The 576,716-nt window shown below is 41.9% G+C and overlaps 2 protein-coding genes and 1 long non-coding RNA gene across 8 annotated transcripts; 1 reads left to right on the forward strand and 2 right to left on the reverse strand.

Annotated features, from left to right (window-relative positions):
* Nucleotides 1–9,227: 9,227 nt before the first annotated feature.
* Nucleotides 9,228–436,373, reverse strand: STARD13 (StAR related lipid transfer domain containing 13). Of its 6 annotated transcripts, XM_077484116.1 has the most exons (17): nucleotides 436,222–436,373; nucleotides 413,636–414,429; nucleotides 351,272–351,406; nucleotides 285,270–285,303; nucleotides 64,556–64,627; nucleotides 59,949–60,030; nucleotides 32,852–32,915; nucleotides 28,158–29,503; nucleotides 27,530–27,703; nucleotides 27,276–27,435; nucleotides 22,892–23,090; nucleotides 17,521–17,728; nucleotides 16,862–16,976; nucleotides 15,776–15,997; nucleotides 15,405–15,622; nucleotides 12,029–12,205; nucleotides 9,228–9,951 (listed from the first exon to the last, which is right to left on the reverse strand). In XM_077484116.1, exons 2-17 carry the CDS (start codon nucleotides 414,287–414,289, stop codon nucleotides 9,834–9,836), a joined length of 3,978 nt encoding a protein of 1,325 aa, XP_077340242.1. In that variant the 5' UTR covers nucleotides 414,290–414,429; nucleotides 436,222–436,373; the 3' UTR covers nucleotides 9,228–9,833. The 6 variants fall into 6 exon arrangements, with proteins under 6 accessions (XP_077340242.1, XP_077340243.1, XP_077340247.1 ...); XM_077484117.1 differs by lacking the exon at nucleotides 351,272–351,406 and having other exon boundaries at nucleotides 436,222–436,370; XM_077484121.1 differs by lacking the exons at nucleotides 285,270–285,303; nucleotides 351,272–351,406; nucleotides 413,636–414,429; nucleotides 436,222–436,373 and adding an exon at nucleotides 254,943–255,151.
* A 49,626-nt stretch (nucleotides 436,374–485,999) lies between these two features.
* LOC143983950 (uncharacterized) lies at nucleotides 486,000–500,558 on the reverse strand. The gene is made up of 3 exons (XR_013274693.1): nucleotides 500,274–500,558; nucleotides 487,763–487,931; nucleotides 486,000–486,221 (listed from the first exon to the last, which is right to left on the reverse strand). It is a non-coding gene; the product is annotated as an uncharacterized LOC143983950 (long non-coding RNA).
* A 6,791-nt stretch (nucleotides 500,559–507,349) lies between these two features.
* RFC3 (replication factor C subunit 3) lies at nucleotides 507,350–527,683 on the forward strand. Its single transcript, XM_077484124.1, has 9 exons — nucleotides 507,350–507,562; nucleotides 513,448–513,585; nucleotides 515,915–515,982; nucleotides 516,408–516,505; nucleotides 518,740–518,921; nucleotides 522,416–522,552; nucleotides 523,892–523,990; nucleotides 524,914–524,983; nucleotides 527,121–527,683. The coding sequence occupies exons 1-9, from the start codon at nucleotides 507,476–507,478 to the stop codon at nucleotides 527,310–527,312; spliced, it is 1,071 nt and encodes a 356-aa protein (XP_077340250.1). The 5' UTR covers nucleotides 507,350–507,475; the 3' UTR covers nucleotides 527,313–527,683.
* The last annotated feature ends 49,033 nt before the right edge of the window (nucleotides 527,684–576,716 follow it).

The raw sequence follows: 576,716 nt of genomic DNA on the forward strand, positions 1-576,716 counted from the left end.
GGTAATGCCATGGTTGGGATTTGAACCAGTGACCTTACTTACTGCTAGGTGAGAGTGCTAACCACTGTGCCACCCAACCACTACACCACTGTGCCGCCCAACCACTACACCACTGTGCCGCCCATGGTGTTGTGGTAACTTGCCCAAATAAAAAATAAAAAAGCGTAATAATATTATTCTTGATATCACTAGAAAAAAATCCTTTGAAAATTTGTTTGCAACAACTCCATCACTATCACCAGCAAAGTAGCTTCATTATTATCCCATTAACTAAGAAGAGAATTGTGAGCTGCATTTCGAGATTTCATAACTTGCCACGTCGCGAATGTTAATTCTCCATTATGCGAGTGTATACGAGGCTTTAGTCCGTAGGATTCAATGTTGACTTGGCCCATCCTTTGCAGCTATAACAGCTTCAACTCTTCTGGGAAGGTTGTCCACAAGGTTTAGGAGTGTCTATGGGAAGGTTTGACCATTCTTCCAGAAGCGCATTTGTGAGGTCAGGCACTGATTTTGGATGAGAAGGCCTGACTCGTAGTCTCCACTCTAATTCATCCCAAAGGTGTTCTGTCGGGTTGAGGTCTGGACACTGTGCAGGCCAGTCAAGTTCGTCCACCCCAAACTCACTCATCCATGTCTTTATTGACCTTGCTTTGTGCACTGGTCAGAATCATTTGGTGGAGGGGGGATTATGGTGTGGGTTTTTTTTTCAGGGGTTTGGGCTTGGCCCCTGAGTTCCAGTGAAGGGAACTCTTAAGGCGTAAGCATACCAAGACATTTTGGAGAATTTCATGCTTCCAACTTTGTGGGGACAATTTGGGAATGGCCCCTTCCTGATCCAACATGACTGCACAGCAGTGCACAAAGCAAGGTCCATAAAGACATGGTCGAGTGAGTTTGGGGTGGCTGTAAAGAGCAGAAAAACCATGTGATTTGATGAAAGTTGGCTGAAAAAGTCCTGCCGTGTGTATGCAATACAAGTTCATGGCCGACGCCCTTTGAATAAAAATCCACGGGAAAGTTTGTACAAAGTCCGATCGTGTGTATGAGGCTTAAGATTTTAAGGCACCGCAAAAAAAATCCCATTTTATTTTTTGTGGTGCCATAAAGGTCCATGAATGTTTCTTTCTTCGCTGGTCCTGCAGCCACAAGTACTAATCCTAACAGCAGCTATAAGTACTACTACCAACTGCAAGAACAAGTATTACTACCAGCTGTAGCTACAAGTAATACTACCAACCGAACCACTCTCCTGTCCTCCTGAATATTGTCTTATGCCCTGTACACACGATCGGATTTTCTGACAACAAATGTTGGATGTGAGCTTGTTGGCTGAAAGTCCGACCATGTGTATGCTCCATCAAACATTTGTTGTTGGACTTTCTGCCAACAAATGTTGGCTAGCAGGTTCTCAAATTTTCCACCAACAAAACGTTGTTGTTGGAATTTCCGATTGTGTGTACACAAGTCCGTCGCACAAAAGCTCACGCATGCTCGGAATCAAGCAGAAGGAGCCGCACTGGCTATTGAACTTCCTTTTTCTTGGCTTGTCGTACATCTTGTACGTCACCATGTTTGTAACTGTTGGCCATTTGTGTGACCGTGTGTATACAAGACAAGTTGGACCCAACAACCTTCAAACAAAAATCCACGGTTTTGTTGTCGGAAAGTCTGATTCTGTGTATGGGGCATTCTGCTCAAAGGATAAGCAATGCTAGCAGAGTTTGTCACTTTGTCACCCTTATTATCTTATCTGCTATCTAGTTATTAAGGATACATTTGGAATCAGTACTTGAGCATATAATCGAAATTTAAGAAATAGTCATAACACTTAAATATGTCTGTTTATCTGCCACTCACACATTGTAGTGTATATAGTATAATGCCCCGTACACACGATTGGACATTCCGATAACGAAATCCATGGATTTTTTCCGAAGGATGTTGCCTCAAACTTGTCTTGCATACACATGGTCACACAAAGTTGGTTGGAAACTGCGAATGTCAAGAATGCGGCGACGTACGATGAGCCGAGAAAAATGAAGTTCAATAGCCAGTGCGGCTCTTCTGCTTGATTCTGAGCATGCGTGGAACTTTGTGCATCGGAATTATGTACACACGAAATTTGAGAACCAGATCTCAAATTTTGTGCGATGGAAATTCCAATGGAAAATGTCTGATGGAGCCTACACACGGTCAGAATTTCCAACAAAAATCACCCATTGAACATTTTCCATCGGAAAATCCAACCGTGTGTACGGGGCATAACTCTATTGTATCCTGTGCATGGTGCTGGCACAGGGTGCAGGTTTTCAGATCTCAAATGATCTCAGATGATCTCAAAACACGCAGCAGGCAATCCACATCTAACTGTGTGTACGTTCCATCGGACAAACTTTTCGATTTTCATCAGACTTTTGTTGGCTGTGCGAACGGACAACATTTTTGACAACATAAGTCCGATTGTGTGTACACAAAAGCATCGGACTTTTGTACAAAGTACAAACACGCATGCTCAGAACCAATGCAAAAGATCAGACAATACAGAAGTTGACCAAAGGTGGCTCTGGAGTAATTGAACGTCCTCTTTTGAAGTGGCGCCAGTACTTTGAAGGTCACTACGTTCGTGTTTGTTGCCTAAAAAGTCTGATCGTGTGTACGCAGTACAAACTTACGGCCAACGCCCTTTGTACAAAAGTCCACGGGAAAGTTTGTACAAAGTCCGATCGTGTGTATGAGGCTCATGACAGAGTCCGTTTTTATTCTAGTGATTTCCACTCTGAGATTGTTTGTGATCAGCTCAGATAAGAATTTGTCATATCATTTTAAATTTAAAAACAAAATTTGAAATGTCTCAATTTTAACACTCTGCTTTCAAAGCATTGAGTTATAAAAATTTCCAATCCATTTAATCAGTTGGTTTTTTCCATCCTTATGTTTCTAGTTATTTCCCTGCATGCTTTGTCAAACATGTCTAAATCACCAATCTTGAAACTGGCGAACCTTTATAAACAATTTCATCAATAACATTGTGAGCTTACTTTAAATGGGTCCAAACATATTTCTATGATTAAACATATTTTTTTTATGTTTTATGTGAAGGTAAATAAGAACATCAGACCTTCAGCTTGTTTAAAGTGGAGTTCCAGCCTGGGGAAAAAATATATAAAGTCAGCAACTCCAAATACTGTAGCTGCTGACTTTTAATATAAGGAGACTTACCTGTCTAGGGAGCATGCAATGTCGGCACCCCAAGCCATTCTGTCCATTGGCACCGGTATCTTCACTAAGGGAAACAGGAAGTGAAGCCTTGCGGCTTCATAGTCTGTTTCCTACTGCGCATGAGCAAGTCACGCTATGCTTTCTGATTGGTCCTGCTGTCTTCTGGGACCTGTGTGTGTCCCAGAAGACGGGGGGGGGGGGTGTAGAAGGAGGGGTAGGAAGTTTCATAGATCGCCGCACAACGATGCGCCGATCTTACACAGAAGTGGGAGTGGGTACCTGGTCTTGACAGATATCCACTCCCCCCACCCCGAAAGGTGCCAAATGTGGCAGTGGAAGGGGGAGGAATGTTTAATGTGACTTATAAACTGTACAACTCAATTGAAAAACAAACATATATCTTTTAGGGGTAGGGAGTAAAAAAAAATAATGTGCTGGCATAAGTGTGCACACCCTCTTATAACTGGGAACGTAGCTGTGTTCAGAATTAAGCAATCACATTCAAACTCATGTTAAATCTGACTCAGTACACACCTGCCATTATTTAAAGTGCCTCTGATTAACCCTAAATAAAGTTCAGCTGTTCTAGTAGGTCTTTCCTGACATTTTCTGAGTCGCATCCTACAGCAAAAGCCATGGTCCGCAGAGAGCTTCCAAAGCATCAGAGGGACCTCATTGTTAAAAGGTATCAGTCAGGAGAAGGGTACAAAATAATTTCCAAGGCATTAGATATACCGTGAAACGCAGTGAAGACAGTCATCATCATGTGAAGAAAATATGGCACAATAGTGACATTACCAAGAACTGGATGTCCCTCCAAAATTGATGAAAAGACAAGAAGAAAACTGGTCAGCGACGCTGTCAAGAGACCTACAACAACATTTAAGGAGCTGCAGGAATATCTGGCAAGTACTGGCTGTGCGGTACACGTGACAACAATCTCCCATATTCTTCATATGTCTGGGCTATGGGGTAGAGTGGCAAGATGGAAGCCCTTTTCGTACAAAGAAAAATATCAAAGCCCAGCTAAATTTTGCAAAAACACATCTGAAGTCTCCCAAAAGCATGTGGAAAAATGTGTTATGGTCTGATGAAATCAAGGTTGAACTTTTTGGCCATAATTCCAAAAGATATGTTTGGCGCAAAAACAACACTGCACATCATCAAAAGAACACCGTACCCACAGCATCATGTTTTGGGTCTGTTATTCTACAGCTGGAACAGGGGCCTTAGTCAGGGTAGAGGGAATTATGAACAGTTCCAAATACCAGTCAATATTGGCACAAAACTTTCAGGCTTCTGCTAGAAAACTGAACATGAAGAGGAACTTCATCTTTTAGCATGACAATGACCCAAAGCATACATCCAAATCAACAAAAGAATGGCTTCACCAGAAGAAGATTAAAGTTTTGGAATGGCCCAGCCAGAGCCCAGAGCTGAATCCAATTGAAAATCTGTGGGGTAATCTGAAGAGGGCTGTGCACATAAGATACCCTCACAATCTGACAGATTCTGAGTGTTTTTGCAAAGAAAAGTGGGCAAATATTGCCAAGTCAAGATGTGCCATGCTGATAGACTCATACCCAAAAAGATTAAGTGCTGTAAGACCCCTTTCACACCAGGGCGTTTTGCGGGCGCTATAGCCTTAGAAATAGCGCCTGCAATCCACCCTAAAAAAGCTGCACCATTGTTTGTAGTGTGAAAGCCTGAGGTGCACTGGCAGGACATCAAGGAAAAGTCCTGCCAGCAGCTTCTTTGGAGCGATGAAGGAGCGGTGTGTTTACCGCTCCTCCACCGCTGGTCCCCATTGAAATCAATGGGGCAGCGCTGTAATACCGCCGGCAAAACGCCGCTATTGAGGCGTATTGCTGGCCGTTTTAACCCTTTCTTGGCCGCTAGCGGGGGTAAAAGCGCCCCGCTAGGGGCCGAAATGCACCGCAAATCCGGCGGTAAAACGTCACTAAAAATAGTGGCGTTTTTACTGCCGACGCCATGGGCGGTGTGGTGTGAAAGGGGTCTAATAAAATAAAAAGGTGCTTCAACAAAGTATTAGTTTAAAGTGGAGTTCCACCCAAAAATGGAACTTCCACTTTTTGTAATTCCCCCCCCTCCGGTTTCACATGTGGAACCTTTCAGGGGGAGGAGGGAGTCTAATACAGGTATTTGCTCCCACTTCCTGGCATAGATCACCGCTGCATTCGTAGTGACCTACGCCACTTCCGACTCCTACTCTGTCCTCCCCCACTGTGTTCTGGGAAACAGAAGACAGCAGGGACCAGTGAGGACATGCAGCACGGCTTCACTTCCTGATTCCCTTACCGAGGATGGCGGCAGCAGCAGCCGAGAGCCGACAGACAGATCGGCTTCGGCTGCAGACATCGTGTTGGCCCCCTAGACAGGTAGGTGTCCATATATTAAAAGTCAGCAGCTGCATTATTTGTAGCTGCTGGCTTTTAATATTTTTTTTTTCGGCGGACCTCCGCTTTAAGGGTGTGTACACTGAAGCAACCAGATTTATTTATTTTTTTACGACCCTCCACCAAATAGATTTCAGTTTGTTGTTCAACTGAGTTGTACAGTTTATAGGTCACATTAAAGGTGGAAAAAGTTCTGAAATTATCTTTGTCTCGCTTTTTTACATCACAGAAACCTGACATTTTGTACGAGGCTATAGACGTATATGGACCAGAGCATATGAGCAATTATAGTTCTGGGAGTTTTTCCAGATTACTTGAGAGTTTTTGGAGCCCTATCTCTCTCCTCATAAGTAATAAAATACATATACAGTTTTTTGGTATACATTTTTATTGAAAAAGTTTATAGGTTTTAAACCTGTGGCTTTTTGATGCGTGAGTATGCGCATCCCTGTTTTTGTTTATGCTTAATAAATGCCACATATGGGTATAACTGGTATAAATTAGGTCTTTTCAGTTTGAAATATTTGAGCATAGCAACAAGACACACAGTAGTTATACTGCATCAGTAAGGTCTCTCCCAGGCAAAGATTTCAAAGCAGAGTGGGGTTTCAAGATGTGCTGTTGAAGCTATTTTGAAGAAGCACAAAGATATACAGGCAATGTTGAGGACTGTAGACACAGTAGCCCATCTGTGGGCGGGGTCATCTGCACGTGAGAGACTGACGGTAGCAAAAAGGACAAAGAAACACCACAGTTCTTGGAAAGACCCAAAGACCCAAGAATCAGAATGTAATCAGTACAAGATGCCATTGTTTCAGTGGACAATACCACTGGGAATTGCAAGCTTTGGACTAGCAGCTGTAAAGGTGTGCTTGGGCAGCCACCTCCATTAGTTAGTTTAGGCTCTGGACTTTGTCATGTTTGTGGCTCTACCATGAGTAAATACGGTAAAAGTTGTCAAACTGTTCTAAGCCTGGTCTGAAGTCATTTAAAGTGGTGCATGATGGCTTCTGGCGTATGAAAGAACAGGGTCAGTAAAGCACATGTGGGGACCACACCTAGTCCCAGGTATTGATGAGCATGCACACAGTGAAAGGTATGCCCATGTGTAGGGCAAAATGGCCCCAACCATACATATATTGACACACATCCCAGTAGTACATGCTTCCCTGTATGCACTCACTCCGCTTCTGCTGGATTCTCCTAGGTGATCTGAGTTGAAGTCCTCCTTCCCCCCTCCTTCCCACAATCTTCTGGGACATGCTACAGGCTCCTGAAGACTGTGGGACCATTTAAAATGGCCATCACAGCTCGTGTATGTGCAGTGGGAGCCCGGCTGTGAAGCTGCAACCTGTCAAAGTTAACATGCTGGCGTTGAGGACCCAAGACAGTTCCCGGCACCCTCTCGGGAGAGCACAGCGCTTGATCCTGGTACCAGTAAGTGTATGTTCATTAAAAGTCAGCAGCTACAGTTTTTTTAGCTGCTGACTTTTAATTTTCAGAACACCAACTGGAGCTCCTCCTTAAGTACCAGCCTGCAATACCCATTTATTGCCAGACCATTTTTTAGTTTACAGCTCTATGATAATTTGACCAACAATTACTCCGTCATGCAAGTCTGTGCCCAAATGAGTTTTATATAATTTTTTTGCACTTATAAAGCTCTCTTTTAGTGGAATTTATTAACCACTGGGTTTTAAATGTTTTACTGAAAAAAAAAACCTTTCCCGTACTTTCGTTTAAAATAAAACACCAGAATAGCAAAACAAGGTGATCTTATATTTTGCCATAATTCATTGGAAATGAAGACACATGCCGGTACTGAGGAGGTTACACATGGAGCTTGAGAATGTTGCAGCAGATATAATAACCTGTTAGCACAGACAGCAAGCAAATATACAGCCTCTCGGCAGGTGGTCCTTGGCGCAGAGCGGCGTCATATTTGAGTACCACATTACAAACACAGCTGTGTCAAGAGCACACGCCCTGAGACCTCCTGACACAGTTACTAGCAGCTAATGGATCCGGAGCTTTCTAATCATGTGACCGCCATGACAGCCAATCACAGCCACCACATGATCATAGACCCCCAACTCGCCTCCTGGCATCTGAAAGCCCTTAAAGGGCCAGGAGGCGCTTGCGCCAAGGGGTTAATGTACAGGTTTAAACACAAGAGGAAGGAGGAAGTGAATGGGTTATTGCACTGGTCACCTACGATGACAGGAGGGAGATGGGGCGGTTAATGTTCAGATGGGCAGGATAAGGGAGGTGAAGTATTTATTTACTGGTCACTAGACACAGTAGTAGATGTGTGTGGGGAAAAGGTTATAACCAAAAAAAATCCTGTGTAACTACAACATTCTGTGGCCATTCATAAACACTCAATCTCTCCTCTTCCTTTGCTGTAAGGGGAGGGATCCGCATTGTAAATAGTACCATGTGATCGCTGTCATGACCAATCACAAAGCGCTTACATTGTGCAGAGGCCCTTGAATTGGCTGGGTACAGTGTCTGTGTATTTAGCTGTCTAATGACGGCTGGGTACACAGTGATCACCCACTGGACAGCCATTGGACAGCCCGACAGCTATTTATCTAGTGCCATTCATAAACAGCACTGGGTAAATAAAAGGCTACTGATCTGCCATCTCTGGCTTCAGTAGTTTCAGACACTCACCAGAAAAAGGCATGGGTAAATCACTGGAAGGTGTGAAAATTTGTTCTGAATCAGTGACTTTAGTTTCCTTTCAATCAGCCCACGGGCTAAAGGAGACAAAACAGCCCAATCCCATCATCCACACTAAACAGCATGGATGGATGAATCAGCAATGCAGGCCATTGAATTCTGACAGCTGGCACCCCCAGCTTTAAGAGTACCCAAACAGTGACTTTAACTGTTCGGCCAACTTTTTTCCACCTGGCCTCTTCCATTTCGCAGTTGAAGTTTGTTTAGCCAGTTGATGTTGGCAGAGCCACCCATGGTTTGAATTTCTGCTAATTCGGAAGAATTGTCCAAAGTTTTCACTATGTATGGCCAGCTTAGGAATGCTCCTATTGGTTGAGGCTCCTTGTTCAGAACTGCACAGCTGGAACATGAGGAACAGAAGTGGCCACGCGAAGATCTTACTGTTAGGCTTGGTCCACATTGAAGCGACATAGGATCCAACGTGTGAGACCCCAAGTCGGATGATGTGAAATTCAATGTTACCCTATGAGAGCTGTCTCAACTGATACTTCACAAGTCTGTCCGACTTTAGAAAAGGTTCCTGCACTACTTTGGTCTGACTTTGATGCAACTTCAATGCCACAGAGAGTAAAAAGTCACATCAAAGTCGTATCAAAGTCGGATTCCAAAGTGGCACTTAAAGTCATGCGACTTTGGAGGTGGGCTAGGTGAAACAAGCCTTAGAACAATAGGGAAACCCTGAAATAAAGAGCTTTCATTTTAACAGAAAGAATTGTTTTGAAATTTTATTTGGATGGTATCATATGGTTAATTTGGATGTAAACAGTGCTTAGTGGAGTTATTCTTTAACTGCACCATTAATTGGCCGTACATTACAGGAAATCAACCACATTTACAATTGGGTGCACAAATACAGATATTTAATGTAGGCTGAAACCTTTCTGTACAACACAAGCAGGCATATACATGTCATACATTATCAGGACACATTTTTAAAGTATTTATTCTCTTATATACAAAGTACCTAAGCAAGGTCCAGACAGTGCAGTGCATCACAGATGAGAACAACTGAAGTACTGTGTCCATATTATTGCTGTATACAGGAAACCACAAATCTCCTTGTCCTTATACAATACTTGTGGCTGATTCTAAAAGCATATATACATAGTATCTATAAAGTGGGGAAAGTGAAATAAAATATGAAATATGAAACAATAAAGCTTCCACAGAAAGCATTGACTCATATATATGTTTGTATACATCTATTATCATGTTAAATAATATATACTTATATATTTATATATATATATATATATATATATAGATTACATATTTACATCGTCTTTTTACAATTAATTTAAAAAATAAACAAACAATAAAAAAACAAAAGCTATTGTTAATAAAGTATCTCAGAGGAATGCCCTGGGGGCTTTAGCATGCACAGCACTGCCTTCCTGCAGAGTCACTGCAGTTTCTGTTATATTATATAAAGTCACTGGGAGACAAACTTCAGATTTTTGTTTCTGGTCCTTCTGTAGTAAGGGGTTGGAAAGAGTTGCGAATCCGCAATGCTTCTGCTGCACAGATGTGTCCAGAGCATTTGTTATACCAATCCAGACAATGGCCTCTAAAATGAAAAAAAGAGAATATTTCATCAGACTCTGAAAATAAAGCAAGATAAATAATTCAATACTGATTTAGTAATTAAGTGGAAGCTGTCAGGAGCACAGTATGGAAGCTGACTTGGTTTTGATGGTGCAAGCACACTAATACTCTTTTTCTTGCATTTTTCTGTACATAGTGAACCATGACCCTTAATGAACAGGAAGCATGCCAATCACTGGGGTTAATTTACTAAAGGAGTAGTACATGTTCACTTTTCAAAATTAATTTCATTATGCAAGGGAATCAGCTCTTAGTTTAGTGAATGTGGTGAAAATTCACCTTGCAAAGAATTTCCAATCGTACTAGAAAAAAAAAAAAAAGGATTTCTGCTTGCACATGATTGAATGATAGACATCAGCAGAGCTTACCCCATTCATTAAAGTGGAGTTCCACCCAAAAGTGGAACTTCCGCTTTAAGTACTCCTCGCCCCCCTGACATGCCACTTTTGGCATGTCATTTTTGTTTGGGGGGGCGGGAGTGGGTACTTAGTTACTTAGTTTAGAGTGGGACTTCCTATCCCGTTTCCTCCTTTCTGCTCTTGGCCGTCTAGGCAAATCCTCTTCTCCCCCTGGGCAGCCCCTCCCTCTCTGCAATCTTCTGGGACACGCGACAGGTCCCAGAAGATTGCCTGGCCACTAGCAGAGTGCAGTGCGACTCGCGCATGCGAAGTGCACGCCCAGCCATGAAGCCGAAAGCTGTCACGTCCGGGTGCCCACAGTGGCTATGATGCCGTGGGTGGAGAGGAGGGGGAGAGGGGGGAGGCTCAGGGTGGCCACATCGCTGAACCGTGGGACAGGTAAGTGTCTGTTTATTAAAATTTAGCAGCTACACTTTTTGTCGCTGCTGACTTTTAATAAACTAAAACACGTGTGGAACTCCGCTTTAAGCTAATAGAAAAATCCCTTGCAAAAAATAGCTACAACCTAAAAAAGGTTAAAAACAGGTAGTAACTACAATCCCTAACCACATAATTACACAACACTGTCTGGCAGTATGTTGGAACTGTGTGCTTGATTTACTAGAACAGGAGAGTACAAAATCTGGTGCAGCTCCGCATGGTAGCCAATCAGCTTCTAACTTCAGCTTGTTCAATTAAGCTTTGCCAAAAAACCTGGGAGCTGATTGGTTTCTATGCAGAGCTGCACCAGATTTTCCAGTTTTAGTAAATCCCCCCCCCATCTAGTTCTAGTTTAAATGAGATTTGGGGTCCTACATATTGCAGTTATAAATTATATAAAAACCCTTTTGAATTCTGATTGTTTGCTATGGATTTGATTTATTGAACATGCCTGTTTGTGTATGCAGAATATCCCATTGGAACATATTGTTTTGGGGCTATATAAGAAGATACATTTGGGCTAAGAGGGGGGCTTTAACCCACTATTAGCTGACTCTGGGTCATAGGAGAGCAAAAGTAAGTGCACTCCTGTGACCCAAAAGAGAGGTATGGCCATAAAAAAGTTTTAAATAAAAGTTATAATCTCCTTTCAAACTAAAGGGCAGTGTCCTTTACAGACACTGGATACTCATTAATCAGTTTTTCTTTTTCAAAAACTGCCATAGCAGCCTAGGCATTCAAACCATTGGATTGATTTACTAAAAGCAAATAGACGGTGCACTTTGCAAAGTGTAGTTGCTCCAGAGCTTAGTAAATGAGCAAAAGTTCTGCTGACTTCCATCATTCAATCGTGTACAATCAAAAAATGCTGTTTTTTTTTTCCTTGCATATATTTGAATATTCTTTGCAAAGTGAAGTTTTACTGCATTTAGTAAGATTTGGGGCGACTGCACAGTCTATTTGCATTTAGTAAGTAAACCCCAATATTGTCAGGGTGTAAATTGGGCCTTGTAATTCAAATGTGGCCTTTCATTTACAAAATGAAGCATAGAAGATGTATTTTGCTTACAACAACCAGTCTCTTTCAGCTGGAATCAATCGGTTGTTGTCATGCAAAACATTCACTTTTCCTTCAATAATTATTTACACATGAGGCTCACTAGTTCTTGTAACAAAAAGTGTCAGACAAAAAAAACTTACTTCAGGTCAACTCTGCAAATATGGGTGAGCCTGGACTTTCCAGATCCACAGGGCTCAATCAGATAACGCGTATCCAAAATAGCTGCTCTCACTCCTCCGATGAGAGGGGCGTCCTCGTGCTCTACAGACATCGCCACTAAACTGCACATGCCCTTTGCCAAATCCGTCCTCCATGTCCTAAAGATAGAAGGCATATTATGTCAGGCTAAATCATAAGAACTTCAATAAAATACCATTAAAGTGTCATTAACCCATTAAAAGCAATCATCTCAGCTTTCATCAGTTTAGTAAAATTACATAAATGTGAATTCTGAACCTCTGTTTTCTTTATAAAATGAGTACAGGTTAAAAATGTTTTATCTACAGTCAACCATACAACTGTATTTAACACAGGGAGAAGTAGAAAAGTGTTAGATTTATAGAATATTTCCTGCCTGAGGCATGTCTATATTCTTTCTGCCAGGCTTGGATAATAATCAGGTTAAAGGCCACCATACAGGAAATAATAAAAACTGGGCTGAGAACTTCTGCTGAACAGCCCCAGACAGGTTATGTTCAATGCTCGTAGACATACACACTAGTGCACATCCAAGCATGCGTGTCAGAGAAAACAAAATGTTTTGACCACTAGATCTACTGCTATCATCCATTTTCCATCTAATATCTATGTCTGACTTTGATCTCAAGCTTATCTGCTAAGCAGTAACTTGTTTTTACATGAATAAAGAGGTTCTCCAGTTAGTATTTTTATGTACAGTATGTACTGCAAAGACATACCCATTTGATTAACAGAAATACCACTATCCAATGATTGAAACTCTCCTTACCTAAGTAAGGTAAGGGACACTCCATAGTGTATGGAAAGTCAAGGATTGCCGTATGTTACTAGCATCTAGACTAATAGAGCTGCACGTGTATAAAGCCTCGTACACATGATCGGATTTTCCGCATACAAAGCCTCATACTTTTGTCCGAAGGGCGTTGGCCAAAAACTTGCCTTGCATACAAATGGCACACAATGGTCGGCCAACAAACATAAACATAGTGATGTACTAGATGTACTACAAGCCAATAAAGAGGAAGTTGAATTGCCAGGTGCCACCCTTTGGGCTCTTTCTGCTAATTTCAAGTAGAAGTTTGGTGAATGTTGATTTGCGCTTTTCCTTTTGCGCTTTTCATTTCGTGCTGCTCATTTAGTTTCTGAACGGCCGTTCGTCAACCGGACATGTTGTGGAATCGGAGGAGATAATGTGTTATTTATTATTACCCTTGGAGTTATTGCTTTAACCCAAGTCCAGTCCAGGAACAGGAGGAGGATGATTTCTTGGACCAAAAAATGGTTGCTTTATTAAGCGTGACCAATTATGTCATATGCTTTTGCTGCGGGAGCTCCAGGAGAATAATCCGGATGATTTTCGGAATTATCTCCGGATGACGGACCCCTGCTTTCACCAACTCTTGCCATTGTTGACCCCCTATATTAAGAAGCAGGTTACATTCATGAGGCTTTTATTTTATTTCTTGATTGAATAATGATTTGATTTGGTATATTTTCTATATTTTTAAATACATAGAATGCACTTTTTGGTTAAGTTCTATTGGCAGATAGCATGTCTATTTTTATTTGTTTTCTTTTTTTTTTTAATGCACAATAAAAATAATTGTGGCGAATAATATTTGACTATGTGTTTTTCTTCAAATGACAGTTTGGGAATAGGCAGTTACATTTAAAATAATACAATGTAAAATTGACAAGGGACACCAACATAGTTGTATCTTTGATCTTAAAAACTATGGGATAATGGTGTTGTGGTAACTTGCCCAAAAAAAACTAAAAAATACAAGCATAATAATATTATTCTTGATATCATTAAAAAATAAAAGCCTTTTAAAATACGTCTGGCAGAACTCCATCAGTATCACCAGCAAAGCAGCTTCATTATTATCACATTAAAGGAGAGAATGTGCGCTGCTTTTCGACATTTCACAATTTGCCGCATCACGAATGTTAATTCTCCATTACGAACGCTAGTTTACAAGACCGACCACTTCTGGGTCGACTTTGCTTCCGAGCATGCGTGTTTGGACTTTGGACTTTTGTCTGATGGACTTGTGTACACATGCTCGGAAAATCCGACAAAAGACATTTGCGGAAAATTTTAAAGCCTGACATCCAAAATTCGTCAGCGGAAAATCTGACAATTGTCCGATGGAGCGTACAAGCGGTCAGATTTTCTGCCAACAGCCTGTCATCACACAATTCCCATCGGAAAATCCAATCGTGTGTACGAGGCTTAAGTGTGCAGTTCAGTTGGTTTTTGTGGTACACCTATTTGCTCCTGAAATTCCAGTGAAATATGTGGACTGCGCTGAAAGGTGTGTCCAGGTACTTATAAATGTCAATGGCTGTAAGCAGCTATACATGTATATACACAAGTACCTGCATAAACACAATTCTGTGTATGTGTGTACAACTATGGTTACATATGAATGCGCACATAAGTTTATGCAGGTCCTTGCGTATACATGCATATAGTTGTGTACAGCCATTGACTTGTATAGATGCCTGCAGACTCCCTCATGGGAAAATACACCAGAATTTACATTATATGGCCAGATATGGCTTTGGGCATGATCCCTAAAAATACGTAAAGTGTAATAGTTATGATAATAAAAATAGTTATATTGACAATAACCAGAGAGCTTTTTTTAAAAGATATATTTAAAAATGTACTTGGGCCTTACATAATTTGTCAGCTCTGTATAAGGCCGCGTACACAGCTCTGTATAAGTTCGCCCAACTTTGTCCGTCCAACAGTTTTGGCAAACAGTCCGCTCAAACTTAGCATGGACGGACATGGCCACACACGACGGACGAACAGTTTGCTGAAACCGTGCGCGATGACGTGAACGGCACGTACGACGGGACGAAAAATACGACGTCCTATACACTGCATTATAGCTTTCGGCGTGAAAATCCTTTCTGAGCATGCGCGCAACTTTGTTTGACGAACAAGCCTACACACGAGCGGACTGTTCGCTGAAACAAGGTTTCAGCGGACAGTTTTACGGAATTTCCGAAAAACCTTGTCCGTCCAACTGTCTGCTGAAACTGTCCGCTGAAAGCCCACACACGAGCGGACTGTCCGCCCAAACACTGTTCAGCGGACAAAGTTGGGCGAACAGTCCGCGCGTGTGTACGCGGCCTGACTGGGTAAAATAAATACATACGTGAGATGTACAAATGCTAACATTGTTTTCCTAGGCTTCATAGTAAAGCTCTCTGGCAGTATCATTTATGACCAGTACATATAATTAAATTACACAATTAACTTTCTGTATCTGCGCTCATTAAACACAGTTTAGCTCAGCATACCTGAAAACCACAAAGTCCTTAGAAGGATGGGGAGCCATGCTATTAATAACAAATTGATAAACTTCTGTTTGGTTATCGACAGTTTTGATTATTTTTCCCTGCAAAAAATCATCATCCCATAGGTGGCGCTCTCTTAATAATCGGTTTAGCACAACCGGTGGAGGGGCCTCCAACTCGACTGACACTTTCCAGAGCCGCAGAGGATTTCCATCACCAACCTAAAGAATCAGAAAACGAATCAGTACACAAATAAAAAGGGCAGCAAAAAGTAAAAATGTTGGTTTCTGAAAATTCAATTTTTCAATAATGTATTTACAGTAATTACTGTGAGTCTCAAAGACATTAGTAGAGAATGTGTTTTCAGTCTGTACCTTTTTATAAGCCACGTCAGTGTTCTCTGTGCTGGAAAGTGAGACCCATCCTTTAAACTTATCTCTGGCCTCTTTCTGAAGGCTCTGAATAATATTATCAAAGTAGGCTGAGATGCTCCCTGCCTCCTCTTCCAGCTGCTTCCCCAATTCCTCCATAGTGGAAAGGTGGATATCAGCATCCACATAGGAATTCCGTGACTGTGCTATAATCTCGTGCGGAACCTGCAACATCCCAGAAAGGACCAGTTAGAATTCAAATTTAATAGAGTAAGAATGAAATAAGCAGAAGCTCAATAATTATAACTACTGTGTTTAGGTTGACTTTGTCAATGCTCAAATGAAAGACCTAACATAATACTCAGAATATAAAAAAATATAATTTAACAACCACAGTATAATAATTAAATGTTAAAGTAATGCTAAATTAAGAGTGAGTGCTGTTATTCTGAGTGCCAAGATACACAGCAGCTTAGAGCATGAAACTTTATGAAGGTTCATCCTCTACAGTCAGACAGGCACAAGGCAAAATGGTTTTCTATTGCCAGTTATTTGGCAATAGCATTCAGGATGAGGAACTGTTGCCAGAGCCACCCACATAACCCACAATTGGGACCAACCAAGAAAATGTGGGCTCAGTAACAGATTCCACCAATCCACTGCCACCAAATGTACCTGAGATCAACAGATTGATCTATCCCGAGTAATGGAGTAGAAGAATCTCAGCTCGTGCTCTTTGGTAATTCACTATTTCCAGTGACCCTAAGGCCAGCCGTACCACGAGTTGCAGGAAAAGAAAATCGGTAGATTCTCCCATCAACACAGTCAGTGTTGATGGGGGAATCCCTCCCGCACAGCCATAGTGTTGACTCGGCACAGTGATTATTGCAAGTGGCTATATATCAGCCACTAGCAATAATTGCATGTAAAATCTAGCAGGCTGGTTGTACCCAAGCTAATTGATTAATCAGCTTGGATACATTCAGCCTGCCCAGACATGGTTTGAATCTCGGCTGGTTCCTGCTGAACTGGATGGGATTTGAACCATATATGGCTCACTTAACACTAGCTACAAATAGAAACACTCACCTCAAAGAGTCTATTACATTCCATGATCATGTGTGCCAGGCCCTGTGTAGCTGCCAAGTTCTCATTCAGATCCTTTTGGTCTGGTTTTCCTGTTGCATATTTTTTCTGTATGGCTCTGAAAGCAGAAAAGTGAAATAATGTAAAGGTTAGACAGTAAGCTTCTGCATCACTGTATTCTAAAGTTAGAACTATATATTTCAATGCTGCGTGCAATTTATACAGTTGGGGATCTAGGGCCTTGTAGGTGCGCTGCAACATCTTCATTGGCCATGCTGGGCTATGCTCTAGACCAACATGCTTTGCTTAACTGCAGTTTGTCTGCAGGGGATTTAGGGACCTGGCTGCGATATGTTGGAAGAGTATTTGGATCACAAATTTGGCTGAATAAAATTGCAATTCTTTGACAGGTAAATCAGTGTGCCTATATGCATTTCAACTGTCTAGTTAGTGCTTTTTGGTCAGCATTTAAAACAAATATTATATACTACTTCTACGACATAAATGAAAGTATTTACATAGGAAAAATTATTTAACTGTAATTCCTTAGATTTTTGAAAAATATATTCTACAAGAAAATGTCAAGTGTATAACATGTATAACAATTATACAATTAGCTAAGTAGAAAATATGTCAATAAGTAAGGCAACAAGAGTAACAACCTTGGCGAATTGTCTTTCCTTAGTAAATTGAGGTGGAATAGAGATGGTGCCAAACAGACGGCAAGATTCATGGGGGTCATCTGATTCTCTTCTACTGAGGTAACATCGTTAAGGAAACACAGCAGGGTCTGGAGGACTTCTCGATTCTCATCTGACATCAGCATAATGGCCGACTGCACTGCTTGAAGCCTCTGGTCCTTAGGAACATCTATAGGGGTTCAAAGGAAATTTTATCCATGAGTAATTGTGTTCAGAACCAATACTATGTACAGACTCAGTGGTAGTACAGGAAAAGACACCGGCCCCAAGTGACATCATCAAAAGCTTGCTTAAAGTGAGATTAAATCCTCAGTCTTTTAAAGCCCTTTCAGCAACTGATGAAATCACCTATTGAGTATGCAGCTTCTTCATATTTTAATCCCTGCCTATGTTCTAGTTTAACCTCCCTGGCAGTATGATTATTTCGGATTTTAGGTGCTGAAAGCGGTACAATTATTTTGCATGAAAATTTGGTGTTTTATATTGTAGTCCTATAATTCTTAGCAATAACTCACTTAAATCTGTCCAAACCAGAGTCTAGCAGACATCCCGGGTATGATAAAGTTTGAAAAATGAAATCATAAATTATAATATAATAAATAATTATAAATAATTGTACCAAATAATAATATAACAATAATAAAAATTATTCAATAATGTAATCAAATCAAAAACACTGAAATTTGCTCAGTTGCAGAATTGTCACTGTCATTACTTTTCAGTAGTTGATGACGGATCTCCCCACAAATCGCTATCGCTCAATTCTGCAAGTGATTACAATATATTATCGCTGTTTTCTAGCTGGTCTAAAATCATTTTTGATGTAAAGGGACAGTTTTGGTTGCTATGGACAATCTCCAGTTTCCAGGCATAAAGAACAGTTTTTATTATATAAAACTGCATGCAGGACACTGGACAGACCACTAGGGACAAAGGGGATGTGAAATTATTACATACAGCAATGTAATCTGTAAGATTACATTATACTGTATGTATAGTGAGTGTTTCACTTTTTGAATTTGGCGCTGATCTCCGTTCCCGTGCGTCGCAACACTCGCAGGGCATGGAGTTCGGCTCCGTGATAGATCGAGCGAGACACGGCTCGCTCGTACAGCACGGGGACATCGCTGGATCCAAGGGAGAAGGTAATAAACATCCTCCTGGATCCAGCGATGCGGCCCCGAGTCTGGCTCGGGAATACCGTCAGGGGGCTTAAGCTGGTGCCATGATCATTGCTCCAGGGGTCCTGTTGCAAGGTGGCTCATTTCGCTTGCAGGAGTCTATTGTGCCATGCTTGCATGCAGGGACTAGATTTGTGTCTCCCTACACTATATGCATCAACAGAAAGACACAGCAACATAGTCTAGGATGGCAAGATACACCCTTTTCCAAATTAACAGACCAATGTGTTAGGCTAAAAAACACTGAGAATTTAACACTATTTAAAGGAAATCTCCATTCTTATTTTAAACTGCACTGCAGGTTAAAAAATCAAACCACAAATGCAGAAAACGTTTTTAAGGGCAAGCTTCATGTCACTGACAATTGCATTTTCATTACATAAAGTCCTGTTATCAAGAACCTGTAATGCCGCATACACACGACCGGACTTTTCAACGGACTTGGTCCAGCAGACAATCCGACGGACTTTGCAGGTCCGCCGGACTTTCAAACAAATGGACTTGGCCACACATGATCACTCCAAAAGTCCGATGGATTCAAACATGATGACGTAGAATAAGGAAGTTCATAACCAGTAGCCAATAGCTGCGCTAGCGTCGGTTTTAGTCCGTCAGACTAGCACACAGATGACTGGATTATTAGACCGGACTCGAGTCCGTCGGAAAGATTTGAAGAAAGTTTTATTTCTAGGTCCGCTGGACGTTTGGGAAGAAAACGTCCGCTGGAGCCCACACATGATCGAATTGTCTGACGGATTCCAGTCCAGACCAAGTCCGTCGAAAAGTCTGGTCGTGTGTACGCGGCATAACTCTTTAGATTAGTTTGCCGCTGGCAGCCATTACATGGAAGGTGCATAAATTACCTTTTAATGTCCATATGATGATAGAAAATTGTTGTCTAAAATTCTGCACCAGGAACCATATAAGCCTAGGGTGGCCATGTACAAAACAGTATGGACTTGTACCAGCAGGTGGTGTGGCAGATGGTAACAGTCACATTTACAGCCACTTTTGTAGGTATTGAAATGACTTAAGTGAATTTTTAAGTTTGGTTGTCGTTTATGTATGTACGTGAAAAGGCAGTCAGACGTCTCTGCCTAAAAAAAACTGTATTCATGTAATTCTTGTAAATGTGACTTGCTGTGTGTAGTCAGAAATCCACCTGGAGCCAATTGTAGTTTACATATAAAAAAGGTACCAGAAGTATGACATCCAGCCACTGTGCTGTCTCACACTTCTTTTGTTATGTGAAAGTTTAATTAATGGTGATCTGTACAGGTTGTGATGTAGATGTAGGCATCAAACTCAATATATCAACAGCTCTGTTAGAAGAAATGCAGATATTTACTTAATGCTAGGCATGTAGCGTGGAACTAGTAAATGATGTCATAAACAGTCAATCTGTTTTTCTTTTTTTTAGCCTTGTGTCTGTAATACATATGTTGAGAAATTCTTCAATTAAAAGGGACACATGAGGGCTATAAGGGTATTAAGGCAAAGCAATGGAAATGTGTTAAATTAAAACTATAGGCAACACTTTTTTTTTTCATTTTGAATGAGAGGGAGGGTTATAACCCTTGTACGGTTTATTTTTGCCATCTGTGTCCCATTAGGTAGATTTACCTTTACTTCCTGTCCAATTGCCAAACAAGAAGTAAGAGGAAATCTCTGCAAATTAAGGGGCCCCCAGGTCACAAGAACTAGTGTCCCCACTGGAAAATGTCCTCTCTATTACCTTTCTGGGGACAACCAAATTTGGGATTTTCTTTTACTTTCACTTTAAATGATAATGGTAAACAGGACAAACAGAGAGGATGAATCTCCCTAACGGGGCACAGACAGCTATAAAAACTGACAGGTGTTCTAATCCATCCACAAAACAAAAAAAATAAAAAAAGTTTTGCCTTTAATTATACTTTAAGGCAGGGGTGCACAGCTTGTAGTTCAGGAGCCACATGTGGGCTTCATCTGACTTTTTTTTTCGAAAATTCTGACAGACCTAGAAATAGAACATGTTTTAAATCTTTCCGACGGAATCAATTCCTATCGGGAAAACCGTTCGTCTGTATGCTATTCCGATGGACCAAAAACGACACAAGGGCAGATATTGGCTACTGGCTATTGAACTTCTTTTTTCTAGTCCCTTTGTACATCATCGCATTCTAAGCGATCAGACTTTGGTGTGATCGTGTGTAGGCAAGTCCGTTTCAGTGGAACTTCGTCGGAAATACTGTCAGAGTTTATTCTGATGGAAAAACCTGTCATGTGTACGTGACATTAGCCTTAAACACGGTACATACATAACGTTTTTTTTCTCTTTTCGTTCAAACCAGCTGGCTGAACGAATAAAAAGCCTGACAGATTGCTATAGTAACACATGCAATGTTAGTGCAGTGATCTCCCCAACTGTTCTTTTGTGCTCTGACAGAGGGACTGCCCCCCTCCACCAGAATACACTGATCAGTGCCCACAGCCATTGGTTGCGAGCACCGATTGGTTTCTGGTTTTCCAGCACGTGCCTTTCGACAAAAGCAAGTCCAGAGTTTTAGCTCAGTAACTACTTCTGCATGTCTCTCTTTTAACGTAAGCTTCTCTTTCACTTGCTGGCGGGATTTCAGGATAGGACCCAGGATGCAGCGTAAGGAAGGGTTTCCTGGTACATTGAGAACACGGTGGCCATGAGGCAGAGTAGCTGATTATGGAGTCTAACATGAACGCTATTTGCCCCTAAGTGCAGGTGATTGCTAATGGTCATTTAACATGGACTGTGGCTTTATTCAGTCACTGAGATGTCTCTGGTTACAGCAACATTCAGGTTTTTAGCAAATGGATCCAATGAACCATGTGAATGCACTAAAGTTCGATTTCTGTAAAATTAGACCTCATGCACACTGGATGTTTTTCTATCTTTCCTAAACGTTATTATTTTGGCCACTGAAATTAATTAACACTCAAGCACTAAATGCAGCTAGCGTTAACACTCATTTGGAAGCATGAAACATTTTTTTGGGCCAAAACTCTGTTGCTCCTGGATGCACTGGCTGTGTGTTTTTTCCTGCCCCTAAACTCTTCTAAAAAGCCTATGTGTGCATGGACACATAGGCTAATATGCAGGGGCGTTTAGAGGCAGTAAAAAAAAAAAACACCAGGCGTCTCTGGAAGCGGCTCAATGAAAAATGAGAGAATTCCTAATCACTAGTCTATATAGTAAATCACTTTGACTGTCAATGGCTCAGAAACTCCTGAGTAAACACAACTCCTATGCATGTCTGAAAAAGACAAGATAAGAATAAAGGTTAGCTTTATAGACAGCTTTTGTTTCCAAAAACAGATAAGTGAATAATAAATGCAATGAATAATTATACTTGAGCCATGGAATGGTCATTTAACTTGAAGGGAATCTGCATACAATGGTGAGTACTACCATTAAATAGAAAAAAAGAATGGGTTTTGCCCAATAGTAATTTGTTGCTAATACATAAATATATCATTATTTAGCCTTGCAAAGCCTTGGCATTTGCCTGCACAGCTTATCAGACATCTAATAGACTGTCGGGACAATAGAAGATTGAAAACAATAAGCCATTGACTTTGATAATTGATGTTTTTGATGTTTTAATTTGCCAGTGAAAATGTAAGTAGTAAGGCATATCTTTAGTGCTGTACAATATCAGTGAGCTACAGACTGCCCTTCTCTTGGTTGCTTTAGTGAAGTAGGGACAGTTATTCTGCCTATAAGACCCAAACCAGCCATTCTCAGCCAAAGTTCTGTGGAACTCTAGGGTTCCTCCAAAGGTTTCTAGGGGTTCCTTGTGCACTGAGCAACTTTTCCCCCTTGAGATAAGTAACCACTGACACCAATGATCTTAGCTAAGGGTGGATTCTAACCAATGACCCCAAATGTAAGGAGTATTCTCCCATGACCAGCACACTAATGTGCCAGGAGCTATAGACACAGCACTTATTAGCAGGGGTCCCTTAAATCAGAAAGTTGTTTAGAAAGTTCCTTCATTTTAAAAAGGTTGAGAAAGGCTAAATTAGGCCTTTCAAATGGCTGTTTTCAGGTCACCTGCTGACTCTACTCACCTGTTTTCATGTACATTTTAACTAAATACAAATCTAATATTTGAGTCTAGAGACTGGGCACTTACATTGGTAGATGTGAAGAAAGGTCTCTCCCAGTTTACTTGTGAGAAGGGGCTCTGGAAGGTCACGGAAGAACTGTTTCATCATATCTGCCACATCGTACGCACACTGGTCCTCATAGTTTACATTCTCTGGACAGTTCTCATTCATCTGGCGAAGGGCCTGAATTCGAGACTTAACACCGGATTTTCTAAACAAGCCAACCTGTGGATAAAGTAAACATTATCCATTACCATGTTGTCCAAGCACAATTTACTAGCTGGCAGCATTTATCTTCAGCAGTAAAGAAAAAAAGACAGCTATGAGTTAAAATGCAGATGGAGATCAAACATCAACATTCCAAGAGCTTGTAAACTCTTTGTTAGAATTTTTATTCCCAGCCTATGTATGTGAATGTAAGGGGTGTAAAGTAGCACAAACATTTCATGATCAGAAAGGAATAGGAAGGTGGATATAACAAATGCTGGCCATAGATGGATGCAAATTTGTCCAGTTCAGCAGGGACTGACCGAATTTCAATCCATCTATGGCTATTCCCACTCAACAGAAGTTGATCTAATGATTGACTTCTGTTGATCGGGAATGTGGGAAAATTTGATCAGTGCCTTCAGTTAATTGACTGCAGTGCTGATCAGTGTATTCTGACAGTGGAAGTGTCCCTGCAGTCAGAATACAAAAGCACAGCGGGGAAAATTCCTCCATTCACATTCAGCCCACTGTCTCGAAAAGAACAAACAAATGACCCAAGCCTAAAACTCCCATAATTTTACTGATATATAAAAGTCTAAAATTATAGAAAATCTAGAACCAGTATGACTATCTGGTATTTTGGCTTTGCTAGTTGCATGCTTGTTCCAGGTCAATGTATGGAATGCTACAATTTTAAAAGTATTATATATAGCTCTAAAATTACTGTTTTTTAGTAAACCCCTCATGTTAGAATGGCAACATTTTTTAGAAAATCAGCATCATTATCTTACTAAAACAATTTATTTATTGTTCCATATAGTGCAAAATTTCACTAGCTACAACTTTCTAAACCTTTCCTTAAGCTGGATCTCATAAATTTCTGGAGGGCTGCAGAATTATGCACCCTATTTTAGGTTTGAGTTATGAGACCTAAGGGCAAAAAAGAAAGCTTTTGCCCAAAGAAAAGAATGATGGGTTGCCATAGGCCTATAGGTTCTGCTTTCATTTTTCTTAAATCAGTCTCATGACTAGGGGTGCCACCTGGACAGTTCAGGTTTTGACAAATGCATCCGGGTTTCAGGTGGACACACATACTTCCAGTCCAACTGATCTATTGGAGGTCTTTATGGGGAGCCCCTGAATCATGGAGGAGTGACACATAGAGATGTAGAACAGTGTTTTATGGTCACCTTACTGCCAGCCTCTGCAATATTAAACCACTTCCTCTGGTGGGCCCAAGGAACTTCACTTCTACTCGCCTAAAGCTATACATATACTTTGCAATGGGGTGCATGAGTGGTAATGTTTCATTATTAAAAAAAGTATTATAGTTCAATATGTATGAGCTAAAATATGATGATAAGCAATTAAAAATTAAATCGTTATCCACAAAAGTTATACTTTATGTGAAATAATAGCACTATTTATTTGTTATGACACTGTGACATTTTATGTCAGAGCAGCTACTAGCTAGATATATTTTCACAGATAAAAGAGCAGCCCGTTCCATATGTATATGAATATACGTCAATATCTGCAAGGCAGAAGCTGAGCATACAGCCCTGGCTGCTCACAATCAGCCGTCTCTGAGGAATTACATGCTCTCTCCCAAGACCTCAGATCTAAAATTACATTGTGTGGGAGGACAGTGAACCAAGCAATCCTTGTTCTAGCTGTCCTGAGATTGCCACAAACTGCATTATGTTTTGAGAACATCAAAGCTAGCAGTCTGCATATCAGTTCTTGTTAGGAAGCAAAAGAACATCTTTTTTTCAATCTATTAGGAAAAAATTATATTTTTCAATAAGATTACACTACAAACGTTCTCATATGACATGTTTTTTTGAAAATATAAGTACCACTTAGAGATTTACACAATGGTTGCAGCATTATCACCTAGGAGGCTGAAGCAGTTTTAGTACTTCAGAGATATTCTGAGTTAAGGAGAAACTATAATGGTTTGGATCAATATGATGTGCAGTTTTATAAAGTTAACACTATATTTTTATATTTGTTTTACTATATCATTCTGTGTTTTACAAATAAACAGTACATGACAAAAGATTCCCAGAGCACAATGGATTTTCCATAGAGAGATCGTAACAGTAGTTATATCCTTTCAGGTTGGCCCATCTGTGCAAAACTTTGGTCTGAGCTGACTTATTCAGACTGGGCTACTAATCTCTGTTCATAGGCTATTTACAGCACCCTGGTTACAAGAAGCTGTAAAGCATGTAAAAAGAAACTAAGGGCTCCGCCTGCTGGCCTGGTAAAGGACTACATTAACCACTTTCCGTCATTTTACTGCGGCAGGTTGGCACGATCCCGCAAACTGTCGTAGCTATAAGTCGGCCCTTGGGATCGTGATAGCAGGTGTGCCAGCTGCACAGCGGGGGTGCCAATGCTCGTGGCCAACAGTTGCAATTGTCATGAGCATGAGAGGCAGAACAGGGAAGTGTGTGTGTAAACACACACACTTCCCTGTTATGAGAGGAGAGACAGATTGCGTGTTCCTATTTGCTAGGAACCACGATCCATTACTTCCTCTAGTCAGACCCCTCCCCCTTCATTTAGAAACACAAACAGGGAACATAGTTAACACCTTGATTGCCCCCTAGTGTTAACTCCTTCCCTGCCAGTGAAATTTTTACAGTAATCAGTGCATTTTTATAGCACTAATTGCTGTATAACTGCCAATTGTCCTAAAAAAGTGTCAAAAGTGTACAATATGTCCGCCATAATGTCGCAGTCCCGATAAAAATTGCAGATTGCGCCATTACTAGTAAAAAATAATAATAATAATAAATCTATCCCCTATCCTGTAGACACTATAACTTTTGTGCAAACCAATCAATATACGCTTATTGCGATTTTTTGGAACAAAAATATGTAGAAGAATACATATCGGCCTAAACAGAAAAAAAAGTAGCTTTTTTTAAAAAAAACAATGGGGATAGTTTTTATAGCAAAAAGTACAATATATTGAATTTTTTAATTGTCTCTCTTTTTTTGTTTATAGCACAAAAAATAAAAACCGCAGAGATCAAATACCACCAAAAGAAAGCTCTATTTGTGGGAAAAAAAGGATGTCAATTTTGTCTGGGTGCAGCACCGCAGAACTGCGCAATTGTCAGTTAAAGCCACGCAGTGCCGAATTGCAAAAAATGGCCTGGTCATTCAGCAGCCAAATCTTCCTGGGGTGAAGTGGTTAATATTAATATGCAATATTTCACATCTACCTGAATTCAAAAGGAAATTATTATAAAATATTTATGTTTCAGTCTAACTATAACAACTAATGAATATTTGTAGAAAACCACCTTACTGTTCCTTTAAAGAAACTGAGAACACTCTCCAGTTGTCTTGCCAACCCATAAATGTACCTTTTCTGAACATGTTGCCATAACATGATTATACAGTCTACAAAATAATATAACAGCGAATAATGATATATACTACATATTAACCAAAAGTGTTCTATGTTTTATAATTCAACAATATTTTTTGGAAACGGGTATGAACATTTACTGCTAACGTAAAGTGTAATTCCAGCCTAAAAAAAATCCATCTCCCCTCCTCCAAATGGTGGCAACAAAGGGGAGGAGTGAGGACCGACAATGGTGTTGTTGAATGCTCCCTGGCCCATGGGAGTTGGGGCTGCGGAATCCCGTGACCGGACTGGAGCAGATTAAAAAAGGGTAAGTATATAGATCTTTTTTTTGGACAGGTTTAGGAAGGATAGGTAGTGGGAGGAACATTTTTTAAGACTAGTCAGTGTTAGCTTGTAATTCTACTTTAACACTAACGCTGAATAACATATATATAGTGTAGAAAAACTATTGTAAGATCTGAAAAAGTAAACAGAGGATGTAACTAGTTTATCCTTTGCAGCCATGCTAAATGATGTGAACTGCTGACTTCTTGCAGTATGAATAAACAGACTTTCAAGCTACCATACAGTATTTCATAGTTTGTTTAGGCAAAGATGCTGTAGATTCTTCTGTGTCACTGTTTTGCTATAGCCTGGTGAAAATCACCATTGGATCACCCCAGTAACGCTATAATATTAAAAATACTTTTATGTTCTTATGATCAGCAGACATTTTATAAATATTTGGTGGATATTTCAAATTTTTCCACCAAATTGACACATCATTGACCAAATATTGAATAGGAAAGTGCACACTTTAAACTTTATACCTGATCTAGGCAGTTGCTGCGAAGGTAGCGCATTGCTTGTTGAATACTCTGTGGTAAGGGTTGGCCACTTCTCTGCACATGGACCATCAGTGGTACCCCAAAAACATTCTTATCCTTATAATCTGGACCCTTCATCCTCTTCATAAACTTTGGTACAGACCTAAAAATTGGATAATCAATACACTCATTTAGACAATGCACAGTTAATATAAAACTATAAACTTCTTGTGCTTATGATACACAATTATACATACCAGGTCCAGCCATGTTTGTTTGACATGGAATATTTCTCCATAATGGCTGTCAGGCGAAGCAGTGAGAACTTCTGTAGTAAATTGAGCTGCCCAGCAGACTGGTTACTGATTTGAAGTGAAGCTAGTGAATGGCTCAGCTGGTGAGAGATCTGGAAACTGTGCCATCGCAGACGCCTTGAACACAAAAATATTGCAAAGAAAAATTATATTGATATAGTAAGTTGTCACTAAACAACATAACCAGCTACTCATATGTAAACTGGATGTAGCACTGTCAAACAATACAGCATATGACTATTTGAAGCCACTTGAGATGACCAACCAGACAGAGATCCATTACTGTAATAAAAAAATAAGGGCAAAACCACCTATTTGAGAGCCACACGCACCCATGCAATCACTTGCTATCATGGAAAATAATCAAAAATAGCCTCTAACAATGAATTCTGCTTCACATAGCTACATGTAATTAAATTTTTTAGCACAGCAACATATTTTCAGTTAGCAGTACTAATTTATAATTGATGCTAAATTACATACTAGGGCTAGTACAGGATAATATATATAGATAATTCTCATGAAGTTCCACATATCAGTGAATGACCAATGCATATGTTAAAGAGTTTACCTTGTCCTTGTAAGGGATGCACCCACTCCAGAATCTCTTCTTTCTCGTGTCCCTGCTGTATCAGATTCAATAAGGGATGCAGCATCCCGGTCCAGATCACTTGGCGTTGTTCTTCCATCAGAAATTGAATTCCCTTCAAAGTCTAGTGCCATCGGATTTGGCAAATGGAAAGTTGATGTTCCAGATTCCACAACTGATGAATCATCATCCTGCAGCTCTGGCATTACATCCTTCGACCAGTGGTCCACAGATTGCTGGAGTCCATTAATATGTTGCAATACATCATCTAAATGTGGAAAAAGATCATCTTTTTCCAAGTCCATGAGATCACCAGTGCTGGCATACAAATGGGAGCCTGGAACATTATCATACACACTAAGCCTGCTGCCTCTTGGACACCGAGAGGGTGCAATTATTGGGTCTTTTACACCAAGTCCCTTTTTCCTGCTTAGAGATATGTTTTCTCCCCGCCAGTTCACCCCACAGAGGTTATTAGAAGGAGAAAGGCTTTCAATTGACAGAGCTTTTGGAAATGTACCAGGTTTATGGTCCTTTGGAATATGAACTACCAAATCCTCTTGTGAATGAAATTCACTCTTATGACTCTGACCAGGTTTAGCTCGGATCCCAGCCATTGAGAACAGATCAATATCCTCTAGGTACATACCGGATCGCTTGTTTAATTCACGAACCTCCTTTATATGTGAAGCACTCTCGTTAGCAGGCCTTGTTTCTGATTTCAAATCCACATTTCCAGTTACCTTAAGGTCTGTAGAAGAGTCCAATCCATTACCTATCTGAATGAAGTTCATAGATTTTAGGGATTCTGGCTCCATTCGCATGATAGGCTCACTAATTATTAAGCCTCCAGTTTTTATTGATGCTTTTAATTTACCTTGTGAGCCTTTGCCTCTGAGGGTTCCCATGCATTTCAGAAGATTCTTTGCTTTTGTGTGAGTAGATTTCTCTGTCTTTGCATTCAGTTTACTGTCTGAGATTTCCTTTGGCCAGTATGGAGGTAAAAGGTTAACTGAGTTGGAGTCAGGCACACACATGGTGTCACTGCACTCAAATGTCTCTCGAGAAGCACTATTTCCAACATATGAACATCTGCAGTCACTTCCACTGCTACTTCCGCTGTGAATAGAACATATCTCGGGCTCACTGAGATCGGTCAATACACTTTCACTACTTGTTGTGTTTTTCATGTCCCCGGATGACCCAAGAGTTTCCGATCTCCTGAACAGTGTATCGATGTCATCCACCCGAGACCATCGGCGACTGAGTCTTTGAAACGTCCATTTGTCACTGATGGCGCAAAGATCTTCTTCATCTGAATCTTCACTCTGAAATATTTAACAGAATTTGTTTGTTTTATGCACATAAAATTACATTTAGGACTTCAGCCAGCTAGCAGTTTTATTAGCAGAGAGACATACAGAGTATACAAAAAAGATAAACAAGGCATTACAGTTTAAAAAGAAATATGGGATCAATGGTAGAAATTGTTAGGCATAAAATTACAGAGTAACCATACAGGTTAAAATAAGGGCTCCCAACTCTTGAGTCAGGCTTAGGATCCGACTGCTCGGTTCCTAGGGTAACTCTCAAATTTTTTGTAAGGCATTACAAGATTCTCAGCAGAGCCTAATGCAGATCCTTAAATACTTGTTTCCTGAAAACTTTCAATATCAGGACTTACTGGGACAGTATACCTACAATCAACATTCTAAATGTTGTTACAAATGATATCCCTTCAGAAATTTAGCACCTCATATAGGTGTTTTGAAGCTCTAAATTTACATGTCTGTATCACTGCATCCTTTATCCTGGCTGTTGGATAGCAGAATCAATTTCAGTAGGATAGGACGTGTATAGGAAAGTTTACATTTTTGGTTCTGCCTTATAACCTATCATATTGTCTTAGCAAGTATTATAACCTCACACCCATATTCTAAAATTCTGATTTTAAAAAGTAAAACATCTTCACTCCCATTAGCATCCTTACCAGCCACCTTTATATGACACCTTTGTACAAATCAAGCCTTTAATAAACAGAAATTGATCATTTTCATAAATATACCCTAATTACGTTAAAATAGTATATTTCATTGTAAATTTTGAATTGAATGTGCACTCCATCTGTCATATCACAGCTCTGGCTGAAAGACAGAAAAGCACACATACAAAATGTAATTCATGCTTGATGTGTGTGCCTCTAGTCTGCTAATGAATGGTGCTCTCTTCTATATGAAATAAGACTGCTATTTATCAGGAAACCAATGTTATCCATTTGCTTATCAATTAACAAGAATTAATTAGCAGTCACTACAACAAATTGGGCTCACAAGATTCTTGCAAGTTCTGAAAGAGTAAAGTCCTCAGAGATTCCAAAAAAAAAATTCATTTTTTTCAAAATTGTCACTTTTTTTTGTTTATAGCGCAAAAAATAAAAAACGCAAAGGTAATCAAATACCACCAAAAGAAAGCTCTATTTGTGGGAAAAAAAGGATGTCAATTTTTTTGGGTACAAAATTGCATGACCGCGCAATTGTCAGTTAAAGCAACGCAGTGCTGTATCGCAAAAAAGGTCTTGGTCAGGAAGGGGGGTAAATCCTTCTGGGGCTGAAGTGATTGACGGGGTTTCCATTGACTTTTATGGATGGGATTGATCTGACAATACAGAGTTGGTCATCGGCACATCAAGAGGTTTTTTTAAAAGAAATTTTAGTTATCACATCTTGTATAAGTGACTTGTCATTTGTTCCCTGAGGAAAGAGTCCTTAAGTGGCTTCAAAAGGTCGCTTAAAAGCGAACCTTAAAATTGCTTTGGACAAGCCACTTGGGGTGCTGATGAGGTGACACATTCTTAGACTAAAAACAAGTGGTCACCTGGTGCTATCCATTTAGCTCATTAAGCAGGTAAGGGGAGCCATGCAGCTGTCTCTGTTATGGGCTTATCAGTGGACAAACAATAGCAGTGAGGTTTACTAACTTGTATAGTTGCTAGTGCAACCCCCTCCCTAAAACCTTCCGCTCAATCTGCCTGTGGGTAGCTTACAGATATTAGATTGTCACCCAGTTTGTCCAACAACCTGGTTCCGACTCATTAAACTGCAGGGAAAAGCACAAAAAAAGTTCTTGCAGGGTTTTCACTTTCCATAATGTTTCCCTAGCAAAGCCCCCTTCCTGTAGGTCATAGCCCTCCCATGAGCAGATCAGGAGAAATGCTTGAAAAATAGATTTTGAATTAAATATTCTTCTCTAGTTCATGCAATGTGCACATATCAGTTGCAATATGCAAGTACTTATTAAATATGTCTACTAGTATCTGCAAAGTTATCAGATTTTTTCTAATCTAACTGATGGATCGCAAATATATACACTTTATATAAGTGCAGGATTCATAGTGATGTTTTACAGAAACGCACCATGACACAGGAAAGAATTTAGGCCATCATGGTGACTATCACTATAGGTTTCATGATACAACATATAGTTTAGTCAATTTGCTACATTTGTAGAACTGTTTACATGAAGGCTTATTTAAAGATAGAAATTAATGTGTTCCATCCTGCTACAAACGTAGTATAAACATGACAGTGATACTTGTGCTTGATACAAACCATACACAAATTTGCAAAATCAATACAAACTGATAATAAAACATAAAAATAGGAAAAATATAAAAAAAATTATAAAGTCCATGGTACTTGCTGGATTCATTTATTAAAATTATTTTTTTCTTATTTTTACTTATTATTTTGTATTCATTTAGTAAAGATTTGTATGCGCTACTGTGAATTATCTTTTGGTTTGGCACTGATGATATTTGCACTTTATATGGTATTATTTACTGATGTATTTAATAAACTATGTAACATTTTTGGAGGCAATCAATGTTTTTTTACATGGATAGATTTGGATAGTACAGTAAGGGCCAATTCACACTATTTGCGTTCACTGGTATTGTACTTCACTGTAAAAAAAAACATTGTCACTGAACAAAATCTAAAAAGAAAGGGAAAATCTAAACTTTGGATCCATCGCCAGTATAGGAATAAAGGCAAAATCTTTCAATGGGGACACTTATGTGACAACTGCCTAGAAGAAGATTTCACCTACTTTGAAGACATTTCCTCTCATTTCCTGTCTCAAACTAGGAAAAGAGGGAAAATCTCCCCAATGGGACACAGGGACAGTATAGTAGGGACACATTCCCTACTATAGACAATATAATAATATAATACAATATAATATAAGACATGTTGGCAGGTTAACTGGATCCTGTCTAAATTGGCCCTAGTATGTATGCATGTGAGTTAGGGACCTTAGATTGTAAGCTCCTTGAGGGTAGGGACTGATATAAATGTATAATATATATGTAAAGCGCTGCGTAAATTGACAGCGTTATATAAGTACCTGAAATAATAATAAAATAATATTATTATTATTATTATTATACAGGATTTATATAGCACGACAGTTTACGCAGTGCTTTACAACATTAGGGTAGACATTACAATACAATACAATTCAAGACAGGGGGAATCAGAGGGCCCTGTATATCTAAAGCCAAATGTTGGCTTTAGATATACTGCCATCAAAGTAAAGCTCAGCAAACCTGCAGAATATAAAGGTAGTTGCCTTTTTGCTGTAAGGATAGTAAAAAGAGAATGAAATAAGTATATTACCTTCTTCCTTTGGAGGCTGACATCGAGTTTCATGGATGCACACTTGTTCAACGTGTTCAGTCGTCTGTAAGCAAAGACATAACCTTGGATTACTACCTGACTGATGGACCTCTTGCGTTTGCCAACCTTCCAGTCCTTCCAAGCCTGGCCTCCCATATTTTTTTTTGGCCTTAAAGGAATATAGCCACGTTTCTTTAGTGTAACTTGGCTTAAAAGGTTGCTGACATTTAACCTAGAATCCTTTGCAAATGTTTATCTAGTAACATTATCATTGCTTGGCGCTGCTTCAACCTTTCTGAGAACTATCCTGTGTATTCTGAGCTAGCCTTGTATTAATGGAGCTAGTAGGTGGAGTTTTATCTGAAGAGGATCCAATAGGGGCCAGTGATCATCTGTCCAAAAGACTACTCCCTCCAGCCAAACACATGAGCGCCTGTAAGGTAATGTGTTTACACATCAAGATGCTAAATTGTGGCCCACCTCCTCTTAGTAGCCATCTAATTAGATCACAAAGATTTTTATTTTGGGAAAAATAATTTGTTTTCAACTAAGCTTGTCAACCTTTTTTGTTTCTTCTTAGCATATCTATAGTAGTTATCTGTAGCTACTGAGCCAATTCATTAACAAGTTTATACCAGAATGTGCAAGTGCATGCAAATCATTGCAGCAGATTAAGATTTCATTTACTTGAATGATTGTGGATTAAGTTTAAAAATCTCTTCTGCTATATAAGATTCTGTTTCTCTTTTACTCCATGGTCATTTAAACTTGCTATATAATTACGTTTGAGTTACCCAGATAAACTAAAACGGTAGGCGCATTAAAGTTGAACACATCAACCTCATTTAAAGAATAAATGAATCTTCATAAACAGTAAAGGGACCATTTAAGGAGCTCTACTGATCATTCCAGTAATAATCTAATCCTTTTTAGGAGCCATTCATTGCATATGACAAATAACAATGGGTATGGTAGATGAGCCCTCTCTGAGTGCAAGAAATTGTCAAAAATTTGCTAATTTACTGGATCAGCGTTCCAGAACTTGAAAGTGACCTGTTTTATATGTGTCCATGCTGTTGTCCTACTACTAAGCCAGAATCCTCCATTCAACAAAACATATTTAACTCCACAAATGCATTTAAATACATCTTTTATAAACCTCAATTGCAACGATAAATGTCTTGTTTACACCAGCGAGCCATGCTAATCGAAGGGCCACTGGTAGACAAAATGCTCATGTACTGAGCCCAATGTTTACTTTTTTCACAGAAATTTTTACATTTATGACATATCAATGCAGTTATATTCACTGCAGCAATGTTACAATGCGATGGTTCGGGTTGCAATGCATCTCAGCATCTATGTAGCTGGAAATAGCTGCTAGCGTAGCCCATGTACTCACTCAAGTGTGAAATGAGTGAAATACATGCGCAGGGCAAGGATTTTTTTTTTTTACGGATACATGTTTAAAAATTGCAGCTATCTCCCCACTTCCCTACCTACCCTTCCTCCCTTTTTTTTCTATTTTTCTCCTTAAACCCCCACACATGATAAGAATACATGATAAGAACATCAGACGAATGATTGTGCTTTTGTGTGTTTTTTTTTTGCATGCTAGTCTCATATCAAAAATGAACAGCTTACTAATTTTACGAAAATTCTCATATGACAAAACACAACTTCGAAAGTGATGTAATGTGTTGTATTGTATTGTGATGTATTCTTTCATTTCCAAGCATGTGTGTTCTTGCTCTTCTGATTTTTTTCTGATGAATACTGTACTGATTAAACAAAAATTGTACGATCCAGTATCATGCAAAAAATATTTTCATGTTTGTCCCTTCAGATATTTTTGGATGAACTGTTGTGATCGGCTCTTGAAAGCTGTGAACTAACGATCACATTATCGTACAATCTCTTTAAGGCTCAGTTCATACTGCTGCCATCTGGGAACCCCTGCCCTATGCGAACCGGACAGGTAATGGATTGGGTGTGAACACTCATGCAATCTGATTCTGAATCGGACCAGAAAAAGGGTCCTGCATGACTTTGGTCTGAATGTGATGCAAATTCAGCCATACAATTTGTATGGCCGAATTTGGATTGCACAGACTTTGCATGTGATTTGCACAGTAGTGCGGTGGAAATCACATGCAATGTCTGACATCGCAGCATTGTTAACCTCCCTGGTGGTATGATTATTTCAGATTTTTGATGCTTAAAGGGGTACAATTATTTTGCATGGAAATTTGGCATTTTATATTGTAGTCCTGTAATTCTTAGCCCTTGTACACACGGTCGGAGATTCCGACAACCAAATCCGTCAGAGTAATTCCGACGGATTAATTCCGGAAGAGGTTCGGAAGTGATGTTGCATACACACGGTCGGACAAAGTTGTCGGAAAATCTGATTGTACATAACGTGATGACGTTATTTCGTTACGACGGGACTACGTTCAGGCTAGTAGCCAATAGCTTTGGTCTAGGAATTTGATCTGAGCATGCGTGGCACTTTGTCCGTCGGAGTAGGCTACACATGATTGGAGTATGTCCGATTGGAGCATTTTGTCGGAAAATGTTACCGGCAAGTTAGAAAAGTTGGTCCATCGGATATTCCGATGGAAACAGTCCGATGGAGACCACACACAGTCGGAAAATCCGACAAAACGGTCTGATAGGACAGATTCCGTCAGAATCTCTGACCCTGTGTACAAGGGCTTAGGAATAACTCCCTTAAATCTGTCCAAACCTGTCTAGTAGACATTCCGGGTAAGATAAAATTTGAAAAACAAAATCATAAATTAAAATATAATAAAAAATTATAAATAATTATACCAAATAATAATATAATAATAATAAAAAATATTCAGTAATGTAATCAAATCAAAAACACTGAAATGTGCTCAGTTGCAGAATTGTCACTGTCATTACTTTCAGTATTTGATGATGAATTTCCCCATAAATCACTATCGCTCAATTCTGCAAGTGATTCTAATTTATTATCGCTGTTTTCTAGCTGGTCTAGAACCACTTTTGCTGTAAAGGGACCTATGCTATGGACAATCGCTAGTTTCCAGGCATAAAGAACAGTTTTTATAATATAAAACTACATGCAGGGCACTGGGCAGACCACTAGGGACAAAAAGGATGTGAAATAATTACATACAGCAATGTAATCTGTAAGATTACATTATACTGTATGTAATGTGTGTGTTTCACTTTTTGAATTTCGCGGCAGTCTCCGTCCCTGTGCGTCACAACGCTCGCAGGGAATGGAGCTTGGCTCCGTGATACATTGAGCAGAGGACGAGCCGCTCACACAGTGGGGGGACATCGCTGGATCCAGGGGATAAGGTAAGCACACTCTTCCTGGATCCTGCGATGCAACCCCGAGTCTGGCTCGGGGTTACCACTTTTGGTTCTGACATTCCACCCCGAGCCAGACTCAGGAGTACCGCCAGGGAGGTTAATCCAGCCTTAAAGTGGTCATTTTATCAGATTTTCTGATCGTGTGTACTAGACTTTACTCTCTTTACTCTACTCTTTTATATCTTCATTGCACACTAGTGTCATTGTGCTAGGCCCTGGAGGCCATCTGCCTATCTATATTACATTTATTACACCTGTCAATGTTAGACTCTTAGGCCCCTTTCACGCGATCGGCCCTCAAAGATATACCTGCCCGTTTTTCCAGGCGGATCAGAGTGGGTCACCAATTGACTTGTATTGGCAGGCGGATGTCAGTGGAGATTTGTCTGCTGACACCCGCCTGCCATATGATCCGAAAACAGACGGATGGCGATACATTTGCCATCTGTCCAGTGGATCGGATGAAAAAAAACATGTCCGTTTTCATCCGATCTTCCCATAGAGAACAGCAAGGCTCTGACAGGTTGGACCAGTCATTCGCCTGCTCAGAGGGGATCAACGGAGCGATCCCCACTGAGCAAAGCAGTGTCCCCTGAGCGGATCCGCCCATGTAAAAGGGGCTCTAAGCTGGCCACACACTATATAATTTTCCTATTCAAATTTTTTTTTTGATTTACCATCAACTATGTAGTGCAAGGGCCTGCTTGACTGCATACAAATTGAAAGTGTTTAGGTTTGACCTCATATGGCTTTGGTAAATCTAAAGGAAAGCTGCGTGATAAAATTGTATAATGTATGGCCAGACTTAAGCTTTTCATACATGGTGCAAATTTCTTTCCTGCAGCCATGGGTTACAGGAAAGAAAGTTGCATAATTCCCTCATCAGCAGGGACAGCACTGAAAGGGGAATTCCTCCTGCCAGGCCATTGTCTTCTCCTGGCAGGGGTGGGGAAAGCTGTCCCTTCTGGAAAAAGACAGTGATTATCGCAATTGACTATAGCAGCCGCTTGCGATAATTGAAAGAAAATCCATCAGGCTGGTTGTAACCAAGTTGATCGATCAATCCACTTGGTACATTCTGCCCATTAATGGTTCGAATCCACTTGGACAACCTACCCATTAACGGTTTGAATCGTGCCTGGTTCTGGCCAAGATTCGAACTGTGCATGGCCTTACTGTTTCAATGGTCTGCATGCTTTGGTAATGCTGTATGTACTTTGTACTAAACCGCTATGTACCATCTTGTGAAAACAATAAAATGACTGAACATTGTAATTAAAAACAAGAGATTCCTATTCCTTCTTACACACATTTTTTCTGTGATTTATGGTAGCAATCTGGATAACCATACTGAAGGATAATAGGGTATTGCTGGAAAATTATTTCTACAATGACATTGCACCTGTGTACATGCACAATGACACTGACCTGGACATGAACGCTCAGTTTACCAGATTTGCATGTCTTTACTCTGCACTGACATCCTATGCAATACTCCTGCTCTCCTATTGTTCCTCTCGTCTCAGAGGATGAATAATAAAATCCATGAATCCAAACTTTCGATAATGAACATCACTCCACCCGAAAGTCTCCAGATAAGGTAATAATATAACCTATGGGTACCTATAGGGAATTTTTTAACGCGAAGCTAAACTCCCTCAATTAACATTAACCACGTTTAATCCTTATGCTGTTAGCATTAGTAAATAGTTAGGAAGTTTATTATATTTACTTGTTTCAAACTTTTTCTTTACATTTCTCCAGTTGTTTCTGGCCTAGGCCAAAATAGTGTCATACATCCCACGAGTCTTCATGGACATATTCTTCTTTCATCAGGAGGAGTGGAGGAGGGGATTTCTCAACAAAGCAACCCCTCCTGCCTGCATGCCTGAGCTAAGGGCAGATGCATCCAGGTAAAGTAAATGCTACATGTATCATCTGCCCTTACTCAAGATGGCTTCAGCTAGAAATGTTAGGGGTGTGTTTCACAGTGATTTCTCAACAAAATAAAGCATAGAGACATGAATAAATGGTGTGAGGGTGAGTTTGCTGCAAATATTAAAAATTAATTAAAAAGTATGTTCAACTTATGGTGCTCAGATACAGTTTAGCATGCCTCCCAACATTTTGAGATGGGAATGAGGGACACCTACTTGCAAACGTATGTAGGCATAGGACACGCCCCCCTGACACACACCCTTAAAGGAGAATTAACCCCCAAAAAAAGGTTAAATCCACTCCTATTGCTTTATATTGGCTTTTAACATTTACAAATGCAGCAATTTTGAATTTAGATGAAAGGTTTAGCACCGGGAAACACTAGCTGAAAAATAAAAAGTGCATTTTATATACAACTATATGGATCAGACCAAAATGAGGGACAAATGAGGGGGAAGGAGGGACTGGGGGACATTGCTCCAAATCAGGGACAGTCCCTCGAAATCAGGGACAGTTGGGAGCTATGAGTTTAGTTCCACTTTAAGCCATGCTCTTGACGTGCTGTTGATGGTCTTATGCCCTGTGCACACGGTCAGACTTTCAGACGGAAAATGTGCGATCGGACTGTGTTGTCAGAAATTTCGATCGTGTGTGGGCTCTATCTGACTTTTTCCTTCAGAATTTTTGACACACAAAGTTTGAGATCTGGATCTTAAATTTTCCGACAACAAAATCCGATCGTTTAAATTGCAATCGTGTGTAGACAATTCCGACGGACAAAGTGCCACGCATCCTCAGAATAAATGACGAGACGAAAGCCATTGGCTACTGGCCTCTTTATAGTCCTGTCGTATGTGTTGTACATCACCTTGTTCCGAACAATCAGATTTTCAACAACTTTGTGCGACCATGTGTATTCAAGACAAGTTTGGGCCAAAATCCGTCTGAAAAAATCAGACGGACTTTGTCGTCGGAATGTTCGACCGTGTGTATAGGGCATTAGAATACTAGAGTATTCTTGGTGAATTTGTGTACCTACTGTATTACTAGTAAGTAAACAATATGAGTTGTAGTAACAGAGCTAATCTTCAGATTGATTACATATATTCTCATTTTGCAAAGGGCCGTTCTATACTTTTTATTCAAAAATTATTTTTCTCATAGAATGTTCACCCTAGATGGCCATTGAGCAGATTAAGGAACATTCATAGGTCTCTAGGGCTTCCCCAACCACAGCAGACCTCCCCTGCCCAAACCTTTGTGTGTGTGTGTGTGTGTGTGTTTGTGTGTGGGGGGGGGGGGGGGTATCTATTGTCAGGGTTTTTTCCCCATGAGAGGCTGGTGTTGGGGATGTCTGCTAAGCACCCCCTCCCCCCCTTGTCAAAAGCACAAGCATCCACATTCTCCCAATGTAAACGTGCAGGTCTAGACCGCATTCTTTCATCCTTGGTAAAAGGATGTTGGATACATTTAAATCCAAATGCACTCTGCAATCTGTACAGTCATAACAGACCGTGAACAGCAGCACCTGGTTAATCTCTGCACTGACAATAAAGAACAATGGAGAACCATCCAAAAACATAATTCCTTGTTATGGGATCTCATCCAGTTGAACTTTAAAATGTAAAACATACAACACATGCTCCCAAGCTGATGTGTAACTCTTTTGTACAAGAAACATATAAATCTACCAAATAGAGGTCTTCATAAAACAGACTGAAGGGAAATTAAACAGAGAGGGAATGGGAGCTAGCAAACAAAGACTTATCTGTCAGAGAGGGAAGAATTCTTTCAGTCTGTGTTGTTCAAAACAACCAATGAGAATCTTATTTCCATTCTCTCATAGCTATGTAAGAAAACAAATAGAAGAGCATAAAAAGCAGGTTGTAATGGGTACCACTGTAAACAATCCGGCAGACACCCCAGGAGACTTACATACTGTACTGCTGTCTCAATGGGTGTGGGTATTTAAATGTGCATGGGGTTAGATGTACACATATGCATAAATGTTCATCCACGTGCAAAGTAGATCGAGTGCCATTTTTAACTTTTAAAACCTAAACTAATGACAAATTCCTTGTATGCAGTACATACTTGGCCAGTAAAGCCGATTCTGAGTTGGTCAATGACATCAGACAGCTTTAAGTCCCTTTGTTGACATTCAGCTGTGAGCTGTCAGTTGCAACATGGAGTCTGTCCGGAGCTGAGCGGACCCGCCCCGTGTGAAGAGGGCCTTAAGTTGGCCATACACTATACAATTTTCTTATTCAATTTTTTTTAGATTTACCTTAAACTATGTAGTACAAGGGCCTGCCTGATTGCATACAAATTGAAAGTATAAAGTTTGACCTTATATTATATGGTTTTGGTTGTTGTACGAGAAAATTGTATAATGTATGGCCAGCCTTAGGCTTTTTTAATACACGGTGCAAATTTCTTTCCTGCAGCCATGGGTTGCAGGAAAGAAAGTTGCACGATTCCCCCATCATGGTTTGACCTCATATAATATGAGGTCAAACCATTTTTTTCATCCAATGGGTCATGGGGACCAAAGTTCATTGTGACTGAAGAGGATCTTCATTTACCTTGGGACATGTTTTGGGTCTAATCAGACCCTTATCTGAGCATGCAACCAAGCTGACCAGGAAAAGGGAAAGCAGTGTACATACTCGTTTTGGGTGAGGACATTGGCCTTTTACCCATAACCTTGGCCTGGGGGTTGAGGAGGTCTGCGGACTGGGGGCTTATTGGAATCTGGAAGCCCCCCATAAAAATAAGGGGGATTTAGATATAACCAATCTTACCCTAAGTGAATGAGTAAGGGGTATATAGTGACAAACAAATGGCTCTTGCCCCATCTATACCTGGCCTTCACAGCAAGGAGAATGTGGAAGGGCAACTCATGCAAGACAAAACCAGAGAAAATTCCCAGCTCAATTCACCAACCAGGGTACATAGTGCCCTGGTTATTCTTTCAAAAAACAAGTCATTTGTTAACTTTTCGCTGCCTGCATAACATATATGTGCAGCGGCAAAAGGGTGGGCACCGTACATATGATTCATTGAGCGGTTGAAGTCTCTGTCTTGAGTGTGCGCTCGTTGCACGCTGCCAGCAGACCAGTGATGTAAAGAGAGACCAGGATGTAAAAGACAGCTCTCAGTCTCCACTAATGATCGTAGCCAGCAGGATCAGTTCCCAATCCTGTGACCACTGTGACAGTCAAACACAGTGATCACATGATTGCCAATGCTTTCCACCCTCCAGGCATACAGATTCAATAAAAAGGGATGCTGGGGCTGAGAGGGATTAAAGGAGAAGTCCAGCCTGAGTTTGTTTGACTGGGCTTCTCCTATGGATCACAGAAGTGCTATTTGTTTTGCACTCCTGTGACCCGTGAAGTCCGCTATCTGCTTACATCACAGGAATCAGTCCAGGCACGTGTTATTGCCACAATAAAGTCGGGATTCGCCATGTGCATGGACTGATGCCTGTCTCAGCCTCTCAGCAAGCCGATTAGAGCCTGAGATGGCCGCATCCCGCCCCTCCAAAGCTCAGCGCTCCAGTGAGCGGGGGGGGGGCAGAGTGGAGAGCTGCTGATTGACAGGCAGCAGCTCTTTGCTCTGGTATCTGTGAGAACCAAGCCATTGGCGATGTTCGATCGCTCGGTTCTCAGTGTAGAGACGCCGGGGGACAGATGCAGCATCCACCTAAGTGAGTATAAAAAATTTAAAATAAACATACTTCTCTCTTAAAAAAAACATGTTCCAGGATATAATCATCAATTAGATCAATCACACTGAAAGCACTCACCAACCCATCGAAAAACAAAAATATTTGACGACAAGCCATCATATCAGATCCCAGTGGAGATTTTCAGCTATGGACATTTCCCAAGCTGACAACTGAATGTTAACAAAGGGGCTGGAATCCTGGATGATGTCACTGACTAAATGTGAAAATATAAGCATATTTACTCAGTGTCGTCATGGGGCATCCCCATCATGTGAAATTTCCCTGGCAAGCTACCCTTCCCATGTTGAGGGCATGTGATCTTGTATGGTTTCGTAGGGTAGGGGATCGCATATTCAGAAAGGGGTCTGGTATGAATTTTGGAGAGTCACCATACATTTATTTTTTGTGTGGGGCCCCCCTTAAAATCTATACCAGACCCCCATCAAGGATCAGAGTCTGGAATGTATTTTTTAGGGGTATGCCAGTTTGTTTCTGCATACAAGCTCCCCACCCCTTAACATTTATACCAGAGCCTCATCTAGGATAGGAGTCTGTTATGGATATACACAGTACACTATACACTATACATTTTTCTGCAGTTTTTTTTTCCTTTAGATTTACCAAAACCATATAATATGCGCTCAAACCTAAACACTTTACATTTTTATGTAATATAAACACTTTCAATTTGTATATAATATAAACACTTTCAATTTGTATGCAATCAGGCAGGCCCTTGCAATACATAGTGGAAGGTAAATCTAAAGGAAATAGAACAACAAAAGCTTTATAGATGCGTTTTGTTTACAAACAGAGCAAAGCAAACAAATGTCTTTTTTTTGTAGTACATTGTATATACTGTATTGATCGGAGCTGCGCAGGCAGGTTAAATGTACCCCCCCCAGGCATGTTCTTTAAGAAATAGGGAGTTTTTAATTATTTACTTTAAGCATGACCAAAATCGCCGCCCCCCACAGAACAGTATTTTTAAAACATCTTTTTGCATTGGTACATGTTCCCCAGGACAGTTCCTACCTCCCTATGCCAATTCCGTGTCTTTAAGCCTTGAAAACAGACAGAATTGTTTCTAACGATTTCACAGGTCACACGACTGAGCTCTGCTCTGTTTGTATTTTTTTTCTTATCCATTTTCATATACTAAACACGATGGTAAGCACACTGCTGTTTTTTTTTTAGAAATGTGCTGGGCTTTACCTCAAGCTGAATTCCAGGTATGAATATTTTATACATAGTTACATTATTTCAGCTCTGGAAGCTGGAAATCACTCAAGTAGACCCCCCCCCCCCCCCAGACCAGTGATCTCCACTTGCTTACAGGTTCGGTGCTGTAAGGCCAGCCTAATGTTAGAAATCATGGAGCCCCATACATACTACCTGACAGGCCCCCCCCACTCGGCCGATGTGACTGAAGACATACAGTTGATTTATCAGTCCCTTTCTCTGCAGCCTCAGCCATACAGATGAATGAATAGGAGGCGCTCTGAGGCTGCCTGCTTATACACACACTGAAGCATAGTAAACATAATCTACTATGTTTTAGTGATGAATGGACACAGGAATGATTGGTACAGATCACTCACGGTGTTCATTCAGGAAAGGAAGCGGCCAGTAAGTGCCATTTACCGGCCCTTTCCCCAGCTCTCCGTCCTGAAGCATCTCTCTGTGTGCCCATAGCAGCTACCGGCACAAGTTGTAAGCACTATGGGGAATAGGGGTACATATGGGGTTCTGGACAGCAAATGGAAGGGGCACATGTGCCAGGACCAGTGCAGCCAGAGGTAGAAAGAGGAGGAGAAGCTGGCAGTGCTGCAGGGGGAGGCAGAAGAGGATTACCATCTGCAATAAGATAGTACAGCTGACCCTTCTGCCCAGCAGGTGCCTGGGCCCCCCTTTTGAACTGATGGGTTCCGGGCCCAGTACAGGAGGGCTGGCTGTACTGCCTTATCAGCGGCCCTGTGGATTCATTGTGAATGCAGGAGGTTGGTTGCTTAGCACAGGCCCCAGTCAGAGAAACATTTTGCAACTTCTGAACTCATGTGTAGCATTCTCTGAATAGTGCCAACCTCTGTGTTCAGAATGCAGCAGGCAAACCTCCTGATGTGCAAAATTGCACATGTTCCCAAAGTCAATTTGTCAAGTCAAGTCTGATTTTTAGCAAATGCGGGGGGGGGGGGGGGGGGGGGGGTTGGGGGGTGTTGAAAGAAAACAACCGTTTTGATTCCCCCATCCACACACTTGATGTAAATTCTTTCAGCTTAGTTATATGTATTCTGACAGTGGGCAGACTTCCCCTCCATCAGAATATACTGATCAGTGTTGCAAGCTATACCCTGCAGGGATAATTGAGCAGGGAAAATCCGACAGGACAATTGTACAGAAGTCTATTGGTAGATCAACTTCTGTACAACCTCCCTGACTATGCATACATGAATCGAAATTTTTCAGCTTCCTACTGATAAAACATCCCTTCCCATACATCGATTGAAATTTATCCAGTCCTTGCCATGTATGGCTGGCTTTAGCAAACTAATTACCTTCCAGTAGGTCTAGGTTGGCTTTGCAAAAAGAACAATATGCTAATATGCTAATTATTACACGTCTGACAAGATGACTTGGTAGGATGCTGTTTTGTACAATTCTTTCTGCTTATCAGGCCTTTTTTCCAGAAGCCATAGCTTGGTAATGTGCTTTTATCCAGTTTCTAATAAAGATAAGGTAATGGTTCACACATACAATTCAGGTTTTATCACAGTTTCGCAGTAACTATTTTGCATCACTCCATTTATAGTAGAATAGGAGCAAAACTCAAATTCAAATTCATTTTCTCCACAACTATACCTTTCAGCAAATCTCTGAAATCAGGTTATAAAATAAGAGGCAACACTGGTTGAAAGGTTACCCATCCAGAAATACATGCTCTACACTTCAAACAAGCCAGAGTGTGTTTTGGAAATATTATTATTATTATTATTATATAGGATTTATATAGTGCCAACAAATTGTGCAGCACTTTACAACATCGGGGAAGACAGTACAATTACAATACAATTCAATACAGGAGAGATCAGAGGGCCCTGCTCATTAGAGCTTACAATCTAGAAATATGTGGTTGAGTAAACTTCAAGATAGCTATTGGATACAATATACTGTACATTTTTTTTATCATGTCTGCAGTAGAGGTGACCATAACTGACCATACATTAGTCCAGCCTTTCTCAACCATTTTACCCCAGAGGAACCCTAATGCCGCGTACACACAATCGAATTGTCAGCCGGACCACAGTATGCCAGACAATTCGCTCGCGTGTGGGCTCCAGCGGACTTTTTCATTGTAAAGTCCGGCGGACTTAGAAAGTAGTTTTGACTCAAAATTTGTCCACCGGACTTGGCTTTCAACGGACAATCCCTTCGTCAGTGTGCTAGTCCGGCAGACTAAGAATGATGCATGCTCTGAAGCAAGTACGAGAAGGAAGCTATTGGCTACTGGCTATTGAACTTCCTTTTTCTAGTCCCATCATACATGCTGTACGTCATCGCGTTAGAAATCGCCGGACTTTCGGAGCGTCCGTGTGTGGCCAAGTCTGCTCATTATAAAGTCCGGCGGATTGTTTGCTGGATTGTTTGCATCAATTCCGCCGGACAATTTGATCCTGTGTACGGGGCATTAAAGTAATTTTCAGGTCTCGGGGAACCCCTGATAAAACCCATTAATTGGGGGTCAATGGGAATAATGCCCCTTACTTTGGTGGTCAGTGAGAAGAATGGCCTTTTTTACAGTGGTGGTAAGAATGGACCCCTTACAGAGAGCTATAAATATCATTGATGTCATACCACTGGCTCCTCCAAGTGGCATTGGCTCAAAACTATGTAGGCACCATCAAATAGGTGGTAATCAGCCTCAGCTCAAGGAACCCCTAGCCAGCTCTGGAGGAACACTAGGGTTCCACGGAATCCTGGTTGAGAATGGCTGCATTAGTCAATTATTTGCCAAGCTCAAGTGGTTTAAGTCTAAATTGGCATCTTTTATCCATATGCAAGAAAGAAGGCACCCCCCCCCCCCCAACTGTCATTTGCACACATTCAGATTATAAGGCACATTTGATAAAATGTGTGATATGAAGAGACTAGCAGAAGTCAATCAGATCATTTTTACTGAACTGAACCTATGAAAGGTTGTCTATGATGCTACAACTATGTTTGCTGTCGGTTGCTATAAAGGAAATACTTTGCTGATTAAGTCAGGACCCAGGCAGCCTGAACTATGACACCATTTTTTATGATCTCAATCATATGTGATTACTTTATTAAAAACAAAGCTAGAATATGCTACTGGAGGAAGTATACAGTCTGTTTTCTGTGCATAACTACTGATCAAATATATAAGCTCCAAACAAAGGAAGGTAAAGATTTTTTCTTGACATTCTTTGTAGCCCCATCCAACTACAGCAGGGGTCCCCAAACTTTTCAGTATGAGGGCTATGCCATATATTTTCCAAATATCCAGGTTAAAAAAGAAATAGTTTAATAAATTAACAAATGAATATATTTTGACTTGGAATTTTTCTTTTTAATCAGCATAATATGATTTAGAACAACAGAAAAAAAACTTCAGTAAAATAAAGCAAAGAAATTCCAATTTAGTGTGCGCCCATCATAGGCCTCCTTTACCCTAGGTTCACACCTATGTGTTTTTTAGTGCATTTTGCAGTTTTCAGAAATGCACTACAGTCCATCAAACATGGTTTCCTATCTTACAAGTTCACACCTATGCGTTTTGCGACCGGTGCATTTTTGGAAAGGGTTGGGGTCTTTTTTCCTGTGCTTTGCAGGTAATAGACTTCAATGGAATTGCCCCAGAAACGTAAGTTTTGTGTTTGTGATGCGATTTTTGGGAGAAGATGGCGGTGGGAGAGCAATTTTTTTTAATAAAGGGCTTGTCAAAAACCAGCTCTTGTTTTTTCTGCAATTCACTGATTTTTGATGTGAATGGGTAGGGGTATGATGTACTTGATACCCATTTAAATGGGGGGGGGGGGTGGGATCTGGGGACCCCCTTCTTAAAGGGGGGTTTCTAGATTCCAAAAAGCCCCCCGCTCACAGACCCACTGGCCAGGGTTGTCGGGAAGAGGCCCTTGCCCCCATCAGAGCTCCCCCCAAAAGCACCTATCCCCCCATGTTGAGAGCAAGTAGCCTGGTATGGTTCACTTGCTGGGGGCGCTTGCTCGTCCCCTCCCTTTCCTGATCTGCTGGGCTGCATGCTTGGATAAGGGTTTGGTTTGGATTTCCAAATCTATAGCAGACCTGAAGGGCCTGGTATGGACCTGGGGGGGGGGGGGCACCTGCCATTTTTTTTGCTTTTTTTTTTGCCACCATAATTTTTTTACATTCAGCTGTCAGCAGGGTTGATGACTGATGACTCATCAGTTGTTAAGGACGCTTGCCCCTGCTTCGCAACCAGCTATATACAATGTGCTTAAATAAAAATAAATAAAAAAACATAAAAGGCAAAATGCATGAAAACTGCATGCAAAAACGCATAAAAAACTAGGGTTTAAAAAGGCAAAATTCACTGCAAAACGTGCCTGAAAAACGCATTAAGAGCAACTGCATAGATGTGAACCTAGACTTAAATCTTGGTCTCTATCAGGGTCTCTCCTTACCTCAGGATTCTCAACCGAGTTCCTGTTTAGATCAGAGTCCTCATCGAGGTCCCCTTACTTTAGAGTCCCCATCAATTCCCATTAGATTTCCCTTACATAGAGTCCCATTTACATCAGAGTCCCTATCAGAGTCTCTACTTACATGAAAGTACCTCCTTACATCAAAAAAGTAAATACAATCTTTCAGTGGGCTGGATTTGGCCAGTGGGCCATAGTTTGGAGACCCCTGCTCTACAGTCATCTTTCTAAATGTCCAGAGGAGGAAAAAAAAGGGAAGTAATAAAGGCCCAAGGGTATTATTATGGTAAAACTAGCCCTAGTTATTGGGGTACTTTAAAATAATTGGGACAGGATGGTGAGCTGTTTCACCTAGCAACCAGTTTCCTGCTTTTTTTTTTCAGAATATAGAACTAAAGCACAATTATTACAGGTATTTATATAACATTGACAATGTATGCCCTGTACTTTTCCCATCAGACCCTGCCATCAAGAAGCTTACAATCTAAGATCCCTATCTTACATGCATACACATAATAGGCCCATATTGTAAAGGTGACAATAATCCTACCAGCTTGTCTTTGGAGTGTGTGAGGCAACCCACAAAAGCACAAAGAGAACATGCAAACTCCATGCAGTGTTTTAAAACATGGTTTGAAGTTAGTATTCCAGTGCTACAAGGCAGAAGTGAAAACAACTAAGGCCACTGTGTGTTATTCACATTACATATAATTATTTATTGAAAAGGGGTTTATATATTCAGTTCATGCAGCACTTAACACAGCCATTGTGTAGTGCGTAAGTACGTGTATCTAGTAGACAGACATAATGGTGGAAGACACGCAAAACTGCTATTATTGCAAGCATGGCAGACCAGAGAGCCTACACGTTTTACAAGACAATAAAGCCTAATCAGCATAAAGTGTAGCATACCCTATAATGCAGGGCATTATTGAGCCAGTATTGAGAATGTATATTCTTATTGCTGGATGTCACGATGATCTGAATTGGGTCATTTACCAGGAAGAGGAGGGCGTGTGAAGAAATGTGAATTCAGACTGCCCCTTACTTCTACATCTCAATTCACAATTATGACGTATGCTGCAAAATGGAGTGCACCCATGGCAAGGGGACAAATACAAACAGTTCACAGGTTCATTTGTGAGTCAGTCTGAAATTGTTCCTGGGAAAACTGAGAAAAGAGTTACCTCTAGGAGGAAAGCATAACAAGAACATGATCTGGAAGGTTGGAAACGTTCGCCCCAATTCTCTTTATATTCTATGTGGACTTTTAAACTGCTTCATGGTCTATAGCTTTTTATTATAATTTTTTTCTCATCCAGATAATCTGCCAGTTGCCCTTTGTTTCCAGAAAAGGCTACAACTACAAGATTGGCCAAGTGTTTGGCCCAAAGCTGTCTAATGAATTGTCTGAAATAGCCCCTAATTTTAGTTTTAGCAAAACCTCTGTACAGTGTCATTTCCTTAGTTGACCTATGTGACTCATCTAATCTTAAAGTGACATTAAATGACATCCCAAGGTCCCTTTCACATGAGGCGAACTCAGATTTGATCAGCAGGGAATCTGTCCATTGGATTGCTGTTCCGACCAGAGCGGATGGACAACAGGTCCGTGTCCACTCAGTTTATCCTGAGTGGACATGGGAAGAGCCTGCTGTGCTCTATGGACTGGTAGTCGTAAACAGATTCCGTTGTCCAATATACACTCGTCTTACCTCTGAACCAATCCGCCTAGACAGGAAGGGAATGGATCCCCTTCTGTTTTTCTTAGATCAGACCAGATAGGAGGTAGTTGGGTACAAACGGATAGAAGTCCGTTTACACCCGCCGGTTTATAGGGATGATTGGCGGGTTCAATCAGTTTTTCAGACCCTTTGTATGAAAGTGGTCTTAGTCTCCAAAAATAACCCATACACATCCATTATCTAATGGCTCTGTATTCTATTTTTCATTAAAGTGTTTCTTATGCCGCGTACACACGATCAGACTATCCGGCGGACTTGGTCCGGTGGACCCGTGTGTGGGCTCTGGCTGACTTTTTTTCCCAAAAGTTCGGCGGACTTAGAAAGTAGTTTTGACTCAAAAATTGTCCACCAGACTGCAAGTCTGGCGGACAATCCAGCCGTCTGTGCGCTAGTCCACCGGATTTTTTAAATGAACGGACTTTCCCACACACGGAGAAAAGTCCTTTCATTTTGAACGTGGCTCCATGTAGACGGGACTAGCAAAGGAGGTCAATGTCGCCGCTTCCATGGGCGAGATTGACACGTCCGGCGGGAAGACCCCCCAAGATGGAAGAAGACCCCCGGAGCTGTGCAATAAATTATTTTGAAACCTTGTGTTGTGTCTTATTTACTTTTTTTTTTCACCAGGTGAATGGGTAGGGGTACATTGTACCCCAATACTCATTCACATAGGGTGGGGGCTGGTATCTGGGGGCCCCCTTATTAAAGGGGGCTCCCGGATTCCGATGAGCCCCCGCCCGCAGACCTCGAAAACCAATGGCCAGGGTTGTCGGGAAGAGGCCCTTGTCCTCATCAACATGGGGACAAGGTGCTTTGGGGTGGAGGGGCCGCGCGGCCCCCCTTCCCCAAAGCAACCCCCCATGTTGAGGGCACGTGGCCTGGTATGGCTCAGGAGGGGGGGGCGCTCACTCGTCCCCCCCGTCCTGACCAGCCGGGTTGCGTGTTCGGATAAGTGTCTGATATGGACTTTGGGGGGGACCCCCACGCCGTTGTTTTGGCGTAGGGCTTCCCCTTTAAGTCCATACCAGGTGACGGGGCTAGCGAGGTGTCAAGTCCCGTCTACCTGGTGCCTCGTTCAAAATTAACAGACTTTCCTCCGTGTGTGGGCAAGTCCGTTCATTTCAAAAGTACGGCGGACTCCCGACATTTTCAGTTTGTCTGCCAGACTAAGTCCGCCGGATAGTCTGATCGCGTGTACACGGCATTACTGTGTTTTTTTTACTTCTTGTAACATTCTCTGTAAGCTCCTGAACCTTTACTTTCCAACTAACTTTCATTTGTTTTAAACGAGCAGTACACGTTAGATGTGTTCATGTCCACTATTCTATGCATACTACAAAACCATCCATCGCAGGGGCGAGCAAGAGAAGATGTCTACATTTCTATGTATGGTGGGACCATGAAGAACAAAAACAGCCACCCTCCAACAGGAAGTCACATAACAGCAGGAAAAAAAGGAATTTGAAGATTTGGTGAAAGCTTAGAGCAATAGAAGGTACTTTTTTAAGATAAGACTACATACTTGAATATAATTTTTTAAAACCAGAGTTTAATGTCACTTTAAGCTTTGAGACCCTTGAGATTTTGGATATGTAATGCTTGTGACTCCTAATTATATTTAAATTCCAGAATTGTTCAAATGTATCTCTTTTTTTTTGCAAAGGGAAATGAGTGGAGGGAAGTTCATTCTCACACATTTTTTGGGAATGTGAGCAAATAACTCAAATATGGAAAATTGGAAAATTTTGCCTCCACAATTTCAGACAATAAGACTCACTATACCCAATTGTCTGTTATTCTCCCCTATTATAGGATTGTCCATCCACCACATGAGACTGATACACCCAATATGTGTTGCCATACACTGGCTAATTGTCTTTCATTGGAAATCTCCATCTGTACCACTAGCCCAGTTGAAAGTAAGAATAAATAATATTAACCTTATGGAAAAAAAAAATCATACTTTACATACCGTAATACAAATCATTAGTATGATAAGAAATGGGACCCCTGGTTTGCACATTCTAAAAACTTTCTAAACCCTGAATAATTAATACTCTTCATTAAAGGTCACTAATGTAAAGCAGTTGTTTATCTATTTCAAGGTCACCATGGATTGTGTATTACCGTAGTCAATAATTGCAGTGTAATTGTCCTTACTATGCAAGCTCATATATTGAATTTTTCCTAATAAATAATATCTTGTTTTGTACCACTTTTTTTACCTAATAAAAAAGTTTGTAAACAAAAAAAAAGTTGTCACTGGAACAAGTGCCCCCATTGTAAGATATCCCTTCCCCATATGCTGCAATATAACTAAAATAATAGGAATTCCTATCACTTTATGTCCTTGTAATAATGGTCTTCAGGGAAAATAGGGTAAGGGTAAATCTTCCCAGCGGAGATACAGACAGCAATAAAAAAACACATGAGATTCTAATCCTTCCCTAATCTATCCAATACTAAAATAAGTTTTGGCTAGAGAGGCACTTTAATGCCCATACCACTCTAAGGACAGTTTTAAATATGCAAATCTCCTAAAGGACCTACAAACATGACCAATGGGACTTACAATTGTGGGAAAATCTTTTTCTGTTTTTCCATCGAAAAAATAGAGAAAATGTCTTGGCAGTTTAATGTCACAGTGGCCTGTGTATTGTCACAATTGTCCTACGTGTGTATTTCTTCTCCATGTCTGTACCATCAGGTAAGGAATCAACATTATTTCTGTGCAGGGGCCCTGCTGACTATGCCTGCTACTGCAGCTAGGTTAAAGTAGAATTGAAAGCATTTGCATTAAACCCGTGAGCAGGCAGACTGTTTATCGCAAAAGAGATATGCAATGTCTCTTCTGCAATAAAAAACACTTACCTACCCATTCGCATTATTCTGCAGAATGTAAAGTGTGATGCATATGCGTAGCTCAGCTCACATTGCCAGAACAATCCCTGTATGCCGAGATGACTGACCCATGAACTTATGCAGGAGTTAAATCATCTTTCACTGGCCAATGAAGATGTCCAAAGAACAGGCACTCAGGGAAAAGATGTTGGCACTGGTGAGGGAAACCTTGTGGACTTTGGACATGGGACAGGGAGCAGGTAAGTATTCCTACTTTAGTTCCACTTTAAGTCAGGACAGTGCTCATACTAATTCTAACCCCTACAATTAACAGACACTAGTGTAGCTAGACAGATTGGAATCTATACATATACACACTTCAATAAAGAGTGTCATAGATACGCTTTAGAAATCTGTCTTGTGGAATGGCGACAAATGGCGGATTTTGCAACAGATTTGTGTACATGTCAGTAACATGTATACTATATAGATTGAGTTTGTAAGTAATGTGATAGTGAGCTAAATCTCCTTAATAGTAGTATCCATCCATCACCAAAACTGCAGCATACAACCAAACAAACCCATTCCTCGGGACATGAGGGAGATGGTGCCATCAACACTTCGCTCCGCCCTACATGTTTCATCACAAATTACATTGTCTGGGGGCCCAAATATGTATTATCAGAGGCGTGGGGGAACCCTGAGATGCCAATAATGGTCCCAGCTGGGTTTTTTAAGCCACAGGAGTACACAACCCCCTGTAATAAGGGATCTACAAGAGCTGGTAATTGGTTTCTACAGCTGGTGATGGATTCACTGCAGTTTTGCTGATGGATGGATACTACTATTAAGGAGATTTGACCCACTATCACATTACTTCAATTTGTTCAGATTAATTTATTGTATATAAAGTGAGAAAAAACCGCGCTATCCACAAACAACAAATAAATAATAGCTGCCAGCACCGCAGACTTACTACAACAAACAAAATGGTGAAATAATAAAAAAGGTGCAGCACTTAGATTATGACAATATCTATATAATCTTTTACCAGTGTAAATAATATAATCAAATTTAATAGTGAAAAAAACTCTGCATAAATTAACACTATTAATGATTCTATGTTTTAGACAACACTATATCCAAATATACAAAAAAAATTGATATACATATATCCACCAAGGTGAACGTGTTAAGAGTCCATAAGTGAAACAATATAATGACAAAGTGCAATATCTTGAGAAGTTATAGTGACTTCAGTGAATACTTTGCAGAAATCCACCACCACTTGAGAGGAGGCTTACCAGATGTAATGGACCCAGTTAGGTATATACCTAGTGAGTCACACGAGTTTATTGATGTAAATCCACACGAAAAAACAGCTGGCAAAACTTGTAACTTCTCATGGGTACCAGAGTAGACAGAGAGATGACCCAAATATAGATGAAATGGCTATCCATCTTTTGGGGTGACTGAGGACAGAGATTCTTCCACGTATATTATAGGCATATTACAGGCAAATACAAGCATGGACATAAAATCTGGCAACGCAGTGGCATCAACGAGCCCTTCCCAACGCATTTCTCCTAAACAGGCATCATCTGGGGATGATTAATTTATTCACATGGACTTTATAATTTTATATTTAGTGCAATTGTTATATATTTTTCATTTACCGTTTGTGATTGTGTTTTACAAGGAAATTGCTGCTCCTTTTCTAGGGACATATGATTACAGTGCAGTTTCTATATATATTTTATTGTATACTGTAAAGGTCTGTTGCACCTCTGACAGAACTGTCCAAGCATCTCTTCTGTAAAGTGACGAAATTTTACAGGCAGAGAGGCTATTTGGAAAAGTGGGAAGAGTAAAGGTAATGTGACAACTAGCAGTTCCACAGGAACCTAAAAATAAATTAATAATAAATAGAGGAATAATTAAATTGCCCATAAATGGATCGAACATCAGCCAGTTCAGCAAGGATTTTTCATCCATCTTTGACTGTTCCTGCTTGACAGAAGCCAAACTAATGACTGGCTTCACTTAAACAGGAATTTGGAAAAATTTCACTCAGTCAGCGCATGCAGGCAATTTGCTGCAGCATTGTTCAGTGTATTCTGACAGTGGAGGAGCCCATGCTGACAAAATACAAGAGCGCAGGTATGCAGAATTTTTTTTTCTATTGGCTGATCAAACAAAACAAAAAAACAATGCATCTATGATGATATGATTTACTCCAACATTGTAGAGGTCATATTTAACTCCACTTTCCTTATCACCAATATAAAAAAGTATTTCCTGACAATTTTTTTGTAACTACTGCAAATAATATGTGTTGCATGCATCAATACTAACAATGAAAATGTCACAGTGTGTTCATTAATTTGGCACAAGGCTTCTTATCACATATAAACTACAAGAAACGTGTTGAAAATATCACTTTGAATCAACCCCTATATACGGTAGTTAAAACGCTCTTTACATTCTCTTGCACAGATGTATGCCTTTTTGCAGCAGGTAATTGATGTGTGAAATTTCTGTTAGGGCAGGGAATGATATTTCCATTGATAATATATTTAATGAAGATGCAATTAAGATTTATATATCTACAAATCATACATATAATATAAAAATATATATTTAATATCATCTACATGTATTTTTTTTACACTAATCAAAGTGTAGTGTTTAAATCCAAGTCAGGAATGCCAATGAAATGTAGTTAGCAATTGAGTCCTTATCTGTGTCTGGACTGTCTGTCTGATAGACTAAGTGGTGATTTGGATTGCTAATATCCTTGTGAATTGGAACAAGTGTCGGAACTGAATCGTCATACCCTAGTGATTATCCTATCACCAGCAAAGCAATACAAGGGCCATCTAAATTGTATACAGTGGCCTAATATGTTTATTGCATATTTTGAATGTGGTGGCTTACAAGGCAATCTGAGCTCTTCTGCATAATGAATGGTACAAAAAAAAGTAGTTGATGGATTTTGTGTGACGTTATCTTAGAAGATGACAAACTTAACACAAAGCCTTTATATTACACCTGAGTGGATTCTGGATGTCTAGAACTATAAGCTTTGCTAATTTCCAGTTCAATCACAATCTTAATGCTATCTTTATATGCTAATAATGACAGCTAGAGGCTATTAAAAAACAAGGAAAGCACTTGATTATCTAAAGTGGCAAGTTAGGATTGCAGAATCATGGAAAAGGGGTGCTGATAATAAACACCACTTAATAATTAAATTTAGAGGGATTTTTATCAATGACAGAAAGGTAAATCCATCATTAAATAACTTTTCTTTTCACCACAAAATATACAATGCAAAGCATAGCTATAACAAGGAATTTTTATGATGTGGCACAGAATTTAGAATAAATACGCTTTATCAAATAAAAGTGAACACATCATAAAACACCCTATTTTTCTCAGAATTTTGATTGATCTCAGACGTAAAAAAAAACTGACATCTAATGCGCACTCTTGGGAATTCAATAAAGTACCAACAGCTTTCTGGCACTATGGCCCGTTAACCACTTCAGCCCCACTCAATGACCAGGCCATTTTTTGCGATATGGCACTGCATTATTTTAACTGACAATTGCACGCTGTACCCAAATAAAATTGATGTCCTTTTTTCCCCACAAATAGAGATTTCTTTTGGTGGTATTTGATCACCTCTGCTGTTTTTATTATTTGCGTTATAAACAAAAAAAGCAGTCGATTTTGTAAAAAATTACACTGGCAGGGAAGGAGTTAACCTCAGGGGCGATCAAAGGGTTAAGTGTGTTCCGTGCAAGTGTTTTCTAATGCTGCTTACACACGATCAGACTATCCGACTGACTTAGTCTGGCGGACAAACCGCCGGACTTTCCGAACGAGCGAACCTGCCCGCACACGACAGTACTTTTCCGGCGGACTATGGCGGGAGTCCGCCGTACTTTTGAAATGAACAGACTTGCCCATACACGGAGGAAAGTCCGTTCATTTTGAACACAGCTCTAGGTAGCCGGGACTAGCGAAGGAAGTCAATGTCCCCGACTACGGTGGCAAGATTGACACGTCGCTGGCCCCGTCACCTGGTATGGACTTAAAGGGGAAGCCCTACGCCAAAAAAAGGCCTGGGGGTCCCCCCCAGGTCCATATAAGACCCTTATCCGAGCACGCAGCCCGGCCAGTCAGGAAAGGGGGTGGGGACGAGCGAGTGCCCCCCCCCTCCTGAGCCATACCAGGCAGCGTGCTCTCAACATGGGGGTGTGCTTTGGGAAGGGGGGCCCAATGCAACTTGTCCCCATGTTGATGAGGACAAGGGCCTCTTCCCAACAACCCTGGCCGTTGGTTGTCGGGGTCTGCGGGTGGGGGGGCTTATCGGAATCCGGGAGCCCCCTTTAATAAGGTGGCCCCCAGATACCGGCCCCCCACCCTATGTGAATGAATATGGGGTACAATGTACCCCTACCCATTCACCTTTGAAAAAAATTAAAATAAAACACAACACACAAGGGTTAAAAATAATTTATTGCACAATTCTGGGGGTCTTCTTCCATCTTGGGGGGTCTTCTCGCTGGGCTTTCTTCTTCGTCGCTGCCCGGGGGTCTTCTTCCGACTTTGGGGTCTTATCCCCCTCTTCGGTGGTCTTGTCCCCCTCTTCGGTTCTTCTTGCCGGGCCTCCGCTTTCTTCCTTTAGCTCTTTTACTAGCGGTGGCCCGGTCTTCTGTCGCCGCCGTCGCCTCTTCTTCCAACTTCGGGGGTCTTGTTCCCCTCTTTGATTCTTCTTGCCGGGCCTCCGCTCCTTTTTCCAGCTCTTTTACTGGCAACGGCTCGGTCTTCTGTCGCCACTGTCTTTGGAGCCTTCTGTTCTTCTTCCTAGAGATGTTGACTCGTCACTGTCTCTGGCCATAATGTGACAGAGACGTGTTGCGCAGCGACTTATATAGGGACAATGGGTGGGGTCACCGGGTAATGTCCCCGCCCAATATGATGTCACAGTCCCAGCATTCTCTGGGCCAATTTTTGAGTCAAAACTACTTTCTAAGTCCGCGGGACTTTTGGGGAAAAAAAGTCAGCCGGAGCCCACACACGGGCGGATTGTGTGGGTCCACCGAACCAAGTCCGCCGGGTAGTCTGATCGTGTGTACGCGACATAACTGTGTGGGGGATGGACTGACTGGAAGAATACCAAGATCCCTTTTCTGATTACTAGGAACAGAAGATCTCTGTGTACTTTCCTGTCAGAATGGGAATCTGCCTTGTTTACATAGGCATATCCCTGTTCTCTCAGTGGAGAGATCATGGGTCTGCCAGACCCACAGGTTTGTTTTCCCCTAAAGTGCAGGTTTGTTTTCCCCTCACAGCATCTAGTGCATGAAACATACAGGTACGTTGTTTTGCGCAATAGAGCCACCCTGCCACAGTATATATGCGGTGGGTGGTCTTCAAGTGGTTAAAATGCCCTGCACCAGATTCAAAAATCCCTACCACCCATTTCAGTAACTTTACTGGCTTGTGCAGCAAATTCAGGTATTTTTTAATAGAACCTCTCTTACAAAGTGGCGTTATTAATGCACTGAATTTACAAATATTTTTCTCCACTTCATAGATAGCGAAACTGGAGGTAATTAAGATCTATGTTAATTTGGCGTACAGAGACAGGCAGCGTGCCTGTCCCAGTACACAGTATAGCAGAGCAGCATGCAGTATTTGCAAAGCTAACCTCTCCCTGACACTAGTTTATGCAGTCAGTTTCACAGCCAACAGCCTTCTAGCAACCAGTGACACTGCAGTGGGTAGAGCCTAAAGGGGAATACACTATTTCCTTGTCAGGTGCGCTCTTGCTTGTTAACTGCGGCACAGTGGTGTAGTGGTTAGCACTCTCACCTAGCAGTAAGAAGGGTCGCTGGTTCAAATCCCAACCACTGACACTACCTGCCTGGAGTTTGCATGTTCTCCCTGTGCCTGCGTGGGTTTCCTCCGGGTACTCCGGTTTCCTCCCACAATCAAAAGACATGCAGGTAGGTTAATTGGCTTCTGTCCAAAATTGGCCCTAGTATATGAATGGGGACCTTGGATTGTGGGCACCTTGAGGGTAGGGACCAATGTGAGTGTGCAATGTACAGGGATAGGGTCTATTGTAGACACTCACTCAGGTTGAACTGGATGGACTGGTGTCTTTATTCAACCTTACTAACTATGAAACTATGAAACTATGAAACTGGTAGCAGGCAATTGGTAGGTTGTCAAATAGTAGGTTGTCTATTGGCTAGAACTTTTCCCTCTGCCTGCTGTCAATCACAATGGGAGCGGACCTCATGGGGTGCAGTGGTAGAGAGGAAGCATTGTTGTACTGAGGGTGAAGTATCCGTATGGACCATCCGGTCTCAATGTGCCTCCACACATGGTATGTGGCCTAGATTCATCTACCTGTCTACAACAGGCTTTTTAATCTGTGGCCCACACCAACATTTGCCATGTGGAGGCACGTTGGAATTTTAGAGTGTTAGACATTATTTATGAATTCCTGTGCCTGCTTTTGGCAATTGAAGCCCATCAACATAGCCCCTTAGGCTGGGACCAAGTATTTACATTAAAGCCACAGCAAGGAAAAATACTAAAACGTGCATTGAGATCCCATTTACACTATTGCTTTGGTAAAAGGCATGTTAATACAATGTATAGCATAAATGACTGAAATGACAAAATAGCTGTATTAAACAGGTATTTGCTCCCCCCTAAAAGGTGCCAAATCTGACACCGGGGGGGGATTCCGAAAACCAGAAGTTCAATTTTTGTGTGGAACTCCGATTTAAGTCTCTAACTTCAAACAAGTATGCAGATAAGGACTGGTCAGTACTCTATCCATAGTCTGACATATAGCCATGTCCATTTTTGGGAAATCACTTGAGTCACTTAATGGATGGAGCCTGATAAGGAGCTCAGAAACTAGTTCCTCATAAGGTCCACCTTTCTTATGACAGACAGCAGATGGTAGTGGATGGTACTTAACTGAATAGCAGCTGCCACTGCCATGTATTGTCATTGAACAGCAAGGTGAACCTGATGGGAAACTAGTCAGTCATTTATCCATTAGGCTTCTCCCACCACACTACAGAATATCTCAGCCATGCGCATGTTGGTGTGTTGGGTACAGTGACTGGCAAGGGAGTGCACAGAGGAGTGTGTATGGGCATGGGGACCTCAGTGCCAGACTTTGACAGATTCATGAATCATGATACATGAATCGGCCACAAGCACAGAAAATTTAGGTATGGAGCCCCAACAGAATTCTAAAGGGTGTCATAGACCATGTCACCCTTTATGAATTCCACCCATTGTGCGCCTGGGATTTGAAATGATCATATTTATTATATTTTTAACATCTATATATTTCACCTTAAAAAAATTAGATTGTTATTCTTCAAGACAGAAATTTTAAAACTTGTGCTCTACCAGTGCATGTGTTGTACACATGTAGATCTAATTATCTAATTATTTTCCTTAGTTAGTGAATAAAATAAACCTATATTGAGAGAAATATGAAGGCTGCAGCTGGTGACCTCCTTCTACGGAAGCTGGTTGACTGTCTGGTTCTGACTTCGGTGCTTTCTATGTCACTGAACAAGCATGAAGATTAGAAAGTCAGTCTGTATATTCTCCCAGGTCAGTGACACAGAAAGTACGGTAGCCATTTGATAACATTATAGTGTTATATAAACAGCTCGCTTTTGATATAAAATAAACATTGGTATCTCAAAGAAACAAATTACCTGCAAAGTGGTTCTACATGGTCTCTATCAAGAAAATCATGGTCCTGTTTCACAGATGCAATGTCAATTGGAAACTGAGAATCTGGAAATAAAATGGAAGACTTGGTTGAGTAGATGGAAACATGGCAGCCTCCAAAGCAGCTAGCAGAAGTAATGTGTACATAAGTAAAGAAATACACTAAACATTGCAAAAATGTCCCCACACTCTATCCAGCTAGCCATGGCAGGAAACTGAATTATATCTGTTCAAACAGTTGGGCCCCTTTCACACCTATTAAAACAGGTCCAATGCAGTGCAACGTGTGTTGCTTTAGGGTAGGCAATTAATTTGAATGGGCTGCCAATGTATCACAAATTTGAACACTCTTGGGACACAATGCAATTAGTAGTGCAGTGAAAGCAGGTGCATTGGTTTGCTGCATTGTGGTGCCATGCATAATCAACATGCATTAACACAACACATACAGTGCCTTGAAAAAGTACACATACCCCCTGAAATGTTCCACATTTTGTCATGTCACAACCAAAAATGTATTTTATTGGGATTTTATGTGATAGACCAACACAAAGTGGCACATATTTATGAAGTGGAAGGAAAATGATACATGGTTTTCAATATTTAAAAAAAAAAAATAACTGAAAATTGTGGCGTGCATTTGCATTCAACCCCTTTACTCCGATACCCCTAACTAAGGTCTAGTGGAAGTAATTGCCCTCAGAATTCACCTAATTAGTAAACAGAGTCCACCTGTGTGTAATTTAATCTCAGTATAAATGCAGCTGTTCTGTGAAGCCCTAAGATTTGTTAGAGAACCTTAGTGAATAAATAGCATCGTGAAGGCCAAGGAACACACCAGACAGGTCAGAGATAAAGTTGTAGAGAACTTTAAAGCAGGGTTAGGTTATAAAAAAATACCCCAAGCTTTGAACATCTCACAGAGTACTGTTCAATCCATCAACCGAAAATGGAAAGAGTATGGCACAACTGCAAATCTAAGACATGGCCGTCCACCTAACAGGCCGGGGAAGGAGAGCATTAATTACAGAAGCAGCCAAGAGGCCCATGGTATCTCTGGAGGAGCTGCAGAGATCCAAAATATGTCCACAGGACAACTATTAGTCTTGCACTCCCCAAATCTGGAATGTTTTAGATCAAAGCATATTCAGGTGTTAGAATGGCCCAGTCAAAGTCCAGACCTAAATCCATTTGAGAATCTGTTGCAAGACTTGAAAATTGATGTTCACAGACACTCTCCATCCAATCTGACAGAGCTTGAGCTATTTTACAAAGAAGAATGGGCAACAATTTCACTCTCTAGATGTGCAAAGCTGGTAGAGACATCCCCAAAAAAGACTTGCAGCTTTATTGGCAGCGAAAAGTGGTTCTACAAAGTATTGACTCAGGGGGCTGAATACAAATGCATCCAACATTTTTCAAAATGTGAAAACATGATAAAAAAAGCCATATAAATGATTGTTTTATACCTATAAAAAACTACATTGACCATAAAATAGACCAGTAAATGTAGCCAAAAATTGAATTGCATGGATAAATGGCACTAGATTCACTCCTTCTTTATTCTCCTTTCTGGTTGTTTATCTATTGTAATAAATGTGTGGGTTCAGCAGAACCCTATGTACAGGTTAGTGCAATGCTCTACAGCAGTGGTCTTTAAACTGTGGCCTGGGAGCCAGATGTGGCCCTTTGTTTGCTTTTATCTGTCCCTTGGGACACTTTTCCCCAACTAACACCAATGATGGAGCAACATTCCTCCCACTGACACCCTCAATGAGGCATTATTCCTCCCACTCATACAAACAATGAGGCACTTTTTCCCCACTAAAACCAAAGATTGGGGCATTGTTTATTCTCACTGATGCCAGGGCATTTTCTACTCCCACTGGCCATAGTCCGGGCCTCCTAAAGCTTGAAGAACAGTACACTGGCCCTTTGTTTAATACGTTTGGAGACCCCTGCTCTACACATGGGTTGAATGTACGCTGGCATTGGCTGGTTCAATAGAACCTGGCTGACATTCGGCCCATGTGTACTGGAGGCTGTTCAGCTGGCCTCTGTCAAAGGGGCATGACTGAAAAAGGTCTGAAAAAAGTCTGCCAATCGGGTGCTGATCAGCACTGACCGGAGTGTTCTAGCGGGGGGGGGGGGGGTGTCCTGATTTCAGAACACAATAGAACAACAGGGCAGATTGCAGTACTAATGTTGAATAGTTAGTCTAGCAGCTCCTCCTGAGCTGTCAGGTTTTTTTTTGTTCAGTCCTGCTAGGTCGGATGAAAAAAAAAATACTAGTGTGTACTAGGATTTAGAGCAGTCAGATCATTGTCCAACCATCTAGTGCTGGCCACTACACTATACGAAAAATCATTTGAAATGCGGTCACTTGGCCAGTTTGTTCGTTTTTCGACCAGTTAATGGACACAAAATCAATACTTGTTGGGACATTTTTGAGCCGAAAAAACGAAGGACAAATTAGATATTTTTTTTTACAAAATATTGATTCATTTATGTCCACTGAACGATTTAGCGGTAATTACATGATACCGTAGCACTATCGTTTGCTCTCACGGCTGAATGTTCATTTTTTCAAAAAATAGGTTTGGCCAATTTTTCGTATAGTGTATGGTCAGCATAAGGCTACACTTGTCTTTTGCCAAAACTGTAAACGTTTATGGTAACAAATAATACCTACACCCAGCTACCTTCTTGTCCAGTAATGTCATAAATAAAATTGCCAAATGCCGCTGGTAAGCCTTATTTAGTCTAACAAGTCCACTTACAGAACAAAAAACTGCATGGCAGAGATAAGCAGCATGTCAAATATTTTAGATTTCTTTACAGTTTCGGGTACCATGGCTTATTAATACAAAAAAAACCTCATGTTTCAGTTATATAAGTCCTTTAATGCGAAGCTTTAGTCAAAGTTCTTACTCAGATTTGAATATAGTAGAAAAAATTAGAACCCCTTTTGGGTTTTTATTGATGTGTCCCAACTTGGCAAGATTTCTCTACATTTTGTATCATGTCACCAGCACTGAAAGTGAGAAGAATAAAAGCACTGTCTTTTTTTAGAGGGTGGGAGAAACCTTAAAAAGTTCTCCAGCTTTTGTTGATTTCTGGGCCCCACTGAGATCTCTTTATTTCCTGGTGTGTCATTAGGACAGGAAATTAGAGGAACTCTCTCCAATCGCTAATTCTTTTTAAGATACCTTCCCTTATTAGATATTCAGCCTCTGATGCTCAGATGATTGACACTATTGAACAGCAGTTGGCCTTCTACAATTTACAAGTTTCCTTCAAAGTTCACCTTAAGGCTGGGTTCACACTGTTGCGAATTGCATGTGGATTTCCCTGTATCCAATTTGCATAGGAGATTATGACCGCCGGCTCTCTATGGGGCCGGTTCACACATCTCCGGAGCGACTCCGGAGCAAATTGCACAGGAGTCCTGTGCGTCTTTTGGTCCATTTTAGGTGCAAATTCAGCCAAAAATTTGGGCTGAAATCGGACCTGAAACATTGAATGGGGACGCACCGGACTTCTGCTGTGAGCCGGTGCATGCTGCGGTGTGAACAATTATTTAAAAGGAAAATCTCTAGGAAAAGATGGACATGTTCAGTAGTTTGTTCAAGGATCAGTGAATTTGCCAGGCAGGAATTAGCTCAAAGAAAGAAAGAAAACCACAAGTGCTTGCGTGTTGCTAAAGCGTCAGAGCAAATAACCAGCCAATCAAAAGATGTGGTGACTATATGGCCCAGAAGCATAGATTTGCAAAAAACACCATAAAGATCGTAGCTACTTTTTTGCCAGATACATTGAACTACTTTTCCCTAACTCGGCCTTAAGGGGAAGAACAGGAAAAGCCTGGGGTGGGACCGGCATACATAACGTAAACCAAGCCAAGGGAAAATCAAAACACGTGAGTGGTCTACAGGTAAGCTAAATATACATTAATAGAGCAGTTTTAATATTATGAATTATCACATTGTGTTCTAGACTTAATAAAAAAAAAGACCAGGCAAACTTTTATAGACTTTTTGAATTATGGCATTTCCTGCGTAACCTGCAGTAATGTTTTTCCAGGTTCTCTAACAGATTTATAAAAGCAAACATATAGGTCTCAGGGCTCATATAGAAAAAGTTCAGGATAGGAAAATGTCATAGAAGTGTTAAACTATAAAGTAGTTGATAAAACATATTTATGGCTTTTTGCGTTGTGGGCATTTTTGTTACACTTGTCATGCTGTAATGTGAACTCCACCTCCCATAATCCATTAACCAGTTCTCTGCTGGGGTGGTCTGCCACTCACAAAAAAGCCAGCTTTAGCCAGCAGACATAGTTTGGGGCACCTTTATTATTTTGGTTATTACATAAATATTATTACAAAGTACACACTGTTACTACTGTATGAAGGGCTGGGTGGTCTTAATGAATGGGATCTGCTGTTCACAGACTTCCTATGTTTTTAGTGGCTGGCATAATTATGGTTTTTATGCTCATAAAATCAGTCTTCCCCAGGTGTAAAGTGGAATAAAACAGAATGATGTCATGGCTGAAATGCACGGTACATTCCATCACAGGAGCTGTTACCTTCATAAAGCTGTGCGTACTGAGGAAATCCAGCAGCCCGTAACCACTCACATGCTTCCTTTGCCTCGAGCTCTGAAAACAAAAACATAAAATGAATGTATTGCCCAGCCAATCATGTAAGAACACCATAAACATCATCTGAGATTGTCCTGTAAAGTCGTTACATCTAAAAAGGAGAAGGCATCTAAAGACTTGTAGAGGAATTGGCCACAGACCAGACTGACACGTCTTATAATGGGTTTAGAAATCAGTTTAGTTACAGTATATAAAGCCCAAATAGGTGTAGATTGCACAAAGGACAACAAAAAAAGAATGATCTTTTAGAGCTGATATTTTATTAAGTGGTCAACACTGGTTGGTTGGATCATCCACTGGCTTCAGAAATCCCTTATGCTAGCCATATAGCCTGCAACTTTGCAACTCAGTTAAAAGGATGACCATATGAAATTGCTGGATTTCAAGCAATATACCATACTTGGTGTATATTCTCTTCTGCTTTGCAATCTAAACAATCAAAATTTTGGAAGTAAACCAAACCACCATAATGCTAGCTGAAAGACATTTTTGTTTTATTTCCAACCTCATTTTGACAACCAAAACTAACAAAAAAAAAGGGTATCAGGTTGGTGTCAACCATTTAAATGGCTACTTTTTTAACCCCAAAAAACTGTATGCGGTTAGTACATATAATAAAACTCTTTAATATATGAATTCCTATTATTTTGCATGCTTTTTTTTATAAGTTTTCAAAATTTACAAGCAGACCAAGCCTGGCAGCTTGGACTAAACTACGACGCTTTTAATGAAGACGTCTGAGAGTATGTTGACCATATTAGTTCAGGCATATTGTATTGCTTCCTTTGTATGAAATCCCTGGTGTTCTTGCCAGTCCCTCTGCTTTTCTATTAAAAACTGACCACGCTAAGCAGCAGAACACACCCGTGGTCAGTTCGCTAGCTCTGCTGGGAACTCAGTCTGCTTTCCTCCAATGATCACACTTGTCCTGACAAGCCCCCTCTGCACATTCACTGGGAAGCTCAGTGTACTGTTGGTTATCTCCCCCCCCCCCCCCCCCCCCCTCCCAGCTCCTATGCAGCTGAAAACAGAGGGAACAGAGGGTATGTGATCACTTATAAAAAAATATATTTATAATGTTGTTGTTTTTTTTTATATCTACACACAAATGTTTTGTCTTTCATTTCAGTTTTAAACTGAATGGGTTGTTTTACAAGGTGATCGTTTACAATCACGTTAAGCTGCCTTAAGACCTGTAGACATTTATTTAAAAAAAATTGTTTTCAGAAAATTTGTTAGATTATTTAAGAGTTAAAGGGGATGATTTGGCAATCAGTTTTGACCAGAAGCATTAACAATATCAAAAGACAAGAACTACACTTTTTGTTGAATCTAATGGGAACTAATTGATTTTTAATTGTTGAATTAGCTGCTGGCTGAGAAAAATCATTACTAGTCTTGCATTTGTCACAGTTAATCTGGTAGTAGAATGTTTTGTTAGTAAGAAGGGTCACTCATTGCTGAAAAATGGAGACATCGACTCAAATGGAAATTTGTTTGAAACTAGTCAAGTGCATGAAAGCACCGTGGTCAGACAATTTTTATACTTTCTCATAGGAAATTCTACAGGCCAGTATTAGACAGTATGAGAGTTATGCTAGTCACGGGCTGGTTGGGAGAAATTAGTAAAGCTGTCCATACATGGATCAAAATTGTTCCTGTTCAGCAGGGACCCTCTGAATTTTGATCCATGTGTGGGCAATGTGGTTGAGGAGAAGTGGATCTACTGATCTACTTCTCTTTAACCACTCTGTGTATTCTGGTGGCGGGGAAGTCTCCCAGCTTTCAGAATACAAAGAATACAAAGACACAACGGGGAGGATTCCTGAATCCACATCGAGTTTGTGGATGGGAGAATCAGGTCAGTTTTTTTGTTCAACCTGCTGGTTGAATGAAAAACAACTGATTAGTATGGATGAAGAAACTAAGGTAGCCCATACATTAAACAGCATGGATGGGGAAATCTGCACTGCAGGGTATTGTATTCTGACAGTCATAACATGAGTTGCTCTCTGAATAACCAAACAGTGACTACATCTGAGAGGTTGCAGTTGCTTTTTGGCCAACAATTTGTGACTCAGCTCTTTCGATTTTTCAATAACAGTTTGTTGAGTTTGGTAGTGCTGACAAGGCCACCCACAACTCCAATTTTGGCCAATTCAGCTGGAATTGCCGTTATGCATGGCTAATGTTAGGTGTGACAATGAACTTTACTTTACTAAATGTTGAGGAACTGGTTAGAGGAGAAAGAGATCTACAGACAAAAAAATACTTCTAGCTTTCATCTTCATTTCTACTTTTCCCTTTACTAAATTAATTTAATTTCCATCATAATGAATTCTCCCCACAATCTAACTTCCTATCACCTGCTTACATAAAGGGTAGGGACATTAGAGAGGAGTGGGGATTTAATATGACCCTTGCTATTCTTCTTGCTATTCCATCTAACAGTACCTGTGCATAGAGGCTCTTTATAGCTCCCTCTCTCATATCACAGCTCTTTAGCAATATATCAGATCTTCAGAATTTGTTTATATGGGGTACAATGAAGTCATTGAATTTAATTTATTTTTTATTTGCTGAGGTGACCTGGAGGAACTTGCCTCCCACGCCTTAGTGTTATGGCCAAATGCCAAGCCATTCTGAGAAGCATAGCTACAGCACTTCCTCCTACTGCCTAAGCTTGCCCACCCCTTCTTGCCTGCTGAACATTTCTATAGGACTCTGAGGTTGATGATGGGCCAAAAGGATTACATTAGATGGGAAGTATCAGCAAGATCCGACATTACTTTTACTTACTTTACGTCGTATCTGGAGGGAGGTTGCGGCAACTTGCTATATTTTTCCCCCCATGATAGTGTCTTTTTATTGTGGGGTTTGCGTAGAAAACAAACTGTTTTCGCTGTTTGATTCAAAAGTTCAGCTTATGACATCCCTAGGGCTCTGTTTTTCAGAAATCAAGACAAAATTGTAAGTAGGTTATATTTAGAGATCCAAACAAGTCTGTCATTAGAAAACATAGGGATGTTTTGTTTAGACCAGAGTTCTTTAACAATGATCCCAATGGGAGAAAAAAATGCTGGATTTTTGTTTGTACAAAGCCTAAACCCTACTCCCTATGAGCTAAACTTTTTATAGTTCTAAGTCGTCTCACATAAATCTTCCTCAGCATAATCAATACAAAGCCCAGCGTGTGAACACACAATTTTACAAGCCTTATTTCTATCTGCAGGGATACTTTTAGTATACAGTAGGAGACATAAATGTAAGACTAAGCGCTGGCTCTCCAGTATAAACACACGTTTAACACAGACCTTTGAGTTTTGACTAAAGATATTAACAATAGTTAGCTGGGCCAATGCGAGCAATCCTTTTTTGGCCCAGTGTGGTGTTTTTGCTGGAAAGCCTCTGCGCCAGCTCATTAGTCACTATTTACATAGACGGCAGTTTAATGCCTTGGCCTCTGTAGCCTTTGTAACATTGAAGAGGACATACAGTTCTTATGGAAGGAGAAATACTCTGCAGATAAATGTAGAAAAACACATCTGCATCCCAAGGTAACATGAGCGCTGTGAGATGTCACAAAGGAAACCAATGCCTAACTCCATCAAACTTTTTTTAACGTTTTGAATGGTGTCAGGGAAGAGTTAAACGTTCTCTGTGACCGTAGCAGGGAGATTTTCCACCACTTTCTGTCCACATGACACATGTACCAAAAATGGGGGCTGTCTCCAGTACAGGGAAGCACAGACAGCAATGTCTGACATAGAATGCAACAAAAAGATGTATGTTTTTTATTTTATTTTGCTGAATCATATTCATCTAGGTGTATGCAGCATCAGTCCGATGCTGCATCTGTCCCCCTCCGGTTCTACGCTGAGAACAGAGCGATCAAACACCAATCACTGGGATCTCAGAACTCCCTGAGCAGAGAGATGGGGACTGCCAGTCACCGCTCTGCCCCCCTCGCTCACTGGATCGATGGGATGTGGAGCCGGGTCAGGCTCCCAGGGGCTTGCTGAGAGGCTGAGATGGGTGCAGGTCCAGGCATGTGGGCGAATGTGGGTTGAATATCCTTCCCGAGCCTGGACCATCTCTGTGATGTCAGCTGACAGCGGGCTTCTGCTGAAAACAGAACAATCTGTACTCCTGTGATCTACAGGAGAAGTACAGCCAAACGAGCTTTAGCACTGATCACTGTACTAGTGTCACTGGTCCCCAAGAAGCATGAAATGTGTCAGTTAGTGCCCAGTGTCTGCTGCAATATCACAGCCCCACTATAAATTGCTGATTGCTGCCATTACTAGTAAAAAAATAAAAATAAATAAAAAACATCCCATAGTTTGTAGATGCTAGAGCTGCATGATTCTGGCTAAAATGAGAATCACAATTTTTTTGCTTAGAATAAAGATCACGATTCTCTCATGATTCTTGTGGTGTAACATCATCTTTCACATTATACAAAAAAATTGGGCTAATTTTACTGTTTCCTTTTTTTAAAATTAATTAAAGTGTATTTTTCCCAAAAATATTACATTTGAAAGACCGCTGCCTAAATACAGCGAGACATAAAATATTGTAACAACCGTAATTTTATTTTGTAGGTTCTCTGCTAAAAAAAAAAAATATATATATATATATATATATATATAATGTTTGAGGGTTCTAAGTAATTTTCTAGTAAAAAATACTTATTTTTACTTACTTATATAAGCAACAAGTGTCAGAAAAAGGTTTAGTCTTTAAAGTGGTTAACCACTTGCCAACCACCGAACGGCGCTATACATCCTTACTTTAGCTAGCTGCCATAATCCCGGTATCCTCGTGTTCGGCCGGCTACAAGATAAAAGTGGTCTCTGCGGCAGATCACTTTTATCAACGGCAGGAGAGGGCCCCCCCCGCCGTGCTCTGATGCCCTCCACCGCTTACCGGAGCCATCGGCAGTGGCTGAGGCAATCCGGTCCTCTCAGTGGCTGTGCATGGAGACGAGTGAGGGGAAGATGGCCCCCACCCGTCTTCATGACATTGCAGGGCGGAAGCAACATCAAAACGTAATTTCTGCCCATAGCTCTTAAAGGGCCATTTTTTTTAAATAATTTTTTTTAATTGCATTTTGCATTTTAGTGTAAATATGAGATCGGAGGTCTTTTTGACCACAGATCTCATATTTAAGAGGTCCTGTCATGCTTTTTTTCTATTACAAGGGATGTTTACATTCCTTGTAATAGGAATAAAAGTGACACAATTTTTTTTTTAAAACAGTGTAAACATTTTAAATAAAAGGTAAAATAAATAAGAAAAAAAAACACTTTTTAAACGCATATGTGAGTAGCGCCCACATATTAAAACGGTGTTCAAACCACACATGTGAGGTATCGTCGTGATCGGTAGAGCGAGAGCAATAATTCTAGCCCTAGACCTCCTCGGTAACTCAAAAACATGTAACATATAGAATTTTTTAAACGTCGCCTATGGAGATTTTTAAGGGTAAATGTTTGCTGCCATTCCACGAGCGGGTGCAATTTTGAACTGTGACATGTTGGGTATCAATTTACTCGGCATAAGATTATCTTTCACAATTTAAAAGAAAACTTTACTGTTGTCTTTTTTCCAAAAAAAGTGCGCTTGTAAGACTGCTGTGCAAATACGGTGTGACAAAAAGTATTGCAACGACCGCCATTTTATTCTCTAGGGTGTTAGAAAAAGAATGTATAATGTTTGTGGTGTTTTAAGTAGTTTTCTAGCAAAAAGAACAGTTTTTAACTTGTAAACAACACATCTAAAAAAGAGGCCTGGTCCATAAGTGGTTAAACTGACCTAATCTACAGACAGAAGTTCATTCCTTTGATCTAAAAAAAAGAAATGTTACAGTGTTTCTCTTTATCTCGCCTGAGCGATGTTGTGATAAACTTGGCTGCCTGTTTTTTTTTTGTTTGTTTGTTTTTTGTTTTTTGACAGCTGTCGGCTTCAGTAGAGAACTCTCTGCACTGAATTGAGGAAATGCTGTGTTGAGATCATGAGGGGGGGTTGAATCCCGATTTCAATTCTTTAGCTATTAATTGTGCAGCTCTAGTAGACGCTATAACTTTAGCGCAAACCAATAGACACTTATTGTTTGTTTTTTTTTACAAAAAATCAAGCAGAATACAAATTTTTGAAGACATTTGATTTTTAAAAAAACTTTATTGGATAGGTTTTATAGCAGAAAGTAAAAAAAAATTTTTTCAAACTTGTTAAGTCTTTTTTTGTTTATAGTGCAAAAAATAAAAAATGTAGAGGTGATCAAATACCACTAAAATAAAGCTCTATTTGTGGGAAAAAAGGAAGTCAATTTTATTTGGGTACAGCATTGAATAATTGTCAGTTAAAGCAACTCAGTGTCGTATCACAAAAAATGGCTTGGTGATGATGTTGGGTAAATCTTCTGGAGGTATATTTTTTTTATATCCACCTACAGCTGGAAGTAAATTCACATTTGGTATCTTTGCTGAGGTTCTTGGTTTGAACTCTTCGTTCAATGCTTCTGGCTGGGACTGCAGTGTCAAACATAGTCAGATACTACATTGTATGAGCGTGTTTACATGTAGTAGGATGAAGAAAGGCTTAGAATTTGCTCGAGGCTTATGTGTGTTCAGCCATTCAGGCATCATAGAGAGTACAGCAGCATTAGAAACACATGGCAAGCTTCCCATTTTGCTTGTATGTGCGGAACCTCAATTTTAACTCTTTTATGTGTATGGACTGATGGTAACATTCTTTTACTACTGTGTAAAGCTATAAATTATAAATCTCAAGCCCTTCCAACATTTCGTTCAGTAACAATTACAGAGACGGTTATAAAATTAAACTGAAATGTAGAACCCTCCCTGACTTTATGATAGTTACAAATATAGTAATTTGCGTTAGGGGGATCTGCTTCAATCACAAGACATAATTATAACACAACTTGGCAACTGTGCCTTCAAAGTTTTGGACTTAATGAGGAAACTCTATTATTGGAATCACCGATACTGTTTTCAGAGCACTTTAACATAATTGGACTTTTCAGGCATACATAATGATTTTATTTAACCGACAGGAAACAAATCCACTTACTGTAAATCATTTGCTTTTGTATTATGCAACTGTTACAAAAACCCGGTTGGCCATATCTCAACAAGGGTTGTGTCCTGCCGAATACCAATTTTATCATGTGATTTTGTTTAACAATGTATATGCTGCCAAAAGTAAATATTATAGTATTTGGTGTATAACCCTGGTGCCGAAACTGTGGCCCTTTGACACTAAGGCCCCTTTCACACATGCGGACATTATGTCCGTATTTCATCCATCCGTTTGCGGATGAAATACGGACATACATGCATTCCTATGGGATAGCGGATGTCTACGGATAAACATCCGCAGACACCCACTATCGTCAACCTCCACTATTGTCCAATTCTGCAGACGGAGGAAAATCCTATTTTTCTATCTGTCTGCAGAGCGGAACGGATGAACGCGGACAGACGGTCCGTGCTCATCCGATTCCCCATAGAGTAGACCTTGCACAGTGTGCAGACCGCCCTGTCCGCCACCGGCTCAGCAGGGACAACGGAGCGATCCCCGCTGAGCAAGTGGATCGTCATGGGGCGGATCATTACTGATCCGTCCCGTGTGAAAGGGGCCTTATCCTTATAGTGTGGCCATCTTGACCCCTGAAAACAGTGATCTGTTTTAGTGCTTGCTTAAAGGAGAAGAACAGCCAAAGGTCATTTGGCCATACTTCTCCTGTGGATCACATGAGAGCAGTTCGTTCTGCATGCCTGTGACCCGTTTTCAGCAGACAGTGGACTGAAACCCGCTGTAGGCTGAAGTCACAGAGCCAGTCCAGGCTCAAGCAAGATCGAAACAATAAAGTGGGGATCCACTCACAACCCTAGACCGGCACCTGGCTCAGCCTCTCAGTGAACCACTGAGAGACTGAGTCAGCCCCTTCCGCCCCCTCTACAGCCCAGTGCTCCAGTGTGTGCGGGGGAGGGCAGAGTAGAGAGCCAGTGACTAACAGTCACCAGCTCTCTCCTCATGGAGCTCTGAAAACTAGAGCAATCAGCAGGTCTTAGAGCCGACCAATGCTGCATCCACCTAGATCAGTATGATTTAAAAAAACCAAACCCGAACTTCTCTTTTAAGCCAGTTCATATTCTTTAGTATAGTTTATAGGAAGTAATGGTTTAGTTTATTTCTTTCACACTATTCTTAAAATTTTTTGATTGCATACAAACTGAAACTCTTATGCCACGTACACACGACCGGACTTTTCGAGGGACTTGGTCCGGCGGAGTGAATCCGTTGGACAATTCGATCATGTGTGGGCTCCAGCGGACATTTTCTTCCCAAAAGTCTGGCGGACCTAGAAATAAAACTTGCTTCAAATCTTTCCGATGGACTCGAGTCCGGTCAAAAAATCCAGTTGTCTGTGTGCTAGTCCGACGGACTAAAACAGACGCTAGGGCGGCTCCTGGCTACTGGCTATGAACTTCCTTATTCTACATAATTACATTCGAATCCGTCAGACTTTTGGAGTGATCGTGTGTGGCCAAGTCCGTTCGTTTGAAAGTGCGGCGGACCTCAGCTGCAAAGTCCTTCGGATTGTCCGCCGGACCAAGTCCGTGGAAAAGTCTGGTCGTGTGTATGCGGCATTAAGGTTTGACCTCATATTACATGGCTTTCGTAAATCTGAAGACAAAAATCTGCAGAAAATCTAATAGTGTGTATGGGGCTTTGGACTGAGAACTGAGTGATCACAGGACCGCTGATCGCTCATTTCTTGGTCTGCTCAGAGCGGAGAGCAGTGATTGATAGTCACCGCTCTCTGCTCTGCCCCTCCACACGCACTGGAGTGCATGGCTGGGGATGGGGTGGGAGAAGCTGTCAATCAGGCAGCAGGGTGGATCCTGACAATTTTGTTGGGATATCCTCAGCCTAAAGCAGCTCTGCGGGCAATAGCCCGCTATGAGTTGACTATGGGTCACAGGAGAACAAAAGGTGGGGGAAGCCGTCCCCGCCAGGAGAAGACTATAGCAACTACAGCAAATAGTTGGAAGCAAATACAGCAGGCTAGTTGTGCTCAAGCTGATCAATCAATCAATCAACTTGGTACATTCAGCCTGGTTCAAATCGTGTATGGCCGGCCTTAGCAACCTACAGATTATGGATTTGATTCATATTATACCCTAACAAAAGATGTTTATTGCAACTGCATCTCATTACACGAAATCTGCAGAATGATTTGACCAAATGTCTTTGCAGTGTTGTACAGACGAGGAGAAAAGACATTCCAGTAAGGGTAGTGAATCACTTCTGCTGTTTTAAGAAGACCATGGGGCAAACTTCCTGTAATCTCCTTCTAGTATATGAAGTTAGAATTAGAAAAGACATGCTGTATTAGGGCTTTTTTACACTATATGCAGCTGAATGTATTTTTTTTTTAACGTAATATGAATGCATATAGAAGGAAAAATAGAAAAATGCATATATTTCAATGATCCTAGTTTAAACCTTTGCAGTGATTTCACATGTGTAAGTACAGCATGCTGCATTTTTCACACTGGGAGGCACATGAATGCACTGCAAACTAATATAAGTGTAAAAAAAAAAATGCACTACAAAAAACACGTAGACGCCCGTGTATAAATGCACACTGTGCAAGGGGTTGCAATGTAAATAAGCCACACGATGCAATTCAATGTACAACAATAAACTTACCTCTATTCAACATAGCAAAGGACAGTTAAATATTACTTTAAAATTTGTACTTCACTACAGAGCTTACTGATTTATGCATAAACAGGCTAACTTAAATGAAATGTAACTTTTATATGTTTAATGCTATAATGTTTTTTTTTAGATATATTCTTCTAAGAATAAAACAGTAACCTGCCCCTACAGTAGGTCAGGACCCCACTTCCATACCTGCCAACCTTTTGAGATGGGAATGAGGGACACCTATTAGCAAAATTATGTAGGCATAGAGGCACACACCCCTGCCATGCCCTCTTAAAGGAGAACGAGACAAAAAAAGATACATGAATCCCACAAGTGCGGTTTTTTACCACTATTATTCCTTTATATTGTTTTTTGACATTTAGAAATGCGGCCATTCTGAAATTGGATGACAGGTTTAGCACTGGGAAAAACTTTTTGAAAGATAAATGATAAGTGCATTTTATATAAAACTATATAGATCAGACCAAAATGAGGGACAAATAAGGAAGAAAGAGGGACGGAGGGACATTGATCCAAATCAGGGAAAGTCCATCAAAATCATTGACATTTGGGAGCTATGCACTTCCCTACATAATGTATAAATATATAAGTTGGAGACAAAGGGGTTGATTTATTAAAGGCAAATAGACTGTGCACTTTGCAAAGTGGAGTTGCCCTCTGCAAGAGAAGTCGCTCCAGAGCTTAAAAAAAAAGGTAAAGCTATGTTGACTTTCATCATCCAATCACGTGCAAGCAAAAATGCATTTTTTTTTTATCTTCCTTGCGCGCTATTGGGTATTTTTTTCAAAGTGAAACTTTACCTCATTTACTAAGTTCTGGAGCAACCGCAATTGCAGAGGGCAACTGCACTTTACAAAGTGTAGAGTCTATTTGCCTTTAGTAAACAAACTCCAAAGAGTTTAAATGCAATTGGAGTTCTGAGATGTCAAAAACCATACAAGATTACTGTGATTTAAAATCAATTTTATTTACCGATGTTCCAATAAAATCATATAAAATATATACTCCCACTGAGGGTGTTAGAACGCATTACAAGATAAAACCTATTTTTTGAGGTTTTGCCACATCATCGCGACACACTTCCACCCAAACATACACCTGGGAATCGAGCTGGACGCTGAGAGCGGTGTCAAGGCCGATTTCCCCTTAGTAAATCACCTGCTACACATGCCGGGTGCCAGGACGGCACCTTAAAATGTGAGTGGTTATTTTATATTGTTTTAAAATAAAAATCGTTTAAACTGTCATTGCGCAATGAGGACTTTTTCTGTCGTGTCCATCAATCTGCATGAGGGTTTTTTCTACATGAGACGTCAGCCAACAGACTTCCACAGGGGTATCCCCACACGCTTTCCAGACCACACTAGAGATAGATGGTCAACTCCTAGGGGTAAGTGCACATCCATGTGGCACCCAGTCTGGGCATATCTGCACACGGATTCATTCTTGAGCACGAGCCCTTTATATCACCATTATTTGGGACTGTATTAGATATATGTGTGTAATCAATTTGTATAATATTTTGATAACACTAAGCACAGTCTGTTTCATATTGTATCACATTGCTTTTTAGCATTTATTTTTACTACAGCTGGTGTATTTTATCTATCTATTATCTATTTCACCATTTTTGATATTCCTTAAACCAGTGGTGCTTAGGTTTAATATTTTTTGTCAGGATTAACAGGATGAATGAAGGAAACATGAGGGGATGATTTTGTAACAAGTGCAATGTATGGAACATTTAAGCCCTTGTACACATGGTCGGAAATTCTGACGAAAAATGTCCGATCGGACCGTGTTGTCGGATAATCCAACCATGTGTGGGCTCCATCAATCATTTTCCGTCGGAATGTCCGACCAACAATGTTTGAGAGCTGGATATAAAATTTTCCAACAACATGATCCGATTGTTTGTAGAGAATTCCGATCGGACAAAGTGCCACGCATGCTCAGATCAAATTACGAGACCAAAGCTATTGGCTACTAGCCTGAACGTAGTCCCGTCGTAACGAATGAACGTCATCCCCTTCCGAACGATCGGATTTTCCGACAACTTTGTCCAACCGTGTGTATGCAACACCAGTTTTGGACAAAATCCGTCTGAAAAAATCTGACGGATTTTGTTGTACTGAATGTCCGACCATGTGTACAAGGGCTATGACTGAAGGCTTCTCAAGGACTCAAGTGAACAACCCTGTGCCCCTGACTACTGTATAAACTAGCTTGTGAGTTTAAAGTCCCACCCTGGGATAATTTTTACCTTCCGTCTAACCCCCTCATCAAACCGCTGGATCAAAAAAAAGCCCCAATCTAAAGGCCCATTTTTTACTTACCTTAACCTGCCTGCGTGATTGGACCCTTCCTATTGGATATCTAGTGACAGGTCCCTTCAGAAGAGGACTGAGGTCACTACAGGGGGGTGGAAAAGGACTGGTGGTCTCAGACTTCATCGCACCACTGGGTTTGAGGTGCCCCGCACCTGGATCTGGCTGACGTAAGGGACCTAAAGTGCGGACTTAGGTTAGTCTATCTGTCTTATATAAAAAGTAAGGGGAAAAAAATGACTAGTAGGATGGGTTAGAGGTATGGGGAAAAAAAATTGTTAGCCTTGAGTGGAGCTTTAAGTATCTCCAGTTCTTATGAAGTATGTTTTTTATATTCTGAGAAGTCTATTTCTGATTGCTGACGCAGTCAGGAAACTATAAAAGAAACACATGTAATAATAAACACAGGGGCTGACAATAAATGAGGACAGCTCTCCCTGGACTTTGCTGACCTTGACTCTACAATCCGGACAAAATATTTCCACATTACTAACAGATCCATGAAGTTTCCAAGCTCTGTAACATTTTCAGTGAACTTGCACAGGGCACAACCTTCTCTGAAATAAATATGTGTTGGAAAGTTTCTATCATATCCATTTATCTACTTTCTTTTTACTTAGTGTACATTAGAGCATGAATGGAAATAATTTAAGGTCTACAACAGACTATAAAAACATTAGCAAACACTACACTGTCAACAGTAACCATCTGTATTATATTTACACTAGTTGGAAACATTGGCCCGATCATATTGGGTATTTTTGTTTTTTGGCACCAGTATTCCATATTTATACAGCTCAGTATTTAGAAAAACTTGCAATTGCATATGTATTGACACCAGAGGCATAGCTTAAAGCTTGTGGGCCCCAAAGTAAAAGTTGACCTAGGGCAGTGATGGTGAACCTTGGCACCCCAGACGTTTTGGAACTACATTTCCCATGATGTTCAACTACACTGCAGAGTGCAGGAGCATTATGGGAAATGTAGTTCCAAAACATCTGGGGCGCCAACGTTCGCCATCACTGACCTAGGGCTTCTGCCACTAAAGCCAGTCGCTTCCACGGTGCACCAAGATAATCCCACCATGCACCAAAATATTCCAAGTGGCTAAAGAGCTATTAAGATTTTTATCTCTATATTAAGAGGGTAATTCAAAAGATTTTGGAGAAAACGTCTACATTTTGATATACCTCTCCAACATGAAAGAAAGAAATCAAAGATCACCCCCCCCCCACCCCACGTTCTTTTAAAGAAATTTCAAGGCCTAACTAAATAGTAAGGAAAACTTACAATCATAATAACAATAGAACATATAGTACAATGCTACAGCACCAGCAGCCAGTACGGCAAAGGGACCTTGAGGTGCAAATACTACATACTGTATATGCAAATAAACTCAGGGACATATGATAGATAATCCAAGAAGTTAAGTAACAGAGTACTAACATAAATCTACCACCCCACAGAGATTACAAGATGGCCCACCCCCCTTAAAGACCCCCCCCCCAAGGGGGGCCCAAAAAGTGGGCACAGGGCTCAGTAATCGTATCCAAAGCTTACATCAGAGAAGCTCAAAATAACCCAAAAGACCATTTAATCAGAAATCATAGACATAGTGTTAACCCGTTAAATTGCTTTATTAATAATATCTTTGATTATTTGTATATATATATATATAAAGATATACAATTATAAATATTTTTATTAAGTTATAATTTTAATACCAGTAATTTGTATATTCTAGTATTTTCAGTATTTTACTTTGATAGGAGTGAATTTAGGTATGTAGGTGTATATTTTTTTAAATTCATTCATGATGTTGAATCTATATATACATACTTATTTTTTAGTTCTGAGTGCTATTGTACTTTTTGACCACTAGATGTTAACATTAGGTGAACACCCATTTATTAATATGTATTAATTTTATGATGTAGTTTTTCTTTTCTCAGTATATGGTTTTTATATATACCTTTTTTGATGTATCAACATATGCTGAGGTACGTTATTAATTATATATCCGCTCATCTGGATCCGGTTTCTTAATTCTTTTGCTATTTCTGCCCTTCTTCCATTTAGTTATACGTAGGGAGAGTGGATACTTTCGCCCCTTTTGTTCCTATGCTTTTAGTACAAATAGAGCGTGGTGCACATCTGCTAGCCACGCCCCTGAAAATGTCAATTCTATGACGAAATGCGTAGGGTGGGACCAGATGTGACGCTACCATGCTCAACTGGCTGCATGATACACTGTCTATGGCAATTGCTGCAGCTTTTATATGACTACACAGTCTTTTTACTAGAGGACTTTGTGGGTGTATTCTGTTTTTTTATTCAAATAAATGGTTTAGACAGTATCGCGCTATGTTTTTTTTTTATTCATATGCATCTGTGTGAGGTTGTGATGCTGGATTTTCCAGGGGCCAACAGTACCTTTGTGGACACACATGGGAAATGGTTTTCCCCACTGTGCTGTCTGGCTTTTCCATTAGATTGGAAGCCTTTTGGTAAGCTGCCATCTTCTTACTTTGGAGGTGTTTCACATTGGAGGATCTGGGGAAGCTGGTTTACTCCTATGTGCATCTGTACTTCCGTTTCAACCCTCCGTTGCTGGATCTGATTGGGACACTGGACTTTATTTCTAATCCCCTCTTTTTCGTAATTTTTCCTTTAACCATATGGACTTTTTTTACATTTGATGAATTTATTTATCATTAATTAATTTTGCAAATGTTTATTTCTTTTGGAAACATGTTCATGCATGTTTTAGAGCGCTGCACTTTTTGTATATATTATAGTGTTAACCCACCCACACCTTTTCAAATTTAGCTGGCCTCCCTCTGCTGGCAAATGTGGCTTTTTAAATATTTTTTTACAATTTTTTAGCAGCACTGTTGGGGGACTTTGGTAAAATATCATGGGTCTAAACAAATGCCAGATGCCTCACTTTTGGGACAGAAAAAGGAGATTGATGACACTCAGCCTCATCTGTACAGAATTAATTAATAGGAACATCTCTATACAGAGTTTCTCGTTCAGTCACAGTTTAATATGCTTCGGTTATGAATGAACACAGTGAGAGATAGGTACTGATCATTCACTGTGTTCCTTCAGAAAATGAAGGGGGCCGGCAAATGTCATATTTAGTGGCCCCTTCCCTGCTCTCTATCCTGAATCAACCCCCACAGCAGCTAGCGGGAGGGAGGAGAAGCTGGCAGCTCTGCTTGGGGGACCAGGGGTGCACACAGAGGGCCCGGGAAGCAGAAAGAAGAGTAACCTGGAAAGGAGGGGCCGCATATACAAGAACTAATCCATCCATATTCCTCCTGCAGCTGCTGAATGCCAGTGGGAGGGAGAAGAGAAGAAGCAGCTGCAGGAGGAAAATGGAGGAGATTGGTTCCTGTATATGCCGCCTTTGCTACCCCTCCTGTCCCCATGTAGAATTAAAGAGGAAGTAAACCCTGATGAGTTTACTTCCTCTTTGATTCCCTGCAAAGGTAAAGCATAATAGACTACTATGCATCGCATAGTAGTCCATTATGTGTCACTTACCTGACACAGGAGCCAGCAAAGTCGCCGCTATCCCCTGTAGTCCGGAGCGTCCATCTTCTCGGTGGGTCTCGCTGCTCCGCCGCTGTCATTCGGCGAAGCCGCGATTACGTCACTCCTGCGCATGCGCATGGGAGCCGCCATTCACGGCATATCGCCGTTGACAGTGGCGCGCTCAGTGCGCCTGCGCGCCGCTGTCTACGGCGCATGCGCCGTAGACAGTGGTGCCTGTCTTTCGGCAAATATCTCCTAAACCGTGTAGGTTTAGGAGATATTTCTTGGACCTACATGTAAGCCTTAATCTAGGCTTACCTGTAGGTCAAAGTGGTTTGTAACGGTTTACAACCACTTTAAATGTGACAGGGAGGCATGGGCCCCTTGGAGCATGGGTGGGGTCAGCATTACGATCCCTGACGCTACACTAGTGATTTACACTGATTCACTAACACGTAATGATAGACAAGGATTAGTAGAGTTAAAGTGATTGTAAAGTCCTATTTTTTTTTTTTAAATAACAAACATGATAGACCTACCAGCCCCTAATCTCCTCTTCTCGAATCCTCCCTGGCATTAGACCAGAATTTTAACTAAAACCTAACTACTGTTAAAACTGTCTCCTCCCCACTCCTAACAGTTATTCTCACTAAAATGTGTAAGAAAGATCTGTATACTTACCTATTTCCAGGCTGCTGAGGTATGGTCATGTCATCTCCCCTGTGACAGCTAGCGCCAGCTGCATGGGAGAAGAGAGAATGATCCGACAATTGCTGGTATTGCTTAGGAGCATGAAGTGACCCATAGGCTTCACTGGCCCATCCTCCTCTCCCCTGCTGCCATGTTGGCTGACACGGGGAATCAGGATCATGTGACCGGATGTGAGCAGCCTAGAAATAGGTAAGTATATGCATCTTTTTTTCGCAGGTTATTCAGGATAAGTGTTAGAAGTGGGCAGTTTTAAGGCTAGTTAGGGTTTGGCCTCAATTCCACTTTAAATACTTTACCTTTACCTCATCTGTAGAGATCTTCATTGTGTGGACTTGTCCAGCAGCAATCAGCCAGGCTGTGCATCCACTGCGTATGTGCGCCACTCAACACATTCATTCCTTTGGATGGGGCCATATTCTTATGGATGACACCATAGAAAAGAAGGGGGTGAGCGACATGCATGTGCAGAGGATGCAAGCCCCATCTGGCATTATTACAATAAAAGGCATTCAGAAGCCATGCAAGGCTGCACAGTGAAGATCTTTGGAGCGGGACTGAAGGTAAGTATTTAAAACGTAAAGTGTATGTTCACCCAAACATTTTAATTTAGTTTTTGATAGAGTGGAAACCAAGAGAGGACAGGAAGTGATGGAAAATCTCCAATAAGAACACATACAGTAATAGAAGGCTGCCAAGAGTTCTAGCTTTCCCCACTTTTATTTCTGTCTGTGTTGATGTTGGGGGTTTCCCTTCACCTTCTTGCTGGTGAAATAGCAAGGCAGTTAGTAAAGGGAAATCTGTGTAAATGAGGATCAGATATAATAATAAAACCTGACGGGATTCTGATTCTTCCCCAGCCTACTCAGAACAAAAAAAATGTTTTGGCTGGATATATACTTTAAATAGGGATAGGTGAGGTCTACAACTAATAACAAAAAGAACAATTGAGCATTGTGAGATTTTTCAGCTAGATGCTCCCCCACCACATTACAGAGGAGACTTATAATAGGGAGGATATGGGGTATGCTCTTTACAAGACAAATGAAAACCTGCAGCAATAATTATCCTTATCATTTACCAATCCATTGTCATATCTTGAATTGTTTGAATAGCCAAAACTTTTTTTCAGTTTTGAATGAAGTCAAGGATTATAACCCATCAAGTTAATATTGGGTCCTTGTCCCCACTCGGGAGGGGGATCCTCTCTAATTGGCTGAAAGTGATGGGAAATTAAACATTTTAAAGTTGTCACCAGAGCAAGACGTGAGGCTAAACCTTCCAATCTGTTCTGTTGACGACTTCACCTAATTCTGCAGAGATTTCCACGCCTGTTATGTCTCCAGTAAAGAAGTGAAAGCAATCTCTCCCATTGGACACAGATAAATTGTGTCCAACTGGGGAGAAACACTGACATGGGTTTTAACCCTTACCTACTCCAACCAAAACTGATAGTAAAAAAGTTTAGGCTTTACAAAGACAATTTTTTTTTATATTATTATAAATAAACATGTCATACTTGGGTATAGTGTATTATAGTGTAAAATGCATATGGACACTTTTGGCAATTGACTTTAGCAGCAAAGTAAGGAAATGATATTAAAATTACAATAGGGCTGTTATAACATGACTGTCTGGTGTGCTGTATTGGCTGTATAGGAATGTTAAAATAACTGAATATTGATTCAGTGATTTGTGCACTGATCCAAATCATTTGGTGGAGTGGGATTATAGTGCAGGGTTGTTTTTCAGGGGTTGGACTTGGCCCCTTAGTTCCAGTGAAGGGAACTCTTAAGGCATCAGCATACAAAGACATTTTGGACAATTTCATTCTCCCAACTTTGTGGGAACAGTTTGAGGATGACCCCTTCCTGTTCCAACATGACTGTGCACCAGTGCACAAAGCAAGGTCCATAAAGACAAGGATGAGCGACTTTGGGGTGGAGGAACTTGACTGGCCTGCACAAAGTCCTGACCTCAACCCGGTAGAACACCTTTGGGATGAATTAGAGCGGAGACTGTGAGCCAGGCCTTTTCGCCCACATCAGTGCCTGACCTCACAAATGTGCTTCTGCAAGAATGGTCAAACATTCCCATAGACACATTCCTAAACTTTGTGGACAGCCTTCCCAGAAGAGGTGATGATGGTATAGCTGCAAAAGGTGGGCCAACTCAATATTGAACCCTATGGACTAAGACTGGGATGCCATTAAAGTTCATGTGCATTGTAAAGACAAATACTTTTCGTAATATTGGATATATATATATATATATATATATATATATATATATATATATTTTTTTTTTTTTTTTTTTTTTTTTTTCCTGAAATGTTAGCAAAATTGGAAAATTCTCCTATTTTGGTCGAAATGGAGTCAATAGGAAAAGTTGTTTTTCAAAGGTACAATGGCCATTAAACAACTCCTGAGGTTTACTAAAACTCCTTTCAAATATCTAAGATCTGTACTTGGACCAAAAAAATCTCCTTATTAGCCATATTACTTTATGATGTTTTCACAAAAAAAAAAAAAACCCACAAATAAACTAAATATACAATTTTTTTTAAAAAAAATTTACAGAAATACAAAGCAAATTAAATGTAAAAAAATAAACTTCCCTAAACGGAACCCCACAAAAAATACCATTCAAAGTGAAATAAGAGTAGGCATTCATTTGTTTCCCAAACAAAAAGTAGCTCAATAGGTAAAATTGAATGTCCCGCTTTGGCAAAATTTAATTGATGGCAAAATTGGTAATTATGCTGCAAAATTAATTTCCCAAAAATCACTACGCTCATCCTATTTATGAGCTGTACCTGTTACCGCTAAACAAGGAAGCGGCAGTTTGGTAGCATTACTGCTATTTTAATCAATAGCTTATCACTAGAAAGATCTAATAAAAAAACAACAGTAGTGGCACAAGTAACTAAGTTCATCATGTCACTGGGATTTTTATTGGTATGGATCTCTATATGGCTACCTGCAGTGAGTGTAGGTTGAAGTTACACAAAGCTGTGAAATAATTCAGTCCATTACCTCTGCTAGTACTTTATATTTAACTTATAATACAAAATGTATAACACTAATGTCTTTTTCCTGTTGTGGTCATTACAGATTGCAATATTTATTCTCTCACTTCCAATTGTATGTGTACAAGCTGCTTTCCCAGATCACAAGCAATCAGTAGGAATTTCAGTGAAATACATAAAGCAGTCATCCTTATGAGTTAAGCAGAAGATAAACGATTCCAGACTTTGGATGTGATCCACTTTCCCACACAAGCTCCAATGTTTTGTCATCCATATTGGGTAATAACACTGGGATTTTTTCCCCTTAGCTTTACAGCCAATTTTTTTTAAGCTCCTGGCCTCTTCAAAGGCACATGCACTAAAACTCCCGCAATTAGTCTTTATCTCCTATCATTTTGTAAAATAAATATTTAACTGCGAGCAGTGATGACTTCGAAGATTTTCCATTTCAGAGTGATCTTGAGAAGGCGTCTAGATTTGATTTGTGTGTGAGGGAATACACTTGTACTGACTCTGTGTGTGTGCATAAGTGCCTGTGAAGCCTGTGAACACTCCTTTTTGTATAGCTATGTTTTCTATTAAGTTGCATTTTCATTTTTTGCTTAGCTTAATATTTTATTATGCACCACAGATTAGATTATTCTTGTACAAAAGAAGCTAACAAGCGAATGTCCTAAAAAAAAAAGGGTGGCTACTGTAGTCAAAAGCCAGTATTTTTTGCGTTGTGTAAACCCAAGAAAATTGATCCCAGCACCCTAACTCTGCTCTAATACCCCACCGTCACATCTATGCTTTGTGTGGAGAATCAGGTTCCACCAGCTTTACTACAACTGTAATGGCTCCTGCCCAATTTAAAGGCAATCTGCATATAAATATGAAAGCTGCCATTGCTAACTTTGTTTTAGAGATGCAGGTTCCAGAGTAGTCTGTCTTTATTACTCATTATGTCCCTGACCCTGATCAAGCATGTGCATATTAGGCATACTGACACTTGTTATGCACATCTTTGTTCCAGGTTAGTGATTTACCATGTAACAAAGGAAGGATTAGTATTACCACCCTGAAGAATGCACTTTCAAAAATAACTCTGCTCCTATCTTCTTATCCTGACAGGTTCCTTATGAGCTGAGCTCAAAGGGTTTGCAGCTCCTGCTCTCAAATTAATATTAAAAAGAATTTAACAAAAATGCATAGCTACATATGTGAAGCTGAGAACTGGGGGCTACTTACATATTAACAGTTTAAGGCACAGGTACATAGCAAGATGCATGTTTTATACACAATACCTCAGCAATCTAGTGTTTAACTGTGTGAGGCTATAGGAAAGCCATACATTATGAACCATGTAGGTAACAAAGTATTTTCCACCAATCTAAGGAGACGTTAAACATTAGGTTCAGTTGGTCTTGCTGTCTCCGCCTCAACTCTTCATTTTGCATAGGTCCCATTGAACCTAAAAACTGCTGCATAAGATACAGGTAGGAAGGATAATCCTGAATGTTCAAGATGTGCCCAATCTCCGGGTTCTTTTATTCACTTGTTCTAGAGATGTCCAAAATAACACCGGTATTGGCAGGATGTAATAGATGTGATAAATTCTGTTTATTACACTGCGTTAATTCCAGTTCCTGCTCTATGCCTATTAGGGTATATAAATCCCAACAATCTGGAACATAATGAGGTAGTGGCCATTATAAGGTAAATTTTTATGGCCCGTAAGTTGATAGCCTCTTGTTGGATCTTGCTCAACCCTCCTACCCTGGGGGGACTGGATCTGAGAAAATTAATAAACATGTTATGTTTGAAAAACACACCTATGTTCAACAAAACGCATCCTTGAAGTTAAAAAAAAATATGGAAAAAATGAATAGATGCTCCAGCCTAAACACATAATAAAAAGAGGTAGTGTTCGAAGAGCAGGTTCACCTGATTTATTTAACTTTTTATAGTGTATTGGTTGCCCTGAAATATTTCTGGAATTTAAGGTATACTAGATAATATTGAAATAAATGTGTTGAGCTACTGAGCATTAAGAAAAAAAGAGATAGGAAGGGTGGGGGGGGGGGGGGGGGGTTGTTATGTAAAAAGAAAAACAGAATTCAAAAATAAAATCTGATTTAAAAAAGAAAATTTGGTGACAGTCACCCAATCCAGGTGTTCTCAAACTTATATCTATGGCAATCCAGGTGGGCCCATGTTGAAGGAAACAACATTCAAGCAGGTTAGAATACCTGTCCAGATCAATACTGCAATACCCTGAGATAAATGGCATCTCCCCAACTCCTCTGTATGAACAGGGGATGTTCTTCGAAGCAGAATGTGGCTGTTCATGGAGCTACCGGCTGAATCCCGTGCCTGATGATAATTACACATTCAACTAACCTCTCAGGTCTAGAGATACTTATGAAAAGGGAAGAAGTCTGCTTTGGCTTATCACTGAGCAACAGCAATCAGTACGGATTTGTAATGTGCCTAGTTGACTATTTCTTCACCATCCATAGATGTGAGATCATCACTGGGCAGATTGTCATCTCATGTATATTAAATATCCCTGCCCAACTAGTGGTGAGCACAGGTCCACCCACAATCACCTGGGCTGACTGTCATCTCACATATATGGATACATTTAGTGTAGTCCAAGCTGTCAAAGAAAACCACCAGATTCAAAGTTAAATGAAAAGTTCCTTTCTGACATACTTTAAAATTTTGCACAGCAGGCAGAGGCAACAGGGAACTCTCAATTTCCTGCTGTACAATGACAAGCTGTGTCAGCTGGCTAAACATAACCAGCATAACCTTGATTCATATTAGGAAAACAATTACAAAGTAAGCACATCTGTGTGATGAATACTGTCTCTGTCTTTGAAGGTACTTAACATTTACGGAGCTGGATCAGATATATTAGCAGTTTACCTTCTTAGGCAAGTATAAAAGCCATCTGATTCTGCTGACAAGGGATGAGCTTCTTATATGTGTATATGCCACCAAACACTGACATCTGGTGCTGTTGGAAATCTCGTCCTAATCAGTATTGCTTCCCTGTTAAGATAGTGACTGCAGGGTCCTCTCCTCCGCTCCTTCCTCTGCCCCTCTTACCAAATACGAACATGGAAGCTAAGGGCAGTTTTAATGTGTCTAAATCTAAATTCTATGAACAATCTAGGAGGAACTCACAGCCATGAGATAACAATTGCCTAATCTGGCTTGGTTGGATGATAATCCCATGGTTCAGAAGCCCACCAACAAGCCACTCATCTGCTCCATGTTCTTAGCCGCACCCCTGATTCTGTTGGCTATAAGATCTACGGATGGCTAAAGAGTCTGAAGTATGAAGTTTTCCTTGGCTCACATAGGAATTTTGACACAACCGCATTTATAAAAATAGTCACGATTGGAAAATATTTTCTTCAGTTCTTGAAACATGGCAACTAATGTTACAAAAAACATCCAGCTCATCTGAGAATTCATTAAAAGTTTAATACTTTAAGTCCTTACAAGCCTTGTCCCGTATGAATCAGTGCTCACATTTGTATCACATCTACGAACAACTCAGTAGTACTGCTAAATTAAAGTAAATCCATCAGCAGTGAATGTCAGAGCACTTCATAGAAAAAAATAAGAGCAATGTACACAATGAAGATTGAAGGGTACCTTGAGGGTTTGGTTTTTCTGCCTTTTTTTCTACTTGCTGGTGTGCTCCATATTCTTGCTACCTTCCTGCTCCCGTAAAATCCAGTTAGGACTAATTTAATCCAAGCGATGCTGCATACAGCTGTGCTCTACATGCTTTCCAGCCCGGTCACTGCTCTGTTTTCACAATCCTTCAAGAACCGCCCATTGTTATTGAGGAACTGCAGTTAACAGCTGGAATTCCATAAGTTCCTCAAGGCAGCTGCTTGTAGTAAGACAAAAGTCTGATGAAAGAATTTATCATTCGGAAAGTACATGTTCTCTGCTCCTTTTATTGATCTGTCATTCCTGCCTCTTAGGTGCTTGCAAAGAAAATAGAAAATAGCAACTGGGTGTGATTTCAAAATGTGACAGAGAAATATGTTTTACATGTTTCCTGTACTGTTGTGTGTAACTGGATCAAGAGCATTCTACGTATAGGTATTAAAAATACTATGCCTTATTTTAGATCATGATTTTATTGATATAGAATATATAGGTAGGAAAAGACCAAGTGGTCCATCAAGTCTGACCCTTTTTTGTTCTTGTTTGATTTTGGGAATGTTTTTAACCTTTTCTTCTAAGTATAGATCTAGGTTTGTCCCAAACATATTTAAATTCACTTACTGTTTACTGATGCACTACCTCTGCTGGAAGTTTGTTGAAGCATCAACTACTCTTTCAGTAAAATCATTCTTTCTAAGATTACTTTTGAAATTTCCACTGGCTAGTTGAAGTAGTAGTTGCTAGTAGAAGGTTGTGGCCCCTTGTTCTTGATCTTAGCTTAATCTTGAAAATACTGCCCTCCTGAACGCTGTTCACATGCTCTTATGTCATTGTTACAGTTATCAAGTTCCTAAAGGCTAATTTCACCTTTTACCAAAAAAAAAAAAAAAAAAAGAAAAATAATAACTGGAAATTGTTTTGCAGGTTAAAAAAAGTGTATTTTTTTTAACAGGAGCCTGCAAAATATTGCACCCATGATCAGCAGATCGCAGGTGCAACTACAGGCTCCTACACCGTCTCCATCCAGCTTTCAGACCTTACCTCTGTATGGGTTGTCAGCTTGTAAACTGGAGGGAGTGTGAATGGAGTACAAGTGTGCTGATCAGCACGCTCGCGGCCCATTCAAACTACAAGTCTGTCTGTTGTGGTGGAAGACCGGACTTGTCGTTTTTTCCTTCACAGATTCCCGTATGAATGACACGGCTGTGTAGACAGAGCCCTGCACAGTCACAACATTTTCAAAATGCTACAGTGGGGTGGGTGCAGGGAGAGGATCCCCCACTCGCTGTCAAGGGGAAGTGGGAGTGTGGGGGGGGGGGGCAGGAGGAGGTTACTGAGCATGATACATGTAACACCCTAAATACAGATGTAATGTGGAGAAAGGTGAACTTTTTTAAAAGCAAACTCTGGACAGATAGTTAAATATACAGTTGCTTTACCTGCCAAAGACTTTTTGTATTTCTGTGCATTCAGGTTGGAAATTTACACCAATCTACCATACAACACAGCCTGCCTGATGACCAGATATCTATTTGCTGCATTTAAAGAAAAACTGCATGAATGAAATACAGTCTACCCTTGCAGTACGCCCCATGCTCTGCAAGGGTCAAATGTTCATTTAGTTAGTGGTGTATTCTCTACCCTATCCCTTGGTTCCATTTGAATAGCTCTAACATATTATGCAGAGCATGCAAAAAAAGCAATTCCCATAGGTCACTGCTCATAAAAGGCATTAAAGTTGGAATTCACCTAATACTAAAATCTGTAAATCTACCGGCATCCACAATCTAAAGCCCCATACACACAATCAGAAATTCTGCCAGCAAAAGTCAGATGTGAGCTTTTAGTCAGAAATTCCGACCGCGTGTATGCTCTATCGGACTTTCACTGGCAGAATTCCAGCCAGCAAAAGATTGAGAGCAGGTTCTCAATTTTTCGGTCGGAAAAAGTTCCGATCGGAAATTCCGACATGCAAAATCCCTACACATGCTTGGAAACAATTCAACGCATGCTAGGAAGCATTAAACTTAATTTTCGCGGCTCGTCGTAGTGTTGTAAGTCACTGCGTTTTTGACGGTCGAAAGTTCAGAGAGCGTTTGTGTGACCGTGTGTATGCAAGCCAAGCTTTAGCGGAATTCAGTTGGAAAAAAAAAATCCAAGTTTTTTCAGACAGAAAATCCGCTCGCTATACATACCTTTTGTGAAGCCGATCCTGTCTGGTCTCCAACGGCAGAAGATCTATGCAGGACACAGCTGACGACGGCTGTGAAATGCCTGGGAAGTGATGTCACCCACAGAGTTACTATGGGGCTTCCGTTGTCGCTGCCTCTTCTGCACCCACCTCCACAGAGAAGCCGCCACTGACAGCTCAGCGTGAGACCAGGCCAGATGCAGGAATGCTTTTATACTTTTACTTCTTTCCAGACTTTGGTGTAAGGCAGTCTTCAAGCACAATAGACACTGACAAGAACTGTTTGCACAGAAAATACTAATAAAGAAAGCAGTTGTTGGCTATTATTACTGCCTGAAGTGTTGTTGTTTTTTCTTTTTCTAATGGGAGTGTCTTTTTATTAAATTAATAATAAGCTTTATAATTAGCCTCTGGCTTGAATAAAAGTAGCACAACTGGAAACAGATACTCTTTCATCACTTTATGCAACATTCCCGTAAGATACATAAATGGTGTTAATCCTTGTAGTCTGTGTAACTTGGGAATTCCCATCCTGGATCCTTTTAAGTCTTGTAGTCTGGGTAATGCCCAACTTCCAGGAAGAAATTTAAAAAAATTGTGAGCCCTTATAAACATATTGGGTTATCATCACTCTATAAATTGTGGTAACTGTGATGCCAACGGATAAAAAGTGTTGTAAAGCAGTAATATGAATCAGCATGTTGTGGTCAGTAGTTTCTGCAAGCCGTAGCAACTTGTGTACATTAAATTATTACTCAAAGTCACTGTTTCCATGAAAAGAGATGAGAATCTCAGACAGCATTATCCAAAGGACAGTAATGTGGTTCTCACAGCACTTCATATCCACTGAGTAAGCAAATCCAGCCAACAAGTCCAGAAGTCATATAACAGCTCCCTATGGTAAAAAGACATGTTCTCCTTGAATGAGAGACAATCACTGCCGGCTACGGTGCATGCCATAGTGCTGCTGAACAGTGACTATAGTTTATAGGATGCGGTCACTGTTTGCCCGATAATTTTCCACCCAGCGCAGTCTATTTTTAAATCATCTTTTGTCCAGCAGGGTGGTGCTTGCAGTGGTCAAATTTAAAATCAAAGACTTCTATGGCCATCCTTAACCACTTCCCACCCGGCCAATGCATATATACGGCCGGGTGGGAGCCGTCTACTCCTGATAGGACGTTCAGGAACGTCCTTCAGGAGTAGCGGGATCGCGCGCGCGCGTGCCCACGCAGCGGCGCGATCCCGATGTGCTCGTGTCACCCGGACACGGCACATCTCAGATCGGCAGGAGGGCTCTGTGATTGGCCCTCCTGATCACATGACGGCCGTGTCCAATCACGGCCGTCATGTGATGTAAACAAACAGCCGGTTGCTAGGCAATCGGCTCTCCTCACACGGAAGTCACCGCTGAGGAGAGGAGAGCAGAACGCTGCAGCCGGCTGATGATCAGTGAGTATGGGCTGCTTTTTACAGCTTTTTACTCACTGATCATCAGTGTAGTGTAAACACACAACACACCACACAGTACAAACACAGTCCCCACATATGTCCCCAAAACACACATGTCCCCAAAACATACATGTCCCCAAATAATAAAAACACATGTCCCTAATAATAAAAACATGTCCCCCACATATGTCCCACTAAAATCACATGTCCCAATGATTATCTGCACACATATGTACGTGATCACCTGCACACATATGTACATGATCATTTGCGTACATATGTCCGTGATCACACAAACCAATTATTATACACTTAACGGAATTTTTTTTACCAAAAACATGTAGCAGAATACATTTTGGCTTAAATTTATGACAAAATTTGATTTTATTGGATTTCTTTTCAAATAGAAAAAAGAAAATATTGTTTTTTTTCCAAATTTCCGCTTTTTTTGCGCTTATATCGCAAAAAAAAAAAAACGGAGTCGTGAATAAATAACACCAAAATAAAGCTCTATTTGTGCGAACAAAATGATAACAATTTCATTTGGGTACAGTGTAGCATGACCGCGCAATTGTCACTGAAAGCGCTAGAGCGCTGAAAGCTGAAAATTGGGCTGGGAAGGAAGGGGGTGAAAGTGCCCTGTATTGAAGTGGTTAAGGTGGTCATAGATGGACCAGATTGAACCAAAAAAAAAAACATATTTTCACAGCAGGACTCATGACAAAAGTTTTACAACATTCCTATTCAGCAGAAGTTGATCTTACAATCCACTTCTGCTAAACAGGGAGACCCAACCAATCCTCGAAATTCAGACAATCCCCGCTGAACCAGTTGAAACAATTACACACACAATATGAGTGTGCATACGCCTTGTACCTGGAAGCATCGTTTCCATATTATATGCCTCCATTCCATATTTGTTTTGCAAAAAGAAAATATGTCACTGCATTAGATCCAGTAAAAAAATCAAATATAGAATACCAGATATTTAGGAAATGCTTCAGAAATGCATGTCAGAAGTGAACACACAGATGTCTATGTAAACTGGACCTTATACATGATCCCATTATACTACCAGGGGGCCCATGCATTGAATACAGCCAAGGGCCCAAGGTGCAATGAATCCACGATTGTCTATAATGCATCTTCTTCATCACTGAAGCATGAGCTAAGCAGCCATTGGATATACACTATATTGTCAAAAACTCTTAATTATATATATATATATATATATATATATATATATATATATATATATATATACCTGATATTAGTATAATATAATATAATAAGTATTGGGACACTTGGCTTTACACGCACATGAACTTTAGAGTCTTAGTCTATAGAGTTCAGTTTTGAGTTGGCCCAATCTTTGCAGTTATAACAGCTTTAACTCTTCTGAGAAGGCTGTCCACAAGGTTTAGGAGTGTGTCTATGGGAATGCTTGACTATTCTTCCATCAGTGCATTTTTAAAGGTCAGGCACTGATGTGGACGAGAAGGTCTGGCAATTTCCACTCTAATTCATACCAAAAATGTTCTATCAGGTTGAGGTCAGGACTCTGTGCAGGCCAGTAAAGTTCCTCCACCCCAAACTTGCTCATCCATGTCTTTATGGATGGCTGGGAAGGTTTAGGAGATAAAAAATGGGGTTCCCCTAACTGTGATTACATTACCTAATAGAAGAGGGTAGATTTGTTTACATTACAGAGCGGTTATTGACACATCAGGGGAGTTCAGACAGAAAAGGAATTATGTAGGAAAGGAGCTACAGTGCAAGTGTCTAGATTGCAGTCTCTTAACCAGCGCTCCGTGGAACCCTTGAGTTAGTTGCTAGAGGTTCTTGAGCAATATATAATTTACAGTATGACTCTCAAGTAAGTAACCACTTGGCAGAACATGTGGAAAGCTGCCACATGATCCTATCTCTGCTGGCCCAATCAGCAGTGCCAGGGGTATTCCCTGTCCCACTGCTTCATGTATACAAGGGGATGGGGATGTTTGTGATGTCATTGACCTAACATGGCCTCATTAGGTCAAGGATGTCAAGAGCTTTCCCACCCTTGTCAATGGCTAGGTTGTGCTGAACTGGATTGAGACTGAGTTCAGACCAAACCAAGCTCATCCCTACTGACAACAATGATCTTTTTAGAACAATGACCACAAATATAATTCTTCCAAGTCGCCATCACACTAATGTACTGCAAGCTATAGCTATATATATATATATATATATATATATATATATATATATATATATTACCTTTTGTATCAATTGACCCTTCCTTTTTAGATTGTAAGCTCTAACGAGCAGGGCCCTCTGATTCCTCTTGTACCAAAATGTAACATAACTGTAATGTCTGCCGTCATGTTGTAAAGCGCTGAGCAAGCTATATAAAACCTGTATAATTATATATATATATATATATATATATATATATATATATATATATATATATATGCATGTAAATATTTATTAGCAAGGGTTCTCTCAGACTGGAATGGTGGGGTTGATTTACTAAAACTGGAGAGTGCAAAATTGGGCGCAGCTCTGCATATAAACCAGCTTCCAGGTTTTTTGTCAAAGCTTAGTTGAACAAGTTGAAGTTAGAAGCTGCACCAGATTTTGCACTCTCCAATTTTGGTAAATCATCCTCAATATTTCAAGGGTTTCGAAGGCTGGTGTGGAGAAAAAAAAAAGAACTGGTCCAACCATTCTGCTATTTCTCTATATCTATAAAATAGAGCAAGTGGCCTAATCAGGTCCATCCATGCAATCCAGACTGGAACAATGCCAATCCAATCTATGTCATACCAAAAACAAACCTCAAACTCTACCACGCATGCAAAAATGTACACTAACTATTGTGAAATTCCACCAGCCTATTGATTAGACAGTTCCATGGGAACAGCACTACCTGTAAATTCATTGTAGTGATCCTCAGTTCTCATAGAACACTGGTGTAATGTATATGTCTATGTATGAGACAGGAAGTGGATAGCAGAGAAATATTATATATTGCCTTGAGAGTTTCTTCGGTATTTCCTGTTCTGCACAGAGAGTATTTCTGTTTGTTCACGTCTCGGGTTGTGGCAAAAGAAAGCTTTGGGAAAAAGACAAAAACCAGCAATGTATGTTTTCTCTTCCTCAACAGGGAAACTTCCCTGTGACTCACTGGAGTGTACCTTTCAGATACAATGATGCCAACGCACCACAGTTGTTTCTAGGCAGTTATCTAATTTACAAGTCTACAGTGTCACAGGTCTATGTGGAAATGGCATCATTAGGACAATGGGCTGGTTGCAGGTACTGGGGATCCCCAAAGTCTCCCAATTGCACACAAAACAATTGGAAACATGATTGCAGGAAAAATCCCTTAGCATTAAAGTGCCTGAGTAGCGTTGTATACTTGGAACTGTTCCATACTGCACATATATGAAGATACAGAATTCAGGAAAACTAAGGAAACCCATGTGTGTAGTTTGATGGGAGCCAGTCTTCTGACCTTTATTGCGCCATCTTTAATTATCTACAGCTCTGTGTGTGGCCAAAAGCAGCCAGATTCAGTGCACAGACTAGATAATGTCTGCTTCCAAACCCTAATTAATGCAGATAAGCATTAGCTACAGCAATTTGCAGATCAACCTCTACTAAGTGGTGCATTTAATAGTCCATTATCAAGTAGCTGCTTCTTTCTTCTGCCAAATAACTGAAAATGTAATAATTATACTCAAGGTTCATATAATGACTAAACATTCCTGTATGGAAATGCCCACTGCCAGGCTCAGTTCCTAGGTACTGGATCAGTATCCCATTTTCCCGTTTTCCCACAGTTTGGATACAAAGAAAGTATGAGCATTGTGGTGGTTCTTCTATATCCTAGGTACACAGTCATCTAGGTTATCAAGAAAAAACACATGGCTGGAATAAAGCTGATCATACACTAGTAAATGATCGAATTAACATTTGTACAAAGAATTCTCATCAGTACACTTGATTATTGATGGTGATGATTGCCATTCGAAAGTACTTTGTTTTCACCATTTGATTTTGAAGTGACTGGACTTCCCAAATTAAATTCACAATCACTGTTAAAAATTTGTTTGACAAAAATGTTCCATCCTGCACCTTATAAGTTTCTTGCCATTATGGTTTAAAATGAGCATTGATTTGATGCCATAAATGTTAGAAGATAGAACAAATGTTCTTTAGATAAGAAATTTCAAAAGAAATTCTTAAAAAACATGGATCCTGTTCCCTTAAAGCAGGGGTAGGCAACCTCGGCCCTACAGCTGTGGTGAAACTACAAATCCCATAATGCCTCTGCCTCTAGGAGTCATGCCTGTGATTGTCAGGGTCTTTCAATGTCTCATGGGACTTGTAGTTTCCTGAGGTTGCCTAATCCTGCCTTAAAGCATGTTGTTCAGCACAGTGCTTGTGCTGTGTAACTTGTCTATGTATCACCTGAAATACCTGGATGATCCTGCCTGGTTCTGCCCTCTGTATACCGACCACGGTTTATCATGGCCTTTGAGCCCTGACCAGGTCAGTTTACGTGCCTCCATCATCCGCAGCCCTACTCTCTGATCTCCTGTGTCCCCCTCTGTCCTCCTCTCCCCTCCCTCAATGCCTGTCAGCTCCATCCACTCCACTTCCCCTCCTGCTGCTCTCATATCTATTGTATAAACATGCCATCCCCTCTGTTATATAACACTATGTGTCCCTGTGCCTGTGCTGTATTAAAAATATGCAGATTATACCTTATATTAGAGCTTTTACTGGCGGTCACGTGACTCCTCGGCTCTAGCTCCTCTCTCCTCCCCTGCTGACCTCAGTGGGAGTGCTCAGCCCCGCCCACTATATCTGTCAGCCGGGCAGAGGAGAGAGCTGAGGAGTCACATGAGTTAAGGTATCATCTGCATTTTGTTTATACAGCACAGGCACAGGGGCAAAAAGCTTTATATAACACAGGGGATGGCATGCTGAAACTATAGTGGGTTAACTTTAACTCTCTGTTCCAGAACTTGTTTGGATTGAGAATATTATAAAAACACTCACATAACTCAACAGCACCCTGGTGTATGTATAGTGTGTTTTTAAACAAAACAGGAAGCAGACCACCACCTGCTTACATTCAGTCACATAGGACCCTAAACTATTGGGTTGATTTGATAAAAATGGAGAGTGCAAAATCTTGTGCAGTTGTGCATGGTAGCCAATCAGCTTCTAACTTCAACTTTATTTAAAAAATTAGAGCTGCATCAGATATTGCACTCTACAAGTTTTGTAAATCTCCCCCTATGCGTCTTTTTCCTAATCTGAAGCTGCTTTTTTTTTTCTTTTCTTTTCTTTTTTTATACTAGAGAATGCTATATTAATGTCAGTGCAAAATACTTACAAAATACTTACAATACATATTTTCTGTTCTTTTTCACTTGTCAGGTCAGCAGTGGACTAGTGAGCTAAATACAGCAGTGGAACTAAAGAGCAGAGGAGTCTCAAGATTCTCCACAGGCCAGTTATTGTGCACTCATTCCCTTACCTGTCAGCTTGTGAATGGTGAATTATAACATTGAACTGAAACTCCTCAGTGCATACATATTGCTACTTGTGAAAACAAATTAAACGTACACACTAATATTTATGTATTTGCAAGAAAAAGGGTAGACACTTCACAAAAGCATATCACTGATTATGTCTACTTAGAGCAGCATCGAATCTAAAGTCCAGTTACTAGATAAGAGTTTATGTCTCCTTTACTTCTTTACTTGAAGAAGTCCTCAGGAGAAGTGAGGCTGGTGGCTCAGCAGCACACCTGTGCAGCTTGAAGAGGAGCGCTGTCATTGCAAACACAGAAACCACTCTAGAAACTTTCTCTACCAGCTTCTATGTTTACAGTGACAGGTTGGTTGGAGAGGAAAGGGATGCTGGAGGTGGTGGAATAGAGATCTACCATGTTCCAACTGAAAAAAAGCCCTGTATTTATATATATATCTGTTTGGTTGTATCTGACTCTCATGCCCTGTACACACGGCCAGACTTTCCGACGGAAAATGTGCGATCGGATCTTGTCGGAAAATCCGATCGTGTGTGGGCTCCATCAGACTTTTTCCGTCTGATTTTCTGACACACAAAGTTTGAGAGCAGGATCTAAATTTTTCCGACAACAAAATCCAAGTGTTTAAATTTCGATCGTGTGTAGACAGTTCCAACGGACAAAGTGCCACGCATGCTCAGAATAAATTACGAGACAAAATCTATTGGCTACTGGGACATTTATAGTCCCGTTATACGCGTTGTATGTCACCGCGCTCTGAACGGTCGGATTTTCCGACAACTTTGTGCATGCAAGACAAGTTTGGGCCAAAATTTGTCAGAAAACATCCGACGGATTTTGTCGTCGGAATGTCTGACCGTGTGTATGGGGCATTAGTGATTCCATGAACCAACTCTCTCGGCATCATGTCTAATACCATCCCTTTTACATAAAAAATTCTTGCCACATTTTTTATGAGATAGGGTGCCAGGTTTACTACCTTTTTTTTTTTTTTGCTCTCTGTTGGTTGAACTGAATGAACTTGTATGATTTTTCAACCATATTAACTATGTAACAGCTCAGAATGTGATAACACAAGTACATAGCCAAGTTGTACACGGACAATTTAGACACAAATCAATTAACCTTGTCTTTGGAGTGTAGAAGGAAAAACTGGAATACCTGGAGACAACCCATGCAAACACAGCGACAACATGCAAACATCTTTAAAGCGTTAAAGTGGTTGTAAAGCCACTGTGTGGGGCCACTGTCTTACATTTAACGATGTGCCCAGTGTATGTGTTTTAAAAAAAATATGCCCCTGTATATCTTATTTCAGAGCGTGACTGCTCGCCGTTCTCCTCTCCCAGTCTGATAACTACAGTGGGAGGGACTGAGAATCCCCTGCTGACGTCAGCCGGGAGGAGGGGAGGAAAAAGGCACTCTGAAATAAGGTATACAGGGGAATATTTTTTATAAAACACATACACAGGGCACATCATTTAATGTAACAAAGTGGATTGTAGCAATATCACACAGTTATTTTAGCAGCAGGAGGAAGGAGGATCGGGGAGCAGATCAGAGCTGACAGGCAGGGAGGGAGGGGGCAGAGAGGGAGCAAGGAGAGACAGCGGATAACAAAGGCACGTAAACTGGCCATGGTATCATGGATCAGCAGCCATGATAAACGTGCTCAGTTTATCGAGGGGGGGGCAGCACCAGGCCACCAGCCAGGTATTTTAGATGATAAAAAGTGCCACACTACACAGTACAAGCACTGTGATGTGTAACATGCTTTAACCACTTGCTTACTGGGCACTTAAACCCCCCTCCTGTCCAGACCAATTTTCAGATTTCAGCACTGTCGCATTTTGAATGACAATTGCGTGGTCATACAACACAAATTAAATTTTTATAATTTTTTTCCCACAAATAGAGCTTTCTTTTGGTGGTATTTGATCACCTCTGCGCTTTTTATTTTTTGGTAAAAAAATTGAAAAAGACAGAATTTAAAAACAATTTTTTTTTTTTGATATTTTGTTATAAAATTTTAAAACAGGTAATTTTTCTCCTTCATTAAAGTATGCTGATGAGGCGGCACTGATGGGCACTGATAGGTGGCACTGATGGGTGGCAGTTATGGGCAGTGTGGGCACTAACAGGTGGCAATGGCAGGTCCCACTGGCAGGGGGTACTATTGTGCACAGATGAGGCATAATTGCCTCTTCCTCTTTGGTTCCGATGTCCCTTGCAGATGACCCGGTGATCAGCTTTTTTTTCTCCTCACGCTGTCAGTGTGAGGGAAAAAAAAAAAAGATTACTGAGCTTTTATTTCCCTCATGTGATCAGCTGTCATTGGCCGACAGCTGATCACATGGTAAGGGGCCGGTACCTTGGTGACTCAGTGATCACAGTGCGCTCTGCATCACAGGACGCGCGCAAAGAGTGTGCACAGCGGAGGCTGTCCTATGACGGCCTCCCGGAAATTCAGGTCCGCACTGTGGCCGATACATTTTTTTTTTTTAGGATTACAATCACTTTAATTCACCCAAAAAGCAAAATTCCACTTTTTGGTTCATGTAGTAAAGATAAAAACTGGACAGCGTCTTCTATCTCTCAGGGAAACTTTGGGGTTGATTTACTAAAACTGGAGAGTGCAACATCTGGTGCAGCTCTGCATAGAAACCAATCAGCTTTTTTTCCGTTTTTTTTGTCAAAGCTTAATTGAGCAAGCTGAAGTTATAAGCTGATTGGCTATCATGCACAGCTGCACCAGATTTTCCATGCTCCAGTTTTAGTAAATCAACTCCTATTGGTCTGATTTCTGTACTTGGCTCTGCCGTGACCATTATGAATGGTTACCATTCTCAAAGCTGGATTTGTTTTAATTGACATTATGGAGAATGCAACAAGGGGAACAGATGCTTTGCATCAGCACCTGCAATGCATTGTGTGATGTGGTAGTGCTCCTAAAAGTTAGTATTTGTATAGCATATTCATTTGCAGCTCTCCTAAGGCATAAGAATATTGTTTCCAAAATCTTCAGGTATACGCGGGTACCTAGTGGTGTTTGAATTTTTGATTCTACACTTAGTTTTACGAGGTTATAAGTATAATAAGTTGATTTTAAATAAGCCAGAATATGTTTTATGCTCGAATGTATGAATAGTACTTATTTGCTGCCCTCTAGCGGACAAAGCCGTCTTTTACTTTACATAAACATACCAAATTAACACGCAAGGAAAAAGCAGTGAAAAACGTTATCTGATTACATTAAAGGCTGTTTTCAGCAATCCTTATCTTACAGAACCGGAGTCGCTGTTCTTCAATGCTGGGCTTTACCGATCCTGAAACAAACCCCTAACCCTATTTTAATCCTTAAAAGAAAAACTGGGGACGGTCATGGATGAAGCAATCACAGGTTACCTTGAGACCTCATTAACACTTGCAGTTGAGGGGCCTTTTCCTGCTCCCTCTTAAGCTACAAAGGCAATAGATGGAGGTGCCAACCTGCATTGTGGCACGGCAAGAATTATCCCCCCGACACGTGTTTGGGAAAGCTATCCATTCCCCTAAACATAACCATACCACAACCCCGTAACTGCGCTGCCAAGAGTGCCTATTCAAGTAAAGAGGCTTCTTTAATGCAACGCACATTAAGGAGTGGCATATTATGAGTTAATGCATGTGGGCTGATAAATTAATTTACTAAAACTGGAGAGTGCAAAATCTAGTGCAGCTGTGCATAGAAACCCACCAGATTCTAACTTCAGCTTGTTCAATTAAGCTTTGATGATAAAATCTGGAGGCTGATTGGCTACCATGCACAGCTGCACCAGATTTGCACTCTCCAGTATTAGTAAATTAACCCCAGTGCAATAGTGTGCCTAGTAGTGTTAATCTTAACACTAAATGTAACCAATGGTTTTGCACAGAGGTGCCCCAAACCTCTTCTTCTGGGTTCCCCGCTTGTGCTCCCCGCTCCCGCTCCCTGTTGAGTGCCCCTATAGCAAGCTGCTGATTGACAGCAGCTGGAGCCAATGTTTTTCAGGCAAAGCGCTGGATCAAGATTGGACTCAGGAAAGTATTTAGGGGAGCTGGTGGGGATTCTGTTCAGTGAAGGTTTTTTTTTAACTTAATGCAGAGAATGCATTAAAGAGGAGGGCCGGTTTTAAAAAAAAAAATGTAAAAGTCAGCAGCTGCAAACACTGTAGCTGCTGACTTTTAATAAGCACACTTACCTGTCCAGGGCGCCCACGATGTCGGCCGCCCGAATGCTGACCCGTCCCTCGGTCTCGGGTCCCGGCGCGCCATTTTGGCTAAGGGAAACAGGCAGTGGAGCGTGGTGGCTTCACTGCCCGTTTCATACTGTGCATGCGCGAGTCGTGCAGCGCTTTGTGAATGGGGCGTGCTGTGTTCTGGGACACACAGTTCCCGGAACACAGCGCGACCCATTACCCAGAAGACGCCGCACGGAGGAGAGAAGAAAGAAGATATCCGCGGAGGAGGAAGAGGCAGATTAGGATGATGTGCCTAGCAACAGGCATTTCTGGTAAGTTAAAAAAAAAACATTTTGTTTCATTTTTTTTTTCTGATTTTTTTCAAATTTTTTATGTATTTTTTTTTTCAGGGTGGCCCTCCACTTTAAGGTAAACAAAACCTCTATCTTTACAACCACTTTAATGATACAGTACTGGATCTGTGTTAACGGGGCCCTCCTCTGAGTCCAACTGGGCTGCTATGTGTATAATTACACCACTACATGGGAAAAAAAATCATAACTAAGTACAGCAGTGCATCTTATGAAATCTGCACAAAAAATATAAACATATCAAAACGCCATCCAGCTGAATGGTTAAAAAAAGAAAAAAAGAAAATGAGAATAAAAGTGTTGCCAACTGCAACTAGTCAGGTACCATTTTCTATTCTCTGGAAAAATGAAAAATGAAACAGCAAATTTTATTGGTCGCTAAGAATCAACCATAGGTGTGAAGTCCCTACGCAAACAGAAATATATCAGGCTGCAGCAGAGTAAAACAAGGATTACATTATAAAACCTGAAGGAATAAATGACTCCAGAACCTAAATATGTCAAATATCTGGTCTCCCATGCTAAGAATAGCAAGTGAAATGAAGGTGCCATTCTGTGAACCTCATTAACGACAACAAATTCTGGCACCCAGTGACTGGAAGATTGAGTCAAGCTGGACAAAGACAGTTCTCAGAAACAAAACAGATGCTAATGTATATGTTTCAACATTGGAGAAACAAAGCAGAACCACTGTACGAGCCAATAAAGACACAATCGGGCTAATGACTCCCACTGTACTGGAAAATAATATCTGACATCTGCATATGTCTGAGGCAATTTCCATAAATATACAGATAGCTAAGCATCTTTACAACTTGTGCACGAGTACAGATCAAAGCATCTGTTTACATGTACTAATATCCTGCTTGTATATACCTGGGCATCTTACACCAAGGCCTGCATTATCTGAATTCTAATTACCACAAAATACACAAATAGCTACATTTTAAACTGAAATACAATTATAAATTAGATTTACAGTTGTAAACATTGCACATGTTACATAAAAAATCATAATGTAGTATTTCTTTTAGATTTTAGTAATTTTTTTTTTTGGTCAAGAACATCTTTCATCTCAGCCATACGTAGACAGATCCTACTGATTTTTCTAACTTCTAACTTCTTCCTAACTTTCGTCTTAGCTTTGCTCACCAAACACCGGTTAGTACTTAGTATAAGTTACACCTGCCAAATACTAAGTCACTAGTGTATCCCTTCAGAGTTGCAGGGAAACACTAGTCACAAAGTGGCTGGCAAGTGGAACCACAAAAGAAGTGGCATGTATTCAACACAAATGGAAATGTGTGAGATGCAGAAGATTGCAGTGGCTGGTGTAGCTCTGCAAGAAAGTGAAGACTGTAGTCTCCAGATGCAGTACTGGAAAGTCTTCAATACAGATTAGTTATGCAAAAATATGTCTGATTTTAAATAATATGTGCTTAACACTTAACCAAAAGTGTTTCTACACTTTCAGTTTTCTCTTAGCCCTTGTACACACGGTCGGAGAATCTGTCGGAATGAGTCTTATCGGACCGCGTCGTCAGATAATCCGACTGTGTGTGGTATGCATCGGACTGATTCCCAATTTTCCAACATGTTGGAAATATTTCCCGACCAACTGGGCCGGACGGACCTAATCCGATCATGTGTAGAGCATTTTGATCGGACCAAGTGCCACGCATGCTCAGATCAAATTCCTACATCAAAGCTATTGGCTACTAGCCTGAATGTAGTCCCATCGTAACGAAATTACGTCATCACGTTCTGAAAGATCGGATTTTTCGCCAACTTGGCCCAACCATGTGTATGCAACAGTTTCGGACACAATCCGTTGGACTAAATCCGACGGGCAAAATCCGACGGATTTGGTTGCCAAAATCTCCGACCGTGTGTACGTGGGCTTAGACCCCTTCAAATTTCAACAAATACCAGATGATCCTGCCAGTGATGTCCACCTAATGCAACTTCCTGTGAAGGTGTGCCAATGATGCTGCACTGCTCCTGAATTTAGAGCAGATTTTCCACTCTCACATCAACTTTGCCTGCCTGCTATAAAGTGGGATGAACAAAATGTTGTAGAGGTGTATCTATTGGCATTGTCACTACTGATTCACAAGCCTGTAACTTGGCAATCAGCACATGACCTCGCCTAGGCTCGCCCACTGCTTTCTGAATTGCCTCGGTTACTGAAACCCTCCTACTGTAAGCTGCAGTGTTTAGAAGGGGAGCATGTGAGACACGTGTAGCACAGAACCCACGGACTGTCTGTATTATCCCAGGTTCCATTCCCTCTAGGGAACATATCAGCCAGGCGTACAGAGTTCACAGTCACTCAACTCAGAAAACAGGCTGTGCAAATCTTTTTTTGCAATGTATTTGCAATATATTTGCTAGGTAGAAAGCTACCAGAAATACAAGAGGACACCTTTAACTGCTCTGTCTCTTCAGGGTGCAAGCAATTGTGTTGAGTATTTGGTGAACTATAACTCACAGGACCCCTTTGCAAAGGTATAGCCCAAGTCAGAAAACTGGAGCGAGCTTTCCTAAAGATGACAAGGGCAGTCTCTAGGATCTTTATGGCTTGTACGCACTGTGCCCTGGGTACTTTAATGCTCCCTTGTAGAACCAGCCAGTCTCTATACAGAATGTCTCCAGGTTGGATCCTCTATGGACTTCCTGCACTGCTTTTAGAGACTCTGGACATGAATTTCTTGGCTATAGCTGGATCTGGGACCCAGGTGGCTTCTTCTAAACTGTAGCAAGCAGCCCTATCATGTGCTAGGTGCTGGAGGCCAATGCAGAGAGGAGTTTAATTGCAGATAAGTTCCAGACTCCCCTGAAGGGGGAGAAAGGAGGAGTCGGGCACAATATGTTATTTGTAATTGGTTTATGTTTGTGTCAATGTGATTTTATTAATTTTTATTTTTTTACCTGTCTATGTGAGAGCTGTGGACTGGGGGGCTCCCCAGTCACAGCTGTTCCGTATTTTTTGACTGACTAATCATGCATGTGGGAGTGGCCCTTGGGATACTTTTTTTTCCCCATTGGCCACAACCACATATATATTCACATTCATTTTGTCACTACGCTAGCTATGATTAAGCACCAGATCCAGGTGTGAAACATGTAAGCTGCTTGCATCCCCCTCTTTTTTACTGTATGGATTGACTGATGTACGTTGGATTTTAATCTAATAAAGATGTTGTATCTGATTGCTGCCGTCCAGGCTTATTCGTTTGATCTCTGATCCCAGCAGAGCCTGCACCTGAGTGCTTATCAAGGGTGTGTATCATTTGGAACCTGTGCTTTGAGAGCAGCTTTTCTTTTTCTTCACAAAGTACCACAGGTCGCCTGTGAAGTTGCTTGCAGAAAGCCCAGGAATGCTGCTGATGAGATGAACAGAGTCTGCAGGCAGGTGGCGCCTGTGAGGTGAGACAGGTCTGTAAAGTCACTGAGATAATATAGTCAACACAAGCCGAGATCAGAACCAGGTTTAAAGCAGAGCAGACGTAGTCAGGTGGAAGCCAGGTGAAACACGAGAACCAGGCAGAGGGTATGCGTGAGACGAGCCGGGGTCAGGAATTGGATACAGGCAGACAGGTCAGGAACAAGCCCGGTCAGAAACTAGGAACACAGGATCAAGGAATCACAGGAACACGGGGTAACAAGCTGAGATCAGTCAGCAACTTCAAGCACTGATACACGTCCTTATAAAGGCCCATGTGATGTGCTGCTGGGGATGCTGGGTCCTACAGCCCTTCTCCTGAGGTTGGTGCCTTGACAGATGCTGGGTCCTAAAGATCTTCTCCACCTGTCAGAGCCCTGATAAGCCAGGGGGACCTCAGTCCTCAGGCTGTGTCTTCTCTCATAGTAATAAGGACCCCGTTATTTTAGGCCCCAGCCTATTTATGCGCACCTTACCCCCCTGCTAGTCACTATCTCGAACAGAGATTGGCTGAGGCTGCATGAATATTCAGCCCAGGGTCTGCCTCTCTATTCCACTATATTCCAGAATTTACCAGAATGCAGGAGAAAGTAGTTGAACCTGTACCAGCAAAGCCTAGAACAGCCAAAAGCATTTGAACATTACTCCTCTTTTACAGAGGAACCAAAAACGAAACTTGCCCCAATATAGCAAAATAGCTAGGAGGGTGCTGCACACAAATGAAGAAAGATTTGGCTGAATGGGGGAAGGTAAAGGAAATCTTTGTTTAATTTATGTGCATCACTTTTTGTGCATCAACCTGGATTTAGTACTTTTTTAGTCATACAGTATAAACAATGATAAAAATATGTTACAGCAAACAAAAATGCCAGTTGCAGCATAGACAATTTTCTGATAAACAGTACAATAATATCCTAAAATGTACACTTCCCGAACATTATAATTCTCTGTAAATAACAGTTCCTCCTATGTTTTGTACTATTTTTATGGTGGTAAATATCTGCATATTATTTTGCAATCAGTTGTTAGCAATAAGCAGTACTCTACCAGGGAACATTATGAAAGTGTTTTTATGCCAGAATACCCATTGAAAATATGCCTTGGTCACATCTGTACGTAAACTGTGGGTAAGACAGATGACTCACCATAATTTCCATGATAAAAGGTGCTCACTGTGAATATAAAATACGCATGAAGTAACTCTTGTATTTACCTTTAGAGTTCCCAGTGATGAATGTTTGACGAATGTCTGTTCTTTATTTTTATTTTTTTATTCTTTCAGAATTAGTGAAAGTGGAGCTCCCAGTATAATCTCCCAGCAGCACCATGTTAACCATTATATTCTCCAAACAGCTCCATTATCACGTTTTACCAGCACTATTATCATTTTAAAGAAGCGCTATTATTTAACTCTTGTTGCCTAATTATACGCATCCAGACAAAATATAAGGTTGGCTGAGGACTCTCCTGATTTGGCTTGGAGACTCAAACAATAAGGCGGTCGCAGATGCAAGATCTAAGGTACCCCCGGTAGAACATGCTGGAGGTGCCGCTTCTATTAAACGACTTGTGACTTAATTAGTTCTAGTATGTGCATCTATTTGAATGACTATGAAAAAAGCATTAGACTGTAGCATCTGTAGAGAAAGGACTGACCCTATCAAGGAAAGTATGCCACAACCTTATTACAATTGCTCCTAAGGCATTTGGCATGCATTTGTGAGGCCCCACAGCAAGGCTCTTTCCTTATCCCCCACCCCAATAAAAAATAGGTATTTGGGGAGTTGGAGAGCTTGTGAAATCACATTCAAAACTTATCTGAAACATTAACTTAATCCAGCTGAATTTCGATCCATGTGTAGCCATCCTGAACACCAGGAGCCTAACATTAGATTGAGTTCTGTCGAACGGGAAGGTTGCAAAATTTTTCTTTGATCAGCAACCACCGATCCGGGTATCAGATTACAATGTCCCTGCAGGGGAGATTCCTTCATCCACCTTGTGCAGATGAAGGAATCTTTTTTTTGTGGGTTTTTTTTTCGTTCTGCCCTCTGACCAATCAAAAAAATGAAGTAATCAATGGCAAACAAAGTATAACTAAATGCAAAACCTTTTCTTTAGTTTTGGATAGAGTGGAGAGGGGTTAGAACACCTGTCAGATTTTATTGCTGTCTGTGCCCCCTCTCTATTGGTCCCGTTTACTGTTATCATTGAAAGTGAAAGTAAAACAAAATCCCAAACTTTGGGATTGTCCCAAAAAAGTAATATCATGGAAATCTTACAATGAGGACACTACTTCTGGTGACCTGGGGGTCCCAAAGGAATTCCCTTCATTTGCAGGGATTTCCTCTCACTTCTTGTTTGGTTATGGAACAGGAAGTGATGTGAAATCTCCGCAATGGGACACAGATGGAAAAAAAAATCTTACAGGGGTTATAACTTTCAAACCTTATCCAAAAAAAAAAAAATGTTTGCCTTCATAAGGGCCATTACAAGAGGTGCAATCTTATTGGTTGATATGGTAAACACCCAATTTGAAAATTGACACAACTTTTTATAAGCATCCACTGTTGCATATTTGGATCTGAATCTTTATAGACATTGCACATTTCAGAGCCTGTCTAGACAGCCAAGAATGTGAATCTGCACTTAGTTACAACAAAATGAGTAATTCTGCATTGGTTTGATTTTTTTTTCCTCTATTGTAAACCAGGATGTAAACCAGGACTTTTCTCTCCAGACACTACAATAAACAGACACAGCTGAGCGTTACATGCACAGGTATTATTAATGTACAATCTAAACCAGGTTTTAAGGGCAGCTGACACCATAATTCAAGTCACACCACATACAATTGCTTAGAACGGGAACATTGTGCATCATATTAAAATAACAAATGAGTTGGGTGATGGGATAAAAAAATTCAGAGAGCACCTGACAAATGGCAAGATGTCAGTTTACTCCCTGGTTTTGGACATAATCATAGGATACAACTAAGAAAAGGAAGCTTCATAGTATACAGCTGGATGATAAAAACACAATGTAGTTCAGGCTACATTGCATTCATATGCGCTGAGAAGAAGCAGGTGTGGGAGCAGAAGAGGAAGTACCAGGCAGGCTCTGTTTGTGATTAGGCTCCTCCACGGGGACTTACTGCTGTCCATCGCTGTTATGTAGGAATTTTCAAGGGAGACTGACTTCTAGTATCCTAATTTTGGGGGATGTTCATATATAACGTTTTTTTTTTACTTAAATAAAGTTGATCTGCTATTAAGTTTTTTAAGTTTTATGGAGAACCCGTAATTACAGAAACATGGAAGCTGTTGTTGGTGACCAGAATGGAGCATGCTGGTTAGAACCTCAGAGTGAAGTCAGAGCATCCGATATGCCTATATGTTGCAGTGATTCAGAAAATACTGAAGCCAAATAATATGACAGCTAGGCATCCAGCATTTTTAAAATGGCAAGCAATTGCAGCTTCTATATTTCTTCTTTAGCATCCTATGATGCTAAAATGGCCTTATATGCAAAAGCAGCTACCCTACTGTAATGGAATTTTCCACTGTACAGTGTCCTGAGTGTTCTGTGAGCTCCAAATCCCAAGGCACACTGATGAGCAAATTTAGAATTTTGTCAGAAAAGTCACAGGCATGCCTGCCTCCCCCTAAACCCTCTAAGGGCTCATTTACACGTGCTTCGACTTTAACACACAATAAAGCGCCTGCTGCTTCGGCATGCTTTTTTAATGTGTTTCTGATGTTTGGATGATGCTTCTGTGATGCTTTAATGAAGCTTGACAAATACCCTGTGTGTGTTGATTTTCTATTTGTTTTAAAGGGGCCCAGTAGAACCCTGACTCAGTAGTACCCCCACTTAACAAATCCACAGCTCATTAGTACCCCTGTTCAGCAGATCCCCAGCTTATTAGTACCCTCATCCAGCAGATTACTAGCTTATTAGTACCCTCCTTTAGCAGATACCCTGCTCAGTACGGCAGCACAGTCCCCCTCTTGTAGGATGAACCCATGCCGTTTTAAAAAAAAAAATTGGTGTGGCGTTCCCTCTAAAGATTCATACATTCTAAAATCGCGGTGTAGTTCTTTGTCAAGCGATAAATCACGCTGCAATCGTGTGAAGCCTGTCACCCAAAAAGAAGTTCAGGAGCTACTTTTGAGTGACATGGCATGTCATTTTTTTTGGGGGGGGGAGTGGGTACCTATTTTTCACGGGTACCCAGCTCCCACTTCCTCTCGCACCGCCTAGGTGACTCCTCCTCTCCCCCTCCCTCCTTGCACAGCCAGGTGTGCAAGCTGTCACAGCTGGGTGCCCACACTAGTGACACACTAGTGATGCCAGCACCGGGGGGGAGGCAGGGGAGAGAACTGGGTTTTCAGACCATAGGACAGATGAGTGCGTGTTTATTAAAAGTCAGCAGCTACACTTTTTGTACAGAAAAACGACTGGAACTCCACTTTAAGATATACTGAAGTACAATTAGGTGTCATAAGGTGTCATAAGGTGTATTGTGGTTTATGAGACCAGTGTAGCTGTATAAAGCTACAAACAGGTGCATTTTAACTTTTTAAAAATGGACAAGGGAAATTCATAAAGGACACTTGTAACCAGGGACAGGAATTTGGGCCAAGCACCAGCATTTATTATGTGGAAGAACACTGAGGATGGAGTGTCCAAATTGACACTCCAACCTCAGTGCAGTTGAGCTCCCTCCCCACCGCTACAGCTGCCACGCAGACAGTACAGTGGCCTAGCAGTTTTGTAGATGGGCGGGTGAACACTGATGAGGAATCAAAGACACTTTTTGCCCATCTGGTTCGCTCTCCTTGTGACTGACAGCAGGCAGTTTCAGAGTCCATAGTCCATAGACAAGCTGCTAATGGCTATTGAAGCCATCTACTGCCTGCTTTCAATCAAAAGGAGAGAGCAGATCTGATGGATAACTGGTCCCTTAACTTCCCCATCAGGCTCCCCCCCACTGTCAGCATTACTGGTTGTGAGAAGTTTCTCTGCTGTGAAGCCAATAGTGTTCTTGACAACCAGCGACAGGTGGGGAGGAAGTAGCGTCAGCAAACATGCCATCCTGCTACACAGCGTATAGAGACAGACACTCTGCCTCTGTCTATGTACACATCTTAATTACCTCCAGTTTTGTTATCTATGAACTGAAGATAGTTCTTTTTTAATTTGTTGCAGACATTTTTTTATTTGGTTAAAAAGTGGTGCTAATGAAAAAAATTTACAGCATCAAAGTGTTGCTATAATAAGGCTTACCTATAGGTACCGTGAATATCTCCTAAACATGTTTACTATATATTTACTATATATGCAGCCAATTACGTCATTGCCGTGCCGTGAATAGCGGTTCCCCCGGTCATGCACGGGAGTGACGTCATTGTGGTTCTGGCCAGTCAAACAGCTGAAATCAGTGGACCTGGAAAGCAGACAGGTGAAGATGTTCATCACATCGCTGGAGGGCTTCGCTTTTTAGGTAAGTTTCACATCATGCGCTAGAATGCACATTATGCCTTTACCTTACAGGTCCAGAAAAAAAAAAACACAACCAGTGGTTTACAACTGCTTTAAGAACTGCCTCAATCTATCAAACATTTCGATTACGCTACCAAAACTGGCGGCAGGGCTTTTTTAAATCTGATATTTTTTTTTAAGTGCCATTTCTTTAATTTATTACGATGTGACCCATCATTCATCTCTTCAAGAACAACAGTATTTAGCGCACATGGGTAAAATACGCATAAGATCCATGATTCACTGCTATAGTCAAATTCATAAACTGTCAGTGATATTTATAAATATGGACTTGCACTATCTATTCTCCAGCCACCTTGGTTTACCATTGCTTCTCCATTGCTATTGCTCCTGTCATCCATGTTATGAAACATCAGCCATGGTGATAAATGAGACTGCCTGTAACTTATCATTTTGGAAGGGGGAAAAGGAAGTTTCTTCTCCACCTATCCAGGGTCATACATCAGAGCTGCCAGTCTACAGAACCGGACAACCTAACAAATCCAAGTTTCAGAGGTGTACGATTCATCAAATCTTATTTATCTCAAATTCTATAAATAAGTGGGTCTTCCAGCGATATTATACAGGATGTTTTTATTAGACTGTCTTCAATAGGAAGCTCTGCTTTGGAGGACTTCAATGAATCTACCTCCCAGTAAGAAACATATATGAATCAAGCCTCCGTGTTGTTTCATGGATGTATTATCTAACAAAGAAAAACATAGTATAACATATGGTTGTCAAGCAATATTCATTTAGCGACAGCAAAATATTCCAGATGTTAAAAAAATGCATACTGGTATAAAGGTTACAGTTCTATGAACTTAATCATTGCGCAAACTTGTTGGACGCTGCAAATTAGGAGACCAGGCAACATCAGACAGATGTTACACCAAGAAATATTATTGAAAGCAGCGAAGGCTCCTTAGACACCATTGGCCAATCTCTCTATCCCTGTCACCGGTCTAACTCTTGACCTCGGTGCTCTACATTTTTGCAGTTCGCATATTGTTCAAATGTTACTGAAAATGTAAAGCCCAACCCTGGGAATTATAAAAAAAAAACTACCCTCGCAGTGGAACATTCCCTACACTGCAAGCGTTAACTGCTTTTGAACTCCAGGAGATGATTTAAAGTGTTACTAAACCCACAACAGTAAAATCAATCTCTAAATGCAGTGAAGCATGCTTGTTATATTCACTGTGGAACCTAAGGGGTTAATCCCCTTCTGTATAAAAGCTGTCTGATCCTCCCCATCTTCCACTGTCCCCAATCCATCCCCTTTGGGGTCACTCTGCACATGCTCAGTTTGGTGAATATTGCCAGAGAGTTGTTTTTTTTGGGAGAGTGCATGTGATCAACACAAGGCCAATCAGCACTGTCCAGACAGAGGGTCAGGGGAGATGCCGACTCATAGGACAGTTAGAGTAGAGTGAAAACTCCTCTTACAAGCTTTAACCAGACATTGATAGAAGTCACAAGACTGCTATACGTATACTACTGATGGAAAGAGGTATTTAGCAGTTTATATTTTACTAAAATAATTGCATTTCCATGTCCTGTGTACTGTTGGAGATCAGATATAGTGAATGCAGGGTCCTGGGTTTAGTAACATTTTAAGGTGTAATACTTACCTTATACCTGGCTTGACAGGCTTCCTCCATCTGTGTGGCTGGTCACCTAAAGGCTCTTCAATAAGACACTCTGGGCCATGTTTGCACAATGACATAATTAATTACAATGCAGGGCCCATAGAACCACACTGTATTTGAGATTCCTTCCACAACTCAGAGAGGAGGAGACTGCTGAAACAAGGAATAAGTTAATTATTACATCTTAATCCTTACCCCTTAGAGTTAAAGTAATCTCTTACCTTGTAAAACAACCCATTCAGTTTAAAATAGAAATTAAAGGCAAAACCTTTGTGCATAAAAATAAAAAAAAAACATTATAAATATACTTTTATCCACCTTTTTTATAACTGATCACATTCCCACTATTCTCAGCTGAGGGACAACCCACTACAGGCTGTCTGCAGAAAACTACAAACTACAAGAGAGGACGGATACAAGAACAGCCACCCTGCACAAGACAAGAGGTTTGCAGCGACCAGTGGTTATTATGGGAAGCTCCATATGCAGCATGTCCTACTTTGTATTCGGCGCACAACCCAGTACTGTTCAGGTGTGAACTGAACTAACAGGATGTAAGACAAATTGCCTTTTCTATGCATTGAGACTGAGTTGGGCAAGGCTATCCAACTAAACATGTGAGATTCTCTTCATTACAAATTGGAATTTGGACTACATTTTCGTTATGTGGAGATTCAGATGTATCCAAATCACAATAGTGACAAATGTTAATGAATCAGAAATAAAATATAACAAAACAATGAAATTAATTTGTTTCATTTGGAAATAACAAATGATCCAAACTCATTTTTGAATACCTGGTTGTTAATGAGGGGGCGGCCGCTGTGTCCTTAACAACTATGACTCATCTCTAGGGTTCCCTGCTAACCACAGAATGTTAACTAAAGAAAAACTGGCATTAGAAAATAAATTCATGTTAGGCCCTTTGGGTCTGCTATAGATTTTAAGGAGAACCCAAAGCCAAAATGGCGTAGGGTACACCCCAAAATCTATATCAGGCCCTTATCTGAGCAGGTGCTTGCTTGACCCCCCCCCCCAAACCATACCTGTCCACATGCCGGGGAAGAGGCCATTGGGGAACACGCCCACATGTCGGGGAAGAGGCCGTTGGGGAACCCTACTAACAGCAGATGAGTCATAGATGTTAAGGACACGGTGGACGTGTCAGCTCCTTAACAACCGGCCATTCTGCTGTGTTTACTTCAAATCACATAATGCATGAATTAACTTCCAAAATTAACAAATTAACTCCAAACTTAACAAATTAACTTCCAAAAATTACGAATAAATTCGGAACAATAAATCCAAATATACTAAAACAAATTTAGAAAACAAATGATTTCAACATAACTGATATGACGTAATTAAATGATTTACTTAAAGAGGGAGTCCGCCGGGACTCCGCGTTTTTTTTTTTTTTTTAAAAGCCAGCAGCTACAAATACTGCAGCTGCTGACTTTTAAAATAGTGACACTTACCTGTCCAGCGCACCCGCGATGTCGGCACCCGAAGCCGATCTCTAGATCGTCACTCGGGTGCTGCAGCCGCCATCTTGGGTATGGGAACGGTCCCCGCTGCCTCTGGGATCTGTGTGTTTCCCAGCAGGCAGCGGGGCACTTGTGGAAGGGGGCGGGCACTTGCGGAAAGGGGCGTAATCTACGCCCCTTTCCGCAGAGAGCTATCCCGGAAGTGGGTGCAGTTACCTGGATTATCCAGGTAACTGCACCCCCCTCCCCCCTGAAAGGTGCCAATTGTGGCGCCGGAGGGGGGGAGGATTCCGATGAGCGGAAGGTCCATTTTAGGGTGGACCTCCGCTTTAAAGTGGAGCTCCACCCAAAAGGAGAAGCTCCACTTGACTGCCTCCTTCCCCCCTCCACTGCCACATTTGGCACCTTTTGGGGGGAAGGGGAAACCCCCCTCTTTCTTGCCCCCACAGCCGGCCCATTGACAAAGCGCAGCAGGATTCATGCATGCGCAGCAAGAAACTGGCTGTGAAGCCACAGGGCTTTACTGTCCGTTTCCCTTAACCAAGGCGACAATGCCAGCACCTGAGAGCTGATCCCGCTGGATACCAGGACAGGTAAGTGCCCTAATAGCAAAAGTCAGCAGCTACAGTATTTGTAGCTGCTGAATTTTAATTGGGGGGGGGGGGGGGGGCAGAACTCCTCTTTAATGAATGCATCCAAAATGAAATACATTTTATTTATTGCGCAAATCTCTATATCCAACACATAAAGTGTGAATGAGCCCTAAGGTTAATTGTTTATCAAATATTGTAGTTCACAATCATATATATATTCTAGATCATCAAAAAAGCGAAAAAAGCTGACGACTCCATACTGCATTAGATGTTTTTAATTATGACCCATGATTTTTAATATATTCCAGTTAAGGATCCTTTACAGTAGGCTGACTGTAGGGCACAGTGTGAAAGCAGTGATCACATCCTGAACTTGATCTGTTTTGTACACTTCACAGACTTTGTTTAAAGGACTTACGAAATACAAAACTAGGATCTACGTCATTAAGACCACAAATAGGTCCACTGTCTACAGATGTGTTATACAAACCCACATTGCTGACTTATTGTAGCAAATGATTTATTTTCTAGATTTGCAGAACAGACAACAAAGATCGGTCCTGTAATCATAAATCTATCCAAATTTCATTTCTTTTGTGCGTAATTTCCTAGTAATGTCTATATGCTGTGTCCCTGAACTCTCTTGAGTTTTTTTAAATACAAATCTGGCCTTTTACATCAAAGTTGCCCTGCTTTATTTGGGCGCGTTGATATCAGGGCAGAGTTGGGGATACAGCAAAATAGGTGGAAACAAACTGCGAATAAGAAAAAAATTTGGGTCCATGTTATAGCAGTTTAAGATAAACAATTTTTTTAGCTTTGGATAAAATAGGGAAGGGTCTTTAGTATAGAGCTGATCATGGAACAACAAAGAATAACCAAGCATTCTAAAACAAAAACCTAGTCTAAGAGCTAAATAGCTCAGTACACAATTTTGGGTTTGAGTGTAATGTTGAGATTGCCCTGCAGTGGCATAGTGACTTAGCTGCCAGGAGGTGGAACTATAGGGCAAGCAGGGGACAAGGCATCCGACATACACCGAAGTATCAAATGCTAAAGATCATAGCAACATCATAGCTCCCCAAGTGAGTAAGGATTGGATACATAGATGTCAGTACTTGTAAGTATTTTTGATGCATTTTTACAGGAATTTTATTTTTTTCTAATGACAGAGTGACTTTAAGGACAGTGTAGAAACCCTACCACAGCAAGAAAAAGTGACTACCTTTGTGCCATAATATCCTCTAGAGATATTGGTCTCAAAAGCCTTGCACCTGTACATCTCACAATCATGGCAAATGATGCAAAAGCTGGGGTTCACATATAATCCTCATTATTATTTTATTCTTAAAATGACAAGTGATTCTGAGCATCCATAAAAGCAGCAAAATGCTAATGCATTTCAGTTGAAGCCTTAATCCTAGATGACTTCCTTAGTGTAGAAAATGAGCTTGGTTTTGGAAAGTGTGAAGAAGTCATCATGGAATCGTGCACCAGAGGGGGGCGGAGTCACCGGGTGGCCCCGCCCTCCGTTATAAAAGATCTGTCAGAAGAGAAGCGTCACACAGCGGGAGCCTCCCATTGCGCGGAGTGGCCCGTGAACCAAGAAGAGACGCCGTGGAGGAAGATGCCCGAAGAGAACCCCAGAGCAAGAAGAAGCAGATCGGAGGAAGAAGAGGATCGGAGGAAGAAGAAGATGGAGGAAGAAACCAAAGGATGAAAAAAGGAAGAAGGAAGAAGACCAGAAGAAAGAAGATGAAAGAAGACTTTAAAGCGGGATTCCACCCTAAAGTGGAACCTCCGCTGATCGGATCCCTCCCCCCCTCCGGTGTCACAATTGACACCTTTCAGGGGGGAGGGGGTGGAGATACCTGTCAAAGACAGGTATTTTCACCCACTTCCGGGCATAGACTCCCGTGGGAGTCTACGCCATTTCCTGCCCTGCCGCGCTGTCTGCTGGGACACACACGGGTCCCAGTGACAGCGCAGAGATTTCCTATTGCGCGGCGCGGCTCGCGCATGCGCAGTAGGGAACCGGGAAGTGAAGCCGATTCGCTTCACTTCCTGATTCCCTCACCTAGAATGGTGGTGACAGCAGCCGAGAGCCGAGTGATCGATCGGCCTCGGCTGCGGGCATCGCTGGAACCCGGGACAGGTGAGTGTCCATTTATTAAAAGTCAGCAGCTGTAGTATTTATAGCTGCTGGCTTTTAATATTTTTTTTTTTGGTGGAATCCCTCTTTAAGGAATAAAGGAAATAAAGGAAAAGGAATAAAGGAATTGTCAAAGACCGTCTCCTGTCATTTTTAACACTTTTTTGGTGAAATGGTAGGGATACTTTTGTACCCCCTCACCATTTCACACAGGGGGAGGTCGGGATCTGGGGGTCCCCTTGTTAAAGGGGGCTTCCAGATTCCAATAAGCCCCCACCCGCAGACCCCCACAACCACCGGCCAGGGTTGTGGGGATGAGGCTCTTGTCCTCATCAACATGGGGACAAGGTGCTTTGAGGGGCTACCTCAAAGCACCGTCCCAATGTTGAGGGCATGTGGCCTGGTTTGGGGGGGGGTGCTCTCTCCTCCCTCCCTCTTTTCCTGCGGCCTGCCAGGTTGCGTGCTCGGATAAGGGTCTGATATGGATTTTGAGGGGGGCCCCCACGCCATTTTTTTTGGCGCGGGGTTCCCCTTAAAAACCATGCCAGACCTGAAGGGCTTGGTATGGGTTTTGAGGGGGACCCCCACGCCATTTTTTTTTGGCACGGAGTTCCCCTTAAAATCCATGCCAGACCTGAAGGGCCCGGTATGGATTTTGAGGGGGACCCCCATGCCATTTTTTTTTTGGGCACGGGTTCCCCTTAATATCCATACCAGACCCGAAGGGCCTAGTATGCTCTTGAAGGGGAACCCATGCCGTTTTTCCTTTTTACATTAAAGTCGTGTTGTAAGTCGCGCTGTGATTCACACTCAAGTCGTGTTCAAGTTGCCTCCCAAAGTCGTGCTGGAAGTCCTGTTACCCCTATGTGAATGAATGGACTCTTATGATACAAGTTCAATAGACACAGATTGTTATTGTTAGAGTCACGTCGAATCTCCTATCCATATCGAACTGTGTCAAAACGAAAATAAAGCATTTATTTATGTCGGATCTTTCGTTTTTCGGATTCTGTGCTTTCTTTAGCGTTTGTCAAAACGATAACGAAAATACCTGAAATTTGGACGAAAATGGATTCAGACCAAAACGAATGCACATGTCTAATTGTCAACTAATTTCATTCTAAACCCCTAAAATTTTGTCCAGACCCACTATTTAGATGAATTCTCATATGATTTTTCTCAAATGAAAATTACATTTATGGTTACAATTTCTTTTTGTTTACAGTTTCATCCCACTCCAATGCATTTTCTTGTCGAAAACAAACATATATTTGACCTCACTAACCATTTGAAAATAAAATTAATGTTCCAAAAAAGAAAATTGAAAAACAAATGAGTGGTAGTACATGGCCAACTTTTTTTCTTAAATGATTGACAATCTACTGGGCAGTGAGTGAGACAGTAGATGGAGTCAGTGGCGTAGAGAGTTGACAAGGTCTAGATGAGAGGGTGTTAATGAGAGTGTAGAAATTTGCAGTGTAGAGGCAGGAATTGTATTTTTGGAGGGCAGATTTATACAGGTTGAAGTTGGGCTTTAGTTTTATGCTGCCCTCAATTTACTACAATTCTTCAAGACAAAAGTGATGCTTGCTCAGATTTACACTAATGTGTATGAGTCTTTCGGACTATTGTGCTCTCTTTGTCCCCCTCATGATATTTGTGGATGGCACATGACTTACAGTTTCTAGCAGATTGGGCATTAACTTTGATCACCTTCTGCCAAAATGGGCAAAATCCTGTGCAGCCTCAGCCCTGAATTCCTCCAAACGTCTGTTTCCAGCCTGACTATTCTTATGCAATACTTCAGCTACAAAGAGTCACTGTTATGTAACCGCTCATGAGCAATCTTTAATCTAAACCGTCTTTCTAGTTATCATGTTCAAAACGTTATCATGCTCTGGGTGTGACTTGATTTCGGAACTGTTTATATGAAAAAATACAAAGGATCTGTGGAAAAAGGAAGGTTAATTCAGTGTTCTAATTGATAAGACTGACATTTATGTTGCTGCATGAGGATGACATAATGTGTACGGCAGCTTCTGTTCCCAAATAGAAGGCAGTTGACGTGTTTGGCAGCAGAAGAGGCTGAGATGTTTACAATGATAGATTAAAATGCCACAGGAAATGTTTTCATACAGAAATGGAACGGCTTATGAATGCTTTATTCTCTCTTGAATAGATTCAGTACTGTAAGTGGGCACTTCTGTGCGTGAGTAAAGCAACATGCCCTTTCCGTCCTCATTTGTTCCACGGGGGCCGAGAACCCTTGTATATTGGGTGGTCGGCTCCACATAAAAGAGTCCGGATCCTCTTTTGGAGACAATTCGGAGAAATTCAGTTTTTAAAATAGAGAGAGCACTGTAAATAATATCTCTGAGACTATAATTAAAAGTAATGTTTTTGCCCTTTGGCACATGGTATTCTCTGCCACTGCCTCTGATTATGTCTGTATGAATGGCCAGCAACTATTTGACATAACAAAGGAAGAATGCAGAATATTAGCCAAAAATATGACTAAATGAGTTCAACACAACAAAAAAGTAGAAGCAACAATGGGCTAAAATATTACAGACTGAAATATATCTGGTTCATTCCAAAATAAAACAAAACAAGTTGCAAACCACTCAAAAAAAGTAAGTTACAGCTAATTATCTGTACTATACAATTCAGTAGCAAAATATTAATTACGGGTCTGATTTTTAAAATCAGCTACAAAATTCTCAGATGTCTAAGGGTACCTATGTAACCTTAAGTCCACGTTCACAATGTGATTTGACATGTCAAATCACAGCCTATTTCCGGCAACAGCTCCATCCGAATCTGCATCGCACCAATTCCCAAAAGTAGTTCCTGCACTACTTTTGGCGACATCGGGGGCGATTTAAATACCTGCTTACCTGGCCAAAAGATGCACACTGATAACACGGACCTTTTTTTGTACAGTAAACATTTATGGGGGACTGCGTCAAATGCTTTTGCAAAATCTAGATACACCACATTTACGGGCCTTCCTTTATCTAGATGGCAACTTACCTCCTCATAGAACCTTAATAGACTGGTTTGGCAAGAACGATTCTTCATGAATCCATGATTCATGATTACTGCTAGTGATACCGTTCTCATTACTAAAATCTTGTATATAGTCTCTTATCATCCCAAGAGTTTACATACTATTGATGTTAGGCTAACTGGTCTGTAATTCCCAGGGATGTATTTTGGGCTCTTTTTAAATATCGATGCTGCATTGGCTTTTTCTCCAATCAGCTGGTACCATTCCAGTCAGTAAACTGCCAGTAAAAATTAGGAACAATGGTCTGACAATTACTTGACTGAGTTCCCCAAGTACCCTCAGGTGCAAGCCATCTGGGCCCCGGTGATTTATTAATGTTAAGTTTCCCAAGTCTAATTTTAATTCTGTCCTCTGTTAACCATGGAGGTGCTTCCTGTGATGTGTCATGAGGATAAACACTGCATTTTTGGTTACTGAAGCCCCCCTGATTCCCTCATGAAGACTGAGGAGAAGAATAAATTCAGTACCTTCGACATCTCCCCACCCTTTGTACCCAGATGTCATTCCTCATTCTTTATGGGGCCAATATGGTCTGTCCTCCCTTTTTTACTGTTTACATACTTAAAGAATTTCTTGGGATTTTTTTTTCTCTCCTCTGTTATGTGTCTTTCATGTTCTATCTTAGCTGTCCTTTTTGCACCCTTACATTTTTTTGATGCATTCTTAAAGTCTTAATGTTGAGAATGATCCCTCAACCTTGTATTTTTTAACCAGTTGCTGACCGCCCGCCGTCAAATGACGGCCAGGCGGCGCAGCTCTCGTGGCGGGAGGCCGTCATATGACGGCCTCCCGTTTAAGCAGGGTATGCGCGCGATCGTGCGCGCGCATCCCCGTTCCCTCGGTGGCGGCGTGTCACGGAGACACCGCTCACCACCGAGGGTGGTAAACAGCCATTGGTCATGGCTGTTTACCACGTGATCGGCCGTGATGAAGTCACGGCCGATCACAGCAAGTGCTTTACGGCTGTAAACGGCGCATGCGCGGGATCGGGAGCGCGCTGCTCGTTCACATCGGTGGCGGCGTGTTCCCCGGGAACACTGCTCGTCACCGATGCCGGTAAACAGCCATTGGCTGGCTGTTTACCCATGTGATCGGCTGTGAACCTTTCACAGCCGATCACTAAATGTAAACACAGAGCGGTAACTGCCTGTTACCAGCTCTTCTCTCCTCACACACAGTTTCCAGTGTGAGGAGAGAAGAGCCTGGAGCAGTGAGTTATCGATCTGTGTTCTGTAGTGTCTACACCAACACCACACTTGTCAGATCGCCCCCCCCCCACTGTCATCTGTCACCCAACAGTCACCACAGTCACCCAATAAAGTGAACCTGTCACATAGGAGACTGCCATCAGTGACCGTCAGCGGTGCACCTGTCACCCATCACCCGTCACCCATCAGTGACCGCCAGCTGTCGCCCGTCACCCACCAGTGACCGCCAGCTGTCACCTGTCACCCACCAGTGACCGCCAGCTGTCACCCGTCACCCACCAGTGACCGCCAGCTGTCACCCGTCACCCACCAGTGACCGCCAGCTGTCACCCGTCACCCATCAGCCACCGCCAGGCGTCACCCATCAGTGACCGCCAGACATCAACCGTCACCCATCAGTGACCGCCAGACTTCACCGTCACCCATCAGCCACCGCCAGGCGTCACCCATCAGTGACCGCCAGCTGTCACCCGTCACCCACCAGCCACTGCCTGCAGTCAGCCATCAGTGACCGCCAGACATCACCCGTCACCCATCAGTGACCACCAGACATCATCCGTCACCCGTCATCCATCAGTGACCACCAGACATCATCCGTCACCCGTCATCCATCACTGACCACCAGACGTCACCCGTCACCCATCAGCCACCGCCAGGCGTCACCCATAAGTGACCGCCAGACATCAACCGTCACCCATCAGTGACCGCCAGACTTCACCCGCCATCCATCAGCCACCACCAGCCGTCACACATCAGCCATCGCCTGTCACCCATCAGTGACCGCCATCTATCGCCTGTCACCCATCAGTGACCGCCAGCCATCGCCTTTCACCCATCAGTGACCACCAGCCATTGCACGTCACCCATCAGTGACCGCCAACCATCACCCTCCACCCATCAGTCACCGCCAGCCATCAGTGACCGCTAGCCGTCACCCATCACCTGTCACCCATCAGTGACCGCCAGCCATCAACCGCCACCCATCGTGACTGCCAGCCATCAACCGCCACCCATCGTGACTGCCAGCCATCAGTGACCATCACCCATCAGTGACTGCCAGCCATCAGTGACCATCACCCGTCACAATCCGTGGCCTGTCACACCGTCATCACCTGCCACCCATCACACAGCCCATCAGTGAACGTCACCTGTCACACAGCCATCAGCGCCATGGCCAGAAGAGTATATACCAGCGAGGAGGCGTTCCAGATCCTCTCCATGACCGATGAGAGCAATGGGGAATTCTCATCAGATTCCAATTCCGATTCTGATTCTGATTCCGAATCAAATTCGGCATTTAACCCGAATAGTGAATCGGAAATTGATTCGGAGGAAGAATGGGTCCCTCCTAAAAGGGCAAGGCCATCTGAAAACCAGGATTATATTCCCAGGCCCGGTATCAGAGCTCCTGCCAGCAATAGGCCCCAAGAACAAATTCCCAGGCCCAGTACCAGCGCTGCTGTCAGCGTTAGACCCCGGGATCAAATGCCTAGTACCAGCTTTGCCGCCGGCGATGGGCCTCACCAACAATTGCCCAGACCCAGTACCAGTGCTGGCACATCACGCCTGAGCAACACAGGAAATTCCAATCCGACTACTAGAGTGTCACATCCCCCAAGAGCCAGGGCCTCTACATTTATGCCAGATGATCTTGCCAACCCAACATGGCTGCCTTCCAACTCGGCATCACCAATTATTCCCCCTTTCACAGCACAGCCAGGTGTGCAGACCAACACCCAAAATTTTTCAGAGATCGATTTTGTTCATCTGTTTTTGCCCGACACATTTCTGCAATTAGTTGTGGACCAGACAAATTTATATGCCCAGCAGTATATTGCCAATAACCCCCACTCATCATATGCCCGTCCCTTTGAGTGGCGAGATCTCAATTTGGAGGAGTTCAAAATTTTTATGGGCCTCACCCTGAACATGGGGATAACAAAAAAAAATGAAGGACATGCCTATTGGTCCACCCTACCCATCCACCACATGGCTATGTATTCTGCCGAAATGTCCAGGTCCCGATACAAGAAGATAATGCGCTTTCTTCACTTTAGCGACAACACAGAGTGCCTTCCCCAAAATCATCCAAATTATGACAAGTTATGTAAACTTCGCCCACTGATACATTTCTTTTCCCAAAAATTTGCAGAACTCTATGTCCCCGATCAAAATATATGTGTCGATGAGTCCCTGGTACCCTTTGCAGGCCGGCTAGGAATAAAGCAATATATACCTAGCAAAAGGGCCAGATACGGAATAAAATTATACAAACTATGTGAGAGAGCCACGGGATATCTGTATGCGTTCCGCATATATGAAGGAAGAGATTCCCAGCTCCAGCCCCCTGAGTGCCCGGCCTACATGGGCACAACTGGAAAGATTGTATGGGACCTGGCATACCCACTTCTGAACAAAGGATATCACATATACCTTGACAACTTTTACACCAGCCTGCCCCTTTTCAGACACTTATACATTGCAAAAACCCTGGCCTGCGGAACCTGCAGAAAAAATAGAAAGGGCTTCCCACAATCACTGGCAAATAAAAAGCTGCGAAGGGGGGAAAGAGCATCACTGAGATGCAACGAAGTGCTGGCCTTGAGGTGGAAAGATAAAAGGGACGTGTACATGATGTCCACCATCCATGAGGACACTACAATTGATGTTCAAAGAAGACAAGGTCCCACTGAAAAGCCTACATGTGTCCAAGATTATAATCTCTACATGGGGGGAGTGGATTTCAACGATCAAATGATTCAGCCCTATTTGTCAATAAGGAGGTCCCGATTCTGGTACAAGAAAGTAGCAATCTATCTAATCCATTTGGCCATTTATAATTCCTACATAGTCTACACCAAATCCATGGAAAGCCCCGCCCCCTTCCTAAAATTCATCGAAGAAGTTGTCATGACCCTCATCTATCACCAAAGACCCCCCCTAGTTGACCTTCGCTCTGAGGCTGTTTGCCGACTTCGTGAGCGCCACTTCCCCTTCAAAATTCCAGCATCTGAAACAGGCCGAAGACGGCAAAAAAAATGTCGCGTGTGCACCAAAAAAGGGTTTCGAAAAGATACCAGCTACCATTGTCCCGATTGTCCCTCCCAACCTGGCCTTTGCATTGGTGAATGCTTCAAACTTTATCATACATCCCTAAAATATTAGCCCATATTTTTAACCATTTCCCCATTTTCATTATCTGTGCTGACCATTTTTCATGCTTCCCCAAATAACCATGCCACTGCCTTCCACGTGAACTGACCCTGGCCTGTTTTTTGACTATGCCTCTGCCTACTGTTTGGACTGCTTCTACGTGAACTGACCCTGGCCTGTTTTGTGACTATGCCTTTGCCTACCATTTAGATTGCTTCCACGTGAACTGACCCTGGCCTGTTTTACCAACTACGCTTATGCCTACCGCTTGGACTGCTTTCACGTCATCTGACCCTGGCCTGTTTTATGGACTATGCTTTTGCCTACCGCTTGGACTGATCTGTTGCCCTGCTACTCTAGGACACAGGGGTCTCCCATGTGAGGGGCTCCAGAAATGTTTTTCCGGATGGAGGAAACAATTTTTATTGTTTCTTCCGGTTTTCGGAATAGGGTCTGGAGTCCGGAGGCTTCATAGAGATTTGGGAGGGTCGAAGCCTCTACCCCTGTGCCCATGTGCACAGGTCTTACGTGATTGCGGCCCTCAGCCTGCCGCTGACTTACTGCCACCATGCCTCTGCCTGCCGCATGAACGGACCACACCGCTACCTGGACTATGCAAATAATTAGCTGTAGCAAGAGGCAGTATGTTTATGAAGGGCTGGAGAGCGGTGCGATAATGAGTGTCTGCAGGTAACGGTGTACCAGGACCAATATTATGGCTGTGCTGGCTGTCTCTGTCTGGACAATTTCTATGGACTGCCATGCTGACAATATCCTTGTGCTGACTATAGACAATATTCCTGCCGGCTGCCTTGATAACTACCATTGCTGTCGCTAAGCACATCCCTGCCTGCTGCCTGGACCAGCGCTCTGGTGGATACTACACAGGTAATGCTTTTTTTTTTACCCTTTCCACAATAGAATTTATTTTGGATTATAATTCTTGGTATGTACATGCTATGTGTTAGAAATACGAAGGTCCTTCAAAAATGATAGGTTGCCAGGTAACTATATGTCATTTATGCTCCTAGAACGTCTGATGGTGCTACTTGAATGTTGGGCCTTTGTATGTGGCCAGGCAGTGTAAAAGTTTCACACATGTGGTATCGCCATACTCAGGAGGAGTAGCAGAATGTATTTGGGGTGTCATCTTTGCTATGTACATGCCATCTGTTGGAAATATCTGATAAATGGACAACTTCGTGTAAAAAAAAATGCGTTTTCATTTTTTTCCACATTTTCCAAAAACTTCTGGAAAAAAATGAACCATTCAAAAGACTCATTATGCCTCATAGATTATACGTTGGGGTGTCTGCTTTCCAAAATGGGGTCATTTTGGGGGCAATTCCATTGTCCTGGTGCTCCAGGGCCTTCAAAAGTGTAATAGGTGGTTGAGAAATGAAATGTGTAATTTATGCTCGTAGAATGCCTGAAGATGCTATTTCAGTGTTGGGCCTTTGTATGTGGTCAGACTGTGTAAAAGTCTCACACATGTGGTATCGCCATACTCAGGAGGAGTAGCAGAATGTATTTTGGGGTGTCATCTTTGCTATGTACATGCTATGTGTTGGAAATATCTGATAAATGGACAACTTTGTGTAAAAAAAAATGCGTTTTCATTTTTTTCCACATTTTCCAAAAACTTCTGGAAAAAAATGAACCATTCAAAAGACTCATTATGCCTCTTAGATTATACGTTGGGGTGTCTGCTTTCCAAAATGGGGTCATTTGGGGGGCAATTCCATTGTCCTGGTGCTCCAGGGCCTTCAAAAGTGTAATAGGTGGTTGAGAAATGAAATGTGTAATTTATGCTCGTAGAATGCCTGAAGATGCTATTTCAGTGTTGGGCCTCTGTATGTGGTCAGGCTGTGTAAAAGTCTCACACATGTGGTATCGCCATACTCAGGAGGAGTAGCAGAATGTATTTTGGGGTGTCATCTTTGCTATGTACATGCTATGTGTTGGAAATATCTGATAAATGGACAACTTTGTGTAAAAAAAAATGCGTTTTCATTTTTTTCCACATTTTCCAAAAACTTCTGGAAAAAAATGAACCATTCAAAAGACTCATTATGCCTCTTAGATTATACGTTGGGGTGTCTGCTTTCCAAAATGGGGTCATTTGGGGGGCAATTCCATTGTCCTGGTGCTCCAGGGCCTTCAAAAGTGTAATAGGTGGTTGAGAAATGAAATGTGTAATTTATGCTCGTAGAATGCCTGAAGATGCTATTTCAGTGTTGGGCCTCTGTATGTGGTCAGGCTGTGTAAAAGTCTCACACATGTGGTATCGCCATACTCAGGAGGAGTAGCAGAATGTATTTTGGGGTGTCATCTTTGCTATGTACATGCTATGTGTTGGAAATATCTGATAAATGGACAACTTTGTGTAAAAAAAAATGCGTTTTCATTTTTTTCCACATTTTCCAAAAACTTCTGGAAAAAAATGAACCATTCAAAAGACTCATTATGCCTCTTAGATTATACGTTGGGGTGTCTGCTTTCCAAAATGGGGTCATTTGGGGGGCAATTCCATTGTCCTGGTGCTCCAGGGCCTTCAAAAGTGTAATAGGTGGTTGAGAAATGAAATGTGTAATTTATGCTCGTAGAATGCCTGAAGATGCTATTTCAGTGTTGGGCCTCTGTATGTGGTCAGGCTGTGTAAAAGTCTCACACATGTGGTATCGCCATACTCAGGAGGAGTAGCAGAATGTATTTTGGGGTGTCATCTTTGCTATGTACATGCTATGTGTTGGAAATATCTGATAAATGGGCAACTTTGTGTAAAAAAAAAATGCGTTTTCATTTTTTCCCACATTTTCCAAAAACTTCTGGAAAAAAATGAACCATTCAAAAGACTCATTATGCCTCATAGATTATACGTTGGGGTGTCTGCTTTCCAAAATGGGGTCATTTTGGGGGCAATTCCATTGTCCTGGTGCTCCAGGGCCTTCAAAAGTGTAATATGTGGTTGAGAAATGAGATGTGTCATTTATGCTTGTAAAACACCTGAAGATGCTTCTTCAATGTTGGACCTTCGTATGTTGCCAGGCTGTGTAAAAGTCCTACACATGTGGTATCGCTGTACTCGGGAAGAGTAGCAGAATGTATTTTGGGATGTAATTTGTTGTATGCATATGCTGTGTGTGAGAAATAACCTGATAATATGACAATTTTGTAAAAAAAAAAAAAAAAAAAAAAAAAAAATCGTCAATTTGCAAAGAATTGTGGGAAAAAATTACAACAAAAAAAAAAAATCATGCTACTTACTTAATACCTTGGAATGTCTACTTTGTAAAAAGGGGTCATTTGGGGGGTATTTGTACTTTCCTGACTTGTTAGTGTCTCAAGAAATGAGATACACCTGATGTACTGAAGGCCTGATCAGAAGTGATCAATTTTCAGTGATTGGTACCATAGTTTGTAGACTCTATAACTTTAAAAAAGACCAAATAATTTACACTAATTTAGGTTATTTTTACCAAAGATATGTAGCAGTATAAATTTTGGCCAAAATTTATGAAGAAAAATTACTAATTTGCAAAAAAATTTGATGGAAAAAAAGAAAAAGGCATTTTTTTCACAAAATTTACGGCATTTTTTATTTATAGCACAAAAAAAAAAAAACCCACTAGTGATTAAATACCACCAAAAGAAAGCTCTATTTGTGTGAAAAAAAGGACGCAAGTTTCATATGGCTACAGTGTTGCATGACTGAGTAATTGTCATTCAAAGTGTGAGAGCGCTGAAAGCTGAAAATTGGTCTGGTCAGGAAGGGGGTGTAACTGCACTGTACTGAGGTGGTTAAAGGCCTTCTCCTTTGCTTTTATATGCATTTTTACATTGGAGTAACATTGGGCCTCCCTGTTGATGCCTAGTATGGAGAAATGCAGTATCGGGCGGAGCTAGAGGACCGGATGTCACCGCGCACCAGCTAGCTGGCGTGAGCCGCGGCTGTGTCTTTCACTTTGAAGTGCCTGTTTTTTGTTTAATTGTTTTGGAATAAAGGTACTTTGAAATTTAAACCCACTGCACTATGAAGCCCTCTTTCTTCCTTCCATGATTCACCTTTGAAAGTATCTATTCTTAATGCAGGTCCCACAGAGCACATTGGAGTTTGGACTTTCTGGCAGAGCAGAGGATCCAGATGGATGTTTGAAATTGCCACCCCTGAATGAGTGATCCCTCCTGTCTGTGGCCATTAGATCTCCGTACTAGAGAACCTACGGTTCTGGTAAGCGGCCATCTGGAATTTTATTATTCCTTGGCTGTCATGTGAGACTATACTATGAAAAGATAATGGAATTTATTGAATACTTTATGGACTTTTTCCTGTTTATTTTTCAGCACAGGGTTTTTTCCCCTTTAGCACAAGTTAATTCATGTATGCTGATGAACATTTAGCTGTTTTTGCACACGTTTGTTGAGTTTGCATGTATAGGTGCACATATTGCATTTAACTACAGGTGTTGCACATTTGTTTGTTTTTGCACATATTAGTACCACTTTTTTTGGTTGTGCATCTATTTTTATTTTATACATATTTTCCAGTTGAACATTCCAGTTTTTTCTTAGATTGCAGCACTATCATATATATATCACCTAGTACCCACTATATATATTTTTATATATTTTTTTGACCTTCGTTAGTACCTATTGGGGGTAGCGCGGATTATCCACATTACACATACATTGGAGTAAAGCCATCTAGGACTTTTGTTTTCTCTTTTAACTTTATTACCCGATGGGATGCATTGGCTAATGCCCTTATTTAATATGCTCCTAAAGCAAAACCATCTCTCCTCCGTGTTTTTTGTTCCTAAGGTTTTATCCCAAATGCCTTCTAGCAAGGTTTGTAGTTTAGGGAAGTCTTTTGAAATTCAGTGTCTTTGTATTCCCCTTAGATTTCCTATTTGTGTGATTTATACTGAAGCCAAATGACCATTGATCGCTGTTACCTAAGTTGACTCGTATTTCCACATTCGTGATCAGGTCTGTATTGTTGGTAATCAGTAGTTCCAGTAACGCTTTATTTCTAGTTGGTGTGTCTACCATCTGACCCATAAAATTATCCTGCAAGACATTTAGGATCTGGAACTGTCGATCCAGGGAATATCTGCTTGGTTTAGGGCAGGGATGTCCAAACTACGATGCTCCAGCTGTTGCAGAACTGCACATCCAATGAGGCATTGTGAGGCATGACTAGGCATAATGGGAATTGTAGTTCCTGAACAACTGGAGGGCCATAGTTTGGAGGCCCCTGGTTTAGGGGATCAGGAAAAAAAAAATTTTCTCCAGTTGGAACAAAATGAATCATACCTTATAAGGCTTCATGCACATGATCACAAGAAGGCCGTACAATATACATATGGTGGTAATCCCCTGCCAGGGGTCACAGGAGCATGTGCGACTTAGAAATATCTTTGTTGAAAACAGCTATTCAGGTCTGCACATGAGGACCAGAAAAGGAACATCATTTGTAAATCCTATTTTAGCAGAAAGTATCACTGAGCAATTACTGTTAGAGGATGAATTATTAGTTAATGAGCTGTGACATAGTATCATTAAACTGTCAGCTTCCATGGCTCTTATTAGATGCCACATCAGTCAGACTGACAGTGAGGGTACAGAAAGGGTTTGCCTTTCTATCTGGTTACTGTAATATGAACAACAGAGCAATATTGTGTCTGGGTGAAGTTGCTTTATGTGAGGGAGGCTCTCTATGCATGCTATCTGGAGATGGTTCTTTGCAGTGTATCATCATGTCAAGGCTAACTTTCTGCATAGTGTACAATGTGGAGGCCCCTATTCCAGCTTGCTGATTGCAGAGATGATAATGCGGGTAATGAGTCAGTGCTTTAGGAAATATCACGTTGGAGGGGAAATGTAAAAAGTAAACAGATGGTTTCATACAGTATGGTGGTGGCTAATGCTAACACAAGTTCATCTATCAGTAAGTAATCTCACATTTTATGAAAACATAAAGTTAATGTTCTATCCAGGACACTATAAATGAATTCTGGCTATGCAAGCAACATTACAAAAAAATAACTCTGCTATCATTGTATTTAAAATTGCTACATAACATAACCCCATAGCTCCCAACTGTCCCTGATTTTGAGGGACTGTCCCTGATTTGGGACAAAGTCCCTCTGTCCCTCTTTCCTCCTTATTTGTCTCTCATTTTGGTCTGATTTATATAGTTGTATATAAAATGTACTATTTATCTTTTAAAACGTGTTTTTCAGTGCTAAACCTTTCATCCAGTTTCTAAATGGTTGCATTTGTAAATTTCAAAAGCCAGTATAAAGAAATAGTAGTGGTTAAAAAAAAAAGCATGTGTGGATTTAACAAATCTTTTTTATGTATAATTCTCCTTTAAAAGAGCATGTCAGGGGGGTGTGTCCTATACTGACATAAGTTGGAAGGTATGTAACCCTTTTCTAATTACAGGCAACATTTTCTTTTTTTTTTATGCATTAACAAACTGTAAAAGTTTAACAGAATAATTAGAACCATTTATAGCAATACTCTCCCCAAAGAGCTAACACTCTAAAGTCTTTACAAATAATCAAATACTGGAAAAACCTATAACAGAAGTTGATTATATTTCCAGTATAGTTTGAGAATTTCAAGTACAGGGAGTCTAACAACCAGAATGATAGATACTAAGCTACCATATTGTCCCCTTCCCTCTATTAAAAAAAATGGTTTGAATTTATGTTCCTGTGTGTGGTCACTTCCTTTCAGTCTACTATAAGTCTGAACCAGCTTTAAACAGCTCAGCTCCCATGATGCAGTCTTTCAACATTCTGTTCCTGTATAATGTAATGCCCATTTATTATAATGTAGTGGGAGATGTGCATAGAGACATGGCATTTTCAAGAGTGCTGGGCATTGGACTTTAAAGTAAATGTTCTTAACCACTTAAGGACCAGGCCTCTTTTTCAGATTTGGTGTTTTCATGTTTAAAACTGTTTTTTTTGCTAGAAAATTACTTAGAACTCCCAAACATTTTATATTGTTTTTTTTCTAACACCCTAGAGAATAAAATGGCGGTCATTGAAATACTTTTTTTTACACCGTATTTGCGCAGCGGTCTTACAAGCGCACTTTTTTTAGAAAAAATGCACTTTTTTGAATAAAAAAATAAGACAACAGTAAAATTAGCCCAATTTTTTTTTATATTGTGAAAGATAATGGTATGCCAAGTAAATTGATACCCAACATGTCACGCTTCAAAATTGCGCCCGCTCGTGGAATGGCGTCAAACTTTTAGCCTCAAAAATCTCCATAAGCGACATTTAAAAAATTCTACAGGTTGCATTTTTTGCGTTACAGAGGAGGTCTAGGGCTAGAATTATTGCTCTCACTCTACCGATTGCGGCGATACCTCACATGTGTGGTTTGACCACCGTTTTCATATGCGGGCGCTACTCACGTATGCGCCCGCTTCTGTGCGCAAGCTCGTCGTGACGGGGTGTTTTTAAAATTTTTTTTTTTTTTCTTCTTATTTATTTTAATTGATTTTATTTATTTTTACACTGTTTTAAAAAAAAAAAATGGATCACTTTTATTCCTATTACAAGGAATGTAAACATCCCTTGTAATAGAAAAAAGCATGACAGGTCCTCTTAAATATGAGATCTGGGGTCAAAAAGTCCTCAGATCTCATATTTGGGCTAAAATGCAAAAAAAAAAAAAAAAAAAAGAAAAGAAAATCTGACATTTAAAAAAAAATATACCTTTAAGAGGTATGGGCGGAAGTGACGTTTTGATGTCGCTTCCGCCCTGCTATGGTATAGAGACGAGTGGGGGCCATCTTAGCCTCACTTGTCTCTATGCCCAGCAGATGGAAGGACCCGATCGCCTCCGCCACTACCGACGGCTCCGGTAAGCGGCGGAAAGTGCGGGAGGGCAGCGGGAGGGGGGGGAGCACCTCTCCCGCCGCCGATAGCGGTGATCTCGCGGCGAATCCGCCGCGGAGACCACCGTTATCGTACAGAGGACCGCCGCCTGAAGAGATGGACACCTCGGTTGTGGCAGCAGCTGCTGCCGTTACCGAGATATCCCTCTTCAAAAAAATCACGTACATCCCCGGTGGGCGGTCCCCAAGTGATTAAAGTGGACTTAAACCGCATTTATGAAATCTGACCTGGACACATATATCTGTAGTGTTTACTTATCTCTCTCCAAAGCGCTAGGTCTCATGTCTTTCTGCTGCTCTGTTCCTCTGTTATCAGCATGATAACTTATGACAAGTTCTCCGACACAGGAGATAAAAGTAGCTGGAAATTTGTGTCAGGGAGGGAGCTTAGAGACAGATAAGCAGAGAGCTTGCCTATTCCCAGCATAGCTTTGTAAGTTTCTTTGTTCCTCTGCCTATGTGGTGGGGGGGGGTGCCTTTCCTTCAATCAGCTCACACACAGTGTATGCCAAGACTCCACACCCACTGCTGAAACAGGAAGATTTATAACACAATGTGCACTTTCTAAAGAGTCTAGAAAGCTGAAGACAGGAGATATACACGTACAGCGTATGTAGGGAGATTTGTCTTATCTCTATGTATCATCTGAGGTTGTCCACTTCAATGGGTATATGTGAAGGTTTACATATCCACTTTAAATGTCAGCAAAACACACATTGGGGGACTTAATCAAAACTGGAGCAGACAGAATCTGTAGCAACTGCACATGGCAATCAGATTCTATTTTCGTCTTGTTCAGTTAGGATCTAAAAATTAATGTTAGAAGCTGATTGGTTGCTATGCAGTTTCTCCATATTCTGTCTGCTTCAGTTTTGACAAATTTCCCCCTGCTGTTTTTTTATACCAGCCATACATGGATCAGCAGGAAACTGACAATATTTTATTCCATATATTGCTAGGCTTGTTTTTACACAAGTCTATATATTGATGAAGTTGTGTACAACCATGCTGTAAGGTTTTTCCCAAACGATCAGCACTGCCCAATATAGCCAGCAACACTAACCATTGTATTCTGACAGCGGGGAAGTCTCCCCATTGCCAGAATACAAAGCCACAGCAGTAGAAATTCCCCCATCCACATCAAATATGAGGATGGGGAAATCAAGTAATTTCCTTTTGTTCAACCCGCTGGCTGAATGAAAAAAAAAATGCATAACGTATGGGCTACCTTAGTTATGCTCTCTAAAATATGTGTACATGGGTTTCTCTGTATAACTATATTGCATTTGTGCTCAATTCCAGTCAAACAGTGTGAACCATACAGGGCTGAGGCTACTTCTCAGGTTAAACAAACCCATATGAAATACACCAGTCAGTGTACAAGCATTTGGAATTGTGCTCTAAAGAGGGCAACAAGGCACCCATATGTGCCCAGTAATAGGTGTGGTTAGTGTTGAGTACAGCGTCAGCGAGCACTGACACTTGTGGATAGTTGTGGCTTGTGGTTAGTTGTCACTGTGGAGGACTCCTTTACACTGAACCCAGTGGAGCTCTCACCAGGCACCAACTCAAACATGAATAAAGAAAGCCTTCAAACTGTCCACTCTCTTCAGTAGGATAGGATGCTGATTATTTCAATAAAGCCTCAATTTCAGAAAAGGAGACATGACTCAATCTCCACAATCTCTCCTGGATTAGATTATGTGGAGATTGGGGTATATTAGAACAGAAATAATACATATATAAGAAGAAGTCTAATTTCTCAGGAACAAAAGACTGGCTCCTCCTTTAACTTTCCTTTAATTTGACAGGCACATCCAATATATAGCACATTATGGCAATGCCCCATTACTGCCCAATACTCGGGGTTGACTTTGTTCATCTCTGCTTTATCAGAAGAGATAAACACAGAAGTCAGAGAATGTATCTGCGCCTGTTGGACACTTTGTATCACATATGTCAGTCTTTTGAGCTCTTCCAACAGGACCCTTCATGTACAATGCACAGGAAGACTGTCATACACTTGTGCTTGTAGTGTGACAGTGTTGTCCAGTGTATGGTCCTTGGTAGCCAACCCAGCAAGCCTGTTTCTTCAACCCAGAAGATGGAGCTGACTTTGACTTTGACGATGGTCTGGCATAAAATGAAAGTCTTTTATTAAAGCAATATCGGTGTTTCTTAGAGCATACCTACTGATCATTATGTCAGACATTCTACAACTCCAAGCTAAGCTCTGTAGTCAGAAGCCATTCAACTCCCATTTGCTACATGATGACAAAGTCAGTTGCTATGTCTTAGAGAGTATACATAGCCTATTTTTTGGTTAGAATAGGTACGTGTTGAAACCCCTATTAGGTTATTTTTTGCTGTCTGCATCTTGTCTTGCTGGGGATATTTCCCTGCACTTTCTGTCATGGCCAGTCTCCTCTTGGTGTTCCTGCACACTAGCTGCTTGTCCACTGGTGTTGCATGTCATGCAGCATTTGGGTAAGTGTCTCTGGGTTTAGGTTCACTTTGGTTGTCACGTTTCTGTTTTGGTCTATAGCACTTTCCATCTCCGCTTTTTTTCTCATTTAGTTTTATTCATTTATCACTTTTTCCCAGTTTAGTGTTTGCACATATTTAGGCCACTGATAATCACCTTTACATATAGGTTAGCCCATTACAATTTTCATTATCAATACCTTATTTTATCATCACTCTACATATAGGTATACTGGGTTCATTATTTACATACTACCTCAAATACTCATTACTGTTTCAAACTACATATATATTTAATATTTGTCCCTCAGATACCCCTGTCTGATGAGTTATACACTTTCACCGCTGCTACATGGAGACCCTCTTAATACCCAGGCACCTTCTAACACCACCCGATGCTGCAAACATATATCAGGCCGCCTCAGCTCCCGTGGGGAGATTTGTGCCTCCGATTCATTCTATGCCATTTTTCACGTGTTACACCCACCGCCGGGGTTGGTAAGTGTGTTTGGCCAACCATTCTAAGTACTACTCTTTCTTTTACCTTCTATATAGAGTGTGGTTTACTATATATGTATATTCCACAGGAACCTGTCGCATCTACTCCTATCTTTGATGCTACAGCTATATCAATTACGCCCCAACAATGTCATCGACACTACTTTAGTAAAATTATACTTATACATGCCATGTGATTATGGATACAGCTACTGGGTATGCCACCTTTGGCACTTGCAGGCTATATTGTTCTTTTATACATTACTACTCTGATTACTATGTGCCTATTACGATTATGTTCCCATTTGCATATACTTTTTCATCTATCATGCCTTTTTCATCCATCAACGCTTGTGCTAATTATATGTATATATATGAAATCTTTCTATTATAACCTCTGTGAATAAAATATTTTTACTCCTACCTCCGCATTTCAACTGCTTCATCTAAAGTCCCAATTTCCTTGCGAATATACCTGATACCGGGATGGAGGAGTGTAACCGTGCCTCATTTAAAGTCACAAACCCCCCTTTTTTTCAAATCTGTCTTGCAGATGGAACAAGAATTGTGAGAAAATCTCCCGAGTGAGGTCAATTTCCATCTGAGACATCTGTCACCGAAACATTTGTCCCCATTGGAAGATTTGCTCTCATCTCTTGCTATCATAACAACTCTAAAATGTAAAAACTTCCACTTCCTGCCTTGGAGAAGAAGATCCTCCTAGAACAAATACAGCACTGAATACCCCTAGAGGGGGGACACAGACAGCAATAAAACTTAGCATATAGTCTATCTTTTCTCTACACCAGTGGTCTCCAAACTGCAGCCCGGGGGCTGGATGTGGCCCTTTGCTTGCCTCTATATGGCCCTTGAGACACTATTCCTCTCTCTGATATGAGACACTATTCTGCCAATTTACATCCACAATGGGGCACTATTTCTCCCACTGACACCAACAATGGAGCACTATTCCTCCCAATGATACCAATGATGGGGTACTATTCTTCCCCCTAATACCAAATGTGGCGATGTTTACTCCCACTGATGCTAGGAAAATTTCCACTCCTGCTGTCCACAGTCCGGCCCCCCTAAAGTCTGAAGGACAATAAACTGGACCTTTGTTTAAAAAGTTTTGAGACCCCTGCTCTATGCTGTCCAAAACTAAAAGGTTTTACATATAATTTAACAAATGTATTTTAGAAAAGCATCTATCTAGCAATTAAATGAGTTTGTTTTAGTATAAACACCACTGAATTAGTACATTCTAGTAGTCAATATGGGTGATTTACTATAACTGGAGAGTGCAAAATCTGGTGCAGCTCTGAAACCATTCAGCTTCTATTTTTTTTTCTGTTGTCAAAATTGAACGAGCTGAAGTTAGAAGCTGATTGGCTACCATGCACAGCTAAACCAGATTTTGCACTCCAGTTTTAGTAAATGAACACCAGTGTCTGTGGAGAAAAAATAAAATCAATGGTTGAGATTTGGTGACATGTAGTATCATCTTGGAACCTGCAGATGTCAGTGTTGTCAATGACAGATGTAAATGTTATGGGCAGGGCATGCTAAGACTTTTAGTTCCACAATATGTTTCATCTTGATAGTTATCTGATTCCTACAGGCACAACAAAAAATCTGACAAATTAAACTAACAGACAATTTGATCTCAAGAATATAAATATTAATTTATATAAAATGTATAGAATGTAATCTTAACTCAAATTTACATAAAAAGGCAAAAAGTGAGTTTGAAGATCAACTTTACAGAAATGCTTGTAAAACGACTCCCTTAGAACAAATGCAATATTAAAAATGAAAATTCTGTATTATAAATAGAATATATTAGTTACATAAACAAACTATTCGGCAGAATTCCATTCAACCCATAAATCTAGGTTATAGTAACCACACATCACATTAAAAAGGACATCTGACAAAACTCTGACAGTACCATGTCCTTTTCCTCTTCAGAAAAGCTTTTTGAGTCATGTTTAAGCCAACTCTTCTAATGACTTGTATTATAGCCTGCAGCTACAAATTACAATGAACACATGTAAAGGATATCCCACACAAATCCCATCAGTTGAATGAATCCGAATTACTACACTCCTTTTCTTCAGCAAGAGTTCTTACTTGCTTACTGACGACTAGATTAACCAGCAGAAAAAGAGTTAAAAGATTGCAAAAAAGACTGTCCTAGATGTACGGTAGATAAGCCCTGCATAAACATAGACTCACCATTCAGGAAACCTGCAGCTGCACAGAAAATCATAGTGAAGGGTTCCTTCAACTGTCCACAAACTTCATATAGAAGCAGAAAGCCAAGTTGTAGGAGATAAAAATGTTGTGTTACGTGATTGTGCTGGCATGCTGCTTCATTGCAGACATCCAACAATGCTGAATGTATTGAGCTGTACACTGCTCCTATTGACCTCCTGCAGTGAGCAAATGACACACTTAGCCAATCCCCATCTTCCATTTAGCTGGTGTGTTTTTTACGTGCTAATAGAATTACTGTGCACATGAGAAAAACTTACACAGGATCAGCATGAAACTATATATACTATTCTTCTTTTTGGGTAGACTAGAAAATAGAGAAATAAAAAATGTGTTTTTTTAATGTCCTATCTATCCCATTGGGGAGAATTCCCTTTAGCTAATGGCCTGTAGATCCCACAGAAAGTGGGAAGAAATGTTTCCAAAGGGAAGGAAGTAACGTCTTTGAAAGTTGACACTGCCCCAGTTTGAGAATGTACCAATTACAGTGACAGCTCAAAAGATTGGGTTTGCTTTCACTTCAAAGTGGACCTTCCATGCTAACTTAATGGTATACTTTTTCACCGAGCCCTGCAGGGCCCCCAACACAAATGGCTTTAAATAGCCATTTGTAAAAAAAAAAACAACAGATCACCCATCCAGAAAAAAAATACTTCAGGGAAGCACAGGTAATGTAATGTTGCCTTCCTACAGAGCATGGATCTCCAAATATTATTAGAATGCACTTCAATCCATTATAAGAGAAAAATCTTGCAGGATTTCAAGCGTCCAAGTATCCCATCACTCGCACTTTTTGGAGGCTGTGGTTGAGGAACAGTTTTTTCAGGGAGGTCCCGCAGTATAAAAATGGCTTTTGAAAGCTATTTATGTTGGGGGACACGGGGCATGCAAAAAAAATCGGACTTACCGTTTGACATGGAAGCTCTGCTTTAAGTTCCAGTGACAACAGGGCATAAAATATACCTGTGTTTGTTGTGCCCGGGAACCCCAGCTGGTGTTAATTCTGTCCATAGGACTGTACTGATAGAATACGGTGTACATGGCTATAAACCTGAAATCGCTGCTACTTGCATTTATATGTATATGCATATGGGCGTAATTTAGTGAATGAAAAGTATATACTTTTTGGTAATCAGTCAGCAACAGATCACTATAGCAGTGATCTACTGCTGTAAGGAGAGGCTGGACAGAGTTGCAGCAGCTCAGCCTAAGTCTCAGTATCCAATTCTCTTTATGTGGCATAGTTCAGAAGTCATCTCTTGTATGAAAGGAGTGCCTAGGAATAAGTCTAGAAATAAGTACTATTACTAGATTACTTTGACCTATTTTGATGTATGATGACAATCGGAGGATAAACTGTCCCAAACAGCTTTTTAAATAGGCAAAGTTGTTACAAATGATTATTTTGCATGTAGAAATGGGAAGACGGGAATTGCTTTCTTAACAAATAATAACAATAAAAGGGTGCCCTGTGCCTAAATCAGCCTTTTCAACCTTATTACACCTAAGGAGCCTTTAAAAAGAAAATTGAGGAACCCCTGCTAAAATTTATATTTACAGCTCCCAGTATATTAGAAAGATCAGTCATCCATAGTAATTTATAAATAGTAATGTACAGTAGTATTAATAGTTTAGTAATTTATAGATATAACATAGGCTAAAACATAAAATAATAAGTGGCATACCTACCCACAGTATATGACAATCAAGGTGTATCATTTTAACACCTCTGATCTATATAAAATAATTTTCAGTAATAATCACAAAATTAAAATTAAAAATAATATCTAGAAAAGGCAACTCTTTTACATTGGTGGTCATTGGAAAAATACCTTTTTGCGTTAGTGTTCAGTGACAGTTCCCCTTATATTGGACAGTGGAAGAATTGTCCCTTAAAATGAATGGTCATATCTACTGTATGTTCAATGAGAGAAAGAATCCCCTTAAATGCCAGTTGGCGGTCAGTGGAAAGAATGCATTATTTAATTGGGGGTCATTGAGGCAAATGCCCCTAACATTGGTGGTCATTTGGAAGAATGCCATCCTTTCAAATAGCTAAATAGAGCATTATTGTCATGCCAGTGGCTGTTCCAAGTGTTGCTGGCCCTGGAACTTTGCAGGCACCATCAGCTTGGGCAACAATCTTTCACTACTTGAGGAACCCCTAGCAGCCCCTCCACGGAGAATGGCTGGTATAAATGCACCCTCGAAAAAATTGTTGCTGTTATTAGTAGAGACTTGGCAGAAAAAAGAACAAGCTGTAATGAAATTAAATGTATTTTTAAATGCAACCAGTGTAAGAAGCAGCATCTGTCTAGATTAGGCATGTAAAACTGATACTGTGTGCCATATGTGGCTCTTCTACTTCTTTGCAGCCCTCAGTGGTAGTGATGGGCCGAACAACCCCCCCCCCCCCGGGGTTCGGTTCACACCAGAACATGCGAACCAACAGGCAAAAGATGTATGCAAACCCTATTAATGTCTATGGGACACAAAATCAAAAGTCTCATTTTAAATGCTTATATGCAATTTATTTCCATAAATTGTGAATGGGGACCCGGGGACATGTATTAAAAAAGTTTTTAAAACAACTGTTTTTTTCAGGAGCAGTGATTTTAGTAATGCTTAAAGTGAAACAATAAAAATGAAATATTCCTTTAAATATTGTGCCTGGGAGTCCCCTTAGTCTGCATGTAAAGTGGTGCATCTGTCTGATGTGTTTTACAGTGACATTTCTAAAGGAAAAAATTTAATTTAAAATTGCTTGCAGCTGTAATGTATTGCCGGCTTCCGGCAATATAGATAAAAATCCAGGAAAAAATTGGCATGGGTCCCTCCCCTCCCGAGTCCATACCAGGCCCTTAGGGTCTGGTTTGGATTTTAAGGGGAACTCCACACCATTTAAAAAAAAAAAAAACAGTGTGAGGTCCCCCCAAAATCCATACCAGACACTTCGAGTCTGGTATGGAATTTAAGGGGTATTTCATGCTAATATTGGAAAAATAAATTCCCCTATAAATCCATAGCAGACCCTTATCCGAGCAAGCAGCCTGGCAGGCCAGGAAAAGGGGGGGGGGGCGAGCGAGCACCCCCTCCTCCTAAACCATACCAGGTCACATGCCATGTCCCCCCAAAGCACCTTGTTCCCATGTTGATGGGGACAAGGGCCTCATCCCCACAACTCTTGCACATTGGTTGTGGGGATCTATGGGCGAGGGCCCCCATATCCTGCCCCCCTATGTGAATGGGTAGAGGTACATTGTACCCCTACCCATTCACCAAAAAAAGTGTCAAAAAGTAAAAACCACAAAAGACCGTTTTTGACAAGTGCTTTATTAAAAAAAAAAAAAGTGTCCCGTGATGTCCATTCATCTTCAATCACACCGCCTGATGGACCTAAAAAATAGAAAGAAAGAACAAAAATACTCCACCTCCATGGGAGGCCTCCCGGTGACTGAGGTCTTTTCGCTGTAACCGGGTGACATAACTGGGTGACCCTGGCCCCCTCTGGCGGCACATGACATCAGAAGGGGGGGGTCACTCGGTTACGTCACCGGGTGGCCCCGTCCTTGCCTATATAACAACTGTCACAGCCAAGAGACAGCAGTCAGAGAGACGCCTCCCATCAAGGCAGAACTTTTTTTTTTTTCGGGACCGTAGGGTGGCATGATTGAAGATGGATGGACATCGCGGAACGGATTCGTCAAAAACTGTCTTGTGGTTTTCACTTTTTGATACTTTTTTGGTGAATTGGTACTCCACGTACCCCACACCCATTCACATGGGGGGAGCAGGATCTGGGGCCCCCTTGTTAAGCCCCCCACCCGCAGACCACCATAACCACCAGACCAGGGATGTGGGGGGGACACCCTTGTCCCCATCAACATGGGGACAAGGTCCTTTGGGGGGGGCCCAAAGCACCCTCCCATGTTGAGGGCAAGCAGCCTGGTATGGTTCAGGGGGGGGTACTCACTTGTTCCCCCCCCCTTCCTGGTTTGCCAGGCTGCTTGCTCGGATAAGGATCTATCATGGATTTTGGGGGGGACCCCACGTCATTAAAATGTATGTCAGACCCAAAGGGCCTGGTATGGATTTTGGGGAGGGGGGCATGCTCGTTTTTTTATTTTGGTTTGGCGTTCCCCTTAAAATCTATACCAGACCCAAAAGGGAAACCCATGCCGTTTTTTTTCTTAATTATGTCATAGGGTTCCCTTTAGCCACTTCAATACACTGCACACTGAATGTATATATATATATATATATATATATATATATATATATATACATAGATCTTTTTTTCTCAGAAAATAGGTACAGGAACTCAAACACGACCACCCCACTCCCCCTCCAACCGCATCAAATAGTGGGTGTGGTCAAATTTCACAAAGAACATCGGGAGGGCCTTAAAGGGCCATTAAATACCAGGAGTGGTATCTCTATTTGTCCTGTTTGCCACTATCGCCAAGAGTAAAAGTTAAATAAAATCCCAAATTTTGGGTTGTCACTGGAAAAAGAATAGATGGGAAAACATCCAATCATAATGCTGGTTCTACTGTCCTCTGTTGATAACCAGGGATTCCCTCATTTTAGAGAGATTTCCTCTCACTTGCTGTTTTGGCTATGGGACAGGAAGTGAAGGGAAATCTACTCCAATGGAACACAGATGGCAAAAAATTTACAGGGGTTTTAAACCTCCCCTATTCTTTCCAAAATGAAAACAATCTTTTGCCTTTAGTTCCACTTGAAAAGGAAGCTTTTGGTTTTACTAAACAAATTATATAACAGTTATTGAAAATGAACTTTCCATCTGCAGCCAGCTATGATTATCTAACACTAACTAGCAACTAAAAATAATCTGCACACTGTGCACAGAATGCCCCAAAAACGTCACTTGATCACGTGATTGGCTTAGGCCGCGTACACACGCGCGGACTGTTGGCCCAACTTTGTCCGTCCAACAGTTTGAGCGAACAGTCCGCTCAAACTTAGCATGGACGGACATGGCCACACACGACGGACGAACAGTTTGCTGAAACCGTGCGCGATGACGTGAACGGCACGTACGACGGGACGAAAAATACGACGTCCTATACACTGCAATGCAACCTTCCGACGTGGAAATCCTTTCTGAGCATGCGCGAGACTTAGTTGGCCGAACAAGCCTACACACGAGCGAACAGTCCGCTGAAACCTTGTTTCAGCGGACAGTTTTTCGGAATTTCCGTAAGACCTTGTTCGGCCAACTGTCCGCTGAAACTGTCCGCTGAAGCCCCACACACGAGCGGACTGTCCGCCCAAACACTGTTCAGCGGACAAGGTTGGGCGAACAGTCCGCGCGTGTGTACGCGGCCTTACTGTTTTTTTTCCCCAAAAAGTCCCAATCAGAAATGCAAGCCAGAAGGGTTTTTTTCCTGCCTCTAAACGTTGAGCTCAAAATATGCCTATAATCATTATAATATGCATGGACACAAAGGACAACATTGAGCTGCTTCTACAGGCAAAACACAAAACTCCTGTAGAAACAGCGGTTTTTAAGCCGTGTGTATGCTCTATTGGACATTTACTGTCGGAATTTCCGACAACAAAGTAGGAAAATAGTGCTGTCAAGGTTCAGTTTCTGAAGAAAAAAAACATTGTCAGAGTCTACATTAAGGGCTAATTCACACACAACGGACAGCTGCTGGAGTGATAAACTGCAGCAGTTTCCTCTCCTGCAGCAGTAGGGGGCAGTGTGGTGCACAATTTAGCACATCACACGCGTCCTTTTTTTTCACTAAACTTTATTTGAAGTGTACAAATGTATGCTTTGTTTATGTAGCAAGTAGCAAGATGCTCTGCTGTACAGTGACGTGATCCTGTACAGTGCTCTGCTATAAAATGAAGCATGTCTGCATTATATCCCAGCACAGCTCCGGGTTGCGTTGCAATGTGAATAAGGCACATAGCAAACAACTGTTCTCTGTGTGCCCCTGTGGTGACTGGCGTTTTACAATGCAGCAATGCAACAAAGCTGGAGTCTCACTTTTAATGATGATTGTTTGAATTACTTGCATTACAAATATAGGGTAGCTGACATGACAAGGAACATTTATTAAGTGACCAACCGAACACGTTCACAGTTTTTTATAATCTTTGTATTTATGCCCACAGCATCATGCTGTTGCAGAGGATATCGTCCTGTAGAGAGAATCTACTGTTGGACTTTACAATTCTCCAACTGCTAATTAAAATATACAATAGGCAAAACTTTTGGTATTTGCTTCTGATTTTCAACGGAGGCTTGTGCTCCCTCCCTCTTCTCATTCTTTCCACTGTGTAAAGGCCGCATCTGAGCTCTGAAAGCCTGAACTATATATGTCTGGAATCATATAAAAATGTCATAATGACATAGTAGGTCATCGAGGCGCTCCAAGCCCAAGGTTGCTTTTGTTGATCGCAACTTTGTTAGCAATGATTACATGGAGAGTTAGTAATAACTATTTAATAAAGTATTTGCGCCACTTTTCTGGCGGTAAAGCCCTTTGAAAGGTCCTGCACCAGTTTCGGTATCTTTACTGAAACGTGGCAGATTCCGGTAGCTCTTAATAGCATCACTTTTAGAAAATGTCACTAAGGCAGCACCAAATGTAAAAAATAATTATCTCCAGTTTGTAGTTAACAAAACTTTAGGCAATTTAGTTCAACTCTAAGATGGTGTATAGAGATAGGTAGAGTGTCTATCTCTGTACACTGTGTAGCTAGTTGTCATGTTTGCTGCTGCTACCCACTGCCGGGTACACAACAGCCGGTTCAATAAAAAAGAGCCAACTATCAGCAGTATGTCGGTCTGTCCAACAGAAGCCACCCATTTGGCCAGCTTCTGTCGGAGTCCAATTTAAAAAAAGAAAAAAGGAAAAAACAAAAATATAAGAAAAGATGCTGAAGATGCAGGTTGTAGATGATTTCCACCAACACCGAAGGGACGATAGATGAAAAGATGAGCCTCTCCTTAGAGTACCAAATAAAAAAGGGACCCTTACCGGATTAGATGGACCTAGATGAGAGGAGGCACGTTTAGCTGTGCACAAAAGCCTTGAAACACATGCGCTTAAAGTGATTGTAAACCCTTGCATATATACACTGAGGTCACTAAAAGGGCCTCCTCTAATTTCCATTCAAAAGAAGTTTACCTTCCCTACTCCCCCTTGAGCATATACACAGGCTCTTCCAGTCCGAGGGAGTGCACTGGCTTCTCAGCAGAGGAGAGTTTCCTACACACAGAGGACGGTGATATGGCAGATTTAAGGAGAGTGACGGTAAAGTTCTGGACACCCACACACCTCTGATCAGAGATACTCCGCAGAGGGTTATATTTGTAAGCGATTATGACCTTGCTACTATAGGAGGTCTGCCTGATCCGATAAGGGTCCCTTTTTTATTTGGTACTCTAAGGAGAGGCACATCTTTTCATCTATCGTCCCTTCGGCGGTGGTGGAATTCATCTACAGCCTGCATCTCAGCATCTTTTCTTAATTTTTAGTTTTTTCCTTTTTTCTTTTTTTAAATTGGACTCAATATTCACTACACTTGAATTATTCACGTATGGTTTGATATATATGTATAATTTATTTAATATTTTTGTGGACTTTCTCCTCGTAACCTTTATTCACAGGGATGGATATGTTCAGTTCTTTATAATTCATCCACTTATCTATGTAATATATATGTAGTTCACATTTTATTTATGCACTCATGCAGCATAATTCTAGGTGCTGTGTTTTTTGAATACCCACTCCTCGAATGTCAATAGCAGGCTGTCTATTAGCTATAGAATCTGCTTACTGCATGCTGTCAATTACAAGATATTGGGCCATCGGGCTTTGCCCACCCTGCTACAAAACTTCTCACTCCCTACATTGTGTGTGTGACAAGTATAGCAGTGGGAAGAAAGCTCATCTGCCCTGAGGGCAGATTGTACATATGGACATCCCGGCCTCAGTGCTCCTCAGCATGTCTTCCCAACAGGTACATAAATTTAGGGCAAACACTAACAATCTTCATGCAGAGGCCTGGCAGAATTGGAAATATTGTCAAAAACAGTTCCTATGAATTCCCCTGACTATTGGGTGGTTTACCTCTGCGGTATCAAAACGGAAACACCACTTTTGGGTGGGCTGGCCCCTTTAAAACTTGTTTAAAGTGGCATAGTGTTGAGTCCCAATATGTTACGCCCTGTGTATTGGGCTTCCTCAGGGGATGCTATCCGCATGGGGTATCAGCCTTCCTGTATTTCTGAAATAGCATTTAGAATGAAGTCATAAATTTATTCAAAAAACTTGATGAAGTGCTAAATCCACTGAATAGTCTATAGGTGGCCACAGGCAGCAGATATGGACCGGATTAGGTTAAGCTGTATATATAAATGACAGGGGAGGCAGGGATCACAAGGCAGGTTGGTTCAGATATTATACTGTGACAGATCCCATAAACTGCATGTATCCGGCGGTAAACTGATGTCTGTCCAAGTGAAAACTGTGTGGTTTTTCCCATCAGTACCCATCAGTTTTCATGCATGTATGGTGTGAACGAGTACTAACTGTTTTGGGAAACAGCACAATTGATAATTGCACTTTAAAAAACATTTAACCACTTCACGTGAATAGATGAACACTGGATTAAATTGTTACAACGTCAATTCTATTTTAACAAGATTAACAAAATAAAAAAAAATCCAGCCGATGACCTGAAATACACAGGAGCTTAAAGCCCAACTTCAGGATATAAGCAAACCCCTCCCACCTACCTCCAACGAAGGCCTTGTGTACATTATGCAGGAAACCCTATGTTCTGTGTGTGATTCCCAAACTGCATTCAAAACGCACTGCAGTTGCGATTTGCAGCAGGTGTCAATATTAGGTTAATGACACCCCAAACGCAGGTTGCAAACACAGTGAGTTTGCCAGCACCAGATTGAATGGCACAGAAGTTACCATGTGATTCTGTTGAAGTAAGTTTCCAAAAGTAGTACATGCACTTTTGGTACGATGTGACATCAGCCCACTCAAAAGGAATGGGCTTAAATCGCACCATACAGAACTGCACTTGAATGACAGAGGAATGCAGTTTCTTTGCAATTCCCGGTGTAAGACAACCCTTAGAAGGAGGGGGATAGAGGGGTTTTTTCCTGCTTCTAAATGTCCCTCTATTTCAGCCTATATGTCAATGTACACACAGACGTTTACAGGCCTTTAGACGCAGAAAAAAAATCATGACTTGTGCGTTCAGGAGAGGAGAATTTTGGCAGAAAACTGCCCGATATGTCTAAACCAGGGGTCTCAAACTGGTGGCCCTCCAGCTGTTGTAGAACTATATGTCTCATCATGCCTCTGCCTGAGAGAGTCATGCTTGTAACTGTCAGCCTTGCAATGCCTCATGGGACTTGTAGTTTCCCAAAAGCTGGAGGGCCTCCAGTTTGAGACCCCTGGTCTAAACGCTAGGCATGTTTAGCACTTGAGTGTTCATTCATTTCAGTGTCCAGAATAAATTCATATTATGGCCAATGGAATAAATAAACACCCCATCTCTGGATGTGCCTAAATGTGTTTTAAGCTTGGTTTATATGCTGCTTTTCTCTTGCTAGGAGAAAAGTCATTTAGAGGAGCTGGGCATACTCACGGTATGCATGAGGCCTAGTTAGCATAAAAAACAAAACAATCCAAATGCCCATATTACTCAACTGAAGTCTCGACCATATCTCGACCACGTGACAATCCTCTTTTCTTCTCTCCAGTTCCTGGGGTAGTTCTTCAGGTGTCCCTGTCACTGCCTGCAAGATGTAGACATCACCTATTGGTGGAGGCCAGGTCCTCTCTTATAGGCTCCACAGGCAGGAGAACTCATCGGGGGTTTAGAAGAGACCAGTGCCAAATAACACAACAAGCAGGGAAATTGTCTGGTCCCCAGGGCAGGAAATCAGCTTGGCTCATTGAGGAAACTGTGACTTTAATTCATTACACTGAGGTGGCTTAGGAAGAGGTGTTTGGAATCAAGACTGAGGAGTAAGGTAACTGATGCACAATTCACTATTTACATTTTATTTTTGCTTGGTGTTGGGCTTTAATAGAGGGGCTTGGTAACCACTTAGGCCGCGTACACACGGGCGGACTGTCTGTCCAACTTAGTCCGCTGAAACACATTTCAGCGGACAGTCCGCTCGTGTGTGGGCTTCAGCTGACTTTTTCAGCGCACAGTCTGGCGGACTAAGTCTTTCGGAATTTCCGTAATACAGTCCGTCCAACTTTGGTTTCAGCGGACAGTCCGCTCGTGAGTAGGCAAGTTGGACGGACTAAGTATGGCGCATGCTCAGAAAGGATTTACACGGCCGAAGGTTGCATTGCAGTGTATTGGACGTCGTATTTCTAGTCCCATCGTACGTGCTGTACACGTCATCGCGCAAGCTTTCAGCGGACTGTCTGTTCATCATGTGTGGTCAAGTCCGTTCATTCAAAAGTAGGACGGATTGTCTGAAGGACTTAGTTGGCCAGACAGTCCGCCCCTGTGTACGCGGCTTTACATTGATGCATCACATCTAACTTCCTGAACATTAACTATGCATATCGGAGTGTTCTGGTGTCAGAACACACCAGCTCGGCAGTGGAGATTACTGAACTAACGTCGAACTGACAGTTTTTTTACCCCATACAACCATTCTTGTGGGTGCTGCGTTGTCACTCTCAGAGAGAATGCTACACAAGTTTACTGAGAGGGGTGGCTCCAGCAAAATGCCCCACATGATCTCTGTGTCTGCGTCTTCTTCCCTGCTAGCCAATCAGCTAAGATGGCTTCATCAGGGGGTTCCTGCTTGCTCCTCCCCCAGATCGCACTATGCGATAGAGAGCAAGTTACACATGTCATGTGACCATAGTGTATAAAAGAGACAAAATGGTATTTGGGCCACTTATTTTATTGTGTGCTATTCAGTAGACAGGTAGTATGGGTTTAATTACACTGTAATTATTCCTACAGGAAGACACAACTGTAATAAAATATTTTAATACTTTCCTGGAGTTCCACTTTTAGGTCCCTTTCACACTGGGGCGCTCAGAGCGCTTGCGGTAAAGTGCCACTATATTTAACGGCGCTTTACCATCATTTTAGCGGCACCGATTGGCTGCTAGCAGGGCAGGTTTAAACCCCGCTAGCGGCCGAAAAAGGGTTAAAACCACCCACTTTGAAGGCGGGTTTGGAGCGCTGCCCCATTGTTTTCAATGGGAAGGGGCACTTTAGGAGTGGTAAATACACCGCTCCAAAGATGAGGCTTGCAGGACTTTTTTGACTGTCCTGTAAGAGCACTGCTCCAGTGTGAAAGCCCTCAGCTCACATTGGAGTTCACTGAACGGCTCTTTCAGGGCGCTTTGCAGGCACTATTTTTAGCACTTTAGCGCCTGCAAAGCGCCTCAGTGTGAAAGGGGTCTAAGTTTAATACTGACCTGGAACTCCAGGAAAGTATTCAAATATTTTATTACAGTTGTGTCCAACAATCTACTGAATAGCACACAATAAAATAAGTGCCCCAAATACCATTATGTCTCTTCTATACACTCTGGTCACATGACATGTGTAACTTGAACCATGAGATGAAATAGGACTATTTCATCTCATGGCTATCACCATATATCTGGAAAGTTGCATTCTGTTTAAAGCGGAACTTTAATTTTTTCATCTTTCCACCTATTAAATCTTCTGCCCTTGTTATTTTAACTTCCTGTTTTTTGTCTGGTCATTAGCCTAGGCTTATGACATCATGCACAGCTCCCTCACTCGCATAAGAGTTTGCCAGGAAGGGAGGGGGAATGAATCATAAGAGGGCCAATGAAAGCTGCAGAGCTGGAGATGTGCTTCTGTGAGTCTGTGTAAATCCAGGAAGTGAACAGGCAGCAGCTTCAGCTGCCCACAGTTAAAATGGTTGTAGCCAGACTCAGTGGATGGAGATTTCTGCAGCATATTTGGCAAGTACAGAATCACAGTATATATAAAATAGTATAAAAATTGGTTGGAGGGAAGCTTCAGAATAGCAAAGATGTTTTTATTACAAATTATGTGAGCAGACTGCAGTTCCTCTTTAACTGCAGAAGATGTGATTAATTATTAACTGGTGTTCAGCAGAATCTGTTACATGGCCGTGCTTCAAATATAGAACAAACAGGACTCCACCCTATCCATGGAGACATAGGTATGAGTGATCTGGAAAATTAGTTCACACACAAAACACACTGACAGATGGACATGTTTTCCTCTTCTGGATATGATAAGAAACAGATCTATAACAGGTAAAATAGTAGTCTCTGGGAAAAAGGCCCTAAACACATGACAGAGAAAAATAAATTACCTGTTAAAGTGTAACTAAAAGCAAATGTAATTTTTTTTCTCTTAGGTTTGGATAGAGTGGAGAGGGATTAAGACACCAGTTTTTATTGCTGTCTGTGCCTCCATTACAGAGAGTTACCACCTCTATCTGTCTTGTTTACCATTATCATCACAAGTAAAAGTAAAAGAAAATCCCAAATTTTGGGTTTAAGTCAAATAGTAATAAAGGGGAAATCTTCCACTGGGGACAATATATCTAGTGACATGCTGGACTTCCCTCACTTTGGAGGAATTTCCTCTCACTTCCTGTTTGGCTATGGGACAGGAATTGAAGGGAAATCTCCCCAGCGGAACAAAGATGGCAAAAAAAAAACTTGACAGATGTTATAACCCTCCTTATGCTATATAAAAAAAAAGAAAAAAAAAGTTAAGGTTTGAGTTACTTTAACTAAAGCAGTCAATACACGGACCACCCACACTAAGATGCTGTTTGATCAAATTGATTAAAGTCAAGAAAAAGCGTACAAATTATTTGCATTTGCCTTTTGAGGTTTCGCTGTATTTCCGCAGCACCAACAGTAGAATTGCAGCTCACCTACACAGTAGTTGTCCTGCCATTTGCTTCCAATATGACGGCAGACTTGCGGTTCTCCTACATACAAACCACACTCTCCGCCCCCTCCACTCCTCCTGTCCAATCACAGAACGCTTTGTATTCTGTAAACCAGTGGTCATCAACCTCTGTCCTCAGGACCCACTTAGGTTGGATTCACACCTATACATTTTTATTGCTTTTTGCATTTTGCAGATTTGCACTACAGAACATGTTCCATAGAAAACCATGTTAAATGGACTCTAATGCAAATCTGCAAAATGCAAAAAGCACTAAAACTGCATAGGTGTGAATCCAGCCTAACAGGCCAAGTTTGCAAGATAATTGAAATACATCACAGGTGACATAATTTGCTGCTCAGAGATTGCAGTATTCTTGTCTGCATCTCCCCAAGTTAATACATAAAACCTGACCTGTTAGTGGGCCCTGAGGACAGGGTTGATGACCACTGCTGTAAACCCATTGAAAAGTTACAAAGCGCTCTGTGAATGAGAAGGGAGAGGAGGGACAGTGCAGCTTGTGTGTAGGAGAACTGCAATTCGTCTGTCAGAAAGCTATACCACTGACGCTCAATGAAAGCATAAATTGTATATAACAGGCAGGTATCATATACCTACTGAGATTTAAAAGAGATGTATGTTTTTTTTTTTTTCATTTTTATTTATCGTACACACCTAGGTGGATGCATCATTGGTTAGATGCTGTATCTGTCCCCCAGCGCCTCTAACACTGAACACCGCCGATCGCTGGGCTCGCACAGCTCCATGAGCAGAGAGCTGGTGACTGTCAGTCACCAGCTCTCTGCTCAGTCCTCCCACGCTCACTGGAGCGCTGGGCTGTGGAGAGGGCAGGAGCGGCCGGCTCAGGATCTCAGCAGCTCGCTGAAAGGCTGAGTCAGGGATCTGGACCGGTTCCCTACTGTGCATGCGCGAAGCGTGTTGCACTCTCTAACTGGCCCAGTGGTGGAGGAAGAAGGAGGAGGGCCGAAGTCAGAGGGGCGACGCTGTGGCACCATCTCCCAGAAGTGGGGAAGCAGATCAGCAGAGGTTCCACTTTTGGGTGGTACTCCGCTTTAACTTGCAGATTTGACCCTAAACAGAGGCTGTGATTCCATGGTAGTGCATGTTCTTATTTTATCATTTCCTTTCTTGGAAATCTATCTTGAATTTTATATGGGACTATTAATAAATGTAGATTCCAGCGTATACTGTATTAATAGATATAACAATGTTATTATTAAATTGCTACCTTGGCAAATTTGTACACAAAGCACTGTAATTACTTAATATCCTTCCTTCATACACAGCTGGCATCCTTCATACATCGCTGGTTCCTTTACAAACTTATCTCAATAATTTCCCTGGAGACAAAACAAACATGGCTCAGATATGGCTCTTCTATACCTGCAGTTATATGTAGGATAAAAACATGAAATCAGCTCTGAATTAACCACTTGTGGACCAAGTACTTAGGTAAACTCTTTAATATCTCCCGGTCCACTGAGCACGCTCCAACTGGCAGACATTGTGACCCTATCTACTGAATGTTCAGTGTGTCTCTGATAGATACAATGTAACAACATTGTTACACTGTAACTAGCTGAAGCCATTAGCAGGATCCAACTATAATGTAACCATTTTGATTACAGTTATCCACAGTAACTTTTTGAAATGATGTTTCGCGCTAAGTTAACCCTAAAAAGCCATATTTAACTATTTCCTTTTCTTTCTATCTTTTTCAATTTTTCACCTACTTTTTTACTACTTGAAAGGAGAACAGTTACTAGTTTTTATTGACATTTTTCCGTTTACATATGTTTAAAAAAAAAAATATACAGTCATATGACAATATTCATCATAAAATTGACATCAACGCATATCATTAATAATAGAAATCTGGAATAATTTCAAAGCATACATAAAAAGAAGTATGAAAAAGGTATATCTACTATACTCATACTCACTTATCATTATAAAAATATGCATACAAGTTGTACTATCTTATTATAGTTCCGAGGATCGCATCTAATTTTGCAAGGTTCTTGATTTACAAATTATTATATATATATATATATATATATATATATATATATATATATATATATATATATATACGTATATATATGTATATATATATATATATATATATATATATATATATATATAGTAGCCATACATATTTCTCATGTTGCTTTTTCTTTATAGATATATATGTACTTATGCTGATCCATTACCCTGAAGAAGAGTTGAAATACTTGAAACACGTCGGAATTACATTACCTGTATTTGCTCTCTGTTTTTTGCATCCTTTCTCTTTTACCTATACACCTGTTAAATTGCCTTATACCCACATGGGCTGTCCATACCCACATATGTCTAATTTTGTTGTAAATAAAAAATTTCATTAATTTACTATACTACTAAGTATTTTTCCTCTCCCTTAAAAGTCCCCTAGAGGTAACCTTTCTTGAATATACAAATTATTAATGATATTATTGTTTATTAGTTAAGAATTTATTAATAATTTACCATTTATGTCTTTAAATGAATTCAGATAATGATAATACTTTTGGATCTGTGTGAGTAAACTTCATTACTTTGATTGTATAATCATTATTGTATCTAATATGTATGTCATTTGTACATGCAATAAAACATTTTAACAAGGAAAAAGGTATATCTAAAGGTACTGTTTAGTTAAAATATAACGACATTGAATGGGATTTAGTCTTGCATTAGCAACATATGTCTATGGGCTTTCCAAGCTCCCCATCTACGTTCAAATAGGTGCCTTTTATCTTGTAGGGTATACAAAATCCTCTTAACTATCATAATCATATCCACCTTGTCTCGGATGGAGGGTAGGGGCACTACGGGGGTCTTCCACTGGAGAGCAATAGCCCACAAGGTTGATACACAAACTACATACATGTTTGTGTGAATTGTATAAAATATTTATTTATTTTATTTTAATTATTTCAGGTACTTATATAGCGCCGTCAATTTAAGCATATATATTTACATATACATTGTACATTCACATCAATTTCTGCCCTCAAGGAGCTTACAATCTAAGGTCCCTAACTCACATTCATACATACATATACCAGGGACAATTTAGACAGGATCCAATTATCATATATCATATATCATACATGTTATACTTACCTCCTCTTTGCAAAGGTTTTGCACAGAGTGGCCCTGATCCTATCTTTCTAGGGTCCACCATATGGTACTTCTTGTTCCTCCTCTTCTTGAGTGCCCCTGCAGAGAGCTGTATTCCATGGGGGAACCTGTGTGGGTGCTCACCTGAGTCCTGCTGCGTCCATTGACACAGACAGCAGGACTTGGCTCCGCCCCCCGGCTCCTTTGTCATTGGATTTGCCAATGGCTCCTGCTGCTAACAATCTATCCAATGAGAAACCGAGACAGCGGCTGGAGCTGCTGTGCTCGTCCCAGTCACTGGAACGATCGGGTTCAGGTAAGTAAAAGGAGGGGTCTGGGGGGGCAGCTGCACTACAGAAGGTTATTCACCTTAATGCATAGAATGCATTAAGGTGAACATCCTTAAGGGTTTACAACTCCTTTAAGCTGACCTTAAAGTGATTGTATGGGTTTTTTTATTTTTTTTATTTAATATAACAAACATATCGTACTTACCTCCACTGTGCAGCTCATTTTGCACAGAGTGGCCCCGAACCTGCTCTTCTGGGGTCCCCCGGTGGCTTTCGTGGCTCCTCCCCATATCAGATAACCCCCTCGGCAAAGGGCTTCCCCAAGGGGTTTATTTTGCGGGCGCGCTCCCAGAATTCGGCGCCTGCATCATTGGATTTGATTGACAGCAGTGGGAGCCAATGGCTGCGCTGCTATCAATCTATCCAATCAAGAGCCAAGAACCTCCTGCAGAGAGAGAGTGTGTCACAGTGGGTCAAGTTCCAGGGCTCAGGTAAGTAAAATGGGAGGGGGCTGGGGAGCCGGTCACTGGCAGGTGTTTTTTCACCTTAATACATAGGATGCATTAAGGTGAAGAAACACAAATCTTTACAACCCCTTTAAAGAGGAAGTAAAGGCTATTTTTTTTTTAATGCAACCTGCGAGGCAAAGGAATAATGAGCTAGTATGCATAGCATACTAGCTCATTATGACTAACTTACCTGAGAACGAAGCCCCCGAAGCGGTCCTCCTTCTTCATCTTCGCCACTGCCATGTATCCCGGAGTGACCTCCGGGTCTCGCTGCTCCGTATAGGTTTAGGAGATATTTCTTGGACCTACAGGTAAGCCTTAATCTAGGCTTACCTGTAGGTCAAAGTGCTTTGTAAGGGTTTACAACCACTTTAAACCTGTAAAATTTTGTTAGAAAATTGTTGCTTTCAAAGCATTTGTTTGATTATCCAACAATCAAAGGGGACGATTCAGCAATTCGAGAGAGAGTGAAAAAAATTGAAGGATAATGATGGGAAATTTTTGTTGAATATAGTAGAAATGAACAATTCCTAACAAGTCTAATGCGCATGCACTTATCAAAATGGTGCGGAAGTAACACATTCGTTCGAGACATTGACATGATACTTGAATGAAAAGTTGCTTGAAATGAGCTGAGTGAAGGCACCATCAAAGCAATGTTTTTACTTTCTCGTTTGAACATTTGGATGTAATTCTATGGGTGCAAGGCCAGCATTTTTCAGTGTGGAGGAGGGAGACCAGAAGGGGGAACTGGTAGAGTTATCTCCCCTGCAGGTCCCTTCTCTCCACCAAGAGAAAGGGCTCTTTCACACGGGACAGATCCGTGCTGATCCGCCCCATGGACATCCGCTTGCTCAGCGGGGATCGCTCCGTCGATGACAGGTCTGTCTCTGCACACTGCGCAGGGATGGACCTGTCAGAGCGCCGCTCTCTCCTATGGGAGATCGGGTGACGACGGACTGCAGAGTCCATCATCACCCGATCCGATGATGGATGGAAAAGTAGGTTCTTCCTCCGTCACACTTTTTTGGATCGGAGCAGGTCGGATGTCAGTGGATATGTCACCATGGACATCCGACGCTCCATAGAAGTCTATGGAGCATCTGTTCAGGACCTGAACGGATCGGTCGTGTGAAAAAGCCCAAAAGATGCATTGTCTATCGGCAAGGTGGGGAAGGTAGGCTAGTCATAGGTATCGGTTGTTAAAGTCGTCTTGTATTCCTGGGAGTTATGGAAGTCAATCCAAGAGGCCCAGCTATGAATTCATGTATGGAGTCTATCTTAGGAAATGTAAATAAGTTCTTCCATAACATCTGTCGATTCAATTTCTATGTTTTCCTTGGATCGTTTTTTAGAGCGCTGCCTACAGAAATTTTCAAATACCATCTTTATCTCTTTTGTAAATAAATTCACAATGCTTTGTACCCGAGACAAAGAGGCTTAATATGACCTTCTAGCAATCTTTTGTTTCTCTGTAATTTGTTCTTTCATTTTGTGGACACTAGGAGATGATGTGGGAGAGATTCTTTTTTTTTTATTTACTAACCAGACTTAAAAATAAATTTAAAAAAGCAGGTTAACCATTCACATTCCAAACAGCTTTTCTCAGGGTATTGCAGTTTCACAGGTAAATCAGTCGGGAGATAGAATGTAAACAAATGACTAAACCTGGGGCTACCAAGTGATTAAAACTATTCACCCAACTGCTTATTGACACTATCCACTTTTGCAACCCACTGAAATTAAAGGGGCTGTTAATTATGCGATGGACAACAAGTAGTTAAATCTTTTGGCTGAAAGCATGTAGTTGCTTGTGTAGGGCTAAGCTTTATGTCCAGAGATATAAAAAAATACAAAGGTGAAACGTTAAAAATATTTTTAATAATAGGACCCATCATTTTATGTTTTGATAAACAGGACCTCTCTCTCTCTCTCTCTCTCTCTCTCTCTCTCTATATATATATATATATATATATATATATATATATATATATATATAAATATATATATATCTATATAGTCATTTAAGATACACCAAAAAAATTTAATATTTCTCTGGATGGCGATATCATAAACAAAAAAAAAAACCTTGTTGGGCCTAAAATCAAATATATGTAATCATTAACAGAACTATTGCTAAATCACACCTGTGGCTGATGTATGACACATGAAGTGGTTATTAATCCCAAGAAAGATACTATGTAAAGTGCAAAAATAAAATGTCATAAAACAGTCTGTCCTAAAAATAGATTCACAATAAGTTCAACTGGCGGTTAAAATATGTGATACTGAAGCCGATTCATTGAAGTGGTTGTTAAGCTACTACTATAAAAAACCTCCCATCCCCTCTGTCACGTAACAATATGTGTCTCTCTGCTTGTGTTATTTAAAAAATATGCCAATCTGTACCTATATCAGAGCGTCTCCCGGTGCTAACGTGAGTCTTTGGCTCTCTCCTCTGCCGGGCTGACAGCTCCAGTGGGCGGGGCCCAGCACTCCCGTTACAGTCACCCAGGGATGGAAGGGAAGATAAGAAAGAGAGCCAAGGAGTCACATGAGCGCTGGAAGATATAGGTACAGACCGGCATCATTTTTATATAACACAGGGACACATATTGTTATGTTACAGAGGGGATGGGAGGATTTTATAGTAGTTATAAGAGCAGCAGGAGGGGAGGGGGTGGGCACTGACACGAGCAGACGAGAGGGGGGAGAGAGGAGGACAGAGAAGGACAGAGCAGGGCTGCGGATGACGGAGGAATGTAAACTGACCGCGGTGTCAGGGCTCAGCAGTCATGAAAAACTGTGGTCAGTTTACAGAGGCAGGGTATAGCCAAGCAGGATCAGCCAGGTATTTTAGGTAGATAGAAGGGGCCAAATTACACAGCACAAGCACATAACATACTTTAAGGGGGCAGGTTGTTTTTTTTGTTTTGTTTTTAGGTTAACAAAAAAATGTTTACCCCTTTTATTGCTTGAATTAGTTGGACTTGAAGGTGTGAATGGGCAATCCAAAAATCATTCCCAAGGAATCTTACAGGTTCCTATTGCTGACTTTATTAGGTACACCTGTTCAATTGCTTGATAACATAAATTGCTAATCAGCCAATCCCATGGCAACAGCTCAATACATTTAGGCATCTATATGTGATGAAGACGACTTGCTGAAGTTCAAACCAAGCATCAGAATGGGGAAGAAAGGGAATTTAAATGACTTTGAACGTGGCATGATTGTTGATGTCAGATGGACTGGTCTGAGTATTTCAAAAACTGCTTATCTACTGGGACTTTCACAAACAACCATCTCTAGGAGTCAGGAAAGGTTCCATCCACTGGTAATAGCTATTATTTGACATGCAGTACTGAGGTCCACCAGCAGGAGTCACCTGGCAGTTTGGAACTGTCAGGAGAGCTTCCCCGTGCGGGTGTTATGTCATCTTTGGGTCGCAGTACTGGTGTCCACCAGCGGATGGATCCTGGCAGTGTGGAGCAGACAGCACCTCCTGCAATCAGGTGTCACCTGAGGCTAATTGCAAGTGTGGATTTAAATACCCGGCAAGCATTCACATGTTTGCCCTGGTATCGTCCTTGTGCCCTGACCTGAGAGCCTGTTATCTTGATCCTGGACCTGAGCCCGTACCCGATCCCAAGCCTATCCTGATCCTGTCCCTCCCTCTCTTGTCCTGTTCTTGGCCCCATTTGCTGACTCCTTGTGAATGACCCTGGCCTGGCTAAACGTTTATGATTCTGGTACTTCCCTTTGTTGTATAGAGTTATTTGTTGTTTGTGGGTCATGTTTGGTTGGTTGTTCAATGTTTGTATTGGAGATGTTTATATATTGTTATCATTCTTCTTTAAATAAACATAACTATTCACTTATATACTTTTTGGTGTCCTCTGTCGCAGATCACACAGTTCTGGACACACCTGTTCATGCTACTAGGGTTTACAGAGAAAGGTCAGAAAAAGAGAAAATATCCAGTGAGTGGTAGGTGTATGGACGAAAAAGCCTTGTTGATGTCAGTGGTCAGAGGAGAGGTTCTAGATGATAGAAAGGCAACAGAAACTCAAATAACCACTCGTTGCAACCAAGGTATGCAAAATACCATCTCTGAATGCACAAACAACACATCGAACCTTGAAGCAGATGATCTACAGCAGCAGAAGACCACAATGAGTGCCACTCCTGTAACCCAAGAACAGGAAATTGAGGCTACAATACGCACAGGCTCACCATAATTGGACAATAGAAGATTGGAAAACGCTGCCCAGTCTGATGAGTCTTGATTTTATCTGTGAGATTCAGATGATATGGTCCGAATTTTGCATAAACAACATGAAAGCATGGATCCATCCTGCCTTGTATCAACAGTTGGGGCGGCACAGTGGTGTAGTGGTTAGCACTCTCACCTAGCAGTAACAAGGGTCACTGGTTCGTATCCCAACCATGACACCACCTTTCTGGAGTTTGCATGTTCTCCCTGTGCCTGCGTGGGTTTCCTCCAGGTACTCCAGTTTCCCCCCACACTCCAAAGACATTCAGGTAGGTTAATTGGCCCTAGTATATGAATGGGAACTTTGGATTGTGGGCTCCTTGGGGGTAGGGACCGATGTGAGCTGACAAGGATAGGGTAGGGACAGGGGATAGGGTAGCATAGGGACTAATTGTAGACACTCACTCAGGTTGGTCTGGTGTCATTATTCAACCTTACTAACTATGTAACAGTTCAGGCTGGTGATGGTGTCGGGAATATTTTCTTGCCACACTTTTGGCCCCTTAGTACCAATTCAGCATTGTTTAAATGCCATGGCCTACCTGGGTATTGTTGCTGACCATGTCCATCCCTTTATGACTACAGTGTACCCATCTTCTGATGGCTCCTTCCAGCAGGATAATGCACCATGTCACAAAACATCTCAAGCTGGTTTCTTGAACATGACAATGAGGTCGCTGTACTCCAAAGGCCTCCACAGTCACCAGATTTCAATCCAATACTGCACCTCTGGAGTGGGGTGGAATGGGAGATTTGCATCATAGACGTGCAGCCGACAAATCTGCAGAAACTGCGAGATGCTATCATGTCAATATGAACCAAAGTCTCTGAGGAATTTTTCCAAAATCTTGTTGAATCTCTGCCAAGAATTAAGGCCGTTCTGAAGGCAAAAAGGGGGTCCAACCCGGTACTAGCAAGGTGTACCTAGTAAAGTGGGCGGTGAGTGTATGGGCCATGGTGTGGTGAATATCTTTATGTTTCTAGTACATCAGCACAACATGGTGAAACAGCAGAAATATAACAGCCAAGCAGACAAATAGAGTGATGACATGATTTCTGTTTGGAACTGAATTTCAGATAACACAAGCTTTATCAAAACATTACAGAAGGTCAAAGCAGTCACATGCACAGAAATTCTGTTATTGCGCAATGAGATACAAAAATATTAACACTTGGAGCGTTCAGCTGAAACATAAAGCCCCGTATACACGGGCCGAATGTCAGGAGACAGCGGTCGGTTAAATACCTTAGATTGAAGCCCCCCCGCAGCAGTCGTGGCACGCCGCGGCATGTCTCCGGGAGTTATTTCCAGGTATCGCAGGCTCCGACTCTGTGATTGGCTGTAGCCACTATGACATCACTCACGCGCATATACGCACGAAAGCAGCCGGTAACGGGACAACAGCTGAAGAAATGGCACAAGCGAGCCGTTTCTTCAGTGTGCATGTTCTGATAATGTTGGCACATGCTGATACAGTGAATATCTCCTAAACGGTACAAGTTTAGGAGGTATTCACGATACCTACAGGTAAGCCTTATTATTGGCTTACCTGTAGGTAAAAGTGGTGTGTAAGGGTTTACAATCACTTTAATACATTCTACGTGTGCTACTAGCACATGTGCACTAATCACAGTTATTATTATACTGCTTTGTTTGTCCTCTGTAGTTACAGCACCACCCAGTTTGACAGGTAACATAATATCAGCTTCTAGTAAGGCCGGTGATAGACAGACAGATATCTCCCTGGAAACAAGAGTCAGGAGACTATATGCTAGACTTTGAATCATCAAATCACCAGGAACAGGTGTGATCCTCACCCAACAACGGCCCAACAATGACAACAATACACATGTAACTGATCCCTTTTGTTGACACAGAGGAGAAGATCGGGCCTGCTCACTATGCATTTGTGCAGGTCCAATGAAGATGCTCATTAATACAACCTAGGTGCATAAAACTAACCACTGATTCCAAGATTTGCTTGAAAACGACACGCTGTTTATGGCAACACAAGATTAATGTAGGGTACACACTATAATAAAATCGGTGAACGATCGTCTGAATTTGCTCGTTGTTTCACAGCAAATTGGAACTAATGAACGAAAATTTGTACGAAAATTCTCATACGACAAAGGCTTTTTTTTGTTGTTTATTGTTTCTGATCATGTAGAGTCTTTCTTTTCTGATTTTTCTTGTACCAAAATCATACAAAAATGGTACACATTAAACAAAAATTCTTTGTTTTGTTCCCGTACGAGTTTTTCCCTTCGGGAATTTTCATACGAAAACTCAGAACCGGCTGTCGAAAGTTGTGTACACACTATATGAAAATCATACGAATTTTATTATTGTGTGTACGAGCCTTAAAGATGAGGGCCAGTTTTAAAAAAAAAATTTAAAAGTCAGCAGCTGCAAACACTGTAGCTGCTGACTTTTAATAAGCACACTTACCTATCCAGGGCGCCCGAGGCTGACCCGTCCCTCGGCTCTCGGGTCCCTGCGCTGCCATTTTGGCTAAGGGAAACAGGCAGTGGAGCCTTGCGGCTTCACTGCCCGTTTCCTACTGCGCATGCGCGAGTCGCGCAGCGCTTTGTGAATGGGGCGCGCTGTGTTCTGGGACACACAGTTCCCAGAACACAGCGCGACCCATTACCCAGAAGACGCCGCATGGAGGAGAGAAGACAGAAGATCTCCGTGGAGGAGGAAGAGGCAGATTAGGACGATGTACCTAGCAACAGGCATTTCTGGTAAGTTAAAAAAAAACATTTTTTTTTTCTGATTTTTTTCTGATTTTTTATGTATTTTTTTTTTTCAGGGTGACCCTCCACTTTAAGTCTTAGCGTATCGTTTTACTGGTGTTTTTTGGGCCTTTTTTTGCAGCTTTTTAAAAATCGTTTTAGAAGTGTATTACAAGAGTTTTTACAGCTTCAGGCCTTTTTGTTTAGCCAATAGAAAACACTAGAGGGAGGAGAGGGAGAGGAAATTAGGGGTGGACAGCTGCCATCTGAGCGCTTTACAAGCATTTTTCTCCTCCGGTCAGGAGTTTCTATTGAAGCCTATAAGGCCAAAAACGCTTGTAATCTGCCAAATAGAAGCTCATGTACTTTTTTGAAGGACGGGTGTTTTGCTTAAGGCAACAGAACACTCAGATCTGGACAGGGGACATTGAAATGAATGGGATTTGTCTTGTTTTGCGTATTTAGAGCTGAGGCTTCCAGCAGAGAATCGCCAAAAAACGCAGAAGTGTGAACAGAGCCTAAAAGATCGATGAAGAGGGACATCACGGTCCCCTGCCCCTACAGTTCTTCTGTTTATTTTACTCAGATATGTCCAGATGGAAGCAAACATGACAATAAATAAAATGTAAAAAGGTGAACAGTAGATATCAGCATTTGTATGGAAAATGCTAATACTGTCCTTTGTTAAAATGTCCACTTTGAATGATCTATGAAGAAAACAGGATATTACCCTTGACTCCTTTTCAAAGTGATCTGATTTGGTCCTTGCAAGCTAGTGGGGGGGGGGGGGGGGTTCAGCCATACTGCGAATACTGACAGTAATTCTTGACCACATGAGTGACCATCCCCTGAAGGAAGAGGAGCTCCGCATTCCACAAATGCTTCATGTATTGCAGTTCCAGCTTCTATAGACACATCTTGCTGCAACAACAAAGTCACTTGGCCAGTACACAGGTCACTGACCACCAGTTCAACGAAATTAATAGCTGAACTTATTCACAAAGTGCTACAGCATGAAAGAAAATTTTGCAATACACCCTTTGAGGAGGAAGATGGCTCGACAATGTATTTGTTGTTTAATGGAAAGATTGTTGTAGCTATGGTGGTCTCATCCTTATCATTTGTGTTTCATCTAAAAAAGTGGAAACACCAGCCTGGGATCCAAGGGCTAGAAATAGATTATCATAAGCGAAAGAGAGGCCAAAAGCAAAAAAATAAAAAATAGGCGAAGGGCAGGCATGACTAGGCTAGCAGGGTAGTACAGCAGTCAATGGGTTAATAGTAAAATGGGCAGGAGTTGGTAAAGGGCTATAGGCATTGATTGGTGTGGGCTATGCTAGGGAGGGGCAAAGACTGTAGGGAGGTGGGGTTGCGAAGTCTGAGGGGCACTTTGAGGCAGACGGACGCCGAAGATGCTTCCCACCCTCCTGCCCTGTGGATGCCGGACTTGTGGGGTGGTTGTAGAGTTTTGCTGTGTAAGATCAGAGTAAGGAACCGTCTATGGTATGGCGTACTATGGTTAATTCCAATTAACAGTGATTTAACGGGATTTGTGGAGATGGAGGTGTCTGTAGGAAATTTCGTACTGTCCTCGAGCCGGTGTTCTGCGGCTGAGGACCTTCAAGTGGTTCCACAGATTGGTTTCGGTAGTGCCTCCAAGGATCGGCAACCTGGGTGTCATCATTGTTATTGTTTAATATTTCTGTTCTAAGGAATGCTGATATGTTGTTCACTGTTAATAAATGGCCGCTACAGCCCATTTTACTAAAAAAAGCGCGTCAGTCGTATCATTTTAGTGATAAATGGAAAGTGGGGGTTCACTGGGCTGTAGAGGTCTATGGAAGCACATCCAGCACTACCTCTGATACGCCTTAGTCAAGGCATTTGTATAATAAAATATCACGGCGTGCATGGGGAAATAATGTGTGAAGTGTTGCAATATACGACAACCAGATTTGAATTTATTGTAGTCAGATTAGTGAAGAGATGATTTCTGAATAGCTGCCGTTATCACTGCTCTTTTCACTGTCTGGTAGTAAAATCTCCATTAATAGGACAGGTGACTTATTTATTAATTATACTTATTATGTCAGAAAATACATATCCCCCTTTCCTATAAATGCACAACTGAGTTATACGCAGTCGTATATATGTGGCAATCTGTATTTGATGACTACAGCTGTTGTATTTCAATATTTTAAAATCTGCAGTGCTAAACTTTGACTATGGATTAGTGCGCAAACCTCATAATGCTGACATATGCAGACATCAGTCCTAGCCTAGTCCTCACTTAATTCATGGTACCTTCCCTAAAGAATTTCATACCACAGCCAGTGATGTATGTGAAAGCTGACTTGACTTGCTCACTGAAGCTTAATTTAAACATGCCTTGACAATCGTCCTTCGTCATTTTACACACTGCTGGGCACACGCTGTACACAGCTGGGAAGAGGCAGTCGTTTTTATAGTCTGTCAAATGCTGGTTTATCCAGTATCTTAGGCTCGAATCACATCTATGCATGTTGCTTTTGAGCATCTCTGCAGTGCTTTCCGCATTTTTTTTACGCTGTATATAGCTGGTTGCTTAGGAGGGTGTAGGGAAGCCGGCAGCCGCATCCTTAACAACTGATAAGTCATCAGTTGTCAGCGGGCTTCCCGTTGAAAGTAAGAAAAAACAATTGCCGGCTAAAAAAAAAAAATCAAGAGAAAAAACAGCGCGGGGTCCCCCTTGATCCATACCAGGCCCTTGGGTCTAGTATGGATTCAGAGGGCACCCCCACACACCAAAATTTTTTAAAAAATGGCGTGGGGTCCAACCAAAATCCATACCAGACCCTTATCCGAGTATGCAGCCTGGCAGGTCAGGAAAGTGAGGGGACGGGCAGGTGCCCCCCTCCCCCTCCTGAACCATATTAGGCAGCATGCCCTCAACATGGGGGGATGGGTGCTTTAGGGCAGGGGAGGCGCTGCGCCCCTCACTCCAAAGTACCTTGCTCCCATGTTGATGGGGGCAAGGGCCTTTTCCCAACAACCCTTGCCCGGTGGTTGTCGTGGTTTGCAGGCGGGGGGCTTACCCCTACCCATTCACTAAAAAAAAAGTAGTGTAGTGTTAAAAAATACAGTTTTTGACAAGTCTTTTATTAAAAATCTTCTTCCTCTTATCTACTTCTTTCTCCGTCTTCTCCCACATCTTCATCCTCCAGTCTTCTCCTTCTCCACCTGCTTCTTCTTCCACTCCTCTTTGTTGTTCTTCTTCCTCTCCCGCCACTCCAGCCGATGACCCTCTTCCGATGCTGCGTCCCGCTGATCTGTCGGCGCCGATGTCCTGCATTTCTTAAATAAGGATGGGGGCGTGGCAATCAAATTACGTCATCTGGAGGCCATGTCCCCTTGTAACGTCACGGACCCCACACTGTTTTTTTTCACAATTTTTTTTTAGCCAGCATTTTTTTTTTTTTAGGTTGAGCGGGAAGCCAGCTGACTCATCAGTTATTAAGGACACGGCAGCTGGCTTCCCGGCCCCCTCCTTAGCAACCAACTATATACAGTGTAAAAAAAAGAAATAAAAATAAGAAACGCAAATAATGGCAAATTTGCGTCAAAATCGCAGTTAAAACTCTGTACTTGTATTTTGTATGCAGGTCCATTGAATTCTATTACATGTAAAACGCTGCATTTTGCGGGAAAAAAGTCCCCGACCCTTTCCAAAAACGCAGAGGCACAAAATGCATTGATGTGAACATGTTCCATAGGAACCCATGTTAAAAAAATGTCCCTGCATTTCTGAAAAATGCATCAAAAACGCATTAGTGTGAACCGAGCCTTAGTGACCAAACCATTTTTCATTTTTTGGGTCAGTGGTGGCGCTGGCTGTGGTAATTGACAATGGATCTACATCAAGGGACATTGTTTTATATTTTTTAATAAAGGACTTGTCAAAAACACGTGTTGTGTCTTTACTCACATTTTACACTTTTTTGGTGAATGTACTCCATACTCATTCGCATAAGGGGTACTGGGATCTGGGGGCCCCCCTGTGAAAGGGGGCTTCTAGATTCCGATAATCACCGGCAATGGTTGTGGAGAAGAGGCTCTTTTCCCCATCAACATGGCAAGGTGCTTTGGGGTGGGGGGCGGGGGGCAAAGACCTCTGCCCCAAAGCTCCCCCCATGTTTAGGGCATGTGGCCTGGTATGGTTCGGGAGGGGAGGGGAGCAAGAATTGCCAACATTAAATAAAAGTCTCCATGCACACTAGTGTTTTTTTAAGCTCCTAGAAGCTGTTAGTGTCATCCTATGTGTCCGTGCACATTACTTTCGGCTATTAGCGTTTTTTGAGTTTCAACTTCTAGGAGCAGAAGAAAATAGTTTTTGCAGAGTTTCTTGGAGAGTTTTCCCAGCAGGAAAAAAAAACACTGAACTCTTCTAAACACAGCTAATAGTGTTTTTTCATGTTTTTTTTTCTTTAAGACCTTCCCAACTAGCTGGCGCAGTTATACTGCACGAGCCATCATAGCTGTATGTCGGGTCTTTAAGAAGCTTTTTCAGGCGCCCGCAGCGTGTCCCCGGAGCCAATGACCTCGATCACACGCAACAGAGACCGGGATCTGTGTGTGAACACCGATCGGTCTCCTCCCCTAGTCAGTCCCAACCCCCCCCCCCCCAGTTAGAACACACCTAAGGAACACAGTTAACCCCTTGATCACCCCCTAGTGTTAACCCCTTCCCTGCCAATTACATTTATACAGTAATCAGTGGCTATTTTTAGCTCTGATTGCTGCATAAATGTCAATGATCCCAAAAAAGTGTCAAAAGTGTCTGATGTGTCCGTCGCAATGTCGCAGTCATGATTAAAACCACTGATCACCGCCATCACTATTAAAAAAAAATAATAATAATAAAAATGCCATAAATCTATCCCTTATTTTGTAGATGATATAACTTTTGGCAAACCAATCAATATACTCTTATTGCGAAAACATATTGGCCTAAACTGAAGAAGAAAATTGTTATTTTTATTTTTTATTTTGGGGATATTTATTATAGCAAAAAGTACAAAATATTGTGTTTTTTTTTCAAAATTACAATCTGTCCGCTGCAATCCCAATAAAAATTGCAGATCACCGCAATTACTAGTAAAAAAAAATATATATATATATAAATAAAAGTGACATAAATCCATAACCTATTTTGTAGACGCTATAACCTTTGCGCAAACAAATTAATATATGCTTATTGCCATTGATTTTTACCAAAAATATGTAGAAGAATACATATGGGCCTAAACTGATGAAGAAATTAGTTTTTTTTTAATTTTTATATAAAAATATATTTATTATAGCAAAAAGTACAAAATATTGTGGTTTTTTTTTTTCAATTGTCGCTGTTTTTTTGTTTATAGCGCAAAAAATAAAAACTGCAGAGGTGATCAAATACCACCAAATGAAAGCTCTTTTTGTGCGAAAAAAAAAGACATCAATTTTATTTGGGTACAACACCGCACGACCGCGCAATTGTCAGTTAAAGCAACGAAGTGCCGTTTAGCAAAAAATGGCCTGGTCAGGAAGGGGGTAAATTCTTCCGGGGCTGAAGTGGTTATAGAAACTGCAAAAAATGCAAATTCTCCTAAACGCTATTAAAAAAGATGCTATTACGAGCATTTTTCATGCAGCATTTTTTTATCTTAAAAAAAAACACTAGTGTGCATGGAGCCTTAGACTTTCTTTATTTTATGTTTATCTGGTGATCCAGCCAGTAAGTCTGTTGTTTTTCCAACAGAAAAATTCTCTTGCAGCTACAGTGAAGAGACAAACCATTTAACACTCGCAGGGGTGTTTAAAATGTTACAAACCCAAGGACTCTGCATTCACTATATCTGGTCTCCACAGTACGCAGAACATGGAAATGCAATTATTTTAGTACATATAAACTGCTAAATACCTTTTCTCATCAGTAGTATGTAGCAGTCTTATGACTTCTATCAGTGTCCAGCCGAGCACTGGTTAAAGCTTGTAGGAGGAGTTTTAATTCTCCTCTGACTGTTCTATGATGCTGCACGACCCTCTGTCTGGACAGTACTGATTGGCCCTGTGCTAATTACATGAACCCTCCCAAAAACAAAAAAAACTCTCTAGTAATACACAAGAAACTGAGCATGTGCAGAGTGCCTCCAAGGGTCTGTAGATCAGCAGATGGATTGGATACAGTGGAAGAAGGGGGGATCAGGGAAGACAGGATCAAACAGCCTTTTTACACAATGCAGAGGATTAACCCCTTAGGTTCCACAGTGAGTATAACAAGCATGCTTTACTGCATATACAGACTGATTTTACTGTTGTGGGTTTAGTAACATTTTAAAATGATTAGCAATTATTTTTGTAAAACCTTTAAAGGTAAAGTTGCAGGTGCTGGGGGGCTCTCTAGTTGATAAGAAAAGCAGGGATTTCCAGATTTACCGGAAGAACCTTTTAATACTGCAGTAATAAGGAAAACGTTTGGTACAAAAAGTACCTCTGTAAGGTCAGAATGTTACCTGCTTTTTATTTAAAATTATTTTTTTATATTACAAATGAAAGGTTTTACTTTGACAATCCATTTTGCATTCTCTTCCTGTGAGAAGGCAATTTTGCCTAGTATTTTTTTGCCCTCTACAATAAAAGAACATTGACCTTACAGGGCCATAAGCCAAATTTCCACTTTAATACATTTATGATCACACATGGTACATTCCACAGGTAAATCTGTTATAGCGGGAAGACATTTTTCTAAGCCCAGCTGACTTCCTGTGCAGAGATTACAGGAACAGCTCATTCCATTCTAAAGCCACTAACTCACAAACTATGCTTGGCTATTTCACAAATGCAAAGGCAATGACAAATGCCTCAAGTCTGAAACATGGGGAACTTTTACATAGGTTTTTGTGAATGATATTAACATGCCATTTATATAAGAAATGTATATACAGATAACCAGCGGTTAAGGTTTATGAAGATTAAATACAACATTATGCTTAAAGTGACTTTGTTATCATAGGGTCACATTTACCAAAGGTCTCGCCGGAAAAAGACGCGTTTAGAAACTTACCTTTCCAATGGTCCGTGTTTCGAAAAGCCTCCACTTCTCAGCAACCCAGCCACTGAAACTATACTATACTCATGCTCCATACACACGATCAGAAATAACTTGGATGGTTTTTCCGACAGAATTCCACTCAAGCTTGCCTTGCATACACACGGTCACACAAAAGTTCTCTGAGCTTTCTTCAAGAACGCGGTGATGTACAACACTACGACGAGCTGAGAAAATGAAGTTCAATGCTTCCGAGCATGCGTCGAAATTTGTTTCCGATCATGCGTGATTCTTTGCGTGTCCGAATTGCATACAGACGAACGTATTTTCGGATAGGAAATTTTTCCGACTGAAAAATAGAGAACCCGCTCTCAATCTTTTGCTGTCGGGAACTCTGCCAGCAAAGGTCAGATGGAGCATACACACGGTGGCATTTTCCGACCAAAACCTCACATCGGATGTTTGCTGGCGGGATTTCTGATCGTGTGTACGCCGCATTAGGGGTGCGTAAGATGCCTGTTTTTCCCTTTGGCCAAATGTTCCCTTTGGCTAATGTTCTTCCTCCTGCTGGCTTGTACTTTATTACAGAACATATGAGAGGAACCAGCAGCACCGCCAGGTGGAGGGGCTAATGACTAAGCGTCTACCCAGCATTCTACCCAGCATTCTGATTCCTGTAATTTTTGGGATGTCCAAATAAAAAGGATTTTGATCTACAGTGGTGTGCGGCCATTTCTTCTAAATTCATTGTGTGCGGAGGCGAGTACCTACTGGATTATTAGGCTTCCTGGTCTCACCTGGAGTGGTGGGGGTGTCTTTTTCCAAGCCGGTGGAGGGGAGCAAGTTTTTGAGTCATCAGATGGTCAAAAACACACAGTGGCTGAAGACTAGAGGACCATCAGGAAAGCCCATAAACTAAATAAAGGCGATAAATGGTGGACGTATGTACATTCATAATTTCCAATCACCTAAAGATCTTACATATTAAAGGTCCTTTGGTAAACATTCACATTTTTTTATGCCTTGATCAGAGGGAGAGCATTCATTGGACACTAGCACTGGCTTACTGCAGCAGAAAACAATGGCTTTCAGACTGGAAAACCCAATCTGGTTGATCAATACTTTCCCCAAGAAAGGTTTATCAGTCTGTCAAGGACGCTTTTTTCAATTCATCTTACATACACAAGGGGACATTTCGCACTACAGCCATTCACAGAACATCTTGTATTTTTTTTTTTACAACAAATCCAACATATTATTCTCTGATGGCAGGACGTGGAGAAGAGGGATGGTGATGTAATGATCTCCATCTGGTAGGACCTGGAAGATTACGACTATCACTATTGTAGCACTGATTGCCTACTACAGTGATTTCCAGCTTCCCCTCAGGTGTGAGATATGCACACGTGTCAATTCAAAATGAATTGTGAGTAGGTACTGATGTGTCACACATTTCACAGAGCCTGCCTTCCAGGGCTCAAGTCCTGCGGGAACGCATGGGAACAGAGTTCCTGTACTTTTTCCACAACAGGAACTCAGTTACCGTTAGCAGCCGTGTTCTGCAAGACTTTGAAGTATGTGAGCTGTGTGGCAGGTGCTACACCAGCAGCCGCTGACACAGCTCGTAATAGTAAGTGCCGCACACCAGGGGTCGACTGACCATTCAAACATTGCCAGTAGGGGGCCCCATGACTGCTTCCTCTTCGATCTACCTGTCAATCACAGCTAGCTGACGGGTAGATCGGGTCCCTGCTGCTAAGAGATTGTATTTAGTCAGACCTCCCATGATGCGCTCCTCCCCGCCATGATTTTCTGTCTCCTCACCCCCCCCCCCCCCCCAGTCTCCTGCATACTTGCTCTGTGTGTCCCGCTGAATCCCCCCTCCTCTATCTTCAGTGCCATATGATGAGAGGAGGAGCACAGCTATTCTGCTCACAGGACATGCAGGGAGAGAGGTGAGCTGAGGGAGGAACATCAGTTTGGGGTGGTACGCTGAGCACAATACCTGGCAAAGTTTAATGCCAGGAGGGAGGTTTATGTGGAAATATGTGAAGGGTTGGAATAGCAGCGAGTGTGAATGAATGAATGAATGAAATACTTATATAGCGCACAATGCGAACTGAATCGCCTCTAGGCGCTGTGTGTGTTGGAGCCCCTGCAGAGTTTGCAGCCCCCCAAGCTAACATACATCTCCTAAGCAGGAACACATCACTATCTCCCCAAGCATTCTGTCAAGATAATGTGCAGTTCATTTATGACCTTTCTGTTTAACCCTGTGTTATCCAAACAATGTTCAATGAAAAGTGTAAACTCACCACATAAACACTCTGTATACAAAATAACATTCCCCAATAAAGATCAGAACATGATGCTCACATTTGCATGGAAGCACAATGGAATGAATGCTGATTATTCAGAGAATTACTGCATTGATGTTTATTGAGGATTGTTGTTTTTTTATATACTAACAGTTAAGCTTCATACACTCAATACTAAAATTTAATGAAAAATACCACTTTTGAAGTGTTCGTGCATATGAGCGTATCATTTTTTATTTTTTGGTGGGGGAGTGGATCTTGGGTGGGAGTTCCCATACTTTTTTCCCCAGGACTTGACCCCTGCTGCCTTCTAAACTACAGAGGTGATGAGAGGAGGAGTTTCAGGAGGAGAAGTCAGTACAGGGATCACTGCTTGCAGTCAGCATGGTACCATGGGATATGTAGTCCTTAGAAATCAAAAAGTAAGTAGCAGAGGAGAAGATGTAAAGCATGCAGGGAATCCAAGAGGTTGTGCAAAGAGATGGCAAACTGGCAGCACTCATAAGATTTTCAAGTAAACTTACATTGGATTGCCATTTACAACTATAGTTTGTATTGTTATAATGCCAAAGTTATACAATTAAAGTGTATGATGTGACCCTAGATTTCCTTTTAAGGATCAGTCCAAAGTGATATTTAGTAGTACATAGAGTTCCTCAGAGACACGAGAAACTTTCAGATGGTTTAACTCTTCATCTTCCACAAAACAGTGAAATATCAGCTTTGGGTGGTCTGACTGTTTACAATTTTGTGACGTACACAATAAGATTTTATTAGGCTATACATGTTTTTAGTTTATAGGAAAAAAACATGACTTTCCCTTCCTCCTAGGACACAGTGACCTAAAATAAATAATTCTGTTCATTTTCATTCAGACAGATATTAAATGCCAGGAGCACATGCTTACCTATTATTATCTGTATAATACGCACACCTACTTTAGGCATGCTGTTTAAAAAAAGGTTCAACCCGTTGAACTAGAATTGGCAACAATAGGAGTAAGAGAAATGCATGAAAAATAGATGACACTCTTTCACTTTCATCCAACATCAACTGCTAAAACTGTTAAAGGGCAAATCTGTAAAAAATGTATACTTCGGTTCTAGACAGCTGCTGATTCATCCATCATTTTCTTGCATCTCCTGCGGCAGAGGGACCTCTGCTCATCCATATCTAGATACTTAGGCGGCCAATAGATGAGTCCGTTTTTTTCATTCAACCAGTGGGAAAAAACTGACCCAATACCCCCATGCAATCATTTGAGGTGGATGAGGGAATCCCCCCCTCTGCTATGTCACTGTATTCTGACATTGGTTAGACTTCCCTTCCGTCAAAATACACTGATCAATGTCGCAGGCTGAAGCCTGCAGCGCTGATCAAGCAGGGAAAATCCTACAGGACGGTTGTAGATCAACTTCTGTACATCCATACATAGATAGTTATTCAACCAGTTCAGTAGGGTCCCTGCTGCTGCAAAGGAAGTTTCCATCAAGGACTTTATATCTTAAAGCCAAACTCCAAGATTTAAAAACAAACAAAAAAAAAATACCCTGCAGTGCCACCGCACTACAAGATAGTTATATTCATTAAGTATAGAGACAGAGGAATATGCTGTAATACCTTTTTCTTCACTCTGACAGCCATCCACCATGCTGTGCAACCAGTCCCCCAAAACCTCTTCCTTAAGACGCTCCGGCCAAGGGTTGCACTCTGATGTGATCTCACATAATGTAGGACCAGTATTTGTAGTCCTGCCCACAACCCAGAGCATCGGAGATAACAGAAGAACACTGTAGCCTGCTGGGTGAGGAATAAGGTACATTTTACAGCTTATTCCCCATCCCCTACACTTAACGAGCAGTTAACTCTCGCAGTTATTTTTTTTTACAAAAATCCCAGAGTTCAGCTTTAACATACATAGAAAAACACCATCAAGGATCGCGAGACCCTAAGGCCGCGTACACACGGGCGGATTGTCTGCCCAACTAAGTTCGTCAGACAATCCGACAGACAGTCCGTTCAAAATTTGAATGAACGGACTTGACCACACACGATGAGCAGACAGTCCGCTGAAAGCTTGCGCAATGACGTGTACAGCACGTACGACGGGACTAGAAAAACGACGTCCTATACACTGCAATGCAACCTTCGGCCGTGTAAATCCTTTCTGAGCATGCGCCATACTTAGTCCGTCCAACTTGCCTACACACGAGCGGACTGTCCGCTGAAACCAAGTTTGGACGGACAAAACCAAGTTTGAACGGACAAAATTACGGAAATTCCGTAAGACTTTGTTCGTCAGACTGTCCGCTGAAAAAGTCCGCTGAAGCCCACACACGAGCGGATTGTCCGCTGAAACACGGTTCAGCGGACTAAGTTGGACAGACAATCCGCCCGTGTGTACGCGGCCTTAGAATTACCAACAACAAGTTGCTTTGAAACTCGGAACCAAGAGGGCATGTTGCTGATAACCCTATGAAAAGAAATATTTAAGGAAATAATAGAAATCTCCAACTTTAAAGTGGTTCTAAAGGCTGAAGGGGTTTTCCCTACATGCATAAAATGCATAAAGGTAAAAAATCTTAAGTATGGAGCTCCCCCTGCAGCCATTTATCAATACCTGAGCCAGATCTCGATACAGTGATGTGCATAAGAGCAGAGTTCTGTCTGCTCTCTCCCTCCTCATTGGCTCAGGCACAGCAGCGGGAGCCATTGGCTCCCACTGCTGTTAATTACAGCCAGGGATGATGGAACCAAGCTGCGCTCTGTGTCTTATGGCAAGCATGCAGGAGTTCCCCCAGAGCAAACCACTTGCTCTGGGGGCACTTGGTGGGGTGAAGAGCCAGGAAAGCCAGCGGGGGACCCGAGAAGAGGAGTATCGCGGCTGTTCTGTGCTAAACCACTCCAGAGAGCAGGTAAGTATGACGTTTGTTAATTTAAAAAAACGAACATTTACAATCACATAATCAAAAATTAAATCCTAAAAATTAAATCCTAATCCTTAGTCTGAACCTCTAAAGCAGCCTTGTCAACTCAGGGAACCCCTGCTAAAAATTACTATATATACAATTCATAATACTTTAGTGTGATGGTCAGTGGGAAAAATGCTCTTTACACCTGTGGTCATTGGAATGAATTACTCCCTTACAGATATTATTATTATTATTATTATAATACAGGTTTTATATAGCGCCAACAGTTTGCTCAGCGCTTTACAACATGAGGGCAGACATTACAGTTACATTACAATTTGGTACAAGAGGAATCAGAGGGCCCTGCTCATTGGAGCTTACAATCTAAAAATGAAGGGTCAATTGATACAAAAGGTAATAGCTGTGGGGGGATGAGCTTATCAAAGTAAAACAGTGTTAGTTAGAAGCAGGATAGGCTTCTTTGAAGAGAAGGGTTTTCAGGGATCGTCTAAAGATGGATAGATTAGGGGACAGTCGGACAGATTGGGGTAGGGAGTTCCAAAGGATGGGAGAAGCTCTGAAGAAATCCTGGAGGCGAGGATGGGAGGCGGTGACAAGGGAGCTAGAGCACAGGAGGTCTTGGGATGACCGAAGAGAGCGGCTTGGTTGGTATTTTGGGACTAGGTTAGCGATGTAACTAGGGGCAGAGTTATGGATGGCCATGTAAATTATTGTTAGTACTTTGAATTGTATTCGTTGGGTGAGTGGAAGCCAGTGGAGGGATTGGCAGAGAGGGGTGGAGGACACTGAATGGCTGGTAAGGTGGATGAGTCTGGCAGCGGCATTGATTATGGACTGAAGAGGGAATAGTCTATGTAGAGGTAATCCAACAAGGAGGGAGTTGCAGAAGTCGAGGCGAGACCAGGGAGTGAATTAGAAGCTTGGTGGTGTCATTGGTTAAAAAGGGGCGTATATCTAAAAAGATGGAACTTATCCGAGAGGCAGAACTTGCTCAAGGAACCCCTAGTAACCTCTGGAGGAACCCTGGTTGAGAAACCCTGCTCTAAAGTGTACCTTAAAAAGTAGCATGGTGTCAGTAGACAACTGAACACACCAAGTACAGTCATGTAACAATTATATGGCTTGTCTATCATTATAATGGAAAATTATTCTGGATGGGAAAAGTTTAGCAGATTACCTTTTGTTTGCTTATATTAATTGTGGGCATTCATTCCTTTTCCTACACATTAAGTTTTGCATATTTAATGGTTAGAAGTTTGCAAAAGCTTATGGAATACTTTTTTTAATTATAGGTAGCTATAGATTTTTAAATTTTATATATATATATATATATATATATATATATATATATATATATATATATATATATATATATATATATATATATATATATATATATATATATATATATATTTCTCTTGAACACAGCGATGGTGTGTAGACATATATGTTTTAGCACTGTCATTTATTTCTTAAAATTGCAATTTTTTGGTGATTTTTAGAAAAGAATTTAATAAATGTACCAATAAAGCCCCATACACACTATTAGATTTTCTGCTCATTTTTGTCTACAGATTTACCAAAACCATGTAGTGCAAGGACCTGCCTGATTGCATACACATTGAAACTCCTAAGGTTTATGAGGTCAAACCTTAGGAGTTTCAATGTGTATGCAATCAGGCAGGTCCTTGCACTACATGGTTTTGGTAAATCTGAAGACAAAAATCTGCAGAAAATCTGATAGTGTGTATGGGGCTTTAGACTACATGTATCAGCAGCATGTCATTTATTTATCATATCCTTGTATCCTTTTTGGGTATTTTCACTATTCTATAGATTTAGATTGTTTTTTTTTTAATGTTCATAAGAACGTCTTAAAAACGAAGCATGTTTACTAAAATCCTGTAAGACATACAACTAAAATATATTATTCGTATAAATAAAAAAAAATTAAAAAATGACAAATGAAATGATACAACATGATATATTAGCATTTCTGAGATTTGGAAATGAAAACAATGAAACGTCAAATTTATTCTTGGACGAAATGTCAAAGTAAAACATGAAAGTGCTGAGAAGTATATCAGTAAATGTTTGTTACTAAAGAAAAGAGGAGATCCCCTTGAAGTAACTCACCTTGCTGAATTTTGGCCAGCAGTTGCTGCCTGGCTAGGATCCTACTCATCCTATAGGGAGATCTCCTCTTCTTGTCAAAGCATGCATAGTACTCCTGGCTTCCAGGTGACACCGAATTTAATCGCTTACAGCCTTGCGCCGGGCTGAGGGGCTCCTGAACCCACATCCTGGCTCTTCCAATAAAAAGCTATGTCCTTTTCTTTTTTTTTTTTTTTTGCTCCCTCGCTGTACTCTTCCTCCCAGGTTCCAGTTGTTATAATGAAAAGGAGGTAATAATACTACAGAGCTGGAAAGGGAAAGTCGTCAAGTACAAGAGGAGTGCCAGTACAATTCAGGATTCCAAGAGGGTCACATGACTCCCAGGGGCCAATCGCAAGCAGCGAGTGATGTAAAAAAGTACACAGTGCTGAAGCAAAGTCCTGTCAGGCATGTTTAGTCTTCACAAATGCACATATTCTAATGACATACCTCCAGGCTGACTAAGCGGCCAGCGTTTTAAAAGACAAGTGGAAAGCACATAGTCACAGCCACCCAGGAATCCTCTGTGAATAGCAACCCCCTCCCGGGCAGGTGGCTGTGACAACTTTGTGTCTCTTCCTTTACTGATCTGTAAACATTATCTGTCCTAACATAACTCGCAGACTGGGAAAACGTCACTTTTGGATCAACTGCGCTAAATATTTTGGACTGGAATATAAACGAGTGACCTCCGATCGGCTTGGATGTCATATACACAGGAAATGTTTCACGTTACTACGTTTTTTTTTTCCAAGTGTAAGGTACAAAGTCAGAAAGATCCGTTCTGGCGAGCAACAGAAAGGACAAGAAAGGAGAGTTAGTTCATGCCGTGACCGTGCGCTGCCAATACGTGATTAAGGGCAAAGTCGCACAATGACATTCTCCTGGAAAGTTTAACCCCTTCTAGTCAAGGCAGCACACCTGATGTTTGAAAAAGAATCATCTTTTGCCAGGACGTGGATTTAGTAAAGCTAGAGAGGAGAGCAGCGTGATAAAAGCATTTTACTATAGGACAGACGATTTTAAACTCACAAGATTGTAGAGATTACAGTGCATGGGAAATGGTATTGCAAGTTCATCCACTCCTGGGGGAAGGTGGTTGGCTCGCAGATGGAGAGGCAGCTGACGTTCCCGGCTGCGCTGGTGGCTCCCAATGCTTTCTGGTTCTCAGATTCGGCTTAGGGGCGGCTGGGCACGTCACTTCCAGATGGTGAGAGAGTGGGGAGGTGTGCGCGTTCGGAGCATGTGTGCTCTTTCATCAGGTGCTCCTCAACACTCTCTCAACAACCAGAGGTGACATGTCCAGCCGCCCCTGAGCCGAATCTGAGAACCAGGAAGCATTGGGAGTCGCCACCACAGCCGAGAACGTCAGCTGCCTCTCCACCTGCGAGCCGACTGCCTTCCCCCAGGAGTGGATGAAATTCCTATACTATTTCTTATGCTCTGGTCAGATAAGACCAAAATTTTCCATTTTGGCCTAAAAGCAAAACGCTGTGTGTGGTGGAAAACTAACACTGCACATCACCCTGATCACACCATCCCCACTGTGAAACATGGTGGTGGCAACATCTTTTTGTGAGGATGCTTTTCCTCAGCAGGGACAGGGAAGCTGGTCAGAGTTGATGGAAAGGTGGATGGAGCCAAATATAGGGCAATCTGAGAAGAAAACCTGTAATGCCACGTACACACCAGTGGAATGTCTGACAGAAAAAGTCTGACGGAATCTTTTCATCGTATATTCCGATCGTGTGTATGCCTCATCTGACTTTTTTTTTTTTTTTAAATTCTGACGGAACTAGAAAGAGAACATGTTCTAAATATTTCTGATGGAATCAATTCCTATTGGGAACACCGGTCGTCTGTATGCTGTTCCGACAGACCAAAAACGACGCATGCTCTGAAGCAAGTACAAGACGGAAGCTATTGGCTACTGGCTATTGAACTTCCTTTTTCTAGTCCCGTTGTACGTGTTGTACGTCACCGCATTCTTGGCGGTCAGACTTTGGTGTGATGGTGTGTACGCAAGACAGCGGAATTCCATCAGAACTTTGTCGGAAAAGCCTTTGGAGCTTAATCAAATGAGAAACCCGGTCATGTGTACAGGGCATTAGAGTCTGCAAAAGACTTGAGACTGGGGTGGAGGTTCACCTTTCAGCAGGACAACAACCCTAAACATACAGCCAGAGCTACAATGGAATGGTTTCGATCAAAGCATATTAATGTGTTGGAATGGCCCAGTCAAAGTCCAGACCTAAATCCAATTGGGAATCTGTGGCAACACTTGAAAATTGTTGTTCACGGACGCTGAGCTTAAGCTATTTTGCAAAGAAGAATGGGCAAAAATGTCACTCTCTAGATGTGCAAAGCTGGTAGAGACATCCCCAAAAAGACTTGCAGCTGTAATTGCAGCAAAAGGTGGTTCTACAAAATATTGACTTAGGGGGGCTGAATACAAATGCACCCCACACTTTTCATATATTTATTTGTAAAATTGAAAATCATTTATCATTTTTCTTCCACTTCACAATTATGTGCCACTTTGTGTTTTTTCTTTCACATAAAATCCCAATAAAATACATTTACGTTTTTGGTTGGAACATTGTAGCACTGTAGATCTACAGTATCTCACAAAAGTGAGTACACACCTCACATTTTTTAAATATTTTATTATATCTTTTCATGTGATAACACTGAAGAAATTACACTTTGCTACAATGTAAGTAGTGAGTGTACAGCTTGTATAACAGTGTAAATTTGCTGTCCCCTCAACTTTTTTTTTTAAACGCCACTGTCATTTGTTCAACTTTATCTGGCACATTTAGCTAGTGCCTATAGCGCATTCCGGTTAGTTTCCGTTTAAAATAAAGAAAGACTACCTTGATCTCAGGAGCTGGCAGGGGCCATGTCCACTGTGGGCATCTGAAGCCCTCTGGTATCTATTTCTGGGACTAGGTGCAGCTGGATTCCCAGCACACACCTCCCAATCTGGCGCCTGCGCAGTAATGTCACCGCGCGGCGCTCCATTTTCCTGACACATTGCTGTAGCAACGGTCTGGAAATAACGTGAGATTTCATTACTAGGTGATTGGCAAGGACTCCTGGGATACATGACGCCGCCATCCCAGAAGCCCTCACAAATAGCCTGGTGATGTAATCACCTAGACGGACTCACCAGGAAGTGCAGGAGAAAGAAGAATATAAAAGGTATTTTTATTTAAAATTAAAAAAAAAAGAATTTGCATTGGGAAAAGGATGCTCAGAGGGGATACGATACAGAGCAAGTACATAAAATGGGTGGAACTCCGCTTTAATGTCTAAACCACTGGCAACAAAAGTGAGCACGCCCCTAAGTGAATATGTACAAATTGAGCCCAATTAACCTTTTCCCTCCCTAGTGTCATGTGACTCGTTAGTGTTACAAGGTCTCAGGTGTGAATTGGGAGCAGGTATGTTAAATTTGGTGTTATCACTCTCACTCACTCATACTGGTCACTGGAAGGTCAGCATGGAACCTCACAGCAAAGAACTCTTTGAGGATCTGAAAAAAAGAATTGTTGCTCTACATAAAGATGGCCTAGGCTATAAGAAGATTGCCAAGACCCTGAAACTGAGCTGCAGCATGGTGGCCAAGACTGTACAGTGGTTTAACAGGACAGGTTCCACTCAGAACAGTCCTCACCATGGTCAACCAAAGAAGTTGAGGGAACGTGCTCAGCATCATATCTTGAGGTTGTCTTTGGGAAATAGAAGTATGACTGCTGCCAGCATTGTTGCAGAGGTTAAAGGATTGGGGGGGGGGTCAGCCTATCAGTGCTCAGACCATACACAACACACTGCATCAAACTGGTCTGCATGGCTGTTGCCCCAGAAGGAAGCCTCTTCTAAAGATGATGCACAAGAAAGCCTGCAAGCAGTTTGCTGAAAACAAGCAGACTAAGGACATGGATTACTGGAACCATGTCCTGTGGTCTGATGAGACCAAGATAAACTTATTTGGTTCAGATGGTGTCAAGCATGTGTGGCGGCAACCAGGTGAGGAGTACAAAGACAAGTGTGTCTTGCCTACAGTCAAGCATGGTGGTGGGAATGTCATGGTCTGGGGCTGCATGAGTGCTGCCGGCACTGGGAAGCTACAGTTCATTGAGGGAACTATGAACGCCAACATGTACTGTGACATACTGAGGCAGAGCATGATTCCCCTCCCTTTGGAGACTGGGCCGCAGGGAAGTATTCAACATGATAAAGACCCCAAACACACCTCCAAGACAACCAATTGCCTTGCTAACGAAGCTGAGGGTAAAGGTGATGGCCTGGCCAAGCATGTCTCCAGAATTAAACCCTCTTGAGCATCTGTGGGACATCCTCAAACAGAAGGTGGAGGGGCGCAAGGGCTCTAACATCCACCAGCTCCGTGATGTCGTCACGGAGGAGTGGAAGAGGACTCCAGTGGCAACCTGTGAAGCTCTGGTGAACTCCATACCCAAGAGGGTTAAGGCAGTGCTGGAAAATAATGGTGGCCACACAAAATATTGACACTTTGGGCCCAATTTGGACATTTTCACTTAGTATACTCACTTTTGCTGCCAGCGGTTTAGACATTAATGGCTTAATGTGTTGAGTTATTTTTAGGGGACAGCAAATTTACACTGTTATACAAGCTGTACACTCACTAATTTACATTTTAGCAAAGTGTCATTTCTTCAGTGTTGTCACATGAAAAGATATAATAAAATATTTACAAAAATGTGAGGGGTGTACTCACTTTTGTGAGATACTGTATGTACTTTCTGTATGGATAAGATTTATGAACGGTCTGTGGAAATAAAAGCATCCATAGCAGAGAACATACAGTATGTAAAGCATGCAAGCAAAACAAGTTGTACATGCACATGTACATGTAAAGACCACACTGATGCTACAGTTCCTTTTGCAGTTTGGTAGCCCCCTCTTGGTGCACACAGCCAGGCTCCAGCACACTACTTATATTGCAGGGCTTTTTCAGTCTACAAGAAAGGTTACAGCCACATCTACATTATTTTCCTTAGATGCTTACACATGGACATACAATAAAGCTCACATTCAAACTGAGTGTGAAATAACCTTTAATAACTAACATTGTTTATTATATGTTGGAAGCTATGAGCTTGATGTAAAGGGAACTGGTAAGCCCTCGATCCTTAGAAACCAAAAGGAAAAAAGTTTAGTATTTTTCTACTTGGACTGCGATAAAGCTGTGAAATCAGTATTTGATTGGTGTATATGAGTTATGCCGCATACACACGACCGGATTTTCCGGCAGACTAGGTCAGACGGAATCAGTCCGTCCGACAATCTGATCGTGTGTGGGCTAATCCGATCGTTTTTTGACATAAAACATCAGACGGACCTAGAAATAGAACAATGTTTCAAATCTGTCCGACGGACTCAATTCCTATGAGGATGCTGGTCCGACGGACCAAATACAACACAGGGAAGCTATTGGCTACTGGCTATTGAACTTCCTTGTTTAGTCCCGTCTTTCGTCATCACATTCAAAACGAACGGACTTTCAAATGAACTTAGTCCATTCGTGTGTGGCCAAGTCAGTTCATTTCGGAAAGTCCGTTGGAACTCCACGGAAAGTCTGTCGGGAAGACTGTCGGACCTAGTCTGCCAGAAAGTCCGGTGGTGTGTACGCGGCATTATGTTACCTCAATATTCTTCAGCAAATGTTGGATACAGTTTTAGAGTGTAAAGCTGGGTAAACACTATTAGAATTTCAAATGAAAATTCTCTGAAAAATTTGTATAAAAATTGTCAAAATTGAATGTTGTTTAAAAGTAGTTCAAGATTGTGTTTGCTTTTAACATTCGATTTTGGAATGAATGGACTTTATCGAATGAAAATCACACACACTGTTAGAAATGTATACATTTGAGAAAAAATATCCATCCTGCTCCTTCGAATGTTCTCATCACTGCGGTCAAAAACGAACATTGCTTTATCCCTACCAATGATTAGAAAAATGAACAAACGTTCTTACAACAAAAAATGTTGAAGGAAATTCTACTAGTGCATACCCAGCCTTACCTGTACTATATTGTCAAAATTATTGGAACACCTGCCTTTTCATGCACATGAACTTTAATGGCATCCCAGTCTTGGTCTGTGGGGTACAATATTGAGTTGCCCACCCTTTTGCAGCTATAACAGTTTTAACTCTTCCGGGAAGGCTGTCCACAAGATTTAGGAGTGTCTCTATGGCAATGCTTGACCATTCTTCCAGAAGTGCATTTGTGAGGTCATGCGATGATGTTGGAGGAGAAGGACTGGCTCACAGTCTTTGTTTCAATTCATCCCAAATGTGTTCTATGGGTTTAGGTCACCCCAAACTCCCTCCTCCATGTCTTTATGGACCTTGCTTTGTGTACTAGTCCAAATCATTTGGTGGAGGGATGAATATGGTGTGGGGTTGTTTTTTAGGAGTTTGGCTTGGCCCTTTAGTTCCAGTAAAGGGAACTTTTAAGGCATTAGCATACCAAGACATTTTGGACAATTTCTTGCTCCCAACTTTGTGGGAACAGTTTGGGGATGGACCTCTCTTTTCCAGCATAACTGCAAGCATTGCAAGGTCCATAAGACAAGACGAGCAAGTTTGGGGTGGAGGAACTTGACTGGCCTGCAACTCAACCCGATAGAGCACCTTTGGGATGAATTAGAGCGGAGACTGCGAGCCAGGGCTTCCCATTCACATCAGTGCCTTCACAAATGTGCTTCTGGAAGAATGGTCAAACACTCCCATAGACACACTTCTAAAGCCTGTAGACAGCCTTCCCATAAGAGTTGAAGCTATTATAGCTGCAAAGGCTGGGCCAACTCAATGTTGAACCCTATGGATGAAGACTGGGATGCGATAGTGTAGATGCTGTAGCCAAGGGGTTATTCTGTACAAAGTGTCTATTATCGTTGCTAAAAAAAAAGTCACATGTTAATGAATTTATGTGTCGTGATGGGATAAACATATCGTGTCTCATACAGATAAGGCAAAATCAATCAATTGATAACAAAAATTGATACAGATGATCGGACAGAGATGAGCACACACTATAAACTGTGCAATGATGGCTGTTCTAGACTTCCTATGTCTCAGAGGCAAAGGGCAGGTCCACTTTAACAAGAGGGAAACAGCATGTACACTATAGAAGCTAAGGTTTCAAAGAAACTATAGATGGGTGTAAAGGGTTTTTTTTCCTGGAAGGGATGCCCAGAGGGTGGTCTAATGCAAAGAGCACAATAACTGGATAGTAAGAGAGGTTATTACTGGATTTACATGCTGGGAAGGACTCTTAGGTGAACTTTACCACACCCTGTACAAATCCTCAATCCAAAAACAATAAACTGTATCCAGTAAAAACCAGATCCAATAACCCATACTCATCACACTCAATCTTTCTTTTTGCACCTTTTAGACCAATCAATGCTCTCAGTTTTGATCATTCTTTTCTAAAGCGTTTCTGACTCGGCAGACAAAAATAATGAGTGCCTTATAATCAAAAGTGCTCACTATTGACGAGGGAGATTGTCTTACTTGTCAGACAAGTGGTCTCCACACAACAGCCCTTGGCCTAGATGCCTTTATCTGTGCCTTGGGGCACTAATCCTCCCACTGATACTAAGCACTCTTCCTCCCACTGAAACCAATGATGGAGTACTATACCTTCCACAGACACCAATGATGGGACACTATTCTTTACACTGACACCAATTATGGGGCACTAGTCCTTCCACTGACACCAACGATGGGGCACTATTCCTTCTACTGACACCAATGGCGGGGCACTAGTCCTTCCACTGACACCAACGATGGGGCACTAGTCCTTCCACTGACACCAATGACGGGGCACTATTCCTTCCACTAACACCAATGATGGGGCACTACTCCTCCCATTGACACCAACGATGGGACACTATTCCCGCTTCTACTTACCACATCCACTCCCACTGGCCAAGCCTGAGGCTTACTTCCGCTGGCCAGCCGGGTCCCCCTAATGTCTTAAGGGCAGTAAACTGTGATAGGAATTTACACTGTATACTTGACTTGTTCATCCAGTTTACTATGCAGAAGTTCAGCGCATACAGTACAGTCTATGATCACCCTTTATACCACATTAAATGTTTCATAACATCTCTGTATCTGAATACTGTCTAAGTCATCTGATCTGATGGGCACATATTGGCATGCACACTTGTTTGGCTAAGCAGACGCCCTAACTGACAATGTTCTCACAGATTAACAACCATCTATCAGCAAATTCAGCTCAGAAGACCATTGGAATGCAATAGATGGAACTGTTGTGCTTTGGACTGAGGTTACCTTGGGTTAGCATAGATGCAGCACAGAAATTATTTGTCATGTGTCACTAGATCAAGCCAAAACCAGCATGACAGACTGATATTAGTCTGATATCTTTGAGTAGCCTAAGAATAGGCATTGGATTGAATAAAACTTGTTACACCCTGATACTGTCCTTGGAGGTGCCATTTTCTCACCTCTGCAGAGTAACTGTGCAATGCTGCATAGCAACCTCAGGGAGACGCTCACTTGGCACTAACACCATTCAGGGAAATCCTTGTTTTGGACAAGGTGAAGAGGCAGGCAGGTTATATCACAATATCCATCTCATCCAATCAGAGAACACCTTGTATACAATGCAAAAATACGAGGCTTGCTGAATTGTGGCAGTACAGAACAAGCAACCCCCAGTGATTACTATGCAGAACAGGAGTCACTTGACATTGGACCTGGAAGGCTGCTGCTATCACTGTAGTATTGGAGACTACTACAGTGATTTGCATCTTACACGAGAATCAATCAGGTATGAGATATACTTGTAACTATGCAAAAAATCATACTTAAGCTTAGGGCTTAAGCTAGCCATAGAGTATTCAAATCTCAGCCAACTCAGCCAGAGATTCAAACCATGTATTGGCAGGCTAAATGCACCCCAATTGATCAATAGATCAACTTGGATACAACCAACCTGCTGGATTTTGTGTGCAATTATTGCTATCAGTTGTTATAGCCTCTAGCAATAATCACTATGTTCTCCCAATGGGGGCAGCTTCCCTTCCCCCTGCCCGGAGAACACAATGTATCTGTGGAAGAGAGTCCCCCATCAACACAATTTTGATGGGGTAATCTAGCGATTTTCTTTTCTGCAACCCATAGTTACAGGAAAGAAAATTGCTCTGTCCATGGTCGACTTTAACCCCCCTGTCAGGTTATTTTTGCTGTCTGTGAACCACCTGGAAAATTTACCTTTACTTCCTGTCCCAGAGAGCCAACAACAAGTTAAATGAAATCCCCAAAACAGGGAAATTCCCCTCTTAAATAGTTGTCCCCACAACAGATGTCACCATTGGAACATTTCTCCCTACCTCTTGTACTGCGGACAATGCTAACATTTTACATTACCCAACCCATATATTTCTTGGTGACAATAGTCACCAGTACAAATAGAGGATTCAATTTCCATGATGGGGGCACAGACTGCAATAAAAACCTGACAGAGAGTCTAATCATTCCCACTCTATTTGAAACTAAAAAAATTTTTTGCTTAGGTATACCGTTTAGGTGCTGGATAGAGCACAGTCAAGACTAAGGCTAGCTATACATGGTTTGAATCTTAGCCGGTTCAGCATGAAATGTCCAAGACTCGAACCGTTAATGGGCATGCTGAATGTACAAAGTTGATCAATCGATCAACTTGGGTACAACCAGCCTGCTGAATTTTCTTGCAATTATCACAGCGATAATCACTGTCCTCTCCCGGCAGGGACGGCTTCCCTCACCCCACCCTGCCGGGAGAACATAATTGCTAATTCCCTGTCAGCACTGCCTGTGTTGTTGTGGGAATCGTGCAAATTTGATTCCTGCAAGCCCAAGAAATTTGCACTGTGTATGGCCTATCTAAGCCGAAGTTGACGGGGTTGATCATCTAACAATTCTGCCTTTTGTTAAAATGGCTAAAATTGGATCACTGAACTGGACAACCTCCGTTTTTTTATTATGAGTCATTTACATGAGCTTTTGTTAGTATCTGAACTGCTGTCCTTTCCCAGACAAGTCCATTGAATTGAAAAAGCAATACAAAGCAACTGAAAGTAAAGAGGTAAATCAAGGTAATTCTTTGAGCAACTCAACTGCAAACCATAGTGACTTATAAGTGTGCAAAAAAGGAAAAAAAAGAAACTACAATGCATGCCATTTTTTTCCAGAAAGCATATTGTATTTGATGCCTGTGTACACACATCTTTCGAGCTGTTACATTTTTCTCTACAATGGCATAGCTCTGACCTGGTACCAGTTTAACAGGATAGTAATTTTATATCTCAAGCCACAAAATCAAGCCAAAATCAACCAAAGCCGGCGCTAAACAGAAATCAAAGGGTCATTATTGCATCTTAAATGAGTGGACGCTATTACAACCATTACTTTAGTCAGGCTGCAATACTTGAGTTCACATTTAGGTGGCACTGCAATTAAAATCTGTGACACAGCTCCCTGTGGAACATTAAGGGCCAACGTAACCATTAGGCGGGACAGGCAGCCGCCTAAGGCGGCAAGTTAGGAGGGGCAGTAAAATTCCTTCTGACAAAGTGACCCACACCACTCGCTGCTATTACACACCCCGCCGCACCGAGCAGATTGGAGCTCTGTTCCGGGATGCAGGGTGACAAGCCAGAGGATGAACCAACCCAGGTAGAAGGATAAACAAGCGCTGGCGGAGCAGGGGGCGGAGTCTGTGTGGGCAGCTGCGGGAGGAGCGTCTTTTCCCCCAGACACCAGGATTTGTACAGTGTGGAGATCGAGAGCAGCTATATCACTCTATTTCTGGAGCTCCACAGGCTCTGGCATCCTGTCATAGTAACAGAGAGAGAGAGCATGGAATGACAGCTTGCACAGGAATCACGCTGTATCCTGTCTCCACTGTCCTCCTAACCCTGCCCTCAATCTGCTGATTGTTCAATCAGATTCCCCCCCTCCCATTTGTGCCTGTCCAAGCCTGCCCACCCTCCAGCCACCTGCATGCAATGCACTTGCTCTGTGCTGCAAGAGGAGTGGACAGCTATGCTGCACTTTTCAAACAATAGCTGCCACAGCCCTGGTGGACACCAGCCTGGATGGGAAAATCATAATTGGTGAGAGTGAGACTACCATGCCCAGAATAACTCACCTCTCTGTTCTCACCCCTTTGTGATATGCACCTTTGTCTCCCCTCCCCCTTTCTTCTCTCTCTACCCTCGCCCCTCTTTTCCTTCCACCTCTCCTCTCTCCCCTCTACCTCATTCTCTCTCCCTTTCCCCCCTAGGCTAGGGCCTAGCCTGTCCGTATACCACTCTGGCCTGTCCGTATACCACCCTGGCCTGTCCATATACCACCCTGGCCTGTGGGTATACCACCATGGCCTGTCTGTATACCACCCTGGCCTGTCTGTATACTACTATGGCCTGTCTATATACTGCCCTGGCCTGTCCGTGTACCACCATTGCCTGTCCATATACTACCCTAGCCTGTCTGTATACTACCCTAGCCTGTCTATACACCAGTGGACCAAGGCTGTTGTGAGGAAGCGAGTTGGTGCCAGCACTTCAGGCTGGGTCCACAGGTGCAGGTAAGGGCTCACGAAACAAGGTTTAAGAAATAGTACAGACCCCCGCCACCTCCCCCATATACATGGCAAGACAAATTGGGTGGAGTCAGGGGCGAAGCCAAGGAGAGGGGGTGGCAAAATGAGATTTCACCTAGGGTGTCAAAAATCCTTGCACCATCCTTTGCAAGGCCCCCAGTGAAGTAGAACTCCAAAATGTTTTGAATGCTTACAAGGTATGTATCAGAATCATCATTGTGCATCTTTATTCTCCTTCTTCCTTCTAGTCAGTGGTGGCTAGTAGGAAAAAGAAAAGGCATCAGAACTACTATTTCCCACAGTCAATGCAGCTTTCTATCATGACACCCCATGTAGTTTAGAGCAGTGGTCATCAACCCTGTCCTCAGGTCCCACTAAGAGGCCAGGTTTTATTTATTACCATGGGGAGATGCAGAATAGTGCAATCACTGAGCAGCAAATTATATCATCTGTGATGTATTTCAGTTATCTTGCAAACCTGGCCTGTTAGTGGGTCCTGAGGACAGGGTTGATGACCACTGGTCTAGAGGACTAGAAAGGTTAGCCTATGGCAGCCTACACACCAGGAAAAGGCTTAGGCTCGGTTCACACAGGGGCGACTTGTCCAGGCGACTTCGCCGCCTGACAAGTCGCCCCCGTTCTATACTACGGAACCGTTCTAATAGGAGCGACTCGAGTCGCTCCGACTTAGAAAAAAGGTTCCTGTACTACTTTTGCGGCGACTTCGGGCGACTTGCATTGACTTCTATACAGAAGTCGTTTTGCAAGTCGCCGCTGAGGTTGCGGCAGGTCGCGGCGCTGCAAGTCGTGCCGTGTCCTGTGTGAACCGAGCCTTAGGTGACACTGGGCATCATGCACAATGAATTGGAGTAGCCAACACTAAATACAACTGAATTTTAAAGCAGTGGTGAAGAGATAAGTAGAGGTATCGCCTGCACCGCACTTTAGCAACATCAATCCTGCAGAGTCACTGGTCAAATATCAAGGCGAGGTTGGAATTCCGTTTTAAAGGAAGACTGGTTTTGAGCAAATTTTATCTTATTTTTACATTTATAAATCATTTACAATAATGATTTTTGAAATCTAATTTAGTAGTATTTCTATAAAATATCTTCATTATAAATAAGCATACAGTATGCAGTATTCACACAAGCTGTTTGCCTTCAGGTTCTCTCTCTCCAACTAAAACTTCAAACAGAGCTATCTGTGCAAAGCTGGAGGGGCATTTTAAGCTATTAAACTTTGTAAACAACAGGCTTTTCCATCGACGCAGGTAAGGATAGGCTGAAAAACATGTGAAAAAGAGACTAAGTTCTCCTTGTCTGCTATATATGAAAATACAAATTATTCACAAGCAATATTTAAATGTAACTTGAAAAAAAGTACTTTTTTTTTTTACTTACTTTGCAAAAAGTAGAAAATTTTTTTTTTAATTTACATTTTTAGCCCTGACCATAAATAACACACTGACTATATGACTAGCCATTATACATACACTTTAACCACTTTCAGACCGGACCAATTTGCTGGTCAAAGACCAGACCACTTTTTGCGATTCGGCACTGCGTCGCTTTAACTGACAATTGCGCGGTCGTGCGACGTGGCTCCCAAACAAAATTGACGTCCTTTTTTCCCCACAAATAGAGCTTTCTTTTGGTGGTATTTGATCACCCCTGCGGTTTTTATTTTTTGCGCTATAAACAAAAATAGAGCGACAATTTTGAAAAAAACGCATTATTTTTTACTTTTTGTTATAATAAATATCCCCCAAAAATATATAAAAAAACATTTTTTTCCCTCAATTTAGGCCGATACATATTCTTCTACATATTTTTGGTAAAAAAAATCGCAATAAGCGATTATTGATTGGTTTGCGTAAAAGTTATAGCGTTTACAAAATAGGGATAGTTTTATAGCATTTTTATTAATAATTTTTTATTATTTTTTTTTTACTAGTAATGGCGGCGATCTGCGATTTTTATTGTGACTGCGACATTGTCGGGGACCCATCGGACATTTTTGACACATTTTTGGGACCATTGTCATTTATACAGTAATCACTGCTATATAAATGCAGTGATTCCTGTGTAAATGACACTGGCAGTGAAAGGGTTAACCAGTGGGTGGCAGTGTAGGGGTTAAGTGTTCCTAGGGGTGTGTTACTAACTGTGGGGGGGTTGGGCTTTCATTTAGTGTACACTGATCTCTGCTCCAATCACATGGAGCAGAGATCAGCGTCACTAGTTGCTAGGCAGAATGGAAAAATGTTGTTTATACAGCATTTCCTCCATTCGGCCGCTCCATGAGACGATCGCGGGGATGCCCGCGGCGATCGCGTCCGCGGGTCCCGCGACCGGACTCACGGGGGTCCCGACCAGCGCGGGAGCGCGCCGCCGGCGGTGCGCTCTCGATGGCAGGGCGGCATTGAATATTGGACGTACATGTACGCCAATATGCCTGCCCGTGCCATTCTGTCGACGTACATCGTCGTGCGCTGGTCGGGAAGTGGTTAAAGAGAAATTTAAAATAAACTGCCACATTTCATAGGTTAACATTTAAGTTACAGTGGTGGGCTACCCTTTCCTATGCCCCTTTTTTTTCTATTTATTACCTAAAAGGGTTAAGGCATAGAAAAAGTGAAAATAACTTCACTCAAATAAACTAAGGTTGTGCTTATGCTGCTAAAAAAACACTGGCCAGGAACTTAAAGAGGAGTTCCACCCTGATTTATTTATTTTTTTTAAAGACACCATTGGTGTTATGATTAATAACTTTCCAAAAAGCTAATTATATGCAAAGTCGCCGTCTTATTTTAGTGTTTTTCATTTAAACTACCCTTTAGTTTGGCTTGTCGGCATGCTCACATCTTAATTGCGGGCATATGAAACCCACTAGCATCGTCTTCCGGGTTAAGGTGCTGCTAGTGACCCAGAATGCACCTTCCAATCTCGTGTATGCACGTAAAACAGTGCCTCGGGTTGCCATCGCAATGGTAATGGCGGAGGAAGTTCCCGCCCCATTGTAATGGCAACCTAATCTATCTTCTTCCCTCTGGTCCTTGGGTCAGCAGTTCTGCCACTACCGAGAAAACATCCGGGGAGCAACACTACACAGACACCGGGCCTTCCCCGGGACATACATAAATTTGTATCCCCCCCACCAGGAAAATGTCCCCGCCTCCAATCTTTCATTCGGTGACTTGCACATCGCTAGGCATCAGGCTGGGGGGAGACATGGGTTGGCTGCACTGTTACCAAGTCAGCCAGAGAATCTCTGCCCCTAAACTCCGCTCAACACTTGGAGACGGAGCTGGAGATTGAATACAAGGAGGTCACATGGCAGAGCTGAGGAGCTCTGTGATATCCTCCCTATATAGAGACCATGGTAGTCTCTGTACAGAGTGCTCCCTCCAATCCTCCCTCATTCTCTACGAGAAAATGCCAAACACCTCATTGTCTGCACATTCCTTATGAGGAAATGTTTATTGAAACAGTAACCTGCCTAAGGGAAAGGTATCATTTTCAGAGCAGGGGTGGTTTTTATTTTTTCAGGGGGAATGTTTTAATTTCAGGGGATATGTTTGCATGCTCGATTAGCTGTGCCCCACTTTGACACTGAGTCTCACTTCTCCTGCTGCTTTACAGATGATCATGTTTCAGCATGTTTACATTTCAGGCTACGGCCAGCACAGCACCCCTTTCAGGTTAGAGGTTCATATAAGCATGCGTTTTTTTCACTGCATACATAGGGTAGAGGAATCCTGGTCCTAGATTAATCTGTTTCATGTTGTAGGTATTCATACTAAATGGTAGTGTTGTCCATTTTTTCCATAGTTGGTTTTCTACACATCAACAGGATGCAAAGTGTTATTTTTGCAGTTTCAAACACTTTTGAGGTAGGTATCATTTGTTTTCCTCATGATGAATTTTCAGGGGATTTTCATTTCGGTACGTACGTGTTGTTTCTAAGTGGTAGCTTTGTGTTTGTTTTCTTTCCATAGTGGTGTTACTTAATTTCAACAGATTCAACAGAGTTATTTTGTCTTGTTTTCTTCCCGGTTCAGTTCATTTCAGGTTGGTTTTCTGTTTCCCATTTCACGATACATTTCATTCTTAAAGCTTGAGTTTCATGCCCATACACCACTGTAGCATTCACCCATCAAGTCTATCTGTGCCAACGGATTGAGGTGATTTTTTAAAATTGGTTTGTACAGTGGCAAGTTTCCTCATCCGTTCTACGCTGCTTATGGTTAGATTTTGTCACGCTAACACATTTCACTACTCTTTTCATTTGGCTGGGCACGTTTCAGGCTCCTCGGGCTTGCATTCACGTTGGGTGGCCTGCTAGGCCTCAGGTGGTCACAAAGCAGACACGTTAGTCCTGCTACACATACTTCCAGGCATTTGGTTCTCATGTAATTTCTGTTATCACATTCATGTTAGCATCACATTTTCACAATTAGGTCATGGTGTCACCACTGCAGCACTACTTATCATGTTAATAGGTACGTACAAATTGAGATGGTCGTTTCTAGTTGACTTGTACGGTGGCAAGTCTCCTCATTTGTTTTCACCAGACTCACTCTATGATCTTTTCTCTACACCTATCTGTAGCCTGACACGTTTTCAGGTTTTAAAGGCCCGAGTTTTCATTGTTGATTTGCATGGTTATGGCTCAGGTTACTGCCTGGTAAATTCATGAAGCTGTCACATTTCAGTCCTGTTCTAACGTACCTTTGTCATTTCATGAAAGAAAAAAGAGAGGGGGGAGGGGCATCCGGTTGGTCTAAGGTAGGTAATGGTAAGGTTGAATTATTTTTCTTGGCTTACGACGTTGTTTTCGGTTTTATGTAGGTCATGTCACAGGCTGCGGATATCAAGGATTTTGTATTCATCCCTCCTTCTCCGGATAGGGGTTCGGAACATGGTAGCACACCCTCTTTGAGAAACTGGACCATCCCTAGATTCATGGCTGAACTGCAGCGCAGGGGTATTTCATACCCGGCTTCAACACACAAGGCTGAACTGTTCAGGTTACTGTTCCCCTGTGCGGAGCAAGTTACATTTTGGACTGTCGCCTCATCTCTTTCTAAAACCCACGCTACCCTGAGTTCCCTGCCCTCTTCCTGCCAAGTGAGATTGCCTTTCCCTAGTGCTCCCCTCTCTACAGTTCAGTTTATGCATCATTGCCACACACTTCTGGCCAATTTGGGTTTGGGCTCCAAGGCGTATTCAGGCCATTCTTTCAGAATTGGCGCAGCTTCCACAGCTTCTCGCCAAGGGGTCCCGGTCCATGTGTTCAAAATATTAGGTAGACGGAAGTCATCTTGCTTCTCTAGATATATCCCAGATCCTCTGGTCGAGATGTCACAGGCGTTTGTTGTTTTGACTGATTGATTGTTACTTACCGTATATACTCGAGTATAAGCCGAGATTTTCAGCCTCTTTTTTGAGGCTGAAAGTGCCCCCCTCGGCTTATACTCGAGTCATCGCTGTCTGCCCGCTCGATCAGCGTGTCGAGCAGACAGACAGCGGCCATTCTATTCAAAAGCCGCGCCTCCGGCTCCCCCTTCGCCTGTGATAGGCGGAACACTGAATTTCCCAGCAGCCTGTGTTCCGCCTATCACGGACATCGTATCATCCTCGTACTACGGACGAGGATGATACGAAGGCAGTGATAGGCGGAACACAGGCTGCTGGGAAATTCAGTGTTCCGCCTATCACAGGCGAAGGAGGAGGCGCGGCTTTTGAATTTTACAATGGCCGCCGAAGAGGGCACGGGACGGAGGCAAGGCAAGGCAAGGCAAGGCACGGCACGGCACGGGACGGGACGGGACGGAGGCAAGGCAAGGCACGACACGACGGCAAGGCACGGCACGGCACGGGACGGAACGGAGGCAAGGAGGCAAGGCACGGGACGGAGGCTCGGGACAAAGGTAGGCTGGACACACACACACACACACACACACACACACACACACACACACACACACACACACACATACACATACACATATACACACACACACACACACACAGGGATGGGTGGATGGATGGAGACACACACAGGGATGGGTGGATGGATGGAGACACACACACACAGGGATGGATGGATGGATGGATGGAGACACACACACACAGGGATGGATGGATGGATGGACACACACACACACAGGGATGGATGGACGGACACACAGGGATGGACGGACACACAGGGATGGACGGACACACAGGGATGGACGGACACACACACAGGGATGGACAGGCATGTCTCACCCTCGGCTTATACACGAGTCAATAAGTTTGCCAGTTTTTTTGGGGGTAAATTGGGGGCCTCGGCTTATATTCGGGTCGGCCTATACTCGAGTATATACGGTAGTTTTGCAATACATTTTTGATAGCTTCATCCTACTGTCTTTATTTTTGTCCTCTTTTAGGCATACTGACTACGTGACCACGGCACACCCCAGGTCTATTTTCTGTATCTTCTTCCTTTCCTAGAACAATCTGTAAGGAGACTCAGAGTACAAGTGTAAGACTGACCGCAGGTCAGCCTGTGTTTGTGGGAGGATTTGGGCTGCAAAAAGCCTCCCCTCCGTCCCTCCTTCCCTGTCGACGGTGACTCACGTATCCCACCCACCATTTCCCCTTCTTTCTTTTACATTACTTTTTTAATTATACTTGGGTATGCCCTCTTTTAGGAATACTGACCACGTGACCACGGCACACCCCAGGTTTATTTTCCATATCCCCTTTCCTTTTCCTAGAACAATCTGTAAGGAGACTCCAAGTACAAATGATACTGGGTATCATTCAACCTGAAAACTGATGCTGGACAAATATAATGGCGAGTCTGCAGGGGACAACCCCAGAAAGCAAGGAAGCAAGAGAGCAGAGCGAATGCTTCTTTTTTTTTGCCTTGGATACTTATTTTTCATTTTTATTTAAACTGGGTTTGGGCTTGAAAGTGTTGGTGGTTGAGTCTTTGAACTGTTGGCATCTGTGTTCTGCAGATGGTTATGGTGAATTTGGTAAGCTAGGAAAGGAGTGGCAATTAACAAGCTCACAGGTAGAAGGCTGCTTAAGGACATTGATAGACAATACCTACATTTCCCAGTATTTAATGTTGCACTTTAGCAATTGCTTGCTTCATACGCAATTTGCTGCATCAACACTTCCAAAAATAAGTAAACCTGGAAGGGATATATACAATTTACCTTATAAGAAAAACATGCGTCCACAAGTTGATGAGCAGCTGAATCATATAATGAGTCAGGACTGTTCACTTCCTGAGTTCAGATACTACAACTGCCGTCCAAATGTTATTAAAGTATAACTTAGCTACCAGTAACATAATAGGGCTTGTGTTACTCGGAATATAACATCATCCTTTTGTTCCAGGTTTATTTATTATTTAAAGGAACACTCTTATCAAGCGGAAGAGTTTTCAATTTAAACTGACTGAGCCTTTTGTCTCACAGACTCTACTTTTCCTCCCAGGCGTACCATATGTCTGAAAAACTTGGTATATTGATATATGAATTTTACACTGTCACAAAATGTATTTTGCCAAACCACCATTCTCCTGAAGCCTGCTGCACTGGTGCAATAGATCGGCTTCTAGTGGTTGGTTAGCTGGGTTACAGTTAAAGTCAAGCTTGACCACCTTTGTGCCACAGTCTTTTAGACATTTATGCTGAATATACATACAGAGTTATTTTTTTTTTTTGCTCATCCAGCGGGTTGAACGAAAAATAAAACCCCCACAGATCCTTGTATCCACACACGTGACTCCCCGGCAGCGTATTTGTATTCTGACAGCGAGACTCCCCATCCCCTTTCGAAATAAACAGGTCAGTGCTGCAGCCATGCTGGCTTTCCAGCAGCACCATTGGACAGAGATACAAACATACTGAAAGATAATTTATTTCAAACCTGCTACTTCAATGAGTTCACAGACATATGAAACAGGTTTCTTAAAGGCCACTTGGATATGGTTGTATAGAGGCCCTTTGTATAGAGGCTCCCTGTTTCATTTAGAAACTGAAGCATAGAAAACAGAGTTCACTCCCAATCCCTGAAACTGCTCCCCCTGCAGCAGCTGCCAGCGGGCAAAAAGAGAGAGCAGCAGAAGTGGGTGGCACAGCACAAGGGGGGGGGGGGCGATATTGGTTGCTAAGGCTCCCCTGCTGACTGATAAGACCTGGGCCCTGTACAGGAGGACAGGTGCTGCCCCCTTATTGGCAGTGTTACTCCTGAACCCGGTAAAGGTAGGGCTTAGATTCTACTCTGCGCAGTGGCGTAACTAGAACCTTCAGGGCCCTGATGCAAGAAACCATGAAGGGCCCCCCTGAACCCCAGCCAGGGCCCTTCCCTCCGAGTCCGGCGGTGGAACTCCAGGGCGTGGTCACAGGTATGACCTTTGTGAACCCTGTAGTTCCACCACTGGTATCAGCAGTTTTTTTATTATTTAATTTTTTTATTTTTAGGTGCCCCGTTGGGGGACTGTCCCTAGGCAGGATGGGGTCCCCGTCCCCAGAAGAGATGAGGTCCTCCAGGGCAGATGAAGTTACTGCCCCCAGGTGAGAAGGGGTCCCTGCCCCAGGGGAGGTGGGGGTCCCTGTCCCCACATGAGAAGGGGTCCCTGTCCCCAGGGGGAGATGGAGGGGGTATGTAATGGTGTGTGGGGGATGGGGTCCTCTCACTCACCATGACCAATCTGTAGGCCGCGCACTCATCCATTTTGGCCTGGGCTCCATCCAATGTGCTGGACGGGCGATCAGCATATCTCCCAGAAAGACCTTTCATCATCTGTGTATGACTGGGGAGGAGGGGGGCTGGCAGACAAGCCTGCAGTGTCCTCCGGCGAGGCCGGCTCTCATAGGGCTGCACTGCATCTGTGTGCTTAAAGTTTGTTTACCCGGGAGAAGTATGCAGTGCAGAGTGGGCCGAACTCAGGGGGGGGGGGGCAGGACTCTGGCTGGGGAGAACAGACATCGGACTGAGCGGCAATGCATGGAGCAGGAGAGGGGTACTATGAGGAGCCGGCCGAGGACACAGGTCATTCGAGGAATGCACAACTAAAGAGCAGCCAGTGCGATAATCGAGCATGGAGCTCTGCTAGTCACCCTCCACCTCCAGCCACCCGTGTGCATGGTGCACTGGTACCCCTAGCTGCCTATGCTGCTGCCAGCCATATGTAGAGGGGGCTGCATGGGCCCCCTGCCTCACAGGGCCCGGTTGCGGTCGCGACTGCTGCACCCCCTATAGTTACGCCCCTGACTCTGCGGGTACACAGCTATGAGGCTGTAGGAAAATGAAACGTGGAAACATAGAAAAGCGACAGAAGAAAAAAGACCAAGTGGCCCATCGAGTCTGCTCTATTTTTTTATTTTTTATTATTATTAATAGATTAATTTGTCTTTTTTGTTTTGTTAATTGTTACATTTTTTGTCTGAGTATAGATCTAGAGCTGGCCGCAAGCATGTGTGAATCCACTTACTGTTGACTTACTCACTACCTCTGCTGGAAATGATTGCCTAGGCACACTCACATAGCATGAAATGCACTGCCAAATTTAGGAGGAATTATAAACAAAAAGATACAGTATGTGTTTCATTGGACTCATTAGGCACTACTGGAACTAAAGTCTAAATTTAAAACAATGTCAGCCTGCAATGTCTCTTCTACACTCAAATAAACGTACCTGCCAGTTTGCGGTCTTTTCAAAATGAACCCTTAGTTGCACACGTTTACATTCATTATAATAAGCGACAAGGTACGATAATGTTGAGAAACAATGATAAAGTGCACTGATTCAAGAACCTATGCAGCAAAAATAAACAAATATGCATGAGTGACTATCCCTATTCCCTAATTTAACCCCCCCCCCCCCAAAAAAAAAAAATGCCGTGATATGCGATAATATGGGATAATATGTGAAACAGTGATAAAGTGCACTAATTGAAGAAGCTAAGCAGCAAAAATAGACAAATATATAAGAATGACTACCCCTAATAAAAAAAAAATCTAAATACAATATATGCGATAATATAAGAAACAGTGATAAAGTACTCATATCAAAAGCAGATATTCATCTGATTTTACATAAAAAATATTAAGATAAGTCCCAAATAATAAAGTGCATCTGCATCAAAAAATGATGAGATGTGAAGATCAAGTGCTCAAAAAAACAGTTCTTGAAAGTTGTGAACACAATTGTTCCCACCATCCATTTATCCGCCAGGAGTGTGCCCTAGCAGCTCACCTTAAACAAAGACCACAACAGATCTAGTGACGGTTTGGTATAAATATCCTTAACGGCAGTTCACATTCCAATCTCCTCTCCTCTCCTGCATTAAATTCCACAGCTGGTCTGACAAGGCTTTAATATATGGATCCTTTATAGACAATCACATTCCACTCTCCTCTCCTTATAGCATAAATCCAGGAATGTGGTATTTGGCCGAGTAATCAGGGATAAATATCCGCTATGCTGTATTAGGGTGGATTCGCACCTATGCATTTTTAGTGCTTTTTTTGCATTTGGCAGATTTGCACTACAGAACATTTAACATGGTTTCCTATGGAACATGTTCTGTAGTGCAAATCTGCAAAATGCAAAAAGCACAAAAAATGCATAGGTGTGAATCCAGCCTTAGCCCTTGTACACACAGTCGGACATTTCGACAACCAAATCCGTCGGATTTTGTCCGTCGGATTCTGTCCGTCGGATCTTGTCCGAAACTGTTGCATACACACGGTCAAAGTTGTCCAAAAATCCGATCTTTCAGAACGTGATGACGTAATTTCGTTACGATGGGACTACGTTCAGGCTAGTAGCCAATAGCTTTGATGTAGGAATTTGATCTGAGCATGCGTGGCACTTTGTCCGATCGAAATTCTCTACACATGATCGGAGTATGTCCTATCAGACCAGTTGGTCGGAAAATATTTCCAACATGTTGGAAAATTGGGTCGGACGGATATTCCGACGGAAACAGTCCGATGCATACCACACACAGTCGGATTATCCGACAACACGGTCCGATAGGACACATTCCGACGGATTCTCCGACTGTGTGTACAAGGGCTTAGATCTTCTCCATTCACAGGCCATACAAGACAAATAGGAACTCCATAGTGTAGTAATTTCACAGAATAAATGGTTTTATTAAAATACAATATCTTACATCTAGGTTAAAAGCAAGCAGTATCGAAAAATATTCCTTATGACTGCATTTTTGTCTTTTTTTTTGCTGCATAGCTCCTTGAATTAGCGCACCATTTTTGTTATCAATAAATAAGTATTGCAGACTCTAATGCTCCCTACAACTGCCTATCTGGCAGAGATTAATGCCTGACCCCTCCGTCATCACACATCTCTCTGCTGTGAGATTCTACAGATCTAGTGCATGCCCTGCAGAAAATTTGGATAGTAATCATGCACAAAGTTGGGTTATCATGTATTAAGAGATTTTAAAATGACAATTGCAATAAAAAAAATCTTGGATATTGTTTATTTCTACTTTAAACCATGTCGCTTCTGTACCAGAGTGTACTGTCCACTACACCCCCCTTCATTGTCATGCTAAGAAGAAACCAAAATGTGTCAGCCAACATGATGCCATGTGGCCCTGCTGTCTGTGTTTCGTCACATATGGCGACCCATCACATTTGGCTATGGAAGTGACGATCCGCTAAGAAATTTCACACTGCACATGCGTAACTTGCAGATATGCGTTTCACAGCATTTTTACGACAATACGGAGCAGTGAAACCGGCAGATAATGTAATGGAAGTAACGTTACAGACAAGCTCTTCTTCTGTAAAATTATTGATTATAAGACACCACTTTGCAACAGGGCCTCTCGAGGGCTCGCTTTGCTCGCCACGCTTCGGGCACGGCCTCACTTTGCTCGGCATAATTATAATCTACCTCTACCATGTCCACTTGGATGGTGGTGCTTGGACCTGGACTTAGGGATGGAGCCACATAATAACTGTGCAAGCACAGTTCAATGTCACTTCTGTCACACTATCTGACGGTTTTAGTGTGCTGTTTTGTCGTAAAAGTGTTGGAACGCATATGGAGGTGTTGCGCATGCGCACTCCAGCGGTAGCCAAATGTGATGGGTCACTACGATACACATGCATCCAGCAACCAATGATGGTGGGAGCCCAATAACTGACACAGTCAAACCCCCAGGCATGTTTGCCAAACAGCAGTCGGTGGCAAATGGGCTCAACATCAGTAATGCCCACAAATCTGGCTTCTATCAGGGGAGGAGCAGAGAAGCTGGAAAACAAGGAATAAAGAAGGGATTTTCCTCACATTTCAATACAGTTTCATTGGAGAAACTACTACAGGGTTTTAGACATAAATGTATGGATCTGTATTTCATTTTTAATGGTCATGAGAGTTATTCTTAAAGGTAATACTATTTCTAAAGTCAAGGAACTGTGTGGTGCCAGCAAGTAATGGTGTTTGTTGATCCTTGTGTTGTTAATGGAGCTCCTTGGATCCTTGTCCCAGGCTGTACTCAGGACCTTGACTAAGTACTGCCATTTCCCACATTATGCCCTGCCATGTATCATTCATCAGTCACATGCCAAAGACCTCACTCCCCACACATACTCTTGAAATCTGAGATCTGCCATATTTATATAGGCAGCAAATATTTAGTACAGAAGGGTTGTTGGCTTCAGCATGGACATGTCAGTAGGACTTTTGACTTGGCACTAAAGCTAATCATGTTATAACACAAAGCAGATGGAGCTGAACACAAAACAACACAGACATTTAAGACATTAAGAAAACCCATGGATGTGTAAAGATACGACTAGTTTGAATTAGCTATTAGCCATTTTCAGCCAGTCTAGGTGACTACAAGTAACATGTGACACCACCTGCCAATCAGTTACTTTACAGCAATTTATTTTTCAGACAAAATGCATTGTCCCCTTGATGTAAGGCAACACCAAAAGTATTCTCAGTGTATGAGTATGCCCCTTATAATAACACATGTGTGCGTGTTCATGTACCGAACATGGGAATAAAACAGTTCTCGAGCAGTTTCATTATACCTGCATGCCCAACCATTTGTGACTGGGCATGCACACATAATTTAACTGCTGAACAACAAGAACAAAGCTGGTGCTGGGTATGCTAATTAGACAACCCAGCATGCACTACTTACACTGAACCAAAGAAGCATTCTATGAAATATTCATTTTGTAAAAATTAAGATTTTATACAAAATAATAAACATAATTATATACAGTATCAGTTTATAAAGAAGTAAATAAAGTAAATAATTAAACAGGTGACCAAACCCACTCTAGGCTTCCTTCAATAGGATCATAATGATATAACATTCCCTAGGTACTAGTAAATGAGTGACCCAAGATGGAGAATGTTTACTGATGAAGCTGCAGGAAACCAATGTCCTGTCATGGATGATTACATACACTAAAGACCTGCAATCACAGAACTAATGCAAATGACTTCTTGAAGCAAAATAGCTCTTCTTAAAGGCGTTTGTGAATGTGACAACATTACTCTTCAGATTGGATATGGTCATTTCGTTTTAGTGGGCCTCTAAATTACGAGTGAGCTGTAATTGTGTCAGCGATGACATTGTTCTGCATTCTTTCCCTCTTGGATACAGCATTACAAAGTGTAACCATTTACTGTGTGTGATATTCACATAAAAATATTTGTTTTTGCATTTTTTGCATGTATGAACAAATATGTTGATCTAAAGCACAAGATGGGAAATCCTGATTGAATCTACTCAACCGATTCTTGGCAAGTTTAGCATATGTAAGATGTATTTACAGTTGGATTTTGAAAAGCTCTGCTCTTGTGTGACAACATGTCAACTTCAAGCGCAACTGATATTCAGATTTTGCGTGGTTGGTGGCATGTTTAAAGTGGTTGTAGAGGATAATGCCGCGTACACACGATCGTACTTTCCGGCAGACTTGGTCCGGTGGACCGGAATACGGAGGACAATTCGATCGTGTGTGGGCTCCAGCGGACTTTTTTTTCCCAAAAGTCCAAGGGACCTAGAAATAAAACATGTTTCAAATCTATCTGAAGGACTCAAGTCCGATGGACTAAAAATCGGGAAAACCATTAGCCGACGGACCAAATACGACGCAAGGGCAGCTATTGGCTACTGGCGTTTGAACTTCCTTGTTTAGTCCCGTTTACGTCATCACGTTCAAAATGAACGGACTTTCGAACAGACTTAGTCCGGTCTTGTGTGGCCAAGTCCGCTTGTTCAGGAAGTCCATTGGACCTCTATCGAAAGTCCGTCGGGAAGAGCATCGGACCTAGTCCGTCGAAAAGTCAAAAGTCCAGTCGTGTGTACGCGGCATAAAGGTTTTTTACTTTAATGCATTCTTTGTATTAAAGTTATTCTAAAGCTTTTCTCTTTTTTAAAACAACAAACATGTTATACTTACCTGCTCTGTGCAATGGTTTTGTACAGTGCAGCCCCGATCCTCTTCTCTTTGGGTCCCCCGCCAGCAGTCCTGACTCCTATCCCCTGTCGAGTGCCCCCAATAGCAAGCCTTTTGCTTTGGGGGCACTCGGGCAGGCTTGTTCCCAAGCCATGTTCCTGTGAATGGACATTGTCCATTCACACACACAGCATGGCCAGGCTCTGCCCATGCTCTCTCCTCATTGGCTCACTGGCTGTGACTGACAGCAGCAGGAGCCAATGACTGCTCCTGCTGTGTGAGTCAATGAGGAGAGAGAGACCCGGAAGAGCCTCTGCTTTCATACACACCGCTGGATCAAGATGGGGCTCAGGTAAGTATAAGGGGACTGGGGAGGAGCTGCACCCAAAAGGTTTTAGAATGTATTAAGGTAAAAAAACCTTCTACATTTAGAACCACTTTTACATGCAGCTCCCCCCTGCCTCCCTAAGACCCCTTTCACACTTGAGCCATGGCCGCGATAAAGCTCTGCTCGTTTTAGTGGCGCTTTACCGCTGTTTTAGCAACGCTTTTTGGCTGCTAGCGGGGCACTTTTAACCCCAAAGAAGGGGTTATAAACTACTGTGTTGTGGCGCTTCTGAAGTGTTTTTCATGATCTTCTGAAGCACTTTTCAGTTGCTTCGGAAGTGCTGCCCATTCATTCCAATGGGCAGGGTGTTTTGGGAGCGCTAAGGACAGCGCTCCCAATCTGCCCCAAAGATGCTGCTTGCAGAACTTTTCGGAACGTCCTGCAAGCGCACCGCAAAAGTGTGAAAAGTCACACTTGAATGAATGGGAGGCAGTTTTCAGGAGCTTAGCAGAGGCTCTTTCCAGTGCTAAAGCACCTGAAAACCGTCCCAGTGTGAAAGGGGTCTAAATATTTACCTTAGCCTGATCTGTTGTGCCTAAGAGCAGCGGCCCTGCTCTCTATCTCCTCACTGGACCCTGGAAGTGAGAGCAGCAGGAGCCACTAGTTCATTCTGCGGTCAATCAAAATCAGTGATGGGGGAGCATGAGGTGGGGCTGAGCCACACTCTCTGTGTCAATAGACACACACAGTTTGGGATTGAGCCCGTACAAGTGCACCAATAACAAGCTTGCTATGGGGGCACTTGGAAGGCAGGAGGAGCCAGGAGCGCCGATAGGGGAACCCATGAGGAAGTCTATTGGAGGAAACATGTCGGGGGCGTGGCTATACGGCGACCAGCACACACAGTAAAAGGCTAGAGAGAAGGCGGAGGAAGGAGAACACACAAGTTGAAGGACTGGATATCACTATTTGGCGCTGCTTTCAAATTGGGTTGTCTGCTGTCAGGTACCACACAGCTACCTTGTTTAGAGACGGTGCTTTTTGACATGAACTTAGCTTGCTTCCAGTGTGCTCACCAATGCCTATGAGTGAAGGATCTCCTAATTGATAAGTGGAATGTCTATCTGAAGTGCCTGCTTTTAATTGGATCCATGTGAGTGTGATTTTAATCGAGTTTTTTATTGAGATTAAAAATAGTTTTGCAATTTTGCACTATGGGAAGTTTCTTTTGTCTCCCTGAGGTAACTCTGAGATATTAATTGATTACCCTCTGCTGCGAAGTTTTTCACAAGAATTGGCTGGAGAAACAGTTATCATCTGTATACATTATAAGCGATTTTTGCCCGACACGAGAGTGCTGGGCAATACTGCGGGTGAGTGTTCTAAACAAGGGGGGCACGAACACCAAGGGTGCGGTGGAGGCTTTGCGGTTTATGGACACTTTGTTATAGAACTTTCACTGGAAAAGGAGTTTTTTCAATTAATGCTACCATCACAGTTTTTACTCTTCAACAATTGTGTCTGATTGAAGATCGAACTTTAAGATTAATTATACTTTGGAACTGCACATTTCCATTAGAGCACTATTTGTAGCAGAAAAATATTGTGTTTATTTGTTTAATTTATGTTTTGTCACATATTCACTTTATCACCTTTATGCGATTTTTTGATTGCGATTTTTTGATTGCCATTTAATCACATTTTACTTCATTGTTTATTGTAATGCATTTATGCACATGCGTTTATAATTTTCACGCAGCTCAGTTTTGGGCATTGTAGTACACTGCTATTTAACAGTGTTTATTTTTTGTAGCGCCACAAGGTGATTTTTGCACTGTGATTGTTAGTTTTTTTCTTTTCACCTTCTGAGAGATATATTCAATTATTTAAGTGGCAGCTGGGGAGAGGGGGGTGTTTGAGCGCTGTGATGATATACTAGACGGGTGGCCATTAATAGTGTATCTTGAGTTTTTTCTTATACTGAAGTCATATTTCTATGCGTAAATACTGTATACAGTTTATATGCAACATGTATTACCCAACCAATTCAATTTAATTCTGTTATGGTAAAAAACAACCAGAGATTCCCACGTCAGGTACACTCCCAGAATGCACAAGGGGTAAGAAGAAAGATCAAAGGAAGGATCAACTGAAAATGGATAGGGATATCCTAATTATTTGTAATTCTGTTCTGATACTTTTGTGATCTAGGTACCAGTGGCAAATGCCACGAGTAGGTCCTGGACTTAAAGTAGTTGTAAAGGCTCAAGGTTTTTGTACCTTCATGCATACTGTATGAATGACAGTAAAAACCTTCTGTGTGCCCCCCAATACTTACCAGAACCCCATCTTGATCCACCAACGTGCACGAGAGCCTTGGCTCTCCTGGAACTCTCCCTCATTGGCTGAGACAGTCAGTGAGCCAATGAGGAGAGAGAGGGGGTTGGGCCGAGCCACAGCTCTGTGTGTGAATGGACATGCAGAGTAGTGGCTCGGCAGGAGGGAGGGGCCAGGATCGCCAGCGGGAGACCTGAGAAGAACAGGATTGGGACTGCTCTGTGCAAAACCACTGCACAGAGCAGGTAAATATGGTATTTATTCAATTGAAATCAGCCTTTAATATTAATTTATCAACTCCCTTGTGCTAGCAATTAAGTAATATTTTTTTTTTTTATTGAAGTTTAATACAATAAAATACACCCAAACAATGTTAAAAGCCCCTTTCCCCCATCCATACACACCCATATGAATGCCAATGCACACATCAGGCGTGCTTGAGTATGAAAAAACAATTGCACCACTTCTAGGGTCATCATTAAGTGTTGACTGATGAGCTGTAAAATCTTTTAAAGTGTCTCCTATGGACAATTTTTGGAATTTCATGGGAGCAGGCAAGTTTGGAATCTATTTGCAGGTGGGATGATCACCTCATCCAATCTGAGAATGGTGCCCGAGCCAAGTGACTGACCTCCTGTGTGTATCAGACCAGCTGCTCAGCAGAGGACCTGGAAGCAAGTGGAAATCCCTGGAGTAGCCATGTCTACTTCAGTGACTTTCAGCTTCCCGGGTCATCAGCCAGGTATGATATATTAATACATACACTGCTCCAAGCTGGACCAATGCAACTAATATAGCCAAACCTCTCATTCTTTATAGTAATGTTATTCTCTGATGCAGGAATCATTTTTTTACAAAACACGTGTAAAAAATATTGTACTGATGTTTCTGGGTACAGATAATGCCTTTGATTTCTACTTATTATCATTTGATTAGTCTAATTTATAAAAACATGCAAAAAGTTTGTTGTTTGCATGAAGAGTAATACAGCTTTACAGATCGGTGACTTTAGTCGGTAAAATATCTTTTTTTCTATTTGAAAGAAAATCAAATAGAAATCTAAGGAGCTTCAAGCTTTCTGTGTACTCTACCAGTACTGTTCTATTACCAGTTAGCATTGTTCCCAGCTCCCTCTTTGAACTACAGAGCATACAGTATGCCATCCATGCATAGGCATGCACAGCGGGTGTGCCGGGTGTGCCTGGGTACACCCTGTTCAGTAGGTATGTTGCCAATACCCCCTACTTTTTTCCTTTTATTTTTAATCTAATGATTTGGTAAGTAACATACACCCTATTGTGTCTCCACTCTGGATGGAGGAGAAATGGAGACAACTTTAGACAGCAGCATTCTCAGTCTGGGGAGAAAGTCGTGTACTAGCACATTAAATGGATTTGACTGACACACACGTATAATTTTTGTCTAGGTTTTCATTAAAAAAGAAAGAGGGAAGTTTACCTTTGAATTTAGAAAAGATCTTATTTCTCTATACTAATGCTACAATGCAAAGTATGCAAGAAAAAAAAGACCTGTTTACATTATCTTTACCAAATCCTATTGGAAGAGGTAGTATTTAAAAAATTCTCTGTGATTTATTTTGGTTATTGTTTTTACTTAGACTTTTGTTCTTAATGGGGTAATGATGTGGAAAAGGTCGGGGGGCATTTCAATCAGCCCCTCCCCCAAAAGACTTACACTAGTGATCTAATCTTTACTGTTATCAGTAATCAATAGATCCTTTCTCCAAAGATCTGTTCCTGCAGGGGAAAGAACTGGATCATGTGAATGTACAATATATACACTATATTACCAAAGGTATTGGGACGCCTGCCTTTACACACACATGAACATTAATGGCATTGCAGTCTTAGTCCGTAGGGTTCAATATTGAGTTGACCCACCCTTTGCAGCTATAACAGCTTCAACTCTTCTGGGAAGACTGCCCACAAAGATTAGGAGTGGGTCGCTCATCCATATCTTTTTGGACCTTGCTTTGGGCATTGGTGCACAGTCATGTTAGAACAGGAAGGGGCCATCCCCAAATGGTTCCCACAAAGTTGGGAGCATGAAATTGTCCAAAATGTCTTGGTATGCTGACACCTCAAGAGTTCCCTTCACTGAAACTAAGGGGCCAAGTCCAACCCCTGCAAAACAACCCCACAGCATAACCCCCCTCCACCAAATGATTTGGACCAGTGCACAAAGCAAGGTCCATAAAGACATGGATGAGATAGTTTAAGGTGGAGGAACTTGACTGGCCTGCACAAAGTCCTGACCTCAACCCAATAGAACACCTTTGGGATGTATTCAAGCGGAGACAGGCCTTCTCGTCCATATCAGTGCCTGACTTCACGAATGTGCTTCTGGAAGAATGGTCAAACATTCCCATAGACACACTCCTAAACCTTGTGGACAACCTTCCCAGAAGAGTTGAAGCTGTAATAGCTGCAAAGGGTGGACCAACCCAATATTGAACCCCACGGACTAAGACTGGGATGCCATGTGCGTGTAAAGGCAGGCGGCCCAATACTTTAGTAATATAATGTGTGTAAAGTGCTGAGTAAACGGACGCAGCTAATAATGGCTCACAGATACTCAGGTGACTTCAATGTGGTATCCCTACTGTGTTATAATGTGCTATAGTACGCAGGGTCACCAATAGCCAGTAGTTAAAGCACAAATACCTGCTAAGGCCTACAGCATCCACTTAGATTTGGCACCTGGGCATTGTAATTGCAGTGACAATTAAACTGTCCCCAGAATGGAAGTGGCCAAGCAACAATATTTGTATAGAAGTTTGTTTTAACAAAAATCTTGTGAGCACGGTCTCTTGCCTAGCAGTAGCTTATAGGAAGAGTGCTAACCAAGAAATTGTGATTTTGGGACTTTATTATTTACAATATGTTCAATATCACTGTCACTTGCCACTAAGGGAGGGGACAACTCTGACAGGTTCTCTTGATGCTGAAGAACCACCATGAAAAAGTGCCAAGTTATTTATTTTTCCATCCGTCCCACATCTGGCTTTACAATGAAAATTCCCACTTGCGTGTTTGTATGTTTGCATTCTATAGAGGCTGATTTATGCAGGGAAATACTGCTGGAGTGACCGTTCTATGCCAAACATCTGTTTTTTTAAAGTAGCATCTAAGTGTTAAAATACAATACTAGATGCAAATGGTAAAACAATGAAAAGTTGCTCTTGATTTAATATGGAAAAAAGGAAGGTCTGGAAGTTCTCTTCGCTTCGCCTTCCTTTCCAGCTGTATTTGTGCCAGAAACAACTGCAAAGGGCAGCTCACTCAGAGTTTTACAGAAAAGAATATGTGACTGCTGCCTCTGAATAGAGTGGGGACACTTCCAGACCTCTACAGCAACTGATGGAGGAATGGACCCGACTACAGTAAATCCTTGGATTGCGAGCATAATTTGTTCCAGAAACATGTTTGTAATCCAAAGCATTTGCATATCAAAGCATATTTCCCCATAAGAAACAATGGAAACTCAAATGATTCGTCCCACTTATTCGAAGGTCCTTCAGTTTATTCCATACAAAAAGATTATAGCAATGTGACCAGGTTGTGTAACCATAAAATGTCCATCCACAAATGGAAGCCTCCACAAGGGGATAAGAAGCAAAATCCAGCAGGAGCCACAGAGTATAAAAGAGAAGAGAGGCGCCTCTAAGTGTAGTAATATGTTGCTAAATGTTGTACCTTCATTAAATGTAATCATATTGCCACACTTATGCCACGTACACACGATCGGAATTCTTGTCGGAAAAAGCTCTGATGGTTTTCCCATCGGAATTCCTGAAGGAATCAAACTGTCTTGCATACACACGGTCACACCAAATTCTGACACGTACGACGGGACTAGAAAAAGGAAGTTCAATACCCAGTAGCCAATATCTTCCATCTCGTAGTTGAATCTGAGCATGCGTGAGTTTTTGCGCATCGGAATTGCATACACACGATCGGAATTTCCGATAGAAAGTTTTTGCATCAGGAAAATTGAGAACATGCTATCAAATTTTTGTTGTCAGGAATTCGGCCAGCTAAATTCCGATGGAGCATACACACGGTCGCATTTTCTGATGAAAAGCTCTCATCGGTCTTTTGCTGGCCGAAATTCAGATGATCGTGTGTACGCGTCATTAAAGGTGTCTCTCTTCTCTTTTATACTCAGTTGCGACATGACGATACTTGTATGCCAAGACATCACTTGTATATCAAGTCAAACTTTATTCAAAAATTTTGCTTGTATTGCAAAATGCTCTCAAACCAAGGTTTTCCTGTACTGGCTTTGCTGGTTCTATTCCTCCCAGATGGTAAGGTGTGGGGGCATGTCAACATTTAGAGGGGTGGTTGTGAGGGGAAGAGTTGGGCACTTTACTGCCTGGACATTTTCAGTGGTCACTTTTGGTAGATTCTGGTGAATATCTGTGATTCCTGCCTGGTATCTTCAACCTCAGCAAACATGGGGTTCAATTTACAATAGGGAGGGTTAATATGAGGGGTAGAGTTACAAAGAGGGTAAGTAAATCGGATAGTGTGGGGATTATAAAAAGGGTTAATAGTAGGGCTATTGTTAGAATATTAGTAATGTAAGGATTAAGGGGTGTCTAAACAAAATGGTTGACCTTATGTCTTACTAAATACTTGTATTTTTCTATCCTTCTCTGTAAAATAAGGATTCGTCATCTATTGTCACGTACTCATCAAGAAGAGGCCGCATCAGCCCTAAAAAGCAGTCTATGCCCAGAAGATTGTCTTTTCAGCTGATAACACCCGGAGAATTGCCTTTTCTTTGAAAATGTTGTTTTTTTTACATTTGCTGATGTTTGCCCTTTTCTGTCTATAAAAGATGTAATAAAGAAGCCTCAGAGCCACAGTCAGTCAGAGACAGTCAGAGTTAACGACGGACTTCTGAGCAGAAATACTGAATAATATCTCTGTGTCTCTTTGCTTGGATAAGAACTCTAACTAACAATTGGGAAACGGTAACATAACCTGACAAATAGGTGACTTGTTGAGGTCACACCTAACATTTTTGGTGCCGCGAATAGGGACTCGCTGAAGAAACTACAAGAGGCGAACGAACATAAGGACGGAACGAAATGGTCGGGCACATCAAGAACCACAGACAAATCCTGCGCAGGTAAGAAAAGCTTTATTTTCTTATAAACTCTGTGCTTCTTAGATTTGTGCCCACCTGATCTGTCTGAATTGTTCTTCAGGTAAACACCAACCTCTGTAGTAAGTGGGTCTTGAACTTAATATTTTGGCTTATGTTACCGTTGTTTCTTGTCTGTCTACTTGTCATCTGTCTGTTGTGACTGAGATAAGCTCTGTTTGTATGGTGTGAATTGAAACATATATCATCCCAATGGGTAACGGAATGCGCCCTTAACTCGTAAGAGTACTTTGGGGGTCCGACACTTAAGTTTGATATACGCTTTTTGATTCATGAGCCTAAAAACGGGTTGAAAGTATAAGTCCTGACTGCCTCAATAAAGCAGGAATAAGAAACGAATGCTGAGAGATTCCATGGTAATGGGAAGGGAAATAAGGTCTCCACAAAGCCCGGAGATCTAGTCATATGTGTTTGGCCACCAAAAGGGAATGCTTGTATATGTTGTAGCTGTCAGTCTGGTCATAATATTTGTCAGTTGGCTAGCATATAAGGTAATTCGATTTCAGAAATCTCATCCAGGAGAGGTTTTTAGTATTTTGGCACCCTAGGAGGAGAAGGCAACGAGACACTTAGTAAGTGATCCAAACGCCACCTAGGCAGGACTGTCAAAATGGGCCAGACACATGGTAAACCCCAGGAGGAATCTCAGAAATGTTATGCTGTTAAAGACATAATTACAATGTTGTATGGGAAGGATAAGGCACAGGGCACAAATAGGATTCTCAAGAAATTGGGGATGGATGGAGAAAATGGATTAAGTGTAGAAGGTTGGGAAGAAATAAAGAAAGACAGACAGGGAGAGATATTGCAGAACAGATGGGTATCACAAATACAATGTTTAATTAAGGTTTCCAACAGGGCTGAAGAGGAGGGATGGGAGTATTGTCAGGAAAAGGGTGGATGGGATATGAAGGTCCGACACAAAAGTCTTCCTTCTGCTCCCAGCGATAGGGTTAATACGGGAGATACTCCACCTCCTTATAACACTACCACACCAGGTAATGAAAGACCAAAACTTTATCCTTCCTTAAGAGGAAGAGGATGGGTATGCCGAGTATGCGGTATCCAGAACCCAGACTGGGCACAGGAATGTGTGCATTGCGGCGCTCAAAGACCAGAGCCCGTAGCTCCAGTCCATAGTCGGACTAGGGTAATACAAGTAAATAATCCAAATGCAGGTCAAGCAGGACAGCCACCTACAGTGACCGGACAAGTCGTTCTGAGGACATGGACACCTTGGTCGGCTGACACTCTTATGGCATTAATACAGAATGCTCCTGATCCCGTAGCAAAACCTGCCGCATTCTGTAGATTCGTGACACAATTACTAGACACACATGAAGCGACTTGGCAAGATGGGGAAGATTTGTGTAGACATAAAATGACACTAACGATGTTTAATCAATTTATGAATGAAATTGCTCCACATAGACCACAAGGGGATCCAGCGGCAGATCCACCAGGAGTACACCCCCGTCATATAGACTCTAGACCCCTGTTTATTGCTCAGTTACGAGAATTTTGCCAAGGGAAACAGCAGGAAAGGGGTTCGACAGCGCCCATAAAACAGGCCCCAGGTCAGACTGTTACAGAATTTTACCTCAACATGGAAAGCATGATGGCTGACGAAGGTCTAGATTTAGCCTTACCCGTCACCATTAGGGCTTTCAATCGACAGTTTATGGAAGGACTAGTACCCCAAATAGGTGACAAACTGAAGGCATGTACTCCCGAATGGAGAGCCATACGGGACAGAGGAACATTGTTGCAGAAAGCACAAGGCATAGAGGCTGATTTAGCAGAAACTAAACCCAGAAGGACACCGGGAGTTAACACTGTTGCCCGGGTCAATGAAGGAGGGAATTCCTCCCGTAAACCTCTTACCTGTTATTACTACAACAAGGTGGGACATATAAAAAGAGACTGTAGGAAAAGGATAAAAGACGAACAGGAAGGAAACACGGACAGAGACACGAGGGACTACAGACAGAGGCGTACCAATGATAGGGACGATCCGACCGCATGACTTGCCCCAGTCCTAGCTGAATCAGAGAACAAAATGCTCCACATGTTGATGAAGGTGGAAGGTAAACATATTCCTTGTTTGGTTGACACAGGAGCGTCACGCAGTCTGTTGTCTGATTCAGTAGTCCCTCCACACATGACGTCCCGTGACACCATACCCATAAGTGGTTATGACAGTCTTTTGACCGATGCCCCACTGACTAAACCTTAAAAGGTAAAAATAGGGGGAATGGGTACCGCCTGACACTTGTGTATTGTTGCAATATGTAGATGACCTATTGTTATGTTGTCCGGATAACGATACTTGTTTAAAAGCCACTCTCTCATTGTTACAATTCCTGGCTGAAAAAGGGTGCAAGGTGAATAGAACTAAGTTACAGGTATGCCAGAAAAAGGTTGTCTTTTTGGGCCACTGTATATCCCAGGGTACTCGACATCTCACTGAAGACCGAGTCCAGGCCATAAGACAAATGAATATCCCACGCAATTTTAAGCAACTTCGTATGTTTCTGGGAATGGTATCATATTGTAGACAATGGATACCACATGCCAGTTCTCTGATGCAGCCATTATATGATTGCTTGAAAATAGTACCCTATGTACTCACAGAAGCATGTCATGAATCTTTTAGCACCTTAAAAAGGTTACTAATTTCGGCACCTGCGATCGGGATCCCTGATTATACCAAAACATTTCATTTGTACATTGCTGAAATCACGGGACACGCAACAGGGGTGTTGACACAACAACACATCAAACAAAGGCCGGTAGCATACTTCTCGGCGGCTCTCGATCCTGTCTCTAGAGGATCACCGTCCTGTGTACGAGCAGTTGCAGCAGTGTCAATTATCATTGACAAATCCTCAGAAATTGTCTTAGACAATCCTGTAGTGGTACATACCACACATGACATACACGCCATCTTGTCACAGGTCCAACCAAAACACATATCAACGGCAAGGCAGCTGCGTCTACAATGCACTTTGCTCCTACCCCCCAATGTTACCTTTCAGCGATGCACTTCTTTTGACTTAGCACAGCTTTTACCATTACAGACAGATTTGACAGGGGGGAGTAATGATGATAATGGTGTAGACACAGCACAAGATACTCAGGATTCTGACACACTTTCGTTTCAGGACATAACATCTGATGAACACGATTGTTTTCAACTTATGGAACAAGAAACCACGGGGTTCCCACATGTCACAGACATACCCATTGCAAATGCAGAACACACACTGTACATAGATGGTAGTAGATTTGCCGATGACAAAGGTAAATATCACACAGGTTATGCTGTGGTAACGGACACACAGGTAATTGAGGCAAAGTCACTACCAGCACACATGTCGGCACAAGAAGCGGAACTAACCGCTCTAGAGAAAGCCCTAGAACACTTGGAGGGACAAGAAGGGAACATTTACACTGATTCCGCATACGCCTACGGTGTGGCACATGATTATGGCCACATATGGAAAGCTAGAGGTTACCTTACAGCAGCAGGCACACCTGTTAAACATGGTGAAGGAATCAAAAGAGTCCTGAACAATCTTCAAAAGGTTATAAGAGTAGCCATCATGAAGATAGCGGCAAACACGAGCGCAAAAACAACTGAGGCAAAAGGAAACGCATTTGCAGATTTAACTGCAAAGAAGGCAGCTCTAGGGGAAGTAAGCCCTGAGACCTTAGCCACGGTACAGGTGAGTATGCCCGAAACCACATGGCAGCAGCTAATGGAACTACAGGAACAAGCAGGGACTATTGAGAAGGACCGTTGGGTTAAGGAGGGAGCTGCACCAGGCCTTGACAATGTATGGAGAGAAGGAGACAAAATATGTCTACCCGCTTCTCTATACCCAGCAATGGCAGCGGCTGTTCACTTACCCACTCATGTCAGCTCCAATTCTATGTATAGGATTGTAAGCCAAGGATGGCTAGCCCCTGGATTCAGTAGTACTGCAAGGAACTACTGTGCTGCATGCCAAATCTGTCTGATTAATAACCCAGGACAGAGAGTGAAAACCCCACGTAAACATCAGGTCCGGGCCCAATATCCCTTTCAGAGACTGCAGATTGACTACATACAAATGCCTAAGAGCGGCCCCTTTGAATTTGTTCTCGTGTGCATCTGCCTATTTTCAGGCTGGTCCGAAAGTTATCCTGTGAAATCAGCTACGGCAAAAGCCACCGCCAAGAAACTGATTACTGAGCTGATACCTAGGTTTGGTCTCCCAGAAACAATAGAATCAGATAGGGGGACACATTTCACGGGAGAAATAATGCAAAATGTGATGGCAATGTTAGGGGTTCAACAAAGTTTTCATACTCCTTACCACCCACAGAGTTCAGGATCAGTAGAAAGAGTAAATGGTACAATCAAGCTGAAAATACAAAAAGCTATGCAGGAGTTGAACAAACCATGGCCTGAGTGCCTACCCTTAGCTTTGTTCTCTATTAGGTACACCCCAACAGGAAAAACAGGGTTATCCCCATATGAAATACTGTTTGGAAGTGCACCTAGATTAGGTTTATATTTTCCTCAAAGTATGCAATTACAATGTGATAGTTTAACTACGTATGTAATACAGTTGCAACAGCGTCTGACTAAAATCCACAAGAGTGTGTATTCTTCTCTTCCAGACCCTAATTCTGTCACAGGTACACATGATCTACAACCAGGAGACTATGTGTATGTAAAGAAACATACCAGAAAGACACTGGAACCAAGGTTTGAAGGTCCTTTCCAGGTGCTATTGATTACAGCAACCTCAGTGAAATTGGAAGGGAAACCTACCTGGATCCACGCTTCTCATTGTAAAAAGGAGCCAGTTGGCAAATGACAACATGTATCTTTTTATTGTTTCAGTAATTCTGGCTAATAGTTTGGTTACCTCACAGAATAAAATACACAAGGATGAAGGATTTTCTAAAAAAAATGTTATTACTGAAGTTTAAATATGCTTATGCCCAGAAGTCAGGATATGAGAAATGTTGGATTTGTAGCAAATTACACCCCAGCACAGCAAGTATACCACTGATGGCAGTTCCTATAAACTATACTGATCTTGCTAACAGTAGCATTAACATAATTAGAACAAATACCAATGAGACAGTAATGTTTAAGTCAAATGGTCTCGCCTTTTCCCCTGATTGGTGTTTCAGCTTAGGGAACACAACGGGAGGAAATGGAGAATGCCAAGACAGCAAGTTTAATTTGTCCATTGTCGTATTAAATGGAAGATTCTACCCTAGTAATTCCAGCACACACCAGACATTATCTGACTTCCTCACTAACATTGTGGATAATAATGTTAGGTGGTTAGTATCCAACTTATCCCTCTATGGATACAGCTCTCGTTATAGAAATGATATCAGTTCAAGATCAGTAGCTCTAGGAAACAATATATACATCTGTTGTGAGGATAAATGTTATACTTGGATACCTAGAAGAGCTCAGGGATGGTGCTACCTCGCAAGTTTAGTACCAGTAATGGGAGTAGTAGGTGATGAACGAGGTGATCACCTATTAGAAGCTAGCATGCACCCTAGATATCCCCTCAGGTATCGTAGTAAAAGAGAAATATTCCTGAAGAAGGACATGGCATGGGTTTGGTTCCCGTCCTGGACAGGATGGGGTATAGACTTAATGAAAAGACTAAATAACTATACAGGAATTATTAATGATGTTTTGGAGAAAAACTCTGATGATATTACTAAGTTAAATCTGGAGACCAGAGCCATCAGACAACAATTAGAATTACATGAATTAGCAATTGAAAGTATGAGTGCAGCACTGACAGGACTCTGTGAAACTACTGAGGACTATGAGTGCTGTACTTGGATACATAACACCAGCATTGAGGTACCTGACTATTATGACATCATTGCACAACACCGTACGGAAGTAAAGAATTTACAAGAGAAGGCCCGAAATATTGGTCGCGACTGGGATCCGTTTGGTGGAACTTTTAGTTTCTCAGGGTTATTCTCTTGGGTTAAGAAGGCAGCAATGACGATTATAGTGGTGCTCTTATTCGTATTTTTCTTTTATGCATGCTTTAAGTTGTTCATGTGCTTTTGCAAGAAAGCCAAGGTAAATGATGCGGAAAAGATGGAACTTTTGTGAAGATAGGTAGATTTAGTTTCTTGACATCACCCATCTGTCAGAAAAGCCACTCTTCCTGAATTTTAGATGTTGGTACTGTCCAGGGGGATGGGTGTATACCCCTCTGACAACTCGCGGTCAGGGAGAGTACTCTGGATATAGGCTGACTAGAACTTGTTCAGGTGGACCCAGGGCAAGAGGGAGGGGTGATGTCAAAGGGGGAAATGTAAGGATTAAGGGGTGTCTAAACAAAATGGTTGACCTTATGTCTTACTAAATACTTGTATTTTTCTATCCTTCTCTGTAAAATAAGGATTCGTCATCTATTGTCACGTACTCATCAAGAAGAGGCCGCATCAGCCCTAAAAAGCAGTCTACGCCCAGAAGATTGTCTTTTCAGCTGATAACACCCGGAGAATTGCCTTTTCTTTGAAAATGTTGTTTTTTTTACATTTGCTGATGTTTGCCCTTTTCTGTCTATAAAAGATGTAATAAAGAAGCCTCAGAGCCACAGTCAGTCAGAGACAGTCAGAGTTAACGACGGACTTCTGAGCAGAAATACTGAATAATATCTCTGTGTCTCTTTGCTTGGATAAGAACTCTAACTAACAATTGGGAAACGGTAACATAACCTGACAAATAGGTGACTTGTTGAGGTCACACCTAACAGTAAGAATAATTCGGATTAGAGGGAGGATTAAGAAGAAGCTAAAGTATAACTAAAAGTTTTTTAGTTTTAGATATACTGGAGATGTATAGAACACCTGTCAGGTTTTTATTTGTGTCTGTACCACTATTAGGGAGATTCATCCTCTCTATTTTTTCATGTTTATTATTATCACTGGGAGTCAAAGTGAAAGAAAATGCCAAATGTTGGGTTGTCGCCAGAATAGGGATAAGGAGGAAATCTTTGAATGGGGACACTAGTTCTGGTGACCATGGTGATAACAAGAGATTAGCGGGGCCCAGGCAACACAGAAGCAGAACAAAACTTGATAACAATTCACATGTGCATAGGTAAGTATACTTGTTTATTTCCCCACTTTACATATTATATGCTTTTTTTTATAGAGGGGGGGGTCTCCTTTAAGCACATGCCAACCGAGCCATAGCGGAAAGACGGCTACAGCGCGGTCAGCTTATTCTGGGTGGACGTCCGTGGGACGTCCTCTCAGAATCTTGCTCCCGCATGCCCCCTGGGGCGTGCACCCGTCACGTCCGTCACGGATCATGGTAAATGGCCGCTGATACTGGCCGTTTACCACGTGATTGCTCCGTCAAATGACGGAGCGATCACTTGTAAACAAACCCTGTACCGATCAGGAAAGGGGGAGAGATAGCAGCAGCGCTGTGGGCTGGATGTGTAGTGCCCACAGCGCTGCTCAGTTCCAATAATCTTCAGTACTCTGCCCATATTTTGCAATACTCTGCCAATACTCTGCAACACTGTGCAATACTCTGCAACACTGTGCAATACTCTGCCAATAGTCTGCAACACTGTGCAATACTCTGCCAATACTCTGCAATACATTTTAAAAGAAACAAAGATTTATTTATTTTTACCAAATTTTCAGTCTTTTTTGATTAATAGCACAACAAATAAAAACCCCAGAGGTGATTAAATACCACCAAAAGAAATCTCTATTTGTGTGAAAAAAAAGGATAGAAATGTCATATAGGTACAGTGTTGCATGACTGAGTAATTGTCATTCAAAATGTGAGAGCACTAAAAATTGGTCTGGTTAGGAAGGGGGTTTAAGTGCCCAGGGGTCAAGTGGTTAAAGACAAGTATAGACTACCATGCACCTGCTTGTCATTGTGAGCATACGATGACAAACATCAGTGCTTTCTGAGGAGTGGATCTCTCATCAGTGCTCTCTAAGGAGGCGGATCACACATTAATGCTTTCCATGGGGGTGAATCTCACAGCCGCGCTCTCCAAGGAGGTGAATCTCACATCCGTGCTATCCAAGGAGGTGAATCTCACATCCGTGCTCTCCAAGGAGGTGAATCTCTTATTAATGCTCTCCAAGGAGGTGAATCTCACATCTGTGCTCTCCAAGGAGGTGCATCTCACATCAGTTCTCCTTGAAGGAGAAGATCTCACATTAATGCTCTCTGAGGGGGTGGAACTCACCCTTCCTAAAAAATCCTTTCCATAGTATTGTTTCTTTTGTGGGGCGGAATTCACATCAGTGCTCTCCAAGGGGGTGGATCTCACATCAGTGCTCTCCGACAGAGCAGATCTTATATTAGTGCTCCCTGAGGAGGTGGATACCACATCTGTGCTCTCCAAAGTGACCGGATCTCACATCAATGCTCTCCCAGTGGGTGGAACACATCTGTACTGTCCAAGGACTGGATCTCACCTCAGTGCTCTCCAAGGGGGCCAGTCTTACACCAATGTTCTATAATGGGTGCATGTCCCATCAGTATTCTCCAGGTTGGGGGGGGTGACTCATATCAGTGCTCTTTAAGGGGGCAGATCCCACACCAGTGCTCTCTGAGGGGGTACATCTTCCAACAATGCTTCACGATGGGCTCATTTCACATCAGTGCTCTCCAGGGTGGGGATGGGGGCAAGAGGGCAGATCTCCCACCAGGGCTCTCCTAGGGGGCAGATTTAATACCAGTGTTCTCCAAGAGGTGGATCTCACATCAGTGCTCTCCAAGGGGGCAGATCTTACACCAGTGTTCTCCAAAGGGTGGATCTCACATCAGTGCTTTCCAAGCCGGCGGATCTCACATTAGTGCTTTCTGTGGGGGCATCTCTCACTCCAATGCATTCCAGTGGGTGCATCTCATATCAGTGCCCTCCAAGGGGATGTATATTGTATCAATGCTTTCCGAGGGGGTTGTTTTCAGATCAGTACTTTCAAAGGGAGCTGCTCTTAAAATAGAACTTTTAACAGTGTAACGTGCAGCAAATGAGATTCACCCGCCTTCATTTTCTGGATGGAAATTCTCCACAGCCGAAATGTGTATGGCCTGGCTCTATCATTTATTTATTTAGTTTTTCAGTTCTTCGCATCATGGAGGATCAGCATCACATGTGGACGTTACCTAGGGTGATCTGCAAGTTAATTCAGTGTGCCTAGGAATGTCCACTTCTCCAGAATGACATCAACCCATCATGGCATTTTGATATTTGCACAACTGCCCCACTGCCAGCGCACTGCTTGCATCAGGACTTATGTCTTTTGAGAGAAGTACTAAAGCAGGATGCTGTAATGTTTTCATGAAGCTATGTACAGCCAGTCCCTCCCACCATCCATGATCTGCATGCATTGAGAAGTATGGAAGACCCACACCTCCCAACTTTTTGAGATGGGAATGGGGGACACCTATCAGCAAAACTATGAAGACATAAGACACACCCCTTGTCACGCCCCCTTAAAGGAGAGTTATACAAAAAATAAAAGATCGGTTCAACCAACAAGTGCTGTTTTTTACCACTACTATTTCTTTATATTGGCTTTTGGGATTTACAAATGCAGCAATTTAGAAATCAGATGAAAGGTTTAGCGATGGAAAACACTTTTTGATGGATAAAAAAGTGAATTTTATATACATCTATATAGGACAAATGAGGAGGAATGAGGGACAGAGGGACATTGCTCCAAATCAGGGACAGTCCCTCCAAATCAGGGACAGTTGGGAGCTATGGAGACCCAATGGATGACATGACTAGGTCAAAAATAAGGTATGTCATGAAAACAGAAGGGTATAATCCAAACATTTCATTAGCTCATTAATGAAGAAGAGGGGAGGAACCAGGGGTGAAAAATTTAAGTGGATTAAACATCAGCTTTAATAAAACTTTTTCTCCTTGCCTCAACAGAAAACCTCATAATAGAGCCTTGTTCTCATCTAATCACATTACATGTAAACAAATGACCACAAACAGGCTTATTCAATAAAGCAGAAGCACATTTATGGCCTTTCAGCATCCCACTTCTTTTTGGCCCCTTGGCCAACCTTCTCCACCGCATCCTGTTGTTCTTTTTTCTTTCCATGCACTTTGCTCTGCTATAAACCAATACTATCCCTGAGTCACAGTATTCCTCCTACTGCCTCATTCACACACTAGCAGGATTAAAGGTTTATCTAAAGCCAACACTTTTTCTTTGTTTTGGCTAGAGATGCACCCGCTCTGTCACCAGGACTGAAAGCAGGGGAAAATCCAATAAGTTGAGATGTCACCAGAACAGGAATGGAGGGGAAATCTTTCAGTAGGACCTTTCTTCTAATTACAAGTTCCTAACAGGAGAATTCCCTTGATTACAGAGAGATTTCCTTTAGCTTCCCATTGTGTTTGTCAATAGGAAGTGAAGGGAAGTCTTCCCAATGGGGCGCAGACGACAATAAATACCTGGCCACGTTTCTGATCCTGTTCACTCATGTTAAAGTGATATTAAATCTTCAGTTTTTTAAGCACTGCCAGCAGCAGATTTAAAGCGGCGCTCGACCCAAAAATATCTGCCTTTTCCCACCTCCGCTACCCACCTTTTGTCGGGTTACCTGTTTTTTTTTTTACAAGTACCTGCTCCCACTTCTGGCTGACAGCCCCAAGTTTGGCCCCCCACCTCCTCGCCTGCAGCGGGGCCATTCAGAAAGTGCAGCGTGCTTTGCACATGTGCAGTAGGGAACCAGCTCTGAAGCCACATGGCTGCGCAAAACAGAGTAGCTGTACGCCGCTTCTTTATGACATCACTCGGCGCATGTCCCCAGAGCCGATGCGTGTGCCCGGCGGGCACGATGACCACTGGACACCCGCAGTCGCTCGTGACAGAGCGAGAACGGGGATCTGCGTGTGTGTAAACACACAAATCCCTGCTCTCCCTGGGGAGCGGAGAGAGATCGGTGTTCATACTCAGTATGAACACAGATTTCTCTCCTCCCGTAGTCAGTCTCAGCCCCCCTATAGTTATAACACACCTAGGGAACACAGTTAACCCTTTGATCACCACCTAGTGTTAACCCCTTCCCTGCCAGTGACATTTATACAGTGATCAATGGCTGTTTTTAGCTCTGATTTCTGTATAAATGTTAATGGTCCCAAAATAGTGTCAAAAGTGTCTGATCTGTCCGCCGCAATGTTGCAGTCCTGATAAAAATCGCAAGTTTATCACCATTATTAGTAAAAAAAATAATAATAATAATAAAAATTACATAAATCTATCCTCTATATTGTAGACGCTATAACTTTTGCACAAACCAATCAATATATGCTTATTGCATATTTTTTTACCAAAAATATGTAGAAGAATACATATCGGCCTAAACTGAGGAAAAAATTTGTTTTTTAAAACGAAATTTGGGGATAATTATTATAGCAAAAGCTACAAAATATTGTGTTTTTTTCAAAATCACGCTTTTTTTGTTTATAGCACGCAAAATAAAAACTGCAGAGGTGATTAAATACCATCAAAAGAAAGCTCTATTTGTGGGGAAAAAATTACATAAATTTTGTTTTGGTGCAATGTCGCACAACCACACAATTGTCAGTTAAAACAACGCATTGCCGTATCGCAAAAAATGGCCTGGTCACGAAGGGGCCAAATCCTTTCGAGGCTGAAATGGTTAACGAATCATGCAAATAACGTAAGCTCCTAGCAAAAAAAGCTGATTATTCTCTTCCCTGTGAAAAAGCACAATTGTCACAAAACCTGCAAGGTCTTATTTTTCCTTGTAATAGTCCTGGTAGTTATTTCTGTTACAGAATAGCTAAGGCAATGTACCATAAATATTAGTTCCTGTATTTTCTACAGATTGTTATGCCTTCATTTCCTTATTTACAGCATTGTTATGGTTGTTTTACTGTCTTTCCGTTATATTGTAATTGTCAGATTGGCTCCAGCCTGCAGTGGTTTTAAAGGAAAAGTGTATTTCATTTTCAGGTGGATGCATATTTTGAGTTGTTATTGCAACTTTTAATTTACCATTATTTTTCAATGATGTTTAAATTTTGTAGATTAGTCTCTAGGAAAGTAATGGCTTAAACGGCATTCACTTTGCCTTCTACATTAGGGTGACCAGACATCCCCGGTTTCCGGGGACAGTTCCCGGATTGAGGACACGTTTGCCGACATCACATCTAGTATGGTGGCGCCCTGCAGCAGTCTCAGGGCTTTGGGATGTCAATACAAGGGAGGCTAAACAGTGAGTATAGAATACAATAGTTGACCCCTCCTTTTGCAAATGCTAGTGTTCCTGGGCTGAGATGCGGCAGCAATGTCAGCTCCCGTACCTTTATCATGGCAGATTCACTTTTTGTTGGCTTTTACTATTGTAGTCAGCTGTAGAAGTCTCAGGTCCAAAGGGCCAGTATGATTCCCATCAATGATTTGGTGTTTCTATAGCACTATATCTTGCTGATGAACTGAGTTTCTGATATGGTTGAGTGCTATGAGCGCCTCTAGCCTAGATCAGGTGATCACAATGTCTATGGCCATGTTCCAAGGTCCCCCGACATGATCTTTGTCAGATGAACTGTCCATCAGCCAGGATGAATTTTCTTAGCTTGTTTCTACTGTTTCCTTCAAATAAGGATATTGCCGGGAGTGTCTGCTAATGGCACAGATTCATGATCCCAGGAGAAAGGAAAATATGCACAATGCTAGAATTGTTGGCAAGTGCATCCAATCGGTTTTAATCTTTCATTTTATGGAAAAACGATCCAAGAATTTTATTTGGTCACAAATCCATGTTTTTGTTAATTTTCTTACCTCTATTTTTAATAATTCTGGACCCATAGACATGCATGCTGTTATGATACAAACAACATAAACAAAATGCACATTGTCATGTAGAAAATTATTAACCGACTTGTTATTGCTCTGTTGCTGTTTCAAAGGTTACCACGTGGGTGGAGGTTGCCTAACATACTCTGAATAATGGATGCACACAGTATGGCAATGAAGAAATCTCCTGTGAAAGCCCCATGTTTATAGGCTTCCTAAAGTAAAACGTCATGCTTGTCTAAATAATAAAAATATCATGGATGCTTTTATTTTACTTAGATATTTAGATCGTGATTTACTTCTGGGCAGATATCTACCCTTTCATACACCTCCCTCTCGCCCCTATCTAACTGAGAACCTATATAAATTCCCTTTTTACTCAACAAAAGCATTGGATTAGCAGTTGCCTGCACCCAAAATGGTGACAGTGAAGGACTTAGATGAACATACCATGTTTCGCAATGTAAGTAAAGTCCAGGATGGGTTGGGAATAGGGAGGGGGGTGGGGTTGGGCAGTAGTAGGAATGTAATTTTTTGACCATAGACAGACCCCTGGGGAAATTTGCCCTTTCTGTTTGCCATAGTGACCACTGACATGGGATAGATGTGAGGGAAAATCCAAAATAACATGAGAATGCTCATTGGGATGTTGGGGTTGCTGTGTGCTGCACTCTACATAACTGGCAATCATAATCGGGCTAGGGTGTTTCCTGCAGCCATACATTTCTGTACATGTAGAATGATCCAAACATGTACCAATCAACAATGGCAAGCGATATAATTTGCGGGGAAAAAAAACATAGTTAAAGTGGTACTAAAGTCTTGGTTATTTTTTGTTTCAAAATAACAAACCTGTCATATGTACCTGCTTTGTGTAGTGGTTTTGCACAGAGCACCCTGGATCCTCCTCTTCTTGGGTCCCTCTTCTACACTCCTGACTCCTCCCTCCTCTTGAGTGCCCCACAGCAACAGCAGCTTGCTATGGGGGCACCGGAGCTGAGCCACAGATTCTTCATGTATCCATTCATACACGGAGCTGTGGACCGCCCTGCCCCTCTCTCTCTCGATTGGCTTACTGACATTGATTGACTGCAGCGGGAGCCAATGGAGAAAGAGAGTCCTGGACAGCCGAGTTTCTTGTGCAACATTGCTGGATCAAGATGGGCTCAGGTAAGTATTAGGTGGGCTGAGGGTGGCTGCTGCACGAAGAAAGCTTTTTATCTTAAGATAAAAAACCTTCTGGCTTTACAACCAATTTAAAATTGGGACTGGGCGTCCCACAGGAATATGCCTGAGACCTCATGTGCCTGTAAGATACCAAGATACATAAACTACCACTTACCTTGGGGGGCAGGGGGAAGGGACCCAGGTCATAACGGTTATGCTTATATTGCAATGGGCCTAAATATATACCACATAGTCTGTTCCCGAAGGATAAGCCATGGGTGCTCCTCATTCAGTTTAAGTTAGCCCCACATCAGATGGTTGTTCTTTTGGTATGCAGAGGAGCATGTGAATGCCATGCAGGGGTGCCAAGTATTACAAAACTTTGCTTGTTTATGTATAGGGTACATAGAAAAGAAGATCTACTCTCCCCTGATCCTCTGCTTCCCCATCCTGCTAGACCAGTCTCCGCACCTTCTTCCCCCATGCTCCAGAGGTCTAAGGTCTTGACACTATCAAGTTTAATGCAGTGTTCATAATCATGCACTGGACATGATGACGCTGAAGGACAATCCACCGCCAGAGCATGGGGGAGCGCCATCTGCTGGGGGAGTGGAGGATCAGTTAAGACTCCTAGACTAAATGAGCAGTTAAAGCTTGTATCCGGAGTTGGGCTGTATAGTCTTTCCACATCTAGCACACCACCAGCAACTGATTTCAAAGTAAGTGCTTTTATAATACAATATTACATACTTTTCTTTAGCTGTCATTTAGTGGTCACATTATTTTCTTTTTTTTTTTTAACTGCTAAACGGCTAGGTTGGGGGTGGAGCTAATCCACATCAGATCATGTGTCCTGGTGACATCATTTCAGTTTTTCAGTGGCAGAGGCTCTGTGAGCCCATAGTTTGTTACCATTGATAACAAGTAGGGATTATTGACTGGCAGGATCAACACGTATTTTATCTATAAGGGCAATTTGCATTTGCAAACAAAGGCCACAGAGACATAGCAACAATTATTAGGATGGTGTTACTTTTTGTTACTTTTTTGGGGGTGTTATAACAATGAAGGTGTTATAACTGCTAAATGTGAAAAAAAGGTAATTTTGAGCTGTAAGTCAACAAAAAGACAGGTACAAAACACAACTGCTGGAGGTATTAAATGGCATAAATAGGAACAAAGGAAATGTGAAAAAAAAGAACACACTGACAGCTAACACAATCCATTAACAACACTGCCACCTTCTGATAGTTTCAGGGAAATGCAATATAAATTAGAACAAGTTCAATAATGAAAAATAAGAGCTGGACCTACTAAGCTGGCCAACCACAGTATTAAATATATTTGTCTGACCTCAGTTCATTTTTTAACTGCATGAATCTGTGATCGATTTTATACCATCTTGCCACTAGTCACATCATACACTCAGCCACCGATCTATGTGATTAATAGACTTTTAAGGTGAAAATCACACACAAAAAAAAATAACACATTTCATTTCATTTTTTATTTTCTGCAGTATGGAAAAACTATCTATGGATGGAATGCAAAGCATGCAGCACCAACTTTATGGTGCTTTAAAAATTGTATTAAATTTCTCCATAGTGCTATGAATTTAGTGTGACTTAACCTGCAACAATCCCAAAGTGAGCTTTCACAGCTGTATGAATGCCAGTACTCTATAGGATTAAATCTGCAGAGCACGGAGAATGAAAATCTGTAGTATTTTTCTTTTTTATCCCTTAAACATATGTTGCATTAAAGTGAACCTTTCCATTCCCTAACCATGTACACACAGTGATAATCTTCTGCACTGGAAATTTCAAATGAACTATTTTTTTTTTCTACATTCCACTTGCGGCCTTTGTAGAATAAATTCACTTTAACTGATAAGCAAATATTGACTTTTCATACCAAGTCCGGCCCGAGACACAGCTCCTCCTAATGTTCCCCTCCAATGGGTGGAGACCCTTAAATACCTGGGGGTTGTGGTCTCCAGGCAGGCTTCAGACTACATACCCCTGAACCTCTCCCCGGTGGTGCAGGAGACTCGGCAACGTCTGAGGGCATGGGAATCATTGCCACTTTTCTTGATGGGACGGCACCTTACCACCTGTCAAACACACTCAGATCGCTTTTCAGGGGAGCAGCAGTGCCTGCTGCACTTGTGAATGAGCCCTTAGTTGCATTCGGCACCTTTAGTGCTCATCCACACGGAAAGTTGGGGCGGTAAATCCTTGTGGTCAAATCACGGTTTTACCGACCTCAATCCCTACCCCCTTTAGCTGCTCAGGCAGCAGCCTAAGGTGTACCCATGCCACAACAGGAATTAAGCCCCCTGTTGCCTTTATTGGGTGCTACTGCCTGCCAATCGCCACCCATTCAAGTAAATGGGGCCACTCTGCAAGTGTCCTGCAACTGCAAGCTTCTGTGGGGTCTAAGGGGTTAAAGCAGGTGGTGAAGAAAAGCAACACAATGCTACCTACTTTAACCCCTTGTTTGCTATACTGCACAAGGTTGCACTGTGGCCTCATTCTCTTGAATCTGTTATGCTTGGCAGGTGCTACACCCCATCAACCATGACAGGGCATATACCGCCTGCTGTAGCTGCAACACGTGTACACCCCTGGCCACTGCAGCTAAAGGGGGTGTGGCTGGCATGGTGGTGATAAAAAAAAACATGTCTTAACTATGGGGTTTAAGTTAGGTATGATGTACTTTCTGAAAGCGCACCAAAACTCCTGCATTCAGAAAGTGCACCAAAACCCACAGGATATAATAGAAGTCCATGGCTAAGCACAGCTAACCCGCAAAAAATCTGCAGATACACTGCACTTCACCCGTGGTGAGAGTAAACCGCAGCATCAATGTGAAAGCAGCCCTATATTATTATGCCCAGTGTATTGCTTCACATTGACCTGAAGATCTCCTCTTTACTGCTGCTGACACCATTCTGGAGACCGCTAGCCAGTATAAGAGGTGGAGTGCAGTTGGTATCACTCCACAGGGGACAGGAGCCGGCACTACAGAGGAGGCTTTGGATTATGCAACTCCTGCTCCCTACTACAACTCCAACTTTACAAGTGGTCCCTCTGAATTGCAAGCCCAGACCGCGATCTACCAGGTAGATTGCGATCTACTGGTTTCTAGCCCCTGCTCTAAACCCTCCCACTGGCCACACTGATGTACTGTAGGTGGAGGGCAGCGACACATGACTGTCACAGGATTGGCAAAGATGTCTTTGATGCAGGACTGACAGTCTGGCTTCACCTTTTTTGTGCTTGGCAAGGGGCAAGATGGTGACTAGCAATGGCGGAATAATTTGCTCTCTGAGGCCAGACTGGAGCAGTTTTTTCCTGTGGTTTGCATGGGATCATATTTGCCTGCGCTTTCTGTAGACATTTCCAAAAAAAAAGGTAGCTTTATTGTCTCAAAGCTTAGAGCAAATGTTCTGTTTGCGTGTGTGTTATTGATATGCATCTCTAAAAGGGACTAGCTTAAAGCAGAACTCCAGGTTTCATTGCACTTTGAATAGTATGCCATTGGCTTCTGCTGCTGTCAATAAAATCCTGTGAGCTGAGAGCAGGGGACAGGGCCGAACTGCGCTGTGTGTGTCTATGGACGAAGACAATGTCTATTGTGTAAAACAATCTACACAAAATTCTTCCCTGATGCATTTCATCACCACCCATGTGCCTTTTTCAAACGGTAAACGGATATAAATATAAATCTACTCAGGTCAAGGGGGGACTAATGTATCCATACATACCTACTCAGGCCAAGAAAGGACAAATGTGTCCATATGCTTGGCCTATATGACTAAGCAGCTGAACTGCAAGACACAGCTGATCTAATATAAATAATATTACACACCCTAAAAAATTATAATGAAGATTTAAATGCAATGTTATAAAAATGCATTGTTGTTAGGAGAAAAACACCTGCAGTGAGTGGGCACCTGGAAAAGTATTATGTATGAGGAAATAAATATGCATTAACATTAAATCACCGTATTCACTTCCAACTCCTCATTAAGACCCCTTTCACACCAGGGCGTTTTGCAGGCGCTATAGCATTAGAAATAGCACCTGCAATCCAAACTAAAAAAGCTGCACCATTGTCTGTAGTGTGAAAGCCCGAGGGCTTTCACACTACAGCGGTGCGCTGGCAGGACGTCAGGGAAAAGTCCTGCCAGCAGCTTCTTTGGAGCGGTGTGTTTACCGCTCCTCCACCGCTGCTCCCCATTGAAATCAATGGGGCAGCGCCGTTGTTGCGACGTATTGCTGGCGGTTTTAACCCTTTCTCAGCCGCTAGCGGGGGGGGGGGAAGCAACCCGCTAGCGGCCTGAAATTCCCCGCAAATCCGGCAGTAAAACCCCGCTAAAAATAGCTGCGTTTTACCGCTGATGCTATGGGCGGTGTGGTGTGAAAGGGGTCTAAGGCCACCAAGGATTAATGTATTAAGCATGAAAATTCAATACGTTTCTTGTCGACAGAGCCACTGTTTGAGATTTTTTCAATAATCCAGACCCTGAGGCCTTCCAATGATTAAAAAAAAACCCCAACAGTAGCCCAAAGGTCGAACATTTCTAAAAGCTCTATTAACCACTTTCAGACAGGACCATTTTGCTGGCTTAAGACCAGACCACTTTTTGCGATTCGGCACTGCGTCGTTTTAATTGACAATTGCGCGGTCGTGCAACGTGGCTCCCAAACAAAATTGACATCCTTTTTTTCCCAAAAATAGAGCTTTCCTTTGGTGGTATTTGATCACCCCTGCGGTTTTTATTTTTTTGCGCTATAAACAAAAAAGAGCCACAATTTTGAAAAAAAAAACGCATCATTTTTTACTTTTTGCTATAATAAATATCCCCCATAAATATATTAAAAAAACATTGTTTTTCCTCAGTTTAGGCCGATACGTATTCTTCTACATATTTTTGATAAAAAAATCGCGATTATTAAATGGTTTGCGCAAAATTTATAGCGCTTACAAAATAGGGGATAGTTTTATGGCTTTTTTTTTATTAATAATTGTTTTTTTTTACTAGTAATAGCGGCGATCAGTGATTTTTATTGTGACTACGACATTATGGTGGACACATCGGACATTTTTGACACATTTTTGGGACCACTGTCATTTATACAGCAATCAGTGCTATACAAATGCACTGATTCCTGTGTAAATTACACTAGCAGTGAAGGGGTTAACCAGGGGGTGGCAGTGTAGGGATTAAGTGTCCCTAGGGGCGTTTTACTAACTATGGGGGGCGTGGCTGTGTAATAGTGAACATTGATCTCTGCTCCAATCACAGGGAGCAGAGATCAGTGTCATTTGTTGCTAGGCAGAACAGGGAGATGCTGTTTACTTCCGCATCTCCCAGTTCAGTCTCCCTGTGAGACGATCGCGGGTATCCCCATGGCAATCGAGTCCGCGGGACCCGCGACTGGACTCACGGGGTCCCGACCAGCACGTGCGCGCACCGCCAGCGGCGCGCACTCGATGGCACAGTGGCAATTTGAAATGGACATAACTGTACGCTAATTTGCCTGCCCGTGCCATTCTGCCGACGTACATCGTCGTGCGCCGGTCGGGAAGTGGTTAACAAAAAACATACTGGATTGTGGTGTTATCAGCCTAAAAAATTTAGTTTAAAGCAGGGGTCGGCAACCTATGGCCCGCGGGCCACACGCGGTCTGCTGCCGCTAGTTGTCCGTCCCATCTGTGCATGTGATGAATTCACGTGCACCCCGTGAAAATTTTTACCCCTTCAGAGCCAGAGGTTGGCTTTCTTGGGATAACCAATGCAGTTAAAAAGCTGTTATACCAAGCAATGGGAGGGGATGTTTTATAGACCCCAGATGCCTCCGTGCTTACACAGCTGGGGGAGGGGATTTGTAATATGCAAGGGGGCTGTGTAATATGCAGGGGGAGTGTGTGATGTGCAGGGGGGCTGTGTGATGTGCAGGGGGGGCTGTGTAATATGTAGGGGGGATGTGCAATGTAAAGGGGTCCAGAGGTATGGGGGCTGTGTAATGTATAGGGGTTCTGAGGTGCAGGGGGCTGTGCAATGTTAAAGGGGTTCAGAGGTGCGGGGGCTGTGTAATGTTATCTTCACTTATTAGCAGGTGAATGCGACCCTTCATGCATTCACATACATTGAATCCGGCCCTTAAGTTGAAAAAGGTTGCTGACCACCAGTTTAAAGTGAACCTGTGACCAGACTATGGACAATCAAATGTTTACATATGTTTTAAACATGGAATAAAGGAACTTAAAGTGGTTATAAAGGTTTTTTTTTTTTCTAAAATAAAAAAGAGCTTTATTATTCCCTGCTTCATGCAATGGTATTGCGCAGAATGGTCCATTGTCCACTGTTCTTTTCTTGCGTGTGCCTCCAGGCATGCTCCCGAGGCAGGCTGTTTTTGATCCATAGACCCATACAGTTTGGCTCGGACCGGCCCTTGCTCCTTCCTCACAGGATTTGACTGCCAGCAGCAGAAACCAATGGCTCCCGCTGCTCTCAATCTGTCCTGTGAGAAGAGGAACAGAGACCAGCACGGCTGCAGATGGACACAGCGCTGGATCGAGAGAGGACTCATGAAATTTTTTAGGGAGTGAAGGAAGGAACAAGCAGTAGTACATTTTTTACCTTAATGCAGAAACTGATCTGGCTTTATAACCACATTAAAATAAGCTCTCATTGAACTATTTAGCTGCAGGAATTGCAGAGCAATTCATCTTCACATTCACAGCAGAAGCACTGAAGTCATTCCAGTCATTCACTTGGCAGCTCAGCTTACCGTCCTCCCCTCCCAGAGCTCCTGCCTTGTGTCTATAGATTAGAAGGTTGGAAGGCTGCTCAGTCCCTGCTGGGAAGGGGGAGAAGAGTTGCTGAGAGAAGGACTTGAAGAACTTCAGTGCTTTTGTTGTGAAATTTGGGAATGAAGTGCTCCACAATGCATGTAGCTACAGAGGTCAGCAAATGCTTGTTTTGAAACTCATTGAATATGTAAATACTTAAATTTCCATAGCCTGACCACAGGTTCACTTTAACACAATTTGTTCGTTTCGATTCCAGGGGGGCATTTGACCCCCTTTGCCCCTACCTGCAGACACCCAAGCTGCTTACTTTTACTTTTGGATAGCCAGGTGACGTTCTGCTTTAAATTTAAATTTCTTCATCATTCTTCATTTTATTAATGCCAGAATTAAAACTTTTAAATATATAACAGTGCTGTATACCATATGGATCAGAGGTAAAAAAAAATATGAAAACATACCACTGGAGCAGTCCATGTGAAAGCAGGAAAGTTTTGTAGATCTTGGGACTGGATGGACAAATTATACATACACCACCCATATATGTAATCTGTGTATTTAGCTATATGCCTTTAGTTCAGCTTTAACCAAAACTAACATACGGTTGATATAACAGACTTCAATATATTTTGTACATATGAGCTGTGAGTTATGATTGCTTCAGGACATAATCAGACATAATCAATATATGGCATGTGTGAACATGCAGCCTCTTTACCACCAAATGCCCCTTTTCTTATAAGTTATCTTCCCACAGTAAACTGACATAAAATATTTTGAACTGCATATAAAAAATCTACATTTCACATGCTACGTCATTTCTTTTAATGCCCCATACACACGGTTGGACAGTCCGACCACAAAATCCGTCAGATTTTTTCTGCCGGATTTTGGCCCGAAACTTGTCTTGCATACACACGGTCACACAAAATTGTCAGAAAATCAGATCGTTCGGAACGAGGTGGCATACAAAACATACAACGGGACTATGTAGAGGCCAGTAGCCAATAGCTTTCATCTCTAAATTTTTTCTGAGCATGCGTGGCACATTTTGCGTCAGAATTCTCCACACACGATCGGAAAAATTCCGATTGGATTGTGTTGTCTGAAAATTTTAGATCCAGCTCTCAAACATTTTCCATTGGAAATTCCGACGGAAAAAGTCCGATAGAGCCCACACACGATCGGATTTTCCGAAAACATAATCTGATCGGACTTTTTCCGTTGAAATTTCCAACCGCGTGTACAGGGCATAAGGGTATTTATTTTTTATTTTAAAATTATTATTTTTTAATTTTTTAATTTTCAATGTTATTTTATGTGTTGAATGGTCACTGAATGTTACAAATTAGGACTAATATTCGAATTTCCACAAAACACTGACAGTTGTGCCAAACAAGTTCACAAAATGTTATTGTTTTTAAGAACAAGGTTATGTATCTAAAAATGTTCTAAAAATGTTCCCCCTTTCCCCTCCTCCTACCTCTTTTGCCTACCCTGTATGTGTGTGTAATACATTCCACTCATATGATCCTGCAGCTCTGGCTTCCCTGTGTAAGGGAGCACTCAACAATGGCTGTGGATTCCTGGAGCGTCACCTCTAAGCTCCTATGGCCGAGCTGTTGTTGGCACTCCCTCCTCTCCCCTGCAGCAGCCAACCACTGACACAAGGTAGCCAAAGTTTCACAATCACATGACCAGTGCAGATTAAAAATGGGTAGGTAAATACAGTACATAGATATTTTTATCCAGGTTAGGCAGGATAGGTAAGAGGAAGGGGAACAGAACATTTTTAGGAAGAGTTAGACCCCTTTCACACTGGAAGCATTTTTCAGGTGCTTTAGTGCTAAAAATAGCGCCTGTAAAGCGCATGAAAAAAGCCTCAGCTGCAATCTCAGTGTGAAAGTCCAAGTGCTTTAACATTGGGGCGCTGCGCTGGCAGGACGTAAAAAAAAAAAGTCCTGCAAGCAGCTTCTTTGCAGAGCTCCTACGGGGCAGCCATTTCCTGGCGATTTGCCGGCGGTTGTAACCCTTTTGCGGCCATTAATGGGGGTTAAAAGCGCCCTGATAGTGGCCGAAAAGCTCTTCAAAAATGACGGTAAAGCGACGGCAAAAATTGGGCGCTGGCAGTGTGAAAGTACCCTTAAGAGTTGGGCTTTTATTCCACTGGAATTAAACTCATTGATTTAAAGCTTGTTAACCCTTTAATCAAACACTGCCAGGCCCTCTATTAGAGCATGGCATAGCTCACTGCATTCGTGTTTTTTGAGAAACGAGCGCTGTAAATACCTATTTAGAGTTGTCTTCAGGCCAGTCACATGACTCGCGGCCGCTGTACAGCTCCAATACATGGCTTCTGCAGGAGGGGCCATGAACTCCCTCTGACGTCAGTCAGGGAGATCACATGGCCGCTCAGCCCCTCCTGCATTAGCCCTGGAGACCATCCGAGAGTCACATGAATGGCTGAAGACAGCGCTAAATCAGTGTTTACATCGCTTGTTTTTATAAAAGCCTAATGCAGTGTGCTATGCCAGGATAGCATAGAGGGGCTGGCAGTGAGCATGTAACATTTTTCATTTGCTAATATCGGCGGGGGGGGGGGGGGAGCAGAGACGGAGACACACAGACACGAGCTGACAGGCAGGAATGAGGGGGTGAGGGAGAGAGAGGAGAGCAGAGAGGACACCTGCGTATGACGGAGAGACGCACTCTGACCACGGTGGGGGTGATTTTCATGGTCAGTATAGAGGGGGGATAGAGGAAATGGCAGGTTCAGGGAGTTTTTTTTTTTAATAGTTTAGAGGGGGCAGATTACATAGTACAAGCGCTGTGCTGTTTAATCTGCTTTAAGGGACCAGGAAATCTATTTTTTTTGTTGGGTTTCCCAAACACGTTACAATCAAGGCATGCCATGAATGATAACTGTTGCAGTTGCTGGTGCTCTCAACACAGTTGTCTGGCCAATAAATTACTGATGTCACAACTGATCACTTGTGCAACATTGTGGCAACCGCAGATCAGAGGCTAACACCCCATACACACTATTAGATTGTATGCATATTTTTGTCTTCAGATTTACCAAAACCATGTAGTGCAAAGGCCTTCCTGATTGCATACAAATTGAAACTCTTAAGGTTTGTCCTCATATTATATGGTTTTGGTAAATGTGAAGACAAAAATCTGAAGAAAATCAAATAGTGTGTATGGGCCTTACGATGGATAAAATGATCCACTCACAAGATCCTACAGCTCTTGCTTCCCTGTGTAAGGGAGCGCTCAACAGTGGCTATGATTTCCTGGAGCCGTGACATCACCCCTAAGCTCCCATGGCCCAGCCGTTCTCGACTGTCCCTCCTCTTCCCTGCAGCAGCCACTCACTGATACAAGGAAGCCAAAGTTTCACGATCACATGACCAGTGCAGATTAAAAATAGGTAGGTAAATACAGTACATAGATATTTGTATACAGGTTAGGCAGGATAGGGAGGAGGAAGTGGGACAGAACATTTTTAGGAAGAGTAATGCCACATACACATGACCGGACTTTTCGACAGCAAAGGTCCGACGGAACGAATCCACCGGACAAATCGATCGTGTGTGGGCTTCATTGGACCTTTGCTGTCTAAAAATCAGACAGACTTTAGATTTAAAACATGTTTCAAATATTTATGACGGACTCGAGTCCGGTTGAAAAATCAATTTGTCTGTATGCTAGTCCGACGCTAGGGCAGCTATTGGCTACTGGCTATGAACTTCCTTATTCTAGTCCGGTCGTACGTCATCACGTTCAAATCCGTCGGATTTTGGTGTGCTTGTGTGTGGCCAAGTCCATTTGTTTGGAAAGTCCGTCGGAACTCCGCCGAAAGTCCGTCGGACCTAGTCTGTCGGAAAGTCCCGTCGTGTGTACGCGGCATTAGAGTTAGGCTTTTTTTTCCACCTTAAGTCAAATTAAACCCATTGGTTTAACTGTTTCCCAAAGCAGTTACAATCAAGGCATGCCATGAATAATAACTATTGCAGTTGCTGGTGCTCTCAACTAACAGTCAAGCCAATAAATGGATGGTATCACAACTGATCACATGTGCATAATTGTGGCAACTTCAGATCAGAGGCTAAGATGGCAGCCTCCTTGGCTGTAAAGGATAGGAGGGTTTAGTTCTGCTTTCAGATGAACTGTTATTTGTAAAATAAATAGAAGTCTATTAACGGAGCACCATTTACTGAGTACAAGTCTTGTCTCCTATAGACAGATAATAGAGGTCATGTCACGAATCAATATGCACCCATCAGACTGTCAGCTACTAAGTGCTTTCAATTTTATATTTTTGTATCATATTTCTTAATGAGCGATGCTTACTGTTTACAATGTTTAGTTCTACAGTTCTGGTAACAAAAAAAAAAAAAAGAGTCAAGCGATAGGAAAATGTTTGAGACAAGTGGCCACATATTCCTGGAAACCAAACTTAATTGATTGTAATCTAAACAGAGTTCCATTTAGCGTAGCGGCTGCTACTTATGGGCACCCAGCCCAGGTCCTCTGCTAAGTCAAGCTGTAACTGAGCTGTTTGACAGAGAGTTTAGAAGAGCCACGATCCCTCCGGGAATGTCCAACAGGCTGTAAAAAACGCAAACCATCCTCATAGGGATAAACATTACCAGCGACCGTGTTATGCAGAAGAGAAGCTGTTGCGTTCTTCAACTGGGAACATCTCTGTCACTACCAGCTATACACAAGTGCCAAAGTTCCCCACATATTTTATTTCCAGTACCAGCATTTGCAAGAAAAATTTGGGGCTGTTTTTAAACCGTCAGGTTATAGGAAAATATTTAAAAATAACGACTTTTCAGAGTAAACCATCTCCTGTAATCTACCCTTGAGAAAAGAAGGACTCCAGTCAAAGAAGAAATTAGGGCATCATGTATAAAGGCTTTTGCTTGCCTCTGAGCTGCTTTTCTTCACCATACAATTCAATGGGAATGCAAAGCAATCTGAAGCAGCTCAATATTTGCACGAATCAGAATCAGAATCAGCTTGAAGCAACTCTGTAAACAACTCCAAACCAAATCAAAGCAGTACAGAAGTAAGTTAAAGCAAAGCAGAATAATCTAAAAGAATACTGCATTTGACTTGCTTCTAAAGCCTCGTACACACAATGAGATTATCGGATGAATGATCGTAAAAAAAAAATTCTGCATACTGGTCTTATATAAATGAGAAGGTTACTCAACTTTTGAAAATTCTGCTACCACAAAATACAACTTCAGAAGCGATGTAATATGTTGCATTAAGAGAAAATAAGATTGCGCTATGGACAAATTTTACCTGTTCACTAGACAGGTTAAGAAAAAACTAAAATGAAATGAACTAAAAGAGGTTAAAGCTGCCTGTGCTTGAAACCTATCCCTATAAATAGGAATAGGCTAGAAATCTAAAAAGTGAATTGAGCTTTGGCGCTAAAACCTTTTTGTGTACTATGAATATCAAAATCATATATAAATGCTGATACTCTGAAGAGTTAAACGTGACTTAATGTGGAAATCTCCCAAACTCCACTATATACGTGATATTTATCGAATTACGTGAAAAAAATATATGAATAAAATAATGAAATGTGTGTCTATTATCTTGCAACTCAAACATGCACATGTGTAGTGAAAAATATGGTCAATCAATCACAATTACAAATATTTATGTGCTTAGTAGAAAATCATATGCGAACCGATAATTATGCTCTATATTCAAAATCCTCAAAAGTGACAATCAAAAAAGCATTTGTGAAAGTACCAAGAAAAACCAACAAAAAATCATATAATGTCCAACTAAAAATGTTTTTCAAAGTCGCATCATCTAGTTGCTGGAAAAACGCATGGAACTTTTGTCAGATGAGGAAGGTGAAGCAAGGTGACTAGTGCAGAAGGGTTGAATGCATTCCTCTCCGGTGCGCCACTCTGTGTTAGAAAAGAGATATATATATGCGCTCACCAGACACCAAACCCTCAATGGGTTAACCGAACAGTCACAGTATGAGCCACTGTGCGGCTTTCTTTGGGCTCTGCCTCTGCTGTGCTGTGGGGATGTTTTACACTCTTCCTTCCGTAAATAGTCCGTTTAGCGTTTATACATAAAAGGAAACAGAAGTACAGCCATAGTGCAATACTGTTGTATGAACGTTTTAGTTTATTTAAAATCAGGTTACTCACAATGTCCGAAAAGACAAATCGCTTTAAAATTGATTGCGCCGGCGTTGCTGCTTGTATAACAGTGTAAGGTGCACGTCCTAGGCCACGCTCTACGCGTTTCGTCCAGATGACGTCGCTCTGACGAAACGCGTAGGGCGTGGCCTAGGACGTGCACCTTACACTGTTATACAAGCAGCAACGCCGGCGCAATCAATTTTAAAGCGATTTGTCTTTTCGGACATTGTGAGTAACCTGATTTTAAATAAACTAAAACGTTCATACAACAGTATTGCACTATGGCTGTACTTCTGTTTCCTTTTATGTATAAACGCTAAACGGACTATTTACGGAAGGAAGAGTGTAAAACATCCCCACAGCACAGCAGAGGCAGAGCCCAAAGAAAGCCGCACAGTGGCTCATACTGTGACTGTTCGGTTAACCCATTGAGGGTTTGGTGTCTGGTGAGCGCATATATATATCTCTTTTCTAACACAGAGTGGCGCACCGGAGAGGAATGCATTCAACCCTTCTGCACTAGTCACCTTGCTTCACCTTCCTCATCTGACAAAAGTTCCATGCGTTTTTCCAGCAACTAGATGATGCGACTTTGAAAAACATTTTTAGTTGGACATTATATGATTTTTTGTTGGTTTTTCTTGGTACTTTCACAAATGCTTTTTTGATTGTCACTTTTGAGGATTTTGAATATAGAGCATAATTATCGGTTCGCATATGATTTTCTACTAAGCACATAAATATTTGTAATTGTGATTGATTGACCATATTTTTCACTACACATGTGCATGTTTGAGTTGCAAGATAATAGACACACATTTCATTATTTTATTCATATATTTTTTTCACGTAATTCGATAAATATCACGTATATAGTGGAGTTTGGGAGATTTCCACATTAAGTCACGTTTAACTCTTCAGAGTATCAGCATTTATATATGATTTTGATATTCATAGTACACAAAAAGGTTTTAGCGCCAAAGCTCAATTCACTTTTTAAATATGTTGCATTGTATTTGTATTGTGTTTTTGGACAAAAACTGTACTGATTAAATGAAAATCCCAAGATCTTGTATCGTACGAGAACATTTTTTCGTAGTTGTCCCTTTGTATAAATTTGGATGAACTGTCGTGAAAGTTGTGTACTAATGATCAGATTATCATACAATCGTTTCCAAAGTGGTAATTTTCATCTGATTTTGTGATCATGTGTCTTAAGTCTGATGACTGCTTAGCTGTAGTCGTAGGTATGTCAAAAAGCCAAGGGGTTACAAAGAGTCAGTAAAAGACACACACTCATATTTCTCTCATTCCGCCCCCTCATTTATCCACGCCAGTAAACAAGATAAATCAATAGATACAGTGCCTTGAAATAGTATTCACCCTCCTTGAAATTTTCCACATTTTGTCATGTTACAGCCAAAAACCTAAATGTATTGTATTGGGATTTTATGTGATAGACCAACACAAAAGTGGCAAATAATTGTGAAGTGGAAGGAAAATGATAAATGGTTTTCTATTTTTTTTACAAATAAATATCTGAAAAGTGTGGTGTGCATTTGTAATTGCAGCGAAAGGTGGTTCTACAAAGTATCGACTGAATACAATGCACTCAGATATTGGCTAATGTTATGTTATGAAACAGGAGACAAATGCGGCCCTTCACTGGCTAGAGCTTTACAGAAACAGAGGACTCAATCCTATGTCCCCTAGTTAGTTGACCCCAAAGGTAGAAAGGTACACCTTCCCTCCCGGTTTGTCTCGACCTTCTGTAGATTTTACCAATCCTTATATAATTTGCCTATCAGATCACAACCTCAAAATATCATGGAGGAATATATTTCCTCTTCAGATATTTCTCAATTGACAGGCCATCAGGACATCCAAACCCGGGAAAGCTCTGGGTCCGGATGGCTTTACACATAAATACTACCAGACTTTTTTCCCTCAGTTGGGTAAGCAGATGGTACAAACATTTAATGCAATGGGACACGGGACAGGGTTTACTCCAGAAACACTGAAAGCACATATCACCGTTATTCCGAAGGAGGATAAGGACCCATCAATATGTGGCAGCTATCGCCCCATTTCATTATTGAATATGGATTTTAAGTTATTTACAAAAATATTAGCCACACGTATAAAACCACATTTGACTGCATTAGTACACCCAGACCAGGTAGGCTTTATTCCAACGCGCGAGGCCTGTGATAATACCATTAAAATGTTGAATCTAGTCCACTTAGCCGGTCATTCTAAAACATCCCCTGTGTTCCTGGGAGCGGATGCCAAAAAGGCATTTGACCGGGTCAATTGGTCTTTTATGTTTTCAGTCCTTCGGTATGTGGGTGTAGGGGAGAGGATGGTAGGGTGGATCCTGAGTATATACACAAGGCTGGAGCACGAAAAAAGCAAATTGAGTTCTATCTGAACCTGTCTCTATCTCTAACAGAACCCGCCAAGGGTGCCCTTTATCACCACTCCTTTTTGCTATCACCTTAGAGCCATTTCTTTGTCAGGCAAAACCCGGATATTAGGGGGTTAAAAACCAGTGATTTACATCATAAAGTATCCGCATATGCGGATGATCTTTTATTCGGCCTTACTAATCTGTTATATCTATACCGAACCTACAAAGAGAATCGGTCCAATATGGTTCACTGTCCAATTTAAAAATCAATATGTCCAAGTCAGAGGCAATGGGTATATCTATGACTATGACTCAAATTAACCACTTGGCGCCCATACTACGTCTATTGACGTCATGGGCTTTCGGTGGTTATATCTGAATGATGCCTGAGGCCACAGACATCATTCAGATATCAGCGTTTTCAGCTGGCGATTCCCGGCACCATAAGAACGATCATAGCGGCTGTTCCGCCGCTTGATCGTTCTTACGGGTGGCGGGAGGGGACGCCCCCCCCTCCCGCCGCCCTCCGGTGCTTGTACCGACTCACCACTTCCATCGGTGAGTCGGTCACAGGATCCGCCGGCCCCCGCAAGTTACCATAGAGATTTCCGGTGGACCAGATCGTCCCCGGAGTCTCTATGATTGTTCGGAGGCCGGGCGCGATGTTATGACGTCACGCCCGGCCTCTGTATTCAAATTAACGGCGCCGATTTGGCTAGAAAGTAAGGATCGTTTTTGTTTTGTTTTCACGTTCCACGTTCTTTGGTCCTGCCCAAAACTGGAGTACTTCTGGAGGGAGATACGCCGGATAGCACAGACCTCCCAGAAGATCCAGCCCTATTTTTGTTACATGTCTCAAACATACCAGGGAAAACATATAGTAAATTAATTTTGCGCCATCTTATCAACGTTGCTAGATTATGTATTATACGGCAGTGGAGAGATACGAGCCCTCCCACAATTCTTACATGGGTCACACGAATTTAAGAGGTGAATAGGATGGAGGATTTGTTATTATCGGCTCAAAATCGAAAGGAGACATATTTAGAAACTTGGGGCCAATGGAATACATTTAATTTTTTTTTTGGAAGAAGTGAGTTCCCTCTTTGCTCCTGAGAGTATTTGAAAAAGAGAGGAGTGGGGGACCTTGGGGGGACTTCCTTGGATGATGGTATAGTGAACTCGTCTTTTCCTCAGTACATTTCCCCTCCAACTCTGACTCTCCCTCCCCTATCAGTGTCTTGGGTTTGCTTTTGTTTTTTTTCTTCTTCTCTCTTTCTATGTTTTCTTTTTTTTCAGGAATTCTTTCCCTCATGCGGCTTCTTACCTTCTCCCTTTGCCTATTCAGATATGTAGAGGTTTTTCTTCTTAGTAAAGTATGCTGTCAGGGCATACAAAAGAAGCAGGTCTAACGGAAGATAGAATGGGGACTATCTCAAATAACTAGTTATTGTTTTTCTATGGATGTATTTAAGATAGGAGTAATGCTGTTAATTGGATTTTGAATGGATTCGTTGTTTATTTCTCTGTATGTAAGACAACTAAAATAAAGAAGTTTAAAAAGAGAAGGGGCGGGCTGGGCAGCGGCTCTGTGTGTGAATGGACATGGAGAGCAAACCTGCTGGGGGACCCCATAGGGACCCCATAGCAAGTTAGAGCAAGTTAGAGGAGCTAGGAGCATTGGTAGGGGACTGGAGGACTAGAGAACTAGAGAAGAGGAGGATTGGGACTGCAGGTAAGTATGACATATTTGTTATTTAGAAAAATAAAACAAATTGCCTCAATATCACTTTAAGTCACTTCCCTCTGTTTCTACATATGGTCCACTTTAATTATTATTTCTATCAAACAGGATGGTACCAGTGGTAGATATCACAAATAAGGATAAATAGTTGGAAACCTGATGTGAATGATACCCTTATTTTGGTCATTATTGAGATCACAGCTTAAAATAAAAAAGCTCAAAATAATTCACATTAAAAGATTTATCAGGATTTCTATTTATGAGCTACACTGAATATAGAGTAATAACCAGTTGTCTTCCACAATAATGGGCTTGCTAACCTGTCCTTTCAGCCCCAAATCCAATTACTGTCCAAATTTGCAGACTTCCACCCCCTAAATACATCCCTTAACCAATTAAACCACCAAGCAACTCATTTACTCCCTTGTTATCTTTTGCCTTGACTCGCCTGACTATTGCAACTCCTTAATCATAGGCTTACCTCTACATAGACTATCCCCCTTCGGTCTATCATGAATGCTACAGCCAGACTCATCCACCTTCTTCAGATTTCACACTTTCTCCGATCATTAGGCCCAGAGATACGTCAGGACCCTAAAGTGACTCCCTATGAAAGCTGGTGTGCACAGGATAATGGCAGAGAGGAAGGATTTCTATTATCTGTCAACTCCTGCAATGTGAAATTATCTTACATGCAGGCATGGGACTCAGACTTAGCCTCTGAGAGAGAGCTGGACCATTGGCAGTCATCCTTTCACTTGGCCTTTAATGGGATAATAAATGTTTCCTTGGTGGAGGCGACTGTTAAAGTCCTCACAAGATGGTATATGGTTTCAGCTCGCATCGCAAGGCTATTCCCGACCTCCTCACCATTATTTTTTTAAGCATAAGCACAGCAGAAGAACAATAGTGAAGCAAGCTACAGTTCAACTTAACTTTTTCATAATAGTGATACTAGTGTTGCTAGTGTTATAGATTCTATATTATAGATTGAGATTCTATATAGATTCTATATAACCTATCTTGTTGCCTGTCTGATCAGTGATCACTATCACCAGTCCATTTTCTGTTTGAACTATATACATTCAACATGAACAACAAAGATTCAACAAAGCAGCGAAAAACATACAAACGTCGAATCTTTGGCTTATGGTGTCTGTTGAAAGTTCTAAGAAGATTTGACGGAGCAACTAAACTATACAGAGTCATACAGTTTAGCTTCTCCGTCGAATCTTCTTTGAACATTTGACAGACACCATAAGCCTTCAATGACAGATTCAACCTTAATTAATTTGGATTTTCGGGCGAATGCAATTTTTAACAAAAAACAAAATAAATAAAAACTAATTTCGGGAGTAACTAAATAAATGTATTTTTCGGCCGAAAACAAAATCCTGAAACGAAATATTTCAGTGTGCACATGTCTAATGCTTAATGAACAGCTGGCAAGTAGGCTCACTAATGCTGTGCTCTGGTTTCGGAAAATATGGGATCCTTGGGCTTAATATGTTAATATAGATTTGAAACTGTTGTTGGATTTTTTTTTTCCTCTGTCAGCCACCCTTGGGAAATTATAATTTAGAGGTCATATCTAGGTTTTCCTCTGCTCCTCCTCTTTCTTTTCTTTCTCTATACTTTCTACCTTTTTTATCTCTTCAGTACCTAAGGTAGGGTCTTGTGCCTAGGCTCCTTTTCCTACCTTTCCTTTTCTATTTTCCCCTCTCTTTCCATTTCTAGGCTAAAAGTGTCTCTAGACTGTGGCTTATCCCCAAATTTAAAGCAGAGTTCCAATAAAAAAAAAAAATCAAAGTCAGCTGCTACAAATACTACAGCTGCTGACTTTTAATAATCGGACATTTACCTGTCCCAGGGTCCGGCGATGTGGGGGAACGAAGCCCCGCTCATCTCCCCCTCCTCTCTGCGGCGCCGACATTGTCACTGTGGGTGCCCGGCTTTGGCTTCACAGCCGCGCACACGCACTGCGTGAGGCGCGTGCTGTGACTGGCTGGGCAATCATCTGGGACCTGTGATGTGTCCCAGATGATTGCTGAGAGGGAGGGGGGAAAGGTGATCTCCGTTCCAGGACTGCAGAGCCCCATGGAGGAAGTGGGAGCTGGAACCCTCTAAAAAGAGGGCTTCCGCTGCCCCCCCCCCCAAAAAAAAATTACATGCCAAATGTGGCATGTCAGTGGGTCATCTTCCTATAAAGCGGAAGTTCAATTTTTGGGTGGAACTCCGCTTTAAACACTATTAAGGTGAGGGGTCATATGAGTGGGATATCATCCTACCCTTGTTTGTTTTTGGGTAACTCTAGACTGATTTAATAACCTTCTAGTCTAGTGTTCTATCATTATTTTAGGGATGATGCTATCATTATAGCGTTTTGTACTTTGTTTGAGATTCTGACCTATGTGGCCTTTATGCATAATGATTTTTTTGTACTTTGTCTTTCCTTATTCATAATAATAAAAGAGTTTGAAAGAAAAAAAGTACACTAAAAAAATAAAATACTAACATACAAATCTATTTACAACTGTGTCCCAAGCTAGATCACCAATCTTGTCTCCAAATATCACCCAAACTGTTCTCTCCACTCCTCCCAACACCTCCCACTTTTTAGCTCCCTTGTCTACTCTTCCCATGCCCATCTCCAGGACTTCTCCAGAGCCTCTCCCATCCTGGGGAACTCTCTACCCCAATCTGTCTGGCTATCTCCTACTCTGTCCACTTTTAGGCAAGCTCTGAAAACTCAACTCTTCAGGGAAGCCTTACCCTGCCTTTCCCTAGCAGCTGAACTTTTAATCTTCACATCAGCAAAGATTATCTTTTGTACCATTTGCACCTACCTATTAGATTGTAAGCTCTCAGGAGCAGGGCCCTCCTAACCCTGTACTGAACTGGGTATAACACCAACTGTTGGCATTATAAAAATCCTGTATAACAATATACTTATACCTTTAAGGAGGGGTGGGCTCCTTCCAGGATTACCTGCCCTCTGCCTATCCATCAAAATGTGTGTGCTTTCATTGTGGAGACTCACAGAAGTTAGAGATAGGGACTACAGAAAATAGGGTGCCTTGACGGGGCCTGTAGCTTATGCTGTATTTGCAAATGTGTTCAGACTAAACCCCCGTTTTTAACATGTATTGTTAGACAGATTAATTTGGTTAATAAAACCACAAGATCTCATAAAAAGTGCCCCAAAATAAGATCTAAACTGCGCCATGGATAAGCAATAATTAAAAGGTGTATAATTAGAAAAAGCAGCCACTTTCTGATGATAAAGTATACAAATATGCTACTACACATACATGAGAACAGGTAGACAGTAGTGCTAAAGGTAAACAATTAATAGCAAAAACATTTGAGTAAAGCCCCATACACACAATGAGATTATTATTTTTGCATGCTAATCTCAGATCGAATCTGATGAGTTTACTAAAGTCACGAAAATTCCTGTACGACAGAAAAACAATTCAGAAGTGATGTCATGTGTTGTAATGCAATTGTATCGCATTTTCGAATGATAGCTGTACTGATTAAACCGTACGTTCTGGCATTGTACGAAAAACATTTTTGTGCACTTCTAATAGAATAATATCGGATGAACTGTCACGATTGGCTATCGAAATCTCTGTACTAACGATCCGATTATCGTACAATCGTACAAAGAGGTATTTTTCGTACGGTTTTCTGATCGTGTGTACAGGGCATAACACACCAAAAAGTGATAATGTGCATAATATATTAGAGTCCATAAATCACACTTGATAGGGTCAAATCTATGGGTCGTGGTCGTCGAGTCCATAAATCACACTTGATAGGGTCAAATCTATAACATGATCCAAAACCACACAATGTAACCAAAACGTGTCTCCACTTCCCAGTTTGGATGTGGACTCACCAAAAAGAATTGCCTCACATGCTCGTGTTTTGGCAATCAGGCAGTTAACCACCACAGGGTTCAGATGGATTCCATCAGTACACGTTCCCCAGCGGGTAATATAGGAGAAATAAGACTTCAAATAGCGTGATATCGTCAAATTAAACAAAGCATTTATTAAAAAACATAGCCCGATGGAAATATACTCACAAACAGGGAAAGTAAAATCTTGTTCATGTGGTGGAGATGTCAGAGATACCCCGTTACAGCGGACATAAGGTATATGTCATTACTCCCCCGATCTGATAGTTCAAAACCCTTAGATAGCCACTTCCAGTGGTTGCGTGAACATCACTTCCGGTTGCCATACAGCCATGTCCAGGCATGTTTCGTCATACCGACCTAGTCCTGGGATTGGCTGTACGGGACGGTAACCATCTTTAAATACACCCACTTATGCAAATGACAGGAAATTGCTTATCCGCCCTCACAATGTCCCCATGGCAATGATATCTCTAGCATCCACCGTATACATAGCACATCCATATAACTGTGCCTGATTGCCAAAACACGAGAGTGTGAGGCAATTCTTTTTGGTGAGTTCACATCCAAACTGGGGAGTAGAGACACATTTTGGTCACATGGTGTGGTGCTGGATCAAGATATAGCTTTGATCCTATCAAGTGTCATTTATGGACTCTAAGAGATTAATTTGGTTGGTCGCAGGCTGGTCAGTAAGTTGAGGCAGGAATTTATTTGGTTTTGTTTAACATTCATCGCCCTTCCAGGGCTCCTTGCTGAAAAGACCAGTTATAAGTGGGGGCGGTTGCCACTTGTTTGTATCTCAGGAGCAGGGCCTTTCTAACCCTGTACTAAACCGTATTTTAACTGTACTGTCTCCCTTTATAATGTAAAGTGCTGCGCCAACTGTTGGCATTACACAAATCCTGTATAATAATAATAATGATGATAATAAAAATACAACTAAAGCTGCAAAAGTATTTTCAGGCCATTTGACATTTTATTGATATCTGCTTACATTGCTTCTAAAATATGCTCTAAAGTTCAGCTTCATCCCAATAATTAAGAGACATAACTTACTTAACATGGTGGGAAAGCGAAAAAAAAAGAAGTAAAGTCAGCAGCTACAAACACTGTAGCTGCTGACTTTTAATAAGCACTTACCTTTCTAGCGTGCCCGCGATGTAGGCCGCCCGAGGCCGATCCGTCCCTCGGCTCTCGGGTCCTGGCATCGCCATTCAAAGTAAGGGAAACAGGCAGTGGAGCCTTGCCTGTTTCCTACTGCGCATACGTGAGTCGCGTGGCACTTTGTGAATGGGGTGCGCTGTGTTGTGGGACACACACAGTTCCCACAAAACACTGAGCCCCATTCACCAGAAGACAACGCGAAGAGGAGAAGACCTAAGATCACTGCAGAATAGGAAGAGGCAGATTAGGACGATCTTCCTAGCAACAGCCATTTCTGTTTTTTGTTTTTGTTTTTTGGAGCCTTTTTATGCATTTTTTTTTAAGGTGGACCTGCCCTTTAAAGCGATAACACAAAATTGCACTCAATTATGTCTCCTCATTGCACAAATTAATGAAAAACTGTATAAAAACCTGTACATAGCAACTGGTAACACCTCCTATAGCAGCCTCCACCAAACATTTTCTGTAGCCACAAATGTATTTTAGAACACACCACTTCACAAAAGTGTTTCAGTTCATTGGTATTTCTAGGAGGTCTTTGTTTGAACTGCCCTCTTCATGCCATGGTACAACGTTTCAGTTGGGTTGAGACTGGGACTCGTTTGTCCATTCCAGAATATACATTTTCTGTTTATTCTGTGGAACATTGGAGATCTAGAAATGCATATCTTTTTTTATTTATCTGTAGGAAATAATCAATAAACCACTGTGATGTCACATATAAACCTACTGCAGGATCCTGAGGCGTCACTTATTTTGCTGGATGCAAATGGTAGAGCGCCATCGCCACTTTCAGGAGCTTTCAAATACCCCAGTAATGTAGCAAATGACCTCCATGGAACACAGGATAACACCACGAGATGTTTACGCTACATGGTACCTGATACGCTGGATTACTACCGCTGCATTAGAAGGAGAAAGGAACAAAAATGGCACTGCCAAAATGCAAAGAAAATTAGAAATTGACTGACCTGCTTCAGCCTTGGCATTATGGAAGGTTCTGTTACAATGTAAAAAATAAAAATGCCTTTGGAGGATTTTTTTTTAGAAATGGTTCAATTCCATTTTCAGCCGCAGTGGGGCTGATTTACTAAAGAAAAATAGATGTTCACTCTGAAAAGGGAATTTTTGCCCAGAATGTGAATGAGATGAAGCTCTGCTGATTTTTATCATGCAATCAGATGCAAGCAAAAATGATTTTTTTTTTCCTAGCATGTATATTTTTCAGGTGAAATTTCACCATTCACTAAGTTCTGGGACAAATCCCCTTAGTGCAACTTCCCTTGAAGAGTGAACAGTTTTTCCTTTACTAAATCAACCCCAGTGTGTTTGTCATGGGATAGAAAACCTATAAACTATACCTCTAATTTTATATCATTCAATGGAATTCCCAAGTACAATAACTAAAAAAGATGTTCCTATACAAGAGGATGATTTTCCATCAAGGACTCTTTTTTCTGTTTAAACGTTTGATTCTATAGGACAATAAAAATAATGTGTTCTGTTTTGTTAAGTAGGCATAAGTAAGAATATTTTTATTATTAGGGTTAGCTGAAGATCAGGCCATATATAATAAGCCATACATACAGGAATCCACATAATTCCAAAAGGACACAAAAATGTTCTTTAACTGCATGTACTGTAACCCATACCAGCCAATCAAAAAACAGATTATTGAAAGTGGACCACTGATTGTTACATAAGGTAAACCCATTATAAACCTAAGCAGGTCCTTAAGACACATATAAGAAGTATTGAATCTACATCCATATTCAAAGTAATCTACTTGAAGGATAAGCAGAATCCTTCTGCCCAATATTTATAACTGAGGAATAAAAAAAAAACAATGTAGACTTGCCTAAAGCCTGGTACACACTATGAGTTTTTATGTGTTAACTCAGGTCAGGGCCGCTGTACTAACTATGCAAAGTTAGTATAGCCATATCATTTGCTGAGCTGTTGTGTTTTGAGAGGGGGACGGCCCCCTTGCCAGAACACTCCGATCAGCGCTCAGGAGTCAGTCGGCTGCTGGTTTTCCAGAATGCTCGTCCTACAGAAGCCGGCCAAAAGACCAAATGTCGGCCGTTTGGTTTTTTTCTGGTACAATGTTTTCATTGAAAAATATGAAATGCAAAAAAAGTAGCTGTAATAATGTAATAATCCTAACATTACATTACATTACGGATGAGCCGAATACCCCTACCCCCCCCCCCCCCCCCCGGTTTGGTACGCACCAGAACATGCGAAGGCACATAAAGACGAACACCGTTAAAGTCTATGGGATACGAACATGAAAAATCAACAGTGCTAATTTTAAAGGCTTATATGCAAGTTATTGTCATAAAAAATGTTTGGGGACCCGGGTCCTGCCCCAGGAGTCATGTATCAATGCAAAAAAAGTTTTAAAAATGACTGTTTTTTTTTCAGGAGCAGTGATTTTAATAATGCTTAAAGTGAAACAATAAAAATGAAATATTCCTTTAAATATCATGGAGGGTGTCTATAGTATGCCTGTAAAGTGGCACAGTTTTCCCGTGTTTAGAACAGTACCACAGCAAAATGACATTTCTAAAGGAAAAAAATAATTTAAAACTGATCACGGCTGTAATGAATTGCTGGGTCTCGGCAATATAGATAAAAATCAATGGAAAAACAACATGGCCCCCCCCCCCCCCCAGTCCATTACCAGACCCTCTGGGTCTGGTATGAATATTAAGAGGAACCCTAGACCAAAAATGTTAAAAAATTGCCATTGTTTCACTTTAATCATTATTATAATCACTGCCGAAAAAACTTCAGTTTTTAAAACTTTTTTTTTTGCATTAATATATGTCCGCTGGGGCAGGACCCAGGTCCCCAAACACTTTTTATGACAATAACTTGCATATAAGCCTTTAAAACGATGACTTTTGATTTTCCATGTTAGTGTCCCATTGACTTTAACGGTGTTCCACGGCTTTCGAATTTGCCACGAACACCGCATATTGTTCAGTGTTCGTCCGAACGTCCGAACAACAAGTTCTGCCCAAATTTATGCTTGGACCAAACTGTTCGCTCATCCCTATATTTAACATAAGAACACACATTTAGAACATATTTTGTAGAATGATCTGTCGAACAACAAACTTATCTGTGTGTCATTTTGTATCTTAATGTGAGAGATCCACCGAAAACAGCCCCTCCGAAAATGGAGAAACCCAGGTGCAGGCACGGCATATACTTGTTACAAATAATTGAAGAGCTCAAGACGGCCGCACTCCAAGATAAATTCAAATGCCTTTTATTCGTGAAGCAGAATCACACAAAAGTGGGTCACAGCAAAGCAACAATAGCTAACACGTTTCACACTACCAAGAGTGCTTAGCTTTGAGTAAGTACTCTTGGTAGTGTGAAACGCGTAAGCTATTGTTACTTTGCTGTGACCCACTTTTGTGTGATTCTGCTTCACGAATAAAAGGCATTTGAATTTATCTTGGAGTGCGGCCGTCCAGAGCTCTTCAATTATTCGTTTTATATCTTACTGCAAAAAAACAAGAGGATTGCTCAGAGCTGGATTAACTCTTCGTAGCAAGACTGGGCACAGACGACTTGACATCCTCTACTGTACAAGGTAGAAAGAAGTCTTCATTAAACATATTTTTTCAAGTTTACATTCACTTTAAGCAGCTCCGGTGATGTCACTGGTGCATGTGCACTGTGCTCTCAACAGACAGTTTGCCATCCATCAATAGAGCTGTGCTGTGTCCGCAATTCCCATGTGCTGGACTGACGACATCGAGGCTTGGCCAATCAGATGGCCGCAGCTTGCAAACCTGGAAGGAAGACAGGGTGAAGATGGAGGCCCTGTCAGTGGTGACAGCATGCTGCTTCGTATACAGGTAAGTCTTTCAAAATGTGTTAGGGTCCTTTCACAGGAGACGGATCCGTGTTGATCCACCCTTGAACATCCGCTTGCTCAGCGGGGATCACTCCATTGATCCCCGCTGAGCCGGCAGATGACAGGGCAGTCCTGCCCTGTCAGATCTCCACTCTCCCCTATGGGGGGATCGGATGAACACAGACCGTCTGTCCGTGTTCATCCAATCCACTCTGCAGACGGATAGAAAGATAGGATTTTCCTCCGTCTGCAGAATCGGACCATAGCGGGGACGGATGATATCGGGTGTCAGCAGATGTTCATCCGCAGACACCCGGTATCCCATAGGGATGCATGTATGTCCGTATTTCACCCGAAAACTGATGGATGAAATACGGACATACTGTCCGCACGTGTGAAAGGGGCCTTAGTATGCGATGCGACTAACACATTATGACATTAAGACCCCTTTCACACTGGTTTTCAGGCATTTTAGCGCTAGAAATAGCCTCTAAATAGCACCTGAATACCGCCTCCCATTTATTTTAGTGTGTCTTTTTACACTGGGGTGGTACGCTTGCGGGACCTTAGGAAAAGTCCTGCAAGCAGTATCTTTGGGGCGGTTTGTACACAGCGCTCCCAAAACGCCCTGCCCATTAAAATGAATGTGCAGTGCTTCGAAAGCACCTGAAAAGCGCCAAAACATGGGCGCTTTTTACTCCTTCTTCAGCTACTAGCAGGGGTTAACGCATACTGCTAGCGACCAAAAAGCGCTGCTTAAACAACGCTAAAGCAGCACTAAAACGACCAGTGCTAACGCTAAAGCAGCCCAGTGTGAAAGGAGTTTTACTTGCAGGAAGAAGATTTTTTTTTTGGCGGTTTACTAGCGCTTTAAGTAGCACGATTTTACATTTTTACGTTTATTATTATAACAAACATATAAAAATGTACGCATCCAAAATTGTCAAAGTCACAAACACAGCTTGCTTTGAGGTAAAACGTGATATAAATCTCATAATATGTGCCCACTAAAAACAAAGTATCCTTTTGCTTTGAAGCCCAACGCCAGGAAAACGAAAAGTCCTGCCTTGCAGTGGCAGTGAGGCCGCGTCCATATTGCAAGGGTTAAAGTGGAATTCTACCTTACACCTAACTATCCTTCAAACTGTCACCTCTCTTATCCTAATACCTATTCTGACTATCCAGTGTAAGAAAGAAGTTTATACCTACCTATTTTCAGGCCACTACGGTCCAGTCATGTGATCCTGCTCCCCTGTGTCAGCCAGCATGGCGTCAGGGAGGGAGGGACCGCGGACAAGGGATGGGCCTATGGGTGATGTCACCGCTCCTTGCTTTACTAGCTGTTGTCGGTGTGCTCTCTCTTTTGCCCTGCAGCTGCTGCTGGCTGACACGGGGGAGATCACATGACCGGACCGGAGTGTCCTATAAAATAAGTCTATACTGTACATATTTCTTACACTGGTTAGTTAGCATCAGTGTTAGGAGGGGGGCAAACATTTCCCCCCAAAAAATTTTAAGTGAACTTTTTTTTTTTTGCATTAATATTATGTTTTTTATTATTTTTATTAAAATTTTATACACATATAAAACCTTCCATATAATTTCAAAGACAAGTATAGAAAACATCCAAAAAAGAAAAAAAACACAGACCTGGATCTATCCTATAGAACACTCCTCTCTAAAGACCGATTTATTCATATTTATCAGGAAAAAAGTAAAAATTTAAAATATTCTACCCCCCCCATGCATAAGTGAACTTCTAACAATGCATTGCTACCTTTTGTATTCTATCCAGAGTTCAGTTTTAAGGGTTAAACACCAGGAACAATCCACTTTGTGCTGCCCAATGTTATCAATATGTAGTATTATTAAACAAAACACATAATAAACAGTACAATGACAAACTAGCACAGAGGTCTGCACTGAGTAGTCTGCTGATAGAAGTACATACACTGCATGACCAAAGTTTACTTTGTAACTTCTCCTCTGTATTCTGCAGACCTTAAAGAGGAACTGCAGTCTGCTCACATCATTTGTAATAAAAACATCTTTGCCATTCTGAAGCTTCTCTCCAATCGCTTTGCATGTTATTTTATATATACTGTGATTCTGTATTTGCCAAATATGCTGCAGAAATATCCATCCACTGAGTCTGGCTGCAGCCATTTTAACTGTGGGCAGCTGAAGCAGCTGCCTGTTCACTTTCTGGATTTACACAGAGGCACACCTACAGCTCTGCAGCCCTGCAGCTTTCATTGGCCCTCTTATGACTTCCCCCCCCCTCCGTCATGCCGAACTCTCACGAGAGTGAGAGAGCTGTGCATGATGTCATAAGCCTAGGCTTTTTACCAGACAAGAAAACAGAAGTGCAGAAAAAAAATGTTTTACTATCCAAAGTTAAAACAACAAGGGCAGAAGATTTATTAGGTGGAAAGATGAAAAAAAAATGACTGAAAGTCCACTTTACCATTACCAGAAGGCGCACATTACATGTATATATCCAGTGCCAAATACTACTGTATACAAAAGGGTAAAAAAAACAGAGAGGACCACAATGAAAATAAAAAATAGAGGACAGCAATGCAGATTGTGAAAATGTAATATTCTTATGCCGCATACACACGACTGGACTTTTTGGTGGACTAGGTCCGATGGTCTTCCCAACGGACTTTCAGCGGAGGTCCGATGGACTTTCCAAACGAAAAGACTTGGCCAAACATGAACGTACTAACGTACTAAGTCTGTTCGAAAGTCCGTTCATTTTGAACATGATGACGTAAGACGGGACTAAACAAGGAAGTTCAATAGCCAGTAGCCAATAACTGTCCTTGCGTCATATTTGGTCCATTGGACTAGCATACAGACGAACTGATTTTTCGACCGGACTTGAGTCCGTCTGAGAGATTTGAAACATGTTTTATTTCTAGGTCCGTCTGACTTTTGGGGGAAAAAAAGTCTGCTAGAGCCCACACACGATCGAATTGTCTGACGGATTCTGGTCCGCCGGACCTAGTCTGCAGGAAAGTCCGATCATGTGTATGCGGCATAAGAGACATAAGGATGCTGATCCTTTCACTACAGATGTCATGGCTTGTCCTCCACCTGTCTGCATGTGTCTACAGAAACAAATGACAGATCACAGAACACGTCACATACATTGTCAGGGTAAGGGCATGTATGTGACTGTTCTCAGTAAAATCTCAGTAAATTAATACCCGTTAAAAAAAAAAAACAGCAGCAAGATCTCAGTAAATCCATGCCTGCGACCGAAGATCGCTGTATGATCTCCGTTAACATACATCTGTGATCGATAATCATGGTGTGAGCTCAGTAAATTCATACCTGTGACTTATCAATGCAATATGATCTCAAAAAAATTCATACTTGAGACTCGTGATAATGGTACAATCTGAGAGACTTTATACCTGTGACTGATGATTTATGAATTCCTGAATGTGACCGATGATCGCTGTATGATTTCATGAAATTCATATCTGTGACTGATGATTGTATGAATTCATGAATGTGACCGATGATCGCTGTATGATTTCATGAAATTCATATCTGTGACTGATGATTGTATGAATTCATGAATGTGACCGATGATCGCTGTATGATTTCATGAAATTCATATCTGTGACTGATGATTGTATGAATTCATGAATGTGACCGATGATCGCTGTATGATTTCATGAAATTCATATCTGTGACTGATGATTGTATGAATTCATGAATGTGACCGATGATCGCTGTATGATTTCATTAAATTCATATCTGTGACTGATGATTGTATGAATTCATGAATGTGACCGATGATCGCTGTATGATTTCATTAAATTCATATCTGTGACTGATGATTGTATGAATTCATGAATGTGACCGATGATCGCTGTATGATTTCATTAAATTCATATCTGTGACTGATGATTGTATGAATTCATGAATGTGACCGATGATCGCTGTATGATTTCATTAAATTCATATCTGTGACTGATGATTGTATGAATTCATGAATGTGACCGATGATCGCTGTATGATTTCATGAAATTCATATCTGTGACTGATGATTGTATGAATTCATGAATGTGAACGATGATCGCTGTATGATTTCATTAAATTCATATCTGTGACTGATGATCCCAGTAGGATTTCAAAGAATTCATACCTGTGACAGATGATCTTGTATGATCTCAGAAAATTCATACCTGTGACTGATGATTGAGGTATGATCTTATACTTGTGACCAATGAAAGCAATATAATCTCATACCTGTGACTGATGATCGCAGTATAATCTTGTATGATCTCAAAAAATTCATACCTGTAATTGATGATTTCAGTATGATCTCATACTGATTTAAAAAAATTCATACCTTTGACAGATGATCTTGTATGATCTTGTATGACACACAGTCAGACATTCCGACAACAAAATCCATCAGATTTTTTCCGACGGATTTTGTGCCAAACTTGTGTTGCATACACACGGTCGGACAAAGTTGTCGTAAAATCTGATCGTTCAGAAAGCTGTGACGTTCATTGCGTACGACGGGACTACGTAGAGGCTAGTAGCCAATAGCTTTGATCTTGTAATTTAATCTGAGCATGCGTGGCACTTTGTCCATCGGAATTCTCTACAAACGATCGGAAAAAGTCTGATCGGATTTTGTTGTCGGAAAATTTTAGACCCAGCTCTCAAACTTTTTCTGTCGGGATTTCCGACGGAAAAAGTCCAATATAGCCCACACATGATCGGATTTTCCGACAACATAATCCGATCAGACCTTTTCCGTCAGAAAATCCGGCCGTGTGTACAGGGCATTAGAGAATTCATAACTGTGACTGATGATTGTGGTATGATCTTATACATGTGACCGATGATCGCAGTATAATCTCATATTTGTGACCAATGATTGCAGTATGTTCTCATACCTGTGACCAATGATCACAGTATGATCTTATACCTGTCATATCTGTGGCCCATGATCATAGTATGATCTTATACCTGTGACCCATGATAGTAGTATGACGTCATACCTGTGACCCATGATAGTTGTATAATCTCATACCTGTGACTGATAATTGCAGTATAATCTTAGCACGTACATACAATGCAGTGATTGTGTCTGGAAGTTTAGTTACAGCATTTTACATAGATACATAGACACAAGTCCATCTAGCTAGCTGAAGCAATAAAATAAAACGTTCCCTTCCTAGCCTGCAGTTAGTGTCAGACAGCAAGGACAGCAAGGACACCCAGACCGCAGTGACATCACACTGTCCCATCTGCAGTCACCTTGTCACCATCCTCCCCGCACACCCCAGTCCTCCCCGCACCCCCCGGTCCTCCCGGTCCCCGCACCCCCCGTCCTCCCCGCACCCCCCGGTCCTCCCGGTCCCCGCACCCCCCGGTCCCCGCACTCACCTGCCAGCCGCTTCTCTCGGACGTTCTTCCATAGCAGGTCCCAGGCTTTGGTGGTGGAGTCCTTTAACTGCTCACTCAGAGACCTCCTCAGGAGGAATTTGGCAGACCGTTTACTTGTCATTGTAAATCCCTCAGTATCATCATCACCACCATCATCATCATCATCATCATGCTGGCTCCTTCCCTACACGGCTCTGCATGTGTGAGTGTCCCGGCAGGAGGAGGAGGAGGAGCGGGAGGAGGAGGAGGAGGAGTGCGGCTACAGCCGGGGTCTGCACTGATCCACCACTGCACACATCACCCGGCTCCGCTCTGTGTACCCCCAGTCTGCCAGCCAGACTCTCCTCCTATATCTATATATCATCAGATACATCATACATCTATATACACCTATATACCATGAATCTATATGTCATCAGATACATCTATACACACCTATATACCATGCATCTATATACTCCTGTATATTATATACCATACATCTATATATGATCAGATATATCTATATACACCTATATACCATACATCTATATATCATCAGATACATCTATACACACCTATATGCCATGCATCTATATATCATCAGACACATCTATACACACCTATATACCATACATCTATATACTCCTGTATATTATATACCATACATCTATATATGATCAGATATATCTATACACACCTATATACCATACATCTATATATCATCAGATACATCTATACACACCTATATACCATGCATCTATATATCATCAGACACATCTATACACACCTATATACCATACATCTATATACTCCTGTATATTATATACCATACATCTATATATCATCAGACACATCTATACACACCTATATACCATACATCTATATACTCCTGTATATTATATACCATACATCTATATATCATCAGATACATCTATACACACCTATATACCATACATCTATATACTGTATAATATACACCTTTATAACATACATCTATATACTGTATAATATACACCTATATAACATGCATCTATATATAACACATCTTTATATAACATGCAACTATATAATGTATAATATACACCTATACAACATACATCTATATACAGTATAACATACATCTGTGTATAGCATACACCTTTATATCATATACATCTATATACAATATAATTTACACCCATATAACATACATCTATCTACTGCATAAGATGCATCTATATATAATATAATAATAATACACAACTATGTAACATACATCTATACTGTATATAAGATACATCTACATATAATATACATCTATATAATTCACATCTATGTAACATACATCTATTTATAAAATACATCTATATACTGGATATATATATATATATATATATATATATATATATATATATATATATATATATATATATATATATATATATATATAAATAATACAACTACATAACATACACCTATATGTAACATACATCTATATAATAACATTTAGACATATAGATAGATATATACAGTATGTGCTACAGAAATGTCAGCTCCCAGGCTGATTGGAGTTCTCAGGGACCTTCCCATTCTCCTTCCTTTACCTTGCAGCCAGTCGGCTTCTATTGACTCAGCCTATCTCTCCTAAGTGGAGGTTATCTGGCTATTACACTCCACTAACTTTCATTGCTGGGCAGAGAGCACATTGATACACATTATACTGGTCATGGTTCTAGATTTATAATGGGAGTAAGAGGCCCCCCCCTCTATACAAAATTATGATCATTAACAAAATGAGTTTCTGTAATTAGGAGGCAATATTTTGCCTGTAACCACCTGTAACGACAATCATACTCGATAAATAATCAATCTATTTTCCAGTTGGTCTCTTCCATTTCGAAAATACAAATGATTGATATGCCATACATTGGGGAATGGGTTTTAATCGATAGTTGGAAGTTATGTTATAAGTTATCAGTCGCAACTCTGTTTCTACCAGGGGACCTCATAATCCAATCAATCAAAATATGATCACATTTTTAACCGAGTGCCACTGAATGCAAACAATAAAGAGTTTTCCATGCTGGCCATTCAAATCTGATCTAAACTGAGTCCGAATCTATTGGAGGGGAAGTTCTGGCTATTCAATGAACTTCCGATTTGATGGTTTTGATTGAATCGTACATCGATCTGATAATACAATGGAAGTGTGTATTGGCCACCATAAGAACTCGTTCACAACATCTGCATTGAGCTTCCTCCGTGTGCACAGAGCAACCCAGCCTGATCTAGGACACAGAAAACTGCATTGATTTACAGGTTGATTTACTAAAGGCTCATTGACCCTAGCTTTGCTCTCTGAGGAGTGATTTGTATTCTCATCGCTCTTCAAAGAGCAATTGACAAGTGGTGAGAAAGCATAGGGGTTGATTTACTAAAGTCAAATAGACTGTGCAGTTGCTCCAGAGCTTAGTAAATTAGGTAAATCTTCAGTTTGCACAGAATACCATGCATAGAAAATGAAAAAATCTAATTTTTGCTTGCCCATGATTGGATGATGGAGTCCATCTGAGCTTTTGCTCATTTACTGAGCTCTGGAGTAACTACACTTTGCAAAGTGCACCGTCTATTTGCCTTTAGCACATCAACCCCATAGTATCCCCTCCCCACTGCCTGCTTTAACCCATGGAAGCATACACTAGCGCCTGCAATGCACATGGTCGCAGTGTGCTTGCAGAACAGCTCATTCACTTGAATGGGTCACATTCCACTGGCACTACACCCGCCGAAAGCATGCCACAGCCACAAAGCAAAACATCACGGCTGCAGCATGTGCACACGCCTGGCTGCAGCTAAAGAAGGTAGTGACTGTAAAAATGCGGCTCAGCCGCAGGGTTTTATTGCCCCTTCCCCCCCACCGACAGCATGAATGAGCCCTAAAAGAATTGACTTTGAAATGTGAATTATAGTAAATAAGGTGAAACTTTTTTTTTTTTTTTTAGTTTGAATATCCAATCATGAGCAAGGAAGATACAATAAACATGACTTTTGCCAGCATATGATTGGTTGATTTATGTGGACAAACAAAATCAAACATGGCAGTAGTTACGTGCACCATATTTTAATAAATAAATAATTTATTGATTATCTTATTGCTTCATTTTTAATATCTGCCCAATTTCTGTACTTGCCAGCAGGTAGTGACATGGAAACTGAAGCAGCGTACAGAAGCACAGACGTCTGGAAAGAATTTCCAATTAGTCCATATTGTAAACACAACTTCATTTTATTACTGCACATGCTTAGTACAAAGCATTCCTCCACAAGTCCTCTGCGTAAACCCAGCCAAGGTGATTGACGGCACAACTATGGATTGAAATATTTGTGGAGGTTCTGCTGATACATGTGTTGTCCTTTTCAGCTGCCTCTATCACTAAATATTTAAGATTGCAATACAAATGTTACTTATTTGTCTTAAAGCTGAACTCCGGGGAAGAAAAAAGTTTACCTTTTCATGGGTGATGAGGGAGATGATGAGTAAAATATTATACCTAATTGTATTCCTTGTTCTTCAGGTAGATGGCCCTCTTCTTCACTATCCAATGCCCTGGAATGTGGGTGGGCTTGCAGCAACTCCCCTACAATGCAGGACATCTGGACCTTCATAGTACAGGATTACGTCACGGAGCTCGGACCAGTTGGACAGAAAAGTGAAGAAGCTTCATAGGACCCATGGCAGGAAGAGAAGGAAGTCTGCATGTATGAGGATCAAGGTAAGTATATCACCTTATTCATCATCCCCTGGGCAAAATAGGGAGGGGGGACCTATTTTGTGGGTAAATGTCGTGCCGAGGAGATAATGAGTAAGGTGTTATACTTACTTTATTTCATGCTCTCCAGGAAACTAACGCTCTTCTCCACTGTTCAAAACTCTGAAATGTGAACAAGCCCTTGATGCCCCCATCTACACTGAAGCGACACAGTGTTGTAGGGGTTAGCACTCTCTCCTAGCAGTAAAAAGGGTCGCTGGTTCAAATCCCAACCACAACACTACCTGCCTGGAGTTTGCATGTTCTCCCTGTGCCTGTGTGGGTTTCCTCTGGGTACTCCAGTTTCCTCCCACAATCCAAAGACATGCTGGTAGGTAATTTGCTTTCTGTCCAAAAAAAATTGGCCCTAATATATGAATGGGAGTCGGGGACCCTGGATTGTGGGCTCCTTGAGTGTAGGGACCGATGTGATTGTGTGGAGTGCTGTGTAAATTGACAGCCCTATATGGGTACCTTGAGACACAATGTACAGGGATAGGGACAATTGTAGACAAACACACACACTCACTCAGGTTAGACTGGTGTCTTTATTCAACCTTATTAACTATGTAAGGACATCTGGACCTTCATTGTATGGGATGACATGAGAGAGCTGTGACTGGTTGGATAGCAAAGAGAAAAGGCTTTGTAGGACCACTCATGTGAAGAGAAGGAAGCCTGCAGGGAAAAGGAATAATGTAAGTATATCACCTTATTCATTATCCCCTGGGAAAAATGGGGAGGGGGACCTATTTTGTGGGTAAATATTGTGCCTAGGAGATAATGAGTTAGGTTCACACAGGACGCGGCACGACGCGGCACGACGCGGCACGACTTGCAGCGCCGTGACCTGCCGAGACCTCAGCGGCGACTTGCAAAATGACTTCTGTATAGAAGTCAATGCAAGTCGCCCGAAGTCATGCCAAAAGTAGTACAGGAACCTTTTTTCTAAGTCGGAGCGACTTGAGTCGCTCCTCTTAGAACGGTTCCGTAGTACAGAACGGGGGCGACTTGTCAGGTCGCGGCACGGCAAGTCGTATCGCGTCTGGTATGAACCGAGCCTAAGGTGTTATACTTACTTTATTTCATGCTCTCCAGGGAACTAATGATCTTCTCCACTGTTCAACGCTCTGAAATGTGAACAAGCCCTTGGTGCCCCCACGTACAATGAAGGACATCTGGACCTTCATTGTACGGGATGACATGAGAGAGCTGTGACTGGTTGGATAGCAAAGAGAAAAGGCTTTTTAGGACCACTCATGTGAAGAGAAGGAAGCCTACAAGAACAAGGAATAATGTAAGTATATCACCTAAATCCTCTGGATTAACTATCGGTATTGGATAGAGCAGTGATGGTGAACCTTGGCACCCCAGATGTTTTGGAACTACATTTCCCATGATGCTCATGCACTCTGCAGTGCATGAGCATCATGGGAAATGTAGTTCCAAAACATCTGGAGTGACAAGGTTCACCATCGCTGGGGTAGAGTATATAGAAGTTTTCTATTTGAGGGTGTTGGCTTTCTTTTCTTTTCTCTCTCTCTGTTGGTTGAACTGGATGGACATTTATCTTATTTCAACCAGCTTAACTATGTAACTATTTAGGAAATATAATTTCCTAGCTAAAATGAGCAGTTAACCCTTGCAGCAGGGAAGGAGACTAGAATGAGGGAGTCCATCCCCAGAGTTCACATTTAAAGCAGTTTTCAATGTGAAACCAATTAAACCAATTGGTAATAAAAAATATGAAGCTGGATAATTGTAAGCAGGGCATTTAGCTAGTCTGTCACTAGGTGGCTCTGTCTCAGTGTGTGATAACTGTGTAACTGGGTGTTAGGTCCCTTTTAGACATGACTAGTAATGTAAGGGGTGGGGTCAGTGCCCATATATTATACCAGGTTGGAAGGAGCCTAGTACAGTTGAGGCATTGGAGTCAAGATACCCCACCAGAATACAGATGTAGTAAGGAATGCAGAGGCCCTGAATAAGGTGGAAGGACAGGGCAAGGTAGTGCTGTAGTCTTCCTGTCTCTTATGGTTGGTGGAGGCTAGAGTGTACTCTTTATGGAGAGATCAGGGGTCTATTAGACGTCTGATATCTCCCTTGCCCTTCAAAGCATCTGATCATAGATTGTGCTTGAACAGATGCTTGCATGGCAGTAATGGCCAGGGAGCGACAGCTCTAAAACTGGAAGTGACAAAATCCTCATCGCTTTCCACTTCCTTCAGAGAAGGTCAGGGAACGGATGCACATGGTGTTGCAGGGCTCTTGCAGAGCAACCACATTCACTTTAACCACTTGATCTCCGTAAAATTTACCCGCCTTCCTGACCATGCGATACGGGCACTGCATTACTTTAACTGACAATTGCGTGGTCGGGCGTCGCTGTACCCAAATAAGATGTATGTCCCTTTTTACCCACAAACAGAGCTTTCTGTTGGTGGTATTTGAGGTTTGCGGTTTTTATTTTTTGCACTATAAACAAAAAAACACTGATCATTTTGGAAAAAAAAAAACTATAATTTTTTACTTTCTGTTATAAAAGATATCCAATAAAATAAAAAAATAAATCTAATTTTTTCATAAATTTCGGCCAATATGTATTCTGCTACATATTTTTAGTAACAAAAAATCCCAATAAGCGTATATTGATTGATTTGCGCAAAAATTAGCGTCTACAAACTATGGAATATGTTTATGGAATTTACATTTTTTTTTTATATTTTTTACTAGTAATGGCAGTGATCAGCTGTTTTGAGCGGGACTGTAACATTGCGGCAGACAAATCTGACACTAAGTGACACTTTTTGGGGACCAGTGACACCAATACAGTGATCAGTGCTAAAAAAATGCACTGTCACTGTACTAATGACACTGACAGGGAAAGGGCTAACATCAGAGGCGATCCATGGGTTAAATGTGTTTAGTGGGAGTGCTTGCTAACTGTGTGGTTGATGGTTTAACTAGGGGAAGACAGAGATCCGTGTTCCTGCTTAGCAAAAACACAAGACCTCAATCTTCCCCTCTGATAGAACGGCAATCTGCCTTGTTGGCCGCCGTTCTGTCAGCCTCAGAATGATCAGTGGGTCCCAGTGGACATTGGGTCTGCCAGACCCACTGATTGACTCCCACTGTGTCCAATCACAGCTGAAGCTGGTTGCCGGCGCCATGTGTGCAAGCCCCAGACCCGGCAAACAGGTACGTGATTTGGCGCTGAAGGGCCACCCTGCTGCAGTAAATGTACGTGGGGTGGTCCGAAAGCGGGTATACATGATCCTATGCACAGCGGCCACCCTGTAGTAATAGAACTGCTATAGCGTGGTCACTAAGTGGTTAATGAGTCATGTTCATCGGGTGCTACGCCCGTTGAAAGTGTCAGGGGGTATAAATCTTGCCACGTTCATAAAGCATTGTGCCTGTGGCATGTGCTCAGATGCTGCCTCTGCAGCTAAAGCAGTAGTGACTTGGGAGAGGGAGGGCAGTAAAAGCATGGCTTAGCTGCTGCATTTTACCCTGCCCTCATCAACCTCACATGTTAACGAACCCAAGCTGTGAATTTTACGGCAACATTATCATCTATAATTTACATTATTAAATAAAACTGATCATCCGTTTAGAACTCATATGAGCAATGAATTTTATAAAAATGTATTTTTACGTTCATAAGCTAAGTTTACAGTTTATTTATTGTTTACTTTTTTTTGTAGTTATTTATTATCTTCTGTCACTGTATACAGCTGTAACCATTCCATTTCATTGCTGCTCGCCCTGGTATTTACAATTCCTGTAATTCTGGAGCTTCTCATAAAACTCTGCGTATGGCGTACCACATATGTGAAGACTCGTATGTGAACTGCGAGGAACGAACGCACATCTATTCCACCGCGGCAAAAAATAGGCTTCGGCTGTAAACTTGCAGATGTTTCATTTTTCTGAGCTATTTTTAGCTCTACAAATAACAAAACATGCTGGCTGTAAAAATATCTGAATAAAACAATATGGGACAGGTACTCGGAATCTTGCTGAATTATGTGATTATATTTGACATTCTTGTGTGCTAATGCCGCCACACAGGAACAAGTGCCTGGTGTATTTTTAACACAAGCCGAGGTCTGGGAATTGCTTTGTGTAACTTTCTCCAGGATTCACATAAACCGTGATCACATCTGGAAAGCTGGAATATGTGCCTCAATGTAAAACTCAATTTTTACAGAGAAAAAAAAAATAGGAATTGTTCCTATGTGCTCATTCATGTTATTTAAGTATATGCTTGATTATTTTATTTAATAATGTACTGACATGTGCACACATGTGCATCGCTGTAAAAAATGCATTTAAAAACACCTTCTTACACACGTTTTACTGCTTTTTTAAATGTATTTACAGTTGTATCCCACCACATTTTATCATTACAATTTTTATCGACATTAACATTCATTTTTCTTTTTTTTTTTTCTTTTTTTTTTTACATTCGCATGACCATAAACAAAAAACACATTTTCTGTTTACCAATTTGCATGCAGCTGCATTGTTTAATTTATTAATAGAGACATTCACACAGGTACATAAATATGCACGGCGTTCAAATCTGTAATGCAAAATTCTAAAATCTGCCTGAGGGCACATGATTTACGCACTTACAAATGTATACCAAGTACAAAAAAAAAATTAATTCTTGTACTAAAATAAATAAATTATGTATTTTAAAAAAAAAATGGATCTAAAAGCAACGATTTTAGATTTCATTCTAAAATCTGCACATGATTTACACGCTTACAAATGTATACCAAATACAAAAAAATTTATTCTTGTACTAAAATAAATAAATAATGTATTTTTAAAAAAATGGATCTATAAGCAACTACTGACCTTTTTTTCCAACTTTGGATTTTCGATTTCATTCTAAAATCTGCCTGAGGGCATATGATTTACGCGCTTACAAATGTATACTTAATACAAAAAAATGTATTCTTGTACTAAAATAAAAAAATAAAAAAAATAATGTGTTTAAAAAAAAATGGATCTAAAAGCAACTACTGACCATTTTTTCCAACTTTCGATTTTAGATTTCATTCTAAAATCTGCCTGAGCGCATATGATTTACCCGCTTACAAATGTATACTTAATACAAAAAAAATCATTCTTGTACTAAAATAAATAAATAAATAAACAATTTTTTTTTTTTTTTTTTTAAATAGATCTAAAAGCAACTATTGATCATTTTTGCCAACATTTGGTCCATAAAAAACTAGCCTATACGATCTGTAAAATTTTTACGAAATATAATATAATTAAAACTCTGGTTCGCTCGCATCTGGAGTATTTTCGTCCAGTTGTGGTCACCAATCCTCAGAAGGGATGGGCTTGAGCTGGATAGAGTCCAGAGAAGGGCAACTAAATTTATATGAGGACTGGAGGACCTCAATTATGAGGAACGACTACAAGCGCTAAATTTATTTTCCCTGGAGAAGAGACGCTTGAGAGGAGATGTGATAGCGATATACAGATATCTCAACGGTGATTCCAGCGTAAGTAGGAAACTTTTCAGTCCAAGGGAGTGAAAATAAAAAACAGCATTTTAGCTTGCACGTGATTGGATGATAAAATCAGCAGAGCTTCCACTCACTTCAGACCTACCCCTTAGATTTAGTGTGACTGCTCTTTCAAGTGCACTTGTAGTGCAAAGTGGATTTGCCTTTCGTAAATAACCCCCAATATTTTTTACTTTTTGTTATAATAAATATCCCAATTTTTTAAAAAAAAAATTTTTTTTTCCAGTTTAGGCTGATATGAATTCTTCTACATATTTTTGGTAAAAAAAAATTGCAATAAGCATATATTGAGTGGTTTGCGCAAAAGTTATAACGTCGACAAAATAGGTAATAGATTTTAGGCCTTTTTATTATTATTATTTTTTTACTAGTAATGACGGCGATCAGCGATTTTTATTGGGACTGCAATATTGTGGCGGACAAATCAGACACTTGACACTTTTTTGAGACTACTGACATTTATACAGCGATCAGAGCTAAAAATAGTCACTGATTACTGTATAAATGTCACTGGCAGGGAAGGGGTTAACACTAGGGGGGATCAAAGGGTTAAGTGTGTATTTCCTGGGTGTGTTCTAACTGTGAGGGGATTGGATTGACTGGGAGAGAAGACAGATTGTTGTTCCTACTTGGTAGGAACACACGATCTGTTTCTCTTCCCCTGACAGGACAGAGATTTGTGTGTTTACACACACACACAAATCCCTGCTCCTGCTCTCGTGCCACAATTGTGGGTGGCCGGCAGGGATCACGCCCGCCGGCTATGTGCATTGGGTCCCCCGCCATGCAGCGGGTGCTCTTAAAGCAGCCACAGTATATATGCGGTGATTCGCGCAGCAGAGCCATTCTGCCACCGTATATATACAGGATCAGGTCTAGAGGTTCTGCCTGGGGGGAAAAAAGAATTAAAAGTCAGCAGCTACAAATACTGTAGCTGCTGACTTTTATAACATGGACACTTTCAGATCAGCTGCCTGGTGCTGCCGCCCCATCTCCACTAAGGGAAACTGGCACGGGAAGCCTTTCGGCTTCACAGCCGGTTCCCCACTGCCAATGTGTGAAGCACACTGTGCTTTCTAACTGGCCGGGCGGTGGAGGAAGGAGGAGGAGGCCCGAACCTCAGAGGGACGGCACAGTGGCGCAGTTTCCCAGAAGTTTGGAAAAATACATGTCAAAAACACGTACCGATTCCCCCCTCCCAAATGTGGCACTGAAGGGAGCTGGGGGGAGCAGATAAGTGGAAGTTCCACTTTTGGATGGAACTCTGCTTTAAGGCACCAGATTTCTGGTAATTTTCAGCCTGAAATGAAATTTCTGGATAAAATTTACTTTAAATAAACAGAAAAAATTAATAAATAAACGTGTCTTGGTAAAACCATCTCTGTAGACTGCTGGCTGTGCGGAAGTTTCCAGGAACTCATGTGATTGAATCATCTTTGTTAAACAGGGAATATCAAACCACAATCCGTCTACTCTCGGAGGATACTTCCCATCAAGAAATCAATTCATTTTCTATATCCTGTAGTTGAAGGTCATAACAAATGGACTATGGGCTAGCCAAATTTATTTTTAACTTAATTAGTATCCCACTGGGCCAAGAACTGAGGCTGCGGCTGAGGTTGCCTTACTACCTATACACAATACATGACAGCATAAATGCTGAACAACTCTGCTAAAATGCCAGCTTGGGACCATTTGATCTTACATAATTTATAATATTATTATTCTTATATTCAAGTACATGCCTAAAATAATGATAATTTATTTGGTGCATTTGACTTTGGCGTTTCAGTTTTCTTCAGGAGAAATTAAAATTAAACTCGACTTAAAATCCCACAACTTAACTATTGAAGCTTGTGGGTGAGGTCAGCTTAGACCCTAGTCCCCAAGAAATCCAACTGGAGGTGGAGGCCAGGAGGCTAAATACCCAAGTAGCTTCTTGGGTCTCAAGGGAGTCTGGTGGTAATATCTTGAGTTTCCAGTCTCCTGTATACACACACACACACACACACACACACACACACACACACACACACACGCTATGTTACCAAAAATATTGGGACACCTGCCTTTATCGGAACATGAACTTTATTGGCATCCCAGTCTTATTCCATATGGTTTTATATTGAGTTGGCCCACCCTTTGCAGCTATAACAGCTTCAACTGTTTTGGGAAGGCTGTCCACAAGGTTTAGGAGTTTGTCAATGGGAATGTTTGACCATTCTTCCAGAAGCCCATTTGTGAGGTCAGGCACTGATGTGGACGAGAAGGCCTGGCTAGCTGTCTCCACTCTAATTCATCCCAGGAGCCCACATACGCTGATACATATAACTAGAGAGGATGTATGTCACAGCCTCTCTGCTATCACTGGTGCTGCATCCTTTTTAATACTAATCCCTCTGAACGTTGTGTACTATATCGATTTGGTTTCATCTTGCGATTTATTCACAGAATCTTTGCCTCACCACTTGTTTTTCTTTCATTTTCTCGCTATCTTTCTAGGGCTCCTTTTATGGGAATTGTAGTGGATATTCATATCCCTCAGTCCTATAAACATGCTTTCCTGTGCCTCGTTATTTTGAAGGTGAGCTCTGGAAATCCTAGCTGATTAGATATACAGTATATAATTATCTGATGTATCTGGTCATTATATTATTATTAGTATTATTATTGTATGGTTTTCTATCATCTCTAGATATGTTTTTGAAAACCTTTGGAACAACTCTACATATTTTGACTTGTATATCAAATCTTATGTGGTTGATCAACTGCATGGGGTAAAGCATATACTTTTGATGATATAGATTTAGATTTGTTTCATCCCTGTGTATCATCTGAGGATGCTCAGTTCACTGGGTATATGTGAGGGTTTAGATCCACTTTAAGGAAACATATCCTAAAAGATAAAAACAATTGAGTACTATCCATGATACTTTTTTAATCTGCACCAACACTCAAAGTTTCAGGACTGGCTTTCGAGGTGTACCGACTTCTTCTAAGGTTCAAGCAGTAAGGGGTACACCCGAAAGCATGTCCTGAAAATTTGAATGTTGAATGTGCTCTTGCTCTTGTTGCAAGTGCTCTAATATGACTACAATTGACTCAAATCTGTCAAAGCAAAAAAGGAACTGAGCTCTCCTAAAAAGGTAAATTCCATGATCATCATGTTGACCATCTTCCTCAATATTTTGAATCACTGATATGGAGCAAGTACATAGGTAAAAAATTCAAATTTTTCTCTTACTTACTATTTTTACTCGTTCCAGGTCGGTGCTTAGAAATTATTGAGTCAATGGATGAGCATAAACCAAGCAACTAGCATTTTCAGAAGGTCAGCAGTCCAATATACTGTATTCTATAATGCAACAAAATTTAGGAATAGGGAAAAGGGAATGCAAGATTACCCACTAAAATCATGAATTGCACTTGATTTTAACTTAATTTAATTGAATTTATTTCTGGTAAATTATTAAATATAATACCAATAATACTAAATAAAATAAAATTGAATTACTCTATATTGAACTATTTATTGGTGGCTATAGCAACCTCTTTATAGTCCGGGCCTGTCGGTCTGTAATTAATCCCTTTTTTCCAATATATTCTATAATGGCAGGTTTAATTTAATTCAAATACTGGTAAGGTTGGCAAAAACATGATACTTTAATTTAAATTGTTCTTAAGTTGTATGTTATCAGACAGATCTGCATACTTCCAGAGATTGCTGCATGTTACCAGAGAGAACTTCCATGTTGCCTCTTACCAGCATTATATCGATGTGGCCAGGTTTGCTTGCATTTTGTCCTTCTAGATTTTCTTGCATTAACATGAAAAGATTTGTCATAAAGAAAATTAACAAACATTTTACCAAGTGTTTTTTTTCTGAGGCAGAAGGTTCATAATCATATCTAATAATGGAGCCTTCTTTAAAAGCTTGGATACAGAATACAAGTAGAACTCAAAGTCACTGAAGCTTGCCTGTGTTTAGTCTATGAGAAAACCTCCAACAATTTCTTACGTCAAAATCTAGCACCACTAGCATCATCGCACTTGAGAACTCTTAACTTACCTTAGTTTCTATTTTTATAAAGTCCCATTCCATACATTTAGCCCTTTTTTGTATGCCAGATATGTATAAAACTTAGAGGAAAGAAAACTGTATCTGAACAAAAAAGAAGACTGACTTAAATAATGATCCTTGCCAGTATTAGAATACCCTTTGTGGACCTAACAGACATATAGTCCCAAGGGTAGCCACCACCCTCTATATATGAATGCCTGGGTGTGCTTCACCTAGGTAATCTTCATACCACTCCTAAGTACAGGCATACCCCACTTCTAAGTACACAATTGGGTTTATTTACTAAAGCTGAAAAGTGTAAAATCAGGCTCACTTCTGCATAGAAACCAATGAGCTTCCAGATTTTATTACAAAAGCTTAATTGAACAAGCTGGAGTTAGAAGCTCATTGGATTCTATGCAGAAGAACAAAAGACAGGCAAAGATCCATTGTAACATTGACACAATAATCGTCACCCTTGAATGCCTGGACACACGCAACATATATATGTACAAACCTTATAGATCTGAGCACCGGGCTCTAGTGTGTGGAGACTGTATCAGACAGTACCGTATTATATCTTAATATATGCTTACTTTGTTCTGATGTTTCAATTTAATCTGGTTTTAACAAACCAAATGTAAAAAATCATACCTCGATGGCTGAAGCAGTCTCAGAGCAATCAGATTTTTGGTAATGATAAGCTGTCCACGCAAGGAGGGGATCATGTCTAATTAGTACATTGATTTAATAAAATGGCAATTAGCGTTGAGCAAACTGGTGCGTTCTAACACAGAATCACAGCATGAATATTTTCCATAGTTTGCAAATTAATTTCACCTTGTGTTCATGAACGGGTAAAGGGGAGGCATTTGGACCGAAAATGCACAGTGCATAGTTACATAATTAGTCAGGTTGCAATAATATACAAGTCTATCTAGATTAACTAGTAGAAAAATAAATAAATAAATAGAATAAATAAATAGAAAACCTTTATACACAGAATCCTATACTCACAGTCGACCCTGAGCAAGGGTCCAATTTGCTTAAGTTTCCCTCCAGATGTAAAGAGTGTCCCCTTGTCATCTGAGGACCGAATACCCATATCCCAGCCCTTGTGTCCATGTTAAACTCTAAACCCTTGGTCCCCAACCCATTCTTAGTGACCTCTGTTCACTAGGGATGAGTGAGCCCCCCCCCCCCCCCCCCCAATGGTTCGGTTCGCAGGAGAACATGCAAAAAATTAGTTTGAACACGCGAACACCGTTAAAGTCTATGGGACACGAGCGTGAAAAATCAAAAGTGCTAATTTTAAAGGCTCATATGCAAGTTAATGCCATAAAAAGTGTTGGGTACCCGGGTCCTTCCCCAGGGGACATGTATCAATGCAAAAAAAAAGATTTTATTAATGCTTAAAGTTAAACAATAAAAATTAAATATTCCTTAAATATCATGCCTGGGGGCTGTCGTTAGTATGCTTGTAAAGTAGCGCATTTTTCCTGTGTCTAGAACAATACCACAGCAAAATGACATTTCTAAAGGAAAAAATTCAACTCAAAACTAATCGTGGCTGTAATGTATTGATGGGTCCTGGCAATATAGATGAAAATCATTAAAAAAACGGCATACTCCCCCAGTCCATTACCAGGCCCTTAGGGTCTGGTATGGATATAAAGGGGAACCCCACACCCAAATAAAAAAAATGGCATGGGGGGCCCCCAGGCACTGTATATTCTGAACAGCACTATATATACTATACGGCCTGCCCTATATACTCTGCAGAAATTTGGGCCTTAGGTGTTGGTGGTACCAGAACACTGTAAGCCCTCGCAGTTACTCTTGGTGATCGCAGGAATGGGCCCTGCTGTGAAATACTATATCAAAAATTGTAATTACATGCCCCTGTAAAAAATGTTAATTACATGCCCCTGTATTTTACATGCCCTGTTTAACAGGGGCATGTAATTACAATTTTTGATATAGTATTTCACAGCAGGGCCCATTCGTGCGCTCACCAAGAGTAACTGTGAGAGCTTTCAGAGTTCTGGTACCACCAACACCTAAGGCCCAAATTTTTGTATACTCTGAACAGCACTATATATACTATACGGCCTGCCCTATATACTCTGCAGAAATTTGGTCCTTAGGTGTTGGTGGTACCAGAACACTGTAAGCCCTCACAGTTACTCTTGCTGAGCGCAGGAACGGGCCCTGCTGTGAAATACTATATCAAAAATTGTAATTACATGCCCCTGTTAAATGGGGCAGAAAAATTGGGTCTTGGGTGGTGGTAGTACCAGAACACTGTAACCCTTCACAGATACTCTTGTTGGGCACAGGAATGGGCCCTGCTGTGAAATATTAGATTAGACAAAATTTTTAATTACATGCCCCTGTCAAACAGGGGCAGAAAAATTGGGCCTTGGGTGGCGGTGCCCTAAACCAAAAGTATTGTTGGAAGCTAGCATCATCAAGATTGAGGAGGAATAGGATAGTCAGCATAGGCAGTCTTCAAGGTATCCTACATCAATAGAAAATTAAATCAGTTACATCAGCATCCGGTGCTTGATAGCTGCTGATCCATGACTGATTCATTTTTCATGATTGTGAGCCTATCAATGGAGTCTGTGGACAAGCCCACTCTATGATCCATTTAAACCCTCCAACAGCACTGAATGTGCGTTCAGAAAGATGCAGGATGCAGGACAGGTCAGTAGCTCAATTGTATATTGAGCAAGTTCTGGCCATTGGTCCATCCTCAAGACCCAGTAATCCAGTGGATGCTCTGTTGGAAAGGTCTCCAAGTCTGCTCTTGCCCCTAAATATTCCTGCACCATGTAATTCAGGTGCTGGCAATGGTTGCTTGAACCGATCAGACCTTGGCGCTGAGGACTGAAAAGTTGTTTAACCACTTCAGCCCCGGCTGCTCAATGACCAGGCCATTTTTTGCAATACGGCACTGATTTGCTTTAACTGACAATTGCGCGGTCGTGTGATGCTATACCCAAACATAATTGACATTTTTTTTTCATAAATAAAGCTTTCTTTTGGTAGCATTTGATCACCTCTGCAGTTTTAATTTTTTGTGCTATAAACAAAAGAAGATCAACAATTAAAAAAACAAAACACACTATCTTTTTCTTTTTGCTATGATAAATATCCCACGTTTAAAAAAATAAAAAACATTTTTTTCCTCAGTTTAGGCCGATATGTATTCTTCTGCATTCTATAAAAGTTATAGCATCTACAAAATAGGGGATAGATAATTTTTTTTTTTTACTAGAAATGGTGGCAATCAGTGATTTTTATCGGAACTGCGATATTGCAGAGGACAAATCTCTCTGTCACCCTGACTTTGGCCAATTATGGCTCTCTTAGCAGAGAGCGCTGTGATTGGCCAAAGCATGCAGATCAGGTGCATGCTTTGGCCAATCATCATACAGCAAGACACTGCGATCTTCCACGGCGCTCAAATTTGCAGCGAAAGCCCCATAATGTTTGCTCTTCTGTGATCGGGCAAACACCCGATGTTCGAGAACCTACAGTGCCTTGCGAAAGTATTCGCCCCCCTTGAACTTTTCAGCCTTTTGCCACATTTCAGGCTTCAAACATAAAGATATAACATTTTTATTTTTTGTGAAGAATCACCAACAAGTGGGACACAATTGTGAAGTGGAACGAAATCTATTGGATTTTTGAAACTTTTTTAACTAATAAAAAAATGAAAAGTGGGGCGTGCAAAATTATTCGGCCCCCTTGCGTTAATACTTTGTAGAGCCACCTTTTGCTGCGATTACAGCTGCAAGTCGCTTGGGGTATGTCTCTATCAGTTTTGCACATCGAGAGACTGAAATTCTTGCCCATTCTTCCTTGCAAAACAGCTCGAGCTCAGTGAGGTTGGATGGAGAGCGTTTGTGAACAGCAGTTTTCAGCTCTTTCCACAGATTCTCGATTGGATTCAGGTCTGGACTTTGACTTGGCTATTCTAACACATGGATACGTTTATTTGTGAACCATTCTTTTGTAGATTTTGCTGTATGTTTGGGATCATTGTCTTGTTGGAAGATAAATCTCCGTCCCAGTTTCAGGTCTTTTACAGACTCCAACAGGTTTTCATCCAGAATGGTCCTGTATTTGGCTGCATCCATCTTCCCCTCAATTTTAACCATCTTCCCTGTCCCTGCTGAAGAAAAGCAGGCCCAAACCATGATGCTGCCACCACCATATTTGACAGTGGGGATGGTGTGTTGAGGGTGATGAGCTGTGTTGCTTTTACGCCAAACATATCGTTTTGCATTGTGGGCAAAAAGTTCGATTTTGGTTTCATCTGACCAGAGCACCTTCTTCCACATGTTTGGTGTGTCTCCCAGGTGGCTTGTGGCAAACTTTAGACGAGACTTTTTATGGATATCTTTGAGAAATGGCTTTCTTCTTGCCACTCTTCCATAAAGGCCAGATTTGTGCAGTGTACGACTGATTGTTGTCCTATGGACAGACTCTCCCACCTCAGCTGTAGTTCTCTGCAGTTCATCCAGAGTAATCATGGGCCTCTTGGCTGCATCTCTGATCAGTCTTCTCCTTGTCTGAGCTGAAAGTTTAGAGGGACGGCCAGGTCTTGGTAGATTTGCAGTGGTCTGATACTCGCTTGCACAGTGCTCCTTGGGATGTTTAAAGCTTGGGAAATCTTTTTGTATCCAAATCCGGCTTTAAACTTCTCCACAACAGTATTACAGACCTGCCTGGTGTGTTCCTTGGTCTTCATGATGCTCTCTGCGCTTTCAGCAGAACCCTGAGACTATCACAGAGCATGTGCATTTATACAGAGACTTGATTACACACAGGTGGATTCTATTTATCACCATCATCATTTAGGACAACATTGGATCATTCAGAGATCCTCACTGAACTTCTGGAGTGAGTTTGCTGCACTGAAAGTAAAGGGGCCGAATAATTTTGCACGCACCCCTTTTCAGTTTTTGTTTGCTAAAAAAGTTTAAAATATCCAATAGATTTCGTCCCGCTTCACAATTGTGTCCCACTTGTTGGTGATTCTTCACAAAAAATTAAAATTTTATATCTTTATGTTTGAAGCCTGAAATGTGGCAAAAGGTTGAAAAGTTCAAGGGGGCTGAATACTTTCGCAAGGCACTGTATGTTCAACTCGAACATCCAGCTCATCCCTACTGTTCACTAAGTCAATGTGCTGACATCTGAGCATGCCTTATGGCCGTACTGCAGCTTCATGACAATTGAGAGCCCTTTGGACTAAGTTGAAATAGAGGTATCATTGTAAAGAAGGCATTACACACCCTGTAGGCCATACATTATGTCATCAATAAAAAACAGGTATGTGAAGATGGAATAGAAATGGGTGTTCTTAAATAAAACATTTTATATGGATTTGAGCTAGTAATATTAGCCCTTAATCAGCTAACCTCATGATGGCGACCCCCTAAGCATATTTAGGGTTTAAATTTTCTGGATTGCCAGGTGGAGGCAATCCAAGTGCATTTAGTATTCATCACCAGACATTTAACAGATACTAATGTAGCACTGAACCCCGAACGAGTGGCTGGTTTATTTGGGCTTACCGTTACCTTCTTGACCTTGTGTATGTCTAGTGGTTTCCCAAGGTAGATCGCCCAAAGAACTGCAGAAACTGACACTGGATCCACTTTTAGTATATTTATTTAACAACAAGTAGACAGAACAGTCTCTCAGTGAAGGGTAGAGGGTTAGGTAGGAAGTTCAGGTACTCTTGAAACTGCAAAAGATAGGAAGTCTCTCACTGTAGAAATCCAGAAAATTGCTTCTCACAACTGGATTCTCACAGCTACCGGATAGACCTCCTCTCACTAGACCTAGCAGCCGATAGAGTGTTTGAGTAAAGCGAAGCCTCTGCCACAGACTTGCATATAGAACACTTGAACAAATCTCTGCCACAGACTTGATGTAGAACACTTGTGAATCTGCCACAGACTTGAATGTAACTGAAGGACGTAGGTAAATTTAGAGAGCTATCATACAGTACCAGTATCTCGCAGCCGGTCTGGTGATACCGTATGAGTGTAGATTCATTGGTGTCTTTCAACTGAGCCTCCAGGCTCTTTCTGAGAAGCCAGCCTTCAGCGTGGCCTTCTCCCGAAGAGTCCTCCCCTGGTTGCTTCTCCAGTTGCTGGGCCTCTCCACAGATGAGACGGCACCGGACCACCTTTGAATCCTCCTTCCAGTTACTAGCCAGCCCTGAGACTCAGAATTGGATGGATCCGCACCCCAGGTCATGAGGGCCATGGGGGCTGGTCATGAGGACCAGGACCAAACAGACAGGAAGATCTTCAGGACCGGAACCCAGAAGCACATGATATCAGTACCTTAAGTACCCTCTCCCAGAATGCACAGCAAGATGACACTCCCACTGAGCTGTTTCTGAGAAAGAATGGCACTCAATGCACCTAGCTAAACTGCATTCTCACACTTGCTACCTGTGGCCAAGCAGAATCCAGTGCAATCCAGCTAGACTGGTACTGAAACCATAATTTGGTATAATTGCCCCTAAAACCCAACTGTGGTTTTAGAAATTTTAAATAGAAAAAAACACATAGCGCGTGCTCTTCAGGAGCTGGCGCTACACGAATAAGATTTCTATTTGTTCCTTATTACCACCAATCAAATTATATTGTTAATTTTCTGGTTTTTAGTTACTACTGTAGTCTTGGCTTTTTGCTGGTCACTTTGATGCGATCCATGCAATATATACAATATTTTAGACTGGTTTGTACAGGACAGAAATAACAAGAACACCTGTAAAAAAGTATCTTGATATCTCCTCAAATCAGAGATAGCCTATAGATATGCTCATGCAGGGCTTGGTTACTGTGACATGAAATGTGAGGCCCTTAGAAACCCTTGCCTGAAATGCTTTATGTTGACACTGAGATCCCAGATAACTGGTTTCCTGGAAGTTCAGTCACTATGGCAAATTAAGATAAATATTTCACTCATGCTCTCATTTTTTAGCAAGCAATATGCACCTGAAAAGACAAGGTCTAAGTGGAACTATAGAATACAACATGACTGCTATGCAGCCAGTAGCCCAAGGGGGCTGATACCAGTTAGCTATATGATGTGTTATCCACACAACAGCAGAATTGAACAAACTGTTATTGCTACGACATCTATTTCAGCTTGTTTGGAGCATAGTTTGCTGTGTTATTTCTTGTTTTAAAATGGTTCTGCTTTTTTGTAGTGGGATGGTCAGGTCTGGATTTCATTTATATGAACTTCAGGCCATTTCTATAGATATGTGTGGTTGTATTGCTTCTTATATCTCAAATAATATAAAGTGCCTTGCATGTATGTACGTGGTGAAATGCTTATATATTTTTCTTTAAAGACCTATAAGATATATTCATGTAAAACAAGATGAAGAAACATTGTGAAAAACTGGTCCTGGTGGCAGCTTTTTCATAAACCTTTGGCCTGGAGATTATACCTGAATGGTGTGAATGGTGTAAGGGGCAAATCTGCATTTAGCATAAGGCGATTATGGTCAAGTGCCTAGGTTTACAGGGTTAGAAGGGTAACAACCCCGCCTCCAAAAGTATGAAAAATAATCGATAACTTATACTTATTTTTTTTTGTTCCTCTTCTGGTCACCGCTAGAGCAGAAGAAATAACTGGTAATAAAAGGGGCAAGAGGCCACACTGGAAGTTGAGTGAAAAGGTTCTTTGACTTGTTCTATACATCAGTTATCATGTTTTCCTTTCTCTTGTTAGATGTTCTGCACATCTACTGTAAATAGTAATCTTTCATATAAATCAGACAAAATGCTGTCTAAAATGGAGAATTCTAGTAGTAATGTCTACTAAAATAATACAATAGACGGAACTTGTACACAAAAGTGTCATCATTAAAGTCTGCCTAGTGAATCATGATAACTAACTATAGCCTTGGGTAGGATTATTAAGGGTATGGGATATAATGAATTTTCAACACTTTTTCCATTTCATTCCCACATTCCCCATGGTATGGAGCACCCATCAAGGCAAGAATAGCTACTAGAAAGAGTAACAAACATGAACTAGACTGCATATCAAATATAGTCATATCTTATAGTTAGTATTGTGACACAGTGCAGCACAGCACAATGTGAATGTTTAGCAGTTAGAGTCTGCCCAAGAATTTTCTTACTTCAGCCATTTTTAGGAAATGTAGGTCAGGAGTTAAGACTTATTTTCTTAACAGGAGAACTGGGATGAAATCATGAAATATTTAAAAACAAGTTGTAGACATCAATCAAAAGGTCTCTGAAGGTGTATGTGAACATACAACGTAAACTCACTTATCTGTCTATGCCATCTGCCAAGTGACCCAAAACTGTGGAGAATTCATCAGAGTAGCATGAGCAATGAGGGCAAAATGTATTCAATCACTTTTATGTAGGTCGTAGCTAAAATCAGTTCTGAACATATGATACAAAAAATTTCTTCAGAAAAAGAAATACTGTTTATGATTAATGTATTGCTATTGCAACATAAAGACCAAATCCACCACAAACTGAAAATAATCCTCCTCCCCAAACCCGCTCATCCATGTCTTTTACAGACCTTGCTTTGTGCACTTGTGCACAGTCATGTTGGAACAGGAAGGGGCCAACCCCAAACTGTACCCACAAAGTTTGGAGCATGAAATTGTCCAAAATGTCTTGGTATGCTGACACCTTAATGCCGCGTACACACGAGCGGACTTTTCAACATCCAAAGTCCGACGGACTGAGTCCGTCAGACTATTCGATCGTGTGTGGGCTGCAACGGACTTTTGACTCGCCAAAGTCCGAAGGACTTTAGAATATGGAACATGCTTCAAATTTTTCCGAAGGAACTCCGCCGGACCCAGTCCCTTCGAAAAATTTGCTTGTGTGTATGCTACTCCGACGGACTAAAACCGACGCTAGGGCAGCTATTGGCTACTGGCTATGAACTTCCTTATTCGAATCCAGTCGTACGTCATCACGTTCGAATCCGTCGGAGTTTAGTGTGATCGTGTGTGGCCAAGTCCGCTCAGCCGAAAAGTCTGTCAGAACTCCGTCGGAATTCCAGCAGAACTCCGACGGAACTCCTTCGGAAGTCTGTCGGACATAAGTCCTCTCGTGTGTACGGGGCTTTAGAGTTCCCTTCACTGAAACTAAGGGGCTAAGCCCAACCCCTGAAAAATAACCCCACACCCTAATCCCCCCTCCACTCAATGATTTGGACCAGTGCAAAAAGCAAGGTCCATAAAGACATGGATGAGCGAGTTTGGGGTGGAGGAATTTGACTGGCCTGCACAAAGTCCTGACCTCAACCCGATAGAACACCTTTGGAATGAATTACAGTGAAGTCTGCAAATCAGGCCCTTTTGTGCACATCGGTGCCTGACCTCATAAATGTGCTTCTGAAAGAATGGTCAAACATTCCCATTGACACTCCTAAACCTTGTGAACAGTCTTCACAGAAGAGTTGAAGCTGTTATAATAGAGTTGAAGCTGTTATAGCTGCAAAGGGTGGGTCAACTCGATATTGAACCCTAAGGACTAAGACTGGGATGCCATTAAAGTTCATGTGCGTGTAAAGGCAGGCATCCCAATACTTTTAGTAATATAGTGTACCTGTAGCACCTCCTTGTGGTGGGTTGTTTAGCCAGTTTGTTCTGCAACACCAATAGCAAACACTTTAAGAACGGTTAGGGTCAGGCATCCCTAGTGCCTGGGATATATTAAAATTGCAACATCTCTCCCAGCATGTTCTTTCAAGCCTCAAAATCCTGCAAGAACTTTCCAGAAAGTTCAGATATAGGAGGGTCAGTAACCGAGGTCATAGCTATGGCTCACTATTACACGGTTCAGCATAAGGTAAATTCCTTGACTTAAAAGTCCTCTCTGTTTCCAGTAGCTCCAGAAACTACAAGGGGCAGATGCTTCACCAGGCCAGTGGAAGGATGCAGTTCTGCTACAGCTAATGAGAGATCCAAGAGTGTTACTCCATCATGTGCCCTCACTTGTACAGGACAACTACTCCTTCCCCGCAGAGCCCATTGGCAGTCTCACTGACTCTTTATCCCAGCACATTACAGACATGGGGGGGGGGGGTTATTTACTAAAGCTGGAGAGTGCAAAATCTGATGCAGATCTGCAAAGAAACCAATCAGCTTTCAGGTTTTATTGGCAAGGCTTAACTGAACAAGCTGAAGTTACAAGCTGATTGCACATCTGCACCAGATTCTGAGTGCACCAGTTTTAGTAAATCTCCCCCAGACTGATCAGTCTGGTTCAGATTGCATTTAACAGTGCCAGCAAACAATCTTTTTGTCATAAGAAGGCATTTCCAACAGTGTGGCTTAAGGCAAGTCTGCAAAGAAATAACATCTGCTATAACTTCTAGTGCACAGATGCCTACAGTAACACAGGCACTTTGTAGGTCTCATGAAGAGTGCATTTCTCTCTTGTCTGTCTCCAAGAGACTTTCTGGCATTAAGGGTAAAGACCTTCCCACCATGGGTGCTCACAGCATTACAGTCTCTATGCTGCTATACTTCAGGGCTCTCCAGCTTCACCTAAAAGTGAAAGCCACCAAAATGTAATGTCCTGTATTTTTCTCCCCTTTTTCCACCAAAGACTTATGCTTCATTGGGGACAGACCCACTCACTGGAAGGATTGGCCATGTGTACCTATGGCCCGCACATGCTTGCTGCTGCACTCTACACTCTCCCAGGAAGAACACTTTTCATTGACGCCATACATGGTAATTATATATATTGAAAGAGCCAATATGGCAACCAAATCTCACTGGAATCTTGTGTCTTTTATAGGTACAAGCTTCCCCCAAGAATGCTACCTGAAGCCCATACAGAGGACAAGTTAGTGCACCACAAGGTTTCTTCTAGAACCCAGATAATAGTCATGTGATCACTCTGTTCTTTGTGTATCAAGGAATCGCAGGGACACAGTCCAGCCCAGACCAGCATAAGATTCCACACCATGACCCCCCTTCCTACCCCAAAACCCTGCTACACACTAATTGCTTATCTACTCATTCTGAGGTCTAGAGTGCCCCCTCTCCACATGTGCAGTTCATCAAAGTATTCTGTTTTAGGCTGAACCAAATGTTAAACCTGTTTTGAATCTATCAATTCTAAAAGGGAAATTGTTCCGTGATAAAGCTGTGCAATCTCACCCTGAGACACAGCAAAGGAGGGAGGAGATGAGAATGCCTGGCTACGGTGGCCCTGTACTCTTGATCATTTAATTTGGTTTAAAGCCAGTAGGCCAATAGGCCAACAGTCTTGTCAATTAAGGGGCATGAAACATATTAGCTAGATTAAATGGTTATATTTTCTGTGTCTATATGTGGGTAAGAATACATTATTTTTTGGTTTCAGAAAACCTCCCAGCTAGAGCCAACATGTTTACACACTTTTTCTTCATTCTAGCAGAAGAATCACAAGCATAATTCCTAATATTCAAGATGCCTAGGGATTGATTTACTAAACCTAGGGAGTACAAAATCTGGTGCAGTTGTGCATGGTAGCCAATCAGCATCTAACTTAAGCTTGTTCAATTAAGCTTTGACAATAAATCCTGGAATCTGATTGACTTCTATGCAGAGATACACCGGATTTTTCATTCTCCAGTTTTAGTAAATCAAACCAAAAGCTTCTATCTCATGTAGTAATTTTAGTTTGCAATGAGCTCATTGATCATACAGTTTCCAACATGTTTTTGTATTCCTTGCATTTATATAGCAGTAACATGTCGCAAATTAATTTAAAGAGAATGTAGAACCATTCACATCAATCCATGTCACCAAAAAGAACTCAAAGTCTGAGGTGCCACACTCAAGTTAAAATTGGATGGAAGGTAATTGACCTTCCAGAATGTTTTTAGATTATATGCGGTAACCCACACATGCACAGGAAGAAAAGGGAAATTAACCCAGAACCAGCATTCTGCTAGCATTTCAAAATAGATTCAATAGACACCTTGCTGCAGAAACAAAGAACATTAGCTATCATAACTCCCTGTAGCATCTTTTGTAATTAACAAGTAGCCTTGCAATACTGGTTTTGTTCCCCCCAGAGTTACAATCCTGAGAATTTCTAAAAGTTTGCTGATCATCACACAATCTTAGTACTCTCTTAAAGATGCAAGACCCAACTAGAACGCATTGAGTTCCATCTTGAACTATTGCCATGTATTTTCTTTTTTGAAACAGTTTCCATCTCTCCTTTCTTTCTCTTTTTCTTGCATCTCAGTACTATTGATCACCTCCATCATTTTTCTGCCTACTTCCTGCCTACATGTACTTAAGCTGGCCATACATTAGACACATTTCCTATTCAGTTTTCTTTAGATTTACCTTCAATTATGTAGTGCAAGGGCCTGCCTGATTACATAAAAATTGAAAGTGTTTAGATTTGACCTCATATTATACTGTTTTGAAAATGTGGAAACTTGAGCAAGAAAATTGTATAATGTATGGCCAGCCTTACTCCAGTTGCAGCTGGTTGTCATTGCTCATAGAGGGCTTCCAGGAAAATAATGGAATGTGCCTGCACAATTAGCATAGGCACACTGCTTGTTGATTCCAGCACAAATGCATGGGACCCGATGGGACCTCAGGATAGCATTTAGGAGACAAGGACAGAGCCATGTCACCCTATAACATGGTTTAAAAAGGACCTTCATGGCAGGATTACCAAGCATTATTTTAATGGAAATAAAAAAAAAAATGCAGATTTAAAAAAAAAAAAGACTCGGAAATTACATTAACATGTTAAAGTCTATATGAGATCTTTGTGATTGTTATAAATGATTTGGCTTTCATCTAATAAATATGGTTTTGTAAGATGAGATTGATGTAAATGGTTTAGTGTTCCCTGTAAAGTAACAGGTAAATAGCTGACATTAGATAGAATAAAATCAATACTACTCTAGAATGGACACTGAAATTCAATTACGGTGGATTAGATGATAAAAAAGAATAGTAACATATAACGCCAACATAGAATTGAATAAAATGTTAATTTAGTGTACTGAAGCAGAATTAATAATTTATTTATTTTTTGCATATAAACTTTAGCATTTGAAAATAGGAGCTTTTTTATTTCTTCTGCTTTGTCTTCCTTAATCAGTTTACTGCAGTGTATATAATACTGTTAATGTCACTAGCGGGCAGCAATAGACTAGACATGGTGAAAGGAGCCTATCAGACACTTAGGATTGGACAGATGACACTAGCGGAGCATTAAGATAACGCTGCTCTAGACTGTGGGAAAGGAAAAGTGGACACTAGTCAACATTTATTATTTGAACAGGAGAACAGAAAAAACTTTCAAAGTATGCAAGTGACAAGTTATTACAATCAAAATTGGATGGAGGTCAACCCTTGATCTGTGTGTGGTTTCTAGGCAATGGAAAGCCTTTCCAAAGAAGTGTTATATGTGTAGAACAGTTGATGCCGTCACAGACACATTGTTAAAGATGGAAAATATTTTCATATATTGGGATTAGTTGTCATAAACTCAGGGCAGATCCTTTTATGAGGCAAGGATTGTATCAAAGGCACCACTGAAGGGAATAAATATTGTTTTGTATATATTTTCTTTATCCTGTTCAGTAATGAAATCATGTGCTGGTGGATTACTAGAGTCTGTTGACTGCAGGAATGTAGGGTGTAGCTAAATACAGCCGAACAAGTCAGATGAGGGACAAGCACACTCCTTGTAGTCTATATAGCTCTACATGGTGTAATAATGAGAGAAAGTCAAGAAATAAACAGCTACTGCTGTGCTGTCTCATTGGAGAGTCCACAATGCTCTGTAAACAGTGGTGGCCTGTACATTAGGGGCACAAGGGTGCTGATACCCGTACCCATGCGTCCAGGCCCCAATCTACATACAGGGCACTGGACCATGGATTCCAATAAGGGTTTTTTTTTTTTAAGCACGTCATTAGAGCTCCACCACGGTCCAGGGTTGTTGGGAAGAGGCCCTTGTCCCCATCAACATTGGGACGAGGTGCTTTGGGATGGGGGCGAGCCCCCCATGTTTAAGTCATGCGGCCTGGTATGGTTCAGGAGGGGAGGGACACTCGTTCACCATGCCCCCCCTTTCTGACCTGCCAGGCTGCATGCCCGGATAAGGGTCTAGTATGGATTTTAGGGGGAACCCACGCCATTTTGGTTTTACATTTTGACATGGGGTTCCCGTTAATATCCATACCAGACCCGAAAAGCCTGGTATGGACTGGGGGGGGGCACTTTGATTGTTTTTTTTAATTTTCAATAGATGTGTGCCAGCAATTGTGACCACGAGTCATTTTAAATAGGATTTGACTTGTCATTTTTGCTGTAGCATATTATATGCAAGCTACAGATGCGCCACTTTACAGGTACATTAAGGGGACCCCAGGAAATATATTTAAAGGAATTTTTCATTTTTATTGTTTTTATTGTTGTGCTTGAAGCATAATTAAAATTATGGCCCCCAGGCCAATACCCAGACCTCTATATACCTTTTATGGCCAATTACTTGCATATATGCCTTCAAAATGGGCACTTTTGATTTTTCCCATAGAGTTCAATGGGGTTCGTCGTTCTGGTTAGAACGTTTCCTTTGTTCGGGAATCCTGCTGCGAACTGAACAGGGGGGGATGCGGCATATCCTTAACAAGGATGGGGATCCAAGACTGGGTTTAAAATACTTATGTTATATTTAAAAAAATAAATGAGAGGATGTGCTTATTATAGTTGTATGGGGTTCTGTAAATATAACAACTGGAAAGAGAGACATTTTGTCTCCATAATTTGCTGCTGCAACAAAAAAAAAGGTATATGTTTATCACAAAGGTATTGTGTTAAAGAAGCCTGCCTGATACAATTCATGAACATTAATAAAGGATTTGGGCAGGTTGTTCATAACCAGTAAATATGAATGGGGTATGAATGTGTGAGTAACCCTTTTGGTGGCTTTTTAATGACAGATCTGTTTTTTTTTACCGTAGTAGGGTCATAACGTTTTCTTATACTGTATATTTTCGTAGTAATAAAATATTTTGTTATATTCTTCATAGTTCCGGAATGCAGTTTTGTCCCTATTTTTTCAGATTATTGGCGGTATTAGTTACATTACTATTGTAGGGCACTGGCTGGCAGGGTTGTGGAAGCTGTATGTGTGTCACCTAGGTTTCTACCTACACATGGTGAGGGCCTCTAGTGTTTTTGACTGGTGTGGAGAAAAGAGACCTTTCATTTTCCCACATCTTAATACGCAAGTTCTTGGCTAGTTCCTGGAGCCCAGAGGCTTTATAGAGATTTGGGTGGAAAAAATCCTCCATTTCATAGACTCCTATCGTACCTGTTGGGTACAGACCCTTATATATGAGAGCTGACTGATGCTCAGGGCTCTCTCACTCTCTTTACTCTGAAAGCCTACTGCTGGGTGAAAAGGCTGGGTGACTGATGACAAAACACTAAAAAGGTACTAGAGCTTATTTTAGGGACCCCATTAGGGGCACCCTGTTTAGTTTAGAGGTTTAGATGAGCAAATGTTTGCTTTTTTTATGCTGTGGTACTTGCTGTACAAAGCCCTGCTGCGCTGAAACATTGTTTGCTGCTTTGCAGAATAAATCTGCTCACAGTACTGGATTAAGCTCTGTTGAGGCCCTTAGACCGTGGAAACCTCGGGGTGCCCCTTTACCGGTTTCTGGACGTTTTTCGTGCATGCATTCTAGTGTGATAACCTTGGATTAGTGTACATGTCAGCTGCTAAATGGAGATGACTATCACTACGGTTCTGTATATTACAAGTGTGTAATGCCGCGTACACGCGACCGGACTTTTCGACAGACTTGGTCCGGCAATTTTTTTTTACAAACTGACAACTGAAAGATGATGAGCTTTTAAGAGACAAACTGTAATGTGAACCTGATGTCAATGCTTTATGTACTTTAAGTTGTTATTGAGTACATTACATTCATTTACAGTATTTTCTCTAGAGATTGCATCTGTGATGGCACAGAATAACACCAATGCCTTGTACACATGATAGGATTTTCCAACAACAAATGTTGGATGTGAGCTTGTTGTCGGAAAGACCGACCATGTGAATGCTCCAAAGAGCATTTGTTGTCGGAATTTCCTCCAACAAATGTTTGAGAGCAGTTCCTCAAATTTTCCGACAGCAAAACTTGTTGTCGGAAATTCCGAGCATGTGTACATAATTCCGATGCACAAAAGTCCATGCATGCTCAGAATCAAGTACAAGAGCCGCACTGGCTATTAAACTTCATTTTTCGCGGCTCGTCGTTCGTGTTGTACATCACCACGTTTGGAATTTCCGACACCATTTGTGTGACCGTGTATATGCAAGACAAGTTTGAGTCAACATCCTTCAGAAAAAAATCCACGGTTTTGTTGTCGGAAAATCTGATCATGTGTACAGGGCATAAGGATCACACCAAGCAGTAATATGAGCAGCCGCTTCAAAATGGCAACAAAGCATTAGTACACAATGACGTTATCTGTTAGCTTGCATATATCACAGAGGTGCTACAGATACTATTAGGGGAAGGAGTTCTGTATAGCTAAAACTATAGCATGAGAAACACTTTTCAGCTTGCTTTCCTTGCTTTTTTGCCCCTCTTAATCATCAAGGGCCAAATGTCAATCATACATTGAGCCCATAGCAATTAAATGAAATCATCCAGTCTCTGAACAAGCTCTATTTGCAATAATTGGAAAAGCATGAAAACGAATAATATTGCTGGACAGTTAAAAACCTCTTCAAATCATATATGGACAAGAAATCAACAAAGGTATATGTGGAAGCACAAACAAAATGTAGTTTGGTGACTAAAGCTATTATATTGCTTCACAGATTAATAAATGAAACACGTTGACTGTACTCACCAGCAATTCTACTGTCCACCATCTCAAAACTGACCTAGAAAGAAAAATATTATATATTAATGCATATAAAGTAAGTATACATATATTGACTTAAAATGACATTTTGCAGTTATTTGAAAACACGAACACCTTTTTCAAAGACCGTACTGATTTGCATTAATTAAAATCTCATTTGTTCTTTTACTCAACACCTTTCCTTTACTTTGCATACGCTTCTATAAACAGCACATGGTAACTATTTTGAAGTATAAAGCACATCTTTTGTCAACTTGGCCTTTTTTTTTTCTTGAACGTTTAAAAAAATGAAGCGGTATTAAATTTTAGTAATTTGAACAAAATCTTTATATTAAATACTCGTTGCATTTGTGATGGCACTGAGTTTCCAAACAGTTCTGGACTACCTAATAACAAAGCTGAGCACTATATTCATGCTTCACAAAAGCATTAGGAAAAAGCCCACCTTGATGCAAGCCAATTTGTTAATTATTTTTAAGCTATATTAATGGAACATGGTGAAGTGCTTCATGGTATACCTCTGTCTATGTTTTGACTTTAAGGGCCCTTTCACTCCCGCAGTCCAATCAGGTCTGCCTGTCAGTTTTTCATGTGGACCTGATCGGACACTCCATTCACCCCTATAGAGTGGCAGATGTCAGCAGTGAGATGTCCGCTAACACCCGCCACTATCTGATCCGATCCTGTCCACTAAATCCAGACAGATGGTGACCCTATTTTCCATCCGTCTGGAGGATCGGATAAGATCGGGTGAAAACAGAGAGGCGGTTCGTTTTCACCCAATTTCCCCATAGGGGAGAGCAGGACTCTGTCCATCTCCCCTCACAGTGAGCAGAGAAGGACCTGACTTCTGCCTGCTTAGTGGGGATCAATGAAGTGATCCTCCTCTGAGCAAAGCGGAAGTCTGCTGAGTGGACCGCCAATGTGAAAGGACCCAAAGAATCTCCAAGCCTGGATGTTCTATGTGTGTTCCTTTTTTTGCGTTTTGTATTATTTATTTGTATTTTGTATTATTGAGTTTTGGAAAAGTGAACCTGGAACCATTTATGTGGGCACTAACTCCACCCATTACATCACTAGAGGGGATATTTATCTAAAAGGGCAGCTAACTCCTAATTACTACTTTCCCTTCACCATACTATAACGAGAAGACAGAACAGAACAGAACAGAACAGAACAGAGTGGCAGGCAAGCTAACTGCACCAGGCAACAGATAAATCTCGCTAAACTCAGCAGATATGTTTTTGTATGTCAAGTTGTTATCTGCATGCTTGTTGTCAGCCTGCATACCCAAACAAATCCAGCTTTCCTATGAAAAGGGAAAAAGAGTGTATCCATCATGTGATTCATTCATAGGTGTCAGAAATCTGATCTCTCTACAGTTTATGTCTATTTTATAGTAGTAGTTTGCTTTTAATCCTGTAAAAAACTTTCTTCTGCATGGTAATAAACATGTACTGGTTGCAAGTAGCAAATATACAATAATCATATTGTGTGTAATATTTACCTGTTAAAAAATTGGACCAAGCTGGATGGAAGGGAATTGACTGAGTGACTAGTATGTTTTTTAAATTGTAGCTAAAGGTCCATAAACCAGTTCAATATTGCAAATAACTTAGTTATTATGCTGCATTTACACCCTGCGAAGTCAGTTAAATGTATTCTGTTCTGAACTTGACAAGCACTTACAACTGTAATTCAATATATATATTATAGCTTCTAATGCTAGCCAGATGTTTTTATTAAAAGATCCATAGCCTTACAGTAAAAAGGGTGATATATATAAAAGGCTAAAAAGTGAAAAAATTTGTTGCGCTAAAAAGCAAAATCAATCTATATAAAACAAAAATAGCTGCTAACACAAATATTGCTGGAAACAATATATAAAGATATATGGACAATGATATAGCGCTCTATTCAAAACAAACAAAATATATAAAAAAGTTCATAAACAAGAAAATAGTGAATGGCTTCAAAATACGATATCCTCAGATATGATGATCACATCCAAAGGCAGAGGAAGGAATAGTCATAATCCATTTCATACGCAGAGGAGGAGGGGAACCGTCACCAACACCCAAAAACACTGACTCTTACCATAGATGTACAGATAAAAACGCATGTAGTAAATCACCAAGGGGGAGGCAGTTTTCTATGCTGATTTCCCTTCGTCTACAGAAGCGCAATCATCTCAATGGGAATCGTCCAATGGGAAAAGAGGATTCTTATTTCTGTTTAGTAGGCACTTCACTTCCCAGGAACTGCTTAAATCTCCAGATCAACAGTCCTCCCAAAAACCATAGAAAACATAAAACAAAGTGGCCTCATTGCGCAGGTATACTGATAAACCAATAATCTTTTTATTCTCTAAAACCGTAGTTGAACTCACATTTAAGATGAGATATACAGGCATCAAATGACAATCGGCTACAGATGGAAAGAACGAATGAAGACCACTCCTGTGCTCCTTCTGATGTCACCAGGTCCCAAAAAACGCCCGACGTTTCGCCACCAACGTGCGTCCTCAGGGGCACGTTGGTGGCGAAACGTCGGGCGTTTTTTGGGACCTGGTGACATCAGAAGGAGCACAGGAGTGGTCTTCATTCGTTCTTTCCATCTGTAGCCGATTGTCATTTGATGCCTGTATATCTCATCTTAAATGTGAGTTCAACTACGGTTTTAGAGAATAAAAAGATTATTGGTTTATCAGTATACCTGCGCAATGAGGCCACTTTGTTTTATGTTTTCTATGGTTTTTGGGAGGACTGTTGATCTGGAGATTTAAGCAGTTCCTGGGAAGTGAAGTGCCTACTAAACAGAAATAAGAATCCTCTTTTCCCATTGGACGATTCCCATTGAGATGATTGCGCTTCTGTAGACGAAGGGAAATCAGCATAGAAAACTGCCTCCCCCTTGGTGATTTACTACATGCGTTTTTATCTGTACATCTATGGTAAGAGTCAGTGTTTTTGGGTGTTGGTGACGGTTCCCCTCCTCCTCTGCGTATGAAATGGATTATGACTATTCCTTCCTCTGCCTTTGGATGTGATCATCATATCTGAGGATATCGTATTTTGAAGCCATTCACTATTTTCTTGTTTATGAACTTTTTTATATATTTTGTTTGTTTTGAATAGAGCGCTATATCATTGTCCATATATATAAAAGGCTCCTATAGAAATTTTAGGGGGGGGGGGAATTTTAAAGCCATCCCTAGAACAAATATTAAAGTAGAACTATACTGCATCTAAGAACCACAAACCAAAAATAATACACTTTAAAAAAGGGTGGGTTTGGATCGCAGAGCACTATCGTCTTTCTGATTCTCTTCCCGGCCCATCAGGAAGCAGGTCCTGAGACCCGTCACCCAAATGGCCCCATGAGGAGAAACTATCCTATTGGCTGGCAAGGAGAAGGAGGCAGGAGAAGCCGCCATGAAGTACCAGGAGGAGGAGACGCTGCCCGCCAGCCCTCCCCGGAGGAAGCCGTCCGCGGGTTGATTGTTTGCTGCCCCCCCAACAACATATACCACCAGCCGCCAATGCTTCACATACTGCAATGTCAATATAAATCTTCCATCTTCATCACCAGAGACATCAGAGAAAACATCTCATACATGCTAACAGTTAGTGAAGGAAGTAGACCACATGCACTGCAAATAGCGTAATTCCATGTAATTTAAAAGGAAAAACAGACTGCACAACATTGTTTTTCTGGAGTTCTATTGGGATTATACCATACTATGTGACTAGTATAGATGCAAATACTGTAGATCCAATTATTTATTGTTATGATTGTTTTAAAAAAAAGATTCTTTCATGTCTAATAAGAACTTTATTTTCCACTTAAATTTCCCTCTATGAATTACTGCTCACATTGGACGAAAATATATCCTACATGGAAATATACTGTAGTCTATATTTCAAAGACTTGAGCACATATGTTGTGTATTTATTAAGTGAAATGAATAGAGATCCTTGAATATTTCATACTGAGAAATGTTTATTGAGTTCCTAAAGTGTTCCTCATATCCTCTGTATGATGGCCTTGTATCTCTGTATCTACATTGGCTGTGTTGTGGTAACTGGAGCAATACAGAGATGCCAGGTGGGGAATAGTGCATTAGTCTGTCATCGATTTTGACAGCTGCTATACATAACATAGGCTGCTCTACAGGGAAAAAAGCACTAGGAACAGGGAAACCATATTCCGATAACTACCTGACACATGGCTGTATGTATATTCACTTGTGCACACATGCTGCGTTAGATCTGTTATATGATGATCAGTGCTGAAAAACAAAGATATATCTATGGTAATGTCTGCAAAGCCAAGCCATTTATTTGGGCCTATTTTGTTGGGAAATTTCAGACTTACACTAAAGAGACTATATGGAAGTTGAAATCTGAGATGGTGCATCCTGGCAAAATAACTGGAGAGGGAGACCCATTGGGGCTATTGTACCCACCTCAAGGAGGAATTCACTATTAGATGCCCTTTAACAAACTTTATTTTTTTTAATTTTTTTTAGTTTATTGAATTCTTCAAAAATTCCACAAAACATACAGCTACAATCAGTAAAACTAAACACAAACCCATGGGAGAGCAGGAATTCCAAATTACATTAAAATATAACTAAAGGAAAAAACTTTTTAAACATTTTGGGATAGCGTAAGGGAGGATTTTAACCCCCATCAGTTTTTTTTTCCCTCTGTGTCCCCATTAGGTAGATTTTTCTTCCTGTCCCATAGCCAAAACAGGAAGTGAGAGGAAATCCCTCCAAAGGGAGGGAATCCCAGTGTGTCACCAGAGTCTAATGTCCCCATTGGAAGATTTTCTCTCTTTTGGTGTTCTGACATCAACCCAAAATGTGGGATTTTCTATTATTTTCATTTTCATCGATAACAATAAACAGGACAAAAAAAAGGGTGAATCTCCCGATGGGGGGTACAGATGGCAATAAAAACGGACAGTTGTTCTAATCCCGTTCTACTCTATCCAACACTAAAAAAAACTGTTCCCAGTTTTCCCAGCAAACATATGTAGACAATCTAGCTCTAGCACATACATGGGGAAAAATTAAATGGGCATTCAAGCAAAACACAGTAGCAAGCAAAGTCATAATGTAACTACTACTCGTGAATGTGGAGTGAGGTGTTGGGGGTATTGATAGAAGCATTTCTCCCCACATTTTGTTATATTACAGCCTAATTCCAAAATTTATTAAATTCATTATTTTCCTCAAAATACTACAAACAATACCCCATGATGACAACGTTTAAGTAGTTTATTTGAAATCTTTGCAAATTCATTAAAAATAAAAAAAATAAAAAAATCACATACAATGAGATAAGAATTCACAACCTTTGCTCAATGCTTTGTTGAAGTACCTTTGGCACCAATTACATCCTCAAGTATTTTTGCGTATGATGCTACAAGCTTGGCACACCTATTTTTTAGCAGTTTCTACCATTCTTCTTTGCGGGACCCCTCAAGCTCCATCAGGTTGGATGGGGAGCATCGGTGCACAGCCATTTTCAGATCTCTCCAGAGATGTTCAATCTGGTTCAAGTCTGGGCTCTGGCTTGGCCATTCAAGGACATTCACAGAGTTGTCCTATAGCCACTCCTATGTTATCTTGGGTTTGTGCTTAGGGTCATTGTCCTGTTGGGAGATGAACCTTCACTCAGTCTGAGGTCCAGAGCGCTCTGGAGCAGTTTTTCATCAAGGATGTCTCTGTACATTGCTGCATTCATCTTTCCCTCGATCCTTACTAGTCTCCCAGTTCCTGCCACTGAAAAACATGCCCACAGCATGATGCTGCCACCACCATGCATCACTATAAAGATGGTATTGGCCAGGAGATGCGCTGTGCCTGGTTTCCTCCAGACACGACTCTTGCCATTCAAGCCAAAGAGTTAAATCTTTGTTTCATCAAACCAGAGAATTTTATTTCTCATGATCTGAGAGTCCTTCAGGTGCCTTTTGGCAAACTCCAGGCTGGCTGTCATGTGCATTTTACTGAGGAATGGCTTCCATCTGGCCACTCTACCATACAGGCCTGATTGGTAGAGTGCTGCAGAGATGGTTGTTCTTCTGGAAGGTTCTCCTTTCTCCACAGAGAAATGCTGGAGCTCTGTCAGAGTGACCATCAGGTTCTTGGTCACCTCCCTAACTAAAGCCTTTCCCCCCCGATTGCTCAGTTTGGCCATGCGGCCCGCTCCAGGAATAGTCCTGGTGGTTCCAAACTTCTTCCATTTACGGATGATGGGGGCCACTGTGCTCATTGGGACCTTCAGTGCTGCAGACATTTTTCTGTAAAATAAAGTGCTAGTGCGCACAACCCCAAAACTAAATCTAAAACTCCCTACCCTAATACTAAATCAGATATTGAAGGAAGCTGCTAAAATAATGCTCTCCACACTATCTGATGAAATGTATAAAAAAATTGTATAAAAAATATGTAGCGCTACCCCCTTTTTAAATAAATAGAACACCTATCAAAGTGTAAATAAATAAACTAGCTATAATCAATACATATATTACTGTGCAAATATAGCAAATCACTGTGCTTTTATATACATGCAGAACACAATTAGGTGTAAAAAAGTGCAAAAACGCCTATACCTAGCGTGATACATACAAATAACGTAGAATGTGCAAATATCGCAAAGACACTATGTGACTAAATCACAAGAAATCCAAAAAAGAAATAAATAAAAATAATAAATAAGTCCATAAAGAAATGCAGAGATTCAAACGAATGTTCCAGTGCTATTCAGTAGCTCAGCATCCAGATGTGATAATATGTGTAAAAATCATGCCGTGTAAACACCAATGCAAACGTGCTTCACAAAATTGGAAAAAGCAATCCACCTTCAGTGCTACTCCAGTGCACCCCCCGTTTCCCCCAGCCTCTCACCTCAATAACGGACCCCTCAGGGTCAAACACACTTGTGGGGGAAATGCAGATGTGGCTCCTTTTGGTAATTCATACAGCTTCACACATATGCTCCAATATCACCGGTCATAGGGAAAAGAAAGGGGACTCTGATGTGCAGTAACGTAATTTATTAAAAAATGACATAAAATATCCACTTACATTGAATTTCGAATCTCGCGCTTGTAAACAGATAGAACTTCCGGTCTCGGCCGCGACCGGAAGTAACGAACGTGACACCTGGCTCCTCCCTGATGCGTTGTATCACAGACACGTGACTTTTTCAAAGGGTGTTTGGAAAGGTTCTCCCTTTGAAAAAGTCACGATATTTATTTATTTATTATTATTATTTATTTCTTTTTTGGATTTTTTGTGATTTAGTCACATAGTGTCTTTGCGATATTTGCACATTCTACATTATTTGTATGTATCACGCTAGATATAGGCGTTTGTGCACTTTTTTACACCTAATTGTGTTCTGCATGTATATAAAAGCACAGTGTTTTGCAATATTTGCACAGTAATATATGTATTGATTATAGCTAGTTTATTTATTTACACTTTGATAGGTGTTCTATTTATTTAAAAAGGGGGTAGCGCTACAGACATTTTTCTGTACCCTTCTCCAGATCTGTGCCTCAATACAATCCTGTCTTGGAGGTCTACAGACAATTCCTTGGACTTCATGGCTTAGTTTGTGCTCTGACATGTACTGTAACAGTGGGACCTGATATAGACAGGTGTGTGCCTTTCCAAATCATGTCCAATCAACTGAATTTACCACAGTTGGACTCTGATCAAGTAGTAGAAACATCTCAAGGATGATCAGTGGAAATGGGATGCACCTGAGTTCAATTTTGAGTGTCATGGCAAAGGCTGTGAATAGTTATGTACATGTTTTGTATTTGTACTAAATTTGCAAAGATTTCAAATAAACTTCTTTCACGTTGTCATTATGGGGTTTTGTTTGTAGAATTCTGAAGAAAATAATGAATTTAATCCATTGGAATAAGGTTGTAACATAACAACATGTGGAAAAAGCGAAGAGCTGTTAATATTTTCCGGATGCACTGTACCTGGTTGATCCTGCCTTCAGCAATCCCTCCCATCTGCATGGTATCCTTTATGGAGCATGCTCAATTTCAGTTGCTTTCTAAGCTCTTGATTTGCTCCTTTTTCTTATCTGAGCAGCCCACGTGACTATTGAGTCACACATGTGGGTGTATACACAGTGTAAATGACAGTCCACTCCCTCCCTCCTCCTTTATGTCCTCCTATTGCTAAACACTATAGGGACAGGATATAGTATGCCAATTGATTCAATTCACTAGGAAACTCACAAAAAGTTTAGTTTTAATATAAATCAGTATTAAATACTGATTTGAACCGGCAGAAAAAAAATATTGATCCCTTGCAGTGGGGCTGTGCCTGTACTGCAAGGACTAATATATAATTTTGTCTAGGGCAGAGAATAACATGCTTTACTTACCTGTTTCTCTGCTCCCCTGACAGGCCTATCACTTACCTGTCACTGGATTGTGTGACAAAACAGGGACTGTTATAGCAAGTTAGGACTGTCTTTATATGCTGTTGCTAGATACAGTAAATGCCGTTCAGTTCTGTTCATTACTGATAGAATACTGCAGATGTTTAAACATATCTTTCAGAGTAACATTATTGTCCTATTGATTGTATAAGTACACTTGCTAAACTTTTCTTTTTTTAGGCTATGCTTAGCCTAATCAATTCTCAGGGTGTGTTGGTAAGTGCTGGGTGAGCAACGTGTGTAATCTTCAGGTGGGCAGAGTAAATCACAAAATAATTCACAGGCTCCTCTGGGAGTAGTGCTACACTAGCATTTTATAGTTTTCCCTATCACTATAGACAGGGCTGTATTAGCCACTGTACTGCGCTAGGTCACCTAAATTAGGATAACCTTTTGCGCAAGCTCCGCCCATTTGTGTCATGATTATTTTAGTAAACACTATTGATAAAATATGCTATTGGATTGATATTTATTGATAAAATATGCTATTGGACAAAGCATACTGCATACTTAATTTTCGCATCTATGTTTAACCTAAGAGAGCAAAAATGGTTTTATGAACATTAATCCCTTTCCTGCCATCTGATTACTCATTTTTTAAAAGTCCTCCAGGTCAGTCAAGTTCCTCCATTCCAAACTCACTCATCCATATCTTTATGGACCTTGCTTTGTGCACTGGTTCAAATCATTTGGTGGAGGGGGGATTAGGGTGTGGGGTTGTTTTTCAGGGGTTGGGCTTGGCCCCTTAGTTCCAGTGAAGGGAACTCTTAAGGTGTCAGCATACCAAGACATTTTGTACAATTTCATGCTCCCAACTTTGTGGGAACAGTTTCAGCTTGGCCTGTTCCAACATGACTGTGCACCAGTGCACAAAGCAGGGTCCATAAAGACATGGATGACCGATTTTGTTGTGGAGGAACTTGACTGGCCTGCACAGAGTCCTGGCCTCAACCCGATAGAACAACTTTGAGATGAAAAAGAGCGGAAACTGCTAACCAGGCATTCTTGTCCAACATCAGTGCCTAACCTCACAAATGCATTTCTGGAAGAATGGTCAAACAGACTGGGATGTCATTAAGGTTCATGTGTGTGTAATGGCAGGCATCTCAATACATTTGGTAATATAGTGTGTGTGAGTGTGTGCATATATATATATATATATATATATATATATATATATATATATATACACATTCTCTCATATTTTTGTAAATATTTTATTATATCTTTTCATGTGACAACATTGAAGAAACAAAATACAGGAAATTGTCCTGAAACTTTAAATGAGGTAAATGTGGTTAGTCAACAATTCACAGAGTAAATGTAGTCTCAAAATTTATTAACATTGTCATGCAAACATAAACAACATGAATCATAGCCAAGCAACTGAAATGATACATACAGTAAAAAATGTCATTACACGTATCATAGTATAAAATGGAAACTTCAAAGTACACAGGCATGAAAAGTATCCCAACACATTTCTCAAGACATCTGTAGGGGGTATAATGAACCAAATAAGTATCAACACAGAGATGGTATTGTGACAATTAGTCAAGAGGGTCCAAAATGCATGGCCCTATACTCACCAAAGACTGGATCAGACTACCAAATGCTGAATACCCACAGGTGGCAGTAATGAGCGTCCAGCTTTGGAGCAGAGGAGGCAGAGGAAAAAACAAACAGTACTGGAAAATAATGGTGGCCACACAAAATATTGACACTTTGGGCCCAATTTGGACATTTTTACTTAGGGGTGTACCCTTTTATACAAGCTGTACACTGACTACTTTACATTGTAGCAAAATGTCATTTCTTCAGTGTTGTCACATGAAAAGATAGAATAAAGTATTTACAAAATGTGAGGGGTGTACTCACTTTTTTGAGATACCGTGTGTGTATATATATATATATATATATATATATATATATATATATATATATATACCTTTTTTTTTACTTTTTATATCTGGCCTAAGCCACATGCCATGGGTTTTTGCCAGCATTTTTTTTGGTTGGGGGTGAGTTATTAAAGTGAAGTTCCATCCTGTTTAATCCCAAGCACATTACCAAGGAAGCCCCATACCAAGGATATGTTAATGAATGTCCTTCCCGTTGACCCTCTGTGTGGCTGCTTGCTTGGTGGTCCCCAATGACAATCAGAAAGCCATCAGAGTGGCTTCTGATCATTTGACCACTAGGTCATCTCTGTCATAGTGATCACATGTAGGTTAGAGAATTCACTGATAAAAATAAAGCCTTCTGCCTGTTAATTAACATTGCCACCTTTAGGCTGCAGTGTTCACCTAGGGTGCCAACAACTAATAATGTAATTGTCAGATTCAATTGCAAAATAAAAAAAAACGATAAAAATGTAATTAAGAAAAATATTATTATTTACTGTTGTCAGCCTATAATAAAAACTGCACAGATTTTTTTAAACAATGTTTTTAATAAAGCCTTATATGTTACTAAAAATATCACAAAATGATGATTTAAATAGAAAATGACTCCAGCTTTTGCTTTACTTTTATATTTTTAATTCCTTTTTGCCTATTTGTATTTTTTCTTACTTCCCTTATGTAGTGCAGTCATTCTTGTCTGTTAACAGTAACATCCCATCTTTGTCTGGGACAGAAGCCCAGCACCTCAAGATGTAGCAAACGGTTAAGATTTCCCTTCAATGCTGTTCACTCCCTTTGGAGGCATGATCTCAGGATTGGATTAGCCCCCTCTGCTTAAATAAGGTTAATAGAGGAGCCAATCTGGGTTTTGAGATGTCAGCAGGTCAAACCTCTCAGCAACAGGAGAGCTACCCTTGCAGCCTGGGGAAGCTATGGGGACCAATGGAGGCCTAATGCCTGTGTAGATAAAGCGGCATGCCTGAACTGCAGTAGGACCACAGGACCCGTCCCCTTCATAGTTGGACAGTTCAACAGTAATACAGGATTTTGCAAGCATTGTTATTGCACTTTATTGAAAAAATATGGACTCCTGTATGTGATTACACTGAAGAATCACCATCTTATGGATTGTTGACCCTTCAAGAATTCCAGTAGAGTTTCATGCAAAGAGAAACATCATTCACTCATCTGGGGGAAGAATTGTGTTTAATTAATGTTTAATGAAAGTGTAATTAACTATGAAGGCCTCATTGGCTCAGAAGCGTGTAGTGGTTAGGGAACAGAAACCACCATCCTGTCGAGAGGACAACCCCCTTATGTATCATACACCAGGTGACCTGGGCTTCCATGCAACAGATGGATTCTTTGAGCCCTAACCTGGATCCCAGAAAACATAGGTCTGAATGTAGAGGTGCTCTAGGTGATAGGGGTTAATAGGACCATGGACCAGGTGGATGCGTCAGAGTGGACTTTGGCCTTCATCTGTGTATGTGGAAAAGGAATTAGCTTGGTACTGTAACCAATAATGGCCCATGGACTCAACTGCTCAATCTACTTACAAAGGGCTCCTCTTGTTTTACAAGTGCCTCTCCCAAAGACAGCTTGGTAAAGCTGAACTCTAGGGAAAGTAAAATGCCTCCCTTGTATGCTCCCTGCTGCCAGACAGCTTTTCCCTATGTTCTAGTGGCCGAATGCTCTCCATAGCCCTGCATTGAATGTGAGGACACCAAGTAACAGTCTACAGACAGAGGAGAAAAGGGGAGAACACTTGCTGCAGGGGAGGAGAGGACTGGGTAAATAAAACAGCTTTTCCCAGTCCCCAAGACATAAGTAAAAATTTAACCACTGCAGAAAAAGATCTTTACATTAACCATCTCTCTATCTTTCCAGCCTCCTGAACCCTGTGGCTCCTTTTGTGGTCCTGACCAGTTCTGCACCCTTGAGTTCTCTGTAGTCTTTATCTACCCCTACGGAGGTATTCAGATAACACCCAAACCCGGTGTTCCTTTATGGTGCACAAAGAGTGATCAATGTCCACAGAACTGCAATTTACTAATATTTCTTTAGCAACAGTTCTCCAAAGATAAGATCAATAATAATCTCAAATCATGACCAGAGCTTCCATAGGATCACTTTCTCTCATGTCATTCAAACGCAGTGACTCTCCCTACTTAAGTTAACTCCACAGAGGAGAAATGCTCAGAAATCCATAGGGAGGGCACAGCCAAAGGTACCATTGTTCCCAGAGATGAGCAGGAACACAGACACTCTAGGGTTGATTTACTAAAGGCAAATAGACAATGCGCTTTGCAAAGGGAGGTTGCACTCTGCAAGAGCAGTTTGCTCCAGAGTTTACTAAACGAGCAGAGCTCTGCTGACTTCCATCATCCAATTATGTGCAAGCAAAAATGCATTTTTAAAATTTTCCTGGCATGTGATTGGGTATTCTTTGTAAAGTGAAGCTTTACCACAACAACAAGGTGCGAAAATTGGAGTTTTGAGGTGCCAAATTAATCAATTTGAAATAAAATCCAAATTTACACATTTTTTATCAAATAAGCATTAAAAACATTTCTAATATTTTCAAAGCTTATTTAATAAAATTCTGTAAACTTTGATTTTGTTTCAAATTGATTCATTTGGCACCACAAAATTCCCATTTTAGCACCTTGTTAATGTTCTATTATGGGGAGCTGGTGCATTCTAATGAGAACCCCCATCTTTGGATAAAAAACGTATTGTTCTTTCTGAAGCTTTACCTAATTTACGAAGCTCCGGAGCAACTGCTCTGCAAAGTGCACGGTCTATTTGCCTTTAGTACATCAACTTTTATACTTCTTCTGTGCAGTTCTGTAATGGTTAGTTTGAAGCAAATTAAGAAGCCCACTTAGGGGAAGATCCTGGCCATTATACACAATGGAATTCATTTAAATAGTGAACATTCGCCCATCTACAATTTAAAACTTACACTTAGGTGTGAGGAGCTGAAATTGTAAACTTGAGTAAATGGAACTGTGTCCTTTCATAATAGGAAAAGCGAACACATCCCGACACAATGTAGGATTTGGTGCGGACATTCATCCTGATTGAAGTACACTTTTTAATCCCTTGTATTTTATTTTAGCACCACATCCGACAGCTTGAGACACCCCATTGAATTTATCTTTTCATTGTGTCACTTAGCAGCAAATATCCAAAGGCCCTGCATTAACTGCATGCTAAAAACAGAGGAAACAGCAAGCGACAGGCCGCACTTGTCTGTAATCCCCTAGCTGACAGTCCTAGAGATAAACACCAGGAGATAGCCAGGGTCATTACTACATGACTGGCAGATTGACACAGTACATTAACCATAGCTGACTGTCATTTGATTGCAGCATGTTAGGAATAGGAAAAGCTGGACTGAACGCACGTTAGATCAGCAAGTAAAATCAACAAAGTGGACTGGTGCAGAAGGTATTTAGAAAAATCTGTCAACTATTCAAAATGGTTTCTAGGTGGAATGCAGCTTCTTGACACGTGTAGTCAAGCCTCACTATGTTCAGGAAGGGGGCATGTGCAATAGGTAAATGTGTAGATTTTTCAGCAGTGCTGTGTAACATGGAAACAAATTCAGACGGTGTTAAACATTAAACATTTCAGACTATCCAAAACATTAAAATAAAATTTTGATTGTTCTTGCACTTTCAATTCTAACTTCTATTTATCTTTATATTCTTGTTCTACGATCTGCTCTCCAGAAATCAGACAGAGAAAGGGCTCTTTCAAACGGGGGACCACCCAGCTAAGTTGTACCATTGCAGCTTGATGGGACTGTACGCATGCTGTGGTTGAAATGCTGTGCTCAGTGGCAGCGGCAATCTTAATTCGGCTTACAGAGTTCAACAGGTGGCACGTCTGTTAAATGTGCCCAATTAGGTCAATGGAAGGGCACTACAACTGTGAGCCAGACACTTTCCTGAGACAAGCAATCAGGGGTGGCCTGTCCATTAAGGGCGCATAGGCACAGCCCCTGTCCATTGCTACCTCCCCTATCCATGCGCCTGGCCTCTTTTGGGACACCGGGCCCATGGACTCCTATGCAGAGGGGCTGTTTTTTTGAAGCACCGATTATAGCCAGAGGCTCCAATAGGCTTCAATATAGGGTAGGCTTGGGTCGCAAAGAGTGTGTTCTGAGCCCACCCATGTGTGTTACAACAGCAAGTCAATATTCGCTGTTGTAACACTGATCCTCCTCCCGGCTAATCAGGAAGCGGGTTTTAACACAACTGATTGGCTGAAAGGACAGGTGATCCTATTGGATGGAGAAGGAGGGGAGGATCTGGAAGCCGCCATGGAGGAGAGGACTTGGAGCCGAGTCGCTGCACCACGCTGCCTGCCACCTGCCACAATGGGTTAAGTGCCGGACCAACTGGCAAACACCAGCAGCCACTGGAAGCGATGGCAAGAGGAATGCAAAAGGTAGTGAGACGTGTAATCCTCTGCATTCCTCTTGCAGTTGCTTGCACATGGGCAACGTACATACGTGACAAGCTGCAGCTATGAATCAACTATCTCCTTCAAAACTGTTGTCAGATCAGCCATGGCAGAATGGGAGTAGGACATGTTGGTACTCCTAACTACGGTTAGAAAGCACTTAAGAAGATGGAACCAAGTACTGCAATCTCAGAACACCCAATAACACACACATGGGCAATGTACATACGTGGCAAGCTGCAGCTATGAATCAACTATCTCCTTCAAAACTGTTGTCAGATCAGCCATGGCAGAATGGGAGGGGGGCATGTTGGTACTCATAACTATGGTTAGAAAGCTCTTAAGAAGATGGAACCAAGTACTGCAATCTCGGAACACCCAATAACAGGATAGTATGCAAATGGTTTAAACTACGTGGCATGTTCATCAATGCCAGGAGTCTGGCGGACAAGATGTGTTAACTAGAGATGCTTTTTTACAAGGAGGATTTGATTTTGTGGGAATTTCAGAGACCTGGTTCAACAGCTCTCATTATTGCCTGGCACCCATTCAAGTGTATACCCTTTATCGCAGGGATAGAGAGGTTTAAAAAAAGGGGGAGGGGTATGCCTGTATATCAAGAATAATGTAGAAGTGAATGTGAGAGATGGCATCACTAAGGGAGCTAGGGAGGAGATGGAATCCTTATGGGTAGAGCTTCAAAGAGATGAAGCTAAGGGGAAATAATACTGGGAGTATGCTATAGACCCCCTAATCTGAGGGAGGAGGGAGAGGCGGACCTCCTATCACAATTTTGATTAGTAGCAAGGATGGGAAGTGTTATCATAATGGGGGATTTTAATTATCCAGACATAGATTGGGCGGAGGGAACCGACGAATGCGTGGTTCCCTCCGCCCAATCTATGTCTGGATAATTAAAATTCGTCCAAGGCTCACTAGTTCCTGAATGTCTTGCAGGGCAATTTCATGGGTGAGATGGTAGACGCACCAACTAGATCTACTGATTACCAACAATACAGACCTGATCACACATGTGGAAATACGGGGAAATTTAGGAAACAGGTCATTTGGCTTCAGTATAAATCACACAAATAGGAAACATAAGAGATACAAAGACACTGAATTTCAAAAGAGCCAACTTCCCTAAACTATGAACCCAAGTAGAACGAAGACCACAGAGATGCTCCTTTAACGCAGGAATACTCTGCAGAACAAAAGAGTCAGGCCACATGGAAGGTTGGAAACCATCATTTGCCATAAACGGAGACAATCAGGAAGCAGAGGTTGCGTAGATTAATGAGGCCCTTGTGGCTTCTTTTTCTCATGGTCTCTCATGGTCTCAAGGATGAGATAGCAGCCTGAGATATACCCACTGAGCTGGAGAAGTTGATCATGTTTGTTCTTTTTACTTTATTAACTACTACCCACTGTCATATGACGGCGGGAAGAAGCAGCTGTTGTTCTGGGCCGCCATCATATGACGTGATTTCCTTCGCGGGCAACATTCAAAATGTGACAGTGCTGAAAGTTGAAAAATGGCTTGGGCAGGAAGGGGGTGTTCGTGCCTGGTAGGCAACTGGTTAAACAAGTGTGATTTAACTGTACTTCTGTCTCGGCCGGATTTCATGGTTTCTGACACCGGGACTGAATGGCTTGCACTCGAGGGTACTTAGGAAACTCAGTGAAGGAATTGCCAGAACATTGTTCCTAATTTTTACTGACAGACTACTGACTGGAATGGTACCAGTGAAATGGAGAAAAGCCAATGTAGCACCAATATTTAAAAAGGGCCCAAAATACATCCCTGGGAATGACAGACCAGTTAGCCTAACATCAATAGTATGCAAGCTCTTGAAAGGGATGATAAGGGACTATATACAAGATTTTAGTCATGAAAACAGTATCATTAGCAGTAATCAGCATGGATTTATGAAGAATCATTCTTGCCAAACCAATCTATTAACCTTCTATGAGGAGGTGAGTTGCTATATAGATAAAGGAAGGCCCATACACGTGGTGTATCTGGATTTTGAAAAAGTATTTGACACAGTTCCCCATGAAAGTTTACTGTTCAAAATAAGGTCCGTTGGCATGGACCATAGGGTGAGTACATGGATTTAAAACTGTCTACAGGGGTGAGTTTAGAGGGTGGTGATCAATGGGGAATACTCGGAATGATCAAGGGTGGGTAGTGGGGTCTCAGAGGGTTCTATTCTGGGACCAATCCTATTTAATTTGTTCATAAACAACCTGGAGGATGGGGTAAACAGTTCAATCTGTGTATTTGCGGACAATACTAAGCTAAGCAGGGCAATAGCTTCTCCATAGGATGTGGAAACCTTGCAAGAAGATCTGATCAAATTAATGGGGTGGGCAACTACATGGCAAATGAGGTTTAACATAGAAAAATTTTAAATAATGTATTTGGGTGGCAAAAATATGAATGCAATCTATACACTAGGGGTAGAACCTCTGGGAAAATCTAAGATGGTAAAGGACCTGGGGGTCCTAGTAGATAATAGGCTCAGCAATGGCATGCAATGCCAAGCTGCTTCTAACAAAGCAAACAGAATATTGGCATGCCGAAAATCCCAAAACGGATTAACGCCAGGTATAAAGCCACAATTCTCCCACTCTACAAGACTCTGGTCTGGTCGCACCTGGAGTATGCTGTCACCAGTGCTCAGGAAGGATGTACTGGAAATGGAGCGAGTACAAAGAAGGGCAACAAAGCTAATAAAGGGTCTGGAGGACATTAGTTATGAAGAAAGGTTGCGAGCACTGAACTTATTCTCTCTGGAGAAGAGACGCTTGAGAATGGATATGATTTCAATTTACAAATACCATACTGGTGTCCCCACAATAGGGATAAAACTTTTTTGCTCATTAAAATTAGAAGAAAAGAGGTTTAACCTTAAACTACATATAGGGTTCTTTACTGTAACAGCAGAAAGGATGTGGAATTCCCTTCCACAGGCGGTGGTCTCAGCGGGGGGGGGGGGGGGCATCGATAGTTTAAAAAAACTATTAGATAAGCACCTGAACGACCGCAACATACAGGGATATACAATATAATACTGACATATAATCACACACATAGGTTGGACTTGATGGACTTGTGTTGTTTTTCAACCTCACCTACTATGTATCTATGTAACTTTGTATTTGGTCGGAACAGAACTGTAAAAAAACTTTTATGACAGATATTCCATGTCTTTATGGACCTTGCTTTGTGTGCTGCTCCAAATCATTTGGTGGGGGGGGGGGGGGGGATTATGGTGTGGGGTTGTTTTTCAGGGGTTGGGCTTGGCCCCTTAGTTCCAGTGAAGGAAACACTTAAGGTGTCAGCATACCAAGACAATTTTATGCTACCAACTTTGTGGGAACAGTTTGGGAATGCCCCCTCCTGTTCCAAGATAACTGTGCACCAGTGCACAGAGAAAGGTCCATAAAGACCTGGATGAGTGAGTTTAGGGTGGGGGAACTTGACTGGTCTGCACAGAGTCCTGACCCTGGGATGAATTAGAGCAGAGACTGTGAGCCAGGCCTTCTAGTCCACATCAGTGCCTGACCTAAAAAATGGGCTTCTGGAAGAATGGTAAAAACATTCCTATAGACACACTCATAAACCTTGTGGACAGCCTTCCAAGAAGAGTTGAAGCTGTTATAGCTGAAAGGGTGGGTCAATTCAATATTGAGTCCTACGGACTAAGACTGGGATGCCATTAAAGTACATGTGCATGTAATGCCAGGCATCCCAATATTTTTTATAATATATTGCGTGTGTATATATATATATATATATATACATATATATATATATATATATATATATATATATATATATATATACTGTATATATATATATATATATATATATATATATATATATATATATATATATGTAGCGCTGGCTCCTGACGAGCAGGCGCTATGGTTTTTTTTGAAAAATTAATTTGCCTGAAACCACAGTTGGGTTTTGGGCAGGGCCGTCTTTAATATTGATTGGACCCTGGGCAAAACTTTTCTTGGGGGCCCCCCCATGCAGTTTTGCTCTCCACCTGCTCTGAGACACACAATAAATAGCAACTAGACTCAAAATCAAATCAGGCATCGATTGCGATTGGTTGCCAGAGGTTACAATATATCATTACCGCTCACTGACTGGTTGCTAGAGGCTACAGCACGCATTACGGCTCACTGATTAGTTGCTAGAGGTTACAGCACATATATGTCCTCAGGGGGGCATGATATGCATGTGAATGCCGTTGGCTGTCTCTATTTACATATGAATGCTGCTGCTATTTACATATGAATGCCAGTAATTTACATGTAAACACAGGGTCTGCAGGTGAGTCGTCTTTACACAACAATAGGGCAGAGCTGGGCAGCATTAGTAGCAGCACTTCACACTGAGATATTGGGACACAGCACAGGACTAAAACCTCGAGGGACGAGGGAATTTAAACCAGGATAGTTGGCAAATATGAGGCAGCTGCTTTGGGCCCCACAACAATGACAGGTCCCAGGGCAGCTGCCCCTTTTGCCCTGCCTTAAAAACGGCCCTGGTTTTGGGTCTATCTCTCTAAATTTCTGGTTTCAGTACTAGTCCAGCTGGGTTACATTGAATGCCATTATTCTCTTGGAACCAGCCCAGTAGGAGTATTTTGCTGCTGTGCATTCTGGGGGGTGGTATTTAAGGTACTGATGCCACGTGCTTCGGGGGTTCCATTTTTGATTTCCTATCTGTTCGGTTCTGGTGGTCCTCCTGACCCAGCCCCATGGCCCTCCTGGCCTGGGGTGTGGAACCACTCATCCTGAGTCTCGATTGCGAAGCAACTGCAGGGACAGGCCCGAGTGGATTTTGGGGCCTACTGATCCAAGGGTGGTCCGGTGCCGTCTCATCTGAAGGGAGAGGCCCAGCAACCGAAGAACCCCAGGGGAGGACTCTTTCAGGAGAAGACTGCACACAAGGCTGGCTTCTCTGAAGGAGCCTAGAGGCTTAGTTGAAGGACGCAACCTGGACCAACACTCATAGGGTATCACCGGATCGGCTGAGAGAACCTGGTACAGTATGTCAGTTCTTTAAATTTGTCCACATCCCTCAGTAATGCTTAAGTGTATCTTACAAGTCTGTGGCAGAGACTTTGTCGAGCACCCTACTGGCTGCTAGGCATAGTGAGAGAGGTCTACCGGGGGGGGGGGGGGGGGGGGTTGTTAAATCCAGTTGTGAAACGGTCTCTATTCTCTGGAATTTCTCTAAAGACTTCAATTTTTTGGAAATACAAGTACCTGAACTCACTCGTAACCCTCTACCCTTTATTGAAAGTCTCTGTTTATGTTCTAAATAAATAACCCAAGAGAAGATTCTGTGTCAGTTTCCACATTCATTGGGCCATCTACCACGGGAACCCCAAGACGGAGAAGCAAACAAGGAGGTAACGGTAAGCCCAAATAAAACCAGCAGCTCCTTCGGGGGTCAGTGCTATATATATATATATATATATATATATATATATATACTGTATATTTAAACATTATACATGCCTTTTCCCCTTTTTTTATACTGTGAGTGATCACATAACCTTTGTTCTTAGCTGCATAAGGAGCTCAGACAGCTGGGGGAGGAGAAACAGCAGTACACTAATCTTCCCAGTGAATGGCTGTGCAGAGGGCATGCCAGGACAAGTCTGATTATTAGAGGAGAACAGGCTGAGTTCTCAGCACAGCTAGAGAACTTAGGACACTGTGCTCTCATACCTAATTTGGTCAGTTTTTGATAGGAAAGCAAGGGGACTGGCAGGAACACCAGGGATTTCACCCAAAGGAAGCAATACTAATAGAACAGGATCATTTTTCATACAAGTACATGGTACAGCAGGCACATATCAGGGATATGAAATGTTGGGTTTAAATACTCTTTAACTTTGAGAGCTTTGTACGACATGAGAGTGTGATAGTGTGTGCATGCAGGTTAGTTATTCATCAGAAAATGTTTGTCCATCAAAGTTATCAGCATAAAAACAAACACGACTTTCCTTCTTCTTGTTAATGTGAATATAAACCATGTTGAATCAGGAACAAATGTGTGTAATTATTTTTTATCATGTGTATTTTGGTGCATTGCGTTGCTAAAACAGGATTATATTTTTTTTTCTGGTTTGTTGTGGTGAATTGGCAGCAATTTTGTAATGAATGCACAATGCACATTAAAGACATCATGCTTAGTTATGTGTGTTAATGTACGGGAACTGATTACAAAATGATTAATAAGGCCTAAATGAAATAAATCAGCTAAGGTAAATACACTCACCAAAAACACCCTCTAAAAATAGAAAAAAAATGTTTTTTGTCTCTTTTACATTTTGCCTCACTAAGTGAAATTGAGAGTTTCTTCACTGGCAAAAGAAAAAAAAATAGATATTTTACTGACAGGTCACCCTTATTCTCTGTTTTGTCTTTCTGGGGTTCAAAGGAGTTTAAACTGCGACATACACATTTTCTCTATATAGCGGGTCTTGCTGCAAATCATTAATTTATAACCCGTCCTGCAGTTTTCATGAGGCCTAAAGCATACATCACTAGGAATTGGTGGTTTAGCTGCACAGCAAACATACAGTTCTTTGTTTTTTTTGTTATCTTTTCTGATAAGGTTTATATGACAACACTGCAGACTGTTAACTGTGTTTCTTCTGTGAAGCTAACACCAAGAAAATACATATTCTATTTTCCTAAAAATGGATGTAAAATGTATTTTCAAGGATTACAAAGACACTGAGAGCACTTCTACATATTGCATGCTTTCCTACACACTGCCTGTTTAATTCCATAGGGAAGCAGGCCTATGGGCAGCTCGTTTTTTGCTTATCTGCAATGCAGACAAACCTATCAATTTCATTTTTACAGCAAATGACCTTCTACAAGGATAAGAAAGTAGCACGTAGAATCTTAGCAGTAGTTATTGTATGAGCAAGTATTTCATGTTACGTTACCTGCTGCATTTTCAGTCGATTAATTAAGGATTTTCAAGATTTCTGTTTGCAGAAATGTATAGCAGCAAACTGTTATACTTCATATAAAAAGTATAGAAATGTATAGCAGCAAACTGTTATACTTCATATAAAAAGTATAGAAATGTATAGCAGCAAACTGTTATACTTCATATAAAAAGGGCAGAAATGTATAGCAGCAAACTGTTATACTTCATATAAAAAGTACAGGAATGTATAGCAGCAAACTGTTATACTTCATATAAAAAGTGCAAAAATCTATAGCAGCAAACAGTTATACATCATATAAAAAGTGCAGAAATGTATAGCAGCAAACTGTTATACTTCATATAAAAAGTGAAGAAATGTATAGCAGCAAACTGTTATACTTCATATAAAAAGTATAGAAATGTATAGCAGCAAACAGTTATACTTCATATAAAAAGTGCAGAAATGTATAGCAGCAAACTGTTATACTTCATATAAAAAGTATAGAAATGTATAGCAGCAAACTGTTATACTTCATATAAAAAGTACAGAAATGTATAGCAGCAAACAGTTATACTTCATATAAAAAGTACAGGAATGTATAGCAGCAAACTGTTATACTTCATATAAAAAGTGCAAAAATCTATAGCAGCAAACAGTTATACATCATATAAAAAGTGCAGAAATGTATAGCAGCAAACTGTTATACTTCATATAAAAAGTGCAGAAATGTATAGCAGCAAACTGTTATACTTCATATAAAAAGTGCAAAAATCTATAGCAGCAAACAGTTATACATCATATAAAAAGTGCAGAAATGTATAGCAGCAAACTGTTATACTTCATATAAAAAGTGCAGAAATGTATAGCAGCAAACTGTTATACTTCATATAAAAAGTACAGAAATGTATAGCAGCAAACAGTTATACTTCATATAAAAAGTGCAGAAATGTATAGCAGCAAACAGTTATACTTCATATAAAAAGTGCAGAAATGTATAGCAGCAAACTGTTATACTTCATATAAAAAGTGCAGAAATGTATAGCAGCAAACTGTTATACTTCATATAAAAAGTACAGAAATGTATAGCAGCAAACTGTTATACTTCATATAAAAAGTGCAGAAATGTATAGCAGCAAACTGTTACACTTCATATAAAAAGTAAAGAAATGTATAGCAGCAAACTGTTATACTTCATATAAAAAGTACAGAAATGTATATAGCAGCAAATTGTTATACTTCATATAAAAAGTACAGAAATGTATAGCAGTAAACAGTTATACTTCAGATTTTGTAGTAAAATCAGGAAGGTAAAAATAGTGATTGGTTGCTACTGACTATTGCATTGTGCACTTAGCCTGTTTAAAGGGTCGATACACCCAGAACTGATATTTCATTTTTTTTTGTAGATGCTCGAGAGTTTAACCATCTAACATTTTCTCAAATTTCTCTGGTGACACATATGGCAAAGTCTTTGCACCTGAGTTCTGAATGTTTCATGCCTGCTGTGCTCATGGTGTGGGGTTCCTGCCCTCCCTGCTGGTGTTCTTTGGTTTACTTTATAATATGAATAATGCATCAAAAGGAGCTGAAACACACAAACTTAGATGAAAACACCCAAAACTCCCAGATGGACAGAGTTGGAAAATATGGCAGTGAGATCAAGCTGTTGGAGTACCATGCTCCACTTATGACTAAAATATCACTTTTGCATTTAATCATCCTTTAACTTAACCACTTCCTGCCCGGCCTATAGCAGAATGACGGCCAGGCGGTGGTTTGGTTAACCTGACTGAGCGTTATATGACGTCCTGCAGGATAACAGCCGTGGGGGCACACATCACGGCGATTGGTGGTGCGGTGTGTCAGTCTGACACACCGCTACACCCATCTTGGTAAAGAGTCTCCGACGGAGGCTCTTTACCACGTGATCAGCCGTGTCGAATCACGATGTAAACAGGAAGAGTCGGTGATCAGCTTTTCCTCACTCACGTCTGACAGATCAGAGTAGAGGAGAGCCGATCGGCGGCTCTCCTAACAGGGGGGCCTGCGCCGATTGTTTATCAGCGCAGCCCCCCCTCGGATGCCTACACTGGACTACCAGGGAAGCCACCAGGACCACCAGGTACATCTCCATGGCCATCCACATGTGAAAATTAATGCCCAACATATGCCAATCAGTGCCCACAAATGGGCACTGACTGGCACCTCTATGGCACAATAAAAATCAGTGATGCCCAGCAATGCCACCCATCAGTGTCATCATTGCCACCCATCAGGGTCCATTAGTGCTACCTATCAGTGCCCATCCATGCCCATCAGTGCCCACCTATCAGTGCTCATCAGTGCTCATTCATGCCACCTATCAGTGCCACCCATAACTACCCATCAGCCACCCATAAGTACCCATCAGTGCCGCCTATGACTGCTCATCAGTGCCGTCTATGTGTGCCCATCAGTGCCGCATACCAGTGTCACCTATCAGTGCCCATCAGTGTCGCCTATCAGTGCCCATCATCAGTGCCACATCATCAGTGCCACCTCATTGGTGCTACCTCATCAGTGCCCATCAGTGCTGCCTCATCAGTGCCCATCATTGAAGAAGAAAACTTACTTATTTACAAAAAAATGTAACATAAACAAAGAAAAACATTTCTTTTCTCAAAATTTCCGCTGAGGTGATCAAATACCACCAAAAGAAAGCTCTACTTGTGGAAACAAAATGATAAAAAAATTGTTTGGGTACAGTGTAGCATGACCGCGCAATTGTCATTCAATTTGCGACAGCGCTGAAAACTAAAAATTGCCATGGGCAGGAAGGTGTATAAGTGCCTGGTATTGAAGTGATTAAAGAGGAATTCCAGTTATGGATATTTTATACATAGTTACAGCTTGGGGCAATGTAACACACACACACATGCACACACACACACACACACACACACACTGAGCAAAATTATATACGCAACCCTTTTGTGTTTTCCCCTATTTAACATGCGCTGAACTCAAAGATCTATGACTTTTTCTATGTACACAAAAGACCTATTTCTCTCAAATATTGTTCACAAATTATATATATATATATATATATATATATATATATATATATATATATATATATATACTCTCGCTGGACTCAGTGGTATCATCGGTCCCAAGTGGCACTTTCAGGGGGACTCAAATTGCCGCCCGCCAGCCAGCCCGTTCCGCCGGCTCCGCTGTTTATCCTATTGCGAGGGAGCCCAGCACCGAGGTGACAGGAGCGTGCAGGCAGAACACTTGCTGCCCAGGGGGTAGCAGTCAGCAGGCGGGTCAGCGGCTGAGTGAGTGGGCTAGCCAGTCAGCAAGTGAGCTGGCTTGCTGGCCAATCAGCAGGCTGGTGTTCTATCACATAGCCACTACCCATCAGAAAGCCACTACCCGGTCTACTGCGCATGCGCAGGGCTGGTGCAAGGATTTTATGACACCCTAGGTGAAAATTTATTTTTCCACACCCCCTTGGCTCCACCCTTGACTCCACCCCCTTTGTCCTGCCCATGTATACCCCACCTTTTTAATAAATTGATGAATTGCCAATCAAATGCAGCCCACCAGGGCCCATCAAATTCAGCCTCATCAGCGGCCATTAAACGCAGCTTCACCAGCGCCCATCAAATGCAGCCTCACCAGCACCCATCAAGAGAGTAGGAACACCAGTGGTCGGGTGACCCTAGGCAGCAGTGCACCCTAGACGGCTGCCTAGTTTGCCTAGTGGTAGCACTGGCCCTGCGCATGCGCAATGCGCAGTCGAAGTAGCGTGAATCGGCTATCTGTTAGAGCACCGGCGGGTGGGGGTGCAGAGAGATGACATCATCTGTCACTGCTTGCCCTGTATCACAGCAGATCCACCCTCACTGTGCAGCTGCGGGAAGCAGAGAGATTACATCATCTCTCTGCTGCCTGCCTTCACTCTGGGACGCAGCAAGTGACAATCTGCAATGTGTGGCAGGTGATGTGGCAAGTGACAATCCACAACGCGTGGCAGGTGACGCGGCAAGTGACACAATCAGGGTTCCCACTGCTTCTGCATTATGGTGAGTTGAAATATTTAATTTTATATAACAATGTAATAATAGAAATAATGCACTTCAATCATTCTTTTTTGCGATAAGGCACTACGTCGATTAACTGACAATTGCGCGGTTGTGGGATGTTGTACCCAAACAAAACTGACGTCCTTCTTTTCCACACAAATAGAGCTTTCTTTTGGTGGTATTTGATCACTTCTGCGTTTTTTTTTTGCACCATAAACAAAAGAAGAGCATCAATTTTGAAAAAAAAATATATTTTTTTCGTTTTTGCTATAATAAATACCCCCCAAAAAAAAGAAAAAAAAATTCTTCATCAGTTTAGGCCAATATGTATTCTACATATTTTTGTTAAAAAAAAATGCAATTACATTGATTAGTTTGCACAAAAGTTATAGCATCTACAAGATAGGGGACAGATTTATGGCATTTTCATTATTATTTTTTTACTAGTAATAGCGGCGATCTGCGATTTTTAGCTGCAGACAGAGCAGACCATTGACATTTATACAGCGACCTGTGCTATAAAAATGCACTGATTACTGTGTAAATGTCACTGGCAGGGAAGAGGTTCAATGTGTTCCCTGGGAGGTGTTTCTAACTGTGGGGGGATGGGACTAACTGGAGGAGGAGAGAGATCTCTGTTCCTGATCACTAGGAACAGCAGATCTGTCTCTCCTCCCCTGTCGGAATGGGGATCTTTCTGTTTACATTAACAGATCCCCATTCTGGCTCTCTGTGGAATGATCACAGGTGGCCGGCGGACATCGCGGCCGCCGGCTATGCACAGATACTTTTATACTCCTATATACATGTATAGAGCCATGACATGTCTTCTTTATACTCCTACATACATGTATATTGCCATGACATGTCCTTTTTATACTCCTACATACATGTATAGAGCCATGACAGGTCCTTTTATACTCCTATAAACGTGTTCTCTTTATATTCCTTTACATTTATAGAGCCATGAGAAGTTCTCTCTCTACCCCTATATACATGTATAGAGCCATGACAGGTACTCTTTATACTTATATATACATGTATAGTACCATGTCCGGTCCTCTTTATTCTCCTATATACATGTATAGAGCGATGACAGGTCCTCTTTATATGCCTATATATGTAAACAACCATGACATGTCCTCTTTATACCACTACTATACATGTAGACCGCCATGACCCTTTATACTCCTATATACATGTATAGGGCCATGACGGGTTCACTTTATACTCCTATATACACGTATAGAGCCATGACAGGCCCTCTTTATACTTCTATATACCGTATTTTTTGCAAGAAACAAGAAAAAAAATATATTCTTAGTCAAATGGCGTACTAAAATATTTTCCAGTGCCCATGAAATACAGCCTGACCATTGCAAAAAAGAAATGCAGAGTGACCATTGCCATAGAAAATGCAGAGTGACCATTGGCATAGAAAATGCAGAGTGACCATTGCCATAGAAAATGCAGAGTGACTTTTGCCATAGAAAATGCAGAGTGACCATTGCCATAGAAAATGCAGAGTGACCATTGCCATAGAAAATGCAGAGTGACTTTTGCCATAGAAAATGCAGAGTGAACGTTGCCACAAACGCAGCCTTACCTGATGTTATCCCTTCCACCTAACAGAAGACAGAGCAGTCTGAGTGGCCGAATGCTCTGTTTTCTGTCTCAGGAACCAGCCGCAAGATCAAAGGTGGAACAGGAGATTTGCATCATGGATGTGCAGCCGACAAATCTGCAGCAACTGTGTGATGCTATCATGTCAATATGGACCAAAATCTCATAGGGAAATTTTCAATACTTTGTTGAAGCTATGCCACAAAGAATTAAGGGCATTCTGAAGGCAAAAGGAGGCCCAATCTGGTACTAGCAATGTGTACCTAAGAAAGTGACCAGTGAGTGTATAATATATATATATATATATATATATATATATATATATATATATATATATATATATATATATATGTAAATATATATACACTATACCAGGCTAATGCTCCAGGAAGCTGGAAATCACTGAAGACCCTGCTACTCTAGTCCCCAATTGCTTCCAGGTCCCATGCCAAGTGGCTGCTCTGATGCCTTGCGAACAAAGGAGGTCATCTGCCTGGCACAGAAGCCATTAAAAGAATGCTTTGTATTTTCTAAATGAATACAAAGCATCCTCAGAATAGATGAGGTGGAGAGTGTGCCTCAGCACCCAGTCTATGCATGAACTATCAATATCTCTTTAATGATGATTTAATGATGATTTTACAAATATAACTCCCCACTGTAGTTACACATAGGAGCCCTACTACCTTTTGTCTGACCAGGAGCAGTTTTAGATTCTGCATGCAGCACCACTCGCAGGTAAAATCTAGCACTTCTGCCAAGCTATGAGATTTTGGTGCTATTACCATTTATCTATTAACTCTGTATTAGAGTTCAGCTGATGGTACCTCTATGAGTATGAAGCCAAAGGAAGTAATTATTAAATCTAATATTTTAATCCAGTCATATATGTATCAGATCGAGAGTTCACAGGCAGGCAGCAGGCGGTAGGCAGTAGGGCCTACGCAAATTTTCAGGTAAGTTACTAACGAAAACCCATTTTCTCGAATTTATTAAAGAGGAAGTAAACCCTGATGGGTTTTATTCCTCTTTATTTCCCTGCAATGGTAAAGCATAATGGGCTACTATGCATTGCATAGTAGCCCATTTTGTGTCACTTACCTGAAACCGAAGCCTGCAATGTCACCGCTGTCCCCACTAGCAGCGAGCGTCCATCTTCACCGCTCTTCCTTCCGGGGGCCGCAAACTTCGGCTCTGTGACTGGCTGGAGTTGTATGACGTTACTCCCGCGCATGAGCGTGGGAGCCACCAGTCACGGCATGACCCTTTTAGAAATTACATGATCTGCCCTTTCTAAAGTGCGCATGCGCCGTAGACATCAGCGCACTGCTTTATTGTAAATATCTCCTAAACCGTGGAGGTTTAGGAGATATTTCCGGCACCGGTATATATATTAAGGCTTACCTGTAGGTAAAAGAGGTTGTACAGGGTGTACAACCACTTTATAGCGAAACTAAACCCCGTTGATTTAACTGTTTTCAAAAATGGTTACATTAAAGGTTCACTGTGAATGATACCAGTCACAGTTATTTGCGCTTACAGCCGAGCTGTCAAGCCATCAAAAGGCTGGTGTCACAACTGCTCACATGTGCAGCACTATAGCAACTGCAAACAGATGACAGCTTCCTTGGCTGTAAAGGATGGGAAGGTTTAGTTCGGCCTTAAAGGGGTTGTAAACACTCTTTTTTTTTAAAATAACAAACATGTCATACTTACCTCCTCTGTGCAGTTAGTTTTGCACAGAGTGGCCCGATGCGCCTCTTCTGGGGTCCCCCGGTGGCACTGGTGGCTTCTCCCCACATTGAGTGCCCATGTTGGAGAAGGCTCTCCTAAGGTGGACACCCATGTGGGCGCACTCCCGAGTCCTATGTCCATTCACACAGACAGCAGGACTCAATGGCTGTGGTGCTGTCAATCTATCCAATCAGGACATGAGACACCAGCTAGAGCTGATGTGCTCATTCCGGACTCAAGAAAGATTGGGGTCAAGTAAGTAAAATGGGGGCTCGGGGGGGGGGGGGGCTGCAGCACCACAGAAGGTTGTTCACCCTAATGCATAGAATGCATAGAATGCATTAAGGTGAAAAACCTTGAGGGTTTACAACCACTTTAATGTATCTTCTTTGGGCCATTCTGTTCTTTAACTTGCGTAGGCCACACCCACCATTGGCCACGCATAATACATGCCCCACAAAACTCCCATTCTCCATGTACCCAAGAGTGCCCAGGGTCTTTCACAAGCATAACAATGCCCATGAACTGGAAGTGATGATTTCAACAGTTTTTCACTTAAAACAGTATGCTTTTCCATTAGACCAGACTCCTTTAATACCATCAAAGTTCAGTGTACTACGTTGTATTTTTTGTAAATAAGACACCCTTAGACATAAGTTAGTAGTATTACAATCTGCCCATTGCTGGGTGCATCTTATGTCTTCAGCCAGCATAAGTTTTCTTGCTAGAATGGTAACTACAATAATTTGGCAGTGGCTCCATGTCCACATCATAAATCATGCATGCCTGGCCAAGCTTAATGGGTATATTATATAGCCACTGGGAGAAAGACGGGCCTGGGATCAGCTGGAGCAAGCCTGTATGGTTGACCCCCCCATATAATACAAATGACCAACCAGTCTATGGGACACCACAACTTGCTATATTTAAGAAAGGACTACTAAGTTTGGAGATTTAGCATGCTTGTTATACTCACTGTGGAACTTAAAGGGTTAATCCTCTGCATTGTGTAAAAAGGCTGTTTTATCCTGTGTGCATACATCCTCCCCCTCCTGCACTGTCTATCTGGGGAAGGCCGGCTAACACAGGCAAAGCGGCAAACCTGCACATACTCAGTTGTGTCTTATGCTAGAAAGAACAATTGCTTGTTCTCAGAGATAGCCAGGTTACATGATATTGACATCGCACATGTGGGCGTGTTTACAGGCTGAAGTGGAAATCTCCTCCTAACTGATCTGTCAGAACTGGAGAAACTGTTTTTATATTACTGGGTTTAGTAACACTTTAGGGATATTTTGTAAACTCTTGCCTAATAATTTGCTAACAAATTTTGTTCCAAGATGATAGAGAAATTGTATTATGTTTGAATAAGATTAAAATATATATCTAAGCACGTTTTACATCTAAGTTTCTGCCTTAGGGAAAATTCTTCCTGAAAGCCAACGTAAAGCCACCTGTCAAATTAAGACCAGAGCAAACATCTTTCTTGGTACAAGATTTAATTTTTCATGGCCTGAATTTCACACTGCGTAACATAAAATGTGCCTGGGAACCGTACCCTCATTTTACTATTGAATGCAACGTTATTCTGTACCTTGTGTTGTTAATGTGTAGATTGCCTGGGGCATTACCGCTATAGATTGTATTATTCTACTCCCATGCTAATTAAATAAAAGAAAGGAACGTACTCAGTGTATGCCAATGAATGATGAGGTGGTGTGTGTATTACGTTGCTCGGTAACTTTTAGGATTATTATCTTTTTTATTCTAGAAATGGTAAGAAGCTATGATTTATATTAAACCATATACAGCTTTATTTTTTATTTTCCTTATGCTGCCATTTTAAAAACATTTTTACTATCTCCTTTAAGCAATCGTTTTTTCAGCCATTCTTTTAAGCTTAATGAAAGTTCAAGCCACATGCTGAGATACTTCCTCCTCTTTGCTCTTCGCTCTTTCTTCATCTCTTTTCAATTCCCGGCATACAAGCCGTATTCTATTCTCTTCAAAGAAATCAACATTCTCATTTTGATTACTGCATAGTATGTGTTAGCTGAAAAAAATACAGCCCTAGAAATGAAGCGTGATAGGTACCTTAGAATGGAAGCTTCTCTAGAGTCATGGACCCATGGTCCATTCTATAAACGACTGCAGTATTTTTTTGTTGTACGCTATTAATGAATAGATAGATTTTATATTTATGTTAGACAGTATCTGAAAGCCTCAATTGATCTAAAGTTTATAAGAGAGTAGAAAAAATAAGGCAGTCCTTCAAAATTGTGCTTACCACTGTGGTACCAAGCCTTATAAAAACTTGATTTGAAGGGTTTAGGTGTAGGATAAGCATCTCCAATGCAAGAGTTAAATAATCACTAATAAGCCCATTATTCTCTTAGTAGCATCACATTAAAGTGGTTCTAAAGTCTAATGAGTTGTACACACGGTCGGAAATTCCGACGGAAAAGGTCCAATCTTTGTCAGAAAATCCGATCGTATGTGGGCTCTCTCTGACTTTTTCCATCGGAAATTCAGAGCAGGATCTCAAATTTTCAGACAAAAAAATCTGATCTGACTTTTTCAGATTATTTGTAGAGAATTCCGATCAGACAAAATGCCACGCATGCTCAGATCAAATTACGAGACCAAAGCTATTGGCTACTAGCCTCAATGTAGTCTCGTCGTAGCGAATGAACGAATGTCATCACGTTCTAAACGTTCGGATTTTCTGACAACTTTGTCCGACCGTGTGTACGCAACACAAGTTCCGGACAAAATCCGTCTGAAAAAATCTGATGGATTTTGTGGTCAGATTGTCTGACCGTGTGTACAAGGCATAATAGTTTTCATTCTCTTAATACATTCCCTGCATTAAGGTAAAAAAACTCCGGTCTAATGCCTTGTACACACGGTTTGAAATTCTGACGGAAAAGGTCTGACTGGATTATTTTGTCGGAAAATCCGATTGTGTGTGGGCTCTATCGGACTTTTTCCATCGGAAATTCCGCTGGAAAAAATTTGAGAGCAGGATCTCAAATTTTCCAACAAAAAAATCAGATCAGACTTTTTCCGATTGTTTGTAGAGAATTCCGATGGGACAAAGTGCCACGCATGCGCAGATCAAATTATGAGACCAAAGCTATTGCCTACTAGCCTCAACATAGTCCTGTCATAACAAACGAACGTCATCACGTTCCGAACAATCGGATTTTCTGACAGCTTTGTCCGACCGTGTGTATGCAACACCAGTTTAGGACAAAATCCGTTGATCCGGATTTTGTTGTCGGAATGTCCGACCATGTGTACAAGGCATAACTAATCATTCTCACCTCATGGCATGGACCCCTGTGCAAAACAGGTGGCCATGCAAGCGGGGTATCAAAAGGGTTAACACGGAACATAAACTTCTCCCACATCTCCTTAGATTTCAGCAAGGACACCAGGTCATGGGTAGAAAGAAAAGATCTCACCGCTTAAGTATAAGATTTAATTTTTGTGTTCAAACACAAACTACTCACATAAAGATGATAAAAACATAGCATGTAAAGCCGACAATCGTGTTAGTTCCGTAGGGCAGCAGCGGGTGACATCATGCGTAGCTCCTCCCCTGTACGCGTTACATTCAATCAGAACTTCGATATCACCGGACTCCTTCCCCTTCCCTTCATTAACAGACGGATTAATTATAATATTTATTTATATTTATATTTAATTAATAATTAATTAATCAAGGAATTAATCTTTAATTTCCACAGCCCTAAATATAATGAATGTTTGCTTTTGGGTTTAACACTGCTTTAGAGATGCTGTGTATGTGACCTACAGGTTGCCTTTGGAACTGCAACTCGTATGATTACTCCCAGCCCCTCCAAGAACAGGAGGTGGTATTTTGGGATTGACTGTAGATTTAAAAATCTGATAGAGAACAATGTGGATGTTTAGCACTTGGCAGGTGTAGCATAATGTCAATGCTGGCACATCTCTGACTTGCAGAAAGAGGTTGACTTTAAATACAGCTGGGAAAAGTCAGTGGCCATATTGAAGCATTGGTACCCATCCCTAGGAAGCACAGCCTAGGAATTTTTGTTAGAATATACAGATTCTTTAAATATGCACTCTGGACTTTATTTTAGTACTGCTAGTAAAGACATCAAAGCTGAATTATTATCTAGCAAATGTTGAAGTGTTGTGAAAAAATGAAAACGGAATGTTTGCTAATGATCCTACAATAACAAATTACCATTCTAATTATCCATTATGTATTTCCTTTCTTTGTTTCAGAGCCAGGATGCAGAATGTCATTTCAGAGGATAATTGAATTCTTTTGTTTGACTTTTCAAGTCTTTCTTCTACCAAAATGTTCCTCATATCTTTGACTGAATTTCTGCTTTTCAAACAAATCAAATACATCTGAGAAAACAAAAACATTGGTGTTTTGTACATATATCTGAAGTTAAGGGCAGCTGGATAAGCCAGTATAGCGTAGAGCAGTGTTTCTCAACTTCCTTTTCAGCCAAGGCACCAGTGGTGACCGATCCATAAGGGGCGAAGGGGCACTGCCCCCTAATCTCCATGCGGGGCGCCGGACTCATAGGTTTCTATGAGTTTTTTTTTTTTAAGCACACGATTAGAGCCTGAGGCTCTAATTGGCTTAAAAAAGGTTGGGCTCTGCGCCCAGAACCCACCCACTTGTGACATTACGAATCAATATTCACTATTGTCTTCCGGCTTATCCCCCTGGCCAATCAGGACAGGAGGCAGATCTTAAGACTGGATTATCCAGGAGGAGAAGCCAGGGAAGCCGCGACCTGGATGGGGTAAGTACTGACCTGACAGGGGGTTTGTTTGCTGTCCCCCTCCCCCCCAGAAAATGGAGCACCAGCCACCACTGCAAGGCACCCTGTAAAATTCTGCACAATCTCGAGGTACTCCATACTAAAATGCAAAAAACAAAACAAATAGTTTTACATAATGCAGCAGCTCCAACACTTGTAGGACAGCCATTTTACAAAGCAAATATGCCTTTCCGCACTGGTACTGATTAGTATGTGTATTCCAGTGTTTCTCTTCTTCCTCAGTTTTTTTCCTCACCCAACTAATGTGACCCCAATGCTTATAGAGAAAGAAAGTGGTAAACAAGGATGCTGTACAGGCACCCAATGTGGTCCTTACCAACTGATGACATTTTCGGTTGTTAGGACGCTGGCTGGTCTGCACAGTGCCCAAAGTTGTAATGCTGCTCAATAGAAATCTGTGAAACAAAAAAAAAAAACAACCTCGATCCACCCACCAGCTTGGGGGCATTTGTATGCACACCGTCCCTGAGTAACCAAGATGGCACCCTGGTTGAAAGAGGTTGGCCTTGAGAATGTCAAACTGAAATAGGTTTTCTTTCTGAAGGATGTTGGCAAAGTTTACTTATTTCAGAGCACTGATACTTTCAAACAGACTTAGACTCATTTACTAAAGTGAAATGGTGACTTTTATGTTCCTGTTCATTTCAAAACATCCAATCTCTTGCAGTGAAATGTGAAAAAATAGAACTTATTGTTTATAACTATATACACTATATTACCAAAAGTATTGCCTTTACACGCACATGAACTTTAATGGCATCCTAGCCTTAGTCCGTAGGGTTCAATATTGAGTTGGCCCACCTTTTGCAGCTATAACAACTTCAACTCTTCTGGGAAGGCTGTCCACAAGGTTTAGGAGTATGTATATGGTAATTTTTGACCATTCTCCCAGAAGCACATTTGTGAGGTCAGGCGCTGATGTGGACAAGAAGGCCCTGCTCGCAGTCTCCGCTCGAATTCATCCCAAAGGTGTTCTATCGGGTTGAGGTTAGGACTCTATGCAAGCCAGTCAAGTTCCTCCACCCCAAACTTGCTCCTCCATGTCTTTATTGACCTTGCTTTGTGCACTGGTTCAAATCATTTGGTAGAGGGGGGATTATGGCGTGGAGTTGTTTTTCAGGGGTTGGGCTTGGCCCCTCTGCTCCAGTGAAAGGAACTCATAAGGTGTCAGAATACATAGACATTTTGGACAATTTCATGCTCCCAATCTTGTGGGAACAGTTTGGGGATGGCTCCTTCCTGTTCCAACATGACTGAGCACCATATAGAAGGAAATTGCGGATCCAAAAGCTCCAGACCTTTGGAAACACCCACCTTATTGTGATCTTGCAGGTGCTGGCTCTGCACAAACTTGGAAGGAAAGAAAAAGTCCTGGATGGCCACACACCGCTGAAGGCATCTTTATTGATAATTTAAAATCCAATAATAATTTAAAATTCAATACATCATGTATAAAGGGAACAGGGAGAAGCAGATAACGCGTCCCACCTTTCACACTTTCCTATTGGCCTGTCACAGTTTAGCCTGCAGGTTCCTGCCTATGTATTCTTACCTCCTCGTTGCAGTGGCTCTGCTAGACCTGTGATTCTGTTCATATAGATAAAGTCGGCAAACAGGTGAGGATAAAGAAAATGTATCATTATTTCACCCAAGGAGTGCACATGTTCCAAACAGAGCCAACGCTAACGCATTTCAGCCTATCAAGGCCTTGCATATGTGTTGTGATTCTATTCACATCTGTTGCTTGGTTTCTGTGCTCAGCTATGAGTGCCACCTGCTTTACTGTGGGTTTATATTTCTTTCCCTTCTATCACTTCCTGGCCCACCCACTAGTTGTCTTTCCTATATAAGACATGTTCAGTGCAGCCCACATTGCCTGAGCTACTTTCTAGTTCTCTAAGTGTCAGAAATCATGAACCAGACCGAGACAGAAGTACAATTAAATCACACTTGTTTATTAAAAATAAAAAGTTAAATAGAGTAAGTGTAGTCAAAGCATAGCCAGAGTCCAGTAACCAGATCAAGTAGTAAGCCAGGCCAGAGTTCAGTAACCAAATCAGGTAATCAGCCAGGCCAGAAGTCAGGGATCCAAGCAGAGGAACAGCAAGCAGGATAAGGAGCCAGAAGGGATGTCAGCAAGCCAGTCTTTAAACAGGAACACAGGAGATGGTTTCTTGTGATGTGACCAAGGCGAGGCAGAGATGAAGTCAGCTGGACAGCTTTAAGTAGGCAGGTCAGACGAGCAGGATCAGAAACAGCCGTGTAACTGTGGAGAGAGATGGGAGCTGGCAATTAGCCGACAGCTGAGCAACCAGCCCAGAGAAGGAAGGGCTAAGCCAACCCTGACACTAAGCTCCTATTTGCCAAGTGTTTTCTGTATTCAGGGATTGACTTCCTTGTATCCACCTCAGTTTCACTTTCCTTTTGTGCCTGTCTGCTGCCTCCCCTGACACCAGCTTGTTTCCCGAATCCTCTTTTGTCTCCTGCCATCTGTACTCTTCATACGCGAGGGGCCTCCATATCGTCAACTGGTCATACCTGTGGGCTGAATCCTGGTCCCAGATGACTCCATCCCCACCATCAGGGGCCCTGGCGAAGAAGTAGGCTGGGGCTCAGACACCGTGCCCTGGGGAACTCCAGGTTGGCATTCTACAAGAGCTCACTACCACAGAAACCTGACATAGCCATTAAGCAGTCCAGACATAGAGACTGACCGTACACTAAGCAGTATCTGATCTTAGCATCAGGCTCAAGTCGTCACCAACAATTGCTGGTTCCCAACACCAACCCTAACAGGACCTTATCAAGAGCTTCTGAGCTGACTGGTTTTCAAAATACTGAGTAGGGATGAGCCGAACACCCCCCCCCCCCATCCGTCGGCGGAGCAAGAGAAGAAGAAGAAGGCTTCGGGGGACAGTTTTATTTTTTTATTTTTTAATAAAGGACTTGTCCCCAAGCCGTGCCATGTAATTTTTAAAATGTTTCCACTTTTTTTGTGAAATAGTAGGGGTACATTTGTACCCCATTACCATTTCACAAAGAGGGGGAAGGCCAGGATCTGGGGTCCCCTTGTTAGACCCCCATAACCACCAGGCAAGGGTTGTGTGGATGAGGCCCTTGTCCTCATCAACATGGGGACACGGTGCTTTGGCTACCCCAAAGCACCCTCCTCATGTTGAGGGCATGTGACCTGGTACAGTTCAGGAGGGGGGCGCTCTCTCATCCCCCCCTCTTTTCCTGTGGTGTGCCAGGTTGCGTGTTCGGATAAGGGTCTGGTATGGATTTTTGGGGGGAACCCCACACCATTTTTGTTTTTTAATTTTGGCACGGGGTTCCCCTTAAAATCCATACCTTCAGGTCTGGTATGAATTTTGAGAGAGATCCACACGCCATTTTTTTTTGTTTTTGGCGCTAGGTTCCCATTAATATCCATACCAGACCTGAAGGGCCTGGTATGGAATCCGGAGGGACTCATACGCAATTTTTTTTTAAATTTTGGTTCGGGGTTCCCCTTAATATTCATACCAGGTCCTAAGGGCCTGGTAATGGACTGTGGGAGAATCCCATGCCATTTTTTTCAATGACTTTTATGTGTATTGCCGGGACCAACAATTCATTATAGCCACAAGTACTTTTAAATTACTTTTTTACCTTTAGAAATTTTGTGCAAGGACTGTTGTAAACAAGGGAAACATGCGCCACTTTACAGGCATACTATAGACACCCCCCCAGGTACAAAATTTAAAGGAATATTTTGCTTTTATTGTTTCACTTTAAGCATTATTAAACTCACTGCTCCTGAAAAAACTGACATTTTTAAAACTTTTTTTGCATTGATACATGTCCCCTGGGGCAGGACCCAGGTCCCCAAACACTTTTTATGACAACACCATGCATATAAGCCTCTAAAATTAGCACTTTTGATTTCTCCCATAGACATTTAAAGGGTGTTCCGCGGCTTTCAAATTTGCCGCAAACACCCCAAATTATTCGCTATTCGGCGAATAACCAATGTTCGAGTCGAACTTACTTTTAACTCGAACATCAGGCTCATCCCTAATACTGAGTATATATGACAGAGAACATGGAAAAACTAAAAATACATTCTGAAAATCCACAGCCACGGACCAGAGAACAAAGTGAAGAGTTTAAAAGCAGATGGGAGAATCTGAGATTTTCCCACCTCAGAGTTGATGCAAACATGACAATTTGTACGGGGATTAAAGGGATTTTAGGGTTACAATCGCAATCTGGGATACTTTGTTTAATCTTCTATGACAGCTTTAGAAAGATTTACACAGAATAACAGGAAAAAAACTGACAGGAATAAGCTTAAAGTGTATTTCCAATTTTGCAGCCAAATTGGGATAACACCTACTTTATTTTTGTTACATGTTCTCATTCTCATAGCATAACATTAAAAAAAATACTGTTTACCATTTTACTCGCTCTTTTGTGGAAACTCAGAAACTGAAGTTTTCCTCTACTACGCAGAGGCGGGGGAAGTTATTATTCAACGTAAATATCTCTGCCTGTACTGTGCTGGCAAATATCATTATCAGTTGTAAATCAGATTTGATCGCTGTCTGTCCTAACAAAGGGTTACAGTTCTAGAAGCTAGGCTATTTAATTGTATGCAAAGGAGGGGAGTCTCTGTGTGCCTCTCTTTGTCAGTGGGGACAGATTATAGCCTAGTACACACGGGCCGTGTGTACTGGAGTAAGTCCGATAGAAGCCAGCCAATTGGTTTTCTTCTGTCGAAGGGGCATGACCGAAAAGGTCTGCCAATCACCTCCCGATCAGTGCTCTCAACCAACAGCTGAGGGTGCTGACCAGAGTGTTCTGGCAGGGGGGCTGCCCCCCAGTCAGAACACAATAGAACAGCAGGGGAGATTGCTGCACTAATGTTGGATAGTTAGTACAGTGGCTCCGACCTGAGCTGTAAGTTCTTTTTTATTCCATCCTGCTGAGTTGAATGAAAAAAAACTACTAGTGTTTACTAGGTACAAAACAGTCTGACAGATTTCAAAACACTTGCCGCCTTTTCGCTGTATCCTTAGCCCTTGTACACACGGTCGGAGATTCCGACAACCAAATCCGTCGTATTTTGTCCGTAGGATTTTGTCCAACGGATCTTGTCCGAAACTGTTGCCTACACACGGTCGGACGAAGTTGTCGGAAAATCCGATCGCTCAGAACGTGATGACGTTATTTCGTTACAACGGGACTATGTTCAGGCTAGTAGCCAATAGCTTTGATGTAGGAATTTGATCTGAGCATGCATGGCACTTTGTCCGATCGGAATTCTCTACACATGATCACAGTATGTCCGATCGGAGCATTTTGTCGGAAAATATTTCCGGCAAGTTGGAAAATTTGGTCCGACGGATATTTTCCGACGGAAACAGTCCGATGCAGACCACACACAGTCGGAATATCCGACAAAACGCTCCGATCGGACACAATCCGTCGAAATCTCCGATCGTGTGTACAAAGGCTTACTGTGGAGGAGTGCTGGGTGTAGCAAGATGTGGGGACAATATGTCCCTTCTGTTACAAAATCTGACGGGTTGCCAAATCTGACAAAACACTGCCACTTAGTATGGATGTGAAGGGAGGGAAGGAAGGCAGCATTTTGGAACAACCGGGTAAGGAACTGATCATTAGGGAAGGGCAAACAGTAGTGGGCTATAAACTCCTGACCTGTCAATGCTGGGCTATATACTCCTGACCTGTTAATGCAGGGCTGTATACTCCTGATCTGTTAATGCTGAGCTATATACTCCTGATCTGTTAATGCTGAGCTAAATACTCCTGATCCTTTAATGCTGAGCTATATACTCCTTATCTGTTAATGCTGGGCTGTATACTCCTGATCTGTGAATGCTGAGCTATATACTCCTGATCTGTGAATGCTGGGCTATATACTCCTGACCTGTTAATGCTGAGATATATACTCCTGATCTGTTAATGCTGACCTATTTACTCCTGATCTGGTAATGCTGACCTATTTACTCCTGATCTGGTAATGCTGAGCTACAGTGGTGTGAAAAAGTGTTTGCCCCCTTCCTCATTTCCTGTTCCTTTGCATGTTTGTCACACTTAAGTGTTTCGGAACATCAAACCAATTTAAACAATAGTCAAGGACAACACAAGTAAACACAAAATGCAATTTGTAAATGAAGGTGTTTATTATTAAAGGTGAAAAAAAATCCAAACCATCATGGCCCTGTGTGAAAAAGTGATTGCCCCCCTTGTTAAAACATACTATAACTGTGGTTGTCCACACCTGAGTTCAATTTCTCTAGCCACACCCAGGCCTGATTATTGCCACACCTGTTCACAATCAAGGCATCACTTAAATAGGAGCTGCTTGACACAGTAAGGTCCACCAGAAGATCCTTAAAAGCTACACATAATGCCGAGACCCAAAGAAATTCAGGAACAATTGAGAAAGAAAGTAATTGAGATCTATCAGTCTGGAAAGGGTTATAAAGCCATTTCCAAAGCTTTGGGAATCCAGCGAACCACAGTGAGAGCCATTATCCACAAATGGCGAAGACATGGAACAGTGGTGAACCTTCCCAGGAGTGGCCGGCCGCCCAAAATGACCCCAAGAGCGCAGCGACGACTCATCCAAGAGGTCACAAAAGACCCCACAACAACGTCCAAGGAACTGCAGGCCTCAATTGCCTCAGTTAAGGTCAGCGTTCATGCCTCCACCATCAGGAAAAGACTGGGCAAAATTGGCCTGCATGGCAGAGTTCCAAGGAGAAAACCACTGCTGAGCAAAAAGAACATCAAAGCTTGTCTCAATTTCTCCACAACACATCTTGATGATCCCCAAGACTTTTGGGACAACATTCTGTGGACCGATGAGACAAAAGTGGAACTCTTTGGAAGGTGTGTGTCCAAGTATATCTGGCGTAGAAGGAACACTGCATTTCATAAAAAGAACATTATACCAACAGTAAAATATGGTGGTGGTAGTGTGATGGTCTGGGGCTGTTTTGCTGCTTCAGGACCTGGAAGACGTGCCGTGATAAAAGGAACTATGAATTCTGCTGTCTACCAAGAGATCCTGAAGGAGAATGTCCGACCATCTGTTCGTGTACTCAAGCTGAAACGAACTTGGGTTCTGCAGCAGGACAATGATCCTAAAAACACCAGCAAGTCCACCACCGAATGGCTGAAGAAAAACAAAATGAAGACTTTGGAGTGGCCTAGCCAAAGTCCTGACCTGAATCCTATTGAGATGTTGTGGTATGACCTTAAAAAGGCCGTTCATGCTCGAAAACCCTCTAATGTAACTGAATTAGGACAATTCTGCAAAGATGAGTGGGCCAAAATTCCTCCAGGACGCTGTAAAAGCCTCATTGCACGTTATCGCAAACGCTTGGTTGCAGTTGTTGCTGCTAAGGGTGGCCCAACCAGTTATTAGGTTTAGGGGGCAATCACTTTTTCACACAGGGCCATGATGGTTTGGATTTTTTTTCACCTTTAATAATAAACACCTTCATTTACAAATTGCATTTTGTGTTTACTTGTGTTGTCCTTGACTAATGTTTAAATTGGTTTGATGTTCCGAAACACTTAAGTGTGACAAACATGCAAAGGAACAGGAAATGAGGAAGGGGGTAAACACTTTTTCACACCACTGTATATACTCCTGATCTGTTACTGTTGAGCTATATACTCCAGATCTGTGAATGCTGAGCTATATACTCCTGACCTGTTAATGTTGAGCTATATACTCCAGATCTGTGAATGCTGGGCTATATACTCCTGATCTGTTAACGCTGAGCTGTATACTCCAGACCTGTTAATAGTGAGCTTTATACTCCTGACCTGTAATGCTGGGCTATATACTCCTGATCTGTGAATGCTGGGCTAGATACTCCTGACCTATTAATGCTGGGCTTTATACTCCTGATCTGTTAATGCTAAGCTATATACCCCTGACCTGTTAATGCTGGGCTGTATACTCCGGACCTGTTAATGGTGAGCTATATACCCCTGACCTGTAATGCTTGGCTATATAATACTGCTGATCTGTGAATGCTGGGCTATATACTCCTGATCTGTGAACTTTAGTTACTCCTGACCTGGATAAGTTCATATCTTTACATTGACATTTGTATTATTATATTTTTCTAAGGGCTAGTTCTAATGTGCTGCAGGAAATATGCATTTAATGCACATTTCCTGCACTGCCAATGAGCACACTGTCTTACTGATCTGCATGCAGGTGCCAATGTATTGGTAACAGCACCCCAAATGCAGATTAAAAACGCAGTGGATTTGTGGGCACAATATCGCATGGTTCTGCAGTACCATGCTGTTTGCTGCAATGTGCTTTTAAAAGTAATGTATGCATTGCTTTTTCTGCATTCCAGTGTGATTTGTAGCCCATTCAAATGAATGGCCTGTCAAAATGCACCACATGGGGAAAACATGTTAAATGCACAGGCGTGTGTGTTGCAGTACCATGTGATCCAGGAGTGAATTGGCCCTAAGTTTTCTTCAAAACTGCCTTACTTTTTAATTGCCTTGCTAGGTTAGCTCCCAAAAATAGTGTGTCGTGCCCGGTGAGCTTTTATTTCTCCCATGTTTTTCAGGTAGATGTCCAAAGTTTTGTTGGCGGAAAATTTGAGAACCTGCTAGCCAACATTTGTTGGTGGAAAGTTCGATAGCAAAGGTTCGATGGAGCATACATACAGTCGGGTTTTAAGCCAACAAGCTCACATCCAACATTTCCCATCGGAAAATCCGACTGTGTGTATGCAGCATAAGGTTGCCTACCCCTGCTTTAAAGTGGCTCTGTAGATAAAATGAGAGCCAAAACAAGGGTCCTGTAGAAAGAAGTTTTGGAAATACTTACCCCTCCTGCTGCTATTTATTTCAGGTACTGATATAGTGCTGCAAATTTATGCAGCGCTTTACATATACATTGTATACCCAACACTCAAGGAGCTATCGACTGCCACTGTAAGACCCCTCTCACACTGGAGCGTCTGTGCCATTAGCACTAAAGTGCCACTCGTTTTTTGCGGTGCTTTAGTGCTATTTTAGTGGAGCTTTTGTGCCACATTTCGGTGTTTTTTACCTTAAAAACAAGGTAAAAAGTGCCATTTTGGAGCGCTACCGAATCGCCCAACCCGCCCCAAAGATGCTGCTTGCAGGACTTTTTGTAATGTCCCACAAGCGCAAGACACACTGCAATGAAAAGACGCACTGCAATGAAAAGACACACTGCAATGAAAGGGATGTGGTTTTCAGGTGCTTTTCAGAGGCTATTTCTAGCGCTAAAGCATCTGAAAATCACCTAAGCGTGAAAGGGGTCTAATCAGGGCCGTCTTTAATGCAGGGCACCTGTCCAGGGCCCAATCTTTGTAGGGGGGCCACGCTACCCGTGAATTGGGGCCCTGATGACGGCTTTGCAGAGTGCACAGAGGACACGGGAGGCTGTATTCCCAATCTAGGCAGCAGTGAGGGGGCGGGGAAGGGAGCTCCACTGATGCGCTGACCCCTCCCCATGTAGCCTGTATGCTCGGAACAGAGCGGCTGTAGTTAGAGCAGTGATCGGAGTGGGCATGTCAGTGGAGCTCCCAGCCCCGCCCACTCTATATTGGTTGGGGATTACAGCCTCCTGTGTCCTCTGTGCACTCAGCAAAGCTGTCATCAGGGCCCCAATTCAGGGGTAATCTCATGCAGTATATCCACAGTCTCTAATAATCTCATATAGTATGTCCGCAGTCTCTGGTAATCTCATGCAGTATGTCTGCAGTCTCTGGTAATCTACTGCAGTATGTCTGCATTCTCTCACAGTCTCCAGTAGTATGTGTATTAATGTGCCGCTTTACTTGCTCAATTATTTGGGATTGCTCCACTGCTCAGTAGTGGTAATGATGTGCATTAACCTATAGCAACCAGTCAGTGAGCGCTAATAATGTGCAGTAACCGCTAGCAACCAATCGGCAAGCAGAAATTATGTGTTGTAATCTCTAGCAACCAGCCAGTGAGTGGTAAGGATAGGCTGTAACCTCTGGCAAACAATTGCAATCCCTGCGTGATCTGCTGCAGTAAACGAATTTTGAGTCTATCTGCTATTTTTTTTGTATGTCTCAGAATGAAGGGGAGGGGAGGTCCAAGAAAATGTTTGCCCAGGGACCAATCAAAATTAATGACGACCCTGGTTCTAATGATGACTCTTCAAAATTGACCCATCTATGAATGTTTGGTTAATTATCCCATGTAGGCAGTCATCTGCAGGTAGGCACAGCCACCTTTCATTATTTAATGTTTAGTGTTAATGTTAAATTGTATTAAAGTTATGTTCACAAAGACACTAACAGGGGCTGTTTGCCAGGTGTCTTCCATTGCTTGCAAATCTCTGCTTCCTTCACCCAGCTGTTAAGTCTGTTAACATGTACCACCATGGGCCCCTTTCATAGTCACGAGGCATAGTATGGTAATATGCTGACCAAACATTGCATGCAGTGGTCAGGCACCAGTAGGGCACATCAGTGATGTAGAGGCTGGTTGGGTAGACCCACAACAAGTAACAGTGGATTCTGCTTGCAGTCTTGCTCTGCAGGAAAGCTAAGATTCCAGGAACTAAAGACATGGGTAGAATTTTTTTAATTAATTCTGTGAAAGTTGCTTTAACCGCATTTCTTTATATCACCCACATTTTGGTGACACACACCTACATTTACAACCTACAGTTGTGCATAGGGATGCCCCAAGTGTTGATGACTCCTTGTGTTGACTTTGGAATGTAATTTCTTGTTTCGAATGAGGGCTCAAGTGTAACAACCTCAGACAGATTTTAAAAACTGTCTGTCTTCATTTAGGAGATTCTTCTATCAGGATTTAAATGCTATGTCCATGTTTAAGAGATTTTTTTGACATTCCTTGATGTTGTCTGACACCCATCAACTGGAGAAAAAGTGAGGGGAAATCTCCTCTATGGAGACAAAGACAGCAATAAAATCTCGAAAAAGGTCCACCAAATGATTTGGACCAGTGCAAAAGCAAGGTCCATAAAGATATGGAGGAGTGAGTCTGGGGTTGCTCAACTTTGGAGTCGTACATGTGTGAATGTAGCCTTTCTCGACCAATGACGTTTTTGCTCTTATTTTACTCTTATTTTCGGGATGTGATTGGAATGAGACATGTGAATACCTTCTGTCTTAAGAAGGGTTTACTGTGCTACACACTGATTTGGTTGAAGGTCCTTATGATTTCTTTAGTCTTTTCTCACCATAATATGTATGGTTATACTGTCTCATTGTTATCCCATTGAAGAGAGTTCCCCATCATCTCCAAAACAGGCACACAGACGGCTTTAAAGAGCTGACAGAAGTTCTGACCCTTCCCTACCCTTTCCCAATACAAGTGTTTGACTAGATCTGGGCTTTAGGTCAAATAAAGCAAGATAGAACCAGGGACAGCAATAGGCCAAAGATTGTTAATTTAAAGATAAAAACTAAATTATATAAAGAGGGGCAGTAGTCATTACAACTGCTTGAAAAGGTTTTCTTTTTCTTTTTTGGTTGTAGGTACTCTTTGAATAAATATAATCTGTGTAATGACAATTTAGTACCAAACTGGCATATCTACAGTATATGTACAATGTGAAAAATGAATGCCAAATAAACAAGTATAGTTAACTTGTGCTATGAAGAAAGCTATACTAATATTTTCACTGGTGCGTTACCAAACTGCCGTCATCTACCTCAGATAGGAAATATGAAGTTGTGCTCTTCACACATCATCACACAAGATGTTTGGAAGCTTTTACCATTGGGATTCCACTGATGATGTGTAAGTAAGTAGAAAAGACAGTTTCATCTCTTCTATGGGAAGTACTTTCTGACCCACATGTCAACTAATTCTCTAAACAGAAGTAAACAACAAACAGGAATAAAATGTAAAGCCAAGATGACCTATTTTCTTTACACAGTTCTAATTCAAGAATATTCTTTGAAGCTGAGAGCTAAGCATGCCACTACTATTAAAGCGGACCTTCACAATAAATTAAAGCAGTGCTAAACACCACGATACTAACCTCCCTTCAATGATCTGTTATCCCTCACTGGTATCTTCTACCCAACTTCTCTGGGTGCTGGGTTGTGGCTGCTCTCATCGGACAGTGCAGGATGATGTCACTCCTAACATTATAGAGTTTTTGTTTTGAAACTCAGCACTTCCGTTTTTCTTGGCTTAGCTCTGAGGAAGGGGATGATCGTTCTTACAGGCAGCGAGAGGGGACGCCCCCCCACGCCCTCCGGTGCTTCTACTGGCTTGCCTGTGTGATCGGCGAGCCAGAGAATGAATCCGCCAGTGCTGGAAGTTCACCATAGATAATACCGGTGACCAGATGGTCCCCGGCAGTCTCTATGATCTCCGGAGGCCGGGTGTGACGTTATGACGTCACGACTGGCCTGGCAGTTGTAAATACTGCCATATACTCGGAAAGGCCGAGATAATTTTTTTTGGGGATCTTACGCTTTCCTGCCTAGTGGAGAGATTCATCTCTCTATAAAGAGGACCTGTCATGCCCTATTCCTTTGACAAGGGATGTTTACATTCCTTGTAGTAGGAATAAAAGTGAGCAAAATTTTTTTTACAGGAAAATGTCAAAATAAAAAAATAAAATAAAAAAATTTTATTTTTAAAGTGCCCCTGCGTGCTCGCATGCAGAAGTGAACGTAAACCTACATTGTGCCCAGATAAGTACACGGCGTCCAGACCACACATGTGAGGTATCGTAATGAATGTTAGAGCGAGAGCAACAATTCTAGCCTAAGACCTCCTCTGTAAATCAAAATGGGTAACCTTTAATACATTTTAAAGGGTCGCCTATGGAGATTTTTAAGTACCGAAGTTTGGCGCCATTCCACGTGTGTACGCAATTTCAAAACGTAACATGTTAGGTAGCTATTAACTCAGTGTAAATCATCTTTCACAATATATAAAAAATTGAGCTTACTTTCATTTTTTTTTATTCATGAAACAGTTTTGTTTCCCAAAAAAACGCATTTGAAAAATTGCTGCGTAAATACCATGTGACATAAAAAGTAGCAACAATTGCCATTTGATTCCCTAGCGTCTCTGCTAAAATAACATATACAATGTTTGGGGGTTCTGAGTAATTTTCTAGCAAAAAAATATGATTTTTTTATGAAGGAGAGGAGTTCCAGAATAGGCCCGGTATGGAAATGGTTCAAAAGATTTCTCCTTACATTCTGCTCAGATAACAATGGTTTCATAATTAGACAGGAAGTGAGGAATTTCAGGTAATACCATGCTGTTTTCAAACAACACAAAATACCCCAAGCTACAATATTGTTATATATATTAAATGAAACAAAATCAATATGTTAAGATCTTAAAAAACAATAGTTTTTTCCATTTTTTTAAAGATTTGAAACCTACCCAGCTCCATCTTATGTGCATGTTTGTTTGGCAGGCAGGATCGCCAATACAATATCTTTGTGTTCTTTTGTGGAGTACTGGTTAACAGTTACAGACTGCTCAAACCATTTACAGACATGTAGACATAGAAACATCATATTGTCCAATTCATAATGATCTCTTTATCCTATAAGCAAGTGATATATTTGTATTCTTCTATTATGCATGTTATTTGTTGATCATCATGTGTGACAATGGAATGTTTATTCATCAAGGTCTTTTTTTTCGAAGAAATTACCATATGAATATTTAGGGTTGAGTTAAATGAACATATAGTAAGCCCCTGTAGACACGGTCGGAGATTTCCACAACCAAATCCGTCAGATTTTGCCCGTCGGATTTTGTCCATCGGATCTTGTCCGAAACTGTTGCATACACACGGTCGGACAAAGTTGGCGAAAAAATCCGATCTTTCAGAACATGATGACGTAATTTCATTACGATGGGACTACATTCATGCTAGTAGCCAATAGCTTTGATGTAGGAATTTGATCTGAGCATGCGTGGCACTTGGTCCGATCAAAATTCTCTACACATGATCGGATTAGGTCCGATCGGCCCAGTTGGTCGGGAAATATTTCCAACATGTTGGAAAATTGGGTCCAACGGATATTCCGACGGAATCAGTCAGATGCATACCACACACAGTCGGATTATCCGACAACACGGTCCAATAGGACACATTCCAACGGATTCCCCGACCGTGTGTACAAGGGCTTAGAAGAATGAAGTTGGATTATATTCAAATGCCTGAAAAAATCAATATGGACATTTAGTTATTTTTTTTGCTTTTTGGACAGCTTCATTCAGTCTGCATTTATTATGGCCAGTTCTACATTTCTTCACTGTTGCCAACCAACGCTGTCTGACAGCATGAGATGTTATAAATATGTAAAAGCCATAACCATTGATTAATAGAGTGTACAGAGCAATAACCAGCAGAAACAATAAAGGTTTTTATGGTTGAAATCTCTTTCATAATGCGTGGGGAGGCAGTTCTCTAGATGGCCATAATCCATGAGATTCTAGGATTAAGCGGCACACCCACCACTAAAACAAAACAAACAAGGAGGGGGATTATTTTATTAAAGATTGTATATTTCAGGTAAAGTTCATATCCAGATAAAACTTTTTTCAGTTTTAGATTGAGTCCGAAACTGTTATGCCTTGTACACACAGTCGGATATTCCGACAACAAAATCCATCTGATTTTTTACGACGGATTTTGTGCCTTACTTGTCTTGCATACACACGGTCAGACGTTGTCGGAAAATCCGATCTTTCTTAACGAGGTGACGTACAACACGTACGTCGGGACTATAAACGGGCCAGTAGCCAATAGCTGTGGTCCCTTAATTTATTCTGAGCATGCGTGGCACTTTATCTGTCGGAATTGTCTACACACAATCAGAATTTAAATGATCGGATTTTGTTGTCGGAAAATTTTAGATCCTGCTCTCAAACTTTGTGTGTCGGAAATTCCGACGGAAAAAGTCAGATGGATTTTCCAACAACACGATACGATGGGACATTTTCCGTCGGAAAGTCCGACCGTGTGTACAGGGCATAAGAACTTTCTGCTGTGTCTCCACTGGAGTTTGTGTCACTTCCTCATTGATGGGTGCCAGTGAGCGGGATAGGCGGGGAGGGTTCTCTTCAACAGTAACACCATACCTCCCAACTTTTTGAGATGGGAATGAGGGAAACCTATCAGCAAAAGAATGCATACCCCTGGCCATGCCCCCTTAAAGGAGAATTCTACAAAAAAAGATTAGTTAAACCCACTAGTGCTTTTGTTTACCACTGCTATTCCTTTATATTGGCTTTTGGAATTTACAAATGCAGCAATTTAGAAATCAGATGAAAGGTTTAGTGCTGGAAAAGACTTTTTGATAGATAAAAAGTGCATTTTATATACATCTATATAGATCAGACCAAAGAGGAGGAATGAGGGACAGAGGGACATTGCTCCAAATCAGGGACAGTCCCTCGAAATCAGGGACAGTTGGGAGCTATGTGACACAGACAGTGATAAAAAAAAAATGTTACCCATGACTATATTGTAATTTTGAATGTTATCACTTATTTTGTATTTGAACCATTGTAATTACAGTATGATTACTGGTTTCTGCTTCTAAAATACGTCATTCTTTACTGTTCCCTACCAATGTGGATTTTTTTTCTGTACTTTGTCTTTGAAAACTCATAAAAAAGTTAAACCTTGAAAAAATAAAATAAATGTAATGAATAGAAGAGTTCCAACCTCTGCCTAGTTTGGACTACTTTTTGTGCCACTGGAAAGATTTCCCCTCACAACCAGGTAGTGGGTGCTAGACAGAACAGGATCAGAACAGGAACCACAATCACTGCTAGAGTTTAAAACCTGATAAAGGTTCTAAGCTTTCTCCACTCAACTAAAACAAAGAAAAAATTGTTACTGGTGTAAGGGTTTACATTTAAAATGGGTACGTCTTACAGGAAGGATTTCTATGAGGTAGGCCTTGGAGTAGGATATCACTCTCATTGCCAGGAGATCTGTGGCCAAAACTCCCAGTGCCAGTAAGAGTACATGAAAGTTTGAAAAGCGATTTTTTTTTTAAAAGCAGATCTCTATGCAAAATAAAGCTAAAAATGAATAGTTCATTAAAAAGATAACATAACCAAAATTTTCTGATGCTAGATGTCCTCAGTTTAATAGACAGTATAATTTAACCCACTTTCTCTGAGCCCAGGTCAGTGTGTACAATACAGCAGATACTGAGGCAGCACTGTTCCTCACCACCCTACTGGCCAGTAGCCCTTAATTCAGTGCTGTAATCTCAAAACGGGGAAGGGGGTGACCCCAAAGGAACAGGTCCAAAGTAGTCCTAGAGGGTAACGCAGTCTATCCAGACAGGCAAACAAAGTATGTATTTGGCCAACATGCCTCTCACAGCTGAGGTAAGACCATGAGCCTGAAGCAGTCCCTTGGAGGTCAGGTGAAAAGTCCTGGCCAGCTCACCGGCCGGCCCCCTTTCCTCAAGCCAGCATCCTGTAGCAGCATCAGGAGGTCCTCTTGACAGAAGGTCAGCTTCAGTCTCTCACCAGATGAGGAACAGCCGCAGTCTCTCACCAGAAGAGGAACAGCTGCAGTCAAGATCATTATCTCCCTAAAACACAGTTCAGTCTGCAGCCATTACACAGCAGCACTGGAACACAGTATGGAAAGCCTGTATAGCAAGCTAACTTTAATCAGAACCTCGACACACAGGTCCCAGCTTCTTGGCCGTGTTCTGTTATTTCTTGCAGGAAGGGAGCAATGGTCTGCGGCCAGGGAAAATGCTCTGCAGCACGGCTTAAAGGGACGGCATACGGGATACACTTGCGCCATCCATGGTCTCTTCATTTTAGCAGTAAAACACCTGTACTGTTGGTTTCTAGTACATTTCAGCCAATTCTGCCTCATTAAATGTTTTCTGCTGCTTTTGTCCAATTTTGTGCTGCTGGATCCTCTGTAGTCACATAAACCTTAATGAGGGTTTGATAGTAATTGGAGCAAGGAGCAAGGCAGTTTTGCATCAGTGAGAAGAGGGACAGTCTCAGTGGACTATTGGTTAATTTCTATGTGCCAGTGAAAGCAGGCCTATTACTGTTTGATGAATAAATATGTGTTGCCCCTAAAACTACCCCAAAAAGCTTTTTTTTTTAAAACTGAGATGAATCAGATTGGGGTGTAATTACTGTATGTAAGGAAAGCTAATTGTAGAAGAAAAAGTATATTTCACAGCCAAATATGCGCTACTGGTGTACATTATTGCTTTTATTGTTTCTGAGAACTGTCCTGTAACATCACACACAGCTTTAAGGCATCCCCTAAGCACGTTTAAAGGATTTGTGTATGTTTAATGTTGTCCTCAAAACCATATGAAAAGACTTTCAGCTATGCAGTATTTTTTTTTATTGCATTAGTACATGTCCTTAAAGTGTTTGTAAAGGCTGAAGGTTTTTTTACCATCATGCATTCTATGCATGAAGGTAAAAAATATTCACTGTGCAGCAACCCCCCCCCCCCCCCCAGCCCCCCTAGTACTTACCTGAGCACAATGTTCCTCCAGCGCTGTGCATGAGAGCCTCAGATCTCCAGGGACTCTCCCTTCTCATTGGCTAAGACAGTAGCGGGAGTCGTTGGTCTGCTTGGGTGCCCCCATTGCAAGCTGCTGGCTCTGGGAGCACTTAGCAGGAGGGAGGGGCCAGGATTGCCAGCGGGGGGACCCAAGAAGAGGAGGATCAGGGCTGCTCTGTGCAAAGCTACTCCACAGAGCAAGTAAGTATGAAATGTTTGTTATTTAAAAAAATAATTTTTTTTTACTTTAATGTCACTTTAAAGGCAGTGCCCAGCTTCCCATAGCCCCATGTTGGATCCCGATGTTCGGATACAACATAAGTTTGACTCAAACATTGGGTATTTGTTCGCAGACAAACCGAACATATGGGGCATTTGTGGCAAATTAGAGCGCCGCGGAGCACCCCATAATGCACTGCAAGATCACAGTACATTGACGGCTGCGGTTTGGCCAAAGCATGCACCTGACCTGCACGCTTTGGCCAATCACAGTGCGATCTGGCCACACAGTGCAGACAGTCTATTAATATATATATATATATATATATATATATATATATATATATATATATATATATATATATATAGATATATACAGTGCAGTCAGTGTAGTATATAGTGCAGTGAGGAGTATATAATACAGTGTATTTAAGTGGTTAAGGGGAAATCTACGACAGAATTAAGAAACAAAAATGCCATGGGGTCCCCCCAAAATCTTCACCAGGCTTTTTGGGTCTGGCTTAGGTTTTAAGGGAAACTCCGTGGCAAAATGTTTAAGAAAATTGGCGTGCCCCCCCCCCCCCCAAATCCATACCAGACCCTTATCCATGTAAGCAGCCTGGCAGGCCAGGAAAGAAGGGATCAGGGGGACCCCAGATCCCACCCCCCCATATGAATGTGTATTGGGTACATTCTACCTTCCTTACCCATCCACCAAAAAAAGTGTCAAAAAGTAAAAACCACAGCAGACAGTTTTTGGCAATTCCTTTATTAAAAAAAATGCCCCACGATGTCCATCCATCTTCAATCACGCCGCCCTAAGGAACCCAAAAAAATAGAAAAAAATTAAAAAATCTCTGCCTCGATGGGAAGCCTCCTGGCAACTACTGTCTTTTCCCTTTGACAGCTGTTGTATAGGCAAGGGTCGGGCCATCCGCTGACGTAACTGATTGAACTGCCCCTTATGACCTCATGTGACATCATTTCAGATGGGGGCGGGGTCATCCAGTTATGTCAGTGGTTGCCCGCCCTTGCCTATACAACAGCTGTCAAAGGGAAAAGACAGTAGTCGCCAAGAGGCCATCCATGGAGGCAAATTTTTCTCATTTTTATTGTTCAGGTCCATTGGATGGCATGATTGATGATGGATGTACATCGCAGGACACTTGCTGTGGTTTTTACTTTTTGACATTTTTTTGGGTGAATGGGTAGGGGTACAATGTACCCATTCACATGGGGGGGCGGGATCTGGGGGTCCCCTTATTAAAGGGGCTTCCAGATTCTGATAAGCCTCCTGCCCGCAGACCCTGACAACCAATGGTTGTCCGGAAGATGCTCTTGTCCCCATCAACATGGACGCCATTTTTTATCTATATTTCCAAGAGCCATCAATACATTACAGCCGCGAGCAAGTTTGAATGACATTTTTTCCTTTAGAAATGTGATTTTGCTATGGCACTGTTCTACACATCGCACAGATGTGCCGCTTTACAGGCAGACTAAGTGGACACCCCAGGCATGATATTTAAAGGAATATTTCATTTTTATTGTTTCATTTTAAGCATTATTAAAATCACTGCTCCTAAAAACACGGTTGGTTTAAAAACTTTTTTTTGCATTGATACCTGTCCCCTAGGGCAGTACCCGGGTCCTCATACACTTTTTATGGCAATAACTTGCATATAAGCCTTTAAAATGAGCACTTTTAATTTTTCATGTTCTTGTCCCATAGACTTTAATAGGGTTTGCATGTTCACTAGAACATTTTGCCTGTTCTCATGTTCGGCCCATTCCAAGCCCCATGGCCCGTGCCTATTAGTTCTAAAAATTGCCAGAATTGACAAACAGGGTCTAGCCCTACAGTTTTTAGGGAATTCACTACTAAGTACTAATTTGCCCAATTTCAAATAAAATTAATCAAACCCTTTGTAAATCAAACTCAGGCAAGTTTGCCTGTACGTAATAGTATTTTGCAGAATTTTCTTATTTATTTTAGTTTTGTATACTTTGGCAAAGGAAAGGGTTATTTTAAATACTGCATCTATGCACTGACAATTGCAAAAGCAAAAATAGATGCACTACCAAATGCTTCAAACACACACTAAATAAAAGAACAATCCAACAGGGTCAAATTTGCAGCACATTTCCCACGCCAAACGTTCCAACATCAACACAGTGGATGATTTGCGTGATGTAAAATACTAGGAGATATGCATCCAAAAAACATGACTCACTGGCTGTCCATTTCCTGCTTGGACTTCCTCTGGCTCTGCAGCCTTGTTGGTAAGAAGATCGTCTGGTAAACGAAGGCATATTTCCCCAACATGTTGTAGGTCAAGTTTGCAAAAGATATTTACAGAAGAGAGCTAATTGTTACCATATGGTGCTGTAAAACGGACTCTGCATAGTTATTGGCTTTCTGGTGATGAAATATGTTTGTAGGACTACGAGCATGGTTATATTACTAAAAGGAAGAACAAAATGGTCCTATAAACAGGACAAAAATGACGTCATTCTTCACACTCTTTACCCCTGAAAGCACTTGTATTTGAAAACATTTGAGAAAGTGCAGCTGTCTCTGCTGATTTCTCAGACAGACGCAGGAGAAGAAGTGAAAAGAAAATAATGTAAAAAGCATTTGGAGAGGTCACTGTGTCAAAGAGAGGATGTTAGAGGTTCTAAGAGAGTGGAGAACGCAGTATAGGATATTGATCATGTGGGAGCTTATTAACATCAAAATGTTCTGCTAGTGCTCAGGCTTGAGTTATTCATTTTATTGACACATCATAGATGGTTGCTGCATGAACTGGGGCTAGTATGCCAAAGTTTCTCTGACAGTTTGCTTATTCCGTCAATTCGAAACATATCAAGAAGGAGACAGAAGCCAATGTAGACCATCCAAGGCGAAGACTGAATAATGCACAACGCCCTTCCATATCACAAGTTGAGATGGACTGTGCTTGTATGTATGGTCAGGGCCTTTTTAAGGCAGGGCAGAAGGGGCAGCTGCCCTGGGCCCTGTCACTGTTGTGGGGCCCAAAGCAGCTGCCTCATACTTGCCAACTATTCTGGTTTAAATTCCCTCATCCCTTGAATTTTTAGTCCTGTGCTGTGTCCTGATATCTGAGTGTGAAGTGCTGCTACTAATGCTGCCCAGCTCTGCGCTATTGTTGTGTACAGATGACTCCCCTGCAGACCCTGTGTTTACATGTAAATTACCGGCATTCATATGTAAATCGCGGCTACATTCATATGTAAATAGGGGATATCATGCCCCCCCCCCGGAGGTCATATCCACAGTAATCTCTAGCAACCAAGTAGAAAGTAGAAATCATGTGCTGTAACCTCTAGCAACTCATCAGTGAGCCGTAATGTGTGCTGTAACCTCTAGAAACCAGTCAGGGAGCGGTAATGATACAATGTAACCTCTGGCAACCAAATCTCAATAGCTGCCTGATCTGATTCAGTAAACTGACTTTGAGTCTAGCTGCTATTTATTGTATTTCTCAGAGCAGGTGGAGAGCAAAACTGCATGGGGTTGCAGGGGGGCAAGAAAAGTTTTGCCCGGGGTCCAATCAATATTAAAGATGGCCCTGTGTATGGTGGGTGGGTTGAGAAAGGGGGCCGAAATGACAGTCACTGGCCCTAAAGTTGCCATCTTTTCGTCCATGAAAAATGAATGGGATGGAGGGGGGGGGGAGTGTTGCAATATGGATTAAGGTAGTGTAATTTATTACAATGTTACATTACTATGTTTTTTACAAATTATATATATATATATATATATATATATATATATATATATATATATATATATATATATATATATTTTTTTTTTTTTTTATTATTATTATTATTATTATTTTTTTTTTTTGCAACATTACCAAAAATTAATAAAAAGCACAGAAATGAAAAAGTTTACATATGAACATTAAAATAAAGTAAAATAAATAAATAAAATAGAGGAGCTGGTTTGGCAGAGTAATTAGGCACTCACAGAAGAGGGCAATAACATGCAAGGAGGGATGGAGTTATTTATGAATAAAAGATTATTTATGCAGTAAAACATGCCTAAGTAAGAATTCAATATATGTGGGTTTTTGTGTGTTCTTTTACCTGCATTTTTTTTTAATGCGGAACTTCGGTTATTTATTTAAAAAAAAATAAAAGTCAGCAGCTACAAATAGTGTAACTGCTGTCTTTTAATAAACAGACACTTACCAGTCCAGGAGTTCAGCACTGTCTTCACCCAGGCCAGTTTCGCCAGTCTTCGGGGCCCCAGATGCAGACTGATCCCACAGCCTTCTGGGATATGTGACATGTGGTGGGGGTGGCAAATGTCCACAAAAATAGGTGAGAATTGTGAAAGTGGGATTGCATACCGGTCAGAAAAAGGCACCAGGTTCCAGAAAAAAAAAGAAAACCTATAATGGCAGGGGAGGTTGGGAGGAGCAGAACGAGTGGAACTTTCAGTTTAAACCTCCCTGGCAGCATGATTATTTCAGATCTTTGATTTATAGTAGACTAGTAGACATCCCGGGTATGATAACGTTTGAAACACAAAATCATAAATTATAATATAATAAGTAACTATAAATAATTATAACAAATAATAATATAATAATAATAAAAATTATTCAGAATTGTCGCTGTCGTTACTTTCAGTGTTTGATGACGGATTTCCCCACAAATCACTATCACTCAATTCTACAAGTGATTTTTATTTATTATCTCTGTTTTCTAGCTGATCTAAAACCGCTTTTGATGTAAAGAGACACTTTTTGGTTGCTATGGACAATCTCCAGTTTCCAGGCAGAAAGGATAGTATTTATAATATAAAACTGCATGCAGGGCACTGGACAAATCACTAGGGACAAAAGGGGTGTGAAATAATTGGATACAGTAATGTAATCTGTAAGATTACAGTGTACTATATGTGTAATGTGTTTTGAACTTTTTGAATTTGGTGCCATGCTCCGTCCCCGTGCGTCGCAATGCTCGCAGAGAACGGAGCTCGGCACTGTGATAGATCGAGCGGAGGAAACAGCCCGCACACACATCGGGGAGACATTGCAGGATCCTGGGGACAAGGTAAGTAATTTTGCCTGCGATGTGATCCCGAGTGTGGCTCGGGGTTACCGCTTTTGGTACTGAAAATTCACCCCGAACCACACACGGGAATACCGCTAAGGAGGTTAAGTGACATTCTGCTTTAAAGTGTCATTAGACCCACACCCACGTGCTGTTCATACTCATTTAGTCACTATGGTATTTGTTTTCTATATCCTGCAAAAAAAGATCATTGATCCTGCTGTTCTCTGTCTCCCCCTCCTGTCCATGTCCCCACTCCAGGTGGGTATTTTGCAGAGCTGTGTTGGCAGCTAGTGCATATGGTGAGTTTTCGGTGTATTTCTACCCTGAGAAATTCCTTCTTATCATAGCTGAGCAGCCCATGTGACTATAGAGTCACACATGTGGGCGTATACATAGTGGTAAATAACAGCCCAATCCCTCCTCCTCCATGTCAACTAACCACGAAAAAAGAACTGACAGTTGCAGTTGGAGTCTCTGTACTAACCATGTACGGTTAATTCAGTGATCTCCCCCACTGAGCTGTTGTGTTCTGATAGGGGGATGCCCCCCCCCCCCACCAGAACACTCCGATCAACACTCTCTGCCACTGACTGAGAGCGCTGATCAGGAGTCTCGGTCGGCTGTTGGTTTTCCAGCATGCAAACTGCCAGCTTCTGTCAGACAGACCAACATACACACAGGCTGAATGTTGGCCGTTTTGTTTTGAACTGGCCTTTGTCTGCTGACATTCGGCCCATGTGTACATGGCTTAAGACTAGGAGGGGTGTGACACAGCCTGTGACTGGCACAAATCTGCTTGCTATTGCCAACAAAAAAAATATTTGATTTCAAATATATATTTTTATTACAATTTAAAACAGTTTATTGATATTAATTATTTATTTTTACTCTGTATTCCAAAGGCTGTTTTTTTTTTCTTTTGGACAGAAATTCCTCCTGCCACTGTTTTCCTGCAGACAGGCTGGGAAAGAGTTGGGTCATCATGTGACAGCTGTAAATCAATTAGGAAAAAGGTACTTTTTTATTTATATATTAAATGAATTACAATGCCATCATCCACATACAGAAAGAGTAGGGATAATGTAAATGAAACAGTGTGAGTTTAGCATTCCTAAATTGGTGACAAGGTCTCTTGATTAATATTTGTTGTGTATCATGCATATTGTTGAATTTGTTGTTATTTGCACATAGCTTATGAATTTACATATTTTGTTTTTAGGGTAGGTTATCCATATTTGCATCAATTTTATTTTCTGAGTATCTTAGTAAATATAGTATATATATATATATATATATATATATATATATATATATATAGAGAGAGAGAGAGAGAGAGAGAGAGAGAGAGAGAGAGAGAGAGAGAGAGAGAGAGAGAGAGAAAGCATATATATATATAGAGCATATATATATATACAGAATATATAATTTCTTGGATACTACTGGTGATTCAGATGAGCAGGAATCATTATTACTCACTTCTCCCTGAGATTGTTAGACTGTATGGTGAGTGATGGTTGCTATGTGTAGACATACAGTAACTGCAATGCTCTCCCCACTTGGGAAAGCTGTAAAGGAAAGAAGGCTTTGGTGTCAGCACTGTGTCTACATGGTCAACTCTTGTTTAATGAGTTGTTTGATTCAATAAAAAAAGTTAATATACTGGGCTCTATGGAGTGTTTGGAGCATGCAATAAAAAGACAACTTTACAAAATGTCAACATGGGTGGCCACCATTAACATGAATTACAGAGCAGATACCGAATGCATGTCTCTTTAGAGCCCAATTGTAAGATATCACAGCAGTAGTTTGTCTTTCCATCCCTTCCCACGAAGATATTATAAAGGTGTCACTCTTTTCAAAGCTGAATTCCAAGATTGTTTGTTTATGCTTTACTATGGAAAATATGCCATACTTCATCCATCACTTTTCTTTATGATGCTGTAGTGGTTGGGTGTAGTTAAGAAGTCTGGAGAGAATGTTTTGTCACTAGTGTCTCCCAGAGATATAAGAAATCAGCATATAATTCATTTTGCCAATAACCTTGAAAGCTGACCATTGAATTTTATGATACCTTCTCAGTGTGTTCATAGACTGATATTACTAAACAGTCAGTGTACTTAACCACTACAGCCCCGGACCAATAAACACCTTAAGGACCAGAGGTCTTTTTCCAATTTCGCACTGCGCTGCTTTAACTGGTAATTGCGCGGCCATGCAATATTGCACCCAAACGAAATTTGCGTCCTTTTCTTCCCACAAATAGAGCTTTCTTTTGATGGTATTTGATTGCCTCTGCAATTTTTATTTTTTGCGATATAAATGGAAAAAGAGCGAAAATTTTGAAAAAAAATGATATTTTCTTCTTTTTGTTATAAGAAAAATCGAATAAACTAAATTTTAGTCATACATTGAGGGCAAAATGTATTCAGCCACATGTCTTTAGTAAAAAAAATGTCAATAAGCGTATGTTTTTTGGTTTGCGCAAAAGTTATAGCGTCTACAAACTAGAGTACATTTTCTGGAATTTACACAGCTTTTAAATTTATGACTGCCTATCTCATTTCTTGAGGTGCTAAAATGGCAGGGCAGTACAAATCCCCCCCAAATGACCCCATTTTGGAAAGTAGACGCCCCAAGGAAATTGCTGATGGGTATGTTGAGCCCATTGAATATTTTTTTTTTTGTCCTAAGGGATTGAATAATTTCCAAAAAGTTGTCACTAAATGATATATTGCTCACACATGCCATGGTTATATGTGGAATTGCACCCCAAAATATATTCCGCTACTTCTCCCAAGTATGGGGATACCACATGTGTGGGACTTTTTGGGAGTCTAGTCGCGCACAGGGCACCCCGAAAACCAATCACCACCTTCAGGATTTCTAAGGGTGCAAATTTTTGATTTCACTCCTCACTACCTATCACAGTTTCGAAGGCCATAAAATGCCAAAATAGCACAAAACCCCCCAAAATGACCCCATTTTGGAAAGTAGACACCCCAAGCTATTTACTGAGAGGCATGTTGAGTCCATGGAATATTTTATATTTTGCCACAAGTTGCGGGAATATTACAAACTTTTTTTTTTTTTGCACAAAGTTGTCACTAAATGATATATTGCTCACACATGCTATGGGCATATGTGAAATGACACCCCAAAATACATTCTGCTGCTTCTCCTGAGTAAAGGGATACCACATGTGTGGGACTTTTTGGGAGCCTAGCCGCGTACGGGACCCCGAAATCCAAGCACCGCCTTCAGGATTTCTAAGGGCATACATTTTTTATTTTACTCCTCACTACCTATCACTACCTATCACAGTTTTGAAGGCGATAAAATGCCAAGATGGCACAAAACCCCCCCAAATGACCCCATTTTGGAAAGTAGACACCCCAAGCTATTTGCTGAGGGCCATGTTGAGACCATTGAATATATTTTTTTTTGTCCCAAGGGATTGAATAATGACAAAAAATAAAACATTTTTTTTTTTTTTTACAAAAAGTTGTCACTAAATGATATATTGCTCACACATGCCATGGTTATATGTGGAATTGCACCCCAAAATATATTCCGCTACTTCTCCCGAGTATGGGGATACCACATGTGAAAGGGTTAACTAGGGGCAATCAGGGGGTTAAAACCATTATTGGGTAGTATATCGGGGTACCTAGCACTATAAAAACCTGGCAGTGAACCTAAAACAAAACTAGCTACCTAGCGACACTAGCGACACTAATGCAGCGATCAGAAAAATTATCGCTTAGTGACACTGGCAAAAGGGGGTGAAAGGGTTAACTAGGGGCAATCAGGGGGTTAAAACCATTATTGGGTAGTATATCGGGGTACCTAGCGCTATAAAAACCAGGCGGTGAACCTAAAAAGATAACTAGCTACCTAGCGACAGTAGCGACACTAATGCAGCGATCAGAAAAATGATGGCTTAGTGACAGTGGCAAAAGGGGGTGAAAGGGTTAACTAGGGGCAATCAGGGGGTTAAAACCATTATTGGGTAGTATATCGGGGTACCTAGCGCTATAAAAACCTGGCGGTGAACCTAAAAAAATAATTAACTACCTAGCGGCAGTAGCGACACTAATGCAGCGATCAGAAAAATGATCGCTTAGTGACACTGGCAAAAGGGGGTGAAAGGGTTAACTAGGGGCAATCAGGGGGTTAAAACCATTATTGGGTAGTATATCGGGGTACCTAGCGCTATAAAAACCAGGCGGTGAACCTAAAAAAATAACTAGCTACCTAGCGACAGTAGCGACACTAATCCAGCGATCAGAAAAATGATCGCTTAGTGACACTGGCAAAAGGGGGTGAAAGGGTTAACTAGGGGCAATCAGGGGGTTAAAACCATTATTGGGTAGTATATCGGGGTACCTAGCGCTATAAAAACCTGGCAGTGAACCTAAAAAAATAACTAGCTACCTAGCGACAGTAGCGACACTAATCCAGCGATCAGAAAAATGATCGCTTAGTGACACTGGCAAAAGGGGGTGAAAGGGTTAACTCTAGGGGCAATCAGGGGGTTAAATCTTTATTGGGGGGTGATGGGGGCTACCCTGGACCTAACACTAACTGCCCTGACAGTTTTAACTGTTACAACTGACACTGAATGCATTGATCAGTAAAGAAATGATCAATGCAATCAGTGACACTGTGACTGGGGGGGGGATCAGGGGGCGATTGGGGGGGGGATCGGGGGGGGGGGGGGTTGTGTACCTATGTGTACCTATGTGTCAGTGTAGTGTTTTGGTGCACTTACTTTTAGTCTTCTCAAAAAGACCGCCCCGAGGAGAATGACATCAATTCCTCCTTCCTGTGTAAACAATACACAGTGGGAGGAAGCTTGTCATTGGTCAGGAGCGATCCAGAGGGGGTGGCCAGAAACCAACGGCCATCCCCTCATCACGGATTGCTCCTGGAGCGAACTGGACCGGCGTATCCAGCGGGAGGGGGTCCGATCACGCCGATATACGTCGGCAGAATGGCACAATCACGTACCTGTACGTGGCTGTTTAAGTGCTCAGCCGTGGGTCGGGAGCGCGCTGCCGCTGGCGCACTCCCGGCCCGATCCTGAGTTCCGTGACTGTGGCCGCGTGACTAGCGGGCCGATCGACACTGGTGTCCCGCGGTCGGGTCACAGAGCTGAAGAACGAGGAGAGGTCTGTGTAAACAAACCTCTCCCCGTGCTTCCTAGTGTGGCTGTCACCGATCGTCCGTTCCCTTTTTATAGGGAAAGACGATCAGTGCCATCACATGCGAGGCCACGCCCCCTACAATAAAAAACCACATAACGTCACACATAACCCCTACACTGCCCCCTAGTGGTTAACTCCTTCACTGCTAGTGTCATTTACACAGGACTCATGTGCGTTTAAATAGCACTGATTGCTGTATAAATGACAATGGTCCCAAAAATGTGTAAAAAATGTCCGATGTGTCCGCCATAATGTCGCAGTCAGAATGAAAACCTCCGCCATTACTAGTAAAAAAAATATTAATAAAAATGCTATAAAACTATCCACTATTTTGTAAACGCTATAACTTTTGCGCAAACCTATCAATAATCGCTAATTGCGATTTTTTTTACCAAAAATATGTAAAAGAATACGTATCGGCCTAAACTGAGGAAAAAAAAATTTTTTTATATATATTTTGGGGATATTTATTATAGCAAAAAGTAAAAAATATTACATTTTTTTCAAAATTGTCGCTCTATTTTTGTTTATAGCGCAAAAAATAAAAACCGCAGAGGTGATCAAATACCACCAAAAGAAAGCTCTATTTGTGGGAAAAAAAGGACGCCAATTTTGTTTGGAAGCCACGTCGCAGGACCGCACAATTGTCAGTTAAAGCGACGCAGTGCGGAATCGCAAAAAGGGGCTTGGTCCTTTGGCTGCAAATTGGATGGGGAATGTTAGAATCTATCAGTTTTTTAATGTTGTTTCCCTGTTGCAGATTTTTCCTTACTTCCTGTCTAGTAAAACTGTGTCATCAGAATAGAAAATAAAAGGAAATAGAATAGAAAATGCAGCCTCAAGCAGATTCACAAGGCCAGAAACCTCACAAGGCATCTGACCTTTTGCACTCCATCCCATAAAAGAAAAAAAAAAGTATTTGCTACAGATACAAACTAAGACAGTGTTCAAATACTGAAAAGCTAAAAAATCACATTGCTACATACCCCCAAAATTGGAATAACTGCAAATAAATAAATACTATGATGCACACACACAAATGCCCTTTATTTTAATAAAAGCCTATTCATCAATTCATAAGCCTCAGATGTACTAATCTCCCTACAACAAAAACAAAAACATTTATAGAAAAACATTGCAGGACTTTTTTTAAATCCCTTCCTGCTCTTTAACCTACTTACCCATACAGAAATAAAAAAAAAAGATAAAAATAAGGAAATAATCTGCATATGCCCTAGCGCGTGATAATACATTGTCATAAACGACTGATCAATAAACGAGCATGCAAATTTAAGACACTCAATAGCATTGCAAACCTTGATCCATCCGTTAGAAAAGCATACACACGATATGTTTTAAAGCACATTTTTAATTACCTGCCTGAGCATCAGTCTGGGACTGACAGACTAACCTTCCCAACCAAACAAATTAGCTGAGTTATCCTCCTGGCTGTTATCATCATGCAATGGGCATCAGTCTCCTAGCTGGGCACCCATACATAATCCGCAGAGTTTATTTATTAAATATCAGCTTAGCTTTCTTCTGTATACTGGACCACTTGATTTTTAATAATTTATATGGATTATGTATAGACTTGTTGTGGATTTTTATTTTGACAAACCCTTCACAAACTTCTGGTCTAGTGAGAACCTGGCCACACATTAAAGAGATGTTGCAGCAATTTTAACAACCACGGAAGGAAAAGTTCATCAGCCACTCTGTTGATGTTTTTTTAGACTGTACAAAAGAATTATGCCCTGTACTACACACAGTCGGACTTTCCGACGGAAAATGTGTGATCGGATCATGTTGTCGGAAACTCCGATCGTGTGTGGGCTCCATCTGACTTTTTCTGTTGGAATTTCCGACACACAAAGTTTGAGAGCTGGATCTAAAATTTTCCGAAAGCAAAATCCGATCGTTTAAATTCCGATTATGTTTAGATAATTTCCGTCGGACAAAGTGCCACGCATGAGCAGAATAAATTACTAGACGAAAGCTATTGGCTACTGGCCTCTTTATAGCCCTGTCGTATGTGTTGTACATCACCTCATTTTTGAATGATTGGACTTTCCGACAACTTTGTGCGACCATGTGTATGCAAGACAAGTTTGGCCCAAAATCCGTCAGAAAAAATCAGACGGATTTTGTCGTTGAAATGTCCGACTGTGTGTACAGGGCATAACACTTATACGCTTGGCCCACCCAGTACACACTCCGGTTACGCACATTTTAATTGCCACTAGGTTATCCATTGCCCACCATTGGAAGAACCCCAAACCCTCCATACAACAAGTAATAGCTACTCTCTATCACAGTGATGGTGAACCTTGGCACCCCAGATGTTTTGCAACTACCTTTCCCATGGTGCTCTACTACACTGCAGAGTGCATGAGCATCATGGGAAATGTAGTTCCAAAACATCTGGAGTGCCAAGGTTCACCACCACTGCTCTATGAACATTACACCATGGAACTCATGTTTGCTAAAGCTCATTTGAATACACAGAAACTCTTGGAAGTTATGGCTTCTTGACCCTAGATGTACCCTTCCTGCCTGACGTGGGAGTTTTCATTGGACCACATATGTCACTGTGTATGAGCTGCAGGGGGCGGGTAATTTTTGTAATGAAGTCCACATACCTTTCAAATTGCCTAAGTCCATAGATGCTTTTCTGAAGTTTACACACAAGGTTGACAAAGTGACAATAAGCCGTAGTGTTTATTTTGGTGAGAGCCCATCATCAGAAATACAGATCCCTGAAAGCTGTTACATGAATTTGCCCAGCAAACTAGAAGAAAAGGTCAACCAATGTGAACCCATGCAGGAGTCAGAACAAGAGGTGGAACTCACAATGCCTAAACCAAGTCCCCCACCAGATCCTGCTTAACTGCCTAAAGTTAGAAGGTCCACTTGGACTATAAAGGGGATACCACCCCTCAAGCTGTCATACACTGTCAAAACACACAGCATACTTGAACCAACATCCAAGAAGCTTCCAGCCCATTATATCAATACCCTGCTAACAATATCAATATCTATTGGGCTTGTGGGCCCTACTGCCAGAGGAACCACCTGCCGCACTATTTGTTATCTTAATGCTATCTTAATATATAATTCCCAGTTAAATCCACCTGTCATGTACCTGTTAGTTCTAATAATTTTCTTTATGGGTTTGAAACCCTTGTTCACCTCACCCCCAACATAGCTCTTATGCCCTGTACACACGGTCGAACTTTCCGATGGAAAAGGTCCGATCGGATTATGTTGTTTGTGGGTTCTATCTGACTTTTTCCGTCGGAAATTCAGACGGAAAAAGTTTGAGAGCTGGATCTAAAATTTTCCGACAACAAAATCTGATTGGACTTTTTCCGGACGTTTGTAGAGAATTCCGATGGACAAAGTGCCACGCATGCTCAGATTAAATTACAAGACCAAAGCTATTGGCTTTTAGCCTGTACGTAGTCCCGTCATACGCAACGAACGTCACCTCATTCCGAACAATTGGATTTTCTGACAACTTTGTCCGACCGTGTGTATGCAACACAAGTTTCGGCCAAAATCTGTCAGAAAAATTCTGACGGATTTTGTGGTCGGAATGTCCGACCATGTGCACAGGGCATTACTGTGCTGCCCTGGGCAGTATTTGCATTTTACCTCTTTTTATTGAGGACTTTGTACAATCTTTTGCAAATGAAAAAATTATTTGTAAAATTAATAAATAATATAAAAAAAAAGAGTAAAACATATACTGTACCCGATTTGCCAAAAGCTCAGGTAAAATAAACATCTGATTAGCCCCTGTAGTGATGGCATCTTCAATGTCCACATTCAGCTGCTCTAGTTTCATCATGAGACACGCCATGGATTTTGACCACTGTGACCGTTCTTCCTTTAAAAAATAAAAAAGGACGATTATTTCTACGGTTATGCTGGTATGGTGCTGAGGTGGTAGCAGGCCCCAGGACACCCCCTCATAAGACGGGATGCTAAGAGCAGTAACCAGAGGCAGCTGCTGTGCCAACAGGGACTACCAGTGTTCTATGTGTACATTGACCTGTACGAACTGTCTGAATCCTGTCTGCTTTCTGGCTGCACCTGACATGGCCCTAAGGCCTCATGCACACGAGACGCAGTTAAACGCGCGTTCAGATGCAGTTGGACAGTTTTTTCAGCTGCACCTGAACTCATTCAATGTTATCCTATGTGTCCATGCACACAGTCTCGTTTTTTTCCGTTTATATGCAGTTGCGTTTAATCTCGTTTTTCCAGAAGCAAAAAAATGCGTTCAGAAACAAAAATTTCTGCGTTTCAGACGCAAAACGCGGCTAAACGCGGCACCCGCGTTTAGCCGCGTTTGCGTTTATATGCGTTTTTAAAGATGACCTTTTTTTTTACATTAAAAATCTCAAAAATGATTGCAAATGATGAAAAACCATTAGAAAAATATTTTAAACAATTGCAATTGCAAGTGGACAATCCACAACTTGTGGCAAGTGACGTGGCAAGTGGACAATCCACAACTTGTGGCAAGTGACATGGCAGGTGGCAAGTGATGTGGCAAGTGGACAATCCACAACTTCTGGCAAGTGACGTGGCAGGTGAAGTGGCAAGTGACGTGGAAAGTGGACAATCCACAACTTGTGGCAGGTGACGTGGCAAGTGACCTGGCAGGTGACGCGGCAAGTGACTTGGCAGGTGACGTGACAAGTGGAAAATCAACAACTTGTGGCAGGTGACTGGCATGTGACGTGGCAAGTGGACAATCCATAACTTGTGGCAGGTGACGTGGCAAGTGACGTGGCAAGTGGACAATCCACTTGTGGCAGGGGACGTGGCAAGTGACGTGGCAAGTGGACAATCCACTTGTGGCAGGTGATGTGGCAAGTGACGTGGCGAGTGGACAATCCACAACTTGTGTCAGCTGACGTGGCAAGTGGACAATCCACAACTTGTGGCAGGTGATGGGGCAAGTGATGTGGCAAGTGGACAATCCACTTGTGGCAGGGGATGTGGCAAGTGACGTGGCGAGTGGACAATCCACAGCTTGTGGCAAGTGACGTGGCAAGTGGACAATCCACAACTTGTGGCAGGTGACGTGGCAAGTGAACAATCCACAACTTGTGGCAGGTGACGTGGCAAGTGACGTGGCAGGTGATGTGGCAAGTGACGCGGCAAGTAGACAATCCACAACTTGTGGCAGGTGATGTGGCAAGTGACGTGGCAGGTGATGTGGCAAGTCACGTGGCAAGTGGACAATCCACAACTTGTGGCAGGTGATGTGGCTGGTGACGTGGCAAGTGGACAATCCACAGCTTGTGGCAGGTGGCATGGCAGATGACGTGGAAAGTGGACAATCCACATCTCGTGGCAAGTGACGTGGCAGGTGATGTGGCAAGTGACGTGGCAAGTGGACAATCCACAATTTGTGGCAGGTGACGTGGCAGGTGATGTGGCAAGTGGACAATCCCCAACTTGTGGCAAGTGACGTGGCAAGTGGACAATCCACAACTTGTGGCAGGTGCCGTGGCAAGTGACACGGCAAATGCAAGTGTACAAGTGCTCTCTATGCTGCTGCTGCTCACTCTGATCAAAATAGCAGAAATAGTTAAAAAAAATGCTTTGAGAGCTTGGGGAGGGTCTACATGATGTTATCTTTATAAACGCGTTTAAACGCAAAAGCGTCTAAACGCGTCTAAACGCGGCAAAACGCGCGTTTCTAAACGCGCGTTTCAGCTTTTTTTTAACAGAGGTTTCATCTGCGTCTCGTGTGCATGAGGCCTAACTGGATCTATAGTGCCCTTCACACATGTTATTTTTAGGATTCCTCAAACCTCATGAGCAGCAGGACACTGAGTGGAATCTGAGCGTAATAGCAAACACCACATGTTCTCTTTTTATTTCACTCTCACAGAATACACAACAACAACCATATAGAATCCAATTTTTCTACTCGTGGGATTTATTGTGCTTTCCACAATTATACACAGGGCTTAAAGGAAAAAGAAATTGTAAAGACTAAAAAAAAATAATATAGCATATAAAATTGCGATACAAGTCATATTGTAATTGAATAATATTGAAAGTTACCTTTCCTTTTCAATCTGCAGCTCTGTAATTTTCTATGAAATGCAATGCAATATGGCTACCTGGAGGTGTGTACACAGGATGTGTACAGAATGCCCCCCAAATATGTCATATCCTGCTTGTGTGATTGGCTCACTGATTTTCCCAGAAGTATGCACTAAAATACAAGTCGGATTTCAGGCATCCCCTGTAACAAAAGTGTGATATTTGGTAAGATACTCCCAACAGGAATGTCAGGTCACCTTGAGGCTAGGTGACAGATGCACACCGTTGGGATCAGGAGTGCACCGCAAGGTAGTGGACCCTATGGCTGACTGCTGTGGATGGGAGTCAAGGTGGTAAGGAAGGCAGGGCCGCTGGAACACCAAGATGGATACCACCGGGGTTAGAGTGTAAGATTCCCTAGGGCGCTGAGTTTAAGAGCCAGCTGGTGTTCACCAGAGCCTCTAATGGTGAGAATGGACTGGGCTGCAACTGGCTCCAGTTCGTGACCCCCGGGGTCCCCCAGCTCATGCCCACAGTAGGCAACAGGAGGATAGGCATAGTAAGGGAATAAGCCAAGGTCGGGGTCACAAGCAGAAAAGGACAGAAAAGTTCACGCCAAAGGTTCAGGGTCACAGGCAAACAGGGATAGTCAGGGACACGCCAAAAGGTCAGGGTCACGAGCAGACAAGAATAGTTGAGAACACCCGCCAAGGTCGGTAACAGAAACAAATTTAAACCACACGGCAGGCAGGTAACAGGAAGCCAAACACAAAAAGGTTGATCAGCAGGGTTGGCCTGCAGTGCATAGGTTAATATAGAGTTCTCTGACAGGAGCTAGGGTGGAGCCATGCCAGAGGAGGGATTATAAAAGCAGTCAGGTAAGAGTCAGCTGGTCTCTAGAGATGAACACATGGAGAAAGGTAAGCTGACAGACAAACTCTATTGCATAACCATGACAAGGAAATCATATCTAAAAGGTTGTCGGAATGTCTGATCATGTGTACACAAGTCCGTCGCACAAAAGTTCACGCATGCTCTGAATCAAGCAGAAGGAGCCACACTGGCTATTGAACTTCCTTTTTCTCAGCTCATCGTACTTTTTGTATGTCATCGCGTTCTCACGCTCTGAATTTTTGCCCATAATTTTTGTGGTGTGGTGTGTATGCAAGTTTGATAAGACAAGTTTGAGCCAACATCCTTCAGAAAAAAATCCACTGTTTTGTTGTCGGAAAATCTGATCGTGTGTATGGGGCAAAAGACTTTCGTTACTTTAGAGAGCTCTCCTCACTTTTCCCTGTTGTGCCTTGAGACATGAAGTGAAGTAGAAGCTCCCCAGTGAAATGTAGCCACACATACCTCCTTATTTATCAGCAAGTTTTAGAAAGTTGGTAGCGTGACCTGTTTCCATCACTCCAGAAAAAGAAACAGGTAACAGCCTGCAATGTATTTTGCTAAAACACATGCATATAATGGTTACGGAATTTAATTGTTTGCTTCTCCACAAATTCAGACTTTCACTGTGATCCTCTCGGGGGATTTGCACTTTGCAAGTGCAGCTGTACTCATTTTTTCCAGAACTTAGTAAATGTAGTAAAGCTCTGCTGATTTACGTCATCCAATCATGGGGAAAAAGAATACAATGAATGCATTTGCCTTTAGTACATCCACCCCAAAATTTCTTACCCCAACTGCAAAACTTTCACAAATTACATTATAATACAATTCTGATCATTTGCAAAAAAATAAATCTACCTTTTCTCAAATGGAGTGTCGATGACACCGCCTTTATATTAGAAATGTTAAAATCTGACATTGCTTTAGTAACTGTCCTATGTACACATGCATGGTGAGAACTGGGAAAGACGTGCTATAGTACAATGATGAAAATAAGATGAAGCAGGACCCCATCGTTTATAGAAAACAGAAAAACTTTAAAGAGCTCCCTGCTGTTCTAGTAAGACTCCCAATAAAATGTAAAGGCAAAGGAGGGAAATACACGACAGGCAGAAAGAAAGGGAAAAAGAAATATATTGTCTATTTTATTGTGTTGTATTTAAAATGTACATTTCCCTAAACTTGCTTAAAGGTGACATTAGAATAATAATTTCTAGGAATAAATTCAAGTCAATACTGTGTCAGCATTCTAGTGCACCTAAGGTTGCCACAGGGCCCAAAAAAAAAAAAATAGTTTGAATTTCTCCATTAAAATGCCTATTGCTTACAATCATAGTATTCAGTGAGCAGGCTTCAATAGCAGCATGTCTGTCTGGTTTTTATGCCTGTAAGCCTTAAACGTGACAAGCCCAATCACTGCCAACACATCTTGACCTAAAATTCTGGAATGAGAAAAGAATCAAAAGTAATCTCAATAAGAACTTCTGTTGAACAAGGTCAGAAAGTTAGTTGTTCACTGAAACCATGAAAAAATGTAATTAGGCTGCTAGGAGCAAGCCACCAACACATAAGGGTTATGAGAAACCTTCGAAGAGTTTGCCTCCGTCAGCTAAAACAACCCCCAGTATGAAAGAGACATTGTTTTCTTCCAATTCCATTCATGTGCATTACACTCAGCAGATTTTTTATTTACATTTCATGTTTGTCTGTATTCATTTTACTGTGAGTTCTGTGGGAAGTTTCATGTGTTATTGAATAATATGGTAAAATAATCTTCTTGTCACAAATGATGAATTATGGATGTGGGATGATGGCTGAAATGGAGCACAATCCTTAAAGAAACCCAACAGCCAAACATTTTTTTTTTCAGTGCTAAAGTTGCATCATTATTGATAAGTAGGTGCCTAGAGCTGCCTGCCCGTGGGCCCTTATATCTTATATAGTGCTCCAGCAGGCAAAAGCCCATGAGATATGATATTAAAATTATGATTTTAGCAACCAGAGCTGTTCTTGATCCAATCTCATTCCATCGTCTATACCTTCTTGTTGGCTCAAGGGTATGAGGGGTGGTCCTAGAGCTTCTCTTAATCTGACCCCTTATACTGTTCATGCCTTCTTGTTGGTTCATAATTATAAAGGTGGCCTCATATGCCACACACTACTGTGGTGGAAGGGCTAGACCTACAGCCCTCGGAGTTCCTATTTGAACAATAGATTACGTGGACTTTAAGGCTAATGGAGGAGTCCACATGCCGGCAGCTATAGCTATCTACATAGCATTACTGATGTGCTTTTAGCACTTTAAAGTGGCCACAGAGCAAAAGAGTGCTGGAAAACTTTGACCTGTACCTGTTTATGGTGAAAAAACATATTTTTGCAGGCTAAAGAGAGCGTATCACTAGAATTGTGGCCTGGTGCAACTGTAATTGTTGGGAATCATGAAAGATGTATATTCATTAGGGAAATAGTTTATTGTGACATATACGTTTTCACATCCTTCACACTCCTGTATCAGCTTTCTATGCAGTTAGTGCTAGAAGACTTCCCTCTGCCAGACACAGTGATCGCAGGTCTGAATGGGTAGCTATAAAATGACCAACTAGCATGTGTCACTATGGGTCCTGCTCTGATTAATGTCTGAATGGTCTCACCCCTCTGGCCAACCAGCCCAACATATCTTATTACTATTGGTGGGTACAATTTACCTACCAATAACCTGCGAAACCTGAGAATTAACAGATTCCCAATGTAGCCCTGGTTCGTGGCACTCCCACCTGTTGCCACATGGACTGAGCTGTAACTGAAATGCCACATATCCAGTTGATGCTGCAGTTGTTCTCCCTCTCCTTGACTGACTGCGAGGAAAGGAGGAGAGGGAGTGGACACACAACATTTGTAAGGTTGTACTGCAGCCATTGTGAGCCAGAGGAGAACCCATCCACCTCCTCAGGTTGCAGAGGACACTGTAATTGGCTGCTGTGCAGGCTTGGAGGAAAGAGGACTGCTGAGAACTGCCTGGAATAATGGGAAATGCAGTCCCCAGGAGACAACTTCTTGTTAAGTCAAGGATTGGACAATACCACAGGTCCCAGGAGACCAGATAGCTACAGCGGGAAAAGAAAGGGGAGGAAGCCTGAGGCTCGGGGGGTTAGAGAGGTGATCACTAGAGAGAAAGAGAGAGACTCTGCTGCCACATCTATACAGCAGTCAGCTGTGAGAGATTGCCACTATCAGGTCCTGAGTCACTGCTGGCATCATCAGTTCCATAGGAGATCATCATCGCCGTGTCCTGAGTTGCAGCTGATGTCATTGGTTCCAGACAGAGAACAGGAAGAGGCACAATTATAGATCATTTGGCGGTGAGAGGCTGCTGGCCACAAATTCCTGTCCACTTCTTAAACGGACAGTGTCATCTATTTTTAGGATACAGTTTGGGTACTTACTCCTGGTATTGTGTGTTCCACTCAAATCTGAATGCTCCAATGCCAGAACCTTGGGCCACAACAATTAGCAATACACTGGCCAGTGGGAGGGGTTTGGAAAGACTGACAGACCTTTAGTTCCCAATACCACCCCCTTAGTTTGGACTTCCCTGATTTTAGTGTTCAGGGGCAGAGACATGTGGTCCTTCAGTTATTTATGGTGTTCTGACAATTTATTAACTGTTACGGTTTGCTGTTATGTATTTTTTTGCCCACTGGGAATAGCTTCTCAGATAAATTCTTCTCATCAAACCTTGGTGCGTCGGAGGGTGTGGCATTGCTGAGAATGTTGTTGGCATCCAGTATCAGGAAACCCAAACATCAGCGGCTCCTTCAGGCATAAGCGCTACACCAACAAGTGCCTTATTAAAAATATAGCTCTGCACATGATAGAATACACTCTGCAAGAGAGAATCAAGCCATTTTATTATTATTATTATAATTCGGGTAGAGTGGACAAAGGTTAGAATCTTCCCAAAGTGGTGTCTCCATTTGAAGATTTTCCCATAATCATTTGTTCAAGGGACCACTGTAATATTTGGGATTTCCCATCACTTTCTGTCCTAGTTACACTGGTCACCAAGGCAAGTTAAAAAGGTGAATCTCCCGAACTAGGACAGCAGTAAAAAAAAAGACAGAGGTTCTAAATATGCCCTACTCTACATATAATTGAAAAAAAAAATGTTTGGGCTAGAAATACACTGTAGGTTAGAAATATAAACGCAAAAGTAACTAAAGTGTTAACATCACCACAAGAAGAATAGGTAAGGCCAATTAAAGACACAGCAGGAGTTTGCAGAACATTGACAGAATGTTCAATACTATGTTTAGAAGTTGAGATCAGAAGGAACACATGATTTTCCTGGACTTCCCCCACAACTTCAACATGATGATGACTACTGCTGCCAAAAATCCTGTTCTTATTGTGTCTGTCCCTTCTGCTTTTAGACGTTATCCTCATTTAGAAGGTTGCTGTTTTAACGTTTTCATGTACAGGTTTTGTGTTTTTCATGGAAAGTATAGTACATTTTCAGTGAGGATATCATTTGGATTGCTGTGTCCCACCAGCAGAAATTAGTAGCAGCTACCAATCTCTCTGGTTATTTTCTCTGGCAGTTTGTAGCTGACTATAGTGCTTATTTATACAATCCCAAATTGCTGGTGGTCCACAATCAGCAACTGCACTGGATAAAGCTGGCCATACACGTATCAGATTTTTGATCAGCAGGCTAATCGGAAAAAAATAACTGAACATATTTCCCATCCACACAATCAAGGTGGATGCTGGAATCCTCTCTGTTGGGTCATTGTATTCTGACATCTCCTCCTCCACCATCAGATAACACTGATCAGCGCCGCAGCCAATTGGCTGTAGCATTGATAAAAAAAATTTTTTCAAACAAGCCCTGCTGAACCGGCCAAATTTTGATCCATCTATAGTCAGCTAAATATGAGCCACCACTGAGGCTGGGCATTCTGTAAGTAGCTACAATTACTTTAAAATAATCAGTGGCATCAAGAATTAGCTATAAGGCAAGGTTCACATGGCAGCACTCTGAAAAGTGATCCATGGTGGTTTTCAGAAGGAGGAAGAATAGCAGCTTCTAAAGCTTGGTACACACCCTCAGAATGTTGGCTGGTTCAACAGAAACCGGCCAACATTTGGCCTGTCTGACAGATATGTGTTTAAATGTCACTCGTGCAAAGTTTAGTTGTTCAGATGTCATCTGGATGACGAAACATGTAGGGGTAGGCACATCGGTCATGTACTACGTCACTTCTGCCTAGTTGAACGCACGCTGGCTCCACGAAGCAGCGGCGGCTTCAGCATTGTAACAAGTTGCCAGATCATAACTGGTGCCGGGACACAGCACTATACTATGTGAGTGGGCACCTTTACTTTTGTGTGTGCTTTTCATAAACGTTATCATGCTATGTCGATTCCTGCAATCTTATCTTTCCTATAAATTGGACCCATTGAGGGGGGGCTCCTCATTCCCATATGGAATAACATTTACATAGAAGCTTGGTATAAGCCCAGGGGGTCCACATCTGCGGGTGAGTGCACACCCTGGTGGGGGCACACACGTTGTTTTGCAGTGGCTAATTGCATGTACACAGAGCACTTTCACTTGGAATTCTTTGGATGAATATTCATTCACAATTTTCACTGGGAGTATACTTGATTTCAAGTTTATGAACTGTTATTTATTTATTTTTAAAAACTTTCATGTTTTTACACCCATTGAATGTATCTATATGTACTTATGATTATTTGGCCACAAGATTGGTTGTTTTTTATTAGCACTAAAGCACTTTAATGGTGTTATTCACATACGATGCATTGATATAGGGTAGCACAGCATCTATTAGCCAACAGAAACCAACGTCCAGACGAACGTCCAGCTTCAGTCGAGAGGGCATGCTGGAAAAACAGCTTCAGATCGGCATCCCATTTGGCTGCCAATGGCTGCCAGCGCTAATCGGTGTGTTCTGCCCCCTGTTAGAACACAATAGCTTAGCGGGGAAATCACTGTATTAACATCTCATAGTTAGTAAAGTGAGGTTCTTCCGAGCGCCTCGCTTTTTTTTTTCATTCAGCCTGATGGGTTGGACAAAAAAAAATGCCTGTGTGTACAAGTCTTTAGCATTCAGTATTGTCAGTACTGCCCATTTTTTAACATCTGTTTGAACTGTGGCACAGACTGCTACTGCAATTCAAAAAAAGGGGGGAAATTCTGTACATGTTACAAAATATTGCCACTGGTAAGACACAACGCTAATGATTACAGTATTATATACAAAAGTAGTGCTGGGCTCCCAAGTGCTAATGTGCTAGTATCCCTTTAAATCTGTTTCCATAGCAATTTTCAAACTCAGCATATCATATCAAACCATATATAACATTAATAAAACAAAAAAATGCATCTGTCCATAAAGTGTCCTTTGGTATGAATGTGCTTGCATATGCTCAATCTTTCATTAAAAAAAAAACAGGCTTGTGTTACAAATTACTGCTTCCTTAACTAGTGTTCACCACTATGTGCTCCAATCATTAACATACTTTAATGATAATCCGCTCATTCCGATGTGCCCTTACCTGGGGGATAAGATCAACCAATGGTCTATATGCGCTATGGTCTGTATATGCAGCATAGCATGATTATTATACTCACTGTGGAACGTAAGGGGTTAATTCTCAGCACTGTGTAAAAAGGCTGTTTTATCCTGTATGCACAGATCCTCCCCTCCTGCACTGTGTATCGGGGGAAGGCCAGCTAACACAGGCAGAGTAGCCGACCTGCACGTGCTCAGGTGTGTCTTTTATGCTGGAGAGCACATTTACTTGTTGCTCAGAGCTAGCCAGGCCACATGATATTGACATCACACATATGGAAATCTCCTCCTTCCTGAACTCTCAGAGCTGCAGTTTATCATGTAACTGTGGTATACAGATCATCCAAAAAGGTATATAGTAGCAGTATTTTAATGTAAAAAGATGATTAATAAGCTGTGGTTACTGTGGGGGGACGGATGAACTATTTTCATAATACTGGGTTTAGTAACACTACACTAAGTATAAAAACACTCAAATTTTCCTGGTGCTTAGAGAGCACCAAACTGTAAAAAACATTCAGTCCTCACAGTGCGGGAAGAAGACAATCAGACAGTATTTCCACAGTTTGCTCACAATGCATGACTCAGCACGATGACAGATCCATGCGAGTTACGACACAGGGTCACGTGGCTTCCTCAGAGGGATACTTTTGTTACATTTTTAATTGCTAATTATTGCAGTGTTTACCTTAAAATAATGAAAGAAAAATAATAAAATAGTGGAACTTTCTATGAAGCATATCACTAGACCAATTCATATTGCCTCATATTAAGTCCCACCGTTAGTTTTAGGTTTAGTCGTACCTTGAAATAATGTTTTATTTCATTATGGCTTTAACATTTTTGTATACTTGCACATCTATGGGTTTATGAACATGGCTGTAAAAAAACAAAAAAAAACAACCCCCCCCCCCCAAAAAAAACCGCTGCTTTTCTATCAATGCAGCGTTTCCTTTTTCTTCTCCTAACCCTAAGAAAAATCACGGCTCTATGGCTGTCACTTAAACAACCTACTATAAAGGGTGGCACCTTTCTCTTGCAGCACCTTATGCACTCCCCTGTTCTTCCCTCCTCTTTCCCCCCTTTGGCTCCAGACTGCTCTGTCCACTATTAACTCTTTCCTGTGAAGACCAGAAGTTTAGGGAAGCAGCACTGAGAGAGCAAGACCCAGCAGTATTGAAGGTTGTAAACTGCAAGTGCCGGGGTAAGAATCTTAATAAATAGTATACTAGGGAATGTTTATTTTATTGTGCTCAGTTTGTTAAGCTAAAAAACACTGAGGGTTTAATACTACTTTAATAGTTAGCACTTTAGAATAAAAAAAAACTCTGCGTTAAAAGAGGCCATGTGTGTAACTGATGTTATTCTAGATATCCACCACCTTAGCAACAAAAGACCTACAAACATAGTTACATAGTTACATAGCAGGTGAGGTTGAAAAAAGACACAAGTCCATCAAGTCCAACCCATGTGTGATTATATGTCAGTATTACTTTGTATATCCCTGTATGTTGTGGTCGTTCAGGTGCTTATCCAATAGTGTTTTGAAACTATCGATGAGACCACCTCCTGTGGAAGGGAATTTCCACATCCTTGCCGCTCTTACAGTAAAGAACTCTCTACGTAGTTTATGGTTAAACCTCTTTTCTTCTAAATTTTAATGAGTGGCCACGTGTCTTGTTAAACTCCCTTCCGCAAAAAAGTTTTATCCCTATTGTGGGGTCACCAGTACAGTATTTGTAAATCGGAATCATATCCCCTCTCAAGCGCCTCTTCTCAAGAGAGAATAAGTTCAGTGCTCGCAACCTTTCCTCATAACTAATATCCTCCAGACCCTTTATTAGCTTTGTTGCCTTTCTTTGAGAATGTGCATATACTTTCATAGAAAACGAGGATTTTGCCTGTCATCATAGCAGTAAAAAATCCTTAAATAATAACATCAGCTAGACAGGGGAGTCCTTCCATAGAAGAGGATAAATAGCTATGTAGATTTATTCTCATTTTCCAGCAGTAATATCATGCACTCCAATGTGATTTATATAAGTGATGAATCCCGCAGCTATTATGAACTCAAAGAAAATATTGGAATTGGGCCAGTTCTTTGTTTCTCACCTTTCAGCACCTAACTTTTCACTTTCTAATATCCCCATTAATAGTAAAATCAGAGCTTATATATTATGATTTATTGTAGAATGTGAAAAAGGGAAAATGTCAACTTCCTACTGAAAGAGCAGATCATTTACTTCCAGCGCGGATATTTATTCTGATCACACAGTTTTCAAGCAATAGCAACCACTTTCAATTGCAAAAACAATTTCATGGATCAAAGCAAGCTATCACCAAGACTTAAGATCGTTTCACAGCACAATACAGACTGCTTGTGCTTCATTGCATTTATCTTTTGGCTGTTTACAAATCAGGTAATAAGTGATTGAAATGGCCAGAAACTTGTGTATGTGGTCAAGCAAGAGGTTTCAGTTTTTTGGCACCGAAATGTGCAGGATTGTATGTCAGTGCCAGAATTCTTGTAATTAATATCCTTGAAATATTTTTTGCAGGCCATGGCATGTTTAGAATGATCGCATTATCAGTAATGGTATCGCAGTGCTGGCTCAGTAAGGCACAAAAGCAATAAATATCTGACATACGTTTTAACCCTTCTTCCCTTTATCCAGCCCAAAAAAAAAAAAAAAAAAATATATATATATATATATATATATATATATATATATATATATATATATTATAAATATAATATGACAATTTATGCAGCGGTTTGTGTACTGTGATTTGACATCACTCTCTGCCCTCAAGAAGCTTAAAATCGAAGGCGGGCCATATTAGTAGGCGGTTGATCAAAAATCAAAAATAAAGAAATGAACGTATTCTCCCATACATATGTAGGGATATGTTGTCCTCTACTGTCTGTATTTGTAAATGCCTCAGCTTCTGATATATTATACACTTCCTGTCTCTGGGCTGTTGGGTTAAAAACCCCAGCAACTAACGACTGGTGAAAGTATATCTGTCTATTTCTAAAGTCACAACCCACTCCACCCAAAAGAGTGCCCTATTACAGAAATTCATAAAAACCAATAACAGAAAAAAAGAATGTGAATAAACTCAAAAATTGCCTCAAACAAATGATACTGCTGCTGACAAAAAGCCCACACATAAACTACAACAAAGAATTCAGCAATCACTAAATTCCAATGCAGCACTGTGTACTAAATAACAAACGTCACAAATATACATAAATGCGATTATACTCACACATATTAATTACCCAGTGAATTCATAAATAATAATAATAAGATGTCAGTCAACCCCCCCAAGGGAATTAATGACAATAGCACCTGGTGAAGTACAAATCAATCATAACAATTTAAAGTCCAAAGACAGAATACATTTACCTATTTGTGAGATAATCTTCACAGCAGAGTTCCACCCAGTGCTTGAAGTGTCTCCACCTTAAGGCTGGGTTCACACTGCTGCGGGGGGAGATCCGGATGTGATTCGCACCGCAAATCACATCCGATCTCCGTAGCGATGCGAGTACAGCCATACAGATAGTATGGCTGAATTCACATCGCTCCCGCAGCAAACTCGCACGGGACCCTTTTTTTGGTCCGCAACAGAATCGGATCGCATGGGGGTTCACACCATGCGATCCGATTCCTGTGCGAGTCGGCAGATCACACTGCGATATGCGGACGGATCTGGGGGTGTCATTAACATATCATTGACACTCCCAGCCGTCCGCATAGGGCAGTGTGAACTGCCGGCGGAAGTAATGCGATGCGGGAAAACGCCGCGGATTCACGGCGTTCCCGCATCGCAGCGGTGTGAACCCGGCCTAAAGAAGAACTATAGACAAAACTTTTTTTCTCATTTTGGATAGCGTAAGGGAGAGTTCTAATCCCTGTAAGGTTTATTTTTGCCCTCTTTGTGCCATTAGGGAGATTTACCTTCACTTCCTGTCCCATAGCCAAAACAGGAAATCCTGCAAAATAAGGGAATATCTTGGGGGCCCCCAGGTCACCAGAACTAGTGTCCCCATTTGAAGATTTGCCCTCTATTACTTCTCTGGGGACAACCCAAAATGTGGGATTTTCTTTTACTTACCTAATTGATAATGGTACACAGCACAAATAGAGAAGGTGAATCTCCCTAACTGGGACACAAACATCAATAAAAAAACGGGGTCTAATCCATATCCACTCCATATCCAAAACAAAAACAAAAAGTGTTGCGCTAAGTTACAGTGCCTTGAAAAAGTATTCATACCCCTTGAAATTTTTCGCATTTTGTCATGTTCCAACCAAAAACGTAAATGTATTTTATTGGGATTTTATGTGATAGATTAATACAAGGTTACAAATAATTGTGAAGTGGAAGGAAAATTACTTTAAATTTTTTTTTACAAATAAATATCTGAAAAGTGTAGCATGCATTTGTATTCAGCCCCCTTTACTCTGATACCCCTAACTAAAATATAGTTGAACCAATTGCCTTTAGAAGTCACCTAATTAGTAAACACCTGTGTGTAATCTATTCTCAGTATAAATACAGCTGTTCTGTGAAGCCCTCAGAAGTTTGTTAGAGAACTTTAGTGAACAAACAGCACCATGAAGGCCAAGGAACCCAACAGGCAGATCAGGAATAAAGTTGTGGAGAAGTTTAAAGCAAGGTTAGGTTATAAAAAAAATAGCCCAAGCTTTGAACATCTCACGCAGCACTGTTTAATCTATCTTCCGAAAATGGAAAGAGTATGGCACAACTGAAAACCTACCAAGACATGGCCGTCCACCTAAACTTACAGGCCGGGCAAGGAGAGCATTAATCAGGGAAGCAGCCAAGAGGCCCATGGTAACTCTGGAGGGGCTGCAGGGATCCACAGATCAGGTGGGAGAATCTGTCCACAGGACAACTATTAGTCGTGCACTCCACAAATCTAGCCTTTATGGAAGAGTGGCAAGAAGAAATTCAATTGTTAAAAGAAAACCATAAGAAGTTCTATTTGAAGTTTGTGAGAAGCCATGTGGGGGACACAGCAAACATGTGGAAGATGGTGCTCTGGTCATATGAAACCGAAATAGAACTTTTTGGCCTAAAAGCATAATGCTATGTGTGGCAGAAAACTAACACTGTGCATCACCCTGAATTCACCATCCCCACCGTGAAACATGGTGGTGGCAGCATCATGTTGTGGGAAAGCTTTTCTTCAGCAGGGATAGGGAAGCTGGTCAGAGTTAAAGGGAAGATGGATGGAGCCAAATACAGGGCAATATTAGAATAAAACCTGTTAGAGTCTGCAAAAGACTTGAGACTGGGGCAAAGGTCCACCTTCCAGCAGGACAACAACCTTAAACATACAGCCAGAGCTACAATGGAATGATTTAGAGCGAAGCATATTCATGTGATAGAATGGCCCAGTCAAAGTCCAGACCTAAATCCAATTGAGAATCTGTGACAAGACTTGTTGTTCATAGATGCTCCAATCATCCAATCTGACAGTGCTTGAGCTATTTTGCAAAGAAGAATGGGCAAACATTTCACTCTCTAGATGTGCAAAGCTGGTAGAGACATCCCCAAAAGACTTGCAGCTGTAATTGCAGCGAAAAGTGGTTCTACAAATTATTGACACAGGGGGGCTGAATACAAACTTTTTTTAGGGGGGAGGGCATCATTTTATGGTGACCCATGCGCCACCCCTTTTCAACAATGTCATTATCACATTATCATGGTCAGAAACTGCAGACGCAGTACAGTCCCTAGGATAAGTAATGGATAATGGCTGACAGGCCCTCTTACCAGTCTCAGCGAAACGACAGAAGTGATTTCTGCTCATTCTGGGTTCCCGGGGGAGACTGGTCAATAGCGTAGCATGTCTGTACACTGGCAGTGGCTCAGTCTTTCTCTCTCTGGTGGTGCTGGGCAGCGTAGCTCTCTCTCTGGTGGCACTGGGCAACGTGGCTCTCTCTATGGTGGTGCTGGGAAGCGTGGCTTTCTCTGGTGGCGCTATCACTGTGGCTTTCTCTGGTGGTGCTGGGCAGCGAGGCTCTCTCTGGTAGCGCTGGCTAGCATGGCTCTCTCTGGTGGTGCTGGGCAGCGTGGCTCTCTCTCTGGTGGCACTGGGCAGCATAGCTCTCTCTCTGGTGGCACTGGGCAGCGTGGCTCTCTCTGGTGGTGCTGGCAGCGTGGCTCTCTCTCTGGTGGCGCTGGGCAGTGTGGCTCTCTCTCTGGTGGTGCTGGACAGCATGGCGCTCTCTCTGGTGGCGCTGGGCAGCGTGGCTCTCTCTGGTGGCGCTGGACAGCCTGGCTCTCTCTCTGGGGGTGCTGGGCAGTGTGGTTGGCTCTCAGCGTGGCTCTGTTCTGTAGCACTCTCCCTCAGATTTTTTCCAGGCTGCAGTCTCTCAATCTCTCTCCTGTGGAAAATGTGGCCGCCAATCTTCTGAAGTACATGTCCCATGAGGCTCTCCTTTACTAGTCTTTTTTGATTGGCCCCCAGTTATGGTCAATGGGGAAGGAACAGAGCGGGCTAGAAGCTGGGTGGGGGAACATAGAGAGGGCTGCCGTTTCTTCTCCCCGGCAGGAGATAGAGGGGCAAGTGGGGGAAACCTTGACAGCCGGCAGCTTGCCTTTTTTTCCTGTCACAGCACCACCGAGTTCTCTGCTGGACTGAGTGGGGAAAAGAGCCTGCAGTCACACTGCACTGATGGGGGGGCTTGACAGCACCTTGATGGTGTCACCCCACTGGCGGGCACCACGATAGTGATGCCAATGTGCAGAATTTAACAGTGCTTATCTGATTCTGGGGGGGGGCACTTGACCCCCCTTGCACCTACCTGCGGATGCCCATGACGCCACACTTCTCACATATTTATTTGAAAAAAAATTAAACCATTTATAACTTTCCTTCTACTTCACAATTATGTGCCACTTTGTGTTGGTCTATCACATAAAATACCAATAAAATACATTTACAGTTTTGGTTTAACATGACAAAATGTGGAAAATTTCAAGGGGTATAAGAGGCTCTCTCTCTGGTGGCACTGGGCAGCGTGGCTCTCTCTGGTGGTGCTGGGCTGCATGGTTCTCTCTCTGGTGGTGCTGGGCTGCATGGTTCTCTCTCTGGGGGTTCTGGGCAGCGTAGCTCTCTCTTTGATGGTGCTGGGCAGTGTGGCTCTCTCTGGTGGCGCTGGGCAGTGTGGCTCTCTCTCTGGTGGTGCTGGGCAGCGTGGCTCTCTCTGGTGGCACTGGGTAGCGTGGCTCTCTCTCTGGTGGTGCTGGGCAGCGTGTCTCTCTCTCGGTGCTGGGTAGTGTGGCTATCTCTCTGGTGGCGCTGGGCAGCGTGGCTCTCTCTGGTGGCCCTGGACAGTGTGGCTCTCTCTGGTGGCGATGGGAATTGTGGCTCTCTCTGGTGGGGCTGGGCAGCATGACTCTCTCTCTGGTGGCACTGGGCAGTGTGGCTTTCTCTCTGATGGTGCTGGGCAGTGTGGAAAATTTCAAAGAGTATGAATACTTTTTCAAGGCACTTTATACTTTAAATTAGACAGACACTCACCATAATATCATGCCTCTCTAATTAAAGATAGGAATGTGCAGTGCCTTGCAAAAGTATTCACCCCCCTTGCCCTTTTACCTATTTTGTTACATTACAGCCTTTATTTCAATGTTTTTTTTTATCTGAATTATATGTGATGGATCAGAACACAATAGTCTAAGTTGGAGAAGTAAAATTAGAAAAAAATATACATAAAACTATTTTTCAGAAATAAAAAAAAATGATCATTTGCATGTGCGTATGTATTCACCCCCTTTGTTATGAACCCCATAAAAAACTCTGGTACAACCAATTACCTTCAGAAGTCACATAATTAGTGAAATGATGTCCACCTGTGTGCAATCTAAGTGTCACATGATCTGTCATTACATATACACACCGTTTTGAAATGGCCCAGACAATGTTGTTGAGAAGTATAAGTCAGGGTTAGGTTATAAAAAAAATATCCAAATCTTTGATGATCTTTAGGAGCACCATCAAATCTATCATAACCATGGCACAACAGCAAACCTGCCAAAAGACGGCCGCACACCAAAACTCATGGATCGGGCAAGGAGGGCATTAATCAGAGAGACAGCATACAGACCTAAGGTAACTCTGGAGGAGCTACAGAGTTCCACAGCAGAGACTGGAGTATCTGTACATAGGATGGCAATAAGCCGTACGTTCCATAGAGTTGGGCTTTATGGCAGAGTGGCCAGAAGAAAGCCATTCCTTTCAGCAAAAAACAAAATGGCACGTTCTGAATTTGCAAAAAGACATGTGGGAGACTCCCAAAATGTATGGAATAAGGTGCTCTGGTCTAATAAAACTAAAATTAAACTTTTTGGCCATCAAAGAAAACGCTACGTCTGGTGCAAACCCAACACATCACATCACCCAAAGAACACCATCCCCACAGTGAAACATGGTGGTGGCAGCATCATGCTGTGGGCATGTTTTACAGCAGTCGGGACTGGGAAACTGGTCAGAGTTGTAGGAAAGATGGATGGTGCTAAATACAGGGATATTCTTGGCAAAACCTGTACTACTCTGTGTGTGATTTGAGGCTAGGACGGAGGTTCACCTTCCAGCAGAACAATCACTCCAAACACACTGCTAAAACAACACTTGAGTGGTTTAAGGGGAAACATGTAAATGTGTTGGAATGGCCTAGTCAAAGCCCAGACCTCAATCCAATAGAAAATCTGTGGTCAGTCTTAAAGATTGCTGTTCACAAGTGCAAACCACCCAACTTGAAGGAGCTGGAGCAGTTTTGCAAGGAGGAATGAGCAAAAATCCCAGTGGTAAGATGTGGCAAGTTCATCCATAGCCAAAGCGACTTGGAGCTGTGATAGCCACAAAAGGTGGCTCTACAAAGTATTGACTTTAGAAGGGTGAATAGTTATGCGCATTGACTTTTTCTGTTATCTTGTCCTACTTGTTGTTTGCAAAAAGTTGTGGACATGTTCTGTAAATTAAATTATGCAAATCCTCAAACAATCCATGTTAATTCCAGGTTGTGAGTCAACAAAACACGAAAAATGCCAAGGGGGTGAATACTTTTCCAGGCACTTTAGCACCTTGGATCATAACTGTAATATTCTGCAAATCCACTTTGCCCTGGATAAGCTAAAGAGCTTCTTAACTTCCACAGCAACCACCGAAAAAAAAAAAAAGAGAGAAACTCAATAGTGTAATATCATCAGAACTAGTGTTTCATTAGAAAAGAGATACATTCACAATGAGAAGTACATAATCAGCATTAAAGCTGAACTATACCCACTTTGGCTCCAGAGATGCGGCTTCCTGAAGCTCAAGAGGCCAGCTTCTGGGTATTAGTTGCTGCTTGCTTTCATTGGCCAGGCCTATATGACATATACATCTCACCATATAGGGGAGAACAAACTGTGAGGTAACTTTAATGCAGAAGAGACAAAGCATGTCTCTTTTGCATTACAGATCCTTGCACTTGTTTAGTTTTTACATAAAGCTCCACTACAAGACGTAGTCAGCACTAGACAGAGAACTTGAAAGCTCTACAAGCACCTTTCCCACTCGGCAGATGCAGCAACTCAACAAACAGACAGGAACACTGATAACCTGCCCCAATGCATTTCTTCAGCACAGACTTTTCATGGGGATGACTTAGTGGTGAAGACTGACAGCCTTTGCAATGTAGCACAGTATTAACTCCTTGCCAACCAAAGTGGTTTGTGACAGCAATTACAGCATTAATAGCTGACTAATACGAGCACAGGAAACCATTTTTTTTCTTGGTAATCTTCTAAAAGCCTAGGCCATCTTTATGTAGAGCAACAATTCTTTTTTTCAGATCCTCAGAGAGTTCTTTGCCATGAGCTGCCATGTTGAACATCTGGCGATCAGTATGAGAGAGTGAGAGCAATAACATCAAATTTTACACACCTGCTCCCCATTCACACCTGAGACCTTGTAACACTAATGAGTCACATGACACCAGGCAGGGAAAAAGGCTAATTGGGCCCAATTTGGACATTTTCACTTAGGAGTGTGCTCACTTTTTTTGCCAGCGGTTTAGACATTAATGGCTGTGTGTTGATTAATTTTGAGGGGACAACAAATTTACACTGTTAGCCCTTGTATACACGGTCGGAGATTCCGACGGAATTTGTCCGATCAGACCGTTTTGTCGGATATTCCGTCTCTGTGTGGTCTCCATCGGACTGTTTCCGTCGGAGTATCAGACGGACCAAGTTTTCCAACTTGTTGGCAAAATTTTCCGACAAAATGCTCCGATCGGACATACTCCGATCATGTGTAGAGAATTCCGATCGGACAAAGTGCCACGCATGCTCAGATCAAATTCCTACACCAAAGCTATAGGCTACTAGCGTGAACGTAGTCCCGTCGTAGCGAAATAACGTCATCACGTTGGATTTTCCGACAACTTTGTCCGACCGTGTGTATGCAACAGTTTCGGACAAAATCCGACGGATTTGGTTGTCGGAATCTCCAACCGTGTGTACAAGGGCTTATACAAGCTGTAAACGTATTACTTTACATTGTAGCAAAGTGTCATTTCTTTAGTGTTGTCACGTGAAAAGATATAATAAAATATTTACAAAAATGTGAGGGGTGTACTCACTTTTGTGAGATACTGTATATAATAGATATGGGCTGAAAGTGCACGCTGTCAGATTTAATTTGAGGGTATGTACACATCCAAATCGAAGGAAGAGTTTAGGTATTACAGCTCTTAAGAATAGCTACACCCCTTTTTCAAGGGACCAAAAGTAATCGGACAATTTAATCAAAAGCTGTTTCATGGCCAGCTGTAGGCTACATCTTCATTATTTCTTCATCAATTAAGCAGGTAAGGGTCTAGAGTTGATTCTAAGTGTGGTATTTGCATTTGGAATCTATTGATGTGAACCTACATCATGCGTTCAAAGGAGCTGTCCGTGCAAGCGGAACAAGCCATTGTGAGGCTTCAAAAAGATCCAAAATCCATCCGAGAGATAGCAGAAACATTAGGAGTGGCCAACTCAGTTTAGTACATTCTGAGGAAAGAACACACTGGTGAGCACAGCAACATAAAAAGGCCAGGGAAGACAACAGTGGTGGATGATCGCAGGATCCTCTCTATGGTAATGAAAAACCCATTCACAACATCCAGACAAGGGAAGGACTCTCTCCAGTAGGTGGCCGTATCATTGTCAAAGTCTACAATCAAGAGAAGACTTCACAAGAGCAAATACAGAGGGTTTACCATTCATAAGCCTGAAGAATAGAAAAGCCAGAGTAGACTTTGCCAAAAAACATCCAAAAAAGCCAGACCAGTTCTGGAAAAGCATTCCTTAGATAAATTAAGCTAAAATTAATCTGTACCAGAACGACGGGAAGAAAAAAGTGTGGAGAAGGCTTGGAACAGCTCATGATCCAAAGCACACAACGTCATGTGTAACACATGGTGGAGGCAGTGTGATGGCATGCGCATGCATGGCTTCCAGTGGCACTGGGTCATTGGTGTTTATTGATGATGTGACAGAAGACAGAAGCAGCTGCATGAATTCTGCAATGTTTAGGAATATACTGTCAGCACAGATTCAGCCAAATGCAGCAAATCTGATTGGACAGCGCTTCACAGTACAGATGGACAATGATCCAAAATACACAGCAAGAGCAAACCAGGAGTGGAATATTCTGTGATGGCTGAGTCAATCACGTAATCTCAACCCAATTGAGCATCAATTTCACTTTCTGAAGGCAAAACTAAAGGCATAAAGACCCACAAACAAAGAACAACTGAAGACAACTGCAGTTAGAGCCTGGCAAAGCATCACAAAGGAGGAAACCCAATATATGGTAATGTCCATGGGTTCCAGATGTCAGGCAGTCATTGCCAGTAAAGATTTCTTAACAAAATATTAAAAATTAACCTTTTTGTTTATGATTATACTAATTTGTCCAATTACATTGAGCCCCTGAAAATGGGGGGACTGTGTATAAAAATGGTTGCAGTTCCTAAAATGTGTACTTGATATTTATGTTCAACCCCTTGATTTAAAGCTAAAAATCTGTACTTCAAATGGATTTGGATTGTTTCATTTTAATTTTATTCTGGTGACATACAAAGTCAAAAGTATTAAAAAAATTTGCCTGTGTCCAAAAATATACGGACCTAACTGTATATAGCTCAATCCTAAAGAGACACTGAAACTATAAGTAATGACCTTATCTTCATAATCATGATAGTATAATACAAAAGCATAGTTAAATGTAATAACTGCAAAACAAAGCATTCAGCCTTTTACATACTATAAAAAAAAACAATAAATACAAAAATAAAATACCCAATCAGGCACAAATACCGTATTTAATAATTTAAGAACATTAATTTATACTTTGAGAATTAAAATGAGAAAGCCTATTTAAAATCTTTATTTAAAACAACCTAAAATGTCAAGGACTGCAGCAACCTAAAAATCACCACTAAAACAATTAATATCAATATCAATATTAAGACCTTTTGGCGTAAGGGTAGCCAAGCTATAGATCCACTGTATTTCTTTTTTTAGCGGTCTCCCTTACCCTGTTAGAATTCCTCCAATGTGGGTCGACCCTATCTATGGTCCAAAATTACAAAAAGTACAGGGAGGTATTAAGGGGAAGAATAGTGCAACTATTATTGATGTCAATGGCAGGAATTATGTCTCTTGTTGGTGTTAGTGGGAAGAGTAGTGTCTTATAACAGTAGGAGGATTAAAGACCAATGGTCAGATAAAGGTAGGCAAGTGGCCACAATCGGCCCATGAGCCACAGTTTGGAGAACACTGCTCTAGACCAAATGTTACACTTTATGTACTGAGATGTAGCCACATTTGCTATCTGCATAAATGAGCATGTGTACCATAAAATTCCCATTGAGCATAACATGCATGATTTTAATGGTACAAAACATTGTGGCATGTTGTCAAGAATTATATATTTTGGTTCCCTTGCAGTGGTTTTATACTGTAGCCTTTCATTTGGAATTTTCCTAAATTGTAGACTTTTTTTTCTTTGAGTTTTTTTTTTTTGTATATTTCTATGTAGCAGCTTTTTATATTTTAATTCATAACTAGGTTTCCAAACCAAGCACAGAGCATACAATATATTATACAATATTATATAATAATATAATATATATTCATGATCATGTAATGCCATTATCTGAAAGCTAACATCTTGATGTGTCTGTAACAGCATTTTAGGGCCCCCTACTGGCACATGAAAGATTAAAGATGATCACATTTGAAGAATATAAAATACAAAGCCAAACTCACATTTTTAATTTTCAAGGGATCAGAAAAAGGAATAAAATTCAAGAAAATGTTTCTGCTAAAGTTAAAGGGTATCTGTAGTCAACATTTAAAATCAGTATCAAAGAAAAAAGGGAATATTTGGGACTTTAAATGAGACGCAATGGGGAATATTACACCTCCATCCCTGGTAGCTTTTGCAAAAAAGAGGGGGAATGGTGGGACTTTGAATGAGGTGTGTGGGGTAGAGCCAGACACAACCATATACATATGTAAAAAATTATATTCTTTATTAGATCAAAGATAGGGCATGGATCAACCCATATATACGCATAATAGCACATTGGTATACATCAAAATAAGCTTGACAACGTTTTGTGGACTTTTATCCACTCATCAGGAGCAAGTGTATCCATATACTAAAAAGGGGATAGAAAAAAATATCACCATTATAGTTTAATATAACCACAGACTGGAGGGGTAGAGGGATTAAAGATGATGATGAACAGATAAACGGCCATAACTGAAAGTACTCAATTAGTACTTAATCCCTCTACCCCTCCAGTCTGTGGTTATATTAAACTATAATGGTGATCTTTTTTTTCTATCCCCTTTTTAGTATATGGATGCACTTGCTCCTGATGAGTGGACAGAAGCCCACGAAACGCAGTTGAGCTTATTTTGATGCATCCATTTCATATTTATGATTCTAGATGATTTTTATTGCTCTACCACTCTGATATAATGTTATGCCTACTCCATTTGGGGGACTGTGATGTACAATATTTACTTTCTGTGTCATGTTGGTGACTATCCTCAATCTGTATGTTGATACTTTGTATTTTATATACCAATGTGCTATTATGCGTTTATATGGCTTGATCCATGCCCTAATAAAGAATATAATCTTTTACATATGTATATGGTTGTGTCTGGCTCTACCCCACACACCTCACTCAAAGTTCCACCCCCCCCCCCTTTTTTTGAAAAAACATTTAAAATCAGCATTCATTTTCACATTGAATTTCAGTTATTTCTAACCTACTCCTATAAATCTGAATGTTCTTAAGGTTTAGAAACTTCGTATGTATGTGTATCTTGTGACCTACTATGTGTTTTTTTTTTTTTTTTTGCTTTAATAAACATCAGGCAGCACCCTAACACACTCCCAATTATATGTGTAACAATTTCAATCACTATAATGATGCAGCACTATTCCTCCAAAGGGTCTTGTATACAAATGTGAACACTGTAAAATAACACACCTATATATATAATAAATGTCCAAAATTACACAAATTATATTAGTGGATCAGCAAAACGCCAAAGTCCTTTATATATGATAGTCCATTTGTGCATGTCTTCCTTATTTTACTTATTTCCTGTGATATATCCTATGTGGTTGTGATCTCACTTGATAAATGTGACTCTACTTCTCAGTATAGGTTAAATAGCGCTTTTTATATATGCAGTTCTATAGTCCTTCATATTCATCATCTCCCCGGTATTCCGTGTATCATGTGAGGAAAAAAAAAACGATAGATTGCCTTATCCTTATTAAATAATTTTCTAAAAGTTTAATAGATTCCACCGTGCTCAAATATATTATAGATTTTGTGCCACCTTCCCCAGATGTGCCCTCACCTGGTTACTATATTGGTTTCAGCTTTAATACACTCCTCTGATCGATTATTCCACCATTCAAATGATACTTACCTTTTTACATGAACCACAGCTTCTGCCAGTATCCAGCGTCCGATGTCAAGCCTCTCTCCCAATCAGTCACATGTAAAGATAAAAAAATGCAATTGTGCTTTATCCTTAAAAAACTTTTATTTCACCATATGCCCATAAAACACTCACATTAGTTACACAATATAAAAGCCGTGTTGTGCTATAAAACCAGCTTTGTGTGTCGCCGCAATCAAGCTACTCACCTTAAACAGCACTCCCAGCATCATCCGTCAGGTCCCACCCCTACGTGTTTTGTCACATGTCATGTGACTTCCTCAGGGAGAATTTGATTGGATGCCGCTGTTTCAATTCTAATATATAGTGATGCCTGTGCCATTTTGTTGCAGACTGTTCCTATTCTACTCTCGGGCACCATTTTGTTATGGATCTTTCCTAGTTCTTACAAGTCTATATTATTCAATGGTAATTCCTAGCTTCCAGTTTTCCTTCTGTTAACCCTGACATGTGATAAAATGTGTAAGAGCAGGAACTGATGGATGACGCTGGGAGTGCAGTCTGAGGTGAGTAGCTTGTTTGTGGCGACACACAAAATCAGTTTTATAGCACACCATGACACTTGGTGTAAAGGGTAAAAGGATTTAATATTATGTAACTAATGTGTATGTTTTATTGCCGTATGGTAAAATAAAAGCATTTCTGCCCCTTATCGGTGCAAATTAATATTAGCTGGTTTAGTCTCAACTGCTTGCCTATAAAAAGGTGTCTCATTACCAAGGTGTCACACAAGAAACATCTCATAATGGGTAAAGGCAAAGAACACTTTCAAGACCTTTGCAGACTCATTGTTGAAAAAATACTGATGGCATTGGTTACAGAAGGATTTCTAAACTTCTGAATGTTCCAGTGAGCACTGTTGGGGCCATAATCCGGAAGTGGAAAGAACATAATGTCACCATAAATTGGCCACGAGCAAGTGCTCTTCGCTGGATTTCTAACAGAGGAGTGAAAAGAATTATCAAAAAAGTGGTCCAGGAACCAAGCACCACTTGTGGAGAGCTTCAGAAAGACCTGTAATCAGCAGGTACAATTGTTTCAAATAAAACAATAAGTAATGCAATCAACCACCATGGCCTGCAAGCACGCTCACCATGCAAGAATCCATTGCTGAAGAAAAAGCATGTTGAAGCTTGTTTAAAGTTTTCTGCACAACGTTTAGAGAAGCCTTTGAAATACTGGGAGAATATAGTCTGGTCAGATGAGACCAAAATTAAACTCTTTGGATGTCATAATATATACCATGTTTGGAGGTCAAATGGCATTGCACATCACCCCCAAAAAACACCATACCAACAGTGTAGTTTGTAGGTTTGAACATCATGGTGTGGGCTGTTTTTTCAGTATACGGTACTGGCAAACTTTGTATCATTGGAGGAAGGATGAATGGAAAAATGTACCAAGACATTTGTGATAAAAAAATATGTTGCCATCTACCAAGAAGATAAGGATGAATCGAGGGTGGACATTTCAGCAAGACAATGATCCCAAACACAAAGCCAATGAAACTATCAATTGGTTTCAAAGAAAGAAAATAAAGCTGCTAGAATGGCCCAGCCAATCGCCTGACTTGAATCCAATAGAAAATCTATGCTAAGAACTACAGGTCAGAGTTCATAGAAGAGGCCCACGGACCTTCAAGATTTGAAGACTGTTTGGGTGTTAGAATGGGCCAAAATCACACCTGAGCAATGCATGTGACTAGTTTCTCCATACAGGAGGCGTCTTGAATTTGTCATTACTAACAAAGGATTTTGTACAAAATATTAAAAGAAAGAATAAAGCATAAAATGTATAAGCCCCATTGAAGTTCCCTTACATTATGCAGTTGTGTGGCTTATGTGGTCAAATGACCCCAAGAGCTATACTGGTGGTAGCATATTTACCATAATTACATAATTAATGTAAAATAAAATAATGCCAATAAAATAGTGCCATACTCTTTCCATTTTCAAATGATGGATTAAACAGTGCTCTGTAAGATGTTCAAAGCTTGGGATATTTTTTTTTATAACCAAACCCTGCTTTAAACTTCTCCCTAACTTTATCCCTGACCTGTCTGGTGTGTTCCTTGGCCTTCATGATGCTGTCTGTTCACTAAGGGTCTCTAACAAACATCTGAGGGCTTCAAAGAACAGCTGTATTTATACTGAGATTAAATTACACACAGGTGGACTCTATTTACTAATTAGGTGGCTTCTGAAGGCAAATGGTTCCACTGGATTTTAGTTAGGGTAAAGGGGGCTGAATACAAATGCAAGCCACACTTTTCAGATATTTATTTGTAAAAAAAAATTTAAAACCATTTCTCATTTTCCTTCCACTTCACAATTATGTGCCAAATTGTGTTGGTCTATCACATAAAATCCCAATAAAATACATTTACGTTTTTGGTTGTAACATGACAAAATGTGGAAAATGCCAAGGGGTACTGTATATAGTAAGGCTAATTATTCTGGGAAGGGAGTTGGCAATTGCCCACATAAAAAACAGGTTACCTTTAAAGCAAGGCCTTCTTTTTTGAGAAGTCTTTCCAAAATATTTTGTCTCTTTGGGAAATTGGGCCCATTCAGCCAGAAGAACATTCGAGAAGTCAGGTAATGATGTTGAACAAGAAGACCTGGCTTGCTATAGAAAGTCCATCTCATCCTAAAGTGTATAGTAGGGTTGAATTCAAGGCACTGTAAAGGCAACTCAGGTCCTTCCACACCAAACTGGTCAAACCATGTCTTTTTCACTTTGTGCACAGATGTACAATCATTCTGGAAAAGAACAAGCCCCTCCCCAAACTGTTGCTACAAGGTTGGAAGTGTGCAATTGTGTGCAATTGTCAAAAATGTCTTTGTATGTTATAGCATTAACAATACCCTTCACTGGAAAACAATACGGTTAGGAGGGTCCTGCTTGTAAGAGCTTACAATCCAACAGGAAGTCAAGTGATACAACAGATAATAACTGAACAAGGATGAGTTGATGGATAGACTTCTCTAAGTTTTAAAGGATTGTCTAAAGTGTATGTATGTAGACGTTAGGATTTTAATATATATTCTTTGGGTGACTTAAAGCCAGTGAAGAAATTGGCAGAGAGGGGTGGCAGATGCCGAGAGGTTGGTAAGGTGAATAAGCCTGGCAGAAGCATTCGTGGCAGCATGCAGAGGGGCTATCTAAAAAGTAACTATCTGCACTCTGTGTGAAATTAATTAAAAACTCAGTGTATGTTGACAGCTGCACTCCCAGTATTGTTCACACCAATATTTAACACATATAAAGGAAATAGAAATGTTGAGCTGTCATTATTCATAACATCATAAAGTGCTTATAGTGAAATTGCAAATTACATCTATTATACATAATGAGTGCACCCAGAAAAAAATCTATTCATATCATCAGTGCCATCATGCAAGAAAAGATGAAAAGGTGCAAAGTCCAAACTAAAAACAGAAAACAGTTCCAATGTATAATTTATAGAGGTGATGTTTAGAGCAAGCACTCCTTAGTGCTGCAAGTGGTCACCACTAAGTGCTCCCTCTGAAAGGAGCATAATAAGCCCCTTACCAAACAGCAAGACCTTATTGAGGTCTGTATTCACTTAAGTGAGCTCACTCTGAGTACATAGTATATGCTGTTTAAAGCCAACCATTGGATGGTATAATTTGGAGGTAATTTTAAAAAAAATTTCATTGTGGATGCTCAAAAAGGGTATTATGGAGCATAGCAATAAAAAGAAGAAACGCTCATTGTGCAAAATCCTCTTAATAGTAAAACTATTTATTTAAAAGCGATTTACTCACAAATTCATAGAAAAAACAGGCATTCCATGTACACACTTGTCATGTGCCATGGCGAGCGTACTGACGTTACCGATATTTCCTCCGACCGATGCGTTTCATGGTAACAGACGTCACCAATGGGGTAATGATGAGCCAATGATTGGGAATATTGGGAATTAGGAAGTGAATACAGATCTGGATAAGGTCTTGCTATCTGGTACTAGCAATTAAGGAATTAGGCGTGCATGCTCTAAATATCACCTCCATTAATGGTTTTCAGTTTTTTGTCTGGACTTTGCACCTTATCATCTTTCCTTGCGTGATGGCACTGGTGATATCAATTTGTTTTTTTCTGGATGCACTCATTATTTATAACATGTTTTTTCCAATTTCACTATTAGCAGAGGGTGTGTAGTGGTAGGCATATGAGGAGGGAGTTGCAATAGTCAAGGAGACAAAGAGGGTGAGGACTGAGGAGTAGAAATAGATTGGGTGTCATCAGTGTACAGATGGTATGGAAAGCCATTGGAGATCATCAACTAAATGAGAAAGTGTAGATAGAGAATAGAAATTATCTACACAACCTTCTGTAGGGGTCTGAGGACAGAGCCTTAAGGGACCTCTACAGAAAGCTAAAGAGGAGAGATACCAGTAAAGAGTCCTGGAGGCCAAGGGAATTATGTTTTTTGATGACAAGGGGGTAGTCAACTGTATAAAATACAGCAGAAAGGTCTAATAGTACAAGTATGGTATTGCACCATATAGTGTAGATGTGATGGTCAGGTGTCCACAAACTTTTGGTAATATAGCGTATGCTCTATTATGAAGTCAAGGTCTCAGGAAATCTTCACTCAAAATGATTATATGTATAGCTCATGGTATATAAATGTATCATACTTTGCATAGAAACTTTATTGAATCAGGACCAGTGTCTTCATGATTGTATGGTACTATACTGATCACCTTGGCCTGGTGTGGGATTCCCTCAGATGTAATAAATATAAACTGTCAAGAGTGTCAGACATGACATCACAGGCAATTCAGATTATGATGCGGCCCATAACATGCTGGAGGCATTTTTTAGCTACTCCACCAATCTTGAGTGATATCATCCTAAAATTTTATTGGCTCGTCTTACTTTATGCACCTGTCAACTATGAAGGAGATGGACCCCGATGACAGTTATGTGAATGATTTATAGAGCATGCATCAGGTTACATATTCCAAGAAAACAGGCAGCCTATGTATACTAATCCCAGTCAAAATGTGGTACTAGACTAGATAGGTTGTAACTTGATTTATTTTCCTGTGTTTTTATCTCATTTCTAGTCTCCACTTGTCAATGGAGATAGCAATTTGACAGTTGAATAAATGATGCTTTCTAAGCATGTATTTTGTCACTTCAATACACTGCTTCAGCTGAAAAATCTGACAAGTATTCATTTTATATTTCCAATAAAACCTTCACTGCTAAGAAAATAGAAAACATCAACAAAAATAAATACAGTATACTATTAGCTCTAAAGGGAAAATAAAATCATATAAAAGTCACTTCATATGAATTGCCGAGTTGAAAATTTTGCAAAAACTTTTGATACAGTTCCCCATAAATGTTTTCTGTACAAAGTAAGGTCTGTTGGCCTGGACAATAGGGTGAGTACATGGATTGAAAACTGGCTACAAGGGAGAGTTCAGAGGGTGGTGATAAATGGGGAGTACTCGGAATGGTCAGGGGTGGGTAGTCGGGTCCCCCAGGGTTCTGTCCTGGGACCAATCCTATTTAATTTGTTCATAAATGGCCTGGAGGATGGGGTAAACCGTTCGATCTCTGTATTTGCATACGATACTAAGCTAAGCAGGGCAATAACTTCATTGCAGGATGTGGAAACCTTGCAGACAGTTCTGAACAAATTTATGGGGTGGGCAACTACATGGCAAATGAGGTTTAATGTGCAAAAATATAAAATAATGCATTTGGGTGGCAAAAATATGAATGCAATTTACACACTGGGGAAGAACCTCTGGGGGAATCAAGAATGGAAAAGGACCTGGGGGTCTTAGTATATGGCATGCAATGCCAAGCTGTGAAAACAAAGCAAACAGAATATTGGCATGTATTAAAAAGGGGATTAATAATGGGCACTGATTTGTGGCACTTGTGGGCAGTGGTGGGCACTGATTGCTGCCACTGGTGGGCACTGTATGCTGGCATTGGTGGGCACTGTATTGTTACACTTTATTTCTTTATTGTAATCTGGGCACTGATGATCAATGCCCTGATCACATCCCTAGACATCCGCCTATAAGGAGATGCCGCTGATCGGCTCTTCATTCCTCACACTCTGCCAGTGTGAGGCAAAGAGAGCCGATTACCGGATTCTCCGTGTTTACATGTGACTGGCTGTGATTGGACACAGCCAATCACATGATTAAATAGCCGCGGACATGGCTCTTTACACAGATTGGGATCACGCAGTGTCCTAGCAACATGGCGAGGCCTGCAGGCGTGCAAGAGCAGCCGTTCTGGGCCCTGGTCATATGACGGCATCCCAGAACAAGAGCTGCACCGCCCCACCGTCATTTGACAGTGAGTTGGCGGCAAGCAGTTAAAGTTATTGTAAACCTCTGAAATAAAAAATGAACAAAGGATATCTTCTATAGTGTGTACTGGGCTCAGTCTATAGCACTGCTCTTCCCTTTCTCTGCTATCTGTATGAATCACTTCTGAATTACCTAACCCCTTACGGACCGCCCACCGCCGTTTTATGACACTACTTTGAAGAGGAATATCGTTGTTATGGCTGCAGCTAGCTGCCATAACCCCAGTATCCTCTTCTTCAGCGGGTGGTCTGCTTTCAGATAAAAGTGGTCTCTGTAGCAGATTTGGTGCAAGATCACTTTTATCGGTGGCAGAAGAGGGCCCCCCTCCCACTCCCGCTGCGTTCCGGTGTCCTCCGCTGCTTACCGAAGCCATCGGAGGCGATGGCATCCTCTTGCTGGCTTGGTATAGAGACGAGTGCGGGGAACATGGCTCCCATCTGTCTCCATATCATTGCAGGTCAGAAGCCGAGTTTGTGTGCAGAAGCAAACGCATACGTGAGTAGTGCCTGCATATGGAAACGGTGTTCAAACCACAAATGTGAGGTATCGCCGCGATCGTTAGCAAGAGAACAATAATTCTAGCCCTAGACCTCCTCTGTAACTCAAAACACGCAACCTGTAGAATTTTTTTAATGTAGCCTATGGAGATTTTTAAGGGTAAAAGTTTGTCGCCATTTCATGAGCGTGCGCAATTTTGAAGCGTGACATGTCGGGTATCAATTTACTCAGCGTAACATTATCTTTCACAATATAAAAAAAATGGGCTAACTTTACTATTGTCTTATTCTTTAATTCAAAAAAGTGTATTTTTTCCAAAAAAGGTGAGCTTGTAAGACCACTGCGCAAATAAAAAATGTTTTTTAACTTGTAAACACCAAATCTAAGGAAGAAGCTCGGTCCTTAAAGTGATTGTAAAGGCTCACTTTTTTTTTAAAATAACAAATATATCATACTTACCTCCACTGAGCGCTCTCCCGGGGGGTTACCCCATGGGTGCGCTCCCGAGTCCAGCATTTGTGTCCATAGACATGAATGGCGGATTCGGCCCCGCCCCCCGGCGCCCACATCATTGGATATATTTGACAGCATTGGGAGCCAATGGCTGCGCTACTATCACTCTATCCAATCAAGAGTCGAGACCTCAGGGAGAGCGCATCTCCTCCAACAAAAATACGGGGCTCAGGTATGTAAACCGCAGGGGGGGTGTTTTATCACCTTAGTGCATAGGATACATTAAGGTGAAAAAACACGAGCCTTTACAACCCCTTTAAGTGGTTAATCTCAACACCAGGCAACCCCCTCCAGTTCACAGCAGGTGATTGACAGCCTCAGCTTTGTATGTTTCCCTAGGAGAATGTGTAGAGGAGGGTGTGCCCATTCCCTCCATACAGGTGTCAGATTACACTCAGTATGACATCAGGAGCTGAGAAATAGCCTTTAGGGCTCATTTACATTTCACATTGAGGGGGGGCAGCGGCAAAACTGACATGTTTTTGCCACCCCTCAACTGCTTCCCCTTATGCTGCAGAGACAGCAGCCTGCAGTGTACACATTCTGCAGCCAGGAATTATGCCCCCTGTCATGCCCGGAAGGTGATACTACCCACCGAGGGCGACTCATTCCAGTAAATGGGGTTGTGCGGCTGTCAAGTATTTATAGGATAATAGCAGGCACTGGGAAGGTGATACAGTGTCTCCTCGCTGGTTTTCTGTTGCTCTCTGAGGGGCAATCCGAACACAGATCACTCTTCAGAGAGCAAAGCAGGTATAAGCGAGGACTAAATGTGCAAATTTTGAATGGCTATAGAGAAGAGTGGGGTGCAGATAAATTGGTACAAAGTATATAGGAGGATTTATTTAATCTCTGTATATGTAAAGATTTACAACCAGTTTTATGTCCACTCCAGCTGTTTGCAGCTCTACTGCAGCTTCCTGACACCTGTTTGTTTGTTTTTTTGTAAGTGCCAAATGGCATATTTACATTGTGGGACCGAGCTGAAACTGCAAGCCAAGGGCAGGTTTGACAGGTGGTGCCACCTGTAAAACTCTGCAGCTCAGTTCAAATTGCCATGGCTGTGTGTTTCAGTGGGTGTCAGGGAAGCAGTAAACCTGCGGCTCAGTGTGAAAATATTTCCTATGCTTGTTTGTGCATTTTACGGCAATAAAACCCAATACAAGTCCAGAATTGGCTGATCGTTATGTTGCCTGTTCATGTCATCGTGCCTTAACACAGCAAGGATCTGACAAAAAAGAATACACATCTTAATGGCTATGGAACTGAATAGTATCATACAAAACCATATGTGACATAATGTTTGTGAGTTATAGAATCACCTTCTTATGGTTTCCCCACAAAGGCAACTGATAAATTGATCATCTGGACCTTTTACCAATTCACTACAGCAGTGCAGACTTAAAGCGACACTAAATGATATCACTATTCTCCAAAAAATTATTATTATTTTTTTTTTTTTTTATCATTTAAGTACCTTATTCCTGCAGTGTTGTTGTGTGATCACATGATCTCTCCCTATTCTTTGGCATCTGCAGGAAATATCTTTGGGATGGGCTTCTATTACTCTACTGCTGTATGCTCTCTACAGTGTGATTGGTGCTATCACAGTCACCTGACTAAAAACTATTTTCAAAAGAGCAATTCAAATTCAATTATAAATAAAAAATAAAAAAAGTCTGATGCCCCGTACACACGAGAGGACTTATGTCCGACAGACTTCCAAAGGAGTTCCGCCGGAGTTCCGCCGGAGTTCCGACGGAGTTCTGACAGACTTTTCGGCCGAACGGACTTGGCCACACACGATCACACTAAACTCCGACGGATTCGAACGTGATGACGTACGACCCGACTCGAATAAGGAAGTTCATAGCCAGTAGCCAATAGCTGCCCTAGCGTCAGTTTTAGTCCGTCGGAGTAGCATACACACGAGCGGAGTTTTCGAAGGGGACCGGGTCCGGCGGAGTTCCTTCGGGAAAATTTGAAGCATGCTTCATTTCTAAAGTCCGTCAGACTTTGGCGAATCAAAAGTCCGTTGCAGCCCACACACGATCGGATAGTCTGACGGACTCGGTCCTTCGGACTTTGGATGTTGAAAAGTCCGCTCGTGTGTACGGGGCATGACTCTCTCTGGATCTATTTGATTTTTTTTATATGGCTGAAATGTAATGAGAATTCCATGTTTAGAATAAGCTATTTTGGGGAGGAGGTCTGACTTAACATATTTCATGAATATGTGTTTGAGTTAGTTTTTCTTTTCATTAGTCATTACTCAGACCTCCTCGTTGTCTTTCTGAATTGCATAATGTAGTAAGTGGTCTTATAGGGTGAACAGCTAGGTATTTTTCTTTTTTCTCTTTGTCAGCCGTAAAAGTTGATATTAAAGTTAGAATGCCAGAGGAATATTATATTCCATATTGATGTACTTAGGTTTCTCTCTTTTTCCATTAGGTCAGTCCCAATATAAGGGGCTTGATAGTCTGCAATTTAGCAGGTGGGTAGAAGGGTCCGGGTATGGCTTGTTGACCCCTTTCCGGACTCATCTTCCCTTTAGTTGGTTTATTCCACAATGTGGAATATTTAGTTATTGTTTTATTCTTCTCTTGTATTTTTCTTATTTTTCTTATTTGTGTATGTTTGATGATAATTTGGAGATATGCAGTGATATGTTTATTGTGTTAGAGACCCAGCAGAAACTAATGTAATGGCTACTTCATTAAAAACTGTGTCCTATATAGTAAGGGGTCTGTGCTCACCCCACAAAAGGGGACGTCTCTGGCGTGAATTGTGTCATCTCGCTGCAGATGTTGTTTTCCTACAGGAGACGCACTTCGTGGCTACCCAACGTATGCCCCTTTTTCCCTTTAATCAATGGTTCCATGCAGCATCTCCTATTTTAAGGGCCAGGGGGTTAACGATAGCCTTTAGGAAGTCGTTCCCCCATCCCTTATGTCTTTACAAATGGATCCAGAGGGTTGCTTTCTTTTTGTTAAATGTTGTATGGTCATTGCTATACTTTTGGCTCTATTTATGCCCCTAATACAAGCACTGTTAGTTTCCTGGCTAAGACCTCGAGGATGCTGGAGAAATTGAGGGAGGGTTTTTTGATTTTGGGAGGAGATTTCAATCTTACCCTGAATCCAAGTTTGGTTACTTCAACAGGTAAAACCTCATTATCTTTTAGAGCTCTTGAATATGTAAAACAACTTTTTGCGCTCCCTTTATTTGGTTGACAGTTGGCGGGTATTGCATACAGTATTAGGGACAAGAAATACAGGTACTACTCCAAAACCCATAATACTTATGCTTAATACATTTTGGTGGACCAATTTTATCTAAAATATGTTTGTTCTTCCATTATTGAATCCATAACTATCTCAGATCACTCACTAAAACTTTGACTTTTTTTCCGCTCTCCATGGGTCATCTGGAATGGACATGGTAGTTGAATGAGTTGTTGTTAGATGATAAGCAGGTATTAGAAGCCTTACTTCTTAAAATGGCAATATATTTTGAAATAAATACTACCGAGAAGTGTCTGATCAAGTGGTCTGGGAAGCCCATAAGGCGGTCATTAGAGGTGAATTGATAGCACATGGCTCCCGTATTAAAAAAGATAAATGGAAAGAAATTGCAGATCTGTTGGAATAAATTCATGAGCTTGAGGTTAAAATATAAATCTCACTCTGATGCGGCTGATGCCCAACAACTAGAGACACTACAATTTAGTCTCAATAAATTCATGAGCTTGAGGTTAAAACATAAATCTCACTCTGATGCGGCTGATGCCCAACAACTAGAGACACTACAATTTAGTCTCTCGCAGTGTTTGGATCGTAAAGTCAAAAATTAGCATAGATACTTTGCCCACCGCTTTTATGAATAAGGGAACAAATGTGGCCTGCTACTGGCAAGACAACTAAAAAATCAACAGGACCCTCGGCATATCCATAATGTATTGGCCCATAATAAACAGATAGTGGACACCCAATCTATAGCCGCAGAATTCCATCGATTTTATATGACTTTATATAATATCCACTCATCCTCTTTGAATGCCATGGATGGACAACGGGCTGATGTGATCCGAAACGATCTTAAGGGCTCTGTATTGCTCGTTTTACTCTCTGCAGTTATCGAAGAAATAGAACACCCAATTACTAGAGGATTTGGCAGAGTAGTAGGGGCCCTGCCATTGGGTAAAACTGCCGAATACATACTATAAAAAATGTATCTCTATATTAGCTTCTCTACTATGTCGTTATTTTAATTCTATTGGGTCTTCATGACCAAAGTGTTGAGGGGGATGGGCCTAGGTGACCGTATGATGGGTTGGGTTAAACTTTATATGCGGATCCAAGAGGTTAAGGTTAATGGCACACTTTTGGATTACTTTAATATATGTAATGGTTCTAGGCGGGGGTGTCCTCTCTCCCCATTATTATTTTCCATGATTTTGGAACCTTTTCTTTGTAAATTGAGGGGAAATATGGAGATATATGGGATTTGTATTGGTCCTGTAGAACATAAAGTCTCAGGATATACTGATGATTTATTATTTTATCTTTCCTTCCCCCAGGTATCCTTACCCGCCTTGATGCCTGAAGTTCATAGATTTGGCATCTTATCAAACTTTAAAATACATTTTACCTAGTCATGTCTCTCCAGCAATGGTAACAGGTCTGCAACATTCCTTTCCTTTTACCTAGTCATGTCTCTCCAGCAATGGTAACAGGTCTGCAACATTCCTTTCCTTTTATTTGGAATGTCGACTCACTATTTTACTTGGGGGTACATATTACTTTGGGCCCAAAGCCCTTATGCAACCTCAATTATAGTTCTTTACTAACAGGGGTAATAGGGGACTTGCAGAGATGGAAGGGCCATTTTTGACATGGTTTGGAAGAGTGAACGCCCTTAAAATGAGCATATTACCCAGAATAATCTATACTTTACACACTGTGCCAATTACACTCCCACTGATTTTTTTTGTCATTTGTATGGAACGACAGATGTGCTAGCTTGGCTTATAATATTCTGCGTAGAAGTAAACGGAAAGGGGGAGTTTGCTTTCAGACATGGCCTTGTATTATAAAGCTACGTCTTTAGTATGTATTTTGAACTGGTGTCATGAATCCTCAAGTAAAGTATGGATCTCCCTAGAGAAAACATTGGTGGGCAGGAGCCTGGCAGGGGCTCTATGGATTCCAGCCATCTCCAGGGCCTGCCAGATTGGAGATCCCCTTTACCTTGGAATTCTCTATCTGTGTCGGATAAATTGAACAAATCGGGTAAATACAGTATGCCCCTTAAATATCTCTCTTGGCTCCACTGGGAGGATACCCTTGGTTTTCACCAGGGGAAGAAGCTGGATTTTTGGGGTCATGGGGTTCAGACGGGGATACTACATGTGCCATGTTTGCCCCACGGGGAACTCTATCTCCTTTTTCAGAGTTGGTGTCAACCTTGGGGAATATACCTGTAGCCAAGTGCAGATATCACCAAATGACTGACTTTTTTAACAAATTGAAACTTGAGTTCACTTACTACATTTGAGTCTTGATGTGTTTATACCCCAGAACCTAGGCACCTGCTATCCCACATGTATAGAATGGTCCTTAGTGGCCACTGGCCAATATACCTCAGTCCCCTACTTTATCAGAAAATGGGAAAGAGAGTTAAATCATACATTTATGTCTTCACAAATTAAAAAAATTAACAATTTGACTCATTTCACCTCTATAAGTTCCTCTATAAGTTATATATTGTACAAGAAATGTTGTATACATTTTTGGTTAGATGGTATCGAACTCCAGTCCGGCTGGCACAGATGTATCCAACAGCATATCCCCACTCCTGGAGGAGTTGTGTTACGAAGGGCACATTTCTCCATTCATGGTGGTCGTGTCCTAAGATCAAACCATTTTGGGAGGTGATTGCCCCGTGGGTCAAAAGGTTGGCTTTTAGACCCATGGAATTCTCACCTTTGCATTTCATTTTTCATGAGGTGCCTTCCTCTATAAAGTTCTACAAAAAAAGTATTGCTCCACATTTATTGAATGCAGCCAAATTATTAATATCCAGGCTTTGGAAACAGGCTGCATGTCCTACTTTGTCTGACTGGAAAAGAGAAGCCAATTTAATAATGGAAGCTGAAAGGTGGGTGTATGCAGTTAAAGACCAAATGAACAAGTTTAAAAACATATGGGCAGGTTGGAAGTACTCTTCTTTAGAGATTGATATATAATGTTTTTACACTTTAGATTTATGCACATAGTGCACAGATTATTATTAATTACTGTACTTAGGGGTTGCCAAGTACTTAAGTTAGATATATTTTGTGTGGGGGGGTACTATTGGTCCCGATACATTATATACGATTCACTCCCAGTTTTTGAGTAAATGTTTAGAATGTTTTTCATTAGGTATTTTGAAGAGAGTTCACTTCTGGTTTAGTGATTTGAACGTTGATACTCTTTGATTTGTGCACTGGGTGTATTGTTTACTCTGGAGTTTGTCTGGATCTTTTTTCACTTTATACAGTTTTCTTTTTCTCCCCCACCCTTTTTTTTTCATGTATTTATTTTTCTTTCTACTCTTGAATAAAATATTTTGAGATGTTTATACAAATTTTAATATTATGTGTATGTCAATAATGGATATATGCTAAGGTTTTTAATTGTTTTTAATTATTTTCTTTCCGATATGTTACATCTCAATAAAATTGAATATAAAAAACAAAAAAACGAATCACCAAACCATACATGGGGGGGGTGGGGGGGTGGGGAGTATATCACATGCTCTGTCCCATATCCAGAGGTACCAAGTACTGTTCTTTGACTCAGCAGAAAGGGGGTGAAGGGAAGGTGAGTAATAAGCTAATTGAGCATCATCAAGTAAACCTGTTCATTTTCCCTGCATGGGCAAAGCAAACATGTTGTTTAAAGCGTATCTAAACCCAAAAACAAAAATGTAATATATAACAGCTTACCAACCCTTAGATGCATTGCTGTCTTAGTTTTCAGTTTTATTTATTTTTTTCCTTCATTTGTACCTGGTCTGGCCAGTAACACATTTCCTGCCTTAAAGAGGAGGGCCGGTTTTAAAAAAAAAAATTTAAAGTCAGCAACTGCAAACACTGTAGCTGCTGACTTCTAATAAGCACACTTACCTGTCCAGGGCTCCCGCGATGTCGGCCACCCCAGGCTGACCTGTCCCTCGGTCTCGGGTCCCGGCACTGCCATTTTGGCTAAAGGAAACAGACAGTGGAGCCTTGCGGCTTCACTGCCCATTTCCTACTGCGCATGAGCGAGTCGTGCAGCGATTTGTGAATGGGGCGCGCTGTGTTCTGGGACACACAGTTCCCAGAACACAGCGCGACCCATTACCCAGAAGAAGCCGCATGGAGTAGAGAAGACCAGAAGATATCTGCGGAGGAGGAAGAGGCAGATTAGGATGATGTGCCTAGCAACAGGCATTTCTGGTAAATTTAAAAAAAAAACATTTTTTTCTGATTTTTTTCTAATTTTTAATGTATTTTTTTTTTCAGGGTGGCCCTCCACTTTAAGGTGCCTCCTCTGTCTATGGAGGAGCAACAGAGACACTGTTGACAGCAACATTATCTGAAGAGGGTAGTGCTGGATGGAATAGTAGATTTAGATGGAATTAACATAAGTGACTAACAAATAAAGCTTAAAGCAGTTGTTCATTCTGGGCAAAAAATGAAAAGTCAGCAGCTACTAATGCGTTTAATAAAAGGACCAACGATGGCCTGTCCATAGGGGGCAACTGGGCGCTGTACTCTGCTGATGGGGACACAGATGTAAGGAGGGGCTCTGCTGATGGGGACACTGATGTAAGGAGGAATCTGCTGATGGGGACACAGATGTAAGGAGGGGCTCTCCTGATGGGGACACAGATGTAAGGAGGGCTCCGCTGATGGGGACACAGATGTAAGGAGGGGCTCCACTGATGGGGACACAGATGTAAGGAGGGGCTCCGCTGATAGGTACACAGTTGTAAGGAGGAGCTCCACTGATGGGGACACAGATGTAAGGAGGGACTCCGCTGATGGGGACACAGATGTAAGGAGGGAATCCGCTGATGGGGACACAGATGTAAGGAGGGACTCCACTGATAGGGACACAGATGTGAGGAGGACTAGGCTGCTGGGGACACAGATGTGAGGAGGGCTCCGCTGCTGGGGGCATCTTATGTAATGAGGGACTCTGCTGGGGGCACCTGATGTAAGTGGGACTCTGCTGGGGACACCTGATATAAGGACGGACTCTTCTGGGGGCACCTGATGCAAGGACAGACTCTGCTGGGGGCACCCGATGTAAGGATGGACTCCACTGGGGGCACTTGATGTAAAGACGAACTCTGCTGGGGGCACCTGATGTAAGGACAGACTCCGCTGGGGGCAACTGATGTAAGGACGGACTCCGCTGGGGGCACCTGATGTAAGGATGGACTCCGCTGGGGGCATCTGATATAAAGATGGACTCCGCTGGAGGCACCTGATGTAAGGATGGACTCTGCTGGGGCTACCTGATAGCATTTGGTGGCAGGTGACGTGGCAGGTGACATATTCAGGGCTCCCACTGATTCTGCATTATGGTGGGTTGAATAATTGAATTTTATATTACAATGTAATAATAGAAATAATGATCAACAACCATGGTGTCAGGATGATTTAAGTGCTAACACCAGGTGTTTGGAGTATCTTTATCTGCTGATTATGAAATTTTCTGGAATACACATATTTCTATTGTTGTGTAGGATCTGGGCCTGCTGTCCCTCCATCTCTTTCTCCCTCTCTCCCTCCCTCTCCCTCGTTCATCTCAGACGATAGCCACACCCCTTAGAGCAACACAAATTTAAGCCACACCCACCATTTTGCTGGAACCACACCCATTTCCCCAAGTGGGATGGGGTCAAAAATTAAGGGCGGGGTCTGCCCCCCCACCCCCACTATCCTAAAACTTCACCAGCCTCCACTGAAAAGGACACTTACCTGTCCAGCCATCCTCAGCCAGGCTAGTTCTTCACTAGTCTAAGGGTTACTGGCGCTGGCATTCTAACTGTGGGCGCCAGCTATGCTGCTTTTAACTTCAAAGCCAGCTGCCCACTGCACAATCAAGAGCCACACAGGGCTTTGTAAATGGCCCCACGGTCTTCTGGGACCTGTGACATGTCCCAGAAGACTGTGGGGAGAAAGGGGGGATGAGAACTAGGCAATCCAAGCAGTAGTGGGAGTGGTTACTTGTCAAAACAGATATCCACTCACCTCGACACAAAAAAAAATGTGCCAAATGTTAAAAAGAAGCAGGGGAGGAGGCCTTAAAGTGAAACTTCCCCTTTTGGGTGGAGTTTTGCTTTAACTTTAGCTAACATGTTTGTAGCAGATGCAGAAACTATTTTCTTCCCTTTGGATAAAGGTTTTGCATAAGTTAATAAAAGTTGATATTGTAAGCAGCGTAGTAAAAAATGGCTTATCTGAATCTACTAACTGCTAAAAGGAAACTATAAAAAGAAAACTAATGCAGCCACCACATTTAAGAATTGGTAAGGTGCAATATAATACATTTTTGTTTTTGGGTTTACATATGCTTTAAGGATAATAAAAAAACAAATGCACCCCAAGCTGGTCTCCAGTTAATAAGTGACCCTTTGTTAAGAAAATGTTGCTGTTAAATACTTAAGGAAATGTTTTATAGTCAGTTGCGGCCTTTACTATATATTTATGTTCTGAAGTGCCATAATCTTTCTGTGGAATTTTTCTGGAATTAGGCTGATGCTAAATTGAATCCAAGTACTTACGCTAAACGTAATGATGTATTACTGAATACAGAGCTGACTTAATCTGTGCCATTTATATATTCATTGAGTTTAGCCTAGTTTCTTTTGCAAAGCATTTTTTCCCTGATGAACAAACTTACATAATCTAGACAGCTGCCAATTGGACATGTTACTAAAGTGTTTAACAAAGTAAGTGAATATATAAGACACCCTTAGGTTTATTTAGACTGGAGTCACACCTTTTGTGTTGTGGTAATGGGTGTTAAAATGTGTATTTTTTTTCAGTCAGGTGGGGGATAACAGTAGGAGGATGGTGGATATTGTTAAATATTCTTGCAAGAACTAAATCTACTGCGCTTTTTTTAAGCGTAGATGCTGAAAAGGCTTTTGATCACCTACATTGACATTGCCGCTCTTCAATATCTAAATATTAATCTATCTTCAGGCTTGCTGTGTGCTATATGGTACAACTAGGGCAACGGTAAAATTGCCTCATGCTTCCTCCTCCCCATTTTTTGACCCTGATGCCCTTTCGATCCCTTGCTATTTGCCTTATGCATCAAACTCTTAGCTTCCACAATACGTGCCCATTATGACATCATTTTCTGACATCATCTTATTTCTTTAGCCAAACTTCACCGAACACTGGAAGAATACGGGGCACTTTCGGGTTATAAGATTATTACCATTTAAAACCGAGGCGTTACCAATCAATATCCCAGTTCTTGCCCAATTCCGTGCCCATTTTAATTATTCTTGAAAGAAAAACTTGATTAATTACTTAGGTGTCCATATTACTTCTTCCTTTATAGAAGCAAAACTTTCCACCCATGTATTGAGAAATTGCTAAATAATTTCACATATGGGCATCACAGCTAATCTCACTATTAGGTGATTAAAATGATGATGATAATCCCTAAACTGTTTTAACTATTTGAAACCTTACCTATTAGGGTACTGGCTTTCCAAACGGTTACTGTGTACCCTACGTTCTCAAGGGGTCTGGGGGTACCTGACATTGTGAAATATGATTATGTGGGGCACATACTACACTTAACATCTTGATCATCTTTATGGTCCTACAATTGCTGGACAGAATCAAAAAAGTATGACTGGCAACTATCCACCATAATTATTTGGGAATTGGATTACTTAGCACTGGAATCGATCCTTTTAGTACACATGCAATTCACCAGAATAGTGGTTAATCATAGATAATTAAGCCCTACAGTGCCTTGAAAAAGTATTCACAGCCCTTGAAATTTTCCACATTTTGTCATGTTACAACCAAAAATGTACAGTAAATGTATTTTATTGGGATTTTAGGTGATTGAACAACACAAAGTGGCACATAATTGTGAAGTGGAAGGAAAATAATAAATGGTTTTCATTTTTTTTTTACAAATAAATATCTGAAAAGTGTGGTGTGCATTTGTATTCAGCCCTCTATTACTCTGATACTCATAACTAAAATCTAGTGGAACCAATTGCCTTCAGAAGTCACCTAACTAGTAAATATAGTCCACCTGTGTGTAATTTTATCTCAGTATAAATACAGCTGTTCTGTGAAGCCCTCAGAGGTTTGTTAGAGAACCTTAGAACAAACAGCATCATGAAGGCCAAGAAACACACCAGACAGATCAGGGATGAAGTTGTGGAGAAGTTTAAAGCAGGGTTAGGGCTATAAAAAAATATCCCAAGCTTTGAACATCTCATGAAGCACTGTTCAATCCATCATTCGAAAATGGAAAGCGTATGGCAAACCTATCAAGACATGGCCATCCACCTAAACTGACAGGCCGGGCAAGAAGAACATTAATCAGAGAAACAGCCAATTTTTACACTCCACAAATCTGGCCTTTATGGAAGAGTGACCAGAAGAAAGCCATTATTGAAAGAAAACCATAAGAAGTCATATTTGCAGTTTGCGAGAAGCCATGTGGGGGACACAACAACCATGTGGAAGAAGGTGCTTTGGTTAGATGAGACAAAAATGTAACTTTTTGGCCTAAATGGAAAATGCTATGTGTGTTGCAAAACTAACACTGCACATCACCCAGAACACACCATCCCCACCGTGAAACATTTTGGTGGCAGCATCATGTTGTGGGGATGATTTTCTTCAGCAGGGACAGGGAAGCTGGTCAGAGTTGATGGGAAGATGGATTGAGCCAAATACAGGGCAATCTTAGAAGAAAACCTGTTAGAGTCTGCAAAAGACTCGTGACTGGGGTGGTGGTTCACCTTTCAGCAAGACAAAGACCCTAAAAATACAGCCAGAGCTACAATGGAATGGTTTACATCAAAGCATTTTGATGTGTTAGCCCTTGTACACACAGTTGAAGATTCCGATCGGACCGTTTTGTCGGAATGTGTCCGATCGGACCATTTTGTCGGATATTCCGACTGTGTGTGGTCTACATCGGACTGTTTCCGTCTGAGTATCCGATGGACCAAATTTTCCGTCAAAATTCTCCGATCGGACATACTCCGATCATGTGTAGAGAATTCTGATCGGACAAAGTGCTACGCATGCTCAGATCAAATTCCTACACCAAAGCTATTGGCTACTAGCGTGAACGTAGTCCCGTCGTAACGAAATAACGCCATCACGTCGGATTTTCCGACAACTTTGTCCGACCGTGTGTATGCAACAGTTTTGGACAAAATCAGACGGACAAAATCCGACGGATTTGGTTGTCGGAATCTCCGACCGTGTGTACAAGGGCTGACAATGGTCCAATCAAAGTCAAGACCTAAATCCAATTGAGAATCTGTGGCAAAGACTTGAAAATTGTTGTTCACAGACGCTCTCCTTCAAATCTGACAGAGCTTGAGTTATTTTGGAAAGTAGAATGCGCAAAAATGTCACTCTCTAGATGTGCAAAGCTGGTGGAGACATACCCAAAAAGACTTGAAGCTGCAATTGCAGTGAAAGATGGTTCTACAAAGTATTGACTCAGGGGGACTGAATACAAATGCACGTCACACTTTTCAGATATTTATTTGTAAAAAAAAAAAAAAAGAAAGCTATTTATCATTTTCCTTCCACTTACAGTTATTTGCCACTTTGTGTTGGTCAATCACATAAAATCCCCCCTATAAAATACATTTACCTTTTTGGTTGTAATATGACAAAATTTGGAAAATTTCAAGGGGTTTGATGAGTGGAGAGCCAGCTGAACCCATTTTGTGTTCATTTGTTTTGTGATTAACTATGATGGTGTGTGGTCCTATGATGGTGTGATGGTGTCAATAAAGATTTTCCTTTAAAGAAAAAAAGAAAACGGGCTAATGCAATGTTACCCCATCAAAAGGAAAATGTATACCTGGAATATCTCCAAGGAACATAAATAATTACCAACATTTCCTCAATGCCTGGGGCTACCCTAAAAATAAGGGACAGATGCAAATACATATCTCAACAACATGGAAACAGTTCTGTGAGCAGCCTGATTTACTCCCTAGAATCCAAATTAATTTATTATCATTGTTTGTCCAATATACAGCATACCCATATACATGGTCTACAAAAGGGCTCCAGACCTGGTCTCAGCTTTTCCTGTCTACAGCCAGGATGAATGGTAATGTAATAAGAGCTGCTGCCATTTGCAATTTTCCAGAAGCAGCTATGGTATCTGCATAGAGTACCGGTTGAGTGACACATCCTATTCATTCCCATCTGCCATTTTCCATGGCTGACCAATGAGTCACAAAGTATTCCTGATCCACATTCTTATTACCTTAAAGCTTGTGTACTTATTGAATCCCTTGTATTATTTCTATATCTAGGGATCACTAGTTTTTGACAGTGCAATGAAGAGTTAGAAAAACATTTTTTTTATTATACAAATATTTGCCTGTTAATGAAGTGCTACTGTGTATCCTAAAATGTACAGCTAACAAAAGGTTTGTGCTCTTACAAGACAAGTTCATAAAGAGAGGCTTTGTGCGGTAAAAATCCACATTCATCGCATTGCCAACGCCTTTTTATATGAATGAGATATATAATGATGGGTGAAGAAAGCAAATAACATAGACAAACATACATCCACTGATATGATTACAAATACTCATATACCTGCAGGGTCATGGGTCAAAAATATTGTCAATGATATTGTTTGATATATATTGAAAGAGTCTACCCACTGGCAACAAGATCTATACAGCTGAGTTCTCGGGTTCACAATGCTGCCCCAGCCCAGGATTGGCACTTTTTATGTATTTTATATTAGGAAGAATATATAAGAAACTTCTGCTGGTCATGTCAGAGCTGAAAATCTCAGTGAAAATGCTACAGCTGGAGTCCCAAATAGGTACAAGAAACTGGTGAGTCAAATGTTGTTATAACAATGAAATGTTGTTACGATCCTTTCATGCCGGCACAGTGGTGTAGTGGGTGGCACTCTCACCTAGCAGTAAAAAGGGTCACTAGTTTGAATCTCAACCACGACACTACCTGCCTGGAGTTTGCATGTTCTCCCTGTTCCTGCGTGGGCTTCCTCCGGGTACTCCGGTTTCCTCCCACACTACAAAGACATGCAGGTAGGTTAATTGGCTTCTGTCCCAAATTGGCCCCGGTATATGAATGAGGACCTTGGATTGTGGGCTCCTTGAGGGTAGGGATCGATGTGAGTGTGCAATGTACAGGGATAGGGACAATTGTAGACACTCACGTCTGTGTTCTAGTCCGCCGGACTTTTGAAATGAACGGACTTGCCAACACACGGAGAAAAGTCCATTTATTTTGAACGTGACTCCAGGTAGCCGGGACTAGCGAAGGAAGTGAATGTAGCCACCTCCATCAGCAAGATTGACACCTCGCTAGCCCCGTCACCTGGTATGGCTTTAAAGGGGAAGCCCTACGCTGAAAAAACGGTGTGGGGGTCCCCCCAAAGTCCATAGCAGACCCTTATCCTTGCATGCAGCCTGGCCGGTCAGGAAAGGGGGTGGGGACGAGCGAGCGCCCCCCTCCTGAGCCCTCAACGTGGGGGGGGGTGCTTTGGGGAAGGGGGGCCCTGCGGCCCCCACCCCAAAGCACCTTGTGCCCATGTTGATGAGGACAAGGGCCTCTTCCCGTCAACCCTGACCGTTGGTTGTCAGGGTCTGCGGGCGGGGGGCTTATCGGAATCCGGGAGCCCCCTTTAATAAGGGGGCCCCCAGATACCGGCCCCCCACCCTTTGTGAATGAGCATGGGGTACGATGTACCCCTACCCATTCACCTGGTGAAAAAAGTGTAAATAAAAAAACACAACACAAGTTTTTAAAATAATTTATTAGACAGCTCTGATGGTCTTGTTCCGTCTTGGGGGGTCTTCTCGCCGGACTCCTCCGCTATCTTCTGCTCTTTTGCTAGCTCTTTAGGAGCCCGGCCTTCTTCGTCGTCGCCGCCGCTGCTGTCCGGGGGTCTTCTTCCAACTTTGGGGTCTTGTCCAGCTCTTCGGGTGTCTTGTCTCCCTCTTCGATTCTTCTTGCCGGGCCTCCACTATCTTCTTATAGCTATTTTACTAGCATTGGCCCGGTCTTCTGCCTTCTTCTCTTCTTCCTTGCGATGTTAACACAACGCTCTCTCTGGCCGCAATGGCAGGGTCGCGTTGTGCGGCGACTTATATAGGGACAAGGGCCCCTTATGATGTCACCGTTTCAGCATCCTCTGGGACTGTCTGTTGGAAAAGTCTGGTCGTGTGTGGGCAGGACCGCTCGTTCAGAAAGTCCGGCGGATCTCCGCTGCAAAGTCCGGCGGTTTGTCCACTGGATTAAGTCCGCCGGATACTCCGCTCGTGTATATGCAGCATCAGAGAACATAGAGGCTGCCATTGTTGGCCTTTACCTAAAGCTGGCTATGTACTAATAGAATTTTGTTCAAAATTCTTCGTTCTTAGTGCTTGATTTGCTAAAGGCAAGTAGACTGTGCACTTTGCAAGTGCAGTTGCACTTTACAAGGGCAATTGCTCCAAAGCTTAGTAAATATGGCAAAGCTTCACTTTACAAAGACTACCTAATCAAATGTACGTGATTGGATGATGGAAGTCAGTTTCCCTTTATTTACTAAGCTCTGGAGCGAATGCCACTTCAGAGTGCAACTGCCTGTAGTAAATCAACCCCATGATTTTTCACCACAGTGACAGAAAATTCACAGGAGTAGGATGGACATTTTTCTCAAACAAATTTCTAACAGTGGTTTTAGTTCTGGAAATTACATTCATTTCATAATCGAATGTTAAAAGTGAACAAAATTCAGAAGTTTTTTCAAACAACATCCGTCTAGTCATCGAATGTACAAAGAATTTTCGTAGGAATGTTCCTACACATATTTTTATATACATTATTTAAAAATCTACTAGTGCAGTGATGGCAAATCTTGGCACCCCAGATGTTTGGAACTACATTTTCCATGATGTTCATGCACTCTGCAGTGTTGGTGAGCATCATGGGAAATGTAGTTCCAAAACATCTGGGGTCACAAGGTTCGCCATCATTGCACTAGTGCAGGCATGTCCAAAGTCCGGCCCGCGGGCCAATCGCGGCCCGCGGTCTGGTTTTGAACGGCCCGCCTGGTTGTTTAAACACATATATCTTTTGTGGCCCCCGGCGATCTCCCATTGAATTCCTAGCAATGGCGGGTGAATCCCTGGCAATGGTGGCTGCATTCCCGGCAATGGTGGGTGAAATACCTGGCAATGGTGGCTGCATTCCCGGCAATGGTGGGTGAAATACCTGGCAATGGTGGCTGCATTCCCGGCAATGGTGGGTGAAATACCTGGCAATGGTGGCTGCATTCCCGGCAATGGTGGCTGCATTCCCGGCAATGGTGGCAGCATTCCTGGCAATGGTGGCAGCATTCCCGGCAATGGTGGGTGAAATTCCTGGCAATGGTGGGTGAAATTCCTGGCAATGGTGGCTGCATTCCTGGCAATGGTGGCTGCATTCCTGGCAATGGTGGCTGCATTCCCGGCAATGGTGAGTGAATCCCAGGCAATGGTGAGTGAATCCCAGGCAATGGTGAGTGAATTCCCGGCAATGGTGAGTGAATTCCCGGCAATGGTGAGTGAATTCCCGGCAATGGTGAGTGAATTCCCGGCAATGGTGAGTGAATTCCCGGCAATGGTGGGTGAATTCCCTGGCAATGGTGGGTGAATTCCCTGGCAATGGTGGGCGCTGCATTCCTAGCAATGGTGAGCGCTGCATTCCTAGCAATTGTGGGTCTGCAGATAGACACTGACCCTTGTTTTGCTTCACAGTTCTTTATTTAAAATTTTACGTTTTTTTTTCCTGAAGCTTCCCTCTTAAAGTGAAGGTGCGTGTTATACGTCAATAAATACGGTGTATCCAAATAACACACTTGAGTTCATCTATTCACCACACACAGCCACAAAGGCAAGAGAATTCTTGTTGGGCCGTGTATTAGTGCTCGGATGGACACGCTTAGACCGAATTTTAATGGTTCAAAGAATGTCAGGCAAAATGGTCGTCCCTCACGCATGTTCAGTTCATCAAATCTGGCCCTCTTTGAAAAAAGTTTGGACATCCCTGCACTAGTGTATAGCCAGCTTAAAAAAACTGCTTGCCTGGCTGTCTCTGGTTTCAGTACTTTCTTAAACACACACACACACACTAAAAAAACATCTGCGTATCCATGCAATTATCTACCCAGCCAATCATGTAGCAACAGCACAATGCATGAAAACATGCAGATATAGGTCAGCAGCTTTAGTTAAAGGAGTCCAGCTTTAGTTAAAGAAGTCCAGCCTAAGCTTGTTTGGTCTGAAGTCCGCTCTCTGCTGATGTCACAGGAATCAGTGCAGGCACTGCGTCATCATGACAATAGTCTATATCTGCCAGGTGCCTAGACTGATGACTGTCTCAACCTCGCAGCGAGCCGCTGAGAGCCTGAGATGGCCACTCCCTGCCCCTCCACAGCTCAGCGCTTTGGTGAGCGAGGAGGAGCAGAGTGGAGAGCTGCTGATTGACAGTCAGCAGCTCTTCGCTCGGGGATCTGTGAGAACTGAGCCATCGCTTGGTTCTCAGTGCAGAGACCCCCCGTGGGACAAATGCAGCATCAGAACGATGCTGCATCCAGCTAGGTATGTATGAATGGGCAAAAAAAAACATACTTCTCTTTTAATGTTTACACCAAATGCCAGAATAGAAAAAATGTGATCTAAGTGATTTTGGCCATGCCATAATTGTTGATGCACAATGAACTGGTTTGGGTATTTCTGTAACTGCTGATCTTCTGGGGTTTTCATGCAGAACAGTCTCTAGAGATTTCTCAGAATGGTGCAGAAAAACAAGAAAGAAAGCATCCAGTAAGCAGCAGTTCTGTGGACTTAAATGTCTTGCTAATAACAGAGATGTCAAAGGAAAATGGTCAAGCCAACAGAAAGACTACAGTAGCTCAGATAACCAATCTATAAAACTGTGGCTAGCAGACAGTTTTCTTAGAATCATAAAATATCAAATTAGTTAACTAACTATATACAGAGAAGGGGAAATTGAGTAAAGTGGAACCCCGCCACTTGGGTTGGAAACAAGCTAGAGTATGTACTCCGCTGCTGGGATCTGGTAACAGGCTAAGTGCCCTGCTCCCCCTGTCTACTAACAGGCAATGTGCCCTGCTTTTAAGGATTGGTAACAAGTTAGTTGTCCTGCCACCAGGGTCCAGTAACAGGCAAGGTGCCCTACCTCAGGGATCTGGTAAATGGCCAAGTCCCCTACCACTGGGAATTAGCAACATGTTGCTGACTGGATTTATTAAGACATGCGGAACTTGATTCCCCAAGTCCATCATTAGCAAATATCCCAGTGCTGGGGTACCATGAATCAAAGAAGATTCAGCACTGGAATTTTTACATACAGACACTCCACTTCCAGGTAGAATGCTAGGTTTCTAAAACCTGTGCAAGTTCGTGGCTACTTAGGTCTTTCCAAGACACTAGTTACCTGACCCAGGTCTGCTAACACACAAAGAGTTGCAGTGATAACATATGGGTTCCAGAAAAGCTGCCCAACTAGGCTTGGGTGCAACAAGAGCAGCAGGCCAGCCAGAACAGAGACTTATGCCGCGTACACACGATCAAACAAGCGGGTGGAAAAGTACGGCAAACTCAAGTCCGCCGGACAATCCCCCTGTGTGTAGCCTCCGGCATACTGTTTTGACCCGAAAGTACGGCGGACTTAGAAAGTAGTTTTGCACTCCAATCTTCCCGCCTCACTTGCATTTTGGCGGACAATCCGGCCGTGTGTATGCCAGTCCGCCGTACTTTTGAAATGAACAGACTTTTCCCGCCCGGAGAAAAGTCCGCTCATTTCGAGCGGGTCTCCAGGTAGGCGGGGCCCGTGAAGGAGACGTCACTGGCCCCACCACCTGGTATGGACTTAAAGGGGAACCCCAATGCCGAAAAAAATCGGCGTGGGGGTCCCCCCAAGGTCCACAACAGACCCTTGTCCGAGCACGCTACCCGGCCGGCCAGGAAAGGGGGGGCGAGGGAGCGGCCCCCCTCCTGAGCTGTACCAGGCCACGTGCCCTCAACATGGGGGGTGCCTTGGGGAAGAGGGGGCCGCGCGGCCCCCCCACCCCAAAGCACCTTGTACCCATGTTGATGAGGACAAGGGCCTCTTCCCGACAACCCTGGCCGTTGGTTGTCGGGGTCTGCGGGCGGGGGGCTTATCGGAATCCGGGATCCCTCTTTAATAAGGGGGCTCCCGGATACCGGCCCCCACCCTATGTGAATGAGTACGCCGTATTAGTCCGCTGAAAAAGTGCCGTGTGTGGGCAAGTAGCCCGTTCGGAAAGTCCGATGGACAGTCTGGCGGGAAGTCCGCCAGACTAAGTCCGTCGGATAGACGGCTACGTGTGTACGCGGCATTAGTAGTGGTGAGACGCTCAGCACTAACCCTGAAAATTAGGTTGGGCAGCAGGTAGAGCGTCAACTTATAATTCCCCTATTTAACTAGAGAATGCAAAGGGAAATCACTGTTCCAAGTGGATCAATTAGAAATGTACCTCTCCTCAGAATTGAAGTAGCAGGTGCTGGCAATGCATATAGCAGTAAGGGTGAGAGAAGATTCTGGACAGCTCATAGCCACGATTAAGCACTGTTTTATAGTGTGAAACGCGTCAGTCCCTTTATACTGTGTTCTGCTGTGGCATGTATTTTTGATATCATCCATTTTTATGAATAAAGGCTAATCTTTTGGAGTGCAGCTGTCCAGAATCTTCTCTCACCCTAACTAGAGGATGTACCACATTAATACAGTCCAGCAGGTCCTCTCAAGAACATACAAAATAGTGTTCATAGAAACAGGGTTTATTATTCTCCAGTAAGCACACCAAAGACAAGACACAGACTGAGACACCCTAAAGGGAGGGAAAAAATCATACTACATTTATCAGACAAAGCCAGTCAGAATAGATCAGAATCATCGGCTGCATGTCACCAAATGTAATACAGCCCTGACCAGCAAAAGATTGAGCCACATGAATGTGTTCCAGCTAATGCTCACTAGTTTGATTCTGCAATACTTGGTGGCAATATTCCCTTTCCTCCATTATTAGCAGAACTTGACTTAATGTTCTACAGCAATATAGCATGTGAATATAACCCAACGATCCCCTGGGTAGCCAGTCTGGTCATTATGGTCTCATTGTTATGTCAGATTGCCATGTGCTTGTATCCTGCAGTGCTAGTATGACCAGGTATGTGGAGCTACACAGAGAAACCCAGACTCAAATTAAAATTAAACAATACAATTTGTTAAGAACAGAACACACAAGTGATAATAACACTTATATACAGCATCCATTTGAGCCCGGTGGGCACATGTGAAAAGTAAAACGAATTAACTATATACATAGAAGAAGGTTAAATCATGTAAAGCAGGGATAGGCAGGGGTACAAGGTATGGGGTGCTGGACCAGACAGCAGTACAAGTGTATTCAGCAGAGGCTGTTTAAGGCAGGTAAGGAACAAGTAGCAGGTTTGGCGGGAGGTGCAAACTAATTCCTGGAAGCTGCTCACTGCTTGGAGACTCCTTTTTTAAAAATATAGTTACATAGTTAGTAAGGTTGAATAAAGACACCAGTCAATCCAGTTCAACCTGAGCGAGTGCGTGTCTACAATTATCCCTATTTATTGAAGGTACCCATATAGCGCCATCAGTTTATGTAGTGCTCCACACATATATCGCACACTCACATCAGTCCCTATCCTCAAGGAGCTTACAATCCAAGGTCCCCAACTCACATTCATATACTAGGGCCAATTTTTGGAAAGAAGCCAATTAACCTACCAGCATGTCCTTGGAGTGTGGTAGGTAACCGAAGTACCCGAAGGAAACCCACACAGGCACAAGGAGAACATGCAAACTCCAGGCAGGTAGAGTCGGGTTGGGATTCAAACCAGCAACCCTTTTTACTGCTAGGCGAGCGTGCTACCCACTACACCAGTGATGGCGAACCTTGGCACCCCAGATGTTTTGGAACTACATTTCCCATGATGCTCTGGCACTCTGCAGTGTAGTGGAGCACCATGGGAAATGTAGTTCCAAAACATCTGGGGTGCCAAGGTTCGCCATCACTGCACTACACCATTGTGCTGCCCAAACAGTTTTTTTATTAGAGAGAAAAATATAATAGAATATAGTCCGGTATCACAAAAAATAAGATTTTTGCATGTCAGCAATTTAATAATCATCAGCAGAGAATAGAAAAAGCGATAAGTAGTACATTTCAAATGACCACAACACTTGCATATAGACATCCTTATTTAAATAAGTATAAGGCACCACATAAGATAAGTGTATGCTTAACCATCAGCTCGGGATAATTCAATTCCAATATTGGTCATGTTGTATGACCAGGACACTGCAGTAGCTGCAAATGAACAAGTTCATTGGGGTGTCCAGTCATGGCGCCTATATTCTTTCAAATTTTCTCTGGCAACTCCTGTGTCGGTAGACAGCTTGGAGACTCCTGATGGTTGACAATTAAACTGCAGCCTTCAGGTTCATGGACCACTATGCCACCAGTAGATGTTCTAATTCTTAACACTCACCAAAACTGGACAGCTGAAGATTGGAAAAATGTAGCCAGGTCTGACGAAATTCTAATTTATTTAGACTGTTTTCAGAGCAAAGAGAGATCTTACCTAGTGTTAAAATGTATTTCTAAGCAAAACAAAATTTTAGAGATGCTCCCAGAAAAAGAGGAAAAATAAATCTTTCAATGAAGACACCTTTTCTAGGGACAACTGTCTAAGCCCTTGTGCACGACGGAATGTGTCCGATCGGACCGTTTTGTCGGATATTCCGACTGTGTGTGGTCTCCATCGGACTGTTTCCGTCTGAGTATCCGATGGACCAAGTTTTCCAACTTGTTGGTAAAATTTTCCGACAAAATGCTCCGATCATGTGTAGAGAATTCCGATCGGACAAAGTGCCACACATGCTCAGATCAAATTCCTACACCAAAGCTATTGGCTACTAGCGTCAACGTAGTCCCGTCGTAACGAAATAACGTCATCACGTCGGATTTTCCGTCAACTTTGTCTCACCGTGTGTATGCAACAGTTTCGGACAAAATCCGTCTGACAAAATCCGACGGATTTGGTTGTCGGAATCTCCGACCGTGTGTACAAGGGCTAAGAGGGGACTCCCACATAATTGTTTGTAACTACCTGTTGCACCTCTGGAAGTGAAAGGAAATTTCCCCAATAGTACAAAGACAGCAAAATGATTTCATGTTGAGGGTATATGTACTGTATACACATTATACCTTATCAGAAAAATACATATCAATGCAAGACAATAGTTAATTGGGTTGTTAACCACATTATTGTAATATTGGATTGCCTTTTGTGAACTGGAATGTAATTACATATACCCATGCTCCAGTTTGCTGAGTATTTATTTTCTTATATAAAAATGATTTCAATTAAAAAATACAGAGGACAAATACATTATTATAATATTGAATAATACTGAATGTTTTTTGTCTTGGCAACAGTTCCTCTAAATTAATATTGCAGTACCATTCATGGGGTGATAGCTCTAGTCTAGGAAATTACTCTCTAATGCCGCGTACACACGACCAGACTTATGTCCGACAGACTTTCGAAGGAGTTCTGCCGGAGTTCTGACAGAGTTCTGACGGACTTTCCGAATGAGCGGACTTGGCCACACACAATCACACCAAACTCCGACGGATTCGAACGTGGTGACGTACGACTGGACTCGAATAAGGAAGTTCATAGCCAGTAGCCAATAGCTGCCCTAGCGTCGGTTTTAGTCCGTCGGAATAGCATACACATGAGCGAATTTTTCGGTAGGAACTGGGTCCGGCAGAGTTCTGGCGGAAAAATTTGAAGCATGTTCCATTTCTAAAGTCTGTCAGACTTTTGCGAATCAAAAGTCCGTTGCAGCCCACACACGATCGAATAGTCTGCCGGAATCATTCCGTCAGACTTTGGATGTTGAAAAGTCCGCTCGTGTGTACGGGGCTTTATAGTTCTGTAATGCTTGCAGTGGATAGGTTGGATTATCTTATTATATTTGGTTATACATCTTTAGATACAGTGAGGAAAGACTGGAAGAAAACAGATTACAATAGGTAATATCTATATTGCAAGCATATAATATAATCCAAACATTTAAAGTGGTTGTAAACCCTTACAAACCACTTTGACCTACAGGTAAGCCTAGATTAAGGCTTACCTGTAGGTCCAAGCAATATCTCCTAAACCTATATGGTTTAGGAGATATTTGCCCGAAAACGGGCACCGCTGTCTACGGCGCATGCGCCGTAGACATCGGCGCACAGGCGCACTGAGCGCGGCAGCTCCATTCTTGTCGACTTGTCGACCATTTGTCGACTCCCGTGCGCATGCGCGGGAGTGACGTCATCGCGGCTTCGCCGAATGACAGCGGCGGAGCTGCGAGACGCCACCAGCAAGATGGATGCGGCGGACTACAGGGGACAGCGGCGACTTCGCTGGCTCCTGTGTCAGGTAAGTGACACATAATGGGCTACTATGCGATGCATAGTAGTCCATTATGCTTTACCTTTGCAGGGAATAAAAGAGGAAGTAAACTCATCAGGGTTTACTTCCTCTTTAATATACTAATTTTCCTAGCGGCTCTGGCTCATCAGAACCAAGGAAAGGAAAATCCTTGACCATCTGCCATCTGCCAGAGCATGCTACGTAACTTTTATCAAAATATCTGAAATAGGAACAGCCTGTGTTTTTCTATAGCAGGAATATGCAATTAGTGGGCCTCCAGCTGTTGCAGAACTACAGTTCCCATGAGGCATAGCAAGACTCTGACAGCCACAAGCATGACACCCAGAGACAGAGGCATGATGGGACTTGTAGTTTTGCAACAGCTGGAGGTCTACTAATTACATATCCCTGTCCTATAGCAAACAATTAAGTCTTAATTGTAAATAACAAATGGAGAATTTATCTGCCAAATTACCAACAGATAACTCCTGCATGTTCTGTATTGGGGCTGTACCTGTGAAATTAGAACAGACTTCCTCAAGCAGAAATCATTGCATCCCTAAAGCCCCATACACACATCAGGTTTACCAAAACCATGTAGTGCAAGGGCCTGCCAGATTGCATACAAATTGAAAATCCTAAGGTTTGACCTCATATTATATGGTTTTGGTGAATCTGAAGGAAAAACTCAGCAGAAAAACTGATAGTGTGTATGGGGCTTAAAACTTTATGGGTTTAAAATAGAATATTTTTATGATTACCATGACTATGACTGAAACGTTTTGTAGTGAAATAAAGTAAGGCTAAAATATATCAATAAGTACTGTATGTACTTGCATGATGGCAGGAACCCAGTATAAAGAAATTGTATGTTGTAAGACCTCACAAATTGTTACATACCACCTAGTAGCTCATTGATTTAATGCTCACCATGAACATGAAAGTTTAATACAACGTTAATTTAAAGTATATAAAATACAAGAATAATATAAAATATAATGTAGCTTAAAAGTTTTTAGGCCGAGTACAGCCTAATTTGAACCAGCCAAATTTTTATTGGTGTGTGTGTGGCCCTCCCTGTTTAACAGAAGTTTACGCACGAGTGTGGATGGGAAAATCAATTTTTTTCTCTGCCCAATCCACTTTTTTTCTGCATCAGTGGCTGCTTCCAATGATCAGCTTATTCTGACAGCAGAGTAGTCCCGCTGTGAAAATACAATTCCACAGCACTGAAAATTCTTCAATCATTTGTGCAGATGAGGTAGGCCATTTTTAAAAAATGTGATCACCCAGCATCTATCGTCAGGTTAAAGTGGTATTAAAGGTTTGGCTTTAAAAAAAAAAAAAAAATAATAAACATGTTATACTTACCTTCTCTGTGCAGAGGTTTTGAACAGAGCAGCCCCGATCCTCCTGTTCTTGGGTTCCCTGCCGACCCTCCAGGATCTTCCTCACTGACCAGTGTCCCCAACAGCAAGCCGCTTGCTATGGGGGCACTGGTGCATGCTTGCTCCAGACCCTGGTCTATGCGTCTATAAGACACAGCGAGCTGTGGCCCCCTCTCTCCTTATTGGTTCACTGGCTGTGATTGACAACAGTTTGAGCAAATGGCGCCCGCTGCTGTCTCAGTCAGTGAGAAGAGGGAGGGACAAGAGGGGGCTCAGGTGAATATTAGGGGGGCTGTGGGGCAGGGGGGAGCAGCACACAGAAGGTGTTTTTACCTGCATGCAGGTAAAAAACCTTTGGCCTTTTAAACCACTTTAACACTAGTCTCTCTAAAATCCATTGTTTTCATGCTCAGTTCCCTTTCATCTGGATTCACTGTGCCAAAAAATATCAGCACTATAATTCCAGTGACGAAATCCATTTTTTTGACAATCCTGATATTCTAAAGTCCACACACTTAAAATTGTTGAGTTGTCAGATTTCTAAATTATAATTTGAATGATGTGTTTGAGGTTTTTTTCCAGTTTTATCGTTTATTCTCCCCCAGCTTCTAGTTCTTACAATAGTTCTTCAAATTTTTTGTTACCAAAATAGTGTCACGGTCACGGACACTTCAGAAGATCTCATGGTATGGATGCCCATACACTCCATACCCTACTGATAGATGTCTGCCCGAGTCTTCACCCATCACTTATCGTCATGAGATTTGTCATCTCAGTCCCCAGCATATGCGGCCATCGAATTCCACTGCTCAGAAAATAGTCAAAAATGATACACCTATATCTACTGGATTTTCAGCTCAATAGATCTCTTGCCAATTATATTCAGTAAAGCCGCTGATCTACTAAAAAGCAATACAGTATATGTTCTGTTTTTTTGCAAGAGCCAAGACACTGGAGCCATGAAAGCCATCAGTCATCTTTTGAATTCAGATTAAACAAACCTTGCTGTTTCTTGTAAGTTAATCAAAACATGGGAGCCCCCTGAGGCACGAGATATATAATACCAAAAGCTTAAATATGTCAGTTAATTTTTTTCCTTTCTTGGCACACAGACACCATATCATAACACCCATCTTACAAATATTTTTATACAATTTAAACAGTATTTTGTAGTCTGTCAAAATTCCAATTTTCTGTGTCTGCAAAAATAGCACTAAGGCGTGGATAACAGAAAAATGAAACACCAGTATGAAAAATGTTCACTAGCCTCACAGTGTAAGTTCAACGACCACTCTAAGCCCTTGTACACACGGTCGGAGATTCCGACAACCAAATCCGTCGGATTTTGTCCGACGGATCTTGTCCGACGGATCTTGTCCGAAACTGTTGCATACACACGGTCAGACAAAGTTGTCGGAAAATCCGATCTTTCAGAACGTGATGACGTAATTTCGTTACGATGGGACTACGTTCAGGCTAGTAGCCAATAGCTTTGATGTAGGAATTTGATCTGAGCATGCGTGGCACTTTCTCCGATCGGAATTCTCTAAACATGATCGGAGTATGTCCGATCAGAGCAATTTGTCGGAAAATATTTCCAGCAAGTTGGAAAATTTGGTCAGATGGATATTCCGACGGAAACAGTCCGATGCATACCACACACAGTCGGAATATCCAACAAAACGGTCCGATAGGACACATTCTGATGGAATCTCTATAAGGGCTAAGACCCCTTTCACATTGAGCCACCACAGGCGTCAGTGGTAAAGCGGCGCTATTTTTAGAACCGCTTTGCCATCATTTTAGCGGCACTATTCGGCCACTAGGGGAGCAGTTTTAACACCCGCTAGTGGCCAAAAAAGGGATTAAATCCGCCTGCAAAACACAGCCAGAGCGGCATTTTGCCGACAGTATTGCAGCGCTGCCCCATTAATTTCAATGGGGAGCAGGGGTGGAGTGGTGAGTTCACCGCTCCTTCACCGCTCCAAAGAAGCTGCTGGTAGGACTTTTTCTGACGCCCTGCCAGTGCATCGCTCCAGTGTGCCACTAGCCTGGCTCACAATCTCCACTCTAATTCATCTCAAATATGTTCTATCGGGTTGAGGTCAGCATTCTGTGCAGGTCAGTCAATGTCAATGTTGGAACAGATAGGGGCCATTCCCAAACTGTTCTTACAAATTTGGGAGAATTAACCACTTGCTGACCAGCGCACGCTGATTTACATCGGCAGAATGGCACTGGTAGGCAAAAGGGCATACAGGTACGCCCCCTTTAAGAAGTGGTGTTGCGAGCGTGTGCGCGCCACTGCAGGCGCGTGCGTGATGTCTGTCGGGTGCCCTCGATCGTGTCACGTAGAGGAAGAATGGGAAGATGCTTTTGTAAACATGCGTCATGACAGAGATCACTGCTCTCTGTCAGCGAGAACAGTGATTGCTGTCATGTGTGTTGAAGCCCCTCCCCCCACTGTTAGAATCACTCCCTAGGACACACTTAACCCCTTCACCACCACCTAGTGGTTAACCCCTTCACTGTCAGTGTCATTTATACAGTAATCAATGCATTTTTATAGCACTGATTCCTGTATAATTCACAGTGGTCCCAAAATACTGTCAAAAATGTATGATGTGTCCACCATAATGTCGCAGTTCTGATAAAAATCACAGATCGCTGCCATTACAAATAAAAAATAATAATAAAAATGCCATAAAACGATCCCCTATTTTGTAGACGCTATACATTTTGAGCAAACCAATCAATCTACGCTTATTGCGATTTATTTTTACCAAAAATATGTAGAAGAATACATATCGGCCTAAACTGAGGGAAAAAAAAATGTTAATATATTTATTATAGCAAAAAGTAAAAAATATTTCATTTTATTCAAAATAGTCACTTTTTTTTGTTTATAGCGCAAAAAATAAAAACCGCAGAGGCAATCAAATACCACCAAAAGAAAGCTCTATTTGTGGGAAAAAGAGGACATCAATTTAGTTTGGGTACAACGTCGCACGTCCTTGTTATGCTGTTGCCTTAAGAGTTCCCTTCACTAGAACTAAGAGACTAAGCCCAACCTCTGAAAAACAACCCCACACCATAATCCCCCCTCCACCAAATGATTTGTGCCAGTGCACAAAGCAAGATGCATAAAGACATGGATGAGCGAATTTGGGGTGGAGAAACATGACTGGCCTGCACAGATCCCTGACCTCAACCTGATAGAACTACTTTGAAATTAATTAGAGCAGAGACTGTGAGCCAGGCCTTCTCATCTAACAGCAGTGCCTGACCTCACAAATGCGCTTCTGGAAGAATGGTCAATCATTTCCATAGACACGCTCCTAAACCTTGTGGACAGCATTCTTAGAAGAGTTGAAGCTGTTATAGCTGCAAAGGGTGGGCCAACTCAATATTGAACCCATCGGACTAAGACTGGGAGGCCATTAAAGTTCATGTGCGTGTAAAGACAGGCGTCACAATATTTTTGGTAATATACTGTATGTAGAGCTAGAGAGGGGAGAAATAAAACAAACCAGTTCTTCTGCCCTGTAACTGCAAAGCACTAATTGACTTTGCAACTCTCTATAGATCAGCAGATCTCAAATCCAACAAATATGCCCACTCTTGAAGTGCTTACAAAGTGTTTTTTTTTTCCCACAGCTACTCTAGGGACAACACTATGATGTGGATGGGGCAGAATGTTGGTATCATTGTTAATAAAATGACAATTGCAAAAAGTGGCGGCTATGTCTGTGTTAAATAAGGCACCTCATCCCAGTAATTATTTGAGATAGGGAAAAACACAGGGGGAAGGATTATTGTGGTGCCAACACAACTCAATCAAAAATGTGTTAAAATGGTGTGAGAAAAATTTATGGTAACAGTGCCCCTGGAACCAGCAAGGGGTTTTTTTCACACCAAGATCCTTTATTTGGATAGTTTTGTAGTGATCTGGCTTTCAGCCCAGGCACTCCTCTATATATATTGCCTATCATTTATTTGATTAATTTCCTGAAGCCTAGATACATCCATCATCCATTACCTTTGATTGCTGTTCTAACCCAGTCACATCAATCATTCCAATCTGTCCCTGACTGATTGGACCAACTCTGGCTCTTTCAGCGCCCCTGTTTCAAATTTCTTCTAGATTTAATCTTGTTTTTTATTGGCCGCCTCTTGCCCCCTACAGCCACACAACGTAGGTGGTAGGTCGCCACCCTTCTGGCGGATCCCTTGCCGACATTGCCAGCTGGGCAAATTGGGAGCTATTTCCCTATACTGGTCACATCCTATTACCCTGAGGAAGCCAATGTCTTGGAAAAACATGTAGGGAAGACCTGACCCGAAAATACACACAGGCCTTTACCAACTTGACCATTAGGAAATCTTATGTGCTCCTCTTTTAATGTTTAATTTTGATTAGCAATTTATGTGTGCTTTACATGTATTTGATTTTTTTGTAATAAAATTTACCATTTTAACTAATTTTTGATTGAGTTGTGTTAGCACGACAATAATCCTTCACCCTCCATTTTTCCCTTTATCTCATATTGTTAATAAAATGTTACTTTTTGAAAAAAACACCCATAGGAGTGCACAAGTGCCTGTGCCAATGGATACATACAGTAGGCATGCACAGCATTTTTCTTAAATGCATTCTTAAGGGCAAAATTACACTGCAGCTGTGGCTGCCAGGTGCCAAAACAACTGCCATATTTTACTTTATACCCCTTTGAGTTGTACATTACAGCTATGTGCAGGAGCCCTGTAACAAATAAGCATGTCATGTTTTTGGGATTTGAAAGGAAACAGACACTTGGAATGTATCTACAGAGGAGGCATTTTTTGGCTACTGTAACCCACCTCACTTTAAAATTATAAACTGGTGTAATGGGTGGTAAAAGCTTACCATGAAGCTCTTCCTTTCTTCAGCATCCAGGATAATGCCATTATTCCACTGTTTCTTGGGTATCAATTGAACCAGACCCTTGGAATCACCAATCGTTTTGCCATTTAATCTTCTGGGATGAGAACTCCTCCTTTTAATTCCAGTAAATGTGTATTTGCAAGGAGGCAAATCTGTAAAAACATCATCGCCTTCATCCTCCTGATCTTCTTCACTACCATCATCACTATCTTTGTCCTCTGAGGTATCATTGTCCAAAGTATCACTTAGAATTGTATCCGAAATTGAATCAAGAGGGATGTCAGTGAATGTAATTGCACTGGGCTTATGCTTGATTACGCGAATGTTTCGAGACCCAAAAGTGACTTCATGTTCTAAGGAGGTAGGTGAAACTTCTTGGTGTTCGGAGGTATGAAAACTGACACTGGCAGAAGTATCTCCTGGCCAGGTGCCAAGCTCGGGGGCAGTTGTGTTTCTTCCCCTTGCAGATAACAGATTACTAGTGTCAGTTTCAGATTCCAGCATTGTGTCAATGTTCTCCATTGGTGAGTAATGTACACTGAGCAGTCTGTCAGCTGTCACATTCGGCAATGCTAAGGAGAGCTTGAAAGCTGCAGAATATACAGACATGTCTTCAAGATCTAAAATGGATTCCATGCTCTAATAGGATTAATCACCATTTCTCCATACTGTTGAGGAGCCTTATATTATATTCTTGGCATCAAGTCAGATGTCAGTGTGCTTATCCAAACATCTTTAGAGTGATTAACATCTTTATAGGCCACTATTTTCCTCTCCTGGAAGAAGCACAAAAGAAAGAATAAGTTCATAAATCATATACTGTATATGCAGATATAAGTATTGGGTAAGACTTTGAAAACACTAAAGGACCAAAAATTCTATATACTACAAATGATATGTCTTTAAATCTAAAAATGAATTTACATAGGCTCCTTATTGTGGAAAATTAGGTCCTTTGTAAATGTAATCTGTTATTATTGATGTAGTTTCCTTTAGAAATAAATAATGCCTGTGGTCATTCAATACCCTATATAATGATCACAAATATTAAATTGCAGAATGACCTTATCTGTGTATACATACATTCATCCATAATCACTGTTACTGTTTTCCACATTATTAAGTTCGGCTTTCATATTAATCAGACTTGTAAAATGTTGCTATACACCTGTATGGCCAATTCTGTTAAAGATTACTCTGTTTCCCCAAAAATAAGACCTAGCCTGATTGTCGGGGATGGCTGCAATATAAGCCCTACCCCCCCCCCCCCCAATAAGCCCTAGTTAAAGTCCTTGTAGATCTTATTTTCAGAGTAGGGCTTATTTGGGGGGTAGGGCTTATATTGCAGCCATCACCGACAATCACGCTAGGTCTTATTTTCGGGGAAACTGGGTAGCTGCCTAATACATGGTGGAGTTGGTGCATTCATTGAAGCCTTTTTATATTCCAATTGATAAAGCAGTTCCTGGCAACAAATGAAAGTATTCTGTGATCTATCTGTGCTTTATGTTAATATAAACCAAAGACTTTTTTTTTTGCAGTTTTGGATATGGAAAGTGTTGTGGAAATTTTATGAAGATGTATTTAATATGTGTTATCATAGTGTCTCCCAGTGTTTGTCTCCAGCAACCCACTCTAAGACCCCTTTCACACTGAGGGCATTAAAAATAGCGCCTGCAATCTGCCCTCAAACAGCTGCTCTATTGTCTCCATTGTCCACTACTGACGGCTTTCACACTGGAGTGGTGAGCTGGCAGGATGTCAGGAAAAGTTCTGCCAGCAGCTTCTTTGGAGCTGGGAAGAAGCTGTGCGTTTACCGCTCCTCCACCGCTGCTCCCCGTTGAAATCAATGGGGCAGCATGGCTATACCACCGGCGCTGTTGCGGATCATTGCGGGCAGTTTTAACCCTTTTCTCGACCGCTAGCGGGGTTTTAAAATGCCGAAATGCATCGGTAATCCGACGGTAAAACGTGGCTCGGTGTGAAAGGGCTATAAAGAGCTGACTGGGGCAGACTGACTCTGGTTGAGATCCGTTAGGTCAGTGGTCATCAACCCTGTCCTTAGGGCCCATGAACAGGCCAGGTTTGCAAGATAACTGAAATACATCACAGGTGATATCATTTGCTGCTCAGTGATTGCAGTATTCTAGTCTGCATCTCCCCAAGGTAATACATAAAACCTGGCCTGTTAGTGAGCCCTGAGGACAGGGTTGATGACCACTGCGTTAGGTAGTACCTGAGGTTGGAGAGAGGTGTTTTCAGAGTGAGGATATCACTCTGCAAAACACATTATCGGTTTAGCGGATGTGCACTCGTGTCACCCCTATACGCCTGATCAACATATTTTGGGGTGCTATGACATACACCTGCAGATAATCTCTCATCAGCAGGAATGGTAGTCATTGTTCATTGGTTGTTGTATTGGTTGTATAAATACATTTTTCCTGTGTTGAAAGTCACATCCTGTGTTGTCACATCCTGTGTTGGAGGTGATTGGCTGTTGGAGGCAGGGTTTCCTGTTTGTGATTTCCATTGTTTATATGAATAAAGGTGGCTCCCGGCGGGGAGGAAGGGCAGTTGATATGAGCCATGGAGCTAACAAAATCAGAGAGGTGACTATGTCTTTTTACTGGGGAAGAGGGGAGACATGGGTTATTTAAAGATGCATTATACCATTATGCTGAAAGGGCGCTTATTAGCACAAGAGTATAGTGGGGTTTTTTACCACAAAGGGAATGGTTTAAACCTTAGTAATATTTTAGTTGATGTGTGTGTGCCACTGGGTAGATTCTCCTTTAGTTCCTGCCCTAGAGCCACAACAGGAAGAGATAGGAAATATCTCCAAATTAAATAAAATCTCTTCCTACACAGTTGTCAATAGAACAGGGTCCCCACTGGAAGATTTCCATTGACCAGAGCCCGGACAAGGGGTGGGCAGAAGGGAGCGGCTGCCCTGGGCACTGTAATATCATGTGAAGTGGGGGGAGGGCATCACAAGGATATTAGTGGGAGAGGATTTGTGTTAGAAGGGGGATTTTGAGGCAGCAAGATGTAAGTATTCTTCTAGGAGTGGAAATTTGGGAGCAGGGTGCAAAAAAGTGATGATTTAGTGACATTTGTTTTGGAAGAGGGATAGAGGGAAGAAGATTTGTGCTAGGGGGGACTTTGTGCTGGCAGGGGGGATTTGAAGTGGGGGAAAGATGTGAAGGGGGAATTTTAGGGGCAGAGGATTTGTGCTACAAGGGGTATTTATTTTTTTGGTGGGGGATTTGAGGGAAGGTGGGTGCAAAGATCTGTGCTGAGAGGGGGGATTTTAGCAGTGACAAAGCCCTTAGCATATTCTTGGCCTAGTAATGGCTGAATATGGAAAAGAAAACCTCAAGTCAAACCCTAATTACACAACAACAGCTTGTCATCAACATCATTACAAATGTAAATACAACAAGAGCAATAAGGGTCATTCTGCTCCTTCATGGTGCCCAAGGCTGCAGTGGTTACATGATGAAGTAATTTACTGCTAGAGCTGAATTTATGGCTTGTTGGAAACAATCAGTGACACGAATGATGAGCTGGCTTTCTGCAGCTCTAGTAGGGTGGGGAGCAGAGAGGAAGAATATTTTGTTCCTATTCAATATCACATGCTCTGACACTTGCATTGCTTTGGTATAATCACTAAACACAGCCCATTTACACATTTACAGAGCATATGCGGGTCTGCTGACAGCATCACATGTCACTGGGGCTCAGAAACACCAGAGGTTTTAATCTCCTAGTAGCATACAACAAACCCTTTTTTAATAACATTGGAAAGCACACCAGAACTTCATTTACACCATGTCCATCACAACCCAAAAAAATGGAGTTTAGTCTGTTTAAAAAAAAAAAAGTTCTGTTGTACATTGTGTTGGTTTAATGGATGACTTTTAATTGCATTAAAGGATTATCACCATAAATTAAAAAATCTTTGTTCAATCCCTAGGGGGGTAATTGCATGTAGCACATGGTCCTGTTCTGATCCGATGGCGCATTGTGCAATAAAAGCACATCTTTATGTCTGTTTTGTGCTGGCTATCAGCTCCACCCCAAGATAAAGCCCAATTTATAGGTGTTTATAGGAAATTACAGAACCCACAGTGTCTGATCTTCTGCCAAGTGCAACTAATACTATGCTTCTTGATCAGCTGTGCCTTTGATAAGCATTGCCTACCCACCTTTCAGCACTCTGAACACTGGCACGCACTTGTTCCAACTAAGATGACTGCATATAAAAGATCAGTCTCACAAGCATTTGACTGATCACTGACAGAATGAATTGTGTTGGTGGAAGAGAAGGAGGGTCGCTGTTAACCATGCTAGCACAGGATCTGGGCCACCTTTCAAAATGAGAAAAAGTGTGTAGCACCCCACTGACACCCTGGAGGAATGATAGCACCTCCAGAGGCAGGGGGCGGGCCAGAATTTCACCCCAGGGCTGAGACCATGGCTAATATGGAGAACATTTTGCACCAGTCACTTTTGCCTTTTTTAAAGTTTTATTGTAGAAAAGACAAGGAGGTGAGGGTTAGGAGGTCCCTGATACCAAGCAGATCACTTACAGTCTCCCTAGATGCAGATCCATGCACAGTTTAACAGTGCCAGAACTTTTAAGCTCTCCAGCCGACACTGTAGGCAGTAACTTAGGTGGTCCTCCTCCAAGTGAATCACCACACCCTTATGACAACAAGGATCTTCCCCTGGATCTCCTTCTGGGCACAGCTTCCTCCATCTACAGGTAGAACAGCTCCAGAACCACTTCAGGCCTACATCCATATTAAACACATGTTAAGACCCTCACAGGCCTAATAGCAGATCTCAATCCAGCAGCATCTCCCCAGGCCTCAGCCTGGGGGAAGAGAATGATTACCAGGCCTGTCCTAAATATTTATATCCTCTCCCAGCATGTATCATTGGCCATGAACCTCCTACTGGCTGAAAGTAGAATGACTATTCATAATTCAATCTGGCTATGAAATCTCATACTATTGCCCATGGTACCAATGACATCTACTGGTATCAGTGAGAAACCCCTACCCCACTGAATGTAGAGAAAGACCAAGTGAAGAATTATTCAATCAGCATGGTCTGACCCAGCCAAAAACGAAATTTAGACAATAGTCCCTGTTTAAGAGAGGGTGCTACAAGTGCTAACTACACTTTCCCTGGGGTACAGAAGGAATATAAAATAATTTTATTGAGACCATACACAGTACAGATTATGGCCAACATGAAACGGCTGTTTCCATACTGGAATATTTGTTTCTGTCATCCAGCAATTCCAGTTGGCCACAGGGGCGAAAAATAATAGGAATAAACAATTTTTTTAGATTGTAATGGAAGTGAAGGCATATAAACAACACACATCATGTTGGTTTATTGGAAGGCTTCTGGAGCCCTTATCTACTTTATGCTTAAAACAGCACCCACCTACCTTCTAACCTTCTAACTCCTATACTAGCTACCCTGTAAAAGGAAGATGCTTATAATTGCCTATTCTCAGAGTGCTCTGGTCGGGTCACATTATCTCCCCAGCAGCTATCATCAGGGGGCAGGGAATGCAGACAACAAATGATATGCCTGAGGTCACCCATGGGCTTACTGTGGGGCATTTGTTGTCAGCATTGCCTTAACTCTCCGGCTGCTGGGAGCCAATCACAGGACCGCACTGAAGCATCCTGAGAATAGGTAAGTATAAGTGTCATCCTTCTACAGCAGGGATATGCAATTAGCGGACCTTCAGCTGTTGCAGAACTACAAGTCCCATGAAGCATAGCAAGACTCTGATAGCTACAACAATGACACCCAGAGGTAGAAGCATGATGGGAGTTGTAGTTTTGCAACAGCTGGAGGTCCACTAATTACATATCCCTGTTCTACAGGGTAGTTAGTATAGGAGTTTGAAGGTGGGAGGGAGCCACTTTAACCAAGATTATTTTTAGTCTGGACTTCTACTTTAATTTAGTTCTAAACTCATATTTTTTTAACTTGATGAATTATCTACATTACCCCCTCCCCTCCTCAAACACTTACCTGTCTGAGTCACCAATCCAGTCCTAGCTGCAGCACTGTTCCTCTCACTTCCTGCTTTCACAGGAGGCACCGAGAACAGAGGAAGTCAAAGGCTCCTGCTGTCAGTCAAGCTCCTGTGAAGAGGAAGCAGCGGGTGGCTTACTGGCACTGTGTGTGTTTATGGACACACACAACTTGGTTCAGGAGCGCACATGCACAGGTGCCTTCTTAGCATCCAGCTTACTGAGGGGGCACCTGGAGGAAGGAGGAGAGGGCAGCAGCAAGGGAGGGCTTCCAAAGAGGAGGTAATGGACCACTCTGTGCAATATCATTGTACAGAGCAGGTAATATAACACCTTTTTTATTTTACAAAAAAATAAAAAAAAATTGCCTTTACTATCACTTTTCACTTTGCTGCTGCCAAACTTCCATGGGTTGAAGATAGAAGCTTTCTGACAGATCTTCCATATTTGATGATTGTAGGATTCCTCTACTTGCCCCTACATTACAACATGACACAGTAGTGACGTAGGCACCAGCAGAAGTAAACAACACACAATGGGGGAGCAGGCATCTGACACCTGGACGTTTGCCGATTGCTAAAGATTTTTCAGCAAGATTATCTGTTCATCCAAGCAAAGTTTGTATGAATTAATTGTTTGCTTTGCAATGATACTGTTCTTTCATGCTTTACAATAGTGACACAGTCCTTTAAAGAGTTAGTTCACCTTTACCAAAAAACTGCTTATGCAGGTAAGGGGTGCCTATAGATAAAAAAAAACTGCAGCTTTGACTATGGTTAAATACTGCCCTTTCTATAGGGGTAGGCCACTGATGTACCTCCTGAAGCCTGGCTGATAAAACTCCAGAGCTGGTATCATTACATCCTGCCTTGTTGCTAGGATGTTGCTAAGACACTCCCCGCTGTTTCAAACCCCCTCATATGCACTCTCTTCCCTGTTGCAGTAGCTCTGAGTTTAGCAATGATGTGATGGAGGAGATAGCGGATCACATTGCTGTAATGATGGGGGCGGGCAGTAAACGCTGGGAGTGTCTTCGCAATGTCCTAGCAACAAGACAGAACAGGAGGATGCCATCTCTGGGAGTTATTTAGCTATACAAAAGTGAAATAATCCTTTAAAGCATAAGACTAGTGAAGGAAATTGTTCTTAACGAATGTAAACATGACACTGCTGACAGCCTAAGCTCCTATCTTTATTATGGAGAATTCCTGGCACCTCCCACACTATTCTTTTTTTTTTTTTAATTTCATAATCTTTATTCATTTTCAACATACTTTTACATAATAAAAGCAAAAAAAGCATTCTCTATAGCATGTGTAGCACTTATTTCACCTTTACAAATACAGTAATACTTTAGTGAGTAATAGAAAAACCTTTAGAAAACATTCCTATCCATGATGTGTCAATATTTCTTCTATCTAACCCCTCTTTTCGCTCCTTGCTCATATAATCCTCCTTCCCCTCCTACTTCCTCTCTCTCTACCCAGCTTTCACCTCTCCCATACCTCATTCTGGGTATCTCATTCTATCCAGCCAGGGTTTCCACATCTTTTTAAATTCTTTAAAATTTCCTCTTCTCAAATATATCACCCTCTCTTTCCATATTGTCTCCATAGTTGCTGTCTGCCAGTCCACTACTGAAGGAGCATTTTTTGCTTGCCACCTTTGAGCTAACAATCTTCTCGCCTGAAACAAACATCTCAGTATTGCTTTATTGGTATGTCGCGATCTCCCTATTGCTTCACCCAGGCCCAGCACACATATCCTTGGATCCCCTCTGATCGTTACTCCAAATGTTTCATTCAAGGTGATAACAATCTCTGACCAGTAACGAAACAATTTTGGGCATCGCCAGAACATGTGAGCTAGGTCTCCAGACTCTTGACATCTAGGGCACCTATCATCTGCTCTACGTCCAAAACTGAACAGTCTTTTTGGTGTATAATAGGCCCTATGCAGCAGCATTAAGTGTGACATCTTCTGGGCGGGCGAAACTGAGATTGAGTAACCATCCTCCAATATTTTCCTCCACTGTTCATCCGTGAATGTTCCCAACTCCTCCTCCCATTTCCTTCTGCATTTAAACCCTTCTGGGCTTCCTATACTTCCTTCACATATGACTGGATATACATCCGCTATAAATCCTTTTGTCCTCACTGGGGCCTTTAATCTGGTAAAAATAGGGGAGCTATTCCACACAGGACCTTGCCTATTAAATTGTTTCCCTAGGGCGTGTCTGATTTGAAGGTATTTATAAAATGATTGTTTGGGTATATCAAACTCTGATCTTAAAGCACTAAATGTTTTTAATATTTTCCCTGTATATAACTGGGCCAACCTATCTATCCCTTTAACTTCCCAATCTTTATATACCCCTATTTCTTCCATTTCCTGCAGGTTTCGGTTGTCCCACAATGGGGTGTACTGAGTTAAGCCTCCCAGGCCTTTAATCGCCTTAACTGCCTTCCACACCTTTACTACTAGTTTTATTGTGGGTATTTTTTTTTTGGGAAATGAATTTGCCTCCAGAGCTTCTACCATATTCTTATGGGGTGTCTCCGTTAATATTAAGGCCTTATTAATTCCTCCACCCATCTCCTCGCTCATGTCCAGGTGTTGTAATTGCGCAGCTAAAAAATAGCTCCTTGGATGTGGAACTGCCATTCCACCTTTTCTTGTAGGTAATTGCAAGGTTTGTAGAGCTATCCTGGATACTCCCCCTTTCCATATAAGTTCTCGGAATAGTACCTCTATTTTCCTAAACCACATTATGTCTACCCAAATCGGTGAGTTATGTAACACATACAACAACTGAGGCATCCATACCATTTTAATCAAGTTACATCTCCCTGCATTCGATAATGGGAGTCTTTTCCAGATTTCGATTTTCTTCTTGAATTTAGCTATTAATGGAACCAAATTATCATTTATATATTTATTAGGATCTTTTTGTATGTGTATCCCCAGGTATTTCATGCGCTCCACAACTTCCAGCTGCGCGCCTGTCCCTGGGCTTTGGGCCCTACTTTTATCCAATGGCATAAGAACTGATTTTTCCCAGTTTATCTCCAGGCCAGAGAACCTCCCGAAATCTGAAATAAGTTTCATCCCTTGTCTGAGGGACTGCTCTGTGTCCCCCAGAAAGAGGAGAATATCGTCCGCATATAGCGCTATCCTCTCTTCCCTCGTCCTCCTTTGAAAACCGACCATATTCCTACTGGATCTAATTGCAATAGCTAATGGTTCTATTGCTAGGGCGAAGATCAGGGGTGACAAAGGGCACCCCTGTCTTGTCCCCCTCTCTAGAAAAATCCTATCTGAATATTCATTATTGACCCTAATTCTAGCACTAGGGCCGTTATACAGAGTTTTTACCCATGCAATAAGATTAGGGCCAAACCCAAATTCCCTCAGTACCCGCCAGATATAGGGCCATTCTAAACTATCGAAGGCTTTGATTACATCTAAAGCCATTATTGCCTTATTGCCATCATTCTCTATAGGTACCTGCATATTAAGATATAGTCTTCTTATATTTGTGCTTGTAGTTCTGCCCGGGATGAAACCTGTTTGGTCGGGATGTATCAGCCTGGAAATAATTTTATTCAATCTAATGGCTAATACTTTGGCTAATATTTTAGCATCCGCACAGAGAAGGGAAATGGGTCGATAGGACTGTGTTTCCAATGGGTCCTTCCCCTCCTTGTGTAAGACTATTATTGTTGCCTCAGTCATTGAAGTTGGCAATCTCCCCTCTTTTTTTGCCCAGTTAAATACTTTCAGGAGCTCTGGAAGCAATATTTTACTGTAATATTTATAGGTTTCCAAAGGAAGACCATCTGGCCCTGAGGATTTCTTATTGGCCATTGCTGCTACTGCGCACTGGATTTCCTCAATTGTTAATGGGGCTTCCATTATCTCATTCTCCTCCTTTGTTAGGGAAGGCATTTTGATATTCGAAAAGAACCTATCCATATCCTCGCCAACCTCTGTCCCCCGTGAAGAATACAGTTTGGCATAGAATACCCTAAAGGTATCAGTAATCACTGAGCTCTGTGCTGATATTTCTCCTTTCTCAGTCCTTATTACTGGGACAGTGGATGGCGAGGAGTTACTTCTTACAATCTGTGCCAACATCTTTCCTACTTTTTCCCCTTCCCCATATTCCACTTGTTTCTGGAACAGTTTTTTATTCTCTATTTTCCTAATAACCACTGCCTTGTGTTCCCGTTGTTTCTCTAACCATGTTTTTTTTTTCTCTGGGGTGGGGTTTTCTATATAGGCTCTCTCTGCTATTACTAGATCCCTTTCAACCCTATCCTCCCATTCATTAGATGTTTTCTTAACATTCGCTACCTGTTGGATAAGAATACCCCTAAGATAGGCCTTCAATGCATCCCATATTACTCCAATCTCTGCAGACCCGCTGTTAAACTCCACAAACTCTGCCACACTAAACAGCACCCTCTCGGGGTCCCCAATTAACTCAAACCACACTGGATTCATATTCCATACTCTTGGGGGCTTTATCCCTCCTAGATTTACCGAAACTGTCACTAGCGAGTGATCTGACACCCCTCTAGGTTGATAAACTATTTCCTTTACTACACGGCTTGCCTCCTCATTCCCAAGGACTAAATCTATCCTTGAGAGTGAGGAGTATGAGCTTGAGAAACATGAATATTGTAACTGGTCCGGGTTACGCTTTCTCCATATATCAGACAGGCCCCCCTCCAGCAAAAATCGAGACAGCCGAGTCTCAGCCTCCGTTTGCATATATATTCCTGGTGGAAACCTATCCTGGCTTTTATTTATAACCTCATTAAAGTCTCCCATTACTATAACAGGAATCCCCGATTTGTCCGCTATAAATTCCATCAAATAATATAAAACTTCCATTTTAAATGGGGGAGGAATGTAAACATTTGCAAAAACATACTCCTGATTTTCAATTACACAGTGTAAAAAGATAAACCGCCCTTCTTTATCTATATTGATCTGCCGACAGGAGAACGCCACCTCTCTCCTTACCAACACGGCCACTCCCCTCGAGTAAGAGGTGTGGACTGAATGGTACTGGACTTGAAATTTCCTACTCTGAGTTTTTAATATAGTTTCTTTACTTAGGTGTGTCTCCTGTAGGCAGATCAATCCTACTCCACACTTTTCCAAGGTGTCGAACACTACTGCTCTTTTTACAGAGGCTCCCAGCCCTCGGACATTCCAAGAGCCAATATTCAAAACTCTGGACTGCATAACTCTAGGAAGTGTGGAAAAAGAAAAAAGAAGAGCGAGAAAAGAGTAACACCTGAAGGCTCAAAATTAACATTTAAATTGCTTGAATTCCCTGACGTTGAGCAGAAATAATCCCTGCTTCTCCCTCTATAGTTCATGCCGAAGAGGCGAATGCAATGGGGGGATGTAAAAAGAAAAGTGCAATCCCACTTAGTGAGTACTTTAATAAAGCTATACCATCTTTTATACTCCCTAGTGTCAACCCTTCTCAGTCTCCTCTTGTGAGCGTGAGATCCAAACCTTCTATCTACACACACCATTACCCCGTATTTACTCATTACTTTTAAATTAACATCTATGACTGTGCTAATATTACCTATTTCCTTTTCCTGAATTTTGTATGCTTCCATCTTCCCTGTTCCCTCCCCCCTACCCTCTCCATACCTATCTAGGTTACCCCTAGGGGTTTTTACCGTGACCACTACACTCCCACACATACCCTCATGCTCCCCCCTCCCCACTCCTTCTCTCATGCTTCCATCCCCACCCACCTCCCACTCCCCCCCAATACTCAACAACCCCCCCTTTTGACCCTCCCCTTCCTCAAGCATAAATTCTTACTATATTGTGTGCCATTCTCTGCACCCTGACTTTAGTGTGTCATCTACCCTTACTTCATTTACAGTGCACCCATTACATCCCCCCTTCGCTAATCTTCCCCTCTCCCGATAAAAGAGGGAGGGGAAAGGAGAAAAAAAACAAAAAAAAACAAAAGAAAAAGAAAGGATAAATGAAGTGAAAAGGGGGTCATACACATGCATATATAAAAAAGAAAAACACATCATTTCTTCAATAACTGATCTCCCTTCTCCTGCATCCATGCTTCTACCCTTGCAGGCGTATCAAAAAATAAAGTCTCTCCCAATGCTACTACCCGTAACCTTGACGGATAGAGCAGAGCATATGTAATGTCCAATTTCTGGAGTCTACGCTTGACTTCTATAAACTCCGCTCTGCGCTTCTGCAAATCAGGGGAAAAGTCAGAGTAAAACGAGATTTTAGCGCCCTTGTAGCTGACACTCCCCATCTCCCTGGCCCTCCGAAGCAAAACAACCTTATCCCGGAAGTTCAAAAATTTGATTAGTACAGATCTAGGCTGACCCCCCCGATGCATAATTCTAGGCGGAACTCTATGTGCCCTTTCAATAGCAAATTGTTGGGAGAAAGACTCTCTGCCAAACACTTCAACAAGCCATTTTTCCAGAAACTCAGCTGTGTCAGAGCCTTCACACTTCTCGGGGAGGCCTACCAGTCTTATATTGTCCCTGCGGAGTCTGTTTTCCAATTCATCCAGTTTCCCTTCATATTTGCCCATCTGTATTTTTAAATCTTTGACCTCTTGATTTAATGGATACACCTCATCTTCAATCTGAGAAATTCTACCTTCTGCTGCTGTTAATCTGTCAACCGTTAACTGAAGTTCCTGCCGTATAAAGGCCAGCTCTTCTTTAATACTTCTTGTTTGATCGCATAGCTCCAATAATGATTGTTTGCAAACGTTAACAGCCCCAAGGACCTCCTTCAGCGTCGGCTCTTCTTCACCATTTATTGGGTGTACCAGCATGGGATCTGACTCTGATCTTCCAATTGCACCCGCGTTTTTGTTATTTATTTGTTTTACGCCTGTTTGTGACAGTTGCCCTTGACTCTTTCTGTCCGTTGGAGGTTTTACTAGACTCCCCTGTCCCCCCTTGGTTGGCGTATTATCGGGAGTATGAGCATGGGCATATTTTTCCAACTTGGCCGCAGCAGCTATCCCAGCTGTTGTTGCAGTGAACTGGGGGTCTTTTTCTTTATCTTTTTCTTTGGCGGATCTCAAAGATTGCGCCCCCCATTTTCCTGCCTGGCATGCTCCTCCCCCCTCCTCCTTGCAGACATCGTTCAGATCCGTAAGTGTCCCCGGGAAAAAAAAAAAAAAAAACAATAACGTTTTTTGAAGGGGGGTAATTTCCCTAGGCCAAGGCAAAAAAAAAAAAAAAAAAAGAAAAAAAAAAAAAAAAAAAAAAAAGGGGAGGAGAGGTCGGCTTCAGCTACTCCGCAGTCGGTCCAGAACTTTAAACATGAGTGGATTTGATTTGAACTAATTTCTTAAAGGGAAAGCAGCAGCAGGAGCTATTTTTTCCAGTATATGTATTTGTATATTTCTTTCTTACTGCAACACTTTCCCCAAGGATAATACAGCGTTCACAACAACTCCCCTCTTATTTCTCCTTTAAATCAACTCAAACGGGGCAATGATGGGGGGGATCTGGCTTGAAATAAAACGTCTCTCCACAGTCACTGCATAACAATATATAATATATCTATGCCTTTAAATTTCTTCGCTGGGTTTAGCTGGCTTTTACCTGGAAGTGGCTGTGCCTCCTCCCCAGTCTCAGTGATGTGGCTCCTCTCTCGAGCGGATCTCACGGGATTTCACCTCCAGGGGCTGATTGATTTTGAAGATGGACATGCCCCTCACTGGTGCCCTAATAACCAATCACTGGACAGGGAGCTTAGTTGCCACCTCATCCCTTTTAAAACCGAACGCATATTAATTACACAGGTTCTGTGGCTGATTAAGGTGGTAATTAACCACTTCCCGACCGGCGCACACCGATGTACATGGCAGAATGGCATGGACAGGCAAATGGGCGTACAGGTACATCCCTTTAAATTTGCCGCCATGGCCACCGCATGCATGTCGATGGCGGTGCGCGCAGGTTGGGTCCTCCGTAGGTCCAATCATGGGTCCCGCGGACTCGATCACCGCGGGGATACCCGCGATCGTCTCACGGGGAGGAAGAACGGGGAGATGCTAAAGTAAACAAGCATCTCCCCCTTCTGCCTAACAACAGTGTCACTGATCTCTGCTCTAGGCTTGTGCAATTCGTTTCGTAACGAATCGAAATTCGGACGAATTTTGCATCTTTCGGACATTCGGATGCATCCGAATGTCCGAATAAAAAAATAACAAATGACAACGAATACGAAAGAAATATAACGAATGAATTCGAATGAATTCGACATGATTCGAAATTATTTCAACCACATTCGAAATTATTTCAACATGATTCGACATTATTTCAACTGCATTCGAAATGATTTCAACACGATTCGACATTATTTCAACTGCATTCGAAAATATTTTGTGATCCGACTTTAGGGCCATGTATCTCGGGGTCACTTGATGCTAGACACTTCAAATTTGGATATGTTGTAGTGCTAGTATTATTGTGTTTGCATACCAAATTTGGGGTTTTTAGCTATAAGTGACCTCAAGATATGTGGCCCCAAAATCGGGTCGCAAAATGTTATTAGTTATTAGAGCAGAGAATGACATTTTGCGACCCGATTTTGGGGCCACATATCTCGGGGTAACTTATAGCTAGAAATTTGGAGTTTCTAGCACCAAGTGACCCCGAGATACATGGCCCTAAAGTCGGGTCACAAAATATTTTCGAATGTGGTAGAAATACTGTCGAATCATGTTGAAATCATTTCGAATCCGGTAGAAATATTTCGAATTTCGTTGAAATATTTTCGAATGTGGCCGATTTTTCGAATTCGGTAGAAAACTAAACGAAATCCGAAAACGAATTTAAGGAAGTTAACGAATATAACTAAACGAAATTAATGAATTAACGAATTAAAACGAAACTAAACTAAACGAATTTTTTCCTTTTGCACATGTCTACTGCTCCCTGTGATTGGAGCAGAGATCAGTGATGTGTAAAACACAGCCATGCCCCCCACAGTTAGCAACACGTCCCTAGGACACACTTAACCCCTACACTGTCACCTAGCGGCTAACCCCTTCACTGCCAATGTCATTTACACAGGAATCAGTGCATTTGTATATCACTGATTGCTGTATAAATGACAATGGTCCCAAAAATGTGTAAAAAATGTCCGATATGTATGCCATAATGTCGCAGTCACAATAAAAATTGCTGAACGCCACCATTACTAGTAAAAAAAAAAAATTATTAATAAAAATGCCATACAACTATCCCCTATTTTGTAAAGGCTATAACTTTTGCGCAAACCAATCAATAATCGCTTATTGGGTTTTTTAACCTAAAATATGTAGAAGAATATGTATCGGCCTAAACTGAGGAAAAAAAATTTTTTTTATACATTTTTGGGGGATATTTATTATAGCAAAAATTAAAAAATAATGTGTTTTTTTCAAAATTGTCGTTTTTTTTTTTTGTTTATAGCGCAAAAAATAAAAACCACATGGGTGATCAAATACCACCAAAAGAAAGCTCTATTTGTGGGGAAAAAAGGACGTCAATTCTGTTTGGGAGCCACAACGCATGACCGCGCAATTGTCAGTTAAAGCAACACAGTGCCGAATCGCAAAAAGTGGTCTGGTCTTTGGCCAGCAAAATGGTCCGGTCTGAAGTGGTTAAACTCACTTGGTGGCTTATCTGCATTAAATTACCCTCTGAACCTTTGTAATTCAAAGGTGTTTGGGTTTAAAGGTATGAGGTGGCAACCCTAGCAGGGTTGTAGATAACACTAGGCAAAGAGTAGTCAATAGAGGAGTTATTATTTGTACAGATGCTTCGAGAAGGCCCTTCGAGACAATGAGAAATCAAATTATTTAAGTAAAGGAAAATGTGGCAGCTTTTTCAAACTTATATTGCATGTAACTTTTTAATTGTCACAGGCTTGTTTTGAAGTGTTACTGGGAGATATCCTGTGTACAAATTAAAAGTCAGCTATAACAACTATAGTTGTTAACTTTTAATAAACAGCCACTCACCTCTCTCAAGATACAGCGCTGAGCTCAGCCCAGCCAATTTCACCGTGTGCCCTCTATCTTCGGCACCTTTATGCCCCGGACACACGATCGGATTGTTGGCCAACAAAACCGTGGAATTTTGTCTGAAGGGCGTTGGCTCAAACTTGTCTTGCATACACCCGGTCACACAAATGTTGGCCAACAATTACGAATGTGCCGTACTAGTTGTACTACGTGGTTTTTCAGCTCTTTAGCGCCACCCTTTGGGCTCCTTCTGCTAATTTTGTGTTAGTAGAAGTTTGGTTTGCGCTTTTCTTTTCGTGTTTTTCATTTAGTGCTTTTCAGTTCGTGCTTTTCAGTTTGTTTCTGAATGGCCGTTAGTCAACCAGCCATGTTGCAGAATCAGAGGAGAAAACGTGTTATTTATTATTGGCCTTGGAGTTATTGCTTTGACATTTTTTTTTTTTTGGTTGAATAATGATTTGATTTTGTATATTTTCAATATTTTTGGATGCATAGAATGCACTTTTCTATTGGCAGATAGTATGTTTAATTTATATATTTTTTTTATAATGCACAATAAAAAAATTGTGTAGAATAATACTTGGCTATGTGTTTTACTTCAAATGACAGGGACACCAACATAGTTGTATTTTTGATCTTAAAAACGACGGGATAATGGTGTTGTGGTAACTTGCTCAAATAAAAAAAAAAAAAACAATATGCAAAGGCAATAGTGGTGTAAATTCTCTGGCACCCGAGATGGTGAGGAAGCCAAAGTGTCTCTTTACCTACCCTAAGCTGACACTGATTGTATAGTGGTGTAGATATGACAGCAATTGGATGTTAGCCGTAAGCCGGCAATAGATGATGCAATTTTCTTTTGCAGGAAATAACATTTTTCGATTCCTCTATCAACACAGTCAGCTATTGTACTCTCTTGGGCTGTGGGGGGGACACAGGGAGCCGTCCCTGCTGGGAGAACACAGTGATTTTTGCCAGCGTCTATAGTCTCTGGCAATAATTAATGTAAAAATCATGCTGGTTGTACCTAAAAAAAAGACATGCTGGTTGTACCTAAGTGGAATGATGAATCAACATGGGCATGGGTACAATCATTCCCAGGACAAGATCATTCAGTGCCCAGGGCAAAAATGCTAAATTGGAGAAGAGAACACAGTCCTTACCGCCTCCCGGATGTCACCTCCTCTCCTTGCCACTTAAAGCACTGGACTGACAGAAGGAGTGATGTCATTGTCAATACTCATGTCAGCGTTATATTAGAAGAAACATGCAGTGCCTCCATCCCTACAATATATGCTGCACCCAGGGCAGCCGTTCCTTCTGCCCACCCCTTGTCCCGGGCCTGGATACAATCAACCTTCCCATAGATGGGTCGAATCACGGTTGGTCCCTGCTGAACTGGCTGAGATTAGACCCATCTATGGCTGGCTTTAGGGAATGGGGATAACATCCACCTTTATTCACACTATGATTATCACATTTGTTGTTCTACCAGGGAGCTAAAGCCTAGTACACATGGAACAAATATTGTCCATTGTTCGGCCTGTGTGTACGGCAGCTGGTCCGACAGAAGCTGGCTGTGTGGAAGGCTTATGACTGAAGCTTATGAAGGCTTATGACTGACCGCCTCCCGCTTTACACTGACCGGAGTGTTCTGGTGTGGGGACCGTCATCCTGTCAGAACAGAATAGATCAGCAGGGGAGATCGCTTTACTAACATTGCATAGTTAGTACAGTGGCTCCGACCTGAGTTATCAGGTTTTTTTTCTGTTCAATTCGCTGGGTTGAACAAAAAAAAACCAGTAGCATGTATTGGTCTTAACCTCCCTGGCGGTATGATTATTTCATATTTTTGGTTCTGAAAGCGGTACAATTATTTTGCATGGAAATTTGGCATTTTATATTGTAGTCCTGTAATTCTTAGAAATAACTCACTTAAATCTGTCCAAACAAGAGTCTAGTAGACATCCTGGGTATGATAAAATTTGAAAAGCCAAATTATAAATTCAAATATAATAAATAACTATAAAGAATTATACCAAATAATAATATAATAACAATAAAATATATTCAATAATGTAATCAAATCAAAAACACAGAAATTTGCTCAGTTGCAGAATTGTCACTGTCACTACTTTTCAGTATTTGATGATGGATTTCCCCACAAATCGCTATCGCTCAATTCAGCAAGTGATTCTAACTTATTATCGCTGTTTTCTAGCTGGTCTAAAACCACTTTTGATATAAAGGGACAGTTTGGTTGATATGGACAATCTCCAGTTTCCAGGCATAAAGAACAGTTCTTATAATATAAAACTGCATGCAGGACACTGGGCAGAACATTAGGGACAAAGGGGGTGTGAAATAATTACATACAGCAATGTAATCTGTAAGATTACATTATACTGTATGTATACTGTGTGTTTCACTTTTTGAATTTGGTGCCGTTCTCTGTCCCTGTGCGTCACAACGCTCGCAGGGAACGGAGCTCGGCTCCGAGATGGATCGAGCGGAGGATGAGCTGCTCACACAGCGGGGGGACATCGCTGGATCTAGGAGATAAGGTAAGAATACTCATCCTGGATCCTGCAATGCGATCCCGAGTCTGGCTCAGGGTTACCGCTAATGGTACTGAATTTCACTCTGAGCGAGACTCGGGAATACCGCCAAGGGGGTTAAGGTAATATATAACTGTTCAAAAGTACAAATTTTATTCTCAGATTTGTCCCTTTCATAAGAGTGTTAAAATGGTGAAGTTCATTGATAATGCAGATTTTTTTTAATGGTGCACTACAAAAACAAACAAAATGAATGAAAAAAATTACATTACACAATACACATTATAACAAACCCTGCAAACATAGCTAAATCAGGAAGGGGATATAGAGATTAACAGGAAGTCATTAAGGGATAATAAAATGCTAATAGGACATTTTTGTTCACACTTGCAAGCTTGCTGGATTGACATTAGTTGCAGACCAAAGAGGTATTTAATATAAGAAAATGCACCATAATGATATTATTATAATGCGTTTATGAACAAAGTCTACAACTGCTGTTGCAGGCTTTCTTCATACATACATCATACACGCTATCAGATCTCCTGATACACAGACCTGGACTGGGCTGTCAAACTGACAGCTGTGCCCATACATTACACCAGAAAACCTGTGCGGAACACAGCAAAACTCAGCAAAAGCCCTTGTACACACGGCGGACATTCCGACGGAAAATGTCCGCTCGGACCGTGTTGTCGGATAATCCGACTGTGTGTGTGGGCTCAATCGGACTGTTTCCGTCAGAATATCCGACGGACAAAGTTTTAGAGCTGGCTATAAAACTTTCCGACAACATGATCCGATCAAACTTTGTCCGATTGTGTGTAGAGAATTCCGATCGGACAAAGTGCCACGCATGCTCAGATCAAATTCCTAGACCAAAGCTATTGGCTACTAGCCTGAACGTAGTCCTGTCGTTAATGAAATAACGGCATCACGTTACGTACGATTGGATTTTCCGACAACTTTGTCCGACCGTGTGTATGCAACACAAGTTTCGGACAAAATCCGACGGATTTTGTTGTTGGAATGTCCGACCATGTGTACAAGGGCTTACACATACGCGTCGCCTGTCCCTGGGTGCAAGTACCTGCTTTCAATGCCAGCATTTCTAAATTGACCATAGGTTAATTTTTGTATTAAAAATATAGAATTATTTTTTAGCCTTAACTGAAAGTCAAATTATTTCAAAACACAACTGCATAGAAACTACATTTGGCTATAAATTTGAAATTTCCATGTTTATGTGCAGTAGGTTGGATATGAAAAATGTTGCATCTAACCACAAAAATCCTTAAACAAGCACTGCACTGACCTAGCAAGTTCTTAGGAGCACGTAAAATGACACATTTGTACAATGAATTACCTTCTTTGAAGAGATCCCATTTACCCAAGAGAACCTTGACAGTCAACATACAAACACAAGGAACAGTTCATTCTGAGAAAGAGCACTTTCTAATAGAGCGATACAATTTTCTGTGCAGCTGAGCGCACGACCATCATAACTGTGCATATTTTGTAATCAAAGTCAAACCTATATAATGCCCCATACACACTATTCGATTTTCTGCAGATTTTTGTCTTCAGATTTACCAAACCTTATAATATGAGGTCAAACCTTGAGCCCTGGTTCACATTGGAGCGTTTTGATATATACGATTTGACAATCGGTGGCAATTGCCGTCAATGGCACTGCCCTAATCGGTGCGACGCCGCATCTGCAGTGCTGCACCGATTTCAAAAAATTGTTTCCGTACTAATGTTTGCGATTTTGGGCTGCAATTTATATTGACATCTGTGCAGAAACCTGCACAGATGTCTCTGAAATCACGGCCAAAATCGGGACTGACATGCGGGAGTGAAATCGTGCGAGTTCAGCTGAACTCTCACGGCTTCATTCCTGCAGCTCAGTGTAAAACCTGGGCTAAAATCTAATAGTGTCTAGAGTATAAGTCTTTAGTAACAATATATGTGTAGAGAGAAAGGTCCTCGAAAACTTGATTTATCTAAAGTAAGGTATATATTGTTGCTAGGCCTTGTACACACGGTTTGATTGTTGGACGACTGAGCGTTTGATTTTTGTCAAAAGCACGCGTGTAGGATTTTGTCTAGTATACTAACTATCCCCAAATTGTCACAGGAAGGTAGTGACATACTATGAGAGTATAAAGAAGTTCATTTCTCAAGCACCACCCTTTGGGCCCCTTCTGCTAATTTCATGTTAGTAGAAGTTTGGTGAGTGTTGATTCATGATTTTCAGATCGTACAAAACAAAAGCATTTTAAAATACGTTTGGCATAACTACATCAGTAGAAAGGGGAAAAACACAAAAAAACATATTATAATTGGATGGACTAGTCCCAAAAGCAGCAATAAAATGTGAGATATAGCACAAACATAATGGAGAGGAGAATAATTGCGCTAATTACAGTCCATATATCCAATTGCAGGGCATGACAGTTCCAATACTTGTATGTGGCTGAAACATACAGCCACATACAAGTATTGGAACTGTCATGCCCTGCAATTGGATATATGGACTGCAATTAGCGCAATTATTCATCTCTCCATAACTACATCAGTATCACCCGCTTCATTATTATCCCATTAAAGAAGATGAGAATGTGTGCTGCATTTCGGCATTTCATCAATTGCTGCATTACGTTATGTTAATCCTATATTATGAACAGTAGTTTAAAAGACCGAACTCTTCCCAGTCGTTCCTTGATTCCGAGCATGCTGTTTGTACTTTCGACTTTTTTTAGGACGATTTCTGTGCTGACTACCTGAAAGTCAGATGTTGAGTTCACATCCAACAAAAATTTTATAGCCTGTACATCCAGCTTTTGTCTGACGAAAAAGTCAAATCGTCTGTCGAAAGCACCATACTAACGATCCGAAAATCCTCAGACAGCTCATCTTACGAATTTTCCCTCCTGCTTTTCGGATCGTGTGTACGAGGCCTTATGCCCCATACACACGAGCAGAATTTCCGACAGAAAAAGTCCGACAGGAGCTTTTCATTGTATATTCCAATCGTGTGTATGCCCCATCGGACTTTTTACTTCGAAAATTCTGACGGGCCTAGAAAGAGAACATGTTCTATATTTTTCGGACGGAACCAATTCCTATCGGGAAAACCGCTCGTCTGTATGCTGTTCCGACATATCAAAAACGACGAATGCTCTGAAGCAAATACGAGACAGAAGCTATTGGCTACTGGCTATTGAACTTCCTTTTTCTAGTACGTCATCGTGTTCTTGACGGTCGGACTTTGGGGTGACCGCGTGTATGCAAGATAGCTTGAGCGGAATTCTGTTGGAACGCCATCAGAAAAAGCTTCAGAGTTTATTCCAACGGGAAAACTGGTTGTGTGTACAGGGCATTACAGTTTTAGTCATGATTAAAAAGTGCGCACAGTTCTGACGGCCGCATGTTCTACTGCTCATAAGAACCCATCGCTGTTTTAGAAGGTGCTCTTTCTCAGAATGAATTGTTTTGTGCTACAGCCCAACTAGCGTGCTTTGTTGGCAGTTAAAAACCTGAGGAATGTGCAATTATTTCCCATTTTTATACAGAATTAATAAATAAAATTAAATAATTTTAAATCACACAATGCAAATACAAATCTAAAATAGAGAATTTATTAAAACGGCTAATAAAAAGATGAACTGTCATCCGCAACAACTAAGCAGGTTTGGTCCTTCTTTCCATAACTGGTACTAAGAATTACGTATGAAAACCGCCAGTGGTTTCTATGGACAACTCTGTATCTCCTTTCCCCACTTCTTATAGATCAGCCCCATAGAGTTCCACATACCAATCTGCAGACATACATACAATTACAGACTAAAAAGCTTAACCAAGTTCTAGAGAAAGTAAAAGAATTACCTGTGCTCTATTCATGTTCTTTGAAGTCACGGGGTCCAGAGTTCTGCAGAATCAGAGGACAGAAATTGGAGAAAATAAGGTGAGTAATGAAGCAGCACAAACGCTAATGTGGAAACCGTAGATTCATAATATAAGGCTTTGCAGCTTTCATTCTGCAGAAAACTCTGTCAACAAAAGTATGTATGAGAATCCCTTAGGCAAGGACTGCCTCTACAGGCACCAGTCAAATGATTCCAGCAAGGCTGGAGCAGGGAGGCAAGGCTCTGCAGGTTGTCACTAGTGCTAGAACAGATCTGAAATAGGGCTGAAGTAGTACAGTAATATCTATATTAAACCAGAACATAATAATATATTAAACAAGGAGTGTAAATGTAACTTTGTTGTTGTCTGTGAAGTTCCTAATCGATCCAAGTCATAATGGGGGTTATTTACTAAAACTAGAAAGTGCTAAAATCAGCTTCCAATTTTAAGGCTGGGTTCACACTGGTGCGATGTTAGACATTGCATGTGATTCGCACCGCACTGCATGCGATGTCTGTGTGATGCGAATTCAGCCATACAAATTGTATGGTTAAATTTTCATCGGATTCGCACCCATGCGATCTGAATCCTGCACCGTTTGACAATTTGCACTGCGATATGCAAACCGATCTGGGGGCGTCATAAACATTCTATTGACACCCGCAGCGGTTCGCATAGGGCAGTGTGAACTGCCTGCGAGTCCTATGCAATGCGGGAACCGGCACTGGATTCAGCTGGTTCCCACATCGCGCTACTGTGAACCGGGACTAAGCCCTGGTTCACATTGGTGCATTTTGACATGCAATTTGACATGTCAAATCGGTGGCAATTGCCAGCAAATGGCGTTGCACAGATTTAAAAAAAGTAGTTTTTGTACTACTTTTTGTGATTTCCATTGATATCTGTGCAGAAACCCGCACAGATGTCTGTGAAATTGCCTCCGAAATCGGGACTGACATGCGGGAGTGAAATTGAGATGAACTCGCACAGCTTCATTACCGCAGCTCAGTGTGAACCTGGACTTATTGTCAAAGCTTAACTAAACAAGTTGAAGTTAGAAGCTGATCGGCTACCATGCACAGCTACATCAGATTCTGAGTGCTCAAGTATTAGTAAATCTCCCCCAGTGTAACTACTAATGCCGCGTACACACGACCGGACTTTCCGGCAGACTAGGTCCGACGGTCTTCCTGACGGACTTTTGGCGGAGTTCCGACGGACTTTCCTGAAAGAACGCACTTGGCCACACACAAATGGACTAAGTCAGTTAGTTTTGAACGTGATGACGTAAGACGGGACTAAAAAAGCAAGTTCAATAGCCAGTAGCCAATAGCTTCCCTTACGTTGTATTTGGTCCGTCGGACCAGCATACAGACGAACGGTTTTCCTGATAGGAATTGAGCCCGTCGGACAGATTTGAAACATGTTCTATTTCTAGGTCCGTCTGATTTTTTTAAATGGAAAATGATCGGATTAGCCCACACACGATCGGATTGTCCAACAGACTGATTCCGGCAGATCTAGTCTGCCAGAAAGTACGGTCGTGTGTACGTGGCATAACAGTTGGGCTTCATTCACATGTGCGGCTAGGGTGTGATAAACCAGGTGGCTGAGCTGCAGTTTTACCACCCCCAACTGCCTGCCTGAACCAGTGCATGCAGCTGCTCGGGGCTGTATGTATGCCACGGCCACAGCAAAAAAATCTAACAGCATGTCACATTTGGCTGCTGTTATTACTGCCAAATGTGACCAATATGCAAGATTAAGGAGACGCACCTCAACTGCTTTGAACAGGGGTGGCACGTGCTCCCGCACATATGAATGCGCCCTTCAACTGAACACATTCTGTATTGTTCTAAGCAGCCATTTAGATATCTTGTGGATGTTGAATGTCCTCAACTTTACTGAATAAGTCAAGATGAATGTAACTTGCTACTAGATGTAACTCTTTGAGTGTACTAAATGTATATGGTTGCTTGATATTTGTGATAGGTTTGTTTTTGGTGTCAGGATTTTTAAAGTAATACTGGCCATACACATATAGATTTAAAAAAAGTTTAAAAAAAATTATAAATATATAGACCTTGTCAAAATATTTTATTATGTATTCAAAAGGTAAATTATACAAGTGTACAATATAATCTGTCATCAATCAATTAATGAACCTCAGTTATTAGGGCTGTTACTGATTAAAATTTTCGTGTTCGATTAATCAATTTTTTTTTTAAATCGATTAATCGACTAACTTTGATTAATTATAACGGACATACAGATCCAACTACTTTTAGCTGATCTCCTTGCATTAGTCAGTGGTAAAAGTGGTATACACTATATACAATCACCCGACATTAGTTTGTTTCCACAATCCATGACTTAACTTCATAGTTCACACAAATACATTTTAAATTAAAACTGTAGCACTGACGTAAGTAATTTTTTTTTCCACAGTAGCACGACAATCCCTCCACCTCCGGTCTAATCACTCTCACCTTATGGCATGGACCCCTGTGCAAACAGGTGGTCATGCAAGCGAGTAACACGGACCATAAACTTCTCTCACGTCTCCTTAGATCTCAGCAAGGACGTCAGGTCATGGGTAGAAAGAAAAGATCTAAGTGCTCACCACTTAAGTATAAGATTTAGTTTTTGTGTTCAAACACAAACTACTCACATAAAGATGATAAAAACTCAGCATGTAAAGCCGACAATCGTGTTAGTTCTGTAGGGTAGCAGTACATTCAATCAGATCTTCGACATCACCGTCCAATGATGTCTATGTCGTGATGTCACCGGATCTCAGATGGAACGCTTTCAAAAAAATGTATAGATTAATCGAGGAGTTAATCTTTAATCTCCACAGCCCTATCAGTTATATAAATGTAAAGAATAGTATAGATTGCTATTATATATTATTAAATAAAAGTAATAAAGTTATAAGCAACTGTTGATCTGTTTTTGAATGAAATATCTTAATTTATAATATAGATTTTTTTCAAGCTGAACAGAAAAATATCTAACAGTTTCCTCCATTCACACGATTCATCCACACTATACAGAGTGGATGGATGAATCTTCTGCTGCAGCTATTGTATCCTGAGAGCCAGCTGTCAAAATACCCAAATAGTGCCTGCATCTGATTAAATGCAGTCACTATCCAGCCAGCAATTTTCCATTTGGCTCCCTTGATTTCTCAATTGAGGGATGTTCAGTGGGAGGCAGATGACAGAGCCACCCACTGAGCAAATTTCAGCCAGCGTAAAGGGTAATATTTTATTCTCCGCAACCTCCTCCTAATGGATAAAAACTTCTGGAATTCTTTTTTTTTTTTACCAACAAGTAGTAGAGGGGGCTCCACATTTCCATCTCATCAAGAAACATTGCTGTGATGATACAGGCAACATCACTTGTAGCATGTCATTCACCGGTGTGCTCATCTGACTGCACCAAATAAGGATGAGGATATTCTTATTATCAATGCAAAAACATGTTATACATGAAAGAAACTAAGGTGCACGGGTCTGGTGAGCAATAATTAAATCAAGAGAAAAAAATTATTAAGAAATATGTAAACATAGTGATAAAAGTATGAAGGTAAATAATAAGAATAACAATAAATTAACACCAATTTGTTGAATGTGAGCAACTACTACTAGGATGTTCGCATGCCAAATCAGCCCGATGTGAACGTGGGCTTAAAGGAATTTTTGTAATGCTACATTCCTGATTCCCAATGATATCCGCCGCTGGATGGCTATTTTTAATAACACATTGTAAATAAATACCAGGAATGGTATACGTAGAATGGTCCTTAAAGGGATAGTTCATCTTTACCACAAAACTTCCTATGCAGGGGAGTCTATAGATAAAAACAAATTGTGCAGCTCTGACTAAAGTTGAAAAAAGCCCGTGTAGGACATTTACATACCTTATAAAGCCTGACTGGAATACTCCCAGGACGTTGCTAAGTGAGGCCTAGTCATCACTGCTCACCTCCACCATCACAGGAGTGAGAACTTAACCACTTCAGCCCCAGAAGATTTGGCTACTGAATGACCGGGCCATTTTTTGGGATTCGGCACTGTGTTGCTTTAACTGACAATTGCGCGATCGTGTGACGCTGCACCCAGACAAAATTGACATCCTTTTTTTCCCTCAAATAGAGCTTTCTTTTGGTGGTATTTAAGCATCTCTGCGTTTTAAATTTTTTTGCGCTATAAACAAAAAATGAGCGACAATTTTGAAAAAAAAAAAACTCAATATTTTGTACTTTTTGCTATAATCAATATCCCCATTTTTTTTTTTAAAAAGCAATTTTTTTCTCAGTTTAGGCCGATATGTATTCTTCTACATATTTTTGGGAAAATAAAAAATCACAATAAGCATATATATAGATTGGTTTGCGCAAAAGTTATAGCGTCCACAAAATAGGGGATAGAATTATAGCATTTTTATTATTTATTTTTTTTACTAGTAATGGCGGCGATCTGTGCTTTTTATCACGACTGCGACATTAAGGCGGACACATCGGACACTTTTGACACATTTTTGGGACCATTGGAATCTATACAGTGATCAGTGCTATAAAAATGCATTGATTACTGTAAAAATATCACTGGCAGGGAAGGAGTTAACACTAGAGGGCTCTAGGGGTTAACTGTGTTCCCTAGTATGTGTTTCTAACTGAAGGGGGAGGGGACTGACTAGAGGAAGTGACGGATCATGGTTCCTAGCTAAGAGCCCTTTCACACTGGGCTGTGGGGGCCATCGGCAGTAAAGCGGTGCTATTTTTAGCGCCACTTTACAGTCGTTTTAGCGGCGCTATTCGGCCGCTAGCGCAGCAGTTTTAACCCCCTCCATCGACCGAAAAGGGGTTAAATCCACTCGCAAAACACCGCTAGAGCGGTGTTTTGCCGGCGGTATCGCAGTGCTGCCCCATTGATTTCAATGGGGATCAGTGGTGGAACAGGGGTGGAGGAGCGGTGAGTTCACCGCTCTTACACCGCTCCAAAGAAGCTGCTGGCTGGACTTTTTCTGACGCCCTGACAGCGCACCGCTCCAGTGTGAAAGCCCTCGGGCTTTCACACTGGAGTGAAAGGAGACGTTTTTTTCCGGGGCCATACAGGCGCTATTTTTAGCGATGTAGCGCCTGAAAAACGCTGGCAGTGGGAAAGGGGTCTAATAGGAATACACGATCTGTCACTCCTCTTAGAACAGAACAGGGATTTGTGTGTTTACACACACTTCCCTGTTCTGTGTCTCCTGGTCGCGATTGCTTATGGCCGGCGGTCATCGCGACCGTGGGCCACGAGCATCAGCACCCCCCGCTGTGCAGTGTGCATGCACCTGTTATCCTGATCCCAAGAGCCGACGTATAGCTATGACGGTTCGCGGGATCGTGCCGACCTGCCGCAGTAAAATGACAGCGGCTGGACGGCAAGCAGTTAAATGCTGAGTTCAGAGCTACTGCATCGGGGGGACAGAAAGAGTACGTGAGGGGTTTAAATCAGAGAAAGAGCTCACTCCTGTGATGGAGGAGGTGAGCAGTGATGACTAGGCCTCACTTAGCAACGTCCTGGGAGTATTCCAGTCAGGCTTCGGGAGGAATGTAAATGGTCTACATCTATACCAAGGGCATTATTCAACTTTAGTCAGAGCTGCACAGTTTGTTTTAATCTATAAACATCTTTTACCTGCATAGGCAGGTTTTTTGTAAGGATGAACTATCCTTTTAAGCAATATGTACTCGGCAGTAATCCATATGAGATATGAAAGGTTTAATAAAAGGTTACAGCTCATGAACTCTATGGTTCCCTATCAAGTAAGTCCGCAATGTACCCCGGCTCATCTTGTGAAGTGGAATGTTTATGAATAGTATAGTCAGCAGGCATGTTTGTTACAGACTCCTCTTAAAGATCACACACGGGAGAGTAGGAGATGGATAATAAAGATTATTCTAGTATTCCGAATGAGATCATATCTATCATTTGGCCAAACGGCACAGCCCACTTGTATTTATGTAATAACCCAATATAACCTGAAGCACCTGGTTTCAACTCTTCATTCCTGCTCAGATTACAGGCAATACTGATACACTGACTTGTCATTACCTTTCAGTCCATACAGTAAGCACATATCCACTGCATTGTTGTCTTTACAAATGGTTTTTAGAAGGACATGTTGTACTGAGGATAGAAGAAGTCCTTCATTATGTTTGTTGGTTTAATATTATGTAATTTTATGTGATAAGCCACACAAGGTTTATGAGCCGACATTCCACATATACGGCAGTATGTAGAACACCTGGGGTGCTTTTCAACTTCCTACTTCAACATCTACAATTTCAGGTTGGAGGACTGTTAACTCATTCTCTGCTGGGCCTTCTGCTGAATTTAATACACTCTGGGGTTGATTTACTAAAACTGGAGAAAGGAAAATCTGGTGCAGCTGTGCATAGAAACCGATCAGCTTAAAACTTCAGATTATTCAATTAACCACTTGCCAACCGCGCTATAGCTGAATGCCGACTGCAGTGCGGCTGGCCAGTTATGGGAGGCCATCGTATGACGTCCTCCCGTGATTGTGCCCACTGCACACCCGCTGTAGCGAGTGGGCAGCACGTTTTGTGATCGCAGTGTCCTCAGGACACTGCTGATCACAGATGGAGGTAAAGAGCAAATCAGTGGCTCTTTACATCGTGATCAGCTGTGTCCAATCACAGCTGATCACGATTTAAACAGAAGAGGGTTATCAGCACTCCTTTCCTCATGCTGACAGCATGAGGAGAAGAGAAGAGAGCCAATAACTGTCTTGTGTAAAAGGGAAATCTACACTGATAATCAGGACACTGTTTATCCTGAGTGTCCTGATTATCAATGCGCTCCCAACTAGACATGTGCAGAGTAAAATATTTCGTTTCGGAATTTCGTTTTCGTCTGAAAACTTAATTTATTTAGTTACTCCCGAAATTCGTTTTTATTTATTTCGTTTTTCGTTCAAAAATTGCATTCGTCCGAAAATCCACATGAATTACGGTCGAATCTGTCTTGGAAGGCTTATGGTGTCTGTCGAATGTATAAAGAAGATTCGACGGAGCTAACTATATAGCATACTTTAGAACCCTATTAAAGTCTATGGGACTCCAACGTTCAAAATCTAAAGTGCTAATTTTAAAGGCTAATTTGCAAGTTACTGTCCTAAAAAGTGTTTGGGGACCCGGGTCCTGCCCCAGGGGACATGTATCAATGCAAAAAAAAGTTTTAAAAACGGCCGTTTTTTCGGGAGCAGTGATTTTAATAATGATTAAAGTGAAACAATAAAAGTGTAATATTCCTTTAAATTTCGTAGGGGGGGGTTGTCTATAGTATGCCTGTGAAGGGGCGCATGTTTCCCGTGCTTAGAATTGTCCCTGCACAAAGTGTCATTTATGCAGGAAAAAAAGTCCTTTAAAATCACTCGCAGCTATAATGAATTGTCGGCTCCCGTAATACAGAGAACACTCATTGAAAGTCATTGATAAAAAAATAAATAAATAAATAAATAAAAAAAAAAGCGTGGGGGTCCCCCAAATTCAATTACCAGGCCCTTCAGGTCTGGTATGGATATTAAGGAGAACCCTGCCTCAAATTTAAGAAAAAATTTGACGTGGGGTTCCCCCTAAATATCCATAACCAGACCCTTCAGGTCTGGTATGGATATTAAGGGGAACCCCGCGTCAAATAAAAAAAAAAATTGACGTGGGGTTCCCCCTAAAAATCCATACCAGACCCTTTATCCGAGCACGCAACCTGGCAGGCCGCAGGAAAAGAGGGGGGGACGAGAAAGCGCCCCCCCCTCCCTCCTGAACCGTACCAGGCCACATGCCCTCAACATTGGGAGGATGCTTTGGGGGTCCGTGACCCCTCAAAGCACCTTGTCCCCATGTTGATGAGGACAAGGGCCTCATCCCCACAACCCTGGCCGGTGGTTGTGGAGGTCTGCGGGCGGGGGGCTTATCAGAATCTGGAAGCCCCCTTTAACAAGGGGACCCCCAGATCCCGGCCCCCCCCCTGTTTGAAATGGTAAGGGGGTACAAAAGTACCCCTACCATTTCACAAAGAAAGTGTAAAAAATGTTTAAATAAAACAAACACACTTTTTAAAAATTCCTTTATTAAAAATAAAAAAAGATTCCAGCGGCGGTAATCCACTCTTGCTATCCAGCGACGGACGGTCAGCTCTCCATCGATGTCTAATGTCATCCAGCGCAGCGCAGCATCCTTCTTCTGTCTCCTCCACGGAGACACTGGAGGCATTCCGGCGCTGACGTTTCTTATATACGGAGGGCGGGGCCACCCGTCACCTGACCCCGCCCCCCTCTGACGCAAGGGGAAACCCGGGGTTCCCCGTGACGTATGGGTGACCCCGCCCCCCTCTGATGTAACGGAAACCTGCCTGTGTTACATCAGAGGGGTGCGGGTCACCCCTACGTCACAGGGAACCCCGGGTTTCCCCTTGCGTCAGAGGGGGGCGGGGTCAGGTGACGGGTGGCCCCGCCCACCCTATATAAGAAACGTCAAGCCGCCGGAATGTCTGTAGTGTCTCCTCCACGGAGACAGAAGAAGGATGCTGCGCTGCGCTGGATGACATTAGACATCGATGGAGAGCTGACCGTCCGTCGCTGGATAGCAAGAGTGGATTACCGCCGCTGGAATCTTTTTTTATTTTTAATAAAGGAATTTTTCAAAAGTGTGTTTGTTTTATTTAACCATTTTTTACACTTTCTTTGTGAAATGGTAGGGGTACTTTTGTACCCCCTTACCATTTCAAACAGGGGGGGGGCCGGGATCTGGGGGTCCCCTTGTTAAAGGGGGCTTCCAGATTCTGATAAGCCTCCCGCCCGCAGACCTCCACAACCACCGGCCAGGGTTGTGGGGATGAGGCCCTTGTCCTCATCAACATGGGGACAAGGTGCTTTGAGGGGTCACGGACCCCCAAAGCATCCTCCCAATGTTGAGGGCATGTGGCCTGGTACGGTTCAGGAGGGAGGGGGGGCCGCTCTCTCGTCCCCCCCTCTTTTCCTGCGGCCTGCCAGGTTGCGTGCTCGGATAAAGGGTCTGGTATGGATTTTTAGGGGGAACCCCATGTCAAATTTTTTTTAAATTTGATGCGGGGTTCCCCTTAATATCCATACCAGACCTGAAGGGTCTGGTTATGGATATTTAGGGGGAACCCCACGTCAAATTTTTTCTTAAATTTGAGGCAGGGTTCCCCTTAATATCCATACCAGACCTGAAGGGCCTGGAAATTGAATTTGGGGGACCCCCACGCTTTTTTTTTAATTTATTTATTTATTTTTTTATCAATGACTTTCAATGAGTGTTCTCTGTATTACGGGAGCCGACAATTCATTATAGCTGCGAGTGATTTTAAAGGACTTTTTTTCCTGCATAAATGACACTTTGTGCAGGGACAATTCTAAGCACGGGAAACATGCGCCCCTTCACAGGCATACTATAGACAACCCCCCCCCTACGAAATTTAAAGGAATATTACACTTTTATTGTTTCACTTTAATCATTATTAAAATCACTGCTCCCGAAAAAACGGCCGTTTTTAAAACTTTTTTTTGCATTGATACATGTCCCCTGGGGCAGGACCCGGGTCCCCAAACACTTTTTAGGACAGTAACTTGCAGAATCTTTTCTCTCTGTCAAATCTTTTTTCTCTGTCGAATATTTTCTCTATATAATCTTGGACTAATAGAGGTAAGGTTAAGCACATTCGACCACAGGTTCTATAGACAGATTGTTATCGTCAGAGTCATGTCAAATCTCCTATTCTATATCGAACTGTTGTAACAATGAAAACGAAAATAAAGCATTTATTTATGTCGGATCTTTCGTTTTTCGGATTTTGTGCTTTCGTTATCGTTTGTCAAAACGAAAACGAAAATAGCTGAAATTCGGACGAAAATGCATTCGGACGAAAACGAATGCACATGTCTACTCCCAACAGTGCCCATCGGTGCTGCCAATCAGTGTCCACCAGTGCTGCCAATCAGTGTTCATCAGTGCTGCAAATCAGTGCCTTTTCATCAGTGTCACCTATCAGTGCCACCTACCAGTGTCCATCAGTTCCTATCAGTGCCACCTTCAGTTTCCATCAGTGCTACCTACCAGTGCAGCCTCATCAGAGCCTTCTCATCAGTGCCCATCAGTGAAGCCTATCAGTGCACATCAGTGCAGCCTTATCAGTGCAACATTTTATAACAAACTATAAAAATAAAAAAAAATTCAAAATTCTCTCTTTTTTTTTTAATCACAAATTTAAAAACCCAGTGGTGATTAAATGCTACCAAAAGGAAAGTTCTGTGTGAAATAAAATGATAAAACTTTCATTTGGATGCATGTTGCATGGCCACGCAATTGTCATTCAAATTGTGACAGTGCTGGAAGCTGAAAATTGGCTCGGGCAGGAAGGGGGTAAAAGTGCCCAGTAGGCAAGTGGTTAAGCTTTAACAAAAAATAAAAATCCTGGAAGCTGATTTCTGTTTCTGTGTGGAGCTGCACCAGATTTTGCACTCTCCAGTTTTAGTAACTTAACCCCAATTTATTATTTGTATACCAAGTTTACAGGGGGTTCACCTAAACTCAGGTCTAGGAGGACTTTGGCAGGTTTGATGGCCTACTTACTTGTTACAGGCCACTGAGACCCCAACAGGGTCCTCCAAACATTCACATTCCTATAGCCTTCAATGCCACTATGACATTTCTTGCTCAGAAGTTTGCCAACCTATTGTGTCATGCTGTGTGTATCTACTTTGATTCTACAATCCACAATAGAAATATAAAGAATATTTTTACATCTAACACTCCTATTTCCAGAATACTTAGCCAAACATAGAAAGCTATGATTGCATGGAAATAATTAGGCCCCAGGTGTTCCTTAGTTCCCCTAACATGCACATCCACTATTCAGTGTATGATGATCTCCACATTACTAACTTTTTAGGCAGCTGTGGAGATGTCTGACTTATCTCTATTCAATACTTATAGTAATCAGAGAAGAATAGAACATTGTATTACATTGTCTGGACTCCTAGATCATATGAAACACAGGTGCTAGATTCCATGTACAATACCTCTCTGTAAAGCACACATTACACGGCTGCCCCACATACACTTATATTACGTGAGATGACTGCTGAGAAGCTTAGGCTTGTCTTAACCCCCACTTATATAAACCACAACAAAGCTTGCCCCCCAAAAAGACACGTAGACCACTTTAAGTTTGTAGTAGAGCAAGGCCACAGCTTTATTGAACATATTAGTATAACAACCGTGAGCATCTATAACCAAACCGTATAGTCTAAGCCCTTGTACACATGGTCGGAGATTCCGACAACCAAATCCGTCGGATATTGTCCGTCGGATTTTGTCCGAAACTGTTGCATACACACGGTCGGACAAAGTTGTCGGAAAATCCAACGTGATGACATTATTTCGTTACCACGGGACTACGTTCACGCTAGTAGCCAATAGCTATGGTGTAGAAATTTGATCTGAGAATGCGTGGCACTTTGTCCGATCAGAATTCTCTACACATGATCGGAGTATGTCCGATCGGAGAATTTTGACGGAAAATTTGGTCCATCGGATACTCAGAGGGAAACAGTCCGATGTAGACCACACACAGTCGGAATATCCGACAAAATGGTCCGATCGGACACATTCCGACAAAACGGTCCGATCGGAATCTCCAACTGTGTGTACAAGGGCTAACACATCAATATGCTTTGATGTAAACCATTCCAAATGTTCGATCGGAGCATTTTGTTGGAAAATTTTACCAACAAGTTGGAAAACTTGGTCCGTCGGATACTCCGACGGAAACAGTCCGATGTAGACCACACACAGTCGGAATATCCGACAAAACGGTCCGATCGGACACATTCCATCGGAATCTCCGACCATGTGTACAAGGGCTTAGAGGCCTGTCTCCACCATCAGGCATTAAACTGAACCCGTAATTAAAGTTTAGGGCATAGCCCATAAAGTAATACCAATTGCTGGCAAGGTAAAATTGCCACATGCAAGCCAGTGCTTTCTTGACACTACCAATGAGGCCCAGGTTGAAAATGTCAAGGCCAATCTCATGTAAATGGACCCCATCAGGCCTCACTAAATCACTGCTATCCCCTTCCAGGTCTTTGTGGCGCACCACAACACCACCGATTTGGGGAACTAATAATTAAACCTGAGCAATCACCTTGCGCCAAAAATGCTCCAGGCTTGCACCTGGGGTACGATGAGCCAATTTCAGACCAGACAATAGTCAGATTGGTCAACATGGCACAGCAATGAGCAACGTCATGTTTAATTGACGAAATGCGGTCCACAGAACGCGACAGGCCTATGTCATTCCCCCAGTGTGGATGATCAGGACAATCAGACCATGGGCAAATTTTCTGGGGTGCAAAAGCTCAGGCAACATTTGCGGCCAATAAAGCCCACGGAAGCCACACCAACGTATTCTGGTAACTGCGAAAGGAAGTCTAAGGTTCCTCCCATAGCGTCTGTTGGAAGCACGTCAGACAGCCCAGTACACAAACGAATCGCCGATGATTGAAACTGGAACTGGAGGGGAACCTGAAATCACTACAAAAGATGAGGGCGAACATACGAGAAAAACAAGAAGAATCCCATCTACCCAAGAGCTGCAGTTCCTCGTCTGAAAAACCCATCCCATGAGCAGCGGTGGCTGCATCAAACTCTTGTGATGTCAAATTCTCTTGAAAGTAGTGGGATATGCCTCTGTGTAGCCTGTTCTAGTGTTCCGGCTCCACCCAGTCACCTCGTGCCATTGTAGCCAATCCCAATGGAGCCACTCCAACTCCCTGATTAGATTGACGCCCCGTTTAGTTGGCAAGGATCCAGCAGTCAAGGCTCCCTTTCCCTAGGGCAGGGCGGGTCAAAGGGCCTTCAATCTTGTTCTATCCCTCGCCTATAAAGCCAACCCTGGGGTAGAGGTAGATGAGAGCATTGATTTCTGCTAATCTAATGTAATGACGAATTGCAAAACAAAAAAGTTTAAAGAGAAGTATGGGTATAGGTCCTTTTTTGGAATCATACTTACCTAGGTGGATGCAGCATCGGTCTGGTACTACATCTGTCCCCACCGCCTGTAAGACTGTGAACCAAGCAATACATCTCCGCTGATCTCTCAGTTCTCAGTCTCCAGGCTACAGAGAGCCCTGTAACACCACTGATCGCTCGGTTCTCAGAGTTTCTTGAGCAGAGAGCTGTGACTGTCAGTACTGCCACTTTGCTCTGTCCCTCCCCCCCATGCTCACTGGAGCGTGGGGCTGTGAAGGGGCAGGAGTGCATGGCTCAGCCTCTCAGCAGCTCGCTGAGAGGCTGAGCCGGGTGACGGTCCAGACATGTGGGTGGATCCCGACCATGCGGTGGGGATCTTTCCTTAGCCTGGACCGGCTGTGTGATGCCAGCCGACAGCTGAAAATGGGTCACAGGTGTGCAGAACGGCTTTGGTTGTACTTCTCCTTTAAGGTGGTATTAACCTCCCTGGCAGTTTTCCCGAGCGTGGCTTGGGGTTAAATTTCAGTACCATTAGCGGTAACCCAGAGCCACACTCGAGATTGCATTGCAGGATCCTGGTGCAGGTTACTTACCTTGTCCTCAGGATCCTGTGATATCCCCTGTGCCTGTGGCCTCTGTCCTCCGCCCGAAGCTCTGTGTGCCGAGCTCCGTTCCCTGCGAGCATCGTGACGCATGGGGGTGGAGCCTGGTGGGAAATTCAAAAAATTGAAAATTCAATACAGTACACTATAATCTTACAGATTACATTACTGTATGAAATCATTTCACCTCCCTTTTGTCCCTAATGCTTTGTCCAATGCCCTGCATGCAGTTTTATATTATATATACTGTTCTTTCTGCCTGGAAACTTGAGATTGACCATAGCAAAAAAAAAAGTGACCCTTTACGTCAAAAGTGATTTTAGACCAGCTAGAAAACAACGATAGTAAATTAGAAAACTTGCAGAACTGAGCGATAGTGATTCTTGGGGAATTTCATTTTATTATTATTATATTATTATTTTTGAAAATTATTTATACTGTAGTTATTTATTACATTATAATTTACAATTTTGTTTTTCAAATGTTATCATACCCAGAATGTCTACTAGACTCTTGTTTGGACAGATTTAAGTGTGTTATTGCTAAGAATTACAGGCCTACAATAAAATACGCCACATTTCTACGCAAAACATTGTACCGCTTTGAGACGCAAAAATCGGACATAATCATATCACCAGGGTGGTTAAAATCAAAAACAAAAATATAATATATTGTATCTCACCAATCCTTAAATGTAGTGACTGCATTGTTTTTCACCTTATTTTCAGATGGTAATCTGGCCACTAACACACTTCTTATCTTAGGGTAGCTCCACTCTAGTTGGAGGAGCAATGGAGACACCTTTGGGACAACAGCATTTTCAACCTGTGGAACTTGTAATGATTTAAGCAGTTACAGCAACCATTTTTTTTTTTTTTGGGATAAAGTTTTCACATACATAAATAAAGCTGATCACAGTAAGCACCCCTGTCAAAGGTAATCCCATTGCCATCTAAAATTTAAATGTATGGTTTTGGGTTTAATACCGCTTTATTAAAACCACTAACACTCTGCAAGTAAAATCTGACAATTCTATAATGATTTGCAGATCTGATTCATTAAAATCCAAGCTGTACAGTAACAAATAAATATTTAAGAAAGTCATAACTATGCTTTGGCATAGACTCATAGGCTTAAAACTGTCCTGAGCTTGTCATCATAGGGTAGCCATAAATGGGCCAATAATACGGTGTAATTCTGATTTGAGCAAGCACAGTATACCATAGTCAAGCTTTTCCTGGCCTCTCCAGTGGGTGATAATGAGTGCTTCTGATGGTTGGAGGGAATTTTTACTGTAGCGCACTAGTGGCACCAAACATTTCCCCCTTCTATGGAAAAATGGGAAGGATAAAACTGCTATTGTGCACTACTGTCATCATTGAGCAAGTACAATGGCAGGGATTTGCAAAAAAGGTAGAATTTACTATTTCAATGCAGACAGGTATTACAAGGGAGACACCACAATTGTGACTGTCTGTGTTTTTGTTATTACTATTAATAAAATGTTAAAATCATTACTGCAAATTATGTTGTATAAAACAGTCAAATATGCTAGGTAAGTCATATTCCTTATTCTTATATTTAAACTGTTCTACAATTTGGTGATCATTTAAATGTACCATAAATTGTAGAGGGGTTAACTTGTACTGCCACCATTGTGTAGGACTTCAGCCCGGAGGATTTGGCTGGCCAAAGACCAGAGCACTTTTTGCGATTTAACTGACAATTGCACGGTCGTGCAACGTGGCTTCCAAACAAAATTGATATCCTTTTTTACCACAAATAGAGCTTTCTTTTGGTGGTATTTGATCACCTCTGCGGTTTTTATTTTTTGCGATATAAACAAAAAAAAATTACAATTTAGAAAAAAATGAAATATTTTTTACTTTTTGCTATAATAAATATCCCCCAAAAATATATTCAAAAATATTTTTTACATATTCTACATATATTACATATTCTTCTACATATTATTGGTAAAAAAAAGATCGCAATAAGCGTTTATTGATTGGTTTGCGCAAAAGTTATAGCGTCCAAAAAATAGGGGATAGTTTTATGGCATTTTTATTAATCATTTTTTTTTTACTAGTAATGGAGGCGATCAGCGATTTTTATCGCGACATTATGGCGGACACATCGGACACTTTTGACACATTTTTGGGACCATTGGCATTAATACAGCGATCAATGCTATAAAATTGCATTGAATACTGTAAAAATGTCACTGGCAGTGGTTAACCAGGAGGTGGTGCTGTAGAGGTTAAGTGTGTCCTAGGGAGTGATTCTAATTGTGGGGGGGATGGGCTAGCTGTGACACATCACTGATCACCTCTCCCGATTACAGGGAGCTGTGATCAGTGACACTGTCACTAGGCAGAACAGGAAAATGCTTGTTTACATTAGCATCTCCCCGTTCTTCCTCTCCGTGAGACGATCGCAGGTAACCCCGCGGACATCGAGTCCACGGGACCCGCCGTCAGACTCACGGAGGTTGTGACGCAAGCCTATGCAAGCCGTGTGAGATCACGTACTATAACATGATTTTGCACAGCGGAGCCAACCTGCCGCAGTGAAACCGTGGCGGCTGGTCCGCAAGCGGTTAAAGTTCACTGTCACTGACCACCAATGCAGGGGGGTTAACATGCTTTGTGACCATAATGCGGGGAGGGGAAGATTCACTCAATGGGACATTTTGTGATGGGAAATTTTCATAAGTGAACACTCATTGTGGCTAGGATGCCAGCTAGCTTCCTAGCAACCAATGTCTCATTCCCAATCCCATCCAGTTGCCAGCAGAAAGATTCCATACAGCTGAATGTAAATGAAAGGACATAAACATAGTACTTACTGACATTGTTACCCAAATATAGTCATATTTGGGTAATGACAGTAATCTCCTGGCAGGCAGCTGAAAGCTGAAAGGGGACAGAGATGCATGATGCCATCTTATCAACCAATGATGCTTTGCTACTGGGACTGTACATGCACTAAGGACAGGAATATCTGCAGTATGGACACCCTGATCTCAGTGCTGCCCCCCCACTATGCCTCCAATAACTTAATGTACCTATCTTTCACAGCTACCTGAATTTGTCGCAGGCACCACTGTTTGTCCTTCTTATGCCGCGTACACACGGGCGGACTGTATGGCGTACTTAGTCCGTCGAAAAACATTTCAGCGGACAATCCGCTCGTGTGTGGGCTTCAGCTGACTTTTTCAGCGTGCAGTCCGGCGTACTAAGTATTTCGGATTTTCCGTAATTCTGTCCGTCATACTTTGGTTTCAGCGGACAATACGGTCGTCAGTGTGCTAGTTGGACGGCTAAGAGTGGCGCATGCCCAGAAAGGATTTACACGGCGGAAAGGTGCTTTGCTGTGTATTGGACGTCATCGCGCAAGCTTTCGTCGGACTGTTTGGGTATCCGTGTGTGGTCAAGTCCGTTCAGTGGAAAGTATGACGGACTGTCCGTCGGATTGTATGACGGACTAAGTACGCCATACAATCCGCTCGTGTGTACGCGGCATTAGGCACTACAGAATTCTAAAGAGTGTTGTAGACACACTTTATGAATTCTCTAACATGTGTCCTTGGGGTCTTACCATCTCCTAGTTATGAATTAAAAAGAAGCCAAGGTTTGTCATCTGGATAGCAGGTCCAGATGAGTTAAATCCTCTTCTGCGGTCAGCAAGCTTAATTTACATAATGATGATTTATGTGCTGCCAGTGTAGCTCATTGTCTTGTTTCTAGAGGGCGCCATCTGAGACACGAGTCTCACCTACTCTTAATGGCCCTTGAGGTCACATGGAAAGAGTCACAAAGGATGATAAAAATACTGTGGGAAGAAAAGCCAGGCAATAATTTTTACAATATGTTAAGAAGAATCCAGTACAAGACTTGGGGAAACGCTGCCATGTGCAAATAATAACCCTCCACAAGAAAAGGCAAAATGAGCTGTTTAGTTACATTCTCCAGACTTATGTTTCTGTTTCTTTCCTTTTCTATTTTTAAATCCGTCATTTCTCTCTAGCCCAGGTGCATTGGCTTAATTTTGTTCCAGGTCATATCACTTATTCTTCTCACTGTCCTGATATGTTCAAGATTAATGGAAAAACTGTTCACAGTTCTGCCCTCGGTTTGTACGCTTTGTTTGCAATAACAATATTTTTTTTACAGACAGTTGGTTTCATTCTGCTTCTGAGTTCTAAATTTAAAGGAAAGAAGCAAGACACCTGTGTGAGAAAGCTATGATAGAAGCATTCATTCTCTGACTTATGTGTTGCAAAATGGTTCTTGCACACTTGTACAGTGATCCTAAATCTATTAAAGTCTATTTTCAGGCTCATCCTTCTAGCCCCACCTTCTACATGGAAGTCCATGTTTGTATGTTTTTGTTTTTTTTGCTTGTACAATCCTTTATAATATGGAGAGGAGTCCTGATGTGATGATGCATCATCTTATGTGAATGCAAGGCACAGTGGTGATGCCCCCTGAGGGACGAGCTCATGAGACTCTGCACTCACAGGATGTCCTCAGTCTTCTGGATTGAATGATTTTAGGTGTCAGACTATAGACATCTGGTGGTGGAAAAGTATTACTGCAGGGGATAGTGCTTGAAATGAGTATTGTAGCCAGAGTTATGTTCTTAGATTTTTACCTTCAGGGAGACCCTTGTGAAAAAAAAAAAAAATTACTTGCAATTGGACTTTAAAGAGGAAGTAAGCTTCCTTGACTGACTTTTACCTATAGGTAAGTCTATAATAAGGCTTACCTATAGGTAATGTAAATATCCTCTAAACGTGCATCGTTTAGGAGATATTTACATTGCACGCAACCAGTGAAATCACTGGCGCATGCGCTCTGAAGTAATGTCCCCCCGTGCCGTTCCTTCAGAACCCTGTGCCGTGAATGGTGGCTCCCGTGCACATGCACAGAGTGACGTCATTGCGGCTCCGGCCAGTCACAGAGCCTGTGAACCCAGAAGCAAGACACGTGAAGATGGGAGCCCCTGCAGTGCTGACATCGCGGGGCTAGAACAGCTTCATTTTAAAGTGTTACTAAACTCAGTAATATGAAAATAGTTCGTCTGCCCAACCCCCCCACAGTGCCCACAGCTTAGAAATTTTCTTTTACATTAAAATACTGCCACTATATACCTTTTTGGCTGATCTGTATACCACCATTACATGATAAATTGCAGTTTCTCCAGTGCTGAGAGTTCAGGTAGGAGGAGATTTCCACTGCAACCTGTATACACACGCTCACATGTGTGATGCCAATATCATGTGACCTGGCTATCTCTGAGGACAAGTAACTGTTCTCTCCAGCATAAAAGACACAACTGAGCATGTGCAGGTTGGCTATTGCCTGTGTTTTAGCTGGCCTTCCCCAGATAGACATTGCAGGAGGTGGAGGATCTATGCATACAGGATAAAACAGCTTTTTTACACAATGCAGAGGATTAACCCCTTAAGTTCCACTGTGAGTATAACAAGCATGCTTTACTGCATATACAGACAGATTTTACTGTGGTGAGTTTAGTTGCACTTTACAGAGGAAGTAAACCCTGATGGGATTACTTCCTCTTTGTCTTCCTGCAAAGGTAAAGCATAATGGGCTACTCTGCATCGCATAGTAGCCCATTATGTGTCATTTACCTGACACAGGAACCAGCGATGTCACTGCTGTCCCCTGTAGCACGAAGCATCCATCTTCTTCCGGGTATCGCAGCGATGACGTCACTCCCGCACATGCGCATGGGAGCCGCCACTAACGGCATATAGCGGTTGACAGCAGCATGCTCAGTGCGCCTGCGCGCCTCTGTCTAGACAGCAGTGGCTGTCTTTCTGTAAATATCTCCCAAACCGTGTAAGTTTAGGAGATATTTCTTGAACCTACCGGTAAGCCTTAATCTAGGCTTACCTGTAGGTCAAAAAGGTTTGTAAGGGTTTACAACCACTTTAAGGTAAGTTTCACATAATGCGACGCATACTAGCACATTATGACTTTACCTTGCGGGGGTGGGGGGGTGGGGGGGATGTAACCGCTGTATACAACAGCTTTAAAGGATATGTAAAGGTTTGTTTAAAAATACAAAAACAAACATGTCATACTTACCTCCTCTGTGCGGTTTTGCAAAAAAAAAAGAGGTGATAGGAGGCGCTGGATGAAAAAAGTGCATAAAATACAATGCATCCGAAAATTATTCACAGCACTTCACTTTTCCACATTTTGTTATGTTACAGCCTTATTCCAAAATTGATAAAATTCATTATTTTCCTCAAAATTCTACAAACAATACCCCATAATCACAACATGAAAAAAGTTTGTTTGAAATCTTTGCAAATCTATTAAAAATAAAAAAAAAATAAAAAACAAATCCCATGTACATAAGTATTCACAGCCTTTGCTCAATACCTTGTTGAAGCATCTTTGGCACCAATTACAGTCACAAGTCTTTTTGAGTATGATGTTACAATCTTGGCACACCTATTTTTGGGAAGTTTATCCCATTCTTCTTTGCAGGACCTCTCAAGCTCCATCAAGTTGGATGGGGAGCTTCGGTGCACAGCCATTTTTATATCACTCCAGAGAAGTTCAATCAAGTTCAAGTCTGGGCTCTGACTGGGCCAATCAATGACATTCACAGGCTGGCTGTGTGCTTAGGGTCATTGTCCTGATGGAATATGAACCTTCACACCAGTCCACCAGTCTGAGGTCCAGGGAGAGCTCTGGAGTGGGTTTTCTTCAAGGATGTCTCTGTATATTGCTGCATTCAACTTTCCCTCAATCCTGATTAGTCTCCCAGATCATGCTGCTGAAAAGCATCCCCACAGCATGATGATGCCACCACCATGCTTCACGGTAGGGATGGTATTGGCCAAGTGATGAGCTGTGCCTGGTTTCCTCCAGATATGAAGCTTGCCATTCAGGCCAAAGAGTTCAATCTTTGTTTCATCAGACCAGAAAGACTGAGAGTCCTTCAGGTGCCCTTTGGCAAACTCCAGGTTGGGTGTCATGTGCCTTTTACTGAGGAGTGGCTTCTGTCTGGCCACTCTACCAAACAGGCCTGATTGGTGGAGTGCTGCAGAGATGGTTGTTCTTCTGGAAGGTTCTCCTCTCTCCACAGAGAAATGTTGGAGCTCTGTCAGAGTGACCATCCGGTTCTTGGTCACTTTCCTTACTAAGGCCCTTCTCCCCCGATTGCTCAGTTTGGCCGGCAGGCCTTCTCTAGGAAGAGTCCTAGTGGTTCCCAACTTCTTCCATTTATTTACACTTATTACATCTCTTTCCATTTTTATTCATATTACATTTTTTATTCCATTTATTTCCATTTTTTCCATATTAACTTCTTCCATTTATTTCCATTTCCATTTACACAGTAATCAATGCATTTTTAATTGCACTGATCGCTGTATAAATGTAAATGGTCCCAAAATTGCACCAAAAGTGTCCGGAGTGTCCGCCATAATGTCGCAGTCACAATAAAAATCACTGATTGCCGCCATTACTAGTAAAAAAACAAAATCAATAAAAATGCCATAAAACTAACCCCTATTTTGTAAACGCTATAACTTTTGTGCAAACCAATCAATAAACGCTTATTGCGTTTTTATTTACCAACCGTATGTAGAAGAATACTTATCGGCCTAAACTGAGGAAAAAAAATGTTTTTTTATCAATTTTTTTGGGCATATTTATTATAGCAAAAAGTAAAAAATAATGCGTTTTTTTCAAAATTGTTGCTATTTTTTTGTTTATATCGTAAAAAATTAAAACCGCAGAGGTGATCAAATACCACCAAAAGAAAGCTCTATTTGTGGGAAAAAAAAGGACGTCAATTTTGTTTGGGAGCCACGTCACACAACCGCACAATTGTCAGTTAAAGCGACGCAGTGCCGAATCGCAAAAAGTGCTCTGGTCAGGAAGGGGGTAAAATCTTCCGGGGCTGAAGTGGTTAATAAAGGATGAGAACATTAAACTGTTTAATATGTACACATTGACAGGATGCAGATACCCACAGGCAAGATTTGTAGACTGTTGCACAGGTAATATTAGCATAATATTATTTTTAATTAGTTTAAAGATTTATAATTAGTAACTGATTGCTGGTTCACCGGAAAAGGCCATCTAATGGTCCTTATTCTGTTTCAAATGCCGCTTTATGCATTGACATACCTCCTTAGACCCAGTGGGGTTGATTTACTAAAATGGGAGGGTGCAAAATCTGGTGCAGTTCTGCACAGAAACCAATCAGCTTCCAAGTTTTTTTTTTGTCAAAGCTTTATTGAACAAGTTGAAGTTGAAAGCTGAATGGCTATCATGCACAGCTGCACCAGATTTTGCACTACCCAATTTTAATAAATCAACCCCAGTATGTCCAGACAGTATGATCACCTGCTGACTTGGCATCATCCACAGTCAGCTTAACTCAGAAGTTGAATCCATTGTGAAGGATTAGCTAAACAGAGGATGTTTTTCCAATCTTTTTGAAGTATAGGAAGACAATGAATTTGCAAAGCCCCTTCTCTGTGAATAGCTAACACTGACTGAGGGGATATGGAAGAAGTGGTGAGGGTCTAGCTAGGACTAAACCAACTAGCACTAAAGAGGAGGGGAGGCCAGAGGAAGATACCAAAATCACATTAGCAAACAAGTTGTAGTGACCCAAAACTGCCACTAGATGTAAACAAACATACCACAAAATAATAACGACCTAATGCAGTTCAATTACATGAAGGTGGTGCAGAACAGTGGTTCGTCCAGCGCCTTAGGCACAGAGTAAATTACTGCCCACTAGTTTTCTGTATTTAACCACTTGCTTACTGGGCACCTAAACCCCCCTGCTGCCCAGACCAATTTTCAGCTTTTAGCGCTGTCACTCTTTGAATGACAATTGTGCAGTCATACAACACTGTACCCAAATTACATTTTTATATTTTTTTCCCACAAATAGAGCTTTCTTTTGGGGGTATTTGATCGCCTCTGGGTTTTTTATTTTTTGTTAAAAACATTTAAAAAGACCGAATGTTTTATATTTTGTTAATAAATTTAGCAAACAGGTCATTTTTCTCCTTCATTGATGTACGCTGATGAGGCTACACTGATAGGCTGCACTAATGGGCACTGATAGACTGCACTGATGGGCACCGATATTCTGCATTGAGGGGCGCTGATAAGGCTAAAGTGATGGGCACTGATGGGCACTAATAGGCTGCATTGATGGGCACTGATAAGCTGCACTGATGGGCACTGATAGGGCGGCACTGATGGGCACTAATAGGCGGCATTGGTGGGCACTGATAGGTAGCATTGGTGGACACTGAGAGGTGGCACTGATGGGTGGCACTGATGGGCGGCACTGATGGGTGGCACTGAAGGGCATTGATAGGTGGCACTGAAGGGCAGTAATAGGTGGCACTGATAGGTGGCACTGATGGGTGGCAGTGATGGGCACTGATGGGTGGCAGTGATGAGGCACTAATTGGCACCACTGTTAGGCATTGATAGGTGGCACTTGTGGGCACTGATAGGTGCTGGCACTTAAGTAACGTGAGCACTGTAGGCACTGATTGGTGGGCACTGTGGGCACTGATTTGTGGCACTGGCAAGCGGTACTGGTGGGCACATTACATGCTGTTCCTCTTCAGGACCGATGTCCCTACAAACAGAAACCAGTGATCGGCTTTTTTTCTCCTCAGGCTGTCAGCGTGAGAAGAAAAAAAAAATGTTTACCGATCCTCTGTTTACATCACATGATCAGCTGTCATTGGCTGACAGCTAATCACGTGGTAAGGGGTCGGGATCAGACCCTTACTCTGATCTGTGATCACCTAAGTCTCATTGACTCGAGTGATCACAGCGCACGCCGCACATGCCCTTCAGGGGGTGTGGAGAGCCTGCAAAGGGGAGGACGGCAATAGACGTACTCCCGGCAAAGCAGATCTGCGCTGTAACCCTCATTCGGCTATAGCGTGGATCTCAAGGAGTTAAACATACAGCGCTACAAAAGTGGTTGAGACCCTAAAATCTTTGGCATTTGACTTATTCCTGGGTTTCCTGCCCCTGAGCAACAGTGGAACAAATGAGTTTCTGTAGCTCCGAAAAACGACTAAGACTAATAAAACAGAAGATTAGGAAGGAAACTATTAACTAACGTTAACCTGCATCCTTGTGTGGTATATTTTATTTTTTGTTTGTTTTGAGAATTAAAAGGCATATCTGCAGGTATACTTTTATAATTCCCTGCATTGTAACAAATTGACATTAGATCAACGTATCCATCAAGCCCCACCACACAGGCCCATGATAAATATTTCAAACTGTAAACAAGGATTGTTATGATTTCCTTGCTTGCTCCCACTATAAGTACATGCAGCTCAAACGGAACCATTTCATGCCGCAGCCTGAATTTAGCCACAAGCGTATAAACAAAAGGGCATCAATCTGAGTGTCTGAAGACAGAATTGGAACGTTTGCCAGGAATAAGACAGACGGGATCACTACTGCCATGCTAGAGTTTATGTGGATTGTTAAATGTATGTGTAACAGTGCACTGTGGTGCTATTCATTAGAATGACACCCCAACACAAAAATCTAGTAGGTGTTGATGTCACAATGCTCATTCCATGCATTTAGGTACATTGTAAAAAATGGTAAAGGCACATTTCATCTTCAGTTGTCATGTCCTGCCAGTCCATTCTAAATGAGTGGGTTGCCTTAAGGCAACATAAATTAACATGAACATTAACATGCATGCAGGTGATCCTGGAACATACCTGCTGGTGGTGCTGGAATGTACAAAATTTCTGATTTAAAATGTTATTTTTTTTTCCAGAAAAATCCCCCTGTCCAGAGCTGTGTGTGTGTGTGTGTGTATTTTATTGGGAATTACATAGAACGCAGACTTTGCAGTTCAGTCAATGCAAGATACACATATAATATGTTGTACCCTCTAGTGCTAGAACTGTAGATAGGCTTTTGGTGTTTAAAGCGGATTTCCACCCAAAAATTAAACTTCCGATTTTCGAAATCCTCTCCCCCCTCCGGTGTCACATTTGGCACCTTTCAGGGGGGAGAGGGGAGCAGCTACCTGTATAATCCAGGTATTTGCTCCCACTTACGGCATAGATAGCCGCAGTATCCACAGATATCTATGCCATATCCGGCACCTCCTCTGACCCCTCCCCGCTGTCTTCTGGGAGAAACACAGGTCCCAAAAGACAGCAGGGACCGGTGGGATCGCACAGCGCGACTCGCGCATGCGCAGTAGGGAACCAGTCTGTGAAGCCACAAGGCTTCACTTCCTGATTCCCTTAATGAAGATGGCAGTGCCTCCACCCAAGTGCCGAGGGACAGATCAGCTTCGACATTGCAGGCTCCCCGGACAGGTAAGTGTCCATATTTTAAAAGCTAGCAGCCACAGTATTTGTAGCTGCTGACTTTAAAAAAATAAATAAAAAATTGGCAGAACTCCGCTTTAAGTGTAGGTACATTTTTGAAAGCTTGGCTGGCAGCCAAGCCTTTCTGTGTTTTTGTCCTGGGTTGGGCAGAAATCCAGGGAGAGCTGGATGACTCACAGGCAGCATCACTAAGACCTCCCCCCTACTTCTTGATTGTTCTGGTACCTTCTAGAAGAATAAGAGGGGAGGTAAAGTGGAGTTGCCTGGAGTGTTCTGAGGGCCCTGATCAACCCCCAACTTGGATTGGCAGGGGCAGGCCCCCTCAAATACTCTGGGTCAGCTCAGCTGGGGGAGAAGTTGATCAGGTGAAAGCTGGAGATGGAGTGTTAAGGTTCATACACACGATCTGATTTTCGTACAGGAATTGTGTGATGACAGGCTGTTGGCAGAAAATCCAACTGTTTGTACGCTCCATCAGACAATTGTTAGCCAACTTTCCATGGCCAAATGTTGGATGGCAGTTTTATAAATTTTCCATGGACAAATATCTGTTGTCGGATTTTCGGGGCGTGTGTACACAAGTCCGTCAGACAAAAGTCCAAAGTACAAACACATATGCTCAGAAGCAAGGACGAGCCATAAGAGGTCGGTCTTGTAAACTAGCATTTGTAATGGAGAATTAACATTCATGACGTGGCAAATTATCAAATCTAGAAATGCATCGCACAATTTTCTTCTTTAATGTGATAATAAAGCAGCCGCTTTGCTGGTGATACTGAGGGAGTTCTACCAAACTTATTTTCAAAGGCTTTTTTCTTCTAGTGATATCAAGAATAATATTATTATGCTTGTTTTTTATGGTTTTTTTTTTTTTTTTTTTGGGCAAGTTACCACAACACCATTATCCTGTAGTTTTTAAGATCAAATATACAACTATGTTGGTGTTCCTTGTTAATTTCACATTGTATTTTTTAAAATGTAACTGCCTACTCCCAAACTGTCATTTGAAGTAAAACACATAGCCAAGTATTATTCTCCACAATTTTTTTTTTTGTGTATTAAAAAAAGAAAACAAATACAATTAGACATGCTATCTGCCAATAGAATTTAACCAAAAAAGTGCATTCTATGCATCCAAAAATATAGAAAATATACCAAATCAAATCATTAGTCAACCAAAAAATAAAATAAAAGCCTCATCCATGTGTCCTGCTTCTTAATATAGGGGGTCAACAATGCCAGAGTTGGTGAAAGCAGGGGTCCATCATCTGGAGATAATTACGAAAATCATTCTGGATTATTCTCCTGGAGCTCCAGCAGCAAAGGCATATGACATAATTGGTCACAAACGATTAAAAAGCAACCAATTTTTGGTCCAAGAAATCCTCCTCCTCCTGTTCCCGGACTGGACTTGGGTCAAAGCAATAACTCCAAGGACAATATTAAATAACATGTTATCTCCTCCGATTCCACAAAATTAGCAGAAGTAGCCCAAAGGGTGGTGCATGGCAATTGAACTTCCTCTTTGTAGTTTCAAAGTACGTTTAATACGTCACTATGTTTGTGTTTGTTCACTGTCAATTCTGTGCCATTTGTATGCAAGACAAGTTTTTGGCCAACGCCCTTCGGACAAAACTCTGAGGCTTTGTCTGTGGAAAATCTGATTGTGTGTATGAGGCTTTAAGCTGTCATAGCCTTTGAAGGAGCTCCCCAGTCGGGGGGGTGGTGATCTTTGGCTTGGGCTCGGGTAAGGACGGACCTTCCTAAAACCATGAAGGTGTCCTGGACAGGAGGCAATGGGAGCAAGGGGGGACAGCGGGAGAACACTGCCGGGCAAGTCTCCAGGAGCAACAGGAATAGCAAGGAGGGCTGGTGAGTGACACACAGTAAGGAGGACTGGGAGGCACGCCTGAGAGGACTGGGATGGAGTAGTCTAGGATGGGATGGGTGCAGAGCCAGTCAGAGGACTGTGGTGGCAGAAAGGGGCAGATACATCCAAGAGGGCTGGCAGTGCCTGAAGAGGTGGTACTGGGAGCAGTAGCCACATGTGGGACAGATAGTACTAATAACTACCTATTTTTTGCTACACCATAGGGGCCCTCAGTCCCTGCATGCAAAGGGCATTTGCTTTGGGCCTAGCTGAGCCAGTGTCAGGCTCCAACCACAGTGGTAGTTGGTGTCGGGAGTGATAGTTTGCAAGCAAGTGTATGTGCTGGAGGTGAGGAGAAGAGGTTGTATATACCAATGGTGTATATAGTTCAGTCCCTAATTTTCTATTTTCAATCAAGCGGGCATCCCATATGCACCCAATCCCCATCCAAGTTCTATTCCCCTAATAAAACAAAACAAAGTACAAGGACTGTTCCTTGACTGAAGCGTGTCTGGAAATTCATGTACCTGATAGTGCAGGGTGGGAGATGGGCCACATTTACCAGCAGCCCCTGTGGGGGTAGCGATACAAATATCTGGTTAGATTTATACTGACCTTACCCCATCTTCCGCATTGTCAGACATCGTCCTTCCAGGAAGATTCCTGGGGAATGCAGAGCAGGCAAAACCTCAAAAGTCCAGTCCAGTGCCCGATGTAGACCTTGTGGGGCCCCAGGCACTTTAAGTTCGGGGCCCCTTAATATAGAAATAAAATTATATGATAAATAAAAAAGTGAACTGAAATGAATAATGATAAACCACATTTTCTGTAAAAGAAATATAATTTAGATTTGGAAGAAGACATTTGTTTGACGATTTTTCACAATTTTATTGACTGTAAGAATACACATTACACAAGTCATACATCACAGTTATGCATCACACTGCAATATTTACAAAAAGTCTTTCTTCCCCCACTTAGCATCTGCAAAATCTTTAATTAACTCATCACACTATAATCTTGGGGACATTGCTCTCGACAGTCCGTAGGCACACAGCATTTAGGCAGGCCATAGACAGTACAAATTTCTTTCCTGCAACCATGGAGAATCCTCCCTGCCGAGACAATGTCCCCGCTGGGAGAAGACAGTGATTATCGCTAGCTGCTATAGCAACCACTAGCGATAATCGCAAGTGAAATCCGGCAGGCTGGTTGTACCCAAGTTGATTGATTGATCAACTTAGGTACATTCAGCCTGCCCATACATGGTTTGAATCAGGAATCAGGCTCAGGTTTAACAGGACCCATCCGAGATTTGAACCATCTTTGCCCATTCTTAGTGCTTCATGGGTCATCGTGGTTCTCAGATAATTCTTTAATAGTGCCAATAGTGCAGCAATGGTTCCATAGTGGTAAATAGGGTGCAACTTGTCATGCGACTTTGATCTGTCAAGTTGCATGACAAGTCACACCCAGTGTGAACGGGGGGGTTTAATCTAACTTTTACATTTTGGAACTACTAACAGTTATTAATATTGATTTGTAAAGTAGGAAGGGGGCCCTTACAATATGGTGAACGTCCACTTTAATATATTCTGGGAATATGTTCTGATTTTAGCTAATGATTAAAGCAGGTAAACCCAATTTTTTTCCTAAAATAAAAAACAGGTTTATACTTACCTTATCCATGCAACGGTATTGCACAGAACAACCCCAAACCTCCTCTTCTAGGGTGCCCTGCTGGTGCTCTGTGCTCCTCCTCTTCTGAAAGTACCCCCTAGCAAGTTGCTTGTTATAGGGGCACTGATGCAGGGGCACTCCTAAGCAGGGCTGTGTGCATCCATAGACACATACCAGAAAGAGGGGACCACACAGACCATGAAGAGGGGAGCAGAGCTTCAACAGATGAGCACAGTGCTGATTAGAGAATGGACTTGAGTAAGTGTTTGGGGGGAGGGGGGGGCTGCTATTAAAATGTTTTTGACCTTCGTGCATTCGTTTTGTTTTTAGGCTTTCTTTCCTTCATTTTCATCTGGTGATTTAGCCAGTAAGTCAGTTGTTTTTCAAAAGAATAAGCTCTCTTCCAAATGTATCAGTTTAAAGAGATGGACCAAACCATTTAATACTGGCAGGGGTGCTTACAATGATCAGCTTTTATTTATTCATATAAAACCTTTCTCGCAAAAAAAAAAACATATTGCTGTAACTGTAGTGTGAGCCATTATGTGAGCAGGGTTTTGTTAGTGTATCTAAATCTGCTAATACATTAACACTCTCCTTCCTCAGACTGACAATGCTGCTGTCCAAAGGTGTCCCCTGTGCTTTTTTATCCAGAGTGGAGACGCTCTAATGCAAGAGATATGTTACTGGCCAGATCAACAGGTAAAAACAGGGAAAAAAGGCCTAAATAAGGAACAATGATACAGCCACCACATCAAATGATTGGTAAGCTGCAAAATAAATTTTTGGTTTTGGGTTTAATACTGCTTTAAGGTAAACAGGTGGACTGGCTCCACTTCTGACATATTTTCCCAAGATGACTTCTGAGGGTAGGACTGGCCAAGTGTGACACTTGGCCGGTCTTACCCTCAGAAGAAGTCATCTGGACGAAACATGTCAGGAGTGGAGCCAGTCCACCTGTGTGTGTGTTAATGAAAAAAGCCAAGCAGGAGCACTGTGTGTGTTTAAACATCAGCTGCCTGTGACAATACTGGAAGTCATCTGCTGTTGCAAAGAGAGAAATATTGTGGCTTGCTTTGAGATTTAATTATTTTAATGTGAGTTTTTTAATAAGGGGAATTGTTTTTTTTTTTTTTTTTTTTATGGAAATATGCTGCGTGGCATCTTATTATTGTTTTTTTTTAATATATAATCATCACCAGAGCTAAAGAGAAGAGAGCCATAGCTGGATGAGCTGGAACCTCTTTATGTGTACCATGCTGTTGTTGTCCAACTTTAAAGAGGAACTGCAGCCTGCTCACATAACTTGTAGTAAAAACATCTTTTCCTTTCTGAAGCTTCCCTCCAACCACTTTGCATACTATGTTATATATACTGTGATTCTGTACTTGCCAAATACGCTGCAGAAATCTTCTTCCACTGAGTCTGGCTGTGACCATTTTAACCGTCAGCCACACAGAAGCACACCTCCAGCTCTTGTTGGCCCTCTTATGACTCATCCCCCCTCCCTTCCTGGCAAATGCTCACGAGAGTGAGAGAAAGAGTTGTGCATGATGTCATAAGCCTATGCCCTTGTCTCAACAGTCAGCAGCAGCGAAGAGTATAGAACTCCTCTGCCAGAACATGCATTTCTCTGTGCATCTGCAGAGAGACTTTCCTCTGCATATAACCCCCCCCCCCCCCCCCATCTCTCAGCATTCAGAAGCAGGGAGGAGGACAGAACTCCTCCTACAGATCCCGCACCCCTCTGTGAAGCCACACCATCCCCTCATCTCGGCCTCTTCTAGTCTCACCATCAGCCAACTCCGGCCCTCCTCCAGACCCTGCACTTTCTGCCTCCCAGCTCCACCACCAGCTTATTCCCGGAAGCAGCACAATGTAGGAGATTGATATAGCTGCAACAAGCAAGTGTGTGCTGGAGGAAGGAGTTGAAGCTGTATATAGAGACTGTATACAGGAATATTAGTATAGCCAGGGGTTAGACCTCCAGCATAAGAAAAAGGGACTATCTCGGTACCCAGAAAATAACACAGGTTTATATAATAAAATAAACTAATGCACAAAACCAAAGTGGACAGCTAAAGCAAATCCACGCAGACCAACAGAAGCTGCCAAACATAAAAATGTGTTCCCACACAAAAAGCAATCAAATAAATATGTGGCGCTAACTGCAGTAAGGAAAAGTGAGTGGTCAAGCTGAATAAAAAAAATAAACAAAAAAAAATAAAAAATCAGCAGTGTAACATCACCAGACTGACTAAATCCATATGATAAAATAAACCAATAATAATCAAACATAACCAATAATGCATAGGAGTGGATAGCAATCACAAAGCAAAATAATTAACCAAAAATCGCATAAAGTGAGAAAAAAAAATCACATAAAATTGCATATAATGCCAAAGTCTTCAACATAAAGTGCAAGGAGTGGATAGCAATCACATAAAATGCATGGGAGTGGATAGCAATCACAAAACAGAACAATTAACCAAAAAATCACATATAGCGAAAAAAGTCGCATAAAATCGCATAAGGTGTCAAACTCTTCACATAAAGTGCAAGGAGAATCCAATAGGAATAGGAAGGTCTAAAGTGCAAAAAGGTGCAAACAAAAAAATAAATAACATATAAAACACATAAAAAGCAAAAAAATCGCTAAAGTGCAAGAAATTGCATGAAATTCTAAATAATAAAAGTCAATGTAAAAAAAGGAAAAGGCGCAAAGTCCAATCAGTGCAATAAAGTGCAAACGTGAATGTACCGAATCTTCATCAAACAGTTCATATAGAAGATGTAAAATGTAGAAAGTGGTTGATTTCAGATTTCTCCAATCCAATGAGCAGCAATCCACAGAGTGTCACACGTTTCCTCCGGCCTCTTACCTTCAAGGAAGACCCCTAAGGTCAGAATGAGCCTGTAATCTGAATGGTAAATCAGCAGTCGATCGATCTCCTCCGATCGTCACAGCACACAACGGATTTCCAGTCTAGTTCAAACTTAGCAGATCAGGTAAAGGCATGTGAAGAAGAAAAGCATCTCCATTGTGCAGTAGTTTAAAATGAATTTAATAGGTAAAAAAATATGTATGCTTACATCAAAAGTATAGGTAAAACAGCACTGAACACAGTACTTCCTGGTCTCGGCCGTGACAGGAAGTGATCACACCTGACTCCTCCCTGACGTGTTGCGTCACTGATCACATGACTTCATCAAATATATAAATAAATAATAATAATATAATAAAAGTTTTACATTTTTATTTGTACAAAAATTGGTTACAAAACACATATCCTGAGGATGCCCCCAAAAATATGAAAACGCCTGGCACCTGTGGACGGACTCTGAGTCTTACGATGGATGATCAGCCCATTGGGGATCGCCCTGGTTAGATACCCTCCATACTTAACTGGCCCTGTTGACTGCAGAGGTACATGCCCCAGAGTGGTGGTGTTAGTCCAGAGGTCATATGTTCATACTTAATCCTAACTGTTCTTGTAAAGTCCAGGTCAGACAGAAGAAAGAGAGAAGTAGGCCAGCAGGAACAGATATCTCCTGCCATCATCTTACCATGTGAAACCTTAGTACCGATTTTGTGGTTGTTTTTTTTTTAATTTATTTTATTTTTATTTTTTAGTTAAAATGTTTAGTTTAGAGATGCATGGTGAGTTGTACACTGTTATGCACATGGCTATGTGCACCAATTAGCCGAGGTATGCCCCAAAGACCCTGTTTTGTACTTTCACAGTGAAAATTTTCAATAAAAAGAACTTTAAAAAAAAGGACACATATCCATACATATAAAACAGACATTACTTGCAACAACATTTGTATTACTTAGTTATTGTCCATGGTATATTGTCCCCAGGTGGATCCTGAGGGCACAAGGTGTAATTAATTATTGACATACAACCAACCCTATACATGTTTCGTGGTTACAACCACTTCTTCAGGAGGAATTAATTACTACCATCTGTAGTGAAGACAATGCAACAGGTAATGAATTGACAAATACATGGATGGTGGGGGAAAAGGATAATTGTCATTTTTTGCTTACCCAGATAGAACCAGCAGCCAATTGTAGCAGCAACAGCAGGGGAAGAATGTCCCTGAAGTTGTTGAAGTTTTACTGAAGTTGAAGTGGGCATCCGATAACCTTCCATCCCTATCCACGTTATTAACCTTCAATAAATAACAAAAACAAAGTCACTGACTGTTTTGTCTCTGGAGTGCCTGTGAAAATTCGGTGTGCCTGGCTGTGCAGAAGTGGGGGGATCCAGTTCATCTGCGGCTCCTTAGGAGGTGTGTTACACATACATTATTTTTTGTGGTCATTTCTGTCTCAGCTTTGCTGTACAGCAAAAAATTTGAATAAAGACTTATTAAAAAAAAAATGAAATGAAAATCAATAAATATGCAATCACATTTACAAGATATTAAAAAGGGTATAAATAAGTCTCCAGCAGGTGGCAACCTTCCAGTTGGTCAATGGTGAGAAAGCCCCTCCAGGTGGATGTGATGTAAGTGGCTTGGAACACCAGGAAGAGCCAACAGAAGCAGCAGACTGTGTGTGTATCATGAGGAAGACAACCACTGTGGACAGCAAGGAAGTGTTGTAGGCTCACAAGATGGCCATGATGATTTCATTTGAGGTAAATGGGCATGGTTTCGGGTGTGACTCCTTTGTCAAATCTGCTTTGACTTGACAAACATTGGCTTCTGACAACTGGATGGGCTATTGACATCTGATGTAAGGGGGGTTGGGTGCTCTGGACATCTAGGGGTTGATTTATTAAAGATAAATGAGTTAAAGCCTCACTTTAGCATAGAATACCCAAGCATATGCAAGAAACATTTAAAAAACTGAATTTTTGCTTGTGTGTGATTGGATGATGGAAGTCATCGAGCTCCGGCTCATTTATTAAGATCTGGAGCAACTGCTCTTGCAGTGTTCAACTGCATTTTGCAAAGTGCACAGTCTATTTGTTTTTGGTAAATCAACCCTTTAGTCTAGATACAACTGGCCCTTTGAGGGCAACCATAATGCTTATGCATTAAAATTGAGTTTGGCGCCCCTGCTTTAAGGGGTTCTGTTTTAAATATGGCTTCCTTTAGACACATACCATATAGATTGTTCTGGTATTTTTGTTCAAATATTATTGTATGGGTTAATTAGTGTATCTGTAGTGCAGAGTGGGGTCATATAATAATAACATAATTAAATAGTGAAATAAATAATATAGTATATACAACTGCTGGAAAGGCAGTATTATAATGTAATAATATTAAAAAATATTGGTGTACAGAAAGCCCCCACATATGTAATTTCCTGCTTGTGTGATTGGCTCCCTGATTTTCCTAGAAGTCAACACTAAGGCACATATCAAATCTTAGGCACCCTTTTAGGATTGTTAGTTTTGGTGAGTACAATAGTACCCTACAATGGTTAAATACTTCTAAAGGGATGCTAACACTGTAACTTTTCTCATCAAAACACTTATTCCGCGTACACACGATCAGACTATCCGGCGGAGGTCCGCTGGACTTTCCGAACGAGCGGACCTGCCCACACACGGCCAGACTTTTCCGGCGGACTAGGTCCGGCGCACAATCCTATGGCAGAAGTCCACCGGACTTTTGAAATGAACGGACTTACCCACACATGGAGTAAAGACCGTTCATTTTGAACGTGGCTCCAGGTAGCCGGGACTAGCGAACAAAGTGAATGTCGCTGCCTCCATCGGCGAGATTGACACCTTGCTAGCCCCGTCACCCCATCACCTGGTATGGTCCCCCCAAAGTCCATAACAGACCCTTATCCGAGCACGCAGCCCGGCCGGTCAGGAAAGGGGGTGGGGACGAGCGAGCGCCCCCCCCCCCCCTGAGCTGTACCAGGCCCCGTGCCCTCAACATGGGGGGGTGCCCTGAGGCCCCCCACCCCAAAGCACCTTGTCGCCATGTTGATGAGGACAAGGGCCTCTTTCCGAAAACCCTGACCGTTGGTTGTCGGGATCTGCGGGCAGGGGGCTTATCGGAATCCGGGAGTCCCCCGCCCCCCATTCAGCTGGTGAAAAAAGTGTAAATAAGTTTTTAAAATAATTTATTAGACAGCTCCGGTGGTCTTCTCTTCTTCCATCTTGGGGGATCTTCTCGTCGGACTCCTCTGTTATCTTCTGCTCTTTTGCTAGCTCTTTTACTAGCGGAGGAGCCCGGTTTTCTTCTTCGGTGTTGCCGCCGTCCGGGGGTCTTCTTCCGACTTCAGGGTCTAGCCTTGCTCTCCGGGGGTCTTGTCCCGCTCTTCGGTTCTTCTTGCTATCCCGCTATCTTCTTATAGCTCTTTTACTAGCGTTGGCCCAGTCTTCTGTCGCCGCCACCTTCTTCTCTTCTTCTTCTTCCTTGCGATGTTGACACAATGCTCTCTTTGGCCGCAATGGGAGGGACGCGTTGTGCAGCAACTTATATAGGGACCAGGGGCGGGGTCACCAGGTGATGTCACATGGTGACCCTGTCCCTTATGATGTCACAGTCCCGGAGGATGCTGGGACTGTGACATCATAAGGGGCGGGGTCACCATGTGACATCACCAGGTGACCCCACACTTTTCCCTATATAAGTCGCTGCACAAGGGCTGCACTTACCGGCTGTGCTGCATGCTCGGATAAGGGTCTGCTATGGACTTTGGGGGGACTCCCACGCCGTTTTTTTGGCGTAGGGGTTCCCCCTTTAAGTCCATACCAGGTGACAGGGCTAGCAAGGTGTCAATCTCGCCGATAGAGGCGGCTAAATTCACTTCCTTCACTAGTCCCGTCTACCAGGAGCCACGTTCAAAATGAACGGACTTTACTCCATGTGTGGGCAAGTCTATTAATTTCAAAAGTCCGGCGGACTAGCACACTGAGAGCGGATTGTCAATTTTGAGTCAAAACTTCTTTCTAAGTCCGCCGGACTTTTGGAAAGAAAAAGTCCGCCGGAGCCCACACACGGGCAGATAGTCCGGTGGACTCTGGTCCGCTGGATAGTCCGATCGTGTGTACGTGGCATGAGAGTGCACTAGTTGATTATAATGAACCAGACCCTCCTATTCAGAACTGCTATCCAAAGGACATGGTGAAACAATCAGCATCAGACAAGAATAAGATAGGACACTGCAACAAAGTTTGTCAAATGGAATTACTCTTTATGAAAATTGTGTACTTATAATGCAAAGCAACTGCAGGTGTGGCACATATGGCTGCAGTGCACACTAAAGTGTTGACCTGTCAGGCAAGCAACATTGTGGTTAGTACTGAAGCTTGTGGCGTTGGTGACCTGAGTTCAAGTCAGGAACATTGTGTTCTCCCTACATTCACGCTAGTTTTCCCTGGCAGCCACAGTTTCCTTCTACAATCCAAAAACATGCCAGCAGATTAGTTTAACTCTGCCCATAATAGACTGTGTGTGTACTCTTATGATGACACCAAGGCAATGACTGCTTACTATTTTTGATTCATCAGATCTTCTACAACTCTGTATAATGGCAGGATATAAAATCGCCAGTGTAAGAACATTACATACACAAATTTAGAAAACCTGCCCAGGAGCTAACAATCTAAAGGAAAAAAGCATAAACATGAAAGGCTAGACAGATATAGCATGTGTTGATGTTCCTGTCTCTGTGTACTCCTTTGTGAAGTATTGAAGAATCTGTCAGCGCAATAAAAATTAAGAAGATGAAAAAAATTGCATAGTAGTGGCCTGGAGCAAATAATTATGATTCCTGGTCATATGATCACAGTAATAGCAATCACAGGTGTCTAAATTTCTGCATCTTAAACCTATTTCTGCAAATAACTTATTTCTATGTCTCCACTGTCTGACTGATTATGTCTGTGATACAAGAAAACTGCTATTTTGGAATGTCTTTCTCTGTATCGGTATAAAAATTTGAGAACTAAGAAAAACATATGGCCGGACTTTAGAGGCAAGATGGGATGCAACAAAATCCATAATTTTAGGCAAGTGAATCCTGTTTTTCTCCTCTTGTGTGTCCTGAGGAAGCAGACAAATGAAACGCGTTGATGCACAGGGACTCATTCACTCAATATTGTGTAACAACATTGCTGTAAAATTGATGGCTTATTTTGGCCATTTTCTATATTCACAGGCATACGTTTTTAATTGATGCATGTTTTCATGTGCTTTTTATATTTTGTCTAGTAATAAAATGATGGGTTTTATATAAATAATGCGTCCTATCTTGCCTCTAAAGTGCAGTCATATGTTTTTCTTTCTTCTCTGAATTATAGTTACAGATGTGGCATTGGAGTGATTTTGTTATTATTCTCAGGTATTAAAATTAGGTGTATCCTTTTAAAACCTTTTGTTCATATTTATCTGAATTCGTTTTTTTACTTTTTTTTTAAATATATACTTTTAATATAAGTTTTAATATGAGGCTGATGTTCCGCTACTTAAAAGAGTGCATTGGATATCAGCACATGTCATTTATAATTTTCAGTTGACTCTTGAAGAGCAGTTAAAATTCTTAGGGTTAATAAAACTATCATGGTTTTACTGGAAAATAGGGAAAGAATTTGGTACCCTATGTTTGGAGCTTAAAGCTGGACTCTGCATATATAAAAGATGAATTTACAAATGTATTTTTAATTAAGGTTAGCATACGTATCAGCTAGTCAAGCCCTACTGCATTGTACAGTGCTGTAAATAAAACACTGGTAGCATGCTGACTGGAGGAAAGGGTAGAGTATTTAGAAGTAGACCTCATCAATACAATGATCATTCATTGTCCAATCAGCAGGATGGGGGAGTATAAGTGATGACTAGGCTGTATTGCTTAACCACTTCCCACCCGGCCAATGCGTATATACGGCCGGGTGGGAGCCGCCTGCTCCTGATAGGACGTTTGGGAACGTCATTCAGGAGCAGCGGGATCGCGCGCGCGCGCGCCCGCGCAGCGGCGCGATCCCGATGTGCTCGTGTCACCCGGACACGGCACATCTCAGATCGGCAGGAGGGCTCTGTGATTGGCCCTCCTGATCACATGACGGCCGTGTCCAATCACGGCCGTCATGTGATGTAAACAAACAGCCGGTTGCTAGGCAATCAGCTCTCCTCTCCTCACACGGAAGTCACCGCTGAGGAGAAGAGAGCAGATCGCTGCAGCCGGCTGATGATCAGTGAGTATGGGCTGCTTTTTACAGCTTTTTACTCACTGATCATCAGTGTAGTGTACACACACAACACACCACACAGTACAAACACAGTCCCCACATATGTCCCCAAAACACACATGTCCCCAAAACATACATGTCCCCAAATAATAAAAACACATGTCCCTAATAATAAAAACATGTCCCCCACATATGTCCCACTAAAATCACATGTCCCAATGATTATCTGCACACATATGTACATGATCATTTGCGTACATATGTCCGTGATCACACAAACCAATTATTATACACTTAACGGAATTTTTTTTACCAAAAACATGTAGCAGAATACATTTTGGCTTAAATTTATGACAAAATTTGATTTTATTGGATTTCTTTTCAAATAGAAAAAAGAAAATATAGTTTTTTTTCCAAATTTCCGCTATTTTTGCGCTTATATCGCAAAAAAAAAAAAACGGAGTCGTGAATAAATAACACCAAAATAAAGCTCTATTTGTGCGAAAAAAATGATAACAATTTCATTTGGGTACAGTGTAGCATGACCGCGCAATTGTCACTGAAAGAGCGAGAGCGCTGAAAGCTGAAAATTGGGCTGGGAAGGAAGGGGGTGAAAGTGCCCTGTATTGTAGTGGTTAAAGTAATCCCTCACCCTTTAAGATTCACTCTCCTGCCTCCTCCCCTTTTCCTCTTACACAACTGCATTTTTTTCAAAGTAAATACATTGTTTTTTTTTAACTTCATATTCTAAATGCTTGCCTGGGCAAGGCCTCCTTAGGGGCACCCATGGCAATTTGACCAGCATCATTCACGCATGTTAATATACTAGGTTACCAGATTAGATCTCCTGAGGAAGCACTATATGCGAAACACATTGAGATCTAGACGCTTTGCAAACTCTACTAGGTTGTAATAATGATGATGTTCAATTATGTGTAGTGAATTTGATGATTTATTCTGTATAGTCTTCTAAAGGCCCATAAACACGATCAGACTTTTTGACAACAAACATGCAAATTAGCTGTTTTGGAGCAACATCTGACTGTGTGTACGCTCCATCGGACAAACTTTTTTGGTTTTCATCTGACTTTTGTTGGCTGTGCGAACGGACAAACTTTCTGGCAACAAAAGTCAGATGGAGCAAAGTCTGATCGTGTGTACAGAAAACCATAGGACTTTTGTATAAAGTACAAACAGGCATGCTCAGAACCAATGCAAAAGATCAGACAACAATACAGAAGTTGACCAAAGGTGGCGGTAAAGAGCAGAAAAACCACATGATTTGGTGAAAGTTGGCTGAAAAAGTCCTGCTGTGTGTATGCAATACAAGTTCAGGGTCGACGCCCTTTGTACAAAAATTCAAGGGAAAGTTTGTACAAAGTCCTATCGTGTGTATGAGGCTTAAGAGTGGACTTGATGCTGAAGGTTGCTGATGCAGCTATATGAATTGATCTTATTACCAATGGTTTAATCATACTTCTAAGAATTTGACATGGAAAAAATAATGTTTTTATACAATAAGTTTATTTTTGTTCATTCCTGTGTTTTTAAGCACCTCATAAAATCCCATTACTTTCTCTATGCATTTCTGCATTCAATTTTAGAAGTACAAGTTCTAAGCCCTTGTACACACGGTCGGACATTCCGACAACAAAATCCGTCGGATTTTGTCCGTCGGATTTTGTATGACGGATTTTGTCTGAAACTTGTGTTGCATACACACGGTCGGACAAAGTTGTTGGAAAATCCGATAGTTCGTAACGTGATGACATTATTTAGTTACGACGGGACTACGTTTAGGCTAGTAGCCAATAGCTTTGGTCTAGGAATTTTATCTGAGCATGCGTGGCACTTTTTCCGATCGGAATTCTCTACACACAATCGGACAAAGTCCGATCGGATCATGTTGTCGGAAATTTTTTATATCCAGCTCTCAAACTTTGTTGGTCGGACATTCCGGCAGAAAAAGTCCGATGGAGCCCACACACGGTCAGATTATCCGACAACGCGGTCCGATCTGACATTTTCCGTCGGAATGTCCTACCGTGTGTTCAAGGGCTAAGGGTCCTATAGCAGCCAAAGTCTGATAGAACTTGCTAAAACACAAACGTTTTACTACTGCTGCTTTTGATTAACCGCTATAGGGCCCATTAACCAGAGTTATCATTATATAATCCTGTGCAAAGCTGTTCCAGTATTATTATTCCAGTTATTTGACAAACTGCAAAGAAGGAATCTCCAACACATCTCACATCTCTTGAAACCAGCTATTATTCTTCTGTCTTAGGTATTGTTTTACAGTGACACAGGTAGGTATCAGTAGTGGGATTTTAGACAGACAGAAAGGCAGACAGACACCATCATCCTACATGAACAAAGCAATTGGCACATCATGGGATTTAGTCAAAAGACATCACATGATATTTACTCGGAATTCTTTACCCTGCTACTCATAAATCATACTGGCTGTTTATTAAGGACACTGACAAGTTATGTCTTGTTCAGACTGTCATTTAGAAGCAAACAGGATTCATTTTATATTAATTAACTGTGTAACTTCTATTTAATTCATTGGCCTCTTAATAGAAATGGGCTCGTGGAATTGTGTTTGTCTATATAGCTATATGGTGCCTGTAGCTAAATTTTATTGTTGCACATGTATACCATTCATGCATGCATTCCAGTGACGCACAACAATTTCTCTTACTTGGGGGCATATTTGTAAAGTTCTGAAATACTCATCACACATTTTATGACTCATTTCAACCATTTGACTTTTTGAAGGCTACATCTATCATCTTTTGCTTTTCCTGACATAAGGGCAGTATACAAGGGCTGAACATTAGCTGGTTCAATAGAAACCAGCCGACATTTGTGTATGGCAGCCGGTCCGATAGAAGCCAGCTAAATGAAGGGGCATGACCGAGAAAAAGGTCTGCCAATTGTCACCCGATCATCGCTCTGAGCCATTGGCTAAGAACATTGACTGGTGTGTTCTAGCATTGGACCGTCCCCCGTTGCAGCTGGTGCTCCATCGGTCGGGAGGGCGGTAGATAGACCTGACCACGGACCCCCCCCCCCCCCCGCTCCAACCTGCCGCCGTGCACCATCGCCCACACCCCAGCCCCCCCCCCCCCCCCGCCAGGTGCCAACTCACTTACCCTGTGCTGCTATCCCCGGATGACACTGCCTTTACCTGCAGGCTCTGGGCTCTCCTCCTTCTCCTGTTCAGCTCCTCATCCCCAGAGCCAGGTGCTGTGCTGGGCTTGCTGACCACCCTTTGTATAAGCCAATTAAAGCCTCAGGCTCTAATCAGGTGCTTCTTGAAAAAAATTTTAAATCCATGCGTCCGGCGCCCTGCATGTAGAGTAGGGGGCGAATGCACGGATAGAGGGGGTGGCACCTATCCACCCCCTATGGTCGGGCCACCACTGGCCGTCCCACTGTCAGAACACAATAGCTCTTCCCAGGCTTTGTACCAGTGTGTACCAGGCTTTAGGAAGCTCATAATGTAAGGGGAGGGGAGCAAAGCAAAACTGTGTCACCTCCAACCATGGGACCATGACAGACTTCAAAGGTCTTCTGATCTAACCACTGCATTTTGGATGTCAGGTAACAGTTCTTCCAAGAGCTTCCAGGGGCCTATGAAAGGAAAGATACATTTGTAATTAAATCAGTATTGAATAGACAGCTAACGCAAGAGCATCCAACCCTTCCTTCCATTGTCACAACCCAAGTTATGTGGTTTCACCCCTTTTATGAGAAAAGTAAGGTTGTCATTATATTAGTTCAAATAATCAGCTCGAACTGAAATGGATGAGTTGAATTTAATGGTTGATTGTGATTAGGCATGAGCTGGGTTTGATCTAGAGATGTGCACGACGAAAAAATGTATTTAGTTATAAATTAATTCCTTAAGTTAATAACTTTGCTTCATCATATTCATTATGTTAAAATGATTCCTTTTCTGAATTTGTTTTGTATATTCGGATTTGTTTTTAGTATTTGTTATTCCGAATCGCATTATTTCAGATGATTCTGATTCATTTGATATGTTATATCAAATATAAGATTCTAATAGATCCACCTCCATCCAACCAAGACACAATAAGTCGGAATCATCTTATTTCACTTTTAAGCTTGGTTCACGCTACTGCGACCCCAAAGTTCTGAATAAAGAAGATTTTGTCTGAATTTCGATTCATAACAAAATAAATCGCACATGTCTAGTTTGGTCCAAACCCAGTTTGGCAGATCCACCTCCATCCAACAGAGCCACCTCCATCCAACCCAAACATAATAAGTCGGAATCATCTTATTTCACTTTTAAGCTCGGTTCACGCTACTGCGATCCCAAAGTTCTGAATAAAGAACATTTTGTCTGAATTTCGATTCGTAACAAAATAAATCGCACATGTCTAGTTTGGCCCAAACCCAGTTTTGCAGAACCTGTGGGATAATTTTGTGTGATTGCATCCCCACCAACCCAATCAGCTGTGGCCAGGGTATTACTTGCCAATTACCTGCCATGCAACTACAAATACACAATGACATTGACCAAAATCTGGCAATGTAGCCCTATTAGCTGTGTGTACATACAGCTGCGTGGTGGTAAATTCCCCAACCATGCATACACAAAGGGGTGGGTATGCTCGTGACTTGTGTATAATGACCTAACGTGGCCACATGGGTTCGAACTGAACTGGGTTCAGACTGAATCCATTTCATCCCTGTGTGATGTGATGTCCTTATTTATAACAAGCATTGCTTTTGGCTTTGAGTCAGTCCTATGAACAAGAACTATCTTAATGCCATTAAGGCAATAAAATGTCTGGAGTATTGCAGAGCACTCTATAAACTTGTAAAGTCAACAGAGTATCACAGAGGGTTCCTGTAAACTTGAAAAGTCTCCAAAGCACAATTAGCCATTCTATTAATTATACAATCTCCAGAGCACTGCAAAGCTCTTTGTAAACTTGGAAAATCTCCAGTGCACACCAGCATTGTAAAATCTGTTGAGCACTGCAAAGCACTTCACAAACTTGTGAAATCTCTTGAGCACAGGAGAGCACACTGTAAAAAGCCCCTCAGCATTGCCAAGTGCTTAATAACCCTGTAAAATCTTTTGAGCACTGCAGAGAGCTCCGTAAACTTTTAAAATCTGTTGAACATAGCACAGCACTCAGAAGGCTTGTGAGGTCACTGACTAGAGCAATGCAGAGCACTCTATGAATTGTACCATCTTCTAAACATTGGCATCTTGTTTTGGCCAGCCAGTGCTCAGACCATCTTTGTGTTAGCTGAGTACTGAATTATGCACTGGAAGCGTCTTGTATACAGCAATACGCTTTACTTTCATGGAGGATTGCAGTACATATTTACATCATGGAGACAGGAAGAGAACAACAAACAAGTGCATTGAACATAGACAATACATCCTGTTATATCATAGAATACATACTATAACACTATAATACAACAACGCCACCTGCTGCATAGATAAGTACAATGCATACAGTATATAGTTCACAGTACTTTACATTACATGCTGTTGTTCTTCCAACACTTTGCCTACCAGTTTGAAACTGGAAAGGGCCTGTCATTTCTACAATGTGTGCAAAGTTGTCCACTGTGTTTGGGGGTGCACTTTGGTATCTTGTTCTGGCATTAAATAGCTGTGACCCCCACTGACCACCACTTTAAAGGCTTTAATATATATAAGAATGCATTGTAGAAAACCCTGATCAGCAGTTGCGTATCTGGGGGACTAGGCTTGAGAAAATTTGCTCCCTTGGTCACTAAAAATAATATATGGTGGGCTGATGGTCCTGACTGCAATTAGTCTCCCATTCCTCCTCCATTCAGGCCTCAATCAAAATGGGACCAGCAGTCAGTATTAGGTATTATATAGCTACCTGCTCCCTGTTGAGACAAGAGATCCCAGCACCTGGCAGAGAGAAGTCTGGATGATGGCCACCAGAACAGAGGCCCACCAAAAATCTTGAATGGAAAAGAGTTTGAATGGTGAGCCTACAAGGAGCTATTAGCTGAGACTCCTGATTTGAGAAGGGTAGTGTCACCGTTAGTGTATGAAATCAATGTGATTCTTAATATCTTGGGTCCATTTTACAAATATACATATTATGTTTTTGTTCATTTCTCCCTATACTAGCTCAGATTTAATCAGTGCCTAGAGAACTATGATACTCCTTCCAAAAACAACAAATGGATATTTTAACTTTCAATGAAAGGTTAAAGCGGGGTTCCACCCTAAAGTGGAACCTCCGCTGATCGGAAACCCTCCCCCCCTTCGGTGTCACAATTGGCACCTTTCAGGGGGGAGGGGGTGGAGATACCTGTCAAAGACAGGTATTTACACCCACTTCCGGGCATAGACTCCTGTGGGAGTCTATGTCATTTCCTGCCCTGCCGCGCTGTCTGCTGGGACACACGGGTCTCAGAGACAGCGCAGAGAATTCCTATTGCGCTGCGCGACTCGCGCATGCTCAGTAGGGAACCGGGAAGTGAAGCCGATTCGCTTCACTTCCTGATTCCCTCACCTAGAATGGTGACGGCAGCAGCCGAGAGCCGAGCGATTGATCGGCCTCGGCTGCCGGCATCGCTGGAATCCGGGACAGGTGAGTGTCCATTTATTAAAAGTCAGCAGCTGTAGTATTTATAGCTGCTGGCTTTTAATATTTTTTTTTTTGGGTGGAATCCCTCTTTAACATGTGTGTAAACCCAAAAATACACATTTATGTTTGTGTTATGTGTATGCATTATTTAGGTACTTAGATTTACTTAAGTGTGGTGACTGCATTAGCTTTCCTTTTTTTTTTGTTATACATTCTTTAATGATGTGAGAGGTACACTAGAACAAGAAAGTGTATGTTTAGCTCTTATTAAACAGATGTAACAAATCAGTTATATATTTAAAACACCAAAAGGGAACAAATAATAGAAGTCTCATACAAGTCTCTTGTGTGTTACATTGTAATTATTTATTTGTATTCCATACATTGACAGTCACATGCAGCAAGAAAAAACAGCTCTTCTCTTACAGGCAAAGAGAAAAGATGGCATTCTGTAAAAACAACCATGCCTATGATAGTGTTAGTGTTCTGAAAGATGGATGATAAATGTATGATTTCATAAGTAAACTATTCTAGAAATGGAGACCTGAAATCCAGATGTCGTTATTAATCTATAAATAAAAAGCGCGTTGCTAATAAAGATGCAGCCTGTAGATATTCTACTCTTCTCTGCACACTTGTACGTGTGACTCATCATGCTGAACTCTTTTCTCTTTTATTTTGCTGTTTTAGAACATCTAAGCTCAATTGAACTTTTATTTTAAATCAGCTAAATACATTCTAGTTGCATCAAGGCAAAAGGTGTTCAAGGGTTAGTTTTCTTTCCAAGGGTAGAAAAACGTGTCCCTTCCAGAAGCTGTGGTACTGTGGTTCCCTAGGCAGTGGGTTTTAGTTCCAGTGTCCACCAGCTGATGTCTCCCAGCAGCCAGCAGATCCCAGTAATCTCCACCTGGTGCTGGCTGCTGGGAGGGTATTTAGTTCCTTCTCTACTAGTGCCTCTGGCTTTAGTGTTTTTCTTTGTTGCCATATACTGTTTTCCATTTATCCTGCTCCTGATCTTGCTCTTGCCCTGCATCCAGCTGCCTTATATCTGCTCCCCTTGTTCCTGATCCTAGTCCAAGTCGCCCCTCCTCCTTGCATCTCCATTCTTATCCTGTTTATTTGTGTTTACCTTGTTTTTACATATTGTATATAGTAATTTTGTTAGTTAGGATTCCTGTTACTTAGGTTGCTAGTTAGGAATTTTAATTATATGATTATGGTTCATTTGTATCTTCACGTTTGCTGTGTTTCCAGTTTGCTGGTATTTAGATGAATTTTGGTCTCACTGTACATAAATACTTAAAGCATACACAGTCTGGTCTTGGTTTCCTAATGCCCTGTACACACGGTCGGACATTCCGACAACAAAATCCGTCTGATTTTTTCCAAAGGATTTTGGCCCAAACTTGTCTTGCATACACACAGTCGCACAAAGTTGACGGAATATCTGATCGTTCAGAACACAGTGACGTACAACACGTATGACAGGACTATAAAGAGGGAAGTAGCCAATAGCTTTTGTCTCGTAATTTATTCTGAGAATGCGTGGCACTTTGTCCGTCGGAATTGTCTACACACGATCGGAATTTAAACAATCGGATTTTGTTGTCGGAAAATTTTAGATTCTGCTCTCAAACTTTGTGTGTCGGAATTTCTGACAGAAAAAGTCAGATGGAGCCCACACACGATTGGATTTTCCGACAACAAGATCCAATTGCACATTTTCCATTGGAAAATCCGACCATGTGTACAGGGCATAAGTGTAGTCACACATATCTGGCCATCCATGCTGCTGGTTCCTGACATAACACTGAAGCCCACTAATGACCACATTGGCTGCATTTGGGAACTGGGAGGTATCTGCTTCAGTCTCCTGTGTACAAATTAAAAGTTAGCTACAACAAGTTCAGCCCAGCCAATTTCACCTTGTGTCATAGTTAGTTAAGTTGAATAAAGACACCAGTCCATCCAGTTCAACCTGAGTGAGTGTCTACAATTGTCCCTATTCCTGTACATTGCACACTCACGCCGGTCCCCACCCTCAAGGAGCCCACAATCCAAGGTCCCCATTCATATACTAGGGCCAATTTTGGACAGAAGCCAATTAACCTACCTGCATGTCTTTGGATTGTGGGAGGAAACCAGACTACTTGGAGGAAACCCACAGGCACAGGGAGAACATGCAAACTCCAGGCAGGTAGTGGTGGGGATTTGAACCAGCAACCCTTACTGCTAGTTGAGAGTGCTAACCACTACACCACTGTGCTGTGTACTCTATCTCTGGCACCTTAAAGTGTTACTAAACCCACAACAGTAAATTCAATCTGTATATGCAGAATGGCATGCTTGTTATACTCACTGTGGAACTTAAGGGGTTGATCCACTACATTCTGTAAAAAGGATCTTTGATCCTGTATGCATAGATCCTTCCCTCCTGCACTGTCTATCTGGGGAAGGTCAGCTAACATAGGCAGGGTAGCCAACCTGCACATGCTAAGTTGTGTCTTTTATGCTGGAGAGAACATTTTCTTGTTCTCAGAGCTAGCCAGGTCACATGATATTCACACAACACATGTGGGCTTGTATACAAGCTGTAGTGGAAATATCCTCCTATCTGAACACACAGCCCTGGACAAACTCGGCAGGTTATCATGTGACTGTGTTATACAGATCAGTCAAAAAGTTATATAGTAGCAGTATATTAATGTAAAAAGAAGATTTATAAGCTGTGGGCACTGTGGGTGGGCAGATTAACTATTTTCATATTACTGGGTTTAGTAACACTTTAACTATGTGCACCCAGCTGTGACAGTGAGTGGTGCTGCACATTGTGAATGGTCAGGGGGTGGGGAGAAAAAGTTCTGCTTCCAATCGCCTAGGGGGTTGGAATGAGAGCAGGTATCTATCAAAATTGGGTACCGCTCCCTTTTCCTTCCCAAAAGCTCTATTTCACAAACAGGAGCAGGGAAGGAAAGCCTTAAAGCCGAACTTCCCCGTTTGGGTGGAGGCCCGTTTTAAGGTGCATCTAGGGGAGGCTATTTGTTGTGTGAAATTGGCATTGTTGGATATTATTATTATTATTATTATTATTATTCAGGATTTATATAGCGCCAAAAGTTTGCGCAGCGCTTTACAACATGAGGGCAGACAGTACACTTACAATACAAATCAATACAGGAGGGACCTGCTCGTTAGAGCTTACAATCTAGAAGGATAAAGAATAAGATCTTTGCTGCCAGATTTTGCAGGATTGCACTAGTCCGAGACTGCTGGGGTACATTAAGGTAGTGCATACCTTATTTGATTAGGGTAGATTTTCATCTAGATCAGGCATGTCCAAAGTCCGGCCCGCGGCCCGGTTTTGAACGGCCCGCCTGGTTGTTTAAACATATATATCTTTTGTGGCCCTCGGCGATCTCCCAGCGCCGGGGCCACAAAAGATGTATAGTCCAGCTGCCTCGGAGGGAGGAGGCGGGACGAGTGCCATGCACACAGGAGGAGAACTTCCTGTTTACACGGCAACTGTAATAGGAAGTCCCGTCTCTGCCATTGGACGACTGTGCTGTCCATCAAAGGAGGCGGGACTTTCTCTTAAAGAGGCCGTTGTGTAAACAGGAGATTCTCCTGTAAGATGTCTTTGGCGCTCGTCCTGCCCTCCATGGCTGCACTGATGGTAATGGTGGCTGCATTCCGGGCAATTGTGGAGCTGCATTCCTGGCAATGGTGGGTGAAATTCCTGGCAATGGTGGGTGAAATTCCTGGCAATGGTGGCTGCATTCCTGGCAATGGTGGGTGAAATTCCTGGCAATGGTGGCTGCATTCCTGGCAATGGTGGGTGAAATTCCTGGCAATGGTGGGTGAAATTCCCGGCAATGGTGGCTGCATTCCCGGCAATGGTGGGTGAATCCCTGGCAATGGTGGCTGCATTCCCAGGAATGGTGAGTGAATTCTCTGGCAATGGTGGCTGCATTCCTGGCAATGGTGGCTGCATTCCCGGCAATGGTGGCTGCATTCCCGGCAATGGTGAGTGAATTCCTGGCAATGGTGGCTGCATTCCTGGCAATGGTGGCAGCATTCCCTGCAATGGTGAGTGAATTCCCGGCAATGGTGAGTGAATTCCCGGCAATGGTGAGTGAATTCCCGGCAATGGTGGGTGAATTCCCTGGCAATGGTGGGTGCATCCCTGGCAATGGTGGCCGCTGCATTCCTAGCAATGGTGAGCGCTGCATTCCTAGCAATTGTGGGTCTGCAGATAGACACTGATCCTTGTTTTGCTTCACAGTTCTTTATTTAAAATTTTTAGTTTTTTTTCCTGAAGTTTTCTTAAAGTGAAGGTGCGTGTTATACGTCAATAAATATGGTGTATCCAAATAATACACTTGAGCTCATATATTCACCACACACAGCCACAAATCAAGAGAATTCTTGTGGGGAAGTGTATTAGTGCTCGGATGGACACACTTAGACCGAATTTTAATGGGTCAAAGAATGTCAGGCAAAATGGTCGGCCCTCGCGCATGTTCAGTTCATCAAATCTGGCCCTCTTTGAAAAAAGTTTGGACATCCCTGATCTAGATAAATACGACCCTTGGTTTAAGTCCCAGATTCCCTATTCCATCTGCCTAAAAACATTAGGGTGTCCTATATTTGAATTTGCACATCACAGGGCACAATTTTTACTATGCACATGCCTGATTGGTTGAGAGCAGATATTCAAATTTCTGATTCATTACTGTTACAGGTTCATAGAAGCAGAAAGATGGCAAAATAGGATTGGCAAGAGAATGCGACCCTAAACAAAGATCTTCTGAAACTAATTTTTGGTCTGGAAATGGGGAAATTATGTAAAACTCAAATTATGGTTAATGAAGAATCCTTTCTGACTTAACGCAATTGCTGTATTTCCAGAATGGCTTTAAAATTAAATTTAATTATTTTACATGCTGTGGCAGCAGGCAGGTAAAGTCACCTGGTTGTATCCAGGATGGTAAATATGTGTGTCCTAGATTCAGGCTTTATGCAGACTTTTACAATTAGAGGGGAAGAGTTAATGAGCCCAGCTGAAGTAAGTGGGCTCATTAAGACCTCTACAAAAAACCCCAGCATGCTTAGGGAGATGCTCCATCCTGGAACCAGTTTTGTGTGTATAGACTGGGGAGTCTGAGATCTGTTCTGTGCGGTGAGTTAACGCCTGTGTGGCAAACCCCTACAATAGAGACAGGGACTGGGGCAGCACAAGGCTGCACCCAGTTGTTAGACAGGGAGTCTACGTGTGTAGTTAGAGGTCAAGCTGACCAGGATTTATTTTCTTGTTTTATTTTGTTTGGCTGTTATATGTATCACTGCATGTAGCCTAAATAAACCGGATCTTTTGTTTTTTGAACCTACACCGCTGTCTGCTGTGCCTGACTTTGTGTTGTGAACCCATCCAGGGGGTCACACACACCCGCTGCCGAGCTAACCCCTCACAATGCCTGGATCTTTAATGAATGCCAGATTAAAGTGAATGTACAGTGGGTCCATGCTTATTTTCTTTCTTCATTCTTTTTGCTCTAAAAAAATGAATAAATTTAAAAAAAAATGTTTTATTTTTAAATGACTGTATTACCTGTATCTAAGGCATAAATTGAAGAAAAAAAAATCTTAGTACAAATATAAGAAGTAAGCAGTGTAAGGACAAGTTGTGATAACTATCCACATTCACAGGAAATTAACTATACATTTCAATATTCTTACTGTTCACGTTTCATAAAATTCAAATTATCCTTTACATGCATGAACATCCATGAGAGTGTAAGAGTTAAAATGTTTAAAATATAAGTAAGATGAGCTCATCCAGAGAAAATATGCAGAGTATTTCTTATATCAGAGAATGACAGCATTCACAAATCGACACTGACAGGTTTTAACCTGCAAGTTACAGCACATGTCTTCCAAGAATCCTGAAATATTAACCTCTGAGGAATGAAGAAAAAAGTCTTGTTGGCGTGAGTTGCATATTGGCCGGGCATGAAATGGTACATGAAGAAAGTGCATGATGGGTAAAAGCAGAATTACTTTCTTCTTACATTGCAACAATGATCTTCCATATTGAAATTCTATGATGATGTCATCAACAAGGTCATGATGTCATTTCTCATGCATGTATTTTGTGAACATCTGTCCAAATACTGCAGGCAGCTTACAAATTTGACAGACTGCTTCTTATGATAAAACTAGATTAACTATAGTTCTAATTTACAATAGACATGTGTTATTAGTTTTGTACAAATCGAAAATTCATACGAATTTCCGTAAATTAGTACATTCGGGAAGATCCGAAATACAAATTTCTATGCGTCCGAAATTTTGTAGGAGATCCAAATTCAGTTACAACGGAAACGTAACTGGTGTTTTGTTGACCAGACAGAGGTTTTCTTGTGCTGCTAAATGAGGGTTGGGAAAATTACCTTTTTTTAATATGGGAGTGGGAGACTGGTACTGGTAGTCAATGGGAGATTCAGAATTGGACAAAATAAGAATATTCGTTAATTATGATTATTCGTTATGAAGTTAAAAAACCCAGGAAGTTAGTACAGCACAGGGATGGTGAGAGCCCTTCATAATGATAAATTCATCATAATGAACATTCGTATGAACATTGTTATGAAAAGTTAACAAAGCTAACAAAAATTTGTATTTCGCACGAATCCAAATTGAATTTTGGATACGAAATACGAATTAATTCTATACGGAACGGAACGAAACAAAACAAATTTATTGACGGCGCACACATCTAATTTACAATGGTGGTCTTGTATTAGTGAACTTCTAAAAACAATATTAGTTGTTAAATGTAGAAGGCCTACTATTAAAAAATAAATTGCATTCTGTTATCTACATTTGTTCAATATTAGTAATGATATTCGCAATATGAATTTATTTTTCACAAGTTTTTATTTATATTTTTCTCTAACTTTACATGCAGACCTGACAATTACAGAAGTGGCCATTTTTTATTCTAAAAGTTTAAAACCTCCAGCATTGTTTTTATTGTTGTTTATTTTTAATGCCCCCTGCTGAGTAAAAAGATAAAATTTGTTATAATACTAACCCTCGTCCAGTGCTGCCCCGAGTATTGTCCACCTCCATTTTGCAGTGCCAGTCCCCTTCTGGGTTGAATTGGGGTAGAAAGGGTAGGAAGGACTCTCCAGGGGTGCCAGGACTGGTGTTGGAGCTGGAGTTTAATTTTATTTTTCCACGACAAAACAGTATGGTGAGATCTAGGAAACCAGATAAGATAAAATGAAGGATTTAAACTGAAAGAGGGAAGAAGCTAAATGAGGGAAACCTATATATTTTTGGGCAAAGTGGTAGGGAGTGTAAGCATCCTTGTCAGTCTTAAATGGTTTTTCTCATCCCCATAACTGCAAGAGAGCTTTAAAAACAACAGACGTACTGACTGGATGAAAATAGAAGAAAGAAAGCCTAAAAAATGAAACAAGAGCAGCCATCACATCTAAGCCTTTGTACATACGGTCGGACATTCTGACAACCAAATTCATTGAATTTTGTCAGACGGATTTTGTCCGATGGATTTTGTTCGAAACTGTTGCATACACACGGTCGGACAAAGTTATCAGAAAATCTGATCGTTCAGAACGTGATGACGTAATTTCGTTACGATGGGACTACGTTCAGGCTAGTAGCCAATAGCTTTGGTCTAGGAATTTGATTTGAGCATGCGTGTCCGATCGGAATTCTCTACACATAATCGGACGAAGTCCGATCGGATCATGTTGTCAGAAAATGTTATAGCCCAGCTGGAAAACTTGGTCCGTCGGACAGTCTGATTGAGCCCACACACGGTCGGATTATCCGACAACACGGTCCTATCAGACATTGTCCATCGGAATATCCGACCGTGTGTACAAGGGCTAAGAATTAGTAAGAACTTCAGGCCTTCCTGGCTGGGGTGAGGGCTGCTCTGCCTGGGCCGTTGGCCAGGGTTGTGACGAAAAGCCTGTGGTAAATGTGCCCCTGAAGTGGCAGTTCAGGGGTGCAGTACAATCACTGTGAGTGAGGGTCACATTGATTTATGGCACCATGGTCACTTCACCATACACACCTTTTTTCACACCTGCCTCTAGGGCCTAGGCTTTTGGCTAGGACCAGGGGAAATTTTTATTCCTAGTCGAAGGGCCTGGCCATTGTATTGCACAATGGTCACTCTTTCACTTCTCCCACTTCCTTCTTTCCACTTTTCTATTTATTTTACCCCTGTCTTGTCACTCTTTTGTATGTTTTTGTTTGGTGTTCACGTTTGTGATTAGTAGGGTGTGGGTCCTTGGGCCTACCCTGAACGTCTTGGGATGGGGGTGGACATAGGCCTTTTGGCTTGGTTCACCCTCTCTCAAGGAGTCTCCCTTCAGTTGAGTCCCACTGAGTACTTGGGTGGGTCTGTTTCGGCAGACCTTCCAGAGAAAGGGGGTCTGTCTGGTTTCGGGCAGACAGACTCAAGTGAAGCACCTCAATCCCTGTCTGGAGCCTAACCCCCCGGGGGATCAGGGTAAGGTCCTTCCTAGGGAGGACCAGTGTAACACCCATTGCACGTTTTGTATCAATCTTTATGTGTATGCACTTTTTTTGGCACTGGGTGGAGTTTTTGGGTGTGTTTCACACGCCACGGGCTTTTAAAAAAAAATAAGAGTTAGTAAGCTGCAATATCATAAATGTTGGCTTTAGGGTGTAATACTGCTGCAAAGTGGTTCTAAAGCCTAAATATCTTTTACCTTAATGCATCGTTTGCATTAAGGTAAAAAGTGGTTAGTCATTAGTATCCCTTCTCACCCTCCCCCTTACTTTCCTGAGCCCTCATTCAATCCCGTGCATTGCAAATCTACAGCTTCTCTCTCCCCTCACTTCCACTGGCTCCTGCTTCAGTCAATCAAAGCCAGAGATGATAGAGTGGGGGCAGGGCCAAGTCTCGCTGTCTGTGTCAGCTTTTTTTTGGGCAGCACTTACTGGAGGGGAGGAGCCAGGAATGCAGAAGACCCGAGAAAAGTTGTTAAGTAGAATTCCATGTTTAACCACTTCAGCCCTGGAAGGATTTTCCCCCTTAATGACCAGGCCATTGTTTCCGATATGGCACTGCATCACTTTAACTGACAATTGCGCGGTCATGCGATGCTGTACACAAACAAAATTGACTTTTTTTAACCACAAATAGAGCTTTCTTTTGTGCGGTATCTGATCACCTCTCTGGTCTTTATTTTTTGCGCTATAAACAAAAAAAGAACAAAGGTTTTGAAAAAATATCCAAAAAAATAAGTAAACACATTTTTCATCAGTTTAGGTTGCTATAGGCATAAGCATGTATTGATTGGTTTGCGCAAAAGTTATCGCATCTACAAACTACGGGATAGATTTAGGGACTTTTATTTTTTGTATTGTTTTTACTGGTAATGGTGGCGATCTGCGATTTTTAGTGGGACTGCGACATTGAGGCAGGCAAATTTTACCCCAAATTAAACTTTTTGGGGACCAATGACATTATTACATTGATCAGTGCTATAAAAATGCACTGATTAATGTAAAAATGACACTGGCAGAGAAGGTGTTAACACTAGGGGGTGATCAAGGGGTTAAGTGTGTTCCCTGGGTGTGTTCTAACTGTAGGAGGGATGAGCTCACTGGGACTTGACAGAGATCACTGTTCCCGATCACTGGGAACAGAAGATCTCTAACATGTCATTAGGCAAAACAAGGAATCACCTTGTTCCCTTTCTGCCTCTGCACACCGCGATCATGGGTCGCTGGCGGACATCGAGTCAGCGGGACCCACTGGCATGCTCCCGCGGTGGGCGTGCGCACCTGCTATCCACATTTCCCAGACCGATGTACACATACGGCGGGTTTGCGCAGGAGAGCCGACCTGCTGCAATATAATGACAGCGGCTGGTCGGCAAGAGGTTAACATTATTTTAAGTAGTTTGTTTTGATCAAGCTGGTCCAAACAAGCTATTTCCATTACAGAATGATGCGGTCAATGCATGGGCTGTATTTGACTGTGGTAGCATTAGCTACATACAGTAAGTGGCGCGACATGTACGGGCAACTTCCTGTCTGTACCTGCATATAAAGAAAGTCAGGCTTAGTGTTTCTCTACCATTCAGGAGACGCCTTGAATTTTTAACAATAAATGCAAGGCTTCCTCTGATTGTCATGACATTATTCATCCACCTCTCCACTTTGGAAAAAAAGGGGGGTGATTCACGCAGTGGAAAAGTACAGGGCAGTAAATAAAAGGAGAGAACTGCAGCCCCTACAATATACTAACACTTGAGTGAAGTACAAAAATGGGTAAATAAAAAGTGTAGGTGTGGCGCTGTTCCTTTAAACTCAAGAAATAAATAAATATAAAGTGAAAAGTGCTGAGAATATATATATATATATATATATATATATATATATATATATATATATATATATATATATATATATATATATATATATATATATATATATATATATATATATATATATATATATATATATGATGAAATATGTATATGTTGATCTTATGTGCAAATGAATTAATATACCATCTGTGGTGACATAATGGGTGCGTTCAATATATTTAATATATAAAGTGCTGTAGGTGGTTAAATACCTTGCCCATGTGTTTAAATGTTGAAAAATAAATGATGCCATTGGTATCACAATAAATATCACAATAAATGTAAAAAATGTATATGAGTTCATATAAATCATCAAAATCCAGTGAAGTCCATAAGTGCTAATAAAGTGCTAATTATCCACAAATGAAAAAAACTTTTTGTCTTCTCTTGCCAATATGGTGCTTGCAGTGCAGGTGGCTAATTCGTGCTCTTATTCAAAATGCACTCACCAGATACTTCCTACCCCACCTGGGGTGTTATGCAGCCACAGTATCTGCCACTGTGTAGGGAGTCTGTCTGTCTGGGTGATCGATCCTTTGTGGTGTTAGCGTTGCTCCAAGTGATTAATATGTAAGGGAGAGAAGGATGCCCATAGCGTGATATCGCTTAAAAAACATTTATTTTAATAAAAAGTGTTGAGATATACTCACATTTGAACAATCAATAACAGACATTTACTGCTGACACAAATGCCGGAAATTCACCTCTCCACTTTGGTCAATCAGAGAAAGCCTTGCGTTCATTGATAAAAAAACAAGACTTCTGAATAGTGTAGGAGCACTAAGCCCAACTCTCATAATATCCAACTGCAGATGGGAAGTCATCTGTACTGCTGCTAGAACGCAGTGCTGTTTACTACAGTATATGCAGCTAGTGCTACTACAGTTCATTATAGCACACACAGTGACCACATCCTTATGCAAAGGAAATACGTGATGGCAGAAAAAAGACCAAGTAGTTCATAGAGTCTTCTCTTTTTTATATATATATATACTGCAAAGATGACACATGAGCTTCATACCTCAGCTGATGTCCAGTAGGACGAAACATGTCAGGTGATGCTTTTGGAATCGTTGCCGATACTGCATTTTAATTACCAGCTTGTTTTATCGGATTTGCTGTAAGTGTAAAGCCCCTTTTTTACCGTCAAACAGTATCACGCTATGTGCGGATCATTTGTTTTTCATGCACACCATTTGATGTGATTCATCGCATGTTTTGGAGTCCATCGTGGATATCTGTCAGTCCTCATTCAACATTGGGTGGAACCCTTCTTATAGGGATGAGCCGAACACCCCCCCGGTTCGGTTCGCACCAGAACTTTCGAACGGACCCCAAATTCGTACGAACTTTAGAACCCCATTGAAGTCTATGGGACTCGAACGTTCGAAATTAAAAGTGCTAATTTTAACGGCTAATATGCAACATACTGTCCTAAAAAGGGTATGGGGACCTGGCTGCTGCCCCAGGGGACATGGGTCAATGCCTAAAATGTTTTTAAAAATGTCCGTTTTGGCGGGAGCACTGATTTTAATGACGATTAAAGTGAAAAAAAAAGTGAAATATTCCTTTAAATATGGTGCCTGGGGGGTGTCTGTAGTATGCCTGTGAAGTGCCACGTGTTTCCTGTGTTTAGAACAGTCCCTGCACAAAATGACATTAAACGGAAATAACATCATTTAAAACTGCTTGCGGTTTTAATGTTATATCTGGTTCCTGCAATATGGTTGAAAATCATTGAGAACAATAGCATGGGTGTCCCTCCCTGCCCATTACCAGCCCCTTTGGGTCTTGTACGCATATTAAGGGGAACCCAGTACCCATATTAAAAAAAGGAAATGCGTGTGGCCCCCAGGCCCTATATACTCAGAACAGCAGTATACAGGCGGTGCAAACAAGACAGGGACTGTATAGGTTTGTTGTGTTAAGTTGAATCTGTTTGTAATTTTCAACCGGTACATTTTTAAAGTGTAGCTCCAGTCAAAAAAACTATTTTTGAACTTTTTGGAAAACATAGGGAAGGGTTATCACCCCTGTAAAATTTGTTTTGTCGTACATCTTTTTTCATCTCACTTGCTGTTGTCTCCTTCCGTTTGCAAGTAGGCGATGTTTGTAAGTTGGATGTTTGAAAGTAGGGGCCTGCCCTATATGCTCTGCAGAAATGGCGGAACAAGGTGTTGGTTTTGCCACAACATTGTAAGCCCTCAAAGTGACTTTTGGTGGGCGCTGGAGCGCCCTGCTGTGAACGATTATATCAATAATTGTAATTACATGCCATTGTTGAACAGTGGTAGAAAAATGTACCTTTGGTGGTTGTGGTGCTGGTGCCACAACACTATAAGTCCTCACAGTTACTCTGGGTGGTCACAGGAACGGGCCCTCCTGTGAAATATTATATCAAGAATTGTAATTACATGTCCCTGTTAAACAGGGGCAGAAAAATTGGGCCTTAGGCACTGGTGCTGGTGCCACCACACTGCAACCTCTCCCATATACTCTAGTTTTATTGCAGGAATTAGCCCTGCTGCAAAGCATTGCATCAAAAATTGTACTTAAATGCCCCTGTTAAACAGGGGCAGAAAAATTGGGCCTTAGGCACCGGTGCTGGTGCCACCACACTGCAACCTCTCCCATATACTCTAGTTTTATTGCAGGAATTAGCCCTGCTGCAAAGCATTGCATCGAAAATTGTACTTAAATGCCCCTGTTAAACAGGGGCAGAAAAATTGGGCCTTAGGCACTGGTGCTGGTGCCACCACACTGCAACCTCTCCCATATACTCTAGTTTTATTGCAGGAATTAGCCCTGCTGCAAACATTGCATCAAAAATTGTACTTAAACGCCCCTGTTACGCAGGGGCAGAAAAATTGGGCTGATGGCATCACCCAGAACCAGAAATGTTCTTCCAACATATCAGCGGAGGAGGAAGAGGATAGACAATCAACATAACAGGACAGTCACTCAGCATCAGCATAGGCAGTCTTGAAGGGATGTGATATTTCAAAAAAAATTATTCGGTTACATCAGCTTCAGGTGCTTGGTAGCTGTGGGTGATCCAAGACTGATTCATCTTGATGAAGGTCAGTCGATCAACTGATTCAGTGGACAGGCGCACACTGTGATCGGTAACAAAGCCACCAGCAGCACTGAAGGTGCGTTCCGAAAGAACGCTGGATGCAGGATAGGCCAGTAGCTCAATTGCATACTGTGCAAGCTCTGGCCAGTGATCCATCCTCAAGACCCAGTAAGCCAGAGGATTTTCGATGGGAAAGGTGTCCAAGTCTGACCTTGCCCCTAGGTATTCCTGCACCATGTAAATCAGACGCTGGCGATGGTTGCTGGAACCGATCATACCTTGGGGCTGCGGGCTAAAAAATTGTCTGAAAGCATCAGTCAGATGGCCACCTTCTCCACCGCTCCTTCTGACCGATGCCTCAGCAACACGTTGTCCAGGACCAGGAATTTGTAACCTCCCATTCTCTGGGAACGCGTTGCACAGACCTTTCTGCAAGGCCTCCCGGAGATGTCTCATCCTCTGCTCCCTCTGCGATGGCAAGATAAGGTCGGCAACCTTACCCTTGTACCGTGGATCAAGGAGAGTGGCCAGCCAGTAATGGTCCCTCTCCTTGATCCGAAGAATACGAGGATCCTTCCGCAGGCTTTGCAGGATCAGGGAGGCCATGCAGCGTAGGTTAGCTGAGGCATTCGGTCCGGAGTCCTCTGGGTCATTAAGGACAACATGATCCGCAGCTACCTCCTCCCAGCCACGTACAAGTCCACGTGTTTCTTGGGACTGTAAATCATCCCTACAAGACTGCTGCTGCTGATGCTGAGTGCCAGCCTCCACCTCCATGCTGACACAATCATCCTCCTCCTCCTCTTCCTCCTCCTCATCCTCTTCCTGTGTGATGGGTGGCACAGCAGGAACACTGTCTGGATAAAGGGGGCCTTGAGAGGCAAGGTAGTCCTCCTCTTCCTGCCTCTGTTATGCCTCAAGTGCCCTGTCCATTATTCCACGCAGCGTATGCTCCAAGAGGTGGACAAGAGGTACAGTGTCACTGATGCATGCACTGTCACTGCTCACCATCCTTGTGGCCTCCATAAACGGTGACAGGACAGTGCATGCATCCCTGATATTGCCCCACTGGCGTGGTGAGAAAAAACCGAGCTCCCCTGACCCTGTCCTGGTGCCGTAGTCGCACAGGTACTCATTGATGGCCCTCTGCTGCGTGTGCAGCCGCTGCAGCATAGCCAACGTTGAGTTCCACCTTGTGGGCATGTCACATATAAGGCAGTTCTTGGGCAGGTTCAACTCCTTTTGGAGCTCAGCCAGCCGAGCACAGGCATTAAATGATCGGCGGAAATGCACACAGACTTTCCTGGCCTGCTTCAGGACATCCTGTAAGCTGGGGTACCTGCCCAAGAACCGCTGCACCAGCAGGTTAAGGACGTGAGCTACACAGGGCACATGGGTCAGTTGTCCCTTTCGGAGGGCGGAGAGGAGGTTGGTGCCATTGTCGCAAACCACCATTCCTGGCTTAAGCTGGCGTGGCATCAAAAACCTCTCGGCCTGCCCCTGCAGAGCTGACAAAACATCCGCCCCAGTGTGGCTCCTGTCCCCCAAACAAACCAGCGCAAGCACGGCATGGCATCGTTTTGCCTGCAAACTTGCGTAGCCCCTGAAACGCCTACGGAGCTGGTTCTGAGGACAGAGCACTGGAAGAGGCCATGGAGGAAGAAGAAGAGGAGGGGGTGGAGGAGAGAGGTGTGTCAGAACCAATAGTAGCATTTTGGAGGCGTGGTGGAGGTACAACCTCCAACACTACTGCACCTTGTCCTGCATCCTTCCCAGCTGTCAGAAGAGTGACCCAATGGGCCGTGAAAGACAGGTAACGTCCCTGTCCATGCCTGCTGGACCATGAGTCAGCGGTAATATGCACCTTACCGCTGACTGCCCTGTCCAGCGAGGCAATGACATTGCCTTCCACATGCCGGTAGAGAGACGGAATCGCCTTCCGTGAGAAAAAGTGGCGTTTGGGGACCTGCCACTGAGGAACCGCACATTGTACAAACTCGCGGAAGGGGCCCGAGTCTACCAACTGAAAAGGCAGCAGTTGAAGTTCTAGCAATTTAGCCAAGCTAGCATTCAACCCCTGGGCATGTGGATGGCTGGGAGTGAACTTCTTCCGCCGGTCCAGCAGCTGGGGCAGGGACATTTGCCTGTTATAATCGGACGTGGGTGTACTGCTAGCAGAGTGCCCGAAAGCACTTGGCTGTGACACACCTAATTCTACACCTTCATTCCTCTCAGAGCAGGTTTCAGAGAGGACTGCAGGTCTAGTGGGGTTGGAGATGCCAGCTGATGAGGAGCAAGGAGAGGTCCGCTTTGTTCTTTGGTGCGGGTCTTTGAGGTACGCTTGCCAACGAGCTGCATGGCAGGTCAACATATGTCTGGTCAAGCATGTGGTGCCCAAGCGGCTGATGTTTTGGCCACGCGAGATACGCTTGAGACATATGTTGCAAATAGCACCAGTGCGATCTGATGCACTCGTCTCAAAAAGGGCCAACACCAAAACTTTTAGAATAACGCGCAGAGGCAGTGTCCTGCACAGGCGGAGCTCTGCGGTGTGATTCAGTCGGTGTGCTGCCCCTAAGCTGGCCCCCGGAGGGCATCCTGCCTCGTTGGACATGTGCCGCCTCCTCCTCCTCCTCCTCCTCTCTCCTACCAGGCACCCACGTGGAGTCAGTGCCCTCATCATCCCCTCCCTCTTCATCGCTGTAGCAAACCTGGCAATATGCTGCAGCTTGTGGAACATGACTGCCAGATTGCTGTCCTTCTTGAGCATCCCCTCTCTCTGCATTCATGCTACTGCCTTCCTCTAGCTGAGTGTCATCATCAGAGCCTACAAAACACTGGGCATCCTCCTGGAGCATGTACCCAACACTGTGCTCAAAGAGTTCAGGAGACTCCTCAGGAGGACGTGGTGGGTCTAGGGAAGGAGTCACTGATGATGACATTGAGACGAGGGAAGACGATGCGTTGGCAGCTGCTTTGCTAGTACCCTGAGACTGGGTGAGAGAGGATGAGGAGGATGAAGAGGGCTTGGTCATCCACTCTACCAAGTCGTTGGCATGTTGCGGTTCAACATGTCCAGCTGCCGAAAAGAAGGACAAGCGTGTCCCATGGCCACGTGCTGATGACAATGCACCGCGTCCACGACCAGCACTGTTGTCTCTAGTCACAGAGCCTGCTTGCCCTCTTTTATCGGCTCACGCCTGTCTGCCTCTCCTTGCTGGCCTTCCAGACATGGTAATGGCCTGAAGGGAGTTGGGTAAAACAGCAGTTGGGTAGTGTATATTGTACTGGAGGCACACAACACCCACTAACTCCTGCAGATGCCTTTATTATAGAACACCAGAGATAAAGGGGTATACTGTAATGGAGTCACACAACACCCACTAAGCCCTGCTCTATTAGAGAACAGCAATAAAGGGTAGATACAGGTGTATATTGTGCTGGAGGCACAAAACACCCACTAACTCCTGCAGATGCCTTTATTATAGAACACCAGAGATAAAGGGGTATATACAGATGTATACTGTGCTGTGCTGGAGGCACACACAACTTCCAATAACTCCTGCAGATGGCAAGTGGGCTCAAATAGAGAAGAGCTATGTAGGTGGATATAGCGGTCTGTACTGGGTACAGAGCACGCAGACAGCACGCACAAGCTCCTAACACTACTGACTGCAAGCTCTATTATAAAAGATAGATCACTAGCTATATAGGTGAGGTGAATATAGCGGTGTATACTGCGGTCAGGGCACGCAGACAACAACCACTACAGAAGAGCAAGATCGAAAATCGGCCGATAACGATCGGTGTATACTGTGTTGAAGGTACACAGAACACCCACTAACTGCTTCAGACGCCAACACACTACACAAGGCCTTATATAGTGTGGGGCGTGTACTACACAGCCTGAGCTATGATTGGCCACAGGCATCCTGCCTGTGGCCAATCATGGCTCTCCTCGCTGCTGGCGCTGTGATTGGCCAAGCATGCGGGGTCACAGTGCATGCTTGGCCAATCATGAGCCAGCAATGCACTGCGATGACGCAGTGTATTGTGGGCCATGAGCGCCACACGAATTTGGCGCGAACGGCCCATAACGTTCGGAATTCGCCAAACGGGGGAACAGCCGATGTTCGAGTCAAACGTATGTTCGACTCGAACACGAAGCTCATCCCTACCTTCTTACCGTTTTTCCAGTGGTGTGAGCTCCTGTTTGAGGTCATTCCCTCAAGAGTGCCTGTTCGACCCACGTGCTATACGGTAAGTGTGTCCATCAAATCTGGTAAGCTTGAACACTTTACCATTTTGACTGTATTTTCCAGATTCATCCCAGATTATCCAAAAAAGTCTTTTCACTTTCAATTTATTCTGAACTCTAATGGACCTTCTATAGATGTTTATTATTCACTTTGGACTTTTATTTTTTGATTTTGTTCACATTCAATTTTGCATTGCCTATTTTACTCTTCCAGATTCACATACTATTCACTTGCTCACTTAGCGCCACACTTTTGTTTTTTATTTTAGTTTTCAGGTAAGTCTGTCATAATATGCTAGTATGTGATGCATACTAGCACATTATGACTTAAACTGCCTGGTGCCTATTTTTTTTGTATGTGGTTTACTACAGCTTTAATTATTTAGCCTCTCCCATACTTCTCTTTTAAGTTCCTGAAGTCTCTCCTGATATGTTTTATCCCTCAGATCTTTCACCATTTTTGTTACCCGTCCCTGGACTTGTTTTACCTTATCAATATCTTTTTGTAAGGCCCCTTTCACACGGTCTTTCCGATCAGGTCCGCCTGTCATTTTTTTCAGGCAGAACTGATCGGACGCTCAATGTCCGCTGACACCCACTGCTATCCGATCCTGTCCCTGAAATCCAGATGGTTGGAGACCCTTTTTTTTCCAGCTGTCTGGTGGATTGGATGAAAACGGACAGGCGGTCCGTTTTCATCCGATCTCCCCATAGAGGAGAGCGGGGATCTGACAGGTCCATCTCAGCACAGTGAGCGGAGACAGACCTGTCATCCACCTGCTCAGCGGGGATCAACTGCTGAGCAAAGCAAAGTCCATCGGGCGGACTGCCCATGTGAAAGGGGCCTAAGTGAGGTCTCCAGAATTGGACACAGTATTCTAAATGAGGTCTCACTAAAACCAGCTGGGCCCAAAGTGATACTAAAGTCTTGCTTTTTTTTCTTTAAAAATAACAAACATGTTATGCTTACCTGCTGCTGCTCTGTGCGGTGGTTTTCCACAGAGCAGCTCTCTTTTGGGCTCCCTCTTTAGAGCTCCTGGCCCCTCCTTCCTGCAGAGTGTCCCCACAGCAAGCAGCTTGCTATGGGGGCACCAAACGAAAGCCGCTGCTCTGTGTGTCCATTCAGTCATTGAGCCGCTGTCCGGCCCCGCCTTCGCTCAATCATGATTGGCTGAATGACTTTGATTGACAGCAGCGGAAGCCAAAGGCGCCGCTGCTGCGTCTCAGCCAATCAGGAGGGAGAAAAAAATGCCAGGTCCTCTGACATTAAAAGCGGCAGTAAAAAAATGCTCATAGTGGCTCATGTTACACAAGAGTTTAGGGGAGTTTACAGGCATTTGCTTTTTTAAGCATTTTTTCCCCAAAACATTACCCTCTGCTTATTTTTCATGATAATCAATATACACTTGAGAATTCCAAACGCTCCGAAATGGGTTTATGAACATTTAGCTTTTTTTCTGCCTGAAAACTCCTCTCAAAAACAGAGTTGTGATGTTTTTGTTTTCTGCCCCTAAACTCTGATTTTGAAATATGCTTCTAATGTGCATGGACACGCCCTAATGTGCATGGATACATAGGATAACATTGAGCTGCTTCTACAGTGCATGCGCCCTAAAATTCCCTTGTTGGAACTGAACCTTGGACAACAATGTTGCAAGAAAAAAAAAAAAAAAAATTTAATAAATAAAAATACAATAACACATGGGGTCTGCTTATGTGTTCTGTATACATGGGAAAAATAACAAATAATTACCAGTATGATATAATAAAATATAATAGTATAATAAAATAACAAATAATTACCAATGTAGTGCTGTAGATACATACAAACCTAATATTAAACCATCATCATCGTCATCATAAAGCTGCATTGAGATTCTCGCTAGTGAAAGAAGAGCAGACAAAGGACGTAGCATGCAATTGCTCTGATCAGCTTGACATTCACAAATATCTTATATGCGCAAGGAAAAAATTCTTCCAGGCGATCCATTATTCCTTTCTGGGGGGTTATTCTGCATAGGCCCCTCCTGTATTGTATTTATATGCATCTTAGCAAATTCCACGTATACACATAATGCAACACTATGACTATAACATAAGAAAAATAAAACAGCAGATTGATGTATTGTTCTTGTAATAATGGATTTAACAGTAGTTCTTTAAAAGTGAAATTGTGACATCTAGTGGCCGGAAAGAGACACGCCACTACCTCTTAAAGCACTTCGCAACCAGGCCAAGTCTGACATTTCTCTCCTACATGTAAAATTCATAATTATTTTGCTAGAAAATTACATAGAACCCCCAAACATTATATATGCTTTTTTTTAGCAAAGACCCTAGAGAAAACAATGTCGGTCGTTGCAACTTTTTATCTCACACGGTATTTGCGCAGCAATTTTTTGAAGACTTTTTTTCAGAAAAAAAAAACTGTTTCATGCTTTAAAAAAACAAAAAACAGTAAAGTTAGCCCAATTTTTTTACATATTGTGAAAGATGAAGATACGCCGAGTAAATAGATATCTAACATGTCACGCTTCAAAATTGCACACGCGCGTGGAATGGCGCCAAACTTTGGTATTCGAAAATCCCCATAGACCACGCTTAAATTTTTTTTACTGGTTACATGTTTTGAGTTACAGAGGAGGTCTAGGGCTAGAATTATTGCTCTTGCTCTAACGTTCACAGCGATATCTCGCATGTGTGGTTTGAACACCGTTTTCATATGTGGGCGGGACTTACGAATGGGTTCGCTTCTGCATAAAAGCTCACGGGGACAGGGGCGCTTTAAAAAAAAAATTTTATTGTTAATTTTACTTTTTTTTTTTTTTGTTTGACACTTTAAAAAAATATATATATATATTTGATTACTTTTATTCCTATTACAAGGAAAGTAAACATCCCTTGTAATAGGAATATGGCACGATTGGACATATTTACAGTGAGATATGGGGTCACTAAGACCTCTCACCTCTAGGCTGTGAAGCCTAAAATAAAAAAAAAATAAAAAATGATCATGGCTTCCCAGCCGAGGCGGCGCTGTTATTTTGAATGCAGAGGCCGGGCGTGACGTCATAACATCGCTCCCGGCCTCCGAACGATCATAGAGACTCCGGCGACCATCTGGTCCACCGGAAATCTCTATTATCATTATCCGGGGGCCGGCGGATCCTGCGTCCGACTCACCAATGGAAGTGGTGAGTCGGTAGAAGCACCGGAGGGCGGCGGTGGGGGTACGTCCCATCCTGCCGCCCATAAGAACGATCAAGCGGTGGAACAGCGGCTATGATCGTTCTTATGGTGCAGGGAATCGCCGGCTGAAAATGCTGATATCTGAATGATGTCTGTAGCCTCAGGCATCATTCAGACATTACACCACAAAGCCAAGGATGTCCTATGACGTACTTTGGGCACCCAAAACCACATATGTAATACATTGCACTTACCAGTCATTAGATGTGGTGGCTGCAGGGGTACCTTTGGACAGCAGCATTGTATATCTAGGGAAGGGGAGTTTTAGATGGACTAGCAGAAGTAGATACACTAATGAATATAATCCAAACTCCAGTTCACACTGCAGTTACACACGGAGTTGCAACAGTTTTTTTTTCTTTTGGGATAAAGGTTTTACATGAATAAAAGCTGATCATTCTAAGCACCCCTGTCAGTGATAAATGATTTGTCCTGACACTCTGAAGACCCCTTTCATAAGGGGCAGTGCAGGGAATCTGTCCGCTGATCCCCTGCTGATCAGAGCGGAGTGGGCGGATGTTCTTTTGACTCCACTGTCCATTTCCACCCAACTGCCCTCTGTTCTGATCCGCCTAAATGGAGGGCGACCGATCCTCTTACTTTTTTTTTTTTTTTTTAAGCAGACCATATCAGATTGGAGGGTCCCTAGGGGAGAATGGAGGGTCCGATCAGGTCTGCCTGAAAAACTGATAGGAGAACCCTTCATGTGAAAAGGGCCAAACTGATTAATTTGCAGTATAGCTTGTTCTGTTGAAAAACAACAGACTTACTGGCTGGATCACCAGATAAAAAGAAAGGAAATGAAGCCTAAGGCTCCATGCACACTGGCTTAAAAATTTCTGCTTTACAGAAGTTTTTCGTTCTGCCTTTAGAAGCAGCTCAATGTTATCCTATGTGTCCATGTACATTAGGACCATTACAGGCATATTTTAAGCTCAATGTTTAGAGGCAGGAAAAAAAGCCTTCTGGTTTGTGTTTCTGATCGGAGCGTTCTGGCAGGAAAAAAAAACGCTAAACTCTCCTAAACGCTTCTAAACTCTGTAAAAAAAATGCTCTATACGAGTGTTTTGGTTTTTTTTCTGCCAAGCGAACTGACATTTTGTTAAGCACAGTGTGCATGGAACCTTAACCACTTGCCGACCAGCTCACGCTGATATATGTCGCAAAGTGGCACAGGTGCACAAAATTACGTTCCCATACATCGCTCGCAGCAAGCGTGCCCCCCCCCCCCCTCATCGTGCCCATGGTGATCAGATTTGTTGCAGAACCGATCAGTCTTCAGGTCCAGGCCAACGATTTCTGGCCTGGACCTGCTGATCGGTTATGGCGAATGAAAATGCTTCCCCTGCCTGTAACTGTAAACACAGGCAGGGGAAGTGATGTCATCTCCCGCTCTGGAATTCTTTTCCATTCCAGAGAGAGGATGTCCTACAGTGAGTTGCACCAACACTACACTGACACAGTACATGTAGGCACACTTGTCACCCCTCGATCACCCCCCCCTCCCAGGAACCCCTTCACTCCCTGTCACTATGTCACCGATTGCAGTTTTCAGATTTTTCACTGATCACTCCATTGGTGTCACTTGTGACTCTAATCAGTGTCAGGGCAATTGGTAGTAGGCCCAGGTAGGTCTAGAGTACCTCCCTAAACCCACCTAATAAAAGTTGAACCCCTTGATCACCCTCAGTTAACCCTTTCACCCCCTGTCTCAGTGTCACTAATAGATCTTTTTTCTGATTGCTGTATTAGTGTCACGGGTGACGCTAGTTAGCCAGTTAGTTGATTTGTTTCACCGTCAGGTTTTTATAGCATCAGGTACCCGCATATATAGCCTAATAAAGGTAAATAAAGTAAAGTAAATAAAAATGTAACCCCCTAATTGCCCCCTAGTTAACCCTTTCACCCCGTCACCAGTGTTCTCTGTATTAGTGTTACGGGTGACGCTGGTTAGTTAGTTTTTTTATAGTGTCATTTATCCCCCTGATCACCCGGCGGGTGACATCAGTTAGGGACTGCATCACCCCAGGCAGCATCAGATTAGTGCCAGTAGCGCTAACACCCACGCACGCACCATACACCTCCCTTAGTAGTATAGTGTCTGAACGGATCGATATCTTTGATCTGATCAGATCTATACTAGCATCCCCAGTAGTTTAGGGTTCCCGAAAACACAGCTTTAGCAGGATCAGCCCAGATACCTGCTAACACCTGCATTTAGCCCCTCCGCCCAGCCCACCCAAGTGCAGTATCAAACGATTACTGTCACTTACAAAATACATAACTGCAGCGTTCGCAGAGACGGGCCTGATCCCTGCGAACACTAACAGTTTCTTTGGTAGTGATTGAAGCAGTCGCTGACAGTCAGGTGCTCTTTTTTTCCTGTGAGTTTCACTAGTTTTACATGTAAATTTAGAGGCCACAATATCCAATTGAAGTTGACAGTTGACAGATGAGAGTGACAAGGAAGTCACCCATCTGTCAGATTCAGGCTCAGAATATGATCCTATAGACAGCAGCGGCACCCTGACAGATAGCTCTGATGACAGAGTAGTAGTCCTTGCCACGGTCAGGCGTGCAAGAAACCTGACCCCGTTCTTCTGCTGTCATTGACGTGCAAGAAATGCAAGGCTCTCCTATGCAGCAGAGAGCCAGTACTAGTGACGGTCATCCTTCTGGTGAACTGGCAAGCACCAGCAGCCTAGTACATCCTGGTCGTAGTCAAACCAGCACTGCATTATCACGTGGTGACGTGGCGAGTCCCATAAGTGCAGCTCAAGCTGGTGTGGTGGCAAGCACAAGTAGTGTCCTGCAGCCACCAAGAAGACAAAGACAGGCCCGTTGAGCCCATAGTGCCCTGCCTGCTGCATTTGCCAAACCTAATTGGGAGCCCACCACTTCAGTAGCACCCGTACTTCCCCCATTCACTGGCCAACCCGGAATTCAGGTGGAAACAGTTGATTTTACGTCACTTGATTTTTATTTGCTGTTTTTCACAGAAGATCTCTATAGATCTATTGTGGACCAAAGCAATTTGTATGCTGGTCAATTCATCGCCGCTAATCCCCAGTTGACCGATGCCAGAGATTGGAGACCTATCACGGTCTCCGAATTTAAGACCTTTCTGGTCCTATCCATCCTCACGGGCATAATTAAAAAAAGTAAGTTGGGGTCATATTGGTCCACTGACCCAATTCACCAAATGCCCGTGTTCTCAACAGATCTTGCAATTTATGCACTGCAACAACAATGAACTCTGTCATCCTCGGGGGGAGCCTGAACACAATCGGCTCCACAAAATTCGGCCCCTCGTAAACCACTTCAACCAACAGTTTGCAGCCTTGTTTACGCCCGATCAAGGTGTCTGCGTTGATGACGAGTCCCTGATTAAGTTTTCTGGCTGCTTGTTATTCAAACAGTATCTTCCCAGCAAGCGTGCCAGATACGGGGTCAAGCTCTATAAGTTCTGTGACAGGGCAGCAGGCTATACAAATAGTTTTATGGTTTATGAGGGAAAAGATATTCGCGTAGAGCCGCCAAACTGCCCAGATTACATAGGGAGAGCTGGCAAGATTGTGTGGGACTTGGTGCCACCCTTATTCGGAAAGGGGTACTGCTTGTACATGGACAATTATTACACAAACGTGCCACTTTTTTTAGTCACTTGTTTGATCATGGATTTGGCACATGTGACACCGTGCGATCTAATTGCCAGGGCTTACCCAGCGGCTTGTAGATTCCCATCTTAGGCTAGGGGAGAAAGCCTGCTTGAAAAGTAATAATTTGCTCGCAGTTAAGTGGAGGAATTCACAGAATGTTTTCATTCTGTCTTCCATTTACTCAGATACGACAGTCCAAATTCCTACGTCGACTGGTGTTCTGGAGAAACTCCTCTGTGTCCACGAATACAACCTTAATATGGGAGGGGTGGACCTCAATGACCAGTAGATGGGCCATATGTAATTGCCCGTAAGGCCAGACGCTTGTATAAAAAGTGTCTGTATACTTATTCCAATTGGCTCTGCTGAATTTGACCTGAAGCACTACTATACAGAACTGGATCCTTCCTTAAATTCCAGGAAGAGATCGTCACAGCCCTTCTGATTCCAGACGGTCCTGTGCCCCAACTTCCCAACGGAAATGCAGTAAGCCGGCTGCATGAGAGGCATTTTCAGTATGTCCTCCCTGGTACCCCTACTCAACAATCACCCCAAAGAAGATGTCATGTCTGTAGCAAGCGCAGATATAGGTGTGACACCCGCTATTATTGTCCCTCCCGTCCTGACCATCCTGGTCTTAGAATTGGTGAATGTTTCGAACGTTACCACACACTAGTGGAGTATTAGCGTAGTCTACAGCACGGCACAGTCTAGGGTACCATTGCATTTTGAGAGACCCGAACCTGGAACCATTATAGCTACAAATAAAAGTGTAAAAGACAAAACAAAAAAAATGTAATTAAAAAAGACAAAAATAGTTGTTTTATTGTTCTCTATTCTCTCCCTATTGTTTTGCTCTTTTTACTATGTTTTATCATGTTTGCTTTTCATTCTTTTATACTTTACTGTGTTTTATTGTTAACCATTATTTTCTTTTCAGGTACGCCATTAAGCTGCAGCACTGATTTATTTATCTTGATAGCAACAGCGTTTGCTCTCACTATATACATAAATCAGCGACTCCAGCGCTGTAGGAGGTGATTTCATCATCACAGTTAAAAAAAAAAAAAATGGTGCATGTATGCCCATCATTAGAAGTGAGTGGATGCAGGGTGGTATTCTAATGGTGGGCATAGCCACTGATCAATATGTTTTTTTTCGTTGAGACTGTGTGGTGTGCATTGTGTCACACCTGAATGGTACAGCAAGGGTGATACAAAGCAGAATAATTCTCATAGAAACCTGTACCGGGCATCCAATCACACTACTTGCAGCTTGCTGTGTATGATGAGTGCATGCTCTGGGTACCGCCTCTTTTACATAGAAATAAAAAAGGAGCCCCAGATAGAAGACTAATAATAATATTAATATCAGATGTGCCGTGTCTCCTATCAGACTGTACTGACAGAAGGACACAACACGAAGCTGGACCGGCGGCCATTTTCAAGGAGACCATATATCAGAGAGAGACTGTGACAATTTTCTCCTGCAGCGAGGGCAGTGAACTCCCGGTGTTTCGTCAGATTCGACGACCCGTCAGACTATGTAACGGAAGTGACGGTCCGTCACCGCCATCTTGCTACACCCCGCACTCCTAAGAACACACTGAGAAGTGGAAAGCGGACATCTTGTTACACCCAGCGGAGTTTTGCATTTTACACTTATTTATATCAGTAAACTGTGGTTTCATAGTAAAATACAGTACTTAAAACTCTGTCTGACTGTTTAGACGTTGAATTTTAAAAACAGCGGCAAGACTGCTCATCTCACAGGTTTCCCAATCTGGCAGAAGTTCGCTGCTTTTAAAATTCAACATCTAAACAGTCAGACGGATTTCTAAGTACTTTATTTCACTATAAATAAGTGTAAACTGCAAAACTCCGGTGGGTGTAACAATATGTCCGTTTGCCCCCTTTTCAGTGTAGCCTTACTATGGACACGTGCGGGGTGTAGCAAGATGGCGGCAACAAAACGTCACTTCCGTTACACATTCGACCTGTCTGTGAGCCCAGCACTGCGCATGCTCATGTCAAGACTGGGATTTCGCGGGTTTGGGGGGGATTGGTCGTTTTCGCGCCGGATTTGAAGGTGAAGAGGGGAGTCGGTGCTCCGAGTGGAGGAGACGATGAGTCTGTGGGTGGACAAGTACCGGCCCAGCCTCCTCGGCAAGCTGGACTATCATAAGGAGCAGGCAGCCCAGCTGAAGAATCTGGTAACTGAGCCTGAGAGATAAACAGTTCTAGAGAGCAACATACACTGTACAATCTCCTACAATCATCATCATCATCTCATGCACTGTACAATCTCCTATAGAGGATCGTGTACAACAATCATCTCATACGCTCTACAATCATCTCATACACTGTACAATCTCCTATAGAGGATCGTGTACAATCATCATCTCATACACTGTAAATCTCCTATAGAGGATCGTGTACAATCATCATCTCATACACTGTAAATCTCCTATAGAGGATCATGTACAACAATCATCTCGTACATTGTACAATCTCCTATAGAGGATCGTGTACAATCATCATCTCATACACTGTACAGTCTCCTATAGAACAATATGTTGTACAGTGTATGAGATGATTGTAAAGTATATGGTGTTCTATAGGAGATTGTACATGATATGTTCTTAGATGATTGTACAGTATAGGATCCTTGATAGGAGTTTGTACAATCCCCTATGGAGGATCATATGCTGTACAATAATCTCATACATTGTACAATATATGATCCTCGATAGCAGATTGTACATGATATGTTCCTAGATTAATGTACGATCTCCTATAGAACACCATATACTGTAAACCATCTCATACACTGTACAGCATATTGTTCTCTATATAATATTGTACAATGTATGAGATTAATGTACAGTATATTGTCCTTTATAGGAGATTGTACAGTGTATGAGATTATTGTACAGTATATGGTCTTCTATAAGAGATTGTACTGTGCATGATCCTCTATAGGAGATTGTACAATCATCTCATACACTGTACCAATCCCCTATAGAGGATCCTGCTCAGTACAATCAGTTTGTTTATTTTTTTTTGTTTCTGTTCAGCCTGTGAGTTGCACAAAAAAAACAACCAGTCCCGGTTCTGCGATCCACACATTTGAAGGTGGATGAAGGAATCGTTGGTGCTGTATCTGTATTCTGACATCGGATTCCTCTGCTTTCACAATACACTGATCAGTAATAAAACATATCGAGTGACTTTAGGAACTTAAAGGGATTGTAAAGTGAATTATTTTTTATTTATTTAAAATAACAAACATGTTATACTTCCACTGTGCAGCTCGTTTTGCACAGAGTGGCCCCGAACCTGCTCTTCTGGGGTCCCTCGGCGGCTGTCTCGGCTTCTTCCCTCAGATGCTTCTCACGTTCATGCGAGCTCCCTCACATGGTGAGAAGCATCTGCGGGCGCGCTCTCGTGATATAGCTGCTCGCTGTATCACACGGCCCCGCCCCCCCGGCACTCTGCGTCAGTGGATGTGATTGAGAGCAGTGCGAGCCAATGGCTGTGCTGCTTTCCATCCAGCCAATCAGCGGCCAGGCTGAACGGTGGAAAGGACGTCGGGGGACGAGCGCGGGACTTTCGAGGGGTGAGGTAAGTAAAACGGGGGGGGGGGGGGGCGCAGGCAGTGTCAGATGTTTTTTCACCTTAATGCATAGAATGCATTAAGGTGAAAAAACATTTACCTTTACAACCCCTTTAAGGTGATGGTAAACTGCTGGTGGTCAAAAAAAAAAAAAAAAAATCCTCACTGCCATCTTCCCCCAGTCTTCCTTCCAGGTTTGCGGCCTCCGGATACATGGGTGGCTGGGGACATGGGGAGGTGTAGGGGAGACGCTGTTTCCTGGACTGTAAGCCGGACCTTTAGATCGCATGTGCCGATAAAGTGAAAGGCTCCAGGCACTCTGAATATCTCCTACACGGTGCATGTTCAGGAGATCTTCACAGTACCTGCAGGTCACCCTTATTATAGGTACAAATAGTAGTATAGAGTTTACTACCACTTTATTATGTACAGTCTGTAGGAAAGAAGGGAAAGGGGAGAGCTGATTTGAAACCTTTAAATACACGAAGGGGGTGAATAAGGTCCAGGAAGGCAATATTTTCAATATGAAACCAGAATGAAGAACACGGGGACATGGTCTCAGACTGACTTGAGGGAAGTTTAAAACTATTCTTAGAAAGTATTATTTTACTGAAATAGTCGATGATTGGAATAAACTTCCAGCAGATGTAGTGAGACAGTCAATATTAACCACTTCAGCTCCGGACCAATAAACACCTTAAGGACCAGAGGTCTTTTTGCAATTTCGCACTGCGCTGCTTTAACTGGTAATTGCGCGGTCATGCAATATTGCACCCAAACGAAATTTGCGTCCTTTTCTTCCCACAAATAGAGCTTTCTTTTGATGGTATTTGATTGCCTCTGCGATTTTTTTTTTTTTTGCGATATAAATGGAAAAAGAGCGAAAATTTTGAAAAAAAAAGATATTTTCTTCTTTTTGTTATAAGAAAAATCGAATAAACTAAATTTTAGTCATACATTGAGGGCAAAATTTATTCAGCCACATGTCTTTAGTAAAAAAAATGTCAATAAGCGTATATTTTTTGGTTTGCGCAAAAGTTATAGCGTCTACAAACTAGAGTACATTTTCTGGAATTTACACAGCTTTTAATTTATGACTGCCGATCTCATTTCTTGAGGTGCTAAAATGGCAGGGCAGTACAAATCCCCCCCAAATGACCCCATTTTGGAAAGTAGACACCCCAAGGAAATTGCTGATGGGCATGTTGAGCCCATTGAATATTTATTTTTTTTGTCCTAAGGGATTGAATAATGACAAAAAGAAAAAAAATTTTTTTTTACAAAAAGTTGTCACTAAATGATATATTGCTCACACATGCCATGGTTATATGTGGAATTGCACCCCAAAATATATTCCGCTACTTCTCCCGAGTATGGGGATACCACGTGTGTGGGACTTTTTGGGAGTCTAGTCGCGCACGGCACCCCGAAAACCAATCACCACCTTCAGGATTTCTAAGGGTGCAAATTTTTGATTTAACTCCTCACTACCTATCACAGTTTCGAAGGCCATAAAATGCCAAAATAGCACAAAACCCCCCAAAATGACCCCATTTTGGAAAGTAGACACCCCAAGCTATTTACTGAGAGGCATGTTGAGTCCATGGAATATTTTATATTTTGCCACAAGTTGCGGGAATATTACAAACTTTTTTTTTTTTTGCACCAAGTTGTCACTAAATGATATATTGCTCACACATGCTATGGGCATATGTGAAATGACACCCCAAAATACATTCTGCTGCTTCTCCCGAGTACGGGGATACCACATGTGTGGGACTTTTTGGGAGTCTAGTCGCGCACGGCACCCCGAAAACCGATCACCACCTTCAGGATTTCTAAGGGTGCAAATTTTTGATTTAACTCCTCACTACCTATCACAGTTTCGAAGGCCATAAAATGCCAAAATAGCACAAAACCCCCCCAAATGACCCCATTTTGGAAAGTAGACACCCCAAGCTATTTACTGAGAGGCATGTTGAGTCCATGGAATATTTTATATTTTGCCAAAAGTTGCGGGAATATTACAAACTTTTTTTTTTTTTGCACAAAGTTGTCACTAAATGATATATTGCTCACACATGCTATGGGCAGAAGTCAAATTACACCCCAAAATAAATTCTGCTGCTTCTCCCGAGTACGGGGATACCACATGTGGGGGACTTTTTGGGAGCCTAGCCACGTACGGGACCCCGAAAACCAAGCACTGCCTTCCGGATTTGAATATAAAATGCTATAAAAAACAAACTAACCAGAGTCACTCGTAACACTTATACGGTGATCAGTGGTGAAAGGGTTAACTAGGGGCAATCAGGGGGTTCAAATTTTTATTAGGTAGTATATGGGGGTCCCTGGCGCTATATAAAAACCTGACGGGGAACCTAAATAACTAACTGGCTAACCAGCGTCACCAGTGACACTTATACTGTGATCGCTGGTGAAAGGGTTAACTAGCAGCAATCAGGGGGTTAAAACCATTATTGGGTAGTATATCGGGGTACCTAGCGCTATAAAAACCTGGCGGTGAACCTAAAAAAATAACTAGCTACCTAGCGACACTGATGCAGCGTTCAGAAAAATTATCGCTTAGTGACACTGGCAAAAGGGGGTGAAAGGGTTAACTAGCGGAAATCAGGGGGTTAAAACCATTATTGGGTAGTATATCGGGGTACCTAGCGCTATAAAAACCTGGCGGTGAACCTAAAAAAATAACTAGCTACCTAGCGACTGTAGCGACACTAATGCAGCGATCAGAAAAACGATCGCTTAGTGACACTGGCAAAAGGGGGTGAAAGGGTTAACTAGCGGCAATCAGGGGGTTAAAACCATTATTGGGTAGTATATCGGGGTACCCGATTAGTTTGGGCTGCAGCCTTCTTTGAAGCAGTCATCAGGGAGTTCTTGACAATCTTAAAACAGAGTTCCAACCTGTAAAAAAAAAAAAAAAAAAAAGTGAGCAGCTACAAACACGGTAGCTGCAGGCTTTTACTATAAGGACACTTACCTGTCCAGGGAGCACGTGATGTTGGCACCCTCAAGCCGATCCCGTCCATCAGATCGGTTGCAGGCGCCGACATTTTCACTAAGGGAAACAGGAAGTCTTGCCGTTTCCTACTGCGCATGCGCTTTCCGAATGGTCCCGCTGTCTCCTGGGACTTGTGTGTCTCCCAGAAGGCCGTAGGGCGAGAAGGAGGGGCCGAAAATTTTGTAGATCGCCGAACAACATTTGCGGTGATTTTACCCGAAAGTGGGAGCAGGTACCTGGGTTTGACAGCTATCCACTCCCTCCAAAAGGTGCCAAATGTGGCTCGGAGGAGGGGAGAAAGCAAACAAGGGGAGCTCCATTTTAAAGTAGTCTAAGGGCAAGTTCACACCATAGAAACGCAGTCCGGATGTGTTCCAGATGCTTTTCTGCATGCATGTTTTTTGATGCAGTCCAGTGCATTTTTTGCCCCTCCTTTTTATTCTTAACCTTAAATAAGTACATGTGTGTTCCAGTGCAGGAAAAATGCAGCATGTTCTGCTTTTGTTTCTGGAATGCACTGAAACCGACCACACTGGTGTGATCTATGCCATTGAAAACCATATGCCGTATTTATCGATGTATAACACACTAAAATCGGGGGTGCGTGTTATACGCCGTTCCCCCACTGTTTCTAACCCTTTCGGCCATTCTCGGCGGCTTTCGGAAAGCCGCGAGAACGGCTGAGTGTGGCCGAAAATTGCATAGAACGGCCGAGTGTGGCCGAAAGCCGCCGAGAACTGCCAAGCGCCGCCGAAATACACAGGACATCCGCTCTGTATCTCAGCTGCGCAATTTTTAAACGGCAAAGACACTGACAAGGCTGCAATGCAAGACTGCAAATGACACTGACAAGGCTGCATTGATGGGCATTTAAATGTAAGTTGTTTTTTTTTTTTTGTTTTTTTCCCTTAAACTTCCTTCCTAAAAGTTTTTTTTTTTTTTTTTTCTTTTAAATTCCCTCCTAAACTTGGGGTGCGTGTTACACGCCGATAAATACGGTAACCTACTTTTCTATGCGTGTTTGATGCAGAAAAAAAACCCACACTGGACTGCGTGTTGTGTGAACTGGCCCTCAACGCTTTATACTTTAAGGGCTCTTTCACACAGCCGTTGAAAATGGGCAGTTGGGTCTCTATTGCTAGTCAAATCCTGATAGGAGGAAGCGTAACCAGCCATGTGGTGCGTGTCTAGTGATGCCCACGGCTTGCTCTGAGGGCACTCACAAGAAGGAGAGGACAGCACCGGTGGGGGACGGCTAAAGAAGAGGTAAGGGACCACAGAGCAATTAAGCATGAACCTCTTCCTTTTTTTTTTTTTTTTCTTTTTTTTTTATTATCCACCTCCGTTCTGGAAGGTTTACCCCTGTCATGGCCTGGTAATTTTTTTGCTATTCAGCACTGCATTACTTTGAAATACTGGGAAACGATCCAGATTTTAAATCCGTATTGCTATTGTAGGTACAATGTGGAGACTTTCCTCACCTGCTTGTGTTTGGACCATCTGGAGCTGGAAAGAAGACCAGAATAATGTGCTTGTTAAGAGAGCTGTATGGAGCTGGTGTAGAAAAACTTAGGATCGAACATCAGACAATAACGGTAATGTGTCACTAGTCTTGTGTGTGTGTGTGTGTTTTTTTTTTTTTAATGCTTTATGTGATATCATGAATAATAAATGCATGGTATGGAAATGCTAACCTTTTTCAGACACACTTCATACTGCATTATTTATTCTGCTGTGCACACAGAGAATATATATTTATCGGCATTCATTCAGTGTGGATATGTGTGGGCGATTATTTTCTGCTGGCCTATTGCAGGATCACAATATGCTTTGTAGGTCTCCCTGCCCTCTGGCAGCAGCATCTACTCCGTATACAGTATAAGAATTAGTGTACATGTTTGTCTGTGCATGTCTAGGACCAGACAGGTTCTAACCCACACAAACGTTTTGGCCCCCCCATCACTTGGATGCTGCAACATACACATTCGGGACCATGAACATCTTTTATAAATGCATTTACCTGGAGGTACACTTCACTATACAGTAATATCTGCTAGGGATGCATCAATACCATTTTTTTTTTCTTCAGAGTACTGATACTTTATTTTTTCATTTTGCACTTTTTTCAATGTGAAATACGTACATATATGTGTAAAAATAATATTGAACAAAGCAAACAAAAAAAAGTTTTAATAATTAAGTTTTATAAAATACAAATGAACAAAAAAAAAAATCAGCAGGAGAATTATTAAATGGAGAAGGAGAATAAGGAGTTAATTAGGGCTGATTAGAGTAAATTAGGGGAAAATATGGGGTTAATCAGAGGAACATTTTAAATAATAAAAAAAACTTTTTTTTTTTTTTTTTTTACTTGACAGTTTGCTTTAAACTGACTCCATCTGCAGATCAAAGGTCATCCCTTTGATCTGTAGATGTATTAATAGAGGCATACGAAATTAAACAATGTTTCTGTTTTCCTCCTCTTTTAGCAGCTGAGCAATGTTGTTGGTAGACATTGCCAGGCTGTTTTTTTTTTTATTTTTATTTTTTTTATGTCTCCAATTGCCAGGATTTTTATGCTGTTAAAGGGGACCCCCACTGAGTGGCCCTGCTCCTTAACAACTGGTAATTGCCGGCCTTTTTTTTTTTTTTTTTTTACACTTCAGCTGTCGGTGGGGGAATCCTGCTGACGATTGAAAAAACCAAGCCGGAAAATATCGGTTTCAGGTATCGGAGAATTTGCACGAGTACCGATACTTGTGCAAATGCTTAGTACCGACACCCATACTGATACCGGTATGCCAACCCTAATATCTGCAGTTAATATTTTCTCGCTCTAAACCACATAATAAAATTATTTGTGTGGATATATTAGTGTGCCTTGTGGCACTCCACACCCTACGTGTTACGTCTAAATGACTTTTTCAAGGGATTAAAATGAAAGGCTCCACATCACATACCTAAAGCAGTCTACATGGAAATAAACACCAAATCCTTCAGACTTACATCAACCCATCAAGGCGTTTTTTGATATATGCATAAATCCTCCCAAGAGCCAGCCCACTGCTTACATCAGAGCTGTGGGATCTTGAGAGGATTACTGAGGCAGTGTGCTGTGATGTTTTCATTAAGCTATGTCAGCATCCTGCCAGCCATTCCCAGCAGCCATGCACTCTTTACATAAAGAAGTACAGAAACCCAGTGATGAGGTCAGTGGGTCTAAATGTATGTAATAAAAATGAGAAGGCTTTATTGAAAAACATTTCCTTTGCATGTTGATGGGAAGGGGAAATGTCCAAAGAAGATAAATCATAAGCAGGTTAACTTTTTAGACCCCTTTGGATTTAACCCCTTTTCGGCCGCTAGTGGCGGGGTTAAAAGCGCCCCCCCCCCGCTAGCGGCAAAATAGCGCCGCTGAAATGATGATAAAGCAGCGCTAAAAATAGCGCTGCTTTACCGCTGGTGCTTCCTGCGGCTCGGTGTGAAAGCCGTCTAAGGCTGGATTCACACTTATGCATTTTTGGTGCTTTTTGCATTTTGCAGATTTGCACTACACATCTATTTTTTTTAATTATTTTTTTTGGATGGCAGCATAGCGAGGTAGTAGGAGGGGGAACATATTTAAAAATTGTGTTCGGATGGAATTCTACTTTGAGGCTTTTGTGAGAACAGAACTGCTTCCAACAGACCAGCTCAGAATGCTTGATGATTCTGGCATGCCCTTCTGCTATCTGCACCATGAACTTCTAGCAGATGGGTCCTATAGATTCTGTTGAATAGAAGAATAGCTGCAACCAGTGACTGACCAGCACCATTGCAGTAAAAATGAAAGGCTGCTATAACCTATATCCTTTTTTTTTTTTTTTTTTTTTACCTATGACTGTAGTCAATGCATTAAATGCATATTAATTTTTATCCCATCAGACGCCTTCTAAAAAGAAGATTGAGATTAGCACCATAGCAAGCAACTACCATTTAGAAGTGAATCCAAGGTATGCAAGACTATCTGGTTTATGGTCATTTGTGAATGTTGAATTGTTGATGTTTAATCTAAATAAAAAAAATATATATGTCTTGTGACAAAACTTCCACAAAAGTCACCCAATTTTCTTTTTCCCCCCCCCCTTATGTGATGCTTAGAGAATTGAAATATTTATTTTCAGAAATAAACCATGTGTAGCTTCTTTTTTTCTGACTCATCTTTTATTATTAGGGGGGCAATGTGGAAGGTTGTAGTTCTACAAATTTACTAGTTTCTTCTGTCGTTATTTCAGTTGACTATTTGTGGAGGAAGCTTGTAACCCAATATTTTTAGCCTTTATCGGGGATTATTCTCCTGTTTCCATCCGTCAGGGATGATTCTAACAAACCTATTATGATTTGGAATAACTCAGACTTTCTGTAATTTCCTTCCCAGTGACGCTGGCAACAGTGATCGTGTTGTTGTTCAAGAATTGCTGAAGACTGTGGCCCAGTCACAGCAACTTGAGACGAGTACGCAGAGAGATTTTAAAGGTTTGTATTAAAGCCTAAAATATGAGCGACTGGGAATCCTGTCTTGTTTAACCTGATAAGCGTTATTTTAGGTGCCAGAAAATGACTTTGCTTGTAAACAAGTTGTCCACTAAAACCCTGATCGTTAGCACATTCTGTACTTCTGATTCTGAATAAAATTACACATTTATCACTTCCAATAATGTCTAATTTGAGATATTTACCACCTAGTTTCTGTGCTTTCTTTGCACCCTCTCTCTACACACACAATCCTCTAAGCTAGAACATAGATAGATCTATCTATCTCTATCCACGGGCACTTGATCTGATCTCATACATGCATAGTATACATACATGGTCTGCTGTTTCATACCTCTTTAGCAAATTGCACACTCCACATACGTGATTTGTTGTACTGCACACTCCTTGTTTGATCCAGTCTACCTCAATTCCTTATTAACCACTTCACTCCCGGAAGGATTTACCCCCTTAATGACCAGGCCAATTTTTTGCTTTACGGCACTGTTGTACCCATCAATGTCCTTTTTCTCTTTTTTTTTTTTTTTTTTTTTTTTTTTTTTTTTTTCTTTTTTTTTTCTTTTCACATAATTAGAGCTTTATTTGGTGTTATTTGATCACATCTACATTTTATTTTTTGTGCTATAAACAAAAAGACCAACAAGTTTGAAAAAAATATATATATATTTTCTACTTTTTGCTATAATATAAAAAAAAATCATTAGTTTAGGCCAGTGATGGCGAACCCAGATGTTTTGGAACTACATTTCCCATGATGCTCATGCACTCTGCAGTGTAGGTGAGCATTATGGGAAATGTAGTTCCAAAACATCTGGGGTGCCAAGGTTCGCCATCACTGGTTTAGGCCATTATGTATTCTTCATATTTTTGGTAAAAAAATAAAATAAAAAAATCACAATAAGTGTATATTGGTTTGCGCAATAGTTATAGCGTCTACAAAATAGGGGATAGATTTGTGGATATATATATTTTTAATTTTTTTTTTTTTGATCACTGTATAAATGACACTGGCAGACAAGGGGTTAACACGACGGGGTGATCAAGGGGTTAAGTGTGTCTTAGGGAGGTGTTTCTGACTGGGAATACAGAGAGATCGCGGTTCCTGATCACTAGGAACAGACAATCTCTTTCTACTCCCCTGTCAGAATGGGAATCTTTTACACTGGCTGATCCCCATTCTGGCTCTCTGGAGCGATGGGCGAACATTACGGCCACGTGCATCGGCTCTGGCAACGCGCCACAGGCATGCCTGCTATAGCTATTACACGAACCGACATACAGATATGACGGTTCATGCAGCTGAGCCAACCTGCTACAGTATAACTGCAGGGGCTGGTCGGCAAGTGGTAAAATTTGTACTGTCATCAGATCATAAACGGAATATGCTAATATGCATAGAAGAGCAAATAAATGAAATGCCTCTCTGTGAGATATGTTAATATAATTCACACTGCGTATGACCCATCCACTATTTTTGTACCCCCACACCAATCCTATATTAAGGCTCCTTTTACACTGAGGGTATTTTGCAGGCGCTATAGCATTAAAAAACAGCGCCTGTAATCTGCCCTCAAACAGTTGCTCCATCCCTTGGGCTTTGACACTGGAGCGGTGTGCTGGCAGGGCGTCAAGAAAAGTCCTGCCAGCAGCTTCTTTGGAGTGGTGTGTTTACCGCTCCTCCACCGCTGCTCCTCTTTGAAATCAGTGGGGCAGTGCGACTATACCACCAGCAAAGCAGCACATTGCGGGTGGTTTTAACCCTTTCTCATCCGCTAGAGGGTGTTAAAAGCGCTGCAAATCTGACGGTAAAACGGCGCTAAAAATATCGCTGTTTTACCGCCAATGCTATGGTCGGCACAGTGTGAAAGGGGTCTTATAAGTGAAGGTTATTTTCATTGCCTAAATTAAAATACAAACGGGAACCGCAGGGTTGTCCAGCCCGCAACCTCTCCCTATCTTCCCTCTTCCTATCACCCCTGGCATAGTACAACTTACTAATAATTATTTTACAGCCAATAACATTGATTGTAAAATAATTTATTGTTAGTAAGTTGTGCTATGCCATTTGTATATTATTTAATTTTCAGTGCATGTGGGGACACATGTTTAGGTATTGGCAGCAGTTTGTTTTTAGAGTATTTAAAGAGGTGGCAACGCATAAGTATTTTTCGGTACATGTGACTTATTCTAATTTCTTTTTTTATTTCTCCTTTTAGTTGTATTGCTAACAGAAGTGGATAAACTTTCCAAAGACGCTCAGCATGCTTTGAGAAGAACCATGGAGAAATACATGGCTACTTGCAGACTCATTCTTTGTTGTAATTCTACATCTAAGGTCATTGCTCCAATACGTAGTAGATGTTTGGCAGTTCGTGTACCATCTCCAAGCATTGAGGAGGTAAAACGTCAGTTGATTGGGAATTTTTTTCACAACAGGATCCTGTAATTTCTTATCTTGCTACAATGTGTAAAGCACTTTCATTGCTTAACATTGTAGCCTGTTTACCCGTTATATTTGTCCAGTGTCTGCAGAATTGTGATCTATCACGTTGCAAAAAAGCAGAGATGCAATCTGGTGTTTTTTTGAGGCAGCTTAGGTTCAAATAAACACATCATTGGCAGTTTTGAGCTTCTACAATCGTATCGTCTATTGATTTTATTTTAAAGCGGAAGTAAACCCTGATGGGTTTATTTCCTCTTTGATTCCCTGCAAAGGTAAAGCATAATGGACTACTATGCATCGCATAGTTGTCCATTATGTGTCACTTACCTGACACAGGAGCCAGCGAAGTCACCGCTGTCCCCTATAGTCTGGAGCATCCATCTTCTTGGTGGGTCTCGCTGCTCCGGCGCGGTCATTCGTCGGAGCTGTGATGACGTCACTCGCGGCATATCGCCGTTAACTGCGCCGCACTCAGTGCGCCGCTGTCTACGCCGCATGCGCCATAGACAGCAGTGCCTGTCTTTCGGCAAATATCTCCTGAACCGTGTAGGTTTAGAAGATATTTCTTGGACCTACAGGTAAGCCTTAATCTAGACTTACCTGTAGGTCAAAGTGGTTTGTAAGGGTTTACAACCACTTTAAGCCTGGTTACATATTTTCTGCCTCGCAAAATGAAAGGTTCCAACAGAACTCGCTGTTCAGACTTCTGCAATATGATTGTTTTCTAAAGATGCCTACACCGCTTGGTCTTTTTGCATTGCACAACAAACCAGATTTAAAGGTCTGTGTTCATTTCAGACCTACTTGGCTTCCAGTAAGGTTTCATAGAAATTATAAAATAAACAAAAATGGGGGTGCCTCCCTATACAAGTCCCCACAATATGAAATGCATGGTAAAACACTGAGATTTTGGAATAGATACAAACCAGCAGCCCACGCCAAAAGGTGTGGATGCACCACATATGCCAATGTAAAAATATATATAGAAAGTAATCACTTGGGTATAGTGTTAACAAAACTGTGGACAAACTCAAAAGATCATATAGCATAAACTCTTGAGTTCTAAACCTTATTTCATTCAAATTCAGACAAGTTCAGGTCCATGCATTTCAAATGAGAAATTAAAAAAACAATTCCATTCAGTATTGTAGCCAATATTTGCTATTTCACCATGTGCCGATATAAGTGATATGGTGCTTTATCTATCATCCAGTGAATAGGTGCTCTTTCTTCAGCCCAGATATTCACTTACCAGAGGTAATTGTTAGATAAGCAGTCTATACACTGTGATGTCTGTTGCTGGATTGAGAAAATGGATCTCCTCCACCTCCTAGTAGCCCAGTACTTTGGTCACCATACCATTTTTCACTCCCACGTGTTAGTTGAACAAATACCAGAGTGTAATATAGTGTAGTAGGTTTTAATAATAAAAAAATACAATAGAAACATACAAGTACTACTCGCTTCTTGCAGGTGCCCTTGGGACACCAACACAATCAGCTCAGCTGTAGTGCTTCGCTGTCTGGCTGCTAAAACGGTGTGCGTTCCAAGCTGATTGTGTTGGTGTCCCAATGGCAGCCGCAAGATGTATTTGTTCAATGCAAACACGTGGCAGTGAAAATAGTATGGTGATCAAAGTACTGGGCTACTAGGAGGTGGAGGAAATCGATTTGCGCGATCCAGCAGTGGACTTCAATGTATAAACCGCTTGTCTAACACTTCTGGTAAGTGTACATCTAAGGAACGATCACCTATTCACTGGATGATATTGTAGATATGCAGCATATCACTTCTATCGGAACGTGGTGAAATAGGAAATGTTGGATACAATACTGAAGTGGAATTGATTTGTTAATTTTCCATTTGATATGCATGGACTTGAACTTGTCTGAATTTGAATGAAATGAGTTTTAGAACTCAAGAGTTTATGCTATGTGACCTTTTTGAGTTTGTCTGACGTGTTAACACTAACACTTTAAATCTCAGGTTTATAGGATCGCAAAAGAATCTTGAATCAGGTCAAGTGCATCTTCAGTGAATTCTGAACGAGCTTAGAAATGTCTCAAACCCATGTGAAGAGCACACTGCATAGCCTATAGAAGCCCACTGATGCTGTTGGCCCTTAGCCATACAGATGTCACCATTTTACTAGCTTTTAGTGGTGATTATCACCAGGGGAGCACACCAGTTTAGACTTCCCTTTGTTTAGCCTCTTGGCAGATTTTGTAGCATTTCTAAACCTATTTAGGTTGTCTCCACATTGTATTTCTTGCTGATGGAAGTGGTGGCAACACAACTCTAATGCCACGTACAAGCAATCGGCATTCCGGCCAGAAAAAGACTGATGAGAGCTTTTCATCGGAAAATGTGTCTATATGTATGCTGCATCGTAATTTAGCTGTCTGAATTTCCGCCAGCCAAAAATTAATAGCATGTTTTCAATTTTCCCAACGGAAAAACTTTCCAATCGTGTGTATGCAATTCTGACACGCCAAAACTCATGCATGCTCAGATTCAACTACGAAACAGAAGCTACTGGCTATTGAACTTCCTTTTTCTAGTCACATCGTATGTGGTGTACGTCGCCACATTCTAAACGATCGGAATTTGGGGTGACCGTGTGTAGGCAAGACAGCTTGAGCAGAATTCCGTCGGAAAAACCATCAGAGCTTTTTCCAACGAGAATTCCGATCGTGTGTATGTGGCATTAGCCTTCATGTACACAGGATGTTTAAAAAACGTTTCTGAACGCTGGAACATGACAGCAAGTAACCAAAGGTTAAAAATGTAGATTTTGGCACTTTTACATCCCACGTTTATGAGCATTTGCATTTTTAGAAGGGTTTTTTTCAGATAACCTCAGTAGACCCTCCCAAATGCCCACAATGCAGGAAAAACGAGTCACTCCCTCCCCATCTCCTCTCTTTTTTCCCGATTGTAAATGGTCAATTTTTACCCCAACAAAAACCATTTATAAATCTGAGTTAACACGTTTAGACACATTTTTACATGCTGTTACAAGCATTTGTCATTTCAAATGCCACTAAACTACCATCCTGAATGCGATTTTCTGCTTTGACAAAAATGCTTCTACCCTCAACTACTTCTAAACATCATAAACGCCTGAGTGTACATGTACCCATAAGATAACACTGAGGAGAGTTTAGGGGCTGCTGAAAAAAATGCCCAACTGCTCAAAAACGTCAGTTTAACAGCTGCAGTGTACATGAGGACTAAAACATTAGTGGGTTTTTAAACCTTTTCACTATGTCTCTGAATAAAAAATTGGCAGCCATTATTTAGGAAGAACATATTTCTGCCAATTGTCCTCACAGGCTTTTCTGCTTCTCTGTTCTTGTATAAAGGTGCATTTCTTGCAATGGTCTGTGTGCAGAGTGTTGTGTTCCTGTTACCATGCAGTACAAATCTAACCAAGTATGTATTTGCAGATCTGCACAGTTCTGTTTAGCGTATGCAAGAAAGAAGGACTGTCTCTACCACAGGAACTCGCTCGAAGAATTGCAGAAAAATCTGGACGAAACCTCAGGAAGGCTCTTCTAATATGTGAAGCTTGTCGTGTCCAACAGTATGCAAAATTTTTAACTGAAGTGTTTTTTGTTGTATACTCTGAAACGTACAAACCCAAAATATCCCTACACTGTCCCCCCCCTTAGCAGTTGCTGAGAGACTAGATAACATTTTACAGAAATGTAAAGTGGGTTGCATTTTTCATTTTGAACCCCCTGATGGCAGTGCTGCATCAGTGAAGAAATGGCTGATATTCCATACACTTCTCATCTCTACTCTGACAGCACTTTTACATTTGGACATGCAGATTACATTATAAAATGCACAGTATATGCTGTATATTTTTCTAGAGCATTTTTGTGCCACTTTTACATGCTGCAGACGTGTAAGAGGCTATTGTCCTCGTCTGTCACAGTGGGATAGGAAAATTGTCCACAGTTGTCTTTTTCTTTCATTGCAGACCCCGTTTTCAGAACAAGTTCATTTAGGTAATACCTGCAAGTAATGTTACACCGTATACAGTACTGTAAATAGTCGTTTTAAAGTCTACATTTTTACCTTGATACATTCTATGCATTAAAGTGGATTTCCACCCAAAAGGGGAAGCCCTTCTTGTCTGCCTCCTCACCCCCCTCCGCTGACACATTTGGCACTTTTTGGAGTGGGGGGGGTGCAACGGGTACCTGGTTTTGACCACTCCTGGCTGACTTCGTCACGGTGAAGTCAGAGGGAAGTTCAAATCCTTTCCCCTCGCAGCTTGCCGATTCACGCAATAGACAGTAGGAACTGAGCTGTAAATCTGCTGTGATGGCAGCTCCAGCACCCCAGAGCCGATTCAAGAATCAGCTGGGTGAGGACACCATTGGATGCCTGGACAGGTAAGTACCCTAATAGTAAAAGTCAGCAGCTACAGTATTTGTATCTGCAGATCTCTAAATTATTGGAGGGAGGTGGAACTCTGCTTTTAATGTAAAAAAAAAAACTCCCCATTATCATAAAAATCCAAAAAAGGTTGCGCTCATAAAAAATAATAAATTAATAAAAATATATATATAAAAAATATTGCACTAATCTCAAAAAAATTCATAAATAAATCTTGAATCCTGTGAAAGAATTAGCAATAATAATTCATACAAATATAAATATCAATTACTGTATAAAATCATAAAAAATATTAAATTGTGTATATGATCGTGACATTCATATGAATGTGTCCATAAGCGACTAAGAAAACTAGAAGCTAAAAAAATTCTTGGTGGCCATTTAAAACAGCAATGTAATTGTTTGGTGTGTGTGCGTGTAATAAATATATATTATACACACATTTCTCATTTTTTGGAACTGTGCTTGATGTTTTTAACCTTGTGGTTATATAAACCGTGTTATTTCTTGAACAGGTATCCCTTCAGTTCAGACCAAGACTTACCAGAAACAGATTGGGAGATTTATGTGAAGGAGACGGCCAATGCCATTGTTAATCAACAGACGCCACAAAGGTCAGCATATGGTTCTCTTTTTGACACGTTTAGCGCTCTGCTAAATTTTGAGACCTTTTTTATTTTTTTACAATAAATCTGAGTGTTGGCATGTCAAATGTTTTTTATTTTTTTTTTTTTTTTTTTTTTTTTATTTCTCTTGGGTTACTGCTGTACATCTTTTTTATTATATAAATATATATGTGTGTGTGTGTGTGTATGTATGTATGTGTATGAGCTGCGGAAATTAACAATTAATTGTTCGATTAATCGTTAATTTCTTTGATCGATCAAAATAATTTTGATCGAGGACGATCCGCGGAGTGAGCTCCGCGGTCTCGCCCATAGGAAAGGCCACGGCTTCGGCCTAGCTCCAGAGCCACGGCCATCTTGGTCCACCCGACGGCGGCCTAGATGCACGCGATGATGTCATCATCGCCCGCCTGCTTGTGTCTACTCTGAGGACGGACGGGTCTGCCTGCTGTCTATACCAGACAGAGCAGACAATCATGAATATTAAGGTAGGGGGGAGATGTGGGCAGTACTTTTTTGGGGGGAGATGTGGGCCGTACAGCATGGGGGGAGATGTGGGCAGTACTTTTTTGGGGGGAGATGTGAGCAGTACAGCATGGGGGGGAGATGTGGACAATACAGCATGGGGGGGAGATGTGGGCAAATGTGGACCATACAGTATGGGGGAGATGTGGACATTACAGTTAAAGTTAAACTAACTTTCTACGTTTTACTTAGTTTAATAAAAAAATTTTTTTAAAAACTATGTGCGTTATAATTAATCGAAATCAATTAAAAATATAATCGATTAATCGAACAGGAAAATTTTAATCAGTAACAGCTATATATATATATATATATATATATATATAATTTTATTTATTTTATCTCCTCCTTTCTGTGAAGTCATAAACACTTATTTTTTTTCATAGGTTACTTGAGGTTCGTGGTAGACTTTATGAGCTTCTGACACATTGTATCCCTCCTGAAGTCATAATGAAGGTATGTTCATAGGCTTCTATATCACACATCTGATTTGTTAGTACATGATATACAACATTTATATATTTCTGTATTAGCAATTGGAGAGGGAAATAACATAAAACTTAGCTTATTAGCAAGCATCAAGGGATGTTTTCTGTCGTAATGTTGCTGCTTCATTGATTGGAGACAAACTGGATACCAACTGACACATACGCTAATATATGAAAGCATCTTGGGTTCAACTTGTGAAATTAACATTGCCCTGATACATTTCTAGAAAATGCTCTTTTGGGTACTTATAGCTCCCACATTTTTTAGTGAGTTTGAGCCTGGCGATATTTATCTTGGATGCCCAATTTGCCAAGGGAGGTTAATTGCATAATTAAGACTCTGGCAGATCCAATTAGGTACAAAACATTTTTAGTATCATATATATTTGCACACGCAGCATCATCCTGAACTTGTGTTTTAACTTTGGGCTGAATCTGGAGATCTTTTAATAGCTTTTGTATTTAAGAATTATCTGGTACCCTAAAGGGGAGAATATGGGTTTTGATGATATATGCAGACTGACATGGACTATTATGCTTGCATGGTGATGATCTGCTGGTGTCCCATTATCATTATGGTATCTAACATTACATCCATTTTACTCTTGTGTAAAATAATCTGAAATTAAAAGTAGCTGCAGGTTGCATGATCGTTTGTCAGGTGAATCAGGATATGTTGGGGTCTCACCATTGTTCCTTATCTCAGTGTCCTTGCCCTGGCTCTGTGAGAAAGAGGGGTACTGATTCCTCTGCTTGATCAGACATTTGGGGGTTGATTTACTAAAACTGGAGAGTGCTAAACCTGGTGCAGCTGTGCATGATGGCCAATCTGCTTCTAACTTCAGCTTGTTCAATTAAGCTTTGACAAAAAAAAAAACCTGGAAGCCGGTTGGTTTCTATGCAGAGCTGCACCAGATTTTGCGCTCCCCAGTTTTAGTAAATCAACCCCATAGTGTCTGTGCTTTACAAGGAACCATGGGGAAAAAGTGAATTGAAGACCATGGGGAGGAAAGGAGCCTGCAAATCTAATGAGTAGGGCTACATTCACAAGGCTGCATATCTGCGGAAATGCCACCTCTGGATGCATTGACACTGTGCTATGGCTGCATACAAACAGGCTGAATAGCTGTGGTCATAACTCCAGTAGAACTACAGACCCTGGGCTAAAATTGTTTGCCTCAAGAGTCAGTCAGAAGTTCTATTCTTATTCACTAACCCAGTGGTTCTCAACTCCTGTCCTCAGGACCCACTAACAGGCCAGGTTTACAAGAAAACTGAAATACATCACAGGTGATATCATTTGCTGTTCAGTGATTGCAGTATTCTAGTCTCCATCTCCCCAAGGTAATACTTCAAATCTGGCCTTGTTAGTGGGTCCTGAGGACAGGAGTTGAGAACCACTGCTCTAACTGCTGCTGGTGGTCGCACACAGTATATGCCTTCTGCAAGAATCTACTCATTTCTTGCCAGTGGCTGTTCCTATTTGGGCTTGTGAGGCTCCGTTCAGGATAGTGTAATTCCAAGTGCGATTGTGATGTGACTTCTCTGGCACTTGAATCGCAGGAAAGTCACATCAAAGTGGTGCAGGAACCTTTTTCAAAGTTGCTGCGACTTTAAGTATAATAGATTGGAATGGGTGCAATTGATATCAATGGGCTGTGACTTGTCTTGCGACTTTATAGAGTGGATTTCCTAAAACTGGAGAGTGCAGCTCTGCATAGAAACCAATCGGCTTGCAATTTTTTTGTTGTCAAAGCTTAATTGAACAAGCGGAAGTTAACAGTTGATTGGCTACTATGCACAGCTGCAGATGTTGTACTCTCCAGTTTTAGTAAATCAACACTTATGTGTCCATCCAAATTCACATTAGAAGTTACACTAATGAAGGGGGCCTGAATGTAGTATTTGTATTGCAGATCTCTAACAGGTGGTGGTTCTTTTTTTTGTTGCAGCATTGAACCTAAAGGCAATATTTGATTTTAGGCCTATTTTTAATGGTGTCTAAACTAGAAAAGGCCATATTTTTGTCTTTTTACAAGTGTCTTTTATGTTGCTTTTAAATCTTCATTGCTAATGGTTATATGTATTCTCTGTTTACTATGCAGTCACTGTTATCAGAGCTTCTCAATAACTGTGATGGGCAGTTGAAAGCTGATGTGGCACAGATGGCGGCTTATTATGAACATCGGCTGCAGCTGGGCAGCAAAGCAATTTATCACCTGGAAGCCTTTGTGGCAAAGTTTATGGCCATTTACAAGAAATTCATGGAGGATGGACTGGAAGCAATGATGTTCTAGCAGAATTGACTTTTTCACTCTTCAGCTACACATTTGATAGACTTGTTCTTCGTTAAATATATTAGCACTTGTACCTTATTTTTCCTGCTTGGCATTTTCTGCCTTATGTATAGTAAATATCTTTTGCCAGAGGTATGTTTCACCATTGAGGATTTGTTACGGTTTGTGCTTCATGGTAATGCCAGTTAATGAGAATGCATGAGCCTTCGGTTGCTTACATCTGCCTTTCCTCAATGATCAGAAGGAAATGTGCTGGGAGAACATGGAGGATGCCACTGCTGTCGTCTTCTAAAATTGCTAGCTGCCAAGGCTGTCATGCTAATCCATCTATTTTAATACTTTCTCAGTAAATGAAATGTAACAGATACGGATCAGGAGTTGTTGTTACTTGTTTTTATCAGAAGTATTATAAGATAGACCCTGCCAAGCAACTAGTATAGTCAGAATGAGTGTCTTTCTTTTTCTCTCAGGGCCGCACAGATGATTCAGGTCTTATTTTTATTCAATCAGCAGATTTCCTCATCTACAGATTTGATGCGGATAGGAGAATCCTTCCCGCTAAGCGATTGTATTCCGGCAACAGAGAGGCTTCCCTGCTGTCAATACACTGATCAGCATTGCAGGCTACAGCATGCGGTGTTGATCGAGCAGGGAAAATCTGACGGGGTGGTATTCCAACAGTCGATCAGTAGATCACACTGTGCCAATACATGGATCCAAATTCGGGCGTGGCCCCTGCTGAACCATCTGATTTTGGATACACATATGGCTGGCTTAAAGAGGAGTTCCAGTCGCCTATGGAAAAAAGTCAGCAGCTACAAAACCTGTAGCTGCTGACCTTTAAAGCGGAGGTCCACCCTAAAATGGACCTCCGCTCATCGGAACCCTCCCCCCCTCCGGCGCCACAATTGGCACCTTTCAGGGGGGAGGGGGGTGCAGATACCTGTACAGTACAGGTATTCTGCACCCACTTCCGGGATAGCTCTCTGCGGAAAGGGGCGTAGATTACGCCCCTTTCCGCAAGTGCCACGCTGCCTGCTGGGAAACACACAGATCCCAGAGGCAGCGGGGACCGTCCTTATTGCGCAGCGCGATTCGCGCATGCGCAGTAGGGAACCGGGAAATGAAGCCGAAAGGCTCCATTTCCTGATTCCCATACCCAAGATGGTGGCGGCAGCACCCGACAGACGATCTAGAGATCGGCTTCGGGTGCCTACATCGCGCGCGCGCTGGACAGGTAAGTGTCACTATTTTAAAAGTCAGCAGCTGCAGTATTTGTAGCTGCTGGCTTTAAAAAAAAAAAAAAAAAAAACGCGGAGTCCCGGTGGACTCCCGCTTTAACAAGCAGGCACTTACCTGTCCCTACATACGTTTTACATGTATATCTGCTGCCTTCATCTTTTATCTACTGTATTGAAACTTCAGATCATGTTAGATTTCCTCTTCCTGGTTAGCACTGAAGTGAAGCCTGGGCATACAGCCAAGACAGCTGATTGGAGGAAAGGCACACTCCCCTCTCTCCTCACAGGTAGAGACTTTCAGCTCTGTGATCTATTTATAGCATCCTCCTCAATACAAAACTCTGGCTGCTTTTATCATGTGTGACGGAGAACTTGTCAGGCGTTATCAGGCTGATAACAGAAAAAGGAGCAGGAAACCGCTATGTTACATAGTGCTTTGAAGAGAGATAAAACACTACAGATATGTGCCCAGCTCAAATGTCATGAATCTGGTTTACATTCACTTTAACTAGTTATGGACCCCCCGTCGCATTTGTACTGAGGCAGGTTGGCTCCCCTAAGCGAATTACTGTCCTTGTATGTCAGGCGCGTACATGGCAATTTGTGGACGCGCAACTTCCCATTCGTGAGCGGGGGAGCCAACCAGTGGGTCTGGCGGACCTGATGTCCGCTGGCCACCTGTGATCGCTCTAGAAATGGGCAGAACAGGGATCTGTCAGTGTAAATAAACAGATCCACGTTCTGTCAGGGGAGTAGAGAGATCGTCTGTTCCTAGTGGTTAGATAGTTAACATCTCTCAGGGAACATGCTTAACCCCTTGATCGCTCCGTAGTGTTAACACCTTCCCTGCCAGTGATATTTATACAGTAATCTGGCTATTTTTAGCTCTGATCGCTGTATAAATGTCACTGGTCCCAAAAATGTGTTAAGTGTCCAATCTGTCCCCTGCAATGTCACAGTCCCACAAAAAATTGCATATCACCGCTATTACTAGTAAAAAATAATTTAAAAAATGCTATAAATCCCATAATTTGTAGACGCTATAACGCAAAAAAAAAACGAAAAGGTGATTAAATACCACTAAAAGAAAGCTCTATTGTGGGGGAAAAGGGACATCAATTTAGTTTCGGTACAGTGTCGCAATTGTCAATTAAAGCGACGCAAGGCCGTATCACAAAAAATGACCTGGTCATTAAGGGGGCAAATCCTTCCAGGTCCTTAAGTGGTCAAGGGGTGAAAACTTGTGCAGAGCACTTGCCAGATTTAAGAAAAAAAAAGGGGTTGGACCAGCTATGCAGTTTATAAAACTTCTACAGAAGAACCTTGTTTTTCTGCTTTGGAGAAGATACTGTTGGCTCGGAAGCAATATTCGGCTGATAGCAATCTACTGTGCAGTTGACAGTTTGTCAGACAAAAGCAACGGGTTTTTGGTGCAATATATGCTCGGTGGAATGTTGGAACATGAGCGTAATATTTAGTTCTGCTGATTGTACAGATTAACAAGCAAATTATTACACTGATCCTTGGTAAGGACAAGGAATGAGAGCTGCTCAGCTTCCTGCGAATGACAGGACAAACAAGTCTGTCATTCACAGTAACACATCATTCTTTGGACTGTTATTTCCGTGGGGAGATTGCATGATATTCTCTTTACAGGTGCAGGAAGGACCATTGTTGGCAAAGGCAGTGTGAGAAATTAAAGATGAACTTATTAATGCAGCTCTGTGGTCATATATATGTCATTAAAAGTATTTTTTTCCCTAATACAAGGAGTGTAAGTAGCAGAATTTGACCTGGTATCAACCTCTGACAGCCCCTGTACAGCTGAGCTGGAGTGTGAGAGTAGGAAGAACATTTATTGGTAAAGTTGAAAATCCGATTGCGTCTCGGATCAGGGAGGAATTTTTTCCCCTGCTGTAGAAAATTGGATCAAGCTTTGCTGGGGTTTTTCGCCTTCCTCTGCGTCAACTGTGGCAATAGGATTGTATGATATTATTTTTTCTTTATTTTTATGGTTGAACTAGATGGACTTCTGTCTTTTTTTTTTTTTTTTCAACCTGATTAACTATGTAAAGCAGAACACAGAAATCAGAGTGATCAGGAGATGAGCTTATTGCCCATTTTTTGGCCTATCTGATTACCCCCGCTGGGGTAGAGAAGCAGTTCTGGACTGGATGCCTAGGGTCATGCGGCTAAGAGGGGGACTGTACCTGGACCCTACATATAAGAGCAGGAACAGAGTGTAATATCAGTCAGCACTGGATCCTGCTAGCCATGATCTCCATAGGGACCTGAAAGCTCAAAAACTCTGGGTGAAGGCCACCTGGTCCGTGATTGTTTAGCTTCATTGCTGGATGCCTACCTGAACATCCTGATATCTTAATCCTTACAATGCAGGTTGGAAAGGCATAGACCATGGGCTACTTTCAGGTAATTGGACACTAGCAAAGCTTTTGGACAAACAACCTTGGGTGTACCTTTACAATCCTACCCTGATCAGTGAAGCATTTTTTTGCAAGTGTCCTTGGGTAATGAACCTCTTCCCATGTATGGAGGAGGTTTTTTTTTTTCCTATGCTTAGCTACTTTCCCCATTTTGGATTCTTCAATCAATTCTTCGCTGCTGCTACTCGAACATTAGAAGCAGTACATGCAGATCAGTGTAACTTTGGCTATACCTGGGCCCCATGCTGTGGGGATGGCCTGCAATGTTACTTCGGGCACATGATTCTGCTTGGGTGCTTGTCTTGGCACATAGTTTAACAAGTTGGTTATCTGCAGGGTGCTATACAGGTCTATGGACACAGAGCTTCCTTTGGTTCCCAGGCCCTGAAAACACTGCTGGGGGTATGCCCACTGTGACAGGGGAAGCCTGGATCCTTAATGGGACCAGCAACATGAAAGACAGGTTTGTCCTAGTTATTGGAACATTACTGTAGCTTTTATAGCAAGTATAGCAAGTCCATTGCTTGCAGTACGTATAGCAAGTCCATTGCTTGCAGTACGCTTATTTAAAGTGATACTAAAGCCTTGGATTTTTTTTTTTTTGTATTTAACAAGAACAAACCTGTTATTCTTACCTGCTCTGTGTACTGGTTTTGCACAGAATAGCCACAATCTGCCTCTTCAGGGGTCCCTCTTCAGCCCTTCTGGCCCCTCCCCCCTGCCAAATGCCCCCACAGCAGCTTGCTATAGGGACACCCGAGCAGAGCTGCAACTCTGTGTGTTCATTTAAACATCGATGTGGCCCGGCTCTGCCCCCCTCTATCTTCTCTTTGGTTCATTGAATTTGGTTAACAGCAGCGGGAGACAGTGACGCTCCGCTGCTGTCTCAGCCAATCAGAAGGGAGAGTCCTGGCAAGCCGAGTTTCAAGTGCAACATCTTTGGATTCCCAGAGACACACTCCTAAACCTTGTGGATAGCCTTCCCAGAAGAGTTGAAGCTGCAACGTGTGGACTAAGACTGGGATGCCATTAAAGTTTGTGTGTGTCTAAAGACCAGCATCACAATACTTTTGGTAATAAATTGTACTTGCCAGAGGCTGATGTCGATCCAGCGCTGTACAAGAGAGCAGTGGCTCTCCCTCCTTATACACGTAGGGCAGTGATGGCGAACATTTGTGTCCAAACAGTGACACAAATCCAACTTATTTATTTCAAAGTGTCAACACGGAATTAAACCTATCGGCGGCTCTGTACAGAGGATCTCATCCCTCTGATCGTCCCTCTGAACAAGTCCTAAGGGACCAAAAATGTACAATTCTGCCCAGAAAAAGCATTTTGTGCTTTTTCAAAGGAGTACGTTACGCTCAGAATGCATGGATTAGGAATGTGTTACACTCAGAATAATGGATGCATTGGGCCCAGAATACAGGAATGGGGGGGAGATGTAAAGGCCAGTAGAGGACACTGCTATGAGGGTGGCCCTTCCCAAAGCAGTGTCCTCTGCACCCTTCACATCCTCCCCACATACACAGCTTCTGTGCCGCCCCCCCCCCCCCCCCCCAATTACCCAAGAGCACTGTCCTACCTGTGTACGTACAGCCAGAGTCCCCTGCATTGCCATGCTTCAGCGCCCGAGCCCCTGCACAGGAAGCCATTCTCCTATTGGCTCTCAAAGTCCAGGAAGGGAGGAGTCCTCTTCCTCAGTATCCAGAGCCATTGCGGAGCTGCTTACAGCAGACACTCTGTCCTTTCCAGTGGGCTGCCCTCAGTGCATGTAGGGAGGGAATTGCTCACATCTGCCCAGTCGAACTGATGATAGGAATTGAGCTGGCTCCTCTGCACTTGCGCCACCAGTGCAAGTGACTGCCTGGCTGGGGGATTCCCTCCGATATCCAGGCTGCGCGCTGTGTGCCTTAGGTTCGCCATCACTAATTTAGGGGATGATTTGCTAAAATTATGGTGCAGCTCTGCACAGAAACCATTTGGCTTCCAGTATTTTTGTCAAAGCTTAATTGAACAAGCTGTAGTTAGAAGTTGATTGGCTATCATGCACAGCTGCACCATAGTTTGCTCTCTCCAGTTTTAGTTGATCATCCCCTAAGGGCCCTTTCACACTGGCTGTCCGTTTTTAGGTTTGCCTTTCATTTTTCCAGGCAGACCTGCTCGGACCCTCAAGTCTCCCCTATGGAGTTGGCGATGACCTGTCCGCTGAGATCCGCAGTTATCCGATCATGTCCACAAAATCCAGATGGATAGAGGTCCTATTTTTTATCTGTCTGGTGGATCGTATGAAAACGGACAGGTGGTCTGTTTTCACTTGATTTCCTCAGAGGAAAAAATCTGAAGTGATGTCATGTGTTGTAATGTATTGTATTTTCAGAAAACAACTGTACTGACTAAACGAAAATTGTGCAATCTGGTATTCAAGGAAAATTTACATGCTTGTCTGGTCGAATAATATTGGCTGAATTGTCGTGATCAGCTCTGTACGAACGATCCGATTATCTTACGATCGTGGCGAAAGCGGTATTTTTTATCCAAATTTTGGATTGTGTATACGGGGCAATTGGAGACAGCAGTGGGAGGCAATTGCTCTCACTGCTCTGTCAGCCAATGAGTTGTGCAGTGTCTGTCACTGGACACACAGAGTGAGGCTCATGAGAGGGCCCAGATGAGTGCCCCCATAGCAAACAGCTTGCTATGCACAAATTGGGGCTTCTCTGCCAAACCACTGCTTAGAACAGGTAAGTGGGCATGTTTATTCATAAAAAAAAAAAAAAAAAAAGAAACTGGGTTTACAATCCCTTTTAAAGGGTCATTTTGCTATTGCAGGCCCAGCTCTGCTACTGACTGTTGATGCAATCTCTGTCAAACTGCAGCGAATTGTTCAATCAACAGGATTCTGTATTCCAGGACCAAGTTCTAGCAGAACATTTCCAAACATTGCCTTCTGCCCTACTTTTCTGTGTTGATGCCTTAGAACAAGTCCATCTAGTTCAACCAATAGAAGGAAGAAAAAAATATATACATATACAATCCTCTACCCACAGTTGATCCAGGGGAAGGCAAGAAAACCTCAATAAAGTGTGATCCAATTTGCTCTAGCACAGGGGTTTCCAAACTTTCTAAACAAAGCACCAGTGTGCTTTCCTTCAGACTTTAGGGGGTCCGGACTGTGGTCATTGGGAGTAGAAAAGGTCTCCATGTCAGTGGGGAAAAAAAAAACAATGCCCCATCTGTTGTCAGAGGAAGGAATTGTGCTCTATCATTGGTGTCATTGGGAGGAATTGTGCCCTACCATTGGTGGAAATGGGAGCAATTGTGCCTTATTGGTGTAATTGGCAGGAATTGTGCCCTATCAGTGTCCCTGGGAGGAATTCTGTACAATTATTGATGTTGGAGGGAATTGTGCCCCTTCATTGGGTGGAATTCTGCCTCATTGTTCCATTGTTGTTTTAAGTGGATAAAATGGAGCCCCAAGGGCCAGATAAAATCAAGCAGAGGGCTTCAGGTAGGAGACCACTGCTCAAGCATGGGGAACAAAATTCCTTTCTGATCCCCCAAGAGGCAATTGGATATTCCCTGAATCAACTTTACCTGTAAATATCAGTATCCAGTTATATTATGTGTATCTAGGAAAGAATCCCTTTCCTTAACCACTTGCCGACTGCCTTATAGCCACTTTACTGCTACAGGGCAGCCGCAGTGCACAGGATCATGCTTATAAACACGTGATCCTGTATTTCTGGGTATCATGCGTGAGTGCGCACCTCTGAAGGGTCGCTCCCACTGTGATTCTACACAGCAGGTCCCATGGACCCGATGTCTGCTGGCACCCGCTGACCGTTCAGGACACCGATCTATGCCTTACCCTAGTACAAGCACCTTCCCCACTACAGTAAAACACGAGCGAGGCACAGAGTTAACCCTTTTGATCGCCCCTGATGTTAACCCCTTTCCAGCCAGTGTCAGTACTGTGACGGTGCATATTTTCGCTAACCGCCTTTCAGGACAACCTTGTAGAGAGCGTAGCTCCGCCCATTTTCCAGGAAACGCATGCAGTCTTTAAATTCCTCCTCTTCCACCATGGCCTCAGTTATTGTGTTTCCTCTGCCATGGTGGAAACTCTTGCTGGAACCTGGGATCTGTGCTCTCCCTAAGGTGGAGGGAGAAGGCTTACCTTGTGTCTGCCTGCTGGTGTGCAGTAACCATCCCAGCACCCCCCCCCCCCCCCCCAGTACGGGCAGGGGGGGTTCTGGAGTCTCCAGCCTCTTCAGCTCAGGGGAATCTATGGCGTCTGTGTCTGTGCAGCTGGGGCCGCTGGTCTAGTCCAGGTGACCTGGTGGGATGCCGCTGCTGGTCAGCGGCATGTCCCGCATGTCGGTTCCGGGGTCCCGGCTGGCGCATGTGGTCATGTCCAGTAACACGGCTTCCTGTGGGGGTGTTGTGGCAAGTGGTTACAGTCTGGAACACAGAGACCAAGGGGGTGGTTCTGATGACCGGCGCTTTCAGTTATGGCCGTTGTTGATAACGCTGGGACTAGGTGGTTTGAAACCAGATGGGTTTTTCTCAGTACCCCACTGCTCTCTCTACTAGAATGGAGGAGAGGCCGACGGCTATGGCAGAAGCAGGCACTGGTCAGGCCCAGGTGAGAGGGGTACAGTGGTACTGTAATTCTTTTGCGTATGGGCTTGTTTTTGCTTATCTATGTGATCCTTACTGCAGGGAGCCTGTGGCAGAGGTAACTTTTCCCTGACTGCAGTCTGGACTTGGTGGTTGCTGGTTGGGGCTTGGTGCACTGTTCTCTTCTGTCTGGGGGTGGTCTATTTGTGCACTAAGGGTAGTAAAGTTTTTCAGAGACCTTTAGGTGAGTTTCATTTATTCTCATTGCAGGAAAAAGCATTAGTAAAAACCAAGCATTCAAACTCACCAAGTCAGAGGAAATGCCATTCCTGCAAGAACCCCCTCAGAGATTTGTGACAGAAAGCAACGTACCAGTCCTGTATTAAGGAGTTGGTTGAGGCGGGAAATGCCCCATCAATACAAGGACTTGTTCTCATCAGTACAAGAGCTTACGTACTTGTTGAGTTTGGTCAAATCTTTGCTGGTACAGAGCCCGGCAGGTCAGGTTGAGCCCCAGCATCCACTGTCCAGCCCTAGGGCATCCACCTCTAGAACAACTCTAGACCTGCCGGTCGTTGACTCGGGGTGAGGGGGACAAGTACTCTTGCCTCCCTTAGGGATTCAGAAGAGGAAGATGATAGCTGAGCCTCTAGGTACAAGCTATCACTGGAGGAAGCGAATGACCTATTGAGAGTGAACTACACTACCCTCGAGATCCAGGAGTAAAAGTGGCAACTGTCAGTTCATGATAAAATGTACCAAGGACTAGATGACACTAAACATAGTGTTTCCAGTCCATATAATCTTATTGGTCACAGTGAAGAAAGAATGGAAAGACCCTGAGAGAGGCCCCTTCTTTTCCAAGACGCTTAGGAGAAAATTTCCCTTAAGATAAGGAGTCAGAGGTATGGAATAAGAAACCCGTGTAGATGCCGCATTCTCACAGGTTTACTGTTGCACAGATCTAGCATTCGAGGACAGGGGGGTGCTTAAGGATGCGATGGATAAAAGAGCGGACTCCTTCTTGAAAAAAGCGTGGGATTCCACGTCGGCCAGCCTCAAACCCGCTATGGATTCCACGGTTGTCGAAAGGGACCTAGAATGCTGGGTAGCGAAGCTGAAGAGCCATGCAGAGGTGGGTACGTCATGCAAAGCATTTCTGGAGTCCATTGATAATGAATGCAGTAAAATACACGGCCGATGCATCAGCTGAATCAGTAAAGGTGTCAGCAAGGTCGTTGGCGCTGGTGAACTGGGCCAGACATGCTGTCTGGCTAAAAACTTGGTCTGGTGCCACAGCTTCCAAGATAAAATGATGTGGCCTACCTTTTTCAGGTGATCTTTTTGGTCCAGACCTTGAAACGGTCTTGGACAGGACAGCTGACAAGAAAAAGGCTTTCCCTTCCAAAAAGAAACAACTGATCAAGAAGAATTTTTGTGCTGTTCAACAGCCTCACAAAAATAGGGATCAATACCAGAAGAACTGCTGGGTAGGGAAGAGGAGTTCTCTTCAGATCCAGCCCCCTAAGAACAAATGACAATCTTACCCCAGTAGGGGGAAGAATGTTCGCCTATAGTGGGACAAAACAACTACAAGCCTGTACGTGAAAAACGTCATCTCCCAGGCATACAGTCTGGAGTTTTCAGAGACCCCCCCCCAGCAGATTTTATATAACAGCTCTTCCAAAAGACCAAGAAAAAGCTTCCTCAATGATGAACCTGCTGCAGGATCTGATTCAACAGGAAGTGGTTATCCGGGAAGGCCAGGGCTTCTATTCCCACATCTTGGTGAAAAAACCTTTGGGAAAGTATCGGTTGATTCTGAACTTAAAAATCCTGAACAGTTCGATCCGTTACAAACATTTCTGGATGGACACGATCTATTCAATAATGAAATTACTGACTCCAGACTGTTTCATGGCATCCCTAGATCTGAGTGATGGATACCTATTTACACGTCCCGATAACTCACACTTCCCAATGCTTTCTTTGTCTGGCCCTCAAACTGGGGACTTCAGTTTGGCATCCCCAATTCAGAGCGCTACCGTTCGGACTTTCATCCTCCCCCAGGATCTAACAAAGATAATGGTGGAAGTCCTGGAGCCTCTGAAGCAAAGAGGGATTTCGGTCATCCCGTATCTGGACGACCTGTTGTTTTTTGCAGACTCCAAAGAACGGGTCCTGATAATTCTTCAGGTGTCTCAGGCTCACCTCAAGAACTTAGGGTGGCTCCTGAATCTAGAAACATCAAATCTAGAACCAATGCAGGAGATGAAGTTCCTGGGCTATACGACAAACTCGGTGCTTCAAAAAGTTTTTCTGCCACAAGAGAAGATGGAGAAGATCCAATCTGTGATGAGACAGATTCAAACCAATTTCTCAGTTTCAGTCTGATCAGCCATGGCAGTTTTAGGACTTCTTATGGCATGGATCCCAGCCATACAGTGGGGCAGACTACATTCCAGACCTCTCCAGATGAATAACTTACAAAAATGGTCGCACCAGGAGTTGTTAGAAAACAGATCGGGCTAACCGCAAACGTAAAACGGGCGCTCTGGTGGTGGAGGAATTCAACCAACCTAGCAAGAGGACTCTCTTGGGTTTTTCCCCTAGAGAAGCATCTAACAACATACTCAAGTTCTTGGGGTTGGGGGGTCCATCTGGATGGCCAAACCTCTGAGGGGGCCTGGTCCAAAGCATCCGAAAGTCCTCAAATTGGGAACTGAAGGCCAATTTTCTCGGTCTCCTCTTTCAACATGCAGTAAAGGGACAACATGTACAGGTTCTCTTGGACAATACAACTGCAGTAGCTTATGTATTGAAACAAGGAGAAACCAGAAGCGGAGCACCTGGGCAGAGCAAAATGTGGCCTCCTTGTCAGCAGGCCATCTAAAGGGATCCCAGAATCTGCTAGAAGACCTACTAAGCAGAAGTAGAGTGGTGGAAGCAGAGTGGAGTCTGAACCAAGAAGTCGTCTTGATGATCTCCGAAGCATGGGGCAACCTCAAATAGATCTGTTTGCGAGCCAATAGTACACCGAGGAGACCAGGCCGTAGGCATAGATGCTTTCGACCAATCCGTGGCATTACCAGCTGTGCTACGCTTTTCCACCCTTCCACCTGATACCGCTGGTCCTAAGGAAATTCAGGGAGGAAAATACCAAACTGATCCTGGTCACTCCCTTCTGTCCAAAAATTCCCTGGTTCGTGACATTACTAAACCTGGCTGCAAAATCTCCATGGAAGCTGCCGCCCAGAAAGGACCTGCTAACACAGGGTTCCGTGAACCATCCGGAAGCAGACTGGTTACATCTAACTGCTTGGTTTCTGAAGAAGACCTCCTAAAATCCAAGAGACTGTTTGATAAATTAGCGAAGACCCTACTCTCCAGTAGGGAGGAGGTAACTCGGGCCAATGGAATGGAGAAGGGGCTGGCAGCCAGCACCCTGAAAACCCAGGTGGCGGCTCTATCAGTTTTTTTCAAGCAGACTCTATCCAGAGGGGTCTTAATGTAAAGATCTTTTTAGGGAACTTGCACGGAATAGGCCGGTAGCCATTAAAGTTTTTCCCAGTTGGGATTTGTCTGTTGTTTTACAGAGTATCACAGGAGCTCCGTTGAACCCTTACAGGAAGCATCCTTAAATAGTTTAGTTCTTAAAACCATTTTTCTGGTAGCCATTACATCAAGAAGAGTCAGCGAGCTTCAGGCCCTGGCGGTCACAGAACCCTTTCTAAAGGTTTTTTCAGACCGGGTAATCCTTCAAACAGATCCAGTATTTCTACCTAAAAGTTTCTTCAACTTTTCACCTTTCACATGAAATAGTCGTGCCCACTTTCTCCTCCGCTCCTGCCAAACCATGAGAATAAGCTTTCCACACTGGATATGAGGAGATGCCTGCTACACTTTCTAACAATCACCAAAAATTAACAGAATCTAATACTCTCTTCGTGATATTCTCAGGTTCACTTAAAGGGGAAAAGGCTTCCAAAAGCACTCTGGGCAGATGGCTTAGATGGGCAATCACAGCCCTACAAAGCTAAGGGAGAAATACCACCAGATATTGCTGCTCATTCTATGAGATCAATTGCAGTTTCCAGGGCCGAAAAGGCCAGTGCTACGCCTGAACAAATATGCAAGGCTGCCACATCGTCCAATTTCTCCGACATTATAGGTTGGACCTACTGTCTGCTGCAGATCAAGCCTTTGGCAGGAAGGTACTGCAGGCAGTGGTCCCACACTAGTGTACCGTATATACTCGAGTATAAGCCGAGATTTTCAGCCTCTTTTTTGAGGCTGAAAGTGCCCCCCTCGGCTTATACTCGAGTCATCGCTGTCTGCCCGCTCGATCAGCGTGTCGAGCAGACAGACAGCGGCCATTCTATTCAAAAGCCGCGCCTCCGGCTCCGCCTTCGCCTGTGATAGGCGGAACACTGAATTTCCCAGCAGCCTGTGTTCCGCCTATCACGGACATCGTATCATCCTCGTACTACGGACGAGGATGATACGACGTCTGTGATAGGCGGAACACAGGCTGCTGGGAAATTCAGTGTTCCGCCTATCACAGGCGAAGGCGGCGGCGCAGCTTTTGAACTTTACAATGGCCGCCGACGAAGAGGGCACGGGACGGAGGCAAGGGAAGGCACGGCACGGGACGGGACGGGACGGCGGCGGCAAGGCACGGCACGACACGGGACGGATGCAAGGAGGCAAGTCACGGCACGGGACGGAGGCAAGGAGGCAAGGCACGGGACGGAGGCTCGGGACAAAGGTAGGCTGGACACACACACACACACACACACACACACACGGATGGAGACACACACAGGGATGGATGGATGGATGGATGGAGACACACACACACACAGGGATGGATGGATGGATGGATGGAGACACACACACACAGGGATGGATGGATGGATGGATGGAGACACACACACACAGGGATGGATGGATGGATGGACACACACACACACAGGGATGGATGGACGGACACACAGGGATGGACGGACACACAGGGATGGACGGACACACAGGGATGGACGGACACACAGGGATGGACGGACACACACACAGGGATGGACAGGCATGTCTCACCCTCGGCTTATACACGAGTCAATAAGTTTGCCAGTTTTTTTGGGGGTAAATTGGGGGCCTCGGCTTATATTCGGGTCGGCCTATACTCGAGTATATACGGTAAGTTTCTTGGTTATCCTGTCAGAGGTTGTCCTGAAAGGCGATGTGGGAAAGACTTTGTTAGACTTACCGCTGACGCTATTTCTAAGAGCCTTTCAGGACAGCTGTTACTTCCCTGACTTTTACCTTTAGAAGTGATTTAAGTATCTATCATGGTTGTTTGGTGGTTTTCTGTGCTTTGTTTTCAAGTATGCCAGAGACCACACAATAACTGAGGCCATGGTGGAAGAGGAGGGATTTAAAGTCGACGTGTTTCCTGGAAAATTGGCAGAGCTGCAGTCTCTCTCCAAGGTTGTCTTGAAAGGCTCTTAGAAATACCGTCACCGCTAGGTCTAAGTAAGCCTTTTAGCACTGATCACTGTATTTGTGTCAGTTAGTGTCCAATTTGCTTGCCGCAATATCGCAGTCCTGCTATAAGTCACTGATCGCCGCCATTACTAGTAAAAAAAAAAAAAAACTCCATAAATATATCCTATAGTGTGTAGACTCTCTAACTTTTCACTATAAGCATATTGGGATTTTTTTTACACCAAAAATAGGTAGCAGATTACATATTGCCCTAAATTGATGAATAAATTTAGTTTTTTTTACAGTTTTTATGAGATGTTTTATAGCAGAATTTTTTTTTAAATTGTCGGGTTTTTTTTGTTTTATAGAGCAAAAAAAAAAAAAAAACCACAGGTGATCAAATATCACCAAAAAGCTCTATTTGTGGGGAAAAAAAGGACAACATTTTATTTGGATACAGTGTCACATGACCGTGCAAGTGTCAGTTAAAGTAACCCACTACCATATAGCAAAAAATGGCCTGGTCAGAAAGGGGGGTAAATCTTCCAGAGTGGACGTAAACAATCTACTGAGCTAGCCAAAACCCAGCTCTTGAGGCAGTCTATTCCAAATTTTCACCGCTCTTAGGCCTCATTCACACAGGCGCCGTCAGTTTAGCCACGTTAAAATCGTATCAGTTCTTATCCGTTGCTTCATCAGTCTTCTGTTCCGTTAATCTCTGTTTTCATCTGTCTTCCATTCTTGTTAATCTCCGTCTTCATCTGTTAATGTACTCGTTTACATCCGTTTTTGAATGTTAATGTATCCATTTTGATCCATTTACAGCAGTTTCTGTGGCTTTGATGACATTATCCTGAAAGCATTGCTCCTCTCACGCTGCATTGCAGTTTTCAGTGAGTGACCTGTCCTTGCTGTGTCCATCCTTTTGTCCTTGTATGTGCTTTCTGCATTGTGCAATGGATTACAACAATTTTTGGCACAGCGTGACATTGTTTGTCGTATTTGCCTATATGAGGAGAATGGAGAGCAAGAAAAAGCAGATTGTGGCTAGGAGACATTGATTTTGGACCCACCCCATGCTAATGAAGCGGCCTTCTGAAGGTTTTGTGGCTGGGTCATAGGTTGAGTTCACAGATAAAAAAAAAAAAATTCTTCAAAACTGATCAGACGTTGACAGACATTGTCCGTTAATGTCAGTTAATATCTGTTTTCATGGATCTCGACGTAGCCTTGTATGTTAAAAAAAAAAAAAAAAAAAAACCTGATAAAATCGCAAGCGGAGGTTAACGGATGGTCATCCGTTTGCCCATAGAAATGCATTGTCGTCCGTTGACGGATGGAAGAAAAATGGATAGACCATCCATCCCTATGAAAGGGGCCTTACTGTGAAGATGCCTTTCCATATGTGGAGATGAAATTTATTTTCCTCTAGATGTAAAGAGTGCCCCCCTTGTCCTCTGTGATGACCATACAGTGAAGCAGCAGTCTTAATACAAGAGAGGATTTTTCTCACTTTGGAAACCGCAGCTTGGCATTGAATGCTATTATTAAGCCTATGATCTACCGGAACACCTAAATCCTTGTCCACCATTGACTACCCCAGTTGTACTCCCCCTAGTATATATCATGGCATGCATATTCTTATGCCGCGTACACACGTAGCAGACTATCCGGCGGACTTAGTCTGCCGGACTTTCCGAACGAGCTACCTGTCCACACACGGCACTTTTGCGGCAGACAAATACGGAGTACTAAGTCCGGACTATCCACCGTATTTTTTAAATGAACGGACTCGCCCACACAGGCGGAGGAAAGTCCGCTCATTTTGAGCGTGTCTCCAGGTAGCCGGGGCCAGCAAAGGAGGCGTCACTGGCCCCGTCACCTGGTATGGACTTAAAGGGGAATCCCTACGCTGCAAAATCGGCGTGGGGGCCCCCCCCAAGTCCATATCAGACCCTTATGCGAGCATGCTACCCGGCCGGCCAGGAAAGGGGGTGGGGAAGAGCGAGCGGTCCCCCCCTCCTGAGCCGTACCAGGCCGTGTGCCCTCAACATGGGGGTTGCCTTAGGGAAGGGGGGCCGCGCGCCTCCCCCCCCCACCCCAGAGCACCTTGTCCCCATGTTGATGAGGACAAGGGCCTCTTCCCGACAACCCTGGCCATTGGTTGTCGGGGTCTGCGGGCGGGGGGCTTATCGGAATCCGTGAGCCCCCTTTAATAAGGGGGCCCCCGGATACCGGCCTCCCCACCCTATGTGAATGAGTATGGGGTACAATGTACCCCTACCCATTCACCTGTGAAAAAAAAGTAAAAAAAAAAACACACAAGGGTTAAAATAGTTTATTGCACAGCCCTGGGGGTCTTCTTCCGTCTTCGGGGGTCTTCTTGCCGGACTCCTCCGCTATCTTCTGCTCTTTTGCTAGCTCTTTCACTAGCGGAGGAGCCCGGCTTTCTTCTTCGCCGCCGCAGCCCTCTTCTTCCGACTTCGGGGGTCTTGTCCCCCTCTTCGGTTCTTCTTGCCGGGCCACCGCGCCTTCTTCTAGCTCTTTTACAAGCGGTGGCCTTCTGTCGCCGCTGCCGCCATCTTCTGTTCTTCTGTTTTTCTCTTCTTCTGTTCTTCTCTTCTGCAGATTTTGCCTCGTCGCTACCCCCGGTCACAATGGCAGGGACGCGACGTGTGGCCACTTATATAGGGACATCACCGGACGCTGTCCCCGCCCATTATGATGTCACAGTCCCAGCATCCTCTGGGACTGTGACATCATAATGGGCGGGGACATAATTTTTACTCACCAGTAAAAAAAAAAAAACTAAAAATTTTTTTAATCAAATTTTTGTTGGCCTTTTTTTTGTTTATTTAGCAAAAAAAAAAAACAGTAGTGATTAAATACCACCAAAAGCAAGCTCTATTTGTGTGAAAAAATAACAATTTCACATGAGTATAGTGTAGCATTACTGCTCAATCATCATTCAAGCTGCAACAGCGCTGAAAGCTGAAAATTGGCCTGGGCAGGAAGGGGGAAAAGCGCCCGGTATTGAAGTGGTTAAGAGGTATACAGTATAATAAATGAGGCCATTATCTAGTCTATATTCCCTGAAGCAGTCAGTTATGATGAAACCCGGGTTAAGATTTGGCCATGAAATTTTAAATTAAATTTACAATGTACATTTCCTATAAAATCTTGAAAGTACAATAATTAATGTTATTATTAGTTGTTTGTACTTGACAGCTTTCAGGGCCTGAAATTGTGTAAGGAAGGTTTGGAGGTGGCGCTAATGTTCGCAGGTGCTCAGAATCGAGTCACGTGTGAACCCAGACCATTGGCTTATCCAGTTGGGAGATTGTTGTGAACACTCTCCAAACAGACACCATTTAAGGATAGCAAATTTATTTTCCTTTTAACCGCTTCAGCCCCAGAAGATTTGGCTGCTGAATGACCAGGCTATTTTTTGCGATTGCGCACTGCACCGCGTTTTAACTGACAATTGCGCGGTTGTGCGATGTAGCACCCAAACAAAATTGAGGTCCTTTTTTCCCACAAATAGAGCTTTCTTGTGGTGTTATTTGATCACCTATGTGGTTTTTAACACAATATTTTGTACTTTTTGCTATAATATTCCCAGCATTTTCCTCAGTTTAGGCCGATATGTATTCTTCTACATATTTTTGGTAAAAAAAAAAATTGCAATAATCGTATATAGATTGGTTTGTGCAAAAGTTATAGCATCTACAAAATAGGGGATAGATTTATAGCATTTTTATTATTTTTTATTTACTAGTAATGGCGGCGATCTGTGATTTTTATCGGGACTGCAACATTACGGCGGGCACATCGGACACTTTTGACACATTTTTGGCACCATTGGCATTTATACAGTGAATATAAAAATGCACTGATTACTGTAACAATGGCAAAGAAGGGGTTAACTGTGTTCCCTTAGTGTGTTTCTAACTGCAGGGGAAGGGGGCTGGCTTAGAGGAAATGTCAGATCGTGATTACTAGCTATTAGGAACTCACGATCTCTCTCCTCACAGAACCGAACAGGGATTTGTGTGTTTACACACACAGGTCCCTGTTCCGCCTCTCGTGCCCCGTAATTGCTCGTGGCCAGTGATCGTCAGCCACGAGCATCGGCACCCCCACAGTGCAGTGTGCGCCTGCTATCCCGCTTAAAGGAGCTGACGTATAGCGACAATGGCTCGCAGGATCGTGCAGACCTGCCACAGTGTAATGATGGCGGCTGATCGGAAAGGGGTTAAGCAATATCATCCCATTCTGTTAAAATATATCTTTTATACTATATCCCATTCTTTCATACCATATAAGTGGTGTTACTTAATATTAAAGCGGAGCTCCAGTCTCCAAACCATTTTTTTCATAAAGGTACCCCTGTGCTTCTTCTACTTGCACAATATAATTAGGATATTGTTATTATTGTGATCAGTTGTGTTGCTTTTAAATCAATAATAAATCCGGTAGGCAGGCTGTGGCAATCTGAAGCCTGCTTCTATTTGTTTCTAGGATCCGCACAGCTGGCTACCCAGCAGGCACCTCCCGATCTGTGCAGTAATGACACTGCGTGCCGCACCTTATTGATTACAGACAGGCATGTACTGGGACTACCGGGAGTTTCCCCGGTGGGCCGATGGCTCAGTGGGCTGGTTTTCTCTGTGTGTCTCTCCCTCCCCCTCCTGTAGGCTCTCAGCCTGCTTGTCATAATGACAAGCAGGCAGAGCTAGCTGGAACAGCAGCAGCACTTCTACCCCTAAGCCCACCCCTGTGTGAGCAAAATACATCACCAACCTGTGTAGTGTGTTGAAGGGCACACAACACTATTCAGGGCTGGATGATGTTATTTCAGTGTCCCGACTCCCAACCATCAAAGGGAGGGGCAAGGGGATATATTTGCATTTCATCTCAGTATTAAGTCAATAATGCTTTGTCCATGCACCCCCTCCCGCCACATTTTGACTTCAGTTCCAGGAAGAAGAAGAAAAAAAAATCAGCCCTCAGCGTGCTAACTCCCATGTGAGTTTTTTTTCCTTTGTGTTTACTTCAGGGAGGGGAAGAAGGAGGTTCTGCAGCAGCAGGGACAGCCATGTGTTCATACTTTTAGTGCAGGTGATGGAGGAAGAGGGAAACCGGGCCAGTATTCTCTTATCTCTTCAGGTTATCATGTATTTACTCTGGCTCTATATACCGCCTAACCTGGCTCTATATACCGCCTAACCTGGCTCTATATACCGCCTAACTTGGCTCTATATACCCGCTATCCTGGGTCTATATGCCACCCTAACCTAGCTCTATATACCACCCTAACCTGGCTCTAGATCACCTAACTCTGCTCTATATCACCTATCCTGACCAATGAGGCTGCAGCAATGTTCCTGCATGACGTTAGCCCTCCCACTTCACTTATTTTTGTGCATGTTTGCAAAATTAAAGTGGGCAAGTCTGGATGAAGTCCAGGGATACATTTTTGTCCCAGTCCAGCCCTGATTACAGGTTGCCATATCAATGTTGGTGTAAGTTCCTGCTCCATTGTTATGCTACCCTGTCAATCAATACTGTCAAACAATTTCACTATTAGGCTTCCAGAAGACTGCTGGTATAGTTGATGGTAATATCCCACTCGTCCTAGGGAACTGCCTAATGATGAAATCGGCTAGGTAATCGGGACTGGAATTGCTGCCTAAATATATATATATATATAAAAAAACGAAATAGGTATGTATATATATATATATATATATATATATATATATATATATATATATATATATATATATATATATATATATAAATAAAAAATTGCCATTACAGACTGTACTGCAGATAAGCCAGGAACATGTACAAATGAGTAAAACTGCTTTATTGTGAGAATAAAACTGGACATACATGTTTTTTCTTTTTATTCATCCAGTGGACAGAATGAAAAAATAACTGAACTGATTCCCCCATCCAAACATCCGAGGTCAATGGGGAAATCCTCCCCGCTGGGCTATGGTATTCTGGCAGTGGGGAGACTTCCCCACCATCAGAATACACTGATCAGTGTTGCAGCCACTGATTGAGTAGCTTTTATCTAAAGCCTTGTGCACACCATTTATTTTATTTTTTTCGTTAAATGTTAGTTAGAGCTGCAACTAACGATTTATTTGTCTGTCGACTAATCTATCAATTATTTTTTCGATTAGTCAACGACTATCCTATTATTTTTTTTATTTTTTAATGAATCTAGTGGTGTTTTTTTTGATTAGCTAATTAATCCTTTGGATAACCTTGAGAGTATTGTATTGCAGTGTATTGGCGGGCAGTGCATTGGCGGGCAGAGTATTGTATTGTATTGGCTGGCAGAGTATTGTATTGCAGAGTATTGCATTGGCTGGCAGAGTATAGTATTGGAGAGTATTGCATTGTATGGCAGAGTATTGTATTGCAGAGTATTGGCGGGCAGAGTATTGCATTGGCTGGCAGAGTATTGGCGGGCAGAGTATTGCATTGGCGGGCAGAGTATTGCACTGGCTGCCAGATTATTGGCGGGCAGACTATTGGCGGGCAGAGTATTGGCAGGGTATGGAGGGGTGGCTGCTTCCATCCGACCTCTCCCCTCCACTGCACAGATCATTACAGAGAGGGGAGAGCGAAACCGGCGTCATGTCATGACACCGGTTTGTTTACAAGTGATCGCTCCATCGGAGCGATCACATTGTAAATGCCTGGGTGTAGAAAGATGGCCGCCGCTTCGGAGCTAGGCCGAAGCCGCGGCCTCTCCTAAGGCCGAGACCGCGGAGCCCTCCGCGGATCGCGACATGTGCGCTCGGATCACGGATCGGTGACGATCCGTTGCACCCCTAGGGACGGTGGCACGGAGGGGGAGAAGAGAGGGGGACGGTGGCACGGAGGGGGAGAAGAGAGGGGGACGGCGGCACGGAGGGGGAGAAGAGAGGGGGACGGCGGCACGGAGGGCAGCGGTGGATACTAAGCACTGCCCCCACTGTGACGCATCGACGCCCTGCATGCACGTCAACGTATTTTCTTAGTCGACGTAGTCGATTACGTTGACGCATCGTGGCAGCTCTAATGTTAGTACAGCGATCTCTCCTGCTGTGCTATTGTGTTCTGACTGGGGGATGATGCCCCCCACCAGAACACTTTGGTCAGCGCTCTCAGCCATTGACTGTGTGTGCCGAATCTGAGCCGGTCGGCAGACCTTTTTTTAGTCAACGGGCCAAATGTTGGCTGGTTGTGATTGAACCATCCGATGCCACCCCACATTCGGCCTATATGTACTAGGCTTAACAGGGTGGTTGAAGAGAAGTTGATCTGTAGTGGCCATAGATGGATTGAAATTCAACCGGTCCCTGCTGAACCAGCTGAATTTTGATCCTTCTCTGGCCACCTTAAAGTGGTTGTAAAGGCAAGTTTAATAAGACATGTGGCCACTCGTTAAGATTAGAAGAAAATAGGTTTAACATTAGACTGTGTAGAGGGTTCTTTACTGTAAGAGTGGCAAGGATGTGGAATTCCCTTCCACAGGCAGTGGTTTCACTGGGGAGCATCGATAGTTTCCAAAAACTATTGGATAAGCACCTGAACAACCACAACATACATAAGAAAGACATTTATAATAACTAGACTTTCAAGCAAGATGCACATGGAAGGACTTTGCACAGCCCAAACAAAACAAGAGTTGTAGATAAAAACAGGGCACACTGGCCTAGTGCTTTATCCAAGAAAAAAGTTATTGAGGATAAAATATTACTACTTACAAGTGTAGCTAGTAATGTAGGTAGTAAAATCACTCATAAAGCCACTACAGGTGGCTGCAATCTATCAGTTTTGCCAAAGCTGAGGGGATCCCGCATCCAATTCGTAATAGTGTGAACCCAGCCTTAGGGCTTTTCTTTTAAGAGTAAGTGGTATGCCCTAATTTAAAATAGAAAAAGAAAACACTTAGAACAGTGCAATTGCACCTTGAATTGTTACATCTACCCAAAAGGTAGATAGTACAGCCAGGAAAGGCCTGGCCATTTCTGCAACTTTCTAGCTGGAAGAAATTGTACTTGTATGGGTTTCATTTTTCTTTTTTTTTTCTTCTTTTTTTTCTTAGAAATAAGAACTTAATTACATCAACGGTGGGCCTCTACACTCACTATGCTCCAACAATGTTTGCCATTCCCTGGTTCCATCACTTTCTGAGCCTTGTAAGCAAAATCAGATTTTCTATGCAAGTTGATAAGTTTTAATATGCAAATTAAACAGGATTTTATTAAAGCAGAACTTTACATAAAAGCTTGATAAAAAAAATGTTCTTTAGCAAGTGTAAAGACACCCCAAGTATGGAAGGGGTTAAAGCCATTTCGGACATTCCATTTCCAAACCCAAAGGCAGCTACCGAACACTCCAATCAGCTGAGCAAGAAACCCATACAAACAATTCTTCCCTCCAAGTACGAGACGAGGCTCTGGAGGGAGGGTCAAACAGGAATCGGACTCTTTATTGAAACAAATGCAGGCTCTTTTTATACATTTGAGAATACTGCAGGCGCCACATGAACAATGACCCCGGATCCACCTACAACATCACAGAATGGTTACATAAGGAGCCCCCAATACACATTATTCTGATTATCAATACCTCCCCCAGCGGACAACAGGTGAGTTCATTAGCACACTTAATAATAGGTGAAGGGAAAACTGCCTCAGACAAGATTAACCCAATTTACCTATCCAGACAGAAGCAACATCGTTAAGCAATAGAGGGTCGGTCTCTTACATTGAACTTCCTGTAATGCCCATATTAGGAGTTATACTTCCTGGCCATAGACCTCACTGTGTACAGGGGATACAATCTTCATATTGCTTGAGAGATATTGTTAATGAATATTACTGTCCCAATTGTAGTAATCCAGTCATATTCTCAGGGTTCATTCTTTTCTTGCTCACCCTGTGCCCAAAAGTGACTCCCGTCACAGCAAGGAACATGCATTCCATATTAAGAATTATGCTACCAAAATGAGTGTGTGCTGTAAATGGCCTCCAGGATTCTGTTTCTTCTTGCTGGAGGCTGCCATTTTTCTGAAGCCCAGAGCCCCTGAACAGCAGTAAATCTTAAGGCAATCAGTAGACTGGCCTGCAGTGGCTCTGATTTTCGGCACAATGCCAACAATAGAGAGCAACTGAGCATGTGCAGAGCAGGGTAAAATAGTGTATTATTGCATTTTAACCACTTGCCGACCGCCGCACGACGATGTACGTCGACAGAATGGCACGGGCAGGCATAAGGGCTTACATGTACGTCCTTGCCTGCCCGCGGGTCGGGGGCCTGATCGGGCCCCCGCCCGGTGCCTGCGGCGGTCGGTATTCGTTCGGGAGCGATCCCGGACGAGGGGACGGCCATTCATTCATGGCCACCCCCTCGCGATCGCTCCCGACGAATGAAAATGTCCCGTGACATCACTTCCTCTCCTGTAATGTAAACACAGGAGAGGAAGTGATGTATTCTCTCCTCCGTGTCGGTATTTTTCGTTCCGGCACAGAGGAGAGAGCATCGGTGAGTCGCACAAGCACTACACTACACAGTAGAACATGCCAGGCACACTCACACACCCCCTTTACCCCCCGATCACCCCCCAATTACCCCTGCCCCCCCCCAGTCACAGTGACACCAATTGCATTTTTTTTTTTTTTTTTGTATTGGTGTCATTTGTGACTGTAATAACTGTTAGGGCAGTTAGGGTTAGCCCCCTTTAGTTCTAATGTGCCCCCCTAACCCCCCCAATAAAGGTTTAACCCTGTGATCACCCCCCCTCGCCAGTGTCACTAAGGCTGGGTTCACATTGCAGCGGTTTATGAGAACGAATGTGATTCGCACCGCACTGCAGTGCAAATCACATCCGATCTCTGTGCGATTCGAGTTCAGCCATACAGATAGTATGGCTGAATTCGTGTCGCACCCGCCGCAAATTCGCACGGGACCCTTTTTTTGGCCCGCAGCAGAATCGGATCGCATGGGTGTTCACACCATGCGATCCGAGTTTGCAGATCGCACTGCGATATGCGAACTGATCTGGGGGTGTCATTAACATTTCACTGACACTCCCAGCAGTTCGCATAGGGCAGTGTGAACTGCCGCCGGGAGGCATGCGATGCAGGAACCCGCCGCGGATTCATGGCGTTCCCGCATCGCTCCAGTGTGAACCCAGCCTAATAAGCGATCATTTTTCTGATCGCTGTATTAGTGTCACAGGTGACGCTAGTTAGGCAGGTAGGTATTTAGGTTCGCCGCAGCTTTTTATAGCGCCAGGGACCCCCATATACTACCGCATAAAGCCCCCTGATTTCCCCCTAGTTAACCCTTTCACCAGTGATCACCATATAACTGTTACAGGTGACGCTGGTTGGTTAGTTATTTTTTTATAGTTTCAGGGCACCCGCCATTTATTACCTAATAAAGGTTTAACCCCCTGATCACCCGGCGGGTGTCATTTGTGACTGTAATAACTGTTAGGGCAGTTAGGGTTAGCCCCCTTTAGTTCTAAGGTACCCCCCTAACCCCCCCAATAAAGGTTTAACCCCGTGATCACCCCCCGTCGCCCGTGTCACTAAGGCTGGGTTCACATTGCAGCGGTTTATGAGAACGGATGTGATTCGCACCGCACTGCAGTGCAAATCACATCTGATCTCTGTGCGATTCGAGTTCAGCCATACAGATAGTATGGCTGAATTCGTGTCGCACCCGCCGCAAACTCGCACGGGACCCTTTTTTTGGTCCGCAGCAGAATCGGATCGCATGGGTGTTCACACCATGCGATCCGAGTTTGCAGATCGCACTGCGATATGCGAACTGATCTGGGGGTGTCATTAACATTTCACTGACACTCCCAGCAGTTCGCATAGGGCAGTGTGAACTGCCGCCGGGAGGCATGTGATGCGGGAACCCGCCGCGCATTCGTGGCGTTCCCACATCGTTCCAGTGTGAACCCAGCCTAATAAGCGATCGTTTTTCTGATCACTGTATTAGTGTCACAGGTGACGCTAGTTAGGCAGGTAGGTATTTAGGTTCGCCGCAGCTTTTTATAGCGCCAGGGACCCCCATATACTACCGCATAAAGCCCCCTGATTGCCCCCTAGTTAACCCTTTCACCAGTGATCACCATATAACTGTTACAGGTGACGCTGGTTGGTTAGTTATTTTTTTTATAGTTTCAGGGCACCCGCCATTTATTACCTAGTCTCACTAGTGTACCCCTAAATTTAGGGGTGTCTACTTTCCAAAATGGGGTCATTTGGGGGGGGGGTTTGTGCCATCTTGGCATTTTATGGCCTTCAAAACTGTAACGCCCTTAGAAAGCCTGAAGGCGGTGCTTGGTTTTCAGGGCCCCGTACGCGGCTAGGCTCCCAAAAAGTCCCACATATGTGGTATCCCCGTACTCAGGAGAAGCAGCAGAATTTATTTTGGGGTGTCATTTCACATATGCCCATGGCATGCGTGAGCAATATATCATTTAGTGACAACTTTGTGAAAAAAAAAAAAAAAGTTTGTAATTTTCCCGCAACTTGTGGCAAAATATAAAATATTCCATGGACTCAACATGCCTCTCAGCACATAGCTTGGGGTGTCTACTTTCTAAAATGGGGTCATTTGTGGGGGTTTTGTGCCATCTTGGCATTTTATGGCCTTCAAAACTGTAATAGGTAGTGAGGAGTGAAGTCAAATATTTACGCCCTTAGAAAACCTGAAGGCGGTTCTGGGTTTTCGGGGCCCTGTATGTGGCTAGGCTCCCAAAAAGTCCCACATATGTGGTATCCCCGTACTCAGGAGAAGCAGCAGAATTTATTTTGGGGTGTTATTTCACATATGCCCATAGAATGTGTGAGCAATATATCATTTAGTGACAACTTTGTGAAAAAAAAATAAAAAAAAATTAAAGTTTGTAATTTTCCCGCAACTTGTGGCAAAATATAAAATATTCCATGGACTCAAAATGCCTCTCAGCAAATAGCTTGGGGTGTCTACTTTCTAAAATGGGGTCATTTGTGGGGGTTTTGTGCCATCTTGGCATTTTATGGCCTTCAAAACTGTAATAGGTAGTGAGAAGTGAAATCAAAAATTTACGCCCTTAGAAAGCCTGAAGGCGGTGCTTGGTTTTCGGGGCCCCGTACGCGGCTAGGCTCCCAAAAAGTCCCACATATGTGGTATCCCCGTACTCAGGAGAAGCAGCAGAATTTATTTTGGGGTGTCATTTCACATATGCCCATAGCATGTGTGAGCAATATATCATTTAGTGACAACTTTGTGTAAAAAAAAAAAAAAAATTTATTTTTTGTCATTATTCAATCGCTTGAGGCAAAAAAATAAAATATTCAATGGGCTCAACATGCCACTTATCAATTTCCTTAGGGTGTCTACTTTCCAAAATGGGGTCATTTGGGGGGGTTTTGTACTGCCCTGCCATTTTAGCACCTCAAGAAATGAGATAGGCAGTCGTAAACTAAAAGCTGCGTAAATTCCAGAAAACGTACCTTAGTTTGTAGATGTGACAACTTTTGCGCAAACCAATAAATATACAATTATTGACTTTTTTTTTTACCAAAGACATGTGGCTGAATACATTTTGGCCTAAATGTATGACTAAAATTGAGTTTATTGGATTTTTCTAATAACAAAAAGTAGAAAATATCATTTTTTTTCAAAATTTGCGGTCTTTTTACGTTTATATCGCAAAAAATAAAAATCGCAGAGGCAATCAAATACCATCAAAAGAAAGCTCTATTTGTGGGAAGAAAAGGACACAAATTTTGTTTGGGTACAGCATTGCATGACCGCGCAATTACCAGTTAAAGCAGCGCAGTGCCAAATTGTAAAAAGACCTATGGTCATTTACCAGCAAAATGGTCCGGTCTGAAGGTGGTTAAACAGTATAGACACCTATTTAATGTTTTACATAGCTATACCTGCAAAAGGAGCCAGCCTAAAGAGCTCTAGTAGGACTTAATTTCTGACTAAAGTCCCACAAAGTATTTTTGATGTGTAGTTTAAAAAAGAATCTAAACTGCAACTTTATATAATGGAAGTTGCTCCGTTACTGGTTGAAATGCTGCACTTTTAGATGCCTGTTTGCCAGCTTAGTCAATTTTCTATGGTTGATATGTGGCCCCCATCGTCGTGTACCTGCCAATTTGCCATCCATCATATTTGGCAGCTGTAAAGACATTGGACGGAGGAATGTATTGGGCAAGATTATGTCAGATTTATACCTGCCAAATAGCATGGAGGTTTTACGAATCCTGGAGATGCCCGCTATGTTATTATTACAATACAGGAATTTTATAGCGCCAACAGTTTGTGCAACACTTTACAATGTTAGGGCAGACAATAAAGTTACAATACAATTCAATACAAGAGGAATCAGAGGGCCTTGCTCGTTAGAGCTTACAATCTAAGAGGGAAAGATACAAAAGGTAATAACTGTGGGAGATAATAAATGAACAAACAGGGAAAATAACCCATAATAGTGTTACCTATCAGAAGAGGAGATAAATTTAGGGTTTTATGTAAATGTGAGGTTTATTGGATTCTTCTCTTTAACACTAGGATACCAGAAGGTATGAATTTTTTTATGAGTGACAACACCCATGTTCATTGCCAACTGTATGTTCTTCCTTTTCTTTTACTTTATATACAATAACATCAGCCTCTCTAAGCCCTTGTATACACGGTCGGACATTCCAACGGAAAATGTACGATCGGACCGCGTTGTCGGGTATAATCCGACCGTGTGTGTGGGCTCCATCGGATTTTTTCCGTCAAAATGTCCGACCAACAAAGTTTGAGAGCTGGATATAAAATTTTCCGACAACATGAATGGACTTTGTCCGATCGTTTGTAGAGAATTTCAATCGGACTAAGTGCCACGCATGCTCAGATCAAATTACGAGACCGAAGCTATTGACTACTAGCCTGAACGTAGTCCCGTCGCAACGAACAAACGTGATCACGCTCCAAACGATCGATCGGATTTTCCGACAACTTTGTCCGACCATGTGTATGCAACACCAGTATGGGACAAAATCTGTCGGAAAAAATCCGACAGATTTTGTGGTCGGAATTTACGACCGTGTGTACAAGGGCTAACGCACCAAAATAAAATGTCATAGTATACAATCGTTTGCTCTGAAATAGCAACAATTGTTTTCTCTTTTGTTATTCATCATGTGTGTGTGTCAGTGTCCGTCCCTTTCCCCTCTTTTTCACCATAAGATAAAATAGATTTTTTTACTACAAGATAAAATAGATTTTTCTAGAAGGCACTCGACACATCGCACACACAGAGATGTGTGTGTGTTTTCACACACGTTCACATATATGGATGCGTTTACATCCATATAGAATCTGTCATACACACTGTTTTCTCTGCTGACATCTATTGTCTTTTCATTAAGCCTGCATTTTTCTTAGAATCAGTTCCAGTACTCTGCCCATTTTCTACCATCATTTCACATTCTCATGTACAAATACATACGTGTTCTTTTTCATGCAATCATTTGCAATAATTTGAATTAATATATTGAAATCTAGAAAAGATAAATAGATAAGTAGACTTATGTGAGAATTATTAGACCTCATGCACACTGGACATTAAAATAATGTTATAAAAACGCCAGTAGCTTTGCAGTGAGTTTTTCAAAGTTTTTGCAATATCGGATTTTAGCTTTTATTAGCGGTTTTCCGTTTTAGTGGTTTTTAGTGTTTTTTTTTTTTTTTTTCAATGGATCAAAAACCTTAAAAAAATGCTGGTGAGCAAAGTTTTTGAGCGTTTATCAGCATTAGATCATTTTTACAGCTGAAAAAACGTCTCTTAGAACCCACTAGCAGTATAGTCAGTGTTTATCTGGTGCTCCAGATGGAGTAATCCTTAGGCCGTGTACACACGCGGGGACTGTTCGCTCAACTTTGTCCGCTGAACAGTGTTTCAGCGGACAGTCCGCCCGTGTGTGGGCTTTCAGCGGACAGTTTCAGCGAACAGTCTGCTGAACAAGGTTTTTCGGAATTTCCGAAAAACTGTCCGCTGAAACCTTGTTTCAGCGAACAGTCCCCTCGTGTGTAGGCTTGTTCGTCAAACAAAGTTCCGCGCATGCTCAGAAAGAATTTATACGCCGAAGGTTGCATTGCAGTGTATAGGACGTCGTTTTCTAGTCCCGTCGTACGTGCCGTTCACGTCATCGCGCACGGTTTCAGCAAACTGTTCGTACGTCGTGTGTGGCCATGTCCGTCCATGCTAATTTTGAGCGGAATGTCCGCTGAAACTGTTTGACAAACAAAGTTGAGCGAACAGTCCCCGCGTGTGTACGCGGCCTTAGAGGTAGAGTCCGTGGCTGTAATAGCTGGATGGTGATGTATCCATAGAAAGGGGTATTAAGGGTTAAAAAGGAAGGTAGCCATCCTTCAGAGTGTGTCCAGAACTCTATAAAATATGTAAGGAAAAAACAGGGAGGGGAGGCGCCGACCTGAGTGTAGTATTAAAATGGTGACTTTAATAGGATAAGGTTAAAAACACTTACAAGATGACAGAAGATGCATGCACGTCAAAGTAAAGTGCAGTCCTGGCATTCCACATGGCTCTGTGGGTCCCACCGCTGTTCTGGATAGCTGGAAAGCATTGAGAAGCTGGCTGAATGGATCACAGTGTTTCTCCAGGAGCAAAGGAACCAAGCAGCTCCACACAGACCAGCGTGGACCATGGAACAGGAAGTGATGTCACCGGCGTCTGATTGGACCTAGGCAGGGCTGGAATCTTGTCAATCAGGGCTGCAGTGATGAAAGGCTAAGCACTCTGAGCTGACTAGGTAAATAGAAGGAGCAGTCAGCTCCGAGCACATAGCATTTCATCACTGATTGACAAGAATCCAGCCCTGCCTAGGTCCAATCAGACGCCGGTGACATCACTTCCTGTTCCATGGTCCAAGCTGGTCTGTGTGGAGCTGCTTGGTTCCTTTGCTCCCGAAGAAACACTGTGATCATTTCCAGCCAGCTTCTCAATGCTTTCCAGCTATCTAGAACAGCGGCGGGACCCACAGAGCCATGTGAAATGCCAGGACTACACTTTACTTTGAGGTGCATGCATCTTCTGTCATCTTGTACGTGTTTTTAACCTTATCCTATTAAAGTCACCATTTTAATACTACAATCAGGTCGGCGCCTCCCCTCCCTGTTTTTTCCTTAGAACCCACTCTTTTTTTTTTTTTTTTTTTTTTTTTTTTTTACTGCTCAAAAACGCCACTACCCAAAACTGCTGATGACAGCCTATGTGTGCATGGACACATAGGATAACATGTTGGAGAGTTTAATGACTGTAGAAAAAAATGTCTACTGCCAAAAACAGCTGCTGTAAAAACGTCCAGTGTGCATGAGGCCTAAAACTGTCAATAAGGGGCCAATAAGTGTTCTATATACTTGTTGCTGGAAGGATTGCTTTGAAGTCTTAACATAATTAAGCAAAGCTCTTTTTTATATATACTGCTTTTAATGACGTATATATATATATATATATATATATATATATATATATATATATATATTTGAATTCTTTGGAGTTGATGACAATTTTTGCATGAAACATGTTTTTCCTCCAGCAATAATGAAACTGTATACATATGTTAATACGTGTATTTGGTTTTCACATTTTTTTTGCCTTTTTTGATGTTTTTACTTCCTATCTATGTTTTTAGATGTGTAGATTTGTCATCAGCAATTGCAAAAACCTTGAAATGTATACATGTAGTAGCGATTAGGGCTTTATCATTTAAAGTTGCATCAAAGTGGCAAAATCATGTGAGACACTGGCCTCGGCAGATCTGATATTGATTTAATCAGAGCCGAGCTTCCATGTGTAGTGAGTATCCACTAATTCACCAGCTTTTCAATGATCCAATTAAGCCCACCTCGTTTACTCTGAAAAAATTGTATTGGCATGTGCATATAAATTCCTGTCTATTGCCTAAAGAGTCAGCTATGAGTAAGCACCAGCAGTTATGGTGTGAAACATGTCAGCTGTGGATTTCATCTTTTGCTGTATGGTTTTTAACCAATAAAGAAATCGTTGGAGTGTGGCCATCCGGATTGAATTATTTTCTATAAACTGTACAGTTGTTAGGTGGAGCCAGGATATGCCTCTGAAGAGAGGTTTTCAGGGATCGCCTAAAAGTGGATAGAGTTGGAGATATTCGGACAGATTGGGGTAGGGAATTCCAAAGGATAGGAGAGGCTCTGGAAAAGTCCTGGAGGTGAGAATGGGAGGAGGTGACAAGGAAGCTAGAGAGCAGGAGGTCTCGGGAGGAATGAAGAGCATGATTTGGTTAGTATTATGAGATTAGGTTAGAGATGTAGCTGGGGCATAGTTGTGGATGGCTTTGTAAGTTATAGTACATATTTTGAATTTAATTAGTTGGAAGCCAATGGAGAGATTGGCATAGAGGGGTTGCAGAATGTAAGATAGATGCGTCTGGCAGCAGCATTCATGATGGACTGAGAATTTATTGAGAAGGTAAGCCCACAGGTTTAATCTAACTAGTCACTTGTGTTTGTCAAGGTGTGGAGAAAAGTGATAAAAAAATGCCAATTTAGGGGCTTATTGATGAGCGCTGTATGACAACTGGACGTTGGTTGCTATGGGTGATTTGTACACTTCTGATATCTGCAATTTCTATTTATAAACATCCATGGGGTGGATGTTTAAACTATTGTTTAAAAGGAACTGAACTGTATTTAAGCACTACTAATTGAAAATGCTATTCAATAAATTTTTAATATTCAAACCAACAAAATTCACCGATCCATCCATGTTTACATGATTTATTTTAAAACCACCCCCTAGCATTTCTAAGACCCCTTTCACACTGGGGCACTTTGCAGGCACTACAGAGCTAAAAATAGCGCCTGCAAAGTGTCGTGAAAGAGCCGCTGCTGTGTCTCCATTTCACACTAGAGCGGTGCGCTGGCAGGACACTAAAAAAAGTCCTGCTAGCGGCATCTTTGGAGCGGTGAAGGAGCGGTGTGTATACCACTCCTCCACCGCTCCTGCCCATTGAAATCAATGGGTCAGTGCGGTTATACCGCCGGCAAAGCGCTGCTGCAACGGCCGAATAAATACAACGGTAAAGCACCGCTTTACTGCCGACACCGCCCCCGCCCCAGTGTGAAAGGGGCCTAACTGCATCCATCTTAAGCAGGGTCAGCAAGCCATTGATTCTGATGTACCAGTTGACCACAGGGAGCCGACAGGTAGATCAGGAACACAGCCCTGTATTTCTGGTCCCTCCCCTGCCTTCCCGGTCCTTCAGTGTCCCCCCCCCCCCACACTGCAGAGCAGAGAACGAGACATATCACAATACAGGAGCTGCCAGAGTTAATTGTTCACATTAACCAGCAGGTGATTGGTTGCTAGGAAGCTCGGCAGTCCTAGCAAACAATAACCAGCTTGATCATGTAAAAAAGTGAACTCTGGCAGTTCCTGCCCTCCATCCAATACTGTGACACCTCTCACTCTCCACTCTTCTGCACAGTGTACACCAAGGTTAGGTAGGAAACTGCTAGCTACACTGGGGTGTGTGTGTGGTGATGGGGGGGCAGAGGAAACTAGAGTGGGGGGTTGTGAATGGGACAGATGACACTGCTATGGGGGGGGGGGGGGGGGTGGCGGAGGACACAACAGGGAGGGGTGATGTTAAGGGGGCAGAGAGCACAGGACACTGCTATGGGGGGGTCACATAACACCATATGGGGGTTAAAAAGGGGGGCAGGACACTACAGGGGGATGATGTGAAGGAGGACACAGAACACTGCTTTGGGAGGACACAGGATACTTATGGGTGGTGCAGAGGACACTGCTATAGGGGAAGGTGCAGGCAGAGGACACTACAGTGTGGGGGGGGGGGCAGAGGACACTACATGGGGGGGTTGTAAAGGGGGCGAGGGGCAGAGGACACTATGTGGGGTTATGTCAAGGGGGCACAGTACACTACAGTGGAGGAGGAGGGATGATGTGAAGGGTCAAAATATACTCCTATGAGGGAGGACTGGGGACACTACAGTGGGGAGGGTTAGGTGGAGGGGGCCAGGACACTGGTGGGGGGGGGGGGGGCAGGCAGAGGACACTACTGTGTGTGTGGGGGGGGGGGGTTGATGTGAAGGGAGGCAGAAGACACTACTGTGGGGGAAGGGGCTACAGGACACTATGCTGTGTTTTTATTGAGGGTTTTTTTTTTTAAAAAAGGACGTCCGTGGGGATCTTTGACTTTCTTCATGTTGTCCAGGCAGAGCTCAACCCCTGAATGGTTGTCTAGCCCTGATCTTCAGTAAGGGCAGATGATTTGTGGAATCAATCAATTAGGCAGGAGGGTGTACTTAGCCAAGAAAGCCCCTCTGCCACTCCTCCAGATGAAAGTAAAAAAATGCCCATGAAAACTCCAAGGATGTATGACATCATTTTGACCTAGGACAGAAAGGAACTGAAGAAATGTAAAAAATAAATAAAACAAGTAAATATAATCTACCTTTCTAGCCATTTACTAATGCTAGCAATATTAAAAAATGTATGTTTGGGATTAAAAATAGTTAATATTGAATGAGAGAGTTTAGTTTTTATTAAAGGATGTTTTGTGAAAGCATCTCCGCCACTACTTCGTTGTTTTTTTTTTTTTTCCTGCTTCCTCAGACTGACACTTACCAATATTACACCTACATAATACCGTCACCTTGATGGCAGACCGACGGCCAGTATTTGTTCTGCGAGATATTTTCCATTTTTTTTTCCAGGAGACTTCATCTTGCCATGGCTATGAAAATGAGCAGCTGTGACTGTCTTCAAATAACACACATTTGTACAATTTGTACTCCATATAGCACATCCATTGACAAGCAGATACTTCCAGTGGATTTTTCTCTGCAAATTGCAGGGAATCAAATTAAAATGTCCATTTCATTTGTCTGTGGAAACATACTGCTGTGCTAATAGGCAAAAACACAACCCCATAAAAAAGGTGGAGTGTACATAGAAATGTATACACCAAAATCTCATAAAATTCCCCACGCTTCTAGCTTTGTCTTGTTAACTTTTAACTTTTTCAAAGTTGACCTGAAATAAAAAGAAAATGGAAGATTTGCTATCATATAGGGAAGATGTACATCTCAACGTGCAAGAACATCAATTTGTCACTAAAACAGCTTAACAACTGCTTTGTTAACATGTATAGGACGTGGGTGAAGACTGGCTTTATGCAGCCATCACCACTAAAGCCGCGTACACACGGGCGAACTGTCTGGCCAACTAAGTCCGTCAGACAGTCTGACTACTTTTGAATGAACGGACTTGACCACACACGATGAACAGACAGTCCGTCCAATACACTGCAATGCAACCTTCGGCCGTGTAAATCCTTTCTGAGCATGCGCCATACTTAGTCCGTCCAACTTGCCTACTCACGAGCGGACTGTCCGCTGAAACCAAAGTTGGACGGACAATATTACGGAAATTCCGAAAGACTTAGTCCGCCAGACTGTCCGCTGAAAAAGTCCGCTGAAGCCCACACACGAGCGGACTGTTCGCTGAAATGTGTTTCAGCGGACTAAGTTGGACAGACAGTCCGCCCGTGTGTACGCGGCTTAAGAATGGCTAGACTGCAATACAAGCATACCCAACTTTTAAGTAGGCAATGGGTTTTATTTACTAAAGCTGGAAAGTGCAAAATCAGGCTCACTTCAGCATATAAACCAATGAGCTTCCAGGTTTTATTACCAAAGACTAGTTGAGGTTAAAAGCTCATTGGTTTCTCATGTATATTACATTTTTGTTCTTGGATTTAGATATCCTTTAATGTCACAAATTGAGAGGGGTAATGCATTATATTTGTTATATCTTGTTAGACCGAAAACATAAAAAACAAAACAAAAAATAAACTGAGCTGTGGCTTAATCTCCTTCCTTACAAACCATTATTTGTGGAGTGGCAGTTTAAGCATTATTACATTTTCCATAAAACCTCACATCAGTCATTTGTAAATATTGGCTCTGAGCAAACATAGAATTGGTCCGTTGCCTTACATGACAACTGATGACTGTTGTTGAGTGTCTGTTTCTGCCAACAGGATTAGTACTCCGCAGCACCTACCAGTTTACGTATTATGGTGGCTCCAAATAGAAACAAAAATACACTGGAATTGATTTACTAAGGGAATAGAAGTGGACCACCTAGCAAACTGGATGTTGACTTTGCAAAGTAGATCTTGGTGAATAAGATGATGTCTATATGACACTTTAAATACCCAATCGTGGGGTGTGGCGGGGGGCGACGACAAAGGATTTATTCATGATTTGGTATTCAAAGTAAGCAGGTTTTTGCAGATTTAACATTCATTTATAGGGAAATTATTATTATTAACTCATGCTTGATGTGTTTAAAAACACAAAAATAAACTCTAACAGAGGAAATTTTTTTTTACACCTTTAACCGATTCCCGACCGCCTCACGCTGATATACGTCGTCAGAAGGGTACTTACAGGCAGATTAACATACCTGTACGTTGCCCCTTAAGAGTCGGCTTGAGGGCGCACACGTGTGCACCGCCGGGAGCTCCGTGATCGTGGGTCCCGCGGACCCGATATCATCTCACGGTGTAACAAGGCAGAATAGGGAGATGCTTGTTTACATTAGCATCTCCCCATTCTTCCTAGTGAGACTGTCACTGATCAGCTCTCCCTGTAATCGGGAGCGCTGATCAGTGACGTGTCACACACAGCCCCTCCCCCCCCCCACAATTAGAATCACTCCCTAGGACACACTTAATCTCTACAGCGCCACCTAGTGGTTAACCCATTCACTGCCAGTGACATTTTTACAGTAATCAATGCAATTTTTTTTAGCATTGATCGCTGTATTAATACCAATGGTCCCAAAAAGGATTCAAAATTGTCCCATGTGTCCGCCATAATGTTGCAGTCCTAATAAAAATCGCTAATCGCCATTACTAGTGAAAAAAAAAGATCAATAAAAATGCCATAAATCCCCTATTTTGTTGACGCTATAGCTTTTGCGCAAACCAATCAATAAACGCATATTGCAATTTTTTTTTTTTTTAACAAAAATATGTAGAAGAATATGTATCGGCCTAAACTGAGGAAAAAAATTTTTTTTTTTATATTTTTGGGGGATATTTATTATAGCAAAAAGTAAAAAATAATGCGTTTGATTAAAAATTGTTGCTATTTTTTTTGTTTATAGCACACAAAAAAAACGCAGAGGTGATCACATACCACCAAAAGAAAGCTCTATTTGTGGGAAAAAAAGGACGTCAATTTTGTTTGGGAGCCACGTCGCACGACCTCACAATTGCCAGTTAAAACAGTGCAGTGCCGAATCGCAAAAAGTGCTCTGTCGGGAAGGGGGGAAATTTTTCCCGGGGTTGAAGTGGTTAAAAGAGGCCATTGTCAATGTATATATTTCCAAAGTCATCTTCCAGGACAGCCATTGTTGAGAGATTATTGGCTCTTCCCTCTATAGGAAAGAATAGCCAACAGATTAACCCCTCCCGCCCCCAGTTTATTTTGTGTGTCTTACCATTCAGCAGTGACACCAAAACATTTGTTGTTTTCTGTTTGACCAAAAAACTGTTGATCTGGATTTTAGACTGGAGTATTCCTTTTTGAGCTATTAATGCCTTTGTGACAACTCCTGAAGCCCCTAACATTGTCTTCTGTCTGGTCTCTTAGGCCACTTTCAGACTTGTACAACTTGTCCCACGATTCGGGACTGCAAAGTAGCATGACATGTCCTTCCCCATGACAACCATTCATATTAGTACGACTTCAAGTCGTTCCGACTTGAAAATAGTCCCTGCACTACTATGGTCTGACTTTGATGTCAGTTACACAGGCATTCCCTAAAATCGCAGCCGTGAGATTGTGGTAAAATCAGTAGCGTGAAAGGGGCCTTAAGCTGATGTTTTGATTGGTTAGAACTGAAGGTTCTCAGATAGCCAGTGCGTTTGGTGCCATATTTTTTGGTCCAGTGCTTCTCTCGGAATGCTGGATGTAATTTCTGGGTACATCCTACAAACATCTTTTTGGAGGATATCGAGGACTATTGCAGGTCTATTGCAGGTTGTTTATGCTACTAAAGTTTGGTAGACAGGCTGGTCTGACGTTTAGTTCAATAAAAACATTCTGAGCATGTGGTAGAATTGACATAGGTGGTGTCTAAAGCCTAGTACACGTGGACAGAATATCAGGCAGCATCAGCCCGTCCAATAGACACCACCGACATTCGGCACGTGTGTATGGCAGCATGACTGAAAAAGGTTCCCCAATCGGCTCCCGATCAGCACTCTGAGCCAATTGCCAATCACTCACTGTGTGCATTCATAAATGATGAAATGTATACATTCTATGAAGAATAGTAAACCATTTATGATGAAACAGGAAGCCTTTGTACAGAGCACTTCACATTCATCCATTTAGTGCAAAGAAGGGGACTGGGGATATATGTTCCTTTCTTTGTCTCAAAAGTGAGACATTAGGGGTCTGTTTAGACCCTTGATATTTAACCAAAGCCCCCCAACAGGGGGGTTAAAATAAATAAAATTGTGAAAAAATAATTAAAACAAAGTAGTAACAAATAATAAAAATTTAAAATGGGTATAATTGAGGGCTTATTCATAGAGGTGCTATAGGCCATATAGTGTGATGAGTGGAATATTTATGCAGCTGGAGCTGCATGCAGGCAACTGCTGTCGCTCCATGGGGATGCAGTGTCTGTGTAAACACAGTGGCAGGTCCTAATTTGACAGGACTGAGTGAGCGACCCCGAATGCACACTGAGTTAAGGGTCACTTACCTGCGCAAATCTATTGATCAAGCGATGGGGGGAAGCAGCGCTCGATTACCGCTTATCCCTATCGCTCGATCGCTGCTTCCCCGTCGCTCGATTGCTGCTTCCCCCATCACTCGATCAGTAGATCGCTGCTTTGCTCGCTTGTAGCCTGCCAGCCCTACACTTACCCCATCCAGGTCGCGGCTTCACCCCTGCATCTCTCCCTGTGTATCTAATGAGTTATCTGCTGTTAGTGGGGTTCACCACTGACAGCTGAATGCAAAAAAAAAAATTGTCGGCAAAACAAAAAAAAAATTGTGAAAAACTCCCCCCTCAAATCCATACCAGGCCCTTATTCAAGCATGTAGGTCAGGAAAGGGAGGGGACGAGTGATTATGGGGGGGGGGGGGTGCTTTGGGGCAGGGGGAGATTAAAATTGGAATTTATCAATCTTCAGATATTTAACATAGTTTGTGGACTAACTTTAACAAAGACTAAATAATATACATAATATACACGGATTTCGGTTATTTTTCACCAAAGAAATATAGCAGAATACATTTTGGGCTAAATGAAGAACAATTATTTATTTGCAAAATTTTATAACAGTAACAAACTTTTTTTATGAATTTTCTAACTTTTTTTCTTATATTGCAAATAAAACATAAAAACCCAGTGATGATTAATTCCACCAAAATAAAGCTCTATTTGTGTGAACAAAATGATTAGTTTGGGTACAGTGTTGCATGACAGCGCAATTTGTCATTCAAAGTGCGACAGCGATGAAAGCTGAAAATTGGCCTGGGCAGGAAGGGGGTAAAAGTGCCCAGCATTGAAGTGGTTAAGTAGCTATAGACTACGCCCCTAAAACAAACAAAAGAGGATTTTGGGTGAGCAACCTTCCAAAGCGGCCAAAACTAACCATAAAAGTTTGTTTCCCTATGACTTCTACGCAGTTAGAATTTGTCAATTTTTATTTTTTTTCAGTTGGTTAAATTAGGGTTGAACCAATTTTTGGCCAATATACTCATCCCTGAAACCTCAAAGCTCATAATGTCCCAGAGGTCAAAAATGTAAAACTCCTATTAAAAAAATTATGCTTTCCTATAATATAGATCTTTTTTTTTCTAACCAAAATTCTTGACCCTGACCGGCATATTTACTCTAGATCTGCTTATATTGTTAAATCGTACATTCATTTTTCACACTTGTATACTTAATTTACATTTTTTACATGCTTTTTTAATTCAACTTTTTAAATTGATACTACATGCATCCATAATATATTTGCCGGTCATTTCACTAGGCTGCAATATTAGATGTGCAGATAGTGTAGATTATGCAGGTTTTTTTAAAAGGAAAATCTCCAGGATTTTCTAAGCCTTTTAATGGTGTAATTAAGACAAACAGAAAACTGGATCTACATGAATAGATAATATCTCTTACCAGCAAACCAAGCTATTGGAAGTGGAAATCTCTTTAAAAGAACGAGTGGACTACCAGTGTGTATCATAAAGTGTTTGGATTAGAGAGAGCGACAGACAGACCTGTAATTACAGTAATAAATAAGCAATAAACTACTACTTATTTTCTGTTTAAAAAACAATTATCCATATTGGATTTCAGGCTATTATGCCTCCAAAGTCTTACTTGAAACACAAGGATTTATGTCCATATTTATCACTTCACTAATCTAAATATATACAGATTGTGTTATCTGAGCAAAAAAGTAGACCCATCCTTAATGGGGGTAATCAGGATGGGAGTCAATGGGGATTATCAAATCATAGTTAAGGCTGATAGAGGGATCAAACATCGCGTCCAAAATGAATTTAACACATTCGGGAGGTACAGTATATACTGTGAATTTTTTTATTTTTTATTTTTTTTCACACAGCATCAATAAAAAACAATTCCTTTTAAGTTAAATTAATTCATTTTAAAAAAAATCATATCTTAAGAGCAAAGTGTGCATCTTAAATATCGAGGCAGCTTCCCCAATAATGTCAAATATCACCCTTGTTCTTTTGTGGTAATAGGGGAGCAGTATTTTCCCAAAAGATTTTTACAATGATTTCTCAGGAGAAAGATGAAAATTTTTCTATAATAACTTATATTAAAAAAAAATAACAGATACTGACTGCCCAGAATAAATGAGAGCGGTACTCCAAAACATGGCTCCATTGGAACAGGTTTGTGTTCTCTCATGAAGGCAGGGCTTTCACTGGCTCTGCTCTTGCTGGCCCAGCAACTCCCCCCCCCTCTTTTTTTGTGGCTTCCCCCTCCCCCCACGCTTGATTTTTCTTCTCCCCTACTCTTCTTACTATCCCTGACCCTCTCTTGTTTCCTGTATAAAGCAAAAACGTTGTGTCCCACCTGTGCTGTGGTCTCTATTACATTTTATAGACTCCTGCAGGTCTTCCCTCCGGAACTCTCTTTTTTCAGTTCTAATTTCATGGCCCTCTGCCCACCTGGAAGGGAGCCTCTGATCCAGGTTTCCCAATACCTCTTGCCCTCTAGATGATTTGTACCTATTTTCCATGTGAAATATTGGCTGCAGAGTATTGTATAGCTTTTCTACTTGATCACAATTTAATCTTGTTATTGACCATGTTTGTATGCGGTCTATGAGACACTTTGTTCCTTTAAAAAGTTGGAAAAAAATAAAATAAAAATATCAGATAATCATAACAGTACATTTCCTTTATACAAAACACTCCTTTTTTTCTTATATTAAGGTAATGCCACTCCAAGTAACAAAGCAAAGCACATGAGACTGACCCAGTGGTCTACCCCAGCAGAGCCATCTGGAATGTCTCATAAGAGTCAGTGAGCATGTATAGTAATTTTTTAAAGATTCTGTAAAGTAACTAAACAAATTGTGAGGGAGTGTCCAAGATGGCAATGTGAGCAGCTGCTTTCTGCTCGAGCTCCACTGGGCTTCTGGCTCTTACCTGGATCTTGAGGGCACAATATCCTAATTATCATTCCTGCAACATCTGGATGAGGTGCAGATCATCAGGCACTTCTGCCGGCAGGGGAGAGAAGCTTTGTTTCCCAATGATTGCGGAGGAACCGCTGACGTCTCTCTCCTCTGTCCATGTGAAGACCCCCACCAAACGTGGCTCCCACAAGGCCTCCCAAATGGCCCATATGGAATCGGCTGAACCCCAGCTGCCCTGGCTGGTGGAGGTAATGGCGGCCATGGCCACATGTCAGTCCATGCTAACGGCTAAAATCGAGGCTATCCTGCTGGATGTAGGCCTCCTGCGACAGGATATGGGCAAATTGTAGTCTAGGGTGACGGAGACAGAGCAGAGGGTCAGTATCATGGAGGATGAGGTTTATGAAACCTTCTGCAGCACTCCGCACCCTTCAGACCAAAGTCAAGCCCCTGGAACAGGGCTGAAGACATGGAAAACAGGAATAGGAGGCTCTGCATCGTGGGTCTGGCCGAAGAAGCGGAGGGGAACCATCCGACTACCTTTATAGAAGACATGCCGCATTCCCTCCTACCCGACGCATGCCTGTACCCTCACTACGTGGTGGAGAGAGCACACTGTGTCCCACCTAAACCAGGGCCACCGGGAAACCCGCTGAGGACCTTCATACTTCGAGTACTGAATTTCTGAGATGAAATCCCTTGTGCCTCCCGGGCTCTTGAGGACTTCCGCTACCAGCATTACAAACGACTGATATTCCCCAACTACTCTGTGGAGACACAGAAGCTATGGAAATCTTTCAACCAGGTAAAGGTGGCGCTGAGAGCTCAAAGTATCTGCTACAGCGTATTGTTTCCAGCGCGCCTGAAAGTTCAAGGTGGGGAATCAACTCGGTTCTTTAACACGCCACGAGAAGCCTCTGGTTGGCTGGAGTCCCTGCCACATGTTCACTGACCCGTGTATACGTGAGTTCTACTTCAATGTGCCACTTTGATGTCTTTTTGATTCTTGTTGTATCCAGGCTCTGGGACCTCACTAACTCTATCACCTGTTGAGGCCTGCGGCCCGGCTGGAGGCCTCTGCTAAGCCCACTGAGACTCATCCCCATGCGCTCTGGCAGGGTCCCCAATCTGCTCCTAAACTCTTGGGCATCCCCTTTAATCTGCTTCTAAACTCTTGGGCCTCCCCTTTAATCTGCTTTGTGTTTCTCACTCCTGAACATTTCAATGGAACCAAGTGCAACACAGTTGCAAACCTGAGGGGACTCTAGGGAAGGGTATCCGGGGGGCAATGTTGCACCTGTTGTGCTGAGTTACATATATTGCAGCAACATAAGAATGTGTCCCTGACATCATCAGGAGAGTTGAATTATTACTTTCTCTTCCTTATTAAGCAGTGATGCAGCGGATATTCTGTAATGTTCACGAGGGGGATTCCAGAGATTACTCCTTTACTCTGATTGATGTGGGCCCCCCTCGAATATCCCAGTGGAAGCCACGGAGCTGAGAACTGGTCCGCTTGTCTGGAGGGGCTAAGCTCGCTGCTTGCATGGGTTCCCCCTTTGCGGCCGGTGTGCCGATTCCAGTTTTGGAATGGAGACCATCTTCAGTTTAAGGGGGACAGGGTGGGGGAGCTATGATCCTACAGGGGATCACCTGTTTATATGTTTTTTTTTTATTGCTTTTAGTTATGTACGGTTATACTTAGACACTAAGGTATATGATGTTTCAGCATTACACTTCCTGGGTTTTTTTAAACTTTTCCTGGGTTTGGCAGCGCAGTCCAGGGGCCATAACATATCATAATCCTAATCCCCATGTATGTCATAGATTCTATGTGTTCTCTTAATATTCTACCACAGAACACCAGGGGTCTGAAATCACACACCAGACGATCTTTGATGTTCCAATTTATTAAGTCTTATAACCAGCACATATGTATACTCCAGGAAACACACCTGGTGGTTAGCAGGATTCTCACCCTCAAAAAAAAACCTTGGGTAGGATACCATTACCACTCCACCCTCTCCGGTTTTGCCAGAGGGGTCAGTGAACTGGTGCTCAAGACACTCCCCTTCAGGCTTCTTGACCTGGCCCTGGACCCAAATAGTAGATATGTCATAATTAATGACAGGATACTTCTGATAACACTGCCATTCTAGGTGACTTCAATCTAGTTCTTGACTCGGGTATGGACAGGCTCGCGGCTACGGGCCCTTCTTGCTCAAGGCTGGAATTTTCTTGTATAGACCTGGTCTATGCAGGAAGTCCTGTCCTGCCTAGAGTCACGGACATTAAAATATTGCCTAGAGACATTTCGGATCATGCATCGCTGCTTCTGAGCCTGGATCTTTCTGCTGCCCCATCAGAAAGGTTGTGGAGACTCTCCAGATTCTGGGTCTCGGACACAGCGGTGGACGCTCAGTTTAGGGTTGAGTTGGCTGGCTACTGGGCAGTTAACCCTGGGGACAGTACCAGACCGTTATTGCCAGGATTCATTGGGAGCGTAGGGCAGACTTGACAAGGGCTGAGAGGGAGGCAACTACCCAGGAGGCAATGTATGTTAGATATCGTGACCCCCACCACTATGCCCCGTTGCAGCTCCTGCCTAAAGAGGTTCTCCATCTTCGCACCGCTCTCACTCAGAAAAAACTACTTGCTCAATCAATGGATTTTTGAGCAGGGGGAGAGGTCAGGAAGATTGTTGGCCTGGCTCTTCAGAGAACAATTTGGGGGTATTAGTGTGCCTCATATCTTTGGCCCTACTGATGACCTTATCTACTCCCCAGACTAGATAAACCGGTGCTTTGTAGCTTTTTACCAAACCTTTTATAGTTCCAGGGTGGATTACAGGGAGGAGGATCTGCCGTACTACCTAGCGGATATTGACATACCAGTTCTCACATCAACTTACCATAATAGACTCGATGCTCCCATCATGGTGGAAGAAATCCTGAAGGCAATTAAGACCTTGCAGTTTGGTAAGACTCCTGGGCCTGATGGCATCCCTGTCAAGTTCTACAAACAGTACACTGATGAACTCGCCGCCAGACTTCACACTCTGTTTGCTGTATCAGCAAAGATGGAGGCACTCTCCAACTCTATGAGAGAAGCAATTATATTGGTGATCCCCAAGCCAGGGAAGGACCACTCCTTATGTTCTTCATACTGCCCTATCTCCCTCTTAAAGGTTGACACCAAATTGTTGGCTAAAACTCTAGCCAACAGACTGAACACAGTTATAACCACACTGATACACGCTGACCAGGCGGGGTTCATGCCCGGTAGGGGAACTGATATCAATATCAGACAACTCTTCACTAATATTGACACGGTATAACCTGATAAGGCAGGAGTGGTGGCCTCACTGTACGTGGAAAAGTACTCTCCAAATTTGGGTTTGGCCCAAGGTTTATGAATTGGTTGTGGATGCTGTATGCTAACCCGAAAGCCAGGATCCGCACCAATGGCTGCCTTTCAGAAGCATTCGCACTGGGTTGGGGAATGCTGAACAGGGGTGCCCCCTCTCCCTGGGACTGTTCGCTCTAGCATGAAACCCCTAGCTATATTGCTCAGAGCAGAAGAAAGGGTTTGGGGGATAGTGGTGGGCCCACTCAAGGAAAAACTGTCACTGTATGTGGATGACACCTTACTGGCAGATGCCTCATCATCCCTTCAAACAGCATTGACCCCATTTAATCAATTTGGCTGCTACTCAGGCATACGTATTAATTGGGACAAAACGGTATTGTTCCCGCTGCACCGCTCAGTTCCCCCCGAATTACTACATGCATGCAACTGAAATGGGTGGACGAGTTCACTTACCTAGGCATTAAAATTAGTGGCAAATCAGGAGAGTATATGGAAAACAATATACAACCTCTTATGTCGCAACTGACAGCTAAATGTGCGGCCTGGGGTTCTCTCCCTCTAACACCTGTAGGCAGGGTCACACATCCACAAGACTTTCTTGAGGAGGTTGCATGGGCTGCTGATTTCCTTTGTGTGGGATGGGAGACCCCCTAGAGTGGCAAAGCAGATATTGTATCTCCCTATGTCGGGAGTGTGCAGTGCATACTAGCACATTATGATATTACCTTGCAGGAAGATATTTTGTTTTTTTACAACAAGAATTTACTACAGCTTTAATTTCTTTACTAAAATACAATAGTAAAAAAAAGTACATAAATGCATATAAGAGCCTGCAGTCCAAATAAGGTTTGTATTCCATACTTAGTGATATTTTGTGTGCCTTCAATACTGGCATTTAATGGATAGCAAAAAATTAAAAAGATGCACGATTTCAAACCACTGGGGGCTCATCAACTACATTTTATAAGGTAACATACAGTGCCTTGAAAAAGTATTTAATACCCCTTGAAACTTTCCACATTTTGTCATGTTACAACCAAAAACGTAAATGTGATAGACCAACACAAAGTGGCACATAATTGTGAAGTGGAAGGAAAATGCTAAAAATGGTATGAAGTGCAAGTGTGGCATGCATTTGTATTCAAAATACTTTGTAGAACCACCTTTTGCTGCAATTACAGCTGCAAGTCTTATGGGGTCTCTGCCAGCTTTGCACATCTAGGAGAGTGACATTTTTGCCCATTCTTCATTGCAAAATAGCTCAAGCTCTTTTAGATTGGATGGAGAACGTCTGAAGAGCAATTTTCAGGTCTTGCCATGGATTCTAAATTGGATTTAGGTCTGGACTTTGACTGAGCCATTCTAAAGCCCCATACACACTATCAGATTTTCTGCAGATTTTTTCCTTCAGATTTACCAAAACCATGTAGTGCAAGGCCTGCCTGATAGCATACAAATTGAAACTCCTAAGGTTTGACCTCATATTATATGGTTTTGGTAAATCTGAAGGAAAAAAAATCAGTTGAAAGATGAACCTCTGTCCCGTCTAGTCTTTTGCAGATTCTTAACAGGTTTTCTTCTAAGATTGCCCTGTATTTAGCTCCATCTATCTTCCCATCAACTCTGACCAGCTTACCTGTCCCTGCTGAAGAAAAGCATCCCCACAACATGATGCTGCCACCACCATGTTTCATGGTGGGGATGGAGTGTTCAGGGTGATGTGCAGTGTTAGTTTTCCGCCACACATGGCATTTTGCTTTTAGGCCAAAAAATGTAATTATGGTCTTATTTGACCAGAGCACCTTCTTCCACATGTTTGCTGTGTCCCCCACATGGCTTATCGCAAACTGGAAACGGGATTTCTTATGAATTTCTTTCAACAATGGCTTTCTTCTTGCCACTCTTCCATAAAGGCCAGATTTGTGGAGTGTACGACTAATAGTTGTCCTGTGGACAGATTCTCCCACCTGAGCTGTGGATCTCTGCAGCTCCTGTAGAGTTACCATGGGCGTCTTGGCTGCTTCTATGATTAATGCTCTCCTTGTCCAGCCCCTCAGTTTAAGTGGATGGCCATGTCTTGGTAGGCTTGCATTTGTGGCATACTCTTTCCATTTTCGGATGATGGATTGAGTAGTGCTCTGTGAAATGTTCAAAGCTTGGGATATATTTTTATAACCTAACCCTGCTTTAAAAGCTTCCATAACTTTATCCCTGATCTGTCTGTTGTGTTCCTTAGCCTTCATGATGCCGTTTGTTCACTAAAGGTTCTCTAACAAACCTCTGAGGGGTTCACAGTACAGCTGTATTTATAATGAGATTAAATTACACACAGGTGGACTTTATTTACTAAATTAGGTGACTTCTGAAGGCAATTGGTTCTACTAGATTTTAGTTAGGGGTATCAGAGTAAAGGGGGCTGTATACAAATGCACGACACACTTTTCAGATATTTATTTGTAAAAATAATTGAAAACCATTTATAATTTCTCTTTCACAATTATGTGCCACTTTGTGTTGGTCTATCACATAAAATCCCAATAAAATACATTTACATTTTTGGTTGCAACATGACAAAATGTGGAAAAATTCAAAGGGGTATGAATACTTTTGCAATGCACTGTACAGCAGATACTTAGGTCTAGTAATATCCAGAGACACTAAAATGTAAAACAGATTTTTGTGTTTTATTCATCCAAATTGCAAAAGAACACCTAAGTAAAGGTAAACTGCTGTATTCTGTGGCAGCAAACCATGACAGTAGACTCCATCAAGAAGGGGAGCATATAATTCCCACACAAACATTGGGACTTGCCTTCCTTTATATCCCCCGAGGAGTATGTTTGTCACAGTGCATTGATGGTTCCCCTGCGCATGTGTTGTGAGATTGCTATAGAGATCTCAATCCCTGCATATATGACGGCCACTTCCAGCCAAGAGAAAACAGATCTGGTAAGAGAGTGTTCACAAAGTACAGTGTTGGTAAGAGGGGTCGGTCAGGCTGCATCTGTCCTGCCATATCAGCACCCAGGATGGTTGCCTATACTGGGAGCCACTAACAGGTTGTCTACCTACCTCCAGCTCAAGGAACTGGAAGCCGATCATCCACCCCTTCCAGCAATCTTTAATCCCTTCACTGCCAAAGGCTTAAGGCTCACATCAATGGCAGCTGGTGCTTTTACACACACTGCAGGTGTGTGCAGCTCCTGGGAACATGTGTACTGTAGAAGCTAACTGGCAGCGTCCTTGAGCACAGCCACCCAATAACTTCCCCCCCAATAACTCCCCTCCCAAAATCGTCTATCTTTAGTATTTTTATATTTTCTCAAATAATGGAAGCCTTGATATGGGGATAAATACCCTTATTGTTTTCTACAAATCTTTATTACTTTTTCCTATTTTTTTTCTGTTTTTCTTTGTTTTCTAACTGGCACACCCCCACGTTCAACCTAAAATCGCCCGTTGCATATCACTTATGGGTATCTGCTGCGTGTTTACCTTTTGGATGAATTCTGCTAAAAAATGTGGCACTCTACCAATGTACTTTGTTAGATTATGTATCGTTTCTTGTATTTGTATATGCCTCCCCCCTCATTTGTAGAACAGCTACTAAGCTCCAGCTGAAGCATTCATATGCAAAACATGTAGAGCAAGCGTGTTACTACATACTGAAATGGATATTTTGATGATAGGCAACTCCTATCCTCATATTGATTAGTGGTTCCAAATTAATAACTACTGCAGTAGGGAACAGACACAAAAGATACGCTCAGCATCTTTCCAAATAACCGTTCTCCTTTATTATGACGCATGTGAAGGTTTTTATACACATGATTACGTAGGTATCACATTAATATTACAATTGTACGTTTATGGTAACAAGGGGCGTTACATAGGCAGGCTTATTCTAAACAGAACTCGAAAGAATGCAAAACATGTACTGAAAACATTATTAGTGCCGTGTGCACAGTGAGGACATTGTGCAATACATATAAAATAGAATACAATTATATACAGAACCTACAAATTTCCATTACAGTCTCCTCTCTTTTGATCAATATTTTGATCACTAACCATACCTGCTATCACCTTTAACCTGGAACCTCCACACGCTTAGGTGGAGGTAGTCCTGGCCAAAGAGGCAAAAACTCCATTGTGGAGAAAATAATAGCTGAGCAGCTTTTTTCATTACAAAATGACTTTTCACTGTGAAAAACAAATGATTGATAAGACATATTTACAGAGTACTGGCTGTACACTCCTGTGGCCAGAATGGCCTTCTAGCTTAATTGCTGGTATGCTGACTTATCAGCATATGTAAACACAGACAATTCTACATAAAATGGAAAAGGTACAAAAGACAAATATGACTTCAACATGGCTAAACTACTTTTCAAATATATATATATATCCCTTACAATTAAAGTAATTGAATCAAAAAAATACCCTAGACTGTTATCGCAAGAGGGAAACAAATCAAACACAGAGATTTCTTTCATTTAGTCATATTACAGTGTCTGGTGTGGATTTGGGTGACTTTTCCTTCAAGTTTTGCAAAACTGTACATAAAATAGATGCTGTATTGAGTCTCCAAACATTTCCTTATATATAAATGTCTCTTAACAATCCACAAGTCAACTGGCTTTAGTTTTAGATCCTTCCAAACTTTTAGGATCTGGAATTGGGGAGAAAACACATAAATAAGTTTGTCAAAAACCTTAAAAGATCAGCAACATTCTCTGTGAGATCCGAATGGAGGACTTCAGCTGCTGAGACAAAATATAAGCAAGTGAGTAACACTCCCCAACCAAATCCCATAGGGAGAGAGTCCAACATCCCCCTACGGGCCTGATAAAATATAATAAAACATTCAGGCAAAAGTTTTCTAGTGTCTTACTCTACTTTGTCCACTACATTGTAGACAGTAGGGGGTGTAAAAATAAAACCTCAAAACTTCTAGCAAGGACTCTCCTATAAAAATGATTTCCTCTGTTACTCTCTGTAGATTCTGCACTCTGTACTTACAAACTACTTCTGATAACACTTTTTTTACTGTGGCCGTTGCAGTAGCATTTGCCACTGGACATCCAGAAAACATGTCCATACAAACAAAATACATACTCGTAACATCCTGACTTGGGCATCTGGATATATCTTTTTGTTATCTCTGGAAGGGATGTTCAGCTTTTGGTAACACCTTTGGTAACAGGTAAAACAAGAAGTGGTATGTTATAAAAACAACTGTGGAGAACCCTGGCTCTATCCCATGCTCATTTACTAAGGCAGCCATAACTACTTGTGACTGATGACACGGTCCATGTGTCAAGCTGAAGGGAAAAGAGTGTCTGGCAGACATAAATGATCACCTTTTCCAAAGTCTTGTTTCGTAAGAAGTTGCCCTCTGTGGACCACTTGTGCTTCTCGTTCTGGGGTCCTTAA

Source organism: Lithobates pipiens, unplaced genomic scaffold, assembly GCF_037356315.1.
Source record: "Lithobates pipiens isolate NorthernLeopardFrog02 unplaced genomic scaffold, aLitPip1_a1.2 Scaffold_16, whole genome shotgun sequence".
In the NCBI taxonomy this organism is placed as follows: Eukaryota; Metazoa; Chordata; class Amphibia; order Anura; family Ranidae; genus Lithobates; species Lithobates pipiens.

Excerpts from the sequence above, each read along its gene's own strand:
- RFC3 (XM_077484124.1), top strand. The coding sequence starts at position 507,476 with ATGAGTCTGTGGGTGGACAAGTACCGGCCCAGCCTCCTCGGCAAGCTG. Across the intron at positions 507,563-513,447 it reads CAGCCCAGCTGAAGAATCTG|GTACAATGTGGAGACTTTCC; the intron begins GTAACTGAGCCT and ends TTGCTATTGTAG. Across the intron at positions 513,586-515,914 it reads TCGAACATCAGACAATAACG|ACGCCTTCTAAAAAGAAGAT; the intron begins GTAATGTGTCAC and ends TTATCCCATCAG.
- STARD13 (XM_077484116.1), bottom strand. The coding sequence starts at position 414,289 with ATGGAATCCATTTTAGATCTTGAAGACATGTCTGTATATTCTGCAGCT. Across the intron at positions 60,031-64,555 it reads GTACGCACAGCTTTATGAAG|ATTCTCAGTTTCCAATTGAC; the intron begins GTAACAGCTCCT and ends TTTTATTTCCAG. Across the intron at positions 23,091-27,275 it reads GCAGCAACTGCCTAGATCAG|GTTGGCTTGTTTAGAAAATC; the intron begins GTATAAAGTTTA and ends CTTTATCCACAG.